We start from the raw sequence: 444217 nt of genomic DNA on the forward strand, positions 1-444217 counted from the left end.
TAGGATGTTTAGCTGCATCTCTAGCTTCTGTCCACTCGATACCAATCGCATGATCACCAGGAATGTCTCCGACATCAGCCCATGTCCCTGAGGGACCATATCACTCCCAATTAAGATCCACTGGATTAAAATACGATTCGAAAACATGTAACTGTCACAGATGAGAAGTGACTCCAATGTCCCCTAAGAGGGGGCTGGTTACTCACCTCAGACCAGCCACCCTGGATAAGGACGAGGCGTTAACAAGGAAAGAACTATGCTTTCCTCTACGGAAACTCAAAGTGCAGCTTTAACCCAGGGGTTCCAGCTGTTGTCCACTTACCCAACTGAAACACAGACTCCAGCAGCAAAGATGTATCACATGATCCTGTTCACTGCGTGCTGTGATGTTCTCCAACCAGAATGGCCCAAACAGGGGTGGCCTCCCACCACAGAATCGTGTATGTTACAACCCAAAAAGAACCGGCAGAACCACAGCGCAGATTAGGCCCACAAGATGTTGTGGAAGTTTAAAAGGAAATTGATCCCGTGTTTAGGAAATAAACATGTGTTGGATGGGGGAAAAGAAAGCAGGTTGCAGTAGAGTTTATGTAACATGATCCTCTTTTTTATTATTTTTTAAAATGTGTTTATTGATTTCAGAGAGAGAAAGGGAGAGGGAGAGACAGAAACATTAATGATGAGAGAACCATTGATAGATCAGCTGCCCCCCACATGCCCCACACTGGGGATTGAGCGCGAAACCCGGGGCATGTGCCCTGACCAGGAATCGAACCGTGACCTCCTGGTTCATGGGTCGACGCTCAACCACTGAGCCACACCAGCCTGACACATGATCCTCTGTTTAAAAATGTGTATGGATATGCTCCAGGCAAGTGAATAAGGCTAGGTTTTTTTACCAAAATGTTCTCCAAGGACGACTTAATTTTGCTTTTTTAGTTTGCTTAGTTGCACCCTAAGGACGTAAGGGTCTTGAGAACCCTTAACTATTTGACACAGAAAATCCAAATCCCTGAGGTGGGAGCACTGAGGCCTCTGCTCGAGGCCATGTCCCCTGAGAGCCCCAGGTACCCAACTGCCTGCTGGTGCCTTTGCAGCTACTTCCTCCTCCTCTCTTGTCCCACCTCCATCCGGGCTTCCTGTGGTGACCTCCTGGATACCAAGCTCTCAGCTTAGAGTCTGTTTCCCGGGGACTCCCGACCAGGAAAGTCCCCCTCCATATTCTGTCACCTGAAACAACCCTGCAGTTCACCCCACAGGATAGAGTGAGCTTGACCACCTGTCCCTGGACTATTTTAGGGGATGTTTTATGGGACTGGCTGGGCCACAGGGCTCTCACTGCCCCTCACCCACACTCACTCCCCCTCAGCCTCCCCAGCACTGGTTCCATCCCACACCTTGGCCAGCAACGGGGGTGGGGACTGGGTGAGGTGTGTTGGCAGTGAGAACACCGCCCTGGCCTGGTGACTCAGTTGGTTGGAGCGTCGTCCCATACACCAAAAGGTGGTGGGTTCAATCCCAGTCAGGGCACATACGGAAGGCAACTCATCAATGTATTTTGTTTCCTCTCCCTCCCTTCCTCTCTCTCTCAAAATCAATAAACGTACCCTCAGGTGAGGATTAAAAAAGAGAGAGAACACAGACTTACGTGAAAACCATCCAGGACCATTTAATAAAAAAATAAGCAAGTTATCCAGGATCCGACCCAGCAGGCAGTGTCCATCCGAAGAGGGAAAGCGCCGCGGGCCGGCTCCGACATTCATTTCTGGCTGAAGGCACAGCAGGTCCGCCAGCCTGGGCCGGGGACACCCTGCCCCAGCTGCAGACAGCACCCCAGTGCAGCTGAGCCCCCCCAAAGGCTTAGACAGGGGAATCCCACTGAGCAGGCGGACACCACACCTGAGATGCAGGCCTGGGAGGTCAAGCAAACAGGACCAGGAGCAGGCAGGGGAGACCCAGCCCCCTATCCTCACCCCCGCCCCCTCCAGGGGGGCTGGGCGCAGGGACCTGCAAGCGGCCACGCAGTTCCTGGGGCCAGCAGAAGCCCCTGGTGAGAGAAGAGTCACCCTCCTTCCGGGGTGGTGATCTGCACATAGCGCAGGTGACTGGGGGATGGATAAGGACTCAACCTCAGCCATTCGCCAATCCCACTGGGAGTCCACAAGGTCTGGTACACAGTAGGCACTCAATAAATGCCTAGTGCATGAGATGAAAGGACTCTTTTTGTTCATCTCTGTGGCCCAGCACACACGCGGGAAACCAGATGCAGTGACTGAGCCACTGTTATACTGTTTTGTGTCACTGAAGTCTAGCACACACAGTAGGTGTTCTCCAGGGGAGGGGGGAAGGAGCCAATTAAAGCGTAAAAAGCACCTTGTTTATCTCCATGCTGAGCACCCAGCTCAGCGTCTGGCACACAGCAGGCACTCAATAAAAAGCACGGAGTTGATAAGAACTTCTGTGTCTCAAGTACCAGGCGCACAGTAGGTGCCTGATATGTGTTTGAATAAATGAAAGTGTCTTCTTTACCTCAATATTCCCAGAGCCTGAAACGGTGCCCAACATTCAGTAGGCACCCAATAAATACTTAAATTAATTTTTAAAAAATGAATGTGTATCGCTAGTGCCTGATTCTTGGGGGGGGGGGGGGAGGAGGGGGTGTGTGTCAATACATGCTTGATGACTGAATCATCAGTGAGGAAATTATTATGCCTCATTCACTGCCACCACGAACCTGGTACACGGTCAATGCTTAAAAAACGTCAGGCACGTGGGGATGAACGACGGCTTGTGCCCACCCCATCTCCCAGTGCAAAACACTCCTCCTGGCATGCAGTAGGCACTCCATTAATGCTGCCTGTGGGTACATGATTGCTGAGCAAGAGCTGGCTGGCCACCACCCTGCATGGAGAGCCCTCCAAGGCCTGCCAGGGTCCGCAGGGGCCCTGCTGTCCCCAGCAAGCACAGGGAGGCTGCTCTGGCCCCTGCCCCTCAGAGCTCGTCCCGGGCCGCGCTGTCCAGCGGGGACTGTAGCACGTCCGAGTTTTTGGCCTCCCGGCTCAGCGCCTGCTGCTCCCTCATCTTCTGGGATTTGGCACGGTCCCAGTCGGTCTTGACCTGCTCGTTGTTCCACACGACCGAGGTCTCCGTGTCGCTCACGTACCCGTCGTCCCCCGTGTAGTGCGTGGGGAACACCAGCAGAGGCTCCGCGGAGAAGGCGCGCAGGTTGCGAGGGGAGAAGTGGGCCTTATACTCGGACCTGGAAGGGCAGGGAACAAGGGGCAGCCGTGGGTCGAGGGGAAGGGACCGATGGAGGGAGAAGTGAAAAGGGACGGACTGAGACGACAGAAGGGGGTGGGGTTCAAATGGAGCCAGACATGGGGGGGACACCCAGAGGAAGTGGGCAGAGAAAACGGCACCTCCCCGGGGGCCCGAGATCCTCAGGCCCGCCCCCTCCAGGGCTGCCACCGGAGACCCCACTGCCCGAGCAGGCCCTGCTCACACGGGGTGCTTGTCGAACATGACCGGCAGGAACTCGTCCACGGGCAGCATCTTGGAGAGGGGCTGGGCCGCCAGCAGCTTGCGGGCGCCTTGCAAGGAGATGACGTAGGCCAGCGTCCAATAGGAGTAGTCGGCCTCCACCAGGTTCCTCACGCGGGGCACGGCCTTCTCGGGGTGCTCCACCTGCATCCGCTTCCGGCCCACATAGCTGGGGTGTGGGATTGAGACCGTCACCCTCCTTCCGTCCACCAGAGAACACTGACCCAGCAAGGCAGGGATCTACGGAGCCCCTGTCAGGCCCCGGGGTGCGAGCAGGCTGGTGTGTCTGGGGCATAACAAGGAGGCCAATGTGGCTGCACTGGCAGAACCACAGGGGTCTGTGGCCCTCAAGGAGGAGGGTGGGATTTTTCCTAGGGCACTAGGGAGCCATGGAAGGATCTGGAGCTGGGAAGACTGGGATTTCTGGGACGTTCTCTGAGGCTGCGCTACTGGGTTCGGGGGGCTGTGTGGCAGAGGAGGAAGGTGCAAGGATCTGTGAGCAGTCAGGAATGAAGGGGTGCAGTTACTGTCAGGGCCCTGCACACTGCAGGAGGAGGGGGAGGGAGGGAGGGAGGAGGAACCACCCCCCCTCCCCCATATGAGATCCCAAAGAACTGTTCCAGAAATATGCTGAGCACACCTGACCTAGTGCTGGGCTAAGACCCAGGCTCCCTGGTACTTCCCACACTGGGCCAGCTCTGAGCTTCTAGCTAGCCACCAAGGCCTGACCACACCTACCCCAGGCCGCACCCCCAGCTCCTTAGCCGGCCCACAGACTTCCTGGGCAAATCTTCGCCACCCCCACCTGCCCCAGGACACCTCAAGTCTCCAAGCCCTGAGGAGTCCTCATACCACAGCCAGGGCCCTAGACTTCCCGGTCATCCTCCCACGGTTCTACCCCACAGGCCTGAGGCCACGCCCCAGCCCTGACTACTCCCAGGTCCACCCTCACACAGGCCACACACACACACATACACAGGGCACTCCTTCTGTCATACTTCTAAGGGTGGCCCAGCTAGTACCCTACAGATACCTTCAGGCCCGGACGCTCTTCTGAGCTCTAGCCCCACCTCTAGGCTCCAGTTCCACCCACTCCAGACCATGCCCCTGAGCCCGGGCCCCAACCTCAGCCCCAACACACTCCACACCAGGCCCCAGAGCCCTAACCCCAGACCACACCTCTGAACTCTGGCCCTGCCCCAGGCCCCAAATCCACCCACCCCATACTTCACCCCTGGGCTCTGGCCATGCTCCAGTTCTGCCTCTGCCCCAGGCCACACCTCCTGGCATGGCCCCACCCCCAGGCCCCATACTCACATGAGGTCCCAGTCCAGATCCTCCCTCTCCACATCCCGCATGAGGTTCATCAGGCGCCTCTTGAAGAAGATCTCGAAGCGCAGGTCATCCTCAAAGACCAGCGATTTCTTCAGTCCCTTCTCCACGACCTGAGGGAGGACAGGGCCAGGCCTAACCCTGAAGCCAGCTCAGCTTAAAGGCTCTGGGGCAGCAGGAGAGAAGAAAACGCACCCCTCGCCACCACTGTCTGGATTGACTTCCCCGCGGACTACCACTTCCCAGGACATGCAACAACAGATGCCGGGCCTGGCTGTTCCCTCCCATCCCGGGGCCTGGGCTTGTGCTGACACAGCCGTCTCCCTCATGCAATGGCAGGCAGACTACCTCTCAGCCTTTAGGCTTCAGCTCCAATGTTGCCCACCCAGGAGGTCCTTCCCGACCACCACCCAAAGCTGCCAGCTGAGGACAATTCATACCCCTAGGTCCCTTCTCCAGATGTCTCTCACTTATTTCACTCTGATTTGTTTCCTTGTGGTTTATCATCATCCGCCCACTTCCCAGGGCTGTGAGCCCCTTGCAGGGTGCTGGGTCTGTCCCGGTGGCTATCATGTCCCCAGCACCAGGCCAGGGACATGATAGGTGCTTGGCAAATGTTTCCTGAATCTTCATGACTGCCCTCTGAGGCCATGACTGTCATATGGGGAAACGGAAGCTCAGGCTGGGAAGAGCCTTCCTGCTCACAGAGCTCACCCCTCTAGGAGGCAGGGCTGGACTTAAACCCAGAAGTTTCCCGGCTTCGGGGCCGCGTGGACACCACAGCCTCTGCCCCATGCCATCCACAATGAGTCTCAGAAAAGGAGGGCAACCTAAGCGAGCACTCATTGCCTCAAACACCTGAACGCCCCCTCCAGAGCACCCTCCCGCCTGCATCTGGACACCACGTCCGGCTTCATGCCTGGGAGTCCCAGGTTCGAATCCCAGCCTGGCATCCTCACCTACCACAGCCTCTCTCTCCGAGCGTGGCTGATGAGCCCCAGGGCTAATGCGCTACCCCCCCGGCGTGGGTTCTGTGCCAGTTAATGTCACCATGGCTGCTACATCTATTAGGAAATGTCAAGACCAGAGTCCAGGCTCTAGTCATCTGGACGAAGCGAGGCGTGACGAGGCCACACCTGGAAACCGGGCTCGCCCCTCCCCCTTGCCCAGTCTCAGTCTCCACATCTACATGATGGAAGGCCACTCCCTAACGAGGGGGCCTGGTCCTGCTGCAGCCGTGGGGCCTGCCTGGGGGGCAGGCAATGCCCTCCCTGAGCTTCGCGCAGGCTGAGGAGGACCGGCCCCACTCACTTCGCCGGACACCCTGCCCCGCGGGGCTCACCTCCTTCCAGACGTTATAGTGGCTGAGGAAGCAGCCCAGCTCGCCCTTGGTGAGGGGCCGCCCATGGTAGGGGTCCTGGTAGCCGGGCAGCATCTGGATGCCCAGTGCCTCCACCTGGCTGGTGTTCATGGCTCTGGAAGGGGGGACAGGAAGGGGTCAGTGGAAAACCCACGCTGCCTGCTATCCCACCATCCGTTAGTGCCGCCTCCTGCCGAGCGGCTGCTCCCCTCTTCAACTACCTGCGCCCCTCCTGGACCCGTGGCCAGGTCTGCAGGGGGTGGGCCACCCAGGTGTGGCTCTGGCAGCCCTCTCCTAGGGTCAGACTCACTTCCCCTCCACCACGGCCCCAGCAGCATGGTCTACATCCCAGCATGGTCTACACCCCAGCATGGTCTACACCCCAGCATGGTCTACACCCCAGCATGGTCTACATCCCAGCATGGTCTACACCCCAGCATGGTCTACACCCCAGCATGGTCTACATCAGCATGGTCTACATCCCAGCATGGTCTACACCCCAGCATGGTCTACACCCCAGCATGGTCTACGTCCCAGCATGGTCTACGTCCCAGCATGGTCTACACCCCAGCATGGTCTACACCCCAGCATGGTCTACATCCCAGCATGGTCTACACCCCAGCATGGTCTACACCCCAGCATGGTCTACACCCCAGCATGGTCTACATCCCAGCATGGTCTACACCCCAGCATGGTCTACACCCCAGCATGGTCTACATCCCAGCATGGTCTATAGCCCAGCATGGTCTACATCCCAGCATGGTCTACACCCCAGCATGGTCTACATCCCAGCATGGTCTACACCCCAGCATGGTCTACATCCCAGCATGGTCTACATCCCAGCATGGTCTACATCAGCATGGTCTACATCCCAGCATGGTCTACATCCCAGCATGGTCTACATCCCAGCATGGTCTACATCCCAGCATGGTCTACACCCCAGCATGGTCTACATCCCAGCATGGTCTATATCCCAGCATGGTCTACACCCCAGCATGGTCTACATCCCAGCATGGTCTACACCCCAGCATGGTCTACATCCCAGCATGGTCTACATCAGCATGGTCTACATCCCAGCATGGTCTACATCCCAGCATGGTCTACACCCCAGCATGGTCTACACCCCAGCATGGTCTACACCCCAGCATGGTGTACATCCCAGCATGGTCTACACCCCAGCATGGTCTACGTCCCAGCATGGTCTACACCCCAGCATGGTCTACACCCCAGCATGGTCTACATCCCAGCATGGTCTACATCCCAGCATGGTCTACATCCCAGCATGGTCTACATCCCAGCATGGTCTACATCCCAGCGTGGTCTACACCCCAGCATGGTCTACATCCCAGCATGGTCTACATCCCAGCATGGTCTACATCCCAGCATGGTCTACACCCCAGCATGGTCTACACCCCAGCATGGTCTACATCCCAGCATGGTCTACACCCCAGCATGGTCTACACCCCAGCATGGTCTACATCCCAGCATGGTCTACATCCCAGCATGGTCTACACCCCAGCATGGTCTACACCCCAGCATGGTCTACACCTCAGCATGGTCTACACCCCAGCATGGTCTACATCCCAGCATGGTCTACATCCCAGCATGGTCTACACCTCAGCATGGTCTACACCCCAGCATGGTCTACATCCCAGCATGGTCTACGTCCCAGCATGGTCTACATCCCAGCATGGTCTACATCCCAGCATGGTCTACACCCCAGCATGGTCTACATCCCAGCATGGTCTACAGGGTAGGGCTCCCTTGCCACCCGTGGCCCCCCCTGCATGGTCTACACCCCTGCCCTCAGAGTTGACTCACTTGCCATCCACAGCCTCCACCAGCCGGAACTTGATCTCCTGCGCCCACAGCGCCCAGAGCATGCGTTCCCGCCGGTCCTGCCGCCGCTTCAGGTTGATCATGAAGACCTGTGTGTGGCACGGAGCCTCTGTTGAACTCTCCAGCCCTAAGTTCCCCCCCTCCCCCCTCCCTACCCCAGAAGGCCCGGCCCACCTCATCAAAGCCCATCTTGTCAGGCATCTTGGCAGGCACCGAGACAAACCGGGAGGGCTCTGCTGGGGGGTGCTTCACTGCGGGGCAGAAAGAAGCCGAGGGGGTGCCTGGGTCATGGGGCGGGGGAGCATTCCCACCTCTTTCCACTGCACCCCCCGCACCCCCTCCATGGCTCCGTATCACCCTGAGCTCCTCAGCCCGAGGCTGGAGACCTGCCTGGCCTGTCCCCAACCATAATACTGGTGCTAGTCTCTCCCTCACCTCCTACTCACTCTGGCTGTTAGCACACCAAACTCATCCATTCCTACCTCAGGACCTTTGCACATGCTGGGTCTCTGCTGGAACACCCTTCCTTCCTCCTCCCCCTACCCCAGTTCTCAGCTAAGATGCCATGTTGAGGAGGGGTGAGTCTCCCAATGCCCTCAGGTTGAGTCAGGTACCTCCTCCTGCTCCCCACAGCACCAGGGCTCCATCATCAAACCTCCACCCTGCTATCCTAACTCACCATCTGTCTACTGTGAGCCCCGTGAAATGAACACCAAGTCTGTCCACTCACACCGGGTCTCCAGTGCCCAACATAGGGCTCAGCACACAGCAGGCACTCAATAACTGCTCAGAGAATGAACCAAGATTAATGACCTTGACCTACCTGGGCCTCCGATTCCTCATCTACAAAATGGGCTAATAACACCTCAGTGGTTATGCAAGAAATGATGCCATGAAATCACACCTGTGTGGGGTGAATGGCATTCTCCTACAAAAAGTTAAGTTGGTGTTCAAACCCCCAAGACCCCAGAATTTTCTCTTATTTGGAAACAGGGTCTTTACAGAGGTGTTCAAGACAGAATGAGGTCATTAGAATGGGCCCTAATCACTATGACTGGGATCCGGATAAAAATGGAAAATTTGACTGGCCGGGTGGCTCAGTTGGTTGGAGCGTCGTCCCATACACCAAAAGGTTGTGGGTTTGATTCCCAGTCAGGGCACATATAGGAGGCAACTGATTGATATTTTGATGTTTCTCATATCGATGTTTCTCTCTCTCTCCCCTCCTCTCTCTAAAAATCCATAAAAACATATCCTCAGGTGAGGATTTTTTAAAAATATATTTTATTGATTTTTTACAGAGAGGAAGGGAGAGGGAGAGAGTTAGAAACATCGATGAGAGAGAAACATCGATCAGCTGCCTCCTGCACACTCCCTACTGGGGATGTGCCCGCAACCAAGGTACACGCCCTTGACCGGAATCGAACCCTGGACCCTTGAGTCCGCAGGCCGACGCTCTATCCACTGAGCCAAACCGGCTAGGGCAGGATTTTTTTTTTTTTTTAATGGAAAATTTGGACACAGAGACACACAGAGGGAAGACAGGGGGAGAAGACGGCCATCTGACTGAGTGACGCGTCTACAGGCCAAGGTGTGCCCAGAATTTCAGAGCAGCCACGACTGCCCCCTTCAGCTGCTATGAGCAATGCTCAGACCACATCCCCACAGGGATCTCGGATACGCCTGTGGTTTCCCGCAGAAGGGTCAGACTTTCAGGTACGCATGAGCCTGCAGCGGTCCCTGCCTGCCCCCCAGGCTGCCCAGAAAAGCCCAGCGTGATTCCAAGTGTGGTGTCTGCTTCACCGAGAACAAAGGCCCCATGTGAGCTCCAGGGACAAACACAGGTCCCTCTGTCTGGAAGAGACCTGGACGAGGCCCAGACCTAACCCAGAACCTTCCACCCCATAGCCTGGGCCTCCTCCAAGGCCAACACGTCCCAGGGCTTCCTCCCACCCCACTCTCCTTGGGAAGGCTGAGACCAGGGTAAAACTGTGGGATCTTAGGACACAGGCTCCAATCCCAGGTGCCCCTTCCCTTCTCTTTCTGAACCTCAGCTCAACCCCCCTATTGGGGGCGGGGGTGAGTGATGAGAGAACCTGCCATGGGGAGGTGGGATCTTGTCACCCTGAGCCTTTCTGCAAGTCTGAAACTTCACTGTAAGAGAGATCTTTGAACACATGAAAAACCACGTGCACAGCCCAGGTCCAGGTGCCCACGCGCGGACGGAGAGGAAATGTGCTTTGAACAGAGGAAGGATTTACACACATATCTGAACCCCGGGGCCCTCCTTCCATCTGTTCTCCAGAGCAAGAGGACAGTGAGACAGTGTGCTCAGCTCTGGCCCTCAAGAAAGAAACAGGAAGGCATTCATGCCCCTGTCACGGTCGAGTTTACAGCAGCAGCAGTGTTAACGGTTTCTTGACCAGAAACAAGAACAGAAATAGAGGTGAAATTTAAATTAGGAAAACTATGGCAGCCACAGGATGCTTCCAGGGCCCCGTCGCAGGTGGGAGTGGGCGACAAGCAGAGGCCTAACTCTCACGACAGTGGCCCAGGGGGGCTCCTGGCCTGGGCCTGAGCATCTGCATGTGACGGACACTTGGGCATTGTGGGGTCTCCCCCCTGGTGTCCTTGGTCATTTCAAAAGACCCAACAGGGAGTGTGCCATCCCACCTTCCGCCACCGGGGACACACACACACACACACACACACACACAGAACCTTCTAGAAGCAGGTAAGAGTGGGGCAACTGAGACCAACAGCAGGAGCCTGGACCCTCCCATCTGTACAGTGGGGGCTGGGGGGCTGCTGTGCAGGCCTTCTCTGAGATGTGTGACCAGTGGAGGGCAAAGCCCCCACGGAAGTGGACACTGTCCCACTGTCCCCTTGCTCTGGAGACACCCCACGCCCACCAGGAGGCCGCTCCTCAAGCAACCTTGATGGCAGCTCGGCCCTGTGTGCTCAACCCATCTCGGGGGCCCCCCCAGAGGCAGGGCTGCTAGTTTAATAATTTATAGATTTACTTATCTGTTAGAAAGACATGAGCTTGCAACTATGGTAAAAATAGGTAATTCCCTTTTTAAAATAAACGTATTCAAGTAAAACAAAAGTATCCACGTAAGGTATATATTAAATGAGCAATGGGTCTGAGGTTCGGAAACGGCCCAAAGGCTGCGGCCCAGATACTGCCATGCACATAACGGTTCATCAGTGAAAACCTCCGTCCTCCCTGCTCCCACACCCTCCATGGCTCCTGCCTGCCCCTGAGGAAAACCAGTGCCTAAGGCCGCTGCCCTGGCCCGCCAGCTCCACCCGCTCATCAGCCCCACTCCTGCCCCGCTGACCTTGCCTGCTCCCTGAGCGCGTGTCCCCTCTAGCCTCCCAGTCTCTGCAGAATGCTCCCTCTGGCTACAATCCCCTTCCAGGTGACTACTACTCACCCTGCCTCATAATGCCACCTCCTCCTGGAAGCCCACCCTGACTGCCATGCACAGCTGCTGCAAGCCAGTGCTCCCTGAGAGCAGGGACAACTGTCCACCTTGTTCATGCCAGGTTCCCAGTGCCTGGCAAAGGCACTAGCACCCAGCCGGTGCTCAATCAGTGTTCAGGGTACGGATGTGTGATGACCGAGAAAGGGCAGTGTGGGCGGACTCACCCATAACCTCCAGCTGCACATGCATGAAGCTCTCAGCCTCATCCTGGAGGGTACTATGTGACCGCAGCGGCACTGGCAGGAAGCCATACATCTCCTTGTTGCACACGTACATCTGGACCTCTGGGGCCAAAAACAACAATCAAAACTGAAAATTGAGCAACAAGGTGGCAGTGGCCCTTCTGACCACAGCATCAGCCTCACAGCCCAGTGTGGGGCTGGAAAGAAAAGGAGTCCCGCCCACTTTCCCCAGCAACCAGCAGAAACCCCTCAGATCTCCATCCGGGACTCGGAGTCAGAACAGGGGTTCCCGCTGGCAGGCGAGACACTGACAATCAGAACTGTTAAAAAGCACCTTATGCCCGGCGGGTGTGGGTCAGTGGTTGAAGTGTCAACCTATGAACCAGGAGGTTATGGTTCGATTCCCAGTCAGGGCACATACCAGGTATCAGGTTTGTTTCCCGGTCGGGGCAGGTACAGAAGGCAACCAGTCAATGTTTTTTGCTCACATCAATGTCTCTCTCTCTCTCTCTCTCTCTCTCTCTCTCAGCATGTCCTCCGGTGAGGATTAAAAATAAAAAAAGATGCACATTTCTTTTTTTCTTTTCTTTTTTAATCCTCACCCGAGGATACTTTTTCACTGATTTTTATTTTATTTTATTTTATAAATTTTATTCATTTTTTTACAGAGAGGAAGGGAGAGGGATAGAGAGTTAGAAACATCAATGAGAGAGAAACATCAATCAGCTGCCTCCTGCACACCCCCCACTGGGGATGTGCCTGCAACCAAGGTACATGCCCTTGACCAGAATCAAACCTGGGACCCTTGAGTCCGCAGGCCGACGCTCTATCCACTGAGCCAAACTGGTTAGGGCTCCATTGATTTTTATTTTTATTTTTTTAAATATTTTTTATTGATTTTTTACAGAGAGGAAGGGAGAGAGATAGAGAGTTAGAAACATCGATGAGAGAGAAACATCGATCAGCTGCCTCCTGCACAGATGTGCCCACAACCAAGGTACATGCCCTTGACCGGAATCGAACCCGGGACCTTTCAGTCCGCAGGCCGACGCTCTATCCACTGAGCCAAACCGGTTTCGGCCTCCATTGATTTTTAGAGAGAGTAGAAGAGAGAAGGAAAGACAGAGAGAAATATCGACGTGAGAGAAACACATCGATTGGTTGCCTCCTGCACACTCCCTGACCAGGGCCTGGGCCGGGGAGGATCCTACAACTGAGGTATGTGCCCTTGATTAGAATCGAACCCAGGACCCTTCGGTCTACAGGCCAACGCTCCATCCACTGAGCCAAACTGGCTGGGGCTGATGCACATTTCTGCACAAAAATGGGATGCAGCTGGATAAAATGTTAGTAAGGTGACTTCCATCTGCGTTTGTCCTTTTCCGGATGGTTTAAATTTTTATACTGAGTGTGTACTTTAAAAAGTTAGAAAGCCAATAAAAATAATTTTCATTTTAACTGGCTAGCTTTTTATATAATGAGCTAGATGGTATAAATTTTTCAGGCTGCTGGCCTGACAGTTTCTGTCTTAACAACTCAATCCCGCCCTTGGAAAGTAGAAGCAATCATAGACAACACTCAAATACATGGGTGTGGCATCGAGCCAACGAAACTTTCTCTACAGGCCCTGAAATTTGAACTTCATGCAATTTCAGATGTCACAAAATGTTACTATTCTTTTCATGTTTTTGTTTTTTTTCCAACCGTTTGAAAATATAAAAACCATTCTTAGCTTGCAGCCATACAGAAACAGACGGTGGGTCAGATCTGGCCTGCTGGCCGCAGTTTGCTAACCCTAGATTTAAAGAAAATGGCAGGTTAGCGTATGGCTGCGTTCTGGTTCCCTCTAAAAGGCGTTTTCACTAATTATACAATTAGGGGGCAATTACATTCAACTGCAGAAAATTGGGAGCATGTAAGAAAATATTAAGTTGGAAATAACCTTAAGTAGGTCCTAATTAAAAAATATTAAGTAGGTCCTCTTTAGACCTGGGAGGCGAAGACCCCCAGCAAAGCCAGGGCTGGAGAAAGAACGGGTCTGTGGCCGCCTCTGAACACCTGGATGCAGCCCCACCTGCAGCCTCCCTGGGCCCTGCGCGCGTTTTGGTCCTGTGGACCCTCCGTGGCCGCTGCTGGGACATGTTCAGCTCAGATTCCAGAGAACCAGCCGGATGACATCCCTGTGACAGCAACCCCCAGGGCTCACCTGCCTGCTTGCAGGAGAAAGCAAACACAATGATGTCATCGAAGGACCAGGTGTAGTCGCTGTGTGGAGGGTAGAAAGCCAAGTTCCTGGATGCTGCCTTCCGCAAGTCGATCAGGAAGGTCGAGTGCACCATGGGAACCGCGAAGCAGCCCTGGCGGTCCCGCTTCCGAATGGGGATGTAGGCGGGTGTGCGCTTGTAGTAGCCCTGCGGGGAGGGGCGGAGTTCTCACGGGGGTCCCGAGTGAGGCTCTGGGCGTGGTCAGGGACAGGCTCCACCCCCCGCACCACGGCAGATAAAAGAAAAAAGTTGTCCTCTTGCAGACCGGGCCCCACACCTCAGATCAGAAGGGCAGCATGTGAAGGAGAAAATTTAAAAGCTGAAAAAGGGTTTAACAATAAACTGGCCTGCAACTGAAAACAAAAATAAAGAGCAACATCCGATGTTGGTAGAACGCTAATTGCTTCAGTCTTTGAGAATTAATATTGCAAAAATTGTTAAAATTAAAGTTCTATGACTTGTGCCCCAGGAAAACCACTTTGAGATTTATCCCACAGAAGTAACATGTGTACCTTCAGCACCGGCTTTAGCGGGACGAACCTAGTTCAATGCCTATCGATGGGACTATGAAATGTTATGTGACTACTTAAAAAATGTGTTTGCCCTAACCGGTTTGGCTCAGTGGATAGAGTGTCCGCCTGCGGACTCAAGGGTCCCAGGTTCAATTCCGGTCAAGGGCATGTACCTTGGTTGCGGGCACATCCCCAGTAGGGGGTGTGCAGGAGGCAGCTGATCGATGTTTCTCTCTCATCGATGTTTCTAACTCTCTATCCCTCTCCCTTCCTCTCTGTAAAAACCAATAAAATCTATTTAAAAAAATAAAAATAAAAAATGTGTTTGAGGGGGCGGGGATGGGCTGGAGGGGATCAATGGGGGGAAAAGGAGGACATATGTAATACTTTCAACAATAAAGATTTTTAAATAAAAAAATGAAAATGTGTTTGAGCTGTCTGTTGTTCTGATGGAATGTACAGCTGTATTGTTCAATGGAAAAATCAAATTATAAATTAAAGTATATAACTCAGTTTTTATATGAAGTAAATCCTACATGTGTTCTTGTTTCTGGGGACATGAATAAAGGTGTGGAAAGACGTATTTTTTAAAAGCTGAAAAGGGACTGGACATTTGACATCCTTTGATTTACATATAAATTGAAGGTCAGTTTAATTTAGAAGTTTGAAAAGCTTCTGGAACAATCCTGAATTGCCCTCTCTTTTCCTTGGACCCTTTACACATCAGAATTATTGGCACATAGCATTTAGATTCCTTCTTCTTTTTTAAATCTTTATTGTTGAAAGTATTACTTGTCCGCTTTTCTCCTCCATCGCCCCATTCCTCCCCGCTCCGCCTGCCCCGTAACATTTCTATTTCTGACACACTTTTCAAGATGGAAACCACTGAATTATTCACTTTAAAATGGTTTGATGTTTCCTGAACTGCATGTCAGATAAAAACAAAAAGACAAGGGGAGACAGGCTAGGTCAGCCTCCGGCTCCATCCACACAGACCCCCCCTGTCCCCGTGTCACTCCCCGCTGGCTTGGCCTCAACCCTGGGATGTATGGCACAGGCCTGGCCAACCAGAGCCTGGCATGTTCTTGGCTTCGGTAACTGGTCCAGGTGTGAGAGGAGAGATGGACAAGGCCCGTCTGAGAGGACTTCAGCTGGATGCTGCTGGGACCATTCCCCAGGGTCTGAAAGTGAAGCCACCCACCCAGCGAGGGAGGAAGACAGGAAGCTGTTTGAACATCTGAGTCAAGCTGGGCCTGCCGTCCCGTCCTGGCACCACCACTTCCCAGCCGTGTGCTCGGGCCGTCACTTCCCCTCTCTGAGTTTCTGCCTCAATGCAGGGAAGAGGTGGGGAGAGGACCCGGTCACGGACCCTGCCCCGGGGACCATCTAAGGATGATCATGAAGGTGTGACACGCTCACCATGAGCCGGTGTGACAATCAGTTAGGCCCCACGTGCTTGGCCCAGCCCCCAGCGCCCCCAGCCCCCGGCGCTACCCAAGCAGCCGCCTGACCTGAGAAGTCATCCCACACCAGAAGTTGGAGTACGCAGCCCGGGAGTCCAGCATGGGCGCCACCACCGTCTTGTTCTCGGCGATGAGCAGCGTCAGGGTGTCAGGGTTCAGGATCAGGTTGTCTGCGTCCACAAACTGCAAAACACCCAACAGGACATCACTGTGAGCTGCTGGAGCGACCCGGGCTGGGCCACAGCTCGGAACGAGGGGGCAGGGGCAGAGGCCTGGGGTCTGAAGAACCTGGAGCAGCACGGAACCATCCGGCGCCCCAAACCACAGCTCTACCTTAGCAACAAGCCAAGTCACATCCACACCAGGAAACAGGCTACTGAGGAAGGGGCAGGCAGGGGCCACAGGGCACACAGAAACGCAAATGGGTCCCAGACACGGCGCTGTCGAGACACCAGCCATGACAGGGGGCGTGCCGTGTGGCTCCGTTAACGGGAACTTTTACAACAGGCAGCGCTGGCCAGTGAAGAGGACGAGTGGGCCGGAGGCCACCTCTGAGAGGAACATACTTTTTTCTCGGTGAGTGAGATGCCAATAAAAAGTTCATCAAAGTAGATACTTTATTTTTCTTTAACACCTTGAATGTGGGGGCAAAAGATTTGGTAACTTGTTTGTTACAAAGAAAAAAAGTTTGGAACAATCAGATAAGGATGTTTCTGTCCTGCAGGTCCCGTACAGAACTATTAGGAGATCGTTTTTTTGTTTTTTTTTTTAATGCATCTGGCCCTAGCTGGTTTGGCTCAGTGGACAGAGCGTCAGCCTGTGGACTGAAGGGTCCTGGGTTCCATTCCGGTCAAGGGCACATGCCAGGGTTGAGGGCTCGATCCCCAATGTGGGGCGTGCAGGAGGCAGTTGATGAATGATTCTCAGTCATCATTGATGTTTCTATCTCTCTCTCTCTCTCCCTCTTCCCTCCTCTCTGAAATCAATTTAAAAACAAACAAACAAACAAAAAACACATGCAGCTGGCCAGGCGTCGATCTCTGAACCAGGAGGTCACGGTTCGATTCCCAGTCAGGGCACATGCCTGGGTTGCAGGCTTGATCCCCAGTAGGGGGCATGCAGGAGGCAGCCAAACAATGATTTTTCTCTCATCATTGCTCTTTCTATCTCCCGCTCTTTCTCCCTTCCTCTCTGAAATCAATAAAAATACATATTTTTTAAAAATGCATCTGGTCCACAGATATGCTTTCTGTTACTCGCACGGGCTTTTTAGAGCCTGTGAATCACCCGAGGTAAACAACAGCAAAAGCTGGCATCCAGGCTCCTCTGGCACCAGGAACAGCATGCCGCATGGGACCCTCAGCTGGAGACAGGAGGGGGCAGCCCCTGGGCCCGGCTGTGCAGGTGCGAATGTTCCCCACCCACCCAGCCCCTTGAGGACATTTAACTTTCTGACCTCAGAATATATGTGCAGTAAAAACAGCTGGAACAGTCCAGAAGGTCCTCAAAAAGTTAAGAACATAGTTATCACGTGACCCAGCAATTCCATCCCTGAGGACAGATCAAGAGAACGGGAAACGGGGACTCCAACAGATATGTGAACACCTATGTTCAAACCAGCATGATTCACCAGGGCCAAGAGGTGGAACCAATGTAAGTGTCCGACCACAGACGAACGGATACACAAACGGGGTCCAGCCCCCAGCGGAGTATCACTCAGCCATAAAAAGGACGGAAGCACTTCCGCTACAACATGGGTGAACCCTGAAAGCCTCCTGCTGAGTGAGAGACGCCAGACCCTAGAGGCCATGTGTTGTGTGACTCCATGTACCCAAAATGCCCAGAACTGGCAAGTCCAGAGGCAGAAAGCAGATCAGTGGCTGCCAGGATGGGAGGGAGCGGGGGTGGGGGTGACTGTTTTGGGATGATGGGATGTTCTGGAACTAGACAGAGATGATGGTTGTACAACGCTGTGAATGAGCCAGAAACCACTCGATTCCATACTTTAGAAGGCTTATTTTATGTTATGTAAATTGCACCTCAATTTTAAAAAGCCAGAAAGCGAGTCTCTCTGAAAGGTAAGATTACAAGGTTTGTTTCTTTCTTTCTAAACTCCTTATTTTTCCTTCTAGATTTTCTTACAAATAACACCGGCAGTGTTTGTAAAAAGAGGGGGGGGGGGGGGGGGGAAAGAGGCCCTTTTAACAATAATTTTAAAACACTGGACAAGTGATTCAACATTCCAATATGGACTTCCAAAGTTCCCAATTTCAAAAATAACATGGTGTGTCAAAAGCTGCTTTGCGTTTTGAACCCACACCTGGAGTTCTACCCAGGTTTGCTGAGGGGAAAAGTGAAAACCACTCAACCTCAAACCATGAAAACAAAACAGACGCGGCGGCCCTGTGCAGGATGGCGCCAGGCAGGGCCAGTCCCGCCTCTGTGCCAACCCAGCCAGTTGAAACCTCCCTCTCCAAGCCTCTACTTTCCCATCTGTAAAATGGTCTCAGGAAGAGCCCTCCTCTTCCCAGGGGACAGCTCTCTCCTCCCCAAAGGGCTCAGGCCAAAGGCCTGGGATCCTCCTGGCACCCTCACATCTAGTCCCCAAGCAGGGCCTTAACCCACCTGCCTTTCTCCACAGCCCCATCCCTCAGGCCTCCACCCCAGCCTCCTGCTGTCCCCACTCCTGCCCCAAAAGACGGGGATCCCACAGCAGCCACAGGGGCTCTGAGAATCATAAATTAGAACACAGCCCTTCCCTGCTTACATACCTTCCGTGGCTCCCTATTACCATCAGAGCGAAAACCAAATCTTTCCCTCAACCTGCATAGGCCAGCCCCCACCCACCACCTCAGTATCACCCCCTCCACCACTCCCTCATCATGCCATTCCAGCCACACGCGCCTCCTCACAGTCCTTGAACACCCAAAGCTTGCTGCCTGCACTGTTCCCTCTGCCTCAGATACTGTCCTCCAGCTTCCCTAAGGCTGGCTCCTCTGCTCCTTCAGGTCTCTGCTGGGGTCCCCTCCTAAGGAAGCCCCCCCACCCCGCCTCAACCCTGCTCACTCACCACCCCACCCTGGCTACGCCATCCGCTGTAGGTTGAATGCTGGAAGTCCTAACTCCTGGTATCTGTGGCTATGGCCTTATTTGGAAATACGGTCTTTGCAGATATAATAAAAATGTAAGATGGGGTCATGCTGGATGAGGGTGGGCCCTAAACGCAATGACCGGTGACCTCAGAAGAGAACAGACACACAGGAGAGACGACCATGTGACCACAAAGGCAGAGACTGGAGTGATGCAGCCACAAGCCAAGGATACCTGAGCCTCCTGAGGCTGGAAGAGGCAGAAAGGATCCTCCCTTGGAGCTTTTTGGGGGAGCACAGCCCTGCGGACACCTGGATTTCGACTTCCAGCCTCCAGAACTGAGATAATACACTTCCCAGAACACAGGCCCCCCAGCGTGCGGGACTCTGTCCCAGCAGCCCCAGGACACGGATTCACCACCAAATGCCTGTCTACAACTTCCCAGCCCTGGCTGCCTTCTGATGGGGCCTCTCTCAGTTTGGTTTTCCTGGTCACATCCACCTTTCCCGGGGCACCAGCAAGGTGGGGCTCAGCCTGTGTCCCCAGGGCCCGGCAGGAGGGCACTGGCAGGGGCTCATAAATGTGTGCTGATTGATACATAAAAAAGGTACAGACTTCGACTCAGGGCCTGGCACACACACAAAACCAGCCAGACTGGCATCCCTGCATTCGACCTCCCTAGTGGCCCTGCCATCAGCTCCCTCCCCATCTGCCCCAGGGAGGGAGGGTCGAGGAGACAGGAAGGCCGGGGACCTATGGGCACTTATCCAACATGATTTCCTTGAACACTCAACGCCCCCTCCTTCCCAGAGGCAAAACGGGCCCAGGAGGAGGAGGAAGTGAAAATCAGGCCTCAGCAGCTCAGCGTCACCAAGTCCCCCGCCCCCCCCCCTCACGTCCCCAGCCCACCTTCCTGCTTCTCGAAGGGACCCAGACAGTGTCATTGCGGGTGTGTGGGCTCTGGTGTCACTCGTGATGGCGATAAAAGCGGAGACGAACCAAGTGTCCAACCACAGAGGACCGTTGGGGACCCATCTGGTGGGTAGGAGTCCAGGGTCCCCTGGTTGAACCCCAACTCCTCCACCTAACCAGCCGGATCACCTCTGACAGCTCACACCCCCTCTCGTGCCTCAGTTTCCCCCTCTGTAAAACGGAGTTAAGGATAGCGTCCGCACTCACTGCTCTGCCTTCCCTTCGGACACCCCAGACGCCTTCTGTGATCCCCGGGAAACTCACCAAGATGTAATCGGCCCACATGTCCCGGGCGGATTTCAGGGCCGCCTGGCGCAACTTCATGACGTGCTCGTAGCGCGAGTCGGACCAGTGCTTGGGGCCCTCCTCGTCTTGGTAGGACCTGAGGAGAGGCAGCTGTGATGTGGGGGGGCGCGGGCACTGCGGGGCCCAGACAGGGCCCAGGCGGCAGAGCGGGCAGAGATGGGTTCCTGGCCGAGGGGATGGCTAAGCTGGATCTGCAGGCTGGGAAGAAGCAAGCAAGGGGAAACCAGGAGGAGGGAGGTGTGTCTGCAGCGGGGGCAGGGCAAGGTCCAAGGCCCGGAGGGGAGGAAGTCCAGGCGATGGGTAGAGAAGGAAGAAAGCTCAGGAGGAGGGAGAGCGGCTGGGAGAGAGCACAGAGCAAAGGAAAAGCGGAACCTGTCCTCCCAGACTCAGAATCTGTGAAGCTGAGGGCAGGGCCGGGGAGTCAGGGGAGCCAGGGCTGGGCCATAAGGCCGCGGAACCGGGCCAGAGAGCCAGGGGCGGAGGGGCTAGGGTTCTGAGGCAGGGCAATGGGAATTCGCGGAGGGTGTGTGGGCAGGGGTGCAGCTGAGTCCCACCGGGAGGGCTCACTCAGGGCAGGGCCTGGCACTCACCGGGGCTCCTCCGCCGGCCGCCACTCTACCGAGTGGTACAAATTCTTCACGGCCACCAGCCATTCCCGCAGCACTGCCGTTGTGTTGTCTGCGTTGTGGTCTGTGGCCACCCTGCGGGCGGAGGGGGACAATCAGGGAGGTTGGGGAGCCCAAACCAGGACAGGGCAGCAGACCCGAACCTGGGCTCTGCACCCTGGCTCAGCCTGCGCTCCCCGCTCCATGCCTCAGTCTCCTCATCACACGGGGGTGAGGACACTCCACTGGGCTGCAGAGAAGATTAAACAAGCTAATTTTAGAAAACCACAGGAGGCACTATTAGTACTATTGAGCCTCTAGGATCCTATCAGAAGCTTAGGTACTAAATATGAGACTTAATAAACATACAACTACATCAGACAGTCCCATCCACCTTCCGCCAGCCTCTCCTATGAACACCACCCCCTCAACAAACATCAGCCGTGCGCTTGGGCGATCCAGGCCAGGGAGTCCGGAGCAGAGAAGAGGGACTTCTGGGAATCTAGTGTGACCCTGGAGCCCAGAGCTATTTTCCCAAGTGAAGCGTCACTAAGTTGACAACAAGGACAGCAGTGATAACAGTAACAATCAGGGCAGCCCTGGCGGTATCCCATTCCCCTTCCAGGAAGGGGCCATACCCCGCCCACGCGCTCTGGTGAGAAGGCCTGATTCAGGCAGGAGCGGAAAGATACACAGTGGCTGAAGTGCAATGTGGGCCATCGCAGCGCCCTGGCTGGGGTCCCAGGCTCCCCTTCCCGGGAGCCTGCGTGTATCCCAAGCGGTGTAGAGGGCTAGGCAGGGCGGCCTGCCTGGGTGTGGTCCCCGATCTGCCCTAATGGGGTGCCAGCAGGCAAAGCGAGGGTCTTGCCCATTCTTATGCGGGACAGGGAGGGCGCGGGGGAGGCGGGACAGCAGGAAAAGGCACGCGTGGGTCTGGTCTGCAGATGGGGGACAAGAAGCAGAGAGCACGCGTGGGTCTGGCCCGCCCTGCCCGGAGCCAGGACAGCGGGCGGGACGCGGCGCGGACCCGCCGTCGGGGCAGCAGGCCGGACTCCGCGGCGGCGCCGCACTCACCACAGCGCCGTGCGCTCCCGCGGGTGGTGCAGCCGCTCCAGCGCGCCCAGCGTGGCCGGCAGCGCGTGGGCCGCGTTGCGCGCCAGCAGCGCGATGAGCACGCGCGGCGCCTGCAGCGGCGACTCGGGGCTCCAGCGCTCCTCCGGGAAGTAGGCGGCGGCGCCCGGCGGGCCCCCTGGAGGCGGCAGCGCCAGCAGCAGCAGCAGCAGCAGCTCTGGGAGCGGCCGCCCGCACCGCCGGCACGCGCGTGGGGTCGCCGCCATCGCGCCACGCGTCTCCTTTAAGCCTCTTTTCTGCCGGCAGACGAGGGCCGCGCCTTAAAGGGGCCGTCGGAGTCCCGCCGCTGCCGCGCCTTAAAGGGGAGGAGAGCGCCTGGCTTGAATCTGGCATCTGGGCCCGCCTCCCAGGCCCCGCCTCCGGACGCCTTAAAGGCACGGAGTTCAGGGTCTGTCTGACCTGCGAGCCACTGCTACAGAGGGACCCGCACTTGATGCCCCGTCCAACATGATTTTATTAAATCCTCATCGGGGATGTTTTTTCCAATGATTTCTAGAGAGAGTGGAAGGGAGGGAGGAAGGGGAGAGAGAAACATCCACGTGAGAGAGACACCCCCTACCGGGGCTGGGGAGCCTGCAACGGAGGTACACGCCTTGACTGGAATCGAACTGGTGACCCTTCAGTCCGCAGGCCGGGGCTCTAACCACTGAGCAACTTGCCAAGGCCCATCCAACTTTTATTTGTACAATCCCTGGGTTGTACCAGGCGGACCTGGATAATTAGGACCGAAAGATCTGAGCCTCAGTTTCCCTGGCTGCAACGCAGGTTTTGTCATCCTGGGTCTCGACCTCGCTGGGGTGCCCGCGAGGCTTATTGGGTATTAAGCGCCTGGACCTTGGTGTCCCCAGACGCCCCGCATGGGCTGCTGTGTGAGCCTTAAATGTGTCCGCTGTAAAACAGGGCTATACTGACCCCGCAGGGCTGGCATAGAGAGGAGCCCAATGGGCTTTTCCATGGAAATGTTGCCAGGAGACTGTTTTCCAATGCTGGGTTGTATTTTCTAATTGACCGTGTTGGGGTCATTCCTAAAAATTAAATTTTAAGAAAGATGCTCAGATGTATATTTATTAATGTGCATGGCAGCGGGTTAATGTTGCTAGGTACAATTCAGGGATGGGGTTTTGTGTCCTGGTTGGCACGCAAGATGGGGCAGTGAGCTTGGGCGGGGGGAGCCCCAAATCTCCCAGCAGGTCTGTGGAGTCAGGTGACACCCGCCCCTCCTGCTCTTCAGACTCTTCCCCCTTGCCCTTGCCCTTCCTCTAATTACTTTTCTCTACTTCGCTTCTGTTTCCCGATATTTTTTCAATTGTCTGCACACGTTAAGTTTGGGGCCGAATGTTTTAGAAATGCAGCCCAGCCTTTTCTGGTTACGTGATTTGACTCTGAGCGGCGGGAAAGGGGCCTGGCAACAAAAGATCTTGCATATTAAGCAAGAAAAACAGGGTGACAAGAGTCTCCGGCTCTGACACTCCAAGAAAAGACTGGAAGAGAAAAGCCTGGAAGGAGTTAGACCCCAGGGCAAACAGTGGTTTTCTCAAAGTGGGCAGGATGACAGATTCTTGTTGCTGCAATTTTCCCAGAATAACTGTCGACATCCTGGGTAGAGAAGCCAGCTGGACAGGACTGTGAACGTAGCCCAGAAGATGGTGGTGGAGGGGGGCCACCCGGAAACGTGAGGGAAACCTTATTCTCTCGGGGAAGGCTCAAATCTCCAGGACAGGATGGGAGGAAACCATCTCTGGGGGGTGTGCAATCCCCGCTGAGAGCTGAAAGGAGAAGAACATTGGGGAAGTCCCGCAGGAACCTGCTCCGGAAGCAGCTGGAAGGCTTGTGACCTGGGGAAGCTGCCAACCTCGAGTGCACAGATGACTTTTCTGGCAAGCAGAGGGAAGTCCGCATAAGTTCTCTCAGCTGAGAAACTTGTTACCGAGTTAAATTTGGGAGCTGTGTAAGCAAACCCAAAAGGCCCACAGCAAGCTGAGAAAAAAATATCTGGATACAAAGTGTTAATACCATTAATATATACAGAGTTACCAGGGATCGATATGAAAAAGATAAAATCTCCTGGGGGGGGGGGGGTGCGGGGGGAGTATGGAAATCCATGAACAGACAATTCAATGTTAACCCACAAACATATAAATGGCCAATAAACATTTTTATTTTTAAAAATATATTTTTTTATTGATTTTAGAGAAAAAGGGAGGGGGATAGAGAGATAGAAACATCAATGATGAGAGAGAATCATTGATCAGCTGCCTCCTGCACGCCCCCTACTGGGGATCGAGCCTGCAATCCAGGCATGTGCCCTTGGCGGGAATTGAACCTGGGACGCTTCAGTCTGCAGGCCGACACTCTATCCACTGAGCCAAACCGGCTAGGGCCAATAAACATTTTTAGATTCATTTTAGTCATCAAACAAATTCAAAATTAAAAAAATGAAATGTGTGTGCCCATCAAGTTGACTTTTTTTCTTTTATGAAAATTCCTAATATTTGGAAAGGATATGGAGAATATGCACAAATTCTGCTGGTGGGAATGTGAAAAGGCACAGCCCTTCAGAGAAGGAGTGAGGTGGAGGTGAGTTGGTTATGAAAGCCTTGAAATGGTTCGTATGACTCAGAAATTCCACCAGTAGACAGTCATCTATTGGTCATGAAGATGGCTGTAGGCAGATTCAGCTCCGGAGCGTCCTTGGAGGCAGCAGTGGGCAGAGCGGCTGGACCTCAGTGCAGGAGCCTGGCTGCTTGGGGCAAGTCCCTCTCTGAGCCTCAGTTTCCTCATCTGTAAAATGGAACGTGTCACAAGGATGCCCAAAAAATGCCTGGCACATAATAAATGCTCAGTAAATGGGATATTAGCAATAAAAATTTAATTTGTAAGCACCTAGAACCTAAGTGAGCCAAGGAGAGGAACAGAGTTCCACAGAAGAGCTAAAAACTGTTCCTCAACACATGAAAAGATGTTTATTTTCATCTCCAAGAAGATGTGTCCATTCAAATGAAGCCAAGGCACCATTTTCCACCCAGAAGGTCTGAGAAATTTCAAGTCAGCTGACAGCCTGTGCGGCCTGTGGGGTAAGGGACCGCCTGCACACAGGTGAGGGGCCACAACCAGATGGGACCACCCTGATGGAGAGAGCTCTGAAGACCACTTCTGGAATGACAAGCACACATGCTCTGAACCATGAGGTTTCACATCGAGGGATTTACCCACAAACACCTGCACTTGCCTGAAAAGTACCCAGGAGGCCATCCCCTGTGGTGTTACCTCTTAGAGGGGGAGACTAGAAGCAAAACCCATCATCATTTAGATCCTGGTTAAGTAGATTAAGGAGCTCCCCTACAAACTCTCATTGCCAATTGCAAATCACAAAATATTCTGAAGTCTTGGTAAGAAGTCTTTGTTTAATCTTCTGTTCATCCCAATGTGTGTGGATATTCATCAGTTTATCTGCAGCGACTGGCTAAGGGATACTGCCCTAGACCCGTGTTAGTTAGCTATAGCTGCATAACAAATGGCCCCTAAAATTCACAGCTGAAAACAACACACATCTATTATCTCAGAGTTTCCATGGATGCAGGTAGCCGGGTGGGTTTCCAGAGCTCTCGTAACAGCAGTTCCCAAGGGAGCTCTCAATCCCTGCTCCCCTCTTGCTGGGCCCTTGCTCAGGGTGAACCCAAGGCTCCCACCACCACAACCTCTCCTTTCAGTGTTGGGAACTCGTAGCTGCTGGGGAGGCCCCACCGAGTTTTGGCCAGATGAGGTGGGACACAAATTCCTGGCACAGCCTGGGCTAAGAGGGTCCCTCTGTGGCTCCAACACACTCCGTGGCTCCCCACTGCTCTTGTTCACCATGAGCTTGGCCAGACCAGCCACACCAGGAGACAGGTGGATGCTGTTCCATCCAGGGACCTACGCTTTCAATGATCCCATACACCCTGTAAAGCCCCCCTACCTCCCATCAATTCACTGGCATGGCCCAAGAACCTGTGAGGTCCTCACCTGCTCCCGCCTGGTCCCATGCGACCCCCGAGCAGCCATCCAGAGTACAGGATACGTCGCTGGCACTGAGGGCCTTTTTCAGTTCTAAAACAACAGATAACTCCCTGGACCCACCTGGAGAAGCCCGGGCATCGAAGAGCTTCCATCATTCTCCCAAAGAAGCCACAAAAGGGCAAAGGATGGAGGAAAGGGCTCAACCAAGAACTTCAAACAAATGGCTTATTTGAGCCCCTCTCCATGCCTGTGCCCAAGGCAGACATTGCTAGCTGATCCCCGACATCTTCACTGAGCCAGATGCTTCCAGCTCCACCTCAAAACACTGCATTCCAAGCAGATGTCACAAATCCATTAAGGATTTGGAAAACCTAAGGACATGGAAAACCTCTGGGAGGGGGGATGAGGACAAATATGTGACACCTTAATCAATAAAGAAATTAAAAATAATAATAAAATAAAATAAAAAAAAAAATAAAAAAAAAAGAAAACCTCTGGGAATGGAGGTGTTACCTGTTTTGGGATTCCCCCCCCCCCGCCCCCAATCAGAGAATAGCCTTTTTTCATTTAAAGTGTCCCCTATTCAGTGGGGGCAAGGGGGAGAGATCAACCAAAGGACTTGTATGCATGCATATAAGCCTAACCAGTGGTCACGGACAACAGGGGAGTGAGGGCATACGTGGGGAGGGGTTTGGGATGGGAATGGGGGGATGAGGACAAATATGTGATACCTTAATCAACAAAGAAATAAAAATAAAATAAAAATAAAGTGTCCCCTATTCAGCTCCCCACAGATGGAGCCCACATCCTCACCCTTACTTCCTGGCTCCCAAAACGCTGCTGTCACCTATCAAACCGCTCTGTGTCCCTTCTTCCTCTTTGTGTCCTTCAAACACAGGCTCTCAGGGATGCCTCCCCTTTCCCTGCACTCCATCCGCAGGTGGCACGCTCTCCTGTGTACTCGGTGACACCGGGCCCAGCAATGCGGCACCTCTGCTCCTGCCTCATCCTCATCACTGGGCTCCGTCCTCTTGGGAGCTGCCCCTGCGTGGGCCCATCATTTGTTCCCAGGGCCGTGCCCTCGGCCTCCTCCCTCGTTTTCCGTCTGGCCACTGTCATCCTCTGCTCACACCCTCCATGACTCCCTGTTGCCTGTCATTCAAGCCCCTGCATGTCTGCCTGGGCAGCCTCCAGCCTCCCCTCCTGCTGTTGTCTTGCCCTCCCTCGGTGAGGGCCACGTGAATGCCGTGGCATGGTCACCATCACATGCTGCTCAGCCCCGAGTTACTGCACACGTCTCAGCGGTCACAGACGTTGGGTCCTGAGTGAACGGACAAGGCAGGAGGGAGAAGAGACCGTTCCGGAGCCTTTTCCCAGGGCTGGAGATCCTGGGAGGCCTAGCCCAAGTCCAAGAACTCTTGGGGGCTCAGTGCCAGCCAGCAAAAACACAGGCGGTGACTGCGGATGACTAAATGTGAGTGTCCAGCTGCAGTTTTTTAATTTTGCCTCCTTCCCCTCATCCTGAGAAGTCCTACACACCCCTGCGAGCCTCGTCCCAGTGCCCTCACTCAGGGAGCTGCTGTCACTGCCCCTCCAGGCTTGTCCACCTCTGTCCCGGGCGGGACCCGCAGTCAGAAGGCTAGTGTTCACAGGAAGTGAGGCAACAGGGCTCAGCATACGCGGCCAGGGGTCACCAGGCTCCCCCGAGCTCACCTCCATCGATCCTCTGCAGCAGGACCCCCCGGATGACATCCTCATAGATGCCCTCGATGGTCAGGGCAGGGCTGCCCACAGCAAGAACATCCCCTTCGAACTCAAGCAGCTCCTGGAATGGAGGTGGGTGAGGGGCTGGGCGGAGGGGTGGGCGCTTGGCAGGTGCCAGCTCCCGCTGTGACCCCGGTCTAGGTACCTGGGTGGCCTTGAACCTCATTTTCCTCGTCTTTAAAATGGGACTCCATGACCTGCTGCACGCCCTCGGGTTGCCGTGCAGATTGATGGAACAAGCACATCCCACCTCAACAGGAATAGCACCGATGTCTCTTCTAGGATCCCCCACAGCCACTTCCTCTAGAGGAGCCGGTTAGCACCTCAGACCGGTGGTCGGCAAACTGCGGCTCGCGAGCCACCTGAGGCTCTTTGGCCCCTTGAGTGTGGCTCTTCCACAAAATACCACGGCCTGAGCGAGTCTATTTTGAAGAAGTGGCGTTAGAAGAAGTTTAAAAAATTCGGCTCTCAAAAGAAATTTCAATCGTTGTACTGTTGATATTTGGCTCCGTTGACTAATGAGTTTGCCGACCACTGCCTCAGACCAACCCCGGCCTGGTGCCCGCAAGCCCTGTGTGGCCAGGCCCCCGGGACCTCTCCCCTCATCTCTTTCCCACCGCCTCACTGTTCCCTCAGCACGGCACGCTGGCCCAGGCCTGCCTCAGGGCTTTAGCACATGCTGTGCCCTCTGCCTGGAATGCCCTTCCCTGGGACATGGCTCATGCCATCAGCTCACTGCCTCTCCAGTGTCCTCTTCTCAGGGAGAGCCTCCATGACCACAGCACCCCCACACACTCACCCTCTGCTCCCCCTCCTCTGAAACCTGTGTCACCTGCTAGTATGTGATGCATGTGCCCCACCCCAGCTCTCAAGTGACAGACATCGAGCACTGTCATGGGAGAAGCAGAGGGCATTTGTGGGCGCCCAGTGGAGCCCCAGAGCTCAGGGAACAAGAGTCTCTAATTGTCACAGTGGCTCTGTGCGGGAGCGAGCACTTTGCAGAGATACAGAAGCTTGGTCGCCCTATAGGCCCTGCCTGCATGTCCCCCATGCGCTCACCGCTTTGCAGCGTGGCTCCAGCTGGCTCAGCACAAAGGGCAAAAAGATGCAGAGCTGCCACCCGCGGACGAACCTCCTCTGCGCTGAGCCACTGTCCGACTGGAACTTCTGCACGACACACACAGTGGCCGGTCCAGTGGCCATCGGGGCACCCAGGCCCACGTCCATGCCCTCCCCGCAGGCCTCACCTTCAGCACGCGCCCCCTGACTTTCTCCAGCTGCTGGGCAGCCTGGATGCAGTCCAGGGCCCTGGTCAGACACTGGTCGGCCAGCTGCAGGAAGGTGGCCACGGCGTCGGCCATGAGCTGTGGAGGGAGGAACTGGGATGACTCCCGGGTAACCCACTCTCTGGCCTTATCAGCCTCGTTCCTGCCCAACTGACACCTTCTCAGCATCCAATCCGTCCCTGCCAGCCACTTCCCTCAGCCTCCCCCTTGTCTCAAGAAACAACACCTCCTGCCCGGCCGGTGTGGCTCAGTGGTTGAGCGTCGACCTATGAACCAGGAGGTCACGGTTCAACTCCCAGTCAGGGCACATGCCTGGGCTCCATCCCCAATAGGGGGCGTGCAGGAGGCATCCGGTCAATGATGCTCTCATCACTGATGTTTCTATCTCTCTCCCTCTCCCTTCCTCTCTCTCTAAAGTCAATAAAAACATATTTTTAAAAAATAGCACCTCCTCTCAGGAGCCAGGGATCACCCAGTTGGTGGGGGCCTATGTGCAAACTGGTGGAAAGCAGCCTCCCCGCTGGAGAATGGTGCCGGGGTGCCCAGCCTGGGGAGCAGAGAGCCGCCTGGAGTTCGCCCTCATGGGCTGAGTGCTCCTGGGCAATATGCAAATTGAGCAACTGTGCCGGGCACCACTCGGTCTTCTCAATCCCCATCTCCTTCACTTACCGTGTCCATTAGCAGGACCCACCCCCTTGGCCTTCAAAACACACCCTGCTTCTCTTCACCAGTAGCACCCAACCAGTGGAGGCGTCTGCCACTCCTGCCCCGACAGCCCACGCTCCCCAAGGCAGGGGTGGCTTCTTCACTTTAAATGTGGCCACGCCCCTCCCTGCTGTGGCTCCCCCTTGCCCCTGGGGCAGAGGCCAGCCACTTAACCCCATACAGAGGGCCCTGACCCGTCTGCCCACCCACCTCACTGGCACATCTCCCACCTTTCTGCCCTCCCTTAAAACCTACAACCCAGTGTCTCTAAATTGTTTAATTTCCCCAAAGGCAGACAAGCATTCTCACTTCCCAGCACTTACACATACTGATCCCTCTGCCCAGGACATGCCCCAGCCCCCATTTCTCCCACTGCTGCCCCAGCTTGGAGGTCCTCTCCTGGGAGTCCTCCCAACCTCGAGACTGATCAAGCACGTCCTTGGGGCTCGCACGGCACCCGGTGCATCCACACCACAGCCCTGTCCATCACGTGCTCACTGCCTGGTCATGGCTCATGTCTACATGACCCCGGGAGCCCAGCGAGGGAGGCCAGGTCTGTCTCGGTCATCCTGGTCTCCCCAGCACACAACTGACGCCTGCTCGGTGAAGGCAGTTGCCTTCGCCTCACCTGCTGTGCGAGATCCTGGGCCCCAAACACCAGACTTCGTGCTCCCAGGAAGCCAAACGGTGCCACCAGCTGCTCCAGGCGGCCCCGGCTCCGCTCAGCCTCGCGGAAGCAAGTCTGCATCAGCTCTGGATCCCACGGCATCTCACCAAACGAGTAAACCTGTGCTCCAATGGCAGTCAGGTGAGAAAACACCATCAGCCGGTGGAAAAGCAGGACCAAGGGCCTCAGAGCCGATGCATCGAAGGAAAAACACAAATGGGAACACATCTTACCTTGGCTATCACCACAAAAATGCACAATAAAAGTAACAGTGAGGTATGGTGTGATGGACATAAAATGGTAAAACCTGGAGAACTGGTGATAGGCGGTGCTGGCAGGACTGAGGGGAAATGGGCACACTCGGTCCTTGTGGCACCTTTGCCCACCATCTGATGGCCTCTCGGGGCTGAGCCCGAGGCCTGCCTACGTGGAGTAACCCAACACCTCCCGGAGCTCACAGGAAAGTCTGGGGAGATAGACTGGAGACAACCAACCACAATGGTGTGTAAATGCCCTCATGGTGAGGGAAGCTCAGGCAGCTGCAGATGCAGAGGGGCCAGGGACGGTTCCTGACGGAGGTGATTAGGAAATGGATGTGTCATGAGTTGAAGGTGCGTAGTAGGTGCTCATTTAACATCAGAAGAACTGAGCTGATCTGTGTGGAGCAGAATTCTCTGGGGACAGGGTGGGCTCTGGCTAAACAGAGGAATGGCAGGAGGGAGAGTTTGGGGGGAAGGTGACTCCAAACTGATATTATTGTTACTCTCGTCATCTTACTCCTTTCCCCCACATTTTAAACAGTGTCCTGATAACCATAGCATCGTTGTCCATCTCTATATATAAAAGCCTAAGTGACCTACGATCGAACGGCCAGAATGACTGGAACGACTGGTAGACCAGTTGCTATGACGCACACGGACCACCAGGGGGCAGATGCTCAATGCAGGAGCTGCCCTTTGGTGGTCAGTGCACTCCCACAGCCAACCTCCTGTGGCCAGGCATCAGCGTTGGTATCTGGCGTCCATTCCTTCCGCACCCATCCCACTGACTGTCGCGACCTCTCCCGACCCTGCTGGGGCCTTTGGGCCCCGGGCTTGAATGGGGGATCAGGGGTGGGTGGCGGTGGACGAGGTCCCTTTCCCAGGGGTGCCAAGGGCCAGCTGCCTCCTCGGGGCTGGCGGCCAACCTCCTGCACCCCATCCCTCCCCAGAGCCAGCAGGCCCCAATTGGCCTGCAGCCCCTCCCCACAGCTGGCAGGCCCCGATTGGCCTGGCTCTGATCGGCCCTGATTGCTGGCCAGGCCTAGGGACCCCACCTATGCATAAATTTGTGCACCAGGCCTCTAGTTATAAATAAAACAAACAAACAAACGAACGAACAAACAAACAAAAAACCAGCCTGGAAAAAAAGCTGTTTCGAGTTTTTAAGAAGAAAAGGTTGTCAAACAAGAAAGATGCAAGGTTCATGCAGCTCTTCTATGACGTTCACAGCCCCTCACCCGCTAGAGCTCACCTCTCTCCGCAGCCGCGCGCCCGAGGGATTCGCACGCAGGTGGCGGCACAGGCGGTCCATGCCCTGGGCTAGGAGGGTCTGCACCGCCGCCAGTGCAGCTTCCACGATGCTCAGCAGAGTCTGCGAGACCCGGGGCAGCTGCGCGTCCACCTTCCTGCGCAGGCAGGACTCCAGGGGGCCCTGGACTTCGGCTGAGGGTGGAAAGCACTGGCCTGGGTCTCCTTCGCCAGGGGCTCCGCAAGTGGAGTCGTGGGAGACCCTAGGCTCCGCAGGGTGAGGTGGGCGGAACGCAGACGCTGAGCACCCTCTCCGCCCCATTTTACGGAGAAACGGGGGCTTCGAGCGCGGTGGGGCCGGCTCAGAAGCGCATGGCGGGAAGGCAGAGTCCGGAGGCCAGCCCGGTCCGCTTTCTAACTGAGCAATTCATCCCAGCACTGTCTCCCAGCCCCTGCATCCTCCTCAACACAGTAGCCTGGGCAGCCGCCAACAACCTATCTTAGTTGGCATGTGGGAGCCCCCTCCGCCATCTGACTGAACAACCCGGGTCAGACGTGCCACCACCGGGGCCTCCTGTCTCTCCAGAGCTGGCCTCACCCGCTCCATCCCTGGCCGGACCCCTTTTCCACGGCCCCGCCCTCCTCCTAGATCCTGCCCCGCCCAGTCACAGCCTCAGGGCCACGCCCATTCTCCCGCCTGTCACGCCACGCCCTTTCATTCTCCAGCCCCGCCCCTGCCGCGTCCTCAGTTCCCGGACTCTCGGCCCCCCCTTACACCCACCTTGGTCCCCTTCTTTCTCTCAGGCTCCCGGCTCCGCCCCGCCAGGCCCCGCCCCGTCCCCAGGCCCCGCCCCGTCCCCAGGCCCCGCCCCGCCCCGCCAGGCCCCGCCCCATCCCCCAGGCTCACTCCGCAGCTTCCCTGCCACGCGCCCCCGCAGCCTCATCATCTGGTCCACGTCCGGGCGGATCGTCCTCTCCAGGGCCGCGAGCAGCTCGTCTTTTTCGGGCTGGAAGGCGCGGAGCCCTGCAGAGGCCCCGGCCAGGACAGCGGCGTGAACCGCATCCAGGAGCTGCGGGGGTCCGGACCGCGGGATGGAGGGACGGATAGAGACAAACACGCGGAGAGAGAGGGAGAGTTCAGGCGACAGTCAGAGGAGGCGAAGCTGGGTGCCCGGCTCCCACCCCCTCCGCAGTGTCCCTGCACCCCGAGTCCCTGCGGCACCTCCGCGATCCCGCGCGCACCTCGGTCCAGGCCCAGGCCCTGGCTCGGCCGGCCCCCCGCAAGCCCGGCTGGGTCTGGGCTCGCAGCGCCGGCAGCAGCTCCCGCATCAGCACCGCGGTCAGCACCTGCAGGAGAAGGAGGGGGCCGTGGGCTCCGCTGAAGGCCCAGAGGGCTCTGGGGGTCCGGATGGGGCCTCGCACGGCACTGACCTCCGCGTCCGAGCCCAGCGTCATGTCGTCGTGGCCAAAGTGGCCTCGGTGCTGCCGGTAGAGCCGCACGGCCTCCAGGAAGGCGTGGGCGGCGGGGGCCTGGCTTCGCTGTAGGACTGGGGGTGGGGGAGGCTCCTCAGTGCCCGCGCACCCCTCCTCTGCTCGCGCGCCTGCCTGGCTCCCCTGCTCCCCAAGAGGAAGGACGCCCTCGTCCTCCCTGCAGGTCCCCAGCACCCAGGTCTCACCCACCTCCGCAGGGAAAACGCTCCCCAAGACCACGCCAGCCCCCCAGGAGCCTCTACACAGCGTGGGAAAGGCATCCCCTGCGGGCAGCCACGGGCCTCCCCATTTAGGTACATTCGTTCGGCCAACAGCCTGCCCCTGTTTGTGTTGTCCTGTTCCCTTTATCGCTGGTTGGCCCCTCACCTTTTTGGACCCCAGCTTCCACATCCCCTGCTCTTAGAAGCCCTCCCTGATGAAGCTTCCACAAGGCAGTGTCCCCGTCACAGCCCTCTCCTGTCTGTCTCCCCCCCACAACCCATTTTATAGATAAGGAAACTGAGACTGGGAGCGGGTCCCACAGCCAGCAGGAGCAGAGCCATCTAACCCCAGACCCGGGGCCCCATCCCTGCCTGACCTTCCCCGGGACCCACCTGTGCCACGGAGCCGGATGCCACCCTGCAGGGCCAGCCTCCAGGCTCGCTGCGCCTCCGCTGTGGCTGCAGAGAGACAGAGGTGCCTTCGGAAGGGGTGCTGCAGGAACAGGGGGAAGTTCACGGGCGTTTCCAGGAGGGGGTCAGGCTCCTCCTGCGTGTGGTCTCCTGAAAGCAGACAGAGGAGGCCACAGCGGCATTCATTCCTTTGCTCTACAACCGTTCCTTCACCAGGAGAAAGTGACCATGATATACTTAGAGGAGACCCTCGCATGGGCAGTTGCTCACTATGCATAATCCTTGCTACAGCTGCAGTGTCCGAATTCCAGCTCAGTCTCCAGCGAGGATGTGCCCAGGCATGAGCAATTCATCCCAGCACTGTCTCCCAGCCCCCGCATCCTCCTCAACACATTGGCCTGGGCAGCCACCAACAACCTATCCTAGTTGGCTTGTGAGCTGAGCCCTGCTTGCAGGGGGGTCTGGAGCCAGCCCTTCCCAGGTTCAAACGTGGCCAAACCATTTTCCGTGCATAGGGCACAGTTTTTCATCTCTCTGATCCTGTAAAATGGGTTCGAACGTGTTATCAATGACCTAGAATGGTTGGGAGGACACAATGGGTGGATTTAATTCTGTTGAATCTATTTGAGGCCTCCTAAAATCCTCAGTGTTTTGTTCTGATCTCCAGAGTAGTATACACAGACTGCAGTAAGATACATTCATTTTGCTGGGAGAGAGGTTGGTCACTGGACCAGAAGCAAAGTAGCAAAGGGTGACACAAAGGGGTATGTGGGTGGATCCCAATGTTTGCAGCGTCCCCGACATTTCTGAAGACTGTCCTTGTTGCTGCATTTGCATCGTTTGGTGGCAAGATAGCTCCTCAGGGAAGTCAATGATGCAGTTCTAGCTCTGAGCCTTACTAATCGTAGGACAGGCCTCGGCCTCAGTGCATGCATCTGTAGAATGGGGTAACTAGTGGTGGGGCTGCCTGCTGGGCGGGCTCAATGAGATAACGCAAGCCCTGGTCAGATGCATCCAGCCCAGCTGTGCTGCGCCTTTCCCTGTTCCTGCACAGCGTGTCCTGGGAGGAAGGCAGAGAGGAAGAAACGGAGGGAGAGGGTGAGAAAGAGAGGAGGACAGGGGAGGGAGAGGAGGAGAAGGGGCAATGGAAGGAGAAAGGGAGGGAGGGGAAGAGGGAGGAAGTTAGAGAAAAAGAGAGAGAGGAGGGTGCGGAGGAGGAGGAGAGAGAAGGGAAGAAGGGAGGGAGGAAGGGAGAACCTCCTGGAAACGCTAGACTGAGCAATACACCCAGCACCCAGTTTGTGCGACCCCCCCACCCCCACCAGTGCCCATCTCCCCACAGATGTTTGTTTTTGCTACTTTGGTTCTGGTCCAGGGACCAACCTCTCTCACTGGTGAGAAAGGGTGTTTCTTTGTAGAGTTGGGTTGCTTATCCAGCAACAACGCTGCCCCCGGGGGACACGTGGCAATGTGTAGAGACATATTTCCTTGTCGCACTTGGGGTGGGGGCTGCTACCGGCATCTAGTGGGTGGAGACCAGGGATGCTGTTCGACACCCTGCACTGCTCAGGGCAGCCCCCACTGACGGGGCCCCAGTGTCAACAGCACTGAAGTAGAGACACCTGCTTTTGGGGTCCCCAGGAGCCTTACCTGAGGAGTCTGGGCAGAGACTGTCCAACAGGTGGAGATATTCCCGCTGGGAAGTCAGGACGGCGTACCCTGTCAGGGCCGTGGAGCCCAGAGGACGGCCCCCATTTTCATATTCCTACAAAAAGCGTCCAAAGAACCGCTCTGGGACAGGTCTAAACTGTGGCCCCCACGTCTCAGTGTAGGATCTGGGGAAGGTTTGGGGTTAGCTGGGGAAATCCTCCACCTCCCTCCCTGCCTCCACCTCGTTCCCCCTTCTCCACAGACGATCTGCTGCCTCCACTGTGTGCCGGGCCAGTGCCAGTGTGTGGGGGGTTATCTCATTGAGTCCGACAGCCCCGTGCTTTGTAGGCCGTCATCACCCATCTCGTAAGGTGGAAACTGCATCCCAGGGCATCAGGGGGCCTGGAGGAGTTCCCCAGCCGGGAAGCAGGGCGTGGGCATGACGCACGCAGGCCTAGCATGGCTTCAACCTCGGCTCTGCTGACGACCGTGAGGAAGCCCCTACCCCTGTCCCGGGCCTCAGTCCAGCCACCTGGCACAACAGGAGATGGCCGCCCAGCCCAGGCCAGGGACTCAGGGGCCCTCGATTCAGGCTAGATGATCGAAGAAAGGAGAGGGGCTATGCTGGTAGCCGGACCCTACACCCACCCTGGGGAGGGCGGGACGGAGAATCTGGAGGCCGAAGGGACACAAGCCACTCACTCACCTCCCTGTGGCTGAACCACTCCAGGTGGCCATTCCCACGCAGGACACAGAAGGTCGGCTGCCACCGGGGTGGGTGGCCCCGCAGCTGGGTCAGGGGCCCTTGGTGCTCACGGACTCGAGGAAGCTTCTGTGGAGGAGGGGCTCTCAGATGCCAGAGCACTGGCCAGTGTTCCGATGTCCAGACCATCAGGACAGCTCCCACGGGTGCCACTAAGCATAGGGCCACTCCTGCTCTTTACCAGGCACCCTCAGAGCAAGCACTTATGTGTGGCCCTTCCAAATAAGAACTGAAATACACTGAGTGGCCAGATTATTATTATCTCTGAACGCATAACAATCTGGCCACTCAGTGTATATCCTATATAATAAAAGGCTAATATGCAAATTGTCCCCGCGACCAGGAGTTCGACCAGCAGGCAGGCCGGCCAACCGCCCATGTCCCCTCCCCCTGGCCAGACTGGCCGGACCCCACCCATGCACGAATTCATGCACCGGGCCTCTAATATATATACTGAGTGGCCAGATTATTATGCGTTCAGAGATCATAATAATCTGGCCACTCAGTGTATCTTCCACACGCCCTGAGACAGGCATTCTTATCAACGCCACTTCATCTGGAGCCGGACCCTCCCTCACTTGAGCCTCAGAGGAGACCCCAGCCCTGGCCAATACCTCGATTGCAATCTGTGAGAGACCCTGAAAGGAAGGACTCAGAGAAGCTGCCTCTAGATTCCTGACTTACAGCAACTGTGAGATAAGTGTGTGTTGCTTTAAGCTACTGGTTGGCAGTATACTGTCACACAACATTAACTACGCAATGCAAGTGGAGTTGCTGGGTCATGGGGCAGGTGTAGTGTAACTATATGAGAAAAGGCCGGGCCTCTGTCCTCAGGGGGACACTTTCTCTGTCCTCTGTTTCATTTCCTTTGTCACTCTCCCTACTACCTGACACCTGCATTGTGTGTTTTGTGTCATCACTGGGTCCCAGGGCAGTGTCTGGCGCATGGTTGGTGCTCAATAAATATTCCATGAATCAATTAACTGCAATTGTGATATTTTGATTCTTTGCTGGGATGGTAGGAACTCTGTGTGTTTTTAATGATTCTCCATACCTTTTCCCAGGTCTAAAATTTTTCATAAAATATTGTTAAAATGCTATTATAGAAATCCTATATAATAAAAGACTAATATGCAAATCGACTGAACAGTGGAATGACTGGTCGCTATGACACATACTGACCACCAGGGGGCAGACGCTCAACACAGGAGCTGCTCCCTGGTGGTCAGTGCACTCCCACAGGGGGAGCATGGCTCAGCCAGAAGACTGGCTCAGGCTGGCAAGCACAGCGGCTGTAGCAGGAGCCATCAGTCGGACATCCCCTGTGGGCGCAGGCCGGACTAATGGACCCCCCTGGGGGCACAAATTTCATGCACCGGGCCTCTAGTGATATAAAAAATACAAACATATAAAATAAATACTGCCCTAGCTGGTTTGGCTCAGCGGATAGAGCGTCGGCCTGCGGACCAAAGGGTCCCGGGTTCAATTCCGGTCAAGGCCATGTACCTCGGCTGCAGGCTCCTTCTCGGCCCAGGCTCTGGTCAGGGCATGTGCAAGAGGCAACCAATCAATGTGTTTCTCTCACATTGATGTTTCTCTCTGTCTTTCCCTCTCTCTTCCACTCTCTAAAAATCAATGGAAAAATATCCTTGGGTGAGGAGTAAAATAATAAGTAAATAAAATGTTCAAACTGAAGCAAGGGGAAGCCCCTCCACACTGCTCGAAACCCAGTGTCAGCTGTGCTCTGGCCACGTGACTGAAACCAGCAGGTGGTGTGAGGTGCAGGTGGGAGTGACACCCGGGCGCCATGGTGCCCCAAGAGGGACAGGGAGAGCTCTGGTTGGGAGGGTGCTCTGTGTCCACAGCATCAGGGAGCCCCCACCCCAGGGCAGGCACAGCTGGGAGGAGAGGCACCTGAGTGAGGTGGGAAAACTGATGGGGCAGGGGACCCAATGTCAGTAAGAGATATGAACTCCGAGTTCAAAGGATGCCTCTGCCTCTTGCTGGTGGTATGACCTCAGGCAGATCACTTTGCCTTTCTGTGCCTTGGTTTCCTTGCTGGTCAAAGACCCATCTCTGGGGCTGGTAAGGATTGAGTATGTTGTGTGGGGCACATGGAAGACCTGGGTGCCATTGCCGGCTCAGCAGACATGTGGAGCTGGGACCAGACAGCTCCAGGCTCCTTTGTTCCATCCACAAACTATTCCTGCACCCCTACTCAATGCAGGTACCATGTGGGTATGAGGAGTGGGTGTGAGGGAAAGAGGAGACTAGGCCTGGCTCCTCCCTTGCAGAGCAGACCCATGGAGGTGACTAATGTGTGACCTGGGGCTTTGCTGGGATGGGGATCTCAGGGGAGGCGCCTGACTGAGATGGGGGCAATGGCAATCCAGGAAGGCTTCCTGGAAGAAGTGGCAACTGAAGTACAAGGAGGAATGGAAAGTGCATGAGACAGAGGCCACCTCACATGCAAAACCTTGGGCATCCAGTGGTTGTGCTGTGTCCTTGCGTGTGGCACTCAGGGCAAGCTTTTTCCAACGTCAGAGCTTTTGCCCTAGCTGTGCCCTCTGCCTACAATGCCCTTCCCATTCTGGGCTCCAGGTCTGGCTTCTTCTCATCCTTTATAGCTCAGCTCAAAGGGCGCCCCCCCCCCCTGCCCCGTGGCACCTCGACTCCCCACACTCAACTGTGCCCTTCTTCTTGATTTCCTACCACCCATCAGAAGCTACCCTGCATCACGATATGTTAACTTGTTTGGGGTCATTTCCCCCAATCAGACTGTGAGCCCCAGAGAACAGAACAGGGTATGTCCCGGTCTCTCTGTGTCCCCAGCGGCCAGCCCAGGACATGCTAGTGAATGCTTGTAGCCACCCTAGGTTGTGGCACCAGCAAGGACAAAGGTGCGGGAAGCCCCCCCCCCCCCCCCACCGCTGAGCCAATGGCCTCTTGTTTGCTCAGCAGCCCTCCACCCTCATTTGTGGCACCCACTTTGCTGTGCAGCAGTTGGCATCCAGCCAGCTCCTGGGGGACCAGCTCCCGGGAAATCTGCTGCAGGACAGAGGCTGCCAGCTGTACGCGGTATTGAGGCAGGAAGTTCCTTAGCAGGGCCTCCACCTGGTCTGCAGGGACAAGGGAACAGTGAGGTGGCTGAATCAGGCCACCTACCAGGGGAAGAAGGCAAGGCAGGATGGAAGTAACTGGTGGGCTTCTACCGTCACCCCAAACCCCGAAGTTACCCCACGAGACATACTCCAAGTTCCATTCACCCTTAACCATCCACTGTCTGTTTCCATCCTTGGGGGGTTGGGGGAGGGGGTTAAGGCACTCCAGCTTAATTTATAACTGATGCACAACGAACTTGAACAAAGCATAGCATTTAATGGTCTTTCACACATGCCCACACCCAGAAACCACAATCAAGATAATGACCAGTTCCCTTGCACCTGAAAGTTTTTTCACGCCCCTGACCTAGAGAATTTTTCAAAATCTCCTAAAAGCCTCACCCCAGAACAGAGGAACTTGCTGGAGTGATGGGAGTATTCTGTATCCTGATCTAAGAGGTGGTCACCCAGCTGTTAAAGCTCTTCAAGCTGTCTCCCTAAGATGCACTCACTTGACTGTATGTAAAACATCCAGTCCACCTTGTTGCTTGGAATGTGGACCCAATGGCTGGAGCTTCAGCAGCCTTTCTGTGCCGTGAGGGGGCCTCAGACACAGAAGCCATGCATGGTAGAACCATGAGATGGAAGAAGTTGGGTTATCTAACTTTTATCTGCCTGCCTGCCACTGTACCCCTCTATAGGAGAGAGTAATAAGTGTTTGCCTTGAGCCCCTATAGAAAATACCTGACATTGAAGAATAGCTTATTGAATCCATATAGAATGGTGAGTTGGCCTTTCCTGATCTAGTCATGAATCCATCGTATTCCCAGTGCCCCGCACACAGTAGGTACTCAGCCATGTGCATGGAGGATGAAGGGCATTGACCCTTCTTTGTCTCAAATCAGAACTGTGACTCAGCCCCCGGGGCCCACACAGAGGGATCTATGGATCCCTGCCCCCCTGGAAGAATTATCCCCCAAGATCCGGCTGGGCCTAGGGCAGCTCCCACCTGGCCCGTGCCCCACACCCCAAACCCATGCCCTGAGTCAGGTTGCCAGATTTACCCCAAAATGTACATGACACCAGTTAAATTTGAATTTCAGGTAAATAAGGAATTATTTTTTTGTAGCATAACTATGCCCTTAGGCAAAATTTGGGGCATACTTATACTAAAAAAAAAAAAGTTTATTTATTGCTTATCTGGAATTCACATTAATAGGCATCCTATGTATCTGACAACCCTGAACCCTCCTCCCCACCCCCACCCCTCCCCACCCTCACTCACCCCTCAGGTGCTGCTGCTGCTGCTTGTCCAGGGGGCTTGAAGGCCGCCCGCCCATCCTGCTGCTGTGTCCTGGGATCCCCTGGAGTGAAGCAGACACCCCTCTTCCCCGCCCGGCTCCCCAGGTTCCTCTGGGAACAGGGCAGCCTGTGAGGATCCTGGGTGCTATGGCGACCAGTGTCTGGGATTAAAAGCCAGAGCTTGGCCCTCCCATTGTATGTGTTGGGGGGAGGATGCCCGCCCCTGCCCCACCCACCCTGCACCTGCGTCCTCCCAACTCCCCTGGGGCCAAGGCCCCCAGAGCTGCTGGTTTCTGTAGGGGCTGCTGGGGCAGCCCCAAGAGTGGGCACAGGGGTGGGAGACAAAGATTCTGCTGGCTTTGGAGGAGGGATGCCGGGCAGACATCTGGCAGGATCAGGCAGCCAGCTGTTGGTGTGAGGGGGGAGGAAGGGAGGGTGAGTAGGGATGGGGTGTCTATTCCCATCTGATGCCCACCCTCTGGTGCCAAACCCCCCTGTGCTTGCCCCATGCTGGGCAATGCTGAGAGGATTCAACCCTGGCCCAGCCCCTAGAGTCCCTAGGCTGGGGAGAGAGAGCTGGCCCACACCCCCAGTCCCTGGAGGCAGTATTGAGACTGAGGGAGCAAGCGGTGGGGTCCCAGATGAGGGGGGAATGGGAGGTGTGGAGATTTAAGGGGGTGACTGGTTACTTCCTGACCTCTAGCACCATCTCTAGCCCCACCAGGCAATCACCTCATCTCCATTTAATTCTTTGACTATTAAAGGTGCCCTTACTCTCAGGCCCCAGCCCCCATCTCAGCACACTCCAAATTCCATGACCTCCAGCGCCTCCCACCAGGCCTTGCAGAGCCCCAGTCTCATCTCTCAGTGGCCCCCTCCAGCCCACGCAGTTCCCTGCAGCTGCCCCAGCAGCCCCCACAGACCATCACAGGCACACGGACAAAACGGTCAGAGAATGGGGAGAGGAAGGGAGGAAAAGGGGACGGGAGGGGGGAGGAAATGCAGGGGCAGGGAGGAGAGGCTGCACCAAGACCCAAAGGAAGAGTGAAAGCTGGAGGACAGAGAATCGGCAGGGGGCACAGCGCATGCAAAGGCCCTAAGGTGGGGACAGCACAGAGTGGGTGGGACGGAAAAGGGAGAGAGGGGCAGATGTTACGAGGGGAGGGTGGGGGTTGCAGGGGCCACCCAGGGGCTTATGGGCCAATAGGAAGGGTGGGCTTCACTCAAGGTGAAAGGGAGCCACAGGCAGGCCCGGTGCAGGGACAGCTGCTGTCATGGGGCGGGCACAGGAGAGGTGATATGCGGTCCCCGTGCCGTTCTCAGCCTTTCCCCTCTGCTCTAGCAACCCCTGCCCTGGACTCCGCTCCAGGGCTCATGGCCCCCTGAGCTTGCTCAAGCCCACAGCTGGGCAACCTTCCTTTCGGCTGCCTCCTCCGCTTTCTCAACCTGTTTCCTTCCGATCGGCCCCCGGCCCACTTCCTCACTCTCACATCTGAGAGGCTGACCCCAGGACGTTGAAGGAAACTTCTCTTTCTGTGGTTTCGGCTTTGAGGTTTCAATTCCCATGTCCCCTTCAGGTGCGTCTGCCGGACGCCCCCAGGCACCCGTGCTTCCCGCTCTCTGCTCAAGTCCCAGGAGCCAGAGAAGCTGGGTGGGCCAAGCAGATGGAAACGCTGCAGTCCTGGCACAGTTGAGACGAAAGAGGCACTTTGACACATTCAAGGCTCTGAGCAGGCCTGCAGCGGGACTGGGGGGAGGTTAAGACTGGCTCTGGCCCTGGCTGAGGTGGCTCAGCTGGTTGAGTGTTGTCCCATGCACCAAAAGGTCTTAGGTTTGGTTTCCAGTCAGGGCACAATCCCAGGTCAGGGCACGTGTGGGAGGCAGCCGATGGATGTTCCTCTCACATTGATGTTTCTCTCTCTCTCTCTCTCTCTCTCCCTCTCCTTTCCTCTCTCTAAAATCAATAAAATCATATAAAAACACTTGCTCTGTGTGTGCAGTGGGAACTCTGCCAGAGTGTGTAGTGGGTTGAATTTTGTAAAGAAACCTGGAAAGAAACATCCACAGGTCACTATAAAAAACACAGAAACACACACACACACACACACACACATACACACACACACACACAATAACCAATGGTGATGATATGAAGAAACTGGAACCCTCGTGCCCTGTTCGTGGGAATGAAAAATGCTGTGAAAATAATATGGAGGTTTCTCCAAAAATTAAAAACAGGCCCTAGCCAGTTTGGCCTGCGGACTAAAGGGTCCCAGGTTCAATTCCAGTCAAAGGCACATGCCCAGGTTGCAGGCTCAATCCCCAGTAGGGGGCGTGCAGGAGGCAGCCGATCAATGATTCTCTCTCATCATTGATGTTTCTCTCGCTCCCTCTCCCTTCCACTGAAGGGAGAAATCACTGAAAAAATATTTTTAAAAAATGAAAAACAGAATTACCACCTGACCTAGCATTTCTACTTCTGGGTATATCCCCCAAAGAATTGAAAGTCGGGTCTCAAAGAGATCGTTTACACCAAGGTTTATAGCAACATTATTCACAAGAGCAAAACCATGGAAGCAACCCAAGCATCTATAGAGATGGAGAAGCAAAATGTGGTCCATCCACACAGTGGAATATTATTCAGCCATAAAAGGAAGGAAATTGTAACACATGTGACAACATAGTTGAATCTGAGGACATTATGTTGAGTAAAAGAAGCAGACACGAAGGATAAACACTATATGATCCCATTTACATGAGGTCCCTACAATAGTCAAATTCACAGAGACAGGAGTAGAGAGGTGGGCTAGTGGAGGGGGAGATGGAGTTACTGATTAATAGGGAAAGAGCTTCAATTTGGGAAGATGGCACGTTTTGGAGATAGGTGGTGGGGATGGTTGTACAACAGTGTGAATGTACCATTTCCGGATACCTAGAAATGGTTAAGATGGTGAACTTTACATTACGTGTATTTTAACACATACACACACACACACACACACACACACACACACACACACACACAGGCACACATACCCATACACGGTATGTCCATGTCCTAACCCCAGGAATCTCAGAATGTGACCTTATTTGGAATAGGGTCTTTGCAGATATAATTAGCTAAGGATCTTGAGAGTTCATCTTGGATTTAGGGTGGTCCTATATCCAATGTCAGTGTCCCGAATAGAAGAGGACACAGAGAGACACTCACATAAGCCATGTGAGGACAGAGGCAGACTGGAGTGATGCTGTCACAAGCCAAGGGTTGCTGGCAGCCCCCAGAAGCCAGAAGAGGAGCCTGGGAAGACTTTCCCTCAGAGACTCCAGAAGGAACCGCCCCTGCCACCCCCTGACTCCACACCATACGACTGTGAGTTAATAAATTCTGTGGCTCTTTGCTACACGGCCCCCGGAAACCGAGCGAGGATACCCATTCCTGCCCTCCACCTGCTGGGATAAGGGCTGCTAGTCAGCCTGGGAGCCCCTTGTCCCACTGCCCACCAAGGACCACGAGACAGTGGAAACTTGGAGCAAATGCTCCTTTTATTATAATTTTTAAATGTTTTTATTGATTTCAGAGAGAAGAAGGGAGAGAGATAGAAACATCAATGAGAGAGAAACACCGATCAGCTGCCTCCTGCACACCCCCTACTGGGAATCAAGCCCGCAACCCAGGCATATGCCCCAACCAGGAATCGAACCGGCGACCTCCTGGTGCATGTGGCGACGCTCAACCAGCTCAACCACTGAGCTGCACCGGCTGGGCCAAAGCTCCTTGTAATATCTGGGCAGAGCCAGTGGCCAGGCCCTGTCAGCACCATGTGGCTTTTCTAAAGTGAAGCCTAGAACACAGCAGTGGAGGGGCCCAGCCCCAGGAAGATCCCAGCCCCCTCAAGCTGCAAATGGTCCCAACGGTGGTGTCCCAGCTACAAAGTGGAATGCTTCTCGAAGGGCACGGTCAGGAGTCGGGCTGCTGCCTCATCCAGGAACCAGCAGAGTTTCCCGGTGTGGGGCTGCACGAGGGCGGCAGGCAGCGGGCTGTCCTCCTTGTCCTCCAGAATGCGCTGTGTGAAGAGGATATGCTTGTGAGGCCCGGCTGCATGCCCGGCGCCCCTCAGAGCTCTCAGGCCCCCGGGGACTACCCTCTCCTGCTCTCAAGATGTGATGCCGGCCTCCCAGCTGTCCCAGCTTAAAACAGTCAGCAGGGACAGGCCCTTCCCTGCTAGCTCCTGTGCCTGTATAGCATGGCGTTGGCACACCTTTCCTGCAAAGACCGGAGTCGCTATTTCGGCTCACGTTGACATATGGGCATCTGTGTTCCAACAAACCGTTACTGGTGAACACTGACTTCTGAATTCTGTTGAATTTTCACATGTCTGGGAATATTCTTCTTTTGATCCACCCGTGTGCCCTCCCCCCCTCCAACTTAAAAAGGTAAAAGGTAAAAACCCTTCATGGCTGGCAGGATTTGGCACATGGGCTGTGGTGTGTCAACCCGCTAATGTGACCTCATGGTGAATGGACAGTATAAACACTGCTTTTTGCCGGCTGGGCCTGCCCGGAGAACTCTGTGCTTATAAATCACTGGCTTCTGATCACAACCCTGTGAAGTCACCTCTGTTCCCACCCCATTTTACAGTCTGGGAAGCTAAGGCTCCAAGAGGCCTCTCTCAGGGGTCTATGGGGAGGGGCCCCCTCATGACCCACCTTACAGATGGGAAAGTTGAGGCTGTAGGGGGAGGACCACCTGAAGCCATGGTGGGCACCACTAGCAGGGACATGGGTCTGCTGCACTCTTTAGAATCTGCACCCCAAACTGCAACATCAGCCACCCCTATGAGGACATCTGGGCCCAACGGTTTAGGCGAGAGAATTATTATTTATTTATATTTCAAAATATTTCCAGTTTCTCCTACAGTTTTGGCATTTTCTTTTTCTTTTTTAATCAATTCTTGCCCTAGCTAGTTTGGCTCAGTGGATAGAGCGTCGGCCTGCGGACTGAAGGGTCCCAGGTTCAATTCCAGTCAAAGGCACATGCCCGGGTTGCAGGCTCGATCCCCAGTGCGGGGCATGCAGGGAGCAGCCGATCAATGATTCTCTCTCATCATTGATGTTTCTATTTCTCTCCCCCTCTCCCTTCCTCTCTGAAATAAACTATATATATATATATATATATATATATATATATATATATATATATATAATATTTCTTAATTGTTGAAAGTATTACACATGTCACCTTTTTTCCCTCCATAGTTGTTGGTTTTTTCAATGATGGCAGTTAAAATATCTTTAAATTTATTTTATTTTTTAAAATATATTTTTATTGATTTCAGAGAAGAAAGGAGGGGAAGAGAGGGAGAGAAATATCAATGATAAGAAAGATCATTGATGGGCTGCCTCCTGCATGCCCCCCACTGGGAATTAAGCAACCTGGACATGTGCTCTGACCAGAAATCAAACCCCTGGACATGTGCTCTGACCAGAAATCAAACCGTGACCTCATGATTCATAGGTCGACACTCCACCGCTGAGCCACACCAAGCCAGCTTAGTTTATTTTTAATATCTTAGTTTGTATTTTCCTAAAATATTATATATAACTATACCTTCTTTCTTATTCCTACTTTTTTACTTATTCCTATATATGACTTTTTTCCTTCTTGGTTAGCTTTGCCAGTGGTTTATCTATCTTTTGGACCTCTTTATCATTAAATTTTCAAAAATAATGCCCAGCCAGTGTGGCTTAGTGGTTGAGCATCAACCTATAAACCAGGAAGTCACGGTTTGATTCCTGGTCAGGGCACATGCCCAGATTGCGGGTTCTATCCCCAGTAGGGGGCGCTCAAAGGTAGCTGATCAATGATCCTCTCTCATCATTGATTTTTCTATCTCTCTCCCTTTCTCTCTGCAATCAATAAAAATATATTTTTTAAAAATTAACCAATTCATTAATTTCTGATTTTGATTTCATATATCCCTTCTGCTGACTTTACTTAGATTTACATTTTTCTAATTCAAGAGTAAAGTGCTTGATTTGTTTATCCAATAGTTTTCTATTTAACTAGAGGCCTGATGCACGAAAATTCATGCAAGAGTAGGCCTTCCTTCCCCCCGGCTGCCAGCACCGGCTTCCCTCCGGCACCCGGGACCCAGGCTTCCCTCCTCCAGCCGCCTGCAAGCACCCGGTACCCGGGCTGCTTCTCTCCTCCAGTGGCCCACAGGTACCCTGGACCCAGGCTGGCTTCCCTCAGGTCCCGGCTTTGTCAGGAAGGACATCTGGAATGACGTCTGGTCTAATTAGCATATTAGCCTTTTATTATATAGGATAGATATTTTTAAAATGTATCTTAATATTATGAATTTACCTGTCAGTGTAGCTTTTGTCTCATCTCATCAATCTCATTTTGTAATTACTCATTCCTAACAGGCCTGTAATGGCAGTTTCCATCTCCCCTCCACCCCAGGAATGACTGAGGTACCTTGGGATCTGGTGCTTCCAGCACAATAGCACCTGGACTCATATTCTGTCCCCAGGCTCACATGCCCATAGCCTTCCTGGGGATGGGGCCCCCAGCTTTACCTTCAGAACAGCTGCCTTGCCTTCTCCAGTCGCCACAAAGATGACAGTTCGGGCCGCATTCAAGACAGGAAGTGTGAGGGTTACGCGCTGTGGAGGTGGCTTTGGGGAGTCACTGATGGGAGCCACAATCTTCTCCCGTTCCTGGGGCGGGCGGGGGCGGGGGGTAGAGAAGAGGACAATGTCACTTCCACTTCTCAAGCACTCACCCACATCAAGCATAATTCATCCATCATTCCATCCCACCCTACCAATCCTGTGGTACTTGGTTTAAGGCCCCATTATAAGATGGGTAAACCGAGGCTCAGGAGGATTAAGCTCAGTGAGCATGCCTATTGGCAGAAGCCGGTTCAAACCCTTCTGTAGGCGACTCCTGGCCCCCCTGTGGAAGCCCCAGACGGCAGAGGCCAGAGCTCAGGTGTGCGTGGGGCCTGTGTGGGTGCACTCACCTGCAGGAGGGGATGGCCTGGGAAGAGTGAGCAGGTATGGCCATCGGGGCCCACCCCCAGGATCAGCAGGTCAAAAACTGGGATGGAGTCCCCTTGAAAGGCCTGGCCAGGGGAAGAAGACAGTCCACAGAGGTTGTGATGGAAGGGGAAGAATACAGAGACAATTGTCAGAAAAAGAATCACAAGTGGTGCCTGGCCAGCGTGGCTCAGCAGCTGAGCATCAACCCAGGAACCAAGAGGTCGCTGGTTGCATTCCTAGTCAGAGCACATGCCCGGGCTGCAGGCTCCACCCTCAGTAGAGGCCGTGCAGGAGGCAGCTCATCAATGATGGTCCTCTCTCATCAATGTTTCTATCTCCCTATCCCTCTCCCTTCCTCTCTCTCTAAAAAGCAATAAAACCGTATTTAAAAAAAATTTTTAAAAGAATCACAAGTAGCTGTAACACAGGGAGCGATGCTCAGCCTCACCTGCATAAAAGGGACTCACATCTACGAGGTTCTACGTTCACCTGCCCGACTGGCTAAGAATCTGGGGACACAACCACAGGCCAGCTACTAGGTGTCAGAGGTGAGGGCACCCCTGGGGACCCCAAGGCAGGGGTGTGGCCTATTAAGGAGGGAATTCTCAAAGGGGTCTACGCAGGGCTGGGCAGGGTCTGCTGACCCCAGGGGAGTTTCTGCCAATGACAAGCACAGGGTGCTACCTGCAAAACGGCTCTGCTGCCCGGGGATTAGCCATCGAGTGGACAAGGTCCCCCTGCGGCTACTCTGAGGGGCTCACCTGTCTCAGCTTCTTGGCGTAGTCCTCTGCTGCCTCCTCCACCGGAAGCTGGGGGTTAATGGTGATCACCTGGCTATCGGGAATGGGCAGCTTGGAGAGCAGGTGGGTCTGTGGCATACGGAGGGACAATGTCACCAACGGTCATGAATGGGTCTCAGCATCATGGGTTTGCACTGTGCCCACAGGGGTCATCTATGACTGTGAGTCAGGATCGTAGTGGATCCCAGTGTCAATGCACCAGGGGTCTTTCAAGTCAATTAAGACTGGGGGTTGGCCCTAGCCGGTTTGGCTCAGTGGATAGAGCGACGGCCTGTAGACTGAAGGGTCCCAGGTTCGATTCCGGTCAAGGGCACATGCCTAGGTTTCCGGCTCCATCCCCAGTAGGGGGGGTACAGGAGGCAGCCGATCAATGATTCTCTCTCAACATTGATGTTTCCATCTCTCTCTCCTTCTCCCTTCCTCTCTGAAATCAATAATAATAATAATAATAAAGGACTGGGGGTTGCCCTAGCTGGTTTGGCTCAGTGGATAGAGCGTTGGCCTGCGGACTGAAGGGTCCAAGTTTCGATTCTGGTCAAGGGCACATGCTCGGGTTGTAGGCTCCATCCCCAGTGGGGGCTGTGCAGGAGGCAGCTGATCAATGGTTCTCTCTCATCATTGATGTTTCTATCTCTCTCTCCTCCCTTCCTGAGATCAATAAAAAATATTTTTTAATGACAAAAAAAAAAAAAACACACACACAAAGGACAGGGTTTCGCCTGGCCAGTGCTCCCAATGGTTAGAGCACCGGCCTGTGCACCTAAGGGTTGCAGTTTTGATTCCCCGTCAAGGGCACTACCTGGGTTTCAGATTGCAGGTTTGGTCACCAGTTAGGGCGCATGCAGGAGGCAACCAATTAGTGTATCTCTCTCACATCAATGTTTCTCTCTCTCCTCACCCCCTCCCACCCTTCCACTCTCTCTAGAAATCAATGGAAAAAATATCCTCGGATGAGGATTCACTAAAAACACAAAAAATCATCAGCTCAAGCTTCTACACAAAAAGAATACAACACCCCAGGACCCCAGTGACCCGAGGCTCCTTGTCTGGTCACGCGCACCTTCCCACGCCTCCCTGGAGAGGTTTCCTCCTCGGGAGCAGGAGGAGTGGACACAGGCGAAGCCGAGGAACCCCAAACCAGGGCTCCTCCGAGCCTTAGTTTCCCTGCTTGTAAAACGCCGGGGGCCCGGGCTCAAAGACAGCGGCCTCGGAGGTCCTTAACGCGACAGGCTGCGTGGAGACCATGGAGACCTCGTCCAGGTTGTAGGTAAAGAAGCTGATGCCCAGGCTCCACGCCAGAACCCCCTGCCTGGCCCTTTCCGTCATTCTGCGCCTGAACTTCCCTGGGTCCCGGGCATGGGCCACTGTGCTTCCCTGCGCGCCTCTGCCCAGGCCGTGCCCGCTGCCTGGCTGCCTGAGGGGCTTCGGAGCCCCCACCGCCCATCGGGTGGCCGTGCGGGCGCAGCCTGGGAGTGACCGCAGGGGCACCAGGCCGCCCATTGCCAGCTCCCATCCGGATGAGCAGCCAGGGCGGTGTGACCCTCGGCGGCCCCCGTAGCTCTCACCCGGTAGAGGCCGTACGTGCTCTCGGCGTGCTCGAAGGGTACCAGGCGCTCGTCGCAGAAGCCCAGCGTCCAGTGCGCGAGGCCAGCTGGCCCGGCGGGGGCGATGGCGGCGGGCAGCTCGCGGGCCAGCATCGAAACGAGGCTGCCGCCAGACAGGCCGAGCGCAAAGCGGGCCCGGGCGCCCGCCACGCAGCTCGCGGCCCGCTGTGCCACCAATTGCGCCAGCGACGCGCTGAGCTCCTGCGGGCTCGAAAAGACCGAGATGAAGCCGGGGGCCGGCGCGGCCATCGCGACGGCGGGAGGCGGAAGCGCTCCAGGCGGCGGCCAGTGCGCCTGCGCGCCGACCGGCCAGGACGCCCAGGGATTAGTACCTTGGGCGGCAGCCTCTGGCACATGCGCAGCCCCGCAAGTGAAGCCCTGGCGGGGCAGGGCGGTTGCATGCTCCGTGCTCATTTATTTTTTTTTTTTTTGCAAGTTGGCGTGGACACAAGTTCTGTCCTGGGTTGGGACTGGCAGAACCGGCTCCCAACCTCATAGTGTCAGGGCGAGGCCAGAAAGGGGAGCACAGAGCTGGTGAACCCCAAGAGGAGGACATGGGGTGGGGTGGAGGAAGGCCATATGAGATTTCCTGAAGGAGGACGCATTTTGGTGGACTTTGGGACCTTCTTTTATCTTGTTGCTAGTATTGTTTCTTTAATCTATAATAAAAGCGTAATATTGCTAATTAGACAGGACGTCCGACCTTCCAGATGAAGCCGGGACTGCGAGGGAAGCCGGTGCCAGCATCCGGAGGCAGGAAGGCCTACTCTTGCACGAATTTCGTGCATCGGGCCTCTAGTTAAAATATAAGCTCCATGAGGGCAGGGTTTGTTTTATTCACTGATGCCTTGAAAGCCTCGAGTTATGTCTAGCACAGAGTGGGAACTGAAAACCTATATGTTCACTTCCTTCTGCACGTTATCCCAGGGGACCTCTGTCTCTCGGAGGACCCAGATGCCTCCATCCTGGCTCTTGCCCAGAGCTCCCCCCCACCCCCACCCCCAGACCGGCTCAGATAGTATGGAGCTTCTCATTTGGCATAAAATACAGAGCTGCCAAGCCACGGAGGAATCTTAAATGCATCTTACCAAGGGAAAGAAGCCAGTCTGAAAAGGCAAAGCTATGGAGACAGGAAAAAAATCAGTGGTTGTTGGAGTGGGGGTGGAAGGAATGCAGAAATGGAGCAGAGAATGTTTAGAGGGAAGAAACTCTTCTTTATGATGCTGTAATTGTGGATGCATGTCATTATGCACTAGTTGAAATAGAACTTACAACTGAGTGAACCCTAGTTTAAACTGCAGGCTTGAGTAAATGATGAATCAATATTGGCTCATCAACTGTAACAAATGTAGCACTAATGCCAGATGTTAATAACAGTGAGAGGATAGGTAGGAACTTTGTGCTTTCTGCTCATTTTTCTGTAAATTGAGAACTGCTCTCATGAAGTCTCTGACTTAAAAACAAACACACACACACAACATGGAGCCTGATCCTGTCATCAGGAATTTCTTTATCACCACCTGGGAAGGAACTTTTGTTTTTTGCAGCTGGAGTCACAGGCTTTGGGAACTGTCCAAGGTCCCCGCGGGACCACTTTCTCAAAGGAGACCATGGCAATGACCTCATTCCCCTCTCCATGCTCCAGTTTCCTTCTCTGCACAAGGGGGACCATGATGGCACATGGAGTGGGGTGGTCATCACCTCCAGAATACCCTTGCTTATAAGTACACCAAGAGTGCTCCATGCTCACTGGCAGCAGACCCTTCTCCTACCCTCACTGGGCATCTCAGCTCTATCTTACCTCCCTCTCCTTGCAGACTGGGCATCCAAAGACCCACCCCACACATTGATGGTTCATCTAGCCTTGACCCAGCCAAGGCCCTGTCCGTCCCCCGATACACCCCCAGGTTCACCCACTCAGTACCCGCTCCCAGCCCATGTTCTGTTGTCACAAACATTTCTTCCTCTGTCCTCTGAAGTGGAGACAAGGTGAGACAGACACTAATACTGGAGCGGGGACAGCAGAAGGTACAAGTTGAGACTCTGGAGCTCAGTGTCCTGGGTTAATATTCCAGCTCAGTCACCCAAAGCTACAAGCTGAGCAGCTCTCACGCAGAGCTACAGCCACACCTGCTGGCCCCATACACAGAGGGGCACCCTTCCTGGGCAGCAAACCGTGCCAAGGCACACGCTCTGTTTTGGGCCATTTTGTGCAGCTGCTGAAACCAACAGGCAGATTGGCCGACTCTCCCCTAGGACCACTGAGGTCAGAAGAGGGCTTTGTGAGGCCCCAGAGGTTAAGGGAAGCGATGAGAATGCTAACCTGAGTCCCCCTCTTCCCAGAGGCCGTGCTGGTGTAAGAACAGGCAACAGAGGGCAACAAGAAAAGGCCAGATTTGCCTTGCTTGTCTCTGGTGGAGCATGTTCCCCAGGGAGGATCCTGTCTTCTGAGACTCGGGGTTCTGTGCCACATGGGGACAGTGAACAACTGGGCTCACATCAGGCATCCGATATTCTGCAGCTTTATTTCTTAAACTCAACTATAAAACAAAACCTCGGTGCTTGGAAAGGCCCATGCAGGGTCACTCGCTACTGGCCCTACTGCTCTTTGTTCTAGGTGCTGGACGGTGCTGTTGGAGGAACTGACAGTCAGAGTGGCCAGCCCCAACAGGAGTACGGGATGAGCCACCAAGGAAGGCTGGATTATCTAGAATGTCACCACCAACACAGGGTCCAGGCTGTCATTAGCAAGGCCAGGAGGGACATTCAATGACTGGAACCCCTGAGGCCATTTCGGATGCCACCAATGGCAGACCTCCCCCCACCCCATTGCTGCCACTCCCATGGGTCCCACAGCAGCTATGCTGGATGGGGACACCCAAGAAGCCTCTTCCAGGGTGAGCATCTGAGTGGTGGGCCGAGCAGCCACCCAGCACAGTCTTCAGGGTCCCTCCAGCAGGCGCTCTGTGCAGATGCCTGAACAGGGACATCCAGGTAGAGGCAACATCCAAATGGTCACAGTCAATTCTGGAAGCGTCCAGGGCATCAGGAAAGGCAGGGGAGACCCACCAGGGACGGGAAGTGCAAAAGGCAACTGGTCTGGCCTAGGCGTGATTTCCAGCTGACCCGGAGGTCCCTGCTGATGCCCTGCACTGGGTGGGGAAAGCGGACCGCTCTGGCTCCTCCATTTGGCAGGGCGGGCAGAGGGCCTGCCTGGATGTCACACGTCCTGGAACCCAGCAGCCTCAGGAAGACTGGACTGGGTGGGGCTCCTTAAGGCACAGCTGAGGGGAAGTGGGAAGGCCCCAGTCTGGGTCTAAGGCTCAGCAGGGATGACAGATGGAGGCCCCAAGCAAGCGCCGGGTCCCAGGAAATGTCTGCTCTGCACTTGACAGGAGAACAGAGGAGGAGAGAGGGGAGATGGAGGAAAAGAGGAGAAAGGTGAGGACAGATGGGGACAGCAGGGAGGTCACGGGCAGGAAGCAGAGAGGAGAAAGAGACACACAGACACAGCAGAAGACAGGCAGAGAGGGGCAAGGAGACAGCTCAGAGGACCAGGCAGGGGAGAATGAGGCCAGGGGAGACTCAGGCTCCTCCTGGGGTCCAGTTTCTCCGCCCCAGGACAGGGCAGGCTGTCTGGCTCCAGCCCGCCTGGCTTGAGGGGCCTGGCCGGGAGTCTCTGGCCAGCAAAGGAGGAGCTTCAAAGGGAGAAGGAACCCGAGCAGATTTGGGTGTAGACACTCTGGTCCAGAGGCAGGTAGTGTCCCTGCTTCAGGTCCAGGAAGAAGAGCCGGTCTGAGGTCTGGGATGGGTCAAAGCCTTCATGCTGCAGCCGTGTCTTCTGGATCTTGAAGGTGCCTGTGGGGTGCAGGTGGAGATGGGGGCGAGGCAGGTGGCTTTCAGGAGCCCCCAACTCACCATCCTCTCCCGTGACTCCAGGCTTTTGCATATGCCCTCCCCTCGGCCAGGAACATTCTTCCCCATTTTGCCTGCCCAATTCCTCCTTGTCCTTCAGGCCCGAGCTTCATGTCCCCTCCTTCAAAGGGAGGCCTCTCTGACCACCCTCATCGCAGCCTGAAACTCTGTATGCTCCCTGCCTGGTTACCTGTTTCCCCCCCCGCCCCCTCACCCATGAGACTGATGCAGACAAGGGTCTGTCACACAATAGGTCAGGGGTCAGCAACTTAAAGCCCAAGGACCAAATTCAATCCACCGCCTGTCCAGTAAATAAAGTTTTATTGGCACAAAGCCATGCCCATTCACTTACACACTGTCTAGGCTGCTTTTGTACTACAAGGCAGACCAGAGTTGTTGGGGCAGAGAGTGTATGGCCCAAAAAACTGAAAATATTTACTATCCAGGGTCTAAGAAAAAGTTTGCACTCCTGAAGTGGATGATTAAACAAGGTTTTGTAAAAGATAAGGATTGGGGTTAGTATTAAAAAGCAAGGGAGAATACCTACGTGCTCTAGAGTTGGGAAGGTCTGTTGGTTGTTTTTTAAATATATTTTTATTGATTTCAGAGAGAAAGGGAGGGGGAAAGACAGAAACATCAATGATAAGAGAGAATCATCGATCAGCTGTCCCCTGCACGCCCCACACTGAGGATCAAGCCAGCAACCTGGGCATGTGCCCCAACCGGGAATCGAACCATGACCTCCTGGTTCATAGGCCGATGCTCAACTACCAAGCTGTGCAGGCCAGGCAAGTCTGTGTGTTTTTTTAAAAAACAAAAATTCAAAAGCACAAACCGTAAGATTTTTTAAAAGGGTAAGTATGGCCCTAGCTCAGAGGTTAGCACGTCAGCCTGTGCACTGAAGGGTTGTGGGTTTGATTCCCAGTCAAGGGCACGTACCTGGGTTACAAGTTCAATCCCAGGCCCCAGTCAGGGCATGTGCAGGAGACAACCAATGTGTCTCTCTCACATTGATGTTTCTCTCCCCCCCTCCCTCCCTCCCTCCATTCCTCTCTCTCTAAAAATCAATGGAAAAAATATCCTCAGGTGAGGAGTAACAAAACAAAATAAAACAAAACCAAAAATGATAAGTATATGACAAAACTAAGCGTTTCTTTTCAACAAAGGCTATAGTGGACAAAGTTCACAGACTCCCGAATAGGAGAAGGGACTTACAATGTCTGAAATTGTTAAGGAATTAATACCCAGACCATTTTGAAGAACTCCCACAAATCAAAAAGAAAAAGAGTGAGGCAATACGAAGATGGGTGAAATATCCGAGAAAGATCAGAGGCTTTGATCTGCTCAAACTTTCATCAGAAAAATGCAGAAAAGGAAGAGACACACTGAAAACGGAAGGATGTCTAGTGGGGTTGGGAATGAGGAATGGGAGCAAATATGTAAGTAAAACAAGAGAAGGGTCCTGCACACGCCCGTAGTGCCAGCTGGCTGTGAGCCATTATGTCAGACTTGGCCTGAGTGCCTGAACCAGGACAAATACGGGGGTGGGGGAGGGGTGCGGCGAACCTGTGGTGTCCATCTGAGGCAGGAGACGCAGGAAGATGGGCCGGGCATAGGGTGCTAGCACCTTCTGTAGCTCCTGGTACAGTGCATTGGGGCTCAGCTGGCCGTGGGGGTCTGCAATGGCCGCCATGCCTGCTTTGCCTTCTACTCCTAGAAACAGAGGCTCAGTTGAGAACACCGTCCCTCGCCCACCATGGGCCCAGCACTCTCCCACAGCTGCCCCTGGCCTCTGATCTCCAGTCCCTTCCACCTGGGCTCACACTGGCCAAAGCAGGAAACATTTTATTGAGCTCCTGCTGCACTCCTGCAACCCTGAGCCAGAGTCGCTTTCATGATCCCATTTTCTGGATGAGGAAACTGAGGCTCAAATCACACAAGAGGGGTGACTCCAGTTCCAGTGGCCCCCACCCAGGCTGTTGTGTGCAGTTGTCCAGGATGTGTACTGCCCAAGGGCACCTGTACCTTCAAGCTCCTCCTGGCTGGGCCCCCATGGGGCTGCCATTCCCTAGGACCACCCCCACAGCCCCAGCTTGCCTGGCACGGCCACCCCATACACGGCCACATCTGTCTGGCCCAGCAGGCGGCTCAGCACACCCTCCACCTCGGTGGTGGAGACATTCTCCCCACGCCAGCGGAAGGTATCCCCACTTCGGTCCCGGAAGTACATGTAGCCCAGCTCATCCATCACCAGCACATCACCTGGCAGAGGGGGGAGGGGAAGGTGAGATGACAGCCACCATCCCCACAGCCAGCCCCTAGGGTGGGCACACCTGAGAGGTAGGCACTGTCGCCCTTGCAGAAGACGCTGTGGGCGATCTTCTTGCTGGTGGCACTCTCGCTGATGTAGCCATCGAAGCGACGCAATGGGTCCCGCTGGTTGATCTGGCCCACGAGGAGGCCGGGTTCCCCTGGGGAGGAGGCCACGCTCAGATTGCACTCGGAGGGCAGAGGGCAGGGACCCCAGCTCCAGGAAGACTGAGTGAGGGCCCCGCTCACCTGCCTGGCATGGGATACAGAGACCCTGGGCATCTCGCAGTAGTTCCATGGTGTCCTCATTGACCTTCACCAGCCGGATGGGGTACACATGGGGCAGGATGCGGCTGTTGAAGCCACAGGAGCCCACCTGGAATAAGGAGAACTGAGTCGGCAGGGAGCCCCAGGGTGGCACAGTGTCCTCCCCCATAACACGCCTTTCCTGCCCCACGTTCTGGAATAGCACCCCCAGTGTCACCCTAGCTCTGTGACCCTGGGGGACCTGGAAAGGGGGAATTAGGTAGAGTATTCCCTGGGACTCCTCCTCCCACCTTCTCAGTCTCCCTTACAGTTGCAGACCTGCTGGCTTGCTGCCACTTCCTGGTCCACAAAACCCTCTACATGGCTGGAGTGGCCCTGGAGCCATGGGGGCACTGGCAGAGCTGCTGCTCACTGCCCACAGCATGGCAGCCTGCCTGGATCAGTCTATGAGCAAAAATGCCCGTCTAATGTGTTTGTGCCGCTACATACTGTTGGGCATGTTTGTTACAGTGGCAACGTCTGCAGGTGAGGCCACAGTGGCCCCTGGATGTCCACTCAACGGATATGCACTGTGGGGCCAGGCCTTGTAGTCGGGTGCTGGGGCCCCAGCCGCCAGCAAGACAGAAAAGAATTCTTGCCTGGTGCTTGCTTTCTTATTAGTCTCTTCTGTTCCTGGCCTCGAGGAGGAGTTTGGGAAGGGAGAGGGGCAAGGGCAGAAAGGAGGTAACTGCTAATCACAAAGCATCTGTTTGCAGAGAGCGCCAGTGAGGGGCGCTGCACTGAGCTCATGATGTTGGGTGAGTAGAACACACCCAATGAGCTGTTAAACCCCTGTTCTAGAAGAAGAAAAAACAAGGCCCCCCAAAAAACAAGGAGCCTGAGACTTGTCCAGTAGGAGGGGATCAGCACCCCAACCTCCTCCCTTGGTGCCCGTGAGCCCTGCTCTCCCTGCTACCCCCCCAGGTGGAAACTGAGGCAGCTGCCTAGCGCACACAGCCACTCCATGGACTTGACCTCAGGAGTGACAGTTACATGACTGTGCATACTAGAAGAGGGTCCCCACGTTGGCGGGCAGCCCAGAAGCCCTCTTAACCCGCCACGGTGCTCCGGGCCACGTGATTCCCGAACCCGGACCTGTGCCAGACATCCTGCCACGCTCACCTTCCCGTCCATGTTGGCGATGCTGCAGTTGCACTCGGTGGCCCCATAGAACTCGCCAATCTGGCGCACACCGAACCGCTCTGTGAACTCCTCCCAGATGGCAGGCCGCAGCCCATTGCCCACGGCCAGGCGCACCTGGTGCCGCCCCTCTGCCTCCCGCACCGGCTGCTTCAACAGGTAACGGCAGATCTCCCCGATGTACTGGACCACCTGGCAGAGAGGGAGCACGCCATGAGCCGGACACCCCAGGACAAGGCCCCCCTTCCCCCATCCTGGGCGCTAGAACAAAACAGCCCTGAGGTTCATGACTGTGGGGAAACAGCCCAGTCCTCCAAAGGGGCCTGAACAGGCCTTCTACGTAAATGATGCATTTGGTTCCCCATGCTGCTTCCCGGGGACACCTTACGTGCTGCGCGCAGGCCACGAAGGTGAGCCTCAGCATCGACACCCCACAGGGCAGCTCAGCCCAGAGCCCATGTGCTCTACTCTGTCCCCCAGAGCCTGGCCAGCTGAACCCAGGCTGCCCACAGCACCGCCCCTGGGGCCGGACCACTGTCAGGCACGTACTCTACGTCCTCTCTGCTGCCTCTGAATCACAGCAACCGAGCCCCACCCAGCTGCCCTCTGCAGGGAGTACCTGGACAGGAGCTGGGAGCGGATCATCAACCTGGGACCCCCAGCTAGGACACCTCTGCGTCAGGTAATTTTGTACAACCAACTAAGCCACACCTGCTTAACCACTTTATTTTTATTTTTTGTTAATTCTCACCCGAGGATATTTTTCCATTGAATTTAGAGAGAGAGGGAGAGAGGGAGGGAGGGAGGGAGGGAGGGAGGGAGGGAGGGAAGGAAACAGGGAGGGAGGGGCGGAGGGAAGCAGCATTATGAGAGAGACACATCGACTGGTTGCCTCCCCCATGCTCCCTGACCGGGTCCAGGGATGGAACCTGCAACCCAGGTATAGGCCCTTGACCGGGAATCAAACCCGCAACCCTTCAGTGCTCAGGCCAGCATTCTAACCACTGCGTGCAACACCAGCCAGGGCAGGGCTTAACTATTTTTTTTTAAAATATATTTTTATTGATTTCAGAGAGGAAGGGAGAGGGAAAGAGAGATAGAAACATCAATGATGAGAGAGAATCATTGATTGGCTGCCTCCTGCACGCCCCCTACTGGGGATCGAGCCCACTACCAGAGCATGTGCCCTTGACCAGAATCGAACCCAGGACCACAGGCCAACGCTCCATCCACTGAGCCAAACCGGCTAGGGCAGTGGTCGGCAAACCGCGGCTCGCGAGCCACATGCGGCTCTTTGGCCCCTTGAGTGTTCTAATGCCACTTCTTCAAAATAGACTCGCCCAGGCCGAAAACCGACTTCTGCGCATGGGCCACGAAGTTTCAATCGCACTGTACGTGCGCGCCCACACGTGGCATTTTGTGGAAGAGCCACACGCAAGGGGCCAAAGAGCCGCATGTGGCTCATGAGCCACGGTTTGCCGACCACTGGGCTAGGACATGGGCTTAACCATTTTCAAGTGAACAGTTCAGTGGCATAAAGTACATTCACACTGTTCAACAACCATCTCACCATCCATCTCCAGAACCTTCTCATCTTCCAAACTAAAACTCTGTCTCCATTAAACATTAACTCCTCATCCCCATCCCCCACCGCTGGCACCCACTATTCTACTAACTGAATCTATGAATCTGACTACTCTACAGATTTCATCTAAGTGGAATCACACAGTATTTGCCCCTCTGTGCCTGGCTTATTCACTTAGCATAATGTCCTCAAGGTTCACGCACATTGTAGCACGTGTCAGAATTCCCTCCCCTTTATGGCTGAATAATATTCTACTGTGTGGATGGACCACATCTGCTTCTCCATTCATCTGTCAACGGACACTTGGGTTGCTTCCATGTTTCAGCTCTTGTGAATAATGCTGCTATGAACATGGGTACACAGACATCGCTTTGACACTCAGCTTTTAAATCTTTTGTTTTAAAATCAGTCCTCCAGACACAAACAGCCACACAGTATATTATTCCATTTACAGGAAATTTCCAGAACAGACAAATCCATAGAAACAGAAAGCAGATTAGTGGTTGCCAGGGGCTAGGGGAGCGGGGGAGGGAGTGACTGCTCATGGGTACAGATTTTCCTTTCGGGGTGATGAAATGTTCTGGAACTAGATAGTGGTGATGGTTGCACAACACTGTGAAGGAACTAGACAATGAATTGTTCACTTTAAAGGCTAATTTTATGTTATGTGAATTTCACCTCAATTTAAAAAAGGTCATCTCTCAGAGGTTTTGCTGAAACATCTATGTAGGAAGCATGCTGTCGGGGCGGCTTCACATGCTGTAGGAGGAGGGACTGGGATCTGGGGTCTGGGTGGGGTGGAGGAGGCAGTGACAGGTGCTCAGGAATCCCTTCTACTTTCCTGTCCACACTTATATGCATTTGCAACTCTCAGTAAGTAAGATAAAAATCCAGACTGTCTGCATTTCAAGATTCAGATTAGCAATGTCCCCCAAGACCTCAGCCCAAGCAGAACGTAAATCCTCAAAAGCAGAGGAGAGTACAGTCATTGCCCCAAGGGGTCCCCCAGGAGGCCCTGCCGGGAGCCCCTGCCCAGCTTTGTGACCTGGGAGAGTGGCTGAACCTCGCTGGGCCCCACCTGTCCACTGTGGGATAGCACCTGCCAACTTGCCAGTCCCATTCTCTCCCCCCCCCTCCCTCTTCTTGGAGAAAGGGGCTAGCATCTGTATTTCCACCCCCATCACAGTGGTGAAACCTCCTCGTGGAGGGGCTGGGGGAGGAAGGGATGTGTCTTAGCCCGCCTGCTGCCAGGAACAGAAAATGTCCTCCATCTCTGCCTCATGCGCACCCCACCTGGAAGTCCCCACGCCTTGTGGCCTTAAATATGAAATAGCCCAGGGTGAGACTGAGCCCGCTGGCCTCATTTCCATTCAGCCGCCTGTAGGGAAGACCGGAGGGAAGGAGGGGCCCAGGGCCCAGGGAAATAGAGCCTTAGGGAGTTCAGACAACTTGGGCCCAACTGCAGTTACACTGCAAGCCTTAGTTTCCCCATATGCAATCCTCATATGCAAAATGGGTGTGATGGCTTTGCCCACTCCCAAACTGGGCAAAGGGTTAGCCCTGGGCTGGACACAGAGCTCAAGAAACACTGGTCACCCTCTGACCCCATAAAGAGCCCTGGAGAGGGGGTGGGAGAGTGGGCCGTGCGATGACGGAGGACCCACGGGAGGGGCGGGGCCTGACCGTGCAGTTGTGCTTGACGCAGTCATCCCAGAAGCGGCTGGCGGAGAACTTCTTGCGGAGGACAACCGTCATGCCGTAGATGAGACACTGTCCCACGCCCATGATGTTCCCTGCAGAGGGCAAGCTTGGTGAGGGGTTCCCAGCCCTCCGTCCTGTCCCCGCCCAGCACGCCCATGGTACCTGCGGAGTGATACAGGGGCAGGCAGTCGTAGAGCACGTCTGACGGGCGCATGCTGTAGGCGTGGTGGCCAAAGGCTGCGATGCGGTAGTACCTGTGAGGGCAGGGAGCGCAGGGGCTGGGACCTACATCCCCCAGGGCCTGGGAATGGAGGAGTGTGCTGGGAACTGCGGACACAGCAGCAAGCCAGGCTGAGCCAGCCCAATTCCCAGGCTCGCAGGCTGGCGGAGAGGCACATGCAGCAAGTACAGAACTGTCCATGGTGCTGTGTGCCCTGAAGGACATAACGGGGCTGAGGGACAGAGGGGGGCTGAAGGTGACAGAGCCAGGGAGGGTGGGGGATCTTGTCTGGGGAAGTGGCACATTAGCTAAGGCCTGGCAAGGAGCTGAGGGGGCGAGCTAGGGAAGGGCAGGCAGGCAGTGGGCACAGCACCTGTAAAGGCCCGGAGCCCAGAGGAGCCTGGCCAGATTGAGGAAATGTGAGTGGCCGAGAAGACAGTGAGCAAGGGATGGAAAGGAAGGAAACATCAGAGAAGTGGCAGGGCCCCACAACATGAATGGGGTTTTATTCTGAAGGCCAAGGCAGGTACAGGGCGGTCTGGCATGTGGGGGGGGGGGGGGGGTCTGAATTAAGACTTAGTTTAAACCTTCCTGTGGCCACTAAGGGGAGCAGAGCCTTCAGGGGCAGGAGTGGGGGCAGCAGGATGCTAACGAGGGACTGGGGCAGGTCCGGGTAGAGTGGGGGTGTGTGGAGAAAGTGGACAGATTGAGGGACGGGCCCGCTAATGGGCTGGATGTGGGGGAGAGGTGCGGCCACGAGGAGCCCCGGAGCACCGGGAACAGGGCAGTGGGTTTTATGCGGTTGGGGAATCAGGCTATAGAGACCACCTGGAGTCATCCTCCCGCCTGGGGCGCCTTGGGCCCCTCACCTGCTGTGCACGACAATGGCGGCCTTGGGTAGCCCCGTGGTCCCCGACGTGTAGATGTAGAAGAGTCGATCTGCAGGAGATGAGGGTGTTGGCGACCAGGTGCTGGGAAGGTGGGGTGAGGGGACAGAGTGGGCATTGGTGGGGAAGAGGGGCCCCACCTTGGACTCACCATCCATGCCCTTCCCAGGGGACTGGGCCAGGGGGGCCGTGGATGCCTCCTTCAGCAGCGGGTCCAGGAGCTGGGTGTCCGGCCAGCTGCCCTCAGGACCCAGGTCTCCAGAGCAGAACTTGAGCAGACTCTTCCCCAGCTGTCCACTCACCTCAGCCACCACTGCAGCCCAAAACAGACGTGTCACAGTCAAGGACGGGCAGGCCCCTCCCAAGGGCCGGGGCGCACTGTCTCCTTGCCCTGAGCAGCCACAGGCCCCGCCCACGATCATGCCCGCACCGGGCCTCACCTGCTGCCAGCTCCCCTCCGAAGATGAGGGCCTTGGCGCCCGAAGTGCCCAGGCAGAAGGCGAGGGGCTCGCGCCGCAGGTTGACATTGAGCAGAGCGGCCTCCACCCCAGCCTTGGCCAGGCCCAGCCACAGGCCCACAAACTCGGGCCGGCCCTCCAGGAAGATGGCCACCACGTCCCCCGGCCCGAGGCCCAGCTGGTGGAACACGTTGGCCACAGCATTGGAGTAGGCGTCCAGCTGCGCGAAGGTCCAGCACACACCGCTGCCCGCATCCACCAGGGCCAGCCGGTCGGGCTGCTGCCGCGCCACTGCCTGGAAGATCCCTGGGATGGTGTGGTGGGCTCGCTGGTGCCGCCGCAGCTCCAGGCGCACTCTGATCAGCACAGAGAGGCCACTGGGAGGAGGGGACGGAGGGGATGGCGTTATTGGGTACCTGGCCAGGCCCCCAGGAGACCACCCCAAGCCCCTGTGCCACATCTGAGAAAGTGGAAGAAAAGGCCCCTGTACCCCCGAGATCAGTGAGGGTACAAGGAGGCCCCTTTGGTTGGTGGGCTTTTCAGGGACTAAGGTCCATCTGGCGACCAGCCCAGAAAGCAGCAGATTCCCAGAGGTGGCCAGGCCAAGCAGTGCAGATCAGTCTTCCTCCACCCAGCTTTCTCAGCGACCCGAGGGAGCGTCCTGTCTTTGTTTCTCTCCTTTGGGACGTCCCAATCCCAAGCACACCTCGCCAGACTCCTCAGGCTCCATCTGCCCCAACCAGACCCCGGGGTCCAGCCATGAGCTGGGCAGCTGCGCCACCCCTGTCACTCAATGGCATTAGGCCAGGGGAGGGTGGCTTCTCCCAGGTGGGGCCCGTTGTCAAGATGGGGGATACAACTCAATGAGCATGTGAAGCAGGTTCGTCTCACTGCCACTTCCCAACATGCTCGTGGATGAGGGGATCAGAGGCCCCAGGGGATGGCAAGACCCCAAAAGGAAGCAGCCAGGGCCCCGAATGACTGTGTAGAGGTGAGCAGCCACCAAGGATGCCAGGCTGCCAGAGGAGTGAGAAATTAACTCTTTTTATTGTTTTAAGTAAACAAAAATTGCTTTAACTTATAAATTTCTTGGTGTGGCAGCTTGAGAAACGAGTGGTTCCCCTGGTTTTATGTGGCTCTCTGCCCTGCTGCCCAGAGTCTCTGGCCCTGAGAGGTAACCTCAAACTTGGTTAAGACACTGATAGTGGGGTTCTGTTTGTTACAGCAGCTTGCCTGCCCTGAACAATACAGACATAGTCTCAACTATACCTCCCTCTTTAGGCCTCATCTGGCCATCATATACCACCTGCTTTATCGTCAAATTCCTTATCAAATCCATTCTTTGCACCCCTGCTGCCTCCCCCTTGCATCCTTGGCTCCTTGAAATGGTTTCCTTCCATCCCTGGACTCAACATGTTCACAGCAGACTTCAGCACTGACATTCACTCATTCCCTCCCTCCTCCATTTAGCAGACAGCTGATGTGTACCAGCACTATTATGTGCTGGGCCCTGTTTTTGGCTCAGACACAACCAGATCCGACCCTCAGGGGCTCACAGTACTTCCAGGAGACACCCCCCTCCTCACACATGAAGGAGCATGAAGGAAGGGCTGGCTGGTGACAAGGCCCTGATGGGTGATGCAGCCAGAGTGATGTGGGCTGGGGCCGGGGTGGGAGTGGCCCTGAAGGGAGACAGGTAGATGACTTCTGAGCAGGGCCTGGCAAGATGAAAAGAAGAGGCCATGGTAAGGCTGGGGCACAGCCGGTACAAAGGCCCTGAGATAGAAATGGGCCTGGAGAATGAGGTATATTCAAGAACCAGAGCAGAGGCCACTGTGGCAGGAATCAGGCAAGAGGGGGATGGAGGGAGATGAGGTCCTTGGAGGGCTGACAGGTCTGTTAGAGGAGAGGATGTACAGGCCTGCAAGCACCTGCAGTTTTTAAAAATAAGGGTTCAGAGTTCTGATGACACTTATGAGTCTTCCTGCTTGGGTCACTTCTTATCGTGGGAGCCCCTAGGACCCCCTCCAGCTGCACCTGGGAAGGGATCAGGGTTCTTTGGTCCTTGTAGGAATTTGCCCCCAGGAATTTGGACCAGCTGAACCCCAGCATCCACACACATGCTACTTGCCAGCACACTGTCATATGCACAGGCCTCACCTGCCTGCCCATTCACTAAGCATCCTTGCCACCTCCCCCAGGAAGCCTTCCGGGGGTCAGCCCTTGCACTGTGCCTGCTGCTCCCCCATCACAGCAATACAGTCCCCCAAATGGGGCCAAACTTGGTCAGATTCACATAAGAGGTGAGAGTCATTCTGGGCAAAGAAGCGAAAATGCAGATAGACAGTGGGGCAGACTGTTGCCACTTGAGGTAGTAGGCTTAGAGTCTTTCATCCCAAAGCTTGTATGACTTAAATAAAAGTAAAAATTACAAATGAAAGTAGGAAGAAGAAAGAGAGCACCAGGTGAGGAAAAGGATGGAGAATGTGTGCATCTGTGGGCATGAAGACCAGACGAGGTCTGCATAGATTCCTATAACCACATCTTGGAAAAGAGATACTGAGGAGGGGAACTGCAGGGCTGGGGCAGCAAAGAGAGGGCAACTTTCACTGCACACCCCTCTAGAACATTCATGTGTTGTGTATTAACTATTACCAAAAGTAAGAATGCAAAATATTAAAAGTTAGCTGTTTATACATCCATCTTCCTGGTCAGATCCCCATCGCTCATCCATTCAACTAACAAATAGAATCGCTAAGATGGGCAGCCTTTGCGTTTACTGAGGAGCTCTATGTGATGAGCACTCTGCTAACTTTATGGTCACCTTCCAAAGTTGGGTCCTTAGATCCCATTTCGTCAGATGAATGAGCTGAGAGCTCGGAGAGGTAAATTAACACGCCGGAGATCACAAGGTCACAGTCAGGGACAGAATAACCCCTGGCACGGTCCCTAAGCTCCTCCTCAGGCTGGCCACAAGGGCAGGCCAAGTGCCCATGGTGCACACAGCAGTTGCTCAATTCATGCTTCTTGAAGGACAGGCGTTGTACAAAGACTCTTCTTACAGATGAAGGAACTGGGACTCAGAGGGCGATGATCCAAGGGCCAGCAGGGCACAGAGCCAAGGTCCTGTGCTGACTCTGGCCACCAAGCTGGTAAACATCAGCTTACATAGCCACCAAGGCACCCACGCTGGCTGAAGGCCATCAGCAGCAACACATCTGAACACCGCCGTGTGCCCAGCTCTCCTCTTAGAGCTTCCCCGACAGAGCATGCGAAGAACTCCATGAGGTGGTACTTGCGCAACAGCCATGGGGAGAGGGCCATCAGCGAGGTCTGGAACCACAGAAAGCCGCCCCTGCGTGGGGGCTGCCCCTCCACAGACAATACAGCAAGAAACAGGAACTGAGGCTGTGGCTGGCCACACTCCAGGCAGGGTCCCAACCCCCTCGGCTGTCACCAGCCCGTCCTGTGCTGGCCCCAGGCTCTCTGAAGCACACCCACACAGGCAAGCAGTGGACGCCAGTGCTCAGCTCCAGCCACATGCCTGGGCAGAAGCCCAAGCCATCCCCACCCTGGGGACAAAGAGGCCACTCTCCGCCTCTGGGTCCTTCCCAAGGCCTCTTCTCATCCCTCTGCTCCTTGTGCCGCCTTCTGTATTTACCCGGGGCAAGAAGAAACCAATAAGGTTACATGTGGTCAGATTCCATGCCACAATTATAAGACAAGTTGGAAGAACTGGGACAGGGTGCTTAAATATTTCCTGAACCCAGGGTCTAAATACAGCTCCCACCACCACAGGCACAGCATAGCAGCTAAAAACACGGACGCTGCAGCCCTGCCCTTCCCCGGCTGTGTGCTCCTGGGCAAATGTATTCACCTCTCTGTGCCTTGGTTGACCAACCTGTAAAATAGGTTTCATAAGCACTTCTTCCTTACAGGGCTAAGAGAGGGCATTAGAACAAAGCCTGATGCATGGAGTGGGCTATACAAGCTGCATTAGTTACTGCGGCATAACAAATTACTCCCAAAACTAACACTGGAAACAACAAACATTTATTATCTCACAGTTCCTGGGCGTCAGGAATCCGGGAGTGGTTTTGCAGGGTGGTCTAGCTTGGGGTCTCTGGTGAGGCTACAATCAAGGTGTCAGCTGGGGCTGTGCTCATCTCGAGGTTTTACTAGGAGAGAATTTGCTTCCAAGTTCATTTATGTGAGCCTCTCCTCACATGTGGCAGCCAGCTTCTCCCACAGGGAGCAACCCGAGAGAGAGCACTCTACAAGGAAGCCAGTCTTTCTCATTACCTAATTTCAGAGGTGATATCCTAGCACTGTGGTGTGCCATTCATTAGAAGTGAGTCACTAGGCCCAGCCCACACTCAAAGGAAGGGCATCTGATAAGAGCATGAAGACCAGGAGGTGGGGCCAGACGCAGGGCTGCCTCCTACAGAAAAGTGTGTCAAGCCCTGTGTCAGGGACTCAGAGTGGACGGCACTCCTGCCCTGTCCCCAGAGACAGGGGCAGGCATGGATACACCCAGTTCCATGGGGTAGAGCTAGGGCCGTGGCAAGCCCAAGGAGGTAGGGAGGGCCTGCCGGCCATGCTCCTGGGTGCGCAACCCTAAGTGGAGGCCAGGGCCACAGGCTCCATCTGGCTCCCCAAGTCCCCAAGAGGAGAGGACACTTGTGAAGGCATCAAGTCAACAGACCCATAGCAGGTGCTCACACCCTCTCCCAACATGGGGGCTGCTACTGAGATTTGCTCTGATGGGAACCTCCAGCAACACTTATGTTACACAAGAAGACTCCAGTAGCTTCTTTGAGCAAGACCCTCAGAGACCCAGAGACCTCCCAAGGACACCTGCACATGAGACCAGAATCCTCTCCCCAGAGACCCCAGTCTCCAGAGACCACCAAACAAGCCGCAGAACACACAGCAACCTCTCCACAGACCCTGAGCAACGCCCAAGTCCCGCACAGACCCCAAACTCTCCAAGAGCACCTGTAAATGGTCACAGAGGAACCCGTGAATGGCTCAGAGGAGGCACACACCCTTCAAAGACCTTACATGTCCTTTACAGATGCCCCAAGAAGCCCTTTCCTTCCTTCTCCAAAAACCCTAAATAGACCCAAAGTGTCCAGTCAGTCTGGACAGCCTCCAGAGACTACTGAGTCGCTCCTGTGAGCCCCTTGGAACCTACCAGAGTCCCCCAAGGGCCCTCAGAGGCCTCCCACAGTCACCAAGGGCCTGTCCCCCCAAACACCCACAGCCTCACAATCAGCCCCAGTTCTATGCAACTCCTACCAGCTGCCCACAGACCGTCCCCCAAGTTCCCCTCAAGCTCCCTGAGGTCTCCCACGTGGCCTCAAGAACCCTGAAACCTACTCATGTCCCTCCAGAGACCCTCAAACCGCCACCTGCAAGTCCCCTCATTCCCCAACTCGTCCCTCGGTCAGGCCCGGCCCACCCAAGCCCCGCCCTCACCGAGCCCCGCCCCCGCATGTAACCCCTCCCCACAGGCCCTCGGGACCCCCACGCCGTCCCGGCACCCTCTCCTTTCGCCCCTAGGGAGCAGGGCCGGGGAGCAGGGCCGGGTTGCACTCACAACAGGTCCCGCCTCGCGGTCTTGCAGACGATGCGCAGGAAACGCCAGCCGCCGCCGCCCACGTACACGCAGAGTGCCGCCGCCGCGCTCCAGGTCCACGGCAGCCCCAGCAGCCACAGCAGCCCCAGCGAAGCCACGGAGGCCGTACCCGCACCGGGAGCCCGCATCCTGGGGAGGCGGAGAGCGCTGAGGCTGCGGGCCGCTCAGGCCCCGCCCCACGGCCAGGCAGGCCCCGCCCCCAGGCCCCGGGCCCGCCCCCTCCTCAGGCCCACCTGCTCCGAGCCAGACCTCGCCCCCGAGTCTGGGACCGGCCTCGTCCCGCCCAGACTCCGCCCCCGGGCCAGGGTTCCGCCAGGCCCCGTGTTGGGCACAGGCCTCCCAGCTCCTAGCCCGGCCCGCACTTCTCTGCCCATTAGTTCACGGACAGGCCATGCCCCGCACCCCGCTCTCCCACCCTTTCAGTCACTGTCAAGCGCACCCAATGCTTTGACCGAGCGGTGGGACCCCAGACCCAAGCTCCGCTCTCAGGACGTAGCCCAGAGCCTGGCTGCACCGGGCCCACAGCGCGGACCCAGGCCCTCCCCGGTCCCTCGACCAGGCCGCGACCCCCCGCCCCGACCTCGCTGCGGCGCTGGGTCCAGGACTCCTCCCCACTTCCTGCCCCAAACCTGTCCGGCCCCAAGTCCCGGGTCTTCCTCAACGTCCCGCCTCTGCCACCCGCCACTCATTGGACCCCGCCCCACGCTGGGCCTCCAGCCCCGACCCCAAGCACAAGCCCCCGCCCACCCTGGGCCGGACCCCGCCCCCAGCCCCGGACCGGGCCCGCATTCCAGCTACAGATTCCATCGCGGGCTGCCGGCCCCACCCCCACGCTCCGGCCGGTCGCCCCCCGGGACTCACTCCGCCCCACCTGCGCCCAGTCTCACCCAAAGCCCCTCTTCCGACCTGGCTGGCTAAGCGCTCCTGAGCCGCAGAGCCGAGGCCCGCCCCCTTCCGGAGGCCACAACCATAAAGAGGGCCCCCGGGCCAGAGAAGCGACGGCTAACGAGACCCTGGGGCTAGAACTGCCGGCGAAGCCGCCGGCTGTCTCCTTGACAACCAAACTTCATCCGCCCCCACACAGCCCGCTCGGCGAACACGTGCGTCCCGCAGCCGAGGGGCGTGGCCTCCGGGCGTTCGCCCCCCCCCCCCCCGCCCCCCCAGCTCCCCTCTGTCATCCTGGATTCCTACCCCGGGGAGCTGGGAAATCCCAGTTCACCATCCGGGCCTGCCTGGACTGGACTCTTGCCGCAGCTTGTTCTAAATACAAGTCCCAAAGCCTCTTGGATTTCAAACACACATTCCAGTGACCTTGGGAGTCCTACACTCACAACCCTGGGCCCTAGAAGTTCCTAAATTCAAACCTCACCTTCGTCTGAAAGATATAGTACAAGGACCCAGCTAATCCCAAATCTATGTCCCCAAATCTTGACAGGCAGGTTCAAGGTAACACCCCAGGAGCCCACGGAGAACAAAATCCACACACCAGATCCCCACCCTCCCACAGGAGTCCTTTATTGGCACCCAGAGGCCCCAGAGCACCCTCCTGATCAGGTGGGGCCAGCGCCGGCCCGGCTGCCCAATACCCTGTTTCCTGGCTGACCTGGAGCTGCTCACAGAGCCTCAGTCCTGGCTGCTCCCGCGTCGGCTCCCAGAAGCTCGGGTAGGAAGCAGGCAGAAACAACCAGTCCAAGACAGAAAACCCCAAACCTAGTCCCAGCTAGTGGGCCTTCCGGAGGGCCTGTTTTTGCAGACTCCTGGGTCCTGCTTTCCTGCACAGTGCCCATGAGGGCCTCAGCCCTATCCCTCTCTCCAAGCTCCCCCTCCTCTGCCCTCCTGCCCACCCCACCCTGCTTGTTTTCTTCCCTGCTTGGCAGACCTTTTCAGTGCAATCCTTGGAAGAAGGCCTGGGCCTGTTTCCAGAGCCATTTGGAGGACAAGGCTTGGCAGGCGCTCACTCGCCCTCCCCCTCCTCCCCCCCTCCCCCCGGCACCCCCCATGCTGTCATTGGTTCCCGCTGGCCTTCCAGGGTGGGTGGAATGGGTTCGAGGAGACATATCCCCGAGGACAGGCCCAGAACAACGACCAGTAACTATAGCTGCACTCTTATCCTGCCAGGTAGCCCTTGCGATTACCCACATTTTACAGGTACAAAACCGAGCACTGGAACTGTCATACCAGCTCAGAGTCAAGATTCATTCATTCACAAATGTGGGCAGAGAGCTTGTCCTCCCTCCTCCTTCACTTTCCTTCTTCTCTACACTTCCCTGCCCCTTGCTGCTTCTGGCCCAGATTTCCCTCTTCTCCCCGGCCTCCTCCCCTTCTTCCTGTTTCTTTCTCCCCTCCCCCTTTCCTCCACTTCCCTTTGTGCTCTTCTCCGCCTACTTCCCTCTCTTCCTCCACCCCCTCCTCCTTCCCCTTCTCCCTCCTTCAATTCCTCCTCCTCTTCCTCCTCTCCTCCCCCTTAGTTCCCTCTTCTCCTCCCATTATCTCATAGTGCACGTGACAGTCTCTTCCAACTCTATCCACAGCTCCTGGAGATTCTCTTATGAGTCTTCCGCCTGAAACCAGGAAATCCAAAAGACTCTGGAAGCTCAACTTTTTCTTAAGGTGGTGTCAGAACTCCAGCGGTGACCCAGGCTGTTTTCAGTGATCAATTATCCATTTTTATCCCTCTTCATCCCTTATTCTCCCCTTTACAGGATACCCCACAACCCAGCAACATCATGCAACACTTGACAGCTTTCACCCTCAGTAACCTTCCTAAGATAGAAAAAATTCCCAATTCCAAAATACATGGTGACCTTAAAAACAAAACAGCTATTTTACCAGCAAAAATAGGGAACAGCAAAGAATTTTAATTTGGGACAAGTTTTAGCAAAAGCCACAGGAAAGTCCCACATACAAAGGAGAGGAATGTTATTTTATGGAGGAAAAAGGAGGATATTGGGAAGAGCTGCTTTAAGAGGAAGTCCATCAGAGAAAAGTGAGAGTTCAGGGAGATTACAGTTTTTCATTGACTGGGTAACCGGGGTAGCGGGAATGTACAGACCCTTTCGGTTGAGGGTCTGTAATTGACAACACCGCCTGTAATTGACATGGAGTGGTACTGTGTGAGAGCGACCCCTGCTGGCCTCCCCACTCCATTTTAGTGAGGTTTTCCCCTTATTTTGTTTTTTTATTTTATGTTATTGTTTAAAGTATTACAAATAGTAGTACACATGTCTCCTTTTTTTCCCATTGACCTTCCCCTGGCCTCCCCTACCCCCCGGCACATGCCCTCACCCCACCCGCCCAGTGTCTTGTGTCCATTGGTTGTGCTTATATGCATGCATACAAGTCCTTCGGTTGATCTCTTACCACCCCTCCCCAACACTCCCCAGCCTTCCCGCTGTAATTTGACAGTCTGTTCGATGCTTCTCTGCCTCTGTATCTATCTTTTTGTTCATCAGGTTATAATGTTCCTTATTATCCATAAATGAGTGAGATCATGTGGTATTTTTCTTTCACTGCCTGGCTTATTTCACTTAGCATAATGCTCTCCAGTTCCATCCATGCTGCTGCAAATGGTAAGTATTCCTTCTTTTTTATAGCTCCCCTTATTTTCATACAACCTTACCCATGCCAGGGATTCCAGATGAGCAATTAAGAAACTGGCCAGGTAGCTCAGTTGGCTGGAGCTAATCCGGTGCACCAAACGATTGTGAGTTTGATTCCTGGTCAGGGCACATACCTAGGTTTTGAGTTGGATCACCACCAGTCCAGGCATGTAAGGGAGGCAACCAATCCAAGTTCCTCTCTCTCCCCCTCCCTTCCCTTTTCTCTAAAGAAAAGTCAATAAAAACATATCCTTAGGTGAGGATTTTTTAAAAAAAGAAATGAAAGAAACAGCCCTATTCCCATTTCACAGACGTGGAAACTGAGGCTTAGACAGGGGGACAGAACTCAGGGTCAAACCAGGCTCTCACCTTCTCCAGCTGGGTGGCCTTGGGTGAGTCACCTCTCCCCTCTACCTTGCTTGCCCTATGGGTAATAACACCCGACTCCTGAGGCACTGTAAATCAAATATTTATTGATCACCCACTGTACAAAGGCTGACAGACAAGGAACTTCTTATCTGGAGAAGGAAGGGGCTACCACAGTAGTTGTGGGGCACAACCTGATTGTGAGTTTGATTCCTGGTCAGGGCACATACCTAGGTTTTGAGTTGGATCACCACCAGTCCAGGCATGTAAAGGAGGCAACCAATCCAAGTTCCTCTCTCTCCCCCTCCCCTCCCTGAAGGGACCCCAAGTGCCTGCAGGCCACAGCAAAAGGAGTTCTCCAAACTTTCCGGAAGGAGAGAAATGAAACATACTTTGAAATAAGGTACTGAGAGAGCATAGCATGGGCGTTTCACTGTACGTAGAACATGAGCACCGTGTGGGAGTGAGCAATTTCTCTGCCGCGGCCAAGTGCCCACCACAGTAAAGGTGTGAGTTTCCTGGGACTGCCAAAACCAAGTACAGAAAACCCTCGATTTTGCAGACCTTCATTTAGTGGACTTCGGATTTAATGGACAAAATTTCCCGGCCATATGTCATAAGTGAAAATCAACGCCCTGTTAATTTTCCAATGTTTTTAACTCAGATTTGCTTATAATGAAATTAACAGGGGTTTTTCTTATTATTAATTCACTGGTTTTGGGGTGTGTGTGTGTGTGTGTGTGTTTTGTTAACCCTTACCCAAGGATATTTTCTCCATTGATTTTAGAGAGAGTAGAAGGGAGGGAGGGTGGGAGAGAGAGAAATTGGTCGCCTTCTGCACACTCCCTGACAGGGGCCGAGATCAAACCTGCAACCCAGGTAAGTGCCCTTGACCCAGATCAAACCCGAGACCCTTTGGTGCCCAGGCTGACACTCTAACCACTGAGCAGCACTATCTTTTTGTTCATCAGGTTATAATGTTCCTTATTATCCATAAATGAGTGAGATCATGTGGTATTTTTCTTTCACTGCCTAGCTTATTTCACTTAGCATAATGCTACGCTGTTTTGTGTGTTGCTGTTTTTTAATTTAAGCCCAGTTAGCCACCAGGAGCCCTTCTTAGTATGTGTTTTTTTTTTTTCCTCAGGGTTCACAGTCACATCTAGAGATCCTTAATTTGGTTACATCTTTAAATTTTGTTATTCCTCCAAATAAGGTCACAGTCACAGGTCCTGCGGGTTGGAACTTGGTTGTATCTATTTGGGGGCCATCATTCCACACCTACAGCTGGATAAAGGGTTAGAACAGTGGTTCTCACCTGCCCCCTGGGGACACTTGGCAACATTTGGAGACATTTTAATTGTCTCAACTAGGGAAGCGGGGAGTACACTACCAGCATCTACTGGGTAGAGGCCAGGGGGCTGCTAAACATCCTGCAACATACGGGACAACCCCCACACCACCAAGAATGATCTGGCCCCAAGTGGCCAGGGTGCTGCAGTTTGGGAATTCTGGCGTAGCTGGTAGCTTCAGTCAAGTTGGAATTGGCTCTACAACCTGACACAGTCCTTCACTGGGTGATTTAGTCAGTGGGTCCGCTTCTGCCAGGCTCCGTGCTTCACCCGTAAAAATGGGACAAATTGGCATGGACCTTGCAGACTGTGCTGAGGACACGAGCCTGGCACCTCATCAACATGGCAGAAGAGTTCACTGTTGAGATGATTCTGCTCTCAGTGTTCCCTTGAATTCCCAACAGGCCTGGATTTCCCAGGGTTCTGGCAAAGGCGAAGTTAAGGGCATCTGACTAGGAAAGTGTTTCCAAATGGAGTGAAACAGGCACATCTGGAAGGGATCCATGCATGAAGCCTTGACAGCGTGAATTAAACTCTTGGCAATGAGGATTTTGTGGTTTTCTTTTTATTGTGTAAAGCCAATAATACTAAGTCTCTTCCAGGGTCTCCCACATTTCGCCAGGCCCTGAAAAATCCTCTAGAGTAGGCGTTTTTGTTAGCTTCTGCTGCGTAACAAATTACCCCAAACTCGGTGGCTTCATACTGTCACCAGAAAGGGGCCGGGACTGAGGAAGGTCTGCCCTGGGGCAGTCTGGAATATCTGGGTTCTTGACTCTGTGCAGGAGTTTACGACTTGAGTTCAGGTGATTTGGAGAGTACATTTGCGAAAGCCGGGGACAGTGAAACAAAGGAAGGACTTAAGAAAGAAGAGGCAAACAGGACTGAGCTTCAGCGGAGCTGCCTAGACTCAGGGAAGGAAGTTGCAGTAACAGAAATGAACCGCACTGGGCCGTGTGGACTCAGGAAACAAGTCACAGAGGCAAAAGGAGGGCCCTTGGGGATAAATTCAGGGAGTTAGCCTGAGACAGGTTGCTGCTGCCTGCTGCTTCCCTGGTTGCAAGTCTTGTAGAAATCCTGGGAGATTAGGAGTGAAAAAGCAAAGATACACGCCCGAGGAAGGAAGGGAGGGCATGGGTGAGCTCAAGGGGGAGCCAGCACTGGCATCCTTTAAAAAAAATATATTTTATTGATTTTTTACAAAGAGGAAGGGAGAGGGATAGCGAGTTAGAAACATCGATGAGAGAGAAACATCGATCAGCTGCCTCCTGCACACCCCCTACTGGGGATGTGCCTGCAACCGAGGTACATGCCCTTGACCGGAATTGAACCTGGGACCCTTCAGTCCGCAGGCCAACGCTCTATCCACTAAGCCAAACCGGTCAGGGCAGAACTGGCATCCTTTACCTCAAGGGGTTTTTGTCTTCTTTAAATATATTACTTATTATTATTATTATTATTATTATTATTATTATTGATTTTAGAGAGAGAGAAACATCAATGATGAGTGGACACCCCCTTACTGGAGATCAAGCCTGCAACCTGGGCATGTGCCCTTGACTGGAATCGAACCCAGGACCCTTCCATCTGCAGGCTGATGCTCTATCCACTGAGCCAAACTGGCTAGGGCTAGCTGGCTGTCAATTGCTTGGCCTTATTTAACTATGTGTCTCTGTTTCTCTCATTCCACTTGCCAAGGCATTTCCTAGCTTCTTACTAACCTGCCTCAATACAACAGCCACCGACTATTTCCCAGGATACCATGGGATGCCTGGGCGGTCAGTCCCTCTGCGGTCTCACTGGACTCAGCCACTCGGCAATATTCTTTCGGTGGCTGGGCTAGAGGATGATATGTGTGGCAGGTGGTGCTGGCTGCTAGCTGGGCATCTAGTTCTCCAGGTGGCCTCTCACCCAACAGACTGGAAAAGGAGTCTGCAAACCTCAGCTCACAGGCCAAAGCCAACTCGCCACGAGCTAGGAATGGTTTTTACATTTCTGACTGGTTGGCAAAAGTCAAAAGACTAATATTTCATGACACATGACAATTCTATGAAGTTCAAATTTCAGCATCCGTAAATAGCATTTTATTGGAACGCAGACACATAAGTTCATTTACATATTGTCTAGAGCAGCTTTGCATGACAAAATTTAAAGTTGCAACATGACTATATGTCCCACAAAACTGAAAATAATTATTACCTGGCCCTTTAAAAAAGGCTTGTTAACCTCTGGGCTGCACTGGCTTCCTTGTGTTAACCAACTCGAAGGGTTCACAGTGTGGGCGGTGCTCTATTCAAAGAATGAGACACGGGCCCTGGCCAGTGTGGCTCAGTTGATTGGAGCTTCGTCCTGTTCACTAAAAGGTGGTGGGTTGGATTCCTGGTCAGGGCACATACCTAGGTTGTGGGTTCAATCCGTGATGGGGGCGAGTGTGGGAGGCAATTGATTGATATTTCTCTCTCACATCAATGCTTTTCTCTCTCTCTCTCCCTCCCTCCTCTCTGTAAAATAAATTTAAAAATTAAATCAATAGCCCAGCCGGTGTGGCTCAGTTCGTTGAGCGTTGACCCATGAACCAGAAGGTCACCATCTGATTCCCTGGCAGGCACGTGGCAGATTGTGGGCTCCATCCCCGGTAAGGGGCTTGCAGGGGGCAACTGATTCTTTCTCATATTGGTGTTTCTATCCCTGTCTCCCTCTCTCCTCCCTCTCTGACATCAATAAAAATATATTTAAAAAAGAAAACTCTGCCTTATTTAAAACTTTTAAATTTAGCCCTAGCTGGTTTGGCTCAGTGGATAGAGCGTTGGCCTGTGGACTGAAGGGTCCCAAGTTCAATTCCGGCCAAGGGCATATGCCTGGGTTGTGGGCTTGGTCCCCAGTGGGGGGCGTGCAGGAGGCAGCCGGTCAGTGATTCTCTCTCATCATTGATGTTTCTCTCCCTCTCTCTCTCTCTCTCTCTCTCTCTCTCTCTCTCTCTCTCCCTCCCTCCCTTCCTCTCTGAAATATATAAATATATAAATATATATATATATATATATATTTAAAAAATTAAATTAAAAGGAAAGACACGTGGTGTCACAAGGTAGTTTTACTTACTTGCAGCAAGTAAAGGAGACAGGGGATTCATATCCAAAGCTCTGTGTCCCCTAAGGAAGGCTTAGCTATTGGTTTGGGGTTTTTAAAATATGTTTTTATTGAAATCAGAGAGGAAGGGAGAGGGAGAGAAAAATAGAAACATCAATGGATTGAGCCCGCAACCTGGGCATGTGCCCTGACCGGGAATCGAACCGTCATCTCTTGGTTCATAGGTGGACCCACGCTAACCACGGAGAACACCGCTGGGCAAGGCTTAGCCATTGTTTATATACACTATTTGGTTAATCACACATTGATTTCTGGAAAAGGAGTTAATCACACATTGATTTCTTTGCACTTGGCTACAATTTATCTGGTTGGGTTCCTGTCAAGCTCATCCTGTTTCCAGCTGTCTGCCAAACACTGTGTGTTCTACATTTTAACATTTAGTAGTAACGTTTAGAGCTGCCCAGACCTTGAGACCCTTGTCCTATCTAATACTGGGAGCATCTGGAGAAAGCATTCCAAGAGAGTGACAGCGGGAGGTGAGCGCAATCCTGTAAACTCACACCTCCTGCCACATTCTGTTGATCGAAACAGGTCACAAGCCAGCTGGGATTCAAGGAGAGGGGAACTGGTTTCCATCTCCTGAAGGAAGGGGCTGCAAAATACGGTGGCCATGATTTTCCACCTTGCACATCAGGGGACCTTAAGGTGGACCGTCCAGACAGAATTCAGGGGGCGGGGAGTCATCTTTATTTTCATTCACTTCTCACTGGAATCTAGCAAGCCTCTTAAGCCTGTCAGAGCTGGCATGGGCCGGTCCTGTGACCCTTTCAACCCGTGGAAACCCAAGGTAATTTCACATCACATCCTGGTCACGGCAGACACCTCAAAATACCACTTATGCTCATCTCCACGTGGAGATTGCAGTGATTAGTGGAGCCCCGGTGAATCGGGATTGCTTCATGTGTTCCTGAAGAAGCATGTGTTTTTACATCGCGTAAGAAAAAGGTTTCATACCATAGGTCAGTCTGCTGGGTTTCCTTTGCGCTCCTGGGCATTTTTTAAAATGCGTTTGCAGTTATCCCTTGAGAAAGGGCCCTCGAAGCTGCCCTCCGCCCTGGGAGGCTCTGCAGAATCAGGTCAGAACCAGGTCATGGCTTAGGCAGATTAGCGAGGCCCGGAACTGACCTCCTAAAGATCCCTAATCCCGGGACAGCAGCCAGCCAGCAGGCCCAGGGCCACACAGGTCCCTGCACCCTTTCCCGGGCCCTCGCCAGGGCTGCCATGGCCTCCCTGTTCTCCGGTCGGGTTCTGATCCGAAACAACAGTGACCAGGACGAACTGGATACAGAGGCGGAGCTCAGCCGCAGGCTGGACAACCGACTGGTGCTGCTGTTCTTCGGCGCTGGGTCCTGCCCCCAGTGCCAGGCCTTTGCACCGATTCTCCGGGACTTCTTCATTCGGCTTACGGATGAGTTCTACGTGCTGCGGGCAGCCCAGCTGGCCTTGGTGTACGTGTCTCAGGACGCCACCGAGGAGCAACAGGACCTGTTCCTCAAGGACATGCCCAAGAAGTGGCTCTTCCTGCCCTTCGAGGATGACCTGAGGAGGTGAGGTGGGAGGGGAGGTCAGGGAGGGCTCCCTGGAGGAGGGGCTGTTTCTGCTGAGAGTGAAGTATTTGTTTTATTGTTGACGGTATTACAGATGTCCCCCACTTTCCCCCCCTCCACCTACTCCCCACCCCATTCCAGGCCTTCACCACACTATTGTCTCTGTCCATAGGCTATGCATATAAGTTCTTTGGTTAATCTCTCCCTGCCCCCCTCCTCTCCTCCCCTCTGAGGTCTGTCAGTCTGTTCCAGGCATCCATGCCTCTGGACCTATTCTATGTATTGTTCTTTAGATTCCACATATAAATGAGGTCATGTGAAATTTATCTTTTTCTAACTGGCTTATTTCATTTAGCATAATGGTCTCCAAGTCCATCCATGCTGTTGCAAAGGGCAAGAGCTCCTTCTTTTTTACAGCTGCACAGTGTTCCCTTGTACAAACGTACCACAGCTTTTTTATCCACTCATCTGCTGAGGGGCACTTGGGCTGTTTCCAGATCTTAGCTATTGTAAAAAAAGCACTGCTATGAACAAAGGGGTGCATATATTCTTTCTGATTGGTATTTCGGAATTCGTAGGATATAATCCCAGAAGTGGGATCGCTGGGTTAAACGGTAGTCCATTTTTAAGTTTTTGAGGAAACTGCCGAAACCGGTTTGGCACAGTGGATAGAGCGTCGGCCTTCGGACTCAAAGGTCCCAGGTTCGATTCCGGCCAAGGGCTGTACCTTGGTTGCGGGCACATCCCCAGTAGGGAGGTGTGCAAGAGGCATCTGATCGATGTTTCTAACTCTCTAATCCCATCTCCCTTCCTCTCTGTAAAAAGATCAATAATAAATATATTTAAAAAAATATATATTAAGTTTTTGAGGAAACTCCATACTGTTCTCCACAGTGGCTGCACCGGTCTGCATTCCCACCAGCAGTGAATGAGGGTTCCCCTTTCTCCACATCCTCGCCAGCACTTGCTGTTTGTTGATTTATTGATGGTAGCCATTCTGGCAGGTGTGAGGTTTTAATTTGCATCTCTCAGATGATTAGTGATGTTGAACATTTTTTCATGTCTATGGGCCATCTATATGTCCTCTTTGGAGAAGTGTCTAATCAGGTCCTTTGTCCATTTTTTAAAAATATATTTTTTTTTATTGATTTCAGAGAGGAAGGGAGAGGGAGATAGAAACATCAGTGATGAGAGAGAATCATTGATCGACTTCCTCCTACACACCCCACACTGGGGATGGAGCCCACAACCCCGGGCATGTGCCCTTGACCGGAATCGAACCCAGGACCCTTCAGCCCACAGGCCGACATTCTATCCACTGAGCCAAACCAGCGGGCTGTGGCTATTTTAGAACTTTTCCCTTTTCTGCAGTAAGCCTTTCACTCTTTTTAAACCCCAACTTTTTATTATGAAAAATTTCAAAAATACCAAAAAGTTGGAAGAAGCACACAAGGAAAACGCTAGGCCATTGCTAACATTCTGCCATATTTGCTGTATCTGCCGGTACACACGTGCGAAGTTTGTGCTGAAACATTTGAAAGTGAGCTGCAGACTTCGTGACATTTTCTGATTTCATTCATTTTGTTACACAACAAAGTTGGAAGTTTCTGGTCATGAAGAACTTCATTCTCCACCCAAGATTAGTTTGGACATTGGCTCACTCCCACTGCCCTCTGCAGCTGGGGAGCGGGGGCGGGAGGGGTCCTGTCCCCAGAAGTGGCAACATTGCCCTCCCCCGAGGCAGAAATGCCAGCTGCCAGGGCATCGTAGAAAAGGCTGACCTTGTTTGAGGCACTCCTCTCAACAAACAGCTGGTAACTGGAGAAAGTGAGCCGGTTCTAACCCTCCATCCCCACCCACCCACCCACCCACCCGCAGGATTGCCAGATATAGGATGCCCAGTAAAACACAAATTTCACACAGACTATGAATAATTTCTTAGTATAAGCTTGTCCTACATACTACATGGGACATACTTATACTAAAAATTATTTGTTTATATGAGATTCATACTTTACTGGGTGTCCTGTATTTTCACTTGCTGTCTGGCCACCTGCTCCTGTGGGGTTTCGCAGGTGTGCTGTGTTCTCTGTGTGGAGGCTGGAAAAGGGCCACCCAGGAACCAGGGGGGCGGGAATTAAGAACCGAGGGTGAGACGATCTCCCTCTGGAGAGCACTTCGGGCCTTTCCCTCTCCTCTTCCCCACGTGGGTTAGCCTTGCCTTTCTCTCTCCTAAGCCAAAGGGCCCTTCTCTGCCTCTAACTTGTTTCCTGAGCCTACGCAGTCCAGCTGGCTCGCTTCTGCTACTTCTGTAACTTTCTATTATAATTTGGAAAAATAAAGAAAGAACCGTGGGTGATGGGCCCAGTCTGGCTCCCTTTACTCCACGCAGACTGTGAGGGATTCTGGCCTAGATATAGGTCCTGGATCTCCTGGGGCTGTGGATGGTTCTCACCAGCTTCCTCCTCAGACTGGAAAGAAAACGCTGTGACCCTGTGGGGCCTGCGTGATCCAGTCAGCACCCCAATGGGCTGCGCCTTCTGCCTGGGACCCCTTCCCCCAGCTCCCCCGCCCCTCCTCCTGCAGATCTCAGCTCAAAGGTCACCTCCTGGGAGAGGCCCTCCCAAACCTCCAGCCCCTTACCCACACTTCTTTACGGCATTTATCAATATTCATGCATCCCTCCCCGCATTTCCGGAGTGCCTACTCTGCGTCCCACACTGTTTAGGGCTCTGGGGACACCGGTGAGTAAGAACAGAACCCCGCGCCCTGGCGAAGCTAGTTCTATTGTGGGAGAAAGGGAGAGATCGCCTGTGCAATGTGCTGGGTGCTGAGAGGCCCCGAACAGCGGGGGGAAGGAGGTGCTGCAATGTGAAGTTGGGTCTCCATGGGCAGAGGTCTGGGAAGAGTGCACAGGTGGAGCGGACAGGAGACGGCCGGTGCCAAGTCCCGGAGATGCGAGCGAGTCTGGGCTGTCGGAGGCGCAGCGCGGGGCCCCTGTGGCCTGGCCTGCCCCGGTCCCGGGCTCCCCCAGCGCCCAGCCCGGGCAGTGCACACCGGCCGTTCAGTAGATGCGGGGCTCCCGGCTCGGGGCCACTGACCTGCCGGCCCTGCAGGGACCTCGGCCGCCAGTTCTCGGTGGAGCGGCTGCCCGCCGTCGTGGTGCTCAAGCCGAGCGGGGACGTGCTCACGCGCGACGCGGCCGACGAGATCCGGCGCCTGGGCCCCGCCTGCTTCGCCAACTGGCAGGAGGCGGCGGAGGTGCTGGACCGCAGCTTCCTGCAGCCCGAGGACCTGGACGACCCCGCGCCGCGCAGCCTCACCGAGCCGCTGCGCCGCCGCAAGTACCGCCTGGACGGGGCGGGGCGGGGCGCACACGGCCGGGCTGCAGGGGGCGACCCCGGGCCGGAGGGCGGGGCCGGGGAGCTGTTCTGACCTGGGGGGCGGCGGGGAGACCAGAGCGGGTTCTGTAATGACACCTCCGAGGAGGCGGCGGTGGGATCGGGGGTTCTGACCCCCTGGTGGGGCGGGTCTATGGTGCGCCCTCACCCCTCACCCCTTACCCGTGGTGGGTGGGGCCGGGGGCTACTCTCAGTTCCCCAAGGTGGAATCAGAGATGAGGACAGCGGAATCAGACGGCCCCACAGGGTCCGTCCGAGGGGAGGGCCCATTGTGAGTTCTGGCCAGAGGTGGGGCCCCAGCAGGAGGCCCTAGCAGGGAGGCGGGGAGTGTAGGGGGGAAGAAAAAGTCCCGAGTTCTCCAGGTGGCGGGAAAGGCCCAAGGGGAGTGGGAAGGGTCTTTTGTTGTTGTTAATCTTCACCCCAGGACATTTTTTCCATTGATTTTTTTTTTTTAAGAGAGAAAGGGAGGGAGGGGAGAAAGAGAGAAAGAGAGAAAGAAATGGATGTGAGGCACATTGATTGGTTGCCTCCCACCCGCGCCTGCATCCCAGGTACTTGCCTTTGACCAGGGAGATCCTTCATGGGCAGATGCTCTACTCACTGACCCAGGCCGGTCAGGGCCGAGAAGGGTCTTTCTGAGGCCCAGGGTGGGAACTGGAGGAGTCTGTCCTGATTCCGCGCCCCCTCCCTACCCCCCTCTGCCCCCCCCCGCCCCCACACACCCCCAGGTGAAGGGTGGGACCTAGGGCAGGACGGAGGTCTGGCTGTGAGACACCCTCTCCCAAAAGGGGGCAGACCCAGGGCCTGTCCTGTCCTCCAGAGGCCGCGTCTGAGCCTCCCGTCCGGGTCTCCAGAAATGTTTTTAAGACCTGGGTGAGGTGGAATGGTTACTGGGTCCAACATGGGAAAATGCAAATAAAATCGAATAATCGTGCTGAGCACGCTCAGCCCATCTTCCATGAAATGAGATGTCCATGTTGTGGAATTGTGCACCTGAAACCTGTATAATTTTGTTAAGCAGTGTCACCCCAATACATTCAATAAAAGGGGGAAAATGAGTGGTCCATATATTTATTTAATATGCAAGACTACAGCAGTCCTTTATGGTTTATACGGGATGCATTTCAATACTTGGTGCCATGGATGCTGGGGTCCCGAATGTTTCTGGAGAGACAGCAGAATCCTATGTAATAAAGAGCTAATATGGTAATTAGATCGAACATCAGAACGACAGTCCGGACGACCTTCCGGACGAAGCCGGGGCTTCGAGGGGCTGCAAGGGCTGAGCCCCTTGCACAAATTTCGAGCATCGCGCCTCTAGTAGAGAAATAAAAAATCAAAACTCCCGTCTGGAGCCACTTCCTGGCTGTATGACTAGGACAGTCACCTCCCGTCTCTAAGCCTCCTTTCTTTCTTCTGAAAAATGACACGAAGGCTAGGTCCTATCTGGCAGGTCCGACGAGGACTGGAGCTATCTAGGCGCCAGGAACCTCTCGGTTTTGCCTCTGGCGCCACCTGAGGGAGGGATGGTGAGCCAAGTTTTCGGGGAGGGGGGGGCGGGGCGGAACCAAACATGTAAATGAGATGTAAACCCCCTTCCCTGCGCCTAATCTCCAGAAAAGTTGGGACGCCGCTGCTCTGGGCCTGGGAGGCCTGGGGACTGGACTAGTGAGCGCCTTATTTTATTCTCACCCCTAACCCCCCATCTCCAGGTGAGGACAACGAGGATCAGTCGGCGATGCCGCCGATTTCAGGTTCCAGCCAGCTTTCCCTTTGTGGACCTCAGTAAGCCACCTGTGCATGGGACCCTGTGTGATAATGGCTCTTAAATTCAGTATATCTTAGAGTGGGGTGCAGGTTCATCTGCAGCTTTTAGAAGACAACGGTTTTGTGGGGGTTTTATTGATGAGAGAGAGAGAGAGAGAGAGAGAGCACGCCCTAACCCGAATCCAGCAGTCAACTTCTCTGGTGTCCCAGAGGATGCTCCAACGAACCGAGCCGGGCCGGGGCCAAGTTTCTTTTAAAAAACAGCAATGAAACAGGTGCTTAGGCCAGAGGTGGGGGTACTTTAGAGACCTCTAGGGGTCCCTGCATGGAACTACCACGCCCTGGCCCCTCTTGGGGGGCCACCCTCCCCTTGTCGGCCCCGCCCCACGCCGGCCCCTTCCCGCCAGCACCCGGAGCCGGGAGGGGGCGCCCGCAGGGTCCTCCAAAGGAGGAGAAAAGACCGTCTCAAGTTTTCGCAGAGCTTCCTCGTCCCCAGTGCGACCTGTACCCCGAAGCTCCTGAAGTCACCCCAACTTTCACACACCCCTGCGGCCCCGCCCCCTTCAGGACCCCCGCCACCCCCAACTTCCCTGTCCCTGAAATCCTCTGACTCCTCGACTGCCCCGGCCCGCCCGCCCCGCCATGGCCCGCTCCTACAGCGACCGGGTGCTGGCCGCGATGATCCTGCTGGGCGTCCCGGCGGCCGTCTTGGCGGCGCTGGGCGCGCAGCTGCTGTTCCAGCTGCAGGCGGGCCGCGCGGAGCTGCGGGGGACGCGCGCCGACGGGCTGGGTCCGGAGCTGGGCGCGGGCCCGGGGCTGCCCGAGGACGCGGCCGGGGCGCTGCTGCCGCTGGCCGCCGCGCTCGCCGCGCTCGCCCTGGTGCTGAGCCTCACCTGCCTGCTGCTCGCCGCGCTCTGCGGCCACCTGGGCGCCGAGCTGGCCCGGGGGCCCGGCCCCGGCAGGTAGGAGGACTGGCCCCTCCGCCCGGCCCGGGGCTGGGCGAGCCCAGGCGGGCCACTACCCCTCTCTGGGCCTCAGGTTGGGGGGAGCTTCCCTTCCTTCCCCCATCCCTTTATCATCGCTCCCTCCACCCATTTACCCTTCCCTCCTCCCTCTCTCCATCCCTCCTCCCTCTCTCAATTCTATTAGTTGGAAATTTATAGCAGGTGAAACTACTGCTGCGACCCCCCCCCCCCCCCCACCGCCCGCTTTACATATGTGCCAGCTGAGGCTCAGAGAGGGCCAGGGGTCGGCTAGCTCTCTGGTGGAAGCTCTTGTCATTTAGGGGGCATTAGGCTCTGAGTGCAGAAAGACGGTGTGTGTGTGTGTGTGTGTGTGTGTGTGTGTGTGTGTGTGTCAGGCTTAGGGTTGATCAGTGATGGATGCATGGATGCATGGATGCATGGCTTAGTGGACGGATGAGTTTATAGGGCATGGTTAAATGTATGGGTATATGGTTGAATAATCGACAGGAATGCATGGGTGGTAAATGGTGGTGAACATTTACCTGGAACAGTGGTCGGCAAACTTATTAGTCAACAGAGCCAAATATCAACAGCACAGCGATTGAAATTTCTTTTGAGAGCCACATTTTTTAAACTTATATAGGTAGGTACATTGTTATCAACCTAATTAGGGTACGTACTCCTAAGCTGGCCTTTGCTAAAAACTCGAGGGGCCAAAGAGCCACATGTGGCTCGCGAGCCGCAGTTTGCCGACCACGGACCTGGAACAATGGATGGGTGTCCAGGATGGATCCTCACACAGGTCTTGTTTCCCCCAAAGCTGGGCCCCTCCCTCCCGCCCCAGCCTTCCCCACCCAGCTCCACCTCCTGAGCCCTTTCTTCCTGCCCCCTCTGCCCAGGAGCGACTGGTTTTTCTATGACTGCCGCCTCCTCAGACATGTGGCCGTGGGCCTCTTCTGCTGTGGGGTCTCCGTCTACTTAGCAGGTGCGTGCTGGGGGACAGGACGTGGGGTGCGGGGGCCTTGGGTGGGAATGGCCAGGGTTAATGGTCCCATAACTGGGGTCAACTCTGGAGCCACCCTGCCTGTGTTTGACTCCTGGGTCTGACACTTTCTCACTCGGGGGAGGGGGGCCTTGGGAAAAGTCCTTCTGTGCCTCAGTTTCCTTATCACTACAATGGGATGATAACAGTTTGTTGCTTCATAGAATTGCTGAGAGGATTTTGAGTAAAGCCCACAGATGGCATCTGGCTCCAGTGGGGAGCTGGCGGGGGGGGGGGGGGGGTGGGGGAGGATTCATAAATGGTACCTGTCTTCAGAACACTCCTGATTCATCAGTTTTCTACGTTTGGTTTTGAGCAAAACTTTCTATGTCCTTGATAGTTTCAGGAGATAGTTTCAGAGGTTGGCCTTAACAAGAAACTGTTTTGGTTACAAATATAACTTCCAGCTCAAAAATGGCTTAAGGAGCCGGGGTGGGGGGGAAAGATACACTTTATAAACCAGAAATGCAATTTAAAATCCCCAAACATGAAGGAGAGTAAAAACAATTAGCTGGGTGCCAGAGGACACATCACCCTCTTTTCCTCCCTGACTATTTTTTTTTTAATTTTTAAAATATATTTTATTGATTTTTTACAGAGAGGAAGGGATAGGGATAGAGTTAGAAACATCGATCAGCTGCCTCCTGCACGCCTCCTACTGGGGCTGTGCCCGCAACCAAGGTACATGCCCTTGACCGGAATCGAACCTGGGACCCTTCAGTCCGAAGGCCAACACTCTATCCACTGAGCCAAACTGGTTTCGGCTCCTCCCTAACTTTTAATAACTTAGATCAGTGTTCTCACCCACACCTGCTGGTAAAGGCATCAAATCATCAAGTTTCTTTAAAGAGACTCCTGACGTGTTATATTTTGTTGTAATCTTGACAAATGTTTAGGAGACACAATTAAAATACGTATTTATGTGATGCGAGCCTAGGGCTCACTATGGGAATTTGTATGTAAAGTGCAGGGAACTCAGCTTAACTTTTTTTAAAAATATATTTTATTGATTTTTTATAGAGAGGAAGAGAGAGGGATAGAGAGTTAGAAACATTGATGAGAGAGAAACATCAATCAGCTGCCTCCTGCACACCTTCTACTGGGGATGTGCCTGCAACCAAGGTACATGCCCTTGACTGGAATTGAACCCAGGACCTTTCAGTCCGCAGGCTGACGCTCTATCCACTGAGCCAAACCAGTTAGGGAACTCAGCTTAACTTTTGTTGTTTGGCTTAATAAAATGCTCCAGATATGGGGTGTGTTTGTTTTTTTTAAAGAGAGTGGAGCCCTAGCCCGTTTTCTCAGTGGTTAGAGCAGTGGTTCTCAACCTTCCTAATGCCGCAATCCTTTAATACAGTTCCTCATGTTGTGGTGACCCCCAACCATAAAATTATTTTTGTTGCTACTTCATAACTGTAATTTTGCTACTGTTAATGAATCGTTATGTAAATATCTGTGTTTTCCGATGGTCTTAGGCTCTACAGCAGCGGGTCTCAACCCACAGGTTGAGACCCACAGGTTGAGAACCGTTAGCAGGGTCGCCTAAGACCATCGGAAAACACAGATATTTACATAACGATTCATAACAGTAGCAAAATTACAGTTACGAAGTAGCAACGAAAATAATTTTATGGTTGGGGGTCACCACAACATGAGGAACTGTATTAAAGGGTCGTGGCATTAGAAAGGTTGAGAACCACTGGGTTAGAGCATTGGCTCTGGGACTGAAGGGTCCCAGGTTCGATTATGGTCAGGGGCACATACCTCGGTTACAGGCTTGATCCCTGGCCCCGGGTTCGGGGCGCATGCAGGAGGCAACCAATAGATATGAGATGTTTCTCTCTCTGTCTCTCCCCCTCCCTTCCACTCTCTCTAAAAATCAATGGAAAAAGTATCCTTGAGGGAGGATTAACAACAACAGCAAAGAGAGTGGATGGGGTGACCAGTGTATCTGAAAAGACCAGCGGATTGTTGGCCTCAGGTGTGATTGAATCCAGCTGCTCAAATGAGGCCATCAGAAATGCCTCTTGCTTCACCTCTTCCCCTTAGAAAGATGCCTGTATCCGTGCTTTCGACAAAATGCCTACAACCTCCTATCTTTTCATGAGCCAGCAAACATGTTGGAGACTTAGAGAATAAAATATCCTCATTTTAAAATCTGAGAAAACTCACAAAGGGAAAAAAAAAAAAGGTAACTGTCAGTCTCATCAAGCATTAGATTAAGAATTCGTTCAGCTCCCATTTAGAGTCTTTCTGAGGTTAGGAGACCTCACTTGGCAAGAATCCCCCAGTATGGCCAGTCAACCCTCCATTCATTGCTAACCAGAGCCAAAAGAATTATAAAGACCTTTTCAAAAATATTCAGAGCTCTAACCGGTTTGGCTCAGTGGATAGAGCATCGGCCTTCGGACTGAAGGGTCCCAGGTTCGATTCCAGTCAAGGGCATGTACCTTGGTTGCGGGCACGTCCCCAGTAGGGAGTGTGCAGGAGGCAGCTGAATCAATGTTTCTCTCTCATTGGTGTTTCTAACTCTCTATCCCTCTCCCTTCCTCTCTGTAAAAAATCAATAAAATATATTGGGGGAAAAAAAACTGTTCAGAGCCGCACGCTCTTTCTCTCCCTTGAGCACACCTCTGCCTGCCCCCCTCTCCTTCCCCAGGCGTGTCCTCTCTTTCTTTGTCCTGGGCTCCAAGGGTCCTCCTTTTGCCTCTGTAACTCGTTTCCTAAGCCCACATAGCCCAGCTGGATGACCTCTTCCACCTCTGTAACCTTCTAAATAAACTTTCTCTTATAATTTGAAAAAAACAATTGTTTAGAACGAAAACGTCCTTGCCCTCACTTTAATGTCATATACAAGGTGTCATCTTCAAAAGCAAGAGTACAAAAGAAGGCATAAAAACACTCCCATAAGGTGCCAAGAAAGCCTCTATCAGCCCTCGGCTTCTCTCACACGTTCCACAGGGGTGGCAGTAAGAAAATTTCTGGGTCTCAGATCCCAAGCAAAAGTCTTAGTGCTGACCTAATTGGCTGAGCTTGGGTCATGTGAAAGCCCTGCACCAATCTCTACAACAGGGGTCCTCAAACTTTTTAAACAGGGGGCCAGTTCACTGTCCCTCAGACGGTTGGAGGGCCGGACGATAGTTTAAAAAAAACTATGAACAAATTCCTATGCACACTGCACATATCTTATTTTGAAGTAAAAAAACAAAACGGCAAAAACACCCGCACGTGGCCCGCGGGCCGTAGTTTGAGGATGCCTGCTCTACAAGATGCTCTGATTGGCCACGCCTAGCACTAGACAGGTCACTGAAGCCACAGGGGTGGGTCAGAGCTTCTAGACCAGCCTCCAGGGGACAGGGACTGGACTGGCAGTTCTCAATGGGGCTGACTATGCCCCAGGGGATATCTGGCAATAGCTGGAGAAATTTTTGGTTGTCACTCAGGGCGGGAGAAAGGTACTATTGGTGTCTAGGGGGCAGACACTGGTAAATGTTCCCACAGTAATCAATGGCGCCAACTGAATGCTGGACGGAGTGACAGAGAACCAGGTAGGTCCTCAAGGCCAGGTCACCAACTGTCTTGGTCAGATTAGCAAACCAAGGCTGTGATTCGATCAAGGCCAATGACAGGGAGTCAGAAAACCTGAGATCTGGGTTGTTTTAATTGTGGTAAAGTGCACATAACAAAATTCACCCTTTTGTGGTAATATTGACATCATGATGATATATTTGTGGGTTGTGAGAGGATCGATGAGTTAATCCACGTGTCTGCCGAGTTGGGCAGTTTTGAATGACTGCCCCCCTCTTTGGGAAGCTCTCCCAGGGCTTGGGGAGCAAATGTTTGTAGACTGAGTAAATGGGAAACATTTCCTTCCTCAGGACTGTCCATCTATGCTCTGCTGCTCTTCGAGATCGAGGCGGGAGCAGCCGCCGCCTCCATCCTCGGCTTGGGCGCCCTGGCCCTGGTGGCCGTGCTGACCCACTCTCTGCTCCGGGCGGCCCAGGCCACCCGCCGTGGTCTCCGGGAGCTGTCCCCACCGCACTTTGAAGATGACCCTGCCCGCTCCGCTGAAGTCTCCAAGGCCAGCCCCAGGGCTCCGCCCCAGCAGGGTACCCACCACCAAATCCCCTACTCATTCTGCCCAGAACCTGGGGACCCCCTCAGACCCTCAGTCACTGCCTCAATGCCTGCAGCTGTGGGGGGTGCCCGGGAGAGCAGCCTGTCTGCACCCTACATGCACCGGACACTGCTGGTCGGCGGGGGGCACTGGGAAGGGGTCACCCATGAGATGCGCAGCATGCTGGGACACAAGCCAGGGGGGTTGGGGAAAGATTCCACACTGGTGTGAGCTCAGGGGTCAGGGGTGGAGAGCTGGTGTCAGGCAGCAGAAAGAGCGCTCTGCAGAGATCAGTCACAGTAGCAGTACAGCTTGGTTTCTCGTTCAGTTCACAGCACCCCTGGCTTTTGCCCTCCAAGTTGCCTCATGGCACAAAATGGCTGCCAGGGCTCCAGCCTTCACATCCTCATTCAGAGAGAAAGGCAGAGGCCAGGGCTGGCTCAGCATCTTTCCAAAGTCTTCCTGGGAGGCCTTGGGACCTTTCTGCTTCTTTCTCACTGATCAGGACACGGCCACAACTTGCTGCAGGGGAGACTGGGAAATGTAGCTACGCAGACAGACAATGAGGATCTGGGATAGGCAGGAGGGGAGGGTGGGGCTCAGGCAGTGGTTCTCTAAATGTCTCCGTCCATTTTGCAGATGAGGAAACCGAGGCCCAGAGAGGGGCAGTGACTCACCACGGGTCCCCCGGCCAGTACTGAGCATCAGAGCCAGGTCCTGTAACCCCCATGCTGCTGCCAGTGCCAGTCTCTGCGACTCCTTCCAGTCTGGGAGCATTGGAAAGCTTTGTGTGCAGAGCTCAGAGAAGCCCAGGGCCACAGCAGCCCAGAAGGGCTGCACCCAGACTCCTGGCTGTGGGTCCGTGGTGAGGGCTTCACCACTCCGTGTCTCAGTTTCCTGGTCTATAACTCGGGGACAGCATCCATCCCTCTGCCTAGGGCTCCCATGAGACTCCGTGTGAGCCACTCCGGGGACCTGTGCACAGTAGGTTGTCAATGTGTGGCAGCCCGTGCTGCTGTCAGTCGGGGCACCTGGTAGCTGGGAAAGATGGTTTGATGGTCAGGTTCTGGGGCTCACAGACCCGGCAGGGCTTGGAGTGGATAACTCAGAGCCCTAGGCGTCTCCAGAGGCCCTGGCCCCACTCCCATCCTGCAAATAAACTCTGGCCTTCAGTATCTCCATGTCACTTGAGCCACACCTGAATGGGCTTTGTGGCCAAGCCCAGGCTTGGGGTAGGAGTGGGGTGGCAGGAGTGAGGGTGGGGAGGGCAGGAATGGGAGACAGGGGGTTTGCCCTGGGAACTGTCTCCCATAAATCTTCATGCATATAAATTTCACCAGGAGTAGGGATGGTCTGACCCCCCACACCTACCCAAATGTGCAGATGTCCCAGGAATTTTCCAGCCTGCCCCTTCCTGAGCCCCGAGGACTCCAGGGCCCAAGGAGCAGAGGAGGCTCAGCCACAGCAAAGGAAACCCCCTTAGGACTCTTCCCAATGGGCAGGGAAGGGGCAGCACCCAGCAGGACCTGACCCTGGATAGGGACCCAGCTGATCCCAGACCTGGGGGTCCCACCAGCCTTGGCCATCTGCTCCCTGGGTCCCTGGGAAGCTGCAGACTTCCTCCGCACCATGGAGTGGGGGCAGGAGACAGTGTACATGAACATGCCCAGTGAGCGTGGGCTCTTGGTGAGCATGACGAATATCAACAAAGAGGATAAAATAAGAATAAATGTTATGGACCAGGTGCTTTCCTGTCCTCAGTTCATCTTCAGGACAACCCCACTCACAGATGGGGAAACTGAGGCCACCCAGCAGCAATGGCTGGAACCCCATCACAGAGGGATCCAGGACAGAGCAGGTTCCTGAGGATATTGGGGACTCCAGTTTCTAAAACTCCCTGGAACGGGGCAGGCCTTGGGGACGCAGGGTGGAGGAGAGAGGAGAGAGAAGGAAGGACCGGCTGGCTGCCGGTGCCGAGGGCCTCACTCCTGGACTGGTCGGGGGAACTAGAAGCTGGCCCCCTCGCCTCATGGCCAGGACTAGGGTGGCAGTACATTTAAGGAGGCCTAAAAGGATTGAAAAGAGGTGTTCAAACAAACCCTTGTGCATGCATGTTCACAGCAGTACTAGGCACAATCACCAAAAAGTCCACAAGCTGACGAATGGATGAACAAAACGTGGTCCATCTGCACAATGGGCTATTACTCAGCCACAGAAAGGAATGAAGCACGGACACGCTACAACACGGATGAACCTTGGAACCTCACACTGAGTAAAAGAACCAGACACAGAGGGCCCCATCTTGTCTGATTCCATCTGTATGAAATGCCCAAATCATGCAAATCCAGAGAGACGGGAAGCAGATTGGTGGCTGCCAGGAGCTGGGGGGTGACTGCTGGTGGGTCTCCTTTTGGGGTGATGAAATGTTCTGGAAGTGTAGAGGTTGTTACTGCTCAGGGTCACCAGCTAGCTAGCAGCGGACCTGGGACTGTGTCTCTCCAGAAAGGTCCCTTGTCCCGCTTGGTTCCCGGGTTCCTGCGATGCCTGGCTCTCAGCGCCCAGGACCGAGCAAAAGGCCAGAAAGGTCAGGCTTCATTCCCTTTGTAGCCCAAGATGATGTCAACTCAGCCTGGGGCTGTTGGACTCCCCCCTCCCCCAAGTATATTTTTATTGATTTCAGAGAGGAAGGGAGAGGGAGAGAGAAACCTGGGCATGTGCCCTTGACCAGAATAGAATCCAGGACCCTTCAGTCCGCAGGCCAAGGCTCCATCCACTGAGCCAAACCAGCTAGGGCGCCTGGGGCTGTTTGGATTGATGTGGCCCTGGTCCCTCCCGGATGCTGTGAGGGGCCAGGCCCAGCAGGGCACAGAGGGTTGGGATTTTGCGGGATCATATGACAGCTGGTCCAGTTAGACCAAGGCCAGCACAGGTCATCCAAGGGCCCCATCACACACGGCTGCCCTGGAAAGTGATCCAGGGATGGTTTCGGGGTAGCTGAGAAGGCAACCAGGGAAAACAAACAACCTTTGCTTTCCAGCCGGATTGAATTCCCAGGCCGGCGCCAGAGCAGCCTGGGCGGGACCTGGCAGGGGCCCCAGAGCCCACAGGGGAGATGGGGAGATAGCTCAGCACTCGAGGCCTAGTTTTCTCAGGGCAGCTGAGTGTGTGGGGAGGACCTACCTTGTGCATGATTTCCCCACCCCCTCCAAGACAGCTGTCTTCCCTATCCGACCCCAGAGCAGGGGCTTGCCCTCCCCCCTCAGGCCCCAGAGCAGGGCTTTGCCTCTCCCCTCAGACCCCAGAGCAGGGCTTGCCCTCCCGCCTCAGGCCCCAGAGCAGGGGCTCTGCCTCCCCCCTCAGACCCCAGAGCAGGGTTTTGCCTCCCCCCTCAGACCCCAGAGCCAGGGCTTGCCCTCCCCTCTCAGACCCCAGAGCAGGGCTTTGCCTCCCCCCTCAGACCCCAGAGCAGGGGCTCTGCCTCCCCCCTCAGACCCCAGAGCAGGGGCTGGCCTTCCCCCTCAGACCCCAGAGCAGGGGCTGGCCTTCCCCCTCAGACCCCAGAGCAGAGGCTTGCCCTCCCCCCTCAGGCCCCAGAGCAGGGGCTTGCCCTCCCCGCTCAGACCCCAGAGCAGGGGCTTGCCCTCCCCGCTCAGACCCCAGAGCAGGGGCTGGCCTACAACCCTCAGATCCCAGAGCAGGAACCCTCTTCCCTCAGACCCCTGTGCAGGGCGGTCTCCCTGCTCAGACTCCTGGGGTAGTGTTGTTAGACATAAGGGCCCGGTTTCGGTGGTTTGTCCCTTTAAGCCCCATGGGACCGATTCTGGCCAATGAGCTGTGACCTGAACTTGAACAAGGTACTTCCTGGCTAGGCCATTTAATTGATAGTGCCAGACTTTTCTGAGTTCGCCCCCCCCTCCTCCCGCCCCGCCCCACCCTGGTCAGGAGATGGTGGCTGCCCCTTCAGGTGGATTTCCACACAACGACGACCCGCAGAGTCCTTCTTCACCGCCATGGGCACGTGGTGTGGAAGAGAAGTAACCCTTAGCCTTCAGAGCCAAGGAGACCTGGGGGCTTCCCTGAGGCTACCGGGATGTGGGAGAGCAGAGGAGAGCACACACATGACAGGAGCCTGGGGCAGGTAATTTCACAAATACCGCCCACCCTCATTCGCGATCCCGCGTTTGCACGTTCTGTTCTCTTACCGGCTAAAACTTACTTGTAAACCCCCAAATCAAAATACTCCTGTGCTTTCGTGGTCCCTGGAGGACACGTGCAGCGCAGGGCACCATCCGAGTCCCGGGAGGCACGTGTTCCCAGCGGAGGCGGAACAAGGTGGCACTCTGCCTTCTGTTCCAGCTCGGACTGTAAACAAGTCTTCTTTGTGGTCTGCTTTCCCCATTTCTGTGCTTTCTCTCGGCATTTCGCTGTTAAAAAGGCCCCACGCGCCGAAACCGGTTTGGCTCAGTGGATAGAGCGTCGGCCTGCGGACTGAAGAGTCCCAGGTTCAATTCCGGTCAGGGGCAAGTACCTTGGTTACAGGCACATCCCCAGTAGGGGTTGTGCAAGAGGCAGCTGATCGATGTTTCTCTCTCATCGATGTTTCTAACTCTCTATCCCTCTCTCTTCCTCTCTGTAAAAAATCAATAAAATATATTAAAAAGGCCCCACGCGTGGTGCTGAAGTGCCATCTGGTGTCCCTGAGCTCCAGGAGGCTGCCTCGGACTCTCAGAGAAAGTATGTGTGAGGGGAGCTCTGTTCAGGTGTGAGTCACACTGCTGTTGGCAGTGAGGTCAACGTTAACGATGCAGCAGTATCCGCATCATAAACAAGGTGTCAATCACTTGACAAAAATGTGACCACGGCTACTCATAGAACCCACCCATTTCCCCGAGGAACCCAATGTTCACTAATTCAGTTTTCTCCGCAACTTTATAAACTGGAACTGCTGCGAATAATGAGGGCCGGCCACTGTATCCACAGCTCAGCGGAGGGAAAAGGGAGCACAGACAGCTTTCTGGCTGAGGGCAGGCTCTGGGCCTAAGCCCGGCTGTGACCGTAGCTGTCCGCTGCCTCAGGGTCACCATCTGTAAAACGGTGACACAACGGGCTTCCCACTGGGCCGTGCGAGGGTTAGAGGAGTACCTGTCTGAGGTGCTGCGAAGTGGTCCCCATGATACATGGAAGCTGTTACTATTACGTTACTATGCGCAAGGGCAGGGGAGCAGGACTGGGTCTTCCCTGTGACCTAGAATCCTGGGCCTCAGCTTCCATTCTGCAGAACGGGAGGAGCGGCAGGGCCACCTCCCCTGGGATTTCACACGCTTGCTGGGTGCACGGCTGTCCAGCTTGCACAAGGTGAAGACCGCGCGCCACACTCAGGGCCAGGACCAGGACTCCAGACGGCGGACTGCATAGTGTTTATTGCCCAGAGGACAGCCTGTGGCCTCCGGGCACAGAGAGTCTTGACACAAATGACGTGAAGGCACCGGTTTCCATCTAGCCCCACCTCTGCCCTACAGGGCCCGGGGCAGGAGACCCCATCAAGCAGCAGGTCCACCCCCACCGGGCTAGCAGCTCCCCATGTGGCTGAGGGTCCAGAATGCCCTGTGCTGCCAAGGTCCCCAACATGAGCTAGGGTGGGGCAGCGGCCAGTCCTGGGGGTGTGGGGCAGGGCCTCTTCCCTAGAACAGGAAGCGGCTATGACACGCTGGGGGGCAGGCGTGCAGCTGCTGTTTTCTCCACCACGAAGCCGTAGTTGTACTGAGGGGGGAGGAAGAGCACAGAGTGAGGGAGGGGCCGTGGAGGCTGCTGTGAGGAATGGGGTGGGGGGGCGGGAAGCCACTTAGGGACTAAGTGATCTCCAGCCCTGGAGAGGTGGGGTGCAGCTGGGGGAGACAGGTGGCCTGGTGTGGGGGAGGGTCCCAGCACCCCCTACCCTTCCTCCCCACCCCAGCACCTACCTCCTCCTCAATGTCCGCCAGCGACTTGATGGTCAGATCAGCAAAGGCAGAGAAGGCCTGGTGGGCAGGGGCAGGTCAGACCTGGACCCAGACCCCTACCTGGAACCCCGTTCCCTCATCTTCGAGCCTCTCTCAATATCTGCCTGGACGTCCCTCCCTCTTCTGCCACAGCCTCTAGCCACCAGCATCCAGCTGCCCCTCTGGACTCCCCCATTCCAGACTCCCCCATGCCCTCCAGCCCACTTGGTCTCCAGCCTCCCCCAGCCCAGAAACTTGGGCTCAGTGCTGCGGGCTGGGGGCTGGATGATGGTCCCTGTGTTCCTGTCTAGGAAGGTGATGGGCAGGGACAGACCCAAGTTCCCCCAGGGCACAGACTCACCAGAGGGCCGCAGCTCTTGCCCTCGAATCGGGGGTGCAGCGTGAAGGGAACCCCATCCATGGCTGAGGAAAGCACGGGGTGGGGAGTAAGGAACTGAGGGGCAGGCTGCTGCCACCCCAGAAGCCCCCCCCCCCCGGTAACCCCCTTCCCCCTGGCCAGTTTTATTTTAAATCCTCACCAGAGGACCTGTTTACTTATTTTAGAGAGACGAAGGGAGGGAAAGAACATTAATGTGAGGGAGAAATAGCCACCAGTTGCCTTCAGTACACACTGGGGACGGAAGCCGCAACCAGGGTGTGTGCCCTGACTGGGAACTGAACCCAAAACCTTTGGTTGTAAGGGAGGACGCGCCAACCAACTGAACCGCATGGGCCAGGGCAGTGCCCCTGCCAGTCTTTACGGAATAGGGTGGGGCCAGGCCTGGTTCCAACCATGGCCACGCCCCTTCTGGGCTGTATAAACCTTTGGCCAGTCGCACCCAACCTCAACCCCAACCCCTCAGTTGCCCGCTCTGCACTCACCTGAGATGCCATAGAGGTTGGAGGCCTCATAGATGGAGTCACTCCTCCGCAGGGTGGAAGCCCTTGAGCTCAGTCTCGACAACGTCCCCTCTGGGAGGCCGCCCTTGCTGGTGGTGATGGGACAGCCCAGGTCAGACCTGACGGCGCCCCCATGACCGCCCCCACCCCTGAGCCCAAGCACTCACCTGGGCTGGCTGGGTTGGTCCAAGGAGAGGCCCTGCATGTCCCGGCTGAGAGCTCGGGGCTTGGGCACTGGCCGAGGGGCCTTTGCCTTCTTGCACCAGATGGCAAAGCCACCCATGTCCCTAGATGGGGAGGGAGGGAGAGGGGTGTTCTGGCCCAAGGCAGAGCCAGGGCTGAGAACAGCGGCCAGGAGAAGAGAGGAGAAACCCGGCTCTCGGGGTGACCCCGGCCTTTTGGGGAATTTTCCTTTCAGCATCTCAGCCCACATCTTAAGCAATTGCTGGGTCCCATCACTGCACTGTGAACTTCAGACACACCAACTCATTTATCCCCCATGATGACCCTACAAGACTAGTACAACTGTCCCTTTATAAATGTGGAAACTGAGGCACAGAGAGGTGGTAGAAGGGATGGGGGCCTCAGGGGAGTCTCTGAGGATCAGAGTGTACACATGGGAGTTGGGGAGCAAGGAAGGAGGCCAAAAGCTGGGGGGAAGTCCGAACTTTCCCCCTCACCTTCATCTTTCCCCAGGTGTGTTACCTCTGCTTTTCTCTCTCCTAAGTTCCAAGGGCCCTTCTACCACCTCTGTAACTTTCTAAATAAACTTTCTCTTAGAGTTTGAAGGGGGGCGGGGAATGCCCTACTCCAGTGTCGGCAAACTCATTAGTCAACAGAGCGGCAAACCGCGGCTCGCGAGCCGCAGTTTGCCGACCAAGGCCCCGCAGTTTGCCGACCAAGGCCCTACCCTATTCGAAGGTATCCAGGCACCGCCTTGGTCTTCCCGCTCAGCCGGATGTCAAACACAGCTGTGTCCGCAGCTCCCAGGGGCACCAACTTCACACACAGGCGTTTCTTCTTAGACATAGAGGCCTCTGGGAGGGTGGGGGGAGTGAGAAGAGGGAAAAGCAGGGAAGGGACCCAAAGATGGCTCCAAGGTGACAGTCGCCAAGGCACTGTTTAAGGCAGTCACCGGATGGTGTTGATCTCTCTGGTGAAACCGTGAATGATGGAGCCACAGGCGAGAACCCCATGCAGCCTCTAGGAGCCTCTGGGGCAGGCTCATCTCTGGTGACAGGAAGGAGCATTCACAGGGTGACCATGTGCACCACCGTGAGGATGGGTAGCTATGGAATCAGACAGAACTGAGTGCCCATGAGGCCAATCCCACCCAACAAATGTTTCCCTAAAAATGGTTTTTCCATTTTTAAAGGGGATGGGGAGTGTGAGAGAATATGCAACAGACACCACCTGGCTTGCAAAGCCTAAAATATTTACTACGTGGCCCTTTACAGGAAAAGCTTGCTAACGCCAGTGTCAATAGGTATAAGAGAGGCAGGGAAAGCCAGAGGGTTAGAAAGCAGGGCCGTCAGGGCTAGAAGGGCAGCTCCAAGGCTGCGGAGGGCGAAGTATCCGCTAACCCCGAGAGGAGTCGGTGTGTGCAAAAGCCTGGAAATGAAAAAAGGAACTGCGCCTGGTTGGTGTGGCTCAATGGTTGAGCATGGATCCCGGAACCAGGACATCACGGTTGGATTCCCAGTCAGGGCACATGCCCCGGTTGGGAACTCGATCAGCAGTAGGGGGCGTGCAGGAGGCAACCCATCGATGATTCTTTCTCATTGATGTTTCCATCCCTCTCTCTGAAATCAATTTAAAAGAGAACTGCGCGTGGTTCAACTTGGCTGCGGTGTAAGGAGACGGAGTAGTAACAATTACAAAACAGGTCTCTGTTGTTACTCTAGGAGAGAGACTGCCAATGGCACATTTTTACGCAGGGCAGGGCCCGTCACCCCGCCCTGGAACAGAGCTCCGAGTCCTCAGCCAACCCTGTCAGCAGCCAGTGAGTCAGGGGGTTGCCGAGGCTCAGAAATCGCGCCTGTCATCCTCCATCCCTCTCCCTGGTCCTCCCTGCAGGGACGCGGACGCACCCCCAATCCCCCCCCTCTCCCCCCCAGCCTCCGACGCGAGCCTCACTGGAGTCCAGGGGGTCGCAGACCGGGGAGAAGCCCGGCGGGAGGGGGCTCTTGTCCACCAGGACTTGGATATCGGCCACCACGTTCTCCTGCGGATTCTGGGGGGTCGAGTGGGGAGAACACAGCGAGTCACCGAGCAGCGGGGACGGCGCGCCTGGCGTAGGGCCCCGCGAATGGACAGGGGGAGTGGGCGGACCCCGGGGTTCCCGGAGGTGGGCGCCTCTTACCTCCAGACCGCCCAAGGTGCTGAGGCACAGGAAGTAGCCAGATTTCTGCGCGAAGCTCTTGCCGAAGCTGGCGGGCGCCCCCTCCACAGTGCAGGAGATCTGCGGCGGGACGTGGGTCAGCGCCAGGCGCCGGTCCAGCGGCAGCCTCCAGTGCCCCCGTTCACCCCCTGCCCCCCGATGCCGCTCACCGCGCTGAATCCCCGCGGCGGGGGCGCCGAGGCCGACGACCAGGCCAGGCCAGCCAGAGGCACCGCGTCAGGCCCCGGATCCATCCTTCAAGCCAAGAGCCGAAGGTGGTGGACCGCCTCGGGTCTCGGAGTCGCCGCCCGGCCACAGAGTTCGGGAAGGGGTCAGGACTTCAACTCCCAGACGGCCCTGCGGTGGCGGGGCCCGTAAAGCGCCGTGTGCGCGTGCTCGGAAAGCCGCAGGCCAATCGCACGGGGACGCGGAGCCACGCCCCCTTGCGCCGCCCAGGTGCGCCCGTGAACAAAGACGTTTGCGGAAAGCCGTCTTCTCCTTCCTTCTCACGCCCAGCAACTTCCGCTGGAAATGTCCGGGCTCAGCGCCAGAGGACTCCCTCGCTGCAAGCCAACAGTGAGATCAGAAGTGAACAAGCCATGTGTTCCCATGGAAGAACCCCATTAGTCCTGTCAGTGTAAGAAACATTCAAACCTGTGAAGAATTTGTTTTATGAGTTTATTTGAGCCAAGCTGTCAACAAATGTTGGGAAGCAAAACCTCAAAGGATTGAGATGATGCTCTGGGGAAATGGCAATTTTGCACCTTGTTGTATACATTACAATCAAAAGAGAAGACGTAAGTGTGTTACATGAAATCCATTGGTGATAGATTAGGGAGGCGGGAGAAAGCAAAGCAGGGGAAACCGCTGGTATTAGATAAAAAGTAAAATGATAGACACACACTTGTTTTACTTAGGTGAGTGCAGGGTAGTTTGTTATATTGTAAATCAAAAGACGCCTTAATCAAGAAGCCAAATTTATTTGGAGTCCTGTTTGTTCTGCTAGCACTAGCGGGCCCAGAGGAAATCTTGCTTCTCAAATTCTGGGGTTCAATATGGTGGAAGTCTCCCTTATTTATGTTTTCCAAATTTGGAATGAGACTTCCGGACCTTCTGAGAAGAAGTCCTGTGTGCTGGGACAGGCCGTGAGATCATATCTCAAGGCCTGGCCTGGCGCCAGCACTGACAACTCTGGAGCATAGTTTATGGCCTCTCTGGAATGGGTAGTCTTCTTTTTTTTTAATATATATATATATTTTATTGATTTTTTACAGAGAGGAAGGGAGTTAGAAACATCGATGAGAGAGAAACATCGATCAGCTGCCTCCTGCACACCCCCTACTGGGGATGTGCCCGCAACCAAGGTACATGCCCTCGACCGGAATCGAACCTGGGATCTTTCAGTCCGAAGGCCGATGCTCTACCCACTGAGCCAAACCGGTTTTGGCAGGGGAGTAGTCTTATTTTTCCCTATTATTTAAGCAAGCAAATGTTTACAGAAGCCAGAATAGCAGGGTTAAAATTTTAAACAGCAGTTTTTATCCAAGATGGAGGTTACTATGCTTCAAGTTAACTGCCAACAATAACAATGAGGGGATTTGTGGTCTCCTCAGAGCAGTGCCTGTGCTTTGAGTGGTCTGGAGAAAGGAATTACTTTGACATCCTTTTTAAAAATATATATATATATTTTTATTTCAGTTAGGGAAAGAAAGATAGAAACATCAATGGTGAGAGAGAATTATAGATTGGCTGCCTCCTGCACACCCTACACTGGGGATCGAGCCCGAAACCTGGGCATGTGCCCTGACCAGGAATCAAACCGTGACCTCCTGGTTCATAGGTCGACGCTCAACCACTGCGCCACACCGGCAGGGCTATTTTGACATTCTCATGATCTGCTATCATAGATGCAAAAAGACAATAGTCAGGCTCAGTTAAGGTAAAGATTAACTTGTGTCGGGGAAGGTACCTGCCTAGGATATGACTACCCACCATAAACTGCTTTTAGTTAAAATTGTAATTTCAGATCATTCTTTGTGATTACTTTAGGCCTCTGGGTTTGCAAGGCCGCAATGCAGGCCTTCCCTGAACTAGTCAGGTTAGCATGTGGCCCCTTTTCATCCACAGTCCCACTGCGTTAGGAAGAATTTTGGTTCCAAACATCAGAAGTTCCCCAGGTGAAATCTGAAACTGACCCCCATACACAGAGGACCAGTAGAGATGGCTGAAAGAGGAAGACCACTCCAGATGGTTAATTGGCAGTTTAATAGCAAGGGAATACCCATGAGGCTCGTCGTTCACACTGTGGGATGAGTAGATCAACACACCAGCTGCCAGAACTTTAAAAGTTTATATAGAGACCTTACTTGGGTTCAGACACATGTACCATCCAGCCGGTCTCAACAACACATTACTCTCTCAAGTTTGTGCATTGAAGTGGCTCCTGCTTTGAAAAAAAGTGGGCAGGGAGGACATCCCAAGGACAGGAAGGGAAGGGAGCCTCTGGTTACCTTGGTCCAATTCGAAGGTCAACTGGCCATCACATTCTCTTGATGGCCTCCTCAAGCATTTCACCCCTTGGACTGTCTCTTAGCATCTTACTTGTCCCCAATCTTCTGCAATGTGCCCTGGGTGGTCAGCAAGGGTTTCACGCGCATAGACGTGGCTCACTTAGCAGCTATGTCACGGCACTGGAGGCAGATACCATAGCAACAATACAGGCCCATGCAAGAGAACATACAGATTAAGATCATGAATCCCGCCCTGGATGGGTAGTTCAATTGGTTAGAGCATGGTCCAGATATGCCAAGGTTGGGGGTCCAATCCTGTCAGAACACATATAAGAATCAACCAATGAATGCATCAATAAGTGGAACAACTAAAAATTGCTATTTCTCTCTCTCTCTCTCTCTCTCTCTCTCTCTCTCTCTCTCTCCTTTACCCACCCCATTCCAAAACCAATGAATAAAAATTTAAAAAAGAAAAGATAATGATTCCCCAAATGAGTAGCAACTATTTCTTCCATCAAGGGCCCCATGATCTGCCCGGCCAGGTGTGGCTCAATGGTTGAGCATCAACCAGAAGGTCATGGTTCCATTCCCAGTCAGGGCACATGCCCTGGTTGCGGGCTCAATCCCCAGTAGGGGGCATGCGGGAGGCAGCCCATCAATGATTCTCTCCCATCATTGATGTTTCTATCTTTTTCTCCCTCTCCCTTTCTCTCTGAAATCAATAAAAACATATTTTAAAAATAAAAATAAAATAAAGGTTGCTGGGGGAGCCCTGGCCAGGTAGCTCAGATGGTTAGTTGTACCTATACATCAAGGTTGCAGGCTTGATCCCTGGTCAGGGCACATGTACAAGAAGCAACTAATGAATGCATAAGTTAGTGGAACAGAAAATTGTTTTTTTTTTCCCTCTCTCCCCTGTCCTCTCTCTCTTGCTCTCTTTCAAATCAATAAAATTTAAAAAATATTTTTAAATAAAACTTGCTGGCTGAATGAAGTGAGGGCTCCCATGGGTGCTATAATGTCCTCCAGGCCAACAGAGGGAACAAAGATGGCAGCCAAGTGGTCATACTGTCACTGGAACCGGACCGAGCTGAGCCAGGTCTGCCCCTGAACCAAAGAATATCACCCAAATGGGACCGAGCGGAGGCGGTCTGCCCCGGCACAGTTTGGGATGTGCAGGTTCTTGACTCGTGCAAGAAAAATGTCAAGACATGAGTCCAGGTGAACGTGAGAGTACGTTTATTAAAACTTAGATCAGTGAGACAGAAGGAGGGCCCTTGGAGACAAGGTCAGGGTAAGCCTGGGATGAGCTGCAGCTGCCTACTGCTCCCCTGGTAGCAAATCTTGTCAGACCTTAACGTTTAGGATAAAGAAATCCACAGTATGCGTCTGAGGAAAGGGGCCAGGGGTGCTCAAGGAAGAGCACACGCTAACGTCCTTTGTCCTGAGGGTTTTATTTTATTTTATTTTAAAAAATATATTTTATTGATTTTTTACAGAGAGGAGGGGAGATGGAGAGAGAGTTAGAAACGTCAATGAGAGAGAAACATCGATCAGCTGCCTCCTGCACACCCCCTACTGGGGATGTGCCCGCAACCAAGGTACATGCCCTTGACCGGAATCGAACCTGGGACCCTTCAGTCTGCAGGCTGACACTCTATCCACTGAGACAAACCGGCTAGGGCAGGGTTTTATTTTTTATTTATTTTTTGTTTTTGTAAAGATACATTTATTCAGTGTCACGATCAGACGATCACATTTAGCAATCAACAGCATAGGTGCAAAAAAGAAATCTCCATTAAAACCCCTTGTTGGAATGCTTTTCACTTTCCGCAGAACAGAAACTAAAATAACCTGTTATACAATTAGTCACAGACCCTGCCCTCCAGGTTTCCGCGCCCATTCACATGGGTGTTGTCTAACACATGTCTTCTTTGCAGCAGCGCAGCCCTGCCACCACTGTGCTTGGCCGAGTTCACACATGTGTGGTAATCTGGAGCTTCCCCGCCACGTCCCTGGCTCTCCTCTCCTGCTAAGCTTTGTCCCTGGCAGTCATTAAAACCTTCTGCCACTGCCATAGCTACTGCTGCTGCTGCTGGAACCGCCACAGCCACCTTGGTTTTGTGGTTTGGCAAAGTATTGACCTCCCCCACCATGAGGGCCAGAGCTTCTGCCCCCCAAGTTTCCTCCTTTCCTAGGCCCAACATTTGAAGATTGATTGTTGTAATTGCCAAAATCATTGTAGCTTCCGCCACCTCCAACATGGCTTCCGCCTCCCAGGACCCAGGACCCTTCAGTCCACCGCCAAAGCCGCCTCCACCTCCTCCACTGTTACAGCTGTCACAGCTGCCACCCCCGCCATCGCCACTGCCCCGCTTTCCACAACCCTGTCCACCACTTCCCTAGCCTCTGCTTCCTGCAGAGTAACCAGGACCGCCGCCTCCATAACCACCATCATTACCAAATCCATGATAGCCATCCCCAGCGCCACCATGTCCACCGCCACCACGGCTGCCACCAGAGCCACCTCGACCACTGAGGTTTCCTCCACGATCAAAGTTGTCATTCCCACCGAAGCCACCTCCACGATCACCGCCGACCTTTCCAGGACCACGTCGGCCTCTTTGGCTGGCTGAAGCACGAGCCATCTCTGGCTTAGATGGGGCTTTCCTCCTTTCCCGTTGTGGCCATTCACAGTAGGGTATTTCTGAATGACGATCTTGCCTACAGAGTCACGGCCACCAAAGGCTACAAAAGCAAAGCCTCTCTTTTTTGCCACTGCCTCGGTCAGTCATGACTTCCATTTTCCCGTACTGTTCAAACTAATCTCTTAGGTGATGTTCTTCAGTGTCTTCTTTATTTTTTTCTTTTAAAATATATTTTATTATTTTTTTACAGAGAGGAAGGGAGAGGGATAGAAAGTTAGAAACATCAATGAGAGAGAAACATTGATCAGCTGCCTCTTGCACACCCCCTACTGGGGAGGAGCCTGCAACCAAGGTACATGCCCCTGACCGGAATTGAACCCGGGACCCCTCAGTCCGACGCTCCATCCACTGAGCCAAACCGACCAGGGCCTTTTTAAAAATATATTTTTATTGATTTTAGAAAGGAAGGGAGAGGGAAAGAGAGATAGAAACATCAATAATGAGAATCAGTGATCACCTGCCTCATGCACGCCCCCTACTGGGGATTGAACTCGCAACCCAAGTTGTGCCCTTGATCGGAATCGAACCCAGGACCCTTCGCTCTGTCCTCTGAGCCAAACCAGCTAGGGCCTCAGTGTCTTCTTTAATACCACCGACAAAACCCTTTTCACAGTTAAGTGGGCACCAGCTCTTTGAGAATCTTCTCTTGAGACAGCCCTCTTTGGTGCCACAGCTCCTCCGTCCACCTTGTGTGGCCTTGTATTCATGGCTGCACCCACTGCCTCCACAGTGGCATCATGACCAACCCAAAGCCTCTGGGCCTTTGGTGTTTGGATCTCTCATCACCACACAGCCTGTGAGCATCCCCATAGCGTGAAATGGCTCCTCAGACTCTCACAGGTTGTTTCAAAGCTCACACCTCCGATAAAGAGCTTCCGCCGCTGCTCCGGCTCATTGGGAGACTCAGACTTAGACCTGACGACTGCGGGAGGGGAAATGCCAACGATGCTTATTCCGCGTTCACCGGCAGAAAGGAGTGATCTAAGGAACGTATCTTATTATTTATTTTTTTAATCCTCACCTGAGGATATGTTTTTATTGATTTTAGAGAGACAGGAAAGGAGAGGGGGAGAGAGAGAGAGAGAGAGAGAGAGAGAGAGAGAGCAAGAGACAGAGAGAGAGCCTCCCACATGCACCCAGCTTGAACCTGCAATCTGGTACATGGTCTGACTGGGAATCAAACTCGCCACCTTTCGGTGCACAGGACGACGCTCCAACCAACTAAGCCACACTGGCCAGGGCTGTCCTGAGGTTTTATCTGTTTTCCCTCGGTGGGAATTTTAGGGGAAACCCCAGGGAAGGTCTCAGCAGAATATTCATTAGCTTTCCATGATGCAGAAGACCGAAAGAAGAAACCCAAGCGACGCTTAGAGACAAGGAGTCACACAGCTTTACTACGCCCGTGGTCTCAGCGGAGTCACCTCCAAACTCTGAGCAAACCAATATGGTGGAAGCCCCTCTTTTACCCCCTTTCGGTGTCTTTGTCCCCCCAATACGGACTGTACTTCCGGACCTTTTACTGGCTTTGCAGAAAGCCACAGGTGTTGGGGGTCTTGAGACCATACCTAAGGGCCTGGCCTGGTGCCAGCACTGATAACCCCCTCCAGGGGCTGTGTCATGGTTTATGGCCTCTATGAAATGAGAGCATTTAGGTAACAGGTCTTGCAAGAGCAGTTTGTGGAGAAAGGGGCAGTGACTTGATTATAGGTTACAAAGAATGTACATTAGGTTGCTGGCACAGATTCAGATTGCTAGCTCCTCCCTGCCCCCGACCCAAATATCAGGGTTACATTGGAATTACCTTTTTAGCTTTCTCATTCAGGTATATCCTTGAGTATGCCGATGCATCAAAATGAACTTGGTCAGTTTCACCTCTATCTTGGGTTTGTCTAGCCATAATTGGTTTTCTGGCTCTAATTGTTTTCTTCTGTTTGTTTGTTTCTTAAATCCTCATCCAACGATATTTTTTCCATTGTTTTTCAGAGAGAATAGGAGGGGGTTGCGGGGAGGTAAGGGGGGGAAGAGAGAGAGAGAGAGAGAGAGAGAGAGAGAGAGAGAGAGAGAGAAACATCAAACTTAAGAGACACATTGACTGGTGGCCTTCCACATGCACTCTCTGTCAGTGGCCAAGGATAAAACCCACAACCCAGGTATGTGCCCTTGACCAGGAATCAAACCCATGACACTTCCGTGCATAGGCCGATGCTCTAACCACTGAGCCCAATGGCCAGGCTTCAAATTGGTTTTGATTTGTTTGTTTGTTATCTGTTCCCCTGAGTAGGGTGAATTAAGGCATTTGCTCTTATTTATTTATTTATTTATTTATTTATTTATTTATTTATGTATGTATGTATTTACATAAAGGCAACATTTATTTGCTCTGCAGCTCTGTCCCCGTCCCCACCCCTGCCCCCAGCCCCTTGCCTTCAATCACTCATCTCATCTGTACAGACAACTGGTCAACCCAATCATGCTAATCCACTGCCAGAGACTACGTCCCGGCCCGGACATCTGGTCGACCCTCAAAAGCATTTGCTCTTAGATATCATTGGTTGGAGAGGAGAGATTCAAATCATCTGCTCCAGGGTGTCTTTGTTAGGAAGGATAGGGTCTTGTGATTTATTAGCTGGCAGCTAATAGCTCAGCCATTTGTTCAGCTATTTGTCTCAATTTCCTCATTTCACGTGTCAGGGAATTTTCCTAGTTTCTAACTAACCTGCCTCAGTACCAGTAAGAAACAGAGCGTGCCTGACTGGCCTTGAGGAGGAGACTGGAAACTTTTACTACCATGGGGCAGACTCTCCCCGGTACCCAGGAAAAATCACATTCTCAACCCACCCCTTGATTATAGGAAGGGAAGTTCTTATTACAATACTAGAGGCCCGGTGCACGATATTCATGCACAGGTAGGGTCCCTAGGCCTGGCCAGTGATCAGAGCCAATCCGGGCCTTCTGGCTGCCGGCTGGGCCTTCCTTTGTTCTGTGCTGCCCGTTGGTGGTCAGCGCACATCATAGCAAGTGGTCAACCTCACGGTCAGTTGAACTCCCGAGTGGACAGTTTGCATAGTAGCCTTTTATTATATAGGATGCTGTTCCTTCGTGAGAGGCTCCCCCTGCAGGAGTCTGTGTGCACTGCTAGGAGCTTTGCTCTGTGGGGTGCATCTGGTTTTTGCCCCCTTCCCAAGTTGGTACCCAAATGCTAGGGGAATTCTCTTCTTCTGTTGTCTTTGCCACAGCACCCAACCCATGTCTCTGGAGCCACAGATACATCTAACTCAAATGATAGCCCTGCTGGGGGGATGCCCAGAGTTTCATCCTGCTCCACTAGTACTTTTCTTCTTCTCACAGGGAACTTGCTGCTCTGATCCCCAGTCCCACATATGCCCTTTCTTTACCAGGCAGTATAAGGGATAGGGGCACTATGCCAGGTGGGAAATAAAAGTCCTCCAAAATTCCATGCCTGGCCAGTGTGTTCAGTGGTTAGAGCATCATCCCAAGCATAGAAGGGTTGAGGGTTCAGTTCCCGGTCAAGGGCATGTACCTAGGTTACAGGTTGGATCCCCGGCCCCGGTTGAAGGACATGCAGGAGGCAACCAATTGATGTCTCTCTCTCTCTCTCTCTCTCTCTCTCTCTCTCTCTCTCTCTCTCTCTCTCTCTCTCTCTCTCCCATCCCTTCCACTCTCTCAAAAAATCAATAGGAAAAAATATCTTTGGTGAGGATTTAAAAAAAGTCTTTCAAACTCCAAAATTCCTACAAAAAAAATTGTACCGTTCACATGTTCTAAGAGGTTAGATGTGCCTACACCTTGTCAATCACAGCCTCTAGGACAACGAGCATCGTACCCAACCATCAACTCCCAGAAACTTCATGGCGGTGCCTGGGTCTTGAACTGTCTGTGGGTTAACTGCCCACCCTCTTGCTTGCAGACGTTCCAGCAAAGTGTGCAGCGTGTCCTGCAGCAAAGGAAGTCCCCACAGGTCCCATGATCTCATCAGTGCAAGGGGCCCCTTTACTGATGAGGGGACATTGCTTGCCCAGAGTCCCACAGGAAGGCAGGGTGCTCACACACAGCCTTGGCCTCTGACCGCAGTGCTGGTCCCACGTTGGCCCTATAGTTTGAAGGCTAGCACAGCGCGGCTCAAATAGGTCCACTTTACCCAGGGCTCTCAACAGGTATCGCCAGACTCTCCTGAGGGGCATCCTAGCAGCAGCTCGGAAGCACCAACCTTTCCAAGGTAACAGAAACAGTCCAGGGACCAAACGAGAGCCCCACTGCCTCCCTCGAGAGGCTCTGTGAGACATATCGGGTGTACACCCCAATAGACCCTGATGCCCCATAGAATCGGCAGGCTATCAATGTAGTGTTTGTGTCCCAGTTGGCCCCAGATATTAGAAAAAAATTACAGAAGTTAGAAGGCTTTGAGGGGAAGTCACTTTCAGAACTGGTCAAGGTTGCCCAGAAGGTCTTTAACAACCGAGATCAGACTGCTAACCTAAACGCCAGAATGGCAAAGGTCCTTCTAGCCATGAATGAAGTGAAGGGACAGCAAAGAGGTACGGGAAGAAAAGAATGGGAGAAGAGAGGACAGAACCAAAAGACCCGGCTGGGGAAAAACCAGTGTGCCTACTGTAAGAAAGAAGGGCACTGGAAATGGGAGTGTCCTGAGCGGCCAGGGAATAAGGCAGCCCCGGTGTTAGTGGAAGAGGTGGACAGAAGGCGTCAGGGCTCTGTGGGCCCCCAGGAGCCCCGGGTAACCCTAAATGTGGGGAGCAAGCCAGTAGATTTTCTAATAGACACCGGAGCCACCTTCTCTGTACTGCAACACCCGGCCGGGCCAGTTCCTAAGGACAGAACTCCCATCCAGGGGGCCACAGGACGAGTAAAGTCTTACCCCTGGACACAAGCCCGGATTGCTAACCTCGGGGAAAAGACTGTTACCCATTCCTTCCTCGTTGTGCCTGAACGTCCCTATCCCCTCCTAGGGAGGGATCTGCTCATCAAACTCCAGGCCACAATTTCCTTTGAAGGAGGGGAGCCTCAGGTGCTTCTTCGGGGACCTCCTCCTCACTTGTCCCCTGGAGGAGAAGAAACACAGACTGCATGAAGGACCTTCGGAGGCCCCTCTGCGGGATCCTTACCGGGGGGTCTGGGCGGAAAGGAACCCACCCGGATTGGCAGCTCACAGACCCCCTATAGTGATCCAACTAACCAGTACGGCCACCCCAGTTAGAGTGCGGCAGTACCCTATGAGCCAGAAGGCGAAAGTAGGGATAGCAAAGCACATCCTAAGATTAAGGGAGGCCAGGATCCTGATTCCCTGCCAGTCGGCATGGAACACCCCTTTACTCCCCGTCCAGAAGCCTGGGACGGAGGACTTCAGGCCAGTCCAGGACTTTCGAGAAGTTAGTAAAAGAGTAGAGACTACCCACCCAACGCTGCCCAGCCCGTACACCCTCCTGAGCCTGCTCCGGCCTGAGCACCGATATTATAAGGTCTTAGACTTAAAGGATGCCTTTTGCTCTCTCCCATTGGGACCGCAGAGCCAGCCAATCTTTGCTTTTGAATGGACAGATCCAGAAGAGGGGGAGTCAGGACAGTTAACCTGGACAAGGCTTCCTCAGGGATTCAAGAACTCCCCTACCTTGTTTGATGAGGCTCTGAACCAGGACTTAAAGGGGTACCATCATAGTCACCCGGGCGTCACCCTACTCCAGTATGTCGATGACCTCCTACTTGCTACTGGGGACCAGGAGAAATGTCAACAGGCAACCCTGGACCTGCTGGTGACGCTGGATCAACTTGGGTACCGTGTATCGGCCAAGAAGGCCCAGCTCTGCCCAACCAAGGTAACGTACCTAGGAAACAACATCGAAGAAGGTAAGCGGACCCTCTCAAATAGTAGAGCTCGGGCCATCCTCTCAGTACCCACCCCAAAGACGAAGCGGCAGGTACGGGAATTCCTGCAGACTTTGGATCCTGGGTTTTGCTGAAATAGCCAAGCCCCTATATTCAGCTACAGGGGTAAGAACCCAGGTCTCTCCTGGACGGACGTAGAGGAAACGGCGTTCCAGAAGTTAAAGCAGGCCCTCGCGAGTGCTCCAGCCCTGGCCCTGCCTGGCCTCACCGAGCCCCTCCAGCTTTATGTGGCAGAACCTCAGGGGTTGCCAAAGGGGTACTAACACGAACTCTGGGGCCCTGGAAGAGGCCAGTTGCCTACTGGTCTAAGAGGTTGGACCCAGTGGCTGCAGGATGGCCAGGCTGTCTGAAGGCTATAGCAGCCACGGCCATACTGGCTAAGGAAGCCTCTAAACTGACTTTCGGCCAAGACTTACAAGTGGTTGCGCCCCACGCAGTAGAAACCCTACTGCACAGCCCACCTGAGCGCTGGTTGTCAAATGCTTGTATTACCCAGTACCAGGTGCTCCTGCTAGACCCCCCGAGAGTAAGCTTCTTGAAGACTACAGCCCTAAACCCGGCCACTCTCCTCCTCAATGAGGGAGCTAAAACTACCCTCCACGACTGTGAAGAGACCCTGACTACCCTAACCTCCTTGAGGGCCGACCTAACAGACCAGCCCATCTCCAACCCTGAGGAGACCCTGTTCACCGACGGGAGCAGCTTTGTGGAGGACGGTGTCAGGTATGCCGGGGCAGCTGTAGTTACACAAGAAAGAGTCATATGGGCACCATCCCTAGGACATGGGACTTCAGCACAGAAGGCAGAACTCATAGCCCTCACCCAGGCCTTACGGTGGGGAAAGGACAAGAGAATCAATATCTACACGGACAGTAGATATGCCTTTGCCACAGTGCATATACATGGAGCCTTATATCAGGAGAGGGGCCTCCTTACCTCAGGGGGGAAGGATATTAAAAATGCTCCAGAAATACTAAACTTTCGTTCAGCCATTTGGGGCCCTAAAGAAGTTGCAGTCATCCACTGCAAAGGGCATCAAAAGGACAATTTGCTGACAAAACGTCTAAAGAGACTGCAAAAAGACCAGTAGGGCCCCTAGAAGTGCTGGCAGCCATACCCACTCAGAATCTGGAGCCCAACCCCAGGTACACCCCCGAGGAGGAGGAGACAGCCAGGAGGTTACAGGCGAAGGAAACCACCAGTGGGTGGCTACAGTTACCAGATGGGAGACCATTAGTCCCAGAAGCCCTTGGATGGACCATCGCCTCCCAAACACACTGGAGCACACATCTAGGAGGAACTAAGTTAGCTGAGCTTTTAGGAAGAGAATACTATATCCCTGGGTTGCATAAAATGGCCCGGGATATAGCCAGGAGATGCCAGATCTGCGCACCAGTGAACCCAGGACCTCCGATAACCACCCCGCCAGGAACCCGGTTTCGAGCTTCAAGGCCTGGTGAACACTGGGAAGTCGACTTTACTGAATTGCCCAGTGGATTGGGAGGATCCCGATACCTCCTGGTATTTGTGGACACTTTCTCCGGCTGGCCAGAGGCATACCCGACCAGGGCGGAAACAGCACAGGTAGTAGTTAAGAAACTCCTCTCTGAAATTCTCCCCCGGTTTGGCCTACCTTTATTCATGGGGTCCGACAATGGCCCAGCGTTCATCGCTAAGGTAACCCAATCTTTAGTTAAGGCCCTTAAGGTCACATGGAAACTGCATTGTGTTTATAGACCTCAGAGTTCTGGACAGGTAGAGAGAATAAATCGGACACTTAAGGAGACCCTAACTAAACTAAAATTAGAGGCTGGCAAGAACTGGGTAAGTCTCCTCCCCTTTGCCCATATGTAAAAGGGCTGACCCCTTTTGAAATCATGTCTGGCCGTCCGCCACCTCTTCTCCTGCGCCTAAGAGAGGAAGGGCTAGCTGTGTTATCTAATAGAAATCTCCTCAGGTCTTTGCAGGCGCTCCAGAGCAGTACAGGGGCTGCAAGGCGGATCGTCAGGGCAGCACACCAGGAAGCCCACCCACCGCACCCGGACAGCCCACCTGCGTGTGCTCCTGGCCACCTGGTCTGGGTGAAGAGGCACGACCCAGGTACTCTTGAGCCACGGTGGGAAGGGCCATTCCAGGTCATCCTGAGCACCCCAACTGCCGTTAAGGTTGGGAGAAAGAAGCGTTGGATCCATCGGACTCAGGTCAAGAAAGCTGATGAGGCTGCTGAGAGATGGACAGCAAGGCGCACCGAGAACCCCCTTAAGGTCAGACTAACGTGGGACCCCACATAAGTACCCTTCTTTTATGCCTCCTCACCTGTGCAGGGAATACCCAAGCAATTGGAACCCCCCACCAAGCTCCAGTTTATACGTGGGAAGTTACCCGCACCCTAGATGGAAACACCATCGGTAGGGTAACCACCTCTGGAGTCCCCACAATTGGGGCTGACCTAGGTAAGATGTTTGGAGAAGGGTGGAATCGCCCTCCTACAGTAAGGGGTACGGGGTTATCTAGAGGAAATACCGGGTATGTTGCTACAAAAACCTATGGGTGCGGGACGCTAGACCTTGAGAGAGGACTTTGGAGAACCCAACGTTATATATGTCCTCGAGAAGGACCCCCCGGGTGTGGAGGTGAAGAGGACTATTTTTGTGCCTCGTGGGGATGTGAGACATCAGCCCTGTGGAAGACAGTTGACCCGACACTCCGGCTCACCCGGGTAGTAAGGCCAGGGGCCCCCACCGCTAATTTCACGATCGGGGACTGTAACCCGATTATTATCCAACCCTTAAACTGGAGGGCAGACTATTGGGAGGAGGTAAGACCTGGGGTATCCGGCTATGTCTCCGGCCGGGACCCTGGAGCACTTTTTTCCGTCAGAGACGGACCCTACCCCGGGCCCGAAACCCTGTGGGTCCCTTATGTCCCATTCTCCAACCCGAACCTCCGAGGCCCCCTAAGGTGACACAGGCCCCCGTGGTGACAAGGACCCCGGATGGAACAACACGGAGATGCCAAAACCAGCTCCAGGACGAACCGAGGCACCAGGAGAACTTAGGCTCCTACCGGAGACGTCCCATCGGGGCCTGCTGGGGACACGGGAGGCCATGTTCCGTTTCCTTAGTAAGACCTCCGCCAACATAACCAAAGGCTGCTGGCTGTGCCTAAATCCCGAACCCCCGTATTACGTGGGCATCGGGACAAATATTTCCTTTGGGCAGAATGCGTCTGAGATCCGTAATTATTCTGTCCAACGCCTGCCGGAAGGCCTCTGTGTGTGGGGACATCAATCCCGCCTTACTCTGGAGGACCTACAGGGGCTGGAACATGCATAGCCCCAGTGAACTACCCCTTGGGGTCCTCCCCATACTTGTCCTCATGCACTCAGGTAACAGAACTGCCTCAAGAGTATGATGAGTCCCTAAAGAGGTGTTTTGTAGCACCAGAGGGAACTCGGTGGGCGTGCAGCAATGGAATAGTACCTTGTGCCTTCTCCCCTTCTTTGCTTTCACCAACAGATCCTGGCATATGTATCCTTACTCATATCCTACCACAAGCATACTATTACTCTGGGGAAGGAGGTAGGGAACACTTAAGATTAGAACCTAGAAGGTATAAGTGGGCTCCTGTCCTGGTCCCCCTCCTAGTGGGACTAGGCCTGGCAGGAACTGCCGCTCTAATAACAGGACATCAGAACTACAGAGAGCAAGGACAACAGGTCGATCAGGACCTTAGCACCCTTGAAAAATCGGTAGGACAGCTAGAAGACTCCTTAAGCTCCCTAGCTGAGCGAGGTAGTCCTGCAGAACCGGAGGGGATTAGATTTATTGTTCCTAAAACAAGGAGGCTTGTGCTTGGCACTAGGAGAGGCCTGCTGTTTTTACACAAACCACTCCTGCGTCATCAGAAAGAGTCTAAGTCTACGAATCAACGATTTGAGCTCCCCCATTGCCTGGAGGCAGGATGCCTTAGGACAGAGGGAGGTGGAGTAGGTAACAATGGGTCGGTAGGTGTTTAGAGGGAGGTGGCCTTTCAAGCTCCAGACAAGAGTGCCCAGGCATTGCACCTGTGCCCTGAGTTTCTTGGCTGAAATAACTTTTGTCACCTTTGGGTTGTCATTGTAACTGTCCTAACTCCCTCTTGTGGATTCTGAGTACAAATTTGCTGTGACACCTGTGGTCTGCACTGCAGTTCGGCCTTTACCGAGGTGAAGTGCTGCAACTGTAGTCGCTGGCCAGCTTAATAAAGGCTCATAAATTTTGATCTCTGACTCTAGTGGTCGTCTCTTGCGGGTCGCCCCATAACAATCCCCATCCTGGTCATGTGGCTGCTGAGTGGCTTTAGGCAGTCGAGGCAGAAGGATATTCCTCCTCCGACACCCTCCATGGCCCCTCGGGTCCCCTGAGACAGCAGCAGGGATGCTGAGTGAGCTCCTGCTGGGTCACTACCCAGAGTGACACCAAAGCCAGCCTCTTGGGTGAGTCCCCGGCCCTGCCCACTCCCACCCCACTCACCTCTCAGCCTCAGTTTCCCCAGCTGGGGACTGGACCAATCATGGCTCTGCCTCTTCAGGTCACAGTCCACAGGCACACAAGGCTGGCATGCCCTAGGCTTCCCGTCACTGCCACTGTCCCCTTCAGGAACCCAGGAGAAGGGCAGGGCCTTACGATGGGGTGTCCTCTCCCACAGGAGCTCATGGGCCAGCAGCCAGCCCAGAAGGGCCAAGCCAGTAATGTAGCAGCAACAACACACCTCATTTCTGGAAATGGAAGTGAAAGCTAAACTGTCCTCTTCCTGCAGATGCCAGGATTTGGAAGTTTTTATTGGTCAGCATAGCTCTTATGCTAATAAGGGGGCAGGATCAGAAGTAGAAAGTTCTAGGTTTCTTTCTGGACTCCCTCCCAGTCTCCCCTGCATCCCTCACGATGGCATACACTGTTCGCTACACGGCCCTTGTGTCCACGGATGAGTTCCCCAACAAGCTGCGGGGCTGCAAGCTGCCAGGATGGGTGAAGATTGTGGGGATCCTGCTGGGCCTACTGGTGGTAGGTCTGTCTGTGGCAGTCAGCGTTTACGCTATCAAGGACAATAGCCGAGCTTGCAAGGATGGCCTCCAAGCTCAGCAGGAGTGTCGAAAGATCACCCACCTCCTGGAGCAGAATCTGACCCAGGCCCAGGACATCTTGCGGGAGACTGAGGCCCAAGCTGCCACTTGCAACCAGACTGTGGTAAGTGACTGCCCCTCCTAGAGAGGCCCTGTGCTTGGGAGGGCTCCCAGGGTCCAGGTGCTTGGGGACCCCCAGGGTCTAGCTGGAGATCGAGATAGACCTGGAAACTGCCCCAAGGCCCCTCCATGGAGAGCCTGAATTTCCCCACCAGGGTTTGTGGAGCTCAACTCCCTCTGGGGTGCCAGTGTGGGACCCCAGAGCACCCAATAAGGGGCCTCAGTATCTTCAGTCGCATGTGGATGAATCTGCAAACTCCAGGACACTGGTCTAGGGCAGCTGGGAACTCCCCCTGGGCACAGTCGTAGGGGGGCAGAAATCCCCTCAGGAGTTGGGATGGGGTCCCCACCAGACTCTGAAGAAGGCAGGGGCTTTTATTTTCTTCCTTTTTTAGTTTTTTTTTTTTTTAATTGATTTTAGAGAGAAGAAGGGAGAGAGCGAGAGCAACATTGATTTGTTGTTCCACTTATTGATGCATTCATTGGCCCTGACCAGGGATTGAGCCCACAACCTTGACATATTGGGATGACAATCTTACCAACTGAGCTCCCTGGCCAGGGCAAGGCAGGGGCTCTTGATACGTCCACTGCATCCCTAAGAGACAGCATTTTAACTGGAGTCCTGATATGGGCATCCTTGAAACTTTCACTGAACAACTAACTTGGGTGCAGAAATCCCACTCTGTTCTGGGCTTGAGGGGACTCTAACTCTTCTTGGACAATAGCCCAAGGGATATGGACATTTCTCCTAGGCTTTGGGCCAAGAGAGACTCCAAATTCCTAGGGGGGAGGGGCTTGAAACTCCCATTTTGAGAACCATACCCTGGGTGGGTGGGAGGCTGTGGCCATTCGTCAGGGTGAAAACAGGTTCAGAGAGGGTTGGAAGGAATCCTGAAAGGGGTTTGGGCCTGGGGAGAGGGGGCAGGGCCCAGGGACAGCAGCCAACCCCACCAGGGACAAGAACCCCAGTTTCCATGCACCCTTACTCTTCCATGGCATCTCAGAAGACCCTGAAGATGTCCCTGGAAGAGGAGAAGGCTGGGGGCGACAAGCAACAGGAGCTGGTGCAGAAGCTTCAAGGTGAGAAAAACACAGGCCCTGCTCCAGTAAGGGAGTTTGCAGGAGCAGGTCAGGTGTGAAGAGGAGGGAGGGGGAGGGCTTCAGGATTGGGGTTGGGCATGAGGCACAGGATCCAATCCAGTGGAAGTAGGAAGAGGCGGGCATGCCATACTTCCAAGGTGCACTTGCTCAAATGAGGGCGGGCTAGAGGCGGGGTCCTGTCCCGAGGTGGAGCCAGTTGAGGAGCATGGCTATGGTGCCCACACACTCTCTGTCCCTCCTTAGAGGACATCAAGTCATTGAAACAGTCGCTGCAGGAGAAATCCACAGAGCTGGAGAAGAAATCCGAGGAGCTGGAGAAGAAATCTGTGGAGCTGGAGCAACTAAGGTCAGGACACCCACCCACCCCAGGCCACACCCCTTCCTCCTTCCAACCCCAAGACCTAGGATCCCCTTGGCTCCGAAAATTCCCAATGCCCTGGGGACAAAGTGGGAGTCCCATCCTTGGCCCTCCAGTCACCCAACGCTGGGTGGCAACCGGCCCCTCTCCTGCCCCGTGACTTGGTGAGGAAGGACAGGAGATGTGGAGGGGCTTTCAGCCCAGCGCAGTGGAGCCAGGCCTGGCAGCCTGCTGAGTTGTCCCCATCTCCACCTCAGAAAAGAGAAGGAGGTCTTGGTCTCTGGCAAGGGCCCCACCAACTCCGGGATCACCTCTCCGAGGCCCCTGTGCTCCTGAGCCTGAGCCTTCAGGCTCTGCTGGCCTGAGTTCCCAGGAAGTCTGCAGGTGAGGAGGAGGACTGAAGAGGGATGGGAGGAGCTAAGGACAGTCAGGGCCTGGGTGGTGGCCTGCCTGGGGGAGGAGGGCTGGGTGCTGAGGAGAAGGTCTTTGGGAGGAAGAGAGAGGAATCTCAGTGAGGAGCTGTTGGGGCAGAAATAGAACAGTGGGGACCAGCTATGTCATCCTGTTAATCTTGTCTGCTAACCGTCACTGTTCTCTTCTGATTAGGTACGTTCTAACCTGGCTGAGAGTTGTTCGCCCAGGGACATGAGGATTAACCTCAGAATGCAGTCCACGCTCCTTTACTGAGAGTTTCCTATCATCTTGGAAAGATAACATCTGGTCCCAGAGGTGCTCTCTCCCACTCGGCCGGCATTATTATAATAAATCTTAATAGCATTAAATTCGGTCTCTGGCTAATAATTGACTCAAGGAGTGACTGGCACCCAGACCCATCTATTGTGGGTTTCAGAGGGAGGGGTCCAGGCAGGAGTGGGGTGACGCTCATGGAGGGGTTGGGGCGAGTTTTGACACCTCATCCCGCCCTGACTCGGCCTTCTTGTTTCTTAGGCCACCTCCTGGACTCACCTGTATGCCTCTGGGTTTCCCTGACCTGGCCAGTCCTGAGGGGCAACACTGTTGTGGGGATGGGACGGATGGGGGGAGGCCAAAGGCCAGGGGGCAGGGGGTGGTTCATGGGGCAGCCTTAGAGGTGGGGAAGCATCAAAGTTGTCCCAAAGCGGCCCCCCGGCCCCCGAAGCCCGGCAGTTCATGAAGTGGGAGGGGGCATCTGTTCTTTGCTGTCATGGTTTCTGGACGGTAACTTTTTCTGGGGTCTTTGTGTTCCACTAAATAAGCATCCCCTTTTAGGGGAACAAACTTACTCTGTAGTTCCTGGAGGATCACTGTGTCAGTCCCAAGCATCTGGGACCCCTTGATGTCTACACCCAGCCTTCCTTGCTCCGGAATATTCCCAGAAACCCACAGGGTTTGGTCAGGTACCACCCACCCGCTGCCTACCCAGCCCTCTTTTCCGATAGATTCATCCTAAAGGACTGTCCACCCTTTCCCCCACCCCCATCAGTGCCTCCTCAGTGCTCAGCATTCTAGCCTTATCTCCTCACACTCTCCTGAGGCTCCTATTCCCCATCCCTTTCCATGGAAACGGAGGTTGTAAGGAGAATGACACCTTGTCTGGGTTCCCCGTCCCCTCCCATGGAAAGTGCAGGGCTGGCCCCGGTGGGTGTGGCTCAGTTGGTTGTGCATCTTCCCAAGCACCAAAAGGTGGCCAGTTCAATTCCTGGTCAAGGCTCATGCCCAGGTTGCAGGCTCCTTCCCGGCTAGGGTGCATGCAGGATCCAGCCAATCAATGTTTTACTCTCACATAGATGTTTCTCTCTCATTCTCTCTCCCTTCCCCTCTTCTTCCTCTCTCTCTAAAAATCAGTTAAGTCCTGGTTGGGTAGCTCAGTTGGTTGGAGTGTCCTCCTGGTTTTCCAAGGTCAGGTTCAATCCTCAGTAAGGGCACAGACAAGAACCAACCAATGAGTGCATAAATAAGTGAGACAACCAAATGATGTTTCTCTCCCTCAATCCCTCTCTAAAATCAATCAATCAATAAAAAAGAAAAAATCAATTTAAAAAAATAAAGGCAGAAAGTGTGGGGCAGGGATTCAGACCTGGATCTGCAGACACACCCAGGCCAGGCATTTGTCGCCAGGTACCTCCCTCCTCCATCCCCCAAATTCTTATTCATCCTGCAGTACCCCACCTCCAGGGAGTCACTTCTCCAAAGTGGAGGGCCACCATCCTGATGGACCCTTCACCCACTCTCTTGGATCCTCACATGCTCCCAATTCCTACCTGTCTGTTATCTTACTTCCTCCATCTTCTCCTGAGATCCTGACTATTGTCCATGAAACTTCCTGTGCATGGCACTGGGGTCAGGACCCTTGCGTCTGCCCAAATTCTGCACGGCCCTCAGGTCCTGCAGTCCCCAATGATGTAGTCAATAGATCCCCCTCTATGGCTCCTGCTGTCCACCCACAGACCCCCAAACACCTTCCCTGCCACACGTTCCCCTGGCCTTTTTGTCCGCCCCCCTCCCCTGCTCACAACTCCCCACCTCCCAGACCATGTCTCTGTGAATGGACCTTGTCAGTTTCCTTCCTGTCTCACTCTGACATTCTAGAACAGGGTTTCTCCACCTCTGCCCAGGCCCGAAACCCTGTGGGTCCCTTACGTCCCATCCTCCAACCCGAACCTCCGAGGCCCCCTAAGGTGACACAGGCCCCCGTGGTGACAAGGACCCCGGATGGAACAACACGGAGATGCCAAAACCAGCTCCAGGACGAACCGAGGCACCAGGAGAACTTAGGCTCCTACCGGAGACGTCCCATCGGGGCCTGCTGGGGACACGGGAGGCCATGTTCCGTTTCCTTAGTAAGACCTCCCCCAACATAACCAAAGGCTGCTGGCTGTGCCTAAATCCCGAACCCCCGTATTACGTGGGCATCGGGACAAATATTTCCTTTGGGCGGAATGCGTCTGAGATCCGTAATTATTCTGTCCAACGCCTGCCGGAAGGCCTCTGTGTGTGGGGACATCAATCCCGCCTTACTCTGGAGGACCTACAGGGGCTGGAACATGCATAGCCCCAGTGAACTACCCCTTGGGGTCCTCCCCATACTTGTCCTCATGCACTCAGGTAACAGAACTGCCTCAAGAGTGTGATGAGTCCCTAAAGAGGTGTTTTGTAGCACCAGAGGGAACTCGGTGGGCGTGCAGCAGTGGAATAGTACCTTGTGCCTTCTCCCCTTCTTTGCTTTCACCAACAGATCCTGGCATATGTATCCTTACTCATATCCTACCACAAGCATACTATTACTCTGGGGAAGGAGGTAGGGAACACTTAAGATTAGAACCTAGAAGGTATAAGTGGGCTCCTGTCCTGGTCCCCCTCCTAGTGGGACTAGGCCTGGCAGGAACTGCCGCTCTAATAACAGGACATCAGAACTACAGAGAGCAAGGACAGCAGGTCGATCAGGACCTCAGCACCCTTGAAAAATCGGTAGGACAGCTAGAAGACTCCTTAAGCTCCCCAGCAGAGCGAGGTAGTCCTGCAGAACTGGAGGGGATTAGATTTATTGTTCCTAACACAAGGAGGCTTGTGCTTGGCACTAGGAGAGGCCTGCTGTTTTCACACAAACCACTCCGGCGTCATCAGAAAGAGTCTAAGTCAGCTTAGGAAACGCCTCTTAGGTCAGGAAGGAAGGAGAAGGACTGAAGGAAATTGATATAAAAACCTGTTCACTTGGTCAGCATGGCTAACTACCCTCTTGTCAGCCATAGCCGGACCTCTGGTCCTCCTGCTCCCCATCGTACTGTTTGGCCCGTGCTTTGCCAAGTGTTTACTCAACTTCATCCAAAGTAGAATACAGGCTGTAAAGCTCAGGGTCCTCCACACCCATTACCAGCAAATCCCCGGGGAAGGAGGGGAGGAGTCTGAATCAGCGATTTGATTCACCATAAAGACCAGTAGGGAATGTTCTGGGCTGCGAACATTGCAAAGCTCCCCCATTGCCTGGAGGCAGGATGCCTTAGGACAGAGGGAGGTGGAGTAAGTCACCGAACAATGGGTCGGTTGGTGTTTAGAGGGAGGTGGCCGTTCAAGCTCCAGACAAGAGTGCCCAGGCATTGCACCTGTGCCCTGAGTTTCTTGGCTGAAATAACTTTTGTCACCTTTGGGTTGTCATTGTAACTGTCCTAACTCCCTCTTGTGGATTCTGAGTACAAATTTGCTGTGACACCTGTGGTCTGCACTGCAGTTCGGCCTTTACCGAGGTGAAGTGCTGCAACTGTAGTCGCTGGCCAGCTTAATAAAGGCTCATAAATTTTGATCTCTGACTCTGATGGTCGTCTCTTGAGAGTCGCCCCATAACAATCCCCATCCTGGTCATGTGGCTGCTGAGTGGCTTTAGGCAGTCGAGGCAGAAGGATATTCCTCCTCCGACACCCTCCATGGCCCCTCGGGTCCCCTGGGACAGCAGCAGGGATGCTGAGTGAGCTCCTGCTGGGTCACTACCCAGAGTGACACCAAAGCCAGCCTCTTGGGTGAGTCCCCGGCCCTGCCCACTCCCACCCCACTCACTTCTCAGCCTCAGTTTCCCCAGCTGGGGACTGGACCACTGATGGTTCTACCTCTTCAGGTCACAGTCCTCAGGTCACAGTCCACAGGCACACAAGGCTGGCATGCCCTAGGCTTCCCGTCACTGCCACTGTCCCCTTCAGGAACCCAGGAGAAGGGCAGGGCCTTACGATGGGGTGTCCTCTCCCACAGGAGCTCATGGGCCAGCAGCCAGCCCAGAAGGGCCAAACCTGTAATGTAGCAGCAACAACACACCTCATTTCTGGAAATGAAAGTGAAAGCTAAACTGTCCTCTTCCTGCAGATGCCAGGATTTGGAAGTTTTCATTGGTCAGCATAGATCCTATGCTAATAAGTGGGCAGCTCCAGCAAGTAGAAAGTTCTAGGTTTCTTTTCAGACTCCCTCTCAGGCTCCCCAGCATCTCTCAGGATGGCACCCACTTCTTGCCGCTACTCCCCTTTGCCCATGGATGAGTTCCCAAAGAAGCTGGGGGGCCGCAAGCTGCCAGGGCGGGTGTGGATTGTGGGGATCCTGCTGGGCCTACTGGTGGTAGGTCTGTCTGTGGCAGTCAGCGTTTTCGCTATCAAGGCCAATAGCCCAGCTTGCAAGGATGGCCTCCGAGCTGAGCAGGAGTGTCGAAAGATCACCCACCTCCTGGAGCAGGAGCTGACCCAGGCCCAGGACGTCTTGCGGGGGACTGAGGCCCAAGCCGCCATTTGTAACCAGACTGTGGTAAGTGACTGCCCCTCCTAGAGAGGCCCTGTGCTTGGGAGGGCTCCCAGGGTCCAGGTGCTTGGGGACCCCCAGGGTCTAGCTGGAGATCGAGATAGACCTGGAAACTGCCCCTAGGCCCCTCCATGGGGAGCCTGAATTTCCACACCAGGGTTTGGGGAGCTATTAACTCCTTCTGGGGTGCCAGTGTGGGACCCCAGAGCACCCAATAAGGGGCCTCAGTATCACCAGTCGCATGTGGATGAATCTGCAAACTCCAGGACACTGGTCTAGGGCAGCTGGGAACTCCCCCTGGGCACAGTCGTAGGGAGGCAGAAATCCCCTCTGGGTTTGGGATGGGGACCCCACCAGACTCTGAAGAAGGCAGGGGGCTTTTTTTTTTCTTTTTTAGTTTTTATTTATTGATTTTAGAGAGAGGAAGGGAGAGAGCGAGAGCAACATTGATTTGTTGTTCCACTAATTGATGCATTCATTGGTTGATTCTCAGTATGTGCCCTGACAGGGATTGAGCCCACAACCTTGTCATATTGGGATGACGATCTTACCAACTGAGCTACGCGGCCAGGGCAAGGCAGGGGCTCTTGATACGTCCACTGCATCCCTAAGAGGCAGCATTTTAACTGGGGTCTTGACATGGGGTCCTTGAAACTCCCACTGGACAACTAACTTGGGTTCAGAAGTCCCACTGTGTTCTGGGCTTGAGGGGACTCTAACTCTTCGTGGACAATAGCCCAGAAGATCTGAAAATCTCTCTAGGCTTTGGGCCAAGAGAGCCTCCAAATTCCTGGGGGGAGGGGCTTGAAACTCCCATTTTGAGGACCACACCCTGGGAGGGTAGGAGACTGGTTCTTCAGGGTGGAGACAGGTTCAGAGAGGGTTGGAAGGAATCCTGAAAGGGGTTTGGGCCTGGAGAGGGGGTCAGGGCCCAGACACAGCAGCCAACCCCAGCAGGGATGAGAGCCCCAGTTTCCAGCACCCTTACTCTTCCACGGCATCCCAGGAGACCCTGAAGATGTCCCTGGAAGAGGAGAAGGCTGGGGGCCACAAGCAACATGAGCTGGTGCAGAAGCTTCAAGGTGAGAAAAACACAGGCCCTGTTCCAGTAAGGGAGTTTGCAGGAGCAGGTCGGGTGTGAAGAGGAGGGAGGGGTAAGGCCTCGGGATTGGGGTCTGGTGAGAGGGACAGGACCCAATCCAGTGGAAGCAGGAAGGGGCGGGCATGCCATACTTCCAAGGTGCACTCGCTCAAATGAGGGCGGGCTAGAGGCGGGGTCCTGTCCCGAGGTGGGGCCAGTTGAGGGGCATGGCTATGGTGCCCACACACTCTCTGTCCCTCCTTAGAGGACATCAAGTCATTGAATCAGTCGCTGCAGGAGAAATCCGCGGAGCTGGAGAAGAAATCCGAGGACCTGGAGCAACTAAGGTCAGGACACCCACCCACCCCAGGCCACCCCCCTTCTTCCTTCCAACCCCAAGACCTAGGATCCCATTGGCTCCGAAAATTCCCATTGCCCTGGGGACAAAGTTGGAGTCCCAGCCTTGGCCCTCCAGTCACCCAACTCTGGGTGGCAACCGGTCCCTCTCCTGCCCAGTGACTTGGTGAGGAAGGAGAGGAGACGTGGAGGGGCTTTGAGCCCAGGACAGTGGAGCCAGACCTGGCAGCCTGCTGAGTTGTCCCCATCTCCACCTCAGAAAAGAGATTGAGACCATGGTCTCTGCCAAGTGCCCCCCCAACTCCGGATTCAGCCTTCGTCTCTCCGTGGTCCCTGTGCTCCTGACCCTGAGCCTCCAGGCCCTGCTGGCCTGAGGTCCCAGGAAGCCTGCAGGTGAGGAGGGGGGCTGGAGAGGGATGGGAGGAGCTAGGGACAGTCAGGGCCTGGGGTGGTGGCCTGCCTGGGGGAGAAGGGCTGGGCACTGAGGAGAAGGTCTTTGGGAGGAAGAGAGAGGAATCTCAGTGAGGAGCTGTTGGGGCAGAAATAGAACAGAGGAGACCAGCTATGTCATCCTATTAATCGTGTCTGCTAACCGTGACTGTTCTCTTCTGATTAGGCAAAGCCATTCTAACCTGGCTGAGAGTTGTATGCCCAGGGACATGAGGATTAACTGCAGAATGCAGTCCAGCCATAACCAATTTGGCTCAGTGGATAGAGCGACTGCCTGTAGACTGAAAGGTCCCAGGTTCGATTCCGGTCAAGGGCATGTACCTTGGTTGTGGGCACATCCCCAGTGGGAGGTATGCAGGAGGGAGCTGATCGATGTTTCTCTCTCATCGATGTTTCTAACTCTTTCTCCCTCTCCCTTCCTCTCTGTAAAAAATCAATTAAAAAAGAAAAGAAAAAAGAATGCAGTCTCCTTTTCTGAGTGTTTCCTATCATCTTGGAAAGATAACAACCTGGCCCCTGATGTGCTCTCTACCACTCGGCCGGCACTATTATAATAAATTTTCTCACACCATTCAACCCCGTCTCTTCTTAACAATTGACTCAAGGAGTGACAGGCACCCAGACCCATCTGTTGTCGATCTCAGAGGGAAGGGTCCAGGCAGGAGTGGGGTGAGGCTCATGGAGGGGTTGGGGTGAGTTCTGTAGCCTCAATCCCACCCTGACTCGGCCTTCTTGTCTCTTAGGCCACCACCTGGACTCGCCTGTTTGCCTCTGGGTTTCCCTGAACTGGCCAGTCCTGAGGGGCAACACTGTTGTGGGCAGGGGATGGTTGGGGGGAGGCCAGGGCCACATGGCAGGGGGTGGTTCATGGGGCAGCCTTAGAGGTGGGGAAGCATCAAAGTTGGCCCAAAGCTGCCCCCCCGCCGCTAAGCCGGGCTGGTCATGAAGTGGGAGGGGGCATCTGTTCTTTGCTGTCATGGTTTCTGGAAGGTCACTTTTTCTTTGGGCTCCACACAATAAGCATCCCCTTTTTGCGGAACGAACTTACTCTGCAGTTCCTGGAGGATCACTGTGTCAGTCCCAAGCATCTGGGACCCCTTGATGTCTACACCCAGCCTTCCTTGCTCCAGAACATTCCCAGAAACCCACAGGGTTTGGTCAAGTACCACCCCACTGCCTACCCAGCCCTCTTTTCCGATGGATTCATCCTAAAGGACTGTCCACCCTTTCCCCCCACCCCCATCAGTGCCTCCTCAGTGCTCAGCATTCTAGTCTTATCTCCTCACACTCTCCTGAGGCTCCTGTTCCCCATCCCTTTCCATGGAAACGGGGGTTGTGAGGAGAAGGACACCTTGTCTGGGTTCCCCGTCCCCTCCCATGGAAAGTGCAGGGCTGGCCCCGGTGGGTGTGGCTCAGTTGGTTGTGCATCTTCCCAAGCACCAAAAGGTGGCCAGTTCAATTCCTGGTCAAGGCTCATGCCCAGGTTGCAGGCTCCTTCCCGGCTAGGGGGCATGCAGGATCCAGCCAATCAATGTTTTGCTCTCACATAGATATTTCTCTCTCCCTTCCCCTCTTCTTCCTCTTTCTCTAAAAATAAGTTAAGCCCTGGCTGGGTATCTCAGTTGGTTGGAGTGTCCTCCCGGTATGCCAAGGTCATGGTTCAATCCTCAGTACAGGCACAGAGAAGAATCAATCAATGAGTGCATAAAGAAGTGAGACAACCAAATGATGTTTCACTCCATCCCTCTCTTTCTAAAATCAATCAATCAATAAAAAAGAAAAATCATTTAAAAAATGAAGGCAGAGAGTGTAACCTTCATGACATTTAAAATATATTTATTATTTTTTATTTGATAAGGCTTTCCATGCAATTTCAAGTATATTAGATCTGTTAAATTTAAAAAGATTTTCTTTAAGAAGAGAGAATAAATTTCTTGTATTACTCCAGGCCCTTGGAGCTTTCCAAGAATCATCTCTGTTAAGGCCTTGAAATTTTAACATGGAAAAAACCATCAAACATATATCTATATATAATACTTTTTATAATTATCTTAAGATATCAACTAGATTTTAAACTAGTTTTTGCATAGAAAAATTTCGTTTGGGATCACAGAATTAATCCTCTTTTTTAATTAGACCAATAATAAGCAACTTATTTTGAATTCCTAATTATTAGAGAAAACACAACATTTTATTTTCTCAAAAATAAGTTCTTATACTTTAGGCATTTAATTACCACAACTATATAATTTCTCCTAATTTAATTTGTACTTTGAACTTTTAAAGCTGGCAGGTCAAATATATTTAGCATTTCTTAGATTAATAACACTTTACATTTTTAAGAAAAATACAAGACATAATCAATTAATAGCTTCAATTCTGTCCTCTAGGTTTTTTTATGAGGCAAATTTAAACTTTACTTTTTATTTGCCAGTAGCTCTGGAAAACCAGGTTTGGTTTATTCGAATGTAAATTACCACATTTTTCAAAGATGGTTCCTGACAGGAAACTAGATTACCTGTCTGCTGGGGGAAGGGCGTCTACCCCTTCCTCTTTTAACAAAGGGCACAGCCAGTTACCTGGGTTACTTAGATCTTTATTTTTTTTTAATTTCTTTATTGATTAAGGTGTCACATATTTGTCCTCATCCCCCCATTCCCATCCCACACCCCTCCCCATGGATGCCCCAACCCCCTGTTGAACTTAACCATTGGATAGGCTCATATGCATGCACACAAGTCCTTCGGTTGATCTCTCCCCCCTCCCCCCACCCTCCCCTATCCTCCCTCTGAGGCCCGATAGTCCGATCCGTGCCTCCTTGTTTCTGGTTCTGTTCTTGTTCCTCAGTCCATGTTGTTCATCATTTCCCCTAGATGAGCGAGATCATGTGTCACTAGAGATATACTTATAAGAACTGAATGTGAGACGAGCAATAATAGTTATGCTGACAGGCAAATGAATCAGTCTGTAGTGAGTTTCTTTCTGGACCAACAGTTCTTTTGAGACCCAATTTCAATGTCCACCGGTTCCTTATGTGTACATGTCAGCACTGACCCCTCAGCTCTGGATGGTGGACAAATGGTGGTAACGGAGGTCCGACTCCCTCTGGTTTGGTCTCGGCCGGACCCAGGGGCACGGCTTCACCCGGACTCAGGGGCACGTGGCCTCACCCAGACCCAGGAGGCGCGTGGCTTCACCCGGGCCCGGGACCCAGCCTCACCCAGATCCAGGGGCACACGGCCTCACCCAGACCCAGGATCCGGCTTCACCCGTACCCAGGGGCGCAAGGCCTCACCCGGACCCAGGGGCGCGTGTCCTCACCCGGATCTAGGGACACATGGCCTCACCTGGACCCAGGGGCGCGTGGCCTCTCCCAGACCCAGGGGCGCGTGGCCTCACCCGGACCTAGGTGCGCAAGGCCTCACCCGGATCCAGGGACACATGGCCTCACCCGGACCCAGGGGTGCGTGGCCTCTCCCGGGCCCAGGGACCCAGCCTCACCTGGGTCCAGGGGAGCGTGGCCTCACCCGGACCTAGGTGCGCGAGGCCTCACCCGGATCCAGAGACACATGGCCTCACCCGGACCCGGGGGCGCGTGGCCTGTCCCAGACCCAGGGGCGCGTGGCCTCACCCGGACCCTGGACCCAGCCTCACCCGGATCCAGGGACACATGGCCTCACCTGGACCCGGGGGTGCGTGTACTTAGATCTTTATAATTAATACATTATGTATCTATATTTCAACAATTTCTTTGAGATTCTAGAGTCAATTATAATTATTTTAAAGCATTTACTTTGGATAAATTCTATAACAGAGAATTTACTGGTTTTCTTGAAGGCCTTAAAAGTTAACTTTTTAACAAGGTTCATTCGAATTTTGAAAACTACTCTTTATTATGGAAATGCCAATCCTGTTACAGCTTGAACCTAGCATGTTGTCTTTTCCTTTTTGGTTCAATTTCACCATTTTTCTTAGGAAAAAAGAACCAGTTCTGGATTTTTCATTTCTGCAGCCCTTGTAGAGAGATTCCAGCTTAAAACCATATCTAATATGTCCAAACATTGGACATTTGCGCACATTTGTTTCAAGCCGGGCTTCTCTCCCCATGAGAACAGAAATTCCAGACACATTTCTAAAAAAAAAATTTTAAGACTTTTTCATGGCGAGAAAGGAAATTTTAATTTAGCATCCTGGGAGAGTGGGCTTCCATAGTGGATCACCACGTTTCTCTTCCTTCCCCCACATCCTGCTTACTTCAGGGAGAAAGTTTCAGCAACAGATCTGACCGAATTACTTTTCATGCTTAAAAGATAGACAGATCTTAAATTTTTTCTTTCTTTTTCACTTTCCGAAGTAATAAATAGCACCCAATTTGGCCAAGATTTGCATTTCCCTGCAAGTTCTTTTATAATTTTTAAATGAAACCTTAAGTAATCTCATTTCGGGAGAGCAGATAGCCTTGCCCTCTCCTGCTACCTTTGAATTTCTCCGCACCAGAAGCGGTTTCAGCAGTGGAGTTTCATTTCTTATTACAGATTTTAAATTCCAAATACAAACTAAGATTTTAATTTGAACAAGAAACCACATTCTTTAAGCATGCAAACCAAAAGTCTATAATAAAGTTTACTTCATATTTATAGCGTAATTCTTCCCCATTAGCCTGGCTGAAAAAGACGTTCCCACCCTACTTACAGATCTCGACTCCGAAGTCAGTCCGTGGGCTTTGTGTGCGGTGAACCTCCCTCACCTTTTTTCGGTGAATTTTCCACACCTTTTCATCGTGTAATTTTTTCCTTCCTTCGCTCTTAGGCGAAAAATGTCTTCTCCTCCAGATGTCCCGAGGTCAGATGCCAGATGTGGGAGCCCCTTTCACATCCCTCATGGTTCAGGGTTCGGGTTCAGGGTTCGGGTTCTGGAGAAGGCCGCACACAAATGAAAAGAAACTAGAAAAGTATTAATTTGGGAAATGGGGGGCCAGGTGGGAGCCCACCTCTAGCAGGAAGACTACTCTAGGCTCTGGTCTTGCTATCCCTTTTATTGAGACTATGGGATACACCCATAGCCCTTAGGCAGGTAATTCCAGTAACAGGCAGATTATCTTATCAGTAAGGATTTACATGATTATTTGGTGGGGAAGTTGCCTCAGTTACCATTGTCTCAATTAGATAGGGAGTGGTTGGCTCTGACCTTTCAGAGCTTCAAGGTTGACGAGCCTTCCACATCTTTCTATTAGTGAGACAATGATCTGTTTCTGGCAAGTCAAGGGCACATGCTCGGGTTGAGTGCTCCATCCCCAGTGGCAGCTGATCAATGATTCTCTCTCAACATTGATGTTTCTAGCTCTCTCTCCCTCTCCCTTCCTCTCTGAAATTAATAAAAATGTATATATTTTTTAAAGTCCTCCAAATTCCTTCCAAAATTCCCACCATCTACATGTCCCGGAGGTTGTGCTTGCACCTTCTCAATTACAGCCTCTGGAACAATGGGCATCTTATCCATCAGCTCCAAGAAACTTCATGGCAATGTCTGGGTCTTGAACTCTCTGTGGGTTAACTGCCAGCCCCCTCGCTTGCAGACATTCCAGCAAAGTGTGCAGCGTGTCCTGCACCAAAGGTGGTCCCCACAGATCACATGATCTCATCAATGCAAGGGGCCCCTTTACTGATGTGGGGAAGGACAGACACAGGTGTCAGCCCACCAGCTCACGACACTGTGGGCCGGGCAGGTAGCCCTGGGGAAGCACTTGAAGGTCCATTATTGTTCCTCCCACACACAGGCAACTTTATCTTGTCACTCAGCAGCCAGGGACAGACTGAAGAGAGCATTTGCTAAGGAAAATGCAGACTGGTACACCCGTAGGATCATGGCCAAGGTGTCTAAGATGGTGGCAGTGTTGGGCAGAGCCACATGGATGGGGGGAGAGGCACCTCCATGTTTAATTCTTCTTAGTCCGTAGGCATCTTCCATGAGCCAACCGGCTTTTTTACAAAAACTGCTGAGGTCCCAGAAACCTCAGCGTATTGCTCTTAGATTCCCCCCAAAAAATAACCCAGAGGACTGGCTGTGAAAAACATGGGTTTATGAGGACTTACAAGTTGAACCGCTCAGTCCCATCAGGCTGCAGAGGGGCACACTGGGGTGTCCAGCCCGTGCTATAGTTTTGCCGCCACCCAGACTTTCCCTGCACCAGGTTTCATGGAGGACAGCAAACAGAAACACAGGACATGCAGGGGAGGGGCGGGCCTGTGTGGGATCAACACTGCAAGCTGTTTTCTTGACTGAGGATCTGGCCAGGCTCCAAGCTCTCACACTCCGCTTACTGGTGGCCTCCACTGTCTTCCCACAAGGTGGGAGGGAAGGTGGAGCATGGGAGGGGTCCATGCTCCAATTTACCATACACAAGCCACACCAGGCCATTAAAAGCACTACGGGCAGGGCATAAGCTCCCCACTCGAACAGTTTTCAGATAGTTCCTCCTATTTGCTTATGCCCTCTACTGCCAGAAGCCAGTTCCAGCATGTCATAATTGCAAGAGTTTCATCAAAAGGTTGATGGAACTTGGGGATTCAACAAAGGCTGAGTCACATATGTTATCACCTGTTGGGAATGGCTGGAGGCATTTCCCCAAATTACCCTGAATAGGATGATTGTTTGCTGCAAGACAGCTCAGGGCATCTTAATCTACATGTTATTGCCTCCTGTTGGCCAAACACCTCAACAGCCTTGGGCTATTCCCCAATCTGACAATGCTTCTGTACCTACCCTTTGAAGTGTATATCTCCACCTTGCCTTAGGACAATTTGTGTTAATAAAAAGCAAGGGGTCCTGAGACAAGGAGAACTTAGCTCTTCAGCTAGGCTCCTCTGACCCCCAATGGAATTATCTTTCGTCTCTGGACTCCTACGTAATCTACACACAGCCTTACTCCAGATTGCTGAACCCTTCTTAATGCTGGAACAAGAACCCTGGCACTCCACCATGGATCATTTATATTGTGTGACAGCCACCACTCTTCACAGGTGTGTAGACTGCCTGCTTCCCAGTTGGCGTTTCTCCTCAGTCCTGCTTGGATCACTCTAACAGGAGGCAGGATTCGCCAACGGAGGGGCTGGAGAGGCTTGCAGAGTCAGACTTTGTAGAACATCATTGCCTGACACGTTCTCTGGCATTGGAGAGATGAAAACTTCATATTCTTGTGTGTTTTTGTTTTTCAAAATACAATCAAAAGTTTATTTAGAGCCCTGGCTTGTTTGGCTCAGTGGATAGAACATCGGCCTGCAGACTGTAGGGTTCCTGGTTCAATTCTGGTCAAGGGAACAGGCCCAGGTTGCAGGCTCCATCCCCAGTGGGCGTGCAGGAGGCAGCCAATAAATGATTCTCTCTCATCATTGTTTTTATCTCTTCCTCTGCCTTCCTCTATAAAGAATATATATATATTTATATATATATATTTATATATATATATTTATATATATTTATATTTATATTTATATTTATATATATATATATATATATATATATATATATATATATATATATAGTTTATTTAGAAGGTCGCAGAGGTAAAAGAAGTGAGCTGTCTAAGAAATGAGCCAGCTGGGCTGCGTGGGCTCAGGAAACAAGTTACAGAAGCAAAAGAAGGGCCCTTGGCACTTAGGAGGAAGAAAGCAAGGATCTATGTGCCCGGAGTGAGGAGAGGGGAGAGGCTCCAGCAGGCTTCAGAGACAGGGCGCTGGGGAAAGAAGAGGGCAGGAAAGCGCAGGTGTGCTTGAGAGTGAAAGCTGCAAAGCCTCATATTCTTTGTATTTATTTAAAATCCTTACGTTTTAGAGAGAGTGGAAGGGGTGAGGGAGGAGAGAGAGAGGGGAGGGAGAGAGAGAGAGAGAGAGAGAGAGAGAGAGAGAGAGAGAGAGAGAGAGAGACATCCATGTGAGAGAGACACATCCCTTCATTGCCTCTCATAAGCGCCCTGACCTGGGCCAGGGATTGTGCCTGCAACCGAGATACATGCCCCTAACCGAGAATTGAACTACAGACCCTTTGGTCTGTGGGCTGACACTCTAACCACTGAAGCAAACCAGTGAGGGCAAGACCTCATATTCTTGCCCAGGTCGGGTGGTTCAGTTGCTTGGAGCATCATCCTATTCACCAAAAGGTTTCATCTATGCTTGGGGATGTATGGGAGGCAATGTTTCTCTCTCACATCGATGCTTCTCTCGATCATCCTCTCTCTTGTCTCAAAAAAAAAAAAAAGAAAAGAAAAAGAAAAAGAAAATCAATCAAAACATATACTCTGGTGAGGATTTTTTAAAAACCAACACTTCGCCCAGCTGATGGTGTGGTTCAATAGTTGACCATCAGTCTAAGAACCAGGGGGTCATGGTTGGATTCCGGGTCAGGGCACAGGCCCAGGTTACAGGCTTGGTCCCCAGTAGGGGCGTGCTGGAGGCAGCCAAGTGATGTTTCTCTCTCATCAATGTTTCTATCTCTCTATCCCTCTCCCTTACTTTCTCCATAAAAATCGATAAAAACATATTTAAATAAATGAATGAATAAATAAAATCTATAAAAGCATATTTTCTGTGAGGGGACTTAAAAAAAAAAGGGCGGGGGGGGTGGATCCTGTCCTGGGAAGGTGTGGGTTTCTTCCCGGCTTGCCACCACTGAAAGCAGGCAGCTGCTATGCCCACATATGCAAGTTTCTCCTCTTGGCTCTTGTGAATTTGAATCCGGCTACACGTCAGTTCTTCAGAATTTGACTCATCCCATTGCTGGGCTCAGAGGGGATATCTGCATCTCTTACCAGGGGCTGAGGGAAGACTGGAGTATCTTGGTTTTCATTCCTACAGTGAATGTGACCCCAATCAGGGCCCTCAAAAACAGGGGTGTGGGTGGCCTGTAGCATTCTCAGCTCCTAAGAATTTGTGGTTCCCCCTCTATAGATTTCTAGGATCCCATTGTTACCGATTCGGAGTTCATGCGCCCGATGCTTCAAAGAAGGCCAATATTCAAAACATCAGAGCTTGGAGTAAGAAATAATTTATTGATCAAGAAGGGGCCACCTGCAGAAGCCTTAAAGCTCCCACAAAGGCATCTCACAAGAGCCCAGAACTCAGGCTTATTTTGTGTCACGGGAAGGGAGAATAGGCAAGAGCTGTGTGACACCTAGGCTCCAACAGGGACCTAAGGAAAAGCACAGAAACTTCTGAATCTCTTTGTCCCCCAGTTCTCCAGGGACCTCTGTTGATCTCATTAGGTCTTGAGGCTCCCACAATATTTGCCAAAAGTTCAAGCTTTCAGCAGAATTTCTCTACTAATTAGCATACCTAGAGCATGACCTGAAGGCCCTGGGAGAAATGCAGGCTAGAAATAAGGGAATCAGAGAGAGCATTTCATTCTGTTACACCAGCTGCTCAGGGAGGCCCCCCTCATTGGGCAAAGCCTCCCTGCAGAATAACATAGTGCCATCGAGAAGGGAGGAGAGCCTTAAACCCCCTGAGCACCAGGCAGGCGCTGCCAGAGGGCAGGGTGTGTGGTAACATTGCTCATTTCTCTGCCTCCTGCAGGTCAGAGAAAAGCCGTTGCCCCAGATCTCATAGCTGCACTAACCATACCTGCATACTTTCCCTGGCCTTTTTCGAGAAGCTGGCTGCTATATCAATAAGGCAGGTGGCGCCCTAACCGGTTTGGCTCAGTGGATAAAGCATCAGCCTGCAGACTGAGGGGTCCTGGGTTCGATTTTGGTCAAGGGCATGTACCTTGGTTGCGGGCACATCCCGAGTGAGGGGCGTACAAGAGGCAGCTGATCAATGTTTCTCTCTCATCGATGTTTCTAACTCTCTGTCCCTCTCCCTTCCTCTCTGATATCAATAAAATATATTTAAAAATGGAAGCTAGGTGTGAATATATTATCACAAACATTCCCTGAATCCGGGGCAACCCTGTTGGCTGGGGTTGTTGTTCTTGTTGGGGGGAGCAGAGTGTACCACCCCAAATATGCCTTTGGAGATACTGCCTGTTTTAAGCTGTTACTTTCGAGAAACAACAGCCTCAGGAAGAACCCTGTCCTTCTCCCTAACTGCCTGAAAGGGAGTTAGAAGAGGACCTGCTCCAGGAGGGGGAGCACATCACAGGCCTCTGTGGTTTAACGTGAACGAGGTGGGAAGGACAGAGAGGACACGAGCAAGGCCCTTTGGATCCAAGTCCCATGTTACAGATGGCCCAGCAGACATCGCTGCTCCCAGTCCATGGACATGGAGCTCCCCCTCTCTAGCTCTGGATGGCACCTAGGCCTCCAGTGCCCCGTCTGCCCTGGGGGTTCCCATGGCACAATATAAATGTGTAATGAAGCTGTCATGTGTAATAACATGTCACCTGCAACCAAGCTGGCTGTTTGTGCCTCTTACCCTGTCTGGTGTTAATTGGATTAGGAGTCTAGCCAGAACAACTAGAAAGGTGGAAGGAAAATGTGTTTTCCACCCCCACACTGTGCTTTGTTTTTCCTGGTATTAAGGGGTCCACTGGCATGGGGGCATCATCAACTTCCTCATCAAAGATCACAACACCCGCCTCTTCCCTCTCATCACTTCCCCTGAGATTCCACCCCCTCCCTGCCAATCAGACGTAGTCACAAGTGCTTGGACCTTAACCTGAGCGAAGCCCAGAAGAATGGTGGCATAACCGATTTACAGGGAAACCCACAGCTTTCTGTTTGCAGGGCCAGGACTAGTGCGAGGGGAGGAAGGCACTTGCCTTGGTTGCAAAATGTAGGGGGGCACGAAAATGTTACTGTTATCATCACCCCCATTTTACAGGCCGTGGGAACGGAGGCAGAGGGGACATTGCTTGCCCAGAGTCCACAGGGAGGCAGGGTGCTCACACACAGCCTTGGCCTCTGACCGCAGTGCGGGTCCCGCGTTGGCCCTATAGTGTGAAGGCTAGCACAGCGCGGCTCAGATAGGTCCGCCTTACCCAGGGCTGTGTCCTGGCACCTGGGGTCCTGGTCTGGGAGGAAGCGCCTGCTCATGGGATGCACATGTTCCTTGGGGACTCTTCAGCACGAGCACCCCCATCCTGGTCATAAGCTGTCGAGGTAGGAGGATATTCCTCCTCTGACACCCTCCACGGCCCCTTGGGTCCCCTGAGACAGCAGCAGGGATGCTGAGTGAGCTCCTGCTGGGTCACTACCCAGAGTGACACCAAAGCCAGCCTCTTGGGTGAGTCCCCGGCCCTGCCCACTCCCACCCCACTCACCTCTCAGCCTCAGTTTCCCCAGCTGGGGACTGGACCAATCATGGCTCTGCCTCTTCAGGTCACAGTCCACAGGCACACAAGGCTGGCATGCCCTAGGCTTCCCGTCACTGCCACTGTCCCCTTCAGGAATCCAGGAGAAGGGCAGGGCCTTACGATGGGGTGTCCTCTCCCACAGGAGCTCATGGGCCAGCAGCCAGCCCAGAAGGGCCAAACCTGTAATGTAGCAGCAAGAACACACCTCATTTCTGGGAAATGAAAGTAAAAGCTAAACTGTCCTCTTCCTGCAGATGCCAGGTTTTGGCCGTTTTTATTGGTCAGCATCGTCCTATGCTAATAAGGGGGCAGCTCCAGCAAGTAGAAAGTTCCAGCTTTCTTTCCAGACTCCCTCGCAGGCTCCCGTGCATCCTTCTGGATGGCACCCTGTTCTTACTGCCGCCCCCCTGTGCCCACGGATGAGTACCCCAAGAAGCTGGAGGACTGCAAGCTGCCTGCGTGGGTGTGGATTGTGGGGATCCTGCTGGGCCTACTGGTGGTAAGTCTGTCTGTGGCAGTAGTCCTTTTGGCTGCCAAGGCCAATAGTCCAGCTTGCAAAGATGGCCTCTGAGCTGAGCAGGAGTGTGGAAACTTCACAGACCTCCTGGAGCGCAAGCTGGGGGTGGGAAGGTGGGGTGGCGGGGAGGGCGGCAGGAGCAGCAGCCAACCCCATCAGTTTCCAACTCCCTTACTCTTCCCAGGCAGCCCAGGTGACCCTGATGATCGCCATGCAAATGGAGGTGGCTGGGGGCCACAAGCAACAGGAGCTGGTGCAGAAGCTTCAAGGTGAGGAACACACAGGCCCTGGCTCCAGTAAGGGAGTTTGCAGGAGCAGGTCAGGTGTGAAGAGGAGGGAGGGGGAGGGCTTCAGAATTGGGGTCAGGGGAGAGCAACGGTTCTCAACCTGTGGGTCACGACCCCTTTGGGGGTCGAACGACCTTTCACTGAGGTCGCCTAAGACCATTGGAAAACACAGATATTTACATAACGATTCATAACAGTAGCAAAATTTACAGTTATGAAGTAGCAACGAAACTAATGTTATGGTTGGGGGTCACCACAACATGAGGAAGTGTATTAAAGGGTCGAGGCATTAGGAAGGTTGAGAATCAATGGGGGAGAGGCACAGGACCCAATCCAGTGGAAGCCGGAAGGGGCGGACATGGCAGACTTGCAAGGTGCACTCACTCAAATGAGGGCGGGCTAGAGGCGGGGTCCTGTCCGGAGGTGGGGCCAGTTGAGGGTGCTGACACACTCTCTGTCCCTCCTAAGAGGAAATCAAGACATTGAATCAGGAGCTGCAGGACAAATCCGTGGAGCTGGAGAAGAAATCTGCGGAGCTGGAGCAACTAAGGTCAGGACACCCACTCACCCCAGGCCACGCCCCGTCCTCTTTCCAACCCCAAGACCTAGGATCCCCTTGGCTCTGAAAATTCCCATTGCCCTGGGGACAAAGTTGGAGTCCCAGCCTTGGCCCTCCAGTCACCCAACTCTGGGTGGCAACCGGCCCCTCTCCTGCCCAGTGACTTGGTGAGGAAGGAGAAGAGACGTGGAGGGGCTTTGAGCCCAGGACAGTGGAGCCAGACCTGGCAGCTTGCTGAGTTGTCCCCATCTCCACCTCAGAAAAGAGACTGAGACCATGGTCTGTGTCAAGTGCCCCCCCAACTCCGGATTCAGCCTTTGTCTCTCCGTGGTCCCTGTGCTACTGACCCTAAGCCTCCAGGCCCTGCTGGCCTGAGGTCCCAGGAAGCCTGCAGGTGAGGAGAGGGGGTGGAGAGGGATGGGAGGAGCTAGGGACAGTCAGGGCCTGGGGTGGTGGCCTGCCTGGGGGAGGAGGGCTGGGCACTGAGGAGAAGGTCTTTGGGAGGGAGAGAGAGGAATCTCAGTGAGGAGCTGTTGGGGCAGAAATAGAACAGTGGGGACCAGCTATGTCATCCTATTAATCGTGTCTGCTAACCGTGACTGTTCTCTTCTGATTAGGTATGTTCTAACCTGGCTGAGAGTTGTAGGCCCAGGGCCATGGGGATTAACCTCAGAATGCAGTCCACGCTCCTTTACTGAGAGTTTCCTATCATCTTGGAAAGATAACAACCTGGTCCCAGAGGCGCATTCTCCCAATTGGCTGGCATTATTATAATAAATCTTCACATACCATTCAACCCGTCTCTTCCTAATAATTGACTCAAGGAGAGACAGGCACCCAGACCCATCAGTTGTGGGTTTCAGAGGGAGAGGTCCAGGCAGGAGTGGGGTGAGGCTCATGGAGGGGTTGGGGCAAGTTCTGTAGCCTCAATCCCGCCCTGACTCGGCCTTCTTGTCTCTTAGGCCACCACCTGGACTCGCCTGTTTGCCTCTGGGTTTCCCTGGCCTGGCCAGTCCTGAGGGGCAACACTGTTGTGGGGACGGATGGGTGGAGGCCGGGGCCAGATGGCAGGGGGTGGTTCATGAGGCAGCCTTAGAGGTGGGGAAGCATCAAAGTTGGAAGCATCAAAGCTGCCCCCCCCCTCCAAGCCGGGCAGGTCATGAAGAGGGAGGGGGCATCTGTTCTTTGCTGTCATGGTTTCTGGACGGTAACTTTTTCTGGGGTCTCTGGGTTCCACACAATAAGCATCCCCTTTTGGGGGAACGAACTTACTCTGCAGTTCCTGGAGGATCACTGTGTCAGTCCCAAACATCTGGGACCCCTTGATGTCTACACCCAGCCTTCCTTGCTCCAGAACGTTCCCAGAAACCCACAGGGTTTGGTCAAGTACCACCCCACTGCCTACCCAGCCCTCTTTTCCAATGGATTCATCCTAATGGACTGTCCACCCTTCCCCCCACCCCCATCAGTGCCTCCTCAGTGCTCAGCATTCTAGCCTTATCTCCTCACACTCTCCTGAGGCTCCTGTTCCCCATCCCTTTCCATGGAAACGGGGGTTGTGAGGAGAAGGACACCTTGTCTGGGTTCCCCGTCCCCTCCCATGGAAAGTGCAGGGCTGGCCCCGGTGGGTGTGGCTCAGTTGGTTGTGCATCTTCCCAAGCACCAAAAGGTGGCCAGTTCAATTCCTGGTCAAGGCTCACGCCCGGAAAACACAGATATTTACATTATGATTCATTAACAGTAGCAAAATTACAGTTATGAAGTGGCAACAAAAATAATTTTATGGTTGGGGGTCACCACAACACGAGGAACTGTATTAAAGGGTTGGGGCATTAGAAAAGTTGAGAACCACTGCTGTAGAGTCTGTAATATACCTAAGACCCCCGATACCTGCCTCTGGTGTGGGCAGGCTCATCAACTAGATCCTCGGTTATGGGATCAGGTGTCAGGCAAGCTACAAGGAGAGCTTTTGGCTTTCCCATTTGGGCAAGATCAGCAAGGTAATGGGATACATGAACCGCTCTCCTTTAATACCTTTAAAAAAATAAAGAAAAGTGTTAGAGAAAATGGGGCTAACAGTCCGTTTACAAAAGAACTCCTTAATGTCTTGTCTGAAAATTACCATATCATGCCATGGGACTGGCAGATTTTGGTTAAAACGACTTTAGATGCCAGTCAATATCTATTATGGAGAGCAGGATATGATGAGATCTGTGAACAGCAGGCTAACAAAAAAAAATCTAGTGGGCGCCGGTCACGTTATGACCCCAATGCTACAGGGTCAAGGACCATACGTTAATGTACAACAGCAATGGAATCTGCACCCTCAAGTATTTACCCAACCTCTGGCCTGGAAGCGGATTCTGGAAGGCCGAATTCAGCAAGGCTTGTTTGTTAATGTTCACCAGGAATTTTATGTTGACTTTGTAGACAGTGGATTTCCCATCTTAGGGCAGATGGGAAATCCACTGTCTACTCGCTCCAAGCAGCTACCACTGGGAGCTCAGGACTGGACTTACTCCAACAGAATTGATTCTACAGGAAGGGGACGACCCTAAAAGGGTCCCTACAGGGACTTGGGGGCCACGGCCACTGGGCGTGGTAGGCATTATTTTGGGAAGCTCCAGCCTTAACTCAAAAGGAGTCACTGTAATGCCAGAGTTGTCGATAGTGATTACCAGGGAGAAATACAGGTCTCATCACAGGCAAGGGGTTGCATATTTTCCCCTCACACACTAAGATCCTGCAACTCTTGTTACTACCATATTGGGTCCAGAACACTCTAGGGAAGGAGAGAAATCTAGGGGGGTTGGTAGTACTGGAGAGCCAGGGGTTTATTGGAATCAGTCCCAAGAGAACAGCCCTCCTCACGCTTGAAATCCAAGGGTTAAATATTCACCAGATTCCTAGCTCCTGGGGCCGATTGCACTGTACTTAGTCATCTCGATTGGCCTTCGTCATGGCCCACAGTGAAGCAAGGTAAGAAGATAGTGGGAATAGGAGAAGTTTCCCAGACATTACAATGTTCTCGGCCCATACGCTGTAAAAGGGCCAGATGGGCACAAGTGGCTGCATGCAGCCCCTAATCTTACAGATCCCAGTCAATTTGTGGGGAGGTGATCTCCTTTCACAGTGGGGTTAATGTTATAGACGCCTTTTTAGGAGTGGCCACTGTGGTTCTACTTCCCCTACCCTTGACTTGGTTAAGCCAAACCCCTATTTAGGTACAGCAGTGACCCCAAAAGGGAGAAAAATTATAACAAACCCATCTATTAGTAAAAGAACAATTGGGTTTAGGACACACAGACCCTCCAACAGCCCCTGGAATTCCCTATTTTCATAATCCCCCCCCCCCCAAAATCTAACAAATGGCGGCTCTTACACGATTCAAGGGCCATTCATGCCCATATTCAACCCATGGGTACTCTCCCACCTGGACGTCCATCTCCGGCCGTGATCCCACAAGACCGGCCCATTATTGTCATGTATTTGAAGGATTGCTTCTATAGCATCCCGTTAGCGCTCCAAGATCGGGAGAAATTTGCATTTTCTCTCCCTTTGATTAACAGTGAAGAGCCCGCCCAGAGATATTGCTGGAAAGTCCTCCCACAGGGAATGCTGACCAGCCCAACTCCGTGCCGGCACCACGTACGTCAGGCTCTTATGCCAACCGGGCAGCAGATTCCTGCTGGAAAGTGCTCTCCACGTGGATGACACTCCTCACAGCCCCTGGTAAGGACCTGTTATCGCGTATGTACCCTTCGGGGCAAAGGAAACTGCCTTGAGAGGCCTTTTAGTCGCCCCTGCGAAGGTACAGATGACAAATCCATGGAGTTATCTAGGCTATGTCTTCACTGAAAGAACCATCAGACCACAAAAGGTTACCTTTGACCACAGGGAACGAAAAACCCAAAATGACTTACAAAAGTTTCTAGGAGATAAAAATTGGATACGACCAGCGCTAGGTATTCCCACAGCGAACTTATAAAACCTGTTTAACATCCTAAAAGGGGATCCAGCCTTAAATTCCCCGGGATAGCTGTCCCCAGAAGGAATAAAAGAACGCTGCTTGGTGGAGGATGCGCTCAGCACACGATATTTGAATAGAATCTCTCCCCAGCGTTCTCTTCCACTAATGTTATTTCCCACCAGGCACTCACCTATGGGACTTATAGGACAAGTGGTACCTGAGCTGGGGTGTATTGAATGGCTGTTTTGCTCTCATACTCCCTCCAAAACCTTATCCCCTTACCTAGCATTGGTTTGCTCTTTAATTCTCGGTGGGAGGCAGCGCTGTACAAAACTCGCAGGACATGATCGGGATATCAATTGCCTTCCATTAGCTAAAACTCAATTTGAGACACTATTGACCTCCACTGTTTGGCAAATGGCTCGAGCTGATTGGCTAGGACAGGTGGAGCATTCTCTCCCCCAAATAAGACATTACATTTTTTGTCCCACACCAAGTTCCTATGCCTCACTAGGATTGTACATATCCCTAGCCCAGGAGCACTTACTGTGCTCACAGATGGCTCAGGAAAAGCCGGTAAACAGCCATCCATTGCCCACCTAATGGTGCCATTCAACCTGTATGTGCTGCTCTTTTAATCAGGAGGAAGGTACAAGCTCCCGCTTGGCCTGAACTCCAGTTCCAGGCGAGACTCTGGGGGACCCAGACACCTACAGGGAGAAACTAGACTGTCTGGCATCGGAACGTGAGGGCGGCTTTCACTGGTGCTCCCAGTGATCATTGTTCCTGCACGAGGGCCCGGGACACAGACACCCTGGGACCTCTCAGGTGCAGCACTGGCTGGCAGCCATTGCTGTTTGCTCTGTCCTAGTAATTCCCAGGACCCCACCCCACACAATTTACAACCCCACCCAATCTGTGTGCATCAGCTTTTGCAAAGGAATGGCCTGTCCTTTCTCCTTCTAAAACCTGTCACACTGCAGCTGGGACAGAGAGCCCCACAGCTTCCAAAAGAAGGTCCAAGGCCCGGCAGTAGCAGCCTGCCTTGCTTCACAGCTGGGCCTCGTCCAAACCCCATACAAAGAGGAGGAATCTGCAGATGTCTCTGTAGCTCCTGCTGGGTGGCCCCAGACAGTGGCTGACCTTGCACCTCCTTGGAGATCCAAGAGCCAGTGTACCCAGTGGTCACAGTGACACCATACCAAATTACAACTCTTCACATCCATAAGAGACACACTCAAGGGGCAGACTCAGTGAGCACCAAAGCCCCACTGAAGCAAGTCCTGCCACATTAGGGTGTCTCCTGCACAACAGATCTTCTAGTGTAGACACAGCTGGTCATCACAGCCAATTGGCCTGGAGGTCAATTCCTCCCAGTGATACCAACAGCAATCAAGGGTTAACTACAACAAGACTGTGCACACAGCCCACAAAGGGGTGCACCAAGAGCATCCAATTCAGGTGACTGGGGAGGCTGAGCCCATGGGCCCTATAGGACACCTACCACACAAGGCCACTCTATCAACTCAAGGAGACTTAGCAGCTACCCAGTATATAGAAACAAACACAGAGAAACAACCAAAATACGGAGACAAAGAAACAAGTCACAAATGAAAGAAATGGATGAAAGCAAAATGCTAGATATAGAGTTCAAAACCACGGTTATAAGGTTACTCAAGAATCTTCTAGAAACGTCTGAGAAATTTAGTGAGACCCTCAAGGCTATGAAAAAGGACCAATCAGAAATTAAGCATACACTGACTGAAATAAAGAATAATATACAGAGATCCAACAGCAGGCTAGAGGATCCGAAGAATCAAGTCAAAGATTTGAAATATGAAGAAGCAAAAAACACCCAACCAGAAAAGCAAAAAGAAAAAAGAATCCAAAAATATGAAGATAGCGTAAGAAGCCTCTGGGACAACTTCAAGCATACCAACATCCAAATTATGGGGGTGCCAGAAGAAGAGAGAGAGCAAGATATTGAAAACCTATTTGAAGAAATAATGACAGAAAACACATTTTCCACACTCCTGCCTCTTCCCTCTCATCTCTTCCCCTGAAGTTGATGATGCCCCCATGCCATTGGACCCCTTAATACCAGCAAAAGCAAAGCACAGTGTGGGGGTGGAAGACACATTTTCCACACTCCTGCACAGTGTGGGGGTGGAAGACACATTTTCCACACTCCTGCACAGTGTGGGGGTGGAAGACACAATTTCCACACTCCTGCACAGTGTGGGGGTGGAAGACACATTTTCCACACTCCTGCACAGTGTGGGGGTGGAAGACACATTTTCCACACTCCTGCACAGTGTGGGGGTGGAAGACACATTTTCCACACTCCTGCACAGTGTGGGGGTGGAAGACACATTTTCCACACTCCTGCACAGTGTGGGGGTGGAAGACACATTTTCCACACTCCTGCACAGTGTGGGGGTGGAAGACACAATTTCCACACTCCTGCACAGTGTAGGGGTGGAAGACACGATTTCCACACTCCTGCCTCTTCCCTCTCATCTCTTCCCCTGAAGTTGATGATGCCCCCATGCCATTGGACCCCTTTATACCAGGAAAAGCAAAGCACAGTGTGGGGTTGGAAGACACATTTTCCACACTCCTGCCTCTTCCCTCTCATCACTTCCCCTGAGATTCCACCCCCTCCCTGCCAATCAGACGTAGTCACAAGTGCTTGGACCCTACCCTGAGCGAAGCCCAGAAGAATGGTGGCATAACCGATTTACAGGGAAACCCACAGCTTTCTGTTTGCAGGGCCAGGACTAGTGCGAGGGGAGGAAGGCACTTGCCTTGGTTGCAAAATGTAGGGGGGCACGAAAATGTTACTGTTATCATCACCCCCATTTTACAGGCCGTGGGAACGGAGGCAGAGGGGACATTGCTTGCCCAGAGTCCACAGGGAGGCAGGGTGCTCACACACAGCCTTGGCCTCTGACCGCAGTGCGGGTCCCGCGTTGGCCCTATAGTGTGAAGGCTAGCACAGCGCGGCTCAGATAGGTCCGCCTTACCCAGGGCTGTGTCCTGGCACCTGGGGTCCTGGTCTGGGAGAGAGGCGCCTGCTCATGGGATGCAAAGCTCCTTGGGGACTCTTCAGCACGAGCACCCCCATCCTGGTCATGTGGCTGCTGAGTGGCTTTAAGCGGTCGAGGCAGGAGGATATTCCTCCTCCGACACCCTCCATGGCCCCTCGGGTCCCCTGAGACAGCAGCAGGGATGCTGAGTGAGCTCCTGCTGGGTCACTACCCAGAGTGACACCAAAGCCAGCCTCTTGGGTGAGTCCCCAGCCCTGCCCACTCCCACCTCACTCACCTCTCAGCCTCAGTTTCCCCAGCTGGGGACTGGACCAATCATGGCTCTGCCTCTTCAGGTCACAGTCCACAGGCACACAAGGCTGGCATGCCCTAGGCTTCCCGTCACTGCCACTGTCCCCTTCAGGAGCCCAGGAGAAGGGCAGGGCCTTACGATGGGGTGTCCTCTCCCACAGGAGCTCATGGGCCAGCAGCCAGCCCAGAAGGGCCAAGCCTGTAATGTAGCAGCAACAACACACCTCATTTCTGGGAAATGAAAGTAAAAGCTAAACTGTCCTCTTCCAGCAGATGCCGGGTTTTGGCCGTTTTTATTCGTCAGCATAGATCCTTTGTTAATAACAGGGCAGTTCCAGCAAGTAGAAAGTTCCAGCTTGTGGGAATCCCTTGTCACGTCCCGCGTGTTTCAGGGTTCCCGTTCAGGTCCGGTTTCTGGAGAAGGCCGCAATCAAAATGAAGAGAAGCTAGAAAAGAATCAATTTGGGAAAATGGGGGCCAGGCGGGAGTCCACCTCTAGTGGGAGGACTGCTCTCTTGCTCTGGCCTTTGCCATCCCTTTTATTGGGGTTCTGAGATACACCCATTACAACAAAAGACAATCAGCAAAAATTTACATGATTAACAGGTGAGAGATTCTTTAACTACCAATGTCTCAACTAAACTATGAGTGAATGGCTCTGACCATTCAGAGCTATTAAGGTTGACCAAAGCATTCCTTAAGGTTGACCAAAGCATTCAGATTCCCTTTTCATATTTAAGTTCCAATGTCTCAATGTTCGGTTTCCGGCACCAGCTTTCTTTCCAGACTCCCTCGCAGGCTCCCCTGCATCCCTCAGGATGGCACCCTGTTTTTATTCCCCCGCCCCTGTGCCCATGGATGAGTACCCCAAGAAGCTGGAGGATCGCAAGCTGCCTGTGTGGGTGGGGATCCTGCTGGGCCTACTGGTGGTAGGTCTGTCTGTGGCAGTAGTCCTTTTGGTTGCCAAGGCCAATAGTCCAGCTTGCAAAGATGGCCTCTGAGCTGAGCAGGAGTGTGGAAACTTCACAGACCTCCTGGAGCGCAAGCTGGGGGTGGGAAGGTGGGGTGGCGGGGAGGGCGGCAGGAGCAGCAGCCAACCCCATCAGTTTCCAACTCCCTTACTCTTCCCAGGCAGCCCAGGTGACCCTGATGATCGCCCTGCAAATGGAGGTGGCTGGGGGCCACAAGCAACAGGAGCTGGTGCAGAAGCTTCAAGGTGAGGAACACACAGGCCCTGGCTCCAGTAAGGGAGTTTGCAGGAGCAGGTCAGGTGTGAAGAGGAGGGAGGGGGAGGGCTTCAGAATTGGGGTCAGGGGAGAGCAACGGTTCTCAACCTGTGGGTCACGACCCCTTTGGGGGTCGAAGGAACTTTTCACAGGGGTCGCCTAAGACCATTGGAAAACACAGATATTTGCATAACGATTCATAACAGTAGCAAAATTTACAGTTATGAAGTAGCAACGAAACTAATGTTATGGTTGGGGGTCACCACAACATGAGGAAGTGTATTAAGGGTCGAGGCATTAGGAAGGTTGAGAACCACTGGGGGAGAGGCACAGGACCCAATCCAGTGGAAGCAGGAAGGGGTGGGCATGCCAGACTTCCAAGGTGCACTCGCTCAAATGAGGGCGGGCTAGAGGCGGGGTCCTGTCCGGAGGTGGGGCCAGTTGAGGGTGCTGACACACTCTCTGTCCCTCCTAAGAGGAAATCAAGACTTTGAATCAGGAGCTGCAGGACAAATCCGTGGAGCTGGAGAAGAAATCCGAGGAGCTGGAGCAACTAAGGTCAGGACACCCACCCACCCCAGGCCACGCCCCTTCCTCCTTCCAATCCCAAGACCTAGGATCCCCTTGGCTCTGAAAATTCCCATTGCCCTGGGGACAAAGTTGGAGTCCCAGCCTTGGCCCTCCAGTCACCCAACTCTGGGTGGCAACCGGCCCCTGATCTGCCCAGTAACTTGGTGAGGAAGGAGAGGAGACGTGGAGGGGCTTTGAGCCCAGGACAGTGGAGCCAGACCTGGCAGCCTGCTGAGTTGTCCCCATCTCCACCTCAGAAAAGAGACTGAGACCATGGTCTGTGTCAAATGCCCCCCCAACTCCGGATTCAGCCTTCGTCTCTCCGTGGTCCCTGTGCTCCTGACCCTGAGCATCCAGGCTCTGCTGGCCTGAGGTCCCAGGAAGCCTGCAGGTGAGGAGAGGGGTGGGAGGAGCTAGGGACAGTCAGGGCCTGGGGTGGTGGCCTGCCTGGGGGAGGAGGGCTGGGCACTGAGGAGAAGGTCTTTGGGAGGAAGAGAGAGGAGAGGAATCTCAGTGAGGAGCTGTTGGGGCTGAAATAGAACAGAGACCAGCTATGTCATCCTATTAATCTTGTCTGCTAACCGTGACTGTTCTCTTCTGATTAGGTATGTTCTAACCTGGCTGAGAGTTGTAGGCCCAGGGCCATGGGGATTAACCTCAGAATGCAGTCCACGCTCCTTTACTGAGAGTTTCCTATCATCTTGGAAAGATAACAACCTGGTCCCAGAGGCGCATTCTCCCAATTGGCTGGCATTATTATAATAAATCTTCACATACCATTCAACCCTGTCTCTTCCTAATAATTGACTCAAGGAGTGACAGGCACCCAGACCCATCAGTTGTGGGTTTCAGAGGGAGAGGTCCAGGCAGGAGTGGGGTGAGGCTCATGGAGGGGTTGGGGCGAGTTCTGACGCCTCAATCCTGCCCTGACTCGGCCTTCTTGTCTCTTAGGCCACCACCTGGACTCGCCTGTTTCCCTCTGGGTTTCCCTGGCCTGGCCAGTCCTGAGGGGCAACACTGTTGTGGGGACGGATGGGGGGAGGCCGGGGCCAGATGGCAGGGGGTGGTTCATGGGGCAGCCTTAGAGGTAGGGAAGCATCAAAGTTGGCCCAAGGCTGCCCCCACCCCCACCTCCAAGCCCGGCAGGTCATGAAGAGGGAGGGGGCATCTGTTCTTTGCTGTCATGGTTTCTGGACGGTAACTTTTTCTGGGGTCTCTGGGTTCCACAAAATAAGCATCCCCTCTTGGGGGAAAGAACTTACTCTGGAGTTCCTGGAGGATCACTGTGTCAGTCCCAAGCATCTGGGACCCCTTGATGTCTACACCCAGCCTTCCTTGCTCCAGAACGTTCCCAGAAACCCACAGGGTTGGTCAGGTATCACCCACCCACTGCCTACCCAGCCCTCTTTTCCAATGGATTCATCCTAATGGACTGTCCACCCTTCCCCCCACCCCCATCAGTGCCTCCTCAGTGCTCAGCATTCTAGCCTTATCTCCTCACCGTCTCCTGAGGCTCCTGTTCCCCATCCCTTTCCATGGAAACGGGGGTTGTGAGGAGAAGGACACCTTGTCTGGGTTCCCCGTCCCCTCCCATGGAAAGTGCAGGGCTGGCCCCGGTGGGTGTGGCTCAGTTGGTTGTGCATCTTCCCAAGCACCAAAAGGTGGCCAGTTCAATTCCTGGTCAAGGCTCACGCCCGGAAAACACAGATATTTACATTATGATTCATTAACAGTAGCATAATTACAGTTATGAAGTAGCAACAAAAATAATTTTATGGTTATGGGTCACCACAACATGAGGAACTGTATTAAAGGGTTGGGGCATTAGAAAGGTTGAGAACCACTGCTGTAGAGTCTGTAATATACCTAAGACCCCCGATACCTGCCTCTGGTGTGGGCAGGCTCATCAACTAGATCCTCGGTTATGGGATCAGGTGTCAGGCAAGCTACAAGGAGAGCTTTTGGCTTTCCCATTTGGGCAAGATCAGCAAGGTAATGGGATACATGAACCCCTCTCCTTTAATACCTTTAAAAAAATAAAGAAAAGTGTTAGAGAAAATGGGGCTAACAGTCCGTTTACAAAAGAACTCCTTAATGTCTTGTCTGAAAATGACCACATCACGCCATGGGACTGGCAGATTTTGGTTAAAACGACTTTAGATGCCAGTCAATATCTATTATGAAGAGCAGGATATGATGAGATCTGTGAACAGCAGGCTAACAAAAAAAAATCTAGTGGGCGCCAGTCACGTTATGACCCCAATGCTACAGGGTCAAGGACCATACGTTAATGTACAACAGCAATTGAATCTGCACCCTCAAGTATTTACCCAACCTCTGGCCTGGAAGCGGATTCTGGAAGGCCGAATTCAGCAAGGCTTGTTTGTTAATGTTCACCAGGAATTTTATGTTGACTTTGTAGACAGTGGATTTCCCATCTTAGGGCAGATGGGAAATCCACTGTCTACTCGCTCCAAGCAGCTACCACTGGGAGCTCAGGACTGGACTTACTCCAACAGAATTGATTCTACAGGAAGGGGACGACCCTAAAAGGGTCCCTATAGGGACTTGGGGGCCACGGCCACTGGGCGTGGTAGGCATTATTTTGGGAAGCTCCAGCCTTAACTCAAAAGGAGTCACTGTAATGCCAGAGTTGTCGATAGTGATTACCAGGGAGAAATACAGGTCTCATCACAGGCAAGGGGTTGCATATTTTCCCCTCACACACTAAGATCCTGCAACTCTTGTTACTACCATATTGGGTCCAGAACACTCTAGGGAAGGAGAGAAATCTAGGGGGGTTGGTAGTACTGGAGAGCCAGGGGTTTATTGGAATCAGTCCCAAGAGAACAGCCCCTCCTCACGATAGAAATCCAAGGGTTAAATATTCACCGGATTCATAGCTCCTTGGGCCGATTGCACTTACTTAGACATCTTGATTGCCCCTCGTCATGGCCCATGGTGAAGCAAGGTCAGAGGATAGTGGGAATAGGAGAAGTTTCCCAGACATTACAACGTTCTCGGCTCATACGCTGTAAAAGGGCCAGATGGGCACAAGTGGCTGCATGCAGCCCCTAATCTTACAGATCCCAGTCAATTTGTGGGGAGGTGATCTCCTTTCACAGTTATAGACGCCTTTTTAGGAGTGGCCACTGTGGTTCTACTTCCCCTACCCTTGACTTGGTTAAGCCAAACCCCTATTTAGGTACAGCAGTGACCCCAAAAGGGAGAAAAATTATAACAAACCCATCTATTAGTAAAAGAACAATTGGGTTTAGGACACACAGACCCTCCAACAGCCCCTGGAATTCCCTATTTTCATAACACCCCCCAAAATCTAACAAATGGCGGCTCTTACACGATTCAAGGGCCATTCAAGCCCATATTCAACCCATGGGTACTCTCCCACCTGGACGTCCATCTCCGGCCGTGATCCCACAAGACCGGCCCATTATTGTCATGTATTTGAAGGATTGCTTCTATAGCATCCCGTTAGCGCTCCAAGATCGGGAGAAATTTGCATTTTCTCTCCCTTTGATTAACAGTGAAGAGCCCGCCCAGAGATATTGCTGGAAAGTCCTCCCACAGGGAATGCTGACCAGCCCAACTCCGTGCCGGCACCACGTACGTCAGGCTCTTATGCCAACCGGGCAGCAGATTCCTGCTGGAAAGTGCTCTCCACGTGGATGACACTCCTCACAGCCCCTGGTAAGGACCTGTTATCGCGTATGTACCCTTCGGGGCAAAGGAAACTGCCTTGAGAGGCCTTTTAGTCGCCCCTGCGAAGGTACAGATGACAAATCCATGGAGTTATCTAGGCTATGTCTTCACTGAAAGAACCATCAGACCCCAAAAGGTTACCTTTAACCACAGGGAACGAAAAACCCAAAATGACTTACAAAAGTTTCTAGGAGATAGAAATTGGATACGACCAGCGCTAGGTATTCCCACAGCGAACTTATAAAACCTGTTTAACATCCTAAAAGGGGATCCAGCCTTAAATTCCCCTGGATAGCTGTCCCCAGAAGGGATAAAAGAACTCTGCTTGGTGGAGGATGCATTCAGCACACGATATTTGAATTGAATCTCTCCCCAGCGTTCTCTTCCACTAATGTTATTTCCCACCAGGCACTCACCTATGGGACTTATAGGACAAGTGGTACCTGAGCTGGGTGTATTGAATGGCTGTTTTGCTCTCATACTCCCTCCAAAACCTTATCTCCTTACCTAGCATTGGTTTGCTCTTTAATTCTCGGTGGGAGGCAGCGCTGTACAAAACTCGCAGGACATGATCGGGATATCAATTTCCTTCTATCAGCTAAAACTCAATTTGAGACACTATTGAACTCCACTGATTGGCAAATGGCTCGAGCTGATTGGCTAGGACAGGTGGAGCATTCTCTCCCCCAGATAAGACATTACATTTTTTGTCCCACACCAAGTTCCTATGCCCCACTAGGATTGAATGTATCCCTAGCCCAGGAGCACTTACTGTGCTCACAGATGGCTCAGGAAAAGCCGGTAAACAGCCATCCATTGCCCACCTAATGGTGCCATTCAACCTGGATGTGCTGCTCTTTTAATCAGGAGGGAGATATAAGCTCCCACTTGGCCTGAACTCCAGTTCCAGGCGAGACTCTGGGGGACCCAGACACCTACAGGGAGAAACTAGACTGTCTGGCATCGGAACGTGAGGGCGGCTTTCAGTGGTGCTCCCAGTGATCATTGTTCCTGCATGGGGCACGGGACACAGAGACCATGGGACCTCTCAGGTGCAGGTCTGATGGGCAGCCATTGCTGTTTGCTCTGCCCTGGTGATTCCCAGAGACTCCACACAATTTACAACCCCACCCAAGCTGTGTGCATCAGCTTTTGCAAAGAAATGGCCTGTCCTTTCTCCTTATAAAACCTGTCAAACTGCAGCTGGGTCAGAGAGCCCCAGAGCTTCCAAAAGAAGGCCCAAGGCCTGGCAGCAGTAGCCTGCCTTGCTTCACAGCTGGGCCTCGTCCAAACCCCATACAAAGAGGAGGAATCTGCAGATGTCTCTGTAGCTCCTGCTGGGTGACCCCAGACAGTGGCTGACCTTGCACCTCCTTGGAGATCCAAGATCCAGTGTACCCAGTGGTCACAGTGACACCATACTGGATTACAACTCCTCACATCCATAAGAGACACACTCAAGGGGCAGACTCAGTGAGCACCAAAGCCCCACTGAAGCAAGTTCTGCCCCATAAGGGTGTCTCCTGCACAACAGATCTTCCAATGTAGACACAGCTGGTCATCACAGCCAATTGGCCTGGAGGTCAATTCCTCCCAGTGATACCAACAGCAATCAAGGGTTAACTACAACAAGACTGTGCAAACAGTCCACAAAGGGGTGCACCAAGAGCATCCACTTCAGGTGACTGGGGAGGCTGAGCCACTGGGCCCTATAGGACACCTACCACACAAGGTCACTCTATCAACTCAAGGAGACTTAGCAGCTACCCAGTATATAGAAACAAACACAGGGAAACAGCCAAAATGCGGAGACAAAGAAACAAGTCACAAATGAAAGAAATGGATGAAAGCAAAATGCTGGATATAGAGTTCAAAACCGCGGTTATAAGGTTACTCAAGAATCTTCTAGAAACGTCTGAGAAATTTAGTGAGCCCCTCAAGGCTATGAAAAAGGACCAATCAGAAATTAAGCATACACTTACTGAAATAAAGAATAATATACAGAGATCCAAGAGTAGACGAGAGGATCCCAAGAATCAAGTCAAAGATTTGAAATATGAAGAAGCAAAAAACACCCAACCAGAAAAGCAAAAAAAAAAAGAATCCAAAAATATGAAGATTGTGTCAGAAGCCTCTGGGACAACTTCAAGCGTACCAACATCCAAATTATGGGGGTGCCAGAAGGAGATAGAGAGCAAGATATTGAAAACCTATTTGAAGAAATAATGACAGAAAACTTCCCCCACCTGGTGAAAGAAATAGACTTACAAGTCCAGGAATCAGCGAGAACCCCAAACAGGAGGAATCCAAACAGGACCACACCAAGACACATCATAATTAAAATGCCAAGGGCAAAAGACAAAGAGAGAATCTTAAAAGCAGCAAGAGAAAAACAGTTAGTTACCTACAAGGGAGTACCCATACGACTGTCAGCTGATTTCTCAACAAAAACTATGCAGGCTAGACGGGAGTGGCAAGAAATATACAAAGTGATGCATAGCAAGAACCTACAACCAAGAGTACTCTACCCAGCAAAGCTATCATTCAGAATTGAAGGTCAGAAAAAGAGCTTCACAGACAAGAAAAGCTAAAGGAGTTCATCACCGCCAAACCAGTATTATATGAAATGCTGAAGGGTATTCTTTAAGAAGAGAAAGAAGAAAAAGGTAAAGATAAAAAATTATGAACAACAAAGTGACAACACATACATATCTATCAACAAGTGAACCTAAAACTAAAATGTATAAAAAAACCTGATGAACAGAACAGACTGGTGAATGTAACTGACAATTCTCTGGGGGAAGGGATTGTGGGGGGTGGGGAAAGAGATTGGACAAAGAGCTTACACCTAAGGACCAGGTCAGTGCGGGGCAGGAAGAGGAAGCACTGGAGTGGGGTGGGAACCAGGTGCAGGGGGAGCTATAGGGGGGGGGAAAGAGGAACATCTGTAATAATAGGAACAATAAAGATTTTTTTTAAAATAAGCTAGGTTGTAGCCCTAGCCGGTTTGGCTCTGTGGATAGTGCACTGGTCTGCGGATTGATGGGTCCCAGGTTTGATTCCAGTCAAGAGCACATGCCCCTGTTGTGGGCTTGACCCCCAGTAGTGGACGTGCAGGAGGCAGCCAATCAGTGATTCTCATTCATCATTGATGTTTCTATCTCTCTTTCCCTCTCCCTTCCTCTCTGAAATTGATAAAAATATATTTAAAAATAGAAGCTAGGTGTGAGTATATTCTCTTATCACAAACAATCCCTGAATCTGGGGCAACCCTGTTGGCTGGGGTTGTTGTTCCTGTTGGGGGGAGCAGAGTGTACCACCCCAAATATGCCTTTGGAGATACTGCCTGTTTTAAGCTGTTACTTTCGAGAAACAAAGGCCTGAGGAAGAACCCTGTCCTTCTCCCTAACTGCCTGAAAGGGAGTTAGAAGAGGACCTGCTCCAGGAGGGGGAGCTCATCACAGGCCTCTGTGGTTTAACGTGAACGAGGTGGGAAGGACAGAGAGGACACGAGCAAGGCCCTTTGGATCCAAGTCCCATGTTACAGATGGCCCAGCAGACATCGCTGCTCCCAGTCCATGGACATGGAGCTCCCCCTCTCTAGCTCTGGATGGCACCTAGGCCTCCAATGCCCCATCTGCCCTGGGGGTTCCCATGGCACAATATAAATGTATAATGAAGCTGTCATGTGTAATAACATGTCACCTGCAACCAAGCTGGCTGTTTGTGCCTCTTACCCTGTCTGGTGTTAATTGGATTAGGAGTCTAGCCAGAACAACTAGAAAGGTGGAAGGAAAATGTGTTTTCCACCCCCACACTGTGCTTTGCTTTTCCTGGTATTAAGGGGTCCACTGGCATGGGGGCATCATCAACTTCCTCATCAAAGATCACAACACCCGAGAGAAACCAAGATGGCGGCATAGGTTAAACACCTAACCTGCAGCGGGGCACAACAATTTCAAAAATACAACTAGAGGTCAGAACGGACATCGTCCAGAACCACAGGAAAGTTGGTGGACTGAAATACCCACAGCTGGGGGGAAGGAGAAGGCCTCGGGGACAGTCGGGGAAGCCGTAAAAGCCTGAGGTATGGAGAAACGGGCGGAGACACGAGCACACGCGCCTGCGGGGAGGATGGAACCGGAGAGGAGGGGGCGGCTGATGACCTGGCCGGAGTTCACTGGCAGGAAGGAGATAAAGGCTCCGGAGTGCGCTGAGCACCGGCTCCGATTGCACTGAACCCCATTCCGGGCGAAACCCTGGGAAACTCACTCACTTTCGCAACTCCGCTGCCCCCGCAGGCCGCCCGGCCCGGGACGCTGGGGACGCCGCCGCAGCGACGGCGCCCGGAGCCCGGCGGCCTCCCAGCACCCGTCCCCGCCGCGCAGCCCCCGCGCGCCTGGTGCCGCGGGCCGCGCGCCCCGCACACCGAACGGAGGCCCGGGAGCCCTCTCCGTGCACCTCCCGGCGGCGCTAGACTTCAGTAGAGTTGACTGAATTCAAGGGATTAAGAAGTATAAATTGGGGGGACGCCGCGGCAGCGACGTCCGGAACGCGGCGATGGCGGTGCCTGGAGCTCGGCGGCCGCCCATCGCCCGTCCCAGCCGCGCGGCCCTCGCGCGCCTGGTTCCGCGGGACGCGCGCACCGCGCACTGGACGGAGGCCCGGGCGCCCTTTCCGTGCACCTCCCGGCGGCGCTAGACTTCAGTAGAGTTGACTGAAATGAAGGGATTAAGAGGTACGGATTGAGAAGTTTGAAAAAAATGGCGGCGGAGGTTAGGGGCTGTTCTGTTGCCTCGCACCCAGCGAAATCGGAGGGGATGAGGTGTGGAGGTGCGTGGGTCTGGCTGGTGGCGGGGGAGAGGGGCTTTTGTTCCAAACCTAGGGGAGATTGGCTCTCCATCACCCTGAAACCCATCTTCTGGTGAACCCCGGGAGACCCAGATGCCTGCGGGGAGAGGCGGGACTCTTGCGGAGGTGCGCCCAGCAATCAGTGTTTGCTGCGCTGGAGTGCGGAACGAGGGGACTTAGATACGTGGAAGACTCACAGCCATCTCGGCTCGCCGCACCATGGCCTGTGGACGCCCTGAGACCCCGCCCCGCCCTGGGACCCGCCCCGCACGTTTTGAAGACCTGCCCCGCAAGTCTCGCAGGCACACCTGCGCCCCAAGCAACGGCTTATGCATGTGGGTGGCCTGCCCTCTGGCAGCGGACCAGATGATCTGCTGTTCTAGTCGGACTGCTCCAGGGCGACTCAGACAGGAGGAAGAAACTACAGTTTTTGCTGTAATCCTTGCTGAGTGCCTAAGGCAGTAGCTGATCTACACCCCATTGGAGACCTAGAAACGAGGGCATCTAGTGGTCTGTGGGAGATGACACCAGATTTCAACCACGTGCATAAGGGACACATTCAACGGGAATATTCAGTGAGCGCCAAAGCTTTGCTGCACCAAGACCCGGCCCATAAACGTGTCTCCTGCACAGCAACTCTTCCTTTATAGACAAAGAGAGCCCCCCCAGTGACACCAACAACAATCAAGACTTAACTATACAAAGGAGGACCAAGATGGAGGCATAGGGCAGAAGCCTGATTGTTGCCTACCACAACAACTTTGAGACTACGACAAGAGAGCAGAGCAGACACCATCCAAGACCACCATAGGGCTGGCTGAGTAGATGCTCTACAACTAGAATAAAAGAGGGGTATGTGGGATGATGCTGATGCCGGTGACCCAAAGACCACACTTTAAGAACTATGGCTCAGGCGACACAAAAGAACTATGGCTCAGGCGATACAACAGCAGCCTGGAACGTGCTCGGAGCAGTTCCCCCGGCGGTCTCCGGCTGAGGGGACGGCTCCACTGGCAGCCAAGCACGGACAGACGAACCCCTATGAGACATGGGGTGGCAGACTCCGCGCTTGCTGACCTCTGAGTCCGTCAAGAATCTCAACGCCCCGGAAGCGGCCAGGTGCGCATGCTCGGCGACCGGCCACCGATGCAGACCCAAGGGCCGACGCAGCGACGCCAGACCGGCCCACCGCCATGCACCGGGCGCACCGGAGCTTCGCCGAGCCGCCGCCCGACGAGTTCTGCAGCAGCCATACTGGAGCTCTGGAAGGATGGCCAGGGGAATTGCTGAGGGGGGATTGACCGGCAGGAATTGGGATCGGGAAGACGGGGCCCCGCTGAGACCCGGGTGCGGGCGGGGTTGCGCGCCTCTGGGCTCGGGTGTGGTCACACGCCTCTGGGTATAAGTGAGGCCTCAAGTCCCTGGGTCTAGGTGAGGCCACATGCCCCTGGGTCCAGGTGAGGCCGGACTCCGGGTCCGGGTGAGGCCAAGTGCCCCTGGACCCGGATGACGCTGAATCCCGTGCCCGGGCGAGGCCAAGCGCCCCTGGGTCTGGGAGAGCCCACACACCCCTGGGTCCAGGCGAGACCATGTGTCCCTGGATCCGGGTGAGGCCGCGTGCACCTAGGCCCGGGTGAGCCCAAGTGGCCCTGGGTCTGGGAGAGGCCAAGCGTCCCTGGGTCCGGGTGAGACCATGTATCCCTGGATCCGGGTGAGGCCTCGTGCACCTAGGCCCGGGTGAGGCCACGTACCCCTGGGACTGGGAGAGGCCAGGCGTCCCTGGGTCCGGGCGAGACCATGCGTCCCTAGATCCGGATGAGGCCTCGTGCACCTAGGCCCGGGTGAGCCCAAGTGGCCCTGGGTCTGGGAGAGGCCAAGCGTCCCTGGGTCCGGGTGAGACCATGTGTCCCTGGATCCGGGTGAGGCCTAGTGCACCTAGGCACGGGTGAGCCCAAGTGGCCCTGGGTCTGGGAGAGGCCAAGCGTCCCTGGGTCCGGGTGAGACCATGTGTCCCTGGATCCGGGTGAGGCCTCGTGCACCTAGGCCCGGGTGAGCTCAAGTGGCCCCGGGTCTGGGAGAGGCCAAGCATCCCTGGGTCCGGGTGAGACCATGTGTCCCAGGATCCGGGTGAGGCCTCGTGCACCTAGGCCCGGGTGAGCCCAAGTGGCCCTGGGTCGGGGAGAGGCCAAGCGTCCCTGGGTCCGGGTGAGACCATGTGTCCCTGGATGCGGGTGAGGCCTCGTGCACCTAGGCCCGGGTGAGCCCAAGTGGCCCTGGGTCTGGGAGAGGCCAAGCGTCCCTGGGTCCGGGTGAGACCATGTGACCCAGGATCCGGGTGAGGCCTCGTGCACCTAGGCCCGGGTGAGCCCAAGTGGCCCTGGGTCTGGGGGAGGCCAAGCGCCCCTGGGTCCGGGTGAGACCATGCGTCCCTGGATCCGGATGAGGCCTCGTGCACCTAGGCCCGGGTGAGCCCAAGTGGCCCTGGGTCTGGGAGAGGCCAAGCGTCCCTGGGTCCGGGTGAGACCATGTGTCCCTGAATCTGGGTGAGGCCTCGTGCACCTAGGCCCGGGTGAACCCAAGTGGCCCTGGGTCTGGGAGTGGCCAAACGTTCCTGGGTCTGGGTGAGACCGTGTGTCCCAGGATCCGGGTGAGGCCTCGTGCACCTAGGCCCGGGTGAGCCCAAGTGGCCCTGGGTCGGGGAGAGGCCAAGCGTCCCTGGGTCCGGGTGAGACCATGCGTCCCTGGATCCGGGTGAGGCCTCGTGCACCTAGGCCCGGGTGAGCCCAAGTGGCCCTGGGTCTGGGAGAGGCCAAGCGTCCCTGGGTCCGGGTGAGACCATGTGTCCCAGGATCCGGGTGAGGCCTCGTGCACCTAGGCCCGGGTGAACCCAAGTGGCCCTGGGTCTGGGGGAGGCCAAGCGTCCCTGGGTCCGGGTGAGACCATGCGTCCCTGGATCCGGATGAGGCCTCGTGCACCTAGGCCCGGGTGAGCCCAAGTGGCCCTGGGTCTGGGAGAGGCCAAGCGTCCCTGGGTCCGGGTGAGACCATGTGTCCCTAGATCCGGATGAGGCCTCGTGCCCTAGGCCCGGGTGAGGCCACGTGCCCCTGGGTCTGGGAGAGCCTAAGCGTCCCTGGGTCCGGGTGAGACCATGTGTCCCTGGATCCGGGTGAGGCCTCGTGCACCTAGGCCCGGGTGAGCCCAAGTGGCCCTGGGTCTGGGGGAGGCCAAGCGTCCCTGGGTCCGGGTGAGACCATGCGTCCCTGGATCCGGATGAGGCCTCGTGCACCTAGGCCCGGGTGAGCCCAAGTGGCCCTGGGTCTGGGAGAGGCTAAGCGTCCCTGGGTCCGGGTGAGACCATGTGTCCCTGGATCCGGATGAGGCCTCGTGCGCCTAGGCCCGGGTGAGGCCACGTGCCCCTGGGTCTGGGAGAGGCTAAGCGTCCCTGGGTCCGGGTGAGACCATGTGTCCCTGGATCTGGGTGAGGCCTCGTGCACCTAGGCCCGGGTGAGCCCAAGTGGCCCTGGGTCAGGGAGTGGCCAAACGTTCCTGGGTCTGGGTGAGACCGTGTGTCCCTGGATCCGGGTGAGGCCTTGTGCACCTAGGCCCAGGTGAGCCCAAGTGGCCCTGGGTCGGGGAGAGGCCAAGCGTCCCTGGGTCCGGGTGAGACCATGTGTCCCTGGATCCGGGTGAGGCCTCGTGCACCTAGGCCCGGGTGAGCCCAAGTGGCCCTGGGTCTGGGAGAGGCCAAGCGTCCCTGGGTCCGGGTGAGACCATGTGTCCCAGGATCCGGGTGAGGCCTCGTGCACCTAGGCCCGGGTGAGCCCAAGTGGCCCTGGGTCTGGGGGAGGCCAAGCGTCCCTGGGTCCGGGTGAGACCATGCGTCCCTGGATCCGGATGAGGCCTCGTGCACCTAGGCCCGGGTGAGCCCAAGTGGCCCTGGGTCTGGGAGAGGCCAAGCGTCCCTGGGTCCGGGTGAGACCATGTGTCCCTGGATCCGGGTGAGGCCTCGTGAACCTAGGCCCGGGTGAGGCCACGTGCCCCTGGGTCTGGGAGAGGCCAAGCGTCCCTGGGTCCGGGTGAGACCATGCGTCCCTGGATCCGGATGAGGCCTCGTGCACCTAGGCCCGGGTGAGCCCAAGTGGCCCTGGGTCTGGGAGAGGCCAAGCGTCCCTGGGTCCGGGAGAGACCATGTGTCCCTGGATCCAGGTGAGGCCTTGTGCAACTAAGCCCGGGTGAGGCCACGTGCCCCTGGGTCTGGGAGAGGCCAAGCGTCCCTGGGTACGGGTGAAGCCAGATCCTGGGTCCGGGTGAGGCCGTGCGCCCCTGGATCCATCCGGGTGAGGCTGGGTCCCAGGCCCGGGTGAGACCACGTGCCCCTTGGGTATGGGTGAGGCCACGTGCCCCTTAGTGCGGGTGACGCCGTGCCCCTGGGTTCGGCCGAGACCAAACCAGAGGGAGTCGGACCTCCGTTACCACCATTTGTCCACCATCCAGAGCTGAGGGGTCAGTGCTGACATGTACACATAAGGAACTACTGGACATCGTAATTGGGTCTCAAAAGAACTGTTGGTCCAGGGGGAAGCTCGCTACAGATTGATTCATTTGCCTGTCAGCATAAATATTATTGCTCGTCTCACATTCAGTTCTTATTAGTATATATCTAGTGACATATGATCTCGTTCATCTAGAGGAAATGATGAACAACATAGACTGAGGAACAAGAACAGAACCAGAAGCAAGGAGGCATCGATCGGACTATCGGGCCTCAGAGGGAGGATAGAAGAGGGTAGGGGGAGGGTGGGGGGAGGGGGAGAGTTCAACCAAAGGACCTGTATGCATGCATATAAGCCTATCCAACGGTTAAGTTCAACAGGGGATTGGGGCATGCGTGGGGAGAGGGGTGGGATGGGAATGGGGGGATGAGGACAAATATGTGACACCTTAATCAATAAAGAAATTAAAAAAAAATAAAAAAAAAGATCACAACACCCGCCTCTTCCCTCTCATCACTTCCCCTGAGATTCTACCCCCTCCCTGCCAATCAGACGTAGTCACAAGTGCTTAGACCCTAACCTGAGCGAAGCCCAGAAGAATGGTGGCATAACCGATTTACAGGGAAACCCACAGCTTTCTGTTTGCAGGGCCAGGACTAGTGCGAGGGGAGGAAGGCACTTGCCTTGGTTGCAAAATGTAGGGGGGCACGAAAATGTTACTGTTATCATCACCCCCATTTTACAGGCCGTGGGAACGGAGGCAGAGGGGACATTGCTTGCCCAGAGTCCACAGGGAGGCAGGGTGCTCACACACAGCCTTGGCCTCTGACCGCAGTGCGGGTCCCGCGTTGGCCCTATAGTGTGAAGGCTAGCACAGCGCGGCTCAAATAGGTCCACTTTACCCAGGGCTGTGTCCTGGCACCTGGGGTCCTGGTCTGGGAGAGAGGCGCCTGCTCATGGGATGCACACGCTCCTTGGGGACTCTTCAGCAAGAGCATCCCCATCCTGGTCATGTGGCTGCTGAGTGGCTTTAAGTGATCGATGCAGGAGGATATTCCTCCTCCGACACCCTCCATGGCCCCTAGGTCCCCTGAGACAGCAGCAGGGATGCTGAGTGAGCTCCTGCTGGGTCACTACGGAGAGTGACACCAAAGCCAGCCTCTTGGGTGAGTCCCCGGCCCTGCCCACTCCCACCCCACTCACCTCTCAGCCTCAGTTTCCCCAGCTGGGGACTGGACCAATCATGGCTCTGCCTCTTCAGGTCACAGTCCACAGGCACACAAGGCTGGCATGCCCTAGGCTTCCCGTCACTGCCACTGTCCCCTTCAGGAACCCAGGAGAAGGGCAGGGCCTTACGATGGGGTGTCCTCTCCCACAGGAGCTCATGGGCCAGCAGCCAGCCCAGAAGGGCCAAGCCAGTAATGTAGCAGCAACAACAATGCACCTCATTTCAGGGAAATGAAAGTGAAAGCTAAACTGTCCTCTTCCTGCAGATGTCCAGTTTTGGAAGTTTTCATTGGTCAGCATAGATCCTATGCTAATAAGGGGGCAGCTCCAGCAAGTAGAAAGTTCTAGGATTCTTTTCAGACTCCCTCCCAGGCTCCCCAGCATCTCTCAGGATGGCACCCACTTCTTGCCGCTACTTCCCTTTGCCCACGGATGAGTTCTCAAAGAAGCTGGGGGACCGCAAGCTGCCAGGGCGGGTGTGGATTGTGGGGATCCTGCTGGGCCTACTGGTGGTAGGTCTGCCTGTGGCAGTAATCATTTTGGCTGTCAAGGCCAATAGCCCAGCTTGCAAGGATGGCCTCCGAGCTGAGCAGGAGTGTCGAAAGATCACCCACCTCCTGGAGCAGGAGCTGACCCAGGCCCAGGACGTCTTGCGGGGGACTGAGGCCCAAGCCGCCATTTGCAACCAGACTGTGGTAAGTGACTGCCCCTCCTAGAGAGGCCCTTTGCTTGGGAGGGCTCCCAGGGTCCAGGTGCTTGGAGACCCCCAGGGTCTAGGTGGAGATCCAGATAGACCTTGAAACTGCCCCTAGGCCCCTCCATGGGGAGCCTGAATTTCCCCACCAGGGTTTGGGGAGCTCTAAACTCCTTCTGGGGTGCCAGTGTGGGACCCCAGAGCACCCAAAAAGGGGCCTCAGTATCCCCAGTCACATGTGGATGAATCTGCAAACTCCAGGACACTGGTCTAGGGCAGCTGGGAACTCCCCCTGGGCACAGTCGTAGGGAGGCAGAAATCCCCTCTGGGTTTGGGATGGGGACCCCACCAGACTCTGAAGAAGGCAGGGGGCTTTCTTTTTATTTTTATTTTTTATTTATTGATTTTAGAGAGAGGAAGGGAGAGAGTGAGAGCAACATTGATTTGTTGTTCCACTTATTGATGCATTCATTGGTTGATTCTCAGTATGTGCCCTGACCAGGGATTGAGCCCACAACCTTGTCATATTGGGATGACGATCTTACCAACTGAGCTACTCGGCCAGGGCAAGGCAGGGGCTGTTACTTCCACTGCAACCCTAAGAGGCAGCATTTTAACTGGGGTCTTGATATGGGGTCCTTGAAACTCCCACTGGACATCTAACTTGGGTTCAGAAATCTCATGTGTTCTGGGCTTGAGGGGACTCTAACTCTTCTCGGACAATAGCCCAGAAGATCTGAAAATCTCTCCTAGGCTTTGGGCCAAGAGAGCCTCCAAATTCCTGGGGGGAGGGGCTTGAAACTCCCATTTTGAGCATCACACCCTGGGAGGGTGAGAGGCTGTGGCCATTCTTCAGGGTGGAGACAGGTTCAGAGAGGGTTGGAAGGAATCCTGAAAGGTTTTGGGCCTGGGGAGGGGGTCAGGGCCCAGACACAGCAGCCAACCTCACCAGGGATAAGAGCCCCAGTTTCCAACACCCTTACTCTTCCATGGCATCCCAGGAGACCCTGAAGATTTCCCTGGAAGAGGAGAAGGCTGGGGGCCACAAGCAACAGGAGCTGGTGCAGAAGCTTCAAGGTGAGAAAAACACGGGCCTAGTTCCAGTAAGGGAGTTTGCAGGAGCAGATCGGGTATTAAAGAGGAGGGAGGGGGAGGGCCTCAGGATTGGGGTCCGGTGAGAGGGACAGGACCCAATCCAGTGGAAGCAGGAAGGGGTGGGCATACCAGACTTCCTAGGTGCACTCGCTCAAATGAGGGTGGGCTAGAGGCTGGGTCCTGTCACTAGATGGGGCCAGTTGAGGGTGCTGACACACTCTGTCCCTCCTAAGAGGAGATCAAGACATTGAATCAGGAGCTGCAGGAGAAATCCTCGGAGCTGCAGAAGAAATCTGCAGAGCTGCAGAAGAAATCCGCGGAGCTGCAGAAGAAATCCGGGGATCTGGTGAAGAAATCTGGGGAGCTGCAGGAGAAATCCACGGAGCTGGAGAAGAAATCCGCAGAGCTGCAGAAGAAATCCGCGGAGCTGGAGAAGAAATCCTGGGAGCTGGAGAAGAAATCCACGGAGCTCCAGGAGAAATCCGAGGAGCTGCAGGAGAAATCCTGGGAGCTGGAGCAACTAAGGTCAGGACACCCACCCACCCCAGGCCACCCCCCTTCCTCCTTCCAACACCAAGACCTAGGATCCCATTGGCTCCGAAAATTCCCATTGCCCTGGGGACAAAGTTGGAGTCCCAGCCTTGGCCCTCCAGTCACCCAACTCTGGGTGGCAACCAGCCCCTCTCCTGCCCAGTGACTTGGTGAGGAAGGAGAGGAGACGTGGAGGGGCTTTGAGCCCAGCACCAGTGGAGCCAGACCTGGCAGCCTGCTGAGTTGTCTCATCTCCACCTCAGGCAAGAGAATGAAGCCTTGGTCTCTGCCAAGTGCCCCCCCAACTCCGGGATCAGCCTCCATCTCTCCATGGCCCCTGTGCTCCTGACCCTGAGCCTCCAGGCCCTGCTGGCCTGAGTTCCCAGGAAGCCTGCAGGTGAGGAGTGGGGCTGGAGAGGCATGGGAGGAGCTAGGGACAGTCAGGGCCTGGGCTGGTGGCCTGCCTGGGGGAGGAGGGCTGGGCGCTGAGGAGTAGGGTCTTTGGGAGGAAGAGGGAGGAATCTCAGTGAAGAGCTGTTGGGGCAGAAATAGAACAGTGGGGACCAGCTATGTCATCCTATTAATCGTGTCTGCTAACCGTCACTGCTCTCTTCTGATCAGGCAAAGCCATTCTAACCTGGCTGAGAGTTGTACGCCCAGGGACATGAGGATTAACTGCAGAATGCAGTCCAAGCAGAACCAATTTGGCTCAGTGGATAGAGCAACTGACTGTAGACTGAAAGGTCCCAGGTTCAATTCCGGTCAAGGGCATGTACCTTGGTTGTGGACACAAACCCAGTGGGAGGTGTGCAGGAGGCAGCTGATCGATGTTTCTCTCTCATCGATGTTTCTAACTCTCTCTCCCTCTCCCTCTCTGTAAAAAATCAATTAAAAAAATAAGAAAAAATAATGCAGTCTCCTTTTCTGAGCGTTTCCTATCATCTTGGAAAGATAACAACCTGGACCAGAGGCGATCTTTCCCATTCAGCCGGCACTATTATAATAAATTTTCACACACCATTCAACCCTGTCTCTGCTTAATAATTTACTCAAGGAGTGACAGGCACCCAGACCCATCTGTTGTCCGTCTCAGAGGGAAGGGTCCAGGCAGGAGTGGGGTGAGGCTCATGGAGGGGTTGGGGTGAGTTCTGTCACCTCAATCCCGCCCTGACTCGGCCTTCTTGTCTCTTAGGCCACCACCTGGACTCGCCTGTTTCCCTCTGGGTTTCCCTGACCTGGCCAGTCCTGAGGGACAACACTGTTGTGGGCAGGGGATGGTTGGGGGGAGGCTGGGGCCACATGGCAGGGGGTGGTTCATGGGGCAGCCTTAGAGGTGGGGAAGCATCAAAGTTGGCCCAAAGCTGCCCCCCCCCCCAAGCCAGGCTGGTCATGAAGTGGGAAGGGGGTAACTGTTCTTTGCTGTCATGGTTTCTGGAAGGTAACTTTTTCCAGGGTCTCTGGGTTCCACACAATAAGCATCCCCTTTTGGGGGAATGAACTTACTCTATAGTTCCTCAAGGATCACTGTGTCAGTCCCAAGCATATGGAACCCCTTGATGTCTACACCCAGCCTTCCTTGCTCCAGAACGTTCCCAGAAACCCACAGGGTTTGGTCAAGTACCACCCCACTGCCTACCCAGCCCTCTTTTCCGATAGATTCATCCTAAAGGACTGTCCACCCTTTCCCCCACCCCCATCAGTGCCTCCTCAGTGCTCAGCATTCTAGTCTTATCTCCTCACTGTCTCCTGAGGCTCCTGTTCCCCATCCCTTTCCATGGAAACGGGGGTTGTGAGAAGGACACCTTGTCTGGGTTCCCCGTCCCCTCCCATGGAAAGTGCAGGGCTGGCCCCGGTGGGTGTGGCTCAGTTGGTTGTGCATCTTCCCAAGCACCAAAAGGTGGCCAGTTCAATTCCTGGTCAAGGCTCATGCCCGGGTTGCAGGCTCCTGCCCGGGTAGGGGGCATGCAGGATCCAGCCAATCAATGTTTTGCTGTCACGTCGATGTTTCTATCTCTCTCTCCCTTCCCATCTTCCTCTCTCTCTAAAAATCAGTTAATCCCTGGCTGGGTAGCTCAGTTGGTTGGAGTGTCCTCGAGGTATGCCAAGGTCACAGTTCAATCCTCAGTAAGGGCACAGACAAGAATCAACCAATGAGTGCATAAAGAAGTGAGACAACCAAATGATGTTTCTCTCCCTCACTCCCTTTCTCTCTAAAATCAATCAATCACTAAAAAGAAAAATCAATTAAAAAAATAAAGGCAGAAAGTGTGGGGCAGGGATTCAGACCTGGATCCTCAGACACACCCAGGCCAGGCATTTGTCTCAATGTACCTCCCTCCTCCATCCCCCAAATTCTTATTCATCCTACAGAACCCCACTTCCAGGGAGTCTGCTTCTCCAAAGTGGAGGGCCACCATCCTGATGGACCCTTCACCCACTCTCTTAGGTCCGCACATGCCCCTAATTCCTTCCTGTCTGTTATCTTAGTTTCTCCAACTTCTTCTGGAATCCCGAATATTGTCCATGAAACTTCCTGTGCATGGCACTGGCGTAAGGACCCTTGTGTCTGCCCAAATTTCTGCACTGCCCTCAGGTCCTGCAGTCCCCAATGAGGTGGTCAATAGATCCCCCTCTATGGCTCCTGCTGTCCACCCAGGGACCCCCAAACACCTTCCCTGCCACAGGCTCCCCTGGCCCTTTTGTTCCCTCCCCTCCCCTACTCACAACTACCCACCTCCCAGACCATGTCTCTGTGCATGGACTTTGTCAATTTCCTTCCTGCCTCACTCTAGAGGGGAAGCCTGGGACTTGGTTGGAAAGTTTGTAAGGAGGATATTTCAGAAAAGGGATATGTGCTGATGGCAGCCAACCCTGTTTATCCCAATTCTGACTTAGGGGAGTGCCTGAGGCAGTGCCCCTAATTATTCCTTGACCTTTCCAAACAAGTGTGTGCACCTGCAGACCCCCAGGTGTTTACCTGAATGTTTATGCTTTATCTTTAGGTGTCCTTGCTTAAAGGACACAGCAAACACATGTGTCCTCCCAAGATTACTTACCCTATTGATTGTATCCAAATTACAAACTTTATCTCAAACTGCTGTGACAATAAACTCCTGAAGAGGCAGGCGATTGAGGCTGTCTGGTTCCTTAGCCAGTCAGTCCCTTAGCCCTCTCTTTCACAGCAAACCTTGTGTTGCAGTAATCATTTATCCAACCGTCAGGGTCTGCTGGTCAGCCGCGGCAAGGTGGTGCCCCATGTGAGGACGAAAGAATGCAAGGAGACATAGCGGAAACCTCGAAAAGGAAGAGGAATGAAATGAAAGTAACTGCGCAGTAAGATATTGGAGTTCACTTGGGATTTCCAAGTTCAAGGGTATGCTTTTCAGCTAAGGTTTCACAATGGGACAGAAGTTGTCCGTAAAACAACGACAATATATAACAGTGCTTAAACAGTTGTGAAAGGTGAATGGTGCCTCAGTTTCCAAGAAACACTTAAAGGGCCTTTTGCAGACTGTCATAACTTATAATCCTTGGTTCCCTGATGCTGAAACATTAGACCTTGATCTCTGGGAGCAAGAAGGTAGGAATTTAAAGAGAAATCAGGCCCAGGGAAAACAAGTGCCTTTGTCATCTTTAATTACATGGGCTCTTGTTTGAGCTGCACTATGCCCACTTCATATTGAGGATCAAAAGCCTACAGAACACCAGGAGGATTTATCACCGCCCCACCTCCTGAAGAAAAGCCTGTAGAGCAGGCGTCCTCAAACTACGGCCCGCGGGCCACATGCGGGTGTTTTTGCCGTTTTGTTTTTTTACTTCAAAATAAGATATGTGCAGTGTGCATAGGAATTTGTTCATAGTTTTCTTTTAAGCTATAGTCCGGCCCTCCAACGGTCTGAGGGACAGTGAACTGGCCCCCTGTTTAAAAAGTTTGAGGACCCCTGCTGTAGAGTCTGTAATATACCTAAGGCCCCCGATCCCCGCCTCATGTGTGGGAAGGCTAATCAACTAGATCCTTGGTTTGGGATCAGGTGTCAGGCAAGCTACAAGGAGAGCTTTTGGCTTGCGCAGTTATGGAAGATCAGCAAGGTAATGGGATGCATGAGCCACTCTCCTTTAATACCTTTAAAGAAATAAAGAAAAGTGTTAGAGAAAATGGGGCTAACAGTCCATTTACAAAAGAACGCCTTAATGCCTTGTCTGAAAATTACCATATCACGCCATAAGACTGGCAGATTTTGGCTAAAACGGCTTTAGACACCAGTCAGTATCTATTATGGAGAGCAGGATATGATGAGATCTGTGAACAGCAGGCTAACCAAAACAATCTAGCGGGCGCCGGTCACGTTATGGCCCCAATGCTGCAGGGGCAGGGACCATACGTTAATGTACAACAGCAATTGAATCTGCACCCTCAAGTATTTACCCAACCTCTCTGTGCACAGCTGGCCTGAGAGCGTATTCTGGAAGGCCGAATTCAGCAAGGCTCATTGGTTAATGTTCACCAGGAATCTTATATTTACTTTGTAAATCGCCTTACCCAATCCATTCGCCGGCAGATCAGTTGTAGTCAGGCTGCGGATATTCTCTTGTTGCAGCTGGCCTATAAGAACGCCAACATTGATTGTCAAAAGGCTATGCAGCCCATCAGGGGCGTTTATCAGGGCTTGTCTGCTAGTAGGAAAACCTACCAGACTCAAATGTTGGCCATGGCTCTCCAGGCAGAGAATAAAAGCAAAACAGATTCCAAATGCTATCAATGTGGGATACTGGGACATTTTAAAAAGGATTGCAAAGCTAAGATAGCAACCTCCCATTCTGAGAATTCTCACCCCCGTCTACTGTCCCCGTTGCCATAAGGGGCATCATTGGGCCAACCAATGCAAATCAAAATTTGGCAAACATGGCAATTCTCTACCACCACTGCAGGGAAACGCCCAGTGGGGCCAGTGCCAGGCCCCGCAACAAACCGGGGCACAGATGGCCTTCCCAGGGCAGATGGGAAATCACTGTCTACTCCCTCCGAGCAGCTACCACTGGGAGTGCAGGACTGGACTTACTCCAACAGAATTGATTCTACAGGAAGGGGACGACCCTAAAAGGGTCCCTATGGGGACTTGGGGGCCACGGCCACTGGGCGTGGTAGGCATTATTTTGGGAAGCTCCAGCCTTAACTCAAAAGAAGTCACTGTAATACCAGAGTCGTTGACAGTGAATCCCAGGGAGAAATCTAGGTGCTCATGACATGCAAGGGGTTGCATATTTTCCCCTCACAAACTAAGATCCTGCAACCCTTGTTACTACCATATTGGGTCCAGAACGCTCTAGGGAAGGAGAGAAATCTAGGGGGGTTGGTAGTACTGGAGAGCGAGGGGTGTATTGGAATCAGTCCCAAGAGAACAGCCCCTCCTCACGATTGAAATCCAAGGGGAAAGATTCACCAGATTCCTAGCTCCTGGGGCCGATTGCACTGTACTTAGTCATCTCGATTGGCCTTCGTCATGGCCCACAGTGAAGCAAGGTAAGAAGATAGTGGGAATAGGAGAAGTTTCCCAGACATCACAATGTTCTCGGCCTATACACTGTAAAGGGCCAGGTGGGCAAAATGGCTGCATGCAGCCCCTAACTTACAGATTCCAGTCAATTTGTGGGGACGTGATCTCCTTTCACAGTGGGGTTAACATTATAGACGCCTTTTTAGGAGTGGCCACTGTGGTTTTACCTCCCCTACCCTTGACTTGGTTAAGCCAAACCCCTATTTAGGTACAGCAGTGGCCTTAAAGGGAGAAAAGTTACAACAAGCCCATTTATTAGTAAAAAGAACAATTGGATTTTGTACACATAGACCATTCCAACAGCCCCTGGAATTCCCTATTATCATAATCCCCCCCAAAATCTAACAAATGGCGGCTCTTACACGATTCAAGGGCCATTCAAGCCCATATTCAACCCATGGGTACTCTCCCACCTGGACGTCCATCTCCGGCCGTGATCCCACAAGACCGGCCCATTAGTGTCATGTATTTGAAGGATTGCTTCTATAGCATCCCGTTAGCGCTCCAAGATCGGGAGAAATTTACATTTTCTCTCCCTTTGATTAACAGTGAAGAGCCCGCCCAGAGATATTGCTGGAAAGTCCTCCCACAGGGAATGCTGACCAGCCCAACTCTGTGCCAGCACCACGTACATACGTCAGGCACTTATGCCAACCGGGCGGCAGATTCTTGCTGGAAAGTGTTCATCACGTGGATGACACTCCTCACAGCCCCAGGTAAGGACCTGTTATCGCGTATGTCCTCTTTGGGGCAAAGGAAACTGCCTCGAGAGGCCTTTTAGTCGCCCCTGCGAAGGTACAGATGACAAATCCATGGAATTATCTAGGCTATGTCTTCACTGAAAGAACCATCAGACCACAAAAGGTTACCTTTGACCACAGGGAACGAAAAACCCAAAATGACTTACAAAAGTTTCTAGGAGATAGAAATTGGATACCACCAGCGCTAGGTATTCCCACAGCGAACTTATAAAACCTGTTTAACATCCTAAAAGGGGATCCAGCCTTAAATTCCCCTGGATAGCTGTCACCAGAAGGGATAAAACAGCCAAAATGCAGAGACAAAGAAACAAGTCACAAATGAAAGAAGTGGATGAAAGCAAAATGCTGGATATAGAGTTCAAAACCACAGTTATAAGGTTACTCAAGAATCTTCTAGAAACCTCTGAGAAATTTAGTGAGACCCTCAAGGCTATGAAAAAGGACCAATCAGAAATTAAGCATACACTGACTGAAATAAAGAATAATATACAGAGATCCAACAGCAGGCTAGAGGATCCGAAGAATCAAGTCAAAGATTTGAAATATGAAGAAGCAAAAAACACCCAACCAGAAATGCAAAAAGAAAAAATAATCCAAAAATATGAAGATAGTGTAAGAAGCCTCTGGGACAACTTCAAGCATACCAACATCCGAATTATGGGGGTGCCAGAAGAAGAGAGAGAGCAAGATATTGAAAACCTATTTGAAGAAATAATGACAGAAAACTTCCCCCACCTGGTGAAAGAAATAGACTTACAAGTCCAGGAATCACCGAGGACCCCAAACAGGAGGAATCCAAACAGGACCACACCAAGAGGCATCATAATTAAAATGCCAAGGGCAAAAGACAAAGAGAGAATCTTAAAAGCAGCAAGAAAAAAACAGTTACCGTATTTTCCGGCATATAAGATGACTTTTTAACCCAGGAAAATCTTATACGCTCAGTCGTCTTATATGCCGGAAAATACGGTAGTTACCTACAAGGGAGTACCCCTACCACCATCAGCTGATTTCTCAACAGAAACTATGCAGGCCAGGAGGGAGTGGCAAGAAATATAAAAAGTGATGAATAGCAAGAACCTACAACCAAGATTACTCTGCCCAGCAAAGCTATCATTCAGAATTGAAGGTCAGATAAAGAGCTTCACAGACAAGAAAAAGCTAAAGTAGTTCATCACCACCAACCAGTATTATATGAAATGCTGAAAGGTAGTCTTTAAGAAAAGGAAGAAGAAGAAATGATAAAGATAAAAAATTATGAACAACTAAGTGACAACAAACACATATCTATCAGCAAGTGAACCTAAAAATAAAATGTATAAAAAACCTGATGAACAGAACAGATTGGTGAATGTCATAGAATCAGGGGCATGGAAAGGGAGCACACTGACAATTCTCTGGGGGAAGGGGTTGTAAGGGGTGCGGGAAGAGATTGGACAAAGAGCTTACACCTATGGACCAGGTCATTGGCGGGGTGGGGAAGGCCTGGAGTGGGGTGGGAACCAGGTGCAGGGGGAGCTATGGCGGGAGGGGGGAAGAGGAACATCTGTAATAATAGGAACAATAAGATTTTTTTAAAAATAAGCTAGGTTGTAGCCCTAGCCGGTTTGGCTCTGTGGATAGTGCACTGGTCTGCGGATTGATGGGTCCCAGGTTTGATTCCAGTCAAGGGCACATGCCCCTGTTGTGGGCTTGACCCCCAGTAGTGGACGTGCAGGAGGCAGCCAATCAGTGATTCTCATTCATCATTGATGTTTCTATCTCTCTTTCCCTCTCCCTTCCTCTCTGAAATCAATGAAAAGATATTTAAAAATAGAAGCTAGGTGTGAGTATATTCTCTTATCACAAACATTCCCTGAATCTGGGGCAACCCTGTTGGCTGGGGTTGTTGTTCCTGTTGAGGGGAGCAGAGTGTACCACCCCAAATATGCCTTTGGAGATACTGCCTGTTTTAAGCTGTTACTTTTAAGAAACAAAGGCCTGAGGAAGAACCCTGTCCTTCTCCCTAACTGCCTGAAAGGGAGTTAGAAGAGGACCTGCTCCAGGAGGGGGAGCTCATCACAGGCCTCTGTGGTTTAACGTGAACGAGGTGGGAAGGACAGAGAGGACACGAGCAAGGCCCTTTGGATCCAAGTCCCATGTTACAGATGGCCCAGCAGACATCGCTGCTCCCAGTCCATGGACATGGAGCTCCCCCTCTCTTTAGCTCTGGATGGCACCTAGGCCTCCAGTGCCCCGTCTGCCCTGGGGGTTCCCATGGCACAATATAAATGTGTAATGAAGCTGTCATGTGTAATAACATGTCATGTGCAACCAAGCTGGCTGTTTGTGCCTGTTACCCTGTCTGGTGTTAATTGGATTAGGAGTCTAGCCAGAACAACTAAAAGGTGGAAGGAAAATGTGTTTTTCACCCTCACACTGTGCTTTGTTTTTCCTGGTATTAAGGGGTCCACTGGCATGGGGGCATCATCAACTTCCTGATCAAAGATCACAACACCCGCCTCTTCCCTCTCATCACTTCCCCTGAGATTCCACCCCCTCCCTGCCAATCAGACGTAGTCACAAGTGCTTGGACCTTAACCTGAGCGAAGCCCAGAAGAATGGTGGCATAACCGATTTACAGGGAAACCCACAGCTTTCTGTTTGCAGGGCCAGGACTAGTGCTAGGGGAGGAAGGCACTTGCCTTGGTTGCAAAATGTAGGGGGGCACGAAAATGTTACTGTTATCTTCACCCCCATTTTACAGGCCGTGGGAACGGAGGCAGAGGGGACATTGCTTGCCCAGAGTCCACAGGGAGGCAGGGTGCTCACACACAGCCTTGGCCTCTGACCGCAGTGCTGGTCCCGCGTTGGCCCTATAGTGTGAAGGCTAGCACAGCGCGGCTCAGATAGGTCCGCCTTACCCAGGGCTGTGTCCTGGCACCTGGGGTCCTGGTCTGGGAGAGAGGCGCCTGCTCATGGGATGCAAAGCTCCTTGGGGACTCTTCAGCACGAGCACCCCAATCCTGGTCATGTGGCTGCTGAGTGGCTTTAAGCGGTCGATGCAGGAGGATATTCCTCCTCCGACACCCTCCATGGCCCCTCGGGTCCCCTGAGACAGCAGCAGGGATGCTGAGTGAGATCCTGCTGGGTCACTACGGAGAGTGATACCAACGCCAGCCTCTTGGGTGAGTCCCCGGCCCTGCCCACTCCCACCCCACTCACCTCTCAGCCTCAGTTTCCCCACCTGGGCACTGGACCAATCATGGCTCTGCCTCTTCAGGTCACAGTCCACAGACACACAAGGCTGGCATGCCCTAGGCTTCCCATCACTGCCACTGTCCCCTTCAGGAGCCCAGGAGAAGGGCAGGGCCTTACGATGGGGTGTCCTCTCCCACAGGAGCTCATGGGCCAGCAGCCAGCCCAGAAGGGCCAAGCCAGTAATGTAGCAGCAACAACAATGCACCTCATTTCAGGGAAATGAAAGTGAAAGCTAAACTGTCCTCTTCCTGCAGATGTCCAGTTTTGGAAGTTTTTATTGGTCAGCATAGATCCTATGCTAATAAGGGGGCAGCTCCAGCAAGTAGAAAGTTCCAGCTTTCTTTCCGAACTCCCTCTCAGGCTCCCCTGAATCCCTCTGGATGGCACCCACTTTTTACTGCCACCCTCCTGTGGCCATGGATGAGTACCCCAAGAAGCTGGGGGACCGCAAGCTGCCAGGGCGGGTGTGGATTGTGGGGATCCTGCGGGGCCTACTGGTGGTAGGTCTGCCTGTGGCAGTAATCATTTTGGCTGTCAAGGCCAATAGCCCAGCTTGCAAGGATGGCCTCCGAGCTGAGCAGGAGTGTCGAAAGATCACCCACCTCCTGGAGCAGGAGCTGACCCAGACCCAGGACGTCTTGCGGGGGACTGAGGCCCAAGCCGCCATTTGCAACCAGACTGTGGTAAGTGACTGCACCTCCTAGAGAGGCCCTGTGCTTGGGAGGGCTCCCAGGGTCTAGGTGTTTGGGGACCCCCAGGGTCTAGGTGGAGATCCAGATAGACCTTGAAACTGCCCCTAAGCCCCTCCATGGGGAGCCTGAATTTCCCCACCAGGATTTGGGGAGCTCTAAACTCCTTTTGGGGTGCCAGTGTGGGACCCCAGAGCACCCAATAAGAGGTCTCAGTATCCCCAGTCACATGTGGATGAATCTCCAAACTCCAGGACACTGGTCTAGGGCAGCTGGGAACTCCCCCTGGGCACAGTCAGAGGGGGGCAGAAATCCCCTCTAGGTTTGGGATGGGGACCCCATCAGACTCTGAAGAAGGCAGGGGGCTCTTTCTTTCTTTCTTCTTTCTTTTCTTTTTTTTTTTTTTTTAGTTTTTATTTATTGATTTTAGAGAGAAGAAGGGAGAGAGCGAGAGCAACATTGATTTGTTGTTCCACTTATTGATGCATTCATTGGTTGATTCTCAGTATGTGCCCTGACAGGGATTGAGCCCACAACCTTGTCATATTGGGATGACGATCTTACCAACTGAGCTACCCGGCCAGGGCAAGGCAGGGGCTGTTACTTCCACTGCATCCCTAAGAGGCAGCATTTTAACTGGGGTCTTGACATGGGGTCCTTGAAACTCCCACTGGACAACTAACTTGGGTTCAGAAATCCCATGTGTTCTGGGCTTGAGGGGACTCTAACTCTTCTTGGACAATAGCCCAGAAGATCTGAAAATCTCTCTAGGCTTTGGGCCAAGAGAGCCTCCAAATGCCTAGCGGGGAGGGGCTTGAAACTCCCATTTTGAGGACCACACCCTGGGAAGGTGGGAGGCTGTGGCCATTCTTCAGGGTGGAGACAGGTTCAGAGAGGGTTGGAAGGAATCCTGAAAGGGGTTTGGGCCTGGGGTCAGGGGGCAGGGCCCAGACACAGCAGCCAACCCCACCAGGGATAAGAGCCCCAGTTTCCAGCACCCTTACTCTTCCATGGCATCCCAGGAGACCCTGAAGATTTCCCTGGAAGAGGAGAAGGCTGGGGGCCACAAGCAACAGGAGCTGGTGCAGAAGCTTCAAGGTGAGAAAAACACAGGCCCTGCTCCAGTAAGGGAGTTTGCAGGAGCAGGTCAGGTGTGAAGAGGAGGGAGGGGGAGGGCCTCGGGATTGGGGTCTGGTGAGAGGGACAGGACCCAATCCAGTGGAAGCAGGAAGGGGCGGACTTGCCAGACTTCCAAGGTGCACTTGCTCAAATGAGGGCGGGCTAGAGGCGGGGTCCTGTCCGGAGGTGGAGCCAGTTGAGGGGCATGGCTATGGTGCCCACACACTCTCTGTCCCTCCTTAGAGGACATCAAGTCATTGAATCAGTCGCTGCAGGAGAAATCCGTGGAGCTGCAGAAGAAATCCGAGGAGCTGGAGCAACTAAGGTCAGGACATCCGCCCACCCCAGGACACCCCCCTTCCTCCTTCCTACCCCAAGACCTAGGATCCCCTTGGCTCTGAAAATTCCCATTGCCCTGGGGACAAAGTTGGAGTCCCAGCCTTGGCCCTCCAGTCACCCAACTCTGGGTGGCAACTGGCCCCTGTCCTGCCCAGTGACTTGGTGAGGAAGGAGAGGGGTTTTGAGCCCAGCACCAGTGGAGCCAGACCTGGCAGCCTGCTGAGTTGTCCCCATCTCCACCTCAGAAAAGAGAATGATGCCTTGGTCTCCGGCAAGGGCCCCACCAATGCCAAGGGCTCCTCTAACTCCGGGATCAGCCTCGGTCTCTCCGTGGTCCCTGTGCTCCTGACCCTGATCCTCCAGGCCCTGCTGGCCTGAGTTCCCAGGAAGCCTGCCGGTGAGGAGAGGGGCTGGAGAGGGATGGGAGGAGCTAGGGACAGTCAGGGCCTGGGGTGGAGGCCTGCCTGGGGTAGGAGGGCTGGGCGCTGAGGAGAAGGTCTTTGGGAGGAAGAGGCAGGAATCTCAGTGAGGAGCTGTTGGGGCAGAAATAGAACAGAGACCAGCTATGTCATCCTACTAATCGTGTCTGCTAACCATGACTGTTCTCTTCTGATCAGGCAAAGCCATTCTAACCTGGCTGAGAGTTGTACGCCCTGGGCCATGGGGATTAACTGCAGAATGCAGTCCACACTCCTTTTCTGAGTCTCCTATCATCTTGGAAAGATAACAACCTGTCCCAGAGGTGCTCTCTCCCACTCGGCCGGCATTATTATAATAAATCTTAATAGCATTCAACTCCGTCTCTGGCTAATAATTGACTCAAGGAGTGACAGGCACCCAGACCCATCTGTTGTCGGTCTCAGAGGGAAGGGTCCAGGCAGGAGTGGGGTGAGGCTCATGGAGGGGTTGGGGCCACCTCCTGGACTCGCCTGTTTGCCTCTGGGTTTCCCTGGCCTGGCCAGTCCTGAGGGACAACACTGTTGTGGGGATGGGACAGATGGGGGGAGGCTGGGGGCCAGGTGGCAGGGGGTGGTTCATGGGGCAGCCTTAGAGGTGGGGAAGCATCAAAGTTGGCCCAAGGCTGCCCCCACCCCCACCTCCAAGCCCGGCAGGTCATGAAGAGGGAGGGGGCATCTGTTCTTTGCTGTCATGGTTTCTGGAAGGTAACTTTTTCTGGGGTCTCTGGGTTCCACAAAATAAGCATCCCCTTTTGGGGGAACGAACTTACTCTGTAGTTCCTGGAGGATCACTGTGTCAGTCCCAAGCATCTGGGACCCCTTGATGTCTACACCCAGCCTTCCTTGCTCCAGAATGTTCCCAGAAACCCACAGGGTTTGGTCAGGTACCACCCAACCACTGCCTACCCAGCCCTCTTTTCCGATAGATTCATCCTAATGGACTGTCCACCCTTCCCCCACCCCCATCAGTGCCTCCTCAGTGCTCAGCATTCTAGCCTTATCTCCTCACACTCTCCTGAGGCTCCTGTTCCCCATCCCTTTCCATGGAAACGGGGGTTGTGAGGAGAAGGACACCTTGTCTGGGTTCCCCGTCCCCTCGCATGGAAAGTGCAGGGCTGGCCCCGGTGGGTGTGGCTCAGTTGGTTGTGCATCTTCCCAAGCACCAAAAGGTGGCCAGTTCAATTCCTGGTCAAGGCTCACGCCCGGGTTGCTGGCTCCTTCCCGGCTAGGGGGCATGCAGGATCCAGCCAATCAATGTTTTGCTCTCACATCGATGTTTCTCTCTCCCTTCCCCTCTTCTCTCTCTCTCTAAAAATTAGTTAAGCCCTGGCTGGGTAGCGCAGTTGGTTGGAGTGTCCTTGAGGTATGCCAAGGTCACAGTTCAATCCTCAGTAAGGGCACAGACAAGAATCAATCAATGAGTGCATAAAGAAGTGAGACAACCAAATGATGTGTCTCTCCCTCACTCCCTCTCTCTCTAAAATCAATCAATCAATATAAAGAATTTCACGTCCAGCGTGGTTCAGGGTTCAGGTTCAGGGTTCGGATCCTGGAGGAGGCCACACACAAATGAAAGAGACTAGAAAATATATTAATTTGGCAATATTGGGGGCCAGGCGGGAGCCCACCTCTAGTGGGAGGACTACACACCTCTCTGGCTTTGTTATCCCTTTTATTAAGACTTTGGGATCCACCCATAGAGGTAGGCAATTCCAATCATAGCCAATCAGCAAGGATTTACATAAGATTGACAGGTGGAAGTTGCTTCAGCTACCAATGTCTCAATCAGAGGACAATGGGCGGCTTCCGACAAAGAATAATCAATTAAAAAAAAATAAAGGCAGAAAGTGTGGGGCTGGGATTCAGACCTGAATCTGCAGACACACCCAGGCCAGGCATTTGTCGCCCGGTACCTCCCTCCTCCATCCCCCAAATTCTTATTCATCCTGCAGAACCCCACTTCCAGGGAGTCTGCTTCTCCAAAGTGGAGGGCCACCATCCTGATGGACCCTTCACCCACTCTCTTGGATCCTCACGTGCCCCCTCAATTCCTTCCTGTCTGTTATCTTACTTCCTCCATCTTCTACTGAGATCCTGACTATTGTTCATGAAACTTCCTGTGCATGACACTGGGGTCAGGACCCTTGTGTCTGCCCAAATTCTGCACTGCCCTCAGGTCCTGCAGTCCCCAATGAGGTGGTCAATAGATCCCCCTCTATGGCTCCTGCTGTCCACCCAGGGACCCCCAAACACCTTCCCTGCCACACGCTCCCCTGGCCTTTTTGTCCCCTCCCCTCCCCTGCTCACAACTCCCCACCTCCCAGACCATGTCTCTGTGCATGGACTTTGTCAATTTCCTTCCTGCCTCACTCTGACATTCTAGGGCAGGATTTCTCCACCTCTGCTCTGTCCACATCTGAGCTGGAGTGAGTGCTTTCTGTGGTGGGGCTGCCCTGAATGGGTAGGAGGTCACGGTATCCCTGGCCTCCACCCACTAGGTGCCAGACCCTCCTACCCCCAGGTTGTGACAAGAGCTGCCTTGAGATATTATCAGTGTCCCCTGGGGGTCAGAATCATATTCTGTGAGAACCTCTGCTCTAGAGGGCTAAACTGGGGCACCCCTCCCCCTTCTGTATACCCAGCCTGCAGGAGGGCTCAGGGGGAGCTCATGAAGCCCGCCTGAGTCATTTCACTCCCACCAACCTCACCTAACAAATGAGGAAACGGGTCCAGAGAAGTTTCTGGACTTGCTCAGGGTTCTCAGCTGCTCAGGTGATTGAACCCTTGACTTCTGCGTGTTCCCTTATTTCCACGGGGCCATATGACCTCATCACTTCCCCCCTCCTCCCCTCCTCCTCTCCCACTCCCAGCTGGGCTACCAGAATGTTGCAAAAACAAAACAAAACAGTGTTGCCAGCCCCAAAGCCCAAGGAGATGAATTTGACCTGTTCAATGTCTCCTCACAAACCCCGACACAATGGCCCAATTATAAACTTTTCTCCTTCCTAAAAGTGCCCCACTTCCCCTGCTGGCTGTGGCCATCTGAGCCAGGGGTTGAGAAGTCAGGACTCACGCCTGCAGGTCTGTAGGGGTTCCAAGTCCCACAGGAATCCGGCAGTGACCAGCAGCTGCTGTGTGTTCCTGGCCTGAGACTTGGCCTCTCTGGGCTCTGATTTCTTCATGGGGAATAAAAGGGAGGGGGGGGTGCAGGGGTGGGGAGTCAGGACACTGAGATTCTAGTTCACAGTGTTTTCTCAGCTCACATTTCCTGCCCAACCACTGTGTGCCAGGCCCCAGGCTGGGGCAATGGGAACCAGGCAGATGTGAGCTTTGCTTTTAGGGGTTCGTCCAGTCTGATGGGGGAGGCAGCTGGGAACCAGTCAAACTCCACATTAAAGTACAGCAGAGCTGAGAGATCATCAAAAGGAACCTGAAGCTATTGGGGAGGGGGGAGTTCTAGAGGAGAACATACACCAATGAATGAAGGAGGAGGGATAGAGGTCACAGAGGGAGATAAGGGCCCTCTGGCACAGGGAACAGCCATGCAAAGGCCCTGGGGTAGGAAGGTGCTTGCCAGAAGAGCACTGAGGAGGGCTGGTGTGTGCCGAGGAGAAGAAAAGGACATGAAAGGGGCACCAGAGGGCTTGCAGAGGAAGGAGGAGGAGGAGGGAGAAGAGGGTAACGGTTTAGGAAGGGGTGAAGGGTAAAGGGTGGGGCAAACTGGGAGGCAAAGAAAGAGGGGGAGTAGGGAGGAAGAGGAAGAGGAGATAAAAATGGAGGAAGAGCCCCAGCCAGTTTGGCTCAGTGGATAGAGCGTCAGCCTGGACTGAAGTTTCCCGGGTTTGATTCCAGTCAGAGGAACATGCCCGAGTTGCAGGCTTTATCCCCAGTGTGGAGTGTGCAGGAGGCAGCTGATCAATGATTCTCTCTCATCATTGATGTTTCTATCTCCCTCTCCCTCTTCCTCTTCCTCTCTGAAATCAATTTTTAAAAAATGTTTTTTTTTTAATAGAGGAAGACCTGCCCTAGCCAGTTTGGATAGAAAGTAGGCTGGTGAGCTGAAGGGTCCTGGGTTCAATTTCAGTCAAGGGCACATGCCCGGGTTGAGTGCTCCATCGCCAGTGGAGGGGGCGGTGGGGCATGCTCTCATCATTGATGTTTCTATCTCACTCTTCCTCTTTCTTCCTCTCTGAAATCAATGAAATAAATTTTTAAATCAATGGAAAAATATCCTCGACTGAGGATTAACAGAAAGTAAAAAATAAAAATGGGGAGAAACCAAGATGGCAGCATAGGTAAACACCTAAACTGATGCCTCACACAACAATTTCAAAACTACAACTAAAAGACAAAACAGACATCATCCAGAACCACAGGAAGGCTGGCTAAGTGGAAATTCTGCAACTAGAAGGAAAGAGAAAAGCACACTGAGACTCACAGGAGCTGCGGAAGGCAGAGGTACGGAGGCGCGCGCGCGGAGAGGGCTGGCAACTGAATACACGGCTGGGTTTCTCAAGCGGAAACGAGACAAAAGATCCTGACTCCTCTGAACTCCAGTTCCGGGTGAGACTCTGGGGACCCAGACTCATTTGGGGAGGAACTGGACTGTCTGGTAGTGGGCGAAACTCGAGGGCGGCTTTCTCTCAGAGGTGCTTGCAGCGATTATTGTGGGACACTGAGACCCGGGGCCTCTTAGGGCAGGGCTGACGGGAAACCAATGCTGTTGGCTCTTCCCTGAGACTCCGCCCCATCCAAGCTGAGCGCAGAGGCTTTTGCAAGTCTTCTCTCATAAGGGTGTCTCCAGCACAGAAGTTCTCCCAGCGTAGACACAGCTGATCCTCACAGCCAATTGGCCTGGAGGTCAATTCCTCCCAGTGATACCAAAAACAACCAAGGCTTAACTACAACAAGACTGTGCACACAGCCCACAAAGGGGTGCACCAAGAGTGTCCACCTCAGGTAAGTGGGGAGGCTGAGCCACTGGGCCATATAGGACACCTAGCACACAAAGCCACTCTATCAACTCAGGGAAGCAGTTAAAATGCGGAGACAAAGAAACAGGTCACAAATGAAAGAAATGGAGGAAAGCAAATGACTGGATATAGAGTTCAAAACCACAGTTATAAGGTTTTTCAAGAATTTTCTAGAAAAGGCCGATAAATTTAGTGAGACCCTCGAGGATATGAAAAAGGACCAACTAGAAATTAAGCATACACTGACTGAAATAAAAAATAATATACAGAGACCCAACAGCAGACTAGAGGATCGCAAGAATCAAGTCATGGATTTGAAATACAAAGCAGCAAAAAACACCCAACAGGAAAAAAAATAATAATCCAAAAATATGAAGGCAGTGTAAGGAGCCTCTGGGACAACTGCAAGCGTACCAATATCCGAATTATGGGGGTGCCAGAAGAAGAGAGAGAGCAAGATACTGAAAATCTATTTGAAGAAATAATGACCGAAAACTTCCCCCACCTGGTGAAAGAAATAGACTTACAAGTCCAGGAAGCACAGAGAACCCCAAACAAAAGGAATCCAAAGAGGCCCACACCAAGACACATCATAATTAAAATGCCAAGAGCAAAAGACAAAGAGAGAATATTAAAAGCAGCAAGAGAAAAACAGTTAGTTACCTACAAGGGAGCACCCATACGATTGTCAGCTGATTTCTCAACAGAAACTATGCAGGCCAGACAGGTGTGGCAAGAAATATTCAAAGTGATGAATAGCAAGAACCTATAACCAAGATTACTCTACCCAGCAAAGCTATCATTCAGAATTAAAGGTCAGATAAAGAGCTTCACAGATAAGAAAAAGCTAAAGGAATTCATCACCACCAAACCAGTATTATATGAAATGCTGAAAGGTATTCTCTAAGAAGAGGAAGAAGAATAAAAAGGTAAATATAAAAACTATGAACAACAAATACATGTCTACAACAAGTGAATCTAAAAATCAAGTGAATAAAAAATCTGATGAAGAGAATAAACTGGTGAATATAATAGAATCAGGGGCATAGAAAGGGAGTGGACTGCCGAAACCGGTTTGGCTCAGTGGATAGAGCGTCAGCCTGCGGACTGAAAGGTCCCCGGTTCGATTCCGGTCAAGGGCATGTACCTTGGTTGCGGGCACATCCCTAGTAGGGGGTGTGCAAGAGGCAGCTGATCAATGTTTCTCTCTCATTGATGTTTCTAACTCTCTATCCCTCTCTCTTCCTCTCTGTAAAAAATCAATAAAATATATTTTTTAAAAAAAAAGAAAGAAAGGGAGTGGACTGACAATTCTCTGCGGGGGAAAGGGTGTGGGGGGTGCGGGAAGAGACTGGACAAAAATCATACACCTATGGATGAGGACAGTGGGGGGGCGGGGTAAGGGCAGAGGGTGGGGTGGGAACTGGGTGGAGGGGAGCTATGGCGGGGGGAAAGGAGGAACAATTGTAAAAATCTGAACAGTAAAGATTTATTTTTAAAAATGAAAAAAAATAAAAATAAAAATGGAGGAAGGCCAGGAGGAGTTGAAGGTAGGAGGGTGGAGGAGGAGGAGATTTGATTCTGAGAGGGGCTTTGTGAACTGGCCTGGATCTGATGCACGTTGTAAGATCGCCCCCTGGCGACCCAGTGGAGAATAAGCAGGGCGATGTGGTCCGTCCACCCTCGCAGCTATCTTCCCTCTGACCCTCAGAGTTGGTCAAAGAACGTATGACAGCCTGACCCAGGCCGACCTCAGTCAGTCAAGTAGCCTTTAGTCTTACAGCCTCAGTTTCTTCTTGAACAGAATGGGGACAATATGCCCCTGGCACATTGCCAAGGACCCCCTCTGCCTGGATGTGCCCAAGTGATGATCACTAAGCCCTAAGGACCTCCTGCCATCCCCACTTCACAGAGGGGCAAACTGAAGCTCAGAGAAGAGCACTCAGAGGCAGAGGCAGGACTGGAATGCAGGACCCCAGGCCTGGCCTGGCTCCTGGTGAGGACCAACCCCTCCCAAGGGATTTGGGAAACACGCCCTGGCTGGGCGGACCCGTGGGTGTCCCTGGCATCCTAAGGTGCCAATTAAATGCTCGTGGCCGTCTCCAGGCCTGAGCTGTGGACAGCAGCATGGCCGAGCCTGGGCCGGAGCCGGGGTACGCTTGGCGAGTGCTCGCCCTGTGCGGGGCTGCTGTGTTCCTGGCTGCGGCTGCAGCCGGGGCAGCCCTTCTGGCCTGGAATCTGGCTGCCGCCGCCTCCAGGGGCTCTCACTGCCCAGAGCTGGAGCTGGGAGTCAACGCCACGGTGCCGCCCGGGGACCCCACGCTGGAGGTCCAGGAGCTGCAGCGCCAGCTGGCAGAGGCTGCCCAACGCGAGGAGGCTCTGGCCAGGCAGCTGGACCAGGCCAAGGCTGTCCATCGGGAGCTGGAGGAGGCTCTAAGGGCCTGTGAGAGCCGCCAGGTAGGTGGGCAGTGTTGGGGGCTGGGGCATCCAGAATGTGGTGGGGGGTCTGCATACACACAGGAATGTGCCTTGGTTTCCCCTTGTGCCTTGGTTTCCCCAATTCTTTTGTTGTTGTTGTTAATCCTCACCCAAGGATCTTTTTCCATTGATTTTTAGGGAGAGTGGAAGAGAGAGGGAAAGACAGAGAGAAACACCCATGTGAGAGAAACACCTCGATTGGTTGCCTCCTGCAAGAGCCCCGACCAGGGCCCAGGCCGGGGAGGAGCCTGCAACCCTTGCCCGGAATCGAACCCTGGACCCTTTGGTCTGCAGGCTGATCCTCTATCCACTGGGCCAAACCGCCTAGGGCAGTTTCCCCCAATTCTTTTTTTAAAGATTTTTTACTGATTTTTAAAGAGAGAGGAAGGGAGAGAGAAACATTGTGTGAGAGCCCAACATGGGCTGTCTCCTGCATGCCCCCTATCGGAGATTGAGCCCCCAGCCTGGGCATGTGCCCTGACCAGAAATCAAACCAGCAACCCCTCGGTGCACAGGAGGACGCCCACCCCGCTGAACCACACTGGCCAAGGCATTTCCCCAATTCTTCCCTGAGAATGAGAATAACACCATAATCCCAGCTCCTCCCATGTCAGTCATCCTTTGTTACACCTGCTGATCCAGACGGCCCCACTGTCCTCTGCTATTTGCCAGAGAAACAGTGGTGGATAGAGAAGCCCCAGAGCCCTAAGCCCACCTGGGGAGACCTGTTTTACCCTTTCCCCCAAGTGCCCACTCAACAACCCCCCCCCCCCCCGAGCCAGTGTCCCAGCCCTATTTTGGGAAAAGGACATTCACGTCACCTGTAATTTGGAGGCTAAAGTTAGCTTCTTGGAGGAGGTACCAGCCAGGTCCTCCCTTTTTCTCTGGCCGCCTCCTTCACACTTTCTTAACCTTTCCCAACCCTAGGCCTCACAAGAACCACACCCATCCTCAAAGTCCCAACGATTCACGTTTATTAACTACTGTGTGCCTCAGTGTACCGGGCCCAGCAGAGGTTGGGCTGTGTGTGAATTTTAAAATTCAAAACAGACCCCTTGCCCCCTTCCTGCCTACCTAAGGGGAGGGTGTGGCACAGCCAACGCTAAGAGCAGCCTGCCCTTGGTTCAAATTCTGACTTTGCCTCCCAATGGAAGACTGGAAGGCGCTCGAAGGCCAAGCTAGTTGCTTTGCAGAATGTCTCCGAGAGGTGACAAACTACCCACAAATGCGGTCACTGCCAACAACCAAATGGGCTGGTGTTGGTTTTAACCCCCAGTTGGCAAGTCTAGATGTAGCTGGGATGGGAACCACAGTCTGACTGCAGAGCCAAACCCTTTCCACATCCCCATGGCTTGGGGGGCCGTGGACGTAGGGGTTAACCTCACTCCAGGCAGGCAGCTGTCACCTCGCGGTATTCCAGACTACAGGACCCCAAAGGACATGCCAACAAAGCTCAGGGAACATCAGGGTCGTCTCAGTCTCCCCTAGAAAGAGCAGGGCCAGTTCACTCCTTCTGCCCTCCCAGGATTCCCCCCTCACGTCCCCTCCACTCTGCAGAGCCGGCTTCAGACCCAACTGAAGACACTGAAGACTGAGATGGACGAGGCCAAGGCCCAGGGGACTCAGATGGGCGCCGAGAACGGGGCGCTGACAGGTGTGTTGGGGCGAAGGGGTGCTGAGCAGGGCTAGAGGTGGGAGGAGCCTAGATTCCTAGTTACGAGCACAGCTGGAAACATAATGCAAACAACATGCAGATGAATGCGAAAACTTATGAAAGAAATGCACATAACATGCAGCGGTCACAAAAAACGCAAATGCAGCAAAATATGTAATCGACTTCCAAAAGCAACGCAAACCTATGAAAACTTCAAGTGGCACGTAAAGGCCATGTAAACAGCACACAAACTTAATTCAATTAAAGCAAAGCACGCAAATCATAGGCAGACTATGAACTCCGCCGCCGGCACGCGCCGGGTCGGGAGCCCGTTGTCCCGCCTGACCGCGCCCGCTGCGCCCGCAGAAGCCCTGGCGCGATGGGAGGCAGCGGCCACCGAGGCCTCGCGGCTGCTGGAGGAGGAGCAGCGGCGCGCACGCGCAGCCGAGGCCGAGGGCGGAGCCTGCGCGGCCCGGGAGGCGGCTCTGCGCGAGCGCGTGTGAGTGACAGGAGGGGGGCGGGGCCTTGGGAGAACCCGAGTGGGGGCCCTGCAGTTGGAACCTGGGGTGGGGAGCGGGGTGGGCACGTAGAGAGAGGGACTCCCCAGGTTGGGGCCGGCACGCTGGAGGCCTGGGTTCTTTGGGTCGGACGCATATGGGGGGCCCTGGGAAGGTGATGGGAGGGTGCCCCAAAAAGAAGTATCGAGGGAGGGGCCGGGGATCTGGAGCCGAGCTTCGGGGGAGGGGTCCCGGGCGTGGCCGGGGTGGAGAAAGGATTAGGACCCTCAGGGTTGGGGTTCCCAGGAAAGGAGGAAGAGTGCTGGGGGGCCCCTGGGGGCCGGGGTCCACGTTCTCACCGGCCCCTCCTCCTCCCCCGGCAGTAAAGCCCTGGAAGCCGAGATGGACCCCCAGCGAAGACTGCCGCACCCCCGGCCCCGCTCGGGGTCCCGACACCGGCCCAGCCCCCGCCCCCGCTCGCGCTCCCGCCCCACCCCCTCTGGGGGCTGCCGGCGGCCGGCGCGGCGCACCCACGGGTGAGTCAGCCCCGAGCGGGACGCGGGCTCCAGCCCGGAGGACGGACACTGCACGGTCCTGGGGCGCACGCTTCGCGGTGCCCGCGCTGGATGAGGTGCCCAGTCCATATCCATCAACGCTCAGCTTTAGACCAGCCGCTCGGAACGGAAACAAAGGAGACGCCTCCTCTCTCCCCGCCCATCTTGAGCTTATTCCACAGACAGGGAACAGGTTCATTGAAACGCCCAGTGCGACATTGCTGACCTGGGACTGGAGTCCCCTCTGAGGGTAGTGTTCCCTCATCCCACAGACATGGGGACTTAGGACCCAGGCCTGGCTTGGGAGTGGCCTGAATGGGTCACTTCTGCTCCCTGGGCCTCGGTGTGCTTTGTGACAGGAGGGATTGGAATCATGTGTGGAGAGGGGGCTTCTCTGTGACACCAGGAGCTGACAAAGGTAGCACAACAGGAAAACGGCAGGCCCCTCTTCCTGTGGGATGGTACGAAACTCCCGAACGATATTTCAGCAAAGAAAACCGAGTTACACTTTTTAAAATATGTCACATCAGAGGTGGCTTATACCTGAGGTGCAGGGATGGCTCACTATTCCGAAGTTTGTCAATAAAATTCACCATACTAATGGATCACATGAGGAAAGTTCTGAAAGGGCCATCAAATTCAGGGACAAGGTAAAGAGAAGCACTGTCAAGTGTTTAATAGTGTTTTGGCGGTACTGACCATGCAATGAGACAAGAAAAACAGAGATATAAATATTAGACAAGAGAAAGAGAACGAACATATAAGTTGAATCATATGAAAGTATTGTTTATATAAGGTCAAAAATAATTGAAATAACAATTTTATGTGGTGCAATTTCATATTATTTTTTGGATTTTACCTTTATATTTGACATAACATAAGACTTACAGAAAAACTGGAAGATGAGTACAAATTACGCGGGGCACTCTTTACCCAGATTCCACAGATGTTAACTTTGACCAGCTTTGCTGTCTTCCTCCTCCTCCTCCCCCTCCTCCTCCTCCTCCTCCTCCCCCTCCTCCTCTTCTTCTTCTTCCTCCCTCCCTCCCTCCCTTCCTCCCTCCCTCCCTTTCTACCTTTCTGAAAAACTTGGAGAAATGATGTCTCTTTACCCATAAATATTTGAGTTTGCGTTTCCTAAAAACAAAGACATTCTCTCACATAATCGTGGTACAATTATGAAAATCAGGAAATGGACATTAATAAAAAACTGTTATCTAATCTGCAAGCCTCAAACAGATTTTGCCAACTGTTCTGATAATGTCCTTTATAACAAAAGAGTATTTTGGCTCACACACTATTTGTCAAGTTGCTGTCATCTGCTTTACTCTGGAACTTTCCTCAGTGTGTCTTTGCCTTTCATACTATTGCATTTTTAAAAAGCCCAGGCCAGTCATTCTGTGGAGTCTGAGTTTGAGTTTGTGTGATGTTTCCTTATAATTTCTGGTTGGCATTTTTGGCAGGAATACATCAGAAACAATTAAACCTAATAATATTACCTGCTGGTGGTATGGTTTTATATATAGAAGACCCAAAAGAATGAACTGAACTTTCCTATGTCTCAACAACTAGCTAGAAAATCGTTTGGAAGAAAAGAAAGACTCATTCAGATAGTTGTTGTTTTTCATACCCAGGAATCATTTCTATTTTATGTAAGGGGCTCTTAGAAATTAAGCAAAAAAAAATGATAACCTACAGAAAAATGACAAAGAACATGAACAGTCAGTTCACGGAAACATGCCAACAAAGCACCCAGCCTCCTCACTCCTAGAAAAGAAATGCAAATGGAAACAACAACGTGGTACCACTTTCCACCAACTAGTTTGGCAAAGATAAAAACAAAAATAGGTTAAAAGTTTGCAAATACACTGTGTTGGCTCTGCTGTGGGGAAACAAGCAATCCCACGCAGCACAGGTGGAACTGCTCATGGCAGTTTCCTAGACTCTCAACATTAAAGTGCAAATACCATTCGACCCATCAGTTCCCCTTCTGGCTACTTCCTACAGGCAGATGTACACGGATACATCAAAAGCAATTGATGGGTTAAATGCAATGCAGAATCCTGGGTTGGATCTTGGAACAGAAAAACACTTAGTGGGTAAATCAAATAAAACCTGGAGTTTAGTTAACTAAGGTTAATTTGCTAGTTTTGACAAAGGAATCATCTATAATAATAAAAGCGTAACATGCTAATTAGACCAGACAACTGAATGACCTTCTGGAGGTCATTCCGGATGAAGCCGTGGCAGCGAGGGCCTAGACAGAGGCGGTTAGGGGCGATCAGGCAGTCAGATAGAGTGGTTAGGGGCAATTAGGCAGGCAGGCAGAGTGGTTAGGGGTGATCAGGCAGGCAGGCAGAGTGGTTAGGGGCAATCAGGCAGGCAGGCGAGCAGTTAGGAGCCAGCAGTCCTGGATTGCTAGAGGGAGGTCTGACTGCCGGTTTAGGCCCAATGTGGGATCGAGCCTAAACCTGCAGTCGGATATCCTCCGAGGGGTCCCGGATTGTGAGAGGGTGCAGGCCAGGTTGAGGGACCCCACTCCCTTGTGCACGAATTTCATGCACCGGGCTTCTAGTGGTATATAAGGTGCTAACAATGGACGAAGCTTGGTGAGGGCTAATCAGGGACTCTGTATTATCTCTGCAAATTTTCTGTAAATCTAAAATTATTCCAAAATTTAAAATGTATTTTTAAAAAGGAGAGGGAGGAAGAGGACATTATTACATTTTTGGTAATTGCAAAAACAAAATTGAAAATAGCCCTGGCCGGCGTGGCTCCGTGGGTGGGCATCGACCTGTGCACCAAAAGGTTGCCAGTTCGATTCCTGGTCAGAGCACATGGCCGGGCTGCATGCAGGAGGCAGACAATCGATGTTTCCCTCTCTCCCTCTCCTTCTCCCTCTCTCTCAAAAAATCAGTAAAAACATATTTTTTTTAAATTGGGAACAACCTCAATGTCAGCAAATTGGGGACTTTAAGTGAGTGTGCATTCACACAGTAGAATACTATACAACTCTTTAAAAGGCCAAAGCATATCTGGGAGACTCATAATATAAAAAGCAGGAAAGAAATAATTCCGGGGAGACTTGTATCCAAATATTTCCAAAAGAAGTACTGGTCACAGCTGTGGCCTCTGGGGTGGGGCGGGGGGGCAGGGGAGGACCAGGAGTTTGGGGGTTGGAGGTTGGTGGGGTAGGCACTCTCATGTTTCTCTGTATATATTTTTGTAATGTTTGCATTTTAAAAATCATGCACATGTATTACCTTTAAAATTTTAAACTCTGGCCTGGTGTGGCTCAGAGGTCCAGCCTCGACTTTTGAACCAGGAGGTTACGGTTGTATTCCCAGTCAGGTCTCGATCCCCTGACGGGCTGGATCTCTAGTCGGAGGCATGCAGGAGGCAGCTGATCAATGATTCTCTCTCATCATTGATGTTTCTTTCTCTCTCTCCCTCTCTCCTCCTCTCTGAAATCAATAAAAAATATATTTTTAAAAATTTTTAATTTTGTTTTGAAAAATTTCTGAAGAGGCTGGTGTGGGGAGAGAAGTAGGAGCCGTGGAAAACTGACCCCCCTCAGCTAGTCATGCTCATTACTCCCTCACCAACCTGGGGCTTGGTGGTACCTGATCAGGGTCTTTACCTGCGCCCCACCCCAAAGGAGGAAGTGAGGCTGAGGAGAGGAGTAAGAGCTCCAGCCTCTGCGTCCCGCTGTGGCCACCAGGGGATGCCCCAGCCTCCTGCCTGTTTGCTGCCTGCTACAGGCACAGAGCTTGGGGCTGAGGGTGAGTCTGAGAACACACACACACACACACACACACACACACACACACACACCCTGGCATAAATCCAGAAGTGCGCAGGCAACGGCTTCTCCCTCTGCAGTCAGCCAGGGCTACAGACCAGGAGACTGGCCTTTGACTTAAGACCCCCTCACTGTGCAGCCAGCCGTGGGGTCCAAGAGCTGACCCACATCAAGGGCTGAACTCGGGGCTAGACATAGGACCTAAAACATTATCATACCAATGGTTAGAGCATTGGCCCGTCAGGGTGCGAGTGGGAGGCAACCAATTGCCGAGTTTCTCTCACATCGATGTTTCTCCCCCTCCCCCCCCCCCCCACTTCCACTCTCTCTAAAAATCAGTGGTAAGGATTTTTTTAAATTATCATTATTATTCACTTATTCTGCTGGCTCCACTAGACCATCCCCGCAGAGCACCTGAAGCTCAGCTCCATGGGTGGAGGGAAATGGGGAGCCATGGCAGGTGTGTGAGCAGGAAAGGCACAGTCAGATCTGGTAAGGGAGAGAGAGCAGAGGGAACTTTGAACCCCTGGGGAGACCCACAGGATTTGGGGTAATTTAGGGAGAAGAGCCCCAGGTGCCTGGCTGCTCCAAGGCTCCCCAGCTGTCAGAGGGGCAAACAGCACTTCTTGGTGGGACCTGCCTCCTGGGCCCCCCCCCCTGCTTTCCACTCCACAGGGCCTGCCTCTGGCCTGGCCTTGCTCTGCGCTGCCTCATCTCGCCACCTCATTCCCATTCCAAGTCTCCATCCGTCCCTCTGCCTCTGAGTCTCTCTTTGTCGCCGTGTCTCCAGCCCTGTTGCCAGCACACCTTCCCAGGTCTCTGCCTGGCCTCGCCTATCCGTGGTCAGTAGCCCTGAAGCCTCCCTCTGTGGCTACAGAGACAGGAATGGGGAGAGGAAAGAGTAACCTTGGTGCCGCTGTGGGCAGAGAGCACCTGGGACAGCAGCAGGCTGACCTCGCCAGCCCTTCAGTTCCAGGTAAGAAAGTGGGTCATCTTTTTTCAGCCCGGAACACCGAGGCCCAGCGAGGACAGGCTGTCCCTCGCCAAGGGGCTCTCTGCCTCCTCTGTCACCTTCAAAAGCACAAGCTTAATGCCGCTAGAATTTAACCAAACCAAGCACATTGGCATAAACGTGGAGGCTTCTGATCTTTTATATATATATATTTTTTTTATTAATTTCAGAGAGGGAGAGGGAGAGAGAGCTAGAAACATCAATGATGAGAGAGAATCATTGATCAGCTGCCTTCTTGCACACCCCACACTGGGGATGGAGCCTGAGACCCAGGCATATGCCCCGACCGGGAATTGAACCCTGACCTCCTGGTTCATACGTCATTGACGCTGAGCCACTGAGCCACGCCGGCTGGGCGAGGCTTCTGATCTTTGCTGAAATTTTTCTTCACCAGAAATATCACCTCCTCAGAGACCTTCCAGAAGTTCTGTGAGGGCTGTTGCTTGTTTTGTTTTGTTTGTTTTAGACCCTCGTGTCTCCAGGAGGGTCTGTGTCTGTTTTCAGGTAGTGAGTGATAGAGCTGACCTCCTCGTGGCCGTGTCCCCTTCTCCGCCCAAACAAACAAATAAAACCAAAATGGTTGTGTTTCATTTTTAAAAGACTTAACGTTGATACCTAATTTGGGGATGGACTTCTGAGGAAATTCAGATAGGTTCATGCACAAAATTTCCTGTGAACATAAATTATTTTCAGGAAAAAACCACTCACATCAGGGCCAATGCATTCGACGGAATGTGAATCCGAGGACTGCTCGCCTCCTCCCTCTGGAATTTTCTGACCAGGGACAGGCAGAATGGGTTCAGAAAGTCTGTTTTTAGAGAGTTTAGACACTGCTGGCAGGGGTGTCAATGGAAACAACCTCTTTGGAGGACAATTTGGTGACACCTGTCAAAATATAAAATGTGACTGCTTTGGGACCCAGTGATTTCCTTTGTGGGGATTTGATATCAAATCTTATTTTGTTCATTGGAACAAAAATTTTAGAAAAAAAGTTTTTAGAAACTGTCTAAATGCTCATTGATAATTATTATGGTACTAGAGGCCCGGTGCATGAAAATTCATGCACTGGAGAGGGGGCGTCCCTCAGCCTGGCCTGCCCACAGTCTGGGAGCCCTCAGGGGCAGAGACGACCCAGCAATCAGATGAAGGCAATACCCCATCACACCTCTGCTGCTGCCACTGCCGGCAGCGCAAGCCTCGGCTGGCCCTGGTTACCTGAGCCTCAGGCAGCCCTGGGCAGCAGGGCAGCCACCATCCAAGGCTTGCCTGCTCCTCGGGCTGGCCCTGGGCAGCTGGAGGGCTGAGGGGTCTGGGCGCCGCCATCTTGTGGCTGTGGGCGCCGCCATCTTTAAGGGTGTGGCTGTCAATTAGCATATTCCCTCCTTATTGGCTGTGGGTGCTGCCATCTTTACAATGGCGTGAGGATCTATTAGCATATTCCCTCTTTATTAGACAGGATTGTATGTAGTGAAAACCTAAACAGGGGGCAAAAGGAATAAACAAATCCCAAAGACATAAAGTTGAGCAAACAAAGGAAGTTCCATCATTAGTTTTTTCATTTCAAAAAAACATCTAGCCCTGCCAGGATGGCTCAGTGGTTGAGCGTCAACCCATGAACCAAGAGGTCACCGGTTCAATTCTTGGTCAGGGCACACGCACAGGTAGTGGGCTCGATCCCCAGTAGAGGGTGTGCAGGAGGCAGCCACTTGAGTTTTCTCTCTCATCGATGTTTCTATCTCTCTATCCCTCTCCTTTCCCCTCTCTCTAATATCAATTTTAAAAATCTCTATATATAAAAGTGTCCCCTCAGGAGTTTGACCAGGAGACGGGGCGTTTGATCGCTCGCTATGATGTGCACTGACCACCAGGGACGGCATTGAAAGGAAGGAAGGCTCCAGCTGGCAGCCAGAAGGCCCCAATCGGCCCTGATCACCGGCCAGGCCTACGGACCCTACCTGTGCATGAATTTTGTGCACCGGGCCTCTAGTATTTAAAATAAGAAAAATAAATAAATCTAGCTGAGGTTAGCTCTTTACTTCACCACGTTTTGTTGGAATTTGGATTTTTATCGATATTTCTAGGCTCTATGGTTCTTTCCAAGTTACTTTGTAACAATTTGAGCGCTTTGAGCATCACATTCTGCTCAAACCCTTTGGGGGATCTAAGAGGACCTTCTAGACTTCCAGTGGCCTCACCAGAGAACTCGCCCCAGAGTCTTCTCAGATGCTCAGTGGAGAAGATTCAACTGCCCCTCCACCTGTCTCAGAAGTACTAGCAAAAAACCTTAGTACCAAATTCCCTTTGCTTCTACCAGAATATTCACCAAAACAGCAGGACACAGGGGCTTAGGCTGGGTTGGGGGCAAGGCATCCTCTACAGGAAGAAGCATGGATTATGGACATGGGCAACTATTCAGAACGAAAGGATGCAAAGGATGTTTTGGTTATTCGATATCACATCCTGTCTCTGCTTTGGAAAGACCCACAGGAGAGGAGCATTGGGACTGAATCTAGATTCAGAAGACTTAGAAGTAACTGTCATTATTGCCTGTCATCTCACATGGAGATCCTTCCGATAATGTTCGCATGGAGAATAATTAGGATATGGAGTCAAGTTAGCCATAAACTTATTCTTGTGCTATGTTTTTTTCTTGCTAGTAATTTTAGGATCATATGGCAGCAGCTTGGGAAAGCTACTCTATACTAGGACAGACTGTCTATCAATATTTTGATAACCTACAATGTACGTTCTGTGCTGTCTTTTTTTCTTGCATCTCTTTCTTGTCTACCTTGAGACCAGTAACCTATAAGGAATCTATTGAAAGGTTCGGAGTGGGCCGGGGTCGAGCACCGATGACATGAGGCCGTAATGTATCCAAGAAAGTTTTATTTCAGGCACCTGGGTGCAGGTGAGCTGAGTCCAAAAAAGGAATCAGCAGAGACGGAAGGGAGAGGCAGAGTTTTATTAATTATCAATAACTTATTAATTATTTTTATGAACAGCTGCAAGCCATTCTGCTGATGTAAGGGTCCGGTCCGTCCTTGGTTCCCCCTGGCGTCAGTTGTCTAGTGGCTATCTAGGCTGTGCCGTGCTCAAGACTGCAAGCTTTCTGCAAGATATCTGCTAAGCACAACAAGTTCTCTCTGCCCCACTTTATTCTCTTTAACCCTTTCATCTATGTAATTTATATTTGAATGTCTATAAATATATTGATATTTCTTTTTTTTTAAATATATTTTTATTGATTTCAGAGAGGAAGGGAGAGGGAGAGAGAGATAGAAACATCAATGATGAGAGAGCATCATTGATCGGCTGCCTCCTGCACGCCCCCCACTGGGGATCGAGCCCGCAACCCAGGCATATGCCTTTGACGGGAATCAAACCCGTGACCCTTCAGTTCGCAGGCCGACGCTCTATCCACTGAGCCAAGCCAGCCAGGGCTATATTGATATTTCAGTTTCACTTTTTTATTTGACCCAAAGAAGCACCAATAAGTCTTTTTTTTAATTGATTTTTTACAGAGAGGAAGGGTGAGGAATAGAGAGCTAGAAACATCGACCAGCTGCCTCCTGCACACCCCCTACCAGGGATGTGCCCGCAACCGGAATCGAACCTGGGACCTTTCAGTCCACAGGCCGACGCTCTATCCACTGAGCCAAACTGGTTTCGGCGCACCAATAAGTTTTAAGTATTACTGGTGTGATTTAGAAGCCTGAAGCCAGTAAAATGAAACTCAACATGAAGTATTAGAAGCAAGTAACTTGTGTAGAAGGAATGTGAAAAAGAAAACATTGAGTAGTTTGGCTAGAGCATAATTAATACATGGTGCATTAACTTATTCTCTGGTTTTTAAAAATGTGAATAGTAACAAATTATTTTCATGTTTAGGAGCAAATAAATGTGTATATAGAGATCTTATTAAATTTGAGACATATTTGAGTACGTTTTTAAAAAAATCTAGTACTGAAACAAGTTATTAAAAAGAAACATTACTGCCCTGGCCGGTTTGGCTCAGTGAATAGAGCATTGGCCTGCAGACTGAAAGGTCCCAGGTTCGATTCCGGTCAAGGGCAGGTACCTTGGTTGCGGGCACATCCCCAGTAGGAGGTGCGCAGGAGGCAGCTGATCGATGTTTCTAACTCTCTATCCCTCTCCCTTCCTCTCTGTAAAAAATCAATAAAATATATTAAGAAAGAAAGAAAGAAAGGAAGAAAGAAAGAAAGGAAGGAAGGAAGGAAGGAAGGAAGGAAGGAAGAAAGAAAGAAAGAAAGAAAGAAAGAAAGAAAGAAAGAAAGAAAGAAAGAAAGAAAGAAAAGAAAGAAGGAAGGTTACTGCCCTAGCCGGTTTGGCTCAGTGGATAGGGTGTTGGCCCCCGGACTGAGGGTTGCGGGTTTGATTCCAGTCAAGGGCATGTACCTTGGTTGCAGAGATCCTGGCCCGGGTCTCTGGAGGCAACCAATCGATGTGTCTCTGTCCCATCGATGTTTCTCTCTGTGTGTCTTTCCTCCTCCCTTTCATACTCTATTAAAAAAAAATAATAAATGGAAAAATATGAGGATTCATGGGCCGGTGTGGTTGAGTGTTGGATTCCTGGTCGGGGGACATCCCAATAGGGGGCCTGCAGGAGGCAACCAATCCACGATTCTCTCTTGTCATTGATGTTTCTCTCTCTCTCTCCCTCTCCCTTCCTCTCTGAAATCAATACAAATACATTTCTAAAATACATTACTAATCAAAGATGTCAGATCAAATTTCCAGAAAGAAACAGAAATTATTTTTGGTCTCCATACGACGACATTAGTGTGAATGTGTAAAACTCTTGTTCTGACCTTGCAGCCATTGCTCAGAAACGTAGCACATCGGCACCATCACGTCTAGGTGGCTTCTTACTTTTTGGGGAGTTTTGGGTTGCCTTTACTTTTCCTTTACAACAGGCATCCTAGAATCTGAGGAAACCAAGATGGCGGCATAGGTGAAACACCTAACCTGCAGCCGGGCACAACAATTTCAAAGGCACAACTAGAGGTCAGAACGGACATCGTTCAGAACCACAGGAGAGCTGGCGGACTGAAATGCCCACAGCTGGGGGGAAGGAGAAGGCCACGGGGACAATCGGGGGAGCCGTAAAAGCCTGAGGTATGGAGAAACTGGCGGAGACACGAGCACGCGCCCCTGCGGGGAGGATGGAGCCAGAGAGGAAGGGGCGGCTGACGGCCTGGCCGGCGTTCACTGGCAGGAAGGAGATAAAGGCTCCGGAGTGCGCTAAGCGCCGGCTCCGACTGCACTGAGCGCCAGTTCCGGGCGAAACCCTGGGAAGCCAGGCGCAGGCTGGGGGAATGAATCTGGGCTGTGGGGCGCAGGCACAGAGGAGCGGGGGAAGGCAGAGCTCCAGAGGCGCGCACGGGAAGGGGCGCAAAGGACGGACTGTTGCCTGCGCCACTGAACTGCCCTAGCGGGAAGGAGACATAAGCTCAGGACCGTGCTGAACCCCAGTTCCGGGCGAAACCCTGGGAAGCCAGGCGCATGCTGGGGGAATGAATTTGGGATGTGGTGGCGGAGGCACAGAGAAGCGGCGGCTCCAGACGCGCGCACTGGAAGGTGCGCAGAGGACGGACTTTTGCCTGCGCCACTGGGTGGCCCTGCTGGGAAGGAGACAGGGACGCCAGCCTGCGCTGAGACCCAGTTCCAACTACACTGAAACCCAGTTCCAGGCGAGAATCTGGGAGTCCAGATTCATTAGGGGAGGGACTGGACTGTTTGGCAGTGGGCGAAACTCCAGGGCGCGTTTCTCTCAGAGGTGTTTGCAAGGAATACAGAGGGACACAGACACAGGAGCCTCATAGGGCGGGGCTGACAGGAAGCCAAGGTTGTAGGCTCCACCCTGTAGCTCCGCCCCAGCCAAGCTGAGCAGAAGCTTTTTCCTGCTGAGTGCCTCAGGTAGTGGCTGACCCACACTGCATTGGAGACCCAGAAACGAGGGCATCTAGTGGTTGGTGGGAGTTGACACCAGATTTCAATCACTCGCATAAGGGAGGCATTCTAGAGGCATACTCAGTGAGCACCAAGGCATTGCTGCATCAAGACCCGGCCCACAAACATGTCTCCTGCACAGCAACTCTTCCTATATGGACAAAGAGGGTCCTCACGGCCAATTGGCCTGGAGGACAATTCCTCCCAGTGACACCAACAACAATAAAGACTTAACTGTACAAAGGAGGACCAAGATGGAGACATAGGGCGGCAGCCTGATCGTTGCCTACCACAACAATATTGAGACTACGACGGGAGAGCAGAGCAGACACCAGCCAGAAAGACCAGGGGGCTGGCTGAGCAGATGCTCTACAACTAGAATAAAAGAGAGGGGTACGCAGGATGATGCTGATGCCGGTGACCCAAAGTCCACACTTTAAGAACTATGGCTCAGGCGACACAATGGTGGCCAGGAACGTGCTCGGCGCAGTTCCCCCGGCGGTCTCCGGCTGAGGGGACGGCTCCACTCGCTGCCGAGCACGGACAGACGAGCCCCTGGGAGACATGGGGTGGGAGACTCCGTGCTTGCTGACCTCCGAGTCCTTCAAGAATCTCAATGCCCCGAAGTGGCCAGGTGCGCACGCTCAGCGACTGGCCACCGTTGCAGACCCAAGGGCCGACGCAGCGACACCGGACCAGCCCACCGCCGGGCACCGGGCACACCGGAGCCTTGCCGAGCCCGCCGCCCAACGAGTTCTGCGGCAGCCGCCCTGGAGCTCTGAGAAAATGACCGAAGGAATTGCTGAGAGGGAATTGACCAACAGGAATTGGGATCAAGAAGACGAAACCCCGCTGAGACCCGTGTCCAGGCGAGCCTGCGAGCCTCTGGGCTCAGATGTGGTCACACGCCTCTGGGTCTAGGTGAGGCCTCACGCCCCTGGGTTTGGGTGAGGCCACGCGCCCCTGGGTCCAGGTGAAGCTGGATTCCGGGTTCGGGTGAGGCCATGTGCCCCTGGGTCCGGGCGAATCTGAACCCTGGGTCCGGGTGAGGCCGTGGGCCCCTGGATCCGGGTAAGGCTGGGTCCCGAGTACGGGTGAGGCCGTGAGCCCCTGGATCCGGGTGAGACCACGCGACCAGGGGTCTGAGAGAGGTAACGCGCCCCTGGGTCCGGGTGGCTTCGTGCACCTAGGTCCAGGTGAGGCCACGTGCCCCTGGGTCTGAGAGAAGCCACGCACCCCTAGGTCCGGGCGAGACCATGTGTCCCTGGATCCGGGTGGGGCCTTGTGCACCTAGGCCCGGGTGAGGCCACGTGCCCCTGGGTCTGGGGGAGGCCAGGCGTCCCTGGGTCCGGGTGAGACCGTGTGTCCCTGGATCCGGGTGAGGCCTCGTGCGCCTAGGCCCGGATGAGGCCACGTGCCCCTGGGTCTGGGGGAGGCCAGGCGTCCCTGGGTCCGGGTGAGACCGTGTGTCCCTGGATCCGGGTGAGACCTCATGCACCTAGGCATGGGTGAGGTCACGTGCCCCGGGGTCTGAGAGGCCAAGCGTCCCTGGGTCCGGGTGAGACCATGTGTCCCTGGATCCGGGTGAGGCCGCGTGCACCTAGACCCGGGTGAGCCCAAGTGGCCCTGGGTCTGGGAGAGGCCAAGCGTCCCTGGGTCCGGGTGCGACCATGTGTCCCTGGATCCGGATGAGGCCTCGTGCACCTAGGCCCGGGTGAGCCCAAGTGGCCCTGGGTCTGGGAGAGGCCAAGCGTCCCTGGGTCCGGGTGAGACCATGCGTCCCTGGATCCGGGTGAGGCCTCGTGCACCTAGGCCCGGGTGAGCCCAAGTGGCCCTGGGTCTGGGAGAGGCCAAGCGTCCCTGGGTCCGGGTGAGACCATGTGTCCCTGGATCCGGGTGAGGCCTCGTGCACCTAGGCCCGGGTGAGCCCAAGTGGCCCTGGGTCTGGGAGAGGCCAAGCGTCCCTGGGTCCGGGTGAGACCATGTGTCCCTGGATCCGGGTGAGGCCTCGTGCACCTAGGCCCGGGTGAGCCCAAGTGGCCCTGGGTCTGGGAGAGGCCAAGCGTCCCTCGGTCCGGGTGAGACCATGTGTCCCTGGATCCGGGTGAGGCCTCGTGCACCTAGGCCCGGGTGAGCCCAAGTGGCCCTGGGTCTGGGAGAGGCCAAGCATCCCTGGGTCCGGGTGAGACCATGTGTCCCTGGATCCGGGTGAGGCCGCGTGCACCTAGGCCCGGGTGAGCCCAAGTGGCCCTGGGTCTGGGAGAGGCCAAGCATCCCTGGGTCCGGGTGCGACCATGTGTCCCTGGATCCGGATGAGGCCTCGTGCACCTAGGCCCGGGTGAGCACAAGTGGCCCTGGGTCTGGGAGAGGCCAAGCGTCCCTGGGTCCGGGTGAGACCATGTGTCCCTGGATCCGGGTGAGGCCTCGTACACCTAGGCCCGGGTGAGCCCAAGTGGCCCTGGGTCTGGGAGAGGCCAAGCGTCCCTGGGTCCGGGTGCGACCATGTGTCCCTGGATCCGGATGAGGCCTCGTGCACCTAGGCCCGGGTGAGGCCACGTGCCCCTGGGTCTGGGAGAGGCCAAGCGTCCCTGGGTACGGGTGAAGCCAGATCCTGGGTCCGGGTGAGGCCGTGCGGCCCTGGATCCATCCGGGTGAGGCTGGGTCCCAGGCCCGGGTGAGACCACGCGCCCCTTGGGTAGGGGTGAGGCCACGTGCCCCTTAGTCTGGGTGACGCCGTGCCCCTGGGTTCGGCCGAGACCAAACCAGAGGGAGTCGGACCTCCATTACCACCATTTGTCCACCATCCAGAGCTGAGGGGTCAGTGCTGACATGTACACATAAGGAACTACTGGACATTGAAATTGGGTCTCAAAAGAACTGTTGGTCCAGGCGGAAGCTCGCTACAGATTGATTCATTTGCCTGTCAGCATAACTATTATTGCTCGTCTCACATTCAGTTCTTATTAGTATATATCTAGTGACATATGATCTCGCTCATCTAGGGGAAATGATGAACAACATAGACTGAGGAACAAGAACAGAACCAGAAGCAAGGAGGCATCGATTGGACTATCGGGCCTCAGAGGGAGGATAGGGGAGGGTAGGGGGAGGGTGGGGGGGAGGGGGAGAGTTCAACCAAAGGACCTGTATGCATGCATATAAGCCTATCCAACGGTTAAGTTCAACAGGGGATTGGGGCATGCGTGGGGAGAGGGGTGGGATGGGAATGGGGGGATGAGGACAAATATGTGACACCTTAATCAATAAAGAAATTAAAAAAATAAAATAAAATAAAATAAAATAAAAAAAAAAACAAAAAAAAAAACAGGCATCCTATGTTGGGTCTACATGATAGACCCATAAATATGCACCACCTTCACTATGTCATGGAGAGCCCTGATCTTAACTACACGCCAAGACTGTCTCACCTCTTGGCGTTGGCCGGGCACTGCCTCCCTGCCTGCACTCCTCCCCTGGACCCTTGTCACTCAGGATCTACCCCTGCCATGCCCCTTCTCCCTGTGTTCCCACAGGCCTGGGACACCAGCCTCTGGAGGCAACTCCCCTCCCCGGTGCCTCCGTGCCTCAGCCTGGCATCAGAGGCTGCACGCGATTCATCTGCTCCCACCTTAAAAAAGTACCACCGTGGGTCCGGGTGAGGCCTCGCGCCCCTGGGTACGGGTGAAGCCGGATCCTGGGTCCGGGTGAGGCCGTGTGCCCCTGGATCCAGTTGAGGCTGGGTCCCGGGCCCGGGTGAGGCCACGCGCCCCCTGGGTCTGGGTGAGGCCACGTGCCCCTTAGTCCGGGTGAGGCCGTGCCCCTGGGTCCGGCCGAGACCAAACCAGAGGGAGTCGGACCTCCGTTACCACCATTTGTCCACCATCCAGAGCTGAGGGGTCAGTGCTGACATGTACACATAAGGAACTGGTGGACATTGAAATTGGGTCTCAAAAGAACTGTTGGTCCAGAAAGAAACTCACTACAGACTGATTCATTTGCCTGTCAGCATAACTATTATTGCTCGTCTCACATTCAGTTCTTATAAGTATATCTCTAGTGACACATGATCTCGCTCATCTAGGGGAAATGATGAACAACATAGACTGAGGAACAAGAACAGACCCAGAAACAAGGAGGCATCGATCGGACTATCGGGTCTCAGAGGGAGGATAGGGGAGAGGGAGGATAGGAGAGGGTGGGGGGAGGGGGGAGAGATCAACCAAAGGACTTGTGTGCATGCATATGAGCCTATCCAATGGTTAAGTTCAACAGGGGGTTGGGGCATCCGTGGGGAGGGGTGTGGGATGGGAATGGGGGGATGAGGACAAATATGTGACACCTTAATCAATAAAGAAATTTAAAAAAAAAAAAAAAGTACCACCGTGCTAGTGTTTTACACCGGGCTCTGCCGCCTCCGTTTTAGACAGGAGGAAACTGAGGCTCGAGGAAGAGGTCGCTGGCCTGAGGTCACACACTGGTACGCGGGCACAGCCAGAACTTGACTCCGGAGCTCCAAATGGCAGCCCGAAATTCACCCTGCCTCTATGGCCCCATAAGGAAGGTGGAAGGTGTCCTTCTCACAGCCCCTGGGGGTGGGGGCGGGGGACTGTGTGCGCCTGGCCAACCTGGAGGAATAACTGGTTGGGCACCGCCTGCAGCCCCCAACCCTCCTCCCTTCACTCGCCAGCTGGGAAGGGTCTGGGAATCAGGAACCGCTGGGTAGCTGTGAGGACCAAAGGTCAGACAGGGGTTTCCTGCCTACCCCTGGGAACTTCCTCCTTCCCGACACGACTTCTGCCTCCTGGATGAACACCACCCTGGGGTACCCCTCCCCACTGTCAACCACCCCCCACTCCATTACAGCGGCTAAAGGGGGGATGGGTCCCCCTGCAGCAGCCTTTACCCTGCTGTGCTCCCCACCAGGCAATGGACACCAGTTCCATCTCCTTGTCCCTTTCCCCTCAGCCCCGTCCCTCCTTCCTGCTACCCATGACCCCCTGGGGCTAGGGGCTGTGTCCCACTCAGTCTCTTCAAGCCTGAGGGCCCTTCCCAGCTGGGGCTGGGGCTGGGGTGGGGTTGATGCCACTTGGGGGGCTCTGGCATCATCCAGCACGGTGGTTTCCCTGGAACTCCTGGTTCCGGGGTGACAGGCAGGAGGGCACACCCAGAACTCTTTGCTCCTTGGTTCCAAATCTCCTGCATGCCCACCTGGGGGTGACCCCCCAATGAAGCTCAGCTCCCACCCATCGGGCGCTTTCTCTTCACCGTCTCACGGAGCCCCAAAATAATGCTTCCAGCAGGAAATGATAGTAATAATAGCAGCTTCCCACACAGCCCTGTGACTGGGCATCACGCATACCCACCTCACAGAGGGGGACGCTGAGGCACAGCCAAGCCGGCTCTCCACGCCCCCAACTTCATTGCTGCTCCTGCTGCTAGTCCGGGAGCACTTCTTAAGCACCTGCGTGAGCGGGATTGGTGGGACGACAGCTCGCAGGGTCGCGTGGACACCACCACCCACCATCACCATCAGCCCTCCCTCCGAAAGCTAAGCACTCCACACGATTCAGCTCACGTACTTGACACTGCCCTGTGAGGTGGGCACCCATCTGAGGTCCACCCACTGGGGGTAAGCCCGGCTCAGTGAACCCACAGTTGGAGACCCAGGGCAGCCCCTGCTCCCTGAGCCTCCGCTTTCCTCCTCCACAGGGTGCAGACGAGGACCTGAGCTCATTCAGCGGCTGCAAGTGCTGAAATCAGTGCCTGGCACAGAGCTGGGGCAGGCGGGGAAACTGAGGTTCAGAGAGCCCGAGGTCGCCCAGCTGGTGCCCCACCCAGAAAGGCCAGCCAGGCCTTGGTCCCTGCCCCCTGCCCCCCCTCGCCTTCCCTTCACAGCCTGGGTGGGAGTGTTGAGATAACCCACGGCTCCCCGTTTCCTCCTGGCCAGGAAGGAGCCAGGCGGAGGAAGTATTAAGAGGAGTAATATAAACACTCCCCCCTGTGGGCGGCAGGGTCCAGAAGGGGCAAGCCACCACCCAGAGCAGACCAGCCAGCGGAGCCGCATCAGGGCACCCGGCAGGCGGGCGGCAACCCGGGGTGGAGATGGGCCTGGCCACGGAGCACGGAGGGGCCTATGCCCGGGCCGGGGGCAGCTCCCGGGGCTGCTGGTATTACCTGCGCTATTTCTTCCTCTTCATCTCGCTCATCCAGTTCCTCATCATCCTGGGCCTGGTCCTCTTCATGGTCTACGGCAACGTGCACGTGGGCACCGAGTCCAACCTGCGGGACACGGAGCGCCGAGCGGAGGGCCTGTACAACCAGGTCGTGGGGCTCTCGGCCAGCCAGGCCAACCTGACCAAGGAGCTCAACCTCACCGCCCGCGCCAAGGATGCCATCATGCAGATGCTGCTGGGCTCCCGCCGAGACCTGGACCGGATCAACGCCAGCTTCCGCCAGTGCCAGGCCGACCGGGTAAGGCCAAGGGCCCCACGCTGGCCCCGGTGACCCCGGGAAAGGCACCGCACCTCTCTGAGCGTCGGTTTCCCCAGCCACGGAATGGGGGTCACAGACCTTACTTTTTAAATTGAATCCTCACCTGAGGATACTGTTTCCCTTGCTTTTCAGAGAGAGTAGGAGGGAGGGAGAGAAAGAGAAAGAGAGAGAGAGAGAGGCATCCTGACTGAGGGCAGGGAGTGAACGCAACCCAGGCATGTGCCCTTAACTGGGAATCGAACCCGAGACCCTTTGGTGTGCGGGCCGATGCTCAAACCACTGAGAACACTGGCCAGCGCCAGACCCCTTCCTTTTGCATGAGGAGCCCTAACAGATCAGCAATGCGTATTTTGTTTGTGTAAGTATCTCCCGTGCAATATTTTGGGTATACTTATACTAAAAAAGATGTATTCGTTATCTCTCAGGAATTCAAGTGTAACTGAGCCCCAGCCCTGGGCCCGTGACTTAATGCGCATAAAAGGCTCAGGATGTGCCAGCTGCAAATACTCTGCGAACAGAACAGGCTAGATAAAAACTCAGAACGTTTGGCTCTTTCTTAGTAGTAAGTACTGACGGCTGCTGATATTTGCCTTATGCTGGCGTCCGCTTGAGAAATATTATCTCATTACGGAAGCCCAAGAGGTAGGGAGGAACCCTAAACCCTTTTGCAGGTGGGGAAATGGGGGCTTGAGAAGCAGGGTCCCCCCAGGAGAAAGTCACAGCGGCACACGTGGGGGTCTCATGGAGACTGTTACCCCCTCGCACTCATGTCAACCCCACTGGGCCACCCCATGTTCCCTCACACACACACACACACACACACACACACACACACACGCACACCACACGCGCTCTTTGTCCGTGGAGGTCTTAGCGCCAAGACCCTGAGGAGGGGGCTCCTGGGACTGGGAGAGAGGCTGGGTGGGGACAGCCTTGATGTTTCCCACCAGAGGGGTTCCGGCCGGCACCCTCGGAGCAGCCTCTGACCACCCACCCGCCTCACGGGACAGAGGGCCCCTCCAGTAAGGGCCTTGTCTGCTTCTCAGACCCAGGGCAGGGCATATCTCCTTTAAACTCCCAAATGGGGGCAGGTCCCCCTCGGGCCCTGAGAGCAGGCTGGGCCCCTCATGCTCCAGAGCAGGGAGGGTCTCCCCTCAGGCCCCCAGGGAAGTATGGGTCTCCAGCTGACCTTTGGAATGGGGGCAGGTCCCTCCTCAATCCCCAAAGCAGGGCGGGGTCCCCTTGGGACCCTAGCATGGGATGCATCCCTCCTCAGACTCTCAGGGCAGAGCTGTGAATCCTCCCCCCCCCCCCCCACCCCCCGCAAGCCCCTCCCCAGCCTGGGGGGCCGGGGGAGGGGCTCACTTCCTGGGAATCAGCCAATTCGGATCATCCTGGACACATAGCACCATCCCACGCAGGAGCCATTAGGAAGGAATCGGATCATAAAGTGTTAGACACGCAGGCTCACCCCGGGGTCCTGACTCCCTGTTGTAGATTAGAAATCTGAGAATCTTCAGGCGTCCTCAAACTACGGCCCCGCGGGCCACATGCGGGTGTTTTTGCCGTTTTGTTTTTTTACTTCAAAATAAGATATGTGCAGTGTGCATAGGAATTTGTTCATAGTTTTTTTTAAACTATAGTCCGGCCCTCCAACGATCTGAGGGACAGTGAACTGGCCCCCTGTTTAAAAAGTTTGAGGACCCCTGATCCAGATCTTCACAACTTTAACGTTGGAAAGTCACGCTCCCCGCCCCCCTTTGAGTTGACAAATTCCTCTAGGCTTGAACCCCTCAGGGTTTTCTCTTGAAGGGATCCTGATTCCCACGCCCCTACCCCAGGAGGGGGTGCTGATGGTTGTGGGAAAGCCCCACCGGGCCCTGCTCCAGCAGCCCCAGTGTCCGATGGGAGCGGATGTGAATCTTGGTCTTTCCCCGGTTCTGGCAGTGCTGAGAAACATGATTTTTCTTACATTTTCTGGAAATGCAACTGCATTTCTTGTCCTGGGACCCTGGAAGAGAAAGGAAACTGGAACTGAATGATTTTTAAAATGTCCAACGCTTATCTATCGAGGATTTTCTAAGAACAGCTCAGGTAGAGCCCCTCGCTGCCCCATCGCCACCTGTTGGACACTTGTTCTCACTGGAAAATACCCCTTTCTCACCTCATGTTTGGATCCCACTCACTTCCCCTTCTGTGGCTAAGGCTTTTTAAAATGTATATGTTTGGCCTTAGCGGGTTTGGCTCAGTGGATGGAGCGTCAGTCTGTGGACTGAAGGGTCCCAGGTTCGATTCCAGTCAAGGGCTCATGCCTGGGTTGCGGTCTCGATCCCCAGTGCGGGACCTGCAGGAGGCGGCCAATCGGTGATTCTCTCTCATCATTGATTGTTTCTATCTCTCTTTCCCTCTCCCTTCCTCTCTGAAATCAATAAAGATATTTAAAATAGATGTGCTTGTATTGATTTCAGGGAGAAAGGAAGAGGGGTAGAAGCATCAAGGATGAGAATCATCCATGGGCTGCCCCCTGCACACCCCCTGCAGGGGATCGAGCCCGCAGCCGGGACGTGTGCCCTGACCGGGAGTCCAACCGGCGACCTCTTGGTGCACCGGAGGACTCCCAACCAACTGAGCCAGACGGTGGCTAAGGCTTTGGAAAGCAGAAGCCACTGGAACTTTCCGAGCTATTTCTGTGCTCCCCTAGCCCCAGGGCATTCGCACAGGCCCGGCTTCCTAAGGACAAGGAGTCAGACAAGGAATGGCAGGAAGACTCTGCCCTCTTCGTAATTTTTTTAAATATATTATTATTTTATTGATTTTTTACAGAGAGGAAGGGAGAGGGATAGAGAGTTGAGAGAAGCATCGATCAGCTGCCTCCTGCACACCTCCTACTGGGGATGTGCCCGCAACCAAGGTACATGTCCTTGACCGGAATCGAACCTGGGACCTTTCAGTCCGCAGGCCAACACCCTATCCACTGAGCCAAACCGGTTAGGGCCCTCTTTGTATCTTTACTTATTAATTTCTGCGGAGGGTTTTGTTCCAGAGTTCGGAAGGCATGGCCTTTGTGGAATCGTAAAAGTTTAATTCACGTGCCGTGTGAAAGATGAAACAGAGGGCCGGAGACCATGGGATACCAGGACACAGGCTTTATTGGCGATCACCCTGCCGGCCGCCTTCCAGCGGGGAAAGGGAAGAGAGAGAGAGAGAGAGCTTGAGAGCGAGAGAGCTTGCCGGGGTGAGAGTGCCTTTTAAGGGGAGGAAAAGAGGGGACGGGGCTTAGGGCGCTCTGCCCATGCTGATTGGTGGTTTCATGTAAGGTACATGGTTAGGGGCCTAGGGATTTAGGAATTGGGGGTTTAGGGTATATGGCAGGTGCTGATTGGTGGTTCAATGTACAGTCCATATAAGGTGTTCAGGAATGTCCGGCTGCAGGTGGAGTTTACATCATACTCCGTCCATCAGTTGGGGGAAGGGAGGATCTATCACCGTGTAACTGACCCATTTAAAGGGCACTGTTCCACGATGTTTAGCACATTCACAGAGCTGTGCTACCATCATCACAAATAATTTTAGAATGTTTTTCATCACCCTAAAAGGAAACCCTGTCCCATGAGCAGACACTCCACATCCCTCCTTCTCCCCAGCCCCTGGGAGCCATGATTACGGATTTGCTTATTCCAGACATTTTATCTCAATAGAATCAGACACTATGTGGCCTTTTGTGACTCACTTTTGTCACTCAGGATCATGTTTTCAAGGTTCATCCACACTGGAGCATGTGTCAGTGCCTCCATATGTTTTATTGCCAAATTGTATTAATCATAACACTTTTTTTTTAATAACACATTTTTTAAATTCTCACCTGAGGATAGTTCTTCCATTGCTTTTTGGAGTGGAAGGGAGAGAGGAGAGGGGGAGAGAGAGAGAAACATCAATCTGTTTCCTGGCACACTGGCCCCCGAACAGGGCTGGGGATCAAACCTGTAACCCTTCGGTTCCCAGGCTGACACTCTAACCCAGTGGTTCTCAACCTTCCTGATGCCGCGACCCTTTAATACAGTCCCTCATGTTGTGGTGACCCCCAAGCATAAAATTATTTTCGTTGCTACTTCATAACTGTAATTTTGCTACTGTTAATGAATCGTAGTGTAAATATCTGTGTTTTTCGATGGTCCTAGGCGATCCTGCTAGCGGTTCTCAACCTGTGGGTCACAACAGGTTGCCGAAAACATGATGCCGAGTGACGGAAGTTAGTCACAAAAGGCCACATAGTGTCTGATTCCATTGAGATAAAATGTCTAGAATAAGCAAATCCATAAGGCGACCCACAGGTTGAGAACTGCTGCTGTCGAGCCTAAGGCCATCGGAAAACACAGATGTTTACATTACGATTCAATAACAGTAGCAAAATTACAGTTATGAAGTAGCAACGAAAATAATGTTATGGTTGGGGGTCACCACAACACGAGGAACTGTATTAAAGGGTCGCAGCATTAGAAAGGTTGAGAGCCACTGCTACCTGCTGAGAACACTGGCCAGGGTAATCATAACAACTTTCAAAGACCAGACCAGCTTTCCCCGTACAGAGGCCATGCCCTCATGAACTGGGCCAAACTAGGACACCTGGGTGCTGGATCTGGGGCCTCAGCCCTGAGGGTCTGGGCAGTCCCGGGGCCAGGGGGCCCACAGGCCCCTCTGAGGCCTTTCCTGTGTCCTATCCGGGCAGATGGTCTACATGAACAACCAGAAGTACATGGCCGCCATTATCCTGAGCGAGAAACAGTGCCAAGAACAACTCAAGGAGACTAACAAGAGCTGCAACGGTGAGTGCTCTGGGCAGCGGGGAGCCAGGGTGGCGGCTTCCCCATCCAGTTCCTTGGCAGCCCCCAGCTCTCCTGAGTCCTACCATCCTGTGCCTTCAGCCTTGCTCTTCGCGCTGAACCAGAAGACCAAGATGCTAGAGGTGGAGGTGGCCAAGGAGAAGGCTGTGTGCACCAAGGACAAGGAGGGCCTGGGGCTGAGCAAGCGGTTGGTGGATGAGCAACTGGCTGATTGCAACAAGGCCCTGGAGCAGCAACAGCAGGAGCGACAGATGGCCAAGAATCATCTGCAGAAGGTGCAGAACCTCTGCACCCAACTGGACAAGGACAAGTTTGAGGCGGACCTACGCAACCTCTGGAGGGACTCCATTATCCCGCGCACCCTCGAAACACTGAGCTACAGCGCGTACCATCCCATCGGCGAAGTGGCCTCCGTACGGAGAATGTGCGACCACATGCCTACCCTCATGAGCACCAAGGTGGAGGAGCTGGCCCAGAGACTGCGGGTTGACATCCAGCGTGTGGCCCAAGAGAACGCAGACCTCCAGCGCCAGAAGCTGGAGGCTGAGCAGGTCCTGCGGGCCAGTCAGATGGCCAAAGAGAAGGTAGAGAAGGAAGCCCAGGCCCGGGAGGCCAAGCTCCAGGCCGAGTGTGCCAAGCAGACCCAGCTAGCGCTGGAGGAGAAGGCAGCGCTGCGGAAGGAGCGAGACAACCTGGCCAAGGAGCTGGAGGAGAAGAAGCGGGAGGCCGAGCAGCTCAAGATGCAGCTGGCTGTCAGCAACTCCGCCCTGGACACCTGCATAAAGGCCAAGGTGGGCTGGCGGCCCTGGAGGCAGATGGCACGGGTGGTGATGTGAAACTTGGTTGTGAAGTCTGTTTGAGTTTGGATTAGGTAGGACTCACTTGAGAGTTTCATTGACCTTAGGATAGGGACCGAGTCTCAAATGCGATCAACACTAAGGAAGAGAGGAGGCTTAAGACTGGAGTTGGAGGTAGGGTGGCTGTAGGGTCCAGGGTTCATTGAGGGGTGAATCTAGGACATCATTTGCGTTATGATCAGGCTGAGCTGAAGCATTGAGGGTGGTCTTAGAATTTAGGATAGGGTCACACATAGGTGGCTGATGAGTCTAGAGTCGGTTTAAAGATTATGGTTATGTATTTATTCATGTAGGTCTTTCTTGGCATTAGGATTGGAGTAGAGTTTGAAACTGGGAATTACTGAGAAAGGGATAAGGATTGGGGTTGAGTTTCGGCAGCTGGATGGGCCTCCAAATTAGTTTAGGGTGAAGAATAGGAATTCATTGAGGGTTGGTGTCAGGGTTGGGCATTGTTGAGCTGAAGGATCAGGGGGCAATGGGTTAAGGTTGCAAGTGACATTAGGGTAATAGTGAGGGTTAAGGCAGGCCTAGTGAAAGGCGTGATATGATGTATAATTTGTGTGTAGAGTTGGGTCACAATGAGTTCTTGGTGACTGCCATGTCTAGAGTTGGTTTGGACTAAGGTTCGGGTTCCATCTCATTAGTCTTAGAAGTGGGATAGAGTTTGGAGTTTAGGTTCTGAGAAAAGGTTAAAAGTTGGGTCAGCCCTGGCCGGCTTGGCTCAGTGGATAGAGCATCAGCCTGCGGACTGAAGGGTCCCAGGTTCGGTTCCGGCCAAGGGCACGTGCCTGGGTTGCAGGCTTGAGCCCCAGTGGGAGGCATGCAGGAGGCAGCCAGTCAATGATTCTCTCTCATCATTGATGTTTCTATCTCTCTCTCCTTCTCCCTTACTCTCTGAAATCAATAAAGAAATACGTTAAAAAAAAAAAAAAAGTTGGGTCAGAGGTTGCATGCAGGGCAGCTATTGGGTCTGAGATTGGATGAGGAGTGAATCTAGGATGTCAGTGGCTTTGAGATTGGGTTGAGGTACTGAAGGTGGAGTTGAGACTCAGGTGGGTATAGGTAGCTTGTGGGTCTAGAGATGATTAGAAGTTTGGAGCCAAGAGCGGATTTAGGATTTCATGGGCATGAGGATGGGTATTGACCATGAGTTCAGAGTTGAAGTTGTGTTGGATTTAGGATGGCTGGTAGGGAGATGAATTGGGCTGGCATTGGGATATATTTGAGGTGAAAGATTAGGTGAACCTGGGTTAGGATGGGGATACATTGGGGTTGAGTGGAGCTCAAAGCTGGATCTAGAGTAGAGGTTGTGTGGATGCTGATCTTGGGTTGGGGCTGGGGTGGGGTTCTGTTTCACAGAGAGACTGGGGGTCTAAGGTTGAGTTGGGATTGAGCGTTACCTTGGAAAGGTGTCTGTAGGTGGCCATCGTGGATCCCAGGGCTGGGGTTAGGGGAATGGGGTTGGGGGTTGGATTTTTCATAGTGGCTGGGAGTAGGTGATGGGTTTGGGTCAGAGTTAGATCTAACATTACATCAGATCAGATTTGTCACTGGGATTGGGTTTAGGATGGGGTTTGATTCTAAGGAAGGCTCCGTTTTCATGTTGGGATTGGATTTTAGGTAACTAAGTTCAGGACTGGTTTTGGATTTCAAGTTTGGGGGAATTGGCTCAAGGTTGTTCAAGGCATGGCATTGAGAATTGGGGTCCAGTGGTTTACAGAGTGGGTTGACTTCAGTCTGGAGGGGGTCAGGGATTGGGGTCAGATTGGCACTGAGGCTATAATGGAAACTGAGGCAGGCCAGCCCTGTAGAGTAGGGTCTCTGGGAGCTCTACGCCAACCCAGTCCCTGGAATCCCCAGCCATTTCAGGACAGGTGGACACAGGGGATGATTACACATCCATTAGCACATGAGTACCTGTCCATTCCTCCACCCTGGAAGGACCTCAGAGCCAAGGGCACGGAGGGGCAGGAATCTCCTGGGCACTCTGGTTCAGGGGTCCTGGCTTCTCTGCCAATCTCCCTCTATCTTTCTTTTCACAGTCGCTGCCGATGTCTATGCCAAGACCTGTTGGCCCTGCCCCCAACCCCCAGCCTATCGGTGAGTGAGGGCAGAGCCAAAGAGGGGAGCTGCCATCTATCCCTGGCTCAGGGGAAGGGGCTCCTAAGGCAATAGGTTGGGCCTAATACCCTCTCTCGGCAGACCCGGCTAGCCTGGAGGAATTCAAGAAGAGGATCCTGGAGTCCCAGTGGCCCCCTGCAGGCAACGCAGTCCCATCCAGGTAAGGTACTGGGCAGGTCTTAGTCTCCATGCTTTGGTTCAGGACGAGGGGTGGAGAGAGGCTCATCTCATACTTGCTGCTTCCTTAATTGAGTGCCTGCCATGTACCAGGCCCTATGCTGGGGCCTGAGGACACAGTAGTGACCAAGAGGCGCGCAGTTCCATTCATGAAACGCCCTGAGTAGAGGGCAAGAGAGACAGCGACGGAGCCATGATAAGAAGAGTGACCAAGAGCCTACAGTTACTAGGGGCTTCGTGTGAGCTTGGCAGAGTTCTAAGCACTCTACACTATTAACTCATTCAACCTGTCCTTTGCTGAGCTACTTATTCCACTTACCGGATGAAGAGTGAGGCACAGAGAGGGTGTGCATCATGCTCCAGGTAACACAGCTAGAGAGGAGCAAGCTGGGACTTGAACCCAGGTGACCAGACTCCAGATAGGCAAGGGAGAGGCTCAGTGAGCAGGGGACCTTTGAACTGGAGGATGGGCAGAGCCGGCCTGGGGAGGGCAAGTGGGACAGTGCTCCAGGCAGCATGCACAGTCAGGGCAAAGGCCCAGTGGTCTGGACTGGGTGGTGGTGTGTGGGGGGGGGTGTCTGCCGTGGAGGAAGGGATGGAGGGAGAGCAACAACTGAGAGTGACCCTGGCCCCTCACTCTACCCCTCACTTTCTACTCCTACAAAAATGGGGCCACTGAAATCAAGGGCATGAAAATGCTTTGCCAACGGTAAAGTGCTGTCCCCCAGTGGCTGGAGCAAGAGGCTGGGGGCCTCAGTGGGGGAGCCTCGGGGGTGCCTGGCACGTGCTCAGGTCGTGGCTCCATGCCTCTGCCCCCCTCACCACCTCCCAGGAGCCGGTTATCCGTCCGATGGCACCGTTTCTCACCAGGAAGGTGACTCCGGCCGCCACCCCAAGCACACCCTGTGCACACTCCCCGTTCAGTAACACACCGCTGGCCTGGGACCCGGGGATGGGCGGGCCCATCTGCAGTGTAGGACCTGGAGTCCCGGAGGCCCCCAAGATTTTAAGTCAGATCCCTCTGACTCCAGAGCCTGTGGCTTTCTCCAACGGCTTTGCCCCCAGCCTACCGTCCGCCTGGGTCTATTTTAACCTCGGGTGCTAAGTGCCGGCCGCGGGTCCAGACTTCCAGGGGTCTGTTGTCAACAACTCAGGGCTCTCCACATGTGCCTCCACCTCCGCTGCGCCTCCTCTTACACCCCCGCTCCGTGGGCGCTCACCCCTGAGGAACTGGTCCCCTCACTCTTCCTGGGCAGAATCCCTCAGCCTCGGGCAGCCTGCGGACCGGGAAGCAAGCGGGTAGGGAGAAGCCCCTGCCCTGAGCACTGTTTTCCTTTCTCCATCCTGGCCCGGAGCCAGCGTGGCAAGGAAGGAGGTACTATTATTATCCCCATTTCTCAGAGAGGGAACTGAGGCCCCAGGGAAGTGATCGGGCCAGGCCATGCGTCAGCAAGTCAGGGCCAGGGCCAGGCCTGTCCACGTCCCAGCTGAGAACGGGGAAGCTCTTGACATTGTTTACCCCAAATGACGTCCCCCTGGTGAGAAAACAATGCTCTCTTAACCCTGGGCCCCTCCTGCCCCTCTCCGCGGGGCTGCGGAAGGGCCTCTGGCTCGCGGCTCCAGCCTTCAGGAACCTTCCCTTGAGAAGGGGCCAGGGACCAGCAGGCCGGGGTCATCAGCTTGGGCTTAAGGGCCGCTCCACCAGCCCCTCAGTGGGTGACCCCCGGCGAATCTCTGGCCAGAGAATCATAGCAACCAAATTTCCCTGCACCCAATCGGGCCAGCTCTGAGGTCCAGCATCAAATCAGCCACCCCGTGGTCTGGGAGTTGATTTCCTTCCCACTTTTATTCCTCTGCGCTCGCTCAGAGTAAGTCTCCACTGGTGCTCACTCGCCCTACGGCCTCCCACACACACACGTTGCTCTCGAGGCAGACTCAGGGCCCAGCATGAGATCTTGCTTTTTTTTTTTTTTTTTAATATGTTTTTGTTTATTTTAGAGGGAGGAGAGAGAGAGAGAGACATTGATTGGTTGCCTCCTGCATCTCCACTACTGGGGATCAAGCCCACAACCTGGGCATGTGCCCCGACCCCAGGAATCGAACCGGCAACCTTCTGATGTAAGGGACCATGCTCAACCAATGGAGCCATTCCTGTCAGGACAAGGTTTTGCTACTTAATTGCACTTTCTCCCTGTCTTTTTTGTTAATCCTCACCCGAGGATATTTTTTTCATTGATTTTTAGAAAGAGTGGAAGGAAGGGAAGGAGGGGGAGAGGAAGAGAGAGAGAGAGAGAGAGAGAGAGAGAAGTGAGACAAATCAATTGGTTGCCTCCCGCATGAGCCCCAACCAGGGCCGGGAATCCAGCCCACAACCCAGGTACATGCCCTTGACCAGCAATGCTCTAACCACCGAGACACCCTGGCCAGGGCACTAATTGCACATTTTTAGGTCATTTTCCATCAATGGCAAGTGCATGAGCTTTCCTTTACTTGTTAAGACTAGTGTCCATTGGAGATCAATTTAATTAATTTAAAAAACACAATTGAGATGAAGACAAATATTAAGGAAACATTGGTTAGGGACTGTGTGGCTGGACATGGGAAGGCAGGATGTGGAAGGTTGAAGGTGGGAGTTCAGCCCTGTCTCGGAGCCAGGCACGCAGCGAGCGCTGCTCGTTGGTTGCCATCACAATTATGATCTGTTTGTTCATTCAGCCCGTATTTCTTGAGCTGTCGCTGGGTGCCAACGACACAGGCAGGAATAAGGCACAGGAACTCATGCCCTGGTGGGGCTCACAGTTTTGTGGGGAGACAGATAATCAACCAGATGAATGAGTCGGTATAAAGCTTTATAAGGCCCCTGGCAATGGGCGAGGCAGAAAAGGGAGGAGGGCCCTAGCCGGTTTAGCTCAGTGGGTAGAGCGTCAGCCTGCAGACTGAAGGGTCCCAGGTTTGATTCCCAGTCAGGGCACATGTCCGGGTTTCAGGCTTGATCCCCAGCGTGGTGCGTGCAGGAGGCAGCCAAACAAGGGTTCTCTCTCATCATTGATCTTTCTCTCTCTCCCTTCCTCTCTGAAATCAATAAAAAATACATATTAAAAAAGAAAGAGCCCTGGCTGGTTTGGCTCAGTGGATGGAGCGTCAGCCTGCGGACTGAAGGGTCCCAGGTTCGATTCCGGTCGAGGGCATGTGCCTTGGTTGCCGGCACATCCCCAGTGGGGGGTGTGCAGGAGGCAGCTGATGGATGTTTCTCTCTCATCGATGTTTCTGGCTCTCTCTCCCTCTCCCTTCCTCTCTGTGAAAAATCAATGGAATATGTTTTAGAAAGAAAGAAAGAAAGAAAGAAAGAAAGAAAGAAAGAAAGAAAGAAAGAAAGAAAGAAAGAAAGAAAGAGAGAAAGAAAGAAAGAAAGAAAGAAAGAAGGAAAGAACGGGGTGGAGGGAGGATGAGAAAGTTAGAATTTTCACAAGGGCCAGGGCAGGCTTGCCTGGGGACGTGGCATTTGAAGAGAGAACTAAAGGAGGTGAGGGAGGAGCCGGGATGGAGAGGGCATAGCCAGGCAGAGAGCACAGTCCATGCAAAGGCCCTGAGACAGAACCAGGCCTGGTGAGTGAGTGAGGAGGCTGGGAAGGCTGGAGCCCAATGATCAGAGACGAAGGGCAGTGCGATCAAGGGGAAGAAAGGGGACCGGTCAGGGGCAGGGCTCTGTGGCTGTGCTAAGGACCCTGGGAGCCTGGGCCACTGACAGCGGAGCATGCGATCTGACTCAGGTGTCCGCACCCGCTGGTCCCCGTTGGAAGCGAAGGTGGGAGCCAGGGGTCAGCAATGGGGGCTTAGGAGCCTCAGTCTGTGAAAAATGGCAAGGGCCGCCCCCCACCCCTGCAGACCGGTGGGCAGGAGTGAGTGAAGCATGTGTCAGACAGAGGCTGGAGACGGGCGGGTGGACAGGAGCCAGCCGAGGCACGTGAGCTAGGGCCCCAGGGAAGAGCCAGGGAAGGAAGGGAGGGGGCCAGCGGAAGCGGGACTTGGCTGTGCCTCCTCCTCCCCCACCAGGAAATAGCCTCTGCGCCACCCCCTGACCCCTCACGGGAACCTCTGCCAGGCCAAGGAGGGGGAAGGGCATTCCCGACAGCAGCTGGATGGCTCCTGCGAAGGGTGGGGGCAGGGGGAGTGGAGGCGAGGCAATAATAGTTCTCGGAGTTTGGGGGAACTGTGGCAGGATTTGAGTCCTTGAAGAGGTCTGGTGGAGAATAGGGGGTGGAACCTTGAATTCCAGACTAAGAGGATCTGGCTTTGTCCTGGGCGGCCTGGGGGGTGGGGAGGCATGGAGAGCATGTGAGTAGGGACAGGCTCATTAAAAACCCTCCTGGGAATGTGTGTGCTGGCTGGGTGTGCACAGGGGCTTTAGGGCAAACTCTTAGGATCCCCGAGGCCTCAGGGAGTGAAGAGGAGGCAGACACCCTGCAGCAGAGGCCTCGAGCTCAGCAGGTGGCCTCTCTGAACCTCAGACTTTTCTTCTGTGTAATAAGGAGGCAGACAGCTCCGTCCCAGCTTCCCAAGGAAGTTCAGCAGGAATCTATTGGGAAGGATGAACCCCAAAGGAGCTAAAGAGTCCTTGGTAGCCGCAGGGGGCTAGGATAGGAGGCAGGCCCCCACAATGTCTGTCCTTCTGCCTGACTGACCGACTATTGTATTCCCATCTCCGTTCTGCCCTAGTGGCTGAGAAGGCTCCGGGACGAGGACCGAGGGCGAGTCCCGAGGTGCCGGTCTGCAGACCTGTGGCAGCGAGACACCCACCGCGTGGGACACAGTCAGGCGACCTCCGTGCAAACACACCACCGTGGGCACCCTTGGCCTGCACCCCATGCACCTCCCACCCTGAACCCCTCATACCCTCACAGGCCCACCCCGCACAACACAATCCTTCAACCACAGAGGCTGCGATGACACCCACAGACATGGTAATGATGTCATACTGACCTTACACAGACACTTCTGCCAAACCCTTCCCCACTATCACAGCCCTCTGCACACAGGCCAAGGCACCCGCAGCACCCGCTCACAGCCCTTCCCGTGCCGTGCCCCTGCCACTCTTCTGATGCCCTTATCTCCCCCACGCTTCCTCACCCACAGTACTTGGGGCCTGGGGAAGTGAGAACAGGAAGGCATTCACCTCCATCCGCGAGAGTTTCCAGGCCTCCTCGCACGCCAGGCAGCATCTGGTCCGAGGGCAAACAGCACCCACAGGCCCCCTCCCAGCCGGCAAGGGCACTGCTCCGTCACTCCCTCTCCCCACACCCGGCCCTGCCTGTGGTCCCTATGAAATGTTAGTGGCACCCAATAAATGTTAGCGATCCCTTCAAGGATACCAGAGTCGTGATTTATACTTTAAAAAGGTACCACCTGGCCTTGAGCAAGAAGACTGGAAAGAAGATAAAAGCTGGAACACCCCCACCCCAAGGACCCTGGGCCAGAGGAGCTTCAACCAGGAATAATCATGGGGGTGCACCAGCTCCCCACCCCGCAAGGTCTGGGCATCTCTGTGTGGGAAGAGACAGAATTGTTGTCAATTTTGTTTCTTTTGTTTGTTTGTTTTTTTAAGAAAAGCTACTTTTTTAAAAATGTTTTTATTGATTTCAAAGAGAGAAGGAAGAGCGAGAGAAGCGTTGATGAGAGAGAATCATTGATCAGGCTGCCTCCTGCACACCCCCCACCAGGGATTGAGCCAGCAACCCGGGCATGTACCCTGACCCAGAATGGAACTGTAACCTCCTGGTTCATGGGTCCACACTCAACCACTGAGCCACACCAGCCGGGCTAATTTTGTGTCCCTAAAACAGCAGCTCTTTACCAAGCAGTTTCTTACAACGCAGATGATCCCTTTGTAGCTTTCATTTTTCTACATTTGCAAAGATTCCCCCAAGTCTTGACGCTAATGCTCTGCGGAGGTTACCGCCGCCTGTCCTGAATCGCAGGAACTCCTCCTTGCCAAAATTATTCCAGGAACAAAATCACAAAAGTCTCAGGACATTCGTCTTGTTGTGTTGTTTGTGGCGAGATGGGATGCCGGACAGGACAGCAGCCAGCTTGGGGCACTTCCACTCCATGATCACCAACCTGGCGGGCCGCGGGGCAAAGCACCTTAGAGAAACAGGGACATCGTATTCCGTCCAGGAGACTGGGAATGGCTGAAGGCCATGATACCTGCTGCTGGTGAAGACGTAAAGGGGCATTTTCCTACAGGACTGATAGGAACGAAAATATCGCCATAGTCCTCCCGGAAATGAGTGTGGCGAGATATATAAATATATTACTATTGATTTCAGAGAGGAAGGGAAAGGGAGAGAAACATCAATGATGAGAGAGAATCACTGATTGGCTGCCTCCTGCACGCCCCCTACTGGGGATCGAGCCCTGCAACCCGGGCATGTGCCCTTGGTCGGAAACCAGCCTGGGACCCTTGCAAAGGTCTATCTGCTCTATCCACTGACCAAACCGGCCAGGGCAGGGTGGCGATATTTAATCAAAGTAAAGATGCACCAACCCTTTGACTCAGTTACCCTATTTCTGGGGTCTTTTCTCCGAAATGTAAAACCTCCGGGGGAGGGGGGGGCAAATGCCACCAACAGAAAAACAACCTAAAATTGTGATCTAGAATCTTGGCTTGTCCCCGCCCCTCCCCCCACCTTGATTCCCTCCCAGCCCATCCCCTGGGACCCAGGACAGGGAGGGGGGATGAGTCATGAGGAGCCAGGGCTGAACACACGCTTTGGGCAGGCAAGTCTGGAGGGACAAAGGAGCGATACTTCCTGGATGCGGAAATGCGGGTGAGAGAGACAGCTGCCGCAGGAAACACTCGGCTGCCCTCCAACCCGCCCTGCCAAGTCAGGGCAGAGGGGTGAGCCAGGCCAGGCCGCCCAGACAGACCTGTCTGGAGGCTCCAAGGAAGAGGGACATCCGTGACCCTGAGTCTACTGCCTGAGCAGCCTGAAGTGGTGGCCTGCTGACTCTGGCCAGTCCCAGCAGCCGTAAGAGTGTGGGTTCTGGAGCCAGATACCCCTGATTCAAATTTTGGCTCAGTCCCTCTCAGCCTCCACTTTCTCATCTGAGAAATGAGTGCGATACAATCATTCTAAACTCTCTGGACTCCTGGGTACAGGTCTGTAACTCTTGGCTGGTCTCTCCCATTCAGAGCATCCCAGGATGTCTCTCCTCCAGCCAGTCCCCATACCCATCCCTGGCTCAGTCCTCCAATACCTGGACCTCAGCCTCTGCCTCCGACATGGCCCCCGGACTGGTCCAGAGAGATCTTTCCATCATGGGATCTGACCACATCCCTCTCCTGACACCCTCCATGGCTCCCCATTACTGGAGCACCAAGTCCAGTTCCCCAGCTCTCTTGTGCCCCTGCCCCCTTGTGCAATGAGCCCTGGCCTCCAGCTGCCCTGCACATTTCATTCTCTGACCAGACTCACTGACGCTTCATTGTGAGGTGTGCTGTGCCCTCAGACTGGAATGCCTTTTCTTGCCTGACAAGTTCTTTTCCCTCCACGGCCCAGCCCTAGAGGTTCCACCTCCAGGCAGCTCTCCTGGATGCCCAGGTGCAGCCCTCACTTCCCCTGGGGCCGCCCAGCCCACCCCTCACTCTTTCTGGCTCCGATCCTGTAGCACTGACTCACCCAGGCTTGGTGGCTCTCTGGGGAGGGGCGGGGACGGAGTGCCAGTCGGGAGCAATTGGCAGACCCCCTCCCTGACCCTGTGGTCCAGCCGCCGGGTGAGGTTCTGACTCTTTGGGGATTTCCTGTGACCTCTATAAATAACCCCCATGGCTGCTTCCCACAAACCACCTCACCCTTCTTGGAAAAAAGGGACTGTAGCCAAGGACCTTGGTCCAGCCCTGTGCCAGGGCCTAGGGGGAGGCCGGCGGGGGCTCAGGCATCCTGCCCCGAGCGTCTCCCGCCCCACCTGGACCACGCTCACCCTTCCTGGGAGACCTCCAGACCCTCCCCATGCGTGACATCTGGACGAGTACCCCCGCCCCCCCTGGACCTACATTATTGCTTTTCTTCTCTGGGCATCAATTGCTTTTCTGAAAAATGGGCGTACCAGTAATATCCGTGGACTCAGCTCTCAGTAACCCTTTCCCTCCAGGCGCGCCCCATTCAGGGGCGATCCCAGCTGCTGAATAAGCAACGGAATCCATCCATAGTGACATATTGCTATGAAGTCCGCGAGGACACGGGGCTGGGTGGTGGGCGCCTCCTAAAGACCCGCTCCTACCCTTTGTGGGCCCTGGACAGCTCCCAGCCGCTGCTCGCCTGCCCCCTGGAAGCTGAGCGATTGTATCTTCAGCTACCGGAGGTGGTCTTCTTCTGATTCTGGAAAAGATCCTGACCCTATTTGAGACTCAGTTCCCGCCTCTGGCAGGGAGCGTTGACTATTTGTAAACCGCCAGAGGGGTGTAGAAGCCTGCATCCCTAGAACCCTAGAGGACGGCCAGGCACCTCCTTGTTAGAGCAAGGCGCCCTCTGCTGGTTTGTCAGCACCATAGCACGCCCTCCTAAAGTCCCAGAATAAAAGGCCTCCCTCTGAGGCCTTCCTGGAACTCACCCCACAGGTCCCTAACCAGGTCACATCCCAGGTCACACAGCAGCCATCAGACCTCACTGGAAGGAGCTAGATCTCTAACAAGGGGAGAGGTGATGCTTGCTTGCTTCTGTCCACGTTCCCAGCACCCTGCACTCGGCCCCTTGCACCGAAGGCCCACAGTAAACTGAGTCGCACAGCCCTGTGTGCAAATCCCAAAGCTGGGACCTCCACCACCACCCACTATTCCGAGTCAGTTTCCTCATCTTTAGAACGGCCCACTGCATTGTGCTGTTATGAAGATCCGGTAAAATGATGTGTACAACTCTAGACCATAGAGGGTGCTTGGTAAACACTAAATGAGCAAAGGAATGAATCAATCAATCAATCGACAGAGACGAATAATCTTGGAAAGGAAGTAGGGCCCCCAGGATTTTGCAACTCACTTTTAAGAGACAAAGTTCCAAGATTAATATTAAAAAAGGAATGACAACTTGCAGAGCAATAAACACGCAGTGTTTGTAGAATATACAAGATAAAACATGTTTTACAGGTGCATTCACAAGTATACAAACACTCAAAGAAAGTTCCAGAAGGACACAGTTATGCTATGACACCAGCGGCGGTGGGGGAGAGATTTCCACATTTCCGGATCACCTGAGATTTTTTTCCTTTGGTTTTTTACAAAATACATTAAAACTATGAAAAAAGACCCCTGAGACTCCCTAACTCCCTCCCAACCCTCACTGCTACTCCCGCAGGGTCAGGTGCCCAAAGGGACCGCTGCTCAGCCCCCCTCTAGGGCCTGAACCCCAGCAAGTCCCCGTGGGGGATTCTGGCCAGCAGAGCGTGGTCACCATCACAATAGGGAGCTCACTCATGTTCTGCCGTCAAGTTCTTCCCCAAGGAAGTGAAAACCTCGCTTGGCCTAGGCCAGTGATGGCGAACCTATGACACGCGTGTCAGCACTGACACACGTAGCCATTTCTGATGACACGCGGCCGCTGAGGCAGCCGCATGCCGAGGATGAAACATTTGCTGCTCCTGAGGATGAAACTTTTGCGACTAGAGTCTTGGAGTTAGTTTTTTCCTCAAAGTGACACACTACCCGAGTTAGGCTCAGTTTTTTGGTGAAGTTTGACACACCAAGCTCAGAAGGTTGCCCATCACTGGCCTAAGCCATTCCCAGATGTCTCCAGGCTCCTGGGTGTCCATCCAGCCTGGCTCCAGCTGCAGCGGTCCCCTCATTTGCCCACGCAGAAGTCCCGGAAGATGATGTCCAGGATCTCCTCGGCGCCCCCTCCACCGTGGAGGCGGGCCAGGTGTCCCCGGGCGACGCGCAGTGCCTCGGCGGCCAGGGCCACATCTGTAGCTCGCCTGTAGTGACCCAGGGCATCCAGGCAAGCCTGCAGGTGATGTTGGTGCCTTGCCCGCGTCAGAAGTGGTGGGCCAGTGGATGGGTCCCCACACCTGCAAGGGACAAAGAACATGGTCTCTCTTAGCTTTATAACCACCGCTCCGAGGGGGATGAGCATACTCATTCTGCAGAGACAGAAACGGAGCCTGCAGGCAGGCATGTGCCCAGAGCCGAGGCTCAGCATCCCCTTGAACGTGGTAGAGGCTGTGGGGTGGGCAAGGCGAGGCTCACACTGCAGCCAGCTCCTTCCTCAGTGCCTCCAGGAGGCCGTCCAGCCCCGCCCCAGTCAGGCAGGACAGCAGCAGGTGGGGGGGCAGCTCAGGGCTGAGGTCTGGACCCCCAGGGGGCAGCAGGTCCGACTTGTTCAGCACGAGCAAGAGACGCTGGCTGTTCCCATTGGGGCTCCGAGCTATCGCGGGGGTGACCACCGTGTCCAGGAAGTTGCAGCTGGATGGAGAGGCCAGGTCAGAGGCGTCCAGCACAGCCAGGATGAGGTCAGCCTGCTCCAGCCTGGAGGAGCAGGGAGAACCAGCTGAGAAGTGACCCCAGAGCAGAGCAATTTCGGGAATTGGGCTGAGTGTGGGGGCGGGGCAGAGCATTGGGGGTAGGGATGGAGCTGAGTGTCAGGGGTGGAGCAGAACATGTGGGCAGAGGCCAAAATCTAAGGCTGCTCTCCCCAGATTACAGAGTCCCCAGTTAAATTTTTGATTCAAGAAGAAAGAATAATAAATACAACAGGGAAAGGAAGGGCCACATTTCCCTCTCCCACCACCCTGTCTGCCCGCCCACCCACCTCTCTCGGGCGCGCCGCACACCCTCCTGCTCCACGGGCCCCTGACCCTCCCGCAACCCTGCCGTGTCGCTCAGGAGCGCTGGGAACCCGGCCAGGTCTACGGGGGTCTCCAGCACGTCACGGGTGGTCCCCGGCTCTGGGGACACGATGGACACTGGCTTCCGGCCTGGGGAGGGGAAGGGGAGTCAGAGAAAGGGGCGGAAGTCAGTGAAGACAAGGGAGCCCCTCTCCCAAGCTCCAGTCCCTGGCAGGCGAGAGCTTGGATCCTCCCTGGCCCTTCCCCACACCTGAACAGCTCAGGCCCCGCCCCGGCCCACCTCCCACGCACTGAGTAGGTTTACTAGGCTGCTCTTGCCCGCGTTGGGGGGTCCCGTGACCACTACGTGCGCCCCTGAGCGCAGCCTCTGCCCGCGCCTCGCATCTCGAAGGTGTGTGTCCAGTGCCACCTCCAGCTCTCGCACTTGGCTGTCAGCTGTGGATGAAAGAAAGCCGAGAGGAGGGAGTGAGGGGGCTTCTAGGGACTGAAATGCCGGGTGTCCCCACCCGTGACCCCCAGGAAAACACACCTTGCTCCAGGATGCCCTCCTCCAGGTTGTCATCCTCCCCAAAGTCGATATAGGCCTCCACATGGGCCAGAGCCTGGGGGAGGGGAGGTATGCGGTGTTATCACCCAGGAACCTATCCCCCAGCCCCCGCAATTTGCCCAGGTCCAGCCTGACTTAGGGGATCAGATTGGAGGTTCATAGACCAGAAGCTCTCATACAGGGGATGGGCAGATGGGGATCTCTGAGGCAGAGAGTGGGCAAACGGGGACTTGCCTTAGTGAGGGTCTCTGCCCAGCCACGGCAGAGCTGACCCAGCTCCCCGTCCAGCTGCCTCAGGGCCTGCCGCCGCTGCGCCTCCGTTTCCGCATGGATCAGATCCGCCAGCCCCTCCACCTCAGTCAAGCTCAGCTTCCCGTGGGCAAAGGCCCGCCTGGTGAACTCACCCGCCTCCGCAGGCCGCAGCCCTGGAACCCTGCCTGCGGGACAGTCCCAGGTGCTGAGACCCTGGCCCCCACCCAGGCCCACTGGCAGGGCCAGACCTCCAACCCAAGGCTGAAGACTCACCCAGGGCCTGCAGGACGCCACTCACCACTGCCGGGCCTCCATGCACGTGGAACTCCGCACAGTCCTCACCCGTGAAACTGTGGGGACCTGGTGTGGTGAGGAGGGAAGGGTATATAGCCTGGGCAACCGCCTGGGGTGGTTTACGGGGTCATGGGAGCTACGGGAGGCTCGGGGTCCGAAGACCCTCACCTGGGAACCAGAGCACTAAGGCGCGGTCCAGCGGCTCCCCGGAGCGGGGGTCGGTGAGCAGGCGCAGGCTGGCGCTGCGGGCGCGGGGCAACTCCCGGGGTGCAGTCAAGCTCCGGAGGGCGTGCCCGCTGGCAGGACCGCTGGTCCGGATCACTGCGATGCCACAGCGGCCTTGGCCAGAGCTCAGCGCGAAAATGGTGGCCCCGGACCCAGGAGCCCGGGCGCCGCTGCCCTGGCGCGCGCACGGTCTGGGACAGGAGAGGAGAGTCAGTGCATCGCGGAGGCTCTGCCGCAGAGCAGGCAGTTGGATCGAGGGTTCCACGGTGGAGAAATGCCCCAAGTGGAAGCAGGCTCTGCGGCTGGGGGGGTGGGGGGGGAGGGAGCCCGGAGGGTCTGAAGCCAGAGGGTGACCGGATGGAGGACCCTGAGGCCAGGTGACTGCGGCAGGGGGCGGAGGAGATGGGGGCTTGGAAGAACTCGAAAGCTTGGCTCCGCCGCAGGGAACTGAGCCCCCAAACCCCACGGAGAGGACTTGCAGCCCAAGCAACGCCCCACGCAGACACACCCCTTCCCCCGGTCATCCCACCTGCGTGGCCCACGTGCCGCCCGGGCTACCAGGGTCCAGAGCCCCCGCCACATGGATTCCCAGCAGCGACCAGCCCGCCTGCCCAGCCCAGAGGTTGCGAGTCCAGACAGGAGGCCCCGCCCACTCCGCGGCGAGACGGTCAAGTGCTCAAGGATTCGCAGCTACCATTGGGCCCCTTAACAGACATACCGTCCAACCCACTGAAGATCTGCGTTTCTATTGGCTGGTGCCTGGGAAAGAGGCGGGGCCTGCACGTGGGGTTGCAGCGAAATCGTTTCCCCTGGCAACACTAGACAGAATTTTTCAGATCCTAGAGCTGCCGGCATCCGAAATACCGGAAATGAGGGGTGGGAGGAACGCGGGCACTGAGCGGTAGGAATTACAGAGAGGTGAGAGTTCGAGTCCCGTTTTTCTACCGAGCTACTCCGTAGCATTAGGTGAAGCAAGAGCATTTCAGAGGCCCAGGGGGATAGTTCCGGCGCTGGGCAAATCTTCTGGGAAGATGCCCACTTGTTTTCCCGGGGCTCTCCAGGTTGGCATCCCTTCCCAGTTTTCTCTCCTGCTGCTCCCTCGGCCTCCAATATCCTTCCTCATTTGACAAATTCATCCTCGGGGCCTAGCTCCAAGGTCGCCTCCTGGAACCCCCAGCACAGCCCCCCTGTCCCCCCGCCCCCACCGGCCCAGGCCTGCTCCTGCAGAGCTGAATGTCGTCTGCCTCTGGACCCCCGTCCCCTCCTCCCCCATCGAAAGCCAGAAACGTGAGTCTCGCGATTACTTTCAGGTTAACCTAGAACGTGGGATCGTAGCAGAATAAAGAGCTGATGGTGGAATTCCTGGCACTGGATGGGCGGGGTCTCGGGGACGCTTTCTCATGGTCAATTCTTTGGTTCTTGGATGGAGCGGGCGGGCAGAGCACCTGCATTTGGGAAAGAATCGGTCGGAAAGGCTAGAGTTCTCTTTTCTCCCACGCCCCGCCCTGCTCAACTTTTAATTTTGCAGAAAAGGGACTAACAATGCATTCGCTGTCTCTGAGTTGCTCCATCTGTCATGTATACATCAAAGCGTCTACTGTGTGCATTCTGAGACCCGGAACAGGCACCTGCCCTCGCTGGGCTCTCTCTAAGGGAGGAGGCAGCTCAGGATGGGCAGGAGTCTGGGTGCCAGACAAAATACAGGACGCCCAGTTAAATGTGAATTTCAGATAAACAATGAATAATGTTGTGTCCCATGTAATATTTGGGACGTACTAAAGATTTATTCGTTTATCTGAAATTCACATTTGTAAAAAGGAATATAAACTGCTCTGGCCTGGTAACTCAGTTGGTTAGAGCCTTGCCCCCATAGTCCAAGGTTGCGGGTTTTATCCCTGGTCAGCGCATATACAAGAAGCCACCAATGAATGCATAAATGAGTGGAACAGCAAATGGATGTTCCTTCCTCTCTCGCTCATCAATTTTATTTTTAAAAAGTAATATAAACGGACTCACTTTTAAATGGAGCAGAAAAAAAAAGAAAGAAAACAAACAAAAATTTAAAAAAAAATTAACTAAAACAAACAAAAAGACAAAAGCCCGGCTGGTGTTGCTCAGTGGCTGAGTGTTAACCTATGAACCAGGAGGTCGCGGTTTGATTCCGGTCAAGGCACATCCAGGGGGTGCAGGTTGGATTCCCATAGGGGGCATGCAGGAGACAGGAGACAGCTGATGGATGATTCTCATCATTGATTTTTCTCTCTCTCCCTTTCCCTTCCTCTCTGAAGTCAATAAAAAAAATATGTTTTTAAAAAAAAAAGAGAAAAAAATAAATAAAATGGAGCAGAAGCTGCCATCCCAAAGGAACTGCTTCGCATGTCTTATGCCTCAAACCTTTGAAATGTTAAAACAGGGCAAAACAATCTTTGGACTGGGTCTAAGCAAACTTATTTTCTGAAGAACTGTTTGCAAAGATAAGAAGGGTATTATGACTACTGGACTGAAATTTTAAAACATTGTTTAGCGTTAACGTCACTGTGATCTGCACCAATAGAAACGCCTTCCTGCTGTCGATGTAATTGTTTGCTTCCTCTTTCTTAATACCCATTGCCTTTGTTTCCTAATTGCAACACTGTTTGGACTTCTGCCCATCCCAAATAGCTCTTCTTATTGATCTCAAATAAATGCTTTTTGCTTCTCACTTTGAAAGGCCTTTTATTTTTTAGAATAACATATCTAACTAACTGGGAGGACTGTGTTTTCATTTGCTAAACTGGCAACTCGATCCAGTCCTTCCTGAGACGGTTACATCCTGGTGGATTGAAGAAAGAGGGAGTGAGGGCGTCCTGGGCAGTGTTCTAGGGCAGGGCTAAGGGCTGAGACAGGACCTGCTATAATTATTCACATTCCTGCTGTGGTAGTTGAATTTATTGTTACCCGGAATCTCCCCAGACCAGGCCTCCCCCGCTTAATGTATTGTTCTAGTCGAATCACTCCCATCTCAGATTCCAAACGCGCCTCTTCAGATGGGGAAACTCAGGAGGAGAATCCGGAGCGGGCGGAGACGAGACCCAGAATCCGGAGCGGGCGGAGACGAGACCCAGAATCTGGAGCGGGCGGGGACAAGAAGGGGAATGCACCTTCGGTGCGGTGCGGGCGGGAACGAGCACCAGAACGTGAGGTGGGCGGGCGAGAACGAAACCCAGAAAACAACTAGGGCGGAATTGAGAATCCGAGAGCGACGTGCGCGGGACCGAGCAGGAGAGGCAAGGTTCGGCGCGGGCGGGGACGAGAAGCAGCGTTCGGGCACGCGGAGACGCAGCCGGCGCGGGCGGGCGGGCGCGGCCTTTGTCTCCTCCTCTGGGGCGCTCTGGAGCTGCACCGGCCCCATGTGCCCGCGGACCCTCGGCGTCCCGGCAGTCTGCAGCCGCTGACTTGCCCTGCCCTGCGCTGCCCTCGCTATGGCCGAAGCTACCTCTGGCACTGGGGGTACGTCCCTGGAGGGCGAGCGCGGCAAGAGGCCCCCGCCAGAGGGCGAGCCTGCAGCTCCGGCGTCCGGAGTTCTGGGTAGGTGTGCGGCGGCTGCATCAGTCAGGGTTGCAGGTGCCTGGTCTGCGCGCGGCGGCCGGACGGGGAGGGGAATTGGGGTCAGCTGTCTCCGGTCTGGAGTTCAGTCGAGGGGCCGGCTCCTCCTGGCACTGCGGCTGCGGCAGGGCGGGCGCGACCAGAACCGGGCAGCGGGCGGGGGTCCCAGCGCAGAGACCCGGACACGCCCCTCCTAGAGCCCAGACTGGAGGCTGAGGCCCGTCACCCCTTGGGCTACCGATTGGGGCCAGGCAGGGCGGTGCTTGAGAGTTCCTCTCCGCAAAGGGTATAGAATCATACAGTTCTGGGTTCGAACCCCAGCTCCGCTGTGTGACCTTGGGCGCGTGATTTAAATGCTTTGGACCTCGGTTTCCCTACCTGTGAAATGGGGGTAAGAATCACACCCAGCTGTGAAGACTCGTTGACATAATAGGGTGAGGCGCTCAGGGCTGCGAGTAAGCTGCCCCATCCATTGTGGTGTTGGAGGCGGATCTGGGCCTCAAGAATGAGTAAGATTTGTAAGAGAGGGTCTGGGGGAAGGGCATTCCTGGAGGAGGGTTCCGCTGGTGCAAGGACTTGAAGGCAAGGAAACAAGCCAAGTGCAGAGCTTGCAGGGCCTTGAAAGCCAGGCTGAGTGCCCAGGAGCCCCGGTGAGTGTGTGAGCAGGGGCAAGGGCTGGAGGCCAGGCTCCTGGTCCAGAAGTGGCCTGACCGCGGCCTGGACGGCCTGCCTCCCCAGATAAGCTTTTTGGGAAGCGGCTCTTGCAAGCGGGTCGGTACCTGGTGTCCCACAAGGCGTGGATGAAGACTGTGCCCACGGAGAACTGCGACGTGCTGATGACCTTCCCAGGTACCCGTGCCCACCCGCACGGTGCTCAGACGGGGCTCCCTGAGTCGGGCTCCCCTGAGTGGGAGTCTGTAAGCGACCTCAGACCCATCCTGGCAAGACTCCTCAGTCCTTGCAACCCTTGGCAGATACGACGGATGACCACACGCTGCTGTGGCTGCTGAACCACATCCGCGTGGGCATCCCTGAGCTCATCGTGCAAGTCCGCCACCACCGTCACACGCGTGCCTATGCCTTCTTCGTCACCGCCACGTATGAGAGGCGAGTCCCTGTCCCCGGCCTCTCGCCGGCCCTGACACCCAGCTCCCTGCCCCTCCAAGCACCAACTACAAGGCCCCGCCGTTCTGTGTTTGACTCGGGGCGGCTGCCAGGGGCACCATCCCTCCCTCCAGGATAGCGAGCCAGGGTCTCCCCGTGACCCGCTCCCCTGACTTCCTGCAGCCTACTCCGAGGGGCCGACGAGCTGGGTCTGCGGAAAGCAGTGAAGGCAGAGTTTGGCGGGGGCACCCGCGGCTTCTCCTGCGAGGAGGACTTTATCTACGAGAATGTGGAGAGTGAGCTACGCTTCTTCACCTCCCAGGTGCGCCGGCTCGGCCCCCAGCGCACCTCCTGCACATCCCTAGCCTGCAGGCGTTACTCGCTGTTACTCGCTGTACTCACGCCCTGTCCCCTGCAGGAGCGACAGAGCATCATCCGTTTCTGGCTTCAGAACCTGCGAGCCAAGCAGGGTGAGGCTCTGCACAACGTGCGTTTCCTGGAGGACCAGCCAATCAGTGAGTGAGGCGGGGCCCACTCCCACGTGTGGGGAGTTGGGTGGGTCTCTTAGAAGACAGCCTATCACCGCAGGAGGGCGGGGCCTGGGTACAACAATTGGGCTGGCAGAGAGTTGGGTGGGGCCTGGCCAGAGGAGCTGAAGGATCCCGGCCTCAGCCAAGGGTGGGGCTTGTCCTCCAGGTGGCAGTTCCACGGGAACCTTTTCTGGGTCTGGAATAAGGGAGCGGCAGGACCATGGACAGCACACTCTTGGACACTGTGCTGTGTGGCCCTGGGCCTCAGTTTCCACTCCAGGAAACCAGCCGCTGCAAGTCCACCTTCTCATGCCAACTTGGCACCATTCCTCAGCCATACAAAGTAATGAACCGAGGTGGCTTTATTAAAAAACATGGTTCCCCGCCGGGACCCCCACCTTTCTAGGTTTCCTGCACCCTTCCCCACCTGTGCCTGCACCTCCCAAATTCTGGAGGAAAACCAGATATTCCGTCCCCCCAGAACTCCTCCCCTGGGAAGAGCCTCTGCAGGTTTAAGAGCAGGCAAAAAGCCGTGAAAACTTGGGTTTCGGCCAAAGGGGTGTGGCCAGGCACAGGCAGAGGGCCAAGGGTCACCATTCTTGTCTCCCAACAGTCCCTGAGCTGGCGGCCCGTGGGATCATCCAGCAAGTGTTCCCGGTCCATGAGCAACGCATCCTGAACCGCCTCATGAAGTCATGGGTGCAGGCTGTGTGTGAAAACCAGCCCCTAGGTGTGGCCTGGGCCAGGGGGTGTGCAGGAGTCCCAGGAGGAGGGCAGGGCTGACCGGGAACCCCTTCCCACCCGCCCACCCCTGCAGATGAGATCTGCGACTATTTTGGTGTGAAGATTGCCATGTACTTTGCCTGGCTGGGCTTCTACACGTCGGCGATGGTATATCCAGCCGTGTTCGGCTCCGTCCTGTACACGTTCACAGAAGCCGATCAGGTGCTGGGCGTGGGCTAAGGCGTGGGCTGGGGCACTGAGACACCCTCCTTCCCGAGCCAGCCTGGATAACAGCTGGATCCTCTTTGCCACCCCCAGACAAGCCAGGATGTGTCCTGCGTGGTCTTTGCCCTGTTCAACGTGGTCTGGTCAACACTGTTCTTGGAGGAGTGGAAACGGAGGGGGGCAGAGCTGGCCTACAAGTGGGGGACTCTGGACTCACCAGGGGAAGCCGTGGAGGAGCCACGACCCCAGTTCAGGGTCAGTCAGAAGTTGCTGAGTCCAAGGTCTCCAAGAATGGGAGTTGGAGGCAGGAAGCTCTGTAGGAGCAAAGACAGGAACTGTGAAATCCAGCTACAGCCTCAGAAAGGGTGTGACGACGGGGGTGGGGGGAACACCTGCATACTCAGAGGAGAAAGGTGGGAAATTGGGTTCCAGAGACTGGGAAGGAGGCATCAGGTAGGGGTACCGGAAAAGCAAGGGCATGTTGGAGGGAAATTGACTTCAGAGGATGGGTAAGGGTGGGGGGTCAGGGGCAGCCCCCCTGCCTCCAAGCTGGGCGTGGCCCCTGCCCTCCACCAGGGTGTGCGGCGCATCAGCCCGGTGACACGGGCCGAGGAGTTCTACTACCCACCGTGGAAGCGGCTGTTCTTCCAGCTGTTTGTGAGTGTTCCCTTGTGCCTCACCTGCCTGGCCTGCGTGTTCCTGCTCATGCTTGGCTGTTTCCAGTTGCAGGTGATCTCGGGTCCCCAGCCCTAGCCCCAGCCTGGATCTGGTGACCACCTGCCCAGGTCCAGCCTGAGCCTAGCCCAGCTGCCAGGGTGACCCATGAACCCCCTACCCCTGCAGGAGCTGGTGCTGAGTGTGAAGGGGCTGCCCCGCCTTGCCCGGTTCCTGCCCAAGGTCATGCTGGCCCTGCTGGTCAGCATAAGTGCGGAGGGCTACAAGAAACTTGCCATATGGCTCAATGACATGGGTATGCTCTTTGAGGGGAGGTCCCTGCTGCCCAGCCCCTGGGAGGAAGGTCCCCCATCCCCACAGGCACCCCAGGCCGCCCCTTTACTCGCCCCTTTGACCCCCAGAGAATTACCGGCTGGAGAGCGCCTACGAGAAGCACCTCATTATCAAGGTTGTTCTGGTGAGTGGCAGCCAACAGGCGGGGCACGGCAGGACTCCTGGGGTCAGGGGACAGCAGGGTGACCACTGCCTGCTTCCCACAGTTCCAGTTCATCAATTCCTACCTGAGCCTCTTCTACATTGGCTTCTACCTCAAGGACATGGAGCGCCTGAAAGAGGTGAGACCCTGGCTGAAGGCAGTGCCCTGCCCCCATGGAGGCCAACGGGGGGGCCGTGCCTGGCCCAAGGGGTCCATGGGCTCTCCAGCCCCTCCCCCATCCTCCATCCTTTTCTCCTCTCTGTCCATCCGTCCATCTGTTTGTCCTCTCTGCCGGTCACCCCCCATCTGTCTGTCTGCTTGTCCGTCGGTCCCTTCACAGCTCCTGCTCGTCCTGTCCCTGTCCCAGAGCCTCGAGCGGCAGCTTCGGGCGGTGCTGGCCCCGCTCGTGGCCCTGCAGTTCCACCTGCTCCTCCTCTCCCTCCGGGGCCGCCTGCACCTGGCCCAGGCCAAAGTATGGGCAGGTGGCGAGCCCGAGGGCCTCGCTGGGGCAGGCAGTGTGGCTGTGCTGGGGGCCTCACGACAAGCTGAGGGTGCATGCTACGAGGGGATGGGGCCCCCCTGGCGTGGTGCAGATGGCAGCCCCGCAAGGCCTGGGCAGTGGCTGAGCTCCCAGGTGGTGCTGTAAGCAGGGCAGCCCTGAGCCCTCAGCAAGGCGGGCCAGGAGCACTGTGGCTGGTCGGGCTGTGATTGGTGGCAGGTGAACAGTGATAGAGGCTGCAGAGGCTGGGGACTCTGTGTCCAGGGTCTTCCAAAAGGGTGGAGTTAGGAACTGGGTTCCGGGGGGGGGGGGGGGGTGTGTCTGGAAATGTGCTCTGGGAGGGTGGGGGCCCCATCCCAGTAGCCTGTCCTGGTGCCCAGGGCCCTGCCTGCTCCCCACGCATGCTCTCTTCGCCCCTTTCCTGCCTCCAGATGCTGGCCACTTTGCTGATCACCCGCCAGTTTCTTCAGAATGTGCGCGAGGTCCTGCAGCCACACCTGTACCGGCGGCTGGGCCGAGGCGAGCTCAGCCTGCAGGCCGCTTGGGAGCTGGCCCAGGCCCTGCTTGGCCTGCTCAGCCTTCGGCGCCCTGCACCCTACCACCTTGAACCCCAGGCCGAAGAAGGTGGCGGCGGCAGTGGTGGCAGAGGGCGCCGCAGGTGTCTCAGTGGGGGCTGCGGGGCACCAGAGGAGGAGGAAGAGGCCATAGTGGAACGGCGGCCCACGGGGGAAGGTGGGGAGGGAGGGAATGGGTTGAGAGGGGGCAAGGAGGAGGAGGAAGAGGAGGAGGAGGAGGAGGAGGAAGAGGAGGACGAGGAAGAAGGTGAGGAGGGCGACCTCCTGGACTGCGGGCTCCGTCTAAAGAAGGTCAGCTTTGCTGAGCGGGGGGTCAGGCGTCACCGGCCAGGCCCAAGTCCAGAGGCCCTCCTGGAGGAGGGGAGCCCCACAATGGTAGAGAAGGGGCTGGAGCCGGGCGTGTTCACCCTAGCCGAGGAGGAGGATGAGGTGGAGGGGGCCCCTGGCAGCCCTGAGAGGGAGCCCCCAGCTGTCCTGCTCCGCCGGGCTGGGGGTGAGGGCCGTGACCAGGGGCCAGATGGGGGCCCAGAGCTGGAGACCGGCTCAGGCAACTTGGCCCAGAAGCAGCGGCGGCAGAATCGGTCCTCTTGGATCGACCCGCCCGAGGAGGAGCACTCACCCCAGCTCACCCAGGCTGAGCTCGAGAGCTGTATGAAGAAGTACGAGGTAAGGCAGGTGTCTGAGGGTGGCGGCAGGGTCCTCCGAGGGGCGGGCACACCGTCTGATGGTGGAGGTTCGGGGAAATAACGGGGCCCGTGATGTAAGCAGGAGCCTGCCAGAGGGAGGCTCTGGGTCCCTATGGGATAATCTAAGGGAGGTGGTCTTGACAGAGAAAGGTAGTCGAAGGGAGGAAGTGTCCTGGTCTGAGTAGGCGCCCGCCCGCAGGACACGTTCCAGGACTACCAGGAGATGTTCGTGCAGTTTGGCTACGTCGTGCTCTTCTCGTCTGCCTTCCCCCTGGCTGCGCTGTGCGCCCTGGTCAACAACCTCATTGAGATCCGCAGCGATGCCCTCAAGCTGTGCACGGGGCTGCAGCGGCCCTTTGGGCAGCGGGTCGAGAGCATCGGCCAGTGGCAGGTGTGGGAGGGCCAAGGGCTCCAAGCTGAGGTGCACAGGGAGACGGGGTGCACCGGGAAGGAGCACAAGGCCCAGAGAGGAGGGCTGACCCCGCCTGAGCCCCACCGTGTCCCCCTGCAGAAGGTGATGGAGGCCATGGGTGTCCTGGCGATCATAGTCAACTGCTATCTCATCGGCCAGTGTGGGCAGCTGCAGCGCCTCTTCCCCTGGCTCAGCCCCGAGGCGGCCATCGTGTCCGTGGTGGTGCTTGAGGTAGGGCTGGGGGCCAGGTGAGGAAGCCGGGCGGCCGGACAAGGAAGCTGGGCGGGTGGCAGGCACCCCTGAGCCTGCCGCCTCCAACCACCTCCTTTGTTGCCTCAGCACTTCGCTCTGCTTCTCAAGTACCTCATCCACGTGGCCATCCCTGACATCCCAGGGTGGGTGGCCGAGGAGATGGCCAAGCTCGAATACCAGCGCCGGGAGGCCTTCAAGGTACTCGGGATGGGGCTGGGCTGTTCACCTCCTCCGCTCATTGGGCCATCTCCTTGCCTGGCTGGTGGCCATGGCCTTAGCAGGAAGGCAAGTGTGCAGAGCCCGGGGTAAGAATTAGCACTCCAAATGGACCCGATCCCTTCTGGCAGCCCGGAGGCACCCAGCACAGGGCTGGCCCTCTGAGCATGCAGTCACCACCAGCTGTTCAGGATCAGGGACCCCCTGATGCTTCCTGGAAGCCCAGCCTCTGCTGCATTCCTCAGAAATGAGCTCGTGGGTGTCAACCCTCGGAGCTCTCCAGGACCAATCCACAGAGCCCTCCATGGTGATAGAAGTGTCCTGTGTCTATGCTGCCCATGTGGCCCCTCAGAACAGGTGGCCAACACACACCTGAACTGACACTGCCAAAGCCTCCTGTGGCAAGTGGACTGGCCAGTGTGGACTCTGGTCTGTGCCTGTCACAGCTCTGTCTTGGCTGGTTTTCCAGAAAGCAGAAGACCGCTGAGGCCCAGTATGTGTTGATACTCTCCCAATTAATAAGACCGTGTCTGGCACATGGGTGGAGACAGTTGGTGGCCAGGAAATGTTCTTTATCTCCCCTCAATTTTCAGGAAGCACTGGTGTGGGTCAAGAGATGCAATGAGCACCCAATCAGTGTTTAGACCTTTCCCCACTTCTGCAGAGAGCTCCCACACCCGCCCTTCCCAGTCCCTCTAACGCCCCCTCTGCCCACAGAGACACGAGCGCCAGGCCCAGCACCGTTACCAGCAGCAGCAGCGGAAGCGGAGGGAGGAGGAGGAGCGCCAGCGCCACACAGAGCACCACACCCGGCGGGAGCGGGACACCAGCAGCCGGGAGGAGAGCCGGGCTGAGGGCTCCGGGCTGGACCCCGCTGCCCCTGAGAAGGCCTCAGCCAAGGCCAAGGGCAGCGGGGTGGGTGGCCATGGTTCCGAGCGGCCCAAGCGCCCAGGGTCCTTGCTGGCACCCAACAATGTCATGAAGCTGAAGCAGATCATCCCGCTGCAGGGCAAGTTTTTGTCCTCAGGGGCCACATCCTCAATAGCAGGCACTGGGCCCGGCCCCGCGACGCGACCAACCCCTGCTCAGTCACCCACAGGCAGCGATACCCGCCTGCCGGCCTTCCTCAAGTTCCTCAAGTCACCGGAGACCCGGCGGGACCCCGAGCGCAGCCACTCGCCACCCAAGGCCTTCCACGCCAGCAAGCTCTTCCCCTTTGGCAGTGGAGCCCGGGCTGAGGCCGGGGCCAATGGGGTGGGCGGGCAGGTCCGGTTGGAAGGGACCCCTGGCGGTGGCGGTGGCGGTGGCCGGGCCCAGCGCTGTGGGCCAGCAGACGAGGCTGCAGCTGAGGAGCCAGATGTCCTCCGGCCGGAAGAGGAAGGCTCAGGTCACAAGCTTTAACTCGGGGGTGGGGACTCTGGGCTGGGATTTGGGGATATGGTGGGGAAGCCAGGCCTGGGGAGTGGGGCTGAAGGGGACACAGGCAGCCCGGCCTCTGATCCCGGTTGGGGACCTGGATCTAAAAGCCCCTCAGAAAAGACCGCTCAGTCTCCAGGACCCTCCAGTGCCTGGAGCCCTGTGCCTGACCCTCCCCACCCCAGGGAGGGATGCCAAAGCCCCCTGTCCTGGTGCCTTCCCTGGGCACCCGGCCTGCCAAGCTCCAGCAGAGATGAGGGAGGCCCCTTCACCACCTGGCCCAGCCTTTCCTGGCCCCCAGAAGTCTCTACACCCAGCTAACTGGGGGGACTGGATCCCCCAGGCCTCTATGCAAGTCCCCACCCTGAAGCCCAGTGTTGGAGGAGGCCTTCCTGGATGCAGGGCCTGAGGCTGCCCAACCAGGGAGCTTGGCCACAGGCTGAGCAGAGGCCCAGGCCTCACCCCTGGCCTCTCTCACCTCACTTGTCCCAACCCCAGCCAGGAGTCCAGCACCTAGGGAGCCCAAGAGGTGGAAGTTGCAGGAAAGGGACTTAGGTCTGAAGTCAAGGGACTTCCTCAGACTGACTCTCCCAGAGGGGAAAGGCACAGTGCTGCAGGCAGGGGATAAACCCCAAAATTGATCAGAAGCAATAAGGCCCTGATGTGCCTAGAAGTTGGGAGGGAGTGCAGGCAGGGCCCCGAGTGGGGTCCAGTGACCACGGGGCGGCATTCTCCGGAACAGCCCCTCTCACCTCCGCAGGGACAGCGCTGGCCCCAGTGGGCACCGCAGCCCTTCGCACCCGCAGCAGCCGAAGCCCCGTGCCATCAACGCCAACGCTTCTGCCCAGGCCCCCGACACCGCCCGCCAGCTGTTGGCAGTGGGATGGGCCTTGGGGCTGTGGGGGCGAAGGCACTGCCCCCCGCCAGGCCCCTGCCACCAATGCAGAGTGCCCGCCCTGTGCCCTGGCTGGGCCCCCGCCCGCTCCCCAGCCCCTGCCAGGAGACACCAGCTTCTACAGCCTTGCACCTCTGCCTCTGCCACCATCCTCCGAGCCCCCCGAGTCCCCCTCAGCCTCTCCCAGCCCCCAGGCTGTGTGCTGGCCCAGTGGCTGGCACTAGCTGGCCTGGAGCCCTGCCTTCCTATTCTCATGCAATAGCAGTCACCAATGGGCGGCCAATAGCCCAGAAAACATGCTTTGGCTCCCTTGGGCTCCTCCTGGGGCGAGGGCCTAGCCCCCCTATCTGCCGTTTTCCTTTTGACTAGGATGGGGGAAATGAACCCCCCGACACACACACACACACACAACAGAAAACACACAGAGCAGGCAATTATTTATTTGTTTTTAATTTATTTTGTCATATTTTTGTAAAACGGCAGAAATGCAATAAAAAGTATATTTCAACAGTGCCTGAGGACAGAGCAATGGAAATGGGGTTCACAGGGCCCAGTGACTTGAGGTTGACACTGACTCTTGGGGCCTGGTGAGCCTGAGGTGGATGTTCCTCCTATCTTGTAACCTTGGTGCCGCCTCCTAAGAACTGGGTCTGGAGGCCACGAGAAAAACTCCCAACTGTACCACCTCTGAGATGGCCCAGATTTGGAGCTGACTCCAGGCCACTGGGAGGAGCTACTGAGCCTCAAGCCTGCTGTGTCTTCAGCCTCCTAAACAAAGGAAGAAATCACAAAGAGCTGAAACAACTCAGCTGTTTGGGTGCCAGGCCTGGGTCCTGAGTTAGCTACAGCCCTGCAGGGTGACAGGGGTGATACTGTCCCCTTTATCTGCTGCACTTCCTGGTACACCTACCTCCCCGGCTGCCATTTGAGGAGCCAGGGGCAGCGGGAAGAACTTGGGGCATGAAAATCGGGAGGCACCTTGCTCCCGAGGTGAAATGTTCAGGGGAGGGTGCACTTCAGAGATCCCTGGACAGACAGTGGAGTTGGGGAGTGGCTAGGATGTCCCACTGCAGAATGGCTGTTAGACCCAAGTCACTGGGACTTCCCTGTGTGATCAGGGATAGATGTGGCCTCTCTTCAAGCCTCCTTACGTCCAAAGTCTTGGAGCCTAAATGGGCCCCACCCCAGAGCTGGGGAAGCCAGTGTGAGGAAGGGGCACTGTGGAGGGACATGAAAGAAACTGGGGTTCACTGGAGGCAGAACAGCCTGTGCAAAGGCACAGAGGTGTGGGAAGGCAGAGTTTGGTGTTTGAGGGAGCATTGTAAGGAGGGACCTAAAGGCAGGAGTGGGCAGCTAAGGAGCCTACACCCAAGAGATCTGGGTGGAGAATGGCTGTGGGACCCCCACTAAGGATAGCAAGACACAAAGGGGAACCAGGGCCAAGTAGGCGAGGGTGTGGGTGCTGCCTGCTCCTGCTCTGCCCCACCCCAAGGCTTTGAAGCTAATGTCCCGACAGCTTCTCAGTCACTAACAGCAATGCCACCTGCCTGCCCATGGTCAGACCAGCCCCTGGGACCAGGATTCCTAGCGGGTCAGAGCGCTTCCAGGGACTCAGCCACCTCTGCACAAACCATCAAGTTTGCATTTCCTGAGCACCTGCCCTGTGACCACAGGTACCCAACACTGAGCCCATGGTTTGAACACCGCCCAGAACTGGGAAGCAAAACCCCTTGGCCCCATGGCACAACTGAGTGGCCTACCCTGGAACCTGGTGCTGGACAGCCCAAACCCAAGCGCAAGCAACCTATCCTCCATGAGGATAATCTGGGGCACGCACCTCCTCCAGCTCCATGGCCCAACCCCTCACCACCCTCTAATACCACAGCCCCCACTCAGGGCTGGAGGCGGGAGAAGTAGCCTTCCCCGGGGTCCTGGGCCCAGTGTTCAGGACCTCAAACCTGCCTGGAGCCTGAATGCCCCTATGTTCCTCTGCACTCCGTGTGCCTTCTCTTGGAGCCAGGGGCTCATGAAACCAGGCCGCCTGGGCTGTCTCCACAGTGCCACCCTGCTTGTCAAATGTCCTGGGTGTGGGATCCACCACAGCTCTGTCCTTGGTGGTGTGGACTGTCTTTGAGGGGTGTCCTGATCCTCGGGGACACTTGGCAGGTAAAGCAGAAGGGTGGGTCCAGGCAGGTCTTGGCTCTGAGCAAGATGGCCGCAGCAAGCCCACAAGAGGATCCAGCTGGTCCTGGGGCCACTCTTGGCTCCTCTTGGTGATGATGGAACAACTCTCAGTGCCTCCATCCTCTGAGGCTGAGGCACGTGGAGCAAAGACTCAAGATCAAGTAGGAAAGATCCTTTTATTGGGGTGGACACTGAGCACGCACCAGTCCATGATAAAATGACTTAAGAGAATGATCCGAAAGGGTTGACTTCTTCCTGTGGCGTACTCTGAGCAGGGTCCGGGCACGGCATAGATCCCGGTGGAACGGGCGTCAAGGCCAAGTCTTTAAGGCCGGACCAGGGGATGGAAGCGGGAAGGGCCCCACCCCTGTCACCCAGCTGCAGCAGGGCTTAGCTCTAGACACTCGAAGACACACTCTGGTTCTCCAGAGAAGGACTGGGGAGCTGGAGGAGGGGGTTTGGGGTGGGGTGGAGTAATGAATAACAATGTTGTTTTTCAAGAAGCATCTACCAACATCACACTACTGGGTCTGACATCCCCTTTAACCATCGCTCGATACATTTTACAGCATAAATAAAGACTCAAGGAAAATAAATACATCGGCTCCTATGAGGTTGAAAGTGGTGTGCTTGGCGGGGTGTGGGTAGGCGAACCAGTGGGGAGGGTGGGCAGGATGCTTACACACGGCAGGCGGGTGAGGAGCAGACAAGACATGAGGCACCTATGGGGGAGCATCAGTCTTAAGTGTCCTCGTGCATGTCTGGGCTGTCGGTCCGTGCGACCTTGCGGGGAGGCGCTGAGCTCTCGCCCTCGAGGTCCACTTGCTCCTGGTCTCTCTTCTTGGCAGCGTTCTGGGGGGTAGGGAAGGAGAAGGGCTGTTGAGACTTCACTTAAGTGACTTCTCCAAATCCTGCTGCCGGGGTCACAGATACGGGCTTGGAGCAGGGCAGTAAACCCAGGGCCCTAGCTGGGCAGCCCCTCCCACCACCGGACCTGCCCCACCAAGCCCCAGTCCCCTGGAGCTCTGGGCCTGGGACAGGCACTGCAAGGAGTCGCCACGGTCTACAATGACCACATGTGGCCCAGAACGCGCGGAGGAACGATGCACTCTGCTGAAGCACCGAGGGCCCTGCGAGCCCTCGGAGGAGCCCACGCACGGCCACAGAAGAGGAAAGTGGCCCCAGTGTGGGAATACCTGCTTTCCCCACTTTGGAGAATTAAAGCCTGTGGGGCTGAGGAAGGGGCCAGTGTGGGCAAGGAGCTCGCGTTTTCTAAGCAGTTACTTCATGGGGTCCCCCTTCCTCTTTCCCAGAGCAGGTTGCTACCAGATGTTCAATGTTAGGTGAGAAAACAAACTGAGCTCGCTATAAAACAACAAGTAGAGCCTTGGACGGTGTGGCTCCGTTGAGCATCATCCCAAGCACCGAGAGGCTGCCAGTTCAATTCCTGGTCAGGGCACATGCCCGGGTTGCAGGTGTGATCCCCAATAGGCGGCATGCAGAAGGCAGCCGATAGATGCTCCACTCTCTCTCAGGTCAATAAAAACATATTTAAAAACAACAACAACATGTAGAGATTTTCAATAAAGAAAGAGAAAAACATCCTGCATGTTATAAAGGCAGTCTCTTAGGGGGAGGAGAGATGACTTTCCATGGCAGCCACAACCTCTTGTATGGCCTGGATTTTAATCACGTGTATTTTTTACCACTAAACAAAGATTCCAAATAATCACACTAGAATCACGCTGCCGCCAGGACTGTGCAGGCTGCAGGCTGTGGGAGCTGGGCCTTGGAGATGCCTGAGCCTTGATATGGCCGGCCAAGCCCCTGTCCATCCCTGAGCATGAGCTCTGTAGCCTCTACACAGCCATTCCCTCCTCTGAAACACTGCTCCCTCTCCTGGATTGCCTATCAAACTCCTATTCAGCCCTCAAGACCCATCTCCCAGACCCACGTCCTTCCCCAACTCAAAGGCCCTGTGCTGGGCACTGTGTTTCCCGAGTCCCAGCACCCAAACCCCATGTGCCTTACCTTTTTGTCCCATTGCTGATGTAGGTAGCGCAAAAGGATGTTTGTTTTTTCTGTCACAATGACTGAGGAGGAAAGACAAAGTTGCAGGAAGAGGCTGCAGAGAGATGGCTGCAGATGGCCCAGCCTCCCTCCTGGCCAGCATTGCCCCGCCCAGGACAGTGCTCATCCCTCCTTCGCCTCCAGGGCCATCTCTGCCCTGAGTGGCCTTTCTGGCACTCAAGTCAGTACCCCAACCTAGGAGATTTCAGGAAGCCCAGGGTTTTCCCTCCTAAGCCCAAAGCTACTTCCAGGGGCCCGAGCCAACTGCTCTACGGTCCCTCTTTCTCAGAAATGCAGAGTCCATTACTGCATTCGGGTTTCCACCCTGTAGTGGGGAGGAGCTCTGGCTGCAGACTCACATGTGTGTCTTCCCAGACCAACCGGGAGCACAGATCTACATAGATGAGCCCTCGTGACCACAGAAGCCAACCAGCTGGGTCCATGTGGATTCTTTTTCATGGTTAAAATAAAACACCATGGCCATGGTAACCTCCCACTCGGCAGGCTCCCTGCCCTTCCCTGCAGGCCCCTCCACCTGAACAACCCCTCCCCATGCTGCCCATCCTGGGTTGGGCTGGGTCCCTAACCCATAGTACTCATTTCGGGGTGTCATGGAGCTGACAGGGGACACCTGACTTGATGCCAGGTGATGGTGAGAGGGTCAGTGAGCGGTAGACAAGGGGCTGGATATGGATGCCAGCGTGTGGAGGTGAGAAAGGTTGTGAGAAAGCCACACTTCCCACTGCTCCCAACGTCTGGGAGCTGACCAGTGTCCCACAAGACACCTCCTGCACCACCCTCCATCCTTTCCTCTTAGCATCTTGGATGAGCTTAGTCACACAGAGAATACTTACTCTGTTCAGATGGGTACTCGCGCGTGGGCAGGTAGACTGAGGGGCGTCGATTCTGAGGGAGGGTCCAGAAGAGGTGGGTTAGGAGTGCAGGTTGACTAGGGTCCCCTCACCCCTTGACTCAGCATCCACCCTCCAACACAGATCAGAAGATGCACGAAGACCTTAGGTGAGGTCAGGCTTAAAGATCGGCCCCTGTTCCTAGTGAGATGCTGATTGGGGTGGTGCACATTACCCCCAACCCCCTCTCCCCCGCTAGCTCCCTGGACCTGCACTCACCGAGGCTTTACACACAGAGTCAGCATGAAATCGACTAAAATTGCTTTTGTTGTAGACTGGCAGTCCTTTCAAAAAATCTGCCTGAAAGACAGAAAAAATGGTAAGTGATAAACCCTGCAGGGGCCTGCCCTGGAGCCCCTGCGGTGGTGGACGGGGCTTCCAGCGACTTCCAGTTTCCCTCTTTCTGATGTTGTACGTTTCCCGGAAGACATGCTTGAGTTGGCCACCTGATGTGTACACTGCAATAACCAGAGAAAAGCAACCAACCCCAGGGAAGTGCACATTCTACCTCAGAGTCCTTACAACAGAGCTGTGCCCTGGCAAGGGGTGGGGAAACTGAGGCTCAGAGAGCACGGACCATTTGTTTAAAGTCATACCAGAAGCAAGCAGCAGGTTGGGGGGTCAGACCAGGCCCATCCAACTGTAGATCTGTCCTCTATGCTTGTTGAATGTTAAACTCCCAGTCTTATCTCCGTTTATTCACCTTTAATAGACACCCTGGCTTGTCCACCCCAAGAAACCCATGGGCCAGCATGGCAAGAAATGGGGGTGGGGACTAGAGGCCTGGGTGAAGGGGACAGGATGACCAGGACACAGGCTGCCACGACACAGAACTGGAAACCCAAGATTCTGAATTCCAAGAAAACTCAGAAATCCAACTTCAATATGTTAGCGTCAGGTTTTTCAAGTTGGCTGGACTTTCCCTAAGGCTCTGTGCAGCTTGGAGTCAGCTCAGGAGCTGCTCCTGGGGTACCCCCACCTAATGGCTTCCCCATGAAGAGGGAGGCCTCCCAGGGTGAAGGCCAGAGACAGAGAGAGCAGGCTGTTCCTCCCTGCCACCCGCTGCCTGGGGCAGAGACTCAGCGCCAGAGGTCTCAGGCCCACAAGGTGCTGGGGAGCCAGCAACAGAATTCATTCACTGCCCAACTCTTGAAAAGTCCTTTGTCCCTGACACTCTAGGGTCAGCTGAGCAAACAAGGGCGATGGCTCTGGAGCAGGAGGACCCTGACTCTGGGGGCAGGAGGGACGAGACTCAACCACAAGATGGACAAATAAAGGTCAATGAGGGCATGTCCACCTCAGGAAACTGAGGCACAAGAGCATGGGTGTGCAAGGGGAGGAATAAAGGCCAAGAGCTGTGGGCAGGGAGAGACTGCCCAGTAGAGCACGAGTGCAACACTGCCATCATGGCTGGAAGGGACAGCCCGGAAGGGGTTCCCACATGGCCTGCCCTGGGCCAGGAGCTTCCCGACTTGGAATCTCTATCACAGGATGAGGAAACTGAGGCAGAAAGGTCACATGGCACTCATCTGGCCCCAACGAAAAAATGAGGAAGGCGATTTGAATCCAGGTTTGCCCAACCTCAGAAGCCAAGCTCCTGTTGTGTGACATGCCAGTAGCTCAGTTTTCCTGTCTGAAATCCAAGGGCTCAGAGCCCCAAGAGGCTATAATAACCATCCCCTGGGCGGGGCGGGGGGAGGCACTGTCCATCCCCATGCCTGAGCCTAGATGCCGCATCCTTGAGGAAGCCACTGTTCAGATCTGCCCCACCATCTGGGGCAGGGAGGAGCAGGTGTCCTCACCTCTGGGGGAGCCCCAATGAGACCTTGGGTGGGACACGCCCGCCAGGGATGCTGGAATGTGGACAAGCCTCCCTGGAGGTGGCTCTCTCATCTGGGTGACCTACTCCTCCAAAGCCAGCTCAAAGCCCCTCAACCCTGCCTTCCCTTTCCCAGGACCCCTGTCCCACCTCGGCCTGAGACTAGGGGTCCAGCTTCATGCAGCCAGACCAGGCTTTCTTCAGCTGCTACTATGTGGCAGGCCTGCACCAGGGCACTGAGAGGGCCCAACAGACCTGCTCTTGGCCCTAGGAGTACCCAATGCAGGGGACGCAGGCATGGACCAGAGCTGCACAGTGAATGCAAAATGGCCCTGAGGACAGGGTACAATGTGATGCGTGAGGCCCAAGACAGTGGAGAGTACGTCTGCTGATCTTCGAGGGGGAAGGGGGGAGTTAGGGAGGGCCGCCGAGCAGCAATGATACGGCACCGAGACTTGAAGCATGCGGAGTGGTCCTTGTCCTGGCTCAAAGCCTCCCACAGCTCTGGCTGGGCTTGGTCCTCACTGGCCTCCTGCCACACACCTTCAGCCCATACTGTGCACCAACCAGGAATGCTCCTCTTTCCTCCATGTGGAAACACCTGCCAACCTCTCTACCTACCTCACCAACCCCTCCTGCCCCTTCCCTCGCCACACCCCTCAGGGGCCTCTGCCAGAGCCACTCTCATACCCCAAGGAGGGCATCTGTCTACTTGTCCACCTCCTTCACTGGACTGGCACCCCCCTAAGGGCAGAGGGTACGGCAGGGCTAACTCCACCCTGGGCCTGAGGGGCTCACATGGGGCCAGCAAGAGTGGTGAGACACGGGAGCCTCAGACTTGCACTCAGTCCTGGCTGGGCTCCTCCCGGGCTGTGTGATCTGGCAGCCTCTCCAGTGAACTGGGGGTCACGGCAGGGCCCCTCCCAGCGTTGTTCTGAGTCTCAATAAGACAACACAGGGAAAGAGCTTTGCACAGAGCCCCCTAGAAGGCACCTGTTAGCATCAATGCATTTGTGCTGAATAAATGTATGAGGACAGGATTCTGCCTGTACTTCCTGTCAGCTTCGCAGAAAAACAAGGCCTCAGACACAGGGAGAAATCCTCACCTCAGCCAGACAAATCCCAGCCACAGCTGGGCCCAGAAGCCATCCACTGCCTCAGCAAACATTCACTGAACATCTGTGTGTCAACCCCCTTTAGAGGAGCCCAACAGTAACCCAACCAAAGCAAGAGGAGGAAAAGAAGTGGTGTGCAAAGAGAAGAGAGACACTGAGGCCACAGTCACAACGCGGCCCCCTGAGGAGGTGATGCTCACAGGAGGAAGAGCATCCCAAGCAGCAGAACAGCACGTGCAAAGGCACACGGTGGGAGGGACTTGGCGTGTAAGAACGTGAAAACAAGGCCAGTGTGGCTGGAGCTCAAGGAAGGAGTACAGAGTGGAGATGAGATCACAGAGGTGGGCAGGAGGCCTGGCGACTGGGGCTTCATCTGGTTACAAAGGGAAGACCCTGGAGTATTTTTCAAGTTAGAAAAGTGTTAGGATCTGATTTCCATCTTCAAAAACTACCTCTAGTTTCAGATAAATTGCGATCTGCCAGGGGGGCAGGATGGAAGCAAGGAGACCAGAAAGGAGACGAGACTGGGGCAGGCAACAAGGCAGGAGATGGCAGTCCGGGACCGCGGTGGGGACCCAGGACAGATTCAGGATGTGTTCTGGAGGCGGAGCCAGCAGAGCCCTGTTATGGACTGGGTGTGGGCCATGAGGCTGCAGTGACAAATCAAGAACACCCAGGCTCGCCCTAGCCGGTTTGGCTCAGTGGATAGAGCGTCGGCCTGTGCACTGAAGGTTCGATTCCAGCCAAGGGCACAGGCCTGGGTTGTGGGGTCAATCCCCAGTGGGGGGTGTGCAGGAGGCAGCCGATCAATGATTCTCTCTCATCACTGATGTTTCTATCTCTCTATCCCCCTTCCCTTCCTCTCTAAAATCAATAAAAATATATTTAAAAAAAAAAAAAAAAAACACCCAGGCTTGGGTACCCACACTCTAGGAACCCACTTTCCCATCTCCTACCTGACCAGATGTCTTCTTTTGCCCATCCCATGCCCCATCCCAAGAACTGTGATTTGTGGGCTGGGGCCCTGGAGTTTTTGACTTATCCAGACAAAAGCTTCCATCACTCCGTCAGCCCTGGGGATGCCAAACAGTGGCAGGTGGGGTGACCCAACTCTGAAGCTGGGTCAACATCCCACTTTACAGGTTGGGGAACCTAACCCCCAAGAATCACCATACCCAAATCCAGGATGAGCAAACGGCCCAAAGGGGATTTTAAACTCCCAACTACCAGGTGGCATTATCCCCACTTCAAAATGTGAAGACAGGTAGGAGAGAATGTCACCCACCCTGAACCACACGGCTTATCTGTTAACTGTTCATTGTCTTAAACCCTTTATGATGTCAATTCCCTAAATTGTCACAACCCTATGAGGTCTGGACTACTGTTGTTCACATTTACCAGGAAGGGGGTCTGGGGATCGGAGAGATGAAGTTGCTCCCCCTTGAGGACAGGTCAGGGCCCTGAATGGTGGAGGTGGGGTCAGGGCTCTGGGGACCAGAACAGTCTGCGATGTCGCACTTCCTTTGGCGACAAAGCCCCGCATGTCACGATGTCAAGCCCCCTCCCCCGCCCTACTGAGTAGGAGCGGCCCAAGGCCCGGCGCGCAGAGGACTAGGCTAGGGCTGGGGAATCTCAGGGGACCCCATCCCCACCCCAGGCGATTTCAGGGGACCCGGGACCCGGAAATGAATGAGGTGTCCGGGCCTAGAATCCTAGGTGGGGTCGGGATCGGAGAAGCCAGGGAGGGGTCAGCAGGAAGCTCTCGGCAGGACCCAGGGGTCGAAGGCCATAGGTCAGAGAGAGGGGCGGGGCCGGGCCAGAAGGGCCTGGCAGGGAGGTGGGGGATTCGGGAATTATTGGAGGTGGGTGGGCCCGCGGCGCCATTTTGTGGAGCGAAGGGGTAGCACGGGCCTGGCGGCCGCCCTTACCATCTTCTGCTTCCTCTGTCGCCGCCTCAGCTACTGCCTCAGCCACCGCCGCCGCCACCCCAGCCGCCTTCTTAGCCGCCGCCGCACAGTAACTTCCAGCCACGCTACAGCCTGCCCTGATGGCGGCGTCGCCCTCCCGTCATTGGTCCATCCTCTAGCCCCGCCCCAGGATATACGGTCTCTGCGCGCTCACATTGGCCAGGTACGGATAAGTCACGGACGCATTGGTTGCCACGCCTCTCTTCGTGGTCAAGTTCGGTTGAAGGAGCAAAACCCCGCCCGGGACTTGGAAGCGATAGGGCAATAAAATCCGGAAGTGGGCGGAGGCCGCACCCCCGAAGCCTCTTGGGATTTGCAGTCCGCAACTCCAGGAGGTTCAGCCAGTGTTTCCTCTTTCTAGTTTACGCTTTTTCATAGGATGTCTTATCGGGTTCCCACAGCAGCCCCGGAAGACGGGGGGACCACCATAACACTCCCAGCCTCCCCGGGGTTTCGGCATATCTAAACAGCTCCCGCACTAGTTCTTTGAAAGTCTTTGAACTCACAAATCAGACTCTCTTGTTCAAACACTTCCCATGGCTCCCCAGCCCCCAATGGATCCAGTCCCACCTCCTGGGCTCCAAATGTTAAGCCCCTCCAGCCTCCCTTGTCCACCTTTTATCCTGATTCTGTCCAGGCCCCTCTCCATTTGGGTCCTTTCTAGACCCTGCTACCTCCTCCAGGAATCTGGACTGCATTTTTCCCAAAGCCAAGTCAGGCGCCTTCTCTGGGCTCCCATAGCCCTGACTTTGCTGTGTCCAGACTGGCTGGGTACAAATCAGGCCCCAACCACCCACCCCTCAAGTGACAGCCTGGTGAGGACAGGACCCAATACATAGGAAATACGGAATAAGTTACTGAGTGGAAGCTCGTGAGTATTACTCTAAGAACAGAGCAAAGAAGAAATGCCTTATTTTATAGGAGCCAAATGAGCCTCAGAGGGCTAAGGTCTTGCTGAGGGTCATGTGGCACGTTCCCCAGGGGCAGGTGGAGCATTCAAACCCTTCCCACTCCCCTACAAGCTTTCTCAGACCTCTTAAAAGTCGTGACGTGTAAGACAAGTGACAATTTAGACATTTAATGATATTAAGGAATTATTTTTTCTAAGTGTGAGAAATTTTGTGATTATGTTTTAAAGGGTCCTTATCTTGGAGAAATGCATTCTTAAATATTTACATAAGAAATAACACCATGCCTGAGATTTGCTTTAAAAACAACAACAACAAAAAAAAAACAGCCCTAACCTGTTTGGCTCAGTGGATGGAGCGTCGGCCTGCGGGCTGAAAGGTCCCAGGTTCGATTCCAGTCAAGGGCATGTACCTTGGTTGCGGGCACATCCCCAGTAGGAGGTGTGCAGGAGGCAGCTGATCGATGTTTCTCTCTCATTGATGTTTTTAACTCTCTATCCCTCTCCCTTCCTCTCTGTAAAAAATCAATAAAATACATTTTAAAAAAAAACAGGAGGGAGCAGGATGGACTGTAGGTAATTGGTGGTCAGAAATGGGTGGGTACACAACGAGGTTCACTGTACTATTTCGTGGACTGTTGCCATAATGTTGGATTCTGACTTCCTATTCCCCTTTCCAGTCCAACCCCAGACTTTTGCCCTGGGCCAACCCCAAAACGGGAGGACTCCTGTCTGAGTCATCCAACCTCCTCACAAAAAGCGGCAGGAGAGGTCTGAAGCGAGGGAAAGGCTTTAATGGGAGGGGGCAGTCTCAGAGGCAGCGTCGCACTCAATGGCTCAGCGATTTCCGGCCCTTGAGCATGCGGCGAAGGATGACCTGGACACCGGCCGGTGTGCTCAAGCGCTTGATCCAGCCGTGCTTGTGCTTGCGTTTGATGTTGCTCGGCTGGTACTCGTTCCCGCGTGCCTTGCCCCGGCTCGGCTGCGTGGTGGGGAGTCCCCAGGCATCGGGTAGCCGCAACAAGGTCTGGGGCTGGAGCCGCCTGCAAGGGCAGAGACAGCGAGAAAGGTCAGAGGGGGCGCTGTGTGACTTTGGCTGGGCGCTCAACCTCTCTCAGCCTGGGCTCCCGATCCACGAAGGGACTGAGCCTAAATGCAAAAGGCGCTCAGGAACTGCGCAAAGTCACTGGCAAGTCGTGTAGTCGGTAAACAGCTGGCCCCAGCCCCCCGATACCAGCCTAACCCCCCTGAGGACTCACCTGACATCCTGTATAGCCCTACTGACGGGACCCAACTGGCGACTCAGGGATCTGCCCAAGAGAGCCATGTCTACCCTCGGATCACGCGGCCCGTCCGAGTCAGCTATTCCGAAAACCACAGGCTCCGCAGCTGCGGAACGGAGACTTCTGGGAAATGTAGTTTCTCTAACCCCCTTGCCGCGGGGGCCTCCGAGATTGTAGTTCTCCTTCCTGCGTGCCAAAGGCGTGAGCGGCCGTACCCGCAGGTGTGTGCAGCTTCTCGTGTGGACCAGTAGGAGCTGGCGAACGGCACTTCTTAGGCTTGCTCGTTATGTCCCGCGATCTGCTGGGAGTTGTAGTTCCTCCCGTCCACTGGCCGAGGGTACCCCGGGGTGGCGGCGGCACAGCTGGTGACAGCTGCAGGAAATGGCTAGTTGAACCTCCCACGGCCATCGGGAGCCCGGCAGATGGTACACAGTTGGCTGGCAGCTTTCCCCTGGTCGCAGCCAAGTCTCCGCCCCTTGGCGTTAAGCCCAGGAGGCCTGAGTTCGAGTTGGCTGATGTCCGAGGGGTGATCCCTGCTCCTCTCCGCAATCCAGTTTCCAGTCAAGTTGCAAGCTTGTCCTTGGCGGTGCCCCCATTGGAGCTCTAGAACTTAAAAAAATATATATTTTTTTAAATCCTCACCTGAGGATATATATATATATATATATATCCAAAACCTTTTGTTGCACAGGACAACACTCTAACCAACCGAGCCACCAGGCCAGGATTTTTCAAATACTCAGATCTGTGCCTCAGTGGTTGAGCGTGGACCTATGAACCAGGAGGTCAAGGTTTGATTCCCGGTCAGGGCACATGCTGGGGTTGCAGGCTCCATCCCCAGTGTAGGGCATGCAGGAGGCAGCCGATCGATGCTTCTCTCTCATCGTTGATGTTTCTATCTCTCACTCCCTCTCTCTTCCTCTCTGAAATATATATATATATATATATATATATCCCCACTGTCCCAGGGAAAATACTCAGCTCTTCTGGCAGACATGTGAACACACCCTAACTTTCAGCCATGCCCTCCCCTGCCTGGTACTCTCCTATTCATCTTTTAAAAAACCCTTTCTCTGATATTGTATCCCTAAATGCTGTTCCTCTCTCTGGCACAAATCTGCCCCCACGTAACTCTCCCCACACTCTCCCAGAAGCCTGGGGCCCCTCAAGGGCCAGGCTTGGGGCTGAGTCCCTGCCGGCACCCAAGCCTCTCCCAGCTTGGGGAGGGAGTGTGTGTTTGCTGCATGGATATTATCCCAGAAGCACTCTAAGTGGGCAGGAGTGGGTGGCTGGACTTAATCCAGCTCTGGCAGTAAATTTTAGGACTTGGGAATGGACAAGGAATGGTTAACCCCTTGTCCTCTGAAGCCCATCTTACCCGCATTGTCATTTAGCAAACCACTACAATACTTCACCAGTACAATAATGCCAATAAAGTATCGAGCGCTTACCGAGCTGTTTTACCTGCATAGAGAACTCATGAGGAGATAGATTAATTGCATAGATAAATAAATGGAGTCTCAGGGAAGCAACTTGCCCGGGGTCATATATCTGCAAAGGGCAGAGGGTGGATTTGGACCCTGGGCTCTCTGACTCCAGCTGGGGCCACAGAGTCACTGGTTAAAGTGGCCCATCTGGAGAACTCCAATTCCCTAATTGCCCATAGCGCCAAGACTTCTGTTTAAAGGTTTAAGGAATACATTTCCAGGACTTAGAATCATACAAGCGTGGATCCAAATCCCATCTCTGCCCACCCTCCTCCACTAGTCTTGTGACCTTGTGCCTTTTATGCGCCTCAGTTTCCCCACCTGAAATTGTAAAGATCTTTAAGTCTCTACAGGGAAAGGTCAGCACCGAGAGAAGGGCCTGGGGCTTCGTTTGGAAAGGACAGGGCAGTTCGGAGGCAGGGGCTGGCCAAGGGGATCCTATTAGCAGCGAGGGGGCTCCAGGCCCCGCCTCCTTGAGCTCCTCCAGCACCAACTAGCGACCCCTTCTCGGCCCGGGGCCAGGCCCCAAACCTCCTTCCACCTCTGCAAGCCCCTGAAGCGGCTGGGCAGTTGCAGCCCGCCCCCATTCCGAGATGCCGCTTCCGATTGATAGTCTAACTAGGGCAGGTCAGTCCGTAGCTGCGATTGGCGGAGGTGCCCGTCGGTCGGCGCGCGGCTCCGCCCCCCCGGGGAGACACTTAAAGGGCCGGTTTGCTCAGCAGCGGTGGGATGCCCCCTCGTTGACCACCATTCCAGACCCGCGCCGTCCCGCGTAGACGCGCCCGGCCCGACCCCGCGCCAACATGTAAACGGCTCCTGCAGGCAGACGCTGGCTTCTCCGCCCGGGACCCCTCCGCCCTGCCCCGGGCCCGGAGCCCTCGATGAGGTGAGCGGGGAGTGGGCCCTGGGAGGGGGATATTGAGGCCTCCGGGGCGTCCACTTCGGAGGGGGTGTCCACAAAGTCGGGTTCTTAGGAAGTCGTGGAGCCCCCGTGGCCTTGACCCCGCCACAGTGCTGATAGGCACTCGGGAGGTAGGGGCCTGGCATTAGGGAGGGGGCCTGGCGTGGCGCATCGGTGTCCCCCTCTGCAATCTGGGGTTGGGACCCGCCAGAAGTGGGGGGTGCGGCCTGCTCCCCTTCCATCAGCAAGTATGGGTCACCGAGGGCCTTCGGCGGCAGTCGTTATCCCCGCGGCGCCAAGGATGCGAGTGGGGGAGGGGCTGGTCCCATCTCCAGGCCCTAGAGACAATGGGGGTGTGATGTGCCCATATCCCCCTTGAGTTATGTAACGGCCTGTGGTTGCCATGGACACGGGAGAGATGGCCCAGGGAACAGGATGGAGACCTGGAAGCCCCCAGGCAGAACACTGCCTTCTCCATCTTCATCTCCACCATTAGGGGTTGTGTATCAGACCCCCAGAATCCAGGGTTGGAGCCTCAGCTTGTCCTTCTGTGAAACAGATCCAGCGCCCCATGGTCTTGGAGAGATATGAACAAAGCCTCTGGAGCTCAATCCCAAACCTTGTCCCCCAGGGCCTTACCTTTCAGGAGCCAGGTTTAGAGACTTGGGATTGGGGCATTTTCAGGTGCCTTCAGAGACGCACAGAACATGCTAGCTCAGTGACAGTGAGTTAATGAAAGAGTGCATGTGTGAATGGATTGATAAATGAATGAATGGGCTTAGGAAACCATAACTGCTTTAAATCTGAGCTGGGGGAGATCCTCCGGACTGGGCCATAGTGCCCCCCCCTGCCCCCCCAGGAAGGTCCACCTGACTACACCACCTTCCCTATAAATGCCTCTTGGGCCAGCCATAGCCGGGTCCTTCCTCTCCAGGATAGACCAGAATGGTGAACCACCATGCAGGCGCTGACCAGACAGAACATCTTCCTTTTTCTTTTTCTTTTTCTTTTTTTTAAATATATTTTTATTGCTTTCAGAGGGGAAGGGAGAGGGAGAGAGAGATAGAAACATCAATGATGAGAGAAGCATCGATTGGCTGCCTCCGGCACAACCCCCCACTGGGGATCGAGCCGGCAACCTGGGCATGTGCCCTTGACTGGAATTGAAACTGGGACTCTTCAGTCCGCAGATCGGCGCTCTACCCACTGAGCCAAACCAGCTAGGGCTTTCTTTCTTTCTTTTTTTTAAAATATTTTTATTGATTTCTGAGAGGAAGGGAGAAGGAGAGAGAGAGAAACATCAATGATGAGAAAGGATCATTGATCGGCTGCCTCCTGCACACCCCGCACTGGGGAATCGAGCCTGCAACCCTGACACGTGCCCTGACCAGGAATCCAACCATGACCTCCTGGTTCATAGGGTGATGCTCAACCACTGAGCCATGCTGGCTGGGCCAGACAGAACGAACATATGGGTGCTTGGCTGGCCCTGATCCTCCATAAACTGGAGCCTAGATGGAGCCTCCCAGGGTGACTTGTGCTCCAGGTGTGGGAAGTGGATGGTGAGGGGGCAGCTTCTAGGACCCCTCAGCTGTCTTCCCCACTCACAGGTCACACCATGCTGACCGGGGTGACCGATGGGATCTTCTGCTGTCTCCTGGGTGCACCACCTAATGCAGTGGGGCCACTGGAGAGTGTTGAGTCCAGCGATGGCTACACCTTCGTGGAGGTCAAGCCTGGCCGCGTGCTGCGGGTGAAGCACGCTGGACCTGCTCCAGCTCCAAGCCCACCTCCACCACCACCCGATACAGCGCAGGGGGACCGGTCTGGCCTGGTGCGGTGCCAGCGCCGAATCACTGTGTACCGGAACGGGAGGTTACTGGTGGAGAACCTGGGCCGGGCACCGAGAGCTGACCTCCTGCTTGGGCAGAATGGCTCCGGGGAGCCTCCGGCCTCTCTAGAGGTGGAGCTGGCAGACCCGTCAGGCAGCGATGGCCGCTCGGGCCCAGTCAGTGCTGGGAGTGGCAGTGGCGGGCGACGGCGGCGAGCCCGGCGCCCCAAGAGGACCATCCACATTGACTGTGAGAAGCGTATCACCAGCTGCAAGGGCACACAGGCCGACGTGGTGCTCTTTTTCATCCATGGTGTTGGCGGCTCCCTGGCCATCTGGAAGGAGCAGCTGGACTTCTTCGTGCGCCTGGGCTATGAGGTGGTGGCTCCGGACCTGGCCGGTCATGGGGCCAGCTCGGCGCCCCAGGTGGCTGCAGCCTATACCTTCTATGCGCTGGCAGAGGACATGCGCGCCATCTTCAAGCGCTATGCCAAGAAGCGAAATGTGCTCATTGGGCATTCCTACGGGTGAGCCAACTGGGGAGGTGCGGGGGGAGGTGGAGGTAAGGGGGAGGGGCTGACAGATACTGGACACCCCCATCACAAAACACTGATTTTCCTCATTGAAAAAATCCCATTAACATCTGCACAAGGCAGGGATTCCTACCATCAGTGCTGTTGTTTTAAAGCAGTGTTTCTCACTGTTGACAATTTTGGTCCAGTAATTCTTTTCTGTGAGGGGCTTTCACACGCCCCGTAGGATGGTTAGCCGCATCTCTGACCTCTACCCACTAGATAGCACTGGCACGTGGTCTAGTGATGATCATGACAAAAATGTCTTCAGATGCTGCCAAAGTTCCCCTGGTGGGCAGAACTACCCCTGGCTGAGAACCAATGTCTCCCACTAAGTTCAAAAATTGCTTGCCCTGGAGATCCCAAGGGCCCCAGGGAAAGGCGAATTGGAATCCCATAAATTCTCTTTACAAGGCACAGTTTGCTGTAATTCACCCTCCCTTAAAGGAGTGATAGATAATACCATCTAGCATTTATTTATTTTTATTTTTTTCAATAAATATATTTCTTTATTGATTTCAGAGAGGAAGGGAGGAGAGAGGGATAGAAACATCAATGATGAGAGAGAATCATTGATTAGCTGCCTCCTGCACGCCCCCCACTGGGGACCGAGCCCGCAACCCAGGCACGTGCGCTTGGCCGGAATTGAACCTGGGACCCTTCAGTCCGCAGGCTGATGCTCTATCCACTGAACCAAGCCGGCCAGGGCAACCATCTAGCATTTAGATGAGAGTTCACTCTATGGAAGGCTCTGGGCCTGGGTGCCTGATCACTGTCAAGTGGTACCACTCCCTCCTTTATCCAGAAGGAAAGGCAGAATCCAATCAGCCAGCCAGGTTGAGAATAATTGTTTTAGTGGTTGTAGCCTATGCAATTAGACAAGAAAAAGAAGTGTTACATAAACTTCTGAAAGAAAGGAAGCCAGGCTGGGAGGTAACAGCTCTTATTTGTTTATAGGATAACAACCCCCAAAGTGGATGCTTATGCTAAATGATTTCTCCAATTAAATGATCACTCATCCACGCAGGCTCCTGTGATCCCATAACAATGCTATGAGGTCAGCATAGTTACTTTTTCACACGTGTGGAGATGGAGGCTCAGAGGCTAAGCGTTCTGCCCAAGGGCATTCAGTGAGTCACTGGCACAGTCGGGTCCACCCAACTTCTGCCTGTCCCATCATCCCTTTTTATAGTAGAGCCTGGCAAACTTTTTCTTAAAGGGCCAGATAGTAAATACTTTAGGTTTGTGAATCATCCATCAGTCTCTGTTGTAACTTCACAACTCTAATGTCGTAGCAGGAAAGCAGCCATAATTGTAAACAAGTGGGGTGGCTGTGTTCCCATAAAATTTTACAAAATATTTTATAAATTTACAAAGTTGTAAATTTAGTTTACAACAAGTGGTCACCCTTAGAAGGAATGAGGAGCTGACCGAGGGGGCTCCTCGGGCAGACCCTTCCACCTTGCATAAGGCAGGCAGATGTGGCACACCAGAGGGAAGGGGTACACAGGACACAGTGATTTCCTCTGGGCAGCCAAAGGGTTTGTTCAATCAGATTGCTTTCCCAACAATTGGCAATAGGTAACTCTTACTCCTTTGGAGGTCATGGTACCTTGGGGATCTATTGAAAGTTCTAAGTTCGGATTCTTAAAAAAAATAAATATAATATATATATATATACTACACACACACACACACACACACACACACACACACATTCTACCCTCAACACACACACACACCTCACAATTTCAGAACATTCAAATGCCCAACCCATCCCTCGTCCCCGCGCAATGTCCATGGGCCCTAGGGGAAAAATCTTGGCCTTCATGGACCTGCCTCTGGGTAAGGGGTGTACATTAACCCCCTCACTGTCTGCACCCTTCTGACCACCACCCTTCAACCCCACCTCCCCACTGGGCAGTGTCTCTTTCTGTACGTTCCTGGCGCACGAGTACCCAGACCTGGTGCATAAGGTCATCATGATCAACGGCGGGGGCCCCACGGCACTGGAGCCCAGCTTCTGCTCCATCTTCAACATGCCCACGTGTGTCCTGCACTGCCTGTCACCCTGCCTGGCGTGGAGCTTCCTCAAGTGAGTGACCCCAGTCCTGGCAGACCCTGGCACCTCCCCGAGTTGTGTGGGAGGGGAAACTGCATGGCTGGGGCTAGCGTGGGGGGACAGCCTGGGTGGGCCAATGGCACCAGGACTCCCAGCAGTGCGTCCCTACCACCAGGGCTGGCTTTGCCCGCCAAGGGGCCAAAGAGAAGCAGCTACTGAAGGAGGGCAACGCATTCAATGTGTCGTCCTTCGTGCTGCGAGCCATGATGAGCGGCCAGTACTGGCCCGAGGGCGACGAGGTCTATCATGCTGAGCTTACTGTGCCTGTCCTGCTCGTCCATGGCATGCATGACAAGTTTGTTCCGGTGGAAGAAGACCAGCGCATGGCTGAGGTAGGGGCTCAGCACGTTGGCCACTGTACCCCCAACCCTCCTCGTGCACCCCAGAGGGACTCATCCGTGTTTTTCAGCCCCAGGGACATGGGAGCTTAGCGTTGAGAAATCCAGAAAGTAGGGCTGCCCTGCCCAGCAGCTAGGATTATGCACATAAAAAGGCGCGCTTTACAGCTGGGATTCGTATAAGCGACCAGTGAGTGGGGTGGGCTACAAAACTCTGGGAGAGCAGGCCAGGCAGGTCTTTAGATCAGAGGTTGCCAAAAAGGGGTCTTAGGATCATTAGCACTTGGCATAGCTCTGGACCAGCAGTTCTTAAACCAGTGAGGATTGAGGATTCTGCTCCCTTCCCCCAGCCCCAAGGGAAACCTGGAAATGCCTGCAGACTTTTTTGGTTGTTGCATTAGGGGTGGAGAGGTGGGGAGGTGCGGAGGTGCTACTGGCCTCTGCTGGTGGAGGCCAGGAATGCTGCTTAACACCCTGCAAGAAACAGGATGGCCTTCCAGCAAAGACCAATCAGGCCCCAGATGTCAGTCGTGCTGGGGTTGGGAAATCCTGAGTTGGGCTCCAGCAGGGTGACAGGCTGTCCTCCAGCTCCCCCTGGGGTGAAAGTGCAGCAATGAGGTAGACTTCAGGAGGGCCTTCCCAGTGCTGCAAGCCTTGGGTGGCTAGCGAGGAGTCACAGAGCCGCCAGCGGTGTGCGCCCTGAGCCTTTATCCTCTACAGATCCTGCTTCTGGCCTTCCTGAAGCTCATCGATGAAGGCAGCCACATGGTGATGCTGGAGTGTCCAGAGACGGTCAACACGTTGCTCCATGAATTTCTGCTCTGGGAGCCCGAGCCCCCGCCTACTGTCCTGACTGCGCCTCCTGAGAAGAAGTAGCTGCGGGGCCAGCAGGGCTTTGAGGAAGAGCAGGAGCCTGCGCTGCTGGGTCTGCAGCCAGGAGATCTGGGCAGGCCCTTAACTCTGGTGGGCGGGGTCAGCCTGGGGAGACGCCCCTAGGCTGGCTGGGCTGGGCGTGGCATTCCAGGGAGCCAGGTGGACACACACACGCTCCTCCGCTTGCATCCTGTGGGGCCCAACCAATATGGGGCCCATCCTGCCGGTAGCAGGGACTCTCGTAGAGGATGACCTTGTACAGAAGCCCCCTGCCCAACAAGGCCAAGGCCATGGTCATGGTTGAGGCGACACCCACCCCATTGTCTTACATGTTAGCCATGCTTAATCCAGAGACCCTGGGAGGAGGGGGCGCCCCATTACCCAAGACCCCTCCACTCCCATTCCCTGGCGTTGGTAGCTTTTGTTGTCTAAGGGGGCAGAATGGGGGCACTGGCGCCACAGAACCTGCACATCTCAACCTGTAACTCAATAAAAAGAAGTGACAATCCAAGCCTCCGGACCTGTGCTGGGTGACCAGAGGGCAGGGGGAGGGGGTTCTCCTGAGCCTCAGTTTCCCCATCTGCAAATTGGGCTGATGCAGGTGCCTGCCCTTCCAGGATTGCTTCCCCAATTTCCCCTTCCTCCTTAGAACACGGGTGCTTGGGCAGTATTCCCAGCACAGGAGGAGGAGAGTCAGGGGATGAACTCCTTGTCGCTGTAGGGGAGGAAGAGGTCCATATGGAGGCTGAGGTGAGGATCACTGGATGTCGCATGGGAATAGAGGAGCCATAATGGAGTGCCAACTGTATACAAGGCCCCGTGCTGAGTGCCTGACACCTATCAGTTCACTGAATCCCCTTCACCCCAAGTCACACAGCAAGTCAGTGCCTCTTGCTGTCCCATTTTATTTTCCAACTTGGTTTAGGGTGGCTTTTGTCATGAAGATATTTGTTTTGAAGCCACCACATCGTTTTCTGTCTTGCAGGATTTCCCTGCCCCATGGCCATGCTCTTGTTCCTCTATATTTTACCCTAATGTTTTGTTTTGTTTTTAAAAAAATACATTTTATTGATTTTTTTACAGAGAGGAAGGGAGAGGGATAGAGAGTTAGAAACATCGATGAGAGAGAAATATTGATCAGCTGCCTCCTGCACACCCCCCACTGGGGATGTGCCCGCAACCAAGGTACATGCCCTTGACCGGAATCGAACCTGGGACCCTTCAGTCCGCAGGCCAACGCTCTATCCGCTGAGCCAAACCGGTTTCGGCTACCCTAATGGTGGTATATCTAGGTACACTGGTGGTTTGTGAGGATGGTGGGAGGGGACACCTGACTCCTTGGTTACTGCCTGTTGGGTCCTTTCCCCACTGGTTTATGAGCCACTTTAGTCCAGTGACTCTCACCAGGGGCACAGCTGTCCCGCGGGAAATTCTGGAGACAGTTTTACCACATCTGGGAGGTGGAGGGCGATAGCGACACCTCGTGGGTGGAGTCCAGGGGTGCCTCCTGACTCCTTGCAATGCACAGGACAGCCCCCACCCCCAAAGGAACTGGGCTCCGAGAATCAGTGGAGCAGGGGTTGGGAAACTGTTAGACAAATCCCATCTCTTTGGGGACTTTGGAGGTCTCTGGATTCTTTCCTAGCGACCTGTCTGTGAATTCCTGGGTAGATGACACACTGTTTTAATTGCTGTCACTTTCTCAGGAGACTTGGTGTTTGGGAAGCTGCTCAGCTCAGACAGAGGTTTCTTCAGTTCCATTAAAACGGGAGAGTCCAGCCGAAACCGGTTTGGCTCAGTGGATAGAGCGTAGGCCTGCGGACTGGGAGGTCCCGGGTTCGATTCCGGTCAAGGGCATGTACCTTGGTTGCAGGCACATCCCCAGTGGGGAGTGTGCAGGAGGCAGCTGATCGATGTTTCTCTCTCATCGATGTTTCTGGCTCTCTATCCCTCTCTCTTCCTCTCTGTAAAAACTCAATAAAATATATTTAAAAAAAAAACAAAAAACGGGAGAGTCCAGGCCCCCTCTAGAGGCTGGGAGGGGAGGTGGGGTGTGGGGGGGTGTCGCCTCATGGGCTCCAAAGCGGAGGAACCTAAGTAGGTGAACCTCCGTCCAGGTCAGAGCCGGCCCTGCAGAACCTGGCCAGCTGAAGCTGCGATGAGAAGCAGACAGTGACACCAATGCGCAGCCGATTCCCCCAAGTCCCTAACGGCACTGGACGCTCTGAAGAAACAACTAGAAAACTCAAATGATCCCGCCAACACCTCAGCAGCGCCACAGCCTGGCATTTTACTGAAACTCTTTGCAAATGTGCCTAATCTGAAATCACAGCGCACCACCAGAACTTGGGGCTATTGGTCCCATTTCATGGCGGAAGAAACAGGCTCAGAGAAGCAATGCCAGGAAGCTGGCGTGGCACAGTGACCCCCAGGGCTGGTGTCTTATACCCACAACCCACAAGCTCCCTAGCCCTGGCCTATCCCCATACACAGGTGGCACCTGGAGAACACCAGGGCACTTCCCTTACCCAGGAGACTTTCCACCTGAGTCACCTCTGGCTCAGTGCAGGCCTCTGAGTCACATCCAATCCCCACGATCCCCTGAGGTAGGACCTCACTGTCCCTACTGAGGAAACTGAGGCTCAGACAGGCAAGTCATTGGTCTGAGGCACCCCAGCTGGCAGCAGCAGGACCCAGCTCTTCAACTGGGTAGATGCCCTTCATGCAGCTGAGGAAGCTCCGAGCCCACAGTGCGGGTCCCCTGTGCCTGGAAGATGAACGTGGACTTGGTCTACACAGTCAGGCCCAAACTGCCAAAGCCCTGGCAAGTTCCAAAGTACCAAATGTTTCAAAGAACCTTCTGGTCCACTTGTTCTCCTCCCATGATGGGGAGTTCACGACCTCTCCAGCAGTTCCATCTGTGACAGCGTCCTCCCTTAGCTTGAGGGGGAGATCTTCCCTGCTTCTCATCCCCACCAGCCTTCTAGAACTGGAGAGGGAGGGCTGCTTTCAGCACAGGGCAGCTGGAACGTTCAAACGCCCTGACCTCTACCCAGCCCGATGGGCAGCTTCCCAGTGCTCAGCCACAGGCCTGGATGTCTTGAGGTCGCAACTCTCGCTCACCCTCAGCCAGGAAGACAAGGAGGGCGCGATGCAACAGATGCACTCCCAGGCGGCGGCGGCGGGTGGGTGACCAGCTGGCCACCACTCCGTAGCAGTGTCCTTGTTTCTGGTTGGTCAGTGTCTGGATCCCTGGAGAGATTGGGAGTGAGGTCACAGGGGTAGCCTCTAGCCTCGGTGAACTCCAGGTAGAGAAATGTGACAGTGAGCCCACTGTGTATTCCCCTTAAGCAGGGATAAACCCATGGAGCAAAATATGTGCATACGCAGGTACATCACTGGTGCTCAATAATTACTCATTGAACAAATTAACAGCCCTGAGAGGGAAGGGGTGAGGGAATTGGTAGAGCAAGTGCCCTTCCTGTGACCCCCACCCCACAAGCCAGGCACCCACCTAGAGCATCCACAAGACACGCCTCTCGAGTGTAAGCCTCCACAGCGACCACATGCTGGAAGCAATGCAGGGACACCACACCACGACCACTCGCCCAAATGTCCAAGATCCGGCGCACTTTGGGGCAGGCCTAGGGGGCCGGGGCAAAGTCAGGGGTCTGCCTCCCAATTCCCTCCTTCCTCTACCTGTCCGCGGCCTGGCTGTCCCTGCCCTGACCCTGGTGCTCATCCTCATACCTGTTTTCCTGACCTCCCACGGTAGCCAAGGGCCTCCCAGAGGTGAGCATTTGGCCGGGCCCGTGTTCCCTTGCCCACGTAGAAGATGGCGTGGACAAAAGTCCGAAGGCATTCGGCTGGAGTCAGTGAGGAGGCTCGTGCTGGCAGGTTCCGAGTCTCCCTGGATGAAAAGGCTTGGCTCAGAGAGGGAAACGTGACAAGAGTAGCCCTAGAGAAAATCTCTAAGCTCACAGGGTACATACAACCCACGTCCGGTGGCCCCCATTTTATAAGGCAGCGCCCAAAGACACTCAGCAGCTTGAATGAGTTCCACCTGCCTTTTCTAGACGAAGCTTATGACCAGAGAGAGGGGCCAGCTCCCCTCCTAAGGACGTGCAGCATGTAGGAACCGACCCAGAATTTCCAGCTCCCACTTCTGAGTACCTGGGGTCCAGCAGCAGGTACGTGAAACTGGACTTCACTACCCCCTCCCGCCACCTTCTGCTGGGATCCGGCTGCTCAAACTGCCGGGCAAGTGCATCCTCATCTGCCTGGGCGTCTGGGATTCGGCCTGTCCTCAGGGCCTCAGTCAGCTCTGGGCTGTGCCTCGAAAAGTCTGGGCCTGGGAGGGGAAACTGAGTCAAGAGAGACAGCGGAAGGGGTGGTTCCCAGAGATGAAGAGGGAAGTGGCACCGAGAGCCGGGAGTCTCCGGGGAACTCCGGATGCCCAGAAGGGACTAACCAGCAGCAGCCTGGGCTTCTTCGAGTCGTCGGAGGTAATGTGGGCGGGTGAAGGGCGTGACGGGGCCTGGGCTCTCACCAAGAGCCCGGAGCCTTTGCAGCAGTTCCAGGTCAGACAGGACTGGCAGACACCCGCAAGAGGGGACTGGGTCCCTGCCTCCTGTGGAATGCGCCTCCTCCTCTGTCCGCCAGAGGGCGCCCACCTCACCGTCAAGAGACGATTGGTCATCTGTTAGGAAGTGGAAGTCCAGGGGTCCAGGCAGTGGTTCCGGAGTGGGGCTGTGGGCTGGGCTCCTATCTGGGAGGGACGTGTGGGAGGCGGAGGTCAGAGTCAGGGCCTGTAGAAGGGCCTTTAATTCGGCCTCCTTGCTTGTCATGACGGCTCCATGTTCCAGCGGTGGGGTGTCCGGAGACTTCAGCACCCTCTGGGATGGTCGGATATGAGGCAGGAGTTGCTGCCTGGGCAGTGGCCCGGCCCAGGGGTACGTACGGGGGGCTGGGTCCTTGGCTCCAGAAGCCTCAACTGCTGTGACAAAGGAGGCATCGGAGCTGCAGTCCCAGCCCCCGGGGGAGGACTCCGAGCTGCCATCCTTGTCAACAGCTTCAGGGCAGGCAAGGAGGCTGGAGGGTCCAGGGCTAGCCTTCAGGTCCATGTCCCTGCTGTCGCTTCTGCCCAGTCCTGTGCAGTCCAGCATCACACGGGGGGGTCTAGAGGGGCTGGCATCTAGCTTCTTTCCCTTGAGGGCTGAGCCTGGAGCTGAGGATGAGAGTTGGGGTCAGAGAGCAGGGTGGGGGAAGCCAGAGATGGGAGTTGGATCAGCAGCAGGTGGCTGGAGTCTAAGGGAAAAGAGAGAATGAGTGAAGGCAGCGAGAGCTGACCAGGGACACTGGAACTGAGACCGTCAGAACCAGTGGGAGACGGTGCACATCAGTGAGAGACACGATAAGCCGGTCCACAGGCCAAGCCCCAGCCTCCGCCCAGGCCTCACTCACCACAGGGCTTAGGCTCCGGCTCCTGGGTCTCTAACCGGGTCCGGGGAGGGGTCCTGGTCAGCTTTGGGAGCTCCCTCAGGACGCGCACACAGTCCTGGTGGCCCTGTTGTTCTGCCAGGTCCAGTGGCCGGAGTCCATCCTGCAGCGGCGCCATCAACAGGGGGCACCCGACGCCCTCTTTCCTCCCTTCCTCCCGCTCTCCAGGCCTGCCCTTCCGCTCCTCCAGGGCCCTCACCTGGTCGAGCAGCCGGGGGTCCGCTCCCTGGCTCAGCAGCAGCTCCAGGCTGCGGCTACAGCCCCAGGCGGCGGCCACGTGCAGCGGTGTCAGCGCCTCTGCCGATCTGGGGCAGGAGTGGAGGCGTGTACTCGATCTCTGTCCCCCATCTCCACCCTCCAGCCTGAGGCATCCTCGGAATCTAGATCTTAACGCCCTCAGCCTGGGATTCAAATCCCTGCTCTCGGTTCTACCCCTGGACCCGAAACTTTGATCCCCGTTTTGGCCTCAGCGCCACCCCACCCCCCACCCTCATTCTGGGGCCCTCGCCCTCCCCTAGTTCCACAAGCTCCTCCCGGGGGTACCGACTCCCCACCCTGGGAACGTGGGATGCACTCTCTGGGACTGAGGCCACGCCTTCCGACCGGGGAGACCCCTTCCCTACGGGGAATGCCCCACTCAGGGCTCAGGGACCAGACCAGACCCGCCTCACCGAACGTTGGGGTCCCCGCCTCGGCACAGCAGAGCCTTGAGGCAGCGCAGAGCGCGTGGGTGCCGGGCCCCCGCCGCCAGGTGGACAGCGGCCGCGCCATCCGCTAGCACCAGGTTGGGGTCCGCGCCGCGGCGCAGCAGCTCCTCCACAGCCCTGCGATCAGGGGGTCAGAGTGGACCGCCACCCTCGCCCCCTGCCCCGGCCCGCCCGCCCCGGTCCCGTCCTCACTGCAGCTCCTCCTCCTGCAGCGCTGCCCGCAGCCGCCAAGCCAGCTCCGCCGAGGCGCCCATGCCCGCGCCGTCCCCCAGCCTGACAGTTTCAAACTTCCCGCGGCGACCTTGTGCGCACGCGCCGCCCCGCCCCTGGGCTCTGTGCCCGGGTGCCCCGTAGGGTACCCAGCCAGGCTGCCCCGCGTCGCACCTGCATGGCACACTTGCGGATTCGAGCTTCAGTGCCCACCCAGGTCCGCGACCTCGAGTGGTGCTCAGGTAGAGCCTGGAGGGTGTACCATTTTCTGGTCTCAAAACGGGGAAACGCGGACACAGCCTGCTGAAGGAGGCGGAGCTACGACCCGGTGACTTGGAGGTGCCCACGGCTGAAGAGGCCTCCGTTAGCCCGCAAATTTAATTACCAGCTCCCGCCTCTAGCTCTGCGACGCCTGTTTGCAGTCTCACGGAGCCAGGAGGTCGTGCCTTGGTGCTCTGGGCCTTAGTTTTCCCATCTGCAAAATGGGAGAACCCCTTCCAGGCTGGTGTGATGTAGAGTCAGTGTGTTTCATCACAGGATCCTGGCACACGGGTGCCCCCAATAAATGCTATGGGAAGGAAAGCTGTTGCTCAGTAAGGCCATTTTAATCTCATATGGAACTGAGAATCTATCTGGTAAACCTTTTTCACTGTTGCTCATTATCCAGATAGCTGAATAGTGGACCTGTTGTGCCTGTCTTGTCTCCCTTCTGGGGAGCACCCACACTATTTCCTGGGACCTGTAGTCCTCCCCTTCTCAGGAGAGGCTTGATCCGGGCCTGAACAATCTGAACATCCCAGAGCTCTGGCCCATGACCCAGGCAAGGCCAGCAATAGGGGGCTTGGGTAGCGGTCACAACTGTCAACCAGTCGTCATGGTGCCAATCCAATGCCAACAGAAATGCCCAATTTAGGGTGCAGTGAAAGAAGATACTTTATTCAGAGCAAACACCTCAATACAGAACAACACAGCCCTCTCCGGCAAATTGTTTCAGCTCCCGCCACGGAATCAGCCTTTGGTGGAAAAGGAACACGCATTGCCCAGCCATAATGGAACTTACCAGTATATAGGGAAGCCCCAGCCCCTGACCCTTAATTGGCCTGTTCTCATGCAAATTAGTACCCCAAATCATCAGTTTGATTGGCCCAAAAAACACTATGGAGTGGAGCCATTCTGATTCATCAAAGATGCTAACAGAGCTATAAATCAAGAGGTCACAGTTCAATTCCCCATCAAGGCATATGCCCGGGTTGTGGGCTCGATCCCCAGTGTGGGGCATGCAGGAGGCAGCCAACTAATGATTCTCATCATAGATGTTTCTATTTCTCCCTCTCTGAAACCAATAAAAATAATGTTTTTTTTTTAAACATATTTTATTGATTTTTTACAGAGAGGAAGGGGAAGGGATAGAGAGTTAGAAACATCGATGAGAGAGAAACATTGATCAGCTGCCTCCTGCACACCCCCCACTGGGGATGTGCCCGCAACCAAGGTACATGCCCTTGACCGGAATTGAACCTGGGACCCTTGCAGTCCGCAGGCCAACGCTCTAGCCACTGAGCCAAACCGGTTAGGGCAATAATGTATTTTTTAAAGATGCTAACAGAGACTGTAGTTCCTCAGCTCCGATTGGACAAAGGGGTTATCGCCATCCTATTGGTTGAAATAGGATTCCAGGAATTCCTTTATGTCAGTTGGCTTACCCAGCAGGAACGCAGTGCTGGCAGGCAGGCATCGCAGGGCAGAAGGCAGTTTTTCTCCCTGAAGCTGAGCTTGCGTGAGAGGCAAAGGTTCCTGGGCTTTTTTTGTTTTTTTAACATGAGACCAATTCGCCACCAGGAGCCCCTTTGGGTAGGTATTTTCCTGTTTGGGGTTGGCACACCATCGCACCCCTTTCCACAGGTTGGGAGAAAAGCAGGGGGCACTCAACACCACACGGAGTAGTTCAGCCCCACCCCCCGGCGATGTCTGAACGGCGGGATGTAGTCAAGCCTGAAGCTGTGCTGTGGCTTCCCCACCAGAACCAAGCCATTCCCCTCTCTGTTCACTGGGTGCGTTTCTGTCACCTTCGACCAAGACGATCCTAATTAACACAAGGCGGCTGGTGTGGACCTTGGCTAGAGATTTCTCAGGTTTTATTCTGATGACAAAAATCACACAGGGAAGAACAAATTACAATTGGCAAACTGGGGACTGGAATATGGACGGGGAATCTGGGGTGTCCACAGTCCTGGGGTGCTTCCTGGAATAATGGGTTTCCTTCCAGGGCTCCGAAGTAGCCAAGTGCTTCCTTGAAGTCCCCCAGGGGTCCCACGGAGTGGAGTTTGAGAACCAGCACTTCTAGGCCAGGGGTTTCACGGTACCAGGCTGGACGCACAGGGAAGGTTCAGACAGTGGCCTCAACCTCAGTGGCTTCCTCCTCCTCCTCCAGCAGGCTGTAGGAGGCATGGCTCTGGCAGGGCCGTTGCAACGGGTGAGCCAGCAGCTTAGCCATACAGTTGTGCAGCTCCAGGGCTGGCCCGGCCAGGGCCACCTCATACTTGTAGCTGGTGCCCTTGGTATCCAGGCTGCCCATGAAGGCAAACATGTCCTGTGGGGCCAGGGAGGGGCTCTTCAAGCAAGGGTTCCCTGACAGGCCTTCCTTGCCCCTGGAGGGCCTCCCAGAGGAGGAGGCACCAGGGGCAGGTTCTGAAGGGTGAAGAGTTTTCCAGGCAGAAAACACCCCTGCATTCAGCAGACACTCCCTGCTGCCCACCCAGTGTTAGGGACACCGACAGGTCTCGGCCTTGGAGCCTCCGAACTGGAGTCAGTTGGATCTAAACTACCCCCAGTCCCCATGCTGATCTTCCTCGAGGGGTAGGGAAGGCACTTTTGGTTTAAATATTGAGGTATGAGTAGGAGCTGGTCTCAACCCCCTGTTCAGTTGGGTAAACTGAGGCTCAGAGAGGTAAGTGGCCCACTTGAAGTCCCACAGCTAGTTCAGGGCTGGGACGTGAATGACCAGCAGAGTCTGGGTAGGCAGGGAGGGAAGGGTACCCCCAAAAGAGGGCACAGCCAAGGCAAAAGCAGGGAGAGAGAGAAACAGGCCCCCGTCCCAACAGCCCCCCGGAGCTCCCAGCAGACCACGTGGAAATGGTTGTCACATGACCGAATGACCAGGAGCCAGAAGACCCAGGGTAGGTGGGTTCTAAGACATCCCATCCACACCCACCTGCCACCCACACCTGCCAGGGCCTCACCTTCCAGCTCATCTCCTCCTCCTTCTCGTCGGTGCCATTGTGGATGTAAACAACATCAAAGAAGAAATATGGACACTGGAACATTTTCTGCAGGCGAAGAACACCAGCCTTTGAGACTCAGTCACCCTGTGCCCCATGACCACAATCCCCCGCTTCTGCCTGAGACGCTGGGAACCTGCCAGGAGGTGCCCCAGTCCAGTGCTCAGGAAATCCCTCCGAGTGTCTCACCACCCTCTCCCAGGCCCCAGTCACCTTCATGGGCTCAGTCAGCGAGAACTGGGGCTGGCAGGGTGGACGGCTGTAGACAAGGATGGTACGGACCACATATGGGGGTGGGATCGTCTGCACATTCTCCGTGACTGGCAGCTCAGTCTTCTGTTGACTGCACAGTAAGGGGACAGATGAGAACACACTCTGGGGGTCCCTCCCATCATCACCTTGGAGAGCCCAGCTCCTTGCTGGGCATGCAAAGCCCCACCTGTGCCCTCCCCCAGTTTATTGCTGTCTCTGAGCCTTCCCACATGCTGTTCTCTCTGCCCAGAGCACCTCCCCAGCCTTACCCTCTGCCTGACCCTTCTGTTTTGCTAAACCCAAAGCTGAAGCCTGCTCTGCCCATCCCGAGTATCCCCCATCACCTGGAGTTGGCCCTGCCCTACCAGGCCAGGAAACTCTTAGGAAGGGACCTAATCTTTTTATCTAAACCAAGATACATTTCCCTACTTGGCCACAACTGGATCTCACGGGCAGAGGGTACTAGGCAGAGGGCAAGGTCCTTCCTATGTAAAAAGCAAATCTGGTCCTTCACAAGAACCAGATAGACATATAGACAAATCACTAAAGGAATATCAAATGGCTTTAAAATGAATGAAAAAAGGCTCAAAGAAAAGCAATCACACAGGCAGAGCTCTCAGCAGTATGCTCAATCCTGGTGCCAGGGAATGAACAGTTAATTTCTGAGGCAGTACTTTGGCAATGTCTAGCAAAATACCCTCCCTCCCCCCAAAATCAAGTACATACTCTATTGTGAATTTGCCTCATGGGTTCACTTGCTGAGATGTTTGTATCAAGTTAATTAAAGGCAACACAAGCTTTGTGCCCAGCATCAGGGGCTGGTGAAAATGGAGATTAGGATAGCAGAGCCCATAAAATAAGGATGGGTTTTATATTTTTTAAATACCTGGAGGGAGGAAAATCAAATGAATATTTCATAACATGTGGAAATGACATGAAATTCAGTGCTTATCAATAAAATCTTATTGACACACTAGAGGCCGCGCACTGGTGGGGTCCCTCAGCCTGAGGGGATCGGGCTGAAATCAGCTCTCCGACATCCCCCAAGGGGTCCCGGATTGTGAGAGGGCGGTTCTCAGGTGACGCACCCCAGAATTGGGCTCCCTCCTCTCTGGTTCAGGGTGCATCACCCAAGAACCACAGCTGCCTAGTCACTCAGCTCAGCAGCTCCTGCGTTGAGCGTCTGCCCCCTGGTGGTCAGTGCACGTCATAGCTACTGGCCAGTCCTCCGGTTGCTTAGGCTTTTATCTATATAGATAGATGGCCACGCCCACTGTGTCCACAGAGTTGTGGTTGCCTTTGGATTCCTAAGGCAGAGTCAGTTGTTATGATAGAGACCATATGGTCTGCAAAGCCAAACACATTTACTATCTGGCTTTTTATAGAAGAGTATACAGCCTCCTGGGCTAAAACAAGGGTGCAGAGGACCGTGGGCCACCACAGGACTCATACAGAGGGTGAGACACGGGAAGGAAGGACTTACATGAGGCTGAAGAGACCTTCCATATCTGGTGGGGATGCTAAGAACACAGGCGGCAGAGCACGGGTGGGAAGGGTGAATGACTTCCCTCATCCTGATGCCGAGACCCCAGGTGCCTCAGAACCTGCCGCCAGGTACACTGTGCAGGAAGCCTGTGTGTGATCCCAGCCTCGCGGCCTGAGCCTGTTTTCCTCAGCAGAGATCACAAACCAGGGGGCTGACATCAGATGCCCTGAAGACCACTGGTGATTCAAAACTCCCCTCTCCCTCAGGCCAGGGCCACGCTCCCTACAAAGAGCCACAGGTGTCCCTGTTCCCCTCCTCTCAACCCCCCCCCCCGTTTTCTAACTCACAGCGATGATATTTTATTTAAGTTTTGAGCAGCATGTGAGCCTTTCATATTAAAATTAGCATAAATGTGATGTAGTGCCCTGGATGGTTTGGCTCAGTGGATAGAGTGTCGGCCTACAGACTGAAGGGTCCCGGGTTCGGTTCTGGTCAAGGACACATGCCCAGGTTGCGGGCTCGATCCCAAGTAGGGGGTGTGCAGGAGGCAGCCGATCAATGATTCTCTCTCATCTTGATGTTTCTCTCTCTTTCTCCCTTTCTCTTCCTCTCTGAAATTAATAATATACTGTATATATTTTTAAAAATGTGATGTAGTGGTGACTGTGACTTTTCAGTCACATATTACCATTTTTTTATTTTTATTTTTATTTTTTTCTCTATGGTTACAGCTTCTTTTTTTTTTTTTTTTTTTTAATTACCATTTTTTGAGCAAATGGCACCAAAAGTATAATTGCCCCTGCATGGAGTGCTCCCCGTGGGTACAGTTTTGACATTCAGAGTCCAAATCAGCTGGTTTTGCTTCTGTGTATGACTTTCCCTCGACAGCGACCCATGGGGTAAGAGGTTTCCTGCCTCCCGTTTTACAGATGAAGAACTGAGAGCCTGGGGAGCATTTGAGATTTTGCTTCCTGGCAATGTCATCAGTTTGGCTCAAATAAACTCTTTTTTTTTTTTTTTTTTTTTTGTTACTCCTCACCTGAGGATATTTTTCCATTGATTTTAGAGAGAGTGGAAGAGAGAGGGAAAGACAGAGAGAAACATCAATGTAAGAGAAACACATTGATTGGTTGCCTCCTGCACGTGCCCCGACCAGGGCCCGGGCCAGGGAAGAGCCTGCAACCAAGGATACTTGCCCTTGACCGGAATCGAACCCAGGGCTCTTTGGTCTGCAGGCTGATGCTCTATCCACTGAGTCAAACTGGCTAGGGCTCTTTTTCTTTTTTAAATCCTCACCCAAGAAGTGAGGATATTTTTTATTTTAGAGAGTGGAAGGGAGGGAGGAGGAGAGAGGTGGGGGGGAAGAGAGAGAAAAACACTGATGTGCCACAGACACATCGATTGATTGCTTCCCATGTGTGCCCCGACCAGGGGTGGGGATGGAACTGCAACCCAGGTACATGCCCTTGACTGTAATCTAACCCACAACCCTCCAATGCACAGGCCGATGCTCTAACCACTGAGCACACTGGCCAGGGCTCAAAAGAAACTGAAAGCCAGAGAGGTGACTGGCCTAAGCCTGCTGTGGCAGAGCTGAGATCTGGACCTGAGCCAATGTGAGTTGGCTCCCTCCAAGCTCAGGCTTCCTGGGCTCTGGGTACAAGACAGGCCAGACCCCCACCCCCACCCCCTGCCCCGGAGGTGCCTCTGCCGGGAAGGATACTGAAGTTGGAGCAGGAGGCCGTCTCTAGGTCGTAGAGGCAGCTGCAGAGCTCACGGGGGTCGGAGGTCAGTCCAGACAGCTGTGGGGAAACATAGGTCTCAGCAAAGTGCTCTCTGCCCCCAGGGGGTCCCAGGGCACACAGCCTCGTCCCTACCCCCAGGGGACCCCAGGGTGCCCCAGCCTCACCCAGGCGGTGTCATCGTTCACCACCACCAGTGCAAACTCGTGGCTTTTGTCAATCTTGTGTTTCGTCCGCACAAACATCTCAATCATCTTCTGGGAGACATTGAGAGCATTGGTTTTGGAGCTGGAGAGGGATGGAGAAAGAGGGGGGTGGTTAAGGAGAGGCCTCCAGGCCTGGGGGCGAGGCATATCCCCTCACCTGTCCATCCCGGGGAACCTTCCACCAGCCCCACAATGAGGCCCTGGCCCACGTCACACAGCAGGGGGGTGGCAGAATCCAGTTGTAAACCTAACCCAGCTGACCTGCCCTCTCCAAATGGGTCCCTCTGACCAGCCTGGGGTCTCACATCTGATCCTTGTGAGGCGGCCCCAGACCACTGCTCAGCCACAAGTGGTCGGGGAGGGGGGGGGGGAGACATGCTTGTCCTCAGTATCTCCCAGAGCCCCTCAGACCCTCTCTAGGTTCTGCTGCTCAACCCCACAGAGCCCGCCTGCTCAGGGCAAGGGCTTTGGGGTTAGCTAAGCATGAGTCTGAATTCTTGCTCCGCCCACTTGCTATGAGGTCTTAGGCAAGTTACTTTGCTTCTCTGAGTTCCAAGTCATTGCTATGACGTTGATGTTAAAGAGTGGAAGGGAGAGGGGAGGAGGAGAGAGAGAAAAACATTGATGTGCCACAGACACATCGATTCGTTGCTTGATACCTCTCACATGCTTGGAACAGAGCCTGAGGGGCCACTGCTGTATCATTACCAGTTCCTGTCGCTATGCTCTGATACCACCAGGCCCCGAGCCAGACCACAATGGTGTGAGTCTGAGAGAGAGAGCCCTGTGTTTTTCAGGCTGGGCCCCTCCAAGTTGTAGCTACACATTCACGCCCTAAAATGTCCCTCTCACCCGTTGAACGACTCCAGTTTTGGCAGTGACATTTCCTCCGACAGGTCCAGGCAGATGATCTGCAATGAAGTCGGAAGGTGGTGAAGGCACTGTGACTGGCAGCACCCGGTGCCTGGATGTTAACACCCGCCCCCACATGCTTGGCCCTCTCTAAGCAGACCTGTCTGAAAAGGTGGTACGATGACCCCCAACTCCCAGTCAATCTATCCACTTTGGAAGTTGGTGGCTCAGGCGAAAGAGCACTGGACTAGAAGTCCAGGTTAATAAGTGAGAATATGTGACACAGAAACAAGGAAATAAGGATATAGTGGGTTGAACTGTGGCCCCCAGAAGATATGTTTGCCTAGAACCTCAGATGTGACTTTACTTAGAATGAGAGTCCTTAATGATGTAATTAAAATAAAGAAATTGAGATAAGATCATCTGATCTGATGGCAAGTATTCCCATGATAGCCAGAAGAGACGACACAAAGACAGAGAGGGGAGGGCCATGTGAAAACAGACAGAGATTGGAGTGATCAGCTGCAGCTAAGGATGCCTGGAGCCACCCAAAGCTGAAAGAGTAAGGAAAGTTCCTCCCCTAGAGCCTCCGGAGAAAACGGGGCCCCTGCCAACATCTTGACTTCAGACTTCTGGTTTCCAGGACTGTCAGAGAATAAATTTGTTTTTTCAGCCACCCAGCATACTGTCGTTTGTCGTGGCAGCCCCAGGAAACTAATACAAAAGGGCGGTTTGCAGAGTGAATCCCAAAAGGCAAGAATGTCAGCCCAAGGTTCCCTAAGGCCTCAGAGCTTACGGCCAAATTCCCACTTACCACCTTCTCTGGACAGTTGACCCTTGGTGTCCGCACCTGGACCTCAGGGGCTGGTGGGGGCACCTGCCAGGGCTTGGGGCCAGCTCCCAGAGCGTTCGGGGTCCCATCATCAGCACTGGCCGCCTCACCCTCACCCTCACTTCGGCTTCCCACACTGGCCTGGGCCCCCAGTGCCCGGTCCTCAGCCCCCTCAGGGTTGGAGCGTGTCCGGGGCCTTGGCTCCACTGACTGCTCTTCCTCCTCCTCCTCCTCTTCTTCCTCGGTGGGGCTGCTGGGCTCTGCCACCTCCATGGCTCCTGAGTGGCTGGATGAAGCAGGGATGGGGGAAGCCAGAATTCTGCCCTTAGGAGTTTCAGAAACATTTGGTTAGCCAGGAGAAGAGGGCACTTGCTGCTTACCGACTACGAGTCACTCCTCTCAGGGCCTCAGTTTCCTCATCTGTAGAATGGGTGCCTTTACACTTATCAGCCAAGCATCCACTCTGACTTAAGGTAATAGCCTCCATTGTTTTCTGTAGTGCTACCCCAACCCTCGGCCAGTGAACACAACTGGCTACTGTGAATGGCTCAGAAATGGGGACATGACCCAATACAGGCCAGTGAGGGGCAGCTCTGAGGCTTACAACACTGCCATTAGGGGAGCGGGGCTCCTTAGAGTTGCAGAGCTTGGGAGATACAAGTCGAGAGTTGCTAGGAGCCTCTTTAGCCTCCAAGAGAGGAAAGGGCCTACCCTAGTGATGCTCACCCAGAGAGCAGCGGACAGAATTCTGAGCACCTGGAACCAGTCTATAAGCCACTAATTCCCCTTTCTTGCTTCAGATAAATTGAGTTGGGTTTTCTGTAACCTGAAACTGAAAATGTCTTGGTAAATAAAGGCATAATAACCTCTAGGATTCTCCCCAGTGGACGCTGGGCTGCCTAGGGGGTGTCTGTACATGGGGGTGTCTGCACAAGGGAGGGGCGGGGACCTGGGTGCTACAGGTCCCTCTGAGGAAAGACAGGACGCCAATGGGACAGCCTGCCTATTTGGGTAATGGGTGCGGGCTGCCCGGATGGTCTCTGGGCGCCCTGCAGCCCCCACAACCTCAGAGGAACTAGCTGTAGCAAGAGGGATGGAGGCTAGGCTGCAGGAGGAACCAGAGCCGGAAACGGAAGCTTCAAAGGAGGCAGGGGGTTAGATACCGAGGGCTACGGGAGCTAGGCCTCGAGGGACGAGCCCCACACGCTTTCAACACCCACTTCTGCTCACCGTAGCCTAAGCCTCCCTCCGACTGGGCTGCCGACTCGCTAGAAAGCCGCCATCTTCGCAGCCGGATGTGGTGCGGCGCGGCCGCGACGCCTCCTGGGAAATGTAGTTCAGCGGGCCGCGGGGCGCGTGGAACGGTGAACTGGACCCGGCTGAAGAGTCTTGGAAGCTGATAGGCTGGTGCTCTGCTCGGGGTGAGGTTTGGGAGGTGACGAGAGGACTAAGTAGGCGGGATCTTGAATATGATTGGCTAAAAGCAAAATGAGGCGGAGTTTTCATTTCGGGCGGAATCAGACTGCACTGGTCAGCGGTTCTAGGCGATAGGCTGGGATGTGCCGGAGTACCGTGGGCTTTCATGGACCAGGCGCAGAGGGATGGAGAAGGCCTAGTCTGCAATGTGAAAGGCGGAGTGGGACAGGATTGGGCGGAATTTATTTATTTATTTGGGGGGGGGGCGGGCTTTAGAAGAGGCGCGGCTGATTTGTGGGTGAGGGGCGGGTTTTGCGGACTGATGTGGGCGTGGCGCAGGCCCAAGGCTCCTCCCAATTACTTGATTCTTATTTTATATATATTTGCAAAAATAAAAAATACTAAGAAGACTGACTTGTGGTGAACACACAATACAATAGACAGATGATGTATTATAGAATTGTACACCTGAAACCTATATAATTTTATTAACCAATGTCACCCCAATAAATTCAATTTAAAAAATTAAAAAATAATCCAGAACTATTTCAAACCACCCTTTCTTTTTCTTTTACTTTCTTTTTTTAAAAATATATTTTATTGATTTTTTTACAGAGAGGAAGAGAGAGGGCTAGAGAGTTAGAAACATCGATCAGCTGCCTCTTGCACATCCCCTACTCGCAACCAATGTACATGCCCTTGACCGGAATCGAACCTGGGACCCTTGAGTCCGCAGGCTGACGCTCTATTCACTGAGCCAAACCGGTTTCGGACACCTTTTCTTTTTCATGCACACTTCTTCCCTTAGCCCCAAAACTATTTACAATCTACTCTGAGCCCTAGTAGGTTTTGGCTCAGTGGCTGGAGCGTCGGCCTGCGGACTGAGGGGGTCCCAGGTTCGATTCCAGTCAAGGGCATGTACCTTGGTTGCAGGCACATCCCTGGTAGGGGGTGTGCGGGAGGCAGTTGATTGATGTTTCTCTCTCATCAATGTTTCTAACTCTCTATCCCTCTCCCTTCCTCTCTGTAAAAATCAATAAAATATATTTTTTTAAAAAAATAAATAAAATAAAATCTACTCTGACTTTTTCGCAAAGGGTTTGCCACCAGAACACAAGTTTCACGAAAACCACTGCTAAATCTAAGCCAAATGAGAAAGGAAAAGACTCCTATCAACATCATTATCGTTGGACACGTAGATTCTGGCAAGTCTGCCACTACTGGTCATCTGATCTACAAATGTGGAGGGATGGGCAAAAGAAATATCCAAAATTTTAGGAAGCTACTGAGGTGGGAAAGGGCTCCTTCAAGTATGCCTGGGTCTTGGATAAATAAACTAAAAGCTGAACCTGAGTGTGGTATCACCATTGATACCTCCCTGTGAAAATTGAGACCAGTAAGTATTATGTGACCATCATTGATGCCCCAGGACACGGAGACTTTATAAAAAACACGATTACATGCCCTAGCCGGTTTGGCTAAGTGGATAGAGCCTCAGCCTATGGACTGAAAGGTCCCTGGTTTGAGTCTGGTCAAGGGCACATGCCCCGGTTTCGGGCTCAATCCCCAGTAGGGGGCGTGCAGGAGGCATCGTTGATATTTCTATCTTTTCCTCTCCCTCTCTGAAATCAATAAAAAAATATTTTTTTTAAAAAGCATGATTACAGGCACATCTCAGGCGGACTATGCTGTTCTGATTACTGCTGCTGGTGTTAGTGAATTTTAAGCTGATATCTCCACGAATGGGCAAACCTGTGAGCACGCCCTTCTGGCTTACACATCGGGTGTGAAACAGGTAATTGTTGGTGTTAACAAAATGGATTCCACTGAGCCATCCTACAGCCGGAAGAGATACAAGGAAATAGTAAATGAAGGGAGCACCTGCATTAAGAATATTAGCTACAACCCTGATACTGTAGCGTTTGTGCCCGTTTCTGGTTGGAATGGTGGCAACATGCTGGAGCCACGTGCTAACATGCCTTGGTTCAAGGGCTGGAAAGTCTCCCGTAAAGATGGCAACACCAGCGGAATCATGCTTGAAGCTGCATTGCCACCAACTCATCCAACTGACAAGCCCTTGTGTCTGCCCCTCCAGGATGTCTACAAACTGGTAACATCGGTGCTGTCCCCGTGGGCTGAGTAGAGACTAGCATTCGGTGGTCACCTTTGCTCCGGTCAGTGTTACAACAGAAGTAAATTAAAGTGTTGAAATGCACCGTGAAGTATTGAGTGAAACTCTTCCTGAGGACAACGTGGACTTCGTTGTCAAGAACGTATCTGTGCCCTAGCCAGCTTGGCTCAGTGGATAGAGCATCAGCCTGTGGACTGAAGGGTCCCAGGTTCTATTCTGGCCAAGGGCACATGCCTGGGTTGCGGCTTGCTCGATCCCCAGTGCGGAGTGTGCAGGAGGCAGCCGATCAATGATTCTCATCATTGATGTTTCTATCTCTCTCTCCTTCTCTGAAATCAATAAAGAAATATATATTTTTAAAAAAAGAATGTATCTGTCGAAGGGAAAATGGGGTACACTTGTAATACTGTCAACACTAAATATATACATATTTTTTCATGATTAATGTTCTTTATATTCTTTTAAAATATATATATTTTATTGATTTTTTACAGAGAGGAAGGAAGAGTTAGAAACATCAATGAGAGAGAACCATTGATCAGCTGCCTCCTGTATACCCCCCACTAGGGATGTGCCCGCAACCAAGGTACATGCCCTTGACCAGAATCGAACCTGGGACCCTTCAGTCCTCAGGCCGATGCTCTATCCATTGAGCCAAACCGGTTAGGGCTATATATATATATATATATATATATATATATATATATATATACACACACACACACACACACACTATCTTTTCTTTTCTTTTCTTTTTTTAAATATATTTTATTGATTTTTACAGGGAGGAAGGGAGAGGAATAGAGAGCTAGAAACGTCGATGAGAGAGAAACATTGACCAGCTGCCTCCTGCACAACCCTACTGGGGATGTGCCCGCAACCAAGGTACATGCCCTTGACCGGAATTGAACCTGGGATCCTTCAGTCCACAGGCCGACGCTCTATTCACTGAGCCAAACCGGTTAGGGCTATTTTTTAAAAAAATTTTATTGTTTAAAGTATTACATATGTCCTTTTTCTCCCACTGACCCCTTGTAGCTCGCCCCCGCTCCCCACCCCAGACCTTCACCATCCTATTGTCTATGTCCATGGGTTATGCATATATGCATACAAGTTCTTTGCTTGATCTCTAAAAAAAATTTTTTTTTTAAAGAAGAATGTGTCTGCTCGGCTGGTGTGGCTCAGTGGCTGAGCTTCAACCTATGAACCAGGAGGTCACAGTTCAATTCCAGGTCAGGGCACATGCCAGGGTTGCCGTCTCGATCCCCAGTGTGGGGCCTGCAGGAGGCAGCCGATCAATGATTCTCTCTCATCATTGATGTTTCTATCTCTCTCTCCCTCTCTGAAACATATATATATATATAATGTGTCTGTCAAAGGTGTTCATCGTGGCATTAGAGCTGGTGACAGCAAAAATGAACCACCAGAAGCAGCTGGCCTCACCACTCAGGTGATTATCTTGAACCATCCAGGCCAAATCAGTGCCAGGTTGTTACACAGCTCACATTGCTTGCAAATTTGCTGAGAAGGAAAAGATTGATCGTCGTTCTGGGAGAAAGCTGAAAGATGACCCAAAGTTTTTGAAATCTGATGATACTGCCATTGTTGATGTGGTTCCTGACAAGCCCATATACTGTATGTTAGGAGCTTCCATGACTGTCCTCCGCTGGGTCATCTTGCTGTTTGTGACATGAGCTGCTTAGTTCCTGGGTGTCATCAAAGCAATGGGCAAAAGCCTTGACCGAACAGCTCGGTTGTTAGAGTGTCGTCCCAATATGCCAAGGTTGTGGGTTCAATCCCTGGTCAGGGGACATGCAAAGATCAAGCAATGAATGTATCAATAAGTGGAACAACAAATAAATGTTTCTCTCGCTCTCAAATCAGTAAATAAAAAACTTTTTTAAAGCAAAGAGGCAGCTGGAGCTGGTAAAGTCTCCAAGTTTACCCAGAAAGCTCAGAAGGCTAAATGAATATTATCCCTAATAACTGCCACCCCAGTGGTGGGAAAACGGTCTCAGAACTGTTTGTTTCAATTGTCCATTTAAGTTTGTTTTTTTAAAAATCCTCACCCAAGGATATTTTTTTCATTAATTTTTAGAGAGCGTGGAAGGGAGGGAGGGAGGGAAGGAGGGAGGGAGGGAGGGTGGGAGGGAGGGCGAGCGAACAAGAAACATCAATGTGAGAGAGACACCTTAATTGATTGCCTTCCTCATGGGGCTGGGCGTCAAACCTGCAACCCAGGTACATGCCTTGACCAGGAATCGAACCTGAGACACTTCGGTCCTCAGGCCAGTGCTCTAACCACTGAGCACACCAGCCAGGGCTACATTATTCGTTTTTAAAACCAGATTATTTGGTTTTTAAAAACCAAAAATCTGTCACAGAATTTTGAGAACCATTAAAACAAGTTTTAATGGGAAAAAACCCACACACCACTCTAAGCCTCAGTTTCTTTATTTGTAAGAGTCCGTTAAGCCTGCCCAGGTCAGGCAGGCTCTGGTTTAATGGCAGCCAGGAGGAGCTGTGTAGACAGACTAAGCCTTGAAGGATGAGAGGGGAAAAGGCAATCCAGGCAGAAGGAACTGCCTGGACAAACGTCTGGAGGCTTGGAAGAGCCTCGGAGTGGTGGAGCCTCTCCCAGGTCATTATGGTGGGAGCAAGGCTTAAGCGTGAGGGTGTCGCCCTGGCCGGGTTGGCTCAGTGGATAGAGCGTCGGCCTACGGACTGAAGGGTCTCGGGTTCGATTCCAGCCAAGGGCACATGCCCGGGGGTTTCGGGCTCAATCCCCATTAGGGGGCATGCAGGAGGCAGCCGATCAATGATTCTCTCTCATCATTGATATTTCTATCTCTCTCTCTCCCTTCCTCTCTGAAATCAATAAAGATTAAAAAAATAAAAAGAGAAACTAACTGTATTAAAGGTTACCAAAATTAAAAAAAAAAAAAAAGAGTGAGGATGTCAATTTCCCTGGGTACCCAAGTCAAAGTACAATTTCTCTCTCTCCATAAGCAGGAGAATTCAGCCTCCTAGCATCTGTCAGTGGGACTGGGAGGATTCAGGCTACTCCAGTCTCTGCACATTTAATCCAACCGCAGAAGGAAGGACAGGGTGTTTCAGCCCGAGGTTCCGGCATGGCCAAAGGCCTGGGGGTGTGAGAGAGCTGAGAACCTTGCTGTTCATGGAGGGGGCCATCATGGCTATAACATGGAGCATACATGGGTGCAAGCCGCAGGTATAATTTTTAAGGGCTTTGAATGCCAGGTTGAAGAGCTTGAAATGTTTCCCAAGGGCATTGAGGAGCCAAGGAGGGTGTGTGCGCAAGGGAAGCCAATAATCAGATCTCTGTCTCTGGGGCCTGGGTGGGGAAGGGAGTGGACGGGGGTGGGGGGGCTGAGGAACCCAGAGACGGGGCTGGGCTGGCATCAAGGTGGGACAAGAGAGGCTTGGCTGTAATTATGGGTGAAGACAAGAAAGCCCATTAGAGGTGGATGCAGGAAGAATGGGCAGGGTGTAAGGACCACATAGCTCTGAGGAATTCAGCTTTTTTGTAGGAGAAACAGCAGCTGGCAGAGGAAGCAGAGATGGGACTGGCGAGAGAGCACAAGGAGAGGTAACAGGGAACAAGGAGTGCATGTTGCGCTCAGCTGGTGTGGCTCAGTGGTGGAGCGTTGACCTATGAACTAGGAGGTCATGGTTCCATTCCCAGTCAGGGCACATGCCCGGGTTGCAGGCTCGATCCCCAGTAGGGAGCGTGCAGGAGGCAGCTGATCAATGATTCTTTTTTTCATCATTGATGCTTCTATCTCTCTCTCTCTCTCCCCTCTCCCTTCCTCTTTGGAATTAAAAAAAAAAAAGAGTGCGTGTTGTGATTCATTTCCCTGATGGTGCCTGGCCACATGCAAATTGCCTGTTAAAACTCCATGACACTGTAGGTACATGCTATATTTATTCCCCATTTTACGGATAAGGAAATTGAGGCTCGGAGGTGGGAGAGCCGTGGCCTTGGAGGCTGAGGTGAGGAGGGGCAGACATCTCAGGAGCTGGACCCATGTCCTCTGCTGGGGCTGGAGGAAGGCATTGTCCTTGAAAAGGAAACCGAACAATAACAAGTCATGTGACCAGGGGAGGGGGCTTCCTGTTTCTCGGCCCCTCCCAGGCCAGCCTGGGCAGCCCTGGCCTGAGCGGACAGTGGCCAGTGACCCCAAGAGTGTCCAGGGACTCAGGCCTCTGACAAGGTGCTCCGGGCTGAGGGGACCCAACCCCAGGATTGGGTCCTCTGGTTGGGAAGGGCACTGGGGAGGGGAGAGGACTCTTTTTTTTTTTTAAAGAGAGAGGACTCTTGAAGTCCTCATCCTAGGCTCAGATAGAGGAGGGAGGGGAGCACCAAGGCAGTGAGAAATAAAGGAGGCAGAAGAGAAGGGGGCGGTCAGGGCAACCTTGGTAGGTAGTGAGCTGTCTGTCAACAGAGCCATTGAAACGTGCCACATCAGCATTGATCACTCAGACTCCTTCTGGAGGGGAGAAATCAATGCCCACTTCACAGAAGAGGAAATTGAGGCTGTTATTTGCCAGGACAACAGAGGCAAGAGCTGAGATCAGGCTGTGGTTTTAGCGGGGGGGGACAAGGGAGGGGTTTCAGAGGCCACTGATTTGTGGACAGCAATGAGTGCCCGGGCGACGCGGCCCCGAAGCCGGAGAGGGAGGCATGCTCCACCTGTAAGTGTCCCTGCTCCCTGCCGCAGCCAGCTCAGCGGGACCCCCTGCAGGGAGCTCAGAGCCCCGATGGCCATTTGCAGGTTGAGCTGGACCCTGTGGCTGAGAGTTCAGAGGAGGCCGAGGCAGCCAGCGGGAGCTCTGAGCTAGGCCCTGTGCCATCTCAGGAAAGCCGCAAGCCTGAGCTGCTGGGCCCTGAGGCCGAGGAGAGTGGGCAAGGCCTGAGGAGCAGGTAAGGCCCGCTTGGTCTGTGTCTCCCACTTCAGCTCTTTCCTACCCATAGCTCTTGCTTGTGTCCCCTACCACCACCCGGCTCACACGCACACCATGGCTTCCCATTGCCTGCCTCAGCCTGATTCTTAAGGCCCTGCATAATGCATAGCCAGTGTTAACCCACCACCCCTGTGTGCCAGACACCCCAGATATCCCCATTTCCAGAAACTTCCATCGCTCACTTCGCAGCACTGACAAAGAGGCTGATGGGGACTCCAGCAGGGGGCTGGCCTCAGCCCTCGAGGGACCCCATGAGCCTGCAGAAGAAGCCCACCATGCCCCAGAGGCTGAAGAGATTGTCCTCTCTGGACCTGGGGCCCCCGACGTGTTTCAGACTCTCCAGCATGCTCTGAGCTCACTGGAGGCTGCAGCTGCCGCCTGGCGCTGCCAGTCCCTGAGCTGTCCTGGGCCGATGGAGATGGAGGGCAGAATCCAAGGGGAACCAAGGCCCTGCCTGGAGCTGGAGAGGGCAGGGGGCTGCCAGCGGGAGGTGGCCCACCTGGCAGAAAGGAACGCCTGGCTACGTTTGGCCCTGGGCAGCCGTGAGGACGAGCTGATCCACATGCAGGCCTCCCTGGAGGCCCTCCAGGGAGAGAAGGAGACACTGCAGAGAGAGGTGAGTGGGGCATCCCCGCCTTCCAGGGCTCGATGTCTGAGGAAGGAGGCAGCCTGGCGTAGGAGATGCTCAATCATTTGTTCATCGGAAAAACTTATGCAGCATTGACTGCTGAGCCCCCAAAGACACAGGTCCCTTGCAATCTTCCTTTTAATTTTAATATATATATATATATATATGTTTTTATTGATTTCAGAGAGGGAGAGAGAGAGAGAGAGAAACACTGATTGGCTGCTTCCAGCACACACTCTGACCGGGGATCAAACCTGCAACCTGGATATGTGCTCTGACTGGAAATCAAACCAGCAACCCTTCGGTGCACGGGACGATGCTTAACCAACCACTGGCCAGGGCTTTTTTTAATTTTTAAAAGTTTTTATTGATTTTAGAGAGAGAGGGGGAGAAATATATAGAGAGAAACATCTATTTATTGTTACACTTATTTACACATTCATTGGTTGATTCTTGTATGTACCCTGACTGGGGATCAAAACCCCAACATTGGTGGATTGGGACAACACTCTAATCAATCGAGCTACCTGGCTAGGGTTGGCTCTTATTTTTTTTTAAAAAAACAAAACATTATTGATTTTTAGAGAGAGAAACATTGATGTGAGAGCTGAACATCGATCGACTGCCTCCTACATGCCCCCAACCAGGGATCCAGATCAGCATCCCACACCAGCCAGGTCATTTCTTGTCTTTTGTATAATAGACATCCTAACTGGTGTGAGGTCATTCTCATTGTAGTTTTGATAGCATTTCCCTGATGATTAGTGATGTTGAGCACCTTTCCATGTACCTGTTGGCTATCTGTATATCTAAAGAAAGAGAAGTCTTGGTGGCTAAGTTGCCCAAGGTTATATAGTGAGGAATTTAGTGCAGTGAGTTTCTGGGGCTCCTGTCACTGCCCCAAGAACAGGTGGGCATTTGGGGCCCCCAGGCCTGACATTTCCCTTAACCCCGCCAGGTCCAGGAGCTGCAGGATTCCCTGCTGAGGCTGGAGTCCTTGCCACCTCCCTCCCACAGCCAAGTGGGTGGCTTGGGCAGCAGTTCCAGCAGTTCTGGGACTGTCAGGGAACCCTGGACCACTCAGGTAAGTGTAGGAAGCTCCAAACCACTTATTTGAGATCCTTAGGGTTTGGGGCAGTGAGACCCAAACCTGGCCATGTGATCCAACAGATTCTGGGGTTGGAAAAGCGTAAACCCATCGTGCTAGGGAGGCTTTTGAGGACAATCTGGGTGAATCAAGTCACCTCTTGCTGGCAGGATCCCTTCTCCCTGTCTCACCCCCTGCTCCGGCGCCTCCAGAGTGATTCCAGTGCCCAGATCCTTGGGCCTCTCCCCAACCGGCCCCTTGCCCCTGAGATGCACATTGTGGAAGCTCAGATGGAGCAGCTCCAGGGGTAAGAGACACAAATGTTGAGCTCTTAAGGGCACCTGCACCTGCTTTGCTAGGATATAAACCCAAGAGTCTGGAGCTGAAATGGGGGTGAGGGTGGGAGAGAGAATGGAAATCTATCAGGTCCTGACTGCCCTGTGAGGCCTCTCATTTTTTTTTCTTTCCCGTCTTTGGAGGTAGAAGCATCGAGAAGCTCAAATGCTTTAACCGTCTGCTGTCAGCTGTGCTCCAGGGATACAAGGGCCAGTGTGAGGGCCTCAGCATGCAGCTAGGCCAGTGGGAGGCTGAGGCCACAGCACTACGTCTGGCCTTGCAGTATAGGTCAGTGCATCCTGCCCATGTTGTCAATGGCTGGGAAGAGAATGGGTGCATTTAGAGGATGGCCCTGATCCACAAAGAGAGGCAGGACCCCTTCAGGAAAGCACTTTCCCCCACCATGGAAATTAATTGAAGGCAATTTTAGTCCAAGGATGCTGAAGAGGTTCGCACGCCCTCTGGGGGTGGGGGTCATGGAGAAATGAGAGACCCAGGAGCAAGTGAAAACATCCCTTACACAGAACGATGGGGCTGGGTGTCCCAGAGCACTCAGAACTAGTGTCCCACAGTGAGCATTGTGAGGAAGTGTACGGAGTCCTGCTCACTCTCCGGGAGGCAAACTCAGGAGCAGAAGTCCCCAGGAGTGATGTGGAGGCAGCTGAGAAGGAGGCTCAGAGGCTGCTAGCTCAAGAGGAGGCTGTCATGGATGGAGAGACACTGTGGGATCCCCAGCCAAGGTACTCCTGGGAACCCCTGGAACTGGGCAAGCTAGTAAATGGGGTCCTGACTGAGAATGGGGCTGGCTCCCAGAGCTGACCCTGTGGAGACCTGACTGGAACTGGCTGGGTGCTAATCAAGAAATTTGTCAAGGTAGTTGGCAGTCACGGAGGTTGATCTAGAACCCACCAGGATTGGCACGAAGATAGATGCCCACTGATTACAACTGGCGTGACAGTGCTTAGTCAGGTTGGCATGCTGCCAAACAGGGATGGCAAGCTGAGTGGTGATGTCGATTGTGTTGGTATGATGTGTTCACCATGTTGGAATGAGCAGTGGTCCCCACTGACGTGATAGCGTTCACTATGTTGTCTTAATGGATAACGGTACCCGTTGGGGTTCACGTTACAGTGCACATCATGTTAGTATGACAGTGCCCTCCACAGGTGGCATAGGATCCATCGTGGACAGTACGATGAGAGAGGAGGGAGCCCACCAGGGCTGGCACGAAGTTAGTACAGTGTGCCTGCCAGTGGTGACACAGGCCCCTCTTCTGTTGTCTACAGCCCGGAGGGCAGCAGTGTGGACAGGCCCACGCGACAGGAGGTGGCTGTCCAGCTCCGGGGCTATGTCCAGCGTCTCCGGGAGCGCCGTGCTCTGGTGAAGATTCTCCCAGAGCCCGGCCCCACCTTGGCACCCATGCCCACTCTGCCCCATGCAGAAGCCCTGGTGCAGGCCCTTCTGGAGACTCAGCCTGGCCCAGCCCTGCCCCGGCTGGAGAAGAGGCGGATCCAGCAGGACCTGGAGGCCACACGGGTACACATAGGCGGGGCCACTGTGTCAGTCTTTCCCGGAGGGACAAAACCCTTTGGTGAGGATGAGGGATGTGATTAGGTGACCAAGTAGCAAGGAAAAGCTCTGCGGGGCTAGAGGCAGGCTTCCTGGAGGAGGGAGAACTGGGGCTGGAGTTTTGAGGGATGAATAGGAGTTCGCCCTTGGGGAATTCAGTTCCTCATAAGACTTCGAATATGGCTTTCCAAAATGCCCTTCCTATGGAAAATACATGGGGCAGGAGACACAATCTGAGCTCTATAGCCTGGTAGGAAAGACCCAAGGTTCTGGACTTGGAGAAACTCCAGACCCTTCCACTGAGCTGTTACTTGACCTTGACTAAGATACTTGCCCTCTGAACTGCCATATCTACCGCTGTAGTTTTGATGGGAGGGTGATATTTCTCACCACACAAGGTCAAGGTGAGGGTTTGAGTTCTTGCTTGACCAGCCCTCAGTGGGTGCCTCTTGAGACCTCAGTTTCCCCAGATTCTTCGCCCTCTCCTTGGTTTCTCAGGAGACGCTGGAGGACCTGATGCTGAGGCTGCAGCTGGTGCGGCGGGAGAAGCGGGGGCTGGAGCTGCAGGAGGCCGCCCTCCGCGCCCAGGGCCCGGTCCACATGCTCCTGCTGGAGCAGCTGCAGTGGGAACGGGCTCAGCTGCAGACTCGGGGGGCCAACAGCAGCGGTGGTGGCAGTAGTGGCGGGAGCAGTGGAGATGAGGAGCCGTGGTCCCAGGTGAGCGGCTCTGCTGGACCTCGTAGGGCTAGCAGGACACTGCTGGCTAAATGTCTCTGGCCAAGCCTCAGCTTCCGTTTCTGCACAAAGAAATGAGTTGAATGGTAAACTGCAGGTGAAAGTTCACACTTTGTACTTTGGGGTCTTTTTTTTTGAGGGTATGGAGCCCAATAAGCCCCAGGGGTATAGTGTCTTCCCTTCAAACCTGTGCCTCCTCATTCCCATCTCCCACGCCTATTCACACGCCCTGCTCTCTACCCAATAGCTCCAGCCCATGCTTCATCTCTTCCTAAATTTCGGTTCTGGCTCCCTCCCTGAATCCTTCCTTTTCCCCCTTTTCGTCAGTCATGTCTGCCCTCTGCTTAAAGCCTTCAGTGGCTTATAGAACACTCCTTTGAATCATCTCTTCCACCTCTAAGCCTTTGTATCTGCTGTGCCCCTGCCAGGAACATGGGTCACTTCTTTATCTAGTTAAGTCCTTGACCTCCTGCAGGTCTGAGTTTCAATATCACCACCCTCAGGAAGCCCTTCTGAACTGCCTTCAGATGAGATCACATGTTATTTACTTCCCTCGTTAGGGAGTGATTTTACCCTTATTGGGGCATCTCATGAGACTGGGAGCGCTGTGAGGGCAAGGACTATTGCTACCACAGTCTGGACATCAACATCCAGCTTGAACTGAGCACACACTTGGCCTAGGGCCTAGGCCAATATCACGTCCCTCCTCTCTGCTTCCTTCAGGGCCCTGCTGTCCCTGGAGGCCAGATGGGGAAAGTGCAGGATCCGGAGGCGCTAGCTCAGGAACTGTCAGCGTCACTCGCCCGGTGTGTGCCTGGGTCCTGGGCTGGGGGGTAGTTGGCCTGAGCGGGTGGTGGTGGTTCCTGTGTGAGAGCCCGTGGGGGTGCTGTGTACCGCAGCGGCACACTGGGTGTACACCTGTGTACAGGTGTGCTGCCGTGGAAACACTGTGGGCAGGCGGGTGGGCAGGAGGAAGGCAGGATTGGCTACGCCTGTGAGCCCTTCCCTCCTCACTCCTGCACCAGGGCCCTGGGCCTGTGGGAGCAGCTGCAGTGTCTTCGGGAGGAGCTGGAACAGGTGGCTAAGAAGGGGCGAGCCAGGCGTGCTCAGAGTGCCAAACTGAACAACGATTTATGTAAGGCTCACAGGTGGGTCCCCCTCCCGTGGTGATCTCCGCAGCATTCCATGCTCTTTATGGGCATCAGCTTCCCTCCCATAAGGTGGGCTGCAAGTTCATCTCCCTTGGTGCCTGATTTGTGTCAGCCCCTACTGAGTGACAACGGGATCCCGGTCAGGAAATACAGAGCCCTGTCTTGGACGGGGTGGGGGACTATATCCTGGCTCAGCTCCCTCACCCCTCCAGAGCCCTGGTTCTGGCCTTCCGAGGAGCCCAACGGAAGCAGGAAGAGCAGCGGAGAAAGCTGGAACAGCAGGTGACACTCCTGGAGGCCAGACAGGCAGAGGAGCTGGCGGCGCTAGAAGCCACCACAAGAGTCCTGGGGAGGCCCAGGCCAGCCCGCCCCCCGCCCGGGCCAGGGGAGACCTTTCTGTAGGCCCTGTACCTGGCTGTGTCTACATGTGCCAGACAGTGGTGGCAGGCCCTGCCATAAATATCCTGGAGTGATGTCACGTGGTATGACTTTGCATGTTGATGGGTGTTTGGCTCGGTGTGATGGGGCTACTTGGGTGTCTGGGTCCTGATGGGTTGTTGGCCAGCATTTGAAAAAGATTCGGTGTCTTTCGCCTGGCACCATGGGGCATATGAACGGGGTCAGCAGGGTCATGCTAGAGGCAGCCTGGGCTGTGGGGACAGGGTCCCCAGGGCTGGCTGGGGAGATTCAGGGGTCAATGAGGTTACATAGCCAGAGCTGAAATTCCAACTGTCACCTGTCTCTAGGAGCCAGGGAGGGGGGGTCCATGGTGGGTGTGTGGGGTGGCAGGGCACACCTTCCCCTGCCCACCCCCTTGGGAGATGCTGGGTTTGGCCTGGCAAGTGCTCCCAAGAGGAAGCTGCTCAAGTCCCAGGACGACTGGGGCCCCCATGGTTCAGGGTGTGGAATGTTTGCTGGAAGGGCATTGTGCTCGGGGTGCAGGTTGGGGGAGGAGGAATCAGATGCAGCTTTGGAACTTGCATGCAAAGTATGTGGGGCTACGGTAAAGGGCTTAAAAACCTGGAAGCAGACACTCAGGGTCTATACTGCAGGCGCTGAGGAACTCAGAGTTGCTGCTGATGGTGAACACAGGCCCTGGAGAGCCTGGATGGCCCTTGGTGAGGCTAAATTCCGGCAGCTAGGGAGCTGTGGGAGGTGTTAGTGTCAGGTTAATAACAGGCATCTGATTAGCATTCATTTGCATACGCCACACTTCCCTGCCCTTCCAACCGGGTTGGGCGGGGTTGCAAAAGGAGGGCTGGGCTGGATCCAGCCGGCTGGGATTAGTAGCCAGCTGTCCCCTCCTGGGCGGTAGCTGAAACCCAAACTGGGGATTAGCCAGGTTTTCGTTCTCTGCCTGGTGCCGGGGGCGTTTCCCAGGCCTCACCTGTGCTGGTGTGTCCGGTGGCCGCCTCGGGAAGGCAAGACAGGCCTGAGGTCAGCGTCAGTCAGCGACCTGGCCTGCAGCCGGTCCTCCTGACCCACAGAGGCCTCAGGCGAGTGCTGGGGCTGTTGACCTTCAGACCCCTGAGCACTCTCTCTGGACTGAGGCCGGCTTGGAAGACAGCAGGGAAACTGAGGCGGGCAATGTCGCCCGTGCCAACCTTATCAACCTTCTTGTTCTCCCCACCTCCCAGAGTCCAAGAATGACCTTAGCCCCCAGTCCCACCTGGTAGCCCGTGGGGGAGGGGGCAAAAGGAGACAAGGTCACCTGTTGGTGGGTGGGGAAGGAGTTTGCGCTGGAGGAGGGGGCGGGGGCTGGTTCCCAGGCCTCCCAGAGCCGGGTCTGGCTGTTCCCACGGGTGCCCCCGCGGCAGATGGGCCCAGACCTCTTTGTCCCTGGTCCTCAGCCGCCACAAGGTCAAATGTCACCGCGGGGCCACGGGCAGGGGTCAGGGGGGTGGATCTGGACCTCAACTACCCCCACTTGCAGGCGGGGCTCCGGGGGGGGAGGGTGCATGGCCAGTGGAGCTACTGGGCAGGGGGCAGGGCGGCCACCTGGGGTTGGACCTACTGGAGGGTCTGGGATCTGCAGCAGATCTTCTAACTTTAGTCTCCAATCCAGCCTCAGTCAGTCGCTTCTGAGCCCCCCTCCCCCAGACTTGTGTCTCTCAAACCTGCATTCCCTGCCTCCTCCCTTCCCCAGCCCCACTCTGATTCTTTCCTGATCCTTCTCTCCCTCCCTTCTAAGTCTCCCTTTCTGAAACCCCTGTTTTCCCATCAAGGATCCTAGAAGATCTAGGCCAGGGAACTAGGATCCCTGTCCTCACCCCAAATAACTAGCCAGCACCCCCACATTCCCAGGCAGCCCCAGAACCAAAGGGTCCTCTCTAACCACCCAGGTCCCCCTCCCCCAGCAAGGCTTACAGAGCGGAAGTCCACTCTAGTTAGACGCATGGCAAGTCCTTGCTCAGGTCTAACCCTAGTCCTTCTTGCTCTCTGTACCTGTTGAAACCTTCCCCACCTTCCATCCAGCCCGACCCACCCTGGGGGGCCCAGAGCCCCAGAGCTGGAGGACTGTGCTGGCTTCCCCAGGGCCTTGGTATCCTTTTAAGTGTTGCAAGATTTCTAAGCAACCCCCTCCTTCCCAGGATGCTTCTTCAGATGTCTTCTGGAGAGGGGGTGCCTTCCCCAAGAAAGGAGGGCATTGGAGCCTCAGGGACAGAGGGCACTGCTTTCCTGCCTCTATAGCCCTCAGAAGCCCAGCCACATGGCCTCGTGTCTGACTCTGGGCAGGGCAGGGCAGGGCAGGGCAGGGCAGGAGAAAAGGCTTGGCGACTGGACCTAAGGGACTCCAAGGTGAAAGGTGAAAGGAAGGGCTTTTCCAGCCGGTTAAACGTTAACCGTTAACAAGCCCAGAGCGAGGGGCTCCTGCTTCTCCTGCCAGAAGCAGCCTGGGAGCATTCAAAAGGTGTTTAATAAATGCTGGTTGGCTCTGGTCCAGGGTCTGGGTGGGGTTGTGGGAGGTTTTGCAGGCAGACGGCAGCTGGGAGGAGAGCTCCGGGAGCCTGGAAGAGACATCTGCAGTCCAGCCGGCCGCCTGGCCAAGCCGTTTCTATAAAGCACAGGACAAAAAGGAAATTAAAGGGGAAGGGGCAGGCCCCGGTAGGGGTGGTGTGGGCATTCCTGTCGCCTCTAACCTCGCGGGGCGGTGGGCGACCTGCTCCCAGACGCCTGAAAGTCTGGCGAGGCACCCTCTGACCTCGCGTCCCTGCCAGCCGCCCACCACCACATCCCTTCCCCCTGGATATTCCGAGCACCAGGTGTTCGCCCAAGCAGAGACTGGGTGGGTGGGGGTCGGACGCGGCGACTTACTGGAAGAGGAGGCAAACACAATCCATTTTGCAACTGTGCAATGCCCCAGGGTGCATGGACGTGAGCGCGCGCGCGCGCGCGCGCGGGTATTGCATATGGGCATGCCCCCCCCCCCCCCCCCCGGGTGCAACTGGACCCCCATTATTGCATATGCCGGGAATGTGGGGCTTCCGAGCAGCGCCTTGAGGGCAATGGAGCGAGGCAACCTCCAAAACAGGAGGTGGAGGGGAGGGCCTTGAAAAGGTATCTGGGTGAGGCTGCGGAAAGGCTGAGGGCAGCTGCTGCCCAGGTTCCAGCCGCGGCCGGGCAGGGGTTAAGGCTGGAGCGGGCGAGGACGGGGCGGAGATGTGGAGGGGGAGAGGGAGGGGAAGGGTCAGGCCGAGCGGCCCCGTGCTCCGCCCTCGCCCCTCCCGCCGGCGCCGGGCGCCGCGCACGGCCACCCATGCCCTTATAAGGGCGGCTGTCGCCGGGGCAACGAGCGCCCGCCCCCAGCCCGCGGCGCGCGCCCCTGCCCCCGCCCCCGCCCCTCGCCCGCCCCGCGAATGGAACGTTCTGTGTCAAACCGGCCGCAGCGCGAGGCCGGCGCACGGGGTCGGCGGCGGCGGCGAGAGCGAGGCTTGGGCCCAAGCTCAGGCCCAAGCCTGGCGTGTGCGGCCGCAGCGGGGGCGGCAGCTCGGAAAGCGCCGGCCTGCAGCCCCGCAGGCCCCGAGCGGCCGCCGGGGGGCCCCAGCGACCCAGGGGGCGCGGCGACCGGCCCCGGCGCGCGCCCGCCGCCCATCCCCCTCGCCGCGGGCGGCCGCGCAACTTGCGGCCAAACTTTCCCCCCGGCCTCCTGCGCCCGGATGGCGGCCCGCTAAGTTGGCCGCAGCACCCGGCCGAGAGGCGGCCAGGCCAGAGGGCGCCCCGTGTGCAGCCCGGGCCGAGCCATGGCCCGCGCGCCCCCGCCGCGGACCCAGGGCGGCGGGGCGCGAGTCCCCGGGGCCCCCGGCCCGCGCCTCTAGCGTGCCCCCCCTCGGCCCCGGGCCCGGCCCCGCGCACGCGTGGGAAAGTTGGCCTGGAACCGGCCCGACCAGTTCCGCCCGGGCGGGCGGACCGGCCGCAGGAAGTTGCTGCAAAACTTTTTTTGGGGGTGCAGCCGGTACCCCCCGCGCGCCGGGACCGGATGCGCACCGGGTAGAGTCCCCCCGGGCCGACAGGGGTGCCCGGCGGGAGGAGCGCGGAGGGGGCGCCCCGGCCCCGCTGCCCTGGGGCTATGGCCATGGTGACCGGCGGCTGGGGCGGCCCCGGCGGCGGCGACACGAATGGTGTGGACAAGGCGGGCGGCTACCCGCGCGCGGCTGAGGAAGACTCGGCCTCACCCCCCGGCGCCGCCAGCGACGCGGAGCCGGGCGACGAGGAGCGCCCGGGGCTGCAGGTGGACTGCGTGGTGTGCGGGGACAAGTCGAGCGGCAAGCACTACGGCGTCTTCACCTGCGAGGGCTGCAAGAGCTTCTTCAAGCGGAGCATCCGCCGCAACCTCAGCTACACCTGCCGGTGAGCCCCCTATCCCCGCCCTGCCCCGCCGCCTGCACCCGGCCCGGCCCGGCCCGGCCAGGCCTGGGCCCTGACCTGCTCGGTCACCTTGGGCCTGGCGCTGACCTTTCTGGGCCTCCACTCCCCTTCTGACATAAGGGCACAGCCCCCTGTCCCCCTCTCCATTCCATTCCTGGGATTGTGTATACAGTCGGCGCAGTATGGATGCAGCTCCTCCCATCAGGTGGTCCCCTTGAGTCTTCCGCCCCAGTTCCTTGCTCCTCCTCCGTCCCTCGCTATTTTTCCGGAGAGGGGTCATCTCCGTGGGAAGAGGGATCATCTCCGTGGGAAGAGGGACTGGGGTGCTGTCAAGGGTGGGACCTTAACCCCAGGGCACCCCTTGGGAATGGTCGTGCAGAGACCCCGCGGGAATCGAACGTGGAACTTGGACTGTGCTGCTCGAAGCGTCCAGGGGCCATTGTCTGCGGCCGCTGGGATCGATACGGCGCGCCCTTGGGGTCAAATATCACTTCCAAAGTCGCTCTGGCCAAGGGAGGCCTTGACGAAAGCGAGGCCTGGGTGGCACAGGGCGGCCGCCTTCGCATGGAGGACCCTATTGTGGGGGAACTGGGCCGGCCTATCAGTGGGCACCCTCCCTGGGCTCACCCTGGACCTTGGGTCACCGGAAACCGCGGCTGGAGGGGAGGGGGGAGCGAGGGGGGGGAGGATGGGGAGGGCGGCTGGATTTGACCGCACCTCTGCTGCTCCGCCCCAGCACAGCAGCCTGGAGTGGGATGAGACCTGAGGCTCCTGGAAAATCCCTGACACTTAGGTGGCCCCACTTGGGGCTGGGGGTGTATGTTTCCGAGAAGGCCTGGGCTGTGCCGGGTGGAGTCTCAGTTGAGAGGGGGTTTGCCCAGCCCAGGTCCCCTTCCTACCACTCTTGAGTGAGCATTTTCCCCACTCCATTGATCAGCCCCTACTCTGAGCCTACATGAACATGCCCGGGCTCTGCAGAACCGGTATGGGGAGCCCCACTTCCCATATGCACAAAACTGAGGCTCAGAAAGGTCCTGGTGTCCGTTCAGGGTCACCCAAGGAGAGAACCTGCCCCAACTGGGGAAGGAAGGGTGACTAAGTTGGGGTCAGGGTTCTTCCAGGAAAGGCTTGCTGGAGAGGTTACTGGGTGGGTCCCTGGAGTTTGGCCCCAGGTTTGGGGTCGGCTTGTCTGGCGTGGCCGTGTGTGTGTGTGTGTGTGTGTGTGTGTGTGTGTGTGTGTGTTGGCTTCCTCCCTCCTCCAGTGCTAACTGGGCCACCAGACTGGCCTCATTCTTGCTGCTGGAATAACTGCCTGCTTTCTGGCCAGGTCTTTGGGGAGGGCAAAGGAGGGGCTCAGGTAGTTTTGAGGTCCCAGAGGTTCCCTGAGGGTGGGAGCATCAAGGCTGGGGAGAGGCGGCATTGTTGGGGGCTGGCAGGTCCTTTAGAAGCTCAGGGCTGTGTCACAGGTGAAGTCACTGCCCTTCAGTAAAGTTTCCTCGGGGCCCATCCTGGGTGGTGTGTGTCAGCCCCCTAGAGAGACTCTAGCTCCAAGTCCAGCCCTCTCCCAGGCTGATGGAGGCACAGTGAGACGCAGAAGCACCCAGCCTGTGGAGTCGGGGCTGGGCCAAAGGGAGAGATAGGTCTGGGGTCCCAGGAGGGAACAAGGGGCTCTGTCTGAGGGTCAGGGAGGGCTGCCTAGAGGAGAGCAGCGGGATGGGCCTTAAAGCAGGAGGGGTTTGGTCCAGGCAGACTCCCAGAGGCAGGTTGGGGGAGCATTGTTGTCAGATGAGACCACCCAGGCATGGGAGAGAAGTAAGCGCTGAGTGGGCCTGAAATGCTGGACTGAGGGCCACAGGGAGCAATGGAGGGTGTGTGAGCAAGGGAGGGCTCTAACCAAATGGAACTGGAAGCCAGAAGTCCAGGGAGGAAGCTTAGTTGGGCCCCGGGGTTGAGCCAAGCATGTGCTTGTTAGGTGGATCATTGAACTTTCTGTTTCCCCATCTGGAGGACCAGGAAAGCTGTCCTGACTCCAGAGCTGGGGAAGTTGAAGCAGAAGGTTCCAGGCCTCCCCTGAGGTCAGGGGCCCTGAGCTGGGCCCCTGCCTGCCTGCCTGCCCACCCACCCTAGGCTTGGCTGTTTCCAGCCGGCTGCCCCCAGCCTGCTGCCTAGGACCCTCCCACTGCCTGCCTGCTGGGCTTTGTTCTGGTTCTGCCTGAGCTCCCTCCGCCCTAGCAGGGCCTCCTCCTGGGGGCTGGGGCTGGGGCTGTTTAGGGGCAGAGGCCTGAGCTCAGAGGCTGCCACTTGCAGGATCCAGGCTCTCAGAGGCTCTGCAGAGCCTCAATTCTTCTAAAGCTGCTATTGGCACTCCCTGCTGGGGCCTAGGGCCAGGATCCTGACACCTTCCCCCAGAGCCCCTCAGACAGCCCTCTCCCCACACCTGACCCAGTGCATTTCATATGGAGCTGGCCTCTGGCCTCCTGTTTCCAAATGAGGAAACTGGGGCTTGGTGGAGAAGTTGCTGCAGGAGGGTCAGGGCTGCATGTTCAGCTGAGAGGTGTCTGATTTTTAACTTCATTAAGTGTTTTACTCTGATTTTCTCGGGAGGAACTTCTTGGTGCTCAGCTGGAAGCTCAGGGGTGCCTGCCCCAGGTCTGGGCTCAGCCCTGGGACCAGGGTGGAGAGAGTTATAGAGGGGCAAGGGCCAAGGGGAAGAGGTGCTGGGGACAGATGAAGGACAAGCTCCTGAATCCTCTTGCTTGGGGTTGACTCTGGACAGGGAGCTCACTGCCTCACAGGGCCCGGCCACCTGTCCCATACCCGGGAGAGGCAACAAGGATCCCTGACGGCCACCAGAAAGAAGTTTCTTGGGCTCAGTTAGGAGTTGGAAGGTCCTTCCAGAGGAAGAGACATGGGTGTGGGGTCTAAAAGCAGGGACAGGAGTTGGTTCATTCATTCATTCATTCATTCATTCATTCATTGGTGATGGCCTTGTGCAGGGTGATAATGCTGTGACCCCATAGAGGACTGGCTTTGGCCTGGCCTGGCCTCTACTCTGTTAGTCAACTCATAAAGCCCAGCTCCCTGACCATGTACCTTCTCTGCTCTCACATTACCCCTGGGACAAAGACCCCACCCCTCAGTCTGTCAGTGACTACATAAAATGAAACTGTTTAGGCCTCCATATTTTCACATTTCCAACCTTTTGCTCTCCTTGCACTCTGCTTATAATTGCCTTTCTGTTCACCTGGGGAACTATTCATCCTTCAAAACCCAGTTCCAATATACCTTCGCTGGTGTGCTAATCTACTTTGCCATAGACTCCTATTCATCCGTCACCACCCACCCCCAATTGTCCTTTCCTCTTTTTTTAATTGATTTCAGAGAGGAAGGGAGAGGGAGAGAGAGATAGAACCATCAATGATGAGAGAGAATCATTGATTGGCTGCCTCCTGCACCCACACTGGGGATGGAGCCCACAACCTGGGCATGTGCCCTGACCAGGAATCGAATCATGACTTCCTGGTTCATAGGTCAAAACTCAACCACTGAGCCCTGCCAGCCAGGCTGTCCTTTCCTCTTTGTAGACCTGCAGGCTTAACCTTGATGCCCCTTTGGGGCTACCTACCCAGCCCGGGGTGGGTGGAGTACCAGTGTTTCCCAGGTGCAGCCTTCAGAGTTGGCTCAGAGGGTAGCTTGAGGAGCTGGATGTGGGTGTCACGTTGACCCACATGGTGACCTCTGCATGCCCACAGGTCTAATCGTGACTGCCAGATCGACCAGCATCACCGGAACCAGTGCCAATACTGCCGCCTCAAGAAGTGCTTCCGGGTGGGCATGAGGAAGGAGGGTGAGTCTCCGCGGGGGCGGGGCAGACAGAGGGTAGACAAATGGCCTGCCCTTCACTCCCTCTCTCGGGGTCTGGTGCCTGCTAATCTCGTTACCACCCATCTGAGATCCCAGGGCTCTCAGTTTGGCCCAGGGCTTGAGGAATCCAATTACCCGGGGCTGCCTTGTGGCTGTGCAGGAGCTGGGGCTGCAATGGACGCCCTGACGGGCCAGGTTAGGGCTGTTCTCCGGCCTCCCTGGCCTCAGAGGCAGGTGCTCTGGCCCTGACACCTCAGTGACCTCCCTGCCCCTGTCCCCTAGCCTGGCCACCTCTTTCTGAACAAGGACATATTTTTTTATTTGACTTTCTCTCCCTCCCACTCCGCCCCTGCTTTATGTTTGCCCAAGGCAGGAACTTGCCTGATTAAGTCAAAGGGCAGCCTGTCCTTCCGCCTGACCCCTGGCCCTGGGAGCCGAGGGAGGCCGGCCTTTTGTCTCTGCCCTGGGGACGTGGGTGGATATATGCTGGCAATTGGGCCTAGAACTCCACCCTTAGAATTGAAATGGAATGCAGAGACTTCCACCAGGAGCCTGGGGGCTCTAGAGCAGAATCTGACCCCATGCTGGGTGTCATGTTTCTGCCTGGACTCTCAGGGGCCAGGCCAGCAGTTCTTCCCTGCATTTAAATGGAATTTTTCCTGGTCTGCAGTTGGTTTCTTCTCTGCTGGGCTTCTAGAAGAAGCTAGGAATGGTTGCTCAAACTATGTCCCTTTGGTCCTTTTAAGTTTGAGGTGACTGTCCTGCCTCCTTCCCCCACTTGGATTTGCCTCCACTTGTCCATTTGACCTAAAATCCCTCTGAACTTCAAATCAGGGCTTCAGATCTCCTGTCTCAGGAGTGGATGCCATCGTAATTGCAGCTCATGTCCCAAGCACAGTCCTACCTCGGCCTTTGCATGGGCTCTTCCTTCTGCCTGGCATGCTTCCCCCCCAGACACCTGTCTGGCTTCCTCCCTCCCTTCCGGTAAGGTTTGCTTAAATAGCACGTCCTCAGAGAAGCCTTCCTGACTACCCTTCCTCCTCCTCCTTGATTTCACTGCAGTTTACTTGCTCCCTTGCTAGAATGTCCACTCTCTGAGGATGAAGACTTCTGTCTTGTTTTCTGACATATCCCCATTGCTCATAGATCAGGTCCTGGAATACAAAAGGATACAAGCAAATGTTTCTTGTCTTGAATTACTATTCATTTAGCCCTTACTGTGTGCCAAGTGCCGTTGTAAGCCAGTTAGATAGATTCTTATGTAATTCAGTGATTGGTGTCATCATCTTTATTATTATCTCCTAAATCTTACAGATGGGGAAACTGAGCACAGGGCAGGGAGGTGGGGCCGTTTGCCAGGCTATGAGAGCAGTAGAGTTATGGTTCGGGCTTGAACCCACACATTCTGGGCTGAATGAGGAGGAAGACTGGGGAAAAGATGCTCAGGAAGTGGGAACAGCAAGTGCAAAGGCCCTGAGGTGGGGACATGGTCAAGGGATGGAGGAATAGTGGGGGTGGGGTTTAGAACTGAGTGAGCAAAGGGGGAAGGAGAAGGTCCCCAACCTCTGAGAGTATGGCTCATCCCAGCCTTCACACGCCCCCTTACCCATTTTCGTCATTCCTCCCCATCTGCTATGCCCCTGGCTCCCACCCATGCCCCCCTCCCCATCTGCTCCATGGCAGGTTGGCCAGAAGTTCATGGAGGTGGCAAGACAGGGCCTGCCAACTCGTTAAAGCTCAGTCTCTGCCTGGCACCCAGGCTAATCTGCCCCTCTTCCCACCTACCTGGTCACTGGGGACACTGGCTGAGGCCAGCAGTGAGTCCTCTACCTCCTCCCGTCAAGACTACTGACGGCAGCTAATGTTTATTGTGCACCCACTACTGTCTAAGATTCCATTCTCAGCACTGGGGCAACTGCAGTGACCCAGACAGACAGATCCTCTTGGGGGCCATGACCTGGGAGGCGGGGCTGGGAGCTAGAGAAATGATCCCATTTCCATAGGAGAGATCACTTGCTTTAGGGACAAGCTGGCCAGGGTCCCAAGTCCTAGGAAAGTACCCCCTCCCTGGCCCCATTTTCAGCTCCGGGACTCCCATGATTGACAGATAGGGGTATGATTGACAGGTCAAGCCTCCCTGACTCCTGAATGTAGCTCACGCAGGCCAGTGGGAGAGGGCCAGGCATGCCTGAAATTCGCCCTCACCCAGTGGTCCCATTCCCACCCAGGAAGGGCCCCCCCAAGGTCCTTCTCTGTAGGAAGTTGGGTGGGGTTGGGGGCTGGACAAGGGCTCAGGCTGCAGGACGGAATCCCTGGCCTCCCAATAAGCTGTGTGCCCACGGGGTGGGGTTTTAGGGAAAGGCTAGGTGTGGTGGGTTTTAGAGGGGAGGGGCTGAGTAACCAACTGATCACTTTGTCTTTTCCCCTTTATTTCTCCCTACCTGCCCCCCATGATTCTCTGGATATCCACTTTTCCCTATTCCATCCCTCCTCCTCCTTCCTGGCACCTCTCTCCCCCTCTCTCCCCTCCCCATGTTCCTTCACACTCCCCCTTACCCATTTTCATCATTCCTCCCCCACCTCCTAACCCTCATCCCTCCTCCCTCTCCTGTCTCTCAATCTCCTTCTGCCCTCTCCCCGCCCTTCTGCCCATCTCCATCCCCCTCCCAGCGGTCCAGCGTGGCCGCATCCCGCACTCTCTGCCTGGCGCTGTGGCCGCCTCCTCAGGCAGCCCCCCGGGCTCAGTGTTGGCTGCAGCGGTGGCCGGCGGGGACCTCTTCCCGGGGCAGCCTGTGTCGGAGCTGATCGCGCAGTTGCTGCGTGCGGAGCCCTACCCCGCAGCTGCAGGGCGCTTTGGCGGAGGCGGCGGTTCATCGGGCGCAGTGTTGGGAATTGACAACGTGTGTGAGCTGGCAGCGCGGCTGCTGTTCAGCACAGTGGAGTGGGCGCGCCACGCGCCCTTCTTCCCTGACCTGCCCGTAGCCGACCAGGTGGCGCTGCTGCGCCTGAGCTGGAGCGAGCTGTTTGTGCTGAATGCCGCGCAGGCCGCGCTGCCCCTGCACACAGCGCCGCTGCTGGCCGCAGCTGGTCTGCACGCCGCACCCATGGCCGCTGAACGCGCCGTGGCCTTCATGGATCAGGTGCGCGCCTTCCAGGAGCAGGTGGACAAGCTGGGCCGCCTGCAGGTTGACTCCGCAGAATATGGCTGCCTCAAGGCCATTGCGCTGTTCACGCCTGGTAAGATGCGCTCCAAAGGGGGGGGGGGATAGGTGACTCGGGGGGGGGGGGGGGGGCGGGGTGACCCTTCACTCCCTGATGCCCTGCCTGCCAGACTGTGGCCTGCACCTGCTGTGAGTGCTAAATGGGCAGTGGAGGAGGTGATATAGGTGCTGTGGCACCCTGATGCCCCAACCTCAGATCCCAGGTCTCCCTAAGAACTCTGACTCTGGACCTCAGACCCCAAGCTGGGTCTGAACTGGTTCCACAGCCTCTCTTCCTGATTTTTGGGCTCCCTGAGTCACCCCCCTCTCCCACTCTTCATCCCTTCATCAGAGAGGCGGGGGTGGGTGGGGAGGCCCCTGACACCTGGTTCTGGCCCCTCCTCCCTGATTTCTGTGACCCCAGACCTCTGACCCAGAGTCCCCAACCCGCTCCTAGGGCAGCCTCCAGGGCTGACTGGATTGGGAAGGGGTGTGGCTTTGAGGTCCTCCCCATTGAGGAGGGGCAAGGCTGTCCTAGTACTCTCCTTGCCAGTTGTAACCGTCCAGCCGCCAAAGCCCTACCTAACTCTAGGGACTGGTGGCACAGCTGACTCTAACCAGGAAGGACCCAGACCCCACTACGTGTTTTCTTGGGGCCAGGGATGCAGGAACCGGAGCCATGCCATTCGGGGAGGTGGCATTCATGTGAAATATACAGCTTTGCCTTCCTTCTTCCCTAGAAGACTCCACCCCCCACTTTCAAGGGGCCCCATCTAGACACTGTCACATTTACTCACGCCCCAGACCCCTCTGGGCCTTGCCTTCCTCCCCACGGCCCCTTCCCAGCCCCCTCTTTCCCTTGAACTTGATTAGAACTTGTCTCCCTGACAAGGCCTCAGTTGGGGTCCCATCCACCCTTGTGAGGTATCATTGCCTGCACCCTTGTGTTGTCCTCAGATGAGGCTACCTCCATATCTTTTGAGAGCCTTAGATGCCCCCATTTGTGACCCAGGTCCCTCTCTCCCACGTCTTGAATGCCCCTCTCCCTCCATATCCACATCCCCAATGGTGCCCCCAGTCACCCCTGGGACCCTGTGTCCTGGCATATCCTACCCCATCTGACCTTGCCCTTGTCCTTCCAGATGCCTGTGGCCTTTCAGATCCAGCGCACGTGGAGAGCCTACAGGAGAAGGCACAGGTGGCCCTCACTGAGTACGTGCGGGCCCAGTACCCATCCCAGCCCCAGCGCTTTGGGCGCCTGCTGCTGCGGCTCCCCGCCCTGCGTGCCGTCCCTGCCTCCCTCATCTCCCAGCTGTTCTTCATGCGCCTAGTGGGCAAGACGCCCATTGAGACGCTGATTCGAGACATGCTGCTGTCTGGAAGTACCTTCAACTGGCCCTATGGCTCAGGCCAGTGACTGGATAGGACCCGGGGCACCATGGCTGGGTCTTCAGACCTCAAGGGATGTGGCTGCTCGAGCCTCAGGGGGCAGATTCCCCAGACAGAGGACTCCAGCCTCTCTTCTCAGACTCCTATTTTTTAAAGACTGTGAAATGTTTGTCTTTTCTGTTTTTTAAATGATCATGAAACCAAAAAGTGACTGATTGTCCAGGCTCTGGCCTTGTCCTCCACAGACCCTCCTGGCCAAGATGGGGGAGGAACTGAGGTCCTAATCCTGGGACAGTCTTGTCCCTCAGTGCCTCAGGCATGAACTCGTGGGATGGTGGGGTTGGCTTCCCTCCTGTGATGGGCAGAGGCCTGGTGTCGACTGAGGGGCAGCCGTAGCCAGGAAGGAGTTGCGTGCACCAGGTGGCTTCTGGACACGTGATCCACGTTGGACACTACATAGTGAATGAATCAAGGCCAATAATAAAGGCATTTCCTACCTGCAAACAAAGTTTGTCATCCCTCCCCTGCCCCTATGTTGATTTTTAGAAAGAGTGGAAGGAGGGAAGGAAGAGGTGAGGGAGAAACATGCATGTGATCCACATGCACCCCAACGGGCTGGGGATTGAACCTGCAACCCAGGTACATGCCCTTGACCGGGAATTGAGTCCGCAGTCCTTTGGTACATGGGCTGATGCTCTAACCACTGAACCATACAGGCTAGGGCTCTGTCATCTTTTGAGGGGAAGTCAGCCTACCATGGAAACCCACTCCCACCACCTGGAAAACCCACAGCCTAACAATAGCCCTACTTGCTGTTTGTGTTGGACACTGTTGTAGGGAAACAGTCTGGGGTTGGGAGGGGCTGAGGTCAGCCAGTGAGTCTATAGGAGTTAAGCCTAGCAGATGGCTCCGGTAAAATTCAGACTCTGGCTTCAGAGAGTGAGCCTCATGGATTCACACATGCCCTGGACCCAACACCTCATTGTTTTCTTTGGCCAGCCCTTAATCATGGCTTCTGGGCCCCAGTGTCCTCAGATAAAACAGTGCCCAGCGGCAATCACTGTTCAGTTTGCAGTGCCCACAAGTGGAAAATTGCAGGGACCCATTTATCTGGTTGGCCTCAGGGCCTCCTGTAGGATCCTGGCTGCGCCTGCCCCCTTCAGGTGGTCCCCAGCATTACATCACATGAATTCTCTAGAAGGCTACCCCAGCAAGACTCTAGGGTCCTTTGCCTCCATTACTGGACCCGTGGAAACTCCTGGCCCCTGGGGCTCCCCAATCACTTGGCCCTCACTTTTCTCCCAGAACGGGCCACTTGAGGCTCTGGAGGAGAGGGAGCCTCCTGAACAGATAAGGGTTCATACCACACTTGGAGACCCTGAACATGGCCATATCTCGGAACCTTCATTTTTTTCCTCTGCAACATGGAAGAACAATTTTTTGGTGACAACAGAGTGTTAAGCATAGTATATATTTAAGAAATGTTTATTCCATTGGGATTGGAAACAGGACCTGCTTCCAGAGGATAAGTTGAGATCTAGGGTCCCCATGGGGTCAGGGTTGGGGGTCCTGGAGGAGGTCCTGGGAAGAATTCCTGGAGTAGGGGGTCATCCGGACCAAACCCTCAAAGGCTGAGGCATTTGCAACCAGGGAAGGCTACCCTAGGCAGGGGGAAGAGCAGGAACTAAGGCTGGGAGGTAGAAACAGAAGTGAGGGCAAGTGGGACCACCCCTCCCCCACTAGACAGTCAGGATGCTCAGAAGTACACAGAGCCCTCGCTGTCTCCTTGGTTGTCGAATTTCTGGATCTGCGCCTTGAGGTGCCTTAGTTTGCCCTTCAGGTAACGGCAGCGAGCCTGCTTGTCCAAAAAGCCAGGGTCCTGGGTAGGATGAGAAGCAGGGAAGGCCTTGTGGTAGTCTGGCCTATGGCCCTCAAGCTGCTTGACCATTTGCTTTTCCTCTCTGAGCCTTGGTTTTCTTTCTGTGAAACTGGGCACTTATGGGAGTGTCAGGGGTGCAAAGGCCATGCTGTGGGATTCAGGAAGCCATGACTCACCGTCCGCTTCTTCTCAAATTCCCTCCAGACTCTGGCGGCTACTTGAGCCTCCTTCTGTGAGGGGAGAAGGAGGAGGGGGACTAAGGGAGTGTTGGACCCAAGGAGAGATGGGGAAACTGAGGCTCAAAGAGACACAGTGACCCATTTAGGGAGCACTTTAGGGCTGATGTTGGCTCGTGCTGTGTTGCCAGCCCAGGCTGGAGGAGGAAGAGTTTGGAGATCTAGACCCAATGGGTGTGCTGAAAGCCAGGGTCTGGCCACCTGGAAGGGCTGTGGGGCAAGGGTTTTCACCTGGTTGCTGACCTGGCTTTGGGGTGGGGGCAGAGAGGTCAGCAGGGCTTCCAGCTGCTGGAGCTTAGCCTGTGCAGAGCGCAACTCCTGCTGGAGCTCCAAGAACTCTGAATACTGGTCCTGGAACACAGCAGCGTAGCAACTCCGTTCCCTCTCACTGCTCACTGGTGGGTACTTACTGCTGGGGGAGGGGGGAGTGTTGAAAGCAGGACAGAGTGTGAGAGTAAAGAATCCCTGCCTTTCCCCCAATCAGTGTAATTTTTTCTTTGCTCATGCTGGGCTCACTGCTCAAAATGTCCTTTTTCTCTTACTTATTCACTAGTCAAAGCCCCAGACTCAGTGCCCCTTCACTGTCCCCAGACACCGGCAACCACATGGGGGACACTCACAGCTCATAGTCGGGCACTGGGTGGGGCCTAGGCATATGCTCCCCAGGGATGGATTCAACAGGCTTCTTGGTGCCGGGGAGGGTCCGGTAGGGCAGTTCATCCTCAAATACAATCTTCTTGGGCCTTGCCCTGTGAGCGCCTGGCTGCGGTTAGCACAGAGAACAGCGGACGCTGGTTTCAAATGAACGAGGCTATGGGGAAGCTGGGATCCTTTAAACTGGGGGTAATGAATCCTCTGCCTGCGCTCGGCCTAGGGACCTTCCTCCAGCTCAGACTCACCGGAGGCCCTGGGCCAGGCGGGCGGAACTGCAGGTCCCCCCGGGAGCCGTGGGTGTGGGGGGGCCCCCGGGTGGGCATGGACCTCGGGAAGGAGCCGCTCGGGCGTCCCGGGGCCGACGGGCGGGTCCTGCGGGGGGCGTCGTGGCCCGCACGTGGCGGGGGTGGTCTGCGGGCGGCCTGTGAACAGAAGGACGCACCTGAAGGGGGGCGCCGCTGCAGAACCCGCTGCAGGCGCCGCTGCAGAACCCGCCGAGAGCGAACCTGTGACAGCCAACTCCCAGCCCCTAGCGCGAGCCCCAACCCCGCTCATTTGCATAGATGCACACGATTGGTCCTCAGAGCGCTCCGACTGCGGAACCCGGAAAGGCGCTATGCAAATGGCCCTGACGCCGCCGCGCGGTCGGGGCCTGGCTGGGGTTCAGCCCCGCGCTGCCCCGGGCTCGCCCGCTGCGGCGCCCGGAGTCCCCTGACACCGCCCCTGGGAAGACCCCGGGGACCCCCGCCCGGGCTACGCGCCGCACGGACCTCCCCCGACCGAGCTCCCGCTCCCGCCCGGAGTCACCTGTCCCAGCGTCCGGGGCTCGGTGCTGGGGTCCACTCTCCGCGCAGCTGAGTACGAATTACGCCTTAACTGCACGTTGGACCCAACTGGTGGGGTCGCTCCGCCGAGCGGGGGCGGGGCTGACGGGAGGGGCCGGGCTGGCGGCGAGGGGCGGGGCCTGGCGACGCGGGGTGGACTCGCCGCCCTGAAACTCAAGTTCCAGTCCTCGGAAGACCCCACCTGCCGTGTGTCTGGGGCCGGTGAGTCACCCGCTCTGAGCCTCAGTTTACTCGTCTGAAAACCGGTGGCTTTGGCGAACTTGCAGCCATCTATTTACAAAGAAATCATATTTATAAAACATTTCTCTAAATAACTAGCGGCATATTTATAAAGTTCAAACAATAGAAAAGATGCATAGGGCAAAAGTGAATGTCGCATCCGCTCGTCTCAGGAGCAGCATTTAGTTGTGTCTCCTTCTGGGGCGATCCTATTTCAGTGACAAACAATATAAATAGTTCCCTCACTACAGACAATACTGCAAAAAAAATATTCACGTGCACGTTCCTTTGGCCACATATGGGAGGAACTGGAATTGCCCCTGCACGGCAGAGACCTCTGTATTTTAATTTGGAAAGATCCTGTCCAGTTGGTTTTCGATGGGGTTGTGCTGTTGATATACCAGCAGTGAAACACTGGTTTCCCCCAAACCTTTGCCACACCGATGTTAGCACGGTTTTCTGCAAATGTATTTTCAGTTTTAAATCTCGCTTAATCTGGTAAGTGAAAAAATTTAGAAACCATTTGTATTTCTTTTCTTATTTTCTGCAAATCTTTTTTGTCTTGTTGATTTTTTAGTAGCTCTTCCTATATCAGGGAAGTTAGTTTAACCAGGTAGTGTATCTTCTTTGATGCTGTTATAAATGGAAACAAATATATGTTATAATTTTTTTCATTTATTTTTTCCCCATCACCATTTATCCCTCCCATACCCTCTTCCACCTCCACCCACTCTAGGAAACTAATTTAAATATTCATTAAATCCCTTGTTAGTTTATTGAATTCTCTTATTAAAATAGCTTTTTAAAATGGTGAGGGAAGGAGCCCTGGCCATTGTGGCTCAGTTGGTTAAGCATTACCCCAGGCACCAAAAGGTCAAGGGTTCAATTCCCAGTCAAGCCTGGGTTGTGGGCTTGATCCCCAGGAGCGGGCAAGCAGGAGGCAGTTGATCAATGTTTCTCTCACATTGATGTTTTTCTCTCTCTCCCATCCTCTCTCTAAAAATCAATAAAAACATAGTAAAAAAAATAAATAAATGGTGATGGAAGGAGACTTGACTTGGCGTGGTGAACACAATACAGTATACAGATGATGTATTATAGAATTGTACCCTTGAAACCAATATAATTTTATTAACCAATGTCACTCCAATTAATTCAATAAAAATTAAATAAGTAAAAATAAAAAATAGCTTTTGTCTTTCTGATAGTCATATCATCTGTAAATATTTTGCCTCTTTTCTAATTTTTCAGTCTTACGTATTTTCTTGTCTAGCTGCATTGAACACTTCCTGACAATGGTAAATCATTGGGGAGGTGGCTGGGCCGTGGGCATCCCCACCTCTTCACTTGGATAGCACAACTTTCATTATTTGCCCATGAAACTCAATGCTGCCTTTGCCTTGAGGTTTTCCAATTAAATGAGGAGAAAAAAAATCTCTTTCTTAATTTGTATGCTCTTTTGTATACTGTTCAGCAACAGTACAAAGTACCATTTCACCCTGCTTACTCTGGTTTTGTTTCCTGATGTATTCATGTGGCTATTGACAGACTCCCTAATACCGAACCACTCCTGGGTCTCAGGCATGAGTCTTTTTTAATATGTATATATATATTAATATGATCTCTGAATGCATAATAATCTGGCCACTCAGTGTATGTATATATATACACACTGAGTGGCCAGATTATTATGACCACCCCATCAGTACTTCGTTGGACCACCTTTTGCCTTCCATACTGCGGCGATTCTTCTTGCCATTGACTCCATGAGATGTTGAAAGGTGATGCGAGGAATCTGACACCATGCCTGATGAATAGCACTGCCCAGTTCTGTGAGATTTGATGGTTGTGGAACCAGCTGCCTGATGGCTCTTTTAACTTCGTCCCACAAATGCTCCATTGGATTGAGATCTGGTGATTGTGGGGGCCACTTAAGCAAGATAAAGTCTCCCTCATGTTCTTGAAACCACTCCTGCACAATACGAGCACCGTGGCATGGCGCATTGTCTTGTTGGAAGAAGCCATCTCCATTGGGATACGCCATCAACATGATAGGATGTACTTGATCAGCAGCGATACTTAGGTATGTTGTGCTATTCAGACCTTGTTCCACACGAATTAAAGGGCCCAAATCATGCCAGGAAAACATGCCCCAAACCATAACACTGCCCCCACCAGCTTGAAGGGTTGTACTCATGCATGTGGGGTGCATGCTTTCATGCTGTTTCCACGAAATTCTCACTCTGCCATCTGCATGATGCAACTGGAAACGTGATTCATCGGACCACATGACTTTTTTCCCAATGCTCGACTGTCCAATCCTTGTGTTCCTGTGCGAATTGGAGACGTTTTATCTTGGTAACTGCAGACAGCAAAGGTGTCCAAACAGGCCTTCGGCTTCCATATCCCATACATGCAGTGTACGGCTAATTTGCCTACAAACGTCAGGTGGTCATAATAATCTGGCCACTCAGTGTGTGTGTGTGTGTATTTTAGAGGCCTGGTGTGTGAATTCGTGCATGGGTGGGGTCCGGCCAGCCTGGCCAGGGGGAGGGGACATGGGCAGTTGGCCGGCCTGCCTGTTGGTCGAACTCCTGGTCGAGGGGCCAATTTGCATATTAGCCTTTTATTATATAGGTTATACACTGAGTGGCCAGATTATTATGCGTTCAGAGATCATAATAATCTGGCCACTCAATGTATATTTCAGAGAGGAAGAGAGAGGGAGAGATAGAAACATCAATGATGAAAGAGAATCATCACACCCCCCCTACTGGGGATTGAGCCTGCAATCCAGGCATGTGCCCTTGACTGGAATTGAACCTGGGATCCTGCAGTCCTCAGGCTGACGCTCTATCCACTGAGCCAAACCAGCTACGGCTCCTTTTTATGATCTATTTTTAAAAGCTGCCACTAGAGCTTCTATAAAGCTCCATCTGGTGGTTTTGCATCCGTGTCAGTGGTGGTCCCCGTGGGTACCTCCATGTGTCCCACAGTGCCTGCTCATGTGCCAAGTGTCTGAAACACTTTCCATGCAGCTGTCACCTGTCCACCCTTCCTTACTGAGCTGCCCTGGTCACCATCCTTACAGGCTTTGCCCTCCACGTCTGAAATGGGGGTGAGCAGAGGCCAGGACCCACTGTTACCCTGGACTCCCACTCACGACCCCTTCCAGGGTCCCAACTCCAGTGCCCTCCAGTTCTCATCTGAAATGATCAGACTATAGCCCGGGCAGGGCAGGGCAGGGCAGGGCAGGGTCTCCACGAACCCTCCCATTTGCCGAATGACAGTGTGAAGCACCTGCAGTGTCCTGAGAGCCTAGGCTGTGCTGAGCCCTGTCCCTAAATTATCACCTTCAATTGCAAGGAAGGCCTAGCACTGATGCCCCCTTCTCTAGGCATGGCCCATTCCTTCCCCACCCTCCAGGCCTCACCCTGACTCCACAGGGTGAGGAGGCATTGTTAGTTGGCTCTGATTCTACCAGACCGGGGGGTAGGGGTTTGGGTGTGGGGAAAACAGGGGGGTTGCTGAGTCACTACCCCTGTCCCCAACCTAATCTCCCCGCTCTGCTTATGTAGTCTTTGTGGCTCTCGGGGGCCTCCAAGGGCCTACCCATCTTGTCCACCCCAAAGGGCACCTCTGGAGAGGGGTGAAGGGCAGACAGAACACAGAAAGGGTTGGCCAGTCCGGGTCTTTTTATTTTTAAATATATTTTTATTGATTTCAGAGAGGAAGGGAGAGGGAGAGAGATAGAAACATCAATGATGAGAGAGAATCATTGATTAGCTGCCTGACTCCTGCATGACCCCTACTGGGGATTTGAGCCTGCAATCCGGGCATGGAATCAAACCCTTCAGTCTGCAGGCCGATGCTCTATCCACTGAGCCTAACCAGCTTGGGCCAGGCGGGTCTTTATTTGAGTTTGGGCATGATTCGGATGAAGAGGATCATGCTGATGAAAATGAAGCAGACAATGATAAGCATCGCCCAAAGCAGCCAGTTGACGGATTTCTGTGTGTGCTGCTCCAGCCGTTCTGATTCTGTCTTCAGCTTCTCCAGGTTCTGGTCGGCCATCTTGAGTGAGTGCGACAGGGTCTAGGGGTGAGAGTATAAAGGACTGGGGTCAGTGTGGACTCCCCCTACTGCCCTGGGGCAAGTCAGCACCTCTTGGCCGTGGCTGGTGCTGTTTCCTCAGCTGGGAATCTTGTCTGCTACCAAATTTGTATTTATCCAGCCAAGTCCCAGCCACAATGCCCCTCTACTGGGAAACCTTCTCTATGTCCCAGGGCAGAAGCCGCAGTTCCCATAGTCCTCACACCTGGTTGTCCTTCTTGATGACACTCTGGGCGGCCAGTGTGTTGGTCTTAAGGCTCCGGGCCAGGCCTAGCATTTCTTCTGCCAGCTTCTCCTGGAGGTTCTGGTGCTGCTGCAGGACGAGGTCTAGCTCGGCTGCTGACTGCTTCTCATCCCTGGGCCTGGGACCTGCCACCCCACTGACCTCACACACGGTGGACAGGTAGACATGAGATGGGCGTGGGGTGGGAGGTGGGGGAAGAGACAAACATGTTCCCAGGGAACCCAGAGGTTATGGCTACAGCTACTGGCCCCTTCTTTGCTTTGGCTTCTGGGTAAAGCATTCCCGGAAGTGGCGTCTGATGGGTTAGACGCTTGTGGTGGCTCCTCAGTGGTCCAAGATTTGTCCAGCCCTCCTCCCCCCAGTGCTGCCCAAGGGCTGAGGACACTCACGTTCTCTTCCTCACATCCAGCTTGGGCTCTGGAAGAGGAACAGGCCACGCAGAAAGGAGAGGATTGGTTCTCTGCATTCTGGTTTCTTGACCATTACCTGGGATGGGTCTGCTACACATAGACCCTTCCCCAACTTGTCTGCTGCCCAGCAGGCTCCTGATCACCCCTCAAAGCTCTAGCTCAAATGCCCTTTTGTCTGGGATGTTTTCCTCACCCCCATCTGGGCTTCCCCTGGCCCCAGGTCCCTCCCCCTGGTTTCCTCTGGGCACCACTTCCTCTGTCACAGCTGCCCCCTCCAGACATGACTTGGTAATGCCCCCAGGGACACTCCCTGGGCTGTGGAGGACCCTGTGGGAGCCAGATGAGGCACAAGGGATGGGGGGCAGCAAGGTCACATGTTATGTCCCAGGCAGTTGGGACTTGAGTCCTGTTCTGCTCAGGGCAACTCACCTCCAGCAGAGTCCTGTGGGAAAAAGGGACAGGCGGGAGGTCACGTACCTTGTCATGCCCCCAAACCCGTCCTTTCTGCTCTCAGAACCTCAGTATCCTTAGTCAGGGCCCCGGGCAAGTCCCACAACCTCTGACCCTCAGTTTCCTCAACTATCAATTAGTAATGACAACAGCTCACATTTTGAACGGTTTAACTGATCTATGGAAAGTTCTCTGCCATCCTATTTTAAAGATGAAAAAATCTTGTCTATCTGTGGCAGGGGGCAAGCCAGGAGCCAAATCTTGCACTGGGCCAACTCTGTGGCTTAACCAGACATGTGCGCCTTTTGCCACGTACCAAACAAATTCCTCTTCCTCTAGCAAAACCCTGACCAGAATGCCCTCTGTTGGGAAGCCTTGTTTTATGGCCTAGGGCAGAGGCCCCTAGGTTAGGGTCCCTGTATCTGATAGTATTTCTTGTTCTGGCGACCCTCATGCACTGAACTCCCTCCCTGACGGAAGGGTTCCCCAGGAGCAGGGAGGGTGCCCTACCATGCCTAGCAGCTCACTCCGCATCTCGCTGGTGTAGCGTGCCCGTGACTGCAGATGGACCGTCTTGGTGGCGGGCACCCGCTCCCTGGCAGTGGTTGGCACTCGGCCGGGGGCCAGGAACTGGTTGGCTAGTGCCTTCTCTGAGGAGGAAGTCTACAGAAGAGGGAGGAGGTGTCACGGGGACCCAGGAGAGCCAGCTGAAGGCTGAGAAAGCGGAGGAAGAGGTTCCTGTGCTCACCAGCTTCTCCGCCTGCAGCATCCCCTTCAGAAAGTCAACCTTGCGGGAATATTCATTGATCACTTCACAGACCGGTTTGCTGGATGGCGAGATGTCGAACAAGAAAACCTGTCCGCTGTCCCCCGTTCAGAGAAAGGTCCCAGCAAGGACTGGAGCCTAACGGCCCCCCTACAGACCCTGCCTCCCGCCCCCCGTGGCCCCTACCCTCCGATATGAAGCCCTTCTGGCCGTCGGCACTCACCTCGTCTGGGCTTTCAGGGCCTGCAGCATGTCCTCGAGGGCTCCCACGTACTGGGGAGGAAAAGTGGGTGTCAGCCGGCACCCCCATCCCTCCCCATCTTGCTCGAAGGGGGCAGAGCCAGGGAGGGGTTAGGGGCTGGAAAACGGAAGGGGCCAATGTCAAGGAGGCGGGGCCCGCTGAACCCCAGGGACGAGGGTGGACGGAGCGGGTGGACGTGGCGGCGCCCACCGAAGGGGCGTGGCCAGGGCGGCTGATGGGGGGCGGGGTCCGGCTGCCAGCCCCGGGCACCTCCCTAAGAGAGTCGAGCTCTAAGCGGCAATGCAGGGTCCCCCACCTTCTCTAGACGCCATTCGTCCGGGTCCCGCTTCTCTGCTGCCATTGCCTCGCAGCGGCACAGCAGCCGCACCAGGTTCAGTTCCAGCCTGGACGCTGCCATCACCGACCGGCGGTACCCGCCCCTTCCGCCGGCGCCACCCCGCCCCTTCCGCCCGCGCCCTCTTGAGGGCGGAAGTACCTTCACTTGACCTCCTTCCGGGTGGGCGTGCCCCTCTCTTTCGCAGTCCCATCTTTAGGGCGGGAGTGACGTCTTGTCTCCTGGAGAGGCCACGGGGTCCGTATTTACTCAGGGCCGAACCGCCAGCTTTCTTCGTGGCCATCTTAACCCTTGATGGAAGGCTGAGGACCAGGTAGGGCCTTCGGTATCAGGCGCACGTGCAACCAGTCTCTGCTCATTCCTCCCCCGCCCCCTTTTCAAAATTCCTCCACCACACTCACTCCTGGCTGGGCTCTTCCCACACCCAAGCAGCCTTCCTCCAGGGGAGGAGGGAAGAGGTTAAGGCCTTGGACTTGGGAATCCATGGGTTGGGTTCTCACCTCGTCTTAGGTGGTTATGAGCTTCTCGTTCCCAACCCTGACTCTGACTCAGCCCTCCAGCCCTTTCTTGGGAAATGGCAGTGGGACAGTGTCGCTTCAAGGGGGACACAGGTTAGCCCTTGGAGTGAGATGGGGCTGGGTCACCCCTAAGGCTCAGACCCCCATGGAAAGAACCCAGTCCTAGCCCCCCCCAGGCCCCCAGGGAGCTCAGGCTCACCCCAAGCAGACAGGGTGAATGAAGATGGAGTGCAAACGTTTTATCTTCCCAGCCCCCAGGTCACCTGTGTTCCCATCACACTAGTGGGCCTGGTGTCCTCAAAGGGTACAAGGGATGAAACCGAACCCAGGATGGATGAAGCAGCGGTTGGCAACCGGTGGTCCGCAGACCTCTGGTGACAGCTGCTCTAGAGGCAGTAGGTTTTGAATCCCAGCCATGCCTCATCCCAGTGTGTGACTGGACAAGTCTCCTAACTCTCCAGCACGTGTGGTCTTCACTGCCCCACCTGTCAGCCAGTTCCCACAACTGCCCGTTTGCAGCCTGGGAGCTTGTGTGTGGGGAAGTTGTTCCTGGCTCTGTGAGGCCCACCAACTGCCTCCCACCCTCAGGGTGGACGGTCCTGGCTGGGGTAGGCGGAGAGAGGGCACCCTCCGGGTGGACGGCCCTGGCTGGGGTAGGCGGAGAGAGGGCACCCTCCGGGTGGACGGCCCTGGCTGGGGTAGGCGGAGAGAGGGCACCCTCTGGGTGGACGGCCCTGGCCTGGGTAGGCGGAAAGAGGGTGAAAGCGGCAGCTCCCAGGACAGCAGGCTCTTCTCACAGAATGTAGCTCCAGGAACTCCCTGCTCCCTCTGGTTTCTGGATCAATATGCAGGAGCCTCCAGCAGGCCCAACCCCCGCAGGGATGGAAATGTGTGAAATTCCAACAGCGGTGTTTGCTGGAGGAGCAAGGCAGGCCCTTCCAGAGGAGACCGCAACCCTGCTGTCCCATGCTCCTCCAACCCAGAGCAGGTATCACATCAACACCTCAGTCACCGTTTCTTTATTTCACATGGTTTGTAGGACACCTCTAGTCCCAGACCCAGGGCCATCTGTCCAGGTGTCCAGGAGAGGAGCCTGAGAGACGGGAGCCCCGCTCTGGAGGTCCCCAGGCTGTTCCCAGGGATGTGCAAACTCAGGCCTTGCCCTCCTCACCCTTGAGCAGTCCTGAGTTCCTGTTCTGCCACATGGGACAGGCAGTGCCAAGGGTGGCCTGCTCCACTCAGGGAACAGTGGACAGAGTGATGACCACATTTGAGTCACCCTGGATATGAGGTCTGTGGTACCCCAGGTGAAGGCTGCCCCCCACCTCATGTCCTCACTCCAGTCAACAGCCTGGATCACCATGGAAGGCTCCATTGCGTCTCTGAATGCACGGGGGCCGATGGCTGCTGGCCAGGCCCGACGATGAGACCCAGACAGACTGGGGACAGTCAGGTGTCCCAATGGTCCAAACCCCTGGTCCAAGCCGTCCTCACTGTGGGCCTGAGTCTTCAAGGTGAGGCGGCCATGTGGGTTTTGCTCTGAAGTCCGTGTCCAGGTTATAAAGGCGAGGCAGGGCGTTAATATAAAAGTCTGTACATACACTTATAAAAAACAGTTTGGTCTTCTGTTAAGGCTGTTACAGTTTAAAGTTATGTAAACCAGGCACAAAGTAACAGTTAACTGTAAAACCATACAAAACGGGTGGGAGAGGCCAGGCTGCCTGCCAGGATTTGGGGCTCTCGGCGGCACTGTGTGAAATTGGGGCTCAGCCCTGGCCAGCCAGCCGGCCTGTCCCTGCTGGACTCTGCAGTTGGAGCCAGTGCCCACCTCACATTGCTCTTGGAGCTTTTCATTCCAGATCCTTCTCGGAGAGCCGAATGCTGGAGCTCCGGCACTCGGCTGTCCTCAGATGTTCGGGCCCTCAGCCATTGGCCTGGCCTGAGGTGGGGGGCAGGCAGTAGGTCGGGGGGTCTGAGTACCTCCGTTTGGCCCCAGGTGGCTGGTCATCCTTGTCCAGGGGCTCCTGAGTGCCCTGCACAGGCAGGTGTGCACCCGGTGTGATATACACAGAGTGTACCTGGTCCGGGCGTCGGGCAGGGGTCTCTCGGCGTCTCACTAGCGTGGCAGCCTCCTGGGCACCTGGTGCCTGACCAGGGAGGTAGGAGGGCAGGCCAGGGGGGAGCTTGATGTTGGCCGTGGGCATGATGGGGGTCCGCCGGGGGGTCTTCACTCTGACCGTCATGAAGGACGACGGCTTTCGTCTTGGAGGGGCGGCCACCTCGGGGAGGGGGCTCGGGGCAGGTGCACTGGGGCAGGGGAGAGCAGGTGCGGGGGGTCCTTTTGAGAGACAGATGGCAGGGTTACTGCAGCTTCAGGGCTGGCAGACAGACCCTTGCCCGGGGGCCTGCCAGGGGTGGACATGGGAGGAAAAAAGCAGACGCTACCTTAATACTGACCTTCCGAGGTCCCCCGCCCGGCCCGCTCTTCCAACAGACTCTCGGTGCTGGCCGAAGTCTCCGAGTCCAGGTTCTCCTCGTCAGAGCCCCGAGGGTCCAGCTCTGGCAGCCGGTAGGTGATATCCTCCCTGGGAATGAGAGGGGGGGTCCCAGGTCCCAGGCTGTTCCCATGGTGAAAGAGCACCCCATGGAAAGTGCCAGGGCAGTATGGGACAGAGCAGGACATCCTGGTCCTGGATGGGACTCCCTGCCTCCAGAACGCCCCTCCCCCAGAGCATACCCGGCCCCAAATGCCCTGGCCCCGCTAAGCTCACAGGAAGAAGGTGTCAGGCTGTTGAGGGAAGCCAGGCATCTGGCCCAGGACTGAGCAAGCGAGGAACCCTGCCTTAGGACTTTGCACGTGTTGTTCCCTCTGCCTGGAGCACCCTACTCTGTAAGACTAGGGTGGCCAGGTGCCCTGGGTCACATGGTCTTCTGGCACAACTTCACACTCATATCTCAACTGGACACAAATTAGTCACCCTAGCTACGGCCACCTTCAAGACAAAGTCTGAACATCACCCCTGTTGCCCTTTCTCTCCAGTGGGCACCATGGTTCCCTGCGGAGAAGAAGGAATTTACACAGAGCTCCAGGCTGTGTTTTAGGAGCGCAGCGCTCCATGAGGTGGGCACTGGGCGGCAGGACTGAGCCTGCCCCATTGGCTCCAGTGCATAGTGGAGGGACTGGTGGATGGGGCTGGATGGTGCAGACGAGGGCGGGAAGGGGACAGAGGGACACTTGCTTCTCCTCCTTGATGGACTGGATCCGCTCGATGAGGATCTCCTTCTCCCGGTCCTCGTCCTCGTCGTGGCCGGCTGCCTCCTCCTCGGGCAGCACCCCCAGCTCCTCTGGGCCGCTGCTGCTTCCCCGGGCCGTGGGGCTCTTGTTCTGCAACGGAGAGGCAGCAGGTTTGGCGGGCCCTCCGGGCGGGTGGGGTCAGTGCTTGCGGGTGGAGAGAGGGTGGCGTGCGTAGCCCCAGGGGTGGTTAGTTCTGCTGTGGCTGGCTGGCTGGGCTTAGTGAGGCTTCTCCAGGAACCACTCTTAACCAAGTGGCCCTGGCACAGCTGGTTAGTTGTCCTCAGCACAGGTGGCCAACAGGCAACAGGCCTCCCCCAGCATGCACTTCCAGAGGTTAGGACATGCTGGGCCTACCCTACGGGGACCCTGGGGGCAGAGGGGAACCCCAGCATGCACTTCCAGAGGTTAGGACATGCTGGGCCTACCCTACGGGGACCCTGGGGGCAGAGGGGAACCCCAGCATGCACTTCCAGAGGTTAGGACATGCTGGGCCTACCCTACGGGGACCCTGGGGGCAGAGGGGAATCCCAGCATGCACTGCACTGAAGACATGCAGGGTGGGCCCACCAATCGTGTACATACCAGGACCCCCTCATAGGGAGACGAAAACCCCAATTTGAGAGGCCATGGCTGGGGGGAGAGATGAACAGAGGGTGACCACATTGGGACCACGACGAAGACACCGGTTGTGTTATGGTCACTGAGCCACATCTGACCATGGGGACAAGGACAGGGTCCTCCCATGGAAGCCCAGGACCTGCCCTCTAAATCCCTCCCACCCCCCACACTGGGGCCACTTCTGTGGGATCAGTCCCCTGTGGGCGGGGCCCAAGTCAGCAAGGACCAGGGCTGGAGGGTGAAACACCACCCACTGGGTGACAGTCTCCCACTGCCCTGTGAGGGCAGGGCAAAGAGACAGGGCAGGGCAGTGGTCATTGGGCTGAGGTAGGAACTGGCCCCGGACCCAGCTGCCTGTAGCCAGGGGTGTTGGTGGTAAGGGAAATGAGACCCCGTCCTGACCCAAGCCCTGCTCACAGGGCCACTCCCACCCAGGCCATGTTCCAGCCACACCCCCGCGGAGGACCCCACCACACCAAGTGCTCACAGTGTTCTGTCGCAGGAGCGAGAGCCTGCGGAAGGCAATGCTCTCGGCGGCCTCCAGCTGGCTGATCTCCTCCATCTTCACCTTGTACTTCCTCATCTGTTCCTTGATCAGCATCTCTACGCACCTGTGGCGAAGGCCCATGGAGAGGGTGACTCAGAGACGGTGCCAGGGATGGCTGGCCTGGGGACCTGATATCCAGGGAGGTGCTGGCTGGAGATGGCACCACGGCCAAGGCAGAGACCCATCCAGAGACCAGGCAGGGCCAGGGATATGGCTGTAGCTGCCATCTTGACCCCAGCTGACTGGCTGGGTGACCTTGGACGACTCACTCCACCTCTCTGAGCCTGAGTTCCCATCTCAACAAGCCTCCTTGTCTGAAGGAAGAAGTATGCACAGCGGGTTGGAGTGAACTGACTCTTCAGTCACGCTGCTGCAGGGTGGGAATTATCTCATTTCACAGAGAAGTGTGAAGTGCAGGGAGCCTGGGAAACTTGTCCTAAGGACTGCAGGCAGCTGGCCCCCGGGCTCCAGAACATGCACTGTAACCGGCAGTTCATCTGCTCAGTGGTCAGGGCCAGCCTGGAGCGGTCAGTACTGGAGGGACTCAACCCGGAGTATTCAGCTCGGAGGGCACTCAGCCTGGATGGACGACCAGTCACACTCATTCCCGTCACCAGAAGCACATAAGGGAGAAAGGAGGATGACTGTGCTGGAAGAGGCTGGAAGCAAATCTGCCAGGCCAGGCCAGGCCCCTCTATGCTCACTGCCTATCTGTCACCTTTCACTAATTGTGACAAGTGTGGCCTTGGGCTGTACTGTCAGGCCTTCTTGGTGTGTTTGCCTCATGAAACCACCTGCAGCGACAGGTTCTTGTTTTCTCAAGTCACCTAAACTATGTCCTCTTAGTGACTGATGTCTGACGATCTTCTGAGGAACTTAAAAAAAAAAGTTAAAAAATATATATATATTTTTATTCATTTCAGAGAGGAAGGGAGAGGAAGAGAGAGCTAGGATCATCAATGATGAGAGAGAACTATTGATTGGCTGCCTCCTGCACGCCCTCTACTGGGGATCAAGCCCATAACCCAGGCATGTGCCCTTGACCAGAATTGAACCTGAGACCCTTCAGTCCACAGGCCGACGCTCTATCCACTGAGCCAAACCAGCTAGGGCCTTTTGAGGAATTTCTGGAGAATTTTGCAGAAGGCTCAGGGGAAAGGAGAAACCTGGAGACCAGCGCTTCTGTTTGCTACCAGCTCTCTCTGCTGCCGGAGGGGAGTACACTGACTGCATGTCTGTCCCTCACCCTGTGATGAGGGGTGAGGTCTTCCCCGCCTTCACAGTCTTCAGCCTCAGAAGAACTCGGAGGGTTCCCTGGCAGGGCCCTCCAGAGTGTGTGGGGGGTGGGGCCGGCCTGGCACTCACGTGGTGATCTTAAGGACGTCCTTCATGCTGGTCAACGGGTCTGAGTTGTCAGGGCAGCGCAGGAGGCAGGGTGCGAAGATGATGGCCAGTGCACCGGGTGACATGCGGTTCACGTCCTCGAGCAGGGCCACCCTGCGCAGCGAGCAGCAGTTAGGGAGGGGGTGGTTGGGGGATCCCCCAGACCCCTCAACATGGGCCCACGTCCTGGTGCAGAACCAGCAGAGAACACTCGCCCGGGAGTGGGCAGTGGGGGCTCCTGCAGGGACCCCCCATCCCACAGAGAGTGGCCGCGGGCACTTGCTTGACCAGGTGGAAGATGAGCCGCTCCAAAGAGTTGTGATTGGCTTCCGGCAGGTGCTCCAGGACGGCATAGATGGCGGCCAGTTGCTCCTGCTTCTCTGGCAGCTCTAGGAAGGCCAAGGTATCAGCTCCCCAAGGGCCCCACCTCCACACACCGTGGGGACAGGAGAGCCTCCGCCGTGTGGGGAAAGAATGCAGGGCCACAGAGGGGTCCCGGTCCCACCCCAGGCCTTGGTTTCTCAGCTGTGACTGGGTGGTCCCGCCTCCCTGGCTGGCCGCAGGGTGCTCATGGCTATGACCCCGGTATCAACCACCTGCCTGCCCTTGCCACCATCACGGACTCACCCACAGCTCGGAGGAAGTCGCCATACTGGGCGAAGGTCATGAGGGGTTCGGGCAGCTCCCTCAGCCACTGCTTGAGCACCCCGGTGATGGCGTGGATGGGGAAGTTATCCAGCTTGACTGTCGAGGGGTCTGAGGGAAGGGCGAGCAGGGCCGGTGAGCACAGGGCAGGCAGGAGCCCTGCATGGTGCCTTCCTGCTGCCCACCTGCTCTGAACGCCTGCCTGTACGCAGGTCCCACCTGCCGTAGCACCCACCTGTCTGCAGCGCTTGCCGGAGCTCCCGCGTGCGGTTGGCGGCGCCTGACTTGCGGTAGAGGCCCTCGGTGTATAGGCCGTGCATCTCCACGTGTTCCAGAAGCTTCTCCAGTACGATGGGCACTGAAGCCTTGTCACTGGTTAAGCTGTCCACGCACACGCCAAAGTGGCCCGGCTCGGTACCCGGCTCGCTCTGCAATCCCGGGGGATGGGGCGAAGCCTGGGTTAGCTGTCCTCCCTGGCGGCCCTCATGCCTCCTCTGTGGGCGCCGTCCCTCTCTCCCTCATTCCCCATTGCAGGTTGCTGAGTGCGCTGGGCTGCAGAGGTCAGATCAAGGGCGACGGGGCAGGGACTCCCTATGAGGAGCACCCAGGGTCCTCTGAGAGCAGTCAGTCCCAGCTCCTGCCTCCGCCCAGTGCTCAGGACCCCGCCTTCCTCGTGGGCACAGTGAGGGGGGATTCCCTCCACCACCCAGGGCAGGGAAGAGCAGGGCCAGGCCTGAGATGCTACACAAGCCTGGCCCCTGCTTTAGGGGCTCAGGCAGAAGCGGATGTGCTTGGTTGGGGCACCTGGCCCTGAACCTAATGTTGTTTTGCAAAGCTCCCGGCCGCGATGGGCTCACCTTCCTCCCACATGGATAGGAGCAGTAGGTCTGAATCTTGTGCATGCACTTCTTGTGGCAGGTCATCTTGCACACTAGGAGGTCATGGTGAGGCAGGGCGGGGGGAGGGTGGTCACAGGCGGAGCATTAGGGACCCCAGGTTCCCGTAGCTGCCTGTCCCAATGGCTAGGGGGACAGGGACCCGCCAACTGGATTCTAAACTTGCCCCACACAAATCTCTGCCCTGATTCCCAGGCCAGGGGGCTGTGTTGGCAGGTGTTCGTAGCTGCTGCTCCTCAGAGCCAGCCTGGCCAGGGAGACAGGAGCCAGGGCTTAGGGGCCTACGCCTCAGTCCTGCCAGGGGGTAGCCCTGAGGATCTGGCCTGTGATAGTGGTATGAGTGATGTTGCTTTGGTTTCTCCCAACCACACCGACACCAGACTAGGGGAATGTCATGCATGGAAAGAAGAAATCAGCTACAATAAAAAGTAGGGGGCACCTGGGTGCACCCTCATCTCAGCACAGTGACAACTGCTGAGGTATTTGTGACAGACAGGGGAGGGAGAGCTGCTCACACATGGCCCAGAGGGAGAGGAGGAGACCCTGTGTGGAAAGAAAGCCAGGCCGGGCTGGTCCCAGGAAAACGCAAGTGCTTGGTTGCCTCCTGTCCACCTGACCGAGGGTCTGCTGGTGGGGACTGACTGGCTTCCCCTGGAACATGTGGGAGGGGCTAGCAGCTCAGGTGTGTGCACAAAGGCCCAGAGGTGGGACACAGGGTGACCTGCTCTGGCGGGGGGTTGAGTGGGTGAGATGTGGCTGGGGCAGTGTTCTGGAAAGATCCATCCTGTGGTTTGGGGGGAAGGCCCTGGTGCTCAGCAAGGGGTTGGGAACATGGTGGCAGGGTTAGGGGCACTGTGAGGGGTACCAAGGGGGTCAGGAGGTACAGGGGTAGTCTGGAGATTTGGTGGAGGGTCAGGGGTTACCATGGGTTACAATGGGTAATCGGGGGTTTGGTGGAGAGGTCAGGGGTACAGTGGTGGGGAGCATGGCTGGAGTTCTGGGACACTCACCGCTGCAGATCAGGGCCTTGTCCATGAGCCAGATGTAGGAGAGGCACTGCTCGCACGACTGCGGGATGCTCACCTGGTAGCTGGCGAACACGTGCCCATTGTGCTGCTGGACCTGGGGACCGAGGAGGGTGCTGAGCAGCATCTCAGGGCCAGGGGCTACTCATTCACAGCTAGTGTCTTTAGGACTGGGCAGGAAAACACATGCTCGAGCGCGCGCGCGCATACACACACACACACACACATACACACACACACACACACACGTGTGCACACGCATACTTACAGCGCGTTCCTGCTTCCGCTTCTTCTTCTGAGCTTTGCTTTGCTGTGAGGGAGCACAAGGCAGGTCTGTGTGGGCCCCTGGGGCAACCCTTTCCCCAGCTGGCCCCCCACACCATGCTGGGACCCTGCCCACACTCAGAGTGGCACCACCAACCTTGGGCAGCTCGAAATCATTCTTGGAGTGCCCACGGGTGAACTCATCCAGCAGGGACTGGAAGAGGTTGAGGACTAGGTTGGGGTCCTTCTCGCCACGCTCGGCCGCCAGGTTGCTCACAACAATCTGGTAGTTCTCCATCAGGTCCTTATAGCCGACGTGGATCTTCCCGTTCTGCAAGGATGGAAGGTGTGACTCCCCTGGACAGACTGATGGGGGTGGGGAGGGGGCAAGGTGCATCCTGGGGAAGGCTGGGTGATTGCCTGGGGCTGGGGCCACACATACAGGGACTGAGTACATGGTCTTGAGGTTGCTCCTGAACTTCTCTGTGGCCTCGATGAACAAGCTCTCGATGGGTGTCTTCTGGGAACGCAGGTCATTTATCTGTAGAGGGCGAGGAAAGGAGAGACCCACTGACCCTGTGTCTCCTCAGATTGGGCATCTGAGTGGTCACCACTCTGCCCCATCCCAAGCCCTTCCCTGAACCTGGGCTCACAGGATAAAATTAGGGCTCTCCGGCCAACTCGGTCTCTCCGGTCCATTTAGCCCAGGTTCAAACTGTTGACATTAGGGGCTGGGTCACTCACTGGGGACTGCAGGGCGGGGGGTGGGAGTGGGGGGAAGGTTATTCTAAACAAAATAAGTTCATGGCCACAGCTGGGCTATGGCCGAGCCACAGCAAGGATGGTGGACCTAGAGATAGTCCAGCGGGACATAGGTGTGTCTTGCCCAGGTTATTCCGGATCTTGGTGTTTGTTTCCTTGTGTGTGTGAGCAAGAGGGGCAACTGCCCCCAAAGGTCACTGCAATACAACAGATGAAGCGTCTAAGTGTCTTCTAATTGCAGGTTTCAAACGTCCTGGGCAGGAACCACAGGATAAAATGCATCTGCTGGGCACCCAGCCCCCATGCCTGTACGCATGCACGTGAGACAATTCCAGCACAGGTTACAACCCCTCGCCATGGCCCCTGGGACAGGCTCATCCCAGAATCAGATGCTTTTTTTTTTTAAAATAATATTTTTATTTATTTCAGAGAGGAAGAGAGAGATAGAAACATCAATGATGAGAACCATGGATCGGCTGCCTCCTGCACGCCCCCTACTGGGGATTGAGCCTGCAACCTGGGTATGTGCCCTGACCGGGAATTGAACCCTGGACCCTTCAGTCTACAAGCCAACAATCTATCCACTGAGCCAAACCAGCCAGGGCTCAGATGCTTTGGATTGTAACACAGTTCTGCAGTGTGTCCAGCCCCTAATAAGACCTCACAGACATTTTTCAGAGAAATTTAAATAAAGTTGGCCCTCCATACCCATGGGTTCCACATCTGTAGATTTAACCAATTCAGAAGACAAAAACAAAACACAACACCCCAGAAAGTTCCAAAAAGCAAAACTTGAATTTGCCACGTGCTGAGCACAACGGATGCTGAGGAACACCTGTTCCTGGGCTGACCTAAACGAATATAAGTTACAAGTGGTCTTGTGTGAGCCCAGGCCAGGCTTTACAGGAAACGTCACTTCCTGTGTTAGCACGGTGCCCCTGGACTTCCTGTTTCCAGCCCGCTAAGGTGGCTCTGAAAACTTTGCTGGGTGGTGACAGCCTGGGTGGCCCCGCTGAGCCCACGCACATACCCCGTCCTGTGCGTGTCTCAGGCCCCCTGAACCCGCGATGGCCTACCTTGTTGAGCAGGAACTCATCCAGGTACTTGAGCTCGTTGGCATTGGTGATCTGGCGGAACACCGACTCCCGCCACTTCTCTGACACCGTGATTCTGCCTATCTTGAGGTTTCGGTTTTTCTTCCCTTTGCCTCCTGTCTCCTTGGTGTGCTTCTCGCCCGTGGCGTGGCGGTGCTGGTGGCCCGATGGGGCTGTTGGGGAGAAGGAGTGGCTGGTGAGGGTGGGTTCTGGGGGGGACGATGGTCAGCCTCTTGGGGCCTGGTCACAAAGGGAACCAGGATCCCTATTGCTGTGAACGGATCTACAACCAGAAAGTGCCTCCAAGGGAGGAACCAGCCCGGAGGCCTGTGCCCAAGGCCTCATTGGGGATGGATGACCCCAGGGGCCCCCGGGGCTCTGCCGCCCATCCCTGAGGCTTCGGGTGACCAACCTTCTAGATTCTTCTTCATGGTGACGGCTTCCAGCACGATGTGCCCGGGGACCGAGCTCTCTGTCTCCTCCGTGCCCTCCAGGCTGTACTTTTTATCCTTGTTCTTATGCAGGAAAAGTCTCTTAAATGTGGACCTGAAGGAGAAAGTCAGGGTTCTGTTTAAGCCGCAGGAAACAAAAAAAGATAAGGCCAAGGAAAGGGCCACCTTACCATAAAGACAAATACCCCTTTTCTTTGTTATTGATGGAATCCAGTGCTACCAAAAATAAGGTCAATTTTCGTGAACTGACGGAGGAGTCAGGTGAAAGAGCAAGATGCCAATCAGATGCTGACCCCATATTCATATGAAAAATAAATAAAACCTCCCCGTCCTCCTCATGCTTTTATGGTACAAGATTACGGGGAAAAAGGACAAAAAATAAACACGAAGTCGTGCACTGTGGCTACTGGGTATGTGGGGAGGTGAAAAGTGGCCCCCCAAAACTGTGTCTACCCTCAGAGGCTATGAGCATGAGCTTATACGGGGAAGGGTCTTTGCAGATGTGACCACGTTTTATAGACTGTATGTGTGTGTCTCCCCAAATTCATATGCTGAAGTTGATGCCATGCGCCTGATTGTGTGCTGGTGGCCAGGGTGTCACCTCAGAGATCGTGATGGGCTGGGCTTGTGAAAGGATCAGCATGCCTTTGGCTAGAGACTTACTACATCCATCCTTGGAAGAGGAAAGGAAAAACTTAAAAAAATTGCTAGTTCAGTCCTAGCTGGTTTGGTTCAGTGGCTAGAGCATCAGCCTGTAGACTGAAGGGTCCCGAGTTCGATTCTGGTCAAGGGCACATGCCCAGGTTGCAGGCTTGATCCCCAGTAGGGGGCGTGCAGGAGGCAGCCGATCAATGATTCTCATCATTGATGTCTCTCTCTCTCTCTCCCTCTTCCTTCCCCTCTGAAATCAATTAAAAAAAATATATATATATATATAATATATACTTTAAAAAATTGCTAGTTCAAATCCAAATTCTTACTTTATGTATGTAAAATGTCCAGTTTGCTACAAGATCAAAGATCACCACAGTTTTTTTTTTGTTTTGTTAATCCTCACCGGAGGCTATTTTTTCCATTTTTAGAGAGTGGAAGGGAGAGAGTGATGGAGGGGAAGAGAGAGAGAGAGAGAGAGAGAGAGAGAGAGAGAGAAGAAAGAAATGTGAGAGAGACACATTGATTGGTTGCCTCTTACATGCACCCTGACCAGGGCCAGGGATTGAACCTGCAACCCAGGTATGTGCCTTTGGCCGGGAATCAAATCTGTGACCCTTTGGTGCCCGGGCCAATAGTCTAAACACTGACCCCAATGAAAAATAAAAACAAACAAACAAAAACTAACTAACTAAATAAGATAAAATAAATGCTGACCCACACCGGCCAGGGCAAGACCACCCGTTTCCAGCCAAGCCCAGACAGTGGTTCTTTGTGCAGGTTGTTAACAGGGTTGTGGCGCTGACAGGAGGAGAGGCTAACTCACAGCAGGCGGGTGTCCGTTTAGAAGAACCCAACACTAATGATCCACACAACTTCCTGAATTTTTGTTACATCACAGAAAACCTTATCAGTTCAGTAGTTCTAGTTAATCTGCCAAGATAATGTAACTACATTTAATTTTGTGAGTATACAACAGTGATCTCCTATTTTGGTGTCAGTTTTTCAATGAAGTTTCGATTATTGGCAAAAAAACCAATCATAGGCTGGAGCCTAATCCCCAATGTGATGTGATTAGGAGGTGGGGCCTTTGGGAGGTGAGTGGACTGTAAGGGTGGAGCCCTGGGGAATGGAATTATGCCCGCCATTTAAGCTGCTCATTCTGTGGGAGTTTGTTATAGCAACCGGAATGGACTAACACACTAAGTGACAGATCTCAAGATGAGGTCATCTGGGTTACCCGGGGGGGATAAGTATCCTTATGAGACAGAGAGATGACACCGGAGAAGGCCATGTGACGACAGAGGCAGAGACTGAGCGAACGCATCCACGGCCAAGGGCCCCTGGCGTCCCTAGAGCTGGAAGAGGCATGAAGCACGCCCCAGGACACCTGGATTCTGGACTTGTGGCCTCCAGCACTGTGAGGGGAAATTCCCATTGTTTGAAGACACTCTACTGGTGGCTCTTAGCTTTGGTGGTGGGGTTTCTCTGCCTCTCACTCCAGCCTGTTCTTCACCTCCCTGCTCCACAGCCCACCCTCTCTGCTCTGGGATGGAACCACCTGTAGCACTTGGGCAGGAGCTTCTGGGGACAAAGTTTTGGCCTAGATTTTCTATCCGAGGACCCAGGAGGTGTTGAAGGTAGGAGTGGGACAGCTGGTTCTGATTCCATAAAAAGCCAGATAGAACCCATCTGTCCGGACCCAGAGGAGGTGACACACATTGGCTCCGGCTTCAGTGGAACCGTTTCATCCTGATGCTGCCAGGACCTGGGCTCCATGAGGGCCTCTTGTCATAGAACTGCTACTGAGCAAGCACCTGCCTGACTCAGTTTCATAACTGTCGTTGGTTTAGGAGACCAGACCACCCCAAAACTGGAGGCCTGAGCCACCCCCAAAACCCTCACTCACTTAGAGTCAGCCTGGGCACCCGGGGACAGCCCTGAGTCAGTGCTGGTAGATGCATCGACCGACTTCTTCTTCTGCACGGCTGCCTTCTTCGTGCTGGGCTCGCCATCCACGCTTTCCGACAGAGGCTGGGAGAGAATGGGGCCAGGTGAGCAAAGGCGGTGCCTTGCTGGAGGAAAGCAAGGGGTCCCGGCGTCACTGTGTGCTCTGTCCCCTGACGCCCCTTCTCACTCTCTTTTTAATGGATTATTTTAGAGATAGAGGAAGGGAGAGGGAGAGAGATAGAAACATCAATGATGAGAGAGAATCATTGACTGGCTGCCTCCTGCACGCCCCTTTGAGGGATTGAGCCTGCAAACTGGGCATGTGCCCCAACCGGGAATTGAACCAGCAACCTCTTGGTTCATGGGTCAACGCTCAAGCAGGTGAGCTCCCCTTCTCTCTTAAGCTGCCCTTTGGGGCAGAGATGAGCCTGGACCCTGAGGGGACAGAGCTGCAGCCTGAAGCTTTACCTGAGTCTTGGCCTGGGCCGGGAGAAGCTTGGAGACATCACTGGTGGATAATGAAATGCGCCTCTCCCTGCGAGATCACAGAAATGTGGCTTTTATAGACAAGAAAGAGTTTGGATATATTTTTCATTGTTGTAACTGGAGGGTAATTCTATTGGCATCTGGTGGGTAGAGCCTGGGGACGCTGCTCTGTACCCCGCAGTGCACGGGATGGCCCCACCGGAGAGCGAGCCAGGTGTGGCCCTAACAGAAGCTCGCCTCCACTTCCACTCTTCTTCCCTCCAGCCCAGTGGGCCTCTGGGACAAGGGTCTGGTACTGGAGTCCCCAATATTTAGGTATAGGGTCAGGCAAGGCATGCTGAGAGCTGGGTGCCCCTCTCACAGCTCCTGAGGAAGTGTAGTGACCCCCATTCACTGATGAGGAAACTGAGGCCCAGGTCGGGTGGGAGGTGGGGAGTGGGGCCCCTGACTGGAGGGGCCTCGTCCCTTGAGGCCAGGCGCTTTCTGAGTGAACATAGCTTATTTCAATGGGAAACCAGGGTTCTGGGTTTTGCCAAGCAGCCTCAGGCAGGTGCCTCCTCCTTGCCAGACCCCCCTCCCTCCTTCCTCAGGGCCCCACACACCTGGTGTCAGCTCTTGGACATGGAGCTGCTCATGTATTTTGGGGACACCTGTACCCCACAGTGCACAGCGTGTCCCCACCCAGAGAACAAGCGGGCCCCAGATACTGTCGTGTGCGGCTGGTCCTGCTGCCAGACCTTTGGCCGCGAGTCCCCTGCCCTGCCTGCCCACTGTGATAGGACGAAGGAGCGTGCGGGGCTTACTCTGTGGCTGTGAGGGAGGTCCCCGTGGCCCGGTGCCGCTCGCTAAGGTCCAGGGACTGGCTCAGCACAGCACTGGGACCGGTAGCCGTCAAGTTCTTGCCTCGCCACACCTCCACGGCACTGGCCAGCCGCTCGGAGACCGGTTCCCGGTACCGCTGGATCTGGGTGGAGCCTCCGGGGCTCACAGGCCTGTCCTGAGCCCTTGCGCCACCACTCGGCTTGCTCTTGTCCCGAGGCTTCTCGGGGGTGGTGACGGGGGCCGGTGCATCGACCCTGCTGTCCAGAGCCAGGCTGGTGGGCCGTTCCATGCAGTCCTGAGGTGCCTGCGGGCTTTCCCCGGGCACAGGGCAGGCTGGCAAGGCTGGAGGAGGCCCCCCGGGCTGATTTTCAGGAGCAGGGCCCTCGGCCTCCGCCCCTGTGTCTGCGAGGGCTTCATCCTGCCCGCTCTCCTTTCTGTCTTGGGGGAGGCGCTCCTCCTGCTCGGGGGAGGCCGTTTCGGAAGGTTCTCTAAGGGCGCTGCCGTCCTTGCAGGACTGAATGTGCTTGTTCTGCAGTTCCACGTGCTCCAGTCCTCTCTGCCGCCGGGACTCGCGCTTCTCCCGGCTGCTGGGCACTTTCTCCTGACTTTCCGGGGGGTTTTTCTGGGAAGAGGGAACCTTCTCGGGGCTGGGGCTCTCCTCAGGGTGGAAGCTCTCCGCAGGGGGCCCGTGGCTCAGCCACACCTCGGGCTCCCGCGGCGAATGCTCGCTGTCCTCCGGTGGTTCTTGGCTGGGCCTACCCTCGGCAGTTTCTTCCCTTGAGGCTTGCTGGGCTTTCCTCTCCTCTTCCGCCTTCTGCTTCTCTGCAACCATCTGGCGGAAGCTGGTGTGAGGAGAGTAAAGGGGGTGGGTTCAGGAACTACCGTACTTGCAGCCCCCAGAATCCACCCGGGTTGTCGGGGGCCTCCGAGCCACACTTTGGTGGGACCCGCGTGCTGCTTGCCTGCTGGACAGCCAGGCACAGCCTCTGGCCCTTAGAGAGGCTTCCAGAAAGGGGGACCCTCCTCAGCTAGGAAAGGGGGTGGGGGAGAACCTGTCCTCATGGCCGTCCCTGCCCTAGGTTTGCCTGGCGAGTTCAGGGGTACCTTCATTGTGGGAGAGGCCTGTTAAGAAACCCCGGAATTCCTTTGGCCCGGTGGACACCCAAGCTGCATGTGTGCGGTGTGGTAGAAGGGGAGCCCAGGGTGGCCTGAACCCCCCGATTCCAGGTGCTCCACTGACGGGCATGGGTGGGCAGGTGCAGGGGTCCCTGGTGGTGACCAAATGCAGCAGATGGTGACTTGGGGCTTTACCGTAAGCACCACCCACCAGCCCTAGAATGTCTCTCTGGGATTTGCATGACCAGATGGCTGGGTCCCACTAGTCCCTCCCAGCCTCCCTGCATTCAGAATGATATTCTGACAGCTCCACCTGTATCTCAGGCAGCTTTAGGGTGAGTGAACTTTCTGGCTTCTGGAACATTCTTGGGGGGGAGGGCCCTGTTCTGCTCACCTCTTGCGCTGCAGGTGCCCCCGGCAGAGGCTCTGCAGGCGGATGATGCTCTGTCTCTGGCGCCGGTAAGCTGCCCGATGCCGGTAGCCCCTCCACGTGGCCTGGAGGTATATGGCTGCCTGTGTCCGCTCCAGAGCCCGTCGAACGCGGTAGGACCGCCAGCAGGCCTGAGAGCAGGGCAGGTGTTCAGGGGCCAGGAGTGCGCCAGCCTGGCCAGCCCCAAACCTGGGCCCTTCGGCCTATGCGATACCTGAATGGCAATGGCCGCCCGCCTCATCTGTAGGAAGTGCCGGCGTTCCAGCACCATCCGGAACCAGCTCTGCAGGAGCAGGATCTTCCGTACGACCTCCCGGTGCAGTGTTTCCTGCAGGGCCTGCCGCTCTGTCTCCTTCAGGAAAACCTGGGTAGGGGTAGGGCGTGGGGATAGGAGCCGTCAGAACCCCTGAGTCTAGGAGGTTTGCACAGCCACCTCGAGAGTGAGTGCTGACTGACCTGACCAAGGGGAGTATTTTTTGAAATGTACGGAGATGCAATTCATGTAACATGAAATTCAGTGGCCTTTAGAACACTCACAGTGTTGTGCACCATCGCCTCTATCTGGTCCAGAACATTTCATCACGCCAAATGTGACTCCAGTCACTCCCCATTCCTCCTCCCACAGACCCTGGCATCTGCTAGTCTGCTTTCTGTCTTTATGGATTTGCTGCTACTAGATATTTCGTCTAAATAGAATCACAAACTATGTGGCCTTTTGTGTCTGGCTTCTTTCACTTAGGATAAGGTTTCCAAGGAATCAGGGCTGAGGAATATTCGCTGCGTGGATGTGAACATTTTGTTCATACATCCATCCGTTCATGGATATTTGGGTTGTTTCTAACCTTTTGACGATTGTGACTAATGCTGCTATGAAATGTACAAGTACTTGCTTGAATACCTGTTTTTAGTTCTTTTGGGTCACTATCTAGAATTGGAATTGCTGGGTCACATGTATTGGGGACCCATGAGGGATTTTTCACGACAGGGAGGTGACCTGGGCACCTGTTGGACAAAAAGCAAGTAACATACATCCAGAGGTGGAGACGGTTTGTGGAGGGAAGACGAGTGAAGGAAACCTGCCAGATGCTACAGTGGTCGCTGCCTGGCCCTTGAACACCCCGTGGAATGCTGTGATGGTCTGTAGCCTCCATGTGAGCAAACTGGAAACAGGCCTGATGCTTGCGCCCCCGCCCCATGGTGCTCCCTCGGCCTTCCAGGATGCCCGGGCATCACGCCTCAGCAGAGGCCCCTATTTCCCAGTGTATGACCCAGGGTCGTGGAAGGACCCTGTATGACGGGAGGCGGGGGGGACGCTGACCTTGGTCTTTCCGATCTGGTAGCTCCTCTTGTCGACGTTCATCTTCTCCAGCAGGGCAGAGATGACCTCCCTGCAGGGCTGGGCGTCCTTGGGCAGCAGCACCTGGAACTGCTCTGTGAAATCCTGGGTGATTTCGGCAGAGAAAGGAGAATCCGAGTGAGCGCCACCAACAGGGATGGCAGTTCCCTCATCAAGCTGTTCCCGAAGCCGAAGCCTAGTGTGACGTAAATGGTACTGAAGCTAAAATCGTGGCGTTTCTGAAATCGTCTGAAACGTAAGAAAGCCGGTCGCAGACAGAGCACTGGAGTTTTCCGTCAGCTGGTGCGTGGCTATGGAGGGCCTGCTCGGTGCTGCTACTGTTGGGGAGAGTGCCCAGGAGACGGGGCCACCCTAGGGAGGACTCAGTCTACGGCTCAGTAGGGGGCTGGACCATAACTGGACACACATGCCTTTTAAGAAAACAATTATGTTAAATTTCAAGAGCCAGTCGTTAGTAAAATACACTAGCACTTTCTCCCTTTTCTGTAATTTTGCCTTTCCTATTAATAAGGTTAGAAAAATAAAACTTCCATTCTGTGGGTAAGAAAAGAGAGGCTCGCCATGATGAAGTCACGTCCCCACAGCCACGCGGGTAAGGCTGAACAGAGACCAGGTATTGCCACTTCTGGCTTTGGGGCCACAGCTCACTCAAGCACCTCACAACTGGTGCCAGCTGGCGTCATGAACCTGGGGTTTTCAACCTGGGCCATGCTGACCCGTGGGGACATTTGGTGATGTCTAGAGACATCGTGAGTTGTCAAACTTGGGGGCAGGGGGTGAGGGTGCCACTGGTATCGAGTGGGTGGAGGCAGGGAGGCTGCCCAGCACCCACGGTGCACAGGATGGCTCTCCCATAGAGAACGACTCAGTCCCATGTGTCAGTGGTACCACAACTCAGAACCTGCTCTACAATTTGATCCTCACCAACGTGAGGTTACTAATGACCCCTTGTGTTTTGAGAATGCCCAGAGAGCCATCTCTGAGGCTACCACTTCCCTGGGCCTCAGTTTCTGTATCAGGAAAATAGGAACCGGGCCCTCTTGCTGCTGGTGGGCAGAATAAAAGAGTTGGGTATAAAAGCTGGTAGAAGGTGTTCAATAAAGGGCAGAGCCACACAGGGATCTGCTTGTGCAAATCCCTCCTCCTGTGATGATCCCTCATCACACCTCTGCATCCTTTACAGCTTAGCTTGTGCCCAGACATCTCTTCTGAGGAAAGCTGCCCTCCTACGACAGAATGATCCGCGGTGCCAGGTGGAGAAGCCCTGGCGTCAAGTCACCTGATGGGTTCATGCTCCAGAGCAGCATTCTGCCTGGAAGCAGGGCTGGCTGGCCCTCGGCCCTGCACTGTGTCGTGGGCAGCCTACCTGGAACGTGTACTTGGCACTGTAGCCTGACCTCCGGATCCGCACCGTCTCCAGCATGCCCGTGTAGCGCAGCTGCTGCAGCACCAGCTCCTCGTCAAAGCACAGCTCTTTCTGAAACGGGATGCAAGCCATCAGGGCAGGTGCCTGTGGCCGGATGTCCAAGCCCGTAGGCGGCGGGGGAAGAGGAACTGTGGGACAAGGTCCTGGGGGATTCCAGATGTGGACAGGGTCCGGCACACAGGCGGGTCCTGGCTGGTCTGGAACTGTCCCTAGTACAGCCGGCATGGGCACCTGAGGCTCTGCCTTTCCCTGCTCCAGACGTGCTTTTTGGAATAAAGAGATGAGGCCAGTCAGCAGCAGTGCTCAGGGCATTCATTTTTTCTAGAAAACCTGGTGTCTGATTTGTTCTAATCCCTGGTGTTGAGGAGACATACGTCACTCCTTACTGCCTCATTCAAGAGAATGTGTTGCAAAGAGCTCTTTTCTAGGCGCCCAAACCAAACCTGGGCTGACCTTGTACTCTGTGCCAGGTACGTGGATAAGTACTGAGGATTCCACAGAGGAGAGCATAGTCTGGGGGTGGGCAGCCAGACGCATGTGTGAAGGGTGGATGCTGCTGAGAGGGGACCCTGTGGGAGGTGTCAGAGGAGAGGGGACCCTGGGCTGAGGAGGAGGGCGGGGAAAGAGGGGTGAAGGCCCAGAGAAGGAGGTGGAGGCTGAGGGGCTGACAAGAGATGTAGGGAGATGCCTGCGGCTACAGGGGCAAGGGGAAGGAGGGGAACGATGCTGGCTCAGAGGGCTTCAAGCCCGGAGCTCAGGGGCATGGCTTCATGCCAATGGGTGTTATTTTAAGTGGATGGAAGGGAGGGAACGGCACTGGGGATGGGGTTGTCATGACTGGGTGGGGGACACTGCTTCTGGCATCTGGTGGGCTCTTGGAGGCCAGGAATGCTGCTTAATACCTTACAATGCACAGGCCAGGCCCCCTCCCCCCCCAAGAACCATCTGCTGGCACGACCCTTGCCCAGAGCAGGTGTTGATGGAGCATTTCCCGGGTTGCCCGAAGCTGAAGTAAGGATCCCTGATGGAAGAAGGAGGGGCATATTCTGTTGCCAGAAGAATGGGGGGTGGGGGTGAGGGGAGGAGAAGACCTTCTCTGAGATACCACTGGGAGAACCGGAAGGCAGGAAGGGAGAGGAGGAGAGGAAGCCGTGGCACCTGGCAGGGAGAAGCGGGCTCGGGATGTTAGCGGAGCATCCCAGGAGCAGGAGAGAGCCAGGGTAACAGGAAGAGGAAGGGTACAGGGTACGGGAGAAGAGAGCCACCAGGGTCCCCTGGCCAGGGGTCACCTGTACCAGAGAGGGAGCCTAGATCCCAAATGGCCCCCAGCAAGGTCCAGTGGGCCCCTGGGGCAAAGGAAGCTGGCATCGAGGGCCGAGCCTGCCGTCAGAGCCCCACCAAGGCTGTCTTTAAAGAAACTTCTGGATGAGCGCAGGCTCTGCCTCCTGCTGCACCACCTCAGCCCCTCCCTCACGCACACTGTGCACTGGCCGCTTTGGGGAGGTATCTGAAGGGCACCGAGACCTGTCCCTCCTCGAGCAAGCCTCCTCCGCGGCCCCTCATGTTCCAGATGACATCCTGCTTGTGGTTGCCCTTGCTGACACCCCACCCCCCAACCGCTGGTCATGACACCCTGTTTACAGTTCCCAGAACTTAGGCGAACACTTGTTCCTGGAGGCTTTTCCTGCCCCACCCCCCTTGGCCACCAGACCTCGGCCTTCATCTCCCCCAGACACAGGAGCCCCTCACCTTCTCAGCGTTGGAGCGGATGCAGCGGATGAAGAAGGGCTCTGCCTTCCCCAGCGCCTCCAGGAGCTTGTTAAGGGATGTCTGGGGAAAGAGAAACAAGGGATTTAGCTGAGGCCCCCTGAGGCATGCCTCTCAGCGAGGGGGGGATCCAGGTCACCTGCCTGCATCACCACGGGAGTCCATGCTGATGTGAGACATGGGGGGTTACAGCTGGACATTCTGACCAGAGGCTGCGCTACTCTGGGGAGCCCCTGAGGGAGTTGTTGGGGTCCCTGTGGCCGCCAGCTTCCTAGAGTCACCCAGCTCTTTGCTTCCGGTAGACGTGGAGAGGAGACTAGATAAACGCCTTCTGGGGATTTAAAACATGTGTCAGCCTCAGAAGGGACCATGTATGCAGTGATTTTGGTCTCTGGTCTGCTGTTTCCAAAAAGGATTTGTGGCCCTGACGGTTTGGCTCAGTGGATAGAGCATTGGCCTGCGGATTCAAGGGTCCCAGGTTCAATTCCGGTTAAGGGCATGTACCTTGGTTGTGGGCACATCCCCAGTGGGGAGTGTGCAGGAGGCAGCTAATTCATGTTTCTCTCTTGTTGATGTTTCTAACTCTCTATCCCTCTCCCTTCCTCTCTGTAAAAAATCAGTAAAATATATATTTAAAAAAAAGAAGAAAAAAAAAAGGATTTGTGGGAGCTCTTGCATGAGGTAACTGCAAAAAAGCCGAGGTGGGAACAGAAGACTCAGATTGAGAAAAAGGAGAAGGAATAAAAGAACCTAATGGTGAGGGGTCAGCAGCCATTGGACGCCCCCAAAAAGGTGTCCCGACGTCTGCTGACAGCCAGGGAATAAATGGAAAACATGAGCGAAGGCACAGCTCAGTGGTTATAACTCACGTACTGACTCATGGTCTTTTTTAACTTTTTCTGTCTCCCCTGGGGCATTTGGCAATATCTGGAGGCTTTTTGGTTGTGTGACGACGGGAGGATGCTGCTGGCATCTGGTGGGTGGAGGCCAGTGATGCTGTCCAACATTCCATATGCACAGGATGGCCTCCCCGCCCCTGCCGCCCCCGGGAGAATGATCCAGCCCCGGATGTCCAGCACCGCCAGGGGCGGGAACCCTGGGAGAATGATCAGCTGCCCGTGTGGCGTGTTTTGGCTGAGCCAGGTGAGCCTCGGGCCTCCCACCTGGAACTGGGCGCTGATGCTCGGGGGCTTCTTCTTCTTGTGCAGGTGCAGCAGCGACTTGGTGGTCCGGTCGTGCAGGGTCATACTGATGATGAGCTTCAGGGACTTGGAGTCCAGCAGGTTCTAGGACAGACACACAGGGTCTGGCCTGCCCTCCTGAGGCCCCGACGGGCACCAGGAGGCACTGATTCTGGAGCCAGGACAAGGCTCCTGGGGGTGACAGCGCTTAGTATTGGTTTCACGACTGTGCTACCGGAAAGTGGGGGCAGGCGGTCCCGGCGGGACTGAGCCTGGGCTGGGCCTGTGAGTGGCACTGGTGCCAGGAAGGCTGACTACAGCCTCTCTTGCGGCCCCAGTGCCTGGAAGGCAAGGCCCATCACGGCCTCCCGCTACGCAGCTCAAGGACTGCAGACTCTTACTGTTGCCTGACGAGCCCTGGCACTGTCTCCTCTGCTGACCAGACTAGAGGCTGCTCTTACTCTTCTACAAACTTCATGATCCGTCCACATGCTGCGTGCGGACAGACAGAACACCTGGGTGCACGTCGCCCACAGCCAGCTGCTGGGGTCTCGGCTGCATGGACACACGCAGCACGTGTTGTGTCTCCTGGAGGTGGCTGGTGGCTAAAGGCCCCTGCTGTGGGGTAGCACGGAGGGTCTGTTGCCTCTGAGTAGCATAAACTCTGTGGCAGTTCATACTCTGGGCCTCCCTGGCCCAGGCTGAGCCCGCCTCCTGCTCAGTCCTTCCCCGGACCCTCAGGCTTCTCCTAGGATCTCCCGCCTTTGTACCACTTGTGCAAATTCTACTTCTAAGAAACCCAACAGGAGACAAATTTTTTTTTTTGGGGAGGGGGGGGCAGTGAGGGGGAAGAAGGAGATGAAGGAAAGAAGAAGGAAGTCAGGAAGTCAGAGAAGTTAAAAGCCAGCCCCTGCCCCGCTCCCCTGCCCACTCCCCGTCCCCATTTTCTGGAAAATGACGTGAGCCAGGTGCTCTAGACAGACAAAAGCAAGGCAGCGTTAGACGGCGTCCCAGGTGTTTACCTTTGGAATGATCTGCTTTTGTTTGGTACCTTTACTTTTCCTGTCAAAAATATTAAAAATGGTTTTGTGAACAGAAGGAACATGGGGTCTGGATCTGGGTTAGTTCAGCAAGCCACGCCTGGCGGGTTAGACGGAGCGAGAGCAGAGAGCACAGAGAGTCGAGAAGCACAAGTGCAACGAGGCCACTACCGCTGCCTCTCCAAGGCCCAGGCGGTGCTTCTGCTGCGCTCTGCACACTGGCTTCCCTGGGGGACAGGAGCATCGATTGGGGGCCCCCTGGAGGCCAGGGAGCAGGAGAGGCCGGCTGGTCATCTACACGGCAGAGCACGCATCTGCACAGGGCCGGCTACGGGGCAGCTGATGGACCTCACAAAGTGATGGGGATCCTCCGAGAGGAGCTTTGAGGGACCCATGCCTACCAGGTGTCCCAGCTCTACTTGCTACATGTTGGCAAACTTGAAGCAGCCCCACAGAACCCCTTCTGGACCTCCCACCCTGCAGAGCACTGAAACGGGGCCTGGGAGGAGCGCCATTTGAACTTGTGCTGGCGCAAAGTTAAGAATGAAAGCCGATCTTTTGGCCGAGGAAGGAGGGATGGCCCCCACACTGTCGGACACTATGGAAACAAAAGAAACATTTTTTTTAAAAAATTGCAGCTTAGCTCGTTTTTTACGACCAGCTGAGGAGGCGGGGCCATCTGCACAATGCATGGCTGTGAGGGTCTATGTGTGTCAGGTTTCATCTTAATCTCCATGGGGTGGAATGAGGCTAATAAAAACGTATTTGGAAACTGGCTGCCTTGTGGGCACTCGCTGCGCTCTCAGCCAGCCCCAACTGTCCCCCTGGTGCTGTGGGCATGAGAATCATCACCCCTGCTCTGCAGACCAAGGCTGCATGCTTGGAGCGCTCAGGCCAGGCGGGAGCAAGGAGGGGGTCCAGGTCTAATTTATGTGGCTTCTGACAGCTCTTTTGTGAGCTCAGTGGCAAGGGGGTACGGAAGCAGGCCTTGTCCTGCGCGTCGGGGGGAGGGGGGGGAGAGACTTAGACTGTGGGAGGCGCGTTCCTGTGAAGCTGTGCGGGACACGAGGGAGCTGGTGGGGATCTGGCCACAGCAGACACTAGGGTGGGCGTATTACGAGGGCCACTGAGCTGAGCAACTGCTGGCGTGAGAATGGAACCGCAAGACAGTGCAGCGTTTGCAGCAGCTGATTCAGCGTTATGGGCCCCGGGAGCAGGGGAGGCAGTCGTTGCACTTGTGGGGGTGGCACCCGCAGCCTTGGGGGGGACTCACAGGATGAAGGTGCGGGGTTTCTGGAGCCGACTGAGGGACTGGAGAAGCCTACGGGGGTCCTCACCCTGCCAGGGCAATCCTTTGATGGTCTTGATGATTTGGTCATGCAAATCGCTGAGAGCGAAGGGGTACGGGGGCACAGTGACAGAAAGGAAACCAAGTTAGAGCAGTGGGCCCCCACCTTGGGGTCCCTGGCACGGTCGGGACTGTCCCCAGGCCACTGGAGCCAAAACATGCAGCTGGGGGAGCCTGCTCCCTGCTGCCCCTCCCTCCAACACCAAGAAGGTGGCAGGGGTTCAGCCAGGAGTGGCCCCCACCCCCAAGAGGCTCCCCTTCCTGTGAGGGAGTTGAGGCCACTCCCAGCTCAACGGTTTCTCCTATAATTGAAAAAGGCCTCATACTGAAGAGCCTTCCGGAATCTGCCAAAGGCATCAGGGACTAGAAGGGGGCTTCTCGAGGGAAGCGGATTAGTTTCTCTCGATGTTTCTGTGGCCACATGTCAGCCTCCTTGTTGCCTTCAGAAGAGGCCTGAGGAAGAATAAACTGAAATTCACACAGGGTTCTCAACCAGACTGGTCTGTCCCGTGTCCTCCTACTAGGGCACATTGGGGTGCCTGCCACAAGGCGGGGTAAGTAGGGGGAGGCCAGGGATGCTGCTCAACCCTCTCCGTGCACATGCCGGCCACCACCAGAGTGAGCAGCGCAGAGCAGAGGGCGGGAAACCCTGGCTGCAGGAGATCTTTACCCCAAAGAGTTCAATCTTATCAGCTTCGTTTTGTTCAGTGACTGTGGGTTCAGGTTCAGATCTGAGAGTATGTTCTAGGCCCAAACTCTGGCACCGGCGTGTGACAATGAGAACAACTTAGAGGGGAAAACCTAGTGCTCTGAAAAAAGGTATTTGTGAAGGACGTCTAGACGACAAATGTCTTTAGTAGAACGTCAGAAGTGAGGAAGCACTGACTACAGAACGAAGACGGGAGGTTCCGGTTTTTGATTGTTTTGTTTTTGTTTTAAATTCCTTTTACTAAATTTTTAAATTTTTATTTATTTTTATTTTTTATTTTATTATTATTATTTTTAATTCCTTATTCCAGTTATTTCAGATGCATGTTTAAGCTCTGGGCAGTTGGCCTGGGAAGACCCCGACCGGCAGCCCCTCGTGTGTTCCATGCACCATGCCCGGCCGGACAGCCTCACTTACCTCTGTTCCCTCGCCCTCCAGGGAGGCACGGAGGGCACGGACAACAGAGCGGTCACATTCACCCCCACACCCCGAGCAGTCAGTGCAGCGGCCAGGGCTCTGGACAAGGCTGTGACTTCCACCCGTAGCCCCCTAACTTGATTAAATACGGTGCGAGTGCCCTCTCTCCTGGCCCTGGACGCTGCACGGAGAGCCTAGGGACCAGCTCCTCTGTTGTGCCTCCCTGGTCTTGGGTTCGAAGGCCCTCGCTCTACTTACTTCTTGCTTTCATAGAAAGCAAAGATGTCCTCAAAAGCGTTAATATCGAACTCCTCAGAGCAGTCAATTGAGAAATCTAGCATTGAGCAGCTGAAAGGGAGAGTCTGTATAAACTAAAGCACTCCAGGGCAGGACCCACAGCCCGGGGCCACCTGTCAGTCTTTGCAGGAAAACAAACAGACAAACCAACCAAAAAATACCTTATAAGCAAAGGGGGGAGGGGAATGCAATTTTTATCTTATCCTCTTTTGGATAAAAAGGCCCATTTAAAAATGCACCTTTTTAAAAGCAGGAAAACGACACACTATGCTTTTAGACGAATGACATTCAGTCACTTACCCAGTTGCTAGTTCTACCTTCACACACACACTTTTACGTATCTCGTAAAGTTATTACAAAGGGCCCCAAAATAAAACAACATTTTGATGTTCGAAAATGTAGTGGCTCACTCCTTGGGGATCGATGTTCAGGGACTTGGTTGCCCCAGAGCCTTGGCACGTGCTGCCCGCTGCTGGCATACCCTGCCTGCCGTGTCTGGCTACACTGCTCCCTCCTCTGGTTTTGTCGCTGCCTCAGTCATATGTCCGGTGTGGCCTTTTCTACTCCACCTTCCTGGGAGCACATGCCTGATCACTTTTACGCTTAGTACAGTCTGGGGTATGTGAAGGGCCCTCGGTCATTCCTAAGTGGCCACAAAATAGCCCTCTTTTCATCTCACGTGCAGAAAAGAGGTCGCGGCGTTTCTGACTGTGAATGAAGTACTTTAGCATCTGCATTCAGGACACCCTGGCCAGGCTGCGGGAGGAAGTGCTTTTAAATCAAGCCTGTGGATCGGAGGGACCAGTGGCTCCTTGGCCCCACCCACTAACGATGGGAAGGATTCTGTGTAAGCGGAGCCAGCTCCAATCTTCCTAAAGCAGATGGCCTGGGTGCAGAAACGTGGCGGCCAGGTGCCGTTTGCTTCTGGGTCTCTTTGGTTCAAGCAGTTGCTGGGTAAGGTCAACCCCGACCTGGGTTCAGGGTGTGGGGTTTCTGGAACTGTCTTAAACAACGCTGTTGTCTACCAGCTTCGGTTGGGACAAATCAAGGTCATGCTCACCGGTACAGCTTTTCCGAGGGGGTGATGGTTCCTCTCTGTAACTCCCCCAGGTGACTTCGGGTGCCAGGGCTGCACAGATCTGCTGGGGACACAGATAAAATGGAGTTGGGGATGTGGGGTTGCCTGGAGCTCAAAGGTCTTTGTCTTTGTTAGGAGGCTGAGATCCTGACCCGAACTCATCTTAAAAAGACAGCCTGATACTCGAATGTGGGCAGAGTAGGGAACTGTGAAGTGTCTGATCTCCAAACAGCAACCATTTATTCCTATTTCTCATAAAGGCCTGAAACTTTTGGTCCTTTTAATCAACGCCCTTCGTAAAACGGAGTCCCAAGGCTGGTGTCTAGAGCCCAGTGGCCCTCAGGGAGCCCCAGGTTGTCACAGGAAAGCAGGGAGACGCCTTCCTGCCTTGTGAAGGTGATGACGTTAAATTATGCACCTACAGAGTTTCCGTTTGGGATGACGAAAGAGCTCTGGAACCAGGCGGTGGTTGCACAACACTGTGAGTGTGCTAAATGCCTCTGAAAGGTGCACTTCAAAATGGACTCCGAGGGTCCCCCTCATGAACGTGACCCGGAACCCTCCTCTTACCTGCAGCCTTCTCAGCCCTCTCGGCCCGCAGGCGTCCGGCCTCCCGGAGCACGGCCATGGCGCGGATGGCGGCCCGGAGCATGGCCCAGCGGAACACTGCCACCGGGTCCATGCCGATGAGCTCCCGCACGTAGGAGCTATCACTGCCCCGCAGAAGTGCCACGATGTCTGGCCGCATGTAGTCCATGTTCTTCTCCCGGAAGTCCTGGTGGGGAAAGAGGCAGGCAGGCACTCATTGGTGCTAGAACGGGAAGGGCTGGTGAGGGCTGGGGACCCATTGTACGAGAGAGTGGTTTCTGCCTGTGGAGTGGGAGGTTCAGGGGCCGGGTCTGAGCACCCTGGTACCTGGCCCAGAATGATTGAGCTGAAGGGAATGGACCAAGCAGGCACCAGAGAGAAGGGGCCTCCAGGTCACCCACGTGTTCCCTTTCCCACCTCCTGGTCCCGACTCGTACCTTAATCTGATATTTCACCTTCCCTGCGAAGTGCTGAATGATGAATGCTGGCTCCATGATGGGGGTGCCGAGGAAGTACCTGTTGTCTTCGTGCTGCTGCTTGAACTTGGCCAGCAGAGTTTGGCTCGTGGCGTGGGGGAAGCTGGGAAGATTTGAAATTGTGAGCTGTAAGAACGGTGGCTGATCACCTGCTCTGCATGGTAGGTTGCAGGTCCTTTGACACTGAGGTGGGTGGGCAGACAGGCGCCCTGAGTGTTGAGGTTTAGGGCCAGGAACCTGCTGCTGGTATGAAGGGGCCAAGGGTGAAAGGACGCACTCAGGGCTGTGGAGGGAGCTCAGAGCAGGGCAGAGCAGTAAGAGTGGGACTTGGACCTACCACGGGCAGCTCCTAGGAGTGATCCCAGGACAGAGTGACTCTGGCCTCGGATCCTCTGTACCTGGATGCTGTGTCTTGGAGGGGGTCTTGCCTGGGCTCCCGTTAGAGGGAGGAGAGTGGGAGCAGAATAAGGAACCCACTGTACCTGGCTATATGTGCCTCCCAGGAAGGATATGCCACAGCCAGCCTTGCTGCAAACACAGCAGTATAAGATGCCTTTGAATCCCCAATGCCTACTGCTTAATGGGGGGGGAGGGGGGGGGGAGAGGTGTTAAAGAGGAAGATCCGATAGCTATGAAGCACATCATTTTTAGGTATGGAAAGTGAGGGCCCGTTCGTGTAGTCGTCTGGATAAATAATACTTTTGTTGTTGTTAATCATTACCCGAGAATATTTCCTCCCCCATTTATTTTTAGAGAGAGTGGAAGGGATGGGGAGAGACACAGAGAGAGAAACATCGATGTGAGAGAGACACATCGATTGGTTGCCTCCTGCACGTGCCCTGACTGGGGCCAGGGATCCAGCCTGCAACCGAAGTACATGCCCTTGACTGGAATCAAACCTGGGACCCTTTAGTCCACAGGCTGATGCTCTAACCACTTAGCAACCAGCTAGGGCTGGATAAATAATACTTTAATGCACTGTTTTAGAAAATCCGAATCAGTATAAAAAAGAAATCCTTGATAAACCAAAATGGGCAGATTTTAAACAAAGACAGAACTGACCCTGGTGGGCCTGCTCTTGTCTCCCACGCTTCCCCTACACGCAGGTCTGGGACCATGTAGCTAGCTCTTCCTAGTACCCCGCCCTTCTCTCTCTCTCTCTCTTCTTTTTTTTTTTTTAACAGAGAGGAAGGGAGAGGGCTAGAGAGTTAGAAACATCAATGAGAGAGAAACATCGATCAGCTGCCTCCTGCACAACACCCACTGGGGATGTGCCCGCAACCAAGGTACATGCCCTTGACTGGAATCGAACTTGGGACCCTTCAGTCCCCAGGCCGACGCTCTATCCACTGAGCCAAACCGGTCAGGGCAACCCCGCCCTTCTCTTATCTGAAGGTTCTCTCTCGAGTTCCAGTGTGAATGAACCTGTCTGTCTCCATCCTGATGGGACTGGGTGTGAGGCAGGTGAGCCTAATTTTTCCAGCCCCACAGAGGCCTCAGCAACACACAAGGGCCCAATAAAGAGGTTCAATAAAAAGACGTGTCCTGATACCGGGAAGCTATGAATGTGACCTTCTTTGGAAATAGGGTCTTTGTAGATGCAGGCAAGTTAAAATGAGACCATTCGGGTGGGCACTAATTCAAATGACTGTGGTCTTTGTAAGAAGAGGAGACGAGACACTGACAGACAGGAGATGGTGATGTGACCACAGTGGCAGAGGTGGGGGTGATGCAGCCAAACACCAAGGATATCTGGGGCTGCTAGACGCTGGAAAGAGGCAGGAAGGGTTTGCCCCCAGAGCCTTTGGAGGGAGTAAGGCCCTGTCGACATCTTGATTTCAGCCCTTTGGTACTGATTTTGGACTTCTGGCCTCTAGAACCATGAGAGAATACATTTCTGTTGTTTTAAGCCACCCCTTCTGTGGTCATTTATTACAGCAGCTGCAGGAAACTAATTCAGTGGGTGACTTTTAGTGACTGTTACTTCAGCGACTGCAGCTGGGTGACCAAGCATGAGGCACCTTATAAATATCCCTTCCAGCCGTCAGTACATCCTGGACAAGGGGTGCCAGACTCTGCAGAGAGTAGGCGTCTGGGCCCCGGTTCCACATGCTGCCCTTTGCAAGGACGCACCAAGCCCGTTCCCATTTTCTACAGTTCTCCCCAAGAACTCCTGGTGGGCGTGTTTCAGTTACTGCATGTGTTAATATTTCCATGATGAACGGTACATGCATTTCGCCAACGTGAGGTCAAGATTTATGGCCAAATGAGTTTGAGAAACTCAGAAGTTCTTGGGATGTTGGATTTGGGGTAAGGCTCTGGGGGCTGCGGAACTGGACTGAGTGGCTGGGTTTGTGGACACACCGGGACATGGACACTCACTTGCTCTCTTCATCCAGCAGATAGAAGAGGCCGGTGGGCTTCTTGCTGATCAGGTGGATGCAGCCGACGTTGTCTGTGTAGTCAATGTTGTGCCATGAGATCCCTTCGCTCTGGTACTCCTCCTGCAGTGTTTGGGAGGGGTATCCGTTAAGTTCATTATTTCATGGCCAATATTTACGTATAAACATGTTATACAAGGGTGGGCAAAAGTAGGTTTAATGTGAGTGCACTGTCCCATTGAGTTAACAAAGCTATTGTAATAATCATAACCTGCATGTGTTTTTCCATGAGCAACTGTAAACCGACTTTTGCCCACCCCTGAATTTATGTATGCATGCACATATCTATATATGGATGTGTAAGTAACAGAATACCTATTATTATATCAATAGAAGTATATTAATAGCTATATAAGATTATATAAGTTAATAATTAGCAACATGAACAGAACACACATTTTCAAACATCTAACATAGCAAAGTGTTACACTTAAAGGCTGTACGAGGTAGATGGTCTCTGTCAATATCACTTAGTTTTGTTGCTGTAGCTTGAAAGCAGCCAGGGATGATATGAAATAAATGGGCGTGTCCATGTTCGAATAAAGCTTTATTTATAAAAACAGGCAGTGGGCTGGATTTGACCCCTGGGCCCCTGCTCTAGAATTGTAATGCCTATAATAGCCATATAATGTAAGTGACCTATGTAACTTCAAATTTACTCATAGTCACATTTTAAAATGTAAAAAGAGTCCTGGCCAGTGTTTCTCAGTGGTCAGAGCATCAACTGGAGCACCAAGGGGGTCTCGGGTTTGATTCCCCATCAAGGGCATGTACTTGGGTTGCAGGTTCGATCCTCAGCCCTGGTCGGGGCGTGTGCAGGAGGGAATCAATCTATGTGTCTCTCTCCCTCTCTCCCTCTCTCTCTCTTCCTCCCTCTCCCTTCTTCCCTCCCTCCTCCCTTCCACTCTCTCTAAAAAGTAATGGGAAAAATATCCTAGGGTGAGGATTAATATCAACAACAAAAGTAAAAAGAAGTGGGTGAAGGTAGCTTTAATAATATACTTAATTTAACCCTATATATCCAAATCTTTGCAATTCACTGTGTATTTTGCTCTTCCCGCTCAACTCAATTTGGACCAACAAACATAATAGTAAAATCAGCTAAATAACTACATAACGCCATCAGTTCTTCACCCTGTCAGAATCAATGTGAGGGGTAATATGTGAGTAAGGATGTCTGAGTATCTAGAATTGAAAAGACACATAGATTATAAATATTGTTGACTTTTAGGGCAACTCAGTTTCTCTCCCATTAAAGGACTTTCACGATTGAGCAGAGAGAAGGTGCAAAATTGACCTGTGGCCCAAAACATCCCCGGACAGTTTGCCTCATCCCAGGCTGGGCGGAATTTTCCCCGGACTTTCCTTTTTTGCAGAAAAACATTCTGGGGCAGGTTTGAGGACAATCCAGGCCCCTAGGGAGATCCCGGTTCTAGCACATCTGGCCCCCCTTGGGCTGGATGGGTGACAACGGACTTCCTTACCTGCTCTAGTTTGAAAATGTGCTGGTTGAAGTAATACTGGAGCTGCTCGTTGGCATAATTGATGCAGAACTGTTCGAAACTGTTCCTCTCGAAGTCCTCAAACCCAAAGATGTCAAGGACCCCGATGGACAAGCACTGGGGGAACAGAGAAAACAGGGGTTACCGGTGGGTCCTCACTCGGGAGCACCTGTTCTGTCGTGTCCTGAGGACCCTGAGCTTGGCTGCACGCTCTGCTATCGCTGCCTTGGAACCTGTAATATTTGAACAAGGAGCCCGTGGCTGCGCCGGGTCCCGAGAATTGCATTCTGTCCTGTTCCCTGGGCTGGGAGGAACTGGCCACTTGCCTGACACTGGCTACAGCCACCGTGGCTCCCGATGTCACACCTGTGTGGCAGCAAGGGCACAACCTCCCCCAGCCCAGCTTGGCAGGGCGGTGGGGTGGGGGTGGGGCACTCACCGAGACAGACTCTTCCATGTCTTTCTTATTGAGGAGGGCGTGGTTAATGCGCAGCACAATCCAGTCGAACAGGGCACTGTACAGAGACTTGGCCATGGAGTCTCGGGCAGTGATGGCCTGTGGGCACAGAGGAGCATCACACCTTAGCAAGGTGGGCCCGGACGCACCACCCCAAGGTCTGCACACAGGGGAAGTTGAGGCAGTGATTTTATTTTATTTTTTTTGTTAATTCTCACCTGAGGATATTTTTTCCATTGCTCTTTTAGAGTGGAAAGGAGGGAGGGAGGAGGGGGCATGGAGAGAGAGAAACATCAATGAGAGAGAGACATGTAGATTGGTTGCCTCCCGTACATGCCTCGATCAGGGCTGGGGATTGATCGATCAATTGATCCTGCAACCCAGGTACATGCCCTTGACTGGGAATCGAACCTGAGACCCTTTGGTGTGAGGACTGACACTTTAACTGAACAACACTGGCCAGGTCAAGGCAGTGGTTTTATTATTTTTTTTTTTAAGAGAAAGAGGAAGAGAGAGAAATGTATAGGTGACCCTCCAGTGCACAGGAGGGCACTCAAACAACTGAGCCACACTGGCCGGGGCTAAGGCAGTGATTTTTAAAGAGCCAGCTTATTTGACACTTCCCTTATCACTCTGCACGCCACCCTGTCAGCTCAGACAGCTCTGCACACTGAAGCATGAACTGAAAAGCCTTGACCCAGCAGCCTGTGGTTCAGCCAACTCACTTCTCAGAGCTGCCGGGGACTGATGACACTGGAACGCAGGCTCAGGGAGGCCACCGGGCCTGCCAGCCTGGGAACCAGCCAGGAGGCCCAGCTGGGTTCAGAGCCTGGTCCCTTGCTGTTCTGGGAGCACCAAGGGGCCAACATTGTAAAAGCAGTAATGGCTTTAACAATTTTTCTTAAGGCCTTATGGAGGTCTAATTTACATATAGGAAATTCCTTTTTTTTATGTGCTCAGATCTAAATTGTGACAGACAGACAGCCCTAGCTGGTTTGGCTCAATGATAGGACTTCGGCCTCCGGACTGAAGGGTTCTAGGTTCGATTCCGGTCAAGGGCACATGCCCTGGTTGCAGGCTCGATCACTAGTGTGGGGCGTGCAGGAGGCAGCCGATTAATGATTCTCTCTCATCATGAAGGTTTTTATCTCTCTCTCCCTCTCCCTTCCTCTCTGAAATCAATAAAAAAAAAATATTAAAACAAAAAATAAATGGAGCCTCTAGAGACGCAGCCTGGCATCTTTCACATGGTGCCTCGGGAGCAGCCGTGCTGCTGGGGTCACAGGGGTCCTGTACACTCCAGGGGACTTTTGCCCCTGGGGCTCAGACTGTCCATGGTGCCCTTCTGAGATGCCCCAGCAGCCATCACCAGCAGAAAATCCCCGCTGTGGCTAGGTGCTTTCCTGCTGCTGTCCAAGCTGCAAGCTGCAGTCACATTGCTCTTGAGATAAAAACGCAGGAAAAATACGCCACACACATCCAGGCTGGGGCAAAGGCCAGAGAGAGGCACCTTATCAATATTTAGGGATCACATCACATAATGGTTGTAAAGGTCATGCTCTAGCTCTGTGATCGACCGAGTTTTTCTGCAAAAGGCCCGACAACCCACATTTCAGCCTTTCGGACCAGAGAGGGTCTCTGTTGCAACTCCTTAGTTCTGTGCTGTAGCAGGAAAACAGCATGTAAATGAATGAGCACGGCTGCATGCCAATAAAACTTTATTTACAAAAGCAGGTAGTGGGCCGGATTTGGCTGCAGGTCTCACTTCCTCTGCTGGCGAGAACCAGCATGCCCATGAAGCAGCCGGGAACACAGAGATGGACACACAGGGCCCAAGTTCTGACTCTTAGGCTGCAGTCTGCTGTCTAGGCTGGTCTGTGCTGAACCGGAGGCACCACAGGGTCCCCTCTGCCACTGTGCAGGAAAACGATCACCAGGCTGGCTGTTTCCAAAGGACCTCCCCTCACTTGTGTTTTGGGACCCGATGCCCTTGAAAGCCCAGGGCAGTGCTCACCTCGCTGAGACTGTAGGGGAGGATGAGCTTGTCGTTGGCCGTCACTGTTTTTCTTTTGGTCAGAACCTCCACCAAGATTTCTCGCTTCACCTGTTTCAAGGTCAAGGAGGGAGATAAAGGGAGGGTGGGGGTGAAGAACTTGTCCAATGGGTTCTTGTGTCATTGAGACAAGGCCTGAAGCATGAGGAAGATCAGAGAAGGACCCCAGGGGCTATGCCAGGGAGTGGGCCCGAAGCCCACCCTCAGGGCTGCCAACCCATTATGCTCAGTGCATTTTAGGATGGTCGCACTCACAGGCTTGCTCAGCCCACGATGACAGCCCTGGGTGCATGGCTGCACAGCCTGGCTGTCACTGTGGGCCTCAAGTTCACTGCTGTCTGGTGACCTGCATTCACAGCTGTTCCAGCCTGTGTGCCGGGCGCCCAGGGCCTTGGCCCTGCCTGACTGTCAAGCCCCCTCAAGCCAGCAGCAGTCAAGAGTAGGAACTGGGGAAGCAGCCCTGATCCCCCAATACGTGTTCTTACTCCTCCCCTGAACACAACAGAAGCCAGGGCTCCTCCTTTAAGAAAAGCCAGAGAGGGAACACGAAAGGCTTAGAAAACAGGAAGACTGAGGGCAGGGCTTCTCAGCCTTGGGGCCACTGACATTTGAGGCTGTATCGTTCTCTGCTGTGGGGTGGCCATCCTATGCATTATATGATGTCGAGCAGCACCCGTGGCCTTCACCCACTAGATGCCAGTAGCCCCCGAGTTATGACAACCAAAAATGCCTCCAGACACTGCCCTTGGGGTTGAGAACCAGGGGACAAGGGGATGGCGGGTCCGATGAGAAATGACCTCGCTGATCAAACTATGGTTTTTAAAGAGCCTTTTGCATGAGGAGGGAGGTGTCTCTGTCCAGGGGGAGTTCCTCGGAAATGAGGAAGGGCTTTGCAGAGATGGTGTGAGGAAGCAGGCGCAGGCCTTGGTTTACAGAAGCACAGCCAACGCAGGAAGTTCTGGGTCCTCTGAGGCCACAGGCCCCGAGCTGCCCCAGCACATCCCACAGTGGCCGAGAACAGGGAGCAGTACCTTCAGAAGCTGTGACAGCGTGTCCAGCACCTCGGGGGGCCCGACCTCCAGGCCTTCGTCTCGGCCTGTGGCTCTCTTCTTGTACGTGACGTTGCCCAGATACAGGATGGCCGAGAGCACAGAAAAAATCCTGGGAGAGAAAAGGAGGTTCGATTGGGGCAGTTTCCACAATTGTGAGATGACAGAGGCGGCCAGCCAACTGGGCTGAATGTGAAACACCATCAAACACACCAAGTTTGAAAAACATCGAATCCCTTTGTCGGGGACTCTCTTTGTTCAATGTGACTTGATAGACAGATATCTCTATTTTTCTTTGTAAGGAGGGGCTAAAAAATATTTCTATGGCGGCATAGGGTGTACATGCAAAACACTACACAACTCCCAAGTGTAGAGATGAATTACCACAAAATGTACAGATCCCCGTTAATTAGCACTCAGACCAAGGAATATAACATTCCTGGTCCTGGAACTACCCAGCCCCACAGAGCTGAATCGATGTCCTGAAATCTAACATCATCCATGAACTTACTATGTTCAGAAAATCATCGTATGTACTTGTATCTGGCCTGTCACTGAAAAACGGTGATGTGGGGCTATGAGGATTGGTGCTGCACAAAGTCTTGGTTTGTTCACTCTCAGTGCTACAGGCCAGCGTATCTCGGCCTTGGCCCTGCGGGCACCAGGCGCCAGACTGTTCTTCGCTGGGGATGGAGGGTGTCCTGGGCACTGTGCGATACTGAGCAGCACCCCACGCTCATGCAGTGTGACAACTAAGTATGTCTCCAGACAAGGACCCCTGGGGACGGAATCGGCATCTCCAGTGGCAACCACTACTATGTGGAGTCGTCCAAGAGTTGGCAAACTTGGGCCCATTTCTGTATGGCCCCTGAGCTAAGTTTTTGGTTTGGTTTTTAAATGGTTATTAAAAAGCAAAATGAAATGCAGAGAAGAAGAACATGTAACAGAGACCATCTGGCTCAGGAAGCTGAAAATATTTACTCTCTGGCCCTCTCCAGAAAGTTTGCTGACCCTTGCATGGATAGATTGACATTTATTTATTTAATCTTCTGTTGGTGGGCATTTTGGGGGGGCGGTTCCCAGGCTTTGGGGCAGTTATAAAGGAGGCTGTTGTGTGCATCCGTGTGCGTGTCTTTGGGTGAGCAAATGTATGCGTTTCGTTGTGTACACACAGCTGTAGTAGAAAACAGCCAAATGGTTTTCCAAAGCGGTTGGCCCAATTTGCACGCCCCCAGCAGTGAGGGTGTTCTTGCTGGATGTACTGGCAGGTGTGGAGAGTCCCCTGTGCCGTCTTCAAACATTAAAACATTTTTAATGGTGTAAAACACACATCATCTAAAACCTACCATCGTCGCCATTTTTAAGGTCCTGTTTGTTGGGCAAAAGCCCCTGTGGTTTTGATTGGCATCTCCAAAATGACTAACGATGAGAGTCCCTTCCCATGTGTTTATTGTCACGGGGCTATCCCCCTTTGTGCAGCTCCCAGTGGGGGTGTCAATCAGATCTCAGAGAGTGACCAGCGAGATCGGGGGGAGTGCCCCTGCGGAGACGGTGGGGCGGCGGCCAGCCCACTTACTGTTTCTTGGTGGCGGGAAGGAAGCCCACCATCTCCATGGCCTGCTTGAGTCTTTCAAAGTCATGTTTCAGGTCTTCTCCGTCTTCGATCTTCAAGTTATGCTAAAAAACAAAGTCAGCGACACTCTGGGTATTTCTGGGTCAGAGAGGGTGGCGGCGTGTGGGAACGGTTTTGGCTGGAACCGATGGGGCAGGGCCCAGGACATAGGGAATGAATGGGCTCCTTTATGCTGCCTCCTGTGGGCCTCCTTGGAGCCGGTCTGGGGGCCGGAGAGGGCCAAGGCAGACGGCCTCTGACCTGGCGGAGCGTAAACAGCCCACGGGGAACAGAGGTGGTGTTTGTGGCCAGGGCTCGGTGTTTACCTGGTTGAGGTAGAAATAATCTTCAGGCTGTTTGAGCTGAAATTCTTGTCGCTCTTCCTCGCTGACGCCAAGTAACAAATAATAAAACACGTGGTAGTTTCTGCAGGTCAAAATTCAGGGAAAAAAAATCATTTTTGGAAGCCAAGCAACAGTAACTCCTCAAAACCACTACTCACATTGCTTTGGAGAACACACCCGGGGGGAAAAAGCACCTCAAATATATTGTCTCAATTTAAGACAATAAGTCGGTTCTTAGTATGTCTTAAAAAAAAACACACTCCCCCTTGCTCTCCCTCCCAGGAGCATTCCTGCGCCTTCCCTTTCCCTCCCCCCTCCAGCTTCTCTTCCCTTCCTCCTCCCCTCCCTTCTCCTTCCCCCAGGGGCTTTACCATGAGCTTCCTCACTCCCAAACTCCTAGGGCCCTTGCTTTGCCACCATAACTCATTTCCTCAATCCACCCCTGTGATTTTACCAAATACATGTTCTCTTACCAAAAAAACCAACAAAAAAACCTCCCAAAACATGAGCTTCTGGGGGCGGGGGGGGGGGGAGGGGGGGGCAGCGGGCGCGCTAGTGGTGGGTGTGTGTCTCCCTCACAGGTCAATGAGAGATGCCTCTAATCTAACCACAGGGGTAAAAGCCCTGGAGAGGCACAGAAATAAGCACAAAAGGTGACTTAGGAGGTATGAGCACAAGGCTTGGGGCCACACAGCAGGGAGTGGTGCCTGGCCTCCTGGGAGAGTCCCTGATCTCAGGATGTCTGCTTCTCTCTGTGGGGAAGGCAGAGGCAGATGCGCATGGAGGAGATCTCCTACCTCTCATCCTTCTCCTGAGAGACCAGACGAGACTTTTCAAGCAGGTATTTTTCAACAACAGCTCTGTCATGAAAGGAAAAAGAAAGAGTAAATCATTCCATTTTAATTATCTCCTTAAAAAACTAAAATCATTTGTTACCCATGATAAAGCCAGCTGTGCATTAACTTCCTTAAACACAAAACATATACAGGTATGTAGATGTAATCACCCTAAATGTAAATATAATCCCACGGAATGTTCTAAATCAATCTAAATGTCACAAAAGCCATTGTCCTAAATGTTGCCTTGCCCTATGACCACTATCTATAAAAATAAAGATTGGGCCCTAGCCGGTCTGGCTCAGTGGATAGAGCCCCAGTCTGCGGACCAAAGGGTCCCGGGTTCGATTCTGATCAAGGGCACGTACCTTGGTTGCAGAGTCCTCCCCAGCCCGGGCCCTGGTCAGGGCTTGTGAAAGAGGCAACCAATCGATGTGTTTCTCTGACATCAATGTTTCTGTCTTTCCCTCTCTCTTCCACCACTCTCCCTAAAAATCAATGGAAAAACATCCTCAGGTGAGGATAAAAAAATAAAAAAAAAAGGAACTTGGGCCGGCCACTTCTCCCCAGACCAGATCACAGAAGCCCAGTGGCATCATGGGAACCTTCCTCCAAGGAGGCAGGGACTGGAGCGATTGCACCCATGTGATCCTGGATATTTTAGGAAGCTCTCCCCCTGCTTCCACCATCTCCCTAGCAATTAAATGTTTCTCCAATTGATAATCTAAATATAAGATGATAACAAATTCATTTTTCTATTCTTTTTACAGCTTTATTGAATAAATGGTACACAAAGTGTACAATGTGATACGTTTTGGCTGGGTCCTTTCATAACCCATATCCTTATTTATTTATTTATTTTTATTGCAAGTGAGGTATGTGCTCTGACCAGGACTCAAACCCACAACCAGGATGACGCTCCAACCAATCGAGCCACCGGGCCAGGGCCCATATAATTTAAAACAGCTTTATTAAGAGTAATCGATGTACAATGAACTTAAAGTGTGCGATTTGATGAGTTGTGACATATGCAAACACCCATGAAACCCACCACCATGATCAAGACAGTGAACACATCCACCACCCAGAAAAATTTCCTTGGCCCGTGTCATTCCTCCCCACTCCTCATCCCCAAGCAGCCACTGACCAGCCCCACTTTAGATTAGTTTGGATTTTCTAGAATTTTAAAGAAATAGAATCATTCAGTATGCATACTGTGTCTGACTTCTCTCACTCAGCCCAATGATTCTGAGGCTGAGTCACATTGTAGCATGCAGTAGAACTTCATTCCTACTTATGGCTGAATAATAGTTTACATACGTGGACACACCACATTTTGTTATCCATTTATCAGTTGATGGACATCTGATGGACATGGGTCCATGAGGCTATGTGGGTGCCATGGCAGGGACCAGGCACCTCTATAGCCACACTATCAACCCTAAGAGTGGTGATGGCAAACGTTGCAGGCACTTTCATAGGATTTAACACATTGAGTCCTCCCATCCCTTTGAGGTGGGCACCGGGGCTCCTGTTAATGAATGAGGTACTAAAACTGGAGAGGCTACACGCTGTTGGGGACCCCACAGGAGGGAGGTGGCCCAGCAGGGACCTGAGCCTGGCATGGGCCCTGCTGCCTCCACACCCCCTGGGGTCAGAGGGGCCTGTCTCTCACGGGATCCACTATGACCAAGTAAGGGAGCCGGGTGGGTGTGTGGGCCAACTTCATCCGAGCCCATCCTATTGTACAGGAGAGGCAGCTGGTGCCCCTGGGGTGGCAGGGCCGGGCCCCTGGTCCATCACTTGCTGGATCCGCTGGCCTGTCTCTCCAGGATGGCAGTCGCCCGTGTGCAGCCTTAAACAAGACACACGCCTACTCCATGCACAAGTGGGTTTCCAAGGGCGTGGCCTGTGTTCTCTCTTCTTTCAAACCCACGTTTTCTTCTATTCCTGCCCCTGGCTAGTAACTATTTTAGTTAGCAGCAGTTTGTTTTCCTGGCAAGGGAGGCTGCTCTGGTTCCAGAATCAGACTACAGTTGGAATTTCAACCTGTGGCCAATTTCCTGGACTGTGTCAGCAGATGGGGGAGAATGGCAACCCCTCCCAGCAGGGAGCTGTCAATTCACTGACAACAGCCTCTTTCTTCTTCTTCTTCTTCTTCTTTTGTTAATCCTCACTGGAGGATATCTTTCCATTGATTTTTAGAGAGAGTGTAAGAGGGGAAGACAGAGAGAAACATCGATGTGAGAGAAACACATGGATTGGTTGCCTCCTGCAAACACCTCGACCAGGGTCAGGGCCGGGGAGGAGCCTGCAACCAAGATACGTGGCCTTGACTGAAATCGAACCCAGGACCCTTCTGTCCATAGGCCGACGCTCTATCCACTAAGCCAAACCAGAGAGGGCAGCCTCTTTCTTCTTCTGATCATCTTGGAGACCCAGGTACCTATGGTGGTTAGTAGGTAGCCAGGAATCCCCTGGCACTGAGGCCTTGAACCCACAGGAAGACTAGGTCTTACAAACGGGTAACTGGGGGAAGGCTTGGACTCCCCTTGAACCTTAGCCTCAGCAGGAAATGGCATCAAGAAGTGTTACCTGCCCAAAAGCAGAACAAGGTCTGTGACCGATCCTTGTGAGCGGTTCCCTGGATGGGAAGTACCCCTCCCTCCTCAGACCGTGGGCAGGCCATGGTCGTGGGCCAAGAGGGGACTTCCTTTCCTGAACTCAAGGCCACAGATATGGCTCTCAAAAGCGAGTCTATGAGATCCGGCTACTCAGGGCCACAGGCTTGAGCTTGATGGGTGCCTGTAGTGGCTGGGCTCTTTGGTTGATGGCCCACCCTTGCTGGGTCACATGGTAGCCCCCAGAAGATACGCGTATATGCTTGGAACCTGTGACTGGACTCTCATTTGGAAAATGTCTTCGTAGATGCAATCAAGTGAAGGATCTCAAGATACGATTATCCAGGATTATCTCCATGGGCACTAAATCCAATGACAAATGTCCGAAAAGACAGAAGAGGACACACAGACGCAGCGAGGGGAAGGCAGAGTGAAGACGGAGGCAGAGACTGGAGAGATGCAGGCACAGGCCGAGGAAGCCTGGGGCCACCAGAAGCTGCAAGCGGCAGAGAGGATCCTCTCCTACAGGCTCCGGAGGAGGCGGGGCCCTGCCGACACCTTGATTTCAGACTTCTGGCCTCCGGAACAGGGAGAGAAGGAATTCCTGTTGGTGTAAGCCACCGGTGTGTGGTGCTTTGTCACAGCAACCACAGGTCACCACACGGAGACCATGCGAAGGAGAGAGCGGGGGGCAGACGGGGGGAAGCAGTGCCACCGGGAGCAAAGGCTCTGGGGTCCAGAGCCAGCCCAGGACCCAGGAAAACACGAGGCAGCCTCCCGGCATGTCTGCTTTCCCCAAGGGGGCCCCTGTGATTGTACAATTCATATGTGTCTATGTTTTCTGCCCATTCCGATACGCTGGGAAAATGTGCAAGAAAAAAACAAACACCTTTTAAATCAGGAGTGAGGGTCTTTGTGGAGAAAAGGCGAGGACTGTGGGGCAAGCGGGTGGCTCCAGGTGTCTCTGATTAACTGGGGCACATACCCTGTGGGCGAGGGGTGGTGCCCATGAAGGCGCCCAGCTGGAGCCCAGCAGTGCTCGGGAAGGGACCTTTGGACGGCTTGGGAGGGGAGCTGAGGATGTGGGGAGAATCACCAGCTTCTGAGCACCCCGGAGGACTGAGGGGCAGAGTAGACCATTTACCAGTATTGAGGGCCTCTCATCCACACCACTGCCTGTCAGAGCTTGCGCAACAGGAAAAAGGAAAGAAACCAGGGGCTGAAAGATTAGCAACAACAATATTAGATTTTTAAAAATATATATTTTTATTGATTTCAGAGAGGAAGGGAGGGAGAGAGAGAGAGACAGAAACATCAATGACGAGAGAGAATCATTGATTGGCTGCCTCCTGCCCACCCCACACTGGGGATCAAGCCTGCAACGTGAACAAGCGTCCTGACCAGGAACCGAACCGTGACCTCCTGGTTCATAGGTCAACGCTCAACCACTGAGCCACGCCAGCCGGGCTCCTATTACGTTTTAATATAAACCGTTGATTGGAATGATCACCAGTCAGGTGAGACAAACAGGAGAACCTAGATTGAAATCCCTCCCCAGTCCCCGTCACATTTGAGGGCCCCTCTTCTCCTGAAGTGCTGGTGCCTTTTCTCGGCCTCCAGGAGCCTACTGCTCAGGTCTCCCCACCTCTAACATCCAGGGCTTCTCACCCTGCTGTTTAGAGCAGCGGTCGCCAACCGGTGGTCCATGAGGTCCGAAAGGTTGGCGACTGCTGGTTTAGAGCATTACCTGAAACCTTTCCACTGTCGCCACAGACCCTCACACCAGATTGTGATGTGGAGGAGGATTCCAGGCAATGGGCTGTGCTGAAATGGCCTTTTTTCTTTTACTTTGAAATAGTTTTACTGGCTCATAAAACCTTTGCATATGAAAACAACCTCAGCCCTGGCCAGTGCATTCAGTGGTTAGAGCATTGGCCTGTGGACCAAAGGGTTGTGGGTTCGACTCCCTATCAAGGGCACATACCTGGGTTGCAGGTTCCATCCCCAGCCCTGGTTGGGGCATGTGTAGGAGGCAATTAATTGATTTTCTCTCTCTCTTTCCCTCCCTCCCTTCCAACTCTCTAAAAAGTCAATGGATAAAAATATCCTACAGTGAGGATTAAACAAACAAGCAAAAAACCCAACCCCAAAACACTACACAGTATTAAATCACAATTAAATTTTGTTTAGCAATGGAAAATATACAGAATAGACATTTTAAAATTTTTAAAAAATATATTCTTATTGATTTCAGAGAGGAAGGGAGAGGGAGAGATAGAAACATCCATGATGAGAGAAAATCATGGATGGGCTGCCTCTTGCAAATCCCCTACTGGGATGGAGCCCAAAACCCAGGCCTGTGCCCTAACAGGGAATTGAACCGTGACCTCCTGGTTCATAGGTTGATGCTCAACCACTGAGCCACACTGGCCAGACCAGAATATACATTTTTTTAAAGGAAAAATAAATCCTACAGAACTGAATTCAAAAAAGATGCTATGGCTTAAAAACTATAACAAAATATATAATTCTTTATAACATTAATTCATTGCACAATGCTGCCAGATAGTTTCATAGGCATAACCAGTGCCCAGAGTACAAGTAAGCACAATTTCAATGTTACATTTAGTTGAAGTGGCTATGTCCCCACCTAAAGAACTTACATTTCTGGCACAAAGTGTTGGTCTATTTTAACTTCCACCAGGCAAACAATTTCACAATCCAGTTACTGCATACCCACCCATCCATCCATCCATCCATCCATCCATCCATCCATCTTCTGACCCCTCAACTACTCATCCATTCTTCCATCCATCCAACCATCCATCCATCCACCCACCCATCCCTTCTCTGGACAACTGCTTCAATTTGCTATCCAAGATCACATATACTTCTGGCTAAAGAGACACGTTTGGCAAGTGCCAGAATCCACAGCAACTCTGCCTATGGCATCCCAGACCGACCGAATTAGAAACCTCATCAATACCAAGAAACAGGTTGGTCTGTCCTTGCCTGTTCTTGGCAAACCCCACCACCTAGTACCTACAGTTCATTGTAGTTACTCCATTGGTGCCTGAACCCACACGCAATGCCCGGGGGCCGGCGGGTCAGTTACCAAAGTGCTACCCTCCCACACCTACACTCCCACCTTGACCAATGCTCAGACCCTCACATCAAGGCCGTAAAATCCCACTGGCTTCCTGAAGGATTCACAAATGTAGCTCTCGGGCTGGCTCCCCCTGCAGGGCTGCCCAGGGTCCCACACTAAGGCTGTCAACTCACCCTCTCACGATGCCACTCTCTAGGTAGTTGACCTGGATGAATTTTCCAAATCGACTCGAGTTGTTGTTGTGGGCGGTTTTGGCATTCCCAAAAGCCTGCGAGGAAAACAAAAATAAGTTTTCAGGTGGTGAGGATAAAATTTCTACGGGCCTCAGGCTGGAGCCTCCGAGCTCCCTCTGGGCATCGCGGACACCTGCGTGCCGGAAGTCACTCCGTGGCCCAGGTGCGCTCCAATGGACTCACTCGTTATCTCTATGTTTGGGTTGTGGGAGAGGCTAACGTTTTAAGTGTCGGACGTTAAAAATGACAATCATTGGAACTCTTTCCCAGTCATAATTGTTTATGCAGCATACTCCAGTCTGCTGCATGTTTTTGTGTTGCCTACAAGGCAAGAGTGGTTTTCACATTTGTAAATGGCTTTAAAAACAACCCAAAGAAGAGCAGTATTTCCTGACATGTGAAAATTCTATTCACGACTCAGTGTCCATAAACGAGGTTTTCCTGGCACACAGTCAGGCCTATTCATTAACGGATTGTCCGCGGCTGCTTCTGAGCTGCGAAGGCAGCGTGGCTGAGATAGAGACCATCTGGCCTACAAAGCCAAAAACATTTACTATCTGGCTCCTTCCAGAAGGAATCTGCCAGGCCCTGGTATGAGATGAGCTCTGGGACCCAGGAGGGCAGCAGGCTGGACGTGAGGGAGCAGAGGTGGGGACAGGTCCCACCCTGGAGGGATCCTGCAATTCTGTGGGATGACAAGCAGTTCACAGCAAATTTTTTAAAATTGGGGTAAAACTGATACAACATAAAACTAACCATTTTAAAGTGAAGAATTCAGTGGCATTTAGGACATGCAGAATGTTGTACAACCATCACCTCCTACCTAGTTCTAGAACATTTCATCACCCTAAAATAAGGTGACCAGATCATCCCGCTTTTGGCGGGACAAAACCGATTTTTAACAGTTTGTCCCGCGTCCCACAGCGTTTTAAAAAAGTCCCTATTTCTATATTTCTATAGGGACTTTTTTAAAACGCCGTGGGACGCGGGACAAATTGTTAAAAATCGGTTTTGTCCCGCCAAAAGCAGGACGATCTGGTCACCTTACCCTAAAAGGAAATCCCATCCCCATTAGGTGTCACTCCCCATGAACTCCTCTCCCAATCCCTGGCAACCTCTAACTTGCTTTCTGTCTCCACATACATGAGGCATACCCTATGTGGTCTTTTGTGTCTGTTATCACTAGCATAATGTTTTTGGGGTTCTCCCAGGTTGTGGCATAAATCAGGGCTGCATTCCCAAAATGGAGAGGAAAGTATGCATAGTGCATGGAGCCCGCAATCCAGTGGGGTCCCTCTGGGGCCTCCCATGGGACTACCACCCAGATAACAAATGGGAACACGCCCTTCCCCCTGCCTAGGTTCCCAGACTGCCCCCTTCCCACAAGGACCCACTGTCCCCGAGGGGTAAACAGACAGAGAGAGGATATGATAGAGCCTTGGGGGAACACAGGGTAGGGAAGATGCTTGGGAGTGGGGTTCACTGTTTAAGGGAGAGGGAGGCTGCAGAGGTGGGAGTGGTGGTGCTGGGGAAGGGGTAATGACCCGGGGGGAGGGGGGGTAACACCCCAGAGTCAAATGGGGAAAGGAAAGCTTGGTGGCAGTGAGAAGGGTGCCAAACTGACAATATTCCCATTTGAGGAGGCTGAGCTGTGTGGGGAGCTGACTGTGGGCAAGGGCAGCAGGGAGAAGGGGGCAAGGCCACTGCAAGGTCTGCTGGTGGGGCAGGATGGTCGAGGGCAGGGTTGGGAGAGGCAGCCAGACTTGCAGGCTCACAGGAACAGGGAGATGTGCTGATGTGGAGAGGAGACTGGATTTTCCTGAAGACCTCATTCTGCAAGGGATGGATGCAGGTGGATTATCGATCAGAGCTCCTGATGGGGCAGCCTGAGGCAGAAACCCCATAAAAAAGCTTCTGTGGGAAGGCCTAGCACATTTCCTTGGAGAATGGCTCCATTCAGCACAGCTTGAGGCAGGATGGGAGCGCACGTGCCTGGGACCACGTGTCGATCATGCTCCTGGCTGATGGGGTCACGGGACGAGTGATTTCCTGCCCCATTGCTCCCGACCTGGGCAACAGACTTCCCTGTAAAACCCGAGTCAACAGCCAAGTCATCAAGTAGGAGAGTGACAATGAAAGGGAGGCCCCATACTATGAAGGGGGGTTGCTCAGGGCGGGAGCATCAGCTGGGTGCTTTGGGGGGCTCCAGTGCAACCCAGCCTGAGAAGGCGCTTTTCCGAGTCAGACAGCAGCCACAGAGCCCAACCCTCTTCTTCACAAATGCCGGCTCAGGGTTCATCACCTGGTGGGTTTTGAAAAGATCTTTGGTGGGACTGATTAAACACTGGGGCTTGTCACCAGGTCCTGACGCATGTGACCAAGCTGTTGGTCAGCGGCTGTGCACCAGCCCTGGGTCTGCCCTTCTCTCCCAAGTGTCTGGAACCCAGTGGGCTCCTGGCCTGGGCACTGCTGACACTTAGGCCATCCTGGGCACTGTCGGATATTGAGCAGTGCCCCTGGTTTCTACCTGCTAGATATCAGTGCATGCGGGACAACCAAAAATGCCCCCGGAGATGGCTGAATCACCCAGGCTGAGCAGCACTGCTATACACAGATGCAGGTACAAGGGGTTTGCACAGCCAGGAGGTCTGAGCCTCCCTGGACTCTTCTCCCCGCCCCCATTATGAGGGCCCCCACGTCTGCTATAGTGTTGAGGGCTCCTCTGGGGAAGAAAACTGTCTTTCTAGGTTTACTCTCCAGTTTCGCCTAAGTTCAGCCTTAGAACCGTGTTTGCTGTTTGGGGCAAAGCCTGTGGGTCCTCAAGGCACCGCTCCTGGAAATGCAGACAGCGGCTCCATCTCCTTCCATTCCACGCTTACCAGAGCCTGCGGGGTGGCATCTGAGCTGAGAACAGGCCTGCTCTGTGCTGAAATGAACTCCTGTGGGTGAGCCTGCAAGTCCTGCCTGTCCTAACTACAAGCAGATGGCGAAGCGATGCCCAGTCCCGTGTGGGCTCCTTCCTGGAGCAACGGGCCTCTCTCTCTGCCGGGATCCCGGCAGCACCCAGGTCCAGGGCCTGCCACCTGGCAACCCAGAAATGCACATTCGTACCCTGAAGAGCCACAGTGGTCCTTTCTGAACGCGGGACAAGTCATAGTGGTGATTTCTAAGGAAACAGCCAGGCCTGGCATCCTGGGGACAAGAGGGAAAGTTTTGGGGATGTGGGGCCTACTTGCTCTCTGGTTCTGCAATTACCAGTGTGGGGCCTGGGTGACCTCATGCGTCTGGTATGTGGTCTCAGCACACTGCGACTTTTCAAAGCCGATCTAAAAATATCCGGTTGGTGCTATTATACATCCGAGGAGGAGGAAACAACGCTGGCCTGGCGCTCTCGCTCTCTTCGAGGGGAGCTATTGTGTGGCTGCTCCTGGGCTGGCCTCCACGCACAAGAGCGGCTGGTGTGCCGGGTGGATCATGTGAGACTGGGGGTGGACAGGAGGGAGGAAGCGGGAATCGGGTGCCAGCAATGATGTGATGTAATCTGGCCTTGGGTCTGGGGAGGCCACATGTTTATGCCATTTGCCCACCAGGCCAGAAAACCCGTAGCCCTGGATTTTGCGGGAAAGATCTGCGCTTTCTTGGAAACACGTTTTCCCCTTTTATAACAGAAAACACACATTTCTAATGTAAGCGTTCACTTTGGAAAGAATATGTAGAACTACACGAAAAGTTTACCAAACAGAAGAAAAAAACGTAACGAGATAACCCTATAGTTCAATCCTGCACCCCGGTCCTGGTTTAAACACACTGTCCTCTGACGGGGCCGAGCAGGTGGTTCCCACTCTGCCAGGGATGCTGACCACGGGGCAAGGGCTGTCTGGTGGTCTCCCAACTGCCCTTGTCTTTAAGGTTCTTCTTTTGAGTCAAAAAAGTTTTTAAAACTGGAGACATCCATGATTGAGCATCCTACTTAGCCAAAAATTTCTAGAAGGTGCATATTCTATGTAAACAGGATGGCTCTTTTCTCGGTTGGGATGCATGATAAATATTTTAGGAAGAATTGTGATGATGTATAGATAATGCATTGTAAAGTGTACAACTGAAACCTGTATGCTATTACTAACCAATGTCACCCCAATAAACTCAATTGAAAAAAAAAAAAGATGATAACATCATACAATGACTATGGCATGTTCTGGCCCCACACCAGGCTCACTGTGGGCTTTTCTCCTGTAAGAAACAGACAGATATGCCTTTCCCATTTCAGATGAGGAAATTGAGGTGCAGAGGTCAGCCAACCTCCCTGAAGTCTGAGAGCAGGTGGTTGATGTGGCCCTGGGCTTGAACCCAGAACCCAGTGCTCGCATTCCCAGCCTATGCCCTGCCTGTCCGACTCTCAGTACCTGAGGCCTGGGCTCCTTCTTCAGACCCATTCTTAGTGCCTGGAGTCGGGCAAACTGGCCGAGGACTTTTCGGGGTGCCTGTCCACCCTGGCCCAATCCCTCTGAGTTCATACCTGGCCTCTGGCGCATCCAACCCAAAAACGAAACAAGCCTGGAAACAGACAGCATTAAGCAAGTAACGTTTTGTTTTCAGGTGTCAGAACCCAAAGCCCTGTGGAATGAGCTAAAAAGGCAACCTCACTCGCCCGTCTCCCATGTCGACAGGTGAGCCCTGGGGCAGGATCCCCTGGAGAGAAGTTCCCCAGCCTGGCCATGCATGGTGGTCGTCCTTCCAGCCCGGCTGAGATGGCCAGACCTGGCATAACATCATCTCCAGATTTACTTACGCTCATCCTTTCTCGGAGGAAACTTCCAGGTCATTCTTGTGATTTGGTCTAGGTTGTGGGGTTGGCCTTCTGTTTTCCTGACCTTCCAGCTACAGGGACCTCACTACCCAAGTGCTTATGGTTCATATGTGGGTTCATTCATTCATTCATTCATTCACATGATAACAATTTATTGACCACCTGCTGTGTGCCTGGCACCATTCTAGCCTCAGACCCCACCTTCCCTGAGAGGCTCTGGCGGTCCATTCTGGCCAAGATTGGAAGTCCCCTCAACCCACTCGGTCGCCTGCCACCTCCTGAGGCCTCGATGCTACCCTCCCTCTGCAATGCCACCTCTGGGTGAAGTCTCTGTTTCCCCCTCAGACCATGAGCCACAGAGGACTTCAAGATCTCTTGTGTCTGGTCAGGGCCAGGCACTGAGCTGAAAGAGTAACTGATGTTGCCAGGAGAGGCTGAGATTGGTAAAAGAACACTGGCAAATATTAGGCCACCATGGATCGTAAAGATGGGGCTGACGGAGAGAGCGAGAGCGTCCGCCACTTCCTGGCCTCCCAGTCCAGCCGGGTGGGGAGGAGAACGAGACACCCAACAGCAACTGAAAGCTGGGGCTGGCATGGTGGCCCCATTGCTTGGAACCCAAGTAATTATTCTCCCAAGTGTTCTCCATGTTCCTGGGTACTTTTCTACATAAAGGAGTGCTTGGCCCACGCCCACTGACAGGCGGTGCCCCGCTGGGGACATGGACAATAGTCAGACCCTGCAGCAGGAGGCCTTAGAGGTGTCCTGCGGCCGTGCCAGGCCTGCATGGAGCAAGGGGCTGTGTGGGTGACGTTCCTGCCCAGGTGGCCCGTGATCCAAGGACATGGGAGGATCTGCTCCACCTTGTCTGCTGAGCAAACAGCCCTAGGACATCGAGTCAGGGCTGGGGTTTTCCTGCGTGGAAATGTCGGGAACTAACCCCTGGCCTTCCTGGGAGGCTGGAATGATAAGGCTACTGTCAGCTGTGTTAATTGGGAATAACTGGTTTCGAATTCCTCTCCTTAGGGAAGATGAAATGACTTTGTGAATCAGGGGCGGGAAACTTGTTCTATGAAGGGCCAAGTAATAAATATTTGGGCTCTGTTGCAACAGCTCAACTGTGCTGTTGTAGGGTGAAGCAACCACATATGATCTGTACACAAACGGACGTGGAGGACGCCCTCCTGATGCGGGGGGCGGGGTGTGAGGTAGTCTTGGACAATGACTTCTACGGGGGTTGACAAATGACAGCCAGCCATTTGTTTCTATTTGGCCTATGAAGTAGGAGTGATATTGACATTTCTTAAATGCTTGAAAAAAAATCAAAAGAAGAATATTCTATGACACGTGTAAATGATATGAAATTCAGCTTTCCGTGTCCACGAATAAGGTTTTGTTGGCATACAGCCACGTCTGCTTACACATGGTCTGTGTCTGCTTTTGACTAAAGAGCACAGTTGAGTCGTCATTGTGTCAGACTGTTCCGGTAGAGCTGAAAATACTGACCCTCAAACGGGCTGTTTACAGAAAAATTAGGCCCCCTTTTCCCCATGGGGCCAGAGCCGTGCTGGGGCAGGGAGAGAAGACGCTTACACTCAGACACATGATGGGTGAGCATGCGAGGGCGTGAGCGTCACACAGGCTGACTGGTCGCCCCCGGGGCATAGCTGGAACACTGAGAAGAAGCCAGAGATAGAGAAGCCTGCTCCCTCGGAACTGGGGCGGACAGGCGGTGGGGAAGTGAGAAACACAGCTGATTCGCTTTCCACAGAGCTGGCGCGGAGGGAGCATTGGGTTTAGGAGGGGGCGGCCTGTTCCAGGAAGGGGAGATGCCGGGTAAGGACAAGGAACCAGGGCAGGAAGTGGAGGAGTCTCCCCCAACCTCATGGCTCCCCGACTCATAGATGAAGAAATGGAGGCTCTCCAGGGCTTGGCTGACACCCAGCCTCTGGCCTGGTTCTGTTCTCTTCCAGTTGCCCATGGGGCTTGGGGCACTTAGCAGGCTCTTGACAGCCAGTGGCTAACTGGATGGACAGACGAATGCATGACCAGACAGATGGGTTGCAGGCATGTGCAGGGAGCCAAGTGATGATGGGACATGATGCTCACCTACCTAGTGCTCCCAGTTTATTACAGGTTCTGTCAGAATCCAGAACAGTACCAACTATCAGACACAGACACAGACAGAAACATTGAAAAGACAGACAGAAAGGACTCCTGGGGCAAGGACAAGACCCTTTAAATAGACAAATATCCACCAAGGGGCAGAGTTTCAAGACAAACTGTGCCAGGGCAGGGAATCTTAAAAAAAATAAATAAATAAAAGAAGAAAAAGAAACCAATTATAAGTTGTTGCATCTCATATTTCCCTAAATTTTGGTTTAGGTTATAATGAAACCATGTGCTAGATCATAGAAGGAATAAGAAACAGATCTAGCTTTGAGTGGGGAAGGGGTCCTGCTTGCTTCTTACTGTATCAAAAATATTTGAGGAATGCATACATCCTTGAGGGCTCATCCATGACACCCAAATCATTCTCTTTTGGGTTTGTTTGATTCTTTTTCTCAGGTTTTTGAGTTGCAAAATTAATATACTTACTTTCACTTATTCATATTTATGGATATTATAGCTATGAAATTCCTCTCATTACTGCTTTAAATACATCCTGTGGTTTCTAATAATAATATTGTGGGTTTTAAAAAAGAAATGTTTTTATTGATTTCAGAGAGAGGAAGGGAGAGGAAGAGAGAGATAGAAACATCAATGATGAGAGAGAATCATTGATTGACTGCCTCCTGCACACCCCCTACTGGGGATCAAACCTGCAACCTGGGCATGTGCTCTGACAGGGAATCAAACCCATGACTTCCTGGTTCATAGGTGAATGCCCTGAGCCACTGAGCCACACCAGTCAGGCTAATAATATTGTTTTTGTCATGAACTTTTAGAAAATCTATAATTTTGATTTGTAGATCCCCTTGAATGCAAGAATTATTTAACTGAATTTTACTTTTTCTTTTTAAAAAAATTTCCATGTGGAAGGGCCTTTAAAAAATTAATTTCCAGTTTTATCACATTAAGAATGTTGCTTGTAATATTTCTACTTTTGGAAGTTCTAGATACTTTCTCTGTGACCTTATAAGGAATTGACTTTGTGACTATTCCATGAATACTTAAGATTTATTCTCATATGAGAGTGGAGGTTTTATAATATGGCCACATAATCTGTCTTAAGCACATGGTTTGGCCATCTTACATTCTTGCCTTTTGCTGTCTACTCAACCAGCTTGTGCTATACAGAGTGCAGCAGAAGTAGGCTTACAGTCATGAGTACATGAAACAGAGTTTATTCTTATATTATTATTTATTAATTGTTGTTATTTTCCATATGAACAACTGTAAACCTACTTTTGCCCTACCCTGTATGTTTGTACCTGTTTCTCCTGGTATCCTATATAATAAAAGGGTAATATGCAAATTGACCCTAATGGCAGAACGACCAGAACGACCGCTGGACCAGTCACTATGAGGTGCACTGACCACCTCTTGGTCCCTTCCCCTGGCCATCAGGCACCAATCACCCGATGGTGAATGGGGAACCAGGGGTGGGGGGCGGGGCCGGCTGCAGGCAGCTGGGGAAGATGGCTCTGATCGCAGGCCAGGCCTAGGGAACGTACCCATGCACGAATTCCGTGCGCCAGGCCTCTAGTCTTTTATAATTTCCACTTTGTAAAGATGATAGCTATGTTGTTTGATGCATATATATTGACAAATATTATGCTGGGAGTATAAATTGAGGCTTTTGGCACTGTGAGGAAGAAGATTTGTAAATGTCAAGTTCAGAGGCCCAAATTCTACCTTCTCCATGTCAAAAGTCTAGCTCTGCTACTTCTGTTTCTATCTGCCTGTTCCACTTGTGCCTATGCCTTTATTTTAAGCTTCTGAAACCACTTTAGTTTAGGTGTGTCCTGTTCATAAGGCATGGAGTTGAACCTTGCTTTGTGAGCCAAGCTGAATATCTTCTCCTTTAATAGGTGGATTGAGCCCATTTAAACTTAGCAGCACATGGACTCATTCCTTCCATCATTAGCTCTCTGCCCTCTCTGCTACTATGAGTGTGGCTGAGTGATTGGAGGCTGGAGCAATTCTCCAGGCCATTTTCGATGACTTCTTAAAATCCTGCACCCTTTGCAAGACTTTCAACCTCACTTTGCAACTGATTTGCATCCAAGAGAGAGGACCCACTGGTTCTGGTGGGTGGACAGGAATAAGCCATGTTTACACTGAGCCAAGACGGGAATGAGTGAAGAGCTCATTCTGTAAGTGGGTGGCTCATTATGGAATCTTTCCTCTTAGGATGACGTTTGCTTCCCTAAATAATTCCCACACTGCAGGGACTCCAGTGCTGATAATGAGAAAAGCAAGGCCTCTGGTACATTATGTGCAGCAAACCAAGCATTTGCACTCATGAGGAAAGGGAAGCTCCCTGGGATGGGCTGTAGGGAGAGTCTGTGGTCTCCAGAGCACCCCCCCAACCTTTCCTGCAGTTGCTATAGTCTCTTTCTACACCCTCGGGGAGGGGATTGGAAAATCTGTCATCCTGGGGCTTCCTGCCCCTTCCCCTGTGAGTCAGCACTACCATGTGGCTCTGATGGTTATGGTGAGGGAGAGACAAGGTTGAGAATCCAGAGATCTGCTGGCGCTCTGACCAGGAAAGAAAGAATTTTCTGACCTCTGGATTAACTGATAGACACTTTCACCAATGAGGAAACTGGTGCAGAAGAAATCTTGGTGGGAGGCAAGATTTAAAAAATGTCTATTAAAATTATTTTCGGAATGCACGGCAGTGGGCGCTAAATGAGAGACGCCGAGTGCTTGGGTAGCTAAGTGGTCATCAAGGCAGCGGTGGAGGCGGAGTGTGAGGCCAGCGGTTCTTTCCATCCTCCGAGGCAACGGCCATAGCTGCACAGTATTGCTTGCTTTTTTTTGTTTGTTTTGTTTTGTTAATATTCCTCCGAGGATATTTTCACACTGATTTTTAGGGAGAGTAGAAGAGAGAGGGAAAGACAGAGAAACATTGATGTGAGAGAAACACATCAATTGGTTGCCTCCTGCACGAGCCCTGACCAGGGCCCTGAGCTGGGGAGGAGCCTGCAACCAAGGTACATGTCCTTGACCAGAATAGAGGAATAGAACCCGGGACCCTTTGGTCCACAGGCTGACACTCTATCCACTGAGCCAAACCAACTAGGGTAGTTGGCTTGTTTTGAGGTGGATTCCAAAATGGCGGCAGAGTAAGTGGAAGCTATACTGACTCTACCAGGTCCAAACTGGAAATAAAATTAAAATATACAAAAAACACCCTGAAAAATCAACTGAAGACTAGCTGGAGTGAACCTTGATAACCAAGGACAAAAAGTGGAGAGAATGGTAACAAGTGTGGAGGCGCGGAGGGCTGGCCGGGCCCCCACAGAGGGCAGCTGAAGTTCTGGAGAGATATCTCAGCTGTGGGGGCTTCCCATTGAGAACTCTGGGGTCTAAACCCCAAGCCTGGCTTCACAGCCCAGAGCACCAGAAATGAGAAAGGTGTCCATATAACATTTGGATTCGAAAAGCAGCAAGGTTGCCATCTGCCAGTGAAAGATGGCTGGAAATGCAGGCACTCTCTTAAAGGGCCAACACACACAATTTTGTGTGCAGCCACTCACCTTGGGCTCTGGCAGAAGGAGGGCAGAGTGGACTGGAGCTCTGTGAGGAGAGTCCAGGGTTGGGGGCTCTGGGGTTTGAGTACAGAGGATAGCCACCTTGGTTTCCTGTGCTGAGTCATTCCCTCACACTGCAGAGGACATTTTTCTCTGGCAGACCTTTGTTATCCAGGCAATTTTTTTTTTGCCTGGGGGGAAGGCAGTTGCCCCACCCTGTGGTCAACAGTCTGAGGCTAATCAGCCTGCGTGTCAATAGTACTGCAGGCAGAAGCAGGTCTCTGGAGGCTTTGAGTCTGCCTATCTCCTTCTGGGCCCGGCGCTAGGAAAAGCAGCCCTGGTGCACATCTTGGTCCTTTCCAAAGGCACCCAGCCTCAGCAGAGGGAGCCACAAGATGTGGGTTGCTAATAGCTCCAAACAGGGTACTCAAGGCCAGTCACAAAGAGCATCTAAAACTGTCCTGCACTAGAGTTTGGGAGTCACAGCAGATCTACCTAATACATAAACACAAACCTAAAGAGGCAAAAACTGAAACCATTTCCCTTAAGAACAGGAACAAGACAGGATGTCCGCTTTCACCACTCTTATTCAACAGCGATCAGACAAGAAGAAGAAATAAAAGGCATCCAAATTGGAAAGGAGTAAGTAAAACTCTCTTTATTTGCAGATGACATGATATTGTACATAGAAAACCCTAAAGACCCACCAAAAAACTATTAGATTTAATAAATGAATTTGGCAATGTAGCAGGATATAAAATCAATACCCCAAAAATAGATGGCTTTTTAAAAAATATTTTTTAAATTGATTTCAGAGAGGAAGGGAGAGGAAGAAAGAGATAGAAACAGCAATGATGAGAGAGAATCATTGATCGGCTGCCTCCTGCACGCCCCCTACTGGGGATCGAGCCCACAACCTGGGCATGTGCCCTTGACCAGAATCGAACCTGGAACCCTTCCATGTGGAGGATGACGCTCTATCCACTGAGACAAACCAGCTAGGGCAATCGGTGGCTTTTTTATACACCAATAATGAATTCTCAGAAAGAGAAACTAAACAAACAATCCCATTTACCACTGCAACAAAAAAATTAAGATACTTCATGGATTAGTAGAACTAATATAATTAAAATGTCCATACTACCCAAAGCAATCTACAGATTCAATGCAATCCCTATTAAGATACCAATGGCATATTTCACAGATCTAGAACAGATACTCCAAAAATTTATATGGAACCAAAAAAGACCCCAAATAGCTGAAGCAATTGTGAGAAAGAAGAACAAAATTGAAGGGATCACAATACCAGATATCAAGTTATATTACAAAGCCACTGTAATCAAAACAGCCTGGTACTGGCACAAGAACAGGCAAATAGATCAATGGAACAGAACAGAGACCCTAGAAATCAACCCAAGCCATTACGCTTAATTAATATTTGACAAAGGAGACAAGAATATACAATGGAGTCAACACTGTATCTTCAATAAATGGTGATGGGAAAATTGGACAGATACATGCAGAAAAATGAAACTAGACCACCAACTTACATCATACACAAAAATAAACTCAAAATGGATAAAAGACTTAAATGTAAAAATCCTAGAAGAAATCATAGGCAGGAAAATCTCAGACATCTCTCATAGCAATATGTTTACAGATACATCTCCTAGGGCAGTGGTCGGCAAACTGTGGCTCGCGAGCCGCGGTTTGCCGCTCTGTTGACTAATGAGTTTGCCGACCACTGCGTAAGGCATTACCCTTACCCAGAAGTTTTGACTTCAGGTTAAAGACATTACTACATTATTAAGATGTTTTTTAAGTGTTTTTCCCTAAGGCAATGGTCGGCAAACTCATTAGGCAACAGAGTGGCAAACCGCTGTCCCAGGGCAAAGGAAATGAAAGAGAAAGTAGACTTTATTTGGACTACATCAAAATAAAAATCTTCTGCAGCAAAAGAAACCATCAACAAAAGGCAAAGGGAGCCTAACTGTATGGGAGGACATATTTGGCAATGATGCATCTGATAAATATATGAGGAATTCATGCAACTTAACAAAAGGAAGACAAATAATCCTATTAAAAAATGGGCAAAGGACCTAAATAGACACTTCTCCGAAGTGGACATACAGATGGCCAAGAGACAATTGAAAAGATGTTCAAAGTCACTGATCATCAGAGAGATGGAAATTAAAACAACAATGAGGTATTACCTCACATCTGTCAGAATGGCTATCATCAACAAATGACAAGTGCTGGTGAGGATGTGGAGAAAAGGGAACCCTAGTACCCTGCTGGTGGGAATGCAGACTGGTGCAGCCATTACGGAAAACAGTATGGAGTTTCCTCAAAAAATTAAATATGGAACTGCCATTTGACCCAGTGATCCCACTTCTAAGGATATATCCTAAGAAACCCGAAACACCAATCAGAAAGAATGTATGCACCCCTATGTTCATAGCAGCACAATTTACAATAGCTAAGATCTGGAAACAGCCCAAGTGTCCAGTAGGTGAGTGGATAAAAAAGCTGTGGTACATTTATGCCATGGAATACTATGCAGCAGCAAAAATAAAGGACCTCTTACCCTTTGAAACAGCATAGAGGGGCCTGAAGAGTATTATACTAAATGAAAGAAGTCAGTCAGAGAAAGACAAGTATCACGCAATCTCACTCATATGTGGAATCTAATGAACAAAATAGACTGATGAACAAAACAGATCCAGAGACATAGAAGCATGGGACAGACTGTGGAATCTCAGAGGGAAGGCGAGGGAGTATGTGTGGGTGGTAAGAGATCAACCAAAGAACTTGTATGCATATATGCATAACCCATGGACACAGACAATAGGGTGGTGAAGGCCTGGGTGGGTGTGGGGGCCATGGCTAGAAGAGGTCAATGGGGGGGGGGGGGAAGGGGATATAGGTAATACTTTCAACAATAAAGATTAAAAAAAAATGGTTGAGAATCAAGTGGGGGCTCATTAAAATACAGTCTTGGGTCCCCGCCCAGACTTGTAGAATTTCTGGAAATGCCAAGAAATCTAAATTCTTAAACCAGAGATAGAGTAGGTCCAGGAGATTCCTGGGTGGGTGTTAACTATTGCTCTAAGGTTTATTATGGGTGTGAAGTCTCTTTGGGGAGAAATAATGCACAAGGATGTCTATTTACACCACTCCCTCTTTCTTGAACATCTGAAGTCGGGGTCAGGATAGTCAAAGGCTGGACAAGCAAAGAGCTTTGTTCTCGGTATACTTAGTTTAATCAGACTGCTTTCCTAATGCTCAGCCCTGAGAGATGGGAAACTTTCGTACTCCAGGGCTTCCCCAAGATCGGTTGCTTCCCACTTGCACCCCGATCCCAGGCAGGTCTCATCCCCATCTGCCGCGCGATGGCCTGGTTCTGCTAAGCGCAGTAAGGTGAAGGGTTGAGGGAGGGAGGAGAAACCAGGTCTCTGTGCTGATGCAGAAATAGGCACAGGAGAATAAATCATTGCTGAGAGCTTGCCTCTTGGCTTTGCATCCTCCCAGCCCTGAGAAGCAAGGGCTTGTCTGCTCATTAGAGAGGTAGGGAAACTGAGCTCAGAGGCTGGGCCCTGCAAGGGACTGCACTGCCTCCTAATGAGGGCCCAGTCAGGAAACTGGTGTTCTGGACACCACCCCGGCTGCAGGACGCTATCACCTGTACACATCAGTAGGGCCTTTGTGGCCAGAACCCAGCCAGCGCTAGAAAACATTTCAGAGGAAGAAGCAACAGGATATGGTGACAGCGAGGAAAGACCAAAGACGGCTGGAGATGGCGCTGGTGACTGAAATGGGGAAGCGGGAGAAGGCAAAGGTGCATTAGGTTAAAGTTCAGTTTGCCGTGACCTTACCTGCCTGAGATTTGCTTTACACACCTCACTGAGGTAGTGAGAGCTTGTCTAAACTGGGGGTCCTCAAACCTGTTGAACAAACCAGGCTTAAAGCCTTTTTTTAAAAAAATAAACTTTTTAGATTTACAGGAAAGTTATAAGAATACTAGATGCCCGATGCACGAAGATTCGTGCAGAATGGGCCTTCCTTACCCTGGCGGCTGGCACAGCCTTTGCTCCGGCCTGGAGCCGCCTTTCTGCCTTCGCTCTGCCCGGAGCTGCCTTTCCGCCTTCCCACGCTGCCCAGAGGCCTGGAGTGGCTCTGGTGGTGCGAAACACCTGCCGCCTGTGTATGCAAATTAACCCATCATCTTTGTTGGGTTGATTTGCATACTCACTCCTGATTGGCTGGTGGGTGTTGCAAAGGTATGGTCAATTTGCATCTTTCTCTTTCATTAGTGTAGATTATAGCGAATTCCTATATAACCGACATTTAGTTTCTCCTGTTGTTAATATGATAATGGTGCATTTGTCACGACTTATAAAACACTATTTATTTTTTAAAATATATTTCTTTATTGATTTCAGAGAGGAAGGGAGAAGGAGAGAGAGATAGAAACATCAATGATGAGAGAGAATCATTGATCGGCTGCCTCCTGCATACCTCCTACTGGGGATCGAGCCCACAACCCAGGCATGTGCCCTTGGCTGGAATCAAACCTGGGACCCTTCAGTCCGCAGGCTGACGCTCTATCCACTGAGCCAAGTCAGCTAGGGCTAAACCACTATTGATTGATATGTTATTATTAACTAAGTCTACACTTTATTTGAATATCCTCAGTTTTCTCCTAATGTCCTTGCTTTTGAGATCTTAACAGTTTCTTAATTATTTAAATGTTTATTTAGTTGTTAATCCTCACCCGAGGATATTTTTCCATTGATTTTTAGAAAGAGTGGAAGGGAAGGGGAGAGAATAAGAGAGAGAAACATCTATGTGAGAGAGACACACCGATTGGTTGCCTCCCGCACATACCCCAACAAGGAAGGGGAGTGGAGCCTGTAACAGAGGTACATGCCCTGAACCAGTATCGAACGAACCTGGGACCCTTCGGTCTGCGGGCCGACACTCTATCCACCAAGCCACAACTGCTAGGACTAGTCCTTGGCAGTTTTGAGGACAGTCAGGTATTTTGTAGAATGTCTGTCAATTTGGGTCTGTCTGATATTTCTTCCCACTGCCTGTTTAGTAAATGAAGTTTTATAGCACACAGCCCCACCCATTCACCACATACAGTCTGTGGCTGCTTTTGCTCTACAATGCAGAGTGAGTGGATAGAGAGCTGAGTGGCCCTAAAATCCAGAAATACTAATTATGTAGCTCTTAATAGAAAGTTTGCAGATCCCTGGGCTAAGCTACTCTACAAGGGATTCAACTTAAAATGTTTAATCCAGGATATATACCTAAAGTGTGACCACTGCAAACCACTCTAGCTAATTTTGTCACTCATCTTTCTGTCTCTATTGATTTACCTTTTCTGGACATTTCACATAGACGGGATCCTAGAATACATGACCTCTGGCTTCTTTCATTCAATGAGTAATCTCCACTGTAGCCACTCTGCTTTGAAAAGGGGCAGTAGGAGCAGAAATAGCCTGTTTGCCCTGTGGGTCACTCCATCTTCCTTGGGTTAGGGAGCCATGGCTGCTGCCCAGGAAGACTACTGGATCCAAAGCCATGTGGTAACCCCAATCAATGGTCGGGGTCAAGTGCCCCTGGCCACCTCTTTTTCAGGTGGATACAATTTTCTGACTTTCTTTCTTTCTTTTTTTTTTTTTTTTTTGTTAATCCTCACTCGAGGATATTTTTCCATTGATTTTTAGAGAGTGGAAGGAAAGGGGAGACACAGAGAGAAAAACTTCAGTGTGAGAGAGACACATTGACTGGCTGCCTCCTGCACACGTCCTGATCAGGGCTGGGGATCGAGCCTGCAACCAAGGGACATACCCCTTGACCAGAATTGAACTTGGGACCCTCCAGGCTGCGGGCTGATGCTCTATCCACTGAGCCAAACTGGTCAGGGCCAATTCTCTGACTTCCACCCTTCCCTTCTTTGGAGAGCCCCTCCCCAGTGTCTACCATTCTCTTTCTGGGGCAGCTCTGGAACGGACATGGAAGCCTACCCACACAGAGCAGGACTGCCCTGGGATCTCCACAAGGTGTCCCCTCTTCCTTGGTGTCACTGTGACCTCATCTCAGCACTCATTCACTCAGCTGACACCCGGGGCTGCTGAGCTAGAAAAGCTTGCTGTAAGCAACAAATGGCCCCTCAGAGCATAAGGATACACTGTGTGCTAGCTCTGCAGGCCACAGGACATTCCAGGTTTTTCCCAGCAGGCCTCGGGCAGATGACAAAGGCAAGAATACTCCAGACTAAGGGTACAGCACATGCACAAAAGCCCTGGGCAGGAGAGATCAGGAGGCAGAGCAGAGAGGTTGACTTGCTACAGGTCACACAGAATACTGGAAGCTGAGCTGGACTGCCTGGTCCTACTCTCACTTCCTGGCAGGGGGCAGCTCTTGGCCCTGAGGTCCTGCAGGTGGTAAACTGCACTGGGAGGTGCAGGGTCACGTGCTGAGGGTAAAGCACCAGTCCAGGCACTTTGGCAGGATTGGAGATCTCCCCTCAGGGACTGTATGTCCTTGTCATCTCTCTCCCCTCCCCACAATCAGTCACTGAGTAGCTCTGTCCAGGTTATGGGATCTACATGGCTCCCTGTCCAGAGTCCTAGGCCAGATTTGCAACTGTACATCCTAAAGGCGCCTAAACTAGAGCCAGTTTCTCAACCTCGTCACCGCTGGCATTTTGGGCCTGGATCATTCTTTGTGGAGGGGGCTGCCCTGTGTACTGTAGGATATTGAATAGCATCCCTGGCCTCTGCCCACTAGGTGCCAAACGTCCCCTGGGGGTAGAATTACCCCTGGCTGAGAACTGAGCCTTCGATTCAGTTAAAAGTGGCTTCTCTGGAGATCCCCATGTGGCCAGGAAGGGCTAAATGGGACTCTAAATTCTCTAAGGCTGCTGTGACTCAGTCTGCCAAAAAGGGGTGATGATAACATCTCGTCTTTCCCCAGGAGCCCGCCCCACCTGACCACTGGCAAGTGGGGCCACTGGGCTGGGCAGGTGACTGTGAGCCTCAGACTTGGTCCCTTGGCCTTTCCCGAAGACAGGTCACCTCTGGAGGCCTCAGGTAACCAGTGTCTTGATGAGCAGCTGATTGACTGACACAGAAGAAAACTTCAGAGGGCAGCCCCCGTGACTCTGGGGACAGGGCACTAGAGCCACTTCATCCTGGATAACAGCTAGAAAAGAAATGGGCCACCAGAGCCTGCGGTCGCTCCGATGCCCGGCCATGTTCCTGCCTCAAACAGTGAGGCAGATACAGCCAATGGATGAAGAGATACCCCCACCCACCGCCCAGCCCTGGTGCAACAAAGCATCCAGAACATTTGGAAAGGGCAGTGGCTGTGGAAGGGATGTTCTGGGCCCGAGCGATGCTTCACCTTTTAATCAACTCTTCCTGCAAATTCCAAGGAGGCCTTTCTGGGTGCCTAAAATATACCCCATAATTTCACTCTTAGATGCAGCATTCCCAAAAATATAACTTCCCCCTTTGTCTAAAATAGCCTTAGATCCCTGCGGAGCGTCAGGGCTCTGTGTTTTTGCGCAGCAGGACAGAAAGGCAGCCTCAGCGCTCTGCAGGGCACAGGAGAGGCAGGAAGCGCTGTGGCCCTTTGGATGGCCACCTGTCCCTGTGCTCCCAGAGGCCCTCGACACCCCAGTCCTCTATGTGCTCCCCCACGGATACCCTCTCATCCTTATGCACTCCCTCCCTCTCTGGTGCAACCCCACCTTTTAGCTAGGCAGTCTCCCAGCAGACTGTCACCTGTCTGTTCCCCACTGATACAGGTGGCTCCTGAAGCTGCTCTCGGTTTTCTTCATTTTGCAACATCCTTGTGGTAAGACTGAAATACCCATGCCTACTAGTTTGTATTAGGCCTTGGGGATGGGAATGCCGCCACGTGCACCGGGGGCCATGAGAAGCTTGTCCTCATGTTCCTTTCTCTGGCTGAATAATTCCCCTCCTCCCCCGAGTCCCACCCCACCCCCCCCCCCCCCCAGCTGTGAGCTCCTGAACATCCTCATGGTCTTACGTCCAACACCTGAAATACCAGCTTTCTTGGAGGGTGCCATGACTCTGGGCACACATTTCTGGCCTGGTACTGTCAGCCCCAGCCTCTCCTAGCAGCTCATGGTGTCCTCATCCCGTTGTGCCCCCGGCAGACTAAGTTGTCCCGTAGTAAGGATCCAGGTGGCCTCAGGGCCCGGGGTGCAGCTGGAAACCCTCAGGGGGCCTTCCATGAGGGTGCAAGATGGGCAGGAGGCCCACACAGTCCCTGCCACCCTCAGCTAGAGTTGTAAAAATACTCTGTGCCTGTGGGACACAGCTAGTGAGTCCCACGTAGGGCCGAAAGGCGAAGCCCACCCTGCCAGGATCGTAGGGGACCTCTACATCCCAGTCCTCCTTCCCAGTCTGTCCAAGACTGCTTTAAGACCCTATGATCCTGACACCAATTCCAAAGGGTAGTTATTTCCTCCACACCAAGCAGTTCTCTGACACCAGCTGGGTGTCCTACAATTCAACCCAATCCTGATACTATCTATCTACCTAGAGTCAGTGTCAACCTCACAGGTAAGGGCTCGGTTCCACAAGACTGCCTCCCACATCCCCTCCGGATGCCAGTTGCTTGTCTAAGTTGTAAGCTGCGCTTTTGACCAACTGGCTATAAATTGAGGTTCCCATGACCCTCTCCTTGGATTCTATTAATTTGCTGAAGCAGGTCACAGGACTCAGGAAACCAGTTTACTTACTAGAGCACCAGTTTATTATAAAAGGATACAGCTCAGGAAGAGCCAGGTGGAAGAGATGCACAGGGCAAGGTATGGGGAAGGGGCAAGGGGCTTCCCTGTCCTCTCTGGGCAGGCCACCCTCCCAGCACCTCCGCGTGCTCACCAAGACAGAAGCTCTCTGGACTCCCTCCTTTGGGTTTTTATGGAGGCTCCATTACATAGGCATGACTGTTTAAATCGTTAGCTGTAGGCTACTGAATCTATCTCTAGCCTCTCTGCCCTTCCCGCAGGTCAGGGGGTGGGACTGAAAATTCCAACCCTCTAATCACATGGTTGGTTCTCCTGAGAACTGGCCCCCATCCTTAGGTACTTTCCAAGTCACCAATAACAAAACGGAAGACCCCTTTCTCACTCTTTTTAGTTAGGAAATTCTAAGGGTTTTAGGAGCTCTGTGCCAGGAATAGGACCCTGAAAACCCCCCAAATATTTCTTATTATAAAGCACAAAATCACAGACTGTCGTGGGTAGATGTTTGCAGGATTTGATGTGGTGACACAAGTCATCTGGAATGAAGATGGGAATCTCTTCCTTACATTTAGGAAGGCAGAGTTCAGCAGGTGAGAAGAATGACTGTAGAAACTAACTGTGGAATGACCTAGAACAGCGGTTGCCAACCGGTGGTCCGTGGACCACTGGTGGTCCGTGAGGTCCGAAGGTTGGCGACTGCTGATCTAGAATGTTCTATGTGTACTATAAGTATAAGGGCTCAGTAAACCTTTCCTGCAAAGGGCCAAGTGGTAAATATTTTCAGCTTTGCTTTCAGCTATGGTGTCTGTCACAACTGCTCTGCTTTGCTTCTGTGGCCTGAAAGCAGCCACAGACTATTATGTAAATGAGTGGGCATGGCTGTGGGCCAATAAAACTATTGAAACAGGTCAGACAATATGTAAATGAGGGTGTGTCTGTATGCCAATAAAACTTTATTTACAGAAACAGGCAGATTTAACCTGTGGGCTGTAATTTGTCAATTCCTGGTACGCACAAAAGGAAATTAAACCTCAAATAAGTGCAATGGATAACCATGCGTGCTCCCCTGCAGCAAAAACCACCACAGCGGCCCTGGTTTGTTTCCTGTTGGGGAGACACTTCCAGGAGAGCAGTTGAACCACAGCCAACACCTGGCATTAGGTTTAGAAAGTCACCCCAAAAGAACAGGGATGGAGGGGTGATAAAATCCCAGTGCAAAGAAACCAGTGCTAACTGTATCAAAAAAACCCACTAAAAGTGCTTTCATTACATTTGACTGCAAGAAACCCTACGGGGTGGGTGTGACTTTTCAGCTCTAGGGGTCCTCAAATCAGCCACTGCATTTTTGGGCATTGATGAGCAGCTAAAATAAATAAATAAATAAATAAATATAATTGATATATATATATAATTAAATATATATATATATTAAAAAATATAATATATATATATATAACTGATTTCGGAGAGGAAAGGAGAGGGAGAGAGAGAGATAGAAACATCAATGATGAGAGAGACTCATTGATTGGCTGCCTCCTGCACGCCCCTGACGGAATCAAGCCCACAACCCGGGTATGTGCCCTGACTGGGAATTGAACTGTGAACTCCTGGTTCACAGGTCGGCGCTCATCCACTGAACCACACCAGCAGGCGATGAGCAACTTTTAAAATAATATTTTAAGAAGTTGTTCAGTTCTCCTGGGAGACCCAACTTGGATGGAAAAGCCGACCCTTACACCGAAGCGTGCTTCATCAGTGCTGGGTGGCAGAGACACCAGGGCGTTTCTGGTTGTGGGTGGGCAGTGACCATTCTCTTGGCTGTGGCTGGCCTGGAGGTGGGGGTGGGGGAGTAGACACCACCAGTCACCTCTTCCAGGGAGTGAATGAGAACACCAGGCGGGACCGTTCCCTGGCCTGACGGCCTCCATGAGATGGAAGGGATGGCACTAAAGACAGTGGGGCTGATGTGTAACAATAGCAAGATATTACTGAAAAAGAAATTGAAACTATTTAGGGATAGATCACAGAACATCTGTTCAACTGAAATCAGTCTTTGCATGCAGTTGGCCTGAAATTTATTCTCAACTGGTGTGATCTGCCACTCTAGAGACACTTAGTGATGTCTGGAGACATTTTTGGTTGTCACAACTGGGGAAGGAGGTGCTACTGGCCCCTGAGAGTTAGAGGCCAGGGTTCCTGCACCCTACAGTGCACAGGACACCCCACCCAGGAGAAAGGCTCCATCGGCACCCAGACGTTGGTGGCGTGGAAGCGTCGTGGCCTTTGTCCTTGTGTGTTTCTGTCTGTGAGGCCTTACGTCGACATGAGGCCTTATTTACCTTCCGTTCTCTGTGCCATTTGCCTGCCCCTTTCCCGCTCCTGCCCCAGGGTTCCAGCCTTAGCACCTACCTCCTTTGGGCTGCTCTGTCAACCCAAGGCCCCCAAACATCCTGGGGAGGCCACACCGGGGACAGAATCAGCCAGAGATTCTATTCTTCACACGCTGCAGCTATTCAGGCAGGGCCCATCTCCCTTATGGGCTTTCAATAGCTCAGCTCCAGGACACAAGGCGTCTTCTTCTCCCATCCCTGCACCACCATATCTCCCTATACTGTCCATTTTCCTAGGATCCCATCCTGGGCTCTTACTCTCCCTCCCACACTGATGGGTGACCCGATGTTGTACTGCTTGATCTCCCAGCCAGCCACCCAGCCTCTAGGATGGCCCAGCCAGCCAGAGCCTTGACCACGGGCCCAGGGGGTGATGACCTTCTAAGAGCTCTAAGAAGCAGATCGGTGGTTACGAGACTGGGGGGAGAGGAAATGGGGAGTGGCTGCTAATGGGGTTTCCTTTTCGGGGTGATGCAAATGTTTTGGAATTAGCGGTGCTTGTTGAACAACATAATAAACGTGCTCAAAAATACTCAATTGTTCACTTGAAATGGATGGATTATATCTCAGAAAGGCTCTTAAATAAAAACCCTAATTGCAGAGGCACGCCTCCTCATTCCAGAACCTTCGATCTCTGTCATCCTGGCTGAGTGTCTTCGCCTGTGCACTCCCAACACTGGGCAGTGATTGGCCTATCAGTGCCCTCTGGAGGGAAGGATATGGTCTGGTGGCCATGAGGACATGGGTCAAGGTGGATGATGACATGTGGTTCTGGGTGACCTGCCTAGGCTGGTGCCCTGGTGCTGACAGAGGGTAGTGGGAACAGCAGCTGGGCAGGTGGAAGATGGCTGAGGGCAGTCTGGGGTCATGTGATACTGGGTCCGTGGGGCCCTAAGAAGGGAGTTGGTGCTCAGGACCAGGTTGGCACAGATGCCAGTCCTAGGACAGGCTCCTTTGGGGCCCCACAGGCAGCTGGAGGCAGCAGCAAGCTCCAGGAGCCCCCTGGGTCCTACGTCTCGCCGTCTTGGGTCACTGGCCTCCTATGGGTATGCTGAGCAGCTTGGGGCATCACTGCTTCTCAGCTTCCTCTCTCTGTGTGGGCCAGGGCACAGCGGCTACACGAAGGCCCTGAACCCTGGCACACAGTAGCCTCTGGCCGCTTGGGAAAGCAGCCTGACCAGCAAGGATCCTCATTTCATTTCTGCTTTCGAAATTAAAACCCTATGTGCATTTGCGAATGTCGGTGGCATTGTTACAGTTCAGGAAAGACTAAGAGAACCCAGGCCTTAAGCCCTCCATGCTAAGCCTTGATGCTGAGGTCTGTGGCCAAGGAAGAGGCACATGTCCTGGGAGTATTCTGCTCTGGGCTGCTGCATCTGGAGGGGTGAGGCTCCCTGAGAAAGACCCCAGACTGCTCAAGGCCCTAGTGTGTCTGCCATCTGCACCTTCAGTGTTCCCGAGCTCAGGCAAGTCCCACGTACATGTCGTGTTTGGGAAGGGAGGGCGAAGGTTCAGAGGGCAGGCTGGAGCTGAGCACAGTCAAGTGACTCCGTGTGAAACTGTGACAGTAGCAGTTAAGTGCAGCAGGCGACGAATCAGCTGATTGGAACCGGCTTTCCACAGTGCCCCCTTCCTGTTTTCTGGTCAGAATTGCACAGTGAGGCTGCAACCCGCGTCCGGCGGGTGGGGGTGGCGCCTGGTGACACTCAAACCTCAAAACAACTCAACTTCTCCTTTTGTAGAGCTGTAAAAAGTCCCAGACACTGCAGTGGTGCTGATCTTTGGCCAAGGTGAGGAGGAAATCCTTCACGAAGATGCAGGGAGATACCATGAACTCAGGCTCGTGCTCCAGCTGGCTTCGAGCCCTGGTCCAGCTATGGCTGCCTGCTGGGTGGCCAGGAGAACCCAGACTAGAGTGGGTTGGCTTGTGTCCTGGCCCCCCCCACTCCCCCCAAATATGTCCAAGTTCTCATCCCAGGAACCTGTGAATGGGTCCTTATTTGCACAAAGGGTAAGGGTCTAAAGGTGAGATCATCCTGGATTTAGAGTGGGCCCTAACTCCAATGACAGTGTCTTCATAAGAGAACGGAGAGTAGAGACACAGGGACACACGGGGAGAAAGCATGTGGAGATGTAGGAGGAGATGCAGTGATGCGGCCACAGCCAAGTAATGCCAAAGGGTTGCTGGAAGCTCCCAGAAGCCGGGAGAGAGGCCTGGATCTGTTCTTCCTCAGAGCCTCCAGAAGGGGCCAACCTGCCCACGCCTTGATTCCAGTCTCCTGTTGTCTTACGCTCCCCAGTTGGTGGTACTTTATAATGGCAGCCCCGGACACTTGCATACTAGTGTGCCTCTCTGCGGCTCTGTTTTCTCATCTTTAAAACAAGCAGAGCTGTTTTGAGGGCTCAGAGAGGTGACAGATAGAAACGGTGGCACCTGAAGCTTGACACCCGAGTGGGTCCGAAGGCCGATAACAAGTTATTCCTGTTATTAGAAAGTGCCTGTTGGATCAGCACAGGATGGCTGGGACTTACTTATGGACAAAATGGTTGGCACCTGGAAGAAACGGTGACTGGGTCTCGTGGGATCACAAGCTGTGACTCCAGACAGCTGTTCTCACCCAAGGAAGATTCTGCGCCCCCAGGAGACACTGAGTGATGTCTGGGTACATTTTTGGTTGTCATAACTGGGGGAGAGGTTGCTTTTGGAACTTGGTGGGTGGAGGCCAGGGCTGCTGCTCAACACCCTGCAGTGCACAGGATGTCCCCCACAGAGAATGACCTGGCTCCAGACACCAGTGGTGCCTCAACTGGGAACCCCAGCTCTAAATTAAAATAACCTTCTCCCTTTCCAAAAGGTCGCCCCAGGAAGCGTGTTTATGGCCCTGATGTGGATTTGGCTAAAGCCAGTTTTAGAAGCTAGCGTGGGCACCGCCCTCCAGCAGAGCACCGCCCTCCAGCAGATCCTAACTGCTGGGGGAACTTGGCTTTGCTGGCTCTTGCTGAGGCTAGAGGGAGGCAGCCAGGTCAGAGGCATCTGACTCATAGGGTGCAGAGGCCTGCCATGGAGGGTGACTAATGGCACTCCAAGAATGTGCCAAGATCCCTTGAGGCAACTGCAGGGGGAGGAGCAAGGAGGCCGATGGGAGACACTGGGCCTCCAGGATGACTGCTGAGCCAGGATGGCCCTCAGGGAAGAAGGCATCAGACACTGCCAGCTGTCACTCAGTGGGGGCTGTTCTGGACATGTCCCCAAAAGTCACGTCCATGTCCTGATCTAGAACCTGTAAACATGGCCTTATTTGGAAATGGGGTTGTTGCTGATGTAATTAGAATGACATCATCCTGTGTTAGGGTGGGCCCTAAATCCAATGACTGGTGTCTTTATAAGAAGAGAAGGCAATGTCATGACAGAGGGGGAGATTGGGGTGATGCAGCCACAAGCCAAGGAATGCTTGGAGCCACCAGAAGCTGGAAGAGATAAGGACGGGTCCTTCCCTAGGGCCTTTGGAGGGAGCGTGGCCCTGCGAAAACCTGGATTTCAGACTTCCGGCCTTCAGAGCTGTGAGAAAATAGAGTCGGCCCTCTGAATCTATGGGGTTTGCACCTGTAGATTCAACCAACTGAGGATCAAAAATATTAGGGGGAAAGATTTCCAAAAATTTCCCAAAAGCAAAACCTGAATTTGCCAGGTACCGAGCACTATGCTGAATCCACGTGAATGAAGTGATATACAGGCATATCCAGCTGTAGCCTCTGTGTAAATGCAGGCTATCTGCAATTACTATGCCATTATATAGACCAGTGGTCGGCAAACTCATTAGTCAACAGAGCCAAATATCAACAGTACACCGATTGAAATTTCTTTTGAGAGCCAAATTTTTTAAACTTAAACTTCTTCTAACGCCACTTCTTCAAAATAAACTCGCCCAGGCCGTGGTATTTTGTGGAAGAGCCACACTCAAGGGGCCAAAGAGCCGCATGTGGTTTGCAAGCCGCAGTTTGCCGACCACTGATATAGACGAAACTTGAGCATCTGAGAACTTTGGTGTCTCCTGGGGTCCTAGAACCAGTCCCCTAAGGATACTGAGGGACAACTTTAAACTCCTATTGCTTGAAGCTCCCCGACTGTGGTACTTGGTTATGGCAGCCACAGGAACCTCATCCAGGTGCCCTGGATGGTCCTTAGCTAGAAGAGAAAACTACACCCTAATGACAATCCTGACTCCTCACCATGTCATTTTGATACCTCAGGGCTCAGCGTCCTCACCAAGCATGGGCACACCCACCTGCCTGGTTCCATGAGGGGTGAATGACCACTTGGCAAAATGCTCCACTTGGTAAACACTGGGTCTGCCCTCTCATTGATGTTCTTAATTTCTAACGTCATTTGACAGCCTGCAGCATTTGACTCAGGACTCTAATTGGTGCCAGGAACTAATGTACTGGCCTAGAGCACATGTCACGGCTCCTGATACTTGTTGGGAGGACGGTGGGGCCATTGGCTTCACTACAACTGAGTTTCAGAGCTGGGATGGAGTAAAATTGAACCTAGGACACCCTCCTTAGCTCCCATGTCACATAGGGCCCTCCCTGCGGCCCACAAGGCCATGAATGATTTGCCTGTCACCTCTCTGTCCCCACTGCCTCCCACTCACCCCACTCCTGGGCCCTTGCCTTTCTTCCAACACACCGGGCATGGTCCAGCCTCCGGCCTTTGCACTGGCCGTGCCTCCTCCTGTATGGATCCCCCCTCTTTCCAGGTCCAGCTCAGCATCACCTCTCACCTCCTATCCCCTCAATCCTTCTTCCTTGGGCCTCTGGCTTCTTCTTTTTTTTTTTTTTAAAAAAATATATTTTATTGATTTTTTACAGAGAGGAAGGGAGAGGGATAGAGAGTCAGAAATATCAATCAGCTGCCTCCTGCACACCTCCCGCTGGGGATGTGCCCGCAACCAAGGTACATGCCCTTGACCAGAATTGAACCTGGGATCCTTCAGTCCGCAGGCCGACGCTCTATTCACTGAGCCAAACCAGTCAGGGCAGGCCTCTGGCTTCTTATTGGCTCCTAGCTCTGCCTGCCTTCTCATCATTGAGGCGCAATTCTCCTCAGGCAGGCCTTTGTGTCCACTGTTACCACCACATAGCCCAGTGCCTAGAACAGTGCCTGGCACATGGCAGACATGTGTGCAAAATATTATAGAATGAAAGAGTGATCAGAATAGAGGAGGGAATGCACACAGAGTACACAGCATTAAAGAGAAAAGTGTCCATTCTGTATCTGGGTTACTCAGTTTCTTTTAAAACGTTTACACAAGAAATGATAATCTTTACATTACGTATATAGGAGAAGACAGCAACAGGCTGCCCATGTAGGCATAGGGCCAGGCCATACAACCAGTCCTAATGAATTTCTTGCTGATGATCTCAGAGATCATCCTGGAGGAAGAGGAACTGAGATGTATTCAGCAGGCGCAGTCTAGATGTGATTTCAATGAATTTGCACAGCAGCCCGAGGCAGCTGCTTTAGGCCCTCAGCTTGGGGGGGAATGGAAGAAGCTGGAGGTCAACACTCCAAGGCAGGCGAAGACTCCTGCACCCCCAAAGAGGGGGGTCTGGATGGACAGGTTATGGCACATCCAGATAATGAGGTGTTAATTGGCAAGCCACATACATGGAGGAATCTTACAAGCATAACGCTGAGTGGAGGAAACTAATCTGGAAAAGGCAAAAAGATGGAGACAGTGAAAGATCAGTAGTTGCCAGGAGTTTGGGGGGAGGAGGGGGAGAGGGATGAACAGGCGGAGCATGGGGTTTTTTTAGGGCAGGGGAAGGACTCTGATACTTTAACAATGGATACGTAACACTGTACATTTGTCCAAATCCACAGAATGTACAACACAGAGTGAACCCTAAAGTAAACTGTGGACTTTAGGGATCTCTTGTACTATCTGCTCAATATTGCTATAAACCTAAAACTGCTCCAAGAAATATAATAATTTATATTATAATGAATAAAATTAAACCCTTAAGATTAAAATTACTTTTATAGAATTATTTATTGTAAAATCTTTTTAAAAAAAGAGTCCTAGATGCCAAACTCAGAGCCACACAAACTCTGGGCCACACAAGCCCCGCCCTCTCCGGTGATGACGGGCCACGTTCTGGAATGTGGATGCCTCTTAAGAACCCGAGAATGAAGAACAGTGCATGGTCATTTCTGCTGCCCCTGCATCCAGAGGACTTACCCCTAACAACACAGCGATGGCTTACGTGGGGTTTGGCCATGGGATACTGGACAGAGGGCCAAGAGGGTTTCCTCCCCCACTGACTATACAGCGCTGCCCGGTGGCCCCCTCCTCGCCTCACTGTCCCTCAGCCCCCAGGCCTGCACTACGCCTTGATGGCTTTCTTCCACGCCACAGCCCCTCTGGAAACCCTCCATTGTGAACTGCTCGGTTTGGACATGCCATCCTTTTATTTCTGGGACCTGGAGTACAGATGGCTGCCTCCCAGACGTCAACAGTGTATATCAGGCCTTTTTTTTCTTCTATATTCTGATGTTTTGATATCTGGGGCCTACCTGACCCTGGAGAGATTGCCCCTCCTCGGGTTAGCCAATACCTAGAGAGGGCAAAGGACCTGCCTGTGAGCACATCTTCCTTATGCAAACTCACCCAGTCAGAGCCCACACTCCTACCACCTCTCCTATCAAGCTTTCATACTCAGGACCACTATCCACCTGCCCTGATCACCCCAGGGCCAGATTCCAGACAACCTGGGTAGCCCCTATGTCCAAGAGCCCGCAAATGATTCAAACCAGCCAATCCTAAACCTGCTCACCCTGCCTCACCCATCCCTTCCCATGAAGGTCACAACAGATGCCCTTGGCCATGATTTCCCCTCACTCCTGCCTATTCCTGACCAACCCTGGTGCCTCCTGTGTGGCCCTGTTTCTAGCAAAGCTCCTGTTTCTAGGGAACCCTGAGTATAACAAACTATCTTCTCGCAATAATAAAACCCCCATGGTAAGGCCCCTTCTGACGACCGCCCTGCTCACCTCTAGCACGGGGCCGGCGCCCAGGATGGTCCTCTCAACACCACTGGCGTAGCCCTTCTGACTCAGGGCGGTGAGGCAGTGGATCAGGAAGTTGGTGGTCTGTGTCTTGCCTGAGCCGCTCTCACCCGAGATTACAATGCACTGGTTGACACGTTTCCGGAGCATGGCGTAGTAGGCCACGTCGGCCAGCGCGAACACGTGTGGCTCTAGCTTGCCCAGCTGCTGGTTCTCGTACATCTTCACGTACTTGGGGTTGTAGATGGGGAGGAACTTGAAAGGGTTGACAGCGACAAGGATGCTTCCTGCATACGTGTAGATCTTCTGCTGTAGGAAGCGGTGCTTGAGGTTCTTCAGGAGGTTAGCCTCGGTCAGCTCAGGGAGGTTGCACAGGTCGTCAAAGTCCGCCTGCTGCCTGGGCAGGAGGCCGCGCTCCACCAGGCGCCGGGCAGCTGTGGCCTGGGCCATCAGCTGCATGTGTACATACTTGATGGCCCCATCTGAGTCACGCTCTTGCAGCAGGAAGTAGTAACCATCTTCCTGCGGGTGCTCGTCCTGTGCCCGTCGAGGCCACAGCAACACGCGGTGTACAGGCGAGTCGTTGGCGTCCAGCACCCACTCCTCCCCGCCTGTCTCCTTGACCTCCACCAGCACATAGCGCTTGCTTCCATCTAGCCGCAGGCTGGTGACAGCGTCCTGAATGACGTCCGACGTAGTGCTGTCCTTGGTGGCCGTCACACAGCACGAGGCCTGACTCTCGCTGGTGGCCAGCTGTGGGTAGATATGCAGGTGATAGGCCGCCTGCCTCTGGCAGCCGGAGCTGCCTGCCTCGTTCACACTCATCTTGCCAGCCGCCTGGCTTCAGCATGCCTCCCAGGCTCAGGGCACGTTTCTGGAGCTGAAAGGGAGGGGGTAGCACCGTCAGAGCGGTAGTTGTGGTAGGAAACACTGACGCCCACCCTAGACAAACAGCCCCAGACCCGAGGTCTGAACACCCTGCCAGATGGGGCTCTCTCGAAAAGCCAACAGGTGGTAAGAGCCTCTGTCTGTCCTTGAAGGTGACCTCTGTGACTCCGGCAGAGTGACAGCACCAGACGCCCTCCTCCCCAAGATCAAGCCCTTCCCCTGGAGTTTACACCATCTCAGCCCCCATCCCTCCTCACTCAGGGTCAGCCTATCAACCTGCAAGCCCAACGATCACAGCCATGTCTCAGCTAAGCCTTTGCCAGTCCACATCCTTCCTGGCTTCTCCTCTTGGACAAAATGTCCCCCGCCAGCTCTCCAAGATGAAGACTTGGTCCCACAGGCCTTGGTTACATCCCCACAATATACTGGGACAGCAAGAACCTGCCTTGAAACTCAGGGGTTCTGAAACAGGGTACCCCAAATTCCAATGAGGAGGACCAAGTCAGGAAGAGCCCCCAAAAACTCACTCAAGAAAACTGCTCAGAATGTATTTGCTTCTAGAACCCACAACCCCAGTCTTCTATGGAGAACATCAGATAGATGCCCAGCCAGTCCTCCTAAGACCACCAGATTATTAACAAGGACAGAGGAGACATGATGATTAAATTCAACGGGGTTTCCAGGATGGGGTCCTCGACTAGAAAAAGACCACAAATGAAAGAATCAGGGACATCCGATAAGGTCAGGAGGTGGGTTAATAGCAGTGTATCAATGTCCATTTCTTAACTGTACAAATGTGCCTGATAATGTAAGATGATCACAACAGGGGAGGGTGCGGAAAGAAGACAGGGAACTCTCAGTACGGTCTTTGCAACTTTTCCGTAAATCTGTAATGACTCCAACGGAAAAAGTTCACCTTCAAAAAATGCATTTGTTTCTGAAGACATTGCAGAAAAAGGTAAACTGCAGCCCATGTTGGCAACAGTGAATGTGTCTCGGAGTAAGAGGCATGAATACGTGTGGGTCAGGTGCGTGCTCACTGTGTGCCACCTAAGCATGACTGAGGATACAAGATGAACCAAACTTGGCTCAAAGCCCGGTGAGAGAAACTGATATGCAAACAAATGTGAGAGAGTATAAACCACAAAGACGCACATGCACTCACACACTCATATGAATACACCCGCACTCATGCACTCACACACAGAACACACGTGCATGAACATGCACATATATGAAAGCACACAAATAAACATGGACATGTGTGCACAGCACTTGCATATGCACACACACAGAGCCAGGGCTTTAGGCAGAGATGACACGTCTGTGACTTGCACTCTGGAGACATGGCTGACAGGCACCACAATTTCCGGAAGTGTGAACCAGCTCACAGGCTGGGGGCTTCGGACTGTCTCACACTCAAGCTGCCTGGATGCAGGTGGTGGAGAGGTCACATGAAGAGCCTTTCTCCCTCCAGCAGACACCAACCTAAGCAAGAAGCCATCAGAGGCGAGTGACATGATCCCGCTCCTGCGGCCTTCACCACCTGCCCTGACAAGGGTCCGGCCGAGGCCTGGATGGGCTGAGGGCCACACGACCTGAGGCACTCAGGGCCACCCCACATCCGGGGAAAGCTGATCATCAGGCGCTTTCGGAGCCCCGCTGTGAACAGAGGCCTATAGGAGACATTTGCAGCTCTGGGGCCCTTGGTGGGGGTAGTAGGAGACCCTGCGCTCAGAGACTGGAGATGGGGGGGTGGGGTGGGGGACCATTAAAGAACTAGTTGATGCATGCTCCACCCCAGGCCAGGAGGAAGCAGATAAGGCTTGCTCCAGGCAGATGCTGATAGACAGGGCTGCAGGGAGGGGGAAAAGCCTGTGAAAAGGGGTGGGGCCAAAACCAGCTGAGGCCGCTAGTCCACCAAAGGGTCCACCTGACTGCCCTGCTGCAGCTATGCCTCTAGCCGTTGTCAGAGCCCACCCAGGCCCACCATGTCTGCATCCTGGGAAATGCCTCTGCCAGACCTGTCTGGTGGCCCTTACCTGCTTAGTCCGGCCTCACCTGGCCCTTCTCTCCTCCCAGAGCAGTGCCCTTTCCCCACTTTCCCAGGGGTTTCAGGGGGAGAACCCTCCAGCAAACAGCTCACGTTGCCTTAAAGCCAGAGACACTAATAAATCCTTCTCCAGCCCAGGGTAGAGCCCGGTCACCTTCTTGCTTCCATGCAGCCTAAAGCCAGCCTTCCCCATTCCCACCTGCCCCTCAGTCCATTGCCACCACCCACACCATGGAACCACTGCCCCTTCCCCCAGAAGATGCCACCAAGCTCCCACTAGTCACACCTGCTGCCAGCAGCCTCTCCCAGACCTGCTCACTTGCTGTGCAGCCAGCATCACCTATACCTGCCCTAGTGCAGGGACCCCTCCTGCCCTGCCCCTGGGCTCTGTTCCTGGGACACTGACTGCACTGCACCCCCTCAGGGACTGTGCTCATGTCCAAGGACACCTGCCCCACCTGCAGCCCACCACAGCCACCTCTATCTGCCCTGCCTGGAACATCCAAAAGGCTAGTTCTCTGCTCCTCTCACCGACCACATCACATTTGCTGTCACCATGTCCCCAGAACAGCTGTCTCTTCGCATCAGCTGGCCAGAAGGTCTTTCCATGGAGCCCCTGGATGCACTGGTCTAGATGTGGGTGTCCCAGCACAAAGCCCCTTGGGGGCATCCCAGAGCTGGTCCTCAGAGTCCCATACAGCACAGCCACTCTTCCGTCTCCACACTGGCTGAATGGCACACTGTGGCCACTCCCAACCCAGCCCAAGGCCAGGCTCCGAGGCCAGACCTTGCAGGGTCTCTCCTGCCTAACCATGGAGAAGCTGCCCAGAGCCCCCTGACCCACAGGAGGGCGTAACTTTCCCCAGTGAGCCAGACAACCATTCACCTACCCCCAGACCCTGCCCACTGCTTTGCACACCCAAATCCCAGATGGAGGTCTGCAATCGCAGGCTGCAGCCACCCTGTTGCTTCCTTGTGGTGCCATCCTTAACCTCAGGTTGGCATGTCATTCAAATCCCTCTGCTAGGTCCCAGGCAATAATGTTCCTGGTGCAAAATCTCAGGACGCACCTTCTGGCCCAGCATCCCTCATTCCACAGGTGGCACCATTTTACCTATAACACTCCACGGATCAGACCCTCCCTGGGCACAAAAGAGCATCTTGTTCCTCATATTACTTTGACTGTCAGGCTGGATTTTTAAAAAAATTATGTCTATCGAACAGCTGTTTTTCTATTTTTGTAAATTGTTCGTGTCTATTGCCCATTTCCCCCCACTGAAGCATACTATTGCTTACTGTTTTAGAGGAGCTCTGTGTATAGGAAGGCTATTAAACTCTTTGCCATGTTTGATGAAACTAATTCATATCAATTTACTTTTGAATATGGTGTTTTTTGAGACAAATACTACATTTTTCAGGCTGTCAGATCTGTTGTTTATTACTACTTTTATGTCTACTGCCCATTCCTTTCCCAAATCTGGTTAACATAGGCTATACCTTCCCCTCCCTTTTCAGATTTATTCCTTTTGTTAATCTTTACCCAAGGATATTTTTTCCCATTGATTTTTAGAGAGTGGGAGGGAGGGAGGATGAGAAAGAGAGCGCGTGTGAGAGGGAGAGGAATTGAGAAACAACTATGTGAGAGAGACACATCAATTGGTTGCCTCCCACACAGGCCCTGATGGGGGATTGAACCTGTTACCCAGACACGCGCCCTTGACTGGGTATCGACCCGAGACCTTTCCATGTGTAGGTTGACACTCTAACCACTGAGAAACACCAGCCAGGGCCCAGATTTATTCTTTGCATTTAAGCCTTTATCCATCTGGAAATTACTCAAAAGGTGTCTGAGTTTCCTAGGGCTGCTGTAACCAAGTACTACAAAGTAGGTGACTTAAAACAACAAAATTGATTGTCTCACAGCTCTGAACAAGTCCAGCAGGGCTGGCTCCTAATGGAGGCTCTGAGGGAGAATTCACCCCAGGCCTTTCTCCCACTTCTGGTGGCTGCCACCAACACTTGGTGTTCCTTGGCTTGTAGGTGCTTCATTTTCATCTTTCTCCATCATCACGTAGTGCACTTCTTGTGTCCTTGCCTCTTCATAGACCAATGATTAGATTCAGTATGAGTTCATCTTGAGATCTTTACATCTGCAAAGACCTTATTTCCAATCAAGGTCACGTTCTGAGGTTCTGGGTGGACATGAGTTTTGGGGACATTAATCAACCCAGTAAAGTGTGGGAGGGTAAATGGGGAGTCAAATGATTTTCTCTAGAGAGTGAAGTTTTAATGCTTTTTTATTAAATAATCCTTCTTCCTCTGACCAGGAGCTCCCCCTTGTTTGTTAAATATCACATATAAGTTATTTGACACATGTGAGTCTGCCTCTGGGCTGCTGATGTCTGCGTGGTGCCATGCTGTTTTGATGATCACAGCGTCAGAGCCGTGACAATTCATGGATAAATCATTATTAACTAATTGTCATTAAACAAGGACGTCTCTGTTGGAGGGGTTTTCTTTGGCTTCCAAGCATGCCTTCCTGATTGAGTCTTAACAGAGTCTGTGAGACCTGGAAATCCCTCATGCTATGGCTTAAGGTCCTTGTCACAAGTGGATGTGAAACCTATGCCTCAAGAATCCCCGGACTGAAAGGAAGCAGGTCTGGGGCTGAGGAACTGGAGGTGGCAGGTCCTGGGGGTGGAGGGTGATGGTGGCGAGACACAGCTTGGCAAGCGGCAATCGCAGGCTGCAGCCACGTGTCAGGGGCAGCAGGTCCTAAAAACCCATGTGTCTGTCCTTCATCCAAACCATCTCACCAAATCTCCCGAAGTTAAAATGCCCATTCTATCCTCCAACTAATACTCATAGAAGTGCATACAATATGAATAGAAGCAAACCATACCCCCACATGGATGGAATCTGTCTCCCCAGGACTGAGGGGAGAACTATGAGAGGACCAAAAGGTGGGAATGAAATGCTCATCAAAGGATGAAGGATAAGCAAAATGTGGTCCAGCCACACAGCGGAATATTAATCAGCCATAAAAAGGAATGAAGCACGGATACATGCTGCAATATGAACTTCGAAAACATGCCGAGTGAAAGAGGCCAGACACAAAAGGCCACATGGTATATGATCAAATTTATATGAAAAGCCCCGAACAGGCAAATCCATAGAGACTGAAAGCAGACTAGTGGTTGTCAGGGGGTGGAGGAGGGGAGATGGGAGTGACAAACTAATGGGGATGGGGTTTCCTTAAGGGGTGATGTAAATGTCTTGGAACTAGAGGTGATGGTTGTATAACACTGTGTCTGCACTAAATGTTATTAGTGAATTTTATGTTATGTGCATTTTACCACAATAAATAACTCCCACTGTGAAAAATTAAGGCTTTGCAAACGCCACACTAGTATACATTCTGCACTCTGAGAAGATGTGACCCTCAATTCAGGGCCTTTCTCTCATGCTCTTAGGGAAAGGAGACGCAGGGAAGAAGGGGAGGCAACCACAAATTCGGCCCCAGGGGTGGATAAGTGGGCAAATGTGAGTGAGCTCAAGGCCTGGCCAAGGCTTTATGCATGAAAAAGCAAGATTCTGCCTATAGGTTTGGCGAACAATCTGGAATTTACTGGAAAATAAGGCAGACGGGGCCTCCAGAAAGTGTAGTGGAGCAGCTTCGTTTATATAAGGCCATAATTTGCAGCCACATGTTTATCGGATGAAATCATTCTCAAGCTAAGAGGAGGAGGCTGGCATGACTGTAGAATCATGTAGGAGGTACCACTTAGAACACACAGCATTTCCACATTTCCATGCGGGTGTCCTTGAATTTTTTAGTTAGAAATGATCATGCGCCCTAGCCGGTTTGGCTCCTTGGATAGAGCGTCGGCCTGCGGACTGAAGGGTCCCGGGTTCAATACCGGTCAAGGGCACATGCCTGGGTTGTGGGCTCGATCCCCAGTAGAGAGCATGCAGGAGGCATCCAATCAATGATTCTCACCATTGATGTTTCTATCTCTCCCTCGCCCTTCCTCTCTGAAATCAATAAAAATATATTTTAAAAAAAGAAAAGAAATGATCATGTGAAGTTATTGGGAAGATGGATGCTGAGAAACAGCTACAAAACAAGTGTGTTTCTCAGTCAAGGCAGCTCAGAGGACAACTTAGGGTGTAGATTGTGATGATGCGATGTGGCCACAGCCATGGGAACACCTGGGACCCCCAAAGCTGTAAGAGGCAAGGGTCTCCCAGGGCGGCTTTGGAGGGAGCCAGGGCCCTGCTGACGCCTTGATTTTGCACTTCTGGCCTCTAAAGCTGTGAGAATAAATTTCTATTGTTTAAGTTGCTTGGTTTGGGGTACCAGCTTACGGCAACCCTGGGGCACAAATCCAGGTCCCCAGTGCAGAGGGTACTGGACACCCCAAGTACAGACACCCTCTCATAACTGTTGCCTGAGTGTGTCCCTTTCTTCCCTAAGACATACCCCCCAGGCTTTCCAGTCTGGCCCAACCGGTCTGAGCCCTGGAGAAAGCCCCTCCCCCAGACATGTGCTAGGGCAGCCACCTCCTCCAGCAATTCCATTCATCTGCCCCTCAAGACCCATCCTTCCCCCAGGGGTCTGTAGCTACATCCTTCAACCTGTCCTGTCAACAAATGTTTCTCCAGCCCCTCCGCCCAGCCAGGCCAGTTGGGCACAAGAGAGAGTGAGAATGCGAAGGTGTCTTGGCCTTCAGGAACCTTGACCACAAACCAATCCAGGAGCAGAGGCATTTCTAACCAGATGCGATATGTGGCGCACCCAGGGCCACCCCAGGAGATGGTGGGAGACATTTTTGGTCCTCCCCATAGAGGGGAGGGGTGGTGTGACTGGCACCTGGTGGGTGAAGGCCAGGCACACTGCTCAGCACCCTACAGTGCACAGTACGACCCCCACCGCAGAGAATGATCCAGCCCCAGATATTAGAGGTGCTTTGGTGAGGACAACTGACCAGGGTGGTTATTTTGGAACAGGAAGCAGGGAAGTGCTTAGAATAGACAGTTGCTGAGGCCTGTGCAGTGGCGGACAGGCCTAGCGCTTGGGGATGGCGGCCCAGTGAGAGTGGTGAGCTCCAAGGGCAGAGGCAGCCTCAGAACAAGGGGACCAGTGTGACCGACAGAATGAGGCTGGAGGGGGAGGGGCCAGGGTTGAGGAGGTCAGATCCTACCCAGTAGCCTGGTGAATGTGGGATGGAGTTGAAATTTTCATGCAAGTTTGATGGGGAGCCCCGGCTGGTTGGGCACAGGGAGCACCAGGGCACGAATGACACAGGAAGGGGTTAGCCAACCAGCATGTGACAGCTGGACTACCATGGGGGAGGGGAGAGAGGAGGGTTTCCCCATTGGGTGGCTCCTATAGCAGTGTGTGGGGAGACTGATGGTAGCCGAGCCAGGCACTTGGGATGCAGGTGGGTTCTGGTTACAGGGGGACAGGGACGACAGACCTCTGAGGCTCTGTAGGAGGCTGGGCTCTGGGTCTTTTATAGGTGACTGGTGGGCTCATAAAGACATGGAAGGCCGCCGGGGAAGAGGGTCTGGATGGGCAGAGAAGACCCCTTTGAGATCTCGAAATCACACAGTCAACCTGTCATCACACTCAGGTGGAAAGCCACCTTGAGAACCTCCTGTGGACAGAGCTACAGTGACAACACATGAAAGCCCTGCTTTGGACCACGGCTCGGCAGCCCTGGAGAAGGAGGAAGCCTTACTCTGCTCTAAGGTCCACAGGACCCCGCTCTCTCCCGCAACCTGGGACATGTCCCCATGGATCCCCTGTTGCAATGCTGGGGACACTCTCTGCCTCACTAGTTGCAATGTGGGATTTGGGCAACAACAACCATGGAGCGGTTTATCTCATGCCTGGAACTAAATAGCTGCTCAATTAACACTGGTTGTTTCTGAGCTCTTAGCAGATGAGTTATTTCACAAAAGCCACTTATTGTCTCCCATCAAGAGCCCCTGATCCAGTTTCTTCAATAACCCCTCCTTGGGCTCCATTTTAGAACATTCCCACCATCACAAAGAGATCCTGAACCCTTTAGCCATAGCCCCATTGTCCTAACAAGACCCCCACGTCCATCCCTGTTTTCCATTCTTGACTTTGCCCACACTGGCAGCATGGGGTACTCTCTGGCCCAGAGTCACCCCCTCCCATCTGTCTGTGACCCCCAGTCTCATGGTCTTCACATGAGCAAGGCCTCCTTCTCATAGCTATGAAGCACACCCCCCTGCCCAGTTTCTGACACAAAGATCTGGTTCCACTTTCAGACCCAGTGATACCTTCCATCACCTGGGTGGCTGATGGTCCAGGGTTTTGACCTGTTATTAGCATCTTTGGTTATAGCCACCAAACAGCTCCCTTCCCAGCCTATCCATGCGCTGTCACGGAGGCAGAGTAAAGGCGATCCTTTAGGCTGGCCACAGGTTTGGCAATACTCAGGACAGAGACCACAGTATGTCCCGATTATAAACCTTTGGACACACACACACACACACACACACACACACACACACACACGGCCTCCCAGGTCTGGCTCCAAATATGCCCCTTGCAGAGTCTGAGATACACTCCTTCCCAAGCCGGGTCCCTGCCTCTTTACAGTCACCCCAAGTGTAAGGAAGGACATGTGCGAGATCTGGAAAATTCCAACAGGGAGCTGCCAAAGTTGATGTGACCAACCTGCCCACCACCCCTAAAATGTTTACTTAAATGAGTGAGACAAAACAAAATGTACTCACTCTCTATTGGTCCAACTATTTGTCCAAAACCCCTTTACTAAATAAAAATAAAACTGGCCCCTTACCCAGTGTTATGGGCTGAATTGTATGTCTCCACCCCCTCCCCCAATTTATTAGGTTGAAGTCCTAAACTCCAACATCTCAGAATGTGACTGTCTTTGGAGACAGAGCCTTTATTATTTTATTTATTTATCCTCACCTGAGGATATATATTTTTATTGCCTTTTTTTTTTTTAGAGAGAGAGAGAGAGGAAGGAAAGGGAGAGAGAGAGCGCGCGAGAAAACGAACTATTGCTATGAGAGACACATTGATTGGCTGCCTCCTGAATATGCCCTGACCGGGGCTGGGATAGAACCTGCAACCCAGGTACATGCCCTTGACCTGGAATCGAACACCCAACCCTTTGGTGTGCAGGCTGACACTCTAACCACTGAGCAACACAAGCCATGTCTGGGGTACTTTTTTATGGCAGCCGCAGGAAACTCGCACAGCCAGCATTGACAGCAGTGAAAAGCTCATTCTCACACATACAGACCCATGAAGCAGGGCAGAGCTGGGATATAAATGAATGAGTCAGACCAGGTCAGCTTATTCATCACTCTGACTAATCCCCAGGCCAAATGCTTGAATCACTACTTTATTTATCATTGGGATCCGGCGAGGAAAGAAAGTCTCAACGAGGAAATGAGTAGAACCCAAACTCATCCCTGCATTTCTGAGACATGCCTACCCTCTGAGGCCCTTTCTGGGTCAAAATGAAAACGGGAGAGGTGAAGTGATGGGGCTCTGTGCAGTGGCCGGCAGCAGGCTGCCTCTTCAGGGGCCTGGCAGTGCTCAGACAGAACCCTTTGTTCTGCGACTCCCTCTATCCAGGAGGAGAGAGAAGGGCCTGTCTTGCTCTGTGGGGAAGCCGAGCAGGGGCTGCCTGGCACAGTTGGTTGGGGACTTGGGGACATACAAAGGGCTGGTGGGTGGGGAAGAAGGGGAGGAGGGACATCGCCCACAAGAGCTCGGGAAGGCCCCAGAACGTGCATTTCCTCGCATGGAGTTACAGCAGCAACGTCACAGTTGGAGAACAAGCAGAGAAGCATGCACTAGGTGCAAAAGTTAGACAATTTGTCTAACATTGTTTTTGTCTTAAAGATGGACTGGCTTCTGGAGACAAGAGGGCAAACATGAGAACATAATGTAGCTTCCAGAGCCACCTTGATCCGGGATCACCTCCAAAGTAGCTCTTGAAAAGAGAATCAAATACCTCTAATCTCAGAAGAAAAGCAACAATTTGTGCCAAGGCAAGGACGGTTCCTGCAGAAATCCAGGTCAGTGGTAAGACAAAGAAGGGAAAGACAATGGCATGGCTGTCTGGGCGAATGCAGACAGCCCCCGCTCATCTCCTGTTCCTCCTCTGCTGTCCATTCTTGATGTGTGCTGTCCAACTCCCCCCGGTCCGTTCCCAGTGGTGCCTCCTTTTTATCGAGTCTCCAGATTAAGAACTGTCTGGATGGCAGAATTCAGTTGCTGACCTCTTTTCCCCACTCCTGCTCTTGACAGCAGCTCACAAGGAGCTCAACTTACCCCAAAGATCCACTGAGGCGATGGTGGGCCTGGGGCAGGAGCCAGATTTTACTACAGAGCAGAGATTCTTACTGTTGGCAGTTCTGCCCTCAAGGGACACACAGTATGTCTGGAGGAACTTTTGGTTTGAGGGGTGGGTGCTATTGGCATCTGGTGGGTGGAAGCCAGGGATGCTGCTCAATATTCTAAATTTATGGGATCCCCTCCCCTGACCGCCCCCCAGCAAAGAATGACCCAGTCCCAAATGTGAATGTTGCTGCAGTTGAGGAACTCTGCTCTAGAGATTTGGTCCTCACCCATTTGAGGTTACTCATGATCCTTCGAGTTTCTAGATCACCCAGGGAGCCATCTCTGAAGTCACCACCTCCCTGAGCCTCAGTATCCATCCTGGGGAAACAGGAACCAGGCCCTCCTTGCAGAACAAAAGAGTTGGGTACGAAAGTGTCTATCACAGAAGGGTAGAGCTGCACAGGGACCTGCTTGTGCAAATCCGCCTTCCAGGTTTCATTTCACACCTCCATATCCTTCAAGGCTTGGCTTGAGTCCAGCCAGGTCTTCTGGAGAAATTGCAGGAATTCCCAAGCGCTGAAGCTTGCACTAGTCATTCCTCATTCTATTCCTATGACTTCTTGGGCTAGCTCTGTTGCTGAACTGACTGCCACTCAACTCCACTATTCCTGTTGGGTTGGGCGGCGGGCGGGGGTGGGGGGGGGGGCGCGAGGGCTCATCTCTGTGCCCTGGAACCAGCCCCCAGCACAATTAGCCCTTGCTTAACTGAACACTGGGTCCATCCAAGACACACAACTTTGAGGAGATGAGGAGAGGGAAGTGGCAAGTTAACAAGCCCCTACTGGGGACGGAGAATGAATCCTACAGCTGAACAAATGGGAGATTCCTATATCTCACCTGTTTCTTGGAGTCATAGGCCTGGACCTGAGGGAAGGTCTCACCCAGCAATTTCCAGCCACAGGATGCAGCTAGAGCTTTGTGAACAAATGTGGTGTGCAAAGCATGTTGGGCACTGCAAACTTTCCATTTGAAACATGAAAGTGCAGTTTAAAAAAAAAAAGATTTTTGGATATAAACTGTAGAATGGAAGGCCAAACCACTGCAGCAGGGAGGGGATCACCAGTTGGGGGGCTGCATAAAATCCAAGGGGGCTGTGTGCTGGACACACCAAGATTATCAGGAGGGGTTGGGTTTCAAAGTTGAGAAATGCTGACTGAGGTCAAGTCATTCATTTTGCAGGTGAAGAAACAAAGAGACTTGATGGAGGTGAGAACCCCCAACACGAGACCCTCCAAGAGAGCCTGACCATGCTCCTGGTGCAGGGAGGAGAAAACAGCCAGGGCCATGCAACCAGAAGAGTCTGGTCCTCTTTATTGGGGCTGTTCTGGCCAGGGCAAGTCCATGCTCAATGTCTGCAGAAGGCATGACTGGGCTCTGAATGAGTATCCTGGAGCCACCTTTCATAAGGACCAGAACATTCTGGAAGTGAAGTGGGTAGCTATCTTTCTGTGGTCCTCTTTACATTCAGGCTATCCAGATTTACCTCCTGTATGAGCTATAAGCCCCGGCTCCCCAGCCCTCTGGCAGATCCCAGACAAAGTTCACCACAGTCAGGAAAGGAGAGAGATGAATGCTGATCAAAACTGCCCCATGCAAGGCCCTTGCCAGAATCGGGCCCATCAGATGGTGAAACAACTTTCCAGCTGCCCTTGTCACCTCCCACTGCTCCTGGATGGCTTAAGAGCCTGGAGACCCCTAGACCTGAACACAGCAAGGTAGGAGCTGGGACCCTCCAACTGCAGGGCACAATGTCTCTACCTCAGACAAAGAGTGCAGGAGAGGCTTTCCCTTTGAGACCCCTGGCCTACAGGCATAGAGAAGAGAAGCAGGGCACACTGGCTGCCTCTGGGGCTGAGCTCACAGCCGCTGGAGGACAGATTTCCTGTATGTCGTTTTACCCATTTAAGTCCAAGGATGCAACTGCAAGGAGGTGGTGACAGCCTAGCACACACGGAGCGTGCACATGCACTCCCTCCCCTCTGAAACCCAGTTCCGGTCCCAAGGAGGGCCCAGAGTCTGCTTCCTTGCTCCCGGGGACACCCTACCTCCTCCCCCCCCCCCCCACCCCCACCCCAGGGCTTCAGCCAGCCAAGTCTTAGCAAAAGAGTTGTGTGGTTTTGCAGTCCGGAATCCTGGCCCAGAGAGCGCTGGGACTCACCCAGGGTCACCCAGCGGCTGGGGGTGAAACTGAGAAGATGAGTCAAGAGAAGCCCCCCCCCCACCACCACCACCAATGTCCACGGACTGCATCCCAACATCTGAATGGGGTCACTCTATAGTCCTTCCTTCCCCTCTTCCCCAGGCCCTCCCTGGACAGGCCCTCAGTTCTTGCCATAGTTTCTACCCTCTTTTGCTCCCTTCCTTCGCCCATGTTCCTCTTCCCAACTGAGCGGGCCACCGCACCAGTGGGTTCAGAACCGCTTGCACTTATGAACACCCACTGAGTCCCAGGCGCCGCCCTGCCTCAGGCACCATTCTTCCACCCCTTCCACCGCGGACAGACGCCCCCAGGCTGTCCCGCACCCCTTCCCCCGATCGCACCCAAGCTGTCCCGCCCCGACCAGCCTTGCCCCTTTTCCCCAGCGTGGGCCCCTCAACACCGCCTCCTTGCCTCTGCCCCTCCCAGACCCGTTTCCTGCGACCCCTCAACTACCACTTAAGCCACGTCCTCTTCAGAGAAGCTGCTCAAAGCCACAAGACCTACCACCCCCACTCGCCCACAAACTCCTCTACAAGGTCCGCCCCATCAACTTTCTTCTGTCTCATCCAGCTCGCGCGCCGTCTCCGGCAACCCCTCCACGACCCCCAAGCTCGTTCCCGCCCCCCACTCCACCCCTGCCTTCACACACCCCCATTGCCCCTCAGCTCCGTCCCTACACTGCAGCCCGCCGACGCGAGCTTCGACAGTGAGCCCCCGCCCGCGGTCGGAAGCACTCACCTGGGCCTCAGCCGCCGCGCGCCGCCGGTCCCGGGCCGGGTCCCCGGCCAGCCCGCCCGCCCGCCCAACAATCCTCCGGCCGCTGCGCTCCGCCCCGCCGCGCCCGCCGCTCCCCTGCGCGCTCCCGCTTCCGGGTCCCGGGGGGGCGGGGCGGGGCGTGACGCCAGCGCGCCGCGGGGCGGGGCGCCACAAACCCCGCCCCTACTGGCTGCTCCCCGGCACACTCCCGCTTCCGGGGGGCGGGGCCTGGGGCCCTGTCCACGGCCTCGCTCACTGGTGAGCGGAACCAAGTGTGGGGGAGGACCGAGAGGCGCGCGCGCTGGGACCGCCCGCTCCGCCTGCATTTACGCTCCCCGGTGGCCCACGGCCACCCCTCCTGAGGGCTCGGGGCAAGGGAACTTGACGAGCCCGCCTTTGAGTTGAAGGCGGGAAAATGGCGGATTCCTCGGGGCGCGGCTCTGGGTGAGTTGAAATACCGCGGGTCTGGATTTTGTGGTTGCCGGAGGGAAGCCCTTGGCCGACGGCTGGGGGCCGCGGCAGCCAAGTTGGGAAACGGGGACCCTCGGGTGAGTCCCGGACCTGACCCTTCTGGGAACCACCAAAGATGCGCAGGTTCTGGGAAGCCCCGGGGTGCGACCTCTGCGCATGCTGGGAAAGCGGGCGCGTGAGGAGACCGCGAGTTCAAGTCCCAGGTCTGCCGCCTCGATCCGGGGGGTCATCTCCGGCAAGTGACTTAAATTCTCCGTGCCTCGCTTCCCTTGTTGCGAAACGGGGCTGATGACGCCACCGCTCAACTTGTAGGTCTCACGTGAGCCCCGAAAGCACTTAGAACGTGCCTGACCCGTAAATGCGATCTGTCGCTGTCAGAATAATGACTTTGGAGTGGACATGTGCTGGGCCAATACAAGACCTCTTTTTTAAAAATATATATATTTTATTGATTTTTCACAGAGAGGAAGAGAGAGGGACAGAGAGTTAGAAACATTGATGAGAGAGAAACATAACCAAGGTACATGCCCTTGACCGGAATCGAACCTGGGACCCCTTCAGTCCGCAGGCCAACGCTCTATCCACTGAGCCAAACCGGTTTTGGCTACAAGACCTCTTTTACTCTTCCCCCCACCCGCCTTCTTATATACTCCCCACTTACTGATGAGATGGCGGAGGCTCAGGGAGGGAAGGTGATTTGCCCCGAGTCCCACGGCAAGAACAAGAAAGATGATGAACACATACCCGGTGCCAGGCGTGATCCAGGGCTGTGTTTTGTCTTATTTGTTCATTCGGCTAATGTTTACTGTGCCACTGAGAATGAAAATTAAATAGGCCCCAGAAATCACTTGTATTTCCTCCTCTGCCCTTTGCCCTAACTCTGAGATGGATATTAGCTTCTCTGAGCTACAGTAACGGGGTGGTACCTGAGGCTGGCACAGGTGTAGTGACCCCCCACCCCCCACCCCTACCCCAGGTCCCTGCGGTTTTGGCCTGAGCTCATTCTGTTTGGCTCCAGAGCCCTGACTTAGATCCAAGGGAGTCCTTCCTCTTTCCCTTTCCAGCACTGAGACTAACTAGGGGTGACCTGTTTAAGCCTCAGGCCCTTGTCTGGAATACAGATAAAAAGCAGGCCAAAGGTAGGTATGTATGTAGGGTTGGAGATGCCTCCCACCATGGCCTGGGTCGCACTTTGGGGTCCCCCGACCCAGCTACACAGGAGGTGGCTACAGTGAACTGAGCAGGTGACCACTGCTGCTGGAACTAGTGGAGCCTGTGATGTCAGCAGGAGTCCAAGTGCCCAGGTCTCAACCTGGCCCCTCAACCTGCTCCTACCACACGGCTAGTCTCCTGTTCCTGGCGTCCCCGCTTCTCCCCATTCGCCCAGACTGGAAACCTGGGGGACATTCCAGACTCTCCCGCACCCCACAGCTGGTTTGTCAGCGATTCCTACCTCATTGTTCCCTCATCTATTATGTCAGGCTTCATTCTTTCTTTTTTCAAATTGAGGCAAAATGCACAGGACATCAAATTAACCATTGTAAGGTGAGCAATTCCATGGCATAAAGACATTCACAATGTCGTGCACCCACCACCTCTGTTCTAGAATGTTTTCTTCAGTCCAGAAGGAAGCCCTATATCCATTAGCACTCCCCATTCCTCACCCAGTCAGGGCACATACCAGGTTGTGGGTTCGATCCTACAGGAGGCGGCCAATCGATGTTTCTTCCTCACATTGATGTTTCTCTCTCTCTCTCTCCTTCCTTCTCTCTAAAATCAATAAAAAACATATCCTTGGGTGAGAATTTTTAAAAAGTCTGACTGCCCTAACTGGTTTGGCTCAGTGGATAGAGCGTCGGCCTGCGGACTGAAGGGTCCCAGGTTCGATTCCGGTCAAGGGCATGTACCTTGGTTGCAGGCACATCCCCAGTGGGGGGTGTACAGGAGGCAGCTGATTGATGTGTCTCTCTCATCGATGTTTCTAACTCTCTATCCCTCTCCCTTCCTCTCTGTAAAAAGTCAATAAAATATAAAAAATAAAAATAAAAAAGTCTAACTGTCAAACTTCAGAGGGAAGGCAAGGGCGGGGTAAGAGATCAACCAAAGGACTTGTATGCATGCATATAAGCATAACCAATGGACACAGACTAAGTCTGCTGTTTAAGCCTCCTACTCTTACATTTTGTGATGGAAGCTCGAGCAGATGAATATGTAGGCACAGTGGGATGGTGAGGAGCAGACCTGGTCCCTGTCCTTCTAGAACCTCAGAGCCTGTCTTCTTCCTGGCTGCCAGCAGTCTTCATGAAACATGGCTCTGACAGCGTCTGTTCCCCAGGGGCCTACAGTGAAAGCCAGAGCGCCCTCTTTTTTGTATGGCTGGCGAACTAAGAATGTTTTGGACATATGAACATTGTATGAACTTCAAATGTCATTGTATAAATAAAGTTTTATTGGGACATAGCCATACCCATTTCTTTCTGCATCATCATGGCTGCTTTGTGCTACAATGGCAAGGTTGAGTAGTTGTGACTAAGCACATGGCCCACAGAGCTGAAAATATACCATCTGGCCCTTTACAGAGAAAGATTGCCAACCCCTGGGCTATAGGACCAGGTCCAAGCCCTTACGTTGGGCTTTCAGAGCTGCCGGCCTGGCCCAGTGTGCTCTCCTGATCCCATACCCCTGCCACTGTTCTCTAGCTAAGCCATAGGGCTGATCATTTCCTGCTTCCACATCGTTCTCCATTGCCTTCCCTCATACCCTTGGTCTTGTGGATCCCTGTCTTAGAATGCCCTTCCCAATGTACCTGAGCAAAAGGTGCATTATCTCCCCCCCCCCCCCGCCCACCCCTTTACCTGTCCGGGGTACCTTCACACTCGCCCAGCAGAAAGATGCTGCTCCTCCCTCTGACGGAGGGAGTTCCATCTGTGGTTCACCGTGCACCCCCAGTGGCCCACAGCAGGCACATAACCACCTGCTGAATTACTGAACTCATGACTTAGGTTGAGATCTTTGAGGTTTGGCAAAAATGATCACTCTTCTTGCTCCGTGGGGCTACTCTGTGTCACCCCAGGTGATGGAACTCCATGTTCCTGTCCAGGTGGCCCAGCTTCAAAGAGGAACCTCACGGGCTTCCCTCAGCTACTTGTCAACTACATTAACAAGACCCTGCCCCTCTCTTTTAGGACGCCTTCTGCAGGGGATCCCGGTACTCCTAGTGGCTCCAAGCCGAAAGGAAAGCAAACACAAGGTGAGTCAAGTTAGAATCTACCTTATGATCCCATGAAATAAAAAGGGATTTTTTTTTCCCTAGTAAGTGTTTTTGGGGAATAAAAACAACAACAACACAGAGCAGAGCAAGAGAGATACGGTTTTACCTTCTTCTGTTCACATCTTGGGAGATTTCCAGTCTGGTCACTCAGCCCCGCTTGCAGCCAGGGTTATGGCAGGACCAGATAGGGCTCATTTTGGGTTATTCCCAGGACTTGTCACTTGCAAGTGTGGATGAAGAGAACTTGAGCTGAATTCATTATCAAACATCAGAATTTCCTAAGTCTCTTCTCTGAAAGCATATCAGTCCTTTGGGGGTGCCCCTATGCCCCATGTCCACCTGAGGGTTTGGGGTCATTGTGAACAGCCCCCTTGATTCTTGGCAGTGCCCAGTTGACTCTTGAGGATCTCCCATGTTGGAGCTCAAGCCTCTGAAATGAAATATTTTCTTTTTTTAAAATATATTTTATTGATTTTTTACAGAAAGGAAGGGAGAAGGGAGAGAGTTAGAAACATCGATGAGAGAGAAACATCTATCAGCTGCCTCCTGCATACCCCCTTACTGGGGATGTGCCCGCAACCAAGGTACATGCCCTTGACCAGAATCGAACCTGGGATCCTTGAGTCCACAGGCTGACGCTCTGTCCACTGAGCCAAACCAGTCAGGGCTGAAATATTTTCTTAAAGTGTGCTCTGTGGTAGTGCGCGTCTCAGAGAACTTAGAGCAGCATCTTGTCTGTAACATCTCTTCTATTTACATGCGGTCTGGTTCTTGAACACAAATTCTATCCTTCACTGTAACATTGCCGCTATGGAAAACCCACCACCGTTTAAAACAAACAGATGCGTACAAGTTTTCTGGAAACTTGAAACTGCTTTCAATTGTCCAAGGAACCCAGAGCCTCGGATTTTTTCCTGGCTGTGCAACACCCAACACCGGAGGCCATGCCTGCTTGGAACCAGGGGTGTCCTTTGCCCCAGTTCCTCATGTCCGGTGGCAGACACTGGGGTTGGCTTGATTCTCTTCCCTGGACCCTGCCTGACCCAGCCTTGCCTCTAGGTACCTCCTTCCTGATTGTCTGAGCCCACTCGTGCGCTGAGCCCATAGGCACAGCTCTTCCCTGCCTGGAGCATGCTCGGTGACCACTGCCTCTGTGGCCCGCACCAGGCTCCCCGTTAACTGGTGCACCTCCTTTCCTCTTGGGGTGGCACTGCAATGGAAGATGCAAATTCTGGTGTGAAGTTCTGGTTTGAAATCAGTCTTTTTTTTTTTTTTTAAATATATTTTATTGATTTTTTACAGAGAAGAAGGGAGAGGGACAGAGAGCTAGAAACATCGATGAGAGAGAAACATCGACCAGCTGCCTCCTGCACACCCCCTACCGGGGATGTGCCCACAACCAATGTACATGCCCTTGACCGGAATCGAACCTGGGACCTTTCAGTCCGCAGGCCAACGCTCTATCCACTGAGCCAAACCGGCCTCGGCGAAATCAGTCTTGCTCAACCTAGCTGTCAAACGGTGTGATGTTGACTGTCACTCTCCCCGGGTCTCTTCAGTAAACAGGAAGACTCTGAGCTCTGCAGGCACCAAGAAAAAGTGCAGAACCGTGCATTTGATCTTGTTGAGCACCTACTTCCTGCAGGTGGTGGAATATAGCAGCAAGCCAAACCGACACAAGTCCCTGCCCTCAGGGAGCTGGTTGTCTGGGGCATAGGCGGTGCACTGAGTGGAGAAGTAAGGAGACCCAGGGTTCAGAGGATGATAACAGATTTGATGGAAAAAACAGCAGGAAGCGGGTAGCTTATGGGTCCAAAGGAAGTGCTGGGCTGAATAGAGTTGGGAAGGGGGGCGGGTGCAGGAGCAGCCTGTTGGATGGGAACTGAGTGACTGAGGGGAGCGAGGTGACTAAGTCAGAAGGACGCCCTGAGTCGTGCCAGACCTGTAATGTGCCTAGAGGTGCTCAGGCTTCACCAGCTGGTGGGTCTGCAAGACAGCCTGTTGTCAGCCACCAGGGCCAGCAGCCTGGAGGCCACAGGTATGTCAGGAGGAGGAGGCGTGTGAGTGAGCACTGTGCCCCGTGCTGGTGATGGCTCAGTATGAGGATGGCTCACTGAGAATGGCTGATGGGCTTGCTGAAATGCGTTTCTTCTGTGGGGTGGTGGTGTGAGAGCCAGGTGTGTGTGTGTGTCGGGGGAAGGGGCGGGGGAGGAGGGAATTCAAGCGAAGAGGGAGGAGAAGAGAAAGCCAGCATTGTAAAGGGAAGCAGAGAAGGGGTGAGCCATGGGGGTGGGTGAGGGGAGATTAACAGTGTGACCTGTGGAGAGGAGCAGGAGTGGTGTGGGGGTGAGGAGGAAAGGGGTTTCCAGGGCAGGTTTTTTGTTTTAATTTCAGAGAGGAAGGGAGAGAGAGGGAAACATCAATGATGAGAGAGAACCATTGATCAGTTGTCTCCTGCACACCCACCCTGGGGAACAAGCCTGCAACCTGGGCATGTGCCCTGGCCAGGAATCGACCAGTTCGTAGGTCGATGCTCAATCACTGAACCACGCCGGCCAGGCTCCAGGGCAGTTTCTTTATGGGGTGGGGCTTGGCTCTAACAACAAGAGTGGGGGTTCTCTTTACCCAGGAGCAGAGGTCCATCCGCATGGGGTCAGGATGCTGCCCTGAGGTTTGGAGGACAGGTGGGTTTCCTCCATCCTTGTTCAGTGCCCCAAGGGCAGGAATGGAAGGAGACCTGGGCTGGACTGTCACAGGGATATGCTGTGTCGGAGAAAGGGCCTTGGTGCTGAGTGTGTCCAGGGGGTTGGTCCTGAGCTAGGAGAGGTGGGGTGAGGGTATGTGAAAGGTGGTACCATGAGTAGGTCAGAGGAAGTGGGGGAAGCGGCGTTCGGGGTCATGAACACAGGGAGTGAGCAGGGGAGAGAGGAGGAGGCAGCAAACAGATGGCCGTCCGTGGTAGGTCTGTCTTCCTTTACCTGCCCCACCCGAGTCCCCTTTCTGCTCCTGTGGATCTCTGGCTTTGCCTGGAGCCCTGGGACTTGTATACAGTAGGTGTCCCATACATGTCTTACACACAGTAGGTGTCCCATAAATGTTCTTGCATATAATAGTGTCCCATACATTCTTGAGGGTACTGAAGGGCAGGCTCTGAGAGAGCAAGGGGGGTCAGCTCCCCCATTCCTGCTGTTGAGCAGGGAGGGCCAATGGCACCTGGCTCTGGGGCAGGTGGTGTGGTCCTCGGCGCGGGCGGGTCTCCACACACCACTATTATAGTTTTTTATAAACCTACAGTGTGTTCCCCACAGGAGGAAAAGTGGTCGAATCCCGATACCTGCAGTATGAGAAGAAACCCACTAAAAAGGTAACACATAATGTTTGAAACAGTTCGGAAGGGAGTTCTAACGAACTTAGAATTCTGACACAAGTTATCCGAGCCAGGCACAGCCTGGTTCCGGAGGCAGTGTTTTGGGGATTTTGCCTAGTTGCCTTTGAGGTCATTGTGTCCTTCCTGCTGAGACCTCTGTCTCTGTCGTGAGTGGCCAATCTCTTTGAGAATCCTTTTGCAAAGCCATGATCTCTGTTGAAACCTAAAATTGTTCTGCTTTTCAACCCCATCATTTCTTTTCTGGATTCTGTCCTGGAAGCAGTTCAGGCGAGTGCCCAGCACACCCTGGCCTTAGCTGGTATTTAAAAATATACCTGCAGGGTTTAGGGAACGACTGGGGAAAATGATGTACTTGAAACACTAGTAGTAGAGAAAGTTTCATGAACTACCTGTAGTCACACCATGAAAATTATGAAACCATTTAAATGACAGCATGAAACGCTTAACAACATGAGAGCATACTTTGTATGATGTTTAATAAAAATCTAGCACTATGGCCCAACCAGTGTGGCTCAGTGCTTGAACATCAACCTATGAACCAGGTCACGGCTCGATTCCCAATCAGGGCACATGTCCGGGTTGTAGGCTCGATCCCCAGTCGGGGGGCGTGCAGGAGACAGCCAGTCAATGATTCTCTCTGATGATTGATGTTTCTATCTCTCCCTCTCTTTTCTTCTCTGCAGTCAATAAAAATGTATTTAAAACAAACAAACAAAAACAATCAGTATGTTACCCAATTATATATTTTGTTTCAGTATGTACCTACTGAGAATGCGTTGAGGTGAAGGTCATGTTATCCCTCTATTTTCCAAATAATTGTTTTGTGGTAAAAATTAGTTAAATATTCATTTCCACTCTTTTAAAATCTGGATAGGGTGGGTGGTGGGTTCTTAAAAATGTGACCTAAAATACAGCTTGAAGAAAAAGAATAGCTTTATATAAACTGTTTGATATGCTTCTTGGAGTGGATTTTTAAAATGGACTTTAAAAAAGTTAATTGGGATGACATTGGTTAATAGGATCATATGAGTTTCAAGTGTACAGTTCTATGATACAAGGTCTGTATATTGCATGTGTGCCCACCACTCAAAGTCAAACCATCTTCCGTCACCAAATATTTGGTCCCTTTTACCCCCTTCCCACCCCTTTCCTCTGGTAACGACTGTTGTCTGTGTCTGTGAGTTTTATATCTCATGTATGAGTGAAATCATATGGCTTTTAGCTTTTTATGACTGACTTATTTTGCTTAGCATAATATTCTCAAGGTCTATCCATGCTTTCGCAAATATTTCATCTCTTATGGTTGAGTAGTATTTCATTGTATATATTTATCACATCTTCTTTGGACTTTATTTTTAGAGCAGTTTTAGGTTAACAAACAGCAAAATTGAGCAGAAGGTACCTCCCCACCCCATTTATGTGTAGCCTCCCCCACAATCAACATCCTGTACCAGAGTGGTGCATATTTACAATCGGTGAACCTACGATGACACATCATCACCCAAAATCCGTGGTTTACAGTATTGAAGTGATACTCAACAAAGGATCACAGTCCACACGTCATAATTTTCATGTTGCCTTGCAAACTTGGTTACAGCGCCCCCGTGTGTCTACTTGCTGCATGTAGTATTTTATTTTATCTTATGTTATGTTATGTTATTTTATTTTTTGTTAATCCTCACCTGGGGATTTTTCCCCATTGATTTTTAGAGCGAGTAGAAGGAAGGAAGGAGAGAGAGAAACATTAATGTGAGAGAGACACATTGATCAGTTGCCTCCCGCATGTGCCCTAACCAGGGGGGAAATCCTGCAACCCAGGTACATGCCCTTGACCAGGAATCGAACCTGCAACCCCCTGGTCCTCTGGCTGATGCTCTAACTACTGAGCTAAACTGGCCAGGGCTGCATGTTGTATTTTATTGTATTTTTAAATTGATTTCAGAGTGGAAGGGAGAGGGAGAGAGATAGAAACATCAATGATGAAGAGAATCATTGATCAGCTGCCTCCTGCAAATCCCACACCAGGATTGAGCCTGCAACCTAGACATGTGCCCTGGCTGGGAATTGAACAGTGACCTCCTGGTTCCTAGGTCGATGCTCAACCACTGAGCCACACCAGCTAGGCTACATGTAGTATTTTAGCTCTTTAAATAATACTAGAGGCCTGGTGCATGAAATTCATGCACTTGGGATGGGAGAGGGGTGTCCCTCAGCCCGGATTATGAGAGCATGCAGGCCAGGCCGAGGGACCCCACCGGTGCACAATCGGGGCCAGAGAGGGATGAAGGAGGTTGGCCAGCTGGGGAGGGACCATGGGAGGACTTCAGGGCAGGTCCGGCCTGTCTCGTTCAGTCACAATTGGCTGGACCCCAGCAGCAAGCTAACCTACCAGTCAGAGTGTCTGCCCGCTGGTGGTCAGTGCATGTAATAGGGAGCCTTAGCATATCATTAGCATATTATGCTTTGATTGGTTGAATGGATGACCAGCCGATTGGACACTGAGCATATTAGGCTTTTATTATATAGGATTTTTTAAACTTGCAGAACTGGATGTTGAAAAGAGTGTCGTTTACTCTATGTACATTATACAGGAGGTCCTCGAATAACACTGTTTCATTATACAGTTGATATAATATATATCATTATATAATTGATTTTAGAGAGGACAGGAGAGGGAGGGAGAGATATCAATAATGAGAGAGAATCATGATTGGCTGCCTCCTGCATACTCCTTACTGGGGATCGAGCCTGCAACTCTGGCATGTGCCCTGACCGGGAATCAAACCGTGACCTCTTGGTTCATAGGTGGATGCTCAATCACTGAGACATACCGGCCAGGCCGGTTCTGCAAATTTTGACAAATCCATCCAGTCACAAACCCACCTCAATCAAGATACAGAGCAGTCTGTCACTTCCCAAAATCCCCTGTGCTGGACCCAACCTCTCCCCACCCCAGGCAACCCTGATCTGTTTTCTATGCCTGTAGCATTGCCCTTTCCAGAAGATCATTAAAAAGTGTCACACAGGATGCAGCCTCTTGCGTCTGTCTTCTGTCACATAAAAAGCGCATTGGAAGTCCTCCCTGTCATTGCCTGTCACATTCAGTGTTGGTTCCTTCTGATGGCTGAAGACTACCCCACTGTATGGGTGGGCCACAGTGTGCTCAGCCGGTGAAGGGCATTTGGTTTGTTTCTGTTTTTGATGATTTTGAATAAAGCCACCTTAAACATTTATGTGCAGGAGTCTGTGAGGTCGTGTTATCTGTTCTCCTAGGAGGGAAATTACTGGGTTATAGTGTAAACGTGTGTGTGACTCTGTAAGAAACTGCCCAACTGTTCTCCAAAGTGCCTGCAACATTTTACATTCCCACCAGCCACGAGGGTTCTAGTCATGGATTGAACACTTATTATGTGGCTGGCACTGGGTTACATGCTTTCTGTGTATTATCTCGTTTAACCCTCACTACATCCAAATAGGATTGAGAATACTTCTGAAATATTTACTGATGTGGTATGTAGTCCTTGAAAGCGACAGCATATACCTGATACACATTTTTGGAGCATCAACTTTAACTTAAAACAGTATTTAAAAAATATATATGTTTATTGATTTCAGAGAGGAAGGGAGAGGGAGAGAGAAGAAACATCAATGGTGAGAGAGAATCATTGATCAGCTGCTTCCTGCATGCCCCATACTGGGGATTGAGCCACAACCCGGGCATGTGCCCTGACCTGCAATTGAACTGTGACCTCCCGGTTCATAGGTCGACACTCAACCACTGAGCCATGCCAGCAGCTGGGCTGTGGCTTCATTTTCTTAAATGTCTTGTGAGGAGTAGAAATTCTTGGTTTTGATGGAGTCCAATTAATTGATTTTTGCTTTTATGGATTGTACTTTTGGTGTCTTATCTAAGAAATCTTTGCCTAACCCCAAATCAAAAATACTTTCTTTTAGGAGTTCTATAGTTAGTTTTAGGATTTACATTAGGTCTGTGGCACATTTTTAAATAATTTTGATATCTGGTGCAGTGATGGAAGTGAAGTTCATTTGTAAGTGTCTGGACGTTCTCTTGTTCCAGTACTATTTGTTGAAATGACTTTCTTTCCCCATTGTGCTGTCTCATCACCTGGCAGACACTAACTGCCCATGTATGTGTGAATGCATCACTTATTGGTTCTGCTCTTTTCCGTTGTGCTACCTGTCTGTCTCCATGCTGCTGAGATTGTTGCTAGCTTTGTAGCAAGTCTTGAAATCAGGTAGTGTGAATTCTCCTACTTCGTTCTTTTCCAAAACTGTGTGACTCTTCTAGTTCCTTTGCCTTTCCCTATAAATTTTAGACTTAGCTTGCCATTTTCTACCAAACCTCCTGCTGGGATTTTTGTTGTTGTTAATCTTCACCCGAGGATATTTTTTCCATTGATTTTTAGAAAGGATAGCAGGGAGGGAGAAGGGAAAGAAGGAGAGGGGGAGGGGGCGGGGAGGGAGAAAGGGAGGAGAGAAAGAGAGAGACACACAGACAGAGACAAGAGACATCAATGTGAGACACATCTATTGGTTGCCTCCTGTCCACGCCCTGGGATCAACCTGCAACCCAGGTACATGCCCCTGATGGGGAATTGAGCCCACGGCCCTTTGGTGTGTGGGCCAACACCCTAACCACTGAGAAACACCAGCCAGGCTTCTGCTGGGGTTTTGATTGTATTGAATCTATGCATTAGATTCGAAAGAACAACATATTAAAAACACCAGGTCTTTAAATCCATGAACATGGTGTACCTCTCCATTTATTTAGTCTTCGTGGATTTCTTCCAGTAGTGTTCTGTAGTTTCCAGTACACACACCTCCCCTATGTTTTATTAAGTTTATACCTAAGTATTTGTTGTTTTTTAGTTCTATTATACATGATACTATTTATTTAAAATATGTTTTTATTGATTTTGAGAGCGAGAGAAAGGGAGAGAGAGAGAGAAACATTGATGAGGGAGAAACATCCATTGGTTGCCTCCTGTGCGCTGGGCTGGAATCTTCTACATAAAGAATCATGTCCGAAAGAAGAGTTTCTTCCTTAACTACCCGTTTGCCTTTTATTTCTTATTCTAGGACAAGGTTGAATAGGAATGGTTTCTATACATTGAAATATTCTCTCTTTAAAGGTTTCTTTTTTATTTTACTTTATTATATTATACTAGAGGCCCGATGCATGAAATTCGTGCAAGAGTAGGCCTTCCTTCCCCTGGCTGCCCGCACCGGCTTCCCTCTGGCACCTGGACCCGGGCTTCCCTCGCAGAGGGAGGCCCCACCCACCCGCTGCAGCCCGCCCCAGTGGCCTGGGCCTCCTTCTTTGGGGCGATGGTGGAGTCCCCTGATTGATTGCCTCCCTCTACGGGGCAATCATGGGGCGACCAATCGCATCGCACCTGCCTTGGCTGGCCTGGGCCAGTGGGTGTCATAGTGTGGTCCCAGATGGTCGTCCAATGGCCATCCCGCTGTTCAGCTGTTTAGTCGATTTGCATGTTACGCTTTTATTCTATAGGATTGGCTCGCTAGCTCCATGCATTACTTGCCTTTTTGTAAGTTTTGAAGATTAATACCTGTACAAAAACTTTGTTTTTCCTGATGACCAAAGTAATATAGTCTGTCTATAAAACTGGCAGACACTAAAAAGTATACAGAAAGTCAGTCACCTGTAATCTGCCATATCAGAGATAATCACTGGCAACAATTGTGATGGTTTCCTATGTTCTGTGTACGTGAAAGTATCCTGCTTGACCTGCATATATGCAAGTAAATGTCAGAACTCCTTAAGTCTGTCCCTTGCCTCAAAGTAAGAGCAGATGCAAACCTTGCAGACCGTGAAGGGGCCCCTTCCCATGAAGGGAAAGTATCGGTCCCCTGAGTGTCCTGTGTTCCCAACAGGCTTCTGCAACAGATGTGTCAAAGACCAGTGGGAAGATGCCTGAAGGCGGAAGGAAACCCAGCTCCCTCCAGAAGAGCAAAGGTGTGTAAGGATGGAGGGAGGGCGAAAACAGCCGTGGAGCTAGGAGGTGTTGAGCGTGGTGGTGAATTATGTTTTCACGTATGCTAAGTTAAAAGTCCCTCTTTTCTTTCTTGGAAGCATCAGACGAAAGAGCTGGGCAAAGTGTAAGGACAGATTCGGGGCATGCGGGGAGCTGAAAGGGGATGGCAGGGCAGTGGGGTGGGGGGTCTCTTCCTTCCTGTGTGACCCCAGGGCGGAGCCCAGTTGCCATTATGGCTCTTCCTTGGGGCACCAGTTCCTTAACCGAGTGACTATTTTTGCCGGAGCTCCAAGACCAGGACCAGAAAGGTCCTCATCCTCCTGCCTCTCACTGCCTTGGGTCACATCTTCCTTGTAATGGTCTCCCTATGTTTTTCATCTAAAAGCTGTCACCACAGTGATATGAAAAGCTTTCAGTTTTTCTGATTATAGATGTGGCATGTGTTCATTATTTTAAAAAATGGAAAATGTTGCCGAGGAGAGAAAGTTCCCTCACAATCTGCCAATCAGACCATCACTGTTGGTGGATTTGGTGTTCAGTTCTAGGCAGTGTGTTCACCGAGAAGCCTGGGAGGGCCCCTCCCACCATAGCAGTTTGTCCAGGGCCGCACGTGCCCACCTCTGCAGCAAGATTGGGCCGCTCTTTTGTGTGAAAGCACTTCACAAAGGGCAAAACTCTTCCTTGGCCCTCACCTCCTTGTTCAAAATGGTGGCAGCTTTGAGTACTTCTACAACTTAGATTTTTAACTTTATTGTCCAGATCAAGGGTCAGCAAACCTTTTCTGAGCCAAATGGTCAATATTTCCGTCTTTGCAGGACAGACACTCTCTGTCACAAAGACTTCCCTCTGTCATTTGTAGCATGAAAGCAGCCACAGACCATATATACATGAATGAATATGTCTGTGTCCCAATAAAACTTTTTAAAAAATATATATTTTTATTGATTTCAGAGAGGAAGGGGGAGGGAGAGAGAGAAACATCAATGATGAGAAAAAAAAATCATTGATTGGCTGCCTCCTGCACGCCCCCTACTGGGGATCGAGCCCACAACCTGGGCATGTGCCCTTGACCGGAATTGAACCCAAGACCCTCCAGTCCGCAGGCCAACGCTCTCTCCACTGAGCCAAACCAGCCAGGGCCCAGTAAAACTTTTAATAAACATAGGAAGTGGACTGGGTTTGGCCTGCATGCTGTAAGTGTGCTGATACTGGGTTAGATGTTTGTCAGAATTTGCACTGTTTCTTGACCCACGCATGACTGAGAAGCAGGCATCATGCAGTGATGGCGAACCTATGACACGCATGTCAGCACTGACACGCATAGCCATTTCTGACGACACGCGGCCGCTGAGGCGGCCGCATGCCGAGGATGAAACATTTGCGAAATAATGTTTTTTTCCTCAAAGTGACACACTACCCGAGTTATGCTCAGTTTTTTGGCGAAGTTTGACACACCAAGCTCAAAAGGTTGCCCATCACTGTATCTAGTGTTTTGTTGTGCAATTGGTTGAGCGCCCTGCATGAAGCAGAGAAATGGCATGGCCCGAGGGGTCCAAAACGGGGCCTGCCACATTTAAAACCAGGGTTCTCGGCTGGGGCATTTCTGACCCCCACGGGATACAGGACGATGTCCGGAGTTGTTGCAGAAGAAGGCGGGGTGATGGGTGGTGGCCCAGGATGCTGTTCACCACCCGGGAGTGCACAGGACAGCCCACAGCAAAGAATTACCCAGCCCCAAATGTCAGTGGTGCCAAGGCTGAAACCAGAATTCAAGCATAGCCATGGTGTAGAAGGACTGCTTTTTGAGTTCTGTCATGTGGATTTATAGGAAATTACATTATTTAATGGAAATACTGTAATGCAGATGACAAAACATTTAACCTGTGCAAAAACCATAGCAATAAAACATCACCCTTTTCCACGTCAGGTTCCAGCTTCTCACCCAGGAGGCAGCTGCTCTTGATAGGTTTTTGTCTGTCTAGAATTTTTTAAAACTTTAAACACAAACGGTACCTTGCCCTACACATGATTGTGACTTTGCTTTTTTTATTTCCTCATATTTATTTCTCAGCTGCATAGTTGCTCATGAAATTGTTTTCTCTTTTAGTTCCTGACCTGACAGTGTGTATCTGACACGCCGCTGCTCGTTTTGCAGCTCTCTGGGGGCCTTGCTGAATTAACGCATGCAGGGCTCCTCTGCCCGTTTCACATGGTGTAAGGCATGACTGCCCAGTTTTAAATAGAGGCTAAAAGATGAAGGGGACTCCTGGGAGGAGGAACAGTCCAGAAGCAGCTGGAGAAAGAAGGAGAGAGAGCTGAGGGCAGAACAAACACATGGCCTGCACTAGGCTCAGACTGTGCACACAGCAGCTTTTATTAAACTAAGTAGAAAGACTTACTCGCATCTTTGGGTTTTACAGAATGCCTCTCTTGTCTAGTTCTTTAAAATATATTCAAGCTGATGGCTGGGACTTTCCCAAGGCTTTTCTGCCTTCTCTACTTCCTAGCAAGAAGCTTAGTTTTAGAAGCAAGTGGTATTGTCCAGAAGGTTGCCTGCTTCCTGTCCTGGCTGTAGAGCCTCTTAGTGACTGTGTTGACTTGGAGGGATTCTCATTGAGCCCACAGAAAGCAGTGGGATCTTCGACAAAGGTGACCTGCAGTCCACGTTGCTGGAAGGACACGGCACCGCCCCCCCGCACCTGGATCTCTCAGCCATCAATGGTAAATTGTTCATTTCACCCCTTATTTTCCCAGCTGGGGGTTGCAGTGCATCTTAGCAAGCTGCCAAAGGATGCTCTTCTCACCTTAAAAATGCTTTCCTTGATCTTAGACAAGAGTATGCTCAGAAAGACTCCACAGTTAGAAAAAAAAACGTCAAGGAAAACCGAGTCGACATCATTTTCTGCCTCGCAGGAAAAGGACCCCGTAAGTGTATGAAATGGGAGGGAAGCGCTAATGGGTTGGATAAATCTGGTTTAGCGCCTGCCCTGTGCCAGGTGCTCTGGGAAACCTGGGGGTCCAAGAACCTGCCTTTTAGGACAAAAACCAGCACACGTTCTTAGATCATTTAAGAGTTTGTTTCTACAAGAACACATGCAGGAGTAGATACAAATGCGGGATCGTGTGAAGAAAGATTGGGACCTTGTTCGCGGTGCCATCTAGGGAAGGTGCGGGGCCGGACCCCGTCCCCGGCAGGAAGGTGTCCAGGCTGTGGTCTCAGTGGGGTGGGAGGGCTGAGTCCTGGTTCCAGAGTGGCGCCGAGTGGGAGGGGGAGACCATCCTCTTTCTTCTCACAGAGCCCCCAAAAGGCTAAACAGATCGTAGAAACAGCAGGTGGTTATGCAGTAGCGAATTATCGAGTCACGGAACGAAATAAATAAAGTACGTGTGGATCAGCGTTCTTTCCCTCCCAGGGGAGAAAGCCTGATATATACCAGTTCATTGGGAACCAGAGTATCTTTTCTTTCTCCTCAAGGATCTCTCCGAATTGATGGAATCCCAAACATTGCTCCTGACTCTACTGACCGTGAAGGTGAAAATGGAACCGCATTATGCGCGACCTGGGTGGAAGGGCAGCCTCTGTCAGCCAAGAGATGGAGTCCCCTCCGGCCTGAGCTCTTGTTCTACACTTAACAGATGGAGAACAGCCTCGCTGCCTTTGAAGAAAAGGCAGAAAGGAATTTAGTAACGATGTGCCAGGAGAAGAAGCAGCTCCTGAAACAGGCCCACGAGCTAAAGCGCGAACTTCTCCTCCGCCAGAAGAAGCGGGAGCTGGTGGATGTCCTCAACCCTCAGGTCAGTTGTGGCCAGGGTCTCTGAGCCATGTGTCCCCGCTGGGTCCTCGCGATGTCTGGAGGGATTATGTACAGTGGTGGTCACTCCTGGCCTGGCTCTAAGTTTGTGCTTGGCTTTTGACACCACCAGGTATTGGTATGTAACTGTTTGTAAGAGGATGTGCCCGTAATGTTAGGTACCAGCCTGCAGAGGGACCTGTCCTTTCGCGCACACGAGCACGCACACACACACACACACACACACACACACATATCCTTCAGGCGCCCACAGCTGCCCAGTGACAGGAAGACATGCTTCAGGCCTGCCCAGGGGGCCAGGGTGCAGGTGGGAGGCACAGTCTTGGCACCATATGGTCAGTGCTGGGACACCGTCGTCCACGCCAAGGAAGGTCATGGAGCAAACCCTTGGAAACGAAGGGCTGGCCAGGGGGTTTAGCTCCTCTTCAGGGTGTGCATGTCCTGGGGCTGCCGTGACAAAGTCCCACAGACGGGGCAGCTTAAACAGCGGACACTTATTCTTTCTCCGTTCTGGAGGCTGGAAGTGCGAGATCAAGGCGTCAGCAGAATTTGCTCCTTCCAAGGGCCGTGAGGGAAGGATGTGTCTTCGGTCTCTGCTTGGCCTGTAGGCTGTCTTCTCCCCGTCTCTTCACTTGGTGTCCCCCCTGTGTGCGTGTTTGTCTCCAGTTCTCTGCCCTTTATGAGGACGTCGAGCATATAGATCAGTGCCCACGATAATGCCCTCACCTGACTCAGTTCCCTCTGTAAAGGCCCTGTCTCCAAATCAGGTCACATTCTCGGGTTGGTGGTTTGGATGTCAACAGAGGAATTATGGGGTTCAGCCTGTGACACCTAGTGTGCACGTGTTCGTGCATGTGCCCAGGCTGTGGGCTGAGAAATGAATGGAAGGAATAAAAAAAAGAAATAATGAATCCTAACACTGCCCTGTGATAGCGTGTATGAGGGAAAGGGGAGTCGGTGGGGATGGCCTAGAGGAGGGGCAGGCGTTTCAGCCCGGTGCTCCAAAGCAGGAGGGCACAGCCTTCCTGGGTCCCCTGTGGTCCCCACTGAGGGCTGGCCCTGGAGTGCGCTGGAAGCTGGACGCATGTTCGTGGCAAGGAGGGTGGCCAGGAGTGAGGGGAGGGACCGCCCACCTGCTGAACCCCCTGGAGGATCCCTCGATCCCGAAGGAACAGCCTGTGTCTTCCCTCACGTGTGCCAAGTGTGACACTTCCAGGGCGGTGCCTGCCGGCCTCGTCCCATCGGCCCCTCCCCCTCCTGCGCAGATTGAGATGCTCAGCCCCTACGAGGCTGTGTGCGAGAGCTTCAAGGAGCAGTACAAGACATTCGCGACGGCCCTGGACACCACGAGGCACGAGCTGCCTGTGAGATCAGTTCACCTGGACGGAGGCGCGCACAAGTTCTTAGGTAGGACGGGGCATCTGCTGGGCAAGGACCAGGAAGAACCGCCAGCGGGTATTGGCACTTCCTGCGTGCCGGCACCTTTATTCCTTCATGTCATCCTCACAAGCCTCATGCGAGGGAGATGGCATGTCCCCCTTCACATGGCACAGGATGTAGGGTGCTGGCAAGACTGGTTTGTCCAGGGTGGCACCCCAAGAAAGAGCCATGCTGGGATTGGAACCCAGGCCTGTGGTTTCCTTGTGGATTTCCTACCCGGCTGAAAGGCATTCTTGGGGAGCAGCCTGCAACCCCACAGCCGTGAGAGGGGGGCTCTACTAAGGTGCATTGTTGATGGGGCAGTGATAGGGCTGCAGACCCCCACCCTCTGCCTTCTACACAGAGCCAAGGGGTCCCTTTCCTGCAGAGGGGTCCCATCTAACCCTTCACCTAAGGAAATGGGCAGGTGTGAAGTGCTGTTCTTGATCTTAAAATTCTCTTTAGAACAGCTGTCTTCCCAAAGCAGGTTTTCAGCTGCCCTGGAGTTTGGTTATTTCTAAGCAGAGCTCTCATGAGCCTCTAAATATGTTTTGCTGATGCAGTAAAACATTGCCACCTAAAATCACACGGACTTTCCCTGCAGAACTTTGCACAAACGCAGCTCAGGATCACAAAGGGTGTTGCTGTATTGGCAGCTTCAGACAGAGACTTAAATATTTTTTTAAAAAGCTTTATTGATATATAACTCAGATACCATACAATTTGCCCATTTGAAGTGTACAGTTCCTTGTTTTTAATATATTCATAGGGATGTGCAACTGTTACTATATTCTAACCTTAGGACATTTTTGTTTCCCCCAGAAGAAACTCAGTATCTATTAGCTGTCACTTCCCAGCGCTGCTTATCTCCCAGCCCTAAGCAATGACGGATTAACTTCCAGACAAAGATGGTTTTTAATACAATCAAGCCTTTTCCAACGTGAGATAGTGTATGTCTGACACGGGATCTTGAAAAGTTGAATGACTCTCTGTGTCTGGGTTTCCTGTTGTATGGTTGTTGCCGTCAGTGGCACATGTGTGACTCTTGGACTCCGTTTCAGAAAAGCTCCTTAGATAATTGCTAGGGGTTGGGATTAGGGAGTGTATGAGTAGTTTGTGGCTGCTGTAACAAAGGCCCACAGACTGGGGAGCTTAAAACAGAGAAACTTATTCTCCCTCAGTTCAAGGGGCCAGAAGTCCAGCATGAAGGTGTGGGCGTGGTTGGTTCTTTCTGGAGGCTCTGAGGGAGAACCCCTTCCAGGATGCTCTCCCGGCTGCTTCCTCGGCTGCTGGCAGCATCACTCCCGTCTCTGCCCCCGTCTTCACATCGCCTTGTCCCTTGAGTGCCTCTGTATCTGAATCTCACTCTTCTTAAAGGGCCCCAGTTATTGGAATGGGCCTACCTACCCTGTGACCTCATTCTACCTCAGTTCCATTTCCAGTAAGGTCACATTCAGACACTTGAGGATAGTACCGAACATGTCTTTTTGGGAGGACGCAATTGAGACCACATTGGGGGAAAGAGGTGTGTTTGTGAGAACTCTTATAAGGTTCCCAAAATGTTACAGTGTTTGGTTGTGATGTGTGTACATATGTAGCCGGTAGATGGGATGTGCCAGGATTGGAGAGAGGCTGGTGTCCCAGCAGGTGGGACACAGCGCAGTTGCAGGCAATACTTTCCTGGGGCGGGAGGTACTGTAGCGAAGGGAACCATGGGATTCTTTTTAAGTTACTCACAGGACAGGCTCTCTCCACTTTTTGCATTCGTTTCTGTTGCGGACACTGGAGTGGCATCCAGGTCTGTGCCAATGACCGCCTGACCAATGGACACGCCTGACCCATGGTCTCAGGCAAAGGGGCACAGCGGTGGTACCAGTGCACGCATGTCGTCCTTCATGACTCGCGGCCTTTGAGCCTTCGTAACATGAGAGTGTTCGTTCCCGTGAAATGAGAACAATCTAGTAGGCCACCTCGCTCACGCGTGGGTTGCTTGGGGCACCGTGAAGCCCATGGCTGATGCCCTCTCCTCACTCTCCTCAGATGATTTGCAGCGGGAATTGACGACCACGCACCATCTGTTGGGAGAACTTGGGGTCTGCAGTTCAGAAGAAAATGGGAAAGTGCTAGACCTGCTGGGTGAACTGAAGGAAATGACCCAAAAGAAGGATCTGGAGCTCCGAAGGTATCTCAGAAAATATTTTAAGAAAAAGATAGCACACCAATCGATGTTCTCTCTCACATCAGTGTTTCTGTCTCTAAAATCAATAAGCATATCCTCAGTGAGGACTGAAAGGGGGGGTGGGCGCGGAGACTGGCCAATGTGGCTTATTTGGTTGAGCATTGTCCCATGCACCTAAAGGTTGCTGTTTCGATTCCTGGGCAGGGCACATGCCCAGGTTTGCAGGCTTAATCCCCAGTAGGGGGCGTGCAGGAGGCAGCCAATTGATGCTTCTCTTCCTCTCCTTTCCTCTCTCTAAAATCAATAAAAACATATCTTAAGAAAAAGATAGCATATACATAAATATATATATAACTATATGTGTGTATACTGTATATGTGTATATATATATGTGTGTATATATGTGTGTGTGTGTGTGTGTGTGTATATGTGTATATATATATATATATAATTATATAATATTACTTTTTAAAAAAAAGAAGAAAAATAGCCTCCCACCAGGCAGAGATGTGCCGTTGGCGGCTGCCCTGTGCCGAGAGCGGGCAGCCCTGGCATGGCAGGGTCCAGCCAGCAGGGAGAAGGGCGTGGGTAAAAGCCTTCAGCCCACCTGAAACCCCAAGGGAGTTCCCCAGCAGCCAGATAGAAAGGGCAGTGGCATCGCCCTCATTCACTTCCTCAGGACCACACGGCACTTCAGGCTCCTTGGCTCGGTCTGTTCACGTTGTAAATGTTTCCCAGGGGGAGGGCCTGGGGGATCTTTTTGGGACTTCTCATTGGAGTGTAAGTACATATAGGAAAGGCGCAGGTTGTAGTGTACAACTCGATGGGTTTCCCAGCGCATGCCCACGTGGAAACAGTCCTAGGCCAGCCCCCCCAGTCACCCCGGTTTCCTTCTCTCACTCTCCAGGGGATTTCTAACCATGGGCCTTTCTTCCACATCTTCCCAAAAGAATCTTGTTTTCTTCTTTATAATGCTAAACATACCCTGAGATGCCTAAAATATTTGAAAGGTGCTGATGGAAATCAAACGCCACCCGCTGTGGAGTTAGCTTCTGGCCCCAGGATGAAATCGGGACACACCAGAGCATTCTGGATTGCAGAGGTCACAGGTTTGAGTGGTTCAACATGCTCATTTAGTACCTGTGTCCCCACCACCGAGTACTTCGAGGGCGGGCTGGGATACTGCCCCATTCACAGTTCTTTTTAAAAATATATATTTTTATTGATTTCAGAGAAGGGAGAGAGAGAGAGAAACCTCAGTGATGAGAATCATCAGCTGCCTCCTGCACACCCCCTACTGGGGAGCGAGCCTACAACCTGGGCATGTGCCCTGACTGGGAAACGAACCGTCACCTCTTGGTTCATAGGTCGATGCTCAGCCACTGAACTACACTTGTTTCTTGAACAAATGAATCTTTTCTTTCGTGCCTGCCTGGCGCTGTTCTTGGGGGCTTTCCTGTTTGAGTTCTGTTCAGACAGCTTACTGACCCGCGCTTTCCCACGAGTGCTCGGGAGGAATCGGCCTGGACCCGCTGCCTCGGCGCTGCCACCTTGGCGAAGGCAGAGGCGCTTTGGCTCCTTCCGGCCCTCAGGCACGGAGGGCAGAGAGCGTCACCTTCTGTTATTCCCGCAGGAGCTTTGCCCACGTGCAGGAACTCTCTGCCGGAGTGAGTAAGGAGGCGGCCTTAATCAACCAGGAGGTCTGGGAAGAGGCCCAGGGCCCGGTGCCCCTCCGCCAGTGGTATTTCAACGAGGAGGACACCCGAGGGGACACTCGGGGAGAGGCCAGCAGCCCGCTCCTCTCAGGCGCTGACAAGCCCTGCGCACTGTGAGTCCGCACGCAGGCCGCGACCCTCGCCCACGTGGGACCTTCTGCAAGCCCTCGGGAAGAAAGCACTGTCCAGGGCGCATCTGTGCCAGAGCACGGTGTGGTGTTCTGGAGACTCAAGCACTTTAGTCACTTAGCTCAGCAGTGTAGCTGTTTTGTGTGATAATCTTGTTTTATATTTAAGAAATAAAACTGTTTGGCAATTGAGCCTTGGTTTCTCTGTAAGGGTTTCAGAAGAGACACTGAGTATTTTCACTCTCAAGGTGATTCCTGTCCTCTAGTCACGGGGCTGTTTTGCTTAATGTCCTAAGCAAGTCTGGAGATTCTCCATCCAGTCCCATGTCCCAGCAGCGGTCGCTGGAGCACCTGCGGGCTTTGCCGTTGCTCCAGTCCCCTCCACACGGGACTGTGCCACAGAGAATTTGCCTCCCCGGCTCGTCGGCTCCCGTCTGCACACGTGGGCTCCGGCAGCCCTGCTGGTTCCCGTGGACATGGCTGCTGCGGGACGACACCGGGAGGGGTGGTGCTCGGGGGGTTCCGTGGACATGGCTGCTGTGGGATGACCCAGGAGGGGTGGTGCTCGGAGGGTTCCGTGGACATGGCTGCTGCGGGACGACACCGGGAGGGGGGTGCTCCGGGGTTCCGTGGACATGGCTGCTGCGGGGTGACACCGTGAGGGTGGTGTCCAGGTGAGATCCGGCATCCACCCCGCCCTGCATTCTGCGAAGAGAGATGCGTCTGGATCTAACATGTCCAACGGGCACACTCACCTTCACCCCACCCCCCTTACACCCCTGACCTGCGCCTGCCTGCGGGTTGGGAGCTACAGTTGCAGGTCGGGGAAGCTGTCCCCCGTCAGACATAGCAGCCATTCCCACAACCACGCGGGTCAGGGGGACACAGGCCCTCCCAGTTTCCATCCACACACCCACCCTCTCATCCCCATGTTTCCGAGTCCATGATCATGGTCCTCAGGGATTCCCATGAGCTCCTGTGTCAGAGTCCCAGAAACTTCACCCCCTGGCCCGTCCCCCCATTTGTGTGCAAGAGCTTTGGGTCCCTCGAAGGGGACAGACACCCCAGGAACCCCGGTCCTTTCCTTAGTCTCAATGACCCGGATTAGTACCACATTCTCGTTATAATCTCTGCCTTCCAGCTTTTAGAATTTCCCTAAACTGAGGTAAAAACCGCAGGCTTGTTTGGGGTCCTTCAGTGTTCAAGGACTTGCAGGGGGTCCCCTGCCCGTAGTGCTGTCCTCAGACCTTTGCTCAGCCCTGTCCAATGGGCACGGGCGAGCTGCGTGCTTCGGTTCCGCAGGGGCTCCGGAGTGCTGCGGAGTGAGCGATGGTGTGTCAGATACATGCGGCTGTGCTGGGAACTAAACCTAAGGAACAATTTCTAGGAATCATGTGGAAAGATTGCCATGATTTTTTAAAATGAAAATAGGTCAAAATGTGTGGGGCACAGAGCAATTTGTGTTAAAAGTTGTAAAAACCTAGGAAGATAATGTCTCTGGGGGGAGGGGTCAGGGGGTCAGGGGGCCGGGGACCCTGAGGAGTGCGGGGTGCTTGCTTGTTATTGTTGCATTTTGCGTTCCTTTAACATTTCGGTTAAATGTTTCTCATCTGCGTGTATCACATCTTCATTAAGAAATCCATACAACAGAACTCGAGCGAGCAGGCTTTCTAAGTGATCATGCTCATGTTTACGTCACGGTGTCTCCGCCTCGGCGCTGCTGGTTTTTGGAGTCAGATCACTCTGCAGGGGGCGTCCTGTGCTTGGAGGGGTGTGGAGCTGCATCCCTGGCCTTCACCCACCCGATGCGGGCAGCACTCTCCCACCCCCAAATGTGTCCGGACATTGCCCAGTGACCTGGGTGTTAGAATTGACCCCATGTGAGAACCTCTATGCTTCAGGCCCAGTCTCCCCCCTGCCTCGGCCAACACCATCTTTCTCAGCTTCATTCATTGACCTCAACCCAACTTCTGAAGAAAAGCCTAGAATGCAGCTCTGTGAGGCTGCTTCTCAACTATGCCTGGGCTGAGAATTAGCACAAATTCTGAAAAAGATATAAACCAGGGTTGGCAAACCGTAGACCTCAAGCCAAATCCAGCCTGTTTCCTGTGTGTGTGTAAATAAAGTTTTATTGGCACACAGAGGCACCCATTCATGTACATGTGTCTGTGACTGCTTTCATGCTGCAAATGGCGGAGTTGCGTCTTTGGAGATCATCTGCTTTGCAAAGCCTAAAATCCTGACCGTCTGGCTCAGAAGAGGTTTGCTGGCCCTTGATCTGAACAAGAAAGTAGGAAGTCTAACTTGTGAAAGGACATGCTTAATATTTTCTTACAGGACTGAAAGCTGTCACCAACTTGAATAAGGGGGTGGGGGCTGAAACCATTTTGCTTTTTTGTGAATTGCTCTCATGCGAAAGAAGACTCGCCTACTCTCCTTGCTGGAGCGGTGGGCCCGTGAGGCCCTGGGCGGAGGGCTGCACTGGAAGGCAGCCTTCAGAGACTTCTAGAACGGCACACTGGCTAGAACTGGACACCAAAACGCCAGCAGCAGTGGCTGGAGGGACAGATGAGGGAGCTTCCCCTTCCTGGTCTACATTTTCCTCTGTTTTTTGTTTGTGTGTTTGTTTTTTTTTTGAGAATGTTTATAAGAGTTAATTTGAGCCCAACTGTGAACATGTGCCAGGGTGCAAGATCTCGAATACTTCCTACTTTCTATTTTTTTGTACTGAACAAATGTCACATCCAGAATCCGAAAAACTACGTTTTTTTTTTGCGTCCATTTGGCGACAGTTTCTAGAAGGAGGGCTTGGGGGAGGCCATCACAGGAGACGGGGGATGAGACGACGCCACCAAGACGGTGCTCAGACCCTCCCTGAGCGTCGGTAGGGAGACGGTTAAAAACGAGAACTGACGTCCAAAGGCAGTGCCATCAAGTGACACAGCGCTGGTGCACGGGAGGAAGGAAGCGACCTGCTGTGTGTGGGGAAGTTACAACCTCCCACTTCCCCTCCATCCTCCCTCACACCCCCACGCACCCCAAATCTGCCATCACACCAAAACCCTTTACCAGCAGCCCAGATTCTCCCAGTAGGAGAGGGATTGTAACACGTACCTGAACCGGGTGACCTCGCATGGTCACTTCCGGGACCGGCTGCTTCACCTCCCCCGCTGTGGTTACACACCTTTGCAGTTCACTCCTAGGCACACACCCGAAAGAGCCGAAAACAGGCTGTCTGAGTCTGTCCGGGCTGCTACAACGGAATACCGTAGACTGGGGGGCTTGTAAGTAGTAGAAACGTATTTTTCGTGGTTCTGGGGGCTGGAAGTCCAAGATCAAGGCATCGGCAGATTTGGTGTCTGTAAGAGCCCTCTTCCTGGTTAATAGATGGTCGTTTTCTCCCGGTGTTCTCACGTGGCGGAAGAGGTGAGGAAGTGCTCTGTGGTCCCTTATCTCAGGGCGCTAATCCCAGTCATGACGACTCCACCATCGTAACCTAATCACCCAACGGCCCCACCTCCCAATCCCATCACTTTGGGGTGTTAGGGTTTTTTTGTTTGTTTGTTTGTTTTGTTTTTATTGATTTTTTACAGAAAGGGAGAGGGATAGAGAGCTAGAAACATCGATGAGAGAGAAACATCGACCAGCTGCCTCCTGCACACCCCCCCCACCCCCGGGGATGTGCCCGCAACCAAGGTACATGCCCTTGACCGGAATCGAACCTGGGACCTTTCAGTCCGCAGACCGATGCTCTGTCCACTGAGCCAAACCGGTTTTGGCGGGGTGTTAGGGTTTTAACATGAGGTTTTTATTTTTGCGGGGCGGGGGGGGGGGGCGGAGGGGGAGGGGGCACAATCATTCAGTCTATAGCACAGGGACTCCAAAACATTTGTGAATGATGGTAGCAGCACTATTTACAGTAGGCAAAAGGTGGAAGCAGTCCAAATGTCCATCCACAGGTGACGGACAAACAAAACGTGCTGTCCCCACCCCCTGGAATGTTATTTGGCCGTAAAAGGGAATGAAGCACCGAGACAGGCTGCCCTGTGGAGAGCCCTGGAGACATCACGCTGAGGGAGAGACACGAACGGGCAAGTACTCATGAGGTCCCTAGAAGGGGCCAGTTCAGGGAGACAGAAAGTAGAACAGAGGCTGCCAGGGGCTGGCAGAGGGAGAGTGGGAAGTTATTGCTCCGTGAACACAGTTTCTGTTTGGGGTGGGAAAAAATTTGGAACTAGATTGTGGTGATGGTTGCAAAAGATCATCAGTGTGTAAAATGTCACTGAACCATGCAGTGAAAGGGTAAAATGTTAAAGGTCACGTGCATTTCCCCACTGTAAGTAAATATAAAGAGGAGTGAGCGGGGAGTGGGGGACCCAGAGCAGGCCCAGCACGGGGACCTGTCAGAGGGGCCGAGAAGCAGAGGGACGGGGACAGGTGGAGCTACCTCAGGTCGGAGCCACCAGCCCATCCTCCCACTCTTCTACCACCGCCACGCCCGGAGCTCCTGCCACTGCTTTGGAAAACACCGACAGGACCTGCAAGTGACCAGAGCCTTTGGCCGTCTGCGCTCTGGGACCTCTAGCAGACGCAGGAAAGGGAGTGGCTTCTCTCTCCCTTCTGCCTCCCACTTACCTGCCCGGGCCTCCTAGGATCCCATGGATGGGGAGGGGACCAGAGCCTGCAGGTCCCTGCGCTGGGAGGAGGCCAGAGGGGAACAGACAGAAGGAGGAGCCTGCCCTTTGGCCCGGGCTGCACGGTGCTGCCAGGTGCCCATCCCTCCTGTTCTCCTGCAAAACACAGCTTGCTCGCTGTCCAGAGAAACTTACCAAGTTTCGCCAGTGGACACCTGGGGCTGAAATCGGGGGTTCCGTTGAAGTCCGCACCCTGAGCTGTGCAGCCTACACGCCCCTCTCCCCACCCCGTTTCCAGGAAGCCAGAAGTCGGCCTTCTGTCCCACGCTTGGATTTTGGATTTAGGCTTCCGTGTGGAGCATTTCCCCGTGAGAACCTGCCCCCAAAGCGAAAGATTCCACCCCGTTACATGGGGGGCTCTCGGTGAAAATACCCACGTGCTCCATCGTTCCAAGCACCCTCACCCCCACTTCCTGCCTGCACACACGCACATACAGTGCTTTATGTCTCATTCTCGATACAGACTAATCGCCTCGGATCTCTGGGTATCTTAAAAGTCCCATGAAAATCAAATAGGGAATGAGAACGAAACTGTACTTAGAGACGTGGGTGTATGTTTTGCATTTATAAAGTAAGAACGGGATACTCTGAAAAAATAGGACGTCTTGGAAAATAGAAAAAAATCCAATCGTAGGGTTGAAAGATAAAATAGTGAAAAAAATCTCCCAGAAAGCACAATAAAAAGAACAGAAATGCCTGATGAACAAAAATAGAGCCAGAGACAAAGAAACACTGAACAGACCATCATCCAACCTCAGAGAGAAGGTGGGGGCGGGGATGGGCGGGGAGGAAGATTAAGAGATCAACCAAAGGACTTGTGTGCATGCATATTAGCATAGCCAATGGACACAGACACGGGGGCGGTGGGGGCTTGTCCTGGGGGGTGGGAGTGGCGGGGGGGGGGGGGTCAATCAGGAAAAAGGATACATATGTAATACTTTAAACAATAATTAAAAAAAACAGAAATGGAAAATAGAAGAGAGATTTTTTTTTTTTAATTAAGATTCTATCCAGGTGGTTCCGTATCCTACCAGTGGGACTTGTGGACAGAGGAAACAAGCGGAAAGTGTAAATGAAATAAGACCAGATTGCAGAGGGCCCCCTGAGGGCGCAGGCCAGGAAATAAAGACAAGACCCACACGGAGGTATATTAGCCACGTATTACTGTGTAACAAATTACCCACCACAGCAGATCCAAACAACACGCATTTATTACAGATCCTCCGAGGCAGGAATCTGGGTGCAGCTCAGCTGGGGCCTTGTCTTCCTGGCTCCCCTCCCCTCTCGGTGGGACTCGGTTTCTCACGGAGGCTGTTCCCCGGAGGGCCGCTGCCCTGGCTGGCTGCTGCCAATGATGTCCCTTGCTGGAGGTCACCTTGCGGGCCCCCCCCCCCCCCCCCCCCCAATATCTCCAGCATTGAAGCGTGTGTAATCAACGTCAGCAGGAGCCGGAGTCGGGTGGCAAGATGGAGGGATCATCTTTAGGACCCGAAAGGGACACCTCTCGAGGGGGCCGTATGCCGTCGCTTAGAAGAAAAGGACGGAGGAGAGGGGGTAACACAGGGCCGCGAGGACCAGGACGTGGAACGCCGGGGGCTGTGTTAGAAGCTGCCTGTCCCACCGGACAAGTCAGCGCACGTTCCACAACAGGAAGGATGAAAGCTTTTCAAACTTGCAGAGAAACATAGCAGGCACCCACGTTAGCGGAGTCCGAAAACTCAACGGCGACCTCGGAGCTGGGAGACTGTGGGCCGGGCTCTCTGTGAATGATTCTCAGGTTTCTCAAAATCGTAAGAAGGCTGGGAGGGCTCCACAGACAGGTGGTGGGACTGACAAAAAAAAAGAGGAAAAAAAAGGACAATTGTCACAACTCAAACTTAGGGTTACTGTCAGCAAGGAAGTTTCCTCCAGGGAGCAGCCGATTCCTTAACTCGGATGGTGAGCACAGCATCCTAGTGGGTCTATTATTGCCTTTTCACCTTTGCCTGTGTGACTGTCCCGGCGTGGGAGGTGGCACTCGGGTCAGCCGAGAGGTGAATAAGGGGCCCAGTGTGGATGGCGCCCTGCCTGTGGCCGAGGGCGGGGAGGGAAGCATCGCTGAGGGACCACTGCTGGCCACGCCTTCCAGGAGGAGATGAGGAAGGCGGCTTGAAGAAATCCAGGCACTTCACAGAGGAGTCTTACTCAGCCCTTCTGTCTGGCTTTTTAAAAATATATACCGTATTTTCCGGCGTATAAGACCCCCGACTTTTGAGAAGATTTTCCTGGGTTAAAAAGTCGTCTTATACGCCGGAAAATACGGTATATTTTTTTATTGATTTCAGAGAGGAAGGGAGAGGGGGAGAGAGATAGAAACATCAATCTATCTGGATTGCAGAGGTCACAGGTTTGAGTGGTTCAACATGCTCATTTAGTACCTGTGTCCCCACCACCGAGTACTTCGAGGGCGGGCTGGGATACTGCCCCATTCACAGTTCTGAGAATGAATCATTGATTGGCTGCCTCCTGCACGCCCCCCACTGGGGATGGAGCCCACAATCCGGGCATGTGCCCTGACCTCCTGGTTCATGGGTCAATGCTCAACCATTGAGTCACCCTGGCCAGCGGGGCTGTCTGGCTTGAATGGATCCATCTTCCATCTTCTGGTCCTGGTGCTGGAGATTCTTCCGAAGGCCTGTAGGGGGCAGCAATTCCCCCCGGCTCACCAGCTTCCCTGTGTCCCAGCTCTCTGGTCAATTCTGTCCATCACCATCAATTCAGGTGAAATTGTTCATGTCTTTGCATACTTAAAAAAATAAAGCATCATCACTCCCAGATTAAATTAGTGCTTTAGCATTTATCATATCTTGGCGCACTTCATTGACAAGTAGTCACAGGAGAGTTACAAATCATCCAGAATGGTTATCAGTGAGAGACTGGCATGATTTGCATTCTGGAGCATATAATTCTAATAGAATTTCAGACAAAGTGGAGTGGAATTGTACATTTATAACCTGACTCCCTTTCATCTGCAGTATTGTGGGCATCTTTTTTACCCAAATCTTATTATTTTATTGATTTTTAGAGAGAGGAAGGGAGAGAGAGTGGAAGGAGAGAGAGAGAGAGAGAGAGAGAGAGAGAGAGAGAGAATCATCTATGTGAGAGAGACACATCGATTGGTTGCCCCCCACACTCCCCCTGACTGAGGATCAAACTGGTAGCCGGGGTATATGCCCTGACCGGGAATCAAACCTGCCACCTTTTGGTGTACGGGTCCACGCTCCAACCAACTGAGTCACGCCGGCCAGGCTGTGGGCATCTTTTTGAGTCAAGTATCCTAGAGCAGTGGTCGGCAAACTGCGGCTCGCGAGCCACATGCGGCTCTTTGGCCCCTTGAGTGTGGCTCTTCCACAAAATACCACGGCCTGGGCGAGTCTATTTTGAAGAAGTGGCGTTAGAAGAAGTTCAAGTTTAAAAAATTTGGCTCTCAAAAGAAATTTCAGTCGTTGTACTGTTTTTTTTTTTTTTTTTTTTTAATTTCTTTATTGATTAAGGTGTCACATATTTGTCCTCATCCCCCCATTCCCATCCCACCCCTCTCCCCACGCATGCCCCAATCCCCTGTTGAACTTAACCGTTGGATAGGCTTATATGCATGCATACAGGTCCTTTGGTTGAACTCTCCCCCTCCCCCCACCCCCCCCCTCCCCTCCCCTCTCCTCCCTCTGAGGCCCGATAGTCCGATCGATGCCTCCTTGCTTCTGGTTCTGTTCTTGTTCCTCAGTCTATGTTGTTCATCATTTCCTCTAGATGAACGAGATCATATGTCACTAGATATATACTAATAAGAACTGAATGTGAGACGAGCAACAATATTTATGCTGACAGGCAAATGAATCAATCTGTAGCGAGCTTCCCCCTGGACCAACAGTTCTTTTGAGACCCAATTTCGATGTCCAGTAGTTCCTTATGTGTACATGTCAGCACTGACCCCTCAGCTCTGGATGGTGGACAAATGGTGGTAACGGAGGTCTGACTCCCTCTGGTTTGGTCTCGGCCGAACCCAGGGGCACGGCGTCACCCAGACTAAGGGGAACGTGGCCTCACCCATACCCAAGGGGCGCGTGGTCTCACCTGGGCCTGGGACCCAGCCTCACCCGGATGGATCCAGGGGCGCATGGCCTCACCCGGACCCAGGATCTAGCTTCACCCGTACCCAGGGACGCTTGGCCTCTCCCAGACCCAGGGGCACATGGCCTCACCCGGGCTTAGTTGCACAAGGCCTCACCTGGATCCAGGGACACATGGTCTCTCCCGGACCCAGGGACGCTTGGCCTCTCCCAGACCCAGGGCCACTTGGGCTCACCCGGGCCTAGGTGCACGAGGCCTCATCCGGATCCAGGGACGCATGGTCTCACCCGGACCCAGGGACGCTTGGCCTCTCCCAGCCCCAGGGCCACTTGGGCTCACCCGGGCCTAGGTTCACGAGGCCTCACCCGGATCCAGGGACACATGGTCTCACCCAGACCCAGGAACGCTTGGCCACTCCCAGACCCAGGGCCACTTGGGCTCACCCGGGCCTAGGTGCACGAGGCCTCACCCAGATCCAGGGACACATGGTCTCACCCGGACCCCGGGACGCTTAGCCTCTCCCAGACCCAGGGGCACATGGCCTCACCTGGGCCTAGGTGCACGAGGCCTCATCCGGATCCAGGGACACATGGTCTCACCCGGACCCAGGGATGCTTGGCCTCTCCCAGACCCAGGGCCACTTGGGCTCACCCGGGCCTAGGTGCACGAGGCCTCATCCGGATCCAGGGACGCATGGTCTCACCCGGACCCAGGGACGCTTGGCCACTCCCCGACCCAGGGCCACTTGGGCTCACCCGGGCCTAGGTGCACGAGGCCTCACCCGGATCCAGGGACACATGGTCTCACCCAGACCCAGGAACGTTTGGCCACTCCCAGACCCAGGGCCACTTGGGCTCACCCGGGCCTAGGTGCACGAGGCCTCACCCAGATCCAGGGACACATGGTCTCACCCGGACCCAAGGACGCTTAGCCTCTCCCAGACCCAGGGGCACGTGGCCTCACCCAGGCCTAGGTGCACGAGGCCTCATCCGGATCCAGGGACACATGGTCTCACCCGGACCCAGGGACGTTTGGCCTCTCCCAGACCCAGGGCCACTTGGGCTCACCCGGGCCTAGGTGCACGAGGCCTCATCCGGATCCAGGGACGCATGGTCTCACCCGGACCCAGGGACGCTTGGCCTCTCCCAGACCCAGGGCCACTTGGGCTCACCCGGGCCTAGGTGCACGAGGCCTCACCCGGATCCTGGGACACATGGTCTCACCCGGACCCAGGGATGCTTGGCCTCTCCCAGACCCAGGGCCACTTGGGCTCACCCGGGCCTAGGTGCACGAGGCCTCACCCGGATCCAGGGACATATGGTCTCTCCCGGACCCAGGGATGCTTGGCCTCTCCCAGACCCAGGGCCACTTGGGCTCACCCGGGCCTAGGTGCATGAGGCCTCACCCGGATCCAGGGACACATGGTCTCACCCGGACCCAGGGATGCTTGGCCTCTCCCAGACCCAGGGCCACTTAGGCTCACCCGGGCCTAGGTGCACGAGGCCTCATCCGGATCCAGGGACACATGGTCTCACCCGGACCCAGGGACGTTTGGCCTCTCCCAGACCCAGGGCCACTTGGGCTCACCCGGGCCTAGGTGCACGAGGCCTCATCCGGATCCAGGGACGCATGGTCTCACCCGGACCCAGGGACGCTTGGCCTCTCCCAGACCCAGGGCCACTTGGGCTCACCCGGGCCTAGGTGCACGAGGCCTCACCCGGATCCTGGGACACATGGTCTCACCCGGACCCAGGGATGCTTGGCCTCTCCCAGACCCAGGGCCACTTGGGCTCACCCGGGCCTAGGTGCACGAGGCCTCACCCGGATCCAGGGACATATGGTCTCTCCCGGACCCAGGGATGCTTGGCCTCTCCCAGACCCAGGGCCACTTGGGCTCACCCGGGCCTAGGTGCACGAGGCCTCACCCGGATCCAGGGACACATGGTCTCACCCGGACCCAGGGATGCTTGGCCTCTCCCAGACCCAGGGCCACTTAGGCTCACCCGGGCCTAGGTGCACGAGGCCTCACCCGGATCCTGGGACACATGGTCTCACCCGGTCCCAGGGATGCTTGGCCTCTCCCAGACCCAGGGCCACTTGGGCTCACCCGGGCCTAGGTGCACGAGGCCTCACCCGGATCCAGGGACTCATGGTCTCACCCGGACCCAGGGACGCTTGGCCTCTCCCAGACCCAGGGCCACTTGGGCTCACCCGGGCCTAGGTGCACGAGGCCTCACCCAGATCCAGGGACACATGGTCTCACCCGGACCCAGGGACGCTTGTCCTCTCCCAGACCCAGGGCCACTTGGGCTCACCCGGGCCTAGGTGCACGAGGCCTCATCCGGATCCAGGGACGCATGGTCTCACCCGGACCCAGGGACGCTTGGCCTCTCCCAGACCCAGGGCCACTTGGGCTCACCCGGGCCTAGGTGCACGAGGCCTCACCCGGATCCAGGGACGCATGGTCTCGCCCGGACCCAGGGAAGCTTGGCCTCTCCCAGACCCAGGGCCACTTGGGCTCACCCGGGCCTAGGTGCACGAGGCCTCATCCGGATCCAGGGACACATGGTCTCGCCCGGACCCAGGGACGCTTGGCCTCTCCCAGACCCAGGGCCACTTGGGCTCACCCGGGCCTAGATGCACGCGGCCTCACCCAGATCCAGGGACACCTGGTCTCGCCTGGACCCAGGGGTGTGTGGGCTCTCCCAGACTCAGGGGCGCTTGGCCTCGCCCGGGCACGGGATCCAGCGTCATCCGGGTCCAGGGGCACTTGGCCTCACCCGGACCCGGAGTCCGGCCTCACCTGGACCCAGGGGCATGTGGCCTCACCTAGACCCAGGGACTTGAGACCTCACTTATACCCAGGGGCGTGTGACCACACCCGAGCCCAGAGGCGCGCAACCCCGCCCGCACCCGGGTCTCAGCGGGGCCCCATCTTCCCGATCCCAATTCCTGCCGGTCAATCCCCCCTCAGCAATTCCCCTGGCCATCCTTCCAGAGCTCCAGTATGGCTGCTGCAGAACTCGTCGGGCGGCGGCTCGGCGAAGCTCCGGTGCACCCGGTGCATGGCGGTGGGCCAGTCTGGCGTCGCTGCGTCGGCCCTTGGGTCTGCATCGGTGGCCGGTCGCCGAGCATGTGCACCTGGCCGCTTCTGGGGCGTTGAGATTCTTGACGGACTCAGAGGTCAGCAAGCGCGGAGTCTCCCACCCCATGTCTCATAGGGGCTCGTCTGTCCGTGCTTGGCTGCCAGTGGAGCCGTCCCCTCAGCCGGAGACCGCCGGGGGAACTGCGCCGAGCACGTTCCAGGCCGCTGTTGTATCGCCTGAGCCATAGTTCTTTTGTGTCGCCTGAGCCGTAGTTCTTAAAGTGTGGTCTTTGGGTCACCGGCATCAGCATCATCCCACATACCCCTTTTATTCTAGTTGTAGAGCATCTACTCAGCCAGCCCTATGGTGGTCTTGGATGGTGTCTGCTCTGCTCTCTTGTCGTAGTCTCAAAGTTGTTGTGGTAGGCAACAATCAGGCTTCCGCCCTATGCCTCCATCTTGGTCCTCCTTTGTATAGTTAAGTCTTGATTGTTGTTGGTGTCACTGGGGGGGCTCTCTTTGTCTATAAAGGAAGAGTTGCTGTGCAGGAGACACGTTTATGGGCCGGGTCTTGGTGCAGCAAAGCTTTGGCGCTCACTGAATATTCCCGTTGAATGTGTCCCTTATGCACGTGGTTGAAATCTGGTGTCATCTCCCACAGACCACTAGATGCCCTCGTTTCTGGGTCTCCAATGGGGTGTAGATCAGCTACTGCCTTAGGCACTCAGCAAGGATTACAGCAAAAACTGTAGTTTCTTCCTCCTGTCTGAGTGGCCCTGGAGCAGTCCGACTAGAACAGCAGATCATCTGGTCCGCTGCCAGAGGGCAGGCCACCCACATGCATAAGCCATCGCTTGGGGCGCAGGTGTGCCTGAAGACTTGCAGGGCGGGTCTTCAAAACGTGCGGGGCGGGTCCCAGGGCGGGGCGGGGTCTCAGGGCGCCAACAGGCCATGGTGCGGCGAGCCGCAATGCCTGTGAGTCTGGTCCTTCTGCCTTCCACGTATCTAAGTCCCCTCGTTCCGCACTCCAGCGCAGCAAACACTGATTGCTGGGTGCACCTCCGCAAAAGTCCCGCCTCTCCCCGCAGGCATCTGGGTCTCCCGGGGTTCGCCAGAAGATGGGTTTCAGGGTGATGGAGAGCTAATCTCCCTTAGGTTTGGAACAAAAGCCCCTTTCCTCCGCCACCAGCCAGACCCACGCACCTCCACACCGCATCCCCTCCGATTTCGCTGGGTGCGAGGCAACAGAACAGCCTTTAACCTCCGCCGCCATCTTTTTCAAACTTCTCAATTTGTACTTCTTAATCCCTTCATTTCAGTCAACTCTACTGAAGTCTAGCGCCGCCGGGAGGTGCACGGAAAGGGCACCCGGGCCTCCGTCCGGTGCGCGGTGCGTGCGTCCCGCGGAACCAGGCGCGCGAGGGCCGCGCGGCTGGGACGGGCGCTGGGCGGCCGCCGAGCTCCAGGCACCGCCATCGCCGCGTTCCGGACGTCGCCGCCGCGGCGTCCCCCCAATTTATACTTCTTAATCCCTTGAATTCAGTCAACTCTACTGAAGTCTAGCGCCGCCGGGAGGTGCACGGAGAGGGCGCCAGGCGCGCGGGGGGCTGCGCGGCGGGGACGGGTGCTGGGAGGCCGCCGGGCTCCAGGCACCGCCATCGCCGCGTTCCGGACGTCGCCGCCGCGGCGTCCCCCCAATTTATACTTCTTAATCCCTTGAATTCAGTCAACTCTACTGAAGTCTAGCGCCGCTGGGAGGTGCACGGAGAGGGCGCCAGGCGCGCGGGGGCTGCGCGGCGGGAACGGGTGCTGGGAGGCCGCCGGGCTCCGGGCGCCGCCGCTGCGGCGGCGTCCCCAGCGTCCCGGGCCGGGAGGCCTGCGGGGGCGGAGGAGTTGCGAAAGTGAGTGAGTTTCCCAGGGTTTCGCCCGGAATGGGGTTCAGTGCAATCGGAGCCGGCGCTCAGCGCACTCCGGAGCCTTTATCTCCTTCCTGCCAGTGAACTCCGGCCAGGTCATCAGCCGCCCCCTCCTCTCCGGTTCCATCCTCCCCGCAGGCGCGTGTGCTCGTGTCTCCGCCCGTTTCTCCATACCTCAGGCTTTTACGGCTTCCCCGACTGTCCCCGTGGCCTTCTCCTTCCCCCCAGCTGTGGGCATTTCAGTCCACCAACTTTCCTGTGGTTCTGGACGATGTCCGTTCTGACCTCTAGTTGTATTTTTGAAATTGTTGTGCCCGGCTGCAGGTTAGGTGTTTAACCTATGCCGCCATCTTGGTTTCTCCCGTTGTACTGTTGATATTGGGCTCTGTTGACTGATGAGTTTGCCGACCACTGGGCTAGAGTGTCAGAGCGTCTAATGGCGTCACACACTCTGTTTCACATTGCGGTGCTGCACCAGCATCATCCAGGGCAGGTGTGCGTCCCAGCTCTCCTGGAACTGCTCGGCTCTGCACTCCGGACGGTCGCCTGGCCTCGTCCCGATTGCCCAGCGACGTCACGTGGAACATTGGAGCGTTGGTTACCTGTGGTGGAGGCTGCGGTCCTGAGGTTGTTGGTCTTCCAGGAGAATTCCGCATCATGAGAAGGCTGGGTCTGTCTGGGGCACAATCTGGACCACAGATAAAGAGAATGAGATTTGCCCAGAGAACTGATAAAGCTCAGCCGGGTCTTCAAAGAGAATGTGCTTAAAGGCTATAGTGGAGTGACTGGTGCCTCCCGCTCCCCCCGCCCCCGCAAGTTACATCACGTGGAACTTGGACCCCCGGCACTGTGACGTGACCTTATTTGGAAAAAGGGTCTTTGCAGATGTAATTAGGTGAAGGATCTTGAGATGAGCTCATCCTGAGTTACCCAGGTGGGCCCTAAATCCAATGACAAGTGTCCTTGTAAGAGAAAGGCAGAGGGAGATTTGAGACCGAGAAGAGGAGGAGGCCGTGTGAAGATAGAGGCAGAGATGGGGTGATGGTGATGTGGCCATCAGTCAAGAAATGCTGGGAGCCCCCAGCAGCTGGAAGAGGCAAGAAGGGCCCTCCCCTGGAGCCTCCAGAGGGAGCGTGACCCTGCTGACACCTTGCCTTCAGCCCCCAGCCTCCAGAACGGGGAGGGTGCGTTTCTGTTGGTTAAAGCTGTGCCGCAGGGGCCCTGGGGTCCCATCAAAGACAAGGAGGGGCTTCCCTGGGACAAGAGGTGCCATGGTTTGATTCCAGGGACCACTCCTGCCTCCTAGATTGACCCCTCACTGCATGGTTGGGGGTTTCCTCTGGCCTAAGATTGTCTAGTGAGTTTGGACAAAAAGTGCATTTCAAACTCCCCCCAGGCGGCCTCCCTTCCAGGCAGGAGCTGTGGCCTCTACAGACGAGCAGGTGCCCAGGATGATTTGGGGAAGAAAGGACCCTGCATGGAGAATGCCTGTCATGGCCAGTTAGAGCTGGGCCGGGCCCCCATCAGAACACGGTGGAAGGAACGATCTGGATCTGGATCTGGACCAGGCCACCTCCCGTAAAGTCAGGTTCAGACACCTCCGAGCACCTGCCACGGCCAGGGGACCAGGATAAGGTACGCGCCGGCTACAGACAGGGACAGTGACAGCCACTTCCAAGGAAGCTGCTTCTCTGTCCAAGCGCTCAGTTTGCTGTTTGTTTTCTTTTCCATTAAAGAATGCAGGATGGTAGACTCTGCATACTATTTACCGTTTTTGCCATTTCTGAGTGTACGATAGGTGGCATTAGATGCATTCACACTGTTGTGTAACCACCACCGCCATCCACACCCACATTTCTCATCTTCCTCAACATAAACGCCCTGCTCTTTAAACACCTCCCCCTCCCCCAGCCCATGGTAACCTCTATTCTGCTTTCTGTCGCTAGGGAGTTGCCCGTTCTAGGGACCTCATCGAAGTGAAATGGCGCAGTGCTTGCTCGCCTTTCTCCGTCTGGCCTTCTGAAACATAGCTTGTGAGTGATGGGATCAGCTAGAGAGGATGGTGTTGCTAAACCACCTGGCAGCCCCCACGGACCACGAGGCCCGGGACCCCTCTCTTCCTCCCGGTGGCTCGCTCCCCATTCCTGGGCGGCTCAGGCAGAGAAACTTCCCCGGCTCCAGCCCACATTCCTGCCTCTCCGCTAATTGGAACTGATTGGGCTGCAGGCAGCTCCGGAATCCCTTGTTGGTGATCGCAGAGACCCCGGTGTGCGAGGATTAGTTCAGGGAACCTCTGACCCTGGTCAGTTTAGAGCATTTGCCTGCACCATGAGCACAGCACAGCCACTGTGGACCTGGAACAGGCTGGGCGCCCTTGCTGGGGCCCGGATTGGGTTTGGTTTGTGTGCAAATGCCCGTGTCCAGCCCACCCCCACCACGAGGGACCCAGGCCGGCCTTCCTCTTTCCTCTCCCTTTGTGGCTCTCTTCCGCCTCCCAGCGCTGAACTGCAAGGTTCTGGTGGGAACCCCCTGGGAAAGAGTCCTTTAGTTTTCCTCTCACTTTTTTCCCCCACACTATAATTTCTTTATTGATTAAGGTATTACATATGTGTCCTTATCCCCCCCTATTACCCTCCCAACACCCCCGCCCCACTCATGCCCTCACCCCTCTGTTGTCTGTGTCCATTGGTTAGGCTTATATGCATGCACACAAGTCCTTTGGTTGATCTCTCCCTCTTACCCCCACCCTCCCCTACCTTCCCTCTGAGGTTTGACAGTCTGATCAATGCTTCTCTGTCTCTGGATCTGTTTTCGTTCATCAGTTTATGTTGTTCATTATATTCCTTAAATGAGTGAGATCATGTGATGTTTATTCCTCTCACTTTTAACATTTGGGCAAAATAAGACTCCTCGAGGATGCTGCCCTCTCCCCGCCGGGAGTCTCCCTGGACAGTAGTTCTCTCCGCGCCTGCGGTTTTGCTTTCCAAGGATTCACTTTACCCTCGTCGGGCGTGGTCTGAAAATATTAAATGGAAAATTCAAAAAAATAAACATTAAGTTTTCAAATGCATACCCTCCTGAGTAGCGTGATAAAATCCCGCGTCCTCCTGCGCTGTCCTCCTGGGACGTGAATCAGCCCCTTGTCCAGCGTCTCCAAGCTGCATGTACACCGTGGCCGCTGGTCACTTAGTCGCTGCCTCAGAGATCAGACCGACCTTTCAGTGTTATGTTTATGGGAAAAGGAGCTTTGCAGACACGATTACATTAAGGATCTTGAGATGATGGGGAGGTTATCCTGTATTTGCAGGTGGGTCCTAAGTGTAATCCCAAGTGTCCTTCTGAAGGGGAAGCAGAGGGCAGTTTCACACAGAAGTCGTCGATGTGACGAGGGAAGCAAGAGGCTGGAGGGATGCAGGAAGGACAGGGCCACGGGCCAAGGAACTCAGGCAGCCTCCGACACGGAGGCAAGGACACGGACTCTCCCTGGAAGCCTCCAGAAGGAACCAACCCTGCGGACACCTTGACTTTAGCCCAGTAACACTGGTGTCCGATTTCTGGCTTCCAGAACTGCAAGAGAATAAATTTGTGTTGTTTTGAGCCACCAGGTAGGTGGTAATTTGTTACAGCAGCCAAAGGGGACTAATACTGACTATTTTTGCAACAGCTTCGTATAACCATCTATCATATAACAATCTATCATGTATGTTTCATGTGGGCATATATGGCTCCTTTGCCTCTCTTGTCAGTTGCCTGCTATCTTACCGCGCAGAGGTTGCCGTATTTACTGGGCCATTCTCCTGATGGACGTTTCAGGCGTCTTCAAGGCTTCACAGCGGCCCAGCCCCACTCCTGAAAGTGTTTCATCACAGCATGGTGTTCAAGCATTCATTAACTGCATTTGGTCTCTCTCCCTCTTTTTGATTGATTAAAAATGACTCATGTGTGTTTCTGATGCAAAGGGCCTTGTCCACCCCCCACTCCACACCCCGCTCCCTCCACGACCTTGGCCCAGGACCCTCTCCCAAACAGCTCATTCAGCAGATGCTTGATGATTTCAGAAGGCGAGAGGGTCGCAGGTCACGTCCATCAGCTCTCTACAGGGCCCCCCGAGGACCGCGCCCGCCCTGTTGCCGAGCAAAGCCAAGTCGGGAGCGTTGCCAACATCGTGACCACACGGGTTTCCATCTCACTGTCTCTTCAATCCCTTCCACAGGGACTTAGCTTCACTTACAAACCAAACACATATTTTCCTGTCAGCACCACACATTTCCCCCCGAAGAGTTAGAAGCCGGTGGCCTCTGGGTCCAGAGCTGACCTGGCCGCGGGCCAGCCATTCATGCAGTCACACAGCAGCATCCGCAGAGCCTCCCAGAGCTGCCTCCGGGGGCACGGGGACACGAGGCTGCGAGGAACGCGTCCGTGCATTGGCGTCAGGGTGGGGGGCAGATATGTGGCGTTCCAAGGGGGCCCAGGGCAGTGGCTGAGCAAAAGCACTTTGCAACTATTCTGCAGTTACGAAGCAGAGTATTTCTTAAAGATGTTTGAAGGTATTTTATGCAAAATGACTTGTGTCCCTCGAATAGCGAGACAAGAACCTTTATGTGCTGTGCTTTCTAAATGCCTGCGATCCAGTGGCTGGAGGAAGACACACTGGGGAGAAGGTATTTGAGGGGTTTCATTCTGAGCTCTTTCCTGTGATTCTTTTTCATCCCCGACCCGCCCCCCCCCCCCGCCCCCATGCCCCGCATCTCACGCCTCCCCGCATCTCATCTGACAGTGAGGCATCCATGTGAGCCACGAGCCCTGGGGACTGAAGACCCTATTTCCAACAAAGGCCACATTCACAGGTTCCGGGCGGGGATTAAGACTTGGACTTACATCTGGGGAGGGGGGACACACTTCAGCTCACGACAGAAGCCAGCTTCTTCCCCCACAATTTTAATAGCACTTGGGTTTTTTACTGATAAAAATTTTAGAGCAGTAAATTAATCTTCATATTATAAAATAGATCATTTGTGGCTTATTCATGGTAAAGAAGAGGTTTTTTTTTTTTTTTCTTAGAGACTTGACTCTGGATAGACGGATCATAGATCTAAATTGGGACCTCAGTTATACTATCTGGCTTAATAGACAGTCAGTGGATGACTTATATTGCAACATGAAATGCAAAGATTAGTTTGTGCACCGATACCAACAGGGGATTTAAAAACATTTTGAAGATTAGTACATCAGACCGAATAACAGTGCCTTATTTATCTATTTTATTTGGGGGTGGGGGGTAAGAACATTTACGTTGGGGCCAAAATCTTTGCCTGGTTACCAGTCCCAAGGCTGCCATTTTGGGCAATGCTTCCCCATTCCAGATGCAGGGGGGCTGCCAGCCATCCCCCGACTAGGAAGGAACCGGCCATGCAAAGGCTGCTGGGAACAGCCTTCCGGGCTGACAGTGCAAAGCCAGGGGCAGAAGGGAAGCTCGTTGCTGGGGGTTGTGGGCAAGGGAGGGGAGGGGGGAGATCACAGCTCTGTCACTGGGTACCCTGTGAGTGTCCAGAGGACTGGGGACAACAGTTGTCCTTCTCAAGGTGGTTATGAGAAAAAACAAAACACCACACAATTCCTACCCAGCGCATGGTGTTCGCTCTGTAAAGGTCAACTGTTACTATTATTGACTAGAGGCCCCTCGGCCTGGCCTGCTCCCTCTCACAATCTGGGACCCCTCGCGGGATGTCGGAGAGCCAGTTTCGGCCCTATCCCCACAGGCCAAGCCAAGGGACCCCACCGGTGCACGAATCCGTGTGCCAGGCCTGTAGTATGCATATAAGATCTTTGGTTAATCTCTTCTCGCCGTCCTCCCTCCCCACTTCCATGTTTCCATGCCTATACATTGAGTTTCTGCCCCCTGGTGGTCAGTGTGCATCATAACTACTGGTTGAACGGTCGAAAAGTGGCTTAGGTTTTTATATATATAGACTAGAGGCCCAGTGCACAAATTCGTGCATAGGTGGGGTCCGGCCAGCCTGCTTCGATTGGGGCTGATCGGGCCGGGCTGGCCAGGGGGAGGGGCCGCGGGCGGTTGGCCAGCCGGCCCCGCCCCCTGGTCGAACTCCCTGTTGAACCCCTGGTCAAGGGGACAATTTGCATATTAGCCTTTTATTGTATAGGATGCTGTTGTTGTTGTTATTGGTCTTTTTCACATCAGGGACTTTAAGGCCCTGCCTTGTCCTCAGCAGAAACACGGCTGGTTTTCTCCACCAAGTTTGATAAGCCGGGGAGAGTGCCTCTGGAATGAACCTTGAAAACATCATGCTGAGTGAACGAAGCGAGTCCCCAAAGCCCACATGACGCTTGATTCCATCCATATGAACGGACAGACCCGTGGGGACAGAAGGCGGATTAGTGGTTGCCAGGCGCTGGGGGAGGGGGAATGGAGAGTGACTGCTCATGTGGACGGGATCTCCTTTGGGGGTGATAGAAATGTTCTAGAATTAGGTTGTGGGGATGGTTGCGAAACTCTGTAAGTACACTAAAAACTGTTGAATTGTACATTTTAAGTGGGTGAACTTTATGGGAAGTAAATTTTATTTTAAGAAAGAAAGAAAGAAAGAGAGAGAGAGAGAGAGAGAGAGAGAGAGAGAGAGGGAGGGAAGGAGGGAGGGAGGAAGGAAAGAAGAAAGAAAGAAAGAAAGAAAGAAAGAAAGAAAGAAAGAAAGAAAGAAAGAAAGAAAGAGAGAGGGAGGGAGGGAGGGAGGGAGGGAGGGAAGGAGGGAGGGAGGGAGGGAAGGAGGGAGGAAGGAAAGGAAGAAAGAAAAAGAAAGAAAGAAAGAAAGAAAGAAAGAAAGAAAGAAAGAAAGAAAGAAAGAAAGAAAGAAATGGAGGGAGGGAGGGAGGGAGGAAGAAAGAAAGAAAGAAAGAAAGAAAGAAAGAAAGGAAGAAAGAAAGAAAGAAGGAAGGAAGGAAGGAAGGAAGGAAGGAAGGAAGGAAGAAAGAAAGAGAATCGATGAATAGTGCCATGATAGAGGAAGAAGGTGGCAAGGCCTGAGGTCTGCTCCCGGAGCTAAAGCCCAAGTGATCAGGGCTGGGCTGTGTGTGTGTGTGTGTGTGTGTGTGGGTGGGTGTGAGCCCACCTGGCTCACAGAGCAGTGGGGGGCCAAGTGCCCAGGGTCCGGTGGGATGTAGCCTAGGGAGCCAGGAGGAAGTCTTGGAAGGTTTGCACAAAGGAGCAACGAAACATTTCCTCCTACAAAGCAGTGCGTGGGAACTGGTCCCTCCTGCGTCCGGCTGCCTGGCCCCAGGGTCACACCTGGGAAGCCCCCATCTGCTCTATGGGAAGAGGGGCCCTATAGGGACTATCCGCTACTCCCTGGGTTCAAGACTGGCTTTGCATCAGGTCCTAGCCCCCACTGGTGCCCTGTGATGTAAGTCCTGCCGCCAGAAGTTCCAGAACTCACCTGTTCGAACTGATTTTCCTAAATAGTGTGAGCACCTGGTTCACCTGGTGGGTGGTGTCCATAGACACGGGATGAGAGAAGGAAAGAAAGGGAGGAAGTGGTCACATCACCTGTGGGCTTCTACACCTGTTCACCTTATCTGGGGTTTGCCTACACCTGTCCACCCCACCTGGAGTTCTGTAAACACCTGCCCCCTTCATCTGGTGCTGTCTATACCTGTGCACCTCACCCAGGGGCTGTGTATACTTATCTACCTTACCTGGGTCTGTCTACACCTGGCCACCTCACCTGGAGGCCAGCTACACTTGTCCACCTTTCCCGGGGGCTGTCTATACCTGTCTACCTCACCTGGGGGCTGTCCACCTCCCTTGGGTTGGACATGCAGTTGACCAGGCACCATCCCAGGCTCTGCCTCCTGCAGACCCACTCCCCGCAGAGCCAGGTGGATCCACCGTGGGGAGCAGAGGGTGGGAGGCCCTCCCAGGCCCCCACTGTATGTTTGGGGCCTGGTGCCTCTTCAGCCTCTTCCAGTGGCCTGGTGCCTCTTCAGTCCCTCCTGGCCTAGGGTGTGTCCGAAACATTCCTGACCCTGAGTTGGCATCTTCCCCAGGACAGAATTGGCTGGTGGAGCCGAGGCAGGCTGAGCCATTCACTGTGGTGCTTTTATTTCCAGCCTGTTTGCCCAGAAGACATAGCGGCCAAGGCTCCCATTTAGGGCTGAATCATCTGGGCCTCCGTTTTCTCATCAGTCACACATGAGCGCTGGCCCACGTGCCATCAGAGCTGGTCCCTGCTCTCATCCCATGGGAGCCGCCAGGGAACAAATGGTGGGGCCCCCGTGGCAGCCTCAGGGGCTGATGAAGGAGCCTGGAGGTATCTCACTCCAAGCCGTGCAGGGGCTCTGGATACTGGTAAGAAGGCTGCAGCTGGCACCTCCACCCTCCTGCTAGGACAGACACACATGCACTCATCCCGCAGGCGCACGGCTCCCAGGTGAGGTGGGCGGGTGCAGACCACACATTACAGGGACTCATTTGGAGGCCCAGCCACCCAGCGGAGGGAGCCCCTGGGAGGGGCTTCACAATGACAGGGCCCCTGGATGGGACCTGAAAGATGAGAAGGAGCCGTATGAGAGCACAGGGCAGGTTAGAGAGTGGCCTCCCCAATATTACGTGGGCCATACTGATCCTACATTTTTGGGTCATTTATCTGAGATGCAAATAAAACTCTATTTTTATTTGCTAACTCTGGCAATCCTACACCTAATTCATGCCCTTTCTCTGCTGAAAAGTTGCTATTTAGCCCAATGCTTATTTATTTATTTTTTTATTGTCTTAAGTTTTACATATGTCTCCTTTTTCCCCAATTGACCCCCCTAACCATTCCCACCCTGGGCAAGCCCCCACCGCCCCAGTGTCTGTGTCCATTGGTTATGCTAATATGCATGCATACAAGTCCTTTGGTTGCTCTCTAACCGCCCCCCCCCTCCCCTGCCATTTGTCTCTGGATCTATTCTTGTTCATCAAACTATGTTGATCATTATATCCCACATATGAGTGAGATCATGTGATATTTATCTTTCTCTTACTGGCTAATTTTGCTTAGCACAGTGGTCGGCAAACTCATTAGTCAACAGAGCCAAATATCAACAGTACAACGATTGAAATTTCTTTTGAGAGCCAAATTTTTTAAACTTAAACTTCTTCTAACACCACTTCTTCAAAATAGACTCGCCCAGGCTGTGGTATTTTGTGGAAGAGCCACACTCAAGGGGCCAAAGAGCCACATGTGGCTCGCGAGCCGCAGTTTGCCGACCACTGGCTTAGCATAATGTTCTCCAGTTCCATCCATGCTGTTGCAAATGGTAAAAGTTCCTTCTTTTTTATAGCGGCGTAGTATTCCATTGTGTAGATGTACCACAGTTTTTTAATCTACTGATGGGCACTTAGGTTGTTTCCAAATCTTAGCTATTGTAAATTGTGCTGCTATGAACATAGGGGTGCATATATCCTTTCTGATTGGTGTTTCTGGTTTCTTGGGATACAGTCTTAGAAGTGGGATTACTGGGTCAAATGGGAGCTCCATTTTTAACTTTTTGAGGAAACTCCATACTGTTCTCCACAGTGGCTGCACCAGTCTGCATTCCCACCAGCAGTGCACGAGGGTTCCTTTTTCTCCGCATCCTCGCCAGCACTTGTCGTTTGTTGATTTGTTGATGATAGACATTCTGACAGGTGTGAGATGGTACCTCATTGTTGTTTTGATTTGCATCTCTTGGATGATTAGTGACTTTGAGCCTGTTTTCATATGTCTCTCTCGGCCTTCTCCAATGCTTATTTATCGTCTGTCTTTTGGGCATAGACCCCACAGTGGAACAACTAGATCCTATAGTGATTCTACATTCCACTTTCTGAGGCCCTGCAGACTATTTCCACAGTGGCTGCACCATTTTACATCTCCATGAGCGGTGTGCACACGAGTCCCAATTTCTCCACATCCTTGCCAACACTTGTTATTGTCTATTTTTTTTTAAATAATACCATTGTGTAGGTGTGTAGTGGTATCTCATGGTGGTTTTGATTTGCATTTCCCTACTGATTAGTGATGTTTCACGTGCTTTTTGGCCATTCGTATGTCTTCTTTGGAAAAATGTCTGCTCAGAGCCTTTGCCGGCTGTTAAATTGGGTTATATACTTTTTGTTGTTGTTGGATTGTGGGCACTCTTTCAATATTCTGGATAGTAATCCCTCACCAGATATATGTTTTGCAAATATTTTGTCCCATCCTGTGGGCTGTCTAAAGTCCTATTGTTTAAGCCAGTGGTCGGCAAACTCATTAGTCAACAAAGCCAAATAGCAACAGGACAACGATTGAAATTTCTTTTGAGAGCCAAATTTTTAAAACTTAAACTTCTTCTAACGCCACTTCTTCAAAAGAGACTCGCCCAGGCCGTGGTATTTTGTGGAAGAGCCACACTCAAGGGGCCAAAGAGCCGCATGTGGCTCGTGAGCCGCAGTTTGCCGACCACGTGTTTAAGCCATCAAACTTACGGTAATTTGTTACACCAGGCACAGGAAATTAATCCTGTTCTCTTCCTCCCATGCTTCTACTGAACCAAGAACACGTGTATGGTATGTACACACACACACACACACACACACACACACACACACACACACGCACGGACATTACAGCCGTTGTTGAGGAGGGCGAATGCATGTTCCTCTCCACGTGCATCAGGGAGAGTGCTGGGCAGGTCGGCCTGGATTTTCCTCCATCTGTAAAGGCGTCCCGGAGGCGCTCCTCGGAGATTCTCAGCAGCTTTTGCATCCTTCTCCCCAGCAGCTTTCCCTGCTGGCTGCTGCTCTCTTCTGGACACCCTGAGGTCCTCGAGAAGACATTGCCCTGTTGTGCTCTTTGCTGAGATCAGGTAAGGCCAGAGGAGGAGCCTCCCTCCAAGCCCTGCTCCTCCATCGAGTCAGCAGCTCTAGTCCTCACTTGCCGGGGCCTAGGGGGACGCCCTGCGTGAGGACAGCCACCCCCACCCTCAGCACCTGGCCATGCTCCCCAGACCACAGGAGGTGAAAGCCCTTGGGTCTTGTTGCAATTACCTCCCTGCACGCTTCTCCATGTTTCTGTCCACCCCCTTCCCATCTCTCTGCACCTGACTTCCCCGGCCTTGTGGGCTCACACAAGGCACCCCCTTCACCTGTTTGTCGCTTGTCCCATGGGTGGTCATGCAGGCTGCTTCTGGTTATTCACTGCCCCTAACGATGAAGCTGCTTGGCTGAGTCACCTTGGTCTCAGCCTTTTCCTGTCAGTGGAGTCAGAGGTCACATGACGTTTTAACTTCATTAATGTCACCGGCTGCTCCCCAGGCAGCGAGCTGCACACCCCACAGCTGCTCCTGCACACAGGCATGCCCTGTTTCCCCTCTGGTTTGGGGGTCCCTGGAGGGGCTGGGCTGACGTGCGCTATGAGGGTTTTACTAGAGGACCCTGCTTTGTGGCCGTGTGGACTGTGCTTGTAGGCTGGCACCTCCTTCTGGTCTCTCAGCACCGCCACTGCCCCTGCTAGTCCCTCATCTAGGCCGGTTCCTGCACTGCCCCCTCCATCATCTGCTATGGCAGATGCACTGTGTGCCGAAGTCCCCACTGCCTGCCCAGGGCTTGGTCCAAAGCCTATGGTGGAAGCTGGGGGAGGAGGCTGCCCAGAGAGCCCACCCCGCCTGGGAGCAGAGAGGGTTCTGGGAAGGAGCAGGAGTTGGGCAGGCGCTGGAGGAAGGTGGAGGGGTGGAGTTTGAACAAAGGCAGGCAGTGGGGTCAGCACAGGGTGATGGAGGAACTAGGGTGAATGAGGCTGGGCCCTCAAGGCAGCCTCGGGACAGCCCCAAGTTTGGACTTGGTCCCCTTAAACACTAAAGAGGCCTCAGGCCAGCTGGGGGTGGGCGATAGTGGAGGGAATGGGGAGAGGACTTGAACATGACATGGAAAGAAAGGCGTTGTCCCCACCAGAGGGACCTACAACAGGGGGACCATCTTTGAGCGGGTGACACTGGGAGGGGCAGGAGGGGACACCCTGCCCTCAGAGAGGGGAAAGCAGACGGAGAGAGGGAGGGGCCTGGCCCAGGGGGTTTGCAGACGCTGCGGAGCTGCGAGGGCAGAAGTGAGGACAACGAGGGGTCTGGGTCTGGAAGGTTGGCCTCCTAGCCAGCCTTAGCTTCTCCAAAGGCCTCTCTACTCCTCAGCCTCCAGGTAGGAGGTGGGGAAAGGGGGAGTTGGGGAGGACACAGCGGGCCCAGCATAGTGGGGGATGAAGAGGGGGGAGGACACAGCGGGCCCAGCATAGTGGGGATGAAGAGGGCACAGAGACGCAGCACCCCTGTGCAGGGGCGGGGACGGGTCCACCGTGCCGTGGGTGGGCGGCTGGGGGGCGGACCGG

At 53.8% G+C, this 444217-nt stretch overlaps 25 protein-coding genes, 1 long non-coding RNA gene and 3 pseudogenes across 49 annotated transcripts; 15 read left to right on the forward strand and 14 right to left on the reverse strand.

Annotated features, from left to right (window-relative positions):
• Window positions 1-1644: 1644 nt before the first annotated feature.
• Window positions 1645-22364, reverse strand: COLGALT1 (collagen beta(1-O)galactosyltransferase 1). The gene is made up of 12 exons (XM_054717281.1): window positions 22031-22364; window positions 20942-21052; window positions 20310-20427; window positions 16032-16166; window positions 13951-14155; window positions 11727-11846; window positions 8246-8322; window positions 8054-8160; window positions 6215-6347; window positions 4858-4985; window positions 3503-3709; window positions 1645-3259 (listed from the first exon to the last, which is right to left on the reverse strand). The coding sequence occupies exons 1-12, from the start codon at window positions 22291-22293 to the stop codon at window positions 2992-2994; spliced, it is 1872 nt and encodes a 623-aa protein (XP_054573256.1). The 5' UTR covers window positions 22294-22364; the 3' UTR covers window positions 1645-2991.
• A 1851-nt stretch (window positions 22365-24215) lies between these two features.
• On the reverse strand, window positions 24216-40990 carry NIBAN3 (niban apoptosis regulator 3). 2 transcript variants are annotated; one of them, XM_054717283.1, is made up of 15 exons: window positions 40915-40990; window positions 39517-39647; window positions 36472-36597; window positions 35766-35880; window positions 34098-34265; window positions 33445-33560; window positions 33256-33360; window positions 32921-33083; window positions 32018-32208; window positions 30467-30625; window positions 29095-29211; window positions 28907-29014; window positions 27797-27908; window positions 26090-26173; window positions 24216-24868 (listed from the first exon to the last, which is right to left on the reverse strand). In XM_054717283.1, exons 1-15 carry the CDS (start codon window positions 40967-40969, stop codon window positions 24762-24764), a joined length of 1857 nt encoding a protein of 618 aa, XP_054573258.1. In that variant the 5' UTR covers window positions 40970-40990; the 3' UTR covers window positions 24216-24761. The 2 variants fall into 2 exon arrangements, with proteins under 2 accessions (XP_054573258.1, XP_054573257.1); XM_054717282.1 differs by lacking the exon at window positions 28907-29014 and having other exon boundaries at window positions 40915-40969.
• A 3465-nt stretch (window positions 40991-44455) lies between these two features.
• Window positions 44456-50694, reverse strand: PGLS (6-phosphogluconolactonase). Of its 2 annotated transcripts, XM_008156418.3 has the most exons (5): window positions 50344-50693; window positions 48740-48847; window positions 47960-48061; window positions 47514-47654; window positions 44456-44995 (listed from the first exon to the last, which is right to left on the reverse strand). In XM_008156418.3, exons 1-5 carry the CDS (start codon window positions 50629-50631, stop codon window positions 44858-44860), a joined length of 777 nt encoding a protein of 258 aa, XP_008154640.2. In that variant the 5' UTR covers window positions 50632-50693; the 3' UTR covers window positions 44456-44857. The 2 variants fall into 2 exon arrangements, with proteins under 2 accessions (XP_008154640.2, XP_027988319.2); XM_028132518.2 differs by lacking the exon at window positions 47960-48061 and having other exon boundaries at window positions 50344-50694.
• Window positions 50695-52888: 2194 nt separating this feature from the next.
• On the reverse strand, window positions 52889-70802 carry SLC27A1 (solute carrier family 27 member 1). Of its 7 annotated transcripts, XM_054717285.1 has the most exons (14): window positions 70724-70802; window positions 70149-70203; window positions 68507-68674; window positions 62887-63281; window positions 62598-62759; window positions 62429-62498; window positions 61502-61593; window positions 61322-61431; window positions 58036-58245; window positions 56857-56983; window positions 56631-56768; window positions 56395-56559; window positions 55864-56010; window positions 52889-54240 (listed from the first exon to the last, which is right to left on the reverse strand). In XM_054717285.1, exons 3-14 carry the CDS (start codon window positions 68671-68673, stop codon window positions 54083-54085), a joined length of 1941 nt encoding a protein of 646 aa, XP_054573260.1. In that variant the 5' UTR covers window position 68674; window positions 70149-70203; window positions 70724-70802; the 3' UTR covers window positions 52889-54082. The 7 variants fall into 7 exon arrangements, with proteins under 7 accessions (XP_054573260.1, XP_054573261.1, XP_054573259.1 ...); XM_054717286.1 differs by lacking the exon at window positions 70149-70203; XM_054717284.1 differs by lacking the exon at window positions 70724-70802 and having other exon boundaries at window positions 70163-70360.
• Window positions 70803-78227: 7425 nt separating this feature from the next.
• NXNL1 (nucleoredoxin like 1) lies at window positions 78228-81988 on the forward strand. The gene is made up of 2 exons (XM_008156421.2): window positions 78228-78553; window positions 81670-81988. Exons 1-2 carry the CDS (start codon window positions 78228-78230, stop codon window positions 81986-81988), a joined length of 645 nt encoding a protein of 214 aa, XP_008154643.2.
• A 2375-nt stretch (window positions 81989-84363) lies between these two features.
• TMEM221 (transmembrane protein 221) lies at window positions 84364-90076 on the forward strand. The gene is made up of 3 exons (XM_054716822.1): window positions 84364-84683; window positions 85586-85671; window positions 89607-90076. The coding sequence occupies exons 1-3, from the start codon at window positions 84364-84366 to the stop codon at window positions 90074-90076; spliced, it is 876 nt and encodes a 291-aa protein (XP_054572797.1).
• A 5171-nt stretch (window positions 90077-95247) lies between these two features.
• MVB12A (multivesicular body subunit 12A) lies at window positions 95248-99454 on the reverse strand. The gene is made up of 9 exons (XM_008156422.3): window positions 99274-99454; window positions 99086-99184; window positions 98860-98956; window positions 97634-97760; window positions 96891-97010; window positions 96706-96812; window positions 96185-96246; window positions 95806-95862; window positions 95248-95605 (listed from the first exon to the last, which is right to left on the reverse strand). The coding sequence occupies exons 1-9, from the start codon at window positions 99355-99357 to the stop codon at window positions 95543-95545; spliced, it is 816 nt and encodes a 271-aa protein (XP_008154644.2). The 5' UTR covers window positions 99358-99454; the 3' UTR covers window positions 95248-95542.
• Window positions 99455-103668: 4214 nt separating this feature from the next.
• Window positions 103669-105229, reverse strand: LOC129149270 (heterogeneous nuclear ribonucleoprotein A1-like; annotated as a pseudogene).
• A 9915-nt stretch (window positions 105230-115144) lies between these two features.
• Window positions 115145-117303, forward strand: LOC129149389 (bone marrow stromal antigen 2-like; annotated as a pseudogene).
• A 4548-nt stretch (window positions 117304-121851) lies between these two features.
• On the forward strand, window positions 121852-137462 carry LOC114228454 (bone marrow stromal antigen 2). Of its 2 annotated transcripts, none has more exons than XM_054717291.1 (5): window positions 121852-122179; window positions 123180-123255; window positions 123520-123601; window positions 136971-137104; window positions 137328-137462. In XM_054717291.1, exons 1-4 carry the CDS (start codon window positions 121877-121879, stop codon window positions 137083-137085), a joined length of 576 nt encoding a protein of 191 aa, XP_054573266.1. In that variant the 5' UTR covers window positions 121852-121876; the 3' UTR covers window positions 137086-137104; window positions 137328-137462. The 2 variants fall into 2 exon arrangements, with proteins under 2 accessions (XP_054573266.1, XP_054573265.1); XM_054717290.1 differs by lacking the exons at window positions 136971-137104; window positions 137328-137462 and adding exons at window positions 123871-124004; window positions 124228-124624.
• A 23027-nt stretch (window positions 137463-160489) lies between these two features.
• On the forward strand, window positions 160490-163343 carry LOC129149388 (bone marrow stromal antigen 2-like). Its single transcript, XM_054717289.1, has 5 exons — window positions 160490-160803; window positions 161804-161879; window positions 162131-162422; window positions 162692-162825; window positions 163050-163343. Exons 1-4 carry the CDS (start codon window positions 160501-160503, stop codon window positions 162804-162806), a joined length of 786 nt encoding a protein of 261 aa, XP_054573264.1. The 5' UTR covers window positions 160490-160500; the 3' UTR covers window positions 162807-162825; window positions 163050-163343.
• Window positions 163344-172295: 8952 nt separating this feature from the next.
• Window positions 172296-174926, forward strand: LOC129149271 (bone marrow stromal antigen 2-like). Of its 2 annotated transcripts, XM_054716823.1 has the most exons (5): window positions 172296-172667; window positions 173696-173771; window positions 174036-174117; window positions 174377-174528; window positions 174749-174820. In XM_054716823.1, the coding sequence occupies exons 1-4, from the start codon at window positions 172365-172367 to the stop codon at window positions 174507-174509; spliced, it is 594 nt and encodes a 197-aa protein (XP_054572798.1). In that variant the 5' UTR covers window positions 172296-172364; the 3' UTR covers window positions 174510-174528; window positions 174749-174820. The 2 variants fall into 2 exon arrangements, with proteins under 2 accessions (XP_054572798.1, XP_054572799.1); XM_054716824.1 differs by lacking the exon at window positions 174377-174528 and having other exon boundaries at window positions 174749-174926.
• Window positions 174927-181689: 6763 nt separating this feature from the next.
• Window positions 181690-184731, forward strand: CCDC194 (coiled-coil domain containing 194). Its single transcript, XM_028134408.1, has 4 exons — window positions 181690-182019; window positions 183598-183694; window positions 184061-184193; window positions 184575-184731. Exons 1-4 carry the CDS (start codon window positions 181690-181692, stop codon window positions 184729-184731), a joined length of 717 nt encoding a protein of 238 aa, XP_027990209.1.
• A 16802-nt stretch (window positions 184732-201533) lies between these two features.
• PLVAP (plasmalemma vesicle associated protein) lies at window positions 201534-215383 on the forward strand. The gene is made up of 6 exons (XM_028134335.2): window positions 201534-202000; window positions 206748-206844; window positions 206944-207653; window positions 209762-209819; window positions 209922-210000; window positions 214734-215383. Exons 1-6 carry the CDS (start codon window positions 201632-201634, stop codon window positions 214738-214740), a joined length of 1320 nt encoding a protein of 439 aa, XP_027990136.2. The 5' UTR covers window positions 201534-201631; the 3' UTR covers window positions 214741-215383.
• Window positions 215384-219103: 3720 nt separating this feature from the next.
• Window positions 219104-222790, reverse strand: GTPBP3 (GTP binding protein 3, mitochondrial). Its single transcript, XM_054716825.1, has 9 exons — window positions 222698-222790; window positions 222112-222359; window positions 221923-222009; window positions 221632-221834; window positions 221380-221452; window positions 221142-221285; window positions 220814-220979; window positions 220252-220530; window positions 219104-220073 (listed from the first exon to the last, which is right to left on the reverse strand). The coding sequence occupies exons 1-9, from the start codon at window positions 222748-222750 to the stop codon at window positions 219848-219850; spliced, it is 1479 nt and encodes a 492-aa protein (XP_054572800.1). The 5' UTR covers window positions 222751-222790; the 3' UTR covers window positions 219104-219847.
• A 2756-nt stretch (window positions 222791-225546) lies between these two features.
• On the forward strand, window positions 225547-234943 carry ANO8 (anoctamin 8). Its single transcript, XM_008157797.3, has 18 exons — window positions 225547-225735; window positions 226492-226602; window positions 226728-226860; window positions 227041-227179; window positions 227276-227372; window positions 228001-228117; window positions 228205-228332; window positions 228429-228590; window positions 228912-229064; window positions 229179-229305; window positions 229412-229467; window positions 229550-229624; window positions 230416-231225; window positions 231445-231636; window positions 231757-231888; window positions 231997-232107; window positions 232843-233512; window positions 234302-234943. Exons 1-18 carry the CDS (start codon window positions 225630-225632, stop codon window positions 234658-234660), a joined length of 3678 nt encoding a protein of 1225 aa, XP_008156019.2. The 5' UTR covers window positions 225547-225629; the 3' UTR covers window positions 234661-234943.
• A 1834-nt stretch (window positions 234944-236777) lies between these two features.
• Window positions 236778-244816, reverse strand: DDA1 (DET1 and DDB1 associated 1). Of its 3 annotated transcripts, none has more exons than XM_054717292.1 (6): window positions 243934-244018; window positions 239821-239901; window positions 239545-239596; window positions 239050-239140; window positions 238652-238713; window positions 236778-237472 (listed from the first exon to the last, which is right to left on the reverse strand). In XM_054717292.1, the coding sequence occupies exons 2-6, from the start codon at window positions 239844-239846 to the stop codon at window positions 237362-237364; spliced, it is 342 nt and encodes a 113-aa protein (XP_054573267.1). In that variant the 5' UTR covers window positions 239847-239901; window positions 243934-244018; the 3' UTR covers window positions 236778-237361. The 3 variants fall into 3 exon arrangements, with proteins under 3 accessions (XP_054573267.1, XP_054573268.1, XP_008156020.1); XM_054717293.1 differs by lacking the exon at window positions 243934-244018 and adding an exon at window positions 243821-243889; XM_008157798.3 differs by lacking the exons at window positions 239050-239140; window positions 243934-244018 and adding an exon at window positions 244464-244816.
• Window positions 244817-246183: 1367 nt separating this feature from the next.
• On the reverse strand, window positions 246184-248678 carry MRPL34 (mitochondrial ribosomal protein L34). The gene is made up of 3 exons (XM_008157800.3): window positions 248501-248678; window positions 246669-247301; window positions 246184-246452 (listed from the first exon to the last, which is right to left on the reverse strand). Exons 2-3 carry the CDS (start codon window positions 246734-246736, stop codon window positions 246239-246241), a joined length of 282 nt encoding a protein of 93 aa, XP_008156022.2. The 5' UTR covers window positions 246737-247301; window positions 248501-248678; the 3' UTR covers window positions 246184-246238.
• A 215-nt stretch (window positions 248679-248893) lies between these two features.
• Window positions 248894-255327, forward strand: ABHD8 (abhydrolase domain containing 8). 2 transcript variants are annotated; one of them, XM_008157801.3, is made up of 5 exons: window positions 248894-249065; window positions 250691-251438; window positions 253408-253578; window positions 253721-253937; window positions 254664-255327. In XM_008157801.3, exons 2-5 carry the CDS (start codon window positions 250699-250701, stop codon window positions 254817-254819), a joined length of 1284 nt encoding a protein of 427 aa, XP_008156023.1. In that variant the 5' UTR covers window positions 248894-249065; window positions 250691-250698; the 3' UTR covers window positions 254820-255327. The 2 variants fall into 2 exon arrangements, with proteins under 2 accessions (XP_008156023.1, XP_054573269.1); XM_054717294.1 differs by lacking the exon at window positions 248894-249065 and adding an exon at window positions 249537-249804.
• A 2554-nt stretch (window positions 255328-257881) lies between these two features.
• Window positions 257882-261276, reverse strand: ANKLE1 (ankyrin repeat and LEM domain containing 1). The gene is made up of 9 exons (XM_008157854.3): window positions 261215-261276; window positions 260987-261139; window positions 260515-260620; window positions 260280-260418; window positions 259288-260010; window positions 258990-259167; window positions 258567-258726; window positions 258331-258460; window positions 257882-258068 (listed from the first exon to the last, which is right to left on the reverse strand). Exons 1-9 carry the CDS (start codon window positions 261274-261276, stop codon window positions 257896-257898), a joined length of 1824 nt encoding a protein of 607 aa, XP_008156076.2. The 3' UTR covers window positions 257882-257895.
• A 2074-nt stretch (window positions 261277-263350) lies between these two features.
• BABAM1 (BRISC and BRCA1 A complex member 1) lies at window positions 263351-271201 on the reverse strand. 6 transcript variants are annotated; one of them, XM_028134374.2, is made up of 10 exons: window positions 271111-271201; window positions 270607-270712; window positions 269863-270199; window positions 269049-269107; window positions 268158-268278; window positions 267972-268050; window positions 266246-266270; window positions 264724-264853; window positions 264472-264558; window positions 263351-263822 (listed from the first exon to the last, which is right to left on the reverse strand). In XM_028134374.2, exons 3-10 carry the CDS (start codon window positions 270151-270153, stop codon window positions 263619-263621), a joined length of 996 nt encoding a protein of 331 aa, XP_027990175.1. In that variant the 5' UTR covers window positions 270154-270199; window positions 270607-270712; window positions 271111-271201; the 3' UTR covers window positions 263351-263618. The 6 variants fall into 6 exon arrangements, with proteins under 6 accessions (XP_027990175.1, XP_027990174.1, XP_054573272.1 ...); XM_028134373.2 differs by having other exon boundaries at window positions 269863-270204; XM_054717297.1 differs by having other exon boundaries at window positions 269863-270204; window positions 271101-271201.
• A 1245-nt stretch (window positions 271202-272446) lies between these two features.
• LOC129149390 (elongation factor 1-alpha 1-like) lies at window positions 272447-275397 on the forward strand (annotated as a pseudogene).
• Window positions 275398-276558: 1161 nt separating this feature from the next.
• On the forward strand, window positions 276559-284383 carry USHBP1 (USH1 protein network component harmonin binding protein 1). Its single transcript, XM_054718318.1, has 12 exons — window positions 276559-276576; window positions 278170-278372; window positions 278579-279029; window positions 280000-280125; window positions 280299-280435; window positions 280612-280752; window positions 281037-281204; window positions 281751-282000; window positions 282532-282750; window positions 283492-283574; window positions 283794-283916; window positions 284132-284383. The coding sequence occupies exons 1-12, from the start codon at window positions 276559-276561 to the stop codon at window positions 284319-284321; spliced, it is 2109 nt and encodes a 702-aa protein (XP_054574293.1). The 3' UTR covers window positions 284322-284383.
• A 3390-nt stretch (window positions 284384-287773) lies between these two features.
• Window positions 287774-297740, forward strand: NR2F6 (nuclear receptor subfamily 2 group F member 6). Of its 3 annotated transcripts, none has more exons than XM_008157805.3 (4): window positions 287774-288767; window positions 292538-292632; window positions 295320-295886; window positions 296992-297740. In XM_008157805.3, exons 1-4 carry the CDS (start codon window positions 288487-288489, stop codon window positions 297264-297266), a joined length of 1218 nt encoding a protein of 405 aa, XP_008156027.1. In that variant the 5' UTR covers window positions 287774-288486; the 3' UTR covers window positions 297267-297740. The 3 variants fall into 3 exon arrangements, with proteins under 3 accessions (XP_008156027.1, XP_054573270.1, XP_054573271.1); XM_054717295.1 differs by having other exon boundaries at window positions 295377-295886; XM_054717296.1 differs by lacking the exon at window positions 292538-292632.
• A 967-nt stretch (window positions 297741-298707) lies between these two features.
• OCEL1 (occludin/ELL domain containing 1) lies at window positions 298708-300927 on the reverse strand. Of its 3 annotated transcripts, none has more exons than XM_054717299.1 (6): window positions 300815-300927; window positions 300253-300429; window positions 299974-300116; window positions 299597-299762; window positions 299294-299347; window positions 298708-299117 (listed from the first exon to the last, which is right to left on the reverse strand). In XM_054717299.1, exons 2-6 carry the CDS (start codon window positions 300328-300330, stop codon window positions 298995-298997), a joined length of 564 nt encoding a protein of 187 aa, XP_054573274.1. In that variant the 5' UTR covers window positions 300331-300429; window positions 300815-300927; the 3' UTR covers window positions 298708-298994. The 3 variants fall into 3 exon arrangements, with proteins under 3 accessions (XP_054573274.1, XP_027990185.1, XP_054573275.1); XM_028134384.2 differs by having other exon boundaries at window positions 299597-299765; XM_054717300.1 differs by lacking the exon at window positions 299294-299347 and having other exon boundaries at window positions 299597-299765.
• Window positions 300928-304752: 3825 nt separating this feature from the next.
• USE1 (unconventional SNARE in the ER 1) lies at window positions 304753-307736 on the reverse strand. Its single transcript, XM_008157807.3, has 8 exons — window positions 307612-307736; window positions 307278-307327; window positions 307037-307115; window positions 306799-306951; window positions 306268-306280; window positions 305818-305845; window positions 305390-305564; window positions 304753-305166 (listed from the first exon to the last, which is right to left on the reverse strand). Exons 1-8 carry the CDS (start codon window positions 307711-307713, stop codon window positions 304984-304986), a joined length of 783 nt encoding a protein of 260 aa, XP_008156029.1. The 5' UTR covers window positions 307714-307736; the 3' UTR covers window positions 304753-304983.
• Window positions 307737-307844: 108 nt separating this feature from the next.
• LOC129149391 (uncharacterized) lies at window positions 307845-318297 on the forward strand. Of its 2 annotated transcripts, XR_008556296.1 has the most exons (4): window positions 307845-307963; window positions 310663-310737; window positions 317845-317911; window positions 318033-318297. It is a non-coding gene; the product is annotated as an uncharacterized LOC129149391 (long non-coding RNA). The 2 variants fall into 2 exon arrangements; XR_008556297.1 differs by lacking the exon at window positions 318033-318297 and having other exon boundaries at window positions 317845-317983.
• MYO9B (myosin IXB) lies at window positions 309172-395667 on the reverse strand. The gene is made up of 41 exons (XM_054717302.1): window positions 395606-395667; window positions 381293-382187; window positions 352486-352580; window positions 346544-346606; window positions 345729-345828; window positions 345367-345467; window positions 343773-343902; window positions 342703-342792; window positions 340671-340787; window positions 340214-340348; window positions 338671-338792; window positions 336250-336391; window positions 335795-335999; window positions 335207-335285; window positions 332649-332762; window positions 331358-331397; window positions 330318-330440; window positions 329137-329217; window positions 327328-327438; window positions 325923-326045; window positions 324819-324968; window positions 324569-324735; window positions 323040-323900; window positions 322219-322285; window positions 321710-321834; window positions 319110-319243; window positions 318680-318870; window positions 317284-317382; window positions 316999-317172; window positions 316846-316887; window positions 316563-316674; window positions 315514-315587; window positions 314892-315084; window positions 314639-314767; window positions 314295-314400; window positions 313994-314125; window positions 312569-312692; window positions 312046-312093; window positions 311408-311553; window positions 310626-310753; window positions 309172-310506 (listed from the first exon to the last, which is right to left on the reverse strand). The coding sequence occupies exons 2-41, from the start codon at window positions 382130-382132 to the stop codon at window positions 310091-310093; spliced, it is 6429 nt and encodes a 2142-aa protein (XP_054573277.1). The 5' UTR covers window positions 382133-382187; window positions 395606-395667; the 3' UTR covers window positions 309172-310090.
• A 178-nt stretch (window positions 395668-395845) lies between these two features.
• HAUS8 (HAUS augmin like complex subunit 8) lies at window positions 395846-418204 on the forward strand. Its single transcript, XM_054717301.1, has 11 exons — window positions 395846-396067; window positions 399280-399344; window positions 402674-402729; window positions 408670-408751; window positions 411396-411491; window positions 411601-411695; window positions 412246-412302; window positions 412407-412565; window positions 413848-413989; window positions 416042-416183; window positions 417814-418204. The coding sequence occupies exons 1-11, from the start codon at window positions 396039-396041 to the stop codon at window positions 418010-418012; spliced, it is 1122 nt and encodes a 373-aa protein (XP_054573276.1). The 5' UTR covers window positions 395846-396038; the 3' UTR covers window positions 418013-418204.
• The last annotated feature ends 26013 nt before the right edge of the window (window positions 418205-444217 follow it).

The sequence above is a fragment of the Eptesicus fuscus genome, chromosome 6, assembly GCF_027574615.1.
Source record: "Eptesicus fuscus isolate TK198812 chromosome 6, DD_ASM_mEF_20220401, whole genome shotgun sequence".
Classification (NCBI taxonomy): domain Eukaryota; kingdom Metazoa; phylum Chordata; class Mammalia; order Chiroptera; family Vespertilionidae; genus Eptesicus; species Eptesicus fuscus.

What these genes read in the sequence shown, in the direction of transcription:
- COLGALT1 (XM_054717281.1), bottom strand. Translation starts at nt 22,293, where the DNA reads ATGGCGGCGACCCCACGCGCGTGCCGGCGGTGCGGGCGGCCGCTCCCA. An exon ending in CGGCCGGCGGAGGAGCCCCG is followed by an intron (nt 20,428 to 20,941) that starts GTGAGTGCCAGG and finishes GCCTCTCCTCAG; the next exon opens with GTCCTACCAAGACGAGGAGG. An exon ending in ACAAGATGGGCTTTGATGAG is followed by an intron (nt 8,161 to 8,245) that starts GTGGGCCGGGCC and finishes TGCCACACACAG; the next exon opens with GTCTTCATGATCAACCTGAA.
- BABAM1 (XM_028134379.2), bottom strand. Translation starts at nt 270,153, where the DNA reads ATGGAGGTGGCAGAGCCCAGCAGCCCCACCGAGGAAGAAGAGGAGGAG. An exon ending in TGAACGATGACACCGCCTGG is followed by an intron (nt 268,051 to 268,157) that starts GTGAGGCTGGGG and finishes GTTTCCCCACAG; the next exon opens with CTGTCTGGACTGACCTCCGA. An exon ending in CGCTGACTGAGCCCATGAAG is followed by an intron (nt 264,559 to 264,723) that starts GTGACTGGGGCC and finishes CTTCGCCTGCAG; the next exon opens with AAAATGTTCCAGTGTCCATA.
- ANO8 (XM_008157797.3), top strand. Translation starts at nt 225,630, where the DNA reads ATGGCCGAAGCTACCTCTGGCACTGGGGGTACGTCCCTGGAGGGCGAG. An exon ending in ACATGGAGCGCCTGAAAGAG is followed by an intron (nt 229,625 to 230,415) that starts GTGAGACCCTGG and finishes TCCTGCCTCCAG; the next exon opens with ATGCTGGCCACTTTGCTGAT. An exon ending in TGTCCGTGGTGGTGCTTGAG is followed by an intron (nt 231,889 to 231,996) that starts GTAGGGCTGGGG and finishes TTGTTGCCTCAG; the next exon opens with CACTTCGCTCTGCTTCTCAA.
- LOC129149388 (XM_054717289.1), top strand. Translation starts at nt 160,501, where the DNA reads ATGGCACCCACTTCTTGCCGCTACTTCCCTTTGCCCACGGATGAGTTC. An exon ending in CCATTTGCAACCAGACTGTG is followed by an intron (nt 160,804 to 161,803) that starts GTAAGTGACTGC and finishes ATGGCATCCCAG; the next exon opens with GAGACCCTGAAGATTTCCCT. An exon ending in GCTGGTGCAGAAGCTTCAAG is followed by an intron (nt 161,880 to 162,130) that starts GTGAGAAAAACA and finishes GTCCCTCCTAAG; the next exon opens with AGGAGATCAAGACATTGAAT.
- MRPL34 (XM_008157800.3), bottom strand. Translation starts at nt 246,736, where the DNA reads ATGGCTCTCTTGGGCAGATCCCTGAGTCGCCAGTTGGGTCCCGTCAGT. An exon ending in AGGGCTATACAGGATGTCAG is followed by an intron (nt 246,453 to 246,668) that starts GTGAGTCCTCAG and finishes CTGCCCTTGCAG; the next exon opens with GCGGCTCCAGCCCCAGACCT.
- CCDC194 (XM_028134408.1), top strand. Translation starts at nt 181,690, where the DNA reads ATGGCCGAGCCTGGGCCGGAGCCGGGGTACGCTTGGCGAGTGCTCGCC. An exon ending in CGAGAACGGGGCGCTGACAG is followed by an intron (nt 183,695 to 184,060) that starts GTGTGTTGGGGC and finishes CTGCGCCCGCAG; the next exon opens with AAGCCCTGGCGCGATGGGAG. An exon ending in GCGGCTCTGCGCGAGCGCGT is followed by an intron (nt 184,194 to 184,574) that starts GTGAGTGACAGG and finishes CTCCCCCGGCAG; the next exon opens with TAAAGCCCTGGAAGCCGAGA.
- NIBAN3 (XM_054717283.1), bottom strand. Translation starts at nt 40,969, where the DNA reads ATGGGCGGGCGGCCTTCAAGCCCCCTGGACAAGCAGCAGCAGCAGCAC. An exon ending in GGGCCTGGGCCTGGACCGAG is followed by an intron (nt 33,084 to 33,255) that starts GTGCGCGCGGGA and finishes GGACCCCCGCAG; the next exon opens with CTCCTGGATGCGGTTCACGC. An exon ending in GCGCGCGGCTGCGGAGAGAG is followed by an intron (nt 30,626 to 32,017) that starts GTGAGCTCTAGC and finishes ATTGGAGCACAG; the next exon opens with GTTTACTCGTTTGGTGAGAT.
- TMEM221 (XM_054716822.1), top strand. Translation starts at nt 84,364, where the DNA reads ATGGCCCGCTCCTACAGCGACCGGGTGCTGGCCGCGATGATCCTGCTG. An exon ending in CGGGGGCCCGGCCCCGGCAG is followed by an intron (nt 84,684 to 85,585) that starts GTAGGAGGACTG and finishes CCCTCTGCCCAG; the next exon opens with GAGCGACTGGTTTTTCTATG. An exon ending in GGTCTCCGTCTACTTAGCAG is followed by an intron (nt 85,672 to 89,606) that starts GTGCGTGCTGGG and finishes TTCCTTCCTCAG; the next exon opens with GACTGTCCATCTATGCTCTG.
- PLVAP (XM_028134335.2), top strand. Translation starts at nt 201,632, where the DNA reads ATGGGCCTGGCCACGGAGCACGGAGGGGCCTATGCCCGGGCCGGGGGC. An exon ending in ACACCTGCATAAAGGCCAAG is followed by an intron (nt 207,654 to 209,761) that starts GTGGGCTGGCGG and finishes TTCTTTTCACAG; the next exon opens with TCGCTGCCGATGTCTATGCC. An exon ending in CCCCAACCCCCAGCCTATCG is followed by an intron (nt 209,820 to 209,921) that starts GTGAGTGAGGGC and finishes CTCTCTCGGCAG; the next exon opens with ACCCGGCTAGCCTGGAGGAA.
- USHBP1 (XM_054718318.1), top strand. An exon ending in GGGCAAGGCCTGAGGAGCAG is followed by an intron (nt 278,373 to 278,578) that starts GTAAGGCCCGCT and finishes CCCCATTTCCAG; the next exon opens with AAACTTCCATCGCTCACTTC. An exon ending in AGGACCTGGAGGCCACACGG is followed by an intron (nt 282,001 to 282,531) that starts GTACACATAGGC and finishes TTGGTTTCTCAG; the next exon opens with GAGACGCTGGAGGACCTGAT.
- USE1 (XM_008157807.3), bottom strand. Translation starts at nt 307,713, where the DNA reads ATGGCAGCGTCCAGGCTGGAACTGAACCTGGTGCGGCTGCTGTGCCGC. An exon ending in GCCCTGAAAGCCCAGACGAG is followed by an intron (nt 307,116 to 307,277) that starts GTGAGTGCCGAC and finishes CTCGCCATCCAG; the next exon opens with CAAACCGGTCTGTGAAGTGA. An exon ending in TCATCAAGAAGGACAACCAG is followed by an intron (nt 305,167 to 305,389) that starts GTGTGAGGACTA and finishes TCTCACCCCTAG; the next exon opens with ACCCTGTCGCACTCACTCAA.
- DDA1 (XM_054717292.1), bottom strand. Translation starts at nt 239,846, where the DNA reads ATGCTGACTCTGTGTGTAAAGCCTCG. An exon ending in CGAGTACCCATCTGAACAGA is followed by an intron (nt 239,141 to 239,544) that starts GTAAGTATTCTC and finishes ACCATGAAAAAG; the next exon opens with AATCCACATGGACCCAGCTG. An exon ending in TGGTCTGGGAAGACACACAT is followed by an intron (nt 238,714 to 239,049) that starts GTGAGTCTGCAG and finishes TTTCCTCCTCAG; the next exon opens with TCATTGTGACAGAAAAAACA.
- OCEL1 (XM_028134384.2), bottom strand. Translation starts at nt 300,330, where the DNA reads ATGCCCACCCGGGGGCCCCCCCACACCCACGGCTCCCGGGGGGACCTG. An exon ending in CCAGTGCCCGACTATGAGCT is followed by an intron (nt 299,766 to 299,973) that starts GTGAGTGTCCCC and finishes CCCCTCCCCCAG; the next exon opens with CAGTAAGTACCCACCAGTGA. An exon ending in AATTTGAGAAGAAGCGGACG is followed by an intron (nt 299,118 to 299,293) that starts GTGAGTCATGGC and finishes CATCCTACCCAG; the next exon opens with GACCCTGGCTTTTTGGACAA.
- ABHD8 (XM_008157801.3), top strand. Translation starts at nt 250,699, where the DNA reads ATGCTGACCGGGGTGACCGATGGGATCTTCTGCTGTCTCCTGGGTGCA. An exon ending in CTCATTGGGCATTCCTACGG is followed by an intron (nt 251,439 to 253,407) that starts GTGAGCCAACTG and finishes CCCACTGGGCAG; the next exon opens with TGTCTCTTTCTGTACGTTCC. An exon ending in CTGGCGTGGAGCTTCCTCAA is followed by an intron (nt 253,579 to 253,720) that starts GTGAGTGACCCC and finishes CCCTACCACCAG; the next exon opens with GGCTGGCTTTGCCCGCCAAG.
- HAUS8 (XM_054717301.1), top strand. Translation starts at nt 396,039, where the DNA reads ATGGCGGATTCCTCGGGGCGCGGCTCTGG. An exon ending in CTCCCTCCAGAAGAGCAAAG is followed by an intron (nt 408,752 to 411,395) that starts GTGTGTAAGGAT and finishes TTGAGCCCACAG; the next exon opens with AAAGCAGTGGGATCTTCGAC. An exon ending in TGACTCTACTGACCGTGAAG is followed by an intron (nt 412,303 to 412,406) that starts GTGAAAATGGAA and finishes TACACTTAACAG; the next exon opens with ATGGAGAACAGCCTCGCTGC.
- LOC129149271 (XM_054716823.1), top strand. Translation starts at nt 172,365, where the DNA reads ATGGCACCCACTTTTTACTGCCACCCTCCTGTGGCCATGGATGAGTAC. An exon ending in CCATTTGCAACCAGACTGTG is followed by an intron (nt 172,668 to 173,695) that starts GTAAGTGACTGC and finishes ATGGCATCCCAG; the next exon opens with GAGACCCTGAAGATTTCCCT. An exon ending in GCTGGTGCAGAAGCTTCAAG is followed by an intron (nt 173,772 to 174,035) that starts GTGAGAAAAACA and finishes GTCCCTCCTTAG; the next exon opens with AGGACATCAAGTCATTGAAT.
- SLC27A1 (XM_054717284.1), bottom strand. Translation starts at nt 70,332, where the DNA reads ATGGGCACTGTGCAGGAAAGCAGGACCCAGGAGTCTGCAAAAACAGGC. An exon ending in ACCGCGAGGCGGGACCTGTT is followed by an intron (nt 63,282 to 68,506) that starts GTGAGTGCAACC and finishes CCCTCCTCCCAG; the next exon opens with TGGCCTCTCTGTGCTGATCA. An exon ending in TCGCCAACATGGACGGGAAG is followed by an intron (nt 56,984 to 58,035) that starts GTGAGCGTGGCA and finishes TCCTTATTCCAG; the next exon opens with GTGGGCTCCTGTGGCTTCAA.
- ANKLE1 (XM_008157854.3), bottom strand. Translation starts at nt 261,276, where the DNA reads ATGGGCGCCTCGGCGGAGCTGGCTTGGCGGCTGCGGGCAGCGCTGCAG. An exon ending in CTGCAGGAGGAGGAGCTGCA is followed by an intron (nt 261,140 to 261,214) that starts GTGAGGACGGGA and finishes CCCTGATCGCAG; the next exon opens with GGCTGTGGAGGAGCTGCTGC. An exon ending in GTGTCTTGTGGATGCTCTAG is followed by an intron (nt 258,069 to 258,330) that starts GTGGGTGCCTGG and finishes CAATCTCTCCAG; the next exon opens with GGATCCAGACACTGACCAAC.
- NXNL1 (XM_008156421.2), top strand. Translation starts at nt 78,228, where the DNA reads ATGGCCTCCCTGTTCTCCGGTCGGGTTCTGATCCGAAACAACAGTGAC. An exon ending in TTCGAGGATGACCTGAGGAG is followed by an intron (nt 78,554 to 81,669) that starts GTGAGGTGGGAG and finishes CCGGCCCTGCAG; the next exon opens with GGACCTCGGCCGCCAGTTCT.
- NR2F6 (XM_008157805.3), top strand. Translation starts at nt 288,487, where the DNA reads ATGGCCATGGTGACCGGCGGCTGGGGCGGCCCCGGCGGCGGCGACACG. An exon ending in AACCTCAGCTACACCTGCCG is followed by an intron (nt 288,768 to 292,537) that starts GTGAGCCCCCTA and finishes GCATGCCCACAG; the next exon opens with GTCTAATCGTGACTGCCAGA. An exon ending in GGTGGGCATGAGGAAGGAGG is followed by an intron (nt 292,633 to 295,319) that starts GTGAGTCTCCGC and finishes TCCCCCTCCCAG; the next exon opens with CGGTCCAGCGTGGCCGCATC.
- MYO9B (XM_054717302.1), bottom strand. Translation starts at nt 382,132, where the DNA reads ATGAGTGTGAACGAGGCAGGCAGCTCCGGCTGCCAGAGGCAGGCGGCC. An exon ending in GCGCCGGCCCCGTGCTAGAG is followed by an intron (nt 352,581 to 381,292) that starts GTGAGCAGGGCG and finishes TTTTCCTCGCAG; the next exon opens with GCTTTTGGGAATGCCAAAAC. An exon ending in CATGAAGAAGAATCTAGAAG is followed by an intron (nt 318,871 to 319,109) that starts GTTGGTCACCCG and finishes TCTCCCCAACAG; the next exon opens with CCCCATCGGGCCACCAGCAC.
- LOC114228454 (XM_054717291.1), top strand. Translation starts at nt 121,877, where the DNA reads ATGGCACCCACTTCTTGCCGCTACTCCCCTTTGCCCATGGATGAGTTC. An exon ending in CCATTTGTAACCAGACTGTG is followed by an intron (nt 122,180 to 123,179) that starts GTAAGTGACTGC and finishes ACGGCATCCCAG; the next exon opens with GAGACCCTGAAGATGTCCCT. An exon ending in GCTGGTGCAGAAGCTTCAAG is followed by an intron (nt 123,256 to 123,519) that starts GTGAGAAAAACA and finishes GTCCCTCCTTAG; the next exon opens with AGGACATCAAGTCATTGAAT.
- MVB12A (XM_008156422.3), bottom strand. Translation starts at nt 99,357, where the DNA reads ATGGATCCGGGGCCTGACGCGGTGCCTCTGGCTGGCCTGGCCTGGTCG. An exon ending in CTGCGACCCCCTGGACTCCA is followed by an intron (nt 97,761 to 98,859) that starts GTGAGGCTCGCG and finishes CCACCCTCCCAG; the next exon opens with AGGCCTCTATGTCTAAGAAG. An exon ending in CCTGGATACCTTCGAATAGG is followed by an intron (nt 97,011 to 97,633) that starts GTAGGGCCTTGG and finishes CTCCCCATCTAG; the next exon opens with GGACATGGGTGGCTTTGCCA.
- PGLS (XM_008156418.3), bottom strand. Translation starts at nt 50,631, where the DNA reads ATGGCCGCGCCGGCCCCCGGCTTCATCTCGGTCTTTTCGAGCCCGCAG. An exon ending in GCACGTACGGCCTCTACCGG is followed by an intron (nt 48,848 to 50,343) that starts GTGAGAGCTACG and finishes CGTATGCCACAG; the next exon opens with ACCCACCTGCTCTCCAAGCT. An exon ending in GCAAGGCAGCTGTTCTGAAG is followed by an intron (nt 44,996 to 47,513) that starts GTAAAGCTGGGG and finishes CTCTTCACACAG; the next exon opens with CGCATTCTGGAGGACAAGGA.
- GTPBP3 (XM_054716825.1), bottom strand. Translation starts at nt 222,750, where the DNA reads ATGTGGCGGGGGCTCTGGACCCTGGTAGCCCGGGCGGCACGTGGGCCA. An exon ending in GGGCAGAGACCCTCACTAAG is followed by an intron (nt 221,453 to 221,631) that starts GCAAGTCCCCGT and finishes CCCCTCCCCCAG; the next exon opens with GCTCTGGCCCATGTGGAGGC. An exon ending in CAGCCTAGTAAACCTACTCA is followed by an intron (nt 220,980 to 221,141) that starts GTGCGTGGGAGG and finishes TCCCCTCCCCAG; the next exon opens with GCCGGAAGCCAGTGTCCATC.